Source organism: Delphinus delphis, chromosome 14 (genome assembly GCF_949987515.2).
Source record: "Delphinus delphis chromosome 14, mDelDel1.2, whole genome shotgun sequence".
NCBI lineage: Eukaryota > Metazoa > Chordata > Mammalia > Artiodactyla > Delphinidae > Delphinus > Delphinus delphis.
This window is the reverse complement of record NC_082696.1, coordinates 66279729-66803686: the sequence shown is the minus strand read 5'-3', so window position 1 is coordinate 66803686 and position 523958 is coordinate 66279729. Positions and strand designations below refer to the sequence as shown.

The 523958-nt window shown below is 42.7% G+C and overlaps 5 protein-coding genes, 1 non-coding gene and 2 pseudogenes across 6 annotated transcripts; 2 read left to right on the top strand and 6 right to left on the bottom strand.

Moving 5' to 3' along the window:
* Positions 1-3754: 3754 nt before the first annotated feature.
* Positions 3755-30689, bottom strand: UBE2J1 (ubiquitin conjugating enzyme E2 J1). Its single transcript, XM_060030236.1, has 8 exons — positions 30138-30689; positions 21851-21924; positions 20319-20450; positions 18080-18164; positions 17692-17797; positions 14955-15084; positions 13604-13723; positions 3755-7258 (listed from the first exon to the last, which is right to left on the bottom strand). Exons 1-8 carry the CDS (start codon positions 30166-30168, stop codon positions 6980-6982), a joined length of 957 nt encoding a protein of 318 aa, XP_059886219.1. The 5' UTR covers positions 30169-30689; the 3' UTR covers positions 3755-6979.
* A 9595-nt stretch (positions 30690-40284) lies between these two features.
* LOC132437351 (ferritin heavy chain pseudogene) lies at positions 40285-40941 on the top strand (annotated as a pseudogene).
* Positions 40942-46690: 5749 nt separating this feature from the next.
* On the bottom strand, positions 46691-85486 carry RRAGD (Ras related GTP binding D). The gene is made up of 7 exons (XM_060030235.1): positions 85139-85486; positions 71070-71365; positions 65448-65647; positions 64478-64592; positions 63537-63679; positions 56052-56200; positions 46691-49630 (listed from the first exon to the last, which is right to left on the bottom strand). Exons 1-7 carry the CDS (start codon positions 85272-85274, stop codon positions 49479-49481), a joined length of 1191 nt encoding a protein of 396 aa, XP_059886218.1. The 5' UTR covers positions 85275-85486; the 3' UTR covers positions 46691-49478.
* Positions 85487-101502: 16016 nt separating this feature from the next.
* Positions 101503-359007, top strand: ANKRD6 (ankyrin repeat domain 6). Its single transcript, XM_060030233.1, has 16 exons — positions 101503-101635; positions 218108-218371; positions 244467-244565; positions 251370-251468; positions 253117-253215; positions 256843-256941; positions 258330-258428; positions 260807-260905; positions 262140-262217; positions 266668-266772; positions 268097-268231; positions 268535-268720; positions 269182-269334; positions 356324-356437; positions 357139-357265; positions 358436-359007. The coding sequence occupies exons 2-16, from the start codon at positions 218252-218254 to the stop codon at positions 359005-359007; spliced, it is 2184 nt and encodes a 727-aa protein (XP_059886216.1). The 5' UTR covers positions 101503-101635; positions 218108-218251.
* Positions 132419-132525, bottom strand: LOC132437446 (U6 spliceosomal RNA). The gene has a single exon (XR_009522029.1). It is a non-coding gene; the product is annotated as a U6 spliceosomal RNA (small nuclear RNA).
* Positions 359008-362295: 3288 nt separating the features above from the next.
* On the bottom strand, positions 362296-364400 carry LYRM2 (LYR motif containing 2). The gene is made up of 3 exons (XM_060030234.1): positions 364260-364400; positions 363629-363769; positions 362296-363176 (listed from the first exon to the last, which is right to left on the bottom strand). The coding sequence occupies exons 1-3, from the start codon at positions 364302-364304 to the stop codon at positions 363096-363098; spliced, it is 267 nt and encodes an 88-aa protein (XP_059886217.1). The 5' UTR covers positions 364305-364400; the 3' UTR covers positions 362296-363095.
* A 2818-nt stretch (positions 364401-367218) lies between these two features.
* MDN1 (midasin AAA ATPase 1) lies at positions 367219-522415 on the bottom strand. Its single transcript, XM_060030232.1, has 102 exons — positions 522178-522415; positions 514466-514692; positions 502976-503200; positions 502513-502620; positions 502240-502432; positions 499182-499424; positions 498820-498951; positions 495882-495985; positions 493913-494027; positions 490150-490343; positions 488936-489017; positions 486016-486111; positions 484562-484674; positions 482431-482579; positions 481480-481540; positions 475690-475901; positions 475010-475113; positions 473509-473653; positions 472725-472821; positions 471269-471382; positions 468565-468712; positions 467786-467896; positions 465733-465884; positions 464810-464988; positions 463491-463699; positions 463159-463305; positions 461747-461888; positions 460272-460406; positions 460051-460189; positions 459638-459776; positions 459210-459340; positions 456571-456715; positions 454661-454790; positions 450504-450722; positions 449646-449843; positions 447943-448151; positions 447044-447166; positions 444962-445159; positions 443808-443915; positions 443259-443447; positions 440929-441018; positions 440570-440833; positions 440159-440420; positions 436587-436746; positions 435162-435278; positions 434018-434226; positions 432820-432968; positions 432257-432468; positions 431667-431887; positions 430715-430828; positions 428906-429038; positions 427768-427883; positions 426871-427004; positions 423749-423906; positions 423406-423526; positions 422830-423040; positions 421831-422062; positions 421021-421147; positions 420174-420344; positions 417488-417702; positions 416727-417114; positions 415860-415969; positions 414536-415241; positions 412478-412639; positions 411753-412026; positions 410787-411022; positions 410103-410198; positions 409377-409471; positions 408995-409116; positions 408245-408391; positions 407282-407391; positions 406589-406662; positions 405905-406103; positions 403976-404135; positions 401989-402135; positions 401340-401466; positions 400044-400149; positions 399413-399528; positions 398060-398545; positions 397505-397731; positions 396759-396911; positions 396413-396582; positions 395500-395661; positions 392294-392431; positions 389769-389910; positions 388315-388490; positions 387729-387878; positions 386625-386772; positions 383716-384032; positions 383320-383487; positions 381434-381535; positions 380214-380409; positions 378546-378716; positions 376777-376940; positions 375951-376040; positions 374539-374654; positions 373731-373905; positions 372243-372316; positions 372037-372151; positions 371131-371194; positions 369537-369679; positions 367219-368712 (listed from the first exon to the last, which is right to left on the bottom strand). Exons 1-102 carry the CDS (start codon positions 522277-522279, stop codon positions 368524-368526), a joined length of 16794 nt encoding a protein of 5597 aa, XP_059886215.1. The 5' UTR covers positions 522280-522415; the 3' UTR covers positions 367219-368523.
* Positions 458250-458650, bottom strand: LOC132437350 (mitochondrial import inner membrane translocase subunit Tim9 pseudogene; annotated as a pseudogene).
* Positions 522416-523958: the final 1543 nt, after the last annotated feature.

Here is a 523958-nt window from a genome sequence, read left to right as displayed (position 1 = left end):
GTGAGGGCGAGGTCCTATCTACCCCCGGCTGGAAAACAGATTCCAATAGGACGGGCGATCTAACCCCTAGCCCTCCCGGGAGCTGTCCCACTGTGTGTCACTGCCACCACGAGTCACCTCCCTCCCCTCCCGCCCACAGCTTTACCTTGGCTTGGACGTTTCCAGCTGCCCTGTCCATCTCCTCTTCTTGGGCTTTCTGGTCTCCACAAGAACCATCAGGCAAAACAAGAACAAAATGAGTCTTGCAAAATAAGGCATCCTGTGAACGTCTGTGATGCTGCAAGCTGCTTTCCAGTAACCTGCAGCGGAGCAGATCCCCCCAGGCTTAACCATTGACTCGGTCTTCTGCCTCGAGCCAGGGCAGCAAGGAGGGCATGGCTGGCCAGGCTGAGTTTCCCGATTTAATATTGATACTGATGCTTGTGCCACCCTACTTCCCACCCCCTCAGGCCATGACACAAACACCAAGGCTTTGCCTTCCCTGCTACTTAGTGATTGGCTATTAGTAAGTTGGTTCTCCTGTGAAGGTCAGCTTCCGCTGAGTCCTAGAACAGCTTTGGCTAAAACTGTTATATAAAAAAAAAAAAAAAAAAAAAAAAAAAAAAAAAAATTAAATCTCTTGGACATGCCAGCTTTTTGCTGAGATCATTAATCCATCTCTCTGGCGACATAAAACCAGTCTGTCACATCCGCCAGGGAGCAGGTTGGATTCTGAGTGGATTTGCAGGGAAGACTTGTGCACACGGAGATGAGCACCTGAATGTGCCCCGGAAATGCTGAGTAAACACTCAAATGACCTGTTTCCACAGGGTTGCTTTATTTCTTGAGCTAAGAGCCTGTGCTTCACCTATGGCCAAGGGTGCTTGCTTTTCCCCAAATACACATCTTTTTTTTTTTCAGTGAAAACACATCTTATCAAAACATAAAACATATTTTGATTTTGAAGGAAAGCAAAAACCAAAGGAGAATTTGTGATTATGTAAGCTCTTCTTCCTAGCATGAGCACTAGATTAATGTTGGTCTTTCATCCTAAAATGTATAAGGTCATCGCTGATTCACTTTGTTATAAAGCAGAAACTAACACACCGCTGTAAAGCAATTATACTCCAATAAAGATGTTAAAAAATGTATAATGTCATCATAAATGAGGCTTGATTCCTATTCTGGGATATGGAATTATGAACATTAGAAGTGAAAAGATACATGTGGTTATGTTTCATATACTCTGCAGAAGAAAATGGTTAAAAACTACCTATTGCTTGCTTGCTGTGTCCTGGGAATGGAGATGATGAGTGTGGTAGAGACATAGGGAGATGAGGATGGAGGTCAGAAGGAGCAATAGCTAAAACTGAAACAGAATTAGGGTTTTCTTATGTAAGAAAGAATCAAGAGAAGCTCTTTTGATCCCTTTAAGCAAAGTAGAATGATATGATCCACTTTATTTTTTCAGGAATTCCTAAGTGGGATCAGTTGGGTCAGAGAAGACCCAACTGATTGATCTCTTTTGACTATGTTAAAAGAGGATGGGGCTTCCCCATCCACCAAAGAGGATGGTGGCGCAGTGGTTGAGAGTCCGCCTGCCGATGCAGGGGACACGGGTTCGTGACCCGGTCCGGGAAGATCCCACATGCCGCGGAGCGGCTGGGCCCGTGAGCCATGGCCGCTGAGCCTGCACTCCGCAACGGGAGGGACCACAACAGTGAGAGGCCCGCGTACGGCAAAAAAAAAAAAGAGGATGAGGTCCTGCCCTAAGGGATGGGAAGAGGGAAGGAGAAGAAGAGGGAAGACAGAAGAATGTAACAGTCAAGTTATCACCAAAGGAGAATATACATGGTGATTGAATAGAGTAGGAGGTGAGAGAACACAATGAAAGCTAGGACCCTGGTTTGGAGGCACGTCTGGTGGGTTGGTGCCACCATTATCTGATGTCCCTGAGAGGTGGACAAGTTTGGTGGGGTACGGGGGGGGAGGATGAGATAAATTTTGACTTACGGAGTTTGAGGTATCATGGGACTTCTGGATGCCCAGTAGGCAGCTGGAGTATGAGCCTGGAACGCAGGAGAAAGGTCTGGATTGAAGAAATAGATGCAGAACCATCAGTGTAATGGTGGTAGTTTAATTACAGGAAAAGATGAGATCTTCCCCGGAACAGAAGTCGGAGCCCAAGTGCAGAATCCTAGAGACTGTACTCTTAAAGGCTGGGTGGGCAGCCAGAACACAGGCATAGAAAAACTAGCAGAGATGTTGACTACGAAAACCAAAGGAGCTTCAGGAGGGGGACAGTTAACAGTCAGTGCTGGGCAGACGTAAGTGAACAAAATATGTTCCTGGACCTGAGAACCAGAACATTGCTCCTAACTTCAATAAACTGTAGTTTCAGTTGTGTGATGTGGAAGAAGCCAAATTGCAATGAATTAAATAGGAATCTGGGAAATGGAGTAATTTAGTACGGGGACCGACTCAGTGGTTCCCAAATCTGGCCACTCCTCAGAATTATCCAGGTAATTTGTTTAAAAGTCTCATTCCTGCCAAAGATTTAGTGAGGAAGACATGAGACTTATGAAAGTTCTTCTCCATAAATTTTGTTCAAAAGATCTCTTTTGCTCTCTTCCATTTGGACCAGGCCTATCAAGGGCTGACTGACTGGAACCCTAGAATTTTGCACAGATGTTGTTGGTTTTAAAGAAATATTTGTTTTGTTGCACTCCAGATGTAACTTTAGATCCTACCAATTTTTTCTTTAAATCTTATCTACTTATTTATTTTGCGGTACGCGGGCCTCTCACTGTTGTGGCCTCTCCAGTTGCGGAGCACAGGCTCCGGACGCGCAGGCTCAGTGGCCATGGCTCATGTGCCCAGCCGCTCTGCGGCATATGGGATCCTCCCGGACCAGGGCACGAACCCATGTCCCCTGCATCTGCAGGCGGACTCTCAACCACTGCGCCACCAGGGAAGCCCGATTCACGTATTTCTTTGTACAAATGTCTATTCAAATCCTTTGCCCCTTCTTAACCAGGTCATTTATCTTTTTTATTGTTGAGATATGAGTTCTTTAGTCTCGATACAAGTCTCTTATCAGATATGTGATCTGCAAATGTTTTCTCCCATTCTGTGTTTTCACTTTATTAACGATGTTCCTTGACACACAAAAGGTTTTTCATTTTGATGAAATATAATTTATGTACTTTTTCTTTGGTTGCTTGTGCTTTTGATCTCGTATCTAAGAAACCACTGCTGAACCCATGGCCACAAAAATTGACAATGTTTTCTTCTAAGAGTTTTTGCCCTGACATTAAGGTTTCAGATCCATTTTGGGTTAATTTTGCATGTGGTATGAGGCAGTGGGTGTATAACTTTAACATTTGTTTATTTCTCAGGACAGAGGATCAAGTGAAGAGCTGTGGAAAGGCCCCAGTAAGCATCTGCAGCCAGATTAGGCCAGAGCTAGGTGGGACTCTGGTCACACACAGCCTTGTGTCCTACATCAAGGGTTCAGGCCTATTTTAAGAGCAATGGGAGAGACGGGATCAGATCTGTACCACGCACTGGAGAAGACTCCAGCTGCAGTGTGCAGAGTGGGGCAGGAATGGAGACTTGTTAGAGATAATTGCACTAGTTGAGAGATGATGGCTAATTAGGGCAGTGGCAGTGAGCATGAAGAGAAGTGGAAAAATGCAAGAGAATATTCAAGGAGGTACGATGAACAGGAGATAAGACCAAATGACATAAAGAACTCAAAAGCAGGTATGAATAAAGTCACTGGTTTTATTGAGCAGCTCAAACTAGTTCTGAAGGCAACTTTTAAAGAGGCACTGCAAATAGCTTTGGAGCAATTACAGCCTCCCACAATGCCTGTTAAGAGTACACTTTTTTTTTTGGCTGCACCGCACAGCTTGCAGGATCTTAGTTCCCTGACCAGGGATTGAACCCAGGCCCTGGGCAGTGAAAGCGCAGAGTCCTAACCACTGAACCTCCAGGGAATTCCCAGAGTACACATGTTAACGTACACATTTTTCTTTGTTAAAACTCAGGTTCACTAAATGCATTCACCTTTCATATACTTCTTTGCAAGTAATAAAACAATATAAGTTTTTCAGTACTTCAGCCTAGGTTTCTGAACAACGACGTCCAATTGTGTGAGGTCTGCCTGTTTACTGATTCTGCTCTATAAGAATGGGAGGTCTCGAAGGACCAGAAAGTTTATTCACAGCCCAAAAGAACAAAACGATTTCTTACTCTCCTGAAATAGGAAATTTTATGTTTTCATAGTCAAAATAATAAACAATTTTTGAAGGTTTTTTAAAAAAAGTAGTTGAGAATTTTGATGAAATTTATTTATTTCAGTAGAATAAAACTATAAGCAGCATGAAAATATAAAGTGCTACATAAAAGCCCCACGATACATAAAATCTGAAAGGTTTCATTGGTTTAAACAGTTGCAGGTGAAACAGACATTATTTATCTTTTCAAGCATATGCTACTTTAACCACCTTGATATGTGCTATGTCGGTCAAAGGAAAAGCCATGAGTTACCTAAATCTGAGGGTTGAAGGAGTCCTAAGCCTTTACCTACCAGATCACACGTCCGGTTTTGGCCTTCTGCTGTCAATAAGGGGTTAAACTGGGGCTTTAAAAATAATAGTTTTCTGAAGAGGCCCTTTATCGGGATGTAAGAATGGCTCCAAAGGCCAGTTTTGTTCATTAACCCCACAATGGGGGCCAGATCAACAACTTAAGGAGTTTCAGGTAGCAATATGAGCTGAAAGGGAAGAAGCAAAAGATATGCCACTTTCAGATACGTGTATCAGGTACTTAAAAAAAAACAAACAAAAAAAAACAGCACAAAGAAGGAGATGGCCTGGCTGTTGATGGGTGAAAGAAGAGAGGCAACTCAGATAGAGGAAGATCTGTAGAACGTGAAATCTTCTTGGCTTAATCAGTTTTAACGTATAGACACACCACGGAAACATGCAACGAGATCACATAGATCGAGGCTGGCTCAGTGTGATGGAGAGGAAGATTGTTCCTAGCACACGATTAACCTCAGGATAGGCTGAGAGAATGCGGATTTCCTTCTTCTCAGGTGATAACATTACCTGGTCTTCCCCCATGAGTCAGTGACCTCTTGCTAGGAGACCACTTACCACTGAACCAATATTTCTAATATTTTACATTCCAAACCAAGACTTCAGAATGTACTTTCTCATGGCAATAAAGGTACAAAATGGTAACCTATAATTTTCCTGACATACGAGGTCTTCATAAAGTCCTTGGGCCTTTTAGACTTTACCAACTTCAGCTGTAGATATAAGAGAAACTATCTGTAAACACTTTAAAAATGCCAATTTATTAAAATTTAAGAAAACTGTGTATTATATAGTAGTATACAATACGTTCTTATTTTAGATGCAGACATAACTGGCTATAAGATGAAAACAAATTGTGTCTGATAGTTCATAGAACCAAAATCCTATCAGAGCAGGAGTAAAAATTAAATTTGCCTTTAAAATCATTTTACAAATTGTTTCTATCTTGTCCATAATTTCAGTTAGTTAAAGCTACATAAGGACTTTATAAATACCATTCCCCTAAGTATTCAAGATACATTATGGACTAATGGATTTTGTCTAATGTGGCCTTGTCTAGAACCTAAACATGATTTACAACACTGAGTCGTAAAAAAACAAACAAAAAAAAACAACTTACAAATGCACTTTTAGAGCATAACCTATTTGAAAGCTGGGGACTGCCTGTATTTAAAAATTAAATCTTCATTAACAATACCCTCAAGAGTGCCCTCAACGCTGCTCTTGAACATGCTGAAGGTAACATTTTTCTGTGATTATATGTTCTCACCAGGCATTATTTATGATGATAAAATTATCTACTAGAGTCTGTGGAGCTAGCTAGCACTAAGTTATATACTGATTTATTGATCAATATATCAATAAATATATGGATATATATTGATATATTGATTTTGCACTGAAAATTATCTCTTGGGCTTTGATTAGGTGGGCAGTTCTAATTTCTATCACTGTTACATGGGCCCTGAGCTTTTATATTAAAATGGTACATGAAATATTTCAATATTATGATATTCCTGGAATAATTAAATTTATAGTGATTATAAAGCTAGGCATATAATACAACTCAAAAGATATACAATTCAAAGTACAGCAAACATTCCAATCTTAAGATCCTCCCCTTTAACTTGTGGAAGAAAATCAAGCAGTTTCCTGGCTTGGATCCTTCCTTCCTTAAATCAAAGCTCTACGGAGGGTTGTTTTCCTTCTTTCTTTTAAAATCTTGTGTGTGAACTGGAGAGAAGGGGATAACAGCATATCAAAGTGGTTACAAAGCATTATTCCCTCTTCAAGTAACATCCAATAATAATGATGTAATCTCATTTCCTCAGAAATGTTTGACCAAAATAGTTTACTTTCACCGAAGAATGTTTAGGACACAACGTCAGTCACAGAATGGGCAATTCCAGTATGTCTCATGTGAATACATTTTAAGCAAGCTATTTGAGGAGTTTTATTTTCCCTTTTTTTCCAACTCTTATCCCTATATCATTCTACATTAAGTAGAAACAGAGTACTCAATAAATGGTATTGAGTAACTAGTAATACTCATTGGAACTTAAAATACCATTTTTTATCCAAAAAGTTTAAAGGGCTATACAGAAAAGTATCACAAATTTACATAAAGAGAAGCTGAGGCATGAGAAACAACAATAAGTTATTTCCCTATAAAGCAGGTCATACAGAGAGACAAGGGACTTTGACTTCCAGTCCCTTATACTAAGCAGGACACAGTCTGAATGTCTAGCTCTATTTATACTGAATTATAAGGATCAAAAAAGGAATGAAGGGTAAATACAAAATAATCTTTTTGTAAACAATTCTTAGATTATACCCAATGCAGAATGTTTAATGAAGTAGATGAGTCACAGCTCTTAAGACACGAAACAATATTATAACTCAAAGTCAAATATGTACTCATTGGCCAGATATATCCGTCGGAATATAAGAGCTGCCAATGCCAAAGTCAAGATGACGATCAGTACAGCAGATCCGCCATGATCAGTGTGGTGGTCTCTTGGCGGCCGGCCCTGGGTCACAGCTGGTGAAGCAGACGACCTTCTCTGACCCTGCTGCCGGGCCCGGCGCTGTCGAGGGCTCATGGAGGTATCCTCAGCTACAGGTTGGGCAGGTTGTTGAAGGGACGCTGCTAAGGTGTTCTGGACTCCACACTATGAAATTTTAACACATTTTGTTTGAAACTGGCAAAGAACACTTGTATACGTACATACAGGCTCTTCAACAGCACGAGGAATCTCCGAGCGCTAAATATGACTAAGGGCAAAACTACCAAGAATTCTCTGAATGCTGAGATTGGTACTTCACCCCCCGGAATAAGCCAGCAACACAATTTATTCTGAGTGCTCACCAGGTAGAGGAGGGATTTACCAGCAACAAATAAGACAAGGACAGAGTTTGCCCATATTCTCCATAGATCGCTTTGTACTCTCCTCCAGCAGCAATTCAAACAGTATCTGCTAGGCATCTGGGTACCTCCCTTCTTTCAGGAGAGTCAAGGAGGGAAGCAATTTGATTCCCACTTCTACATAAAAATTTGCTATATTCTAAAGGGCAACTCGCAACAGTGTTCTTCCCCCAGTGTTATCTTATTACATCAACAATCACAGAACATAGGAAATAATTTCAAACCATATGTTCTTCATAATAATATTGTTATAAAAAATAGATGTGGTTTTCAAACCAGGCTTATCATTTCTCACAATCCCTGTCAACTGAATTGAACACAAGTCTAGAAGAACTGTTTACTGTGTGTTTGAACTGTGTTATTCTATGAACGTAAGGCATGAACTCTTGTCAAGAGTGCCCTGGGTATGTGCTGAGAAACACGTGGAGGTGGTTAGGGGAGACTCAGTGTATCCCCCTGAAAAGCACTGGATGTCAACTGCTTTCCATCGTTTCAATGAACGCTTGGTCAAAGCATAAACACAATGTGGTACCCAGTGATTCAAAATCGTCAATGTGTTCTATAGACAAGAAAGCTCTACAAAATATGAATTCCACTTTATTTATATAGATACCTTAACTCTACCTCTAATAACCCAACAGTCTTTCTTATATTGAAAACAACTTTATGCTGATTATAATAGTGTCAAGACACATTCTTTCAAATAAAAAATAAGAATGTATGTTTTATTCAGAATAACTTTTTAAATTGAGTAATTACAAAAAAAGTATTGAATGAAAATACTTTTCATGATAGAAATTTTCAATATTTAGGAAAAAAAGGAATCTAATAATGTAATTCAAATACCTTTTTTTTTTAAAGGTAAGAGAATAAGCTTTGTCCTGGCAACAACTGTAAACATAGGGAAAAACTGCTGATCTAAGTTACCTGCAGAAGAAATTACATTTTAATTCTGACTGCACCCCAACATTAAAAGATTTAAATAATCTGAGTTTCTAAAAACTATCCTTTGGAAGCACTCACATGTAGTGACCCATAACCCAGAGGCAGAAAGGAACTACCCACTCTGAGTTAAAACTAAAAGTGCCGATGCTGAGTTAGAGGGGCATGAACTTGGACTTCCATACTCCAGGGCTCAGGAGCAAGGTGCTCACTGAAGAGCAGATACACAAAGCTGTTACATTTTATGATGTCTAATGTTGCCGCACTGTGTCATGTAATGACTTATTACAACATTCCGCGGGAAATCTCCCATTCTTCCAGCCATTCAGCCAAGCAGACAAAAGTGCCTGATAGAGCAAAAGTACTCAGGGCTTACAGGGAAATGGGTTCTTAAGGAAAATAAAAGAACAAGCTGGTAGTATCAATTCAGAAACTAGCATAAGAGACTGACTCATCCTAAAGCTTTGATTTTATACATGTTGTTTTTTCCATTAGTTTGAGGGGAGAACACTATCCTGCCCATATACCTGACTAAAACAGGGAGTCTTATCATTACTAGGCTGGCTTCGCCACTTCATAGATGTGTGACCCTAAGCAAGTCATTTAACCTAAGACTCAGCTCCCTCTCCTGTACAAGGATACGATCCAGTTCAGTAGGTGAGAAGATTAAACAGGATAATGATATAAAGTGCTTAGGATACACAATTGCTTATTAAATGTTAGTCATTATTAATATTACTATCGATATATCCCTTTGAAGGCTCCAGATTTAGGTAACAAAAAAAGTCACGACTTTATTTAGGACTGCTTTTCAGAACTTTATTTAGGGCTGCTTTTCAGAACTTTATTAGTATGATTATTTGGAGTTGAAGGACTAATTGGACTAAATTTTGGTGGTTCACATTGAACTGCAGATGGAGAATCAAGTGGGCCTTAGTATTTTCAAAATGCCAGAGGTTTGGTGGTAGGACTTTTAAATCTCTGCTGTTTGCCTAAACTTGTTCAAACACACATATCACAGAATGAAGACTTAAGTCATAACAGTTTCCATTTCCTTCATTAAGATGAAGTGATATTTCTGGGAACGTAAAAGTATGTGATGTTTATATTTAATTAAATTACATTTAAATATATATAAAAAAATCACAGTCACAGATAAGTCCCTTGTTATATATAAAAGCTTTTCTATAGTAACCTAGAATAGCATCTGGGAGGGAGTTTTGTGTTTGCTTTTTAACAAAAAATGAAATGGCTTATTCAGAACCTCAATCCCTGGGAAGAAGAAAAATGTCTGATAGACTGGAAAAACATAAATCGACCATCAGTATTGTTCCCATTTCTACATAGCTAAAAAATCTGCATCAAATAAACAGATGGCCTGATGTTATCTGCTGTATTTAGACGTTGGGCAATCTCTCGCCCCCTCAAGGCTAAAAAAACATACCTTATCTGGGATTTGATGTATAACATCTCAGTGAATTTATATTACACTTGCATGTAAAGCAGCTATCCCCAGCCAAAATGAGGTTTCAGTTACTTCCACAGTGATCAAATTATATAATCACACTCTGAGATAATCTGTATGTAAATGTAGTTAGGAGCTAGATTTGCAACTGTATGCAATTTTATTGTTTTAACCAGAATTGGTATCAATTACCTATACCTACGAAAAAGAGTTCTGCTTTATGTACTTTAAAATCTAAATGGGTGGTGATCATTTTGTAATGTATAGAAATATCAAATCACCATGCTGTGCACCAAACTAACGTAGTGTTGTAGGTGAGTTAAACTTCCAAAACAAACAAACTCATAGAAAAAGAGATCCGACTTGGGGTTACCAGAGACATGGGCCTGGGGGTAGGGGAAATGGATGAAGGTACAAATTGCCAGTTATAAGATAAATAAGTACTAGGGATGTCATGTACAATACCATTAATAGAATGAGCGCTGCTCTTTGTTATGCATGAAAGTTGTTAAGAGAGGAAATCCTAAGAGTTCTCATCACAAGGAAGAAATATTTTTTTCTTTTTTCATTTATTTTGTATCTCTGAGATATTGGATGTTCACTAAACTTATTGTGGTAATCATTTCATGGTGTATGTAAGTCAGATCACTATGCTGCACCCCTTTAAACTTATACAGTACTGTATGTCAATTATATTGCAATAAAACTGGAAGAAAAAATGAGAAAAAAAATCAAAATGGAAAAGACTACTGCAATAACAAAACTACTGTTTGTGCAATCTAATTTACTAAACTTCTTGACTTCTTTATCTGTATTCCTAGTATTTTTTTAGTATTTTTTTAAAGTGCCAATCCTAAGATTCATTTATTCAACCAACAAATACCGATTGACCATCTACTATATACAAGGCACTATGCCAAGCACTAGGGATATCGTGCAGTAGAAAGACAGCCCTGATCCTCAGGGAGCCTACATTCTGGGAAGGGAGATAGACAATAAATAACTAATTATAAAATAAATTACAACTGGAATAAGTATAATTGGAATATGCAACAGGAGACTTGACATAGATTTAAAATAGACTAAAGACAGATTTAAATACATCACAAGTATTAGGAGACTGTCCTTATAGGTGAAAAATGATTACTACCCTCCTCCTCTCTGGAATAGGATGGTTCTATTTAAAAAAAAAACTATGATATAAAAAAAAATTAGAGGGCTTCCCTGGTGGCGCAGTGGTTAAGAATCCGCCTGCCAATGCAGAGGACACGGGTTTGAGCCCTGGTCCAGGAAGATCCCACATGCCGCAAAGCAACTAAGCCCGTGTGCCACAACTACTAAGCCTGCGCTCTAGAGCCTGCGAGCCACAACTACTAAGCCTACGTGCCACAACTACTGAAGCCTGCATGCCTAGAGCCTGTGCTCCACAGCAAGAGAAGCCACTGCAATGAGAAGCCCTCACACCGAAACGACGAGTAGCCCCCGCTTGCCGCAACAAAGAGTAGCCCCCGCTCGCTGCAACTAGAGAAAGCCCGCGCACAGCAACGGAAGACCCAACGCAGCCAATAAATAAATAACGATTAGAATTCTAAAGGTGAAAAGTAATCTGAATTTTTTTTTTTTTTTTTTTGCGGTACGCGGGCCTCTCACTGTCGTGGCCTCTCCCGTCGCGGAGCACAGGCTCCGGACGCGCAGGCTCAGCGGCCATGGCTCACGGGCCCAGCCGCTCCGGGGCATGTGGGATCCTCCCAGACCAGGGCACGAACCCGCACCCCCTGCATTGGCAGGCAGACTCTCAACCACTGCGCCACCAGGGAAGCCCTGAATTTTTTTTAAATACTGCAGCCTAAAACATTTACTGACTAAAATTAATTCACTATATTTCTCTGTAATTCATGAAATTACATAGGCAACACATAAAAATGATTTAACTCTTAGCATGCACTTTTTTCTTATACTTCCATCTCCAGTCCTCCAAAAACTTCCTTTAGAGTACCCTCTCCCCTGCTTTCTCCAATCCACTTCTTTCTGCCCATCTCACTCTCTGAATGGGAGAAGATCACTCAGTCCCACTTTATAATAAGTATTCCTGAGTAAAAGGAAAATCTGTATTTGCCCAGCTTCTATTTCAATTTTCCTGACCCTTTAAAATCCTCTATAAACTGGACAGGGGGGAAAGATGTGGCTACTCAACCAAACAATCTGTTACGAAAAAGACAGTTCCTCTCTTATATATAGGAAGGAGGGACTTCCCTGGTGGTGCAGTGGTTAAGAATCCGCCTGCCAACACAGGGGACACGGGTTCGAGCCCTGCTCCAGGAAGATCCCACATGCTGCAGAGCAACTAAGCCCATGTGCCACAACTACTGAGCCCGCGCTCTAGAGCCCGTGAGCCACAACTACTGAGCCCGTGTGCCACAACTACTGAAGCCCACATGCCTAGAGCCCATGCTCCACAACAAGAGAAACCCGTACACCGCAAGGAAGAGTAGTGCCTGCTCACCACAACTAGAGAAAGCCCATGCACAGCAATGAAGACCCAATGCAGCCAAAAATAAATAAATAAATTTATTAAAAAATTTAAAAAAAGAAAGGAAAGTCAGTGTTTTCCGCCATAATCTTAATTATTTAGCAACAGTCCAGTCACAGTTTCTTAATCAGTCTCTCCAATGACCAAAGCCCACTAATGTTTAGACAATAGGTCAGGGCACAACTAATAAGACCCACAGCATCCGTGTAATCTTTCATTCAATAATTATTTATTAGACACTTACTATGTACAAGGGAGCACCGTCCAACAGAACTTTCTGAGATGATAATGTTCCGTATCTATGCTGTCTAATACAGTAGCCACTAGCCACATGTGGCTCTTGAATACTTGAAATGTAGCCAGTGTGACTAAGGAACTGAATTTTTAATTTAGTTTCATTCTGAATAAGGTAAATACAAATTTAGATAGTCACATGTGGCTAGTGGCTACCGTACTGGACAGAGATGGTCTAAGGCAAATCTTTGACTCCAGGCCTTTAAGTCACTGCCTTAATGCCTTTAAGTCAGTGCCTTAATGCAGCTTAACAAACCTTCCAGAGATAGAGTGCCTATTTAGAAAGCAGCTAATGTATGTATATTTTGTTTCATTCAGAGTCTAGCACTATATTGAAACTAACTTTTCAGAAAAGTCATAGAATTCTGGAAGGACAATAGGACCTAAAATTTGTTTAGTCCAGCCCCATTTAACAAAAAAGAAGGCTCAGAAGATATGAATAACTTGCTTAAGATACTATAATTTGGGCTTTCCTGGTGGCGCAGTGGTTGAGAGTCCGCCTGCCGATGCAGGGAACACGGGTTCGTGCCCCGGTTCGGGAAGATCCCACATGCCGCGGAGCGGCTGGGCCTGTGAGCCATGGCCGCTGAGCCTGCGTGTCCGGAGCCTGTTGCTCCGCAACGGGAGAGGCCACAACAGTGAGAGGCCCGCGTACCGCAAACAACAACAACAACAACAAAAAAAACCAAGATACTATAATTCACTAGAGGGAGAGCTAGGCTAGAACCCAACTGTTAGGAGGACCAAAATATTCAGATATTTCATCTAGATATCGCCTCTTCTACTGCAAATAATGACAGTGGTATAGATATAGATATAGATATAGATATAGATATAGATATAAAAGACAAGAGCCATACCGATGTACTTGCCGTAGCACCCTGGAATGTTGTAGGTATATCATCCTGTAAATCGTTTAGTGAAAAAGAGTGGTTTAAGTCCGACTCAGTGATAGTCTTTCCAGATGAATTGACTTCTGCCTACAAAAAAAAGATACACCCAAGAGCAGTGTCACAAGAGGAGATGTACAGAATAACCCACAACCTACTAAGTCCTCTCCTGGATTTATTTTAATTAGTACTTTAATATCAACTAGTCAGTTAAGCTCTGAGCATTCATTCGTGTCCAATACTGTGCTAGATATTTTAGGAAGAGTAGACAATACCCATTCTCAAGGAGCCGTTACTTGGTGAGGAACAAAACTAACACTTCTGGTTCACGATCCACTCCAAAAAGCTCTAAAAACTAAAGATTTTTGTAGTTTTCAGGCAAAGTCTGACATGTGAGGCTATGAACAGTCTTGATCGCACATTACTGTAAATATTCCCAGGTTTGCTGATGAGATATTAATAGATTTGATTATGGGGTGCTGCCCTAGATCCCACTATGGATGTTAGTATAGGTTTAATATTCCTAAAATCTGAAATTCTGATGTACAAAAGACATCTGGCCCTAAGATTTTCAGAGAAGTAATGTTAAGCACAATAGGAATCCTCAGAAGGAAGAAAATAACCAACATTTATTAACCACCTCCTCTTCCAGGCACTGCAGTAAAACAGAAGGGAAAATTTCTCCCAAGAACTGGACACGGGAGGATATACAAGATGTAGAGAGGGGAGAAAAGGGAAGAGGCAGCATGTTGCTTAAGGCAGGTTGACTTTTTTTGATGGAGCTAAAAATTAAATTCCGGAAGGAATTATATGCAGAGCAAAAGGATGAGAGACATGTCAAAATATTAATAACAGCTATTTCTTGGCGATGGGATTATGCATGATTGTTATTTTCTTCTTATTGTTTATCTATATTTTCTATAATAATAGTTTAAAATTTATTAAGCACCAGAGACAGTTCTAAATGCAATACATTTAAATGAGCATCAACTCAATTCTCATAAGAATCCTACAAGTACCATTATTATTCACAGATGAGAAAAAGGTACAATGTAAGTAATATGCCTGATGTCCTACTAACAATAAGCAGCAAAGCTGAGATTTGAACCCTGGCACAGTATACCAGAGTCTAGGTTTTAACCATTACTATGCTATAATAATAATGCTGCTTCTGTGAATATATATTATTAGTTTTATAATGAGAAAAAATTATTTGTAAAAATCTCAGTGAGACAGAACTACATTGCTTTACTTTCTGTCCAAAAGTTGGCAATAAACAAAAGGGCTACAGAATTAGAATTTATTTACAAATTTAGAGTACCTTGAAACTGATTTGTCTAGCCAGTTCCTTGGCTTCTTGGTCAGCCTGACTTGAATCGCTTCCAGATTTTAAAGGCAACAGGACATCCTTCATGGCAAAGCCACATCCCTCACAACAGAAATCTTGTGATCTGGTAAGAAGTAATTTTTTGATGGGTATAAATCAAATACTTGAAAGTTAATCCAAGACAGTCAAATACTGAATGATTAAATTTAAAAGATCACTCAACAATTCCGTATCACACTCATCTACATGCAAATTAGACAATTTTGGCAATAATTATAGTTCTGAGACAAATACACAAGTTAAACTGTTTTTTAAAAAAACCCATGTCAATTATACCTCAATTTTAACAATCTGAAATTTAAAAACAACACAAACTAGGGCTTAGATTTCATTTTTTTTCCTAACATACTGCCTAAATAAAGTAAGCTTTAGATCTGTAAGACAAAACATATAAATTGTTTAACTACACTGTCCTCAAGATCACACATAACAAGCCTATGTTAAGTCTATGTAAAAAGTTCATTTTAAAGCTCAAATCGGGAATTCCCTGGCAGTCCAGTGGTTAAGACTTGGCACTTTCACTGCTGTGGGCCCGGGTTTGATCCCTGGTAGGGGAACTAAGATCCCACAAGCCGTGCGGTGCAACCAAATAAAAACAAATTTTTTTTAATAAAATAAAATAGAATTTACAGACATTTCCAAGGAAAAACTCACAAACCCTACTCATCAAAATAGTAGTACAACTTGAAAGATCAGAGAACTTGTGGAAAATCCAGACACTGAAATTCATCATTCATTATAATAAGTAGAGGCTCAAAATAAGCCTGCTAACTAGACTATTTCCTAATATTAATTTGTTTCTGTATGTTTTTATTTTCTTCTTTGTATGACTGGAAGTAAATGTGTATAATATGCAGAAATATATATTGTTACATTGCTGAACTTTTAAAAAAACTACTTTGTCCTACTTCTAGTTCAACAAAATAAGAGTCTTAGATCTTGAAGAATATACTATTTATAACTTCATGTAGACAAAATATATGTAAAAGTTGTGTTAATTTAGTGGTTTTTTGGGGGTTTTTTGCGGTACGCAGGCCTCTCACTGTTGTGGCCTCTCCCGTTGCGGAGCACAGGCTCCGGACGCGCAGGCTCAGCAGCCATGGCTCACGGGCCCAGCCGCTGCGCAGCATGTGGGATCTTCCTGGACCGGGGCACGAACCCGTGTCCCCTGCATCGGCAGGCAGACTCTCAACCACTGTGCCACCAGGGAAGCCCTAATTTAGTGTTTATTGATGAATGTTTTTTGTTTCAATAGGAGTAGCATTGCTGTCCATATCCTTTGAGAATCAGTTGTATCCAAATTATTTACCTTAAAATGTGTTCACTTTTAACTGAGAAGTCAGATGAAGTTTAAAGGAGAAAGTTTATTTTTAATATATTACTATTAGTTTATCCACAAGGACAGTATGCTACCATGGTTGAATGCAAAATCATGTTTTAGAAAGCCTGTATCACAGAAGAACCTAGAATATATAGAGTGAGACGTCTAAACAAAAAGTTCTTTGGTTTTTTTTTTTTACCTTGTACATGAAATGAACTGGATGGAAGTATCAAGATAGAAAGTCGACATAGGAAATCAAAACAAATGCTATGTACTCCAAGTACATATTATAGTTTGTGAATAGTAGCTGCAAGGTATATACCAAACTTGGGAATAAGGTTTAAAAAGAAAAGTTGCTGATAAAACAGGGAGTCTATCAAATCTTCCCGAGGCTAAAGTCTATCTGATTTAACAAACATCTATGGAGGGCCAATTCTGGGCTGTGCTAGGGTAAGATATACTATAATTTAATTAACATAGTAGGTCTGAAAGGTGGTAGGCAGCAAAGTCCAGAACAGGACAATGATCAAAATCAAGAATTAGGGCTTCCCTGGTGGCGCGGTGGTTGGGAGTCCGCCTGCCAATGCAGGGGACGTGGGTTCATGCCCCGGTCCGGGAAGATCCCACATGACGCGGAGGATCCCACATGCCGCGGAGCGGCTGGGCCCGTGCGCCATGGCCACTGAGCCTGCGCTACCGGAGCCTGTGCTCCACAACGGGAGAGGCCACAACAGTGAGAGGCCTACGTACCGCAAAAAAAAAAAAAAAAATCAAGAATTAGTTTTAGCACTACTCAAAGGAGAGGCTACTCTGAATCTAATGACTAATCTGGGTTATACAGACAGAATGTACTTGAAAAAAACCAAGAAGGCAATACCACTGGGAAACTACAACTTGATAAAGAAAATCTTTGCTTTATTCCAGATCATTTAATGAGCACTTGCTACGTGGCAGATGCTACAGATACAAAGATGATAAAATGGATTCCCTCCCTGCCTTCAAGGAGTTTTTAAACTTTTTTGGAAAGCTACATACATATCATTACTCTGGCTCTTTTCCATCTGTAAAACTGCCCAAGTGGAGATAAATGACCAGTACTATCTTCTAGAAGGTATCGCTCATTGTAGGTTGATATTATCAACTACTTTTTAAAACTAGATAGCATGAAACAAATTCTTTAGAGTCTGGTCGCCCCTGGGGAAATTGATACAACTGAATTTCTGAAATAGCAAAACTAAGACTAGATCCTGTAGAACCAAGGTGAGTCACAAAGAGACAGAGCCTATCTCCTAGTAGCCATTATCCAGAACAGTATTCAGATCGTAACAAATAAGGAAAGGCAAAACTTACTTTTTCGCAAGGGTTCTTCTTTCCTCAGGTGTGTAATCTAGAGAACCTATGGCTCCCTCTCCTTTTGTTGGCATAAACCCAATGATGGCTAATAATGCTGTTCTTACTGAAATAAAAAGTAAACATCAATCTAAGTTGCTCTGTAAAAGGAACTGGGTTTACTCTGGAAAGAGAAAAAGAAAAGACTCATAGGGTTTCACTGAAGAGGTACAAGTAGGGGATTGTATTAAAATGATGCAAAAATCTAGACAAGGAAAATAATTTTATTATTTATTCAATAATATCAAATCAGTTATCCAAAACAGCTTCAACCTCAGGAGAGTATTATACATTATTATTATGAATTGACTAAAGTTATATAAGATTTATATTCGCTTTAAATACTCACTACTCCATGAAGGCTGCCAGGTTTCAGGATGATGTCCCGAGATGCTCAAACAGATTTTCTTGCCTACTTCAAATCGTCCATTAGCCTTAGGAATAAATAAGGTATTTTAAAAGTTATACATGTGTGTGTTTAATGTTTTATACTTTAAAGTATAAATATATTTTATACATAAAGAACTTTTAAAGATAATTTTTTAGAGAATTTTAAAAGGATGGAACCTCCAAGGGGATACAGATTTTTGTCCTCTTACAGATACTCCACAAATATTTGCTGGATTCTGAATGAATAATAAAAGCTGTTTTTAGAAGTTGTAGCAGCTTTGTGAAACTGAGTTGCACAAGTGACACCTAAATAACTGACATATAAAGATGTCCTGATATCCTCCTCTGTGTCTAGTATGGTGCTAGACTCTGGGAAGGATCTAAAAGAGAAGAAACTAGATACTGGGGAGGAAGGCTCTGAGATGGGAGTGATTCTCAGAAGGATGATGCAATTTCATACAGGAACACAGAAGTGAAAGACGAGAGAGAATGATTTCAGTTTTGTCTTGGCAGAAGAGCTACTGATGATGTCCGGCAGGCAGGGAGAAATACAGACATGCTGGCATCAGAAGAAGATAATACATTTCTGGTACCTGACTTTCACAGAGGTGATCGTTGAAACCATTTCATAGAAATAAGAGAAAACAGCTGTAGTCTGAACTCGTAGACTATCCATACTGAGGGGAAGGATAGGAAAAAGAGGCATGAAGTTAGAATATAAGTTCCACGTGGGCAGAGAATTTGACTTATTCTCTGCCACACCCACAGGGTGCATGACACGTGTTTAATAAATATTTGTTGAATGAAGGCTGGAGAAGACTTTTCAAAGAGAGGAAGTGAATCAGAAAGAGTAAGTACTGAAAACCAGTACACATGACGATATCATCGGTGAACAGCTGCTGCCCCACTGGCCCCCACCAGTTTCCCCACGCACCAGCCCTCCCTTCAGACCACCTGGCTCTCCCCACGACCTAGCAACTAAAAGAAGGGAAGGGCCCCTCCAGGGCCTCCTGCTCCAGCCCTACTGCCAGCATTAACAATTCTCAACAACACCTAGTGTTTAGGAAGCAGCTTCTATATGCCAGGAACTTTACAGTGTGATTATATTTACCATACACATCCCTTTTGACAAATGAGAAAACTGAATTTCAAAGAGCTTATGTAACCTACCCGTGGTGTAATGGAAACCGCACTGGCCAGAATCCAGGGCTATTGGTTCTAAAACTAATGCTCTTTCCACTACACCAAACACTATAGGTAAAAGCAACATTAATTTGGTGATAATGAATATCTTTTCTTTTAGCATTTGCTAACCCCAGGTGTATCAGATGTTTAACTTAAACTTAGATGGAATAGGATGAAGACTGAGAAGAGGTGGTGAGATTTCTCAAACTGGTCTCTGAGACTGGTGTCTTAAGCCTGTTTAAACAGGGTGCTATGTGTGGGAACCAGAACACAACAGGTTAAACTAGAGTTAGCATGCCTTGAAGGTTATCAGAAGAGAAAAATAAGACTGCAGCTTAAAGTGGTAGCAGAGATATGGGAAGGTTTTTGTGTTTTATTTTTGCTTCTTTCAAGGTTAGGGGATAATTAAACACACATAAATGAAAGGAAATGAAGGAAGAAAAGCTTAACACTTAAGAGAGGAATTTACTGATGGAATACTGTCCCAGGAAACCAAAGAGAAAACTGGATCAACAGCTTTCCTTTACATGGAGATAAAATATGTGAAGATGGAGAGAAATTCTAAGATATAAATAAATAGTAATAACATAGCTAACATTTATTGAGGACTGTGTCAGTTCTTATTCTAAGAGCTGCACGTAAAGATGAGGAAACTCAAGAACAAAGCGTAAGAAATGTGAGAAACTGAAGGAGATAACGTGATTAAGAGGTACAATAACAGTAACTACCCTTTATTCAGTACTTACCATGTGCCAGCCTAGCACTTTGCATACAATTCACTGAATCCTAACAACCACACTATGGCAATTAGTATCATGAGTACTTCTCAGATGCTTCAACTTCCTAGGAATTTTTTTCCAGAAAAAAATACAGCCCAAGGTCTGGTCTCCAAAAGCAAAGTTATAATAATAATGGTCCACTTTATTTCTTAATGAAAATGAGTATGCATACACACTTTACAGCCACCAGGAAGAGTTACACCAGAAGCATTCCAAAAAGTCAAGAATTCTTACCGTTAGGAGAATAATGCTTGGTGGTTTCATGGGATACTCTGGTGGCAGTACTATTCGTCCATGATAAACTCCTCCATCAAAATCTGAATCTGGGGGCCCTCTAACTGTGAAGTGCCACTCAAAAAGGTTATCCTGAACAAAAACAACAACCAACAAGGAATCAAGAACATTAAAAAGTTGGATTTTTTTTATCAGTGAGTATTAGAAACATGGGTGCGAAAAATTAACGTTTTATAATACTGCTAGAACAGTTTCTAATGCACACAATGTCTCAAGTATAAAAGTTATAAATAAAAGCTATTAAATCTAGTTTTCATGTCCCATAAGAGCTAAAATGTTTTTAAACAAATGCATTTTAAAACATCTGAGCATTGTTATATATTCAAAAATAAGATTATAGATTTACATATTTCCTATTACTTTAGCTCCATTTATTTTCTCTGAAAATCTCTTCTGGAGCCCTGAAGTTTTAACCTGGACTAATTGCTTTCTTGACACATTCCAAAATTCGTCACTTGAGTGTCTTCTAGGTTTACTGGAATCTCAATCTTCCTCTGTATTTATTTGTTGTTGTTTGTTTTTTTAGTTTTTGCATTATTTTGATGTGGTTTACTGTCAACTATGTGCCTCTGAAAGGAACACAAGGAAGAAAGTTTGTGTTCTGGTATGTCTGAAAAGATATTTATTCTGAGTTCATGCCTGATTGTTTTCTGGACAGAGATTTAATTAATTAATTAGTTAAAAAATCATTTGATCTAAAAAAAGATTATAGACTTAATTAAACTGTAAATTAATCCTTATATCCTAATTAGTGATAATTATTATTTATATAATCAAATAATTTACTATAAATTTAGATTGTTTTAGCAAACCTTTAAAAATTATCCCTCATAGATGCCTAAAAGCTCTTTAGTAAGGGGTCAGTAATATTAACACATAGGCTGTAAACATCATCTTACAGTTAACCACGTACTTCATAGTTTGCAAAATGCTTGCACATATTATCACATCTTATTCTCACTATTACCATGAAAACCAGATTGGGCACATTTAAATACCCTCCTTTCACGGATGGGAAGACTGAAGAGAGGTAGAGATGTTCATACAAAAAGCCCAAACTAGCTGTAGAGACCCTTCAAGGGGCTAAGTCTTCCACCTGTAGAGTCTGGAGTTCTTTCCACTTTCCCTCCTGAGGGAAGACCTAAAATTAATTTAGTATCTGAGGCCCACTTTATAGAGACCAGAAATCTGCTTCTTCTAAAATGTCTGATTCTGAATGGCTAATAGAAATACTCAGTGTACACCTGAAACTAACACATTATAAATTAACTATACTTCAATTTTTTTTAATGGTTAAAAAAAAGTAAAAAAAAAAACAAAAAACTCAGGAACTATAGGGAATAAAATATATCAATAAAGCATATCAAACACATCTGTAATGACTCAAAGCAATGAAAAAATAATTTTAAGAAACTTATTTAAAATATTAAAGTATTAAAATACATATGTAGAAGACAGAGATAGAAACTAACCTCTAAAGGCTGTGCATGATAATGATCTGTTGGATCTTTCAATTCTGCTGCTTCTTTCATTAAACGTTTAACGGCTAAAATAAAATTCACAAGATAGAGACATTTAAAATTTACTTTTCTAAGTGATTAGCACAGATTTACAAACCTAATGAAAAAGTTCCTACTTCAACAAAAAATGTGTAGAGGACTTGTTCAACAGAGCATATCATTTAATTATGGGATAACAGTAATAATGGTGGGGAGGAAATGGTAGCTAGGCACTAGAAGAGTTACACGTTAAATTATATATAGGGAAGTCTCATAAAGTCACTATTTTTATTTAGTAAGTACTTATATATACTTCCTATATGGTAGCACTCAAATATTAATTCATGTAATCCTCAAAACAACTCTATGAGATAGGTGCGATTTTTAACCCCATTTTCCAGATGAAGAAACTGAGACATGGAGAAATTATATAACACGTCCAAGGTCACACAGCTGATAAATGACAGAGCTAGGATTCCAACACAGGCAGTCCAACTCTACCTTGTTAAAATATTTAACAAAAACGTGGCCTCTGGAACTCATGCTCATGAACAGTAAACCCCTATATCCTCAACCTCGTGGGACTTTCTACCCACTATCTTGCATTAACTTAATGGCATTGTCCCCAGAGGTCAATGAATCTCTATAGCCCTAGCTGAATTCCTTTTTGAAATGATTCTTCGGCTTAATTAAAACCTCCAATCCACTGACGCCATAACATTCTTCACCCCACCTATACCTATATTCACTTCCCTCTTCATCCACACTTTTGGCTCTTAGGAGTTCCTCTTTCATGTTCCCCTGACAAAATTTAATTCTAACTGAGCCAACTCAACCATCTTCTTTTTCTTTTTAATATTTATTTTATTTATGGCTTGTTTTTTTTTTTGTCTGTGTCGGGTCTTAGTGGCCACACACAGGCTCTTCGTTGTGGCGCACGGGCTCCAGGGCATGTGGGCTCTGTAGTTTGCCACGCGCGGACTCTCGTTGAGACGGAGCTCAGTAGTTGTGGCCCACGGGCTTAGCTGCCCCGCCGGCTGTGGCATCTTAGTTGCCCGACCAGGGATCAAACCCGTGTCCCCTGAATTGGAAGGAGGATTCTTTACCACTGCACTACCAGGGAAGTCCCCCAACCATCTTTTTATCTGGAGTCTATACCCAAACAGCTGAGTATTACTGAAGGGGGTTTAAAAAGTCAGAGACGGGCACATTGATGCCATTATAGAGTTATTAACAACAATCTCCACTGGGACACAATGCCACCCTGTGTTCCTACATTTCTCCAGGAAGCCTCCACCCAACCCCCTCCAACTTGGACTATCTCACACCTATTTACTCTCAATTCTCTTCCGCCTCTTTCAGTTCATGGCACAGACTTTTAGCCCCGTGATCAATGACTATTAATAGCTTATGACAGTTTACAATCCTATGTGTATCTGTACCCTCTTTCCTCCCCTATTGGTTCACAAAGGTCAATCCTTTGATTCCAGCCCCCTCGCCCTCAAGCTTTAGGTGCTAAAAAAATGTCAGGATACTGGTGTAGGATGCAGGAGAGCAAAGCCACGGAAACACCAGATGGCCCAAGGCTCTACAAAACTCTGCTTGAGAACCAACGGACACAGTTCAATACATGCTATGAGAGAGGTGTGCACCAGGTGGGCACCTAACCTGAGAGCAGACAGAAGAGAAAAGGGGTCAGGTACTGACATCCAAAAGAAAGACAGTAGGAATTACCCAGCTCGGTATGAATAAGCAGAGGAAACAATAAAAGTAAATTTGTGGTGGCACAGGTTGGAACGTTACGGGTAGAGGTTAACTGAGAAGCAACTCTCACACACTACAACCAAACAGTTCGGTATGTGTCAGGACTTTTTGCATAAAATTTCATTTTAATCAAGGGTTCCTAAGCTGGAAAAAAACTCTAAAGTCACTACCCTATTCCATAACTATTAATATTCTTTTCCATCTCTGACGCAGAGAATTTGTTCATCTGATCAGCAAATATTCATTAAGTTCATACTAGATGCTATAGCTACAACCAAAATAAAATATAGCGTCTGTTATCAAGGAGCTTATAGGCTGGGGGGAGGAGTCAATACAAATCAGCATGATAAATGAATGCTATATTAGAAACACGCATATATATACTGAGACACGATCTCCCGCCAAGTTCCAGACACTAACTAGGCTTTGTTCAATTCTTCGCACACAGTTCACCTTCTCTCTACTTCAGACCTTCCTTCCTACATAGCAATTCCTCAGCTTGCACTGCTGTTCCTCCTCCCTTCCCCCACTTCATCATTGAGTCTGGCTCCCACCAGACCTTTATGAAATTTACTCAGGAAGGTCTCCCTGACACCTTCCTTTGTCCACTCTCAGAGGAGCGACTAGAGATTTCCATTTGGACAAATAAAAATCCTTGAGGAGTCCTGGCAGGAGAGTGGAGCGCAGGAATGCTCTCTAAGTTATTTCGTTTGGAAACCACTGCCCTGGATACTGGCTTGAGTCCCCTTGCTCTAAGTCCTCTTAACACCCTGTAATTTTTCTTTCATAAAGTTCATCTCACTTGTGATTAACACCTGTCCTTCCTGCTCAACAACATTTACTTCACTGCAGGCTCCTCAAGGCTTAGCACACAGTAAGCACTCAAATATTAGCTGAAATGAATTTTACTATCTTCCCCCCAACAAAACTCTTTCCAAGGATCTGATTAAAATGCAGTGGTTTTGGGGACTTTCCTGGAGATCCAGTGGTTAGGACTCCGTGCTTCCACTGCAGGGGGCACGGCTTCAGGGAGCTAAGATCCTGCAAGCCGCACAGCGTGGTCAAAAAAAAAAAAGCAGGGGGCTTCCCTGGTAGCGCAGTGGTTGAGAGTCCGCCTGCCGATGCAGGGGACACGCGTTCGTGCCCCAGTCCGGGAGGATCCCACATGCCGCGGAGCAGCTGGGCCCGTGAGCAATGGCCGCTGAGCCTGCACGTCCGGAGCCTGTGCTCCGCAACGGGAGAGGCCACGACAGCGAGAGGCCCGCGTACCGCAAAAAAAAAAAAAAAAAAAAAAAAAAGCAGTGGTTCTCAAATTTATTTGATAATGAGATAAAATCCTTTGTTCAAAGAAAAGTTTAAGGAGAACCTCAATAGGTAAAACATAACAGCAGAGCCAGCATGGAAGGGCCTTCAGACTATTTATCCCCATCTGCGCATTCTACCTAAGGGGCCCACGGAAAAAGAACTGAAAGCCCCTGTTTTAGAGCCGTGTAAAAATATCACTAGGAATATAATTAGATATAAATAAAATCATGGAAGTTGTTATGAAGTTAATTAGTTTAACTTGATTACTGCTGTCAGCAATCAAAGATGCCAGGAAGACTGTTTTTCCTTTATCCCTCATCAGCAGGCTGCAAAATGATTAAGCAGAAGAGGTCAGATTTTATGCCATTCCATAACATTACCACATTTTCTCTGCCTCTTCGTCACTCAGCTCAGTTCAACAGAGGAAAATAAACACCCAACGGATATTAAGAGAGATGTATGAAAGGGTCGGAATTGCTACAGGAAAGAATTTAAAGGAACAATCATTGGCTCAACCACTACACAAGTTGATTTTATTAGTCCACGGGCCACACAGGCACATACCATGTGAGAAACAAAGTACAAAGCCAAACAGAACATAAGATTTTTCTAGTGTTTTTATAATCTATTTTTTCTGAAACAACATATACTATGAACACCTTCGTGAAAAAGAACGTGGACTCTGGAATTAGACCTGCATTAAAATTCTGGCTCTGGGGACTTCCCTGGTGGCACAGTGGTTAAGAATCCACCTGCCAATGCAGGGGACACAGGTTCAACCCCTGGTCTGGGAAGATCCCACATGCCGCAGTGCAACTAAGCCCGTGCGCCACAACTACTGAGCCTGTGCTCTAGAGCCCGCAAGCCACAACTACTGAGCCCGCGCTCTAGAGCCTGCAAGCCACAACTACTGAGCCCACGTGCCACAACTACCAAAGCCTGTGCACCTAGAGCCCGTGCTCCACAAGAGAAGCCACGACAATGAGAAGCCTGCGTGCTGCAACTAGAGAAAGCCCACACGTAGCAATGAAGACCCAATGCAGCCAAAAATAAATAAATAAATAAATTTTAAAAAATATGGCTGTGATATTTTGTAGCTCTAAATCCTTGAACAAGTCACTTATAATCTTATTCTGCCTCAATGTTCATATCTGTCAAATGAAAGTCAATAATTTTGTCACATAATTCTTTCCTTTTCACCCCTTCCTCTTTCCCAGGTCAGAAATGGACTGAGATTTAAGGCCCTCTCAATGATTCTCCCTGGTTCAAATCCAGGCCATAAGCATATGTAGTTGGCCACATGGCATGGCTCCCTAGCTCCCCAAAAGAAATATCACTGCTATGGAATAGTCAAGATTCAAAGTACCACCTGGAAACTAGGGCTAGAGCATAGTCTGCCTCTCCTGATACTCCATCTCTTGCTACCACATGGATAGTGAGGAAACTTCTTCCACTCCAGCTCCTCTCTTATCTCTTTGCAAGGTTATCAGTGGAACTCTCCAACCATGGTAAGACAAGATGTGCCAGGAAAGAGAAGGAGGGTGGGGAGCGCCTGCATGCCTGCCCTCATTCTTCCTTTTCATGGAGGCCACATGATCACTCTGGATCCAAACTCTAGGCTCTAAGGGCCTCCCATTAGCGCTCTTCACATGCCCAGGTAGCTCACTGGGCTTTGAGACAAAGCTCCAGCTAAAGGGGTCTTTTACAGGTCACTGTCTCTCATGCATCTGTCTCTCTTGGAAAGTATCAATGAATATCTTGATATCATCCATCTCCAGGTTATCGAGGATGTGAATCCAACGTCATGCTCCCCAACCACATCTTCCTGCTCCCATAGTGAAGGCACTTAAGCAAATACTTAAGGACTCATGTTTCTGCCCACAAAGACCCTGCAAAGGTATCCATTCAATTTAAAGAATATCTGAGCCATGGAGATAGAAGAATGACTAAGACCTGCTTCTTGTCTTCAAAAAGCTTGTAGTGAGAGAGAAAGACATGAAAACAATTACAACACAAATATTGACCAAGTATGCACAAATATAGGGACTATCTTAGTCTGCCTATGGGAGCTGGACAAGGCAGAACCTTAAAGAAGCTTGAAGAATTAATAAGAAGTTCAAATGGATAAAAGGGAAGGCATTCCAAGCAGAGGTTCCAACAGGGACCAAGGCATATAGGTGAGAAGAGCTGCTCCATCTGGAGAATCACTCAGGCAAAATGGGTAGATGGTAAAAATGCAAAGGAGCACAGGAGTGATAGGAGACGAGGCTGGTGAGGAGGGTAAGCTAAACAGTTTACTTTGAACTTAATCCACAGCTATCAGGAAGCTACTGAAATGTTTTCAATTTGAGGAGTGACCTAATCAGTTTTTGTTTTGTTTTAATTGATCTGGTGACAACAGCGAAGGATTAGATATATGTGACTGTGTGTATTGGCACCTGTGTGAAAATGCATGCATTTGTGTGTGTTTCAGGGTAGAGCGTGGAGTAAAGGAGTAGACCAAGAGATCAAAGACGACGCCAGTGGATTCCTGGGTGGCTGTCAAACCCTGGGTTAGGAATATTAGGGTGAGGGGCAAGTTTGGGGGAGGAGAGAAAACTGATTAGTTTGGTTTTGGGTTTTTATACCTAGGAGAGATTTTTTTGTCTGTGGGAAATTCGGGTAAAGATGTTAAATCACCAGTAAGTTCTATGTATCTACAGCCTAGGAGAAGGGTTTAAATTGGACATTAAAGCTTGAGAATGATTAGTGTGAAGGGGCAGTAGACAGCTGGGCATGGATAGAATAACTGCTAGGTTTCTGATGGAGGTAGTAGGTGCCTTTACACCAATCTCTTACATGCCTGCCAATCACCTGCTGAACGCAACCCATAGGGCTCTTCCAAAGAAATCTGCCACAGGAGGTTCATTACACATACGTCTCCCTACTTCGTACTCTGATATCCTGCGACTTTGGCCAGAACGGACCCAAAAAGAGATCAGGGAGTCTGATGCAGAGGCAAGTACTGATACGCTAGCCAGAGGCTTATGAAGTGGTTTCACACAGAGCTCTGCACACAGCCAGATGTCCATTCCAGAAAGACTGTAAAAAAATATGTTTTCCATTGTAAAGCAATTATACTCCAATAAAGATGTTAAAAAAAAAATGTTTTCCCATCTATAAAATGAACAAATTTACTATCCATATGCTAACACACTGGCCTTTAACCAGTTATTTGTACTGTCTTAACTTAATTGTCCCATCCATACCGCTAAGACAACTCCACATCAGATAGAGAGAAAAAGTGTTATATCTCTTACATTGTGCAGTGTTTTTAAACACGTCCTTTCACACATGCATTACCCTACGAAATATTACAAGACAATAAAACAAAGGAAGGAAACATTTTCACTATGCCTCCTGCACTTATTCAATAAGTCCCATATCTCATCTAATTTACCTTTTCCATGAACTCTAAATAATCTGTACAATGACCAAAAAAGGTTTTAAAATTTTTTTTCATTTTTAGAACAGCAGCACTACCTTTGAGGAAATGAAACCAAAAAGAGGAAGCAATTTATTACACAGTAGAAACATGTCTACCCAAGTTCGGCCAGATGACAAGTAGGTCATATAGTATAGAAACATACAACATTCTGGAGAATTTTAAATGCTTACCACAATCTCAGGTATGATAACCTAACAAAACTGAGCAAGGTCCTCTGACAACAATCTCTTGGGACCCACCAATCCTCCATTCCAAATTGCACTATTGTACAACTGTACATTTTCATTATTCTCTGGACATCCCACTAAGTACCTCAGCTGTCTCAAGGAACTTGATACCATGTGACCAAGGAGTCACCCTACATTTTACCCACAGAGTTTATTAAAATCTAGCACAATCTTAACAATCTAGTCATTCTACCATCTAATCTTAAAACTAAGCTTTTCTTTCCCTCTTTCTCTTTGATCTTTTTTTTTTTTTTCCTGGTGTTCTTAGGAGATGGGCTGGGGGCAGGGATTGTGAATCCACTGAAATTGAATCCTATAAATGTATTTCTTGGAGAGCCCATGGCCTTTGCCAGATTTTATTAAAAGTCTTTGCCTCCCCAAATGTTATGACCAATTCTGTAAACTTAGTTACCTAAGAACGTGTCTTAGCCTGACAGCACTCTGGTTAACAAAGCTCTGTTCAATCAGTATCCTCAGGCTTTTCTGGATTCTTTGTACGTTTTTAAGTTATTTTAAAAAATCAAGGATCCACAATTAGCTCTTTCCACGAGCATGCTAATCTTGCTGATTTTTACTGAGAAATTGCTTCTTTGGAAGGAAAAAAAGAACTAGCAAGCGTTGGTCAAACTATCACTAACATCCTAGGATTATCATTTAGAGCTAAAGTGTGGAGCTTCTCCCTCCTAACAAATTTATCAAGGTACAGATCGAATACCATTTATAGAACACAAAGATTCGTTTCAAGCCTGTCTTAATCTGAGAGAGCCGCTTACTTTTCGTGCATCTTTATGATACATCAGAAAAGAATCTGAGGCTAGGATCGTTTGGCTGCTTCTGTGAATGAAGCACGGGCATTAAATACAGAAAGAGAAGTTTCTATGACTGAACACAGACATACATCATACTAGTCAGTATGGCAAAAATCATGGTTAGCTCTAAAGTACACGGCTCAACTAGTTTTCGTAGCTTTTTGGTTAGCTGGTATGGTCCAGAACATTTCCTTTATGTCTGTAATTCTATTCGCCCCAAATGCTGCAAACAGAACGTTTAAACTAAATCCTCAAATGCGAGTGGGTCAAGCAGCTAATAAAAGTCCGGTGGCGGTGACGGAGAAGGGCTAACGACGGTGTTCAAGGCGCAGGTAGGGCGAGGGGCTGATGATCACTATTACCCAGAGCCATCACCTTTACACCTGTGCTCGGGGATGAGTTGATAACCCAGCTCTACGCGACGAAAATGAGGGCAGGGCAGTCGCGGTGCTGAGGGGAGTCCCCAGGTTTGGTGCCCGCTCGGCAGCCCTGCTGCGCGGCCTGCACCAGCCCGGCAGGCGGCGGGCTCGCGTAGAGCGCGAAACCGGGAGCGGGGCCGCGAGCGGCGGCCGACGCGAGGGGACGACGGCGCGGGGCCCTGGAGTACGGGGTCACTCCTCCCTCCCGCCCACAGTGCGGCACCGCGCCCATCCTGCAGCCCCGCTCACCCGGACTCTTCAGATTGTAGCGGGTCTCCATGGCGGGTCGCTGTCCCGGCTCCGGCCTCCCGGCTCGCCGCCGCCGATGCCGCCACCTCTCCGCACCGCTGCCGCCCGGGTCTCAGCGTGGCTCGGACCGACCGGACCTGGCCCAGGAACCTCCGGGGACGCCGCCCAGCCCTGGCCAGGACTGCAGGCGGGGCGGGAGGGCACGGGCGAGGCGCGGGCTCCGCAGTGGCGCGGGCTCCGCTGTAGCGCCGCCTCCTCCGCTGCTCCCCCGCCTCCCTGAGGGCTGGGCAGGCGCCGGCGCCGGCCCGGGTGTCGCTGAAGCGGGGGCCCGTGCTGGAGGTCAGCGTCCTCGTCTGGCCGCGGGTCCAACGCTGCCGCGGTCGCCCTGCCTGCGTCACCCGCCCTCTCCCCGGTTTTGTGAAGTTGTCCTGACGTGGCAGTCGCTTCGTGGCGGGAGGGCGGCGCGGCCGTGGGCCACTTCGCCGGCCCCGGGAAGCCCGCTGCGAGATCTGAAAGAGCGAGCAGCGCCCAGGTCGTCTTCCTCTCACCCAGGGTCGCCCGGAGGCCGACCTTCCGCCGGGCCCATCCGACGTCCCCAGGCGCTCGCGGAGCTCCCCGCGGAGCGGCGCGGCAGGAAACGCCCCGGCCCTGCTCGCGGCGGGCTGGGTCCGGGCCCGGGCCCTCGACACCGGGTTCAGAGCCGCCCCGGCCCGGCGCCCGCGTGCACCGGCGCCTGCCAAGTGCTTTGTTTTTAGACCAATAGTTGTTTTGGGGTGGAAACAGTTAAATCGGGAAGATAAAATCCAGTGATAAGGGATTGAGTAGGGCTTTATAAGGATTCTTTTTCAAACAAATGTGTTTAGGTGCAAGGCACTTAAGCATTTGGGGAGATTAAAAAAAAGGAATTGAATCGGGGAAAGCATACAAATATGAAAGGTATATCCTTAAAGAACACACTTTAGGCTTCATTGCGGAAAGAGTGGGATTGAGAAAAAGAGGACAGGACTGGGGCTTTTGAAGACTTATAACAGGAGCAAAGACTTAGGAAGAGGGGAGATTGGGATGGTGAGGAGGATGAAGAGGGAAGGAAAGACGTCTAGGTGGGATGAAGAGGGTTAATCAGGTTGGGCAAGTTTCATTTTGGTATGTAAAAGTAGAAAACTTTCTTTTTGAAAGGCAGCAGAATATGCCACCTCAAAATATGCCTCTTTGGCATAAGGATTATTTTGAGCTGATTATTTTTGAGAAAGAGCAGGCTCAAGAGAATCTCTGAAAACAGAGTAGAAATTACCATTTTCTAGGCGAAATTTACGTTTGTTAGCATCTCCCTCTCTCTAAAGAGAAGGAAGGTTGACTCTAAATCACAAGAGAGTCTCAATGGAGAAGGCAGTGACAAATCTGCAAAATAATCTTTACCCTTGTTTAAGTGCTTTTCCTATGACCTCCCATAACTGGCCTCCCTCCAATCCCCCTACAGCTTTCTTTTGTCTTTAGTTGAAGATAGTATTTAAGGTGGTGACTTGGGCCAAATCAGGGAGTTACTTGGCTTGTTTTTCCTTTGTTCATCTGTGTATTACAAGGAGTTTCAGCCAAGAACTCATAAGGGTAGAAGGAAATTATTTTCCTCCCTTATTTTCTATTGTTAAAATTAAGAATCTAAAGTGAATTGAGGGCTTCCCTGGTGGTACAGTGGTTAAGAATCCACCTGTCAATGCAGGGGACATGGATTCAAGCCCTGGTCCAGGAAAATCCCACATGCCACAGAGCAATGAAGCCCATGAGCCACAACTACTGAGCCTGCGCTCTAGAGCCTGCGAGCCATAACTACTGAGCCCGCGTGCCTAGAGCCCGTGCTCCGCAATAAGAGAAGCCACGGCAATGAGAAGCCCATGCACCGCAACAAAGAGTAGCCCCCACTCGCCGCAACTAGAGAAAGCCTGCGCACGGCAATGAAGACCCAACGCAGCCAAATAAATAAATTTATTTATTTTAAAAAAGTAAAGTGAATTGAGTTCTTGATATCTGATTGTATCAGCAACCCTTTGTAAAGAGTGAAATTTGGAGGAGGTGTGGGTAGGAGGTGGAGGATATCAAAAATAAAACTAGATAGTATCTTTTAAAACAGTCCGTGACATTTTCTGAAAAGTAAACTGGTAAACTGACTGGCACATATATGCATCCAAAATGGAACCCCAGTGTGCTGCTTCATCCACTCATTCTTTGTGTTGAATCTTCAAATTGTCTAATGCTTGACACGCTCTCTGTACCACAGCTCTGCAAAAGCCAGCATTCGTGCAATAGGCCTCACAATGGAGAGGCTTATGAAGCTGGTACTATTGTTACTGATCACAAGTTCGTGTGCTGGATGCACAGTGAGGCCAAACAAGCCAAAACATTGGAGTTTGGAGCAGAGAAATGTTTATGGCAGGGCCAAGCAAGGAGAATGGGCGGCTTGTGCTCAAAAGACCCAAACTCCCTTATGGTTTTCAGGGAGGAGTTTTTAAAGGCAACATTTGGGGTGAGGGCTGTAGGGTATGTGACTTTCTTCTGATTGGTTGGTGGGGAGGTAACAGGGTGGTGCTCCAGGGACCTTGTGCTCAGCCTGAAGTTACCATCCTCCACCTGGATGGGGGCCTTAGTTCCTATAGAAGGACTCAACGTATATCCCTTGAGGAGGAACTAGGACTCTGCTTTCTCGCTGTACTATTGTTTCTTGAGTGCTTTCCCTTTGTTTCTGCATTCCATCACTTCCCTGATCAGTAACTGTTTGAATCTGCCCTTTGGAATTCGCAGAAAGTCTAGGGGGCTGAAGCCTCTTTCCTCCAAACAAGAAACTGGGGACACAGGAAGACTTTTGTGCCTGGGAGGGCCCCGCAGGGTCCTGCTTTAACATATTTATTCTTCCAAATTTAAAAGTGTTTTTATTTTTTTTAATGATTTTTTTCTTGAGCATATAAGTAATACATGATTGTTGTTTAATATTTAGAATATGAAGAAAATACAAATCTTCTATAGTTCTACTGCTCAGAAATGGCCATGATTAACATTTTAGTGTATTTACCTTTAGCCTTTGTTTACAAAGCATAGGTATGTTATTAGGGTTGAAATTCTATTGTTTATACTTTTTTTATACTAAAAATACCTGCCGTAAGCTAACTGGATTACTTGTTTTGCAAGACACAGAGCTATTAATGACTTGTTTTTTGTTTGTTTGTTTGTTTGTTTGTTTTGCCACACCACAAGACATGTGGGATCTTAGTTCCCTGACCAGGGATCAAACCCATGCCGCCTGCAGTAGAAGCACAGAATCTTAACCACCGGACCACCGGGGAAGTCCCTGACTTATGTTGTTAAAAAGGAAATGACAGGCCCAAAATGGAGTCACTTGTGTTAAGCCCCATGTCAGCAAATCAAGACTCAATACCCAATCTAACTGTAGTTACGACCTCTTCCAGGAATGCATTCTGCACTGGTCAGTCGAATTTTCTGGTCAGCACCAATGAGGTAATCTTCCACATAGCCCCCTGCCATCCCAGTAGGTAGGTTATCTAAAACTGAAATAACCCACTCTTTTCCCCTTTCTGCCTATAAAAGCCTTCCATCTTGTACAACTCCTTGGAACTCCTTTTTATTTGTTAGATAGGATGCTGCCTGGTTCATGAATCCTTCAATAAAGTCAATTAGATCTTTAACTCAGTTGAATTCTGTTTGTTTAACAGTTTGAATTGATAAATTTTATATCAGTGTCTTCCTAGAGTACAATTCAAAATAAAAAACGCCTCGGAAAGCCATGTATTGACTTTATTGTAAACATTTTATTAATTACTTAGAATATTTCATGAGGTTTTGATTTTTCATTAAAAAAAAAACAAAAATAATGCTGCCATAGTTTTTCCTACTGTTTTTTTTCCCCCCAAGATTTCCCCTTTGTAATGGTTAATAAGAAAAATGGTACTAATTTGCTGGCTGGTATTAATGTTAGGAAATGTTGGTTATTATCAGGGGCACAAGTTTAAACTCTCGTTACCTAAACAAAAATGTCTGCCAGGAAGGAGTTCTTTGTTTTTTTCACGCCTCGCCTTACTGCATTGCAGGTCTAATAGCTTTGCTTTTGTCTACCATCTGGTGGCCAGCTGAGAGATCCAGGAGAGAAACGCCTCTTCATTTTTTCTTTCTCAATTTCTGCTACAGTCGAGATAATGTCTTCCCTGCTCATTCTATCTGAACAATTTCTAATACTATATCCCAGAAGAAAATATTATGGAGAGACATCAAGTGAGTATACTTGAAACCAGTGGAGTGCTTACAATACTAGTGCAGTAGATTTCTTCCACCAGATGACCCCGTACCTCATTTTAAAAGATTTTCCCCATTAATAAGCAGAGAAGCATTTTCTAAACACAGTACTTAATAGTTGTTTGCAACATTATTAAAATGATTTTTATTGTGGCTTTCTTAAAAATGATGTCTTTTCTTGGAAACCTAATTTGCTACCATAGCTTTGAATTATCTGACATCTCCCAAATTACAGCTCTTGGTAGTAGGGATGAGGAAAAGGAAACCTGCTTAGTATTGTGCTTTTGCTTTATTTGCGTGGATTGCATTTCTTTGTGTTTTTTTTTCAAAATAAAGGTGCTTTTAAAATTAGCAACAAAAATGACAATACTCATATTATATTCCTTAGTTCTGATGAACCAATGAGTTTGACACGAGATCTTTCATTTGCTAAACTTAGCTCTAAAGGAAACACCTGCAACTAAGATAAAACTGGTGTTCATGAGTGAAAGAAAGGTACTTCATGATGCACCAGCAGAGAGTCCTACACAGCTGCGTCTTCTCTCTCGCACCGAGTCCTCTCCTAATAGCTCTTCAGGCACTGTCCCTCTGCCACTCTGTCTGTGCCTTTTTTTCTTGTGTCCCCATATCCTGACACCCCGATTTGTCACTCTCTGGACCCCTTTTAGCCACTTGCTGATGGATGATACTCGGTCAGCTACAAACCAGCCAGAATAGCTTAGAACTCTGCTCCCTACCTTCACAGAAGTTTTGGTTTCCATTTACTGGGAAATTGCAAAACGACAAAAAATACTATGAGTTCAATACTTTTAAACAAACTTGTATTTTATTTACCACTATAGCATCCACAAACTTTCAAAAAATAATAGTTCATAGATGTGCAAAACACACACGACGCTCAGGGTGCACAGGAATTATGGGACTCAGAGTAATTCTGCAGCCACAGAGCATTTAGACAATATTATTAACGTCTTTAGAGCAAACAACCCTACCTGCTTCCCATTAAAATTCACGTTACAATTATAGGCAAATTTTGAAAAATAACCAAATCATCCACTTCTAAAAAGTGGTCCTGGACTTCCCCACAATGTATTCTTTTAGCACAAAATAACCAAAAAATTGCAGGTATGCCATACTCCGTCTGCCTTATAGCATCTTGTGAAAAAAGAGCTGGGCCAGTCTGACTTCCCCAGAAGTTGAACTGGGCTTTAGGTGCAGATGTTCTTGAATGGAAGTATACACCATACATGCCAGGATAGAAAGCAAATCTTTCCCCAAAATATTGTTCTTCAGAAGAGAGAGTTGCCTTATATTTTTTTCTTTACTGTGTCCTTTTTGAGCAAAGTACTCTTCAGGAAGACACCATCTCTTGAAAGGACCTCAAGGGATGGCAGTTTTCTATCTTATGAAGGTCAGCTAGCAAAATCAGGGGGAAACGGTGAAAACATATGTATTAATTATTCCTGAGGTTATGACCACGGAGAACAAGCATTGGAGATCATAATTAGTAAGCTTCTTACAAAGGTATTAGAAAAAGGAATACAAGACCTATTCGCGGAGATGGTGAATATGCAAGGGAAAAAAAACACTTGTCCCAATGTTTAACAAATGGTTCCTGAGGTGCAGTAAAATCTCCACTGTCAGCATCCTACTCAATTCAAAACCTGTTCTAGGGCTTCCCTGGTGGCGCAGTGGTTGAGAGTCCGCCTGCCGATGCAGGGGACACGGGTTCGTGCCCCGGTCCGGGAAGATCCCACATGCCGCGGAGCGGCTGGGCCCGTGAGCCATGGCCGCTGAGCCTGCGCGTCCGGAGCCTGTGCTCCACAACGGGAGAGGCCACAACAGTGAGAGGCCCGCGTACCGCAAAAAAAACCACAAAAAAACAAAAAAACAAAAAACCTGTTCTATCTGAAATAACTAGAAGGGAACTGTTAGATGACTCAAAATGTTGTTCCAGTGATGAGAGAGACCCTGCTGTAGCAGATCCCTGTGAAGAATTTGACTAAAATTATTTGAGTGAAGAAAAAGTAACTTTTCTAAATTAATACCATTTTGTATAATTTTTGATATTAAATGCAAGTATTTAAATATCTAAATGAATAGATGGTTTAAATAAACTTTTAAATTGTTTCATTTACATCCATAAAAGTTCTACATTCAAGCTGCAGATTAACTAATGTAGACTTTGAAATAAATCAAGTTGGAAAAGGACACCAATGCTTGAGATATATGTGTGTGTGTACATATGTGTCCGTGTGTGTGTACGTTTATGGAGGAGTGACAAAAGCTCTTCTAGGTGATTCCAATCCTAGTGCTTCACCATTTCTCTTCCTATCCCTTTTTTTTTTTTGACTTAAAATTTTTTTTAAATTTTGGAACTATTATAAATGCACAGGAAACAACAAAAGAATATACAGGGAGGTCCCAAACATCCTTCGTGAAGCCTCCCCCGTGTTAAGATCTTACATATATATAATACAATGTCAAAATCAGGAAACTGACATTGGTACAATGCATAGAACTTACTCAGACTTCACCAGTTATACAAGTACTGATTTGTGTTTGTGTGTTTGTAGTTCTATACAATTATAGCACATGTGTAGCTCCACATAACTATAACCACAATAAAGATTCATTGCCAACAACTACAGGCCAATGTCTCCCAAATTGTAAGAATTGCCTAGGTGCTTGTTTTAAAATACAGATTCCCAGACAGACCTCTGCCCAGAGATTCCCATTCCAGAACGCTGGGGTAGAGATGGGAATTTGCATCTTTAAGCACCCTAGATGATGCTTAAGATCAAGTAACTTTGAGAAACACTGGCCTGGAGCATTAAATGAAACAGTATAACGTGAATTGGTGGCAGTATTTCTTGCACATTATAAACCTGATTTCCTTCCTCTTCCACCAATATGGAAAGACATCCAGGCCTGGTCTCTCCCTGTCAGCGCCTTTACTGTTTGCTTCCCACGTAGGGGCAGTGAAAGCCTGTTACCAAGACCACCTTATAGGGGTCTGGGAGAGTCTGGAGTTAGTTCCTGGTTACTATCTAGCTGGTGAAGGTGGAACACTGCAGGGGTGAGCTATCCACCGGCCAGAGGCAGAGAATTGGCAGCAGACAAAGGGACTTAGGCAATCATGGAAACCGGAAGCAAACAGAAATAGCTTATAGGAATGGAATTCTCCGCAGAGATGGAGAGGGTTAGCGTGGGAGAGCCTAGGTCTTAACTGCTCTACTGTACTTGGCCATTCAGGGAAAGGGCCTTAGTATTCTGACTCTCAGTTCTGGGGGACTAGAAAGATCCCCCTTGCCCCAGAAGCTTATTAGTACAGATTAAGAAAGCAGGGAGGTCAAGGCCTTAGGCAGCTGGACACCAGTTAATGTCCCCCTTCCCCCCACCCCCATCCTGAGTGGAGGGAGCTAGATCAGCCCCCTTTCATGGGAAAGGGCCTTGTCCATCTGGTTCTTGGGAGTGTCCAAAGAGCACAAAAGGGCAAAACTCATGGATTCTTGATGCTGGATAAGACCGATGTCATCTGAATCAAAAAAGGACCGCTTAGAAGTTAAATATGAACTCATGAATCACTAAACTCCAAGTTAATTATTTATTATAGTCAAGGATAGAGTCTATAGTAAAAGATGATCCTCTAGAGACTGCAGCCCCCGGACGACAACCCAACATACAAAAACATCCAAGAGATGGCAGTGAAAAGTGAAACTGCTCTGGTCAACACAGCAGAAAGCCCCGATCAAATGAAAGAAAAATTCAAGAACTTTCTCAGAATTTCCGTTTGGTAAGATCTTAAAATTAACACAGAGAGAAGGAAAATCTTCCAGGTTAGAAAGAAAATCCTCGGATATCTCTGATCTGGCCAGTGGGTTCCCTCTAGCAGTGCTTACAAATTGCAGGTCATGACCCATTAGTGGATTGTGAGATCTTTTTTTATAAAGGAAATGAAAGAGAAAAATACTAGAATGCATTGCATGTAGAAAGAATAGTACTTCATGAGATTTTTTTTTAAGTAATATTTGTAAGCATGAGGGTATAATAGTTTGCATTGTGAATTGTGTTTATTGTGGCTCACAACAAAAAGTTAAAAATGGACTTCATAAAGGGTTGACTCCTGCAGTTCTGTCCCAGGGCAGTTTTAAGCATCCATTCAAACATTGCTTTGGGTATGAGTTCACATGGTCATTCTGTTTTGTTTTGTTTTTTAAATTTTTATTGGAGTATAGTTCCTTTAGAATGTTGTATTAGTTTCTGCTGTACAGCAAAGTGAATCAGCAATACGTATACATTACCCCCTCTTTTTAGGATTTCCTTCCCATTTAGGTCACCACAGAGTATTGAGTAGAGTTCCCTGTGCTATACAGTAGGTTCTCATTAGTTATCTATTTTATACATAGTATCAGTAGTGTATATATGTCAATCCCCATATGTACACTAATATGTATAAAATAGATAACTAATAAGAACCTGCTGTATAGCACAGGGAACTCTACTTCGCTATACAGTAGAAACTAACACAACATTGTAAAACAACTATACCCGAATTTAAAACAAGACAAAACAAAACACTGACCATAAAAAGTGAATATTCTTGTCTATCTCTTTTTCCATAAGTGTTATCTAAAAATAAATTGAAATTTTTGAGAGAAAAAAAAAGTGTATGTATGTCAATCCCAATCTCCCAAATTCATCCCACCGCCCCCCATTCTGCTTTTTAAGATTGTTTGCCTTTTCAATATTGAATACCGAGGACCAGACTCCATCTCAGCTTTAAGTGTAAATCATTTATTGGAGCCAAAAAATGTAACATTCTATAAAGAAAGACTATTGACTGGTATTTACTGGATTAAAGATCTTGTTTCAGATTTTCTTTTTTATTTACTTGTTTTATTTGTTCACTTAATTTTAATCATTTTACTTATTTTATATATAATGTAATTTAAATTTATTTATTTTGGCCACCCCACATGGTTTGTGGGATCTTAGTTCCCAGACCAGGGATCAAACCTGGGCCCTCTGCAGTGAGAACTCGGAGTCCCAGCCACTGGACCACCAGGGAATTCCCTAAATCTATTTGTTTTCATGAAATTGAATTGTTCCTTGGAATAACATGATACAATCTGAAGTATTTTTAAAAGGATAACAGGGACCATTAAAGCCTATATTTTCACTTTACCCTGACGATTATAAAAAACTGCAAAGATACTGACGGTACAACTGAAATATAATCCCTGCCTGAACTGAACTTGAATTTTTGATAAAGGTAGATCTTCTGGAGGGCCTGCCAAGCCAAATGTGACACCTTTAAAAATATCATCCAGGGCTTCCCTGGTGGCGCAGTGGTTGAGAATCCGCCTGCCAATGCAGGGGACACGGGTTCGAGCTCTGGTCTGGGAAGATCCCATATGCCGCGGAGCAACTAAGCCCACGCGCCACAACTACTGAGCCTATGCTTTAGAGCTCGCAGGCCACAACTACTGAGCCTGCATGCCACAACTACTGAAGCCCGCGTGCCTAGAGCCTGCGCACCACAAGAGAAGCCACTGCAATGAGAAGCCCGCGCACCACAACGAAGAGTAGCCCCCGCTCGCCGCAACTAGAGGAAGCCCGCATGCAGCAATGAAGACCAAATGCAGCCATAAATAAATAAATAAACAAATTTAAAAACAAAAATATATATATATATATCATCTGGACAGTCCTCGCGGAGAGTCGCCGCGGTTTCTTGCTTCAACAGTGCTTGGACGGAACCCGGTGCTCTTCCCCAGCTCCGGCCTGCCGCTCAGAGCCAGCCCTCGCCACCACCTCACAGCGCCCTCCGACCGCCCCAAGGTCTCCGCCGCCGTTACAGCCGCGCAGCCACCGCCACCGTTTCACCTCAGCCGCCCGCCATGACGACCGCGTCCCCCTCGCAGGTGCGCCAGAACTACCACCAGGGCTCGGAGGCCGCCATCAGCCGCCAGATCAACCTGGAGCTCTATGCCTCCTACGTCTACCTGTCCATGTCGTACTATTTTGACCGCGATGATGTGGCTTTGAAGAACTTTGCCAAATACTTTCTTCACCAATCTTGTGAGGAGAGGGAACATGCTGAGAAACTGATGAAGCTGCAGAACCAACGGGGTGGGCGAATCTTCCTTCAGGATATCAAGAAACCAGACCGTGATGATTGGGAGAATGGGCTGAATGCGATGGGATGTGCGCTACACTTGGAAAAGTGTGAATCAGTCACTACTGGAACTGCACCAACTGGCCACGGAGAAAAATGACCCCCATTTGTGTGACTTCATTGAGACTCATTATCTGAATGAGCAGGTGAAATCCATTGAAGAATTGGGTGACCACGTAACCAACTTGCGCATGATGGGGGCCTCCGAATCTGGCATGGTACAGTATCCCTTTGACAAGCACACCCTGGGAAATAGTGATAATGAGAGCTAAGCCTTAGGCTGGCTTCCCGTAGCCACAGGGGTGACTTCCCTGGTCACCAAGGCAGTGCATGCATGTCTGGGTTACCTTTACCTTTTCTGTAGGTGGTACCAAAACATCTACAAGTCCTTTCCTTAGTACCATTCCTTCAAAGAAAGTAATTTGGTACCCCCCCCAAAAATATATATATATATCATCCGGACTTCCCTGGTGGTCCAGTGGTTAGGACTCCACACTTTCACTGCAGGGGGCACAGGTTAAATCCCTGGACAGGGAAGTTCCACATGCCACATGCTGAAGCCGGAAAACAAACAAACAAAAAAAACACCTCACTAAAAAAAATCATCCAACCTTTCAAAATTCTAAATGATTTCTTAAAAAGCTCTGCATTAGCCCTATTTCTTACCATCAGATTCTCTTCACATCTTCTTCATATCAATCTAGTAAGAGAATATAAACATCTACCTTGGACAGCACTCAGAGTTCCTGGTACAAACAGATGGAAAAGAGGAGTAACAGTAAAATAAACTTTTTAAAAAAGGTTCTGAAGAACCTAGGGGCAGGACAGGAATAAAGACGCAGACGTAGAGAATGGACTTGAGGACATGGGGAGGGGGAAGGGTAAGCTGGGATGACGTGAGAGAGTGGCATGGACATATATATACTACCAAATGTAAAATAGATAGCTAGTGGGAAGCAGCCACATAGCACAGGGAGATCAGCTCAGTGCTTTGTGACCACCTAGAGGGGTGGGATAGGGAGGGTGGGAGGGAGATGCAAGAGGGAAGAGATATGGGGATATATGTATATATATAGCTGATTCACTTTGTTATAAAGCAGAAACTAACACACCATTGTAGAGCAATTATACTCCAATAAAGATGTTAAAAAATTTTAATAAACTTTTTATTAAATCTAATTTTGGAAATGATATTGACTTCATATATGGATTAAGTTAGAAAAGTCTGAACATTAAAGTAACACTTAAAACACATTTTTAAGATAATTCACCTCTTCTCTTAATTACAGGGAAAGGCACTACTTCAATAAACATTTCTACTTTCACAGCCTACCTCTTGTATTTAGTCACAGTAAATTAATAATACATTAAATATAGCTACTGATCTGCTCTTGGTAGAACAACTCAACTTTTCAGATGCTTGTTATGACCCTCCATGGTCTTTGCTGGAGAGTGGTAAGATCCTATACAGCTGAGGTTACAAAAACTAACATCTACAGGACCTATCTAAAACTAGTTTATTTTCTATTATTTTTAGATATTAAAATCTTCAGTGTCTGTCTTTGTGCTATTTTACTAGCACAAGGTCTGGCATATAATAGATACCCTATCAATAACTGTTGAATGAAAGAAAAGTATAATTTAACTCAGAAAATGGCTGATAAAGAAAGGACTGTGCTACTGGTCCAGCGCTGTTGAGGGAGAATGAACCAAGGCTGGAGAAGGGGGTTGGGACTGAGCAGGCAGGGTCTTGCAAACTCTTTTGAGGAGTATGACTGATACCTGTAGTGGAAACCTACGAAGGTGTCAAGAAAGAAAGTGATGTGGTTAGAACTGAGGTTTAGATGGTCACTCTGGGTCTTGTGTGCAGAATGGAACGGATGGATGGCCGAGGCAGAGGGATACTAGTTAAGAGGCCACTGAGATTCAGATTCGAGGAGAAGGTGGCTTAGACCAGGAGAGTGGAGGGGAGGTGGAGAGAAGAGATTCAGTAGACCTTTGTAAAGCTGAGCTGAAGGAACTGGATGATTGCTTGGAGGAGGTGTGCAGGAAGGGAGAGTCAAGAATGAGATCCAGGGCTTCCCTGGTGGCACAGTAGTTAAGAATCATCCTGCCAGTGCAGGGGACACGGGTTCGATCCTGGTCCAGGAGGATCCCACGTGCCGCAGAGCGGCTGGGCCCGTGTGTCACAACTACTGAAGCCCGCGCGCCGTGCTCCGCAATAGGAGAAGTCACTACAATGAGAAGCCCGCGCACCGCAACGAAGACCCAACGCAGCCAAAAATAAAAATAAATAAAATAAATTAAAAAAAAAAAATGAGATCGAGGCAGTGCGCTCCGCTGTCCCACAGATCTGTCTCTTGCTTTGACAGTGTTTGGACGGAACAAACCCAGGGACGCCCCTTGCTCCAGCCTCCCACCAGCCTCCAACCTTTATTTTCCAGTCGCAGCCTTTGGAATCAGCCACTCAGCTATTATTGGCCTCCGGGACGAGCCAACACCATTTTCTGAGCTTAGCTTATTACCAATTAACCATGAGCTCCCAGATTCGTCAGAATTGTTCTACCGACGTGCTGTAGAGCACAGGGAACTCCACTTCATTGTACAGTAGAAACTAACACAACATTGTAAAACAACTATACCCTAAAAAAAAAAAAAAAAAAAAAGAACTGTTCTACCAAGGTGGAGGCCGTCAGCAACTGCCCGGTCAACATGCATCTGTGGGACTGCCGCACCTACCTCTCCTGGGCTTCTATTTCCATGGCGACGATGTGGCTCTGGAGGGCGTGGGCCACTGTTTCCACGAACTGGCCGAGGAGAAGCGCGAGGGTGCACAGTATCTCTTAAAAATGAAAAACCAGTGCGATGGTCGCGCCCTCTTCCAGGTCTTGTAGAATACTCACCAAGATGAGGGGGCTAAAACCCAGGACACTATGGAAGCCACCATTCTCATGGAAAAGAGCCAGACCCAGGCACTTTTGGATCTGCATGCCCTGGGTTCTGCCCATGCAGACCCCCACCTCTGTGACTTCCTGGAGAGCCACTTCCTGGATGAGCAGGTGAAACTCATCAAGAAGATGGGTGACCACCTGCCCGATCTCCGCAGGCTGGCTGGTCCCCAGGCTGGGCTCTTCGAAAGGCTCACCCTCCAGCATGACTAGGAGCCTCCGGAGCCCAGCAGCCTTTGAGGAACCCCTCTGGTGTCGGGGCTTCTGCCTGAAGTCCCTCTTTGCATCCACTAGGCAGCTTTTTTGGTTTTTTTTAATTTATTTAATTTATTTTTGGCTGCATTGGGTCTTCATCGCTGCTCGTGGGCTTTTTCTAGTTGCGGCGAGCGGGGGCTACTCTTTGTTGCGGTGCGCGGGCTTCTCATTGCAGTGGCTTCTCCTGTTGCGGAGCACGGGCTCTAGGCTCGCAGGCTCAGTAGTTGTGGCTCGCAGGGTCTAGAGCGCAGGCTCAGTTGTTGCGGTGCGTGGGCTTAGCTACTCTGAGGCATGTGGGATCTTCCCAGACCAGGGCTCGAACCTGTGTCCTCTGCATTGGCAGGCGGATTCTTAACCACTGCGCCACCAGGGAAGCCCTAGGCAGCTTTTTAATCACCCTGGAGCCCTCTCTCAAGCCTTGGACCAAAATGGAAACAATAGCTTTCTGCAGAAAAGAAAAAAAAAGAGACCCAAGTTTCTGGCAGGGACCCTAGGGAGGGTGGTCACGCCATCACAGGGAGAGAAGATTTAGCAAGAAAGAAGCCAGTTCCATGTGGGACATGTCAGATCTGAGGCCCCTCTTATAGGAGAGTCCAATAAAGGTATGCTAGCGGCAATTTTAAATTTAGGTTTGAAGGATTAGGATTGAAATGTATCTTTTAGAATTTTAATCCAGATCAGTGTTTTAAGTTATTGTTACATATACTAAAAAATCAAGGTAAAGGTTGAATCTAACTAAGATCAAAGGCCTATTCTCTCTTGATTTTCTTACAGTTGGATATACTATTGCTTCTCAGAAAATCAGATGGCTTGGGGAATTCCCTGGCGGTCCAGTGGTTAGGACTCGGTGCTTTCACTGCCAGGGCCCAGGTTCAATCCCTGGTTGGGGATCCCGCAAACTGCGCAGTGGAGCCAAAGAAGAAAAAAAAAAAAAAGAAAATCAAATGTCTATAAAAGGTATTTAAATTTTCTGATATTTAAATGCTGCTAATATTATTTTGGGCACTAGAGTTATTTAATGGATTAGGAAGAAAAACAGCATAATCTTTGTTGAGTTTCTCCTCCAAGTGAAGCACATTAGCAGACTGCTCCTACTGATTCTTATGTAAGAAAAGGTATCTTAAACACCTCAGCATGTCAGCCTTCACAAGCTCATGCGGCAGAAACTCTGAACTTCAAGTCTCCCTCTTCCTAGTCACGAAAGGAGGGAATTTTAAGGGACATTTGGTGAGGCTACTTAGAGCAGTAATTGACAGGGTGGACTCTTAGGTCCAACTCCGGGCCTCGTATCTTGCTAGTAATATGATCTCAAGTTATTTTCATTTTATCTTTTATAGCTGCCTCCTCTGTAAAATAGGAGTGATAACAGTACCTTCCTTGGGCTTCCCTGGTGGCGCAGTGGTTGAGAGTCCGCCTGCCGATGCAGGGGACACGGGTTCGTGCCCTGGTCCAGGAAGATCCCACATGCCGCGGAGCGGCTGGGCCCGTAAACCATGGCCGCTGAGCCTGCGCGTCCGGAGCCTGTGCTCCGCAACGGGAGAGGCCACAACAGTGAGAGGTCCGCGTACCGCAAAAAAAAAAAAAAAAAAATAGTACCTACCTCTTGGGTTTTTGAGGATTTATTATGTAAAGCATTTAAGAGCAGTGCATGGCATATCGTGTGCACTCAATATCTGTTAGTATTAAATAATGCTTTTAATGACATTTTCTTTCTCCTAAACTCAACATCACCACTGATTAAAAATCTTGGGGAATTCCCTGGCGGTCCAGTGGTTAGGACTCTGAACTCCCACTGCAGAAGGCATGGGTTCAATCTCTGGTCCAGGAACTAAGATCTCACATGCCATACAATGCAGCCAAAAAAAAAAAAACAAACTTGGAAATAACTTTTGTTTTTTGGTTGCACTGGACCTTCATTGCTGCGTGCGGGCTTTCTCTAGTTGCAGAGACCGGGGGGCTAACTCTTCCTTGCAGTGCTCAGGTTTCTCACTGCTCCTCTTGTTGCGGAGCACGGGCTCTAGGCGTGCAGGCTTCAGTAGCTATGGCACGCGGACTCAGTAGTTGTGGCTCGCGGGTTCTAGAGCACAGGCTCAGCAATTGTTAGTTGCTCCGTGGCATGTGGGATCTTCCCGGACCAGGGATTGAACCCGTGTCCCCTGAATTGGCAGGCGGGTTTTAACCACTGCACCACCAGGGAGGTCTGGAAATAATTATTTCAGTTCAGATTTTCCCATGAGAAACAGGATTTCATATATAACATTTAATGCTAGCCCTCTCTGAGAACTCTGAGGGGATCTATAAAAGTCATTATACGGTAGAATCATACTAAGCAAGTAAAAATCAAAATGTGGACTGTTAGGAAAAGAATTTTCAGATGGCTAGGGATTAGGGCCAGAGCAGCAAGAACATCTGAAGTTTACTGAAATAAGTTCTACAGCCAAAACAGGCATGTCCCCATCAAAAATATGGAGAGATACGAGTGTTTAAAAAAATAAATAAAAATGTAAATCCAACTTAAATAGATCAATTTATCCTCATTTTCATAAAGCGATAGCTGGTTAATTAGGACAAACACATTTATCTAAAGGAACCCAGCAGTGATATGCATGTATACAGTAAACAACCTCACAAACATGAAAGACCATGCTTTCTTTTCACCGAAGAGACCATTCCGCTCCCAGAAAGATTAGTTACGAATATGCCTGAAATAAAATGAGAGTGTTACCAAATCATGAGTGTATGACACACGCTTTTAAATGGGCAGCTAACGTTCTTGAAAGGAATGCTTTAACGATGGTTATAAATGATGTACTGCTTAAAGTAAAACATAATACTAAATACTACACTTGATTACAAATTACATCCAGTCCACATAAGTTGAATGCATACCATACTTTAATAATCAAGACAATCCCGCTGTTTTTCTCGAGTGTGTTTCATAGAACCCGTATATAACAATATTGCTGTGTTTTTAGGCATTTTTACATTTAAGGGCCCAAAATATATCATGTTCACAAAACATTACCGTCTGTGAATGTCAACCAGTTTTTGATATATATTCCTTCAGAAACACGCTACCCTGGTCATACACACTAATCTACATCACTGAAAATAACCAAAGAGGGTATTTCACAAGCAGAGTCTCATCCCTACATAGAAGTTCTAATTGCCCTGGAAACCTGTAGGTCAAGTTCTCAACCTTTGAAAACGAGCAGAAATGTTCCAGCACAGGCACTGTAGCCATGTATTTGGGCTTTGTATTTATACATTATTTTGTATATTTATACATATTTATAGCATTACATTTGAGACCTAAAGGTGGCCACACACAAGTAAGCTAAGTCCCATATCAAAAATAAAATGAAAAAGGAATTGAAGAGATTTTGTAATTCCAATAGCACAGACTTCAGAAACTGAATGCTTAGATATAACTCCTACATTTCTCTTTAACTAAGAGGTCATTGCCATGCTTACGGCTTTGAGGCAGTAGTCTATGTATCAGTGTGTCATTAATCAAAGAGTGCACTTACTACCATGAACTTGAGTCTGATGTCATAGCATTAACTTTGCCTTTCCCCCAAAGAATCATTTGCTCTTGAAGTAATAGGCTTTTAAGGCACATTTTAACAAAAACCCATCATATACCCAGCTTAAAAATGGAAGCTCCACCTGGCTATAATAACATATATACCTAAGTAATGTGTGATTTACCAGATAGGTAAATGTCTCTATCTTGAGGATAAAGTCACTTTAGAAAAGTGATTCTTTATTTGCTTATCCAAAAAGAAACGCTGTGTAAAAATATTAAAGAATAGATTTATAAGAATAACTTCCATGTACCATGTTGGCAAAGGTCTAACAGGTTATAGGTCTGAAAATTAGGAAAAAGACTTCCCTGGAACCCTGGCTTCCTACCCACCTGTGTTTCTGAGTAGGAATCATGAGGAAGGGAGTTAGGGCACCTTCATGATTTTTAGAAATTTCCTTCCAAAATGCACAGACCCTTGGGAGGGCTCAAACCTTAAACCCCAATCAGCTACCATCTTAAATTACAGTTACCAGCCTCAAAGGAATAGGACTTGGGAAAATGATGGAAGGGGAGAGGATGGAAAGAAGCTGCAGATAGTAGTGGGATAGCTTCAAGAACAAGTTGCTTTAGGAACCTGATCCATTTTTGCTAGGATCAGCATTGCTATCCCTATGAGGCTCTGCTAAAAACATTTTCTAATACCTGCCAACATGCTTTACTTAGGGCACTGACCCTTGGGATGGATCTAGAATAATCTACTTGGAATGGTTTGGGATGGGGGTAGATTTAGAATCTATTAACTTGCTGTTGGCCTCAAGTAAACATAAGTGGAAGAATTTCATAGAAACAGACACAAAGCTAACTGTAATGCCTCCCCTGGCCATCCTTTTCCACTGACCTTTAGAGGTTTTCAGGATGGCTATTTAGCCATGCAGAACACGCTGCCGGAAAACCGAGCTCTAGTTCAATCATAAGGTGGGAACAGGCAGAGTCCACAAGGCACACTGTCACAGGTGAGAGGGAGACTCAGAGGGGACAAATGTGCCCATCAGGATTCAGCTCTGTGGCAGAGAACTGAGATATTACCTGTGGTCGTGGAGCAATGCAAAAAAAACAACAACAAAAAAACTGGTCCTAAATAAACATTTGCAATGTTGCACAGTAAGAGGCTCATTCCACAGGGGCCAAACATTGTATAGGACATATTTTAAAATCTGCAGTGGCCAATCACCTACATTTGGGAAACCATGTGGCCTCTGATGTTATTACTTTAGCCTGAGTGGCAAGTACAGAAAAGCCTCCAGAAACCCTGCAATTTAGTGACATTCTGATTTCTCTCCATTGATCGGCACCATTTTGGAAATCTGGTCCCAAAGGTTCTAAAGAACAGTAATGCAGCAAAAGGAAATAACCTCTCTGTATAAAATGATTATAGAGATGTGTGTTGAGGTAAAGAGTTTTGTAAAAAGGGTCGACTAGGGAAGCACTGTCACGGCTATAGAAATTTTTAGATAAGTTTGGTGCTAATATTATTCTATAAAACTTCTATTTATGTCAGTTATAAACAGGGGACAGTTCTTATTGCTCCTAAAGCTTGCTGCCCCAATCTGTTCCTCCACTGAAAAATGTTTTTTCTCAACAATTGGTAGCAAAGATTCCCAAATTTATAAAAAGTCATTGCCAACGCATCACTTTTTGATTACTTTCTGACTGCCCTATAGATATGGACTCGGTATGCATGTCCTAGACACCAAGGACAGAAGAGAGCCTAGAAAAGTTGTTTTATCAAAGTTTAGTTCAATGAGGGAAAAAAAATAAACATGAAAAAGTGCAAAATATATACAGTTCCTGGCAGTTCTCACGCAGGATTTTTTCTGACTACAGACCATAAAAGTTTACATTTGTGTAATGAAGTTACAGTAGATTTCACTTCATTGTTAATATACGTTTTTGCTTCAAAGTGCTTACTTTATTTAAAAAAAAGAGAAGATCAAGTGGGTGGCAGGAATTTTTTTTTTACAGCAAATATATGTCGTGTGTCCCCATCTCCTTCTTCCTCTTCCTTTAGTGCAACACAGAGCAGCAGCCTCATTGAAAGGTCTGATTTTCAAAAGATGTTCCTGAAACCTCACCTACAGCAGCACCCTAGGCGTCCCGTTAGGGGTGGCTCCTTTTTTCTTCTGCAGCCTATTCTGAACCTTTCGTGATTTCACCACTTTCATTCTCACCTCAAAAACTTCATGGATGGCCTTCCGGAAGCAATGAAAATTATAGTCAATCAGCCCTGGAGAAGAAAACAAAAATATTTATAGAGGTGCCGCCTAGAAATAATCTCTTTTCATGGCAGCTATGGCGAAGACAAGCCAGTAGGGGGCGGTAGAGGAGCAGGCTTAACATAAGATCTCTAGATTTCTCTAGGAGGTGTGCAGCTGGGCTTCAGGAATTGCAGGCAAAGTCTTGTGAATATATATATTTTTACTAACGAAAGGTTCCAGAGTATATACCACATTTTCAAAGGTGTCTATGACCCAAAAAGTTTGAAGAACCAATTTAACTGCCTTTTTAAAAAATCTTTCAGAATTAAGGATTGTAAGAACAATTAAGATATATCTTCAGTGAAATACTTATTAGTATTTTTTCCCCAAAAGGTATTATTAAACTGACTCTGAGTGGAGGCAGACCCTGACTTGGAATATAGCTGAGATCTCAAGGTCACAGAGCCGTTGTCATAAGCCCTGGGGAAAACAAAGTTCCTGATTTTATTTTATTTTATTTTATTTATTTATTTATTTTGCGGTACGCGGGCCTCTCACCGTTGTGGCCTCTCCCGTTGCGGAGCACAGGCTCCGGACACGCAAGCTCAGCGGCCATGGCTCACAGGCCCAGCCGCTCCGCGGCATGTGGGATCTTCCCGGACCGGGGCACGAACCCGTGTCCCCTGTATCGGCAGGCGGACTCTCAACCACTGCGCCACCAGGGAAGCCCAGTGCCTAATTTTAGAGTGGTTATCATCACCTCAGGTGAACTCTGAGCTCAGGAATTCAACAACCAATGACACTCTCAGTTTTTCAATATTAAGTAAATTTTAAATGGAGAATAATAGTGGAGAATCTTCTTGTATTTTCAGAAATTAATAGAATTTTGTAGAATTGATACAAAATAGAATAAAATATAATCTAAGTCTTGAGCACATTTCTCATCACCACCACTAACTTGTAAAGTGTTGAGAGCAGCATTACGTTTATACCAATTAGGATAAGGCAGTGGGTTCCATTTACTATCTTTAAATTTATTAAAATAACTAGACCCAAAATTATTTGCATCCACTCAGGTGATGCTTCCAGAGTACCCCCCCACCCCCACCCCCCCAAAAAAGAATTGTTTTCCAGACAAGAAGAGAAATGCTTCAAAGCAGTCATGTAACCAACCACAAGTATGCTGGAAGAAACACCATCTCAGCTTCCAGGAGCAGGAAACTCTCTGAGTGGCGCCCTCTGCTGCTTCTGCAGTGATAGTGACCACAGTGCAATAAAACTAGGAGACAATTTCCTCAAGAAAAGACCAGTGAGGCAAGAGGGAGAAAGTAATAAGAAATAAGCAAGCCCAGGTATGGGCATCTCTTCTCTGCCTGAAGCTTTCTTTGGTACACAGACAGGTACCAGGGCTATGGAAATAAATGTTTCTGAGGGTATCCCTCACACAAAGAGACATGGGAGTTGGTGGACAAATGTGGAAGTCTTGCATGCCCAATGGGGGTGATTCCAAATTTCTTGCACACAGTTTCTCCGAGATTCCCCCAGCACGAGTGAGCATACAGCTCCCACTGTGGATGGCTTTTCTACCTCCCTTGTCTATTTCCCCACTTCCTCACTTTTATTTCTTGGAACCATCTTCCAAACAAAGCATGAACTTCAAAAAAAGAAAGAAACATGGAGCACAGAAATGATTTTATTTAGTGGGAGTTTGGATAAGACATGTGAGAACCACCTCAAAATTCTCTGCTTATGTGTGCAACCAACTGCCTTAGGCAGAAAGCTTAGCTAGAGGACTTTGGCTCAATTAGAATTCAACCTGGGAAATTTCAGATCCAGCCTACTGATGATTCCTGACAAATCTCAATTTATTCATGGTGCACATTTAAAATGTAACAGTAGGGGCTTCCCTGGTGGCGCAGTGGTTGGGAATCCACCTGCCAATGCAGGGGACACGGGTTCGAGCCCTGGTCCGGGAGGATCCCACATGCCGCGGAGCAGCTAAGCCCGTGCACCACAACTACTGAGCCTGCGCTCTAGAGCCCGCGAGCCACAACTACTGAAGCCCGTGCACCTAGAGCCCGCGCTCCACAACAAGAGAAGCCACTGCAATGAGAAGCCCACGCACTGCAACAAAGACCCAACACAGCCAAAAATAAATTAAATAAATAAATTTATAAAAAAATAAAAATAAATAAAATAAAATGTAACAGTAATCTTGCTGCATTTGGAGCTTTAAAAGTGAAAATTCACGACTGAGGTTTTTAAAGGAAGTACCTACAAAGAGTTTGCTGTTTATTTCAACTCTTTCATAAAATACAGTTGAAAGTACAGGAACAGGGCTTCCCTGGAAGCACAGCGGTTAAGAATCCGTCTGCCAATGCAGGAGACACAGGTTCAAGCCCTGGTCCGGGAAGAACCCACATGCCGTGGAGCAACTAAGCCTGTGAGCCACAACTACTGAGCCCACGTGCCACAACAACTGAAGCCCATGTGCCTAGAGCCCATGCTCTGCAACAAGAGAAGCCACCACAATGAGAAGGCCACGCACCGCAAAGAAGAGTAGCCCCCGCTCGCCCCAACTAGAGAAAAGCCCGTATGCGGCAACGAAGACCCAACACAGCCCAAAATAAATAAATAAATTTATTAAAAAAAAGAAAATACAGGAACAGAGACATGAACAGAACAAGCACTATCTTCAGCACCATACGCAGTTATGGGATGGTCCTACATCCTTCTCTTGGTTCAGTGATTCTCAATCATAGCTGCATATTAAAAGCATCCAGAGAACTTTTTAAAAATTAACAAACCCCAGGTTCCTCTCCCAGGAATTCTGTTCTAATTGTTCTGTGGCAGGCCTCAATGGCCATATTTTTTAACCACCTCCCTTCCCAAGGTGCCTACGATGCGCAGCTAAGACCAAGAATCCCACTTCCGCTTTCTATCCTCCTCTTTCTGCCAAAGCAGTCAGAAATCATCCACGAAAACAGAGAGAGACCAACATCAGGACAAGTCAACCAACAAGGGTTGATTATCAGCACCAGCAGGACTCAACACTTGAGATTAAAGCAGCAAAAACAAATGGAACCACTCCATGCATATGTAAAGCGTCAAGCTCTTTCTAAAGCTAAGGTGATCAACTTAATGCATTTGCCTGGGACTTTCCCAGTTGCAGCCCTGAAGGTCCCCTGTTTCAGGAACCCTCACCTCTGTCCCAGGCAAATGGAGATTGGTTAGTCACCCTAAAAAGCAAACAAGTTTAACTTCATGGGGTTAAACCTTGTCTGCCTATTTATCTCTCTTATCACATTAAAACAAATACTCAGGTTTCTAATGAGTTTAATAAATTTTACAAAATCCGCCTATCTTCAGAGATGATCCTCCCTAGGTGGTTTAACAATAAGTTGCCCAAGATCCACATGAGAAATTCCTGCTTAAATTAACTCACACGACCATAGATGGACATTAAAATTAGTGGGCAAAGTGTGAGGAGAAAGAGGATTTGCATAGTTTGAAAGTATTTATTCACTACAAAGTGAAAAGTAGGAACTCTCCAGGGGAAAGACCTGGTAGACCCTATCTTAACTAAATCAAGGTCAGCATCGCCAGTAATAAGCCAAACTAACGTCATAAACATATGATACACTAAGGACACAATATCATTTCTGTGTGGTATTCTGGCCAAATTGCATAATCTCATTCCAATTGTGCGAAAATATCAGACAAACCCAATTTGAGGAACGTTGTACAAAATAATTGATGAGTACTCTTCAAAAGTGTCAGGGTCATGAAAGACCATCACAGATTGGAGGAGACTAGGAGAAGTAATAACTAAATCAATTTGGGATCCTGGAACAGAAAAAAAAAGGTATTTTTGGAAAAACTCGTGAAATTTGAATAAGGTCTGTAAGTTTTATTAATATTGATAGTATTATACTGATGTTAATTCCCTAGCTTTGATTACTGTACTACAGTACGTAACATGTTAACATTTCGGGAAGCTGGATGAGTATATATAAACTATGTATTATTTTTGCAACTTTTCTATTAAGTCTAAAATCAGTTCAAAATAAACAAGCTCTCAAGGTTGATGTTATTGTAACCTAAATTTTAGGACCTGTCATCACCCTAGATGGTTTGGGGTCTATAGTTGTACTATTTGCATTACTTTTACTTTCCTTAGTTTCCAAAATCAACACAAAATATTAATCACCAAATATAAATTCTAGAAATATCTTTAACCAAGGGAATATATGTATAATGGTTTAAAACACAATACACAGAACTGATTCCATACAGGGAGAAGCCTAGAAATCTTTAGCCCAGACTGCTATACACTGGTGGTATGACCATAGGAGAAAGTCACTTCTATTTCCTGGGTCTGGGTAAAATCATCAGTAACTGAGAGAGTGAAACACAGGATGGTCCTGTCTATCTTCAAAATTCCATGAATCCATTATATAATCTGTTCTTAGTTTCAGCGAGATGAAAATAAAAAGTAAAAGATTACCACCATTTAATTAAAAGTTTTGAGGGCCAAGGACATAACAGGCAATTTGGCTGGTAATAGTAAATACATGAAAAAAATACACGACTTCACTAAGAAGCAGAAAAAATGTAAATTTGTTTTCAATTATCAGTGTTTAATGCTAATACCCAATATTAATGAGAATAAAGCAAAATGGACACACTCATATTCTCTTAGTAGCATAAACCTGTAAAAACTTTCTGAAGGACATTTTGCTAATATGCATTAGAAGCTACCAAAATGTATTGATCTAAGTAATTCCATTTGTTGAAGTATTTCCTGAGGAAATAACCAAAGATGTACACAAATATTTAGTGGAAAGAAGGTCATTATGGATTATTTATAACATCAAAATCTAGAAACAACACACATTTCTAACAATAGAAGAAACTAATCGTTAAAATGATGTGGTTAAAAAAAGATTTAATGAATTGGAAAGATGTCTGTAATAATTTAAGTGAAGGTTATAAAGTAGTATTTATTATATAATCCCATATATAGAGATATCTATGAAAAAACTGGAAAGTTATACAGAAAATATCAAGAGTGATTATGTGAGAAGCTTATCAATAATTATTTTTTTTGCTTATTTATTATATCTAAATTTTCTAAATGAATCTATTACTCTGTAACAAAAAGAAGTAATAAAAATCTAAATCATGGGCTTCCCTGGTGGCGCAGTGGTTGAGAGTCCGCCTGCCGATGCAGGGGACACGGGTTCGTGCCCCGGTCCGGGAGGATCCCGCGTGCCGCGGAGCGGCTGGGCCCGTGAGCCATGGCCGCTGAACCTGCGCGTCCGGAGCCTGTGCTCCGCAACGGGAGAGGCCACAACGGTGAGAGGCCCGCGTACCGCAAACAAACAAACAAACAAACAAACAAACAAATAAATAAATAAATAAATAAATAAATATCTAAATCATGTTTTCAGGCTCAATGAATTAAGAAGATTTTAATGATATCAATAAGTGAAAACAACAGGATAGAAAATTATATAGGCAATATGGCATCACTTTTGTTGGAGGAAAGGAAGGAAAGAAGGGATGAAGGGAGGGAGGGAGGGAGAAAAGGAAGGAGAAAAAAAATCCCAGAAATTTAACACGGAGTTTAGCTCTAGATGGTGAAACTGACTTTTTTATACTTTCCTAAGTTTTCAAAGTATTTTTATAATGAACATGTATTGCATATAAGAAGAAAGGCTATTTCAGAAAATGTTACTATTGCCACTTTGTTGGGAATTTAGGGTAAATCATCCCCTAATCACTAGCAAGAATCCCTAGCTACATCAGTAAACTGATATTTCCCAGTTTACATAGTGGTGCCCGGCAGGGCGGGGGAATATGAGTATCTTTATGAGGGTTAATTGCTTTTGTTTCCAAATAAAACTAAATTTGGTCCTAAAAAGATATTTGGTGACGTTATTAAATATATTCATATCTCCCTGTTTTGAAATCACGATGCTGTCCCTGTGTTTTAGGACTAAAGAATGGACAAGGGATGAACAGAAGTTAAATAACATCTAGCTTTAATGCTGTATGAGTTTCATCCTTTACACGGGGAGGACAAGTGGTCACAAGGTCCCTAATACCTTCTAGGGGTGTGGACCAAGAGGGAGGCCTTGGCACCCCCTGTAGGCTAGGGGACCTCCCCGGGGTAAGAGATCTACAGCCTGGCAACAACGCCCCAGCTGGCTCTGCTCCCAGAAAAGCTCAAGCCCCTCCCTGGGAGGATGGTGCGGTTCCACTACCACCTCACGGCAGCTGCATCACTAGAGGGCAGGCTGGTTCACGGATCCCAAAACCCCAGGATGTCGGGAGGAGCCAAAGGGCCCTGTGACTAAAGTCTGGAAGCTTCCCAAGGCACACTGCTGTCCACCTGCATTCAACGTCTGAAGGGAAATGCTTCATTTAAATCACACAAAAAATTACCTTTTCTTTCAAAGCTTTCCTCTCTGACAAAGCAAACGAGAGCCAGGAACTTGGTCACCTCTTTTAAATAAAGAACTGTTGTGTTATTCAGCTTTATAATGGCTGTTGATTCCTTGTCATAAGGGGTTCCTGCTCCATCTTCTTTGAGCCTAAATGGGGACAGAAACCAAAACATATTTGACCATTGAGAAAGAACTTCAGTTTGTAACCCAGCGACGGAGACCAGCTTTCAAAAAGAGAACGATAATCATAATGACAGGGAGTTTACACTTACAGTGCCTTTCGGCTAAAGATCTCAGAAACCCCCGTTCACAAGAACGTACGCAGCGTATGACAGTCACTTTCCTACTGACACACTGAGTGTGGTGTGTCAGCTGGGCAACTCTCCAGGCACCTGAGGAACACAGGTGAGGGATGGAGGTCAGTTCTTCTCCCCTCCGTGGCCCACAAGGGCTTCCAGTTTTCTCTCGTGACAGAATAACCAGGCTGCCCAAAGCACAGCCTGATGAAAGACCAAGAAGGGGTGAAGAACTGATCCAAAATAAAGCAGCCTGAAGAGAAACGGCAGCAAAATGCTGGGCTAGATCCTGGATCCAGCAAAAAACTGCTATGAAAGATAGAATTGGGACCTTTGGTAAAATTTGAAAATGGACTCTATATTAGATAAGAGTAATGCAGATATGTTAAATAAGTTTAATTTGAAAGTTAAAACTGTGATCCTACAAGAAAACATCCTTGTTATAGGACATGATTCCTATAGAATCATGTTACAAATTCCTCCCAATTAGTTCAGCAAAAACAAACACGTTCAGTCATCCCTCACTATGGGGGCGGGGGGGGGGGCTTGGTTCCAGGATTTCCCCCAGCAGATACCAAAATCTGCAGATGCTCAAGTCTCTTATATAAAATGACATAGTATGGGCTTCCCTGGTGGCGCAGTGGTTGAGAGTCCGCCTGCCGATGCAGGGGACACAGGTTTGTGCCCCGGTCCGGGAAGATCCCACATGCCGCGGAGCTCCTAGGCCCGTGAGCCATGGCCGGAGCCTGTGCTCCGCAACGGGAGAGGCCACAACAGTAAGAGGCCCGCGTCCAGCAAAAAAAAAAAAAAAAGACACAGTATTCACATATAACCCACACACATCCTTCCATATACTTCTTTTTTTTTTAACATCTTTATTGGAGTATAATTGCTCTACAATGGTGTGTTAGTTTCTGCTTTATAACAAAGTGAATCAGCTACACATATACACCCATAACTCCTCCCTCTTGCGTCTCCCTCCCACTCTCCCTATCCCACCCCTCTAGGTGGTCACAAAGCACAGAGCTGATCTCCCTGTGCTATGTGGCTGCTTCCCACTAGCAATCTATTTTACATTTGGTAGTGTATATATGTCCATGTCACTCTCTCACTTCGTCCCAGCTTACCCTTCCCCCTCCCCGTGTCCTCAAGTCCATTCTCTACGTCTGCGTCTTTATTTCTGTCTTGCCCCTAGGTTCTTCAGAACCTTTTTTTTAGATTCCATATATATGTGTTAGCATACGGTATTTATTTTTCTCTTTCTGACTTACTTCACTCTGTATGACAGTCTCTAGGTCCATCCACCTCACTACAAACAACTCAATTTCGTTTCTTTTTATAGCTGGCTAATATTCCATTGTATATATGTGCCACATCTTCTTTATCCATTCATCTGTCAATGCACATTTAGGTTGCTTCCATGTCCTGGCTATTCTAAGTAGAGCTGCAATGAACATTGTGGTACATGACTCTTTTTAAATTATGGTTTTCTCATGGTATATGCCCAGTAGTGGCATTGCTGGGTTGTATGATAGTTCTATCTTTAGTTTTTTAAGGAACCTCCATACTGTTCTCCATAGTGGCTGTATCAATTTACATTCCCACCAACAGTGCTAGAGGATTCCCTTTTCTCCACACTCTCTCCAGCATTTATTGTTCATAGATTTTTTTTTTTTTTTTTTTTGCGGTACGCGGGCCTCTCACTGTTGTGGCCTCTCCAGTTGTGGAGCACAGGCTCTGGACGTGCAGGCTCAGCAGCCATGGCTCACGGGCCCAGCCGCTCCGCAGCATGTGGGATCTTCCCGGACCAGGGCACGAACCCATGTCCCCTGCATCAGCAGGGGGACTCTCAACCACTGCGCCACGAGGGAAGCCCTGTTCGTAGATTTTTTGATGATGGCCATTCTGACTGGTGTTAGGTGATACCTCATTGTAATTTTGAGTTGCATTTCTCTAGTGATGAGTGATGTTGAGCATCCTTTCATGTGTTTGTTGGCCATCTGTATATCTTCTTTGGAGAAATGTCTATTTAGGTCTTCTGTCCATTTTTGGATTGGGTTGTTTCTTTTTTTGATATTGAGCTGCATGAGCTGCTTGTAAATTCTGGAGATTAAGCCTTTGTCAGTTGCTTCATTTGCAAATATTTTCTCCCATTCTGAGGGTTGTCTTTTTGTCTTGTTTATGGTTTCCTTTGCTGTGCAAAAGCTTTTAAGTTTCATTAGGTTCCATTTGTTTATTCTTGTTTTTATTTCCATTTCTCTAGGAGGTGGGTCAAAAAGGATCCTGCTGTGATTTATGTCATAGAGTGTTCTGCCTATGTTTTCCCCTAAGAGTTTAATAGTGTCTGGTCTTACATTTAGGTCTTTAATCCATTTTGAGTTAATTTTTATGTATGGTGTTAGGGAGTGATCTAATTTCATTCTTTTACATGTAGCTGTCCAGTTTCCCCAGCACCACTTATTGAAGAGGCTGTCTTTTCTCCATTGTATATTCTTGCATCCTTTATCAAAAATAAAATGACCATATGTGTGTGGGTTTATCTCTGAGCTTTCTATGCTGTCCCATTGATCTATATTTCTGTTTTTGTGCCAGTACCATACTGTCTTGGTTACTGTAGCTTTGTAGTATAGTCTGAAGTCTGGAAGCCTGATTCCTCCAGCTCCGTTTTTCTTTCTCAAGATTGCTTTGGCTATTCGGGGTCTTTTGTGTTTCCATACAAATTGTGAAATTTCTTGTTCTAGTTCTGTGAAAAATGCCATTGATAGTTTGATAGGGATTGCATGGAATCTGTAGATTGCTTTGGGTAGTAGAGTCATTTTCACAATGTTGATTCTTCCAATCCAAAAACATGGTATATCTCTCCATCTGTTTGTATCATCTTTAATTTCTTTCATCAGTGTCTTATAGTTTTCTGCATACAGGTCTTTTGTCTCCTTAGGTAGGTTTATTCCTAGATATTTTATTCTTTTTGTTGCAATGGTAAATGGGAGCGTTTCCTTAATTTCTCTTTCAGATTTTTCACCATTAGTGTATAGGAATGCCAGAGATTTCTGTGCATTAATTTTGTATTCTGAAACGTTACCAAATTCATTGATTAGCTCTAGTAGTTTTCTGGTAGCATCTTTAGGATTCTCTATGTATAGTATCATGTCATCTGCAAACAGTGACAGCTTTACTTCTTCTTTTCCAATTTGGATTCCTTTTATTTTTTTTTTCTTCTCTGATTACTGTGGCTAAAACTTCCAAAACTATGTTGAATAATAGTGAGAGTGGGCAACCTTGTCTTGTTCCTGATCTTAGAGGAAATGGTTTCAGTTTTTCACCATTGAGAACGATGTTGGCTGTGGGTTTGTCATATATGGCCTTAATTATGTTGAGTAAGTTCCCTCTATGCCTACTTTCTGGAGGGTTTTCATAATAAATCGGTGTTGAACTTTGTTGAAAGCTTTTTCTGCATCTATTGAGATGCTCATATGGTTTTTCTCCTTCAGTTTGTTAATATGGTTTATCACATTGATTGATTTGCATATATTGAAGAATCCTTGCTTTCCTGGGATAAACCCCACTTGATCATGATGTATGATCCTTTTAATGTGCTGTTGGATTCTGTTTGCTAGTATTTTGTTGAGTGTTTTTGCATCTATATTCATCAGTGATATTGGCCTGTAGTTTTCTTGCTTTGTGACATATTTCTCTCGTTTTGGTATCAGGGTGATGGTGGCCTCGTAGAATGAGTTTGGGAGTGTTCCTCCCTCTGCTATATTTTGGAAGAGTTTGAGAAGGATAGGTGTTAGCTCTTCTCTAAATGTTTGATAGAGTTCGCCTGTGAATCCATCTGGTCCTGGGCTTTTGTTTGTTGGAAGATTTTTAATCACAGTCTCAATTTCAGTGCTTGTGATTGGTCTGTTTATATTTTCTATTTCTTCTTGGTTCAGTCTCAGAAGATTGTGCTTTTCTAAGAATTTGTCCATTTCTTCCAGGTTGTCCATTTTATTGGCATAGAGTTGCTTGTAGTAATCTCTCATGATCCTTTGTATTTCTGCAGTGTCAGTTGTTATTTCTCCTTTTTCATTTCTAATTCTATTGATTTGAGTCTTCTCCCTTTTTTTTCTTGATGAGTCTGGCTAATGGTTTATCAATTTTGTTTATCTTCTCAAAGAACCAGCTTTTAGTTTTATTGATCTTTGCTATCATTTCCTTCATTTCTTTTTCATTTATTTCTTATCTGATCTTTGATTTCTTTCCTTCTGCTAACACTGGGGGCTTTTTTTCTCATTTTCTAATTGCTTTAGGTGTAAGGTTAGGTTGTTTATTTGAGATGTTCCGTGTTTCTTGAGGTAGGATTGTATTGCTATAAACTTCCCTCTTACAACTCCTTTTGCTGCATCCCATAGGTTTTGGGTTGTCGTGTTTTCATTGTCATTTGTTTCTAGGTATTTTTTGATTTCCTCTTTGATTTCTTCAGTGATCTCTTGGTTATTAAGTAGTGTATTGTTTAACCCCCATGTGTTTATATTTTTTACAGATTTTTTCCTGTAATTGATATCTGTTCTCACAGCATTGTGGTTGGAAGAGATATGTGATACAATTTCAATTTTCTTAAATTTACCAAGGCTTGATTTGTGACCCAAGATATGATCTATCCTGGAGAATGTCCCATAAGCACTTGAGAAGAAAGTGTATTCTGTTGTTCTTGGATGGAATGTTCTACAAATATCAATTAATTCCCTCCCATACACTTTTAAGTATCCTTAGATTACTTATAATGCCTAATGCAATGTAAATGCTATGTAAATAGTTGCCAGCATGCAGCCCATTCAAGTTTTGCTTTTTGGCATTTTCTGGTATTTTTTTTTCTGAATATTTTCAATCCGCTGGTTGGTTGAATCTGCGGATATGGAACCCACATGGAGGGTCAACTGTATTAGAAAAAGAAAGAAAGAGCAAATATGGCAAACTGATAAAAATTGGTGAATCCCAGTGAAGGGTACATAGGAGTTCACTGTACTATTCTTGCACATTTTCTATAGATTGGAAATTTTTTCAAAATAAAAAGTTAAATAAATAAATTGGTCTATTTACGAAAAGGTGTGGCCTGCAAACACAAATGACTTGGGTTTGAATCCCAGCTCTCTTATTTATCGTATAAGTTTGGGCAAATTGAGTAACTTCTTTGAGCCTCAATTTCCTCAACTGTACATGAACAATAATTACCTCAAAGTTTCCTAATGCAATGAAATAATACATATATAGTGCTAAGCATAGTGCTGAGAGCATATAAAATGCACAATAAATGCTAACTGCTATGATCATTATTAATATGGCCTTAATGATCAAAACTGAGCCCTCTGAAGCCACTGATGTAATCAGTTATGTATCCTTCCTTTATAGGCAAAGGAGCACGTCTTGTACCTTTTCCCTTATCTGAAACTGTGTATACGTTTTCAGAATCCCAGCTGAGATTCCTGAGCAGACCAGGTCACCTGCTTCTAAGGTCTCCAATTACAGGGCTGCCTGCTTCCCGGGCTGTGGCATGCATCCCCGGCCACCCCCTGCAGGCCACATGGGCTGGCTCATGGCTGCTCCAGCAAACAGTCTCAAGAAACCCCAGAACTCACGCCCCATTTGTGACCCATACCCAGACCGGTTCTTACTGAACCGGGCGGGCTCCCAGGAACACTGCACTCGGCAACAGAAAAGCAATCTACCAGCAAGGCCCTGCTCCCTCCTCTGCCCAACCCCTCCCTCCCCGTGTTTGTTTTAGCTGGATAAAAGTAACTCTGATTAACATCATTTATATGAACAACTTACCACTTATGTCTAATTACCATATAGCAAAATAATGATTATGCATATCATTAAACATGTGCCAGATTAATTGTGTTGTTCATTGTATTTGATTACGACAGCCATCTAGACTGTAATCAGGGTAGTTTCAGCTTCCATGGCTATTTCAAGGTCATCCACTTAGAGTTTAAAAACAAGAGAATACTGCAGGGCAGCGATCGCGGAAAATAAGGTCTATTTCTAAAGCCGGTGGCAGTGTTTAGTAAGAATAACAATAATTAATAATAATTATAATGGCAGCTACATTTATCCAGGGTCCACCAGGGGAAGCCTAATGATATTGCATTCTCACTACAGTCCTGTGAGGTAAGAATCACTTTCCCTGTTTCATAAGGGAAGGGACTGTGGGTGTTCATGTGTGTATAACAGTTAACAGAAAGAGTCTAAACTGAATGGAAGAGAGAAATGGTAAGACTGAGGCTCGCCCAGAAGCTGGCAGAGGAGGCTGTGTAAAGCGAGTCACAGCCAGTGAGTAAAGAGGAAGATGAAGGAAAGCTTTATCTCATCAATGGGTGTGTGAGGATGTGAGATTCAATATGAAAACAAGGCAGCAACAACGCGATGCCTTAATAAGATAGACACACAAGGTCACACCCACTCACTCTAAAACACCCTGAATTCAGCAAATTCACAATTATGTGGAATTATTTCTATGTCTGGTAACAGAATCAATTTTCCCCACGCCTGTTTATTTTATATTATTTTAAATGTACAAGAAGTTCTGTTTTATAAGAATATAAGATAATAATAATAAGCAGGTAATGTTGTTTGCTTACTTTAATAATTCTCTGCTATCCACCATAGAAGACAATCAAAACTATATTGGAAAAACAAACAACTCAGCAGTTATTTCATGTAATGAAGAAAATAATAAAACTGTGGTAAACATGAGATATGTATGTAGAATCCAAGGATCCTAGTGGTCTCCCTCAAGTAAATACATTATGATATGACAACAGATTTTTCAGTAGAGGAAGAACGTATCAGACTTGAGCTCAAATACAATACTAATTCTGTCCCTTATTGACAGTGTGAGCAGGTGTTAGAAACTTAACCACTCTGGACCGCAGTGCCCCGTCTATAAGATGGTGATAGTAATTCCTGCCTCGAGGAATAGTGGAGAATTCAATGATAATAATGTGGGCAATGAAATTATTAGCATAATGCTAGGCATTTACTCAATAATGTTTTGTTATTATTATTACATACGAAATGGTGTATTTATAGATCTCAGTCATTTCAAACAAAAGTATTAAGATCAAATAAGTAAATGCAAAATTCTCAAAGGTTATGAAAGAAAAGTATGGCTCAATTGTAGCCTTTCAGAATGTTCTACTTACCCATAAATACAAGAAATGTCGATAACCACATCGATCATGTCACAGCAGAGCTCATAGGTTTGCATATCCACGGGGGTACTATCAGTTGCAATGTAAATCTTACTGACCACATCAAAGAGAAACGCCTTTTCAATTCCAGAATTCTGAAACAGAAAAGGAGATGCGGCCTTAAAGGGACAGCTGATTGCAGAGCATGTCATGGTTACATAAAATGATATGCCATCCTCAGTCTCAGATATGAACCAGCAAAAAGTTAGGTTGTTCCATTTTATTACAATTTAAACCTCATTGTCATAAACTTCTTTATAATGGATTTGCACAAGAAATGAAAACTGGAATTATCACGAATTATTTACTTTCGGTAAACAAATTAAGTAGTGTTTCCTGACTCTTAGAAATGTACCTGCAGTTAGGAAAAAGGCCAAGTAAAAAAAAAAGCATTTTAAAAACTTTAAATTTAAAAATAGATTTAAAAAATCTAGACAAACAAACTCAAAATTGTGCACTGAGAATCAATGCGAATGCAACCAAAGGTCTGCCTTAATTCTATTTTGTGACGTTTGACTTGACGTGGTGGTGTTTAGGACTCAGCCGGACAGCACATCATTCACAGTGTTAAACATATTTTAAAAAATTCAACAGTATATATCTTATAGCCAAAACCAACTTTTATGCTCCCAAACTCTGGTAGGATTCCATGAACATTGAATGATCGCCTACAACTTGAATAAACATTCCGATTACACAAGTGAAGTACAGGAATCGTTTTGGCAGTTACATTTTAAAGGCCCTAAAACAGTACATAGGCGCAATCTTCAAAAATAATATTTCAGTGAACTTGAAGTGCTGTAAGAGCAAGTGGAAATAAGATCATTTCCACTCTTGCAATGTTATTCTTAAATTCCGCAAATGACTCTAACAGGACAGTATTATTTACTTACTGAGATAAAGATGTTTAGCAAATTCTCCAGGGTGGGGAGTTGTGGAATCAGCTTCTGAACCACTTTGCTAAAAGCTTCAAATATTGAATGATCATATATGCTTGTCAGATAAAAGCTGAAAGATGAAACAATATTTCATCACTTTTTACCTCTGACTGAGGAATAGACTGTTCAGGCTATGTCATAACACCAGAATCATGCCTTCGTATTTACTACACACACATTCTAGCCCCCTTCAGAATTCAAAACAACCTCAGTCAAAAAATGAACATGTCTTAACAAGACGTTCCTGCCCAACTCCCCAAAGCAAGAACTGTGCCCATTCTGATCTGCTGACTGGCTGGACTATAGGAGGCTTAAAAATGCAGCCCACGTGCTTGCTTCGGCAGCACATATACTAAAAATGCAGCCGTATATGCCTATATCAGCATCCTTACCTTCTGCAAGAGAATCCACACCAGATCATCTTTATACACACCTCTCATGTTAATAACAGTTATGTTATTGATACTGAAGCACCTAATCTTTCCATTTTTCCAATTTGCAAAATGAATGGTGCATATATATACTACCCCACAAAAATTAGAGCCATGGCTTTCCTCTGAATATTTCTATTGGAATTATTTTCAGAGGACTCCTTTACTTATGATTACAGATACTATCTATAACAGTAAACTTCAGCATCGATTGACTTCCTGGATGCAGTTCATGGGTTTTCTCCTATGTGTTTTTCATAGGGGGGAAAGAACCTTAGCTTTGACCTTTGGTCCAAAAAATTTTTTTTAAACCCCACCGCTTTTCCCAAAGATGAGAGTTGGCACATGCAAAGCTTGCTTTTCCCAAATACTACCCCAATGTCTACAGCACAAAATAGGGTACACAGGGCTCTGTGACTCTAAATGGCAGTCCGGGCCAAACCACTCCTGATGGCTCTGGACCCCAATGATCCCTGATGGGTTTCTGTTCTCACCTGAGGTGAATTTTTTCTAATCCAGCATCTGCAAGGTCATCATTTGCCCTCTGGTGAATATCTCTCTGGGTTTCAATTTTGTGATCATCTGACAGACCATCCACTTTGTGAATAAACACCTCGAAGTTGATGTCGGTGTTCACTTTGTAGGCCCTGGTCACCGTGAGGTGGAGCCTGGCCAGGGCCTCCATGTAATCGTCCTGGGAACAAAGCACACTCCTGTCAGGGAGGCTGTTTTGCTTCCCTTCCACATACAGTCTTCCCTCCCAGCTTTACTGAGGTATGACTGACAAACATTGCATGTATTAAGGTGACGACGTAATGTTTTAGTACCATTGTGTACCCATCTGTACCCATCGTGAAAGGATCCCCCCAGTCAAGCTAATGAACCAATCCATCACCTTACAGGTACCATTTTTTCTCTTCCACGTACATTGTTAATCTTACAACCCCCTCCCAAAATATTTTGCAAATGCCCACATAAAAGCTGTTTCATAGAATTCAAGACTGAAAACTTAAGTTTTGTTAACAAAGAAATGAAAAAGAAAGGCCAGAAAAATACAGTTATGATTTAGCTTGATGACAGTCACAAAGGTCAGAGTTGCAGTTTTATGTATTGAAAATGACCACACACCATCCAGGACCTTCCCTGGAATACTGTCCCTCCAGGATTCTGAGTCACTTGGTGAAATGTAATGAACAAGCAGGGATGAAAACATGATAGGGATCACTGGGAAGATGGGGAAGGAGCCAGGAGGAAAAAATTTTAAGAACCACTGATCTAGAGCAGAGGTCAGCAAACCATGGCCCTCGGGCCAAACTGGGCCCACCTATTGTTTGTAAGTAAAGTTTTATTGGACCACAGTCACACTCATTTGTTTACAGACTGTCTATGGCTGCTTTGAGGGTACAGTGGCAGAACTGAATGGTTTTCCTCTGTGGAAACTCCTCAGAGACAGCACAGCCTGCGAAGCCTAAAATAATTACCATCTGGCCCTTTTCAGAAAGAGTCTGCTGACCCCTGGTCTAGAGTAATTGCCCCAAATAACACACTATTTTTTTCTCCTTCCTACAGATGATACCTATGTAATAATGTAATGAATGCCTGTGTATGCATCTCTCTGTTTAAGAAATCAAACATTAGACACTGAAGCCTTGTATGTTTCTCCCCATCCTCCCAGCCTATCCCATCACTGTACCCACACCCTCCAGAGGTAACCACTATCCTGACTTCTGCCTGTATCATCACTTATGTCTTTATACATTACTGCATACATATGGATCACTGAACAACATACAGAATTCATTTACATTGCTTAAAACTTTACAGAAATATCAACTTGCATGTGGATTACAGTTTGCCTTCTCCATTCACATTACGTCAGTGAGGGTCACCTTTGTTGAAGCACATACTCTAGTGCATGATTCCTGTTAACAACTCTGTAAAATTCCATCGTATGGATGGTCTAAAATTTATCGCTCACTTGCCAGCTGATGAACATTCAGAATGTTTCCAGTTATGTGCTAGTTCAGATGATGATGACAATGTGTATAATCTCACGCACACATCTCTGTGCCTGTCTGCAAGTTTCTTAGGGCTTACCCTGAAAGGAGGCTTGTTGGGTCATAGGAATGAGCACCTTGAACTTGACTAGATAATGTGTAAGAGCCCCTGATGCTCCAGACTCTCCACAACACCCAGGGTTGTCAGGTCTCTTCATTATTGCCAACTTGAAGGGTGTGAATAGGTCTTGTTTTTCCAGCAAAAAAAGGAAAGGGGGGAATCGCCTGGCGGTCCAGTGGTTAGGACCCTGGGGGCGCTTTCACTGCCATGGGCCCGGGTTCAATCCCTGGGGGGAACTAAGATCCTGAAGAAAGGGATCTTCAGGACAGAATTTAAAGGACTTTTCACCGCCCCCTGCCAATTCTGACTCCAAACCTGGACAAATACAGAAAAGCCAATAAAACAGGGGATGTTTTTAGGCATTCTTGTATTCCCCAAATTAAATTAATAAAAATATATCCCTAGTTTTTAGATAAATCAAAATATTAAAGATACTAATATGAAACTATGAAGAGAGACAAAGATAAGCGGAGTCCTCATCCTTTGTACTCTAAAGAGTTGTTTAAAATGAAAAACAAATATTGGACACTGGGATAGCAGATTAAGCATCTTGGAAAAATTCTAGATTAATAATTTGCAGCACTTTTTTAATACCTTGCAATATCTCAGATAAAAACTAAAGTCCACATACTGTACAATTCCACATACAGAAATTCTAGAAAAGGCGAACTAGTCTATAGAGAAAGGAAGCACATCTCATCAGCAGTTGCCTGGGGCCGGGGTCTTGGGGACCGTCTGAGAAAGGACACAAAGAAGATTTCAGGGTGGGGGAAACATTCTGTATCTTGATTGTGAGGTGGTTAGAGGTGTATTTGTCAAACTTGTTGAACTGTGTATTTAAAATGAGTGCAATGTATTGCATGTAAATTACACTTCAAAAAAATGTTATTCCTTATGTCTTTAACAGAAGAGAGGAGTTCAGGGCACATGTCTGTGAGAACACTAGCCAAAGTCAAGAGTGTTATCACAGTCTCAAGATTAGAAATCACTCCTCTAACCTCCGTGCCAAGCATGTAAAATGGTCTGATTACCAACAAACTGATGAAGTGGTACAGATCTATAAGGGCTAAAAAGGACATGAAAAGAAACAAAAGACTTGATTTATTAGAGCAGAGGGATTGTGAATGATTTTTTTTCTACTGTGTTTGTTATTATCTTCTACAACAAATTCAAACAAGGAAAAATACGCTGCCTGGTTTCTATTCCAAAATTAGATCTAGGAATTAGAGGCAGGTCACAATCACCAACGTGGGTCAAGCCGACACTCTAGTTTGGATCCCAGGCACATGTGAAATGGCTCCCGGGGGCCGAGGGTGGCCCTGGAGATGAGGTCCTTTCTGTGGGCCGTGCCAGGGGGCTGGCAGTGTCACACGGGGAGCTCACGGGAAATTACCCTTGATGCTTTCATTCTCTTTTATTTTACAACATTCTGTGAGGACACACTTTCTCCTTGGTGATATATTTATCTGGCAATTCCGTGGTTGTGAGGAATTCGCAAGCAAAAAATAAAAAAGTGTGAGGTGTCAGACGAACATAGCACTGCTTAGAAATGAAGGCAGTGACATTCAAGAGTTGCCGAGACACTTCCCTCAAGTTTGGTTTTGTTTAGTGCTTGCAGTCGCATCAAGTAAAGATTCCCCCAAATGTGATTGTTATCAGCTGCTTCCAGTAGAAAAGCCTATTAGGCAAATTCTGGAAACTGCTTATTTAACGATTCCTTATTTTTAGTAAATGACAACTCTCAACAATGTTTTTTTCTACCTTTTAAAAAGTGTCATTTAAAAAGATGTAGTTCTCATTCTTATACATGTGTCCGCCCTACGGCCAAAACAAGACCCAACAAACCGAGAAACAAACTAAAACAAAGAACACATTTACCAACCACAATCGAAGGTCCACTTTTCATGCTCAGGTAAAATTAAAACCAAATTACAGTTCCAATTTAAAAATAGGCTAAATAAATAAATAAAAAATAAAAATAGGCAAGAGGGAGGGGGAGGGATAAATTAGGAGTTTGGGATTAACATATACACACTACTATGTATAAAATAGATGACCAACGAGGACCTACTGTATAGCACAAGGAACTACACTTAATATTTGTTAATAACCTATAAGGGAAAGGAATCCGAAAAAGAATATAAATATATATATATGTAAAATATATATATATATATATATAAAACTGAATCACTGTGCTGTACACCTGAAACTAACATGATACTGTAAATCAACTATACTTCAATAAAACAAACCAACCATAAAAAGGGGATCACTCTGAAGCAATAAAGATACCCCAAACAATAAAAAACAAACAGGCAAGTATGCCTGTTTTAGCCATATTACAAACACCTGAGATAGAGGTGCACCGGAAGTTCAAATTCCATAAATGTAAATTGCTATGCATGAACAATATTGTATTGAAGGAAGTATTCCTAAGCCATTGTCTTGAAGTGATGAGTCAGGGTTGGAATCTACTTACCCATGGGTAGGGCTACTACAGCTCCACAAGTTCACCATGCAGTCCCTTGAAACTAAAAGGCTGAGTTGAAAATTTCATTTTTATATTAAACAGGCACCTCATTCCATGAATGAATTTATGATACTCTCAGGCATGAGTAGTCTTGTCTGAGAATGGTTTTCTAAGAGTGGGCTCAGAACCATTATTACTAAGGGTCTTCACAGCCCTTCCTCCCTAACACCACTGGGCTCCTGAAGGGCTGGGAGTGCTTGGCCCTACCTGTCTGACTATAGGTCCACAGTTGCAGGGAAACACTGAGACCTGAGCTTAGAGTTGGCTTAGGGCATTCCTGCAGGACTTGTTGCCTTTTATTCCCCCACAGCTACAAAAGAGAGCCCTCAGGAGGGCCTTCGGGCTGGGCCACCCATTGGGGACACTTTCTAAGGGTCCCTGCACATGGAGAGTTTGAAGAACGTAAATGTCAATGTCCCAGTCCTGCTACCTGTGCTCTTTGCTAAGACTGACCTGCCGGAGATGCATCTGTGGTCCTGCTGCTCCTTCCCTTAAACCACCAGCTCTGCCCATACTTCACAGGAGAAAGGCCCAGGGTCTTAAAAACCCAGAGTGCCAAAGAGACCATTCAGAAGGCTGGTCTGAATACCAATAAAGTGAGCAATGCCTGGGTGATAATACGGTTCTTCACCAGTCAAGGGGCTCCCAATTCTTTGCTTTCAGCAAAGTTAAAGGAGGACACAATCAGGATGTCTACTGATAAACTATGAAAAAATAATTTTTTTGTGATAGAAAATTGGGTAATTTAGGGGATATAACTTAGAAGGAGTTAAACAATTGAGTGAATGCTAGAACAAAACTCACCCCATATCCACCTTATGTGAACAAGTTTTCTCAGTACTTAACAGCTATACAAACAAAAAAAGGATTGATGCCAAATCCTGTCTTAGTCAAGCATAATACATGAATTAAGTGGAAAAAAAAATATGTATCTCAAATTTTACATTTTGTATTTAGTTACCTATAAAATACATACTAGTCATGCTGCTGTAATTGTGTACTAGTAGTAATTACAATAATGATTCAGAAGAAAAATGTTCACCCTTAGAACTTTATCTTCAAAGGAAATAGTAAACATTTTGAAATGTAGATATATATGTATTTTTGTTATAGAGAACTTGTGATCTTTTATAGATGTCTGCCAAGGGTACCGGGGGGGGGACATATCGTTGGTGTCACTGACCTGCACGGTGGTCCCTCCTGCCCCCCATCTGTGAGGTTTCCTCTAGGGTTTGCTGAGAGCACACAGTTCCCGAACATCGCATGTTGGTCAGGGCTGCATGAAGGGAGCCTTTTCCCCTTTGCAAAGCCTGAGAGTCCCAACTGAGAAATGCTAGTCAGGTAAAAAGTCCTATTCCTGACTCTAAAAACCAAACCAAAGTGATTGCAAAGGAACTTGTTTGCAAGAAGGGGCTGCCTGGGGCAGGGGGCTACAGTCCCACCGTACCCCGAGACTGAGCCTTACCTGGGAGTCTATGACAAATATCAGTGCTCCTGTCCCCCGGAAGATCATCTCATAGTCAAAGGTAGGGTCAAAAAAGTCAATCTGCCCTGGGAAGTCCCAAATCTGAAAATTAACAAAGGAGCTGTTGGAAACGTCTTCCCGGCAGATCTTGTTCGTACTTTCCAAGAACAGGGTTTCGTTGGGAGACATTTTATGAAAGACAACTTTCTGGATGGATGACTTGCCACTCCTTCTCAGGCCCATGAGCAGGATCCTCGGCTTCACCTCCGTGCTGAAGGGGTCGCTAAAGTCCAGAACTGGAGAAACCACAAAACAAGAATGAGGGTGAGATGCTGTCACAGCGGTTAATGAGATGAGTTTCACTTCCGCCTCAGATGAGATTTATGATCCACAGACAATGCTACATTTCCAGATACAGAGAGCGCTAACTCCATCACCCTGCTCATGGAGGGGCCAGCTCTTAGAAAGTGCAAAACCCTGAAAAATGCTGCATCACCACCTCTCACACAATTTCAGAGGGCCAGAAAACCTGGGATATTCCCCATCACGAGCAGGGACTCTGGAGTGTGGCGCAGAGGTTTCCTGGAGCAGACTATGGGGGGACAGAATCCAGTCTTAGCATTCCAGAGCAAGGTCCTTCTTTGCCCAGATCATCAGTCTCTGCACTAAAGAGATGCTTGTTTGAGTTACACCTCAAAGAAACAATTTTGGACTTCATCAAAATTTAAAACTTTTGTGCTTCAAAGGACACTTATCAAAAAAGTGAAGACAACCCAAAGAATGGGAGAAAACATTTGCAAATAATATATGTGATAAGGGTCTAGTATCCAGAATATATAAAGAACTCTTACAATTCAACAATAAAAAGATAAGCCAATAAAAAATGTGTAAAGGATTTAAATAGACATTTCTCCAAAGATACACAAATGGCCAATAACCACATGAAAAGATGCTCGACATCATTAGTCCATAAGGAAATGCATATGAAAACCACAGTGAGATGCCACTTCATACTCACTAGGATGGCTAAAATAAAAAAGACAGACAATAACAAGTGTCGGTGAGGATGTAGAGAAATGGGAACACTCTTAAACTGTTGGTGATAATGTAAAATGGTGTGCTTTGAAAAACAGTTTGGCAGGTCCTCAAAAGGTTAAACATTTGAGTCACCACATGACCCAGCAATTCTATTCCTAGGAATAAAGAAATAACATATGTCCAAGCAAAAACCTGTACATGAATGTTCACAGCAGCACAATTCATAATAGCCAAAACGTAGATAGAGTCCAATGGCCATCAACTGATAAATGGATTAACAAAATGCTGTATATTCATATAATGGAATATTATTCAGCCATTGAAAAGGAATGAAGTACTGATTCATGCCACAACATGGATGAACATCAAAAATGTTATGCTAAATGAAAGAAGACAGACACAAAAGGTCACATATTGTTTGATTCCATTTACATGAAATGTTCACAATAGACAAGTCCATAAAGACAGAAAGTACTTAGTGGCTGCCAGGGGCTAGAGGGAGGGGGAAATTGGAAGTGACTCTTAATGGGTATGTGTTTTCTTTGGGGTGATAAAAATGTTCTGGAATTAAGGCTTCATGACTGACCCAAAAAAATAAGAAAAATAAAAGACCCAGTATGAAACTTGGAAAAAGATCAAGAAAAGAAACCAACATTTTAAGAAAAAAGGCAGAATATAGGAAAATAAATATACATATATTTTTCTACATTTCTTTTTTGTTTCCTTCTGAGCTACACCTCGTTATGTCTTTCTCAGACCCTGGTCCTAATCTAAGCATAATCCAGTACAGACTGGATTTATTTCCCTATTGCAACTAAGAATTTTTCCTGAAGTTCTACAATTATCTAAAACACAGGTTACTACCTGATAGACTCTTAGGAAATTTCATTTACTATATATAATATTTTGATGTTTCACTTTGCAATAGGTGCAGGGAAATACATAAATTTCAGGTAAAACAGTAAATGAATAAAGAAAAAGTAAGTAGCTGTACAAAGACACTATTCCACTATAAGCAACATTTTACTCCCATCCTACCCACAAACACTTTTCCCATTCAACTTAACCCAATTCAACAAATCGCAGATGATATGCCCTAGACAGAGTGATGTGAAATTAAACCACCCAAAAGATCACCAGCTTTCTTCTTCTTCATCAGGGATTATACGCTATACTTGCAGTACTGTCATTACAAGTCAATCTTAGCAAAAGCAGGACATGAACTGAAAAAGAAAACAGGACTTCAGTTGCAAAAATATCAGACTAAGAACATGTCAGTCTCCCCTTCCCATACTGAATCCCTAAGCACAATAGAAAAGGTATGAACAATAAATAAATAGATGAACAAATAAACACGGATAGCTGAGCTTGAGACCAAAGAGAGAACTCAAAATTGACAAATTACTGAGAAATCCCTAAGAAACACAAAGATCAGATGGAAGGGGGAACCTGCAGCCCTTGATTATGAATGGTAGGGTTCTGCTGGAAAAGGTAGAACTGGAAGCTCAAACAGCAAAGGACATGAAAACAACCAACAGGGTTGTTATCTGGAGAATCATAGTGAGAAGAGCCAAGCAGATAAACTCTGCACCTACATACACACTAGACTACACACTAGACTATCCTCCAAGTGGAAGCACTGAATGTAGGAGTGTAGGTATGAGAGGGAGGGCAGTGCCCTAGAGGCACTGATGCCCAGAAGGAACAGGAAGCACCCACAGTACCCCCTCCAAGTACTCTGACCTTCCTCACTGCAATGTGTGTGGAGTTCAAGAGGTGGAAGCAGCACCACCATCCTCCCTCTAGACATTTCCTCAAATGCCAAATATTTGAGGAAAGACAAGATTATAGAAGAGAATACAGACTTAACAAATGGAAGAATGTATACCTGAAGAAGCAGAGTTATACAGGAGTCAGAGTAAACTTTCAGGTATAATTAAAATACTCAGAGATCAGAGAAAACATGGCATTCATGAAACAAGAATAGACAGTTTCAGAATAAGAGCAGTTATGAAAAAGGGCCTTATGGATCTTAGAAATAAAAACACAACTGTTGGGCAGGGAGGATATATGGATTGAAAAGCAGAATAAACACAGATGATAAAATAAATTTTATCATCAATATGAAAATAAATAAATTTATTTTTTAAAAAAAGGATGCACTCCTGGAAGAAAATACACTCAAATATAGTGGAATGCAACAAGCAATAGAAGACAAATTTTACTGAAACCTATTGAATTGAAATAAGTATTGATTTTAATTTTCTTTTTTTTGGCTGCATTGGGTCTTCGTTGCTGCACGCAGGCTTTCTCTAGTTGCAGCGAGCAGGGTCTACTCTTCGTTGCAGTGTGTGGGCTTCTCATTGCAGTGGCTTCTCCTGTTGCGGAGCACAGGCTCTAGGCGTGTCGGCTTCAGCAGTTGTGGCACACGGGCTCAGTAGTTGTGGTGCACGGGCTTAGCTGCTCCACAGCATGCGGAATCTTCCCAGACCAGGGATCGAACCCATGTCCCCTGTATTGGCAGGTGGATTCTTAACCACTGAGCCACCCAGCAAGTCCCTGATTTTAAATTTTTGAATAAAAATCAGAAACTAAAATTCCAGACAATGTAGACATGGGAGATTGGTGAGGGAGAGGTAGGCAAAAGGTAAGTAAGAGAATACTATGGTTCTTGTTACAAAAGCCCAGTTATGTATCAATTTTTTTAAATATAAGGATAAGCATCTCAAACTAGTAGAAAATATAAAATAGGGGTACCACATTTAATTATGTACAACTACAAAAATATTTAAGTACATAAAAATGTCTTTATTTCTTCCCAATTTATACAGTTGGATGTGGATGCAGACTGTAACTTCTCTTCAGCAGGGTCTGCAAGTCTCTGTGTGGCATGATCATTGACACTGGTGCCCTGGAGGTTGGATCTCCTCCTCCTGGGAGAGTGGGGAGGTGATGGAGACCACTGTGGAAAGGGGAGGGAGTGTGTACGTGTGTTTACATACATAGAGTGGCTGGGAAGTGAAATACACATACAGCTATAATATATACACACAGCTGGAGGCATGAGCCACCAAATGTAAACAGCTGGGAAATAGTGAGTCAGATCAGCAAGAGGACCATCAACTCTGTAGAGATCCCTTACACCCATGCAGATGTATTTTGTCATATTTAACTAGCATGTACAGAAATATACTGTGCGCCAGGGACCTCGCTAGACATAGACATCTCTACAAACTTTACCCACGCAATGAGGAGGTACAAGTCTGCTTTACACCTGAGGAACTTGGGAGAAGGAACCTGCCCAAGGATGCAGGACAGGTATGTGCTAGAGCCCTTACCCAGGGCCTTAGCCACCAATCGGCTGGCACTGTACTAAAACTGCAACAAAGACAAAAGAAGAGACCAGAAAATATCAGAGTGCCTTCTGCATAAGAAGAGTAAATACTGCTAGTGAAACTCTTTTACATTAACTTATATGTAGGTGGGTGCTGGTTCCCAATATAAACGTATTTTTTATTGTGGACTCACAGCCAAAAATGTTTGTAGGCCACTGCTGTTGAATAGGGGAGGTTTCTTACATCAGAAAAGCCTACTGGTAAAAATCTTCCTTCTAATTCTCTCTCACTCTCTCAAGTATCTCTACTTCTGAAACCCTGTGGGGTTTCTCAAAGGATCTCCTTCCACCGGAGGAGTGGTAGCAAGGAGCTTCCATCAGAAAAGGAAACACCCCAGCCTCCAAACCTCCTGCAGAGGGCTGCCTCATCCCACCCCGCCATGACATTTCCCTGAGTATCACGCGCTTGCTCAAGCTTGATAAGAACCACCTGAGAAAAATGAAAGCGTTAAAGAGGATGAAGGATGAGAGGGGCTTTGAAACGGGCAATAAAAGGGCTAGTACTTTTTTTTAAAGGCAAATCAGAAAGGAACTACAGGAGAATCTGGGACTAGACATGGGACCCCAAAGAGGGCTCTTTAAAAGTGTCCGCGGGGGTTTGGAGGAAGTTGCCGGAGAGAGGTGAAATTTACAAGAGGGCAGTTTGTTCCTGTTTCATAAAGGTTCCCTGAACGTCTGCCAAGTGTTCGTTCTGTTCGACAGGGCTGCGCCAGAGGCTGCAGACACAAAGAAAAGCTTCATTCCTTAGCGATTAGGGGGGAAAACAGACAAGAGGAACTGACAACTACAATGCACTGCTATCTAGGTGTTATGGGTTCAGCGAGAAGGTTCCCTGGAGAAATAGCATCTGCGTCTTAAAGGAGAGGAGGCATAAAAGAGATGAATGAGGGAAAGGTCGTGCCAGGAAGAGATGTGGCCTTCCTGGAGTTTAGGGAACATACTTTAAAGACAAGAAAAGCCTGCACACTCTCCAGCGGCTTCCCACAGCATTTTGAATAAAATCCAAATAACTTCTTAGCCCAAAAGGCCCTAAGTGGGCTACCCTCTCATCCCATGCCTGGTTCATCCTCCCCACCACTTCCCTACCCTGCAGCCACACGGGCCTTCTGCTTCCTCACCTTAGGGCCTCAACTCGCTCCTCCCTCCTCCCTCCTCCTTCCGACTTGCTCCTCCCTCCTCCCTCTGACTCGCTCCTCCCTCTGTCCAGCAAGCTTTCCCCAGGCCTCCCCCGGCTCCTCCTCCCACTCAGCCCCGGGGCAATTTTACCTCCTCTCACCTCAATGGGGTCCCGTCACTTTCTAATATCCCTGTGTCTTCTTCATAGTACTTCACTATACAAAATTATCTTTTTACTTTATATTGTTTATCTTGTTTGTTTACTTGTTTATTGTCTCTCACATATACACAGGCAAAATACATTGTAGCGGGCTTCCCTGGGGCGCAGTGGTTGAGAGTCCACCTGTTGATGCAGGGGACACGGATTCGTGCCCTGGACCGGGAAGACCCCACATGCCGCGGAGCGGCTGGGCCCGTGAGCCATGGGCGCTGAGCCTGCGCGACCGGAGCCTGTGCTCTGCAACGGGAGACGCCACAACAGTGAGAGGCCCGCGTACGGCAAAAAAAACAAAAACAAAATACATTGTAGCATGTGGTGTGAACCCAATAAATATCATTGAATAAATTAATTTATAGAGAGATAACAGGCCAGCTCATGAATGAGATGCAAGTTTGGATTTTACTCTGCAAGCCATGAGGAAATCACTAAGGATTTTAAGGGGAGACTAACATGATCAGGAAGCTCACTCCAGAAACAGACTTCCTTTGAGGGGGTCAGTGTACAGACACCAATAAGCCACTATGGAATAAAAAGTTTTTTGAGCTAAAGGCACTGGAGTTCCTGAAGTCCCTTATTTGCCTAGAGCAGACCCTCCCAAAAGAACTCAGTTGTCAAAAATGTCCTCCCCAGGAGCAACTCTCATCTTCTCTTCTTGGAGACAGAGAAGTCAGCCCTACACCCAAACAGACACTGTCACCAAACTATCGTTATCTCCCACCTTTTCTCCTATGGGCCCATTTATCTTTCCAGTGATTTGTTTTTCCATAAGTGCCCCTTCCCGCATTCCCTTTGAAATCATTTTTTTCTCCCAGAAGTGCCCCTCTACCCCTCCTCATCCTCTGTTAAAATGGTATATAAGCCCCAAATTCTAACCGCCTCCTTAAGTCGAATTTTTTGTGAACTCTCATGCATTAGTACTTAATTAAACCTACTTTTCCCTTGTTCATGTCATTTGTCAGTTTAATTTGCAGGACTTCAACCCTGAACCTAAGAGTTTTTCCTCCCTGACAATAATTAGGTTGTTCTAGAAACACAAATGAGAAGCATGTGGAAATGGGCAGATGGAATGGATTCATGAGAAGCTCAAATCCACTCAGTAGTACTTGGTGATCCTCTGAACATAGGGGACAAAGGAGAAAGAAACCCCAAGTTCCTGACCTGGAAGATCAAGTGAATAAGGACCTGTTCGTGAAGTTCATAAAGGTAAAAAGGCTGAACACAGATTTGAAGCTGTTGAGTCTGGGGTGCCTGTCGGCCTTGGCTCAGGTGAGGAAAAGATCTGGGGCCTCAGAAGGTAATATGAATACAAAGCGGCAATGCAGTTTGCTGAGGCAGTCCGTGCCCCATTGGTCCTTTTTTTCCCCTGATCTTGTTGGCTGAGGGTGAGGGCACACTGGAGAGGTTTTGGCCTCGGCCACCAAGAAATGGCTCAAACCAACCCACTCCAACCGCTTATCACAAGCCGTTACCATCTACTAAGCACCTGCATAGTACACAGTGTCATCTCTAATCCCCAAATTGATAACATTTATCCTTCACAGATGTGAAAACTGAGGCCTCGGTGTTTACCACGATAAACACTCAATAGATGTTCGCTGGTTGGGATGATTAAATGAAAGTGATTGAGCAGAATGTGAAGCTACATTAGCTGAAGTTTTAAAAAAGAAACTCCACACCTGACTTTGGCCCAGCCCAGCATTTAGGTATCAAGAGGATAAGCTTTATGCCCAGGTGAAGCTTATCCACTGTGGTCAGGGCACTGAACACACCTTACCTATATCTTCCACTGGATCCTGTTCGTACCCAAATTTCCCAGATAGCTCAGTTTTGTAACTAGACCGCCAGGAAGCCCAGGGAAACTCAGTCACCCAAGGAGCAGGATCACGGGGAGGGGTTACTTAACTGAGCCACTGTCAGCCTTTAACACCTGCAGGCTAATGACTTAACCCAGAAACGGCAGAGCCCTGTCAAAAACGACAGAAGGAAGGGAGAGAGATGGATCCGTGACTTGGGGACAGGGCTGCCTGGGGGCCACACCTGACTGATCTGTGGGCTGGGAATGTTCACAACAAAGAAGGAAACAGAAATCAGGAAAAGGAATTGCAGTTCTGACAGGCTTGGCCCTGGCTTCCTGGGGAGAACAAGGTATTGTATGAAATGCATTTCATCAATTCTGATGTATCAGACAATTGAGAGCTATTATAATTTAGGAAAGTTCTCCAAGAGATGAGACGCCTTTGAACAGATCCCAAACTGGAAAATAGAACAAAGATTTAACAAAAGAATTAGGATAATGTGGTAGCAAATGGAATGGTTGAAAAAGTACTGTGATAGTGCCAGACTGGGGTTCAAGTCCCAGCTTGGCCACTTACCAGCTGTGTAAATGCCCACACATGTCCCAGAGCCCATGAGCCTTTATTTCCTCATCTATCAGGCTGTCAGCGTGTACACACACACACACACACACACACACACACACACACACACACGGCTTCTTTTTCTCTTTTTTTCCCCAGCCCAAGCCTAGGTAACGAGAAGGTCTTTTTTGGAATGTGACCACAGCGAGAGGCTCACTCAGCCTTAAGGGAAAGTTAGAATGTCTTTGCTATTAGTATTCTGTGGGGTCCACAAAGGCTTAAGGTTCTACATACTAACGGTTTTAGGAAGAGGCCCCTGGTTTGGTTCTATTTGCATCATTATCTGTAGCCCTTTACATCTCTGATCAATGGAACTACTTACACATTCAAGAGCCAGGAGTCCAGTAAGAAATTCCAACCCAAGTGGCAATTAAATATATGAATACTAATACTGTTAATAAGAGAATATGCAAAAATCATGAAGATTCACTGTCCGTTTGATTAACGAACTACTTAGAAAGGAAAATTTAATGCAATCAGAACGTGTATTTTCAAAGGCACAAAGGTTTTTGTGTGTGTGTGTGTGGTACGCGGGCCTCTCACTGCTGTGGCCTCTCCCGTTGCGGAGCACAGGCTCCGGACGTGCAGGCTCAGCGGCCATGGCTCATGGGCCCAGCTGCTCCACGGCATGTGGGATCTTCCCAGACCGGGGCACGAACCCACGTCGCCTGCATCGGCAGGCAGACTCTCAACCACTGCGCCACCAGGGAAGCCCGGCACAAAGGTTTTTGAAGATGATTTTTATTTATATGTGAAGACCTAATCTTTTTCTATGAAATCCTCTCACATCACACTGGCAGGTAACTAAAAAACATGATTCTATATGTGAATATTTCCTTTACATAAGCATCCAATAACACTTCTGGGAATTCCCCGGCAGTCCAGTGGTTAGGACCCAGCACTGTCACTGCTGCGGCCCAGGTTCAATCCCTGGTCTGGGAACTAAGATCCCATAAGACGTGTGGCACAGCCAAAAAAAACAAAAAACAAAAAAACACATTTCTAATGTGTTCTGATTTGTTTCTGCAAGAAGGGAAAAGTGTTCTTGTGAGCTTTTTTTTTTTTCCTCCAAACGATCACTCTGAGTGTGATCAAGGTTGGTTCTATGTCGCCCTCGATTTTACACACTGAGAAACAGAGCTGGAGTCTTCCCCAGAGATCCTCAAGAGGAGAAAGTTCACCAGCTCTCCGGGCGCGTTAGGCCAGGAGTGAAAAACCCATCTGTCTTGCACGTTACAGCAGAACCAGGGAAAGCCACTGTCACAGGACAGCTTTAAAGCCCTCTTTAAAAGAGAATTGAAAAGTTGCCTTTAAAAAAAGGTAAGGAGGGCTTCCCTGGTGGCGCAGTGATTGAGAGTCCGCCTGCCAATGCAGGGGACGTGGGTTCGTGCCCCGGTCCGGGAAGATCCCGCATGCCGCGGAGCGGCTGGGCCCGTGGGCTATGGACGCTGGGCCTGCGCGTCCGGAGCCTGTGCTCCGCGACGGGAGAGGCCACAGCGGTGAGAGGCCAGCGTACCGCAAAAAAAAAAAAAAAAAAGGTAAGGAATACAAGAATAAAGGAAGTAGAGAAGTGAGAAAAATGAGCAGGACAGAAGTGATTGTGATAGGAAGTAAAATCATACCACCAACAGTGATGCGAGCTGGGGGGACTGAACCAAGCAGGTGAACTCTCAGGCACAGCACCTTATCCAGAACTCCAGAACTTGCTGATTCTGCCTCTTTGTTCCATTAGACTACCCCAGGTCTGTTCTAATATTAAAATGGGAGATATTTCTTATAAAAGTAGAGAATCAAGATTCTATGATACCAGGAATCACTGAAACATGTTCACACACATCTGATATAAAAATATGCTCTCTAACCATATGTATCTGAATAAGCTTTGGGCCTCAGGCGTGACCTTGGTCACATCATTTTTAACTATTCTGTGTTTCCATCTATTCCAACCCATATATCTCTGTATTTTCAGGACCAGAAGGAAACCCAAGAGATTGGCTATAGCCAGGGTTGCAGTCAACCCAACTCTTTTTGGACAAGGCACAGTTACAAGGGAAGGGGCTTACATTTCCATGTACCCGACCCTCTCCTAAACCTTGCTCAGTTCTAGCCCATGCTGTGGCTGCAGGAAAGTCCCCTGGCATCTCTGAGCCACAGATTCGATATCAGAAGAACAATTCTCTCTACTTACCCTCAAGAATCAATGAGAAGGTAACTTCACTAATAATTTAAAAAATTATTTTAAGAAAAAAAAGCTGACACTAATGATGAGAAGTGAATCACCAGATTCACTGCCTTTACAGCCACCAGGGAAGGATCACCTGCTGACCCTGGATTTTCTGTGCCTCCAGGGACCACCTGTCACTTCCTCAGACCCTGAGAGAGTGCACAGGCTGCTACGAAAACAAGACCGCACTTAGCTGGACCGTGGCAGAGCAGCTGTCTTAGCCAAATTTCCCTTAAAAACTGGCAGGGAGTCGGGGCAGGGGGGGCTTCCCTGGTGGCGCAGTGCTTAAGCATCTGCCTGCCAATGCAGGGGACACGGGTTTGAGCCCTGGTCCGGGAAGATCCCACATGCTGCGGAGCAACTAAGCCCGTGCACCACAACTACAGAGTCTGCTCTCTGGAGCCCACGTGCCACAACTACTGAAGCCCGCGCGCCTAGAGCCCGTGCTCTGCAACAGGAGAAGCCACCACAATGAGAAGCCCGTGCACCACAAGGAAGAGTAGCCCCCGCTCGCGGCAACTAGAGAAAGTCCGCGTGCAGCAACAAAGACCCAATGCAGCCCAAAATTAATTAATTAATTAATTAAAAAAAAAACTTTTAAAAAATTGGGAGGGACTTCAGGAAAAAATAATTTCACTTTCTGACTAAATATGATCTTTTAATTGGTTTCCTTGTTATTAGTTTTTAAAGAACTGTAATTTAATAAAGACTTAAAAGTCCATGTGTCTAAAAATAATCAATATTTTCGGTGCAATTGTTTTTAATGGTTTAATTATTGTCTCCTCTCTCTGGAGTTTTATCTGGAGCATGGGGGTTGAAGATGAGATTCATCTTATCTCTGATTAACGACCCTGAAAGGGGGGGTTGAGAAGTGCCCAAACCTGTCCTTAACAGAACTAAAGTGCTCAAGAACACGCCTGCTATTCATGAATAAAATTTGGAACGTAAGCCAGAAAAGTGCAGTTTAAGGCTCACCTTAGCTGCACTACATTTTCAACCTTAACACAATGTGGTAAAAGGTACAAGGCACTCGGTTTAAAAATAAGATCAGAGGTTCCTTGTAAGACTACGGGAAGTAAAAATCACACTACCCACCTTCAGTCGCATTCTTTTGCACAGCAATGCTGGTCAGGCCTGCATCCCACCCACCAGGGTAGATTTCTGAACCTCATGGAAAAAGCCCCAGGTCTCCGAGAAGCTCAGGCACTAAACCAAGTCCATTAGGATGGTTCGGAATTCATTAGAGAAATGCTTTGCTCATGGTTCAAAGTGCACCATATACATCTCTTCTCAGAGGAAATAAGTCCTCCCCACCCGCTACTTTCCACATCTTGAGTTTGAGAGTAAGTAAATGTAAAATTTACCCCAAATAACACAGGGTTATAAGGCAACACGTGCCCGGGGCCCATGAGAAATCGGGATGACCATTTGGCGGCACCTTGCTGTCTCAGGAACACAAGAAGTCACAACTCCCAGCCTCCACCCCCATCCTGACTCCCCAGGACCATATCAGCTGGCATGACAGGTGTCAGGGACAGTCCTTGCTAGAACTGCTGACTGAGGGGCCTATCTGCTACTCTAGAAAGCGAATGTTCTGATAGAGATTCTACATTCAGGCCTAAACCCCAAAATCAAAGCCAGCAACACATGGAAAGAAAAGCAGCCCAAGATAATGGAGGAAATCTTCAGAGAATAGACGGTATCCACAGCAGGCCCAGGTGGAGAAAGGCCAGGTTTCAGTAATGTTTGCTCTTCTTACCACACAAATATACTCAGGGCTTTTATAGCAAGATTTCAGTTTGATACCAAGAACTCACGAGGGAGGATTTTATTACTAAAGTAATCATAAGCATCAGTTACAGGCGGGTTTGCCCTGGGTTAGGAGCACTGGGGAGCATCCTACACCCAGATCTGGGGAAGCCCTTTGTTCAGGAAATCCCCGCCCCTCAGCCAAAGCGTTAATTTCACTTCAAGGCCCCAAATCAAAATTTTAAAGTGCCCCCTTAAAGAACTGCAGAATAAACAAACAGGTCCCGTGCTTTTCCTGGAACCCAGTCTCTGGCCCCCAGGACAATATCAAATTACAGGGTTTTTCTCCCCATATACGGTCTCTTATTTCTTTTCCTTTTTTTCAAAGAGGATCACAACTGCACCCTGTTGTGTGTCTTCGGTTTCAAATACCTTGCAAATACATCCCCATTCTGAATCTCTCCGGAGCCTCCGAAGAATCTGGGAGGGGCTAACAAACGCAATTTGAATAATAATGAAGCGACTGAACAATTTAACCACCAAAGGTAGCCCTAGAGACTCCAACAAAAGGGTTGAAAGCCTTCATCTACAAAAATGTGGCCACCTGCTCGACTGTGGGACCAGTTATGGGGAGTGCGGAAAAGAGAGGCGCACAGGTGCACACACGAGTTTAAGCAAATAGGGAATTAGTACAAATGCTCCCTGGGGACCAGACACTATGAAAAAGGGCGACTTGGAAAGCTCCTTTCTCATCTATCAGGCTCAAGGTTTAGTTAACAACCTTCCCCTTCTGATTAATTGAAAGTAGCACTCACCATACGTAAAATAATGAAAACTCACCCCCTCCCCGAGAAAGGCTTTGTTTGTATGGAGAATTTAAAACAAGTCCAGTGAATTTTCAATAAAAGTTCTTCAAAATCAACAGTCACGAAAGTACTTTTTATCCCTCATGCAATTTCTGCCAAGTGAACATTTTAAAAGTTAGTTCCTTCTTCAGGATGCTGACAGTTCCACCTAGATGTTATGTTTACCAGCGTCACTCTACTTGACCTTTCCAAAAGACCTTACGATAAAGGACTTTTTCCTCGATTTGGAGGGAAACAAAAAAGATGAACCTTTCTGGAATCCTAAAAAGCTCTCAACTCCCTTAGTCCTTAAGAATTAAACGCAGCAAGCCCCCGCTGGCTGAACAATTGCTAAATCCTGCTTCTTGAACAGGAAACAGAGTTTGCTTCTGAGTGGCTCCGTATTCCCCCGCCCCGCGCTCACTCCAGGGCAGGCGCTGCCATGCCCAGGTGGTGACGCTGAGCAGAGATAAGGTGTCCTAACAACCTTATTTGCCTGGATCTCTGGATACCCGCGGCCACACGGCGACTCCTTTATCACCTGGGTGCATCCCTCCGCCGACCTGGGCGGCCCCGGGACCCCTCCCGCGGCGACACGGGGCAAGACTGACACCCGCAGCTGCCGACGACCCTGCCAGTCACGCTGCCGCCGGCTGCCTTTTTTAGCCACGACATCTGACCCCGGCTCCGGCAGCAGCAAGCAGGGAGAGATCCCAGGGCGCGCCGGGCGGTCCCCTCCCCTCCCAAACCCCCGGACCCTGCGGAGAGCTCGGGGTGAAGCGTGGGGGAGGTACTGGCCCTGGAACTGGCAGAGAGCGCGCGTTCCTCCTGCCCAGACGCTTCCTCTCCGTCCTCTCCACCGATCCCGGCCCCCGCTCCGCTGCCTGCACCCGGGCTCCCCCATTTTGCATCTCGCCGCGGCTCCTCTGGCGCCCCTCCCCACTCCCACCCCCCAACTCCGCTTGCCTGGATCCCCTCCAAGTCAGCTGCCCGCGCGCCGGGCCCGGCGGGGGTGCGGGCCGAGGACGCTCGGGGCGCGGGGCCGAGCGGGGGAGCCGGTGCTCACCTCCCTCCTCCGTCCCGCTGTCCGGCTCGGCGTCCGAGGAGTCGGGCCCGTCCCCGTAGCCCGCTAGCCCCACCAGCTCATCCTCCTCGTCGTCGTCCTCCTCCTCCGGCTGAGGCTTCCCCAGCACCTGGCTCATCGCGCCCACGGCCGGCCGTCCCCGGGGCGACGGGGGTCTCTGGTGGGGGGCGCCAAACCTCCCGGCCTGCCGCTCGCAACCTATTTCTGAATTGGGGTTTTGTCCCGAGGTTCGCGGGCTGAGGCGGGGGCCGCGCGTCCCTCGCAGCGGTCGGCGTCCAGGTCTGGGTCCCGCCGTTCGCAGCGCGCCCGGAGCCCCCCCTGCCCCGCCCGCCCGCCGGCGGAGGAGTCAGCCAGAGCGCGGCAGTTCCTCCCCAGAGGAGGGAGAGAGAGACTGCGTGACCCAAGTCACCTGACACACACTGTCATACACTCTCTCTCTCACACACACACACACACACACCGCACGGGCGCGCGCGCGCTTTCCCGGGAGCACCGCTCGCTGGGGCGCTGGGGCGCTGGGCCGTGGCCGCGCACACACACTCAACCGGGAGCAGGCCGGCGCGGGCCCCTCCACCCACCCAGAAGCGCACACAGACACTCGCCCGGTACCCGGGGACCCGGGACGCGGCGCAGTCACCCACCGCGGCTGCTCGCCCTGGGCCCCCAAGCACCTCTCCTGCACGTGGTCCCCGCACAGGCGGGCGAGCTGGGGTACCGCGCACCCGGAGAACCTCTCCCCGCCCTCCCACGACACACACACACTACCTAGGGCGGCCTTCTCCAGCTTTCGGTCCCGGCCGAGGGTTCCAGTCCCAAGTGGGCTGCCCCCGCCCCGGACACTGCTGCGCCCAGGCCCCCTCTCCGAGCGGCGTGCCTAGAACACCCCGTGGCTGCTGAAGCGCCCCGAGAAGAAAACTCTAGAGATATGCGCCGCACAGGCGGCGCAGTCTCCATAGCAATTGCCTTTTAGTGCGCGTCTGCGGTTCAAAGTGCTTCCCACCAAGAAAACAGACGCATTCGCTAATCAGGCCTACCCAGCTGTAAATGTTCCTGAAAAAATAACATGCCTCGTGGCTGCCTAGCCTGAATAATAATTCCTCTGCGGCGTTTGGGCAAAGGTCTCAGGTGTGTAACACACCAAGGGGCTATTCATAGCCACCTCCGCCTGTCTCACTGTTGAACAGACTGTAATCCCAAATCCCACATCTCAAAATAAAACGTTTCAAGGCTCTTGGGGGGGGAGAGAGGGGCGGTGGACGGGGAGACAGGACTAGCGGCAGGGTGAGGGTGAGATTAAAACCGGCATTCCTCCACAAGCTTTTCACCACAGGACATACCGTACCCGCCCTTTCTGGATACTGCAAAAAATCACGTGGATGAACTTCCTTCTGTCAAGCACAATGAGAAATAAACCAGCTGGCCAGCAGGATAATCCAGATTCTACAGGTGCCAGCAGCTCCGCAGGTGGTATGGGGGAGGAGAAGGGGAGGAAAGCAGCTCAGGCTGGAGGCTCTTGGGGCCCCAGGGTGCTGCCTAGGTAGGGAATTTGGATGGAGAACCTACCCTATGCCAGGGGGCTGGGCTACGGGGTGAGGGTGCGGGCCTCCACGTAGGCTCAGAACAGTGTTCATGCCCTGGAAGAAATCCCAGTCTAGCAAATCATGACTCCGGTCCTGGATTTTGTAGTAGCTGTAGGTGTTGAAGGTGGATGCGGACACCTCCTAGGAGGTTTTGGGATTTTCCAGGTGGAGGCAGTACAACATGTATGGCTGTATCAGTCAAGGTCCTTCCCGGGAGAAAAATAGATGGCACATGCAAAGATTTTAATTCAAAAGCCTTTATAAAGTAAAAGGGACAATTTACTAGGATGTGGGCAGAGTTTAGGGATCGACACAGGGATTAACAACAGTGGGAAGAGGTTATCTCCCCTAAACTAGTTGGTGTAAAGGAAGGGAAATAGAGTCCTGGACAGGGAGCTCAAAACAGGAGCTATAGCTGGTGACAGCCACTGCCAGGGCCACCTCCTGTCCAGGAGACAGCAGTGGGAAGGAACACACTGACCTCTCTTGCCTCCCACCCTCCATTCTTCTCTTTTTGGCCGTGCTTCCTGGCTTCCAGGATCTTAGTTCCCCCACCAGGGATTGAACCCAGGCCCCCTGCAGTGGAAGCACAGAGTCCTAACCACTAGACCGCCAGGGAAGTCCCTTCATTCTCCTGAAAGAGGTTCTCATTGGCCAAATCCAACTGGACGCCAAAGGGCTAGAGAGACTGCAACCTAGTCCAGGACTCAGATATTGGGTAGGGAGGGCAGTGGGTTCCAGGGGCAGGGGTAGGGGCAAATAGTATATCCAGCACAAGCAAGCTCTACTCGCTCTTATCAGAGGAAATTATTCTAGGAGTAAGTTTCCTAGTCCATCTTCATCCATTCTGTTTAAGGAAAGAAGTACCTGGGAGGTAGGCTCTTTTAGAGTGGTTTTCAGACTTTCAGTTATCCCAGAACAAACCACCAGCCTGGGGAAGTGTTGAGCTGGCCTGATTCAAAGTGCAGAGGGCCCTAGAAGCCAGTCCCAAGGTCAGCCCAGACCATCAGGACATCCTTTGGGCTGTCTGCTGACTGTGTATGCCTTGGGGATCCAGGGGTTCAGGCAGTACAGTCGCTAAGCCAAAGGCCCCTCTGTGCCTGAGATCAAGAAAAAACGGAGATACCTGATGGTTCTCTGCCTCCCCCCCGCAAAAGAGAGATCCTGAGGCGGGAACACCAGCAGGAGATTGGAGCATACCCTAGGATATTTGAGAATTTGACCATTCTTGAGAAAAAAAGGAACAAATCCACACACACACAAAATCAATAAAAGCCAAATCCTTAATTATGCTCCACCCCAAGGTAGATAAGAGTCATGTACAGGTTTAAGAGATTCAAATTCATTGTCATTTCAGAAATGTACAGTATTGATAAAGTTTGATTGAACAGAACAGGAAAAATCTTTATTGCTTCTCTTTTTTTCTGTTATCATTTCAATACTGTCAGCTTTCAAATAAAGAATATGTTGAAAAATATCTTAGAAATTTTTAAATTTTAAAAGTCATGGGCTTCCCTGGTGGCGCAGTGGTTGAGAGTCCACCTGCCGATACAGGTGACACGGGTTCATGCCCTGGTCTGGGAAGATCCCACATGCCGCGGAGCGGCTGGGCCCGTGATCCATGGCCGCTGAGCCTGCGCATCCGGAGCCTGTGCTCCACAACGGAGGGACCACAACAGTGAGAGGCCTGCGTACGGCAAAAAAAAAAAAAAAAAAAAAAAATTGAAAGTCGTGTGTGTGGATCCTTTCAGAAATTAAATAAAATTAGAAAGACACTAAACACTGAAAGCCTTTGAGACACTCGGTATAGGATCTACTCAGTGAATTAGCTACCGCCTTGATCACTCTGGCCTGGAGCTCAGGCTCTGTGACTTCTCCCCAGGAGGGCGTTCTCAAGAATGTGAGGATTTGTCTCTGGGCTACTCTTGGTTTTTGCTGTTGTATGTAACCATGGCAGGTTGCCACATACATGATAGGTGCTGAAGTTTATGAAATGAATGAAAGAAAAGAAGGGAGGAAGTTATACAGTACATGGCCAGGCATATTTTTGAGAGAAACTTCAGGAAAAAACAGAAGCCAGGGGCTTCCCTGGTGGCGCAGTGGTTGGGAGTCCGCCTGCCGATCCAGGGGACGCGGGTTCGTGCCCCGGTCTGGGAGAATCCCGCGTGCCGCGGAGCGGCTGGGCCCGTGAGCCATGGCTGCTGGGCCTGCGCGTCCAGAGCCTGTGCTCCGCAACGGGAGAGGTCACAGCAGTGAGAGGCCCGCGTACCGCAAAAAAAAAAAACAACAAAAAAAACGGAAGCCAAATTTTCTACTTACTCTAAACCCTGGGAAATGCCACAGTGACATAAATATGAACTATGCTGTACAAGAGTGCAACCAGAATGAGTTGACGTGCAAGAGATGTTGACTCTCAGGCCTTCCTCCCTTCAGGACTGCCTGAAGACTGGAAGGAATTACAGTATAATGACTATGGAATGCTTATTCTATTTTTGCTAACCCTTCCTTTCTAAAAAGACTCTTAACGTTCAGAGATATTTTGTAGCATCATGAAATATGAGATTTGTCTTTTGCCAAAATTTTCCAACTAATATTGGGAAAAAAAGACATGAATAAGGAAGGAGCTCTTCCCAAATAATATGACCTTCAAAATATTCCCATTAAGTAATATTATTGTCCTTAATTTACAGATAAGAAATATTCACCCAAGGTACCACATGGAAGGTACCAGATGGTGAAACTACTTTGGAACTCAGCTGGACACTAGACCTATTCCTATTTAATGGCATTAAAGCTAAAGTCAATTACATTATGGCCTGAAACTGAAAAGGGAAAAGGGGAAGGGAAAAGCTGGCTCCCAATCTCCTAGGTAAAGAACCAAAACATACATAGACACTAAAAAATGGGTCTGTTGTCTCAGGCCACTAATTTACAGGATCCACTGAAAGGAGGGAAAAGAAGAAAAATTGAAAAGCTTCCTAACGAACAGAAGTTAGAAAACTACTTGTCATAATAAAATTGTTGACCACCATCACTCCTTTTATTAGGAACACAAATAGCAAGTGAGGGACTTCCCTGACGGCACAGTGGTTAAGAATCCACCTGCCAATGCAGGGGACACGGGTTCGAGCCCTGGTCCAGGAAGATCCCACATGGCACGGAGCAACTAAGCCCATGCACCACAGCTACTGAGCCCACACACCGCAACTACTGAGCCCACGTGCTGTAACTACTGAAGCCAGCGTGCCTAGAGACCATGCTCTGCAACAAGAGAAGCCCCCGCAATGAGAAGCCCGCACTCCGCAACGGAGAGTAGCCCCCGCTCGCCACAACTAGAGAAAGCCCACGCAGCAACGAAGACCCAACGCAGCCAAAAAAATTTTTTAAAAAGTAAACCTGATCATTAAAAAAAGCATGTGACTTAGTTCCCTTTCTGACTAATATGGCTCTATTGTACTACATGCTTAGCTAAACTATAACATCTAAGTGTATTTTTGTTTAAAATGTGAATTTTAAAGGCCAAAAGTTTGTGCCCTTATTTTAGTGAATTATTTTGCTGTTACCAATTAGATGCTTTGTGACAAGGAACATGAGAGCTGTTTAAAAGAGACCTGTAGGGCTTCCCTGGTGGTGCAGTGGTTGACAGTCTGCCTGCCAGTGCAGGGGACACAGGTTCGTGCCCCGGTCCGGGAAGATCCCACATGCTGTGGAGCAGCTGGGCCCGTGAGCCATGGCCACTGAGCCTGCGCGTCCGGAGCCTGTGCTCCGCAACAGGAGAGGCCACAACAGTGAGAGGCCCGTGTACCGCAAAAAAAAAAAAAAAAAAAAAAAAAGAGAGAGACCTGTACCGGCAGAATAATTGCAGTCCTGAATAGGGCAGGCAATTAAATACAGACTGCAGCCCTGCATCTTGGGGTATTTTGAGGCATCTGATGGCATTGCACCTGGTTCCTGGGATTCGCATGTTGAAAGCCTTTAAGGCTTTCTTTTTAAATATGTATTTAAAGCCATTAATTCTCTCTTGATGAAGCAAACAAAAGAAAGAGCCTTCTACAGAATCTTGCCGCACTCCTGCTAATCCAGGAAAGCCAACTTTTTCAAGAGGGCAGCTCAGAGTCTCCGGTTCTCCTAAGACAGTTGATGCCCTGATGAAATCATTAAATCATTTCCACTGAGACAAACCATCATTAAATATATTTTATTAAAATAATGTTTTGATATTTTAAGAACATGCATGTGGTAAATAGTCAAACAGCATAAAAGAATAGCCAGTGAAATGTTAGTGTCTTCCCCCAACCTGCCCCCCTCACCGGCCCTACAGTCTCCTGGTTTCCCTCCACAGAGGGAAATATTCTGCTTTAAATGTGCAAACGTATTTGTAGCCTTTATATATATATATATATATATATATATATATATATATATATATATATGTAGCCTTTATAGATATATAGATATATTTGATAACTTTATCTCTTTAATAGTCTACAAATTTTTTTTTTAATGAACGTGAAGACAATTAGATTTTTAGGGCTGTACTTTGAAGGAAATAAATAGAGAGAGATGAGAGAGAAACCGGGGATGAGAGAAGGAGCCTGATTTAGATGGGGTCGCCAGAGAAGACCTTTCAAAGAAGGTGACATTTGAGTTGACCGTGAGACAGAGACAGACAGCAAAGTGAGTCAGGGTGGAGAGTGTTCCCCTGGAAGGTATCTCCACAGTTAGAAAAATCAAGGAGAAGTGAAAGGACTTGGTGTTGGAGGAACAATATATCAGTGTGATGGGAGAGGGGGACAGTGGTAGTCATGAGAAACAGGTAGTCTTCTCCACCAGTATAAAGAGTTTGGATTTTATTCCAAGTGCCACTGAGGCACTGAAGAGTTTTAAAAAGGGAGGTGAAATGCGTGGTTTACATTTCTAAAAGCTTACGCTGCTAGATTGTTTCCAAAGATGGCTTCAACAATCATGCCATCCCACGTGCCCTTCTGCAAATGTGACTTTGCCACTCCCTCCTCCTATTTTTCCTCCTCTTAAATGTGGGCAGGCTCTGTGACTTGCTTTAACTAACAAAATGCAGCAGAAGTGACAGTGACACTGTGCAAAGTCTGAGATAGGGTCATAAAAGACCTTGCTACTTCCTTTTTCACTTTCTTGGTGTCTTTAGCCACCATGAAAAGAAGTCTGGGCTAGCTTACTGGAGAGGCCCCATGGCTACAGAGGCCCTGAGATGTTCCAGAGCACAGGAATACAGAGGCCCCAGAATTCCAGCCATCCATCTGAGGGGCCAGGCATGAGAGGGACAACAACTTGGATTCTCCAGCCCAAATTGCAACCACATGAGCAAGTCCAGCCCACTCTGCATGAAACACAGACTTGCTGTTACAGCTGAGCCCTGCCAGCCAACCCACAGAATCATGAACAAATAAAATAGCTGTTTTTTTTAAACCATTAAGATATGGGGTGGTTTGTTACATAGCAGCTGGTAGCTGATGAACATATTCTGGCTGATGTGGGGAAAATGGATTGTAGATTTCAGGTTGGAAGAACAGGAGATCACTTTAGTAGTCCATAAGTGAAATGAATGGAGGCAGTGGAAACTGAGAGAAGTGGATAGATGTGATATAAATTTTGGAGGTAGACTAGATCAGATTTATTGATAGCTAAATTAACATGGATGGTCAGGGAAAGGACTCGTACCAGACATTTGATTTGAGCAACTAGACGTATGGTAATGCCATTTATTAAAGTAAGTTAAGACCCAGATAGGAACAGGATTGGGGGATGGGAGGTGAATCAAGGTCCTTGATTTCTAACATTCTAGTTACTGTATATGGCCACAAGGCAAACTACTTTAATCCTGTGATTTTGGCTGTTTCTTAGATATCTATCATGTTGTCTTTGGTATAAATAATGAATTTTTCCAACTACAAGTCATGAATGAACTGAAGATGACACTTGTAAAAGTTCCAAACTAGTGAGATGGAATTGTTACATATGGACTTCCATAAAAAGTTAACTTTTTATTCATATGGATTTTTAAAGACAAGCTTCTGACATAAATGGTGCCGTAACATGAGAGCAGAAATGTCTTGACTGTAGAGTCGGCCAAACAGAGGTACTAACAGCTCCACATCTGTAGATCAGTTTGGACTTGGCAACCCCTGCCTTGGCTGGGAGGGTTACACTAACTTCAGTGATACAAAAAAGCAGATTCTCCAAGACAAATGACCTTATTAAAAATCCACAAGGGCTTCCCTGGTGGCGCAGTGGTTGAGAGTCCGCCTGCCGATGCAGGGGACACGGGTTCGTGCTCCGGTCTGGGAAGATCCCACATGCCGCGAAGCAGCTAGGCCCGTGAGCCATGGCCGCTGAGCCTGCGCATCCGGATACTGTGCTCCGCAACGGGAGAGGCCACAGCAGTAAGAGGCCCGCGTACCGCAAAAAAAAAAAAAAAAAAATCCACAAGAATGAGAGAGTTCCCAAGATGGTAGAGTAGGAAGGCCCTGAGCTCACCTGCTCTCACGGGCACACCAAAATTACAACTATTCACAGAGATACTGTTGCTGAGAAAGACCAGAACCTACCAGAAAAGACCTTCTATAACTAAAGATATAAAGAAGGAACCACACAAGACAGGTAGGAGGAGAGGAGTTGCGGCACAGTCAGGACCCATATCCCTGGGTGGGCAACCCGCAAACGGAAGAATCATTACAATTGCAGAGGTTCTCCTCGAGGAGTGAGGGGTATGAACCCCACATCAGGCTCCCCAGCCCAAGAGTCCTGCACGGGGAAGTTGAGCCCCCAGAAAGTCTGGCTTTGAAGGCCAGGGGTGCTTACTTTAAAAAAAATTTCTTTTTGGGTGCACCACACGCTATGTGGGATCTTAGTTCCCCGACCAGGGATTGAACCCGTGCCCCCTGCATTGGAAGTGCAGAGTCTTAACCACTGAACTGCCAGGGAAGTCCCCAGTGGTGCCTACTTTCGGGAGACCCAGAGGGCTGTGGGAAATAGAGACTCCACTCTCAAAGGGCGCACATAAAATCTCACCTGCTCTGGGACCCAGGGCAGAAGCAGTAATCTGAAAGGAGCTTGGGTCAGACCCACCTGCTGATCTTGGAGAGTCTCCCAGAGAGGCAGGAGGCAATTGGAGCTCACCCTGGAAACACAGACACTGGCGGCAGCCAATTTTAGGAGCTCCTTCTACCACATGGCTGCCGGTGCTAGCAAAAAATTTTGGAATCCTCCCTCTAGTTTATTAGCCTTGGGACCCAGCCCTACCCCCATCCACTAGACTGTAGGCACCAGTATTGGGATGCCTTAGGCCCAGCAACTACCTGGGTAGGGAGACAGCCCCACCTACCAGCAGGCAGGCTTCCTTAAGAGCCCCTGAGCCCACAGCTGCCCTTGGACATGGCCGTGTCCAACAGAGGACCCAGGACTTGGCCCTACCCACCAGGGCACAGGCACTAGGCCTGGGACTCTCAGGGCCCTGCAGCCAGAGATTCCGAGACCCAGCTTCCCCCACTGGTGGACAGACACAAGCCCCAGGACCACCAGAGCCCTGTAACTTGCCATGGCAGGACGCAGCCAACCCACCAGCAGGACAACACCAGCCCTAGGACCTGTTAGGCCCCAGCTCAGCCTACCAGCAGTCCGACACCAGCTCTGGGACCCCTGAACCCTGCAGGTAGAGACCCCAGGACCTGGCTCTGCCCACCAGTGGGCTGGCACTAGTCCCAGGACCCAGCTTCACCCACCAGTAGGTGAGAACCAGCCCTGGGATCTCCTGGACCCCAAACCCATCCACCAATGTGTGGACATCAGCCCCAGTCCCTCAGTCCCACAGCCTGCCTTGTCAGGACTCAACCAACACACCAGCAGGCCAGCACCAGCTCCAGGATACCAAGGCTCAAGCCTTGCACACCACCAGGCCAACTCCAACGCTCGCTCACCTTGGGGCCCTCAGCCAGTGGCCCTGGGACCTAGCACCACCCACCAGTGGGCTGACACCAGCTTTGGGACCCCCAGGGCCCTGCAGCCAGAATACCTGGGAACTGGTTCCGCCCAACAGTGAGCTTGCACTAGCCCTGGGGCTCCCAGGGCCCTGGGCTCACCCACCATCAGGCCAATACCAGCTCTGAGATACCTTGGACTCCTTAGCCAGCCACTCCAGGATCCAGGCCCACTTACTGGTGGGCCAGTACCAACTTTGGGAAAGCCCAGCACCTGCAGCCAGCCGTGTCAGGAACTGGCCCTACCCACCAGAAGGCCAACACTAAATCCAGAAATTTCAGCCCCACAAGCACCCACCCCAGAACCCACCAATGAGCCAGCACTAGACCCAAGACCCACTAGGGTTGCGCCGCCAGCCACCTCATGACCCAGCCCCACCAACCAGTGGCCGGCAGCCTCTGCACAAGGCAGGGCCTGGCAACCAAGCAGACTGAGGCCCAGCCACGCCTACCAGACGGCCCATAGTAATCAGCTCGCCACAACAGAAGGACGCATGTTGCCCACATGGGGGCATCCCTAGAGCATATAGCTCTGGTGGCCAGAGGGGAGTGCACTGCCAGGGCACATAGGACATCTCCTCAAAAGGCCAATTCTCCAAGGTCAGGAAACAAAATCAACCTAGCAGATACATAGAAATAAAAAGAGCAAACTAGGAAAAATGAGATAACAGAGGAACGTGTTCCAAATGAAGGAATAGGCTAAAACCCCAGGAGGAGAACTAAGTGAAGTGGAGATGGGCAATCTACCTGAGAAAGAGTTCAAGGTAATGATGATAAAGATGATCAAAGAACTTGGGAGGAGAATGGATGAACGGAGTGAGAAGTTAGAAATTTCTTAACAAAGAGTTAGAAAATATAAAGAAGAACCAAACAGAGACAAAATATACAATAACTGAAATGAAAAATACATTAGAAGGAATCAACAGTAGTTTAGATGATACAGAGGAACAGATCAGTGAGCTGGAAGATAGAGTAATGGAAATCATTGAAGCCGAACAGAAAAAAGAAAAAAGAATAAAAAGAAATGAGGACAACTTAAGAGACTTCTGGGACAATATCAAGTGTACTAACATTCGCATTACAGGGGTCCCAGAAGGAGGAGAGAGAGGGAAAGGAGGGAGAACATATTTGAATACAAAGAACTAAAAACTTCCCTAACCTGGGAAGGGAGATAGACATCCAAGTCCAGGAATAACAGAGAGTCCCAAACAGGATCAACCCAGAGACAAACACTATATATCACTTATATGTGGAATCTGAAAAAACAAAACAAGCAAACAAATGAAACAAGCAAACAAATAAAACAAATGAATATAACAAAACAGAAAAAGACTCACAGATATAGAGAACAAACTAGTGGTTACCGGTGGGGAAAGGAAAGGGGGGAGGGGCAAGTAGAGGTAGGGGATTAAGAGGTACAAACTACTATGTATAAAATAAATAAGCTACAAGGATATACTGTATGGCACAGGGAACACAGCCAATATTTTATAATAACTTTAAATGGAGTATGATCTATAAAAATTTTGAATCACTATGTTGTATGCCTGAAACTAATATAATATTATAAATCAGCTATACCTCAATAAAGAATACTTAAAACCATAAGAAAAATCTACAAGAATGAAATCTAGGAACTGTCACTTATACATACCACTTAATGTTACCTAAAAACATGGCAGATGCTCTCAGTCAGCTACTTACCATCCATCCCCAAACCTCTTTTCTTCTCCTGTTTCCCAAACTAGCAATGGGGAAAGTACTCAAACTCTGAGACTCCTTCACGTCTTGTCAGTAAGAAGATAGGGGGAATCCTGCTGGGGAACTTCTAGGAAAGGGTTTGCTTCCTAATAAAAGATGTCAGGGTATCAGAAGAGCCCCCTGACCCCCCTTCCTCACCCTTTCCTGCTCTGAACACAGTTGTGTGAGAACATGGTACTTGGAGTTAGGAAAGCCATCTTGCAGCCTTGAGGTAACAGGCCTTAAGATTAAAGCCTGTCCTGGAAATGGCAGAATAGAAAGAAGGAAGACGCTGGATGACCTTGCTGAACTACTGTGCTCAAACCTGTAAAAGCCTACCCCCAAACTTCTTATTTCATGAGAAAATTAAAAGTCCATTTCTTAAGTCAGTGCTGCCCTACCTTGACCAGTAATGGCACACATATTTATACGGCACACTGACCTAAACGGACAGGCTGCTTGCAGCCAGAGGTGACTGGCCCAGAGACTTTGGCCGCCTCAGGCCCTGCCCAGCTGTCCCAGAGGCTGAGGGGATCAATAACTTGGCCATATCAGTAACCCATTTATGGCACACAAGTAGTGGTGGCAAACCAGTTGGGAAGTTCTACTTAAACCACTGAAGGTGGGGTTTTCTGAACTTTGCAGTAAAACGTATCCTAGCTGATACAACATATAACCTTTATAAGTGGACGGAGGGAAGGAGGGATGGATGGATGAAACGGGATCATATACCTATCGGTGAATTCAGAAGTTACGTCATATTCAGAGGATCCTAGGAAAGGTGTCTCAGGATATATCAGGAGATAATCACAGCTTCATTAGAAAGGGAACTTGGTTTTGCTTCTCTCTGTACTTCTCACTTCCTTCTTCTCTCTCTGCATGAAAACTGGCTTTCTGTGCTTCCCCCACCAGATGGCAGGAGATGGCTGCTCCACCTTTCCAGGCCCAGTGATAGTGGGCTCAGTTTCCGGAACTAGGCTACCTGGGTAGCCTAACTAGCTGTGTGACCTAGACCAAGAAACTTAACCTCTCTGTGCCTTGATTTCCTCATCTCTCAACTGTTTATAATGTTATATACCTCAATAGGGTTGTAGAAAGAATTAAATCCATTAAACTATGTAAAATCAGTTTTCAAGGTGAGCACAATATAAGTTTTAGCTATTATTATTTTTGATTCCTAGGCAAGAAAATCTGATTAGTTGAGTTTAGGCCAGTAATCCATTCCTAATGCCCCAATCATATTTTACATAAGACCATATACTGCTACTCCTTTAGCACATGTACCTCAGCTATTATTTAATATTTGATTGAGGACTGTATTCACCACTAGACTCTAGGACCATTGCTTGCGCTCATTGTTTTGTTCTCAGTGCCTAACACGGTGGTCAGAGCCTCTCTGAAGCACAATTCTAGGGTGCACCATTTACGTTGTATTTTATGAGCAATATGGCAGCTTGACGGTGGTCCAGTGCCAATAAGTATGCTGAATTAATGGCCCAGTCCACTATGGCTGGGGGTGCAGCTTGTGGCTGCAAAGGTCTATCCTCATGAGTGGGGAGACAACTCTGAACAAAAGGGGGAAAAGCTGAATAGAAACTTCCAAATATATCTACCATGTGCCTCATGTGGCCAGGCACAGGGAATACAAAGTCAAACAAAGTCAGGCAGAGATTGCTGGTGTCATAATCCCCCCACCACTTTGTCCTTAGTTTGATATCCTTAACTGTTCTTGAGTATCAACATACTCGAGGAAGGAAGCCCAGGCTCAGTGGGGTTGAATCATGATTGGTTTACACTGGGTATGATAACCAGCCCCTCACCTTTGTGACCCAGTTGTGATCAATGACATGAAAGGAAAAATAGATTTAAGGGGCAGCTGTGAAGAATTTGTTCTCAAATTAAAATAAACACAGTGAGAAGGCCTGCCCCTTTCTCCTGCCTAGATGTCAAGCCAAAGACAAAAGCCAGTACTGAGGTGGTACGGTAGAATAATAGAGCCTAGACCCAGATATTTTTATTATATAGTTTTTTATGTGTTTAAACCACTCTAGTCAAGCACACTCTTTCCAGCAGCCAAACACATTTGAACTGATAAACATGGCCCCTTTATCTTTATAACTGAAAGTGAGTGAGGGAGACAGATCAGATAATCAGTAGCTCAAGATCAGGAACTGAGAAGGTGGCCCACTACCATCACTCCTATTCCTCAGTGTACTGTAAGTCTTTGATTGCATAATAAGATAGGAAAAAAGACAGGGTTTCCCTGGTGGTGCAGTGGTTGAGAGTCTGCCTGCCGATGCAGGGGACACGGGTTCGTGCCCCGGTCCAGGAAGATCCCACATGCCGCGGAGCGGCTGGGCCCGTGAGCCATGGCCGCTGAGCCTGTGCGTCAGAAGCCTGTGCTCCGCAATGGGAGAGGCCACAACAGTGAGAGGCCCGCATACCGCAAAAAAAAAAAAAGACAGAGGAACTGAATAGTCGAATCTCAGAAACAGAATGCTAAGTGAAAAAAGCAAGTTGCATAGGAATCATGCAGAATGATTCCACTTACAGAAAAGTTCAAAACCAGGCAAAACTGAACAATACAGTATTTAGGGCTACATATGTTTGTGATGAGAATTATTATTTTTTTAATTATTTTATTTTATTTATTTATTTTATTTTTGGCTGCGTTGGGTCTTCATTGCTGCGTGCGGGCTTTTTCTCTGGTTGTGGCGAGCAGGGGCTACTCTTCCTTATGGTGCACGGGCTTCTCATTGTGGTGGCTTCTCTTGTTGCGGAGCACGGCCTCTAGGCATGCGGACTTCAGTAGTTGTGGCTCGTGGGCTCTAGAGTGCAGGCTCAGTAGTTGTGGTGCACGGGCTTAGTTGCTCCACAGCATGTGGGATCTTCTCGGACCAGGGCTCGAACCCGTGTCTCCTGCACTGGCAGGCGGATTCTTCACCACTGCACCACCAGGGAAGCCCTCGATAGGAGAATTATTAACATAAAATTACGGACTGTGGTTTCCTCTGGAGGACAAGGAGGGTATGATCACGGAGGGGCACATGTAAGGTTTCGTGAGTGGAAGACTTAGCAAGGGATGGAAGTCAGAATGGTAGGCTGAAGGACCAACTGCAGCTAATGTCACAAAAGACAGCTAGTGCAGTCAACTCGTTAAAGAAATGTTGCTGGAAATAGGAGCAGATTATATTCTCATAGAACAGTGAAAGCTGTCATTGGTAGAGTAGAACTTTTTTCTCATGAGGCAGAAGGAGAAAGTAGTGGGGTGGATGTATGAGGCTGGCTGTGATGGAGCTGGACAGAGAGGCAGAACGGAACTGCAGGCTGGGAGCCTCCCTCATATACAGGGAGCTTTAGGATTCTCCTTTCATTAGGTGTCCAAACACTGTGTGCCCACTTGGAGACAAGCAAGCGTGATCTCCAAGCAGCTCACCCACTGACTGCTTTGGCTCTCATGAGGCCCCTCTGCCAGGAATTGCCATTAACTAATGTCCGGGAACAACTGCAGACCCGTCAGTTCCCAGGAGCATTCACATGTCATACAGGCTGGCTTCTGTTCCTTTCAGCAGGATTAATGTGCAATTGCTCTGACTGCCCATGAATGTAACTTCAAACTCCATCTCATCTCGACCTTGTGGTGATGTCATAAAAGCTTCCCGGAGGAATGCAGCACTCCAGCTTTGGTTGTTTATTCAAGGGACTATAGCTAGGAAAAGTCTTTAATCTGGAAAAGTATAAGAAGGAAATGATCAGGTTGAAAGGTAATGGGTGCTTACCTTGACCTTGGGGGTTCACCTAGAACTCAGCAGTGACCTGCCTGGAGAGAAATCCAGAGCTGATGAGCACGGAAAGAAAATGTGTTCTAACAGCTTTAGATGGGGAGCGACAGGGATGGGGGCAAATCTGAAGAAAGCCAAAGGATACTCAGAAGAGAGGTTTCACACTCTGCCACGTAAAACCCTAGCTATGCCTTTGGGGTTGGGGGAAGTTCAGAAGTAGTGGAGGAAAATCAAGCACTTACCCTTTCCTGGTATGCATAGGGCTGTTTGGATTTCTCCTGCTTAATGTTCCCTGAAGGAGAGAGGGAGACAAATATCTTAAGAAAAAGTAGGAGATCATCATGTTTCTTTTTCCCTGGAAACCAGGCCTATTTCAGAGGGGATAAGAAAAATCCGGTTCAAAATAAGCTCAGGGAAGACCGAAACTCCATTCTAGGTTTCCCCACCTCCCTCTCCAGCTCTCTGTGTTCAGAGAGCAGATACCTGTCGCGCTTCTTCAAAAGGTTGAATGAGGTCCTACTCATACATTCATTCAACAATAACTTACTGAGTGTTCGCTATGTTCAGGGAACTCTTCTAGATACTGAAGTAGTGACTGTGAAAAACAGACAAAACCAGACCGAGTTAATGGTATGTAAAGTGTGATTTGAATATAGGAGGCAGGAACGTTCAATGCTTTTGCCCGTTTCGTATGGGATGCTTCCGACAAGCTATTAGCAGACAAGCTTTTTGGAATAAAGGCTTCCTTTCTTTTCTCCAGCTTTCTAATGAGCCTGGATCATTCATCATTGTTGTTCAGCTTCTGAGACATCCCGGTTAAGTGAACTACGAACATATTGAAATACACACTTGGCCACAGGTTGAGGGATGGTTTCTCCACCCGAATCCCCTCTCCCTCCTACAAACCTCCTGGCAACCCCTGCCAGGAAAACCTCACCCAACTGCATCCGCCGCTCCTCTCCCTCTTTATAAGGATGGCTCTCAGGAGGGCGCGGAAGCGGCAGCGGCCCAGCAGGGAGCTGGCTGCAGGCCAAGGCCAGCCCGAAGGCCCTGGAGGCCCCACCTCCCCTCGGGCCGCTGCCGTGCCCTGACCGGCCGCTGCGGGGCGCTGCGGCCCCAGCCTAGGAGCGCGGGCGCGGCGGGGCGGGGCGGGGCGCGGCGCCGAGCGGGCGGCGGGCGCGGCGGCTCGGCCACAGGTAACCTGCGGGAGCGGGGAGCGCAGACCGGCGAGCGGCGGCAGGAGGCGGCGGCGCTGGGCGGCGCCGAGGCCCAGGGCCCGCCGGAGCCAGCGGGAGCCCGTGCCCATCGTCTCCCCTCGCCCCCCACGCTGTCGCCGGCGTCGGTCCCAGCGGCGCGGAGAGAAAGGTACCGTGTGCTCTCGCCGGGTCCCTTCGAGATCCCTCTTCATCCCAGGACAGGCGTCCCCTACTCTCGGGGGGTTTCTCATCCCGGGAGGACCGTGTCGCGGGTGGGAGCGCCCCCAGGTCGCTGTCTGTTTGGGGAGGAGTCCCAGACAGAGCGCGTTGCCCCCTTTTCTGCGGCCTCTGGGGAAGCCGGCGTGGGGGGGGGGTCCTTCCTGGGGCACCTCCCTTGTCTCTTTCCTTCAGTTGCTTCCCTAGAATATAGAACTTTGGTGGGAGGAGGCAGAGAACTTTCTCGTCTTTGCTCGTCCCCCTCCTCTTTCTCCAGTGAGCTCAAAGAGTTTGTAGAAAGTGGGGGGCGGGGCGGGGGTCCCAGACCGGGTGCGGAGGCCGGCCGTCTTCGGGCGTAAGGGAGGGTCCCGTCTGGTGGCCAGCGTCCCCCGCCGTCCCTGGGCCTGCGGGCCGGCCTCCGAGTGACCGGGCTCGGCTCGGACGCGACAGCAGCCTGACCCCTTCCCTCACCCCTTCGAGGACCACAGAGGGCTGCAGGCGCCGGACCGTGGGGCTGCCCTACCCCGGGGAGGTCCGCTCTGGCTGGACTTAAGCTCTGTAAAGAGTTAGAAAGTGGCATCTCCCCGGGCTCAAGGGAGCGAGCACATTGTTTGGTTTGAGTTCAGACATCAGCTCCCGGACACTTGTCTTGGAAATTTCGGTGTGGTGCTTCCGGTAGATTTGAGGGGCGGGAGGGGAAGTGGAGTCTTATTTGTGACCCTAGAGGAGCGTCCGTTTCCTAGAGCGGGTCAAGAATGTTTTCCTGGGCCTTACCTGGTGGCGCAGTAGTTAAGAATCCACCTGCCAATGCAGGGGACACGGGTTCGAGCCCTGCTCCAGGAAGATCCCAGATGTCGCAGAGCAACTAAGCCCGTGTGCCACAACTACTGAGCCTGCGCTCTAGAGCCCGTGAGCCACAACTACCGAAGCCTGCGTGCTCCGCAACAAGAGAAGCCACCGCGGTGAGAAGTCTGCACGCTGGAAAGAAGAGCAGCCCCTGCTCGCTGCAACTAGAGAAAGCCTGCGTGCAGCAACGAAGACACAACACAGACCAAAAAGAAAAAAAAAAAAAGAATGTTTTCCCTAAAGCATGGTGAGATGGTTTAAGTGGTGGTTGAGAGATCCCCTTTGGGGTCATGAGATTGAGTCTTGATGCCACTTGTTAGGTGTGTGACATCGGAAGACCCACTTCTTTAAACCTCAGTTTTTAGAATTGTAAACTAGGTGTATGACACATAGCCTGGGGGTACGGTTGTAGAAATTAAGTGAAATGATGCAAGTGAAAAGCTTGGCAGAGTGCTCTTGAAGGTTGGGCATCCTTTTTGTGAGTCTGTTGGATGGTGATATTCATTCACATTGAGCTAATGTCTGTTAGGCCAATGGAAGTGGGAAGCACTTGGGCAGTGACACAAACACCCCTGGGTCCACGGTGGTCCCACAGTGTACTGATGGTCTCTGACGTAGTTTCCCATCCTTAAAATGGCAATAGCAACCTGTTGTTCTGCTGTAGTAGGTGCTGGACTATACATATTTAGCTTTCCTCATCCCTAGCAGGTGCTTAGTATCTGGTAAATGAAGAATTTTTTTTTGATTAGGGATATAAATTAAAATTGGAAGAGTTTTCTGCTCTCTAGGTCCTAAATGAGATGGGGAGAGTGGAAGAAGGGTGTAAAGGAGTAAGAGCCCAGAAAACAACTGGTTGCATGTTGTTGGGAGGTATAAACCAAGGGTGATAACAAAATGCTAATTTGTTGACTCCTTGTGCGGTGGTGGCACCAAAAATTAACCTTAGCTTCCCACTCAAACTCATCAGCCTCTCCAGAGCCTCTCCAGGTAAGCATATAATCCAAGTAAAAGCAGACGGCTTGTGATCCAACTCTGCTTAGAGACGAAGTACTCTTTCAACTCCCAAGGCCCTCGCATATTGAAATTCTGGTGCTGCCACTGTGGCCTATATCATACATTCAGAAAGTATCAAACGGAGAGGTGCAAATTAAAGAAGAAGAACACAAGGCACACCCGGGTACCCATCACCCAGCTGAAGAACCAGGGCATCCTCAGAACCTTGCAGGCCCGAGCACTCCTCCCTGTGGCATTCCACTTACTTCTCTCTCTCTCCCCAAGGAACTGATAGTCTGGATTTTGTGTTTATTTTCCCCTTGCTTTTCACCTTAATATCTTACATGAAAAACTCTGTGGAAGGGAAGTTTCCAAACAAGCCTTTCCACAATAACCTGGAGCATTCCTGTAGAACGTAAAAGCAGGATATTGAGAGTAAGATGCAAACCACAGAAAGCTGAAAGTATCAAAGTGCTGGGACGGGCAGGCTGGCTGTCAGGGTCTGCCCCCAGTTTCCTTTGGCACAGGTTCTGCGGGTGTGTTCTGTCTGTGTCGGGGAGGGCCAGTCTCTTTCAACATAGCTTGGAGGCTATAATTTTGAAAGCTTTGCTTGAGTCTCTAAGAAGTGGAAAAACAGTAATTAGTGTGCATGTGTTTTAGAAGTGTTTAAAAAAAATACCAGTTTTCCAGGGGACATTGTATGGGATTTGAAGGATTAAGCCTGCTGAGAGTGACCTTTAAAAACGGTTTTAACCTAAATTCTTCTTTTTTTGGTTATGATATTTGTGTTAGGGACCTTAAGTTATTCCTTTGGGCTGAATCACAGGTCTCCTCTGTGAATCTTACACATTCTGACATTTCTTGGTTTAGGCAAAGATTCCTAAACTTGGTTCATGGCCCCCTTAGTATCTAAGTAATTTTTTCAGTGTCCCTAGATTTAGGTAGTTAGTAGTAGTTAGGTTGAAATAACGTAATAAGTATTTATATCCTAACAACATACAAAAGCTGTTTGAAAAAAAAAGAATGCACATAAACTGAGAGAAAAAAATTTATATCATTCTTAAATAACCACAGCTACAAAGAGGATGTGTGTGTGTGTGTGCTGCACACACAAACTTTGGGATCAGATTGGATCCCAATCTCATTTCCTGTCCCACGTTAATTTTTCTGCAGCACTTGCTTTTTATCACAGCAACCACTGAAAACCCAAGCTCTGCAGAGATAAATGATGTCATTGATAGGAATGTAATGGGATCTGATGTTGAAGCTGTGGACTCCTCCAGTCTGTAAGTTCAGTGTCCAGCACATTGAGTACACTGTGTTTCCCTTGAAATTTTCAAAAATCCTACGTTTCCCCTGTGCATTTTCTACAGCTCCTGAGCGCCTTGGCGCACAGTTGGGGAATTGTTGGTCTAAGGTAAAACCCCCTTCCCAAGAGAGATCAGTTACTAAGGAAGGTGTCTGCCTGAAGTAGCCCCAGGTTAAGCTTCTGGGTACAGTGGGCTACATCTGGGTTTTCTCCTCTGCGTAAAATGGAGTGGCTAGAGCCTTCCTCATCAGGGTCATTCAGAGGATTAAACTAGATAACGTATGTAAAACCATCTACCAAAGCCCTGGAATATAATGGAGTCTCAAGAAATGGTAGCTGTTTTAATGATTGTTAAATAGTACTAAATGAATGTCCAGTAATAGGTGTATGTCATTGCCCCTATTTAAGAATAGCCAGTGCTTGAAATCTCAACCTTAGCAAATAAACTATGAGGTAATTAGTTCACATTATAGGATGATTTATCATTTTCAAACAGAAAACTCTGGTGTACCATTGTGACACTTTGATTTTTCAGACCATCCTTGGAATACTCATTTTCATTTGCCACCATGTGCCCTGGTTTGGGGAGGAGGTCATAACTGATTGGATTGAGCCTGAACTTTGTCATAAGACAAAGTCTTGGGAAGTTTGGATGTAGGTTACAGGCCAAGAAATGTTTCAAGTAGGATTTAATATATACTTTTGGCACAGAGAGCAGATAATCTTTTCAGATTAAACAGTTTTTATTAAATTGTAGAGCATCCCATGATAATTCCTATCAATAAGTGGTACTTGTTAATCCTCCAAGGAAAGGTTGACTTGGATAGCGATGTCACAGATGGCTGTCACGGTGCCTTTTAGGTAACATAGACCTTTCCTCCCTTGTCCTATTCCTTGCCCAGATCCCAAGCGTAAGCTAGGACCAGGTGATATTTTAACAATTTGTGAGAATACACTCAATAGTGATGTTTCCCCAGCCTAGTTGTAGATTCTTATTGTTGCTTTCTTCAGTCAGTTATCATTGGGAAGCCTATACAGAACCATAGGCGATGCTTCCAGATTGACATAAAATTTTTTTCTGTTTGTTTTGGTTTATAATGTTGAGGGTTTTCTTCTCCCTCTATAAAATTTGGATATATGTTTGTGTGTGAGAAAGTATTTGATTCTTCTGAACTGATAATTCCATTTTTTCCATTTCACGCCCATCTATAAATTATCAGCATTATTTTTACTTAACATATTGCTCCTTTCTTAAAAAATAAGAATTTCATATCTTGCCTTGGGTTAAGCTGATTATATTTAACACTCAACATCTTCTTTTTCTAAAGTACAGCTGACTTAACAATATTATATTAGTTTCAGGTATACAACATGGTAATTCAATATTTTTATAGATAATACTCAACGCCTTATGGTTTTAGGGTATAAAGTAGAAAACTGCATTGTAGATAATAAAATGTGGATTAGAATGAATTGCTTTCTACTTTTTGTCTGCAACTCTTAATTAAAAGAAAATTGAGAGTCAAAGTTTGAGCATCCGTTTAACTATTAGAATCTGATATTAGGCACAAAGTGCTTTGCAAAATGCTTGACTCTTTTTCTTAAAGGCTGTAATCCATTTTTAGTTATTATAAAATATTGGCTATATTCTCTATGTTGTACAATATGTTCTTGTAGCTTATTTTATACCTAATAGTTTGTATCTCTTAGTCCCCTACTGCTATACTGCCCCTCCTCCCTCCCTCTTCCCACTGGTAACCATTAGTTTGTTCTCTGTATCTGTGAGTCTTCTTCTTTTTTTTGTTGTATTCACTAGTTTGTTGTATTTTTTAGATTCCACATATTAGTGATGCCATACAGTATTTGTCTTTCTCTGTCTGACTTATTTCACTTAGCATAATGCCCTCCAAGTCCATCCATGTTGCTGTAAATGGCAAAATTCATTCTTTTTTATGGCTGAATAATATTCCTATGTGTTTATGTATATATATACCACATCTTCTTTATCCATTCATCTGTTTTTATTAATACATTTATTTATTTATTTTGGACTGTGTTGGGTCTTTGTTGCTGCGTGCAGGCTTTCTCTAGTTGTGGCGAGCGGGGGCTACTCTTCATTGCAGTGCGCGGGCTTCTCATTGCGGTGGCTTCTCTTGTTGCAGAGCACGGGCTCTAGGCACGCTGGCTCAGTAGTTGTGGCACGCGGGCTCTAGAGCACAGGCTTAGTAGTTGTGGCACACGGGCTTAGTTGCTCTGTGGCATGTGGGATCTTCCTGGACAGGGCTCGAACCCGTGTCCCCTGCATTGGCAGGCGGGTTCTCAACCACTGCGCCACCAGGGAAATCCTGTCCATTCATCTGTTGATGGACACTTAGGTTGCTTCCATATCTCGGCAATTGTAAATAATGCTGCTGTGAACACAGGGGTGCATGTATCTTTTCGAGTTAGTGTTTTTGTTTTTTTCAGATATTTACCCAGGAGTGGAATTGCTGGGTCACGTGGTAGTTCTATATTTAGCTTTTTGAGAAACCTCCATATTGTCTTCCATAGTGGCTGCACCAGTTTTCATTCCCACCAACAATGCAAGAGGGTTCCTTTTTCTCCACACCCTCTCCAGCATTTGTTATTTGTGTTCTTTTTGATGATAGTCATGCTGACAGGTGTGAGGTGATGTCTCATTGTGGTTTTGATTTGCATCTCCCTGATGATTAGCAATATTGGCATCTTTTCATGTGTCTGTTGACCATCTGGGAACTGCTTGACTCTTAATATCTTCATGTAAAACTAGGAAAGGGTATGTAAGGAGGAAAAGATTTAATTTAAATTTGGGAGTTTATTGGTAGCTGAATGGACTTAATTTCATCTACATCACTGATTTGTCTTCAGTTCCAGAATGGAGATTATGGGAAATATTTCTGTCCATGATAGTAGAAAGCATTCTTTAAAAAAAGGTGGATTTGGGACTTCCCTGGTGGCGCAGTGGTTAAGAATCCGCCTGGCAATGCAGGAGACATGGGTTCGAGCCCTGGGTTGGGAAGATTCCACATGCCGCGGAGCAGCTAAGCCTGTGCGCCACAACTACTGAATCCTGCGCGCCTAGAGCCCGTGCTCCGCAACAAGAGGAGCCACTGCAATGAGAAGGCCTCACACCACAACGAAGAGTAGCCCCCGCTCGCCGCAACTAGAGAAAGCCTGCATGCAGCAACAAAGACCCAACGCAGCCAAAAATTAAATAAATAAATGAATTTATAAAAAAATAAAAAAAGGTGAATTTAATGGAGATAGATATCAGCAGATAGTAACTAAGAATGGAGAGGTAGTTCGAAGTAAACTAGTATTAATAGCTAAACAGGAATCAGCAAGGCTTTTTTTTTTTGTTTATTTTTGTTTTTGTAAAGGACATATGCTTTGAGAAATGTTTGTAAAAGGAATAAATACAAAAGAATAAGGTCAGTTTTCCTTACAGATATTAAGTAGATAAGAGGTGAAAACAGAACTTAGTTCTTTCAAGGTTGTGACCTTTTCCACATTAGCTCTAGGAACCCTGTTCTCCATCGTCTTGTTGGGTTGGATGGAGGGGCACGTCCGGAGTCCTTGAGGGGGATGGAAGGACATTGGATGGACATTAGGAAACGTAGTGTAGTCCTGGCCACCAGCTTGCGGTGGAGCTCTAGAAAATATCTCAGAGCCTCAGTTTTCTCTTCACTAAGAGGACTAGACCAAAATATTATTTTTTAAAAGGTATGGTTTTGTGAAATCATTCATATTCACAGTGTAAAAGCAACACTCTTTTTTTCCCTCACTTCTAAAGATCGGTGCCCTTGAATCAACCTGATGGTCTGTGAGCCAAAGAGAGCTAATGAGATTGTTAACCTCTTGTAACCTGATGACTTCCTTTTATTATGAACATCAATAGCTTACTGTGTAGAGTCCTTTCAGACTATGTATGCGTGTATTCACATTTTAGAATATAAACCCAAAGTACCATCTTATTCTAAAACCTGATTCCAAGGTCAGAAAATTTATATTCTTTTTTCAGTAAATTAGAGTTTTCAGTTTTTAAAAATGTCAGCATTTTATTCTAACTCTAGGAAAGTCCCAGGGGAATCTGATATACTAAGAGATTGCCTCTAGGTGGTGAGTTTTAGGAGCATGGGTGTTTTTGCCTCTCTGCATCTTTATGGAAATTTTAAGTCTTCTTACAATGAACATATATTTAGTTTATAATCAGAAAAATAAATTAGTTAAAAAGTTTAAAAAATTACACAAGAAAATTCATTATTAATCAAATGTACTAAAAAAATACTTTGTTCCTGTAATAGAACTATTTAGATGTTCGAGTAACTAAAATATTTGCTTAATGAGAGGTGAAAATGTAATGACATGAGATTGGACCTATTTTTTAAAAAAATTTATTTATTTTTTATTTATTTATATTTGGCTGTGTTGGGTCTTTGTTGCTGCGCACGGGCTTCCTCTAGTTGCGGCGAGCGGGGACTACTCTTCGTTGCAGTGTGTGAGCTTCTCATTGCGGTGGCTTCTCTTGTCACAGAGCATGGGCTCTAGGCACGCAGGCTTCAGTAGTTGTAGCACGCGGGCTCAGTAGTTATGGCTCGCAGGCTCTAGAGTGCAGGCTCAGTAGTTGTGGCGCGTGGGCTTAGTTGCTCCATGGCATGTGGGATCTTCCCGGACCAGGGCTTGAACATGTGTCCCCTGCACTGGCAGGCAGATTCTTAACCACTGCGCTGCCAGGGAAGCCTGAGATGAACCTATTTTATTATGGTTAGATGGTAGTGATTTGAATTTATTGTTGAGGATGAAAATAAATCATGAACAATTTGACTTGGAAATTTTCAGTTCAGATTTTTCACAAAAATAAAAGTTATTTCTCTTTCTTTGGAAGGGATAACATGTCTTATGCCAGTTTTTTGTTTTTAAATTAATTAAGTTATTTTTGGCTGCGTTGGGTCTTCGTTGTGGTGTGCGGGCTTCTCATTGCAGTGGCTTCTCTTGTTGCGGAGCATGGGGTCTAGGCACGTGGGCTTCAGTAGTTGTGGCATGCGGGCTCAGTAGTTGTGGCTTGCAGGCTCTAGAGCGCAGGCTCAGTAGTTGTGGCACACTGGCTTAGTTGTTCCACAGAATGTGGGATCTTCCCAGACCAGGGCTCGAACCCATGTCCCCTGCATTGGCAGGTGGATTCTTTACCACTGCACCACCAGGGAAGTCCCTAGTGTTAGTTTTTAAACTTACTTTCTATCTAGAAAATACCAAGTGAACTGTAAGTCTCAGCTGAAATTCTGAATTTGACCCAATTTAGGTAGAATGTTGAGATGCACTATATAATGTTTTATATTATGCCATATGTAGTATAAAATATTCAAGTACCAAAGAGCAGACTTGTTTTTTTTTTTTTTGCGGTACGCGGGCCTCTCACTGTTGTGGAGCGCAGGCTCCGGACGTGCAGGTTCAGCGGCCATGGCTCACTGGCCTAGACGCTCCGCGGCATGTAGGATCCTCCCGGACTGGGGCACGAACCCGTGTCCCCTGCATCGGCAGGCGGATTCTCAACCACTGCACCACCGGGGAAGACCTGGTTGTAACATTTTTGACGGTTTACTTAACCTCATTATGCCTCAGTTTCCTAGTCTGTAAAATGGGGATTTGAAACAGTTTTGTACTCTGACTATGGTGGTAGTTACATGAATCCATGAATGTGATAAAATTCATAGAACTACACACACACATACACGCGCACACACACACACACACACACACACACACAAACACTGTGAGCCCATGGAAAAAGTGAAATCCAAATAAGTTCTGTAAGTTTACTTAATAGTATTATACCAGTGCCAGTTTCCTTGTTTTGATAATTGTACTATGGTTATGTAAGATATTATCATTGAGAGATAGGGTACACAGGAACTCTCTGTATTATTTTTTTATTGTGATAAAATATACACAACATAAAATTTACCATTTCAGTAATTTTTTAAGTATGCAGTTCAGTGGCATTAATCACATTCACATTGTTTTGTAACCATCACCACTGTCAGTCTCCAGAGCTTTTTCATCATCCTAAACTGAAACTCTGTACACGTTAAACGATAACTCCCCAATCCCATCTCCCCCAGGCCCCTGGTAACCACTCTTCTACTTTCTTTCTCTGTCAGTTTGATTCTAGATGCCTCCTGTAAGTGGAATCATACAATATTTGTTCTTTTGTGACTGGCTTATTTTACTTACTCTTAATACCTTTGAGGTTCATGGACTATTTTTGCAACTTCTATGTGAGACTAATGTTGTTTCAAAATAAAGTTTAAAAAAGTAATTAAAAAAAAAATCCCATTGATGGGGCCCCACTGCTGGACTGACCAAGGCCTAGAGGTTAAGAGCAGTGCAGATGGCCAGAAAGGCCAAGGAGTGACATTACCTCTGTTTCCTCTTCCTCCTTATCCCCAGTCATAGGAGAAGAGATGCGAGAAAGAGCTGTGTTCTCTCTTGTATAGGGAAGAGCCTGCATTATTTATTAGTAGGTTCCTATATCAACCTGAGGAGCAGCTATGAAATCTCCTACTAAAATAGGGATTCTTTTTGTTGTTGTTGTTGTTTTGATGTTTCTGAAAACATGCTTGATTTTTAAAAAAAAATTTTATTAGAGTATAGTTGATTTACAGTGTTGTGTTAGTTTCAGGTGTACAGCAAGGTGAATCAGTTATACATATACACATATCCACTCTTTTTTAGATTCTATTCCCATATAGGCCATTACAGAGTACTGAGTAGAGTTGCCTGTGCTATATAGTAGGTCCTTATTAGTTATCTATTTTATATATAGTAGTGTGTATATGTCAATTCCAATTTTCCAATCTATCCCTCCCCCCCTTACCCCCGGTAACATAAGTTTTTTTTCTTTTTTTTTTAAAAGGCATTATATTATTTATTTATTTAATATTTATTTATTTATTTGACTGTGCTGGGTCTTAGTTGCGGCACACGAACTCTTAGTTGTGGCATGTGGGATATAGTTCCCTGACCAGGGATCGAACCCAGGCCCCCCTGCACTGGGAGCACGGAGTCTCAGCCACTGGACCACCAGGAAAGTCCCCATAAGTTTGCTTTCTACATCTGTAACTCTATTTCTGTTTTGTAGGTAAGTTCATTTGTACTCCTTTTTTAGATTCCACATATAATCATATAAATATGGTATTTGTCTTTCTCTGTCTGACTTACTTTGAAATAGGGATTCTTAACCTGAGGTTCATTGATGGGCTACAGATGCTTTAAGAGCTTCCAGAATTTAGGTGTAAGTATTTAAGTGAATGTTCATTTGTATATATGAGAGGGAAGACATTCCATAGCTTTTGTTATATTCTCACATGGTTCCCTAACCCAAAAATGGTTAGTAAGCAATGCAAGAAAATGTTGTTTACAGAGTTCTACCCACTGCATAACAGGCTCTTTCACTTGGGTGTCTTAGCCCCTTTCAGTTTTCTGGTATATCTTTCCCCTTACCAGCCTCCAGAGGCTTTCTTTCTGTTTAAACCTGAGAGAAGCCTGAACAATTCATTTCCCTCAGAGCCTCCCGCCATTCTCTCCTATATCCTACAAACTCCAGGATCCGTTCCTCAAGGGCCAGAGGAGCCCCACAGCAAACTATCTTGGAGTCCCTAGTGGGCAGATGTGGAACTAGAGTGTGTGCAGGACTCAGCCTCACAACTGCCATTTCTGTCCCTAACCTCTTTAGGCTCCAGAAAAATAGGAAGAAAATAATACTTGAGATACAGCTCTGGAAAACTCATGAAGTGGTCCTGAATGACTGAAGTTCAGTAGATTCTGCCTTGCGGAATGCAAATTTAATTTTCAGATTGTCTTCTGGCTTACACTTTATGTTTTAAATGTATTATAAATATATCATACAACACATTCTACCTTGTGGAGTATCCAGTGATTTAGGTGAGCTATTGCAATGATGTATTGTTATAAAAGATGTTAGTATCAGAATTTATTTATAAATAGAACTCTCTAGTCATTCAGACTGGTTTTTAACTCATATGAATGGATTGCATAAATGGGAAAAACTGTAACTTTCAAGTTTTTCTTATACATGTGATTCTTCAATACTTGCATTCATCTTAGAAACCCTTCAGTAAATTATGACTTAACTCATTTATCCACCTCAAATCTCAGTAGCTTAATCCAGTAAAAGTTTATTTCCAGCTCACCTGAAGTCCAAATAGGTTATTCCTGGTTGAGCAGCTCTCCTGGTTAGCTCTTCTGCAAGTGACTCTGAGATAAAGGCTCCTTCCATCCCGTTATACCATCATTTTCAACATGTGGTTTCTCATGTCCCTACAGGGGGAAGAGAGTATGAAAAACACAACCAGATTAACTACCCTCACCAGCAAGTGAAAACATCACTTCTGCTCACATTCCATTGGCCAGAAGCAGTTCAGAGCCCCACCTCAATTTATGGGGACTGGGAAATATAGCGCCTGGCCAGACAGCTGCTTCTGAGCAATAATCGTTTACTTTATTTATTTAATTTTTTATTTTTTGGCTGCACATGCAGATTCCGGGATCTTAGTTCGATCACGGATGGAACCCAGGGCCACTGAGTCCTGGTCACTGGACCACCAGGGAATTCCCAATAATCATTTACTTTAGAAGGGGAACAGAACTCTTTGGTGGATAAGTAGCCATCTTTTATATTAATATGCTAGTCTTTTAACCGGTCAGTTCAGTGTAACTGCCTTCATATTATTTATTTCTCACTTTCCAAACAACAAGTGTTATGTCTTTGTAGTGTAAAGTGTGGATGAGACCTTCATATGGGAAACAATTTTGTCATAATTGTTGAGTAAATAAAAATGGGATTAAGCCATCTAGTTTTATACATTTATTAAGGAATGAAGTATATTTTATTTATTCAGTCACCCAACCCCCTAGAGAATTGTACATTTGAGAAAGATGGAACATTAGCAAAGAGGAAGATTAGCAAAGAACAAGAATATGCATATCTTATTGGGTTCATTCTCGTAGTAATTTAAAACTACTTCCAGGGCTTCCCTGGTGGCGCAGTGGTTGAGAGTCCACCTGCCGATGCAGGGGACACAGGTTCATGCCCCGGTCCGGGAAGATCCCACATGCCGCGGAGCTGCTGGGCCCGTGAGCCATGGCCGCTGAGCCTGTGCGTCCGGAGCCTGTGCTCTGCAATGGGAGAGGCCACAACAGTGAGAGGCCCGCGTACCACAAAAAAACCCAAAAAAACAAAAATAAGAAACCCAAAAATAAACTAGTTCCAGCTGCTGGCAATAGGCAAGTATGAAAATTTTCTTCTTCTTCTTCTTCAAAAAACAAAAGCAGTCTTCACCATGGGATGTATTACACAATCATAAATGTATGTGTCACTTTTATTTGCTCTTTAAAGATCTTAATTTTTTAAAAAAAATTATTTATTTTTGGCTGCGTTGGGTCTTAGTTGCTGCGTGCGGGCTTTCTCTAGTTGTGGTGAGCGAAGTCTACTCTTCGTTGTGGTGCCGGCTTCTCGTTGCGGTGGCTTCTCTTGTCGCAGAGCACAGGCTCTAGGTGCGCGGGCTCAGTAGCTGTGGCTCGTGGGCTCTAGGGCACAGGCTCAGTAGTTGTGGCACACAGGCTTAGTTGTTCCATGGCATGTGGGATCCTCCTGGACCAGGGCTCGAACCCGTGTCCCCTGCACTGGCAGGTGGATTCTTAACCATGGCACCGCCAGGGAAGCCCTACTTATTTGCTCCTAAGGGAAATTAATGTTGTAAGATTTGGATCTGTTTATCTCATTTGCTTGAAGCCATTTTGTGCCTAGGAGGGTGCCATTTGGCTATATTCAGCATCCGACAGCTAGAAATGGAGAATATCGAGTGTGAAGGATCCCAGTACTTGGCTGGAGTCATGGAGAAAGTGGTCCACAACTTTAGTAGTTACACTAACTATACAGGCATATCTTGTTTTATTGCTCTTCGCTTTACTGTGCTTTGCTTTATTGTGCTTCATAGATACTGTGTTTTTCACAAATTGAAGGTTTGTGGCCACCCTGTATTGAGCAAGTCCATCGACACCATTTTTCCAATGGCATTTGCTCACTTTGTGTCTCTGTGTCACGTTTTGGTAATTCTTGCAATATTTCAACCTTTTTCATTATTAGTATATTTGTTATGATGATCTGTGTTCAGTGATCTTTGATGTTACTATTGCAAAAAGATTATGACTCACTGAAGGCTCGGACAATGGTAAGCATATTTTGGCAATAAAATATTTTAAAATTAAGGTATGTACATTTTTAAGACATAATGCTATTACACACTAAATAGACTACATTGTAGTGTAAATATAACTTTTATATGCACTGGGAAACCAAGACACTCGTATGACTTGCTTATTGCAGTATTCACTTTATTGCAGTGGTCTGGAACCAAATCCACAATGTCTTCGAGGTCAGCCTGTAGTAGTGTTTCATTCACCCATTACTAGTTGAGACTGGGCTGTTCCACCTAAGGAAGAGGTCCCAATAATGAATATTTACCATCTTTCAAGTCCTAATTTATTTCTTTTAAAGTTACATTTTATGGTGCCCATGTTGGAATTAAAGATGCACTAGACCAAAGGTCAGCAAATTATAGCCATGGGCCAAGTCTAGCCCACTGCCTGTTTTGTAAAGTTTTGTTAGAACACAGCCATACTCATTGATTTACATACCGCCTATGGTTGCTTTCACACTATACTGGCAGAGTTGAGTAACTGTCACAGAGACCATATGGCCCACAACACCTCATGTATTTATTTAGTATCCCTTTATGGAAAGTTTGCTAACCCTTTCACTAGACCCTTAAACCCTTAAAATTAGTATAACTTGGTTTGCGGTAACTCTGCTCCTACTTAGGATTTACTTAATCTCTGGCCCACAGTTCGCCATCATAGTGAGGCTAGTAAAACCTACCTATCGAGGTAGTTAAAGTAGACTTTAAGTGATCTTGGGCAAGTTACTCAGTTGATCTTCTAGTTAGCTATCTGCCAGTCTGTCTTCCAGTAGGCTTCCTTAGACCAATCCATTTCCAATTTGCCATGTATAAGAATCATCTGGGGACTCTATTAAAATTCAGAGATGCCCACCCTCATTCCCTAGGTCCTGATTCATCAGGTCTGGGAAGATGCACGTGTAACAGGCACCCCAGATTCTGATGCAGGTGGCCTGGACTTCAAGTAACTCAGACCCTTGTGGCAACTTGTCTTTGGGTCCCTAGAAATAGTTTCTCTGACAGCTCCAGATATGCTTCTTGACTCAGCCAGGATTGAAGCCTTGCCTACTATATAGGAGAGCTTGGAACCAAAAGGGGACTGCCCAGCGGCGTTAGTCATCAGCATTCTGAACATGTGCAGAGAGACCCGGCAGTGGGCTTATCGTATAAATCAAATCATTGACTGCCTGACTGCACCTATACAGCCATCTGCTGCTTTGCTTTCAATAGAAATAATGATAGGGAAGTTGGCACTGGGGCTTCAGAGAAAGTGATTGGTTTACGTTGCAGCTCTGTATGCCTCTTGATGCTAAGAGGGAACAAATTAAAGCTAAAATGAGCAGTATAGCCCTGGGGTAGCTGTCTCTTTTTAAAAATCAAGGTAAAAGTTAATAGCAGAAGAAGTTACCATGAGAGGAAGAACCTAAGTCCAGGTGCTTTATAGGTGCTTTAAGAACGGATGCTGATTTAATGGTTTGTAATTTCCTTAATCTCCAGAATGTATTACCCTAGGTTATGTGATACTTAATGAACGGTTTGCTCACTGAAGCCTTTGTTTTCCTCCATTTGCTATTCAAAAACTGAGTAAAGAGCTGCAAAGCCAGTAATGAATAATGGCAAAATCCCCTGGCACCTGTTGGGTTTTAATACAATATGGAAAAAAGTGAGACCCCCCCCCCCCGCAAAAAAAAAAGTCCAAAAACAAAAACCAGAAAAATAAAAACTTGAAGGAAGAATCAAAGAACCTCACTCTTTCAGTACTTACTACGAGTGGAGCTGTGTTGCTGTTCAAAAGCAGTGTTAAAATTGAGGTTCAGGGGCCTTTAAACATTTCCGTCTTTGCTGCCCTGCTGAAATAAACCTGGGTGTTTGATTGGATGTAAGCCAGGGTATTTTGTACTCTGAAATGTAAGTAAAGTAAACACTTTATCATCCAATGAAGGACTTAACAGCTAATTAGATACCTTCCTGTTGGGAGATGTCTTGGGAAACTGATTTCAAAAGCATATGCTAATAAGGATTTAAAGAATCCTATGTAAGATTATCAAAGGATTCCTTTCAATAATGAGTTCCCTTAGACCCAGGATATTTAATATATGATTAGAATTACTAATCATTCATTTAAGGGAGCCCAGCATTGCTGGGAAGTTAGGAATACCATCAGGGAACATGTTCTCCAGAGGTTGCTAAATAAACAGCCATCTTCTATGTTTTAAAATGATAGCTTTAGATCATTCCTTTTCTTCCCTGCAAAATATGCAACAGATCTAATTTATCTCTAGACACCAGAATTTCTTTCCTTCCTATTACTAAACCCTTGAGAAAAGGCCATTTTGAAAAAAATAAGGCTTCTGTCTTTAAAAACGGATTATTTTGATATACCAAAAACTAATTGTCTTGATGCTCAGTGCATTTCTGTCCTTTTAAATCCTAAATTCACAAATTTATATTCTTCCCTTGGTATTTAAAGACTCAAGAACACTAACACTGTGCTTATAATTGACTGTGTTAAAAGTGACCATGTTTTTGTGTCTAAAAGTAGAACCTGAAATATTGTACCAGATTTTGCCCCAGGACTTCCGTGCTGTTTCTTATTATGTCCTTCTCTCCCCAGCCTTCGGAATTCCCTTAATGTCAGAGACATTAACTTTGAGGGTAAGAGAGTAAATCTTAAGAGACGTAGTATTTGCTTTGAATTTACCAGCCAACTAAATAGGGTGGATGTTAATGTCTCGGGTGTACAAGGCGTGCTTCTTGTTAGTGTTAATGAAAGCTGTGTATATAGTGGAGAGAAAACATATTCCCCAAATCAGTAAACAGACAGAAGCTATGATGGACTTTTTTCTTTTTTCTTTTTGGCCGTGTCACACAGCATGCAGGATCTTTAGTTCCCCAACCGGGGAAAGAACCCGTGGTCCCTGCAGTGGAATCGCGGAGTCTTAACAGCTCGACCGCCAGGGAGGTCCTGGATTTTGTATGAAAAAAGCAATGTCAGAGGCTATTAGGGTATTTAAGTGAAGGGAAAAATTCTGTGTTATAGTACTAAATCTAAAATGAAAAATCAAAAAGATTGGATACCTCTATGGGTATAACTGAATCACTTTGCTGTAACTATAACTGTAAAATCATCATTAACATCATTGTTAATCAACTATACTCCAATATAAAATAATTTTTTTTAATTTTTAAAAATTAAAAATAATAAAAAAATAAAAGGAAAGACAAGTATTGATTGTAACCTAACCAGATACCATAAGTCCACAGCAGCGCTGTCTCAGCCCCACAGAATAAATGGCATTCATTACGTTTGAGTATATTGTTGCCCTAGGATCAGGGAGGCCAAATTGTTTTACTCTTCTCTGCAAAGCCTAATCTCTCTACCTGAAAAATAATTTAGGAAAAAAAAATTGTAAGGTCAGTGACTCTCTCTTGGCCTCCCTACATATTTGTCTTTTTCTTTCTTATTAGCATTAGGTAATGTATCTTAAAACCCCAGGCCTCTACATTCAAACCTGGCTGAATGACCTCTCTTGCACAATACAGATGCCCTTCAGGAGAAGTCTGTTTCGTGGGAGACTGGCAGGCTTTAAAGAGAAGAGTGTGACTTGGCTGCCAGGAGGCTTGGGTTCCAATTTCATGTCTGACAGCAGCCTTTGTGCCCTCTGCCGAGTCACCTTCTTACTTCTGTGGCTTTCCTTTTCTTTTCTCTTAGAAAGGTGACCACTGGACTCATGTTTCAGGCGGGTCCTCACTGACTAGTCCCCTGCCCCCATGGATTTGAGGCCCAGAAAAATTGTTTAGCTTAACAAATTATTATAAGCCAAATACCTTTATAACAGCCACGCCAGTCAGGAAATCGAACTTTGCCAGTCACCCCAGAAGCCCCTCCTTGGGTTGCATCTCAATCATAACTCCCTCTCTCCCTCCAAATTAACTACAGGCAGTCCTTGCCTTACATGGCACTGTGGTACTATAAAGAAATGTTGAAATCCTGATAGGCTATCTTAATAATCAGTGGGAGAAATTGCGATTGTTCTGAGACCTTTAAATGTTTGGCCAGAGCATTAAAAACTCTTTTACTGTCTGTTGTAATTGTAGAGGGAAATGAAAAAATACTAAAATTTAGTATGCAATAATTTAAAACATTAGCAACATTGAGAATTAGACTTTTATTTCTTTGTAAAATCTTATCAAGAGTAGTTTGGTTTGCCTTTTCCCATACTATAATTTATGATACAGAACAAGCATCTTTTCTCTTCAAAATTTATTCTGTTGAAGTATACTTGATTTACAATGTCATGTGAATTTCTGCTGTACAGCAAAGTGATCCAGTTATACATATATATACATTCTTTTTCATATTCTTTTCCATTCTGGTTTATCACAGGATATTGAATATAGTTCCCTGTGCTATACAATAGGATCTTGTTGTTTATCCTTCCTATATATACTAGTCTGCATCTTCAACAAGCATCTTTTCTATGCCTTGATGAACTTTCATACTCCTGTAGAAGTTTGGATCAGTTTCCAACATTTTATCCTTTGCGTTTTCAGTGTTGTGAAGTATCTGCAGGAGTTCCTTTAATGTGGACTTTTTGCAGCGTCATTTCTTCATTCTTTTCATCTCCACACTTTCATCATTTATGGCGATCAGTTCCCTTCATTGAATTCCTCTGGCTGCACATCTAGAGGCTTCGGGTGGTAGCGCATCATCTTTCCCACAGTCAAACATTTCTTCTGTGACTCCATCCTGTTCCATTCAAATTTCACTTCCAGTGTTACCACTTTTGATTACTTTGCTGCACTTTCTTCTTTGTTGGCTAATTACCTATTTTAATGGTTTATTTTGGTAAGCTATTATGTGGGTTTTTCACTGGGAGACAAGAAGACAACACAGATACATGGTTTGCTGTCTGTGTGAATTGAGTAACAAATGAGTGACCAATCACTGACAGATTTGGGAAGATGTGACGTGATTGGTCACTGATCATGATACTCATCTATTAATTACATAGTGATTTGTAGACTGGAGTGCTGTTAGTGAAGTTTGTACCTCATGCAGTTTCTGAAAGTTAATTAACCATGGTAAGTGAGATTTGAGCCATGTTGTTGGACGACTGGTGTAATTTAAACTGTGGGACCTGAAACTGCACATTATAACCATGTAAAGTGAAGGCTGCCTGTATTATTTGCTGTAGTAATCACTTTCTTGTAGGTCTGGACACTATGGTTTAGTGTTGTTCCATAAAATGTTTTTGTTATGTCTTCTAAGTCTTTTTTTTTTTTTTTAATCTATGGGTTTCCCCTCTGTATTAGTTTTCCAGGGCTGCTGTAACAAAGTACCACAGACTGGGTGGCTTAAACAACAGAAATTTATTTTCTCACAGTTCTGGAGGCTGGAAAGTCTCAGATCAAGGTGTTAGCAGATTTGATAAACAACAAAGTCCTACTTTATAGCACAGAGAACTATATTCAATACCCTATGATAAACCATAATGGAAAAGAATATATATATATTCTAATATATATATATATATATATAAGAATGTGTACATATGTGTAACTGAGTCACTTTGCTGTACAGCAGAAATTAACACAACATTGTAAATCAACTATACTTCAAAAAAAATTTTTTTTTAACTTAAAAAAAAAAAAGATGTTAGCTGATTTGGTTTCTCCTAAGGCCTCTTTCTTTGGCTTGCAGATGGCCACCTCCTTGTTGTGTCTTCACATGGTCTTTCCTCTGTGAATGTGAACTCCTGGTTTCTCTTTCCCTTCTTATAAGACACTAGTACTGTTGGATTAGGGCCTACCTTAATGGCCTTATTTTAACTTGATTATCTCTTTAAAGGCCACGTCTCCAAATATAGTCATGAATTTTGGAGGGACACAATTCAGCCCATCACATATTCTATTCCTTTCTTTTCTTTACTACTTACATATCAAAATAGCTGGGCTTCTTGACCACTGGTTATATAAAACATAAGCCATAATCACATAAACTTTTCATTAAAGAGTTAGGATCATTCATGAAGGACAACATTGAAAATTAGGCCTGGATTATGTTGGGTAAAATTATGTTCCAGTTACTAAGGGTATATAACAAATCACCCCAAAACTTGGCAACTTAAAACAGCAATAATTATTTATTATCTCTCAAAATCTGTCGGTCAGGAATTAGAGAGTAACTCAGCTGAGAATTTCTGACTCTGGTCTTTCAATAAGATTGCAGACAGATTTAACTGGGGCTACAGTCATCGGCAAGTTTGACTGGGGCAGGAGTCATCTCCTTTAAGATGGCTTGCTCACTTGGCTGGCACACTGGGGATGGCTGCTGGTGGGAGGCCTCAGTTCCTTTCTACATGGCTGCTTGACTGTCCTTATGGCATGGCAGCTGACCTGAGTTAGTAATCCAAGAGGTCAAGACAGAAGCTGCAATGCATTGTCATTTTCACCATGTTCTGTTGGTCACAGAGATCCAGTCTTGATTCACTGTAGAAGGGGACTCCACAAAGGCATGAATATAGGAGGTACGGATTATTGGGAGCCATCTTGGGGACTGGCTGCTACAAACTGGATGGGTAAAAAGTGTCGTACTTTTGGGAAACCTGTTTGTAAGTCTCTACCTTCAAGTGCTGCTTATCTTACAGGCATGTTGTCAAAGTTAAACATTATTAAATGCAAACTTTCTACCTCACACTTAATGAGTTAATATTTTTAAGAGTTTTCAAGGTAATTTTTTATGATCAGTCTCTATGTCTGACTAAAACCATTATATTAATCCAAATACATACACTTACCTATTAGTAGATTTTTCTTTGGCTTGGTCATTCATCTGAGATACTGGTCTTTTGTTTTGTTTTAATTGGAGTATAGTTGCTTTACAATTTTATGTTAGTTTCTACAGTGTACAGCAAAGTGAATCAGTTATACGTAAACATATATCCCTCCTTTTTTTAGATTTCCTTCCCATTTAGGTAACCACAGAGCACTGAGTAGAGTTCCCTGTGCTATTCAGTAGGTTCTCAATAGTTATCTGTTTAATACATAGTAGTGTATGTATGTCAATCCCAATCTCCCAATTAATCCGCCCCACCCGAGATACTGGTCTTAAATGGTGGGATCAACAGCTTCAGATATCACATATGCCTTTATGTAAAGTAGGAGACGTTGCTGGAAATGACAGAAGAGCATGTGCTATGGAGCAGGAAGGATATATGAAGGAGGGGAAGCAAGTTGAACAGGGGTGAACACGAGTGGTATGGAGGGTATATTAGTTGATGGGACAGAACAGAATTGGTGTGAGATGAAATTTCTTATGACAGGTTGTAAACTTGTGCAACAATATTTATTCTGTGCTGTCCATAGGAAGATATATAGTTACCTAAGTGATTTAGCAGTATAAAGTATGAGATTCATGGCTTTATGTTAAATCAACTTATGTCCGATATAAAGCTGATGCTAATAATTTAGGATTAACATTTTTTATTGAAGTATAGGTAATTTACAATGTTGTATTAGTTTCCAGTGTACAGCAAAATGATTCAGTTATACACACACACACACACACACTCACACGCACACATATTCTTTTTCAGATTCTTCTCCGTTATAGGTTATTACAAGATAAGGTATTGAGTATAGTTACCTGTGCTATGCAGTAAGTCCTTGTTGTTTACCTATTTTATATATAGTAGTGTGTATGTTAATCCCAAGATCCTAATTTATCTCCACCCCCCGCCCGACCCCTGCTATCCCCTTTGGTAACCATAAGTTTGTTTTCTATGTCTGTGAGTCTATTTCTGTTTTGTAAATAAGTTCATTTGTGTCATTTTTTTAGATTCCATATATAAGTCACATCGTATGATATTTGTCTTTCTTTGTCTGACTTAGTTCACCTAATATGATAATCTGTAGGTCCATCCATGTTGCTACAAATGGTATTATTTCATTCTTTTTTATTGCTGAGTCATATTCCATTGTATAAATACCACATAGGATTTAAATTCTTTTAGTTGCCCATGTTCACTCATAACTCAGTATCGTTGGTTAAATAAAGATGTTTTGGGTTCATTCATAAAGGAAAATTAGGAACATTAGTAAAATATGATGAGTTTAAGCCCCTTAATGTGTTATAGTTCGATAGGACTTCACACAGCTGCAGAAATGAGTGTAGTATCCAATCCGAACTCTTGTGAATAGAGTATTAGAAATGATGTTATTGAATCTTTACACTCCTGGAAGTTTGTCTAATAAATTGAGTAGTTGTCACACTGAGTTTCCTACAATTCATATCATAAAAAAATAACTAAAAACTAATATATTTGTATTCTCCCTCACTCCACAGGCTCATTAGAAGTGACTGGTTGCTAGTTTCAAAAATGTAGTGAAAGAAGTTTGCAGAGTTTGTGTTCATTTGGGATCAGGCTGTTTTGCAGAGTCAAGGTTATTGAAATTTATTTGTGGCAGAGATGGGTGAATAATGAACAGTTCTTTCTAGACACATAATACAAGCTCCCTGTTGGCTTCTATCTGTCTGCCTTAGGAACAAAGATGTCTCTGTGCTACGGGGTAAAGACCTGGAGTGAGGTGAGTACCTGGTAAAGGCTAAGAGAACATGTAGGGCGTGGAACCACGAAGACTCATCATGATGACTAGATTGCTTATGAAAAACCAATACTTGCAAGTCCTGATTGGAGTGGGCTTCACAAGTCTGTGTTCTGTCTTTCATATGTAGCATTTTGTTTTAGAGACAAAATAAGGTCTGTTGGATAAGGCAGTAAAAGATTGTCTTTGGGCAATTCCTATAACAGACTTTCTGTTTCAACTGATCTCTTGTTATTTGAGCCTTTTATTTATTTTTAGAGACATTTTAAAACACAGAAAAGTACATAGGCACTCTGTTCATTGACCACCAAGATCAGTTTTTAGTTTTCAGTATCTTCCTGGTGGGAATTTAATTTCCGGCTTCACAAAATATTATGCTCAGCATAAGGTCTTTCAGCTTGTGGGAAACAGGACTAGTAGAGCGAAGAACAATGATCCCTTCCAAGACTAGCTTTTATTTATAGCTGTAGCTTCTAATTTTATTTTAGTGCTTTGTAAACTCACCAAATCCCACTGCTTAACATTAGCAATAAATTATGCCTTGTTTACTTCTAAGATGGTCTGGAGCTTTTAGTGTAATTGATTGGCTGCCTGGTTTTGCACCTCTGCAAATGGTTATGTTATACATTGTCAAACCCATTCCAGAGTGGTGAGGAAGAAGAGAAAAAGAAAAGGATTCTTATCCTCTTCTTAAAATGATCTTTTCTTCTCCATGTAGGGAATTTGGATAATTCTGAAACGTCAACCACTTGATGTGGTTGGTATTTTTCATTCGTTGTCCCATTCAGTATAGAGATTCATGCCCTTCACTTCTGGGAAATTTTATTCTATCATTTCTTTGAGAATTCTCCTGTCCTCTTACTCTGTTTTCTCTTTTAAAACTTCTGATATGCAGAAGACCTATTGATTTGAGCCTCTCTTTCTGCCTAACTTTTCTGTCTCTATTTCTGCCTCTGTCTTTTGGTTCTATTTCCTGGGAGTTTTTTTTTTTTTGCGGTACACGGGCCTCTCGCTGTCGTGGCCCCGCCTGTTGCGGAGCACAGGCTCTGGACGCGCAGGCTCAGCGGCCATGGCTCACGGGCCCAGCCGCTCCGCGGCATGTGGGGTCTTCCCGGACCGGGGCACGAACCTGTGTCCCCTGCATCGGCAGGCGGACTCTCAACCACTGCGCCACCAGGGAAGCCCTGTGGGAGATTTTTAAAACTTACTTTCGTTCCTTCTATTGAATAAAAAAAAAATTTGTCAATAACATTTTTCTTTCCAAGAAATCTCTTCGGTTCTCTGATCATTTTTTTCATTTTAACTTGTTCTATAATACTTTCATTAATCTCTGAGGATACTAATGCAAGTTTTTTTGTTTTTTTTAAGTTCTTATCTTTTTTTTTGGCCACATAGCACAGCATGTGGAATCTTAGTTCCCCTACCAGGCATTGAACCCACCCCCATCTGCAGTGGAATACTGGAGTCTTAACTGCTAGACCGCCAGGGAAGTCCCTTAAGTTCTTGTCAGTTACCAGAATTATCTTAGTTTACTCCAGGGTTATTTCTTCTTGTTTACTGTGGTCCCTCCTTTTCATTTTGGAAGCTTTCCTTGAATGTCTGGTGGTCCTTGGTTTTGTGTTCATGTTTAAGACTAAAAGGCAATTGGAGGGTCTGTGTGCAAAATTGTAGAGTATATGAAGGTCTTGTCTTAGAAGCTGTTCAAATTCTCTAGAGAGGAAACATAATATTGGGGGGAGACCACCGACGAATTAATACAATATGATATCAGTTTTACAAATTGAAAAATAAAACTAAATGACATATGGCTTGTGGTTATATACATATGTGGCAAAACCATAATAAAGGCAAAAGAAAGTAAACACAAAATTCAAATGGTGCTTACACTTTGGGGATATGATTGGAGTGGATCATAAAGAATATCACTGTTATTGGTTATGTTCTATTTTTTAAATTGAGAAGTGAGTTTTATTATGATCTTTATTCCTATGTGTATGTAATATAATATTAATACAGTCTTTTATATGTGTCAAGTATTTCATAATAAAAATGAGAAAATTTGAAGGAAACTCTTTGTATCCCATCTTGTGAGAGCAGATGCTTGACTGACAGTGTTCTGTGCTTGGAGTTGGGGGGCTGACTGTTCATAATCATGACCCACCCTTTCAGCTCAGTATGCAATTTGAGAAATGACAGGGCTAAATGAATCAGCACGAACCGGGTGGTATGCATAATTCCTTTGGGGTTGTTCTTGGCACCATGCTTCCTGACGTCCTGATGTGTATACTGGTCACGGATTCTTCCAGACACCATCCAGTCTTCCCAGTGATGTGTAAGAGATGCCTCCACCAGCCCCTGAGTACCTGCTGGTCTTAAAGTTCATCCTTTGCCTTCTGCAACGTGCCTCAGGCACTTTTGTAGCACCTTTACTGCTGTCACTTACACATCTCTGTAAGCCATTTGGGGTCAAAACTGTTCAGCTGCACATGAAATAAAGGCAGAAAGAAACCTCGGTGGAGTAAAGGAGCAGCTGGGAGACAAAGCACAGTACCGTGGTCAGTGCTCATTGGTGAAAGCTCGTGGGCGGGGCATGGCTGGGAGGTGTGCATCTTCCCTCCGCTCCCTCCTCAGCACCGGAATGATTCACCTGTGTGCGCATGGGGGTGTGCATAGTTTTTAATATTGAAATGTTTGAGACAGAGAGGGTCATAATGAGTCAGTGCGTGTGGGGCACCACTAACCAAGGACAACTGTAGACCTTCAGTTTCTCCCCAGTTTGTGTTTCTGTCCACCCCGGTGCCAAGTGGTTCTAAGTCCCAAACCTCAGCAGGGTTTTGCAGGGCAAAATTGTCCCTTTCTCAAGTGTCCCGTACTCTGTAAACACCAAGCTGAGGCTTCTTTCCCCTCATACAGAAGTTACCTCTGCTCCACTGTCTTTCCATCTTCCATAACTGTTGAAATCTCTCCTTTGCTCTTGGCCACTCCGTGTTCTATTCCTTAATGTGGCTTATTTTTATTCTTTTTCTCGCACGTTAGTGGGGTCTTTGTTGGGAGAGGATATAGGGGAGGTGTTTAATAAGCTTTCTATTTTTCTGCCAAGAAATGAAAAAAAAATTATTAAAAATTTGTTTTTATTTTCTTTTTTAATTGAAGTATAGTTGATTTACAATGTTATATTAGTTTTAGGTGTACAATATCGTGCTTCAATAAGCTTTCTTTTTTTAAAAAAATTTATTAATTTGGCTGCACATGTGTGAGATCTTCATTACGGCATGCAGGATCTTTTTAGTTGGAGCGCGCGGGATCTTAGTTGCAGCATATGGGCTCTTAGATGTGGCACGTGGGATCTAGTTCCCTGACCAGGGATTGAACCCAGGCCCCCTGCATTGGGAGTGTGGAGTCTCAACCACTGGACCACCAAGGAAGTCCCCAATAAGCTTTCTTTAATCAGAAAACAATATTAACATTATGAGGAATTTTGTCTCCCCCTACCCCGTGGTTTTTTTTTTCCTTTAGCTTCATTGAGGTATAATTGACAAATAAAATTTTAAGATTTTCTTTTTTTGGTAAGATATTTAAAGTGTGCAACATGGTGGTTTGATATACGTAAACATTGTGAAAGGATTAACATATCCTTCACCTCACATGTATCTTTTTTTGTGTGTGTGAGAACATTTAAGTTCTAGTACTCTCAGCAAATTTCAACTACATGTGTTATCAACTGTGGTCACTATGTTGTACATTATTAGATCCTCAGACCTTATTCATCTTATAACTGAAAGGTTGTACCCTTTTACTGACCTCTCCTTGTTGCTCTCACTCTCCAGCACCTGGCAGCCGACTCTCTTTCTATGAGTTCAGCCATTTAAATATCTATTTATTTATAATTAAAAAAAAATTTAAGACTCCATATATAAGTGACATTATGCAGTATTTGTGACTCATTTCACTTAGCATAATACCCTCCAGGTTCATTAATGTTGTTGCAAATGACAGGATTCCCTTCTTTTTTAAGGCTGAAATTTATTCCACTGTGTATGGAATAAAATATGATATATATATATATATATATATATATATATATATATCATGTTTTCTTTAGCCATTCATCCATAATGGACACTTAGGTTGCCTGCGTACCTTGGCTATCATGAATAATGCTGCCATGAATGTGGGAGTACAAATATCTCTTGGAGATAACTGATTTCGTTTCTTTCGGATATATGCCCAGAAGTGGGATTGCTGGATCATATGGTAGTTCTATTTTTAACTTTTTGAGGAACCTCCATACTGTTCTCCATAGTGACTGTCCCAATTTACATTCCCACCAACAGTGTTACAGGGGTCCCCTTTTCTCTGCATCCTTGCCAACACTTGTTATCTCTTATCTTTTTGATGATAGCCATTCTAACTGGTGTGACATGATATCTCATTGCAGTTTTCCCTTATGATCAGTGATGTTGAGCACCTTTTCATATATCTGTTGGCAATTTGTATGTTTTCTTATGAGAAATGTCTATTCAGGTACTTTGCCTATTTTTGAATTGTGTTATTTGTTGCTATTGAGCTGTTTGAGTATTTTATATATTTTGGATAACTTGCAAATATTTTCTCCCATTCCATAGATTGTCTCTATACTTTGTTATTTGCTGTATAGAATCTTTTTAGTTTGATTCAATACAATTTATTTCTGCTTTTGTTTTCTGCACTTTTGGGGTCATATTAGAAAAATCATTGCCCTGACCAATGTCAAAAAGATTTTCCCCTGTTCTCTTCCCCTATGTTTTATAGTTTCAGTTTTTACATTTAAGTCTTTAATTTATTTTTGAGTTGATTTTTGCATATGGAGTGAGATAAGGGTCCAATTTTATTCTTTTGATGAAAACAGAGTCTTCTCAACTCTGTTTATTGAAGAGACTGTTCTTTGTGTGTTCTTGGCACCTTTATTGAAAATCAATTGTGGATTTATTTCTGGGCTCTCTATTCTTTTCCACTGGTTTATATGTCTGTTTTTATGCCAGTGCCATGCTCTTTTAATTATTATAGCTTTTTAGTACATTTTGAAATCACATGGTATGATGCTTTTAGCTTTGTTCTTTTTGCCCAGGATTGCTTTGATTATTTGAGGTCTCTGGGGGTTTCATGTGAATTTTAAGATTGTTTTTGGATAAATATAATTGAAGGAGCTTATATTAACTAGACTCATTCCTTGGTGAGGCAATCTTTTGTTAGTTTCACTTTTGCAAAACAAAGATTTGATAATGTATATTTACATACTGGAGATATGGCTCAATCTAATTTATCAGTTAGGTGCAAAACCACAGTCCACCAGTAATAGTGGCTCATCTTTAATAAGCTCTGGGATAACAGAATAAAATATTACTTTCTGAAATGTAACTGAGGAGAACTATTATTGGTCCCTGAAGTTAAAAAGCTGTCATTGTTCTTTAATAAGATAATTTCATCACTAGTGGTGATATTTTATCTAGTAGTCTAAATTCCTACTTCCACCAGCAGGAACTTCACTTCTTTTTAACATGATCAAGTGTCCAATTTTAGAACAGCAGATGGCTGGAGCTTGCTTTATACTGATTAGTAATATTTTTTCTTCTAATGTACAGAAAACATTTCTTTAGTCCCTAGCAACTTGATCATCTGTGCACCCTTACAGAAATCTCAGTGTGCCCTATATGGCTCAGAGTATTATCTACAAGCACTTACATCTATCAGGCTTTTGTTTGGAGGCCAGAGCAGGAATGTCACATGATACGCAGGAAAAGGTCCTGTAATCTTGCTTATTCATACGTGGCACACCATAGTTTGTCAAGAGTCTTTTGTACTTTAACAACACCTTTCCAAGAACTTACGTTGCTTCCATCTAAACTAACTTGAAACTTCCTTAGGGGAAAAATAGTATACATTTCTGTTTGTGAGGGAAACAGAAAATACTTTATTTTATACTGGATTGTGAGTTAATATGTCTGGGTAGACCATTACTGGCCAGAGCTGGAACCGAACTCAGGTGTGGCTGCTCATTGCTCTGGAGTCAATGTTCCAGAGACAAGGGTTGGTGAAAAAAAAAGATGCTTTATTCAGGAAGCCGGCAACCTGGGGAGATGGCAGACTAGCATACCCTAAACCACCTCCCAGTTGTTGGTTAGGGGGCAGAAGGTCTTAAAGGGGAGTTTCAGGGGTGCACAGGCGGTGGGGGGCGCTCCATGCAGAACAGCACAGTCAGCTCCAACAACCGTCTTGAAACTGGTCATGTGGTGGTCTAATCAGCATCATCGTGATTGTTTTAAGCATAGTTACTCTTCAATTCCAGGGTTGATTTGTTCCCATTTCCTTGAGGCCAGTTCTTGGAATTGTGCAAGACACAGACTCAGTACTGCTCAAGACAGAGCAGCTTATGTCATGGCTACAGTCTGGTCATCCTGCAGTTAGCTTTTTCCCTCTGGTGGCAGTTTTAGTATCTGCAAAACAACTCAGGAATGTGCATCAGACACTGTTACCTATGTTCTTCAGGGAGGGACTAAAGATTCTGTGACGCTGTTGTCCTAATCATTAACTGCTTGAGCCTGCTCTTTTGTGACTCAGGGGAGGCCTGGGAGACTATGGCTTTTCTACAAACAAGAGACAGGGGACATGGAAGGGCTTTTGCATCTGGAGGGGCCCCCTCCAAGGTCTGGCTCTGTCTCAAGACCTCTGGGAGTTATTTGTGGGGGACCCACCTTGGCTTTTAGGAGCAGGAAAGAAGTATTCAGGGAATTGTCATGGCCTGGGAAGGGAGCAGGAAAGTGTACTAATTGGAGTTTGAGTTTTCGAGAATGCTGTGTGTTTGTGTGTGTGTGTGTTGAAGGGAGGGAGAATAGTGATAGAGGAATAAATAGATGACTTTTCAGATAATCTGAGTGAAAACCTAAAATGAAAAGGGACAGCCTGGTGAGATGGGAGAAAACATCCAGCTTCACCACCTGTCTCCCAGTATGCTCTGAAAATTCTGGCCTGCAAAGATCCTCTTTCTTTAAGAATTTGTAGTGCATGTAATTATAGATTATCTGGCATTTTACTTTAAATTATTTTAAAAATGTGAGTCACTGCAAAGTGGTTTAGAGATCAGGCTCTGGAGCTAGGTCAATTTAGGACAAATCCTGGCTTTATGATGTATTAGCTGTGTGACCTGGGACAAGCTACTTAACCTCTCTGTGCCTCAGTTTCCTCATATTTAAAATGAGGATAATAATAATATCTACCTTGTTGTTTTGTTATGGGTAAATTACTTAGCCAGCAAAATTAGTACATATTCATTGTAGAAAAGTAGATAGTGGGAATTCCCTAGCGGTCCAGTGGCTAGGACTCTGTGCTTTCACTGCTGAGGGCCCAGGTTCGATCCCTGGTCGGGGAACTAAGATCCCGCAAGCCAATGAAAATAAAAGGAAAGAAAAGAAGATAGTATAAAAATTAGCAGAAAAGGAGATAAGCATCTTCAATCCTTCCACCTATAGGTAACCACTATTACTATATTGGTACATACCCTTAAATGTATTTTGTGTGCAACCTTGAGATCATACTTTTCATGTTATCTTGTAACTTTTTCCCTTAATAATATATCATGAGCATTTGCCCATACTTTTCAACATCATATATCTAAAATAGAACTACATTGATTGGATAGGTAGTTTTTAGTTTATTAAAGTGTTCCCATATTGTTGAAGCTTTAGGTGGCTTCCAGATTTTCACTTTTACATGAAATGCTTCAGTATACATTTTTGTATGTTAATCTCATTCTTGAAGTTATTTTCCTTGAAGAGAAATGGAATTGCTGAGTCAAAGGGTATTCGTTTTTATTTTTAAGGCTTTTGACACATATTGCTAAATTGCCTTCCAGAAATGTTCACTAGCGATGTGTGAGAGTTTGTTTTCTTGCCCTCTTGTCAGTAGGGATTATTCTAATTTTTTTACATTCAATTTTATAGGTAAAAATTGTGTCTTCGTTGTTTGATTATGAAGAAGACTGAACATTTGTATATGTTTTTAGCTCTTGGATTTCTTTTTCTTCTCTGGTGTGTGAAGTACCTGTGTATTCCTTATTCACCTTTTTTTTCCTTTGAAGTATTCACTTTCTTGTAAACTTTCAATTTTTAAGAGAGCTTTATGTTGAAAAGCTATTGTTTGGCTTCATTAAGATATTTTTCCCCCAAGAAGTAAAATTTCAACAACTTTGTTAATGAATCTGATACTCTGAGGTTGGTCAATTAAGCTTCATCCATGAGGTCTCTAAGAGAAAAACTACAAATCAGTTGATATTATGATTTTATAGTACACAGGTATATTATTTATAGACACAATTGGGAAGTCTTTTTTTTTTTTCCTTCTGAAAATAGCAAATACTTGCTGGTGAGTTGATTCACTGTTTGGAGTTTGCTTTGTAGGTGGAATATACTTCATTCTGATTAGGTATTGTGAATCCTGTTTTGTGCTATACCTATGATATCATTTTTTTTTTTTTATCGAAGTATAGTTGATTTACAATGTTGTGTTAGTTTCAGGTGTACAGCAAAGTGATTCAGTTATATATACATATATATACATATTCTTTTCCATTATGGTTTATTATAGGATATTGAATATAGCTTCCATTTGCTATACAGTAGGACCTTATTGTTTATCTGTTTTATATATAGTAGTTTGTATCTGTTAATCCCCCCAAAATATGGAATGCCTCACGATTTTGCATGTCATCCTTGCGCAGGGGCCATGCTAATCTTCTCTGTATCATTCCAGTTTTAGTATATGTGCTGCCGAAGCGAGCACTATACCTGTGATACCTTGATGGAGTCCTCAACTAGTTACTGGACACTGTCTTGGTATTTTGTTTATTTATTTATTTATTTATTATATGTAAAATATATAGAGATGAGATTTCTTTTTTTTACATCTTTATTTTACATCTTTACTATCTTGGTATTTTGTTTATTTATTTATTTATTTTTTATATGTAAAATATATAGAGATGAGATTTCTTTTTTTTACATCTTTATTGGAGTATAATTGCTTTACAATGGTGTGTTAGTTTCTGCTTTATAACAAAGTGAATCAGTTATACATATACATATGTTCCCATATCTCCTCCCTCTTGCGTCTCCCTCCCTCCCACCCTCCCTATCCCAACCCTCTAGGTGGTCACAAAGCCCGGAGCTGATCTCCCTGTGCTACGCGGCTGCTTCCCACTAGCTATCTATTTTACGTTTGGTGGTGTATATATGTCCATGCCACTCTCTCACTTTGTCACAGCTTACCCTTCCCCCTCCCCATATCCTCAAGTCCATTCTCTAGTAGGTCTGTCTTTATTCCTGTCTTACCCCTAGGTTCTTCTTGACATTTTTTTTTTCTTAAATTCCATATATATGTGTTAGCATACGGTATTTGTCTTTCTCTTTCTGACTTACTTCACTCTGTGTCTTGGTATTTTAAACTCTTAGAGTCAGCCACAGTGTTTATGTCCTGTATTTATCAAAGACTTGCTGTGTACATAGCTCAAAAGTCGAGATGGAAGGCACAGAGTTTTGTGATTCTAGAGCTGAGGTCATAATGCTTAGCGTACAAATGACTTGAAAGGTGGGATTTTTAGAAAGATTGGAACCATTGCCAACGGTGAACGGTTCACTGATTCTCTTTGAAGAGTATTGCAAGAGCTCACCCTCTGTAGGGCAGAGCACTGTTGCTCAGGCCTCCTGCAGGTATAACTTCTGAAAGCATGTTGGAGGACTCATTTATCTGTGTAGCATCTTGAGGCTTAAGTGCGAAGCATATATTTTTGTGAACTGAAGGAAATTTCTTTAGAGTGCAGTTGAAACTTTACTCACACCTTCAAACTCATTTTGGAATTTAAAACAGCTGTAAAAATTCCTCTTGTACTGACGGAGTTCCCAGGGGTGTGTCTCTCCTTCCACTTTCTTTACTTCCCAAGCTCTCCCCAGCACAAGGCCCCCCAGCCGTCTAAGGAGATATCTCTGGTGGCATAAAAGCCTTCTGAAAACCATTAGGTGACTCATACCACGCGTGTATGGCTTTAGGCTTGACAGGTGTTTTTTTTACAATAGGTCACCCTCCCACTCTAAGGAGATTTCTGAAGTTCTGATCAGGGAGTCTAAAAATTCACATTTTGCCTAATAGGTGATGAGGAGGGTGCTTATCTTACCTGTCTGGATTTTTTTTTTTTTACTCAAAGTTTAATGAAATATTCTGTATTACCCATAATCCTTTTTTGAAAGCGAGAGCAGACTATGAGGAGATATGTAGAATGAGTATAACTCAGCAGAGGAAAAGTCAAGTTCTTACTCCTATTATTTATAAATAGAGATGTTATTTATTTAGGCATGATAAATAGATTCTTTTTTGATGGTTGAATGTGAGGGTCGCTTAGAATTAAATTATTTATTTTAGTTTTTCTGAGTGGCTGGGACTTTTTCTAGCTAACCTAAGTGGTTTTATAGCGTTTCTCTGGCCGCTTAATCTGTATTTAGAATTTTTAGCAGTATTTTCAGAAAATTTCCAAGGTGCATCATTTTGTAAAAATTTGTGTTACAAACTTGTTTCTTTTTGATTCCCCCTCCCTTGGTCTCTCCCTTCCTCACCTCCATCTCGTCAGTTCCTCCACTTCCCCAGTTCTGGGTCTGTTTAGTTTTCACCTCATGAGTAATGATTATTATGAATTCGGCTCGTTCTAATGAGGCACTAAGGCTGTCTCTCAGGTTTTGGATTTCCTTTAGGAGAACTGTTAATTATTACTGCCTCACCTTCTTATACCTGGCACAAAAGTAAGTTGCAGAAGGAGAAGAGGAAACACCTGTTTATAAAATGTGGCGTTTGAGTAAAATTCTAATGCAGAATGATTAACAGCAGACAGAGCCTCATAGAATCAGCTCAGCCCCGTCTTGATTCGGTTTCCCGTGGTTGTGGATGTCGCATGTTTCGTACTATGTGTAGACCTCTTCCATGCTTTTCATGTCACTCTCTACTTCTGTTGCCACCTTTTTAATTCACAACTTTAGTTCATTTCTCTGTCACGTTAGCTTTTTCACTGGGCTTTCCCTGCCTCCAGGGTCAAGTTCCCCCAATCTGTAAATCCAACAAGCTGCCGCTAAATTTGTATTTGAATGGGGTCCCTGCACTGCGCAGCCCTCCTAGAATTCCTCCTGTGTTATGGTCCAAGTCCTCAGCCTCTTCAAGCCTTTTTACTGTGAGCTCCAGATTAATTTTCTAGTCTCGTCACCTGCTGCTCCTTGACCTCCAAATTCTGCCCTGTTGATCTGACAAGCCTGCCAGTCAGAACAGCTACTGCTTTTCCTACCACCCATCTCTGTGCAGAGAAATCCGACCCACCTTGGAAGGGGCACCATCTCCTCCAGCATTCCTTTGCAGATCCCTCCCGTTGGCAGTGTTGCTCTGCATTCTGCAGCTCCGGTGTCACTCATCGGGAATTTTTTTTTTTTTTTTTTTTTTTGCGGTACGCGGGCCTCTCGCTGTTGCGGCCTCTCCCGTTGCGGAGCACACGCTCCGGACGCGCAGGCTCAGCGGCCATGGCTCACGGGCCCAGCCGCTCCGCGGCACGTGGGACCCTCTCGGACCGGGGCACGAACCCGTGTCTGCTGTATCGGCAGGCAGACTCTCAACCACTGCGCCATCAGGGAAGCCCGGGAATTGTTTTTACATTTGTAGGCTCTTATCTGTGTCGCCTGAGGGTAGGAACCAACTCATCTATTCCTGGTTCCCCTGGACACACTCAACCTGCTTGGCCTGCGGTGCTCACTCTTTCATCCCCTTCTGGTTCTTTCCCCCATTAACATTCTCATTTCTCCTGTTGTAAAACAGCAACTACTGCAAACTCTCTCTTTACCCAAATTCCCTCTGTTACAGCTGTATCTCTCTCTGCTTGCCTCTATGAATTTATTTTTTGTAATTGAAGTATAGTTGATTTACAACGTTGTATTAATGTCTGCTATACAGCAAAGTGATTCAGCTATACAATATGTAAATTCTTTTTTTAATATTCTTTTCCATATGTTTTATCATAGGATATTGAATACAATTTCCTGTGCTATATAGTAGGACCTGGTTTATCCATTATATATAATAGCTTACATCTGCTAACCCCAGCCTCCCACTCCAACCCTCCCCCAACCCCCTCCCCCTTGGTAACCACAAGTCTTGAACTTTTTTTTTAATGGAAGAGAATTGCTTTATTGATTTTCCTGATAAACAAGCTCATTGGAGAAAAATACAAATAATACAGAATTTGAAGAGGGTAAAAATCATCTAAAATGCTATCACCCAGAGGTAAATTGCGTTTCATTAAACATCATGTCCCATTTCACATGTACACACACGTACATACGCACTCTTGTGCATGATATCACAATTTTATATTAATGAAATCACATTGTACATACTGTTCTGTAACTTGCTTAAAAAAATTCAGCAGTATATTGGGGACATCTTTCCAAGTCAGTTCATGTTAATCCTTATCATTTCTGTAAGCAATTATCAAGCACTCGATTGAATCAATAATTATTTAATCTAGCACCGTTTGATGAGGCTACCCATTCTTTCCTGGTTTTTCATTTGTATGACTAACCCTGTAATTGCATTAGTTAGGGTTCTTCAGAGAAACAGAACCAGGGGACATGCACACAGAGAAATATAAAGAATTGGCTCATGTGATTATAGAGTCTGAGAAGTCCCAAGATCTCCAGTTGAAAGCCTGGAGATCTCCAGTTGAAAGCCCCCCATTAACTCTTAAGGATAAATTCCTGCATGTGAAATTGGTGGGTCAAATGTGTGTGTATGCTAGGTGATATTATTGCCCATCAGAAAGGTAAAGCTGTACCCAGGTAAAGTTGTCAGTGGCTTTTCCACTGCCCTCACCAACATGAATATTGTCAAATCATCCTAATCTTTGCCAATTTTATGGTTTAAAAATCTTTCTTTCTTTTGCATTTCTTTCAAGACTAAGGTTGAATATTATTTTGTAAGTTAATGTGTGTGTGTGTGTGTGTTTTCCTTCAGTTAGACTGACTACTGTTTTCTGCACTTTTCTAGGGTCCTAATTCCAAATAATTACAATCCTATAATGGAACTTATTTAGTGTGTGTGTGGAATTGCTTAATCAGATCCTTTGCCCATTTCACTATTTGAGTGTTTTGTCTTTATTCATTTGTAAGAACTTTTCAAAAAGTATGCATGTTGGGGCTTCCCTGGTGGCGCAGTGGTTGAGAGTCCACCTGCCGATGCAGGGGACACGGGTTCGTGCCCCAGCCTGGGAAGTTACCACATGCCGCGGAGCGGCTGGGCCCGTGAGCCATAGCCGGCTGAGCCTGCGCGTTCGGAGCCTGTGCTCCGCAACGGGAGAGGCCACAACAGTGAGAGGCCCGTGTACCGCAAAAAAAAAAAAAAAAAAAAAAAAAAAGTATGCATGTTATCACATGTTATCATATGTTATCACAGTTTTCTTTAAAAATTTTTGGTTTTTATGATTAAGATGAAAAGGGCTTGTGTACTCCTAAAATTGTAAAAATATTAATCTGTAGTTTCTTCTGCTATTTTTATGGTTTTATTTTATTTTTTAAAATTTAATTTAATTTTTAATTTTTTTACTGGGGTATAGGTTTTTTTTTTTTTAATTAATTTATTTATTTTTGGCTGTGTTGGGTCTTCATTTCTGTGCGAGGGCTTTCTCTAGTTGTGGCAAGCCGGGGCCAGTCTTCATCACGGTGCGCGGGCCTCTCACTGTCGCAGCCTCTCTTGTTGTGGAGCACAGGCTCCAGACGCACAGGCTCAGTAGTTGTGGCTCACGGGCCTAGTTGCTCTGTGGCATGTGGGATCTTCCCAGACCAGGGCTCGAACCCGTGTTCCCTGCATTAGCAGGCAGATCCTCAACCACTGCGCCACCAGGGAAGCCCTATAGTTGTTTTATATGGCTTTATTTTTAAAATTATCTTTTATTTTTATATTTGTATATGTCATAGATACTAAAACATCTATATATTTTACCTTTATTTCCATAATTTCTAATAGGTAGCAACCTCTTTGTTTTCAGTATGGCTCTTTAATCCATTGGGTACTGCTAAATATATATATGGGTTGCATTATTTCTTCTTTATTAGCTGAAATATAAAGAGAAACTTTATCTTATTTACTATTTGGTTTACTATTTTGGTTACTCACTATTTGGAACAGTTTGTAATAGCACAGGCAGGATAAATCTTAATTCTTTCCTTTATCAGTTAGTTTTTACAGGAACTTCCTTGCAGTAAAACTAGTGTAATTCAAGAGAGTGTGTTGCACAGAGCACAGTGCCTGTTGGAATAGCTTCTTGGAATACCTTTCTTTCAAGTAAAGGTATAGAGGTTTGCATGAGATCCTATAGATAGATAATGGTTTGGCTAAGAGGTCATGTAGTTCCACCTCCTATTTTTTCTTTCTTTTTAATTTCTTGAGGTGGTTATTTATTAAGCTTCCAAGCAAATATAGTATAGCATAAGACACTCCAAATCTATTCAGAAGGAAAGTATAAAGTACTACCAAGTATTATTGCTAGTTTCTTCAGCACCTCCTGTTTTTTCTAAAAGAGGAATAACCATCTCCCCCCCTGCAGCCTTCCTTCCTCCCTTCCATCTCCACACACATAGATATCAATGCCTATATGTATATGTACATGTTTATCACTTCAGGTTCCAGGACAGCCCCATATGGTCAAACTCTAAGTAACTGTGATTCGGCCCAGAGTTAGTGAATCCATTGTAGGTGCCTGATGGGTAAAGGAGCCCCTCGGAGGAGCAGGGACAGCTGGTTATTGGAGGTCACTGTGCTTCTCGGGTCTTCCCTTGTCTTTGGCAATAGTCCTGCTTCATGGTGGACCTGCCAAAAACTCGCTGGGTCCTTTCCTTTTGGTCCCTCTCAGGATAGCCTGTGCCAGAATTGTGAATGCATCCCCTGAGGATCCTGGCAGAAAACCTCAGGGTGACGGGTGCCACCACCACCTCAGTGTCTCACTGGGTCTCCCCATCTCTTGGCATCTCTCTGGCTGTGAGTGGCTTCCTCTGCAAGGCAAGGTGAATCATGTTGTTTCATGCTGTCTGCACCACCCCCCGCTCTGGTCTGCCTCTGAAAAGCAAAGAAAATCGTTCACTCCCCTGCTCCCACATCTGCTGATTGCTCAGGCCAACGTGCTGTGTCCGTGCCTCAGCCCTATGAGAAGGTTCGGGCCGTGAGGTACCTGGGCTCACACTTGGCCAGGAAAAGCCCCAGAGGAAGAGAGGCCACTGCCTGCTTCCTGAGCTCTCATCTGTCTCCATGGTCACTGGCCTTGCTCTGTGTTGTCATCTTGCGTTGCTTATACTTTCTGTGTGTTTAATAGAGATTCTTTAAATCAGACATTTTTAGATTTTCTCCTGACCTGGCATCCCAAGTTTCGAATTCAGGCATACTGTAAGTTTTTGCTCCCTTGCCTTTGCTTTTCACCTTTATGTAATCACTGCTGTAGGTCTAGAGGGTTTATTAAAAAGCATATTTGTTACATCTTCCAAAATTTTTTTCTTTAAAAGTGTCACTTCTTGGTTTTTCTTTCCTTTTAAAATCTCATCTTTATTCTTATCCTTCTAGGGTTGTGTAATTTTAAGTCTCTCCAGTGAATTTCTATGTACCTGATGTATAGTGTTTATTAATCAAGTGTAGTTGTGTTATTTTGTAAAGTAACATCTCACATTACCAGTGTGAATGGTTTTTAAAAATTTTTTATTTTCTAAGCAACTGTCAATCCAGTTAATGGTGGGACTTCAGGTTTAAAAATTGACAGTTTGTAATGCTGTAGATGAAGGGGGTGCAGGCGGTAATGCTTATCTGTCAGACTTCTCCAAGTAGCCCCCATGCAGTACTACACAACTCACCCAGCTTCCTTTTTTTTTGCAGTACGCGGGGCTCTCACTGTTGTGGCCTCTCCGTTACGGAGCACAGGCTCCGGACGCACAGGCTCAGCAGCCATGGCTCACGGGCCCAGCCGCTCCGCGGCATGTGGGATCTTCCCAGACTGGGGCACGAACCCGTGTCCCCTGCATTGGCAGGCGGACTCTCAACCACTGCGCCACCAGGGAAGCCCCACCCAGCTTCCTTTTATCTTTTCCTTCACATATCTAAAGCTGTCTTAGCTTGAGGTAGAGAAAAAATGTTCAGAATGTGCAGTGGTCTGCAAATTAGATATCATCAGTATTCATAAACATATGTTTATCTGAGGAACTCTAATATCAATAACTTGTGAAGTTTTTGTCTATTTTTTTTTGGCTGCACTGCGGCATGTGGGATCTTAGTTTCCCGACCAGGGATCAAACCTGTGCCCCCTGTAGTGGAAGTGTGGAGTCCTAACCACTGGACCGCCAGGGAAGTCCCTCTCTTTTTTAATCTGAAAAATTGCCCACTACACTGTTGCATTGAATATAGTCTAGAAACAAACCTAATTCATTAATGTCATTTTAGCTCGAAGTTATTTGTGCTTTACTCCACCTCCTTTACAGTCTTCACTGAGGAGATCTAATTTAACCTGCATTCTTGACCTGATCAGAATTTTTGTACTTTGAGTCAACCATTGAGGGAGTCAATGTAAAATGAGAAATTTGTCTTATTTATAAATTGTCAGAAGGCAACAATCCCAAGACTCTCTATGTAAACATGAATAGATAGATGGAAACACAATTTATTTAGGAGACAAACCCTAGGAGCCCAAACCTAAGGTCTGGACATTTCCTATTTAAGCAAAAATAGGAAAAAATGAGAGCATATATGGCTCCCATTCTATGACTATTTTCAAATAAGAGTTGCTATACTCTAAATTCTGTTTGTGAAGCTGGGAGCTAAAAAGAAAACAATCTAAAACATGCTTATTTCACCTGAATCTGTATCCCAGCGTCTGTACTGGCATGCATATGATTGGAACATGTAGAGTTGAATCAGCACCCTTGTTTCTGGTTAGTTGCCAGAAATAAAGACATCAAAGGAAATAGTAAACTGGGCAGTGAATCAAAGCTGCGTGGCCTTTCCATTTAGTAGCTATTGTAGGTCTCTCCACTGCTTTCTAACTGAAACTCTCCTTCCCACAGTCCCCTGTGAGAAAGGGCCACCCTAGGTTGACCAGTTGTTCATTCTTGTTACCTTTACTTTGTACATGTGTAGAATTGTTTCTGTGGGACAGAGTCCCAGATGTGGAAATATTCAGTCAAAGAGAGTGAACGTTAATAGATTTAACAAGTACTACCAAGTTGTCGTTTAGAAAGGGTGTGTCCATGTGCACTTCCACCAACAGTGAAGGTGAAACCAGCCACTGAGTTGTGATGAATACTGTGGGTTGTTTGTTGGGAGCCAGACAAGCCTGAAGTTTTGCCAGCCATCTTCTAGACAAGAAGTTGATTCTTGGAATGGTTAAAAGCTGTTTTAGGCAGTGTAAAACGAGTTACAGATATTCTTAGAAAAGAACATTTTCTAAGAATACTTAGAATACATTTTCATAAATAAAATGAAAATATAATATTAAAGAATATTTAAAAATAATACATAATCCTACTCTCAATAGATATTCATTTTTGCAAATTACTGCCTGCATATGGTTATATTTTACTGGTTATAATTTGTGTGTTTTTTTATATTTTACTTTTTTTTTCAGAGAACTGTCTCATAAGCTGTTTCCTATGTCTGTATGTCTCATAATGGTCATTTAAAAACTGCATTTTGTCATTGTACCATAATTTGTTAACTCAGCTCTTAATATTGAATATTTAATATACAACCAAATACTTAAACTACATGTTCTTAATTAGATTTATTGGCTTGTTCTGGTTATGAGAGTAATGTAGTTCACTATTAAAAAATTTGGAAAACACACAAAACTTAGGAAGACGTACACAAAATTCTTTCTATAACTTCTGTTAACGAACTCTGTGAGTATTATATTTTTTCTTCCTGTCTTTCCCTAATACACTATTTGTGTAAAACATTCGTTTTCACATGTTTCTAAACCCCATTTTTTTGGCTGCTCCACGTGGCATGTGAAATCTTAGTTCTGTGACTAGGGATCGAACCTGTGCCCCTGCAGTGAAAATGTGGATTCTTAACCACTGGTCCACCAGGGAAGTCCCTAAACCCTTTAAAAATATCATTTCTTCTTTTTTAACAAAAGGGAAGTTTTTTTCTGACTATAATAGTAATTTGAAATTATTACAGAAAATTGGGAAACAATCTCAAACATCCATACTATCACCCTGAGGCATAAACCATTAATATTTTGGTTTATTACCTTCACATTTTATTTTCTTTAAAAAGAATCTGAGATCTGGTATCATCAATGGTTCTTAACTTGGGGATGGTTGTGGACTCTAAAATAGAATCCAAGTTAAGAACTCTTGCTGTATATGTAAATATACCTCCTTTTTTTCTATTAAACATTATAAAACAGGTGTTTTTAAATTATTGGGAACTCTCATAAATCTGCAAGTTTGCTGATTGTTATGGGTTGAATTGTGTCACCCGAAAATGCACGTGTGAAAGTCCTAACTCCCTTTACCTCAGACAGTGACCTTATTTGTAGACAAGTTCTCTATAGAGGCAGTCAAGTTAAAATGAAGTCATTGGTGTGGGGCCTGGTCCGGTATGACTGGTATCTTTATGAAAAGAGGAAATTTGGAGACAGACACACACAGAGAAGATGGCCATCCACAGGTCAAGGAAAGAGGCCTGGAGTGGATTCTTCCCTCATAGCTCTCAGAAGGAACCAACCCTGCTGACACCTTTATTCCAGACTTGTGACCTCCAGAATTGTGAGACAATAAATTGTGACTATTGTTTAGGTCACCCAGCTTGTGGTATTTGGTTATGGCAGCCCTAACAAACGAATACACTGATTATGTAGTCTTATATAATATAGACGTCTAGGTGCATATTTAGTTTGTGCTAGGCACTGTGCTGGGTTGGGAGTACTAAATCAACAAAGTCAAGTTCCCCGACCTTAAGGTGCTTAATTGGCACACAGGAATAGAACCCTGGGGTCATGCTATGATGGGTGGTGCTCAGGGCATCACGGGAGCCCAGAGCTGGGCCGGGGTGAGGGCAGACTTCCCAGGAGAAGTACCACTTGAGCTAAGTTTGGAAGAAATAATAGGAGCTTACTTAACATTTCTATTGTGGGATATTAGGGTGTTTTCACTTTCCTGTGTTTTTCAATTATTTCTTTAGGATAGATTCCCAGTAATGCATTACTGAGACAAGAATGTGAAGCTTGAAACATCATTTTTAGGGCACTGTAATTTTCTAGCAGGTGGAGGTTTCCTGGTTTATTGAATCATCCTCTTTTATTGGATGACAGTCTTCCTGATGCTGTTTCCAGTTTTGCTACTATAAATAACGCTGTCATGTACATCTTTTTGTAGGTCCGTTTCTTCTCTTGGGTTTCCCACTTAGAGAAGTTCCTTTAGCATTTGTTGTAGAGCTGGTTTGGTGGTGCTGAATTCTCTTAGCTTTTGCTTGTCTATAAAGGTTTTAATTTCTCTGTCGAATCTGAATGTGATCCTTGCTGGGTAGAGTAATCTTGATCGTAGATTCCTCCCTTTCATCACTTTAAATATATCATGCCACTCCCTTCTGGCTTGTAGAGTTTCTGCTGAGAAATCAGCTGTTAACCTTATGGGAGTTCCCTTGTATGTTATTTGTCATTTTTCCCTTGTTGCTTTTAACAATTTTTCATCTTTAATTTTTGTCAGTTTGATTACTATGTGTCTCAGCATGTTTCTCCTTGGGTTTATCCTGTATGGGACTCTCTGCGCTTCCTGGACTTGGGTGGCTATTTCCTTTCCCATGTGAGAGAAGTTTTGGACTACAATCTCTTCAAATATTTTCTCGGGTCCTTTCTCTGTCTCTTCTCCTTCTGGGACCCCTATAATGCGAATGTTGTTGTGTTTAATGTTGTCCCAGAGGTCTCTTAGGCTGTCTTAATTTCTTTTCATTCTCTTTTCTTTATTCTCTTCTGTGGCAGTGAATTCCACCATCCTGTCTTCCAGGTCACTTATCTGTTCTTCTGCCTCAGTTATTCTGCTATTGATTCCTTCTAGTGTATTTTTCATTTCAGTTATTGTATTGTTCATCTCTGTTTGTTTGTTCTTTAATTCTTCGAGGTGTTTGTCCTTTAATTCTTCCAGGTCTTGTTAAACATTTCTTGCATCTACTCGATCTTTGCCTCCATTCTTTTTCCGAGGTCCTGGATCATCTTCACTATTATTATTCTGAATTCTTTTTCTGGAAGGTTGCCTATCTCCATTTCATTTAGTTGTTTTTCTGGGGTTTTATCTTGTTCCTTCATCTGGTACAAAGTCCTCTGCCTTTTCATCTTGTCTGTCTTTCTGTGAATGTGGTTTTTGTTCCACAGGCTGCAGGATTGTAGTTCTTCTGGCTTCTGCTGTTTGCCGTCTGGTGGATGAGGAGGCTATCTAAGAGGCTTGTTCAAGTTTCCTGATGGGAAGGACTGGTGGTGAGTAGAGCTGAGTGTTGCTCTGGTGGGCAGAGCTCCGTAAAACTTTAATCCGCTTGTCTGCTGATGGGTGGGGCTGGGTTCCCTCCCTGTTGGTTGTTTGGCCTGAGGCGACCCAGCACTGGCGCCTACCCGGGCTCTTTGGTGGGGCTAATGGCGGGCTCTGGGAGGGCTCACGCCAAGGAGTACGTCCCAGAGCTTCTGCTGCCAGTCTCCTTGTCCTCACGGTGAGACACAGCCACCCCCCGCCTCTGCAGGACACCCTCCAACACTAGCAGGTAGGTCTGGTTCAGTCTCCTATGGGGTCACTCTCCTTCCCCCTGGGTCCTGACGTGCACACTGCTTTGTGTGTGCCCTCCAAGAGTGGAGTCTCTGTTTCCCCCAGTCTTGTCAAAGTACTGCAATCAAATCCCAGTAGCCTTCAAAGTCTGATTCTCTAGGAATTCCTCTTCCCGTTGCTGGACCCCCAGGTTGGGAAGCCTGACATGGGGCTCAGAACCTTCACTCCAGAGGGTGGACTTCTGTGGTATAAGTGTTTTGTCTGTGAGTCACCCACCCAGCAGTTATGGGATTTGAGTTTTTTGTGATTGCGCCCCTCCTACCGTCTCATTGTGGCTTCTCCTTTGCCTTTGGATGTGGGGTATCTGTTTTGGTGAGTTCCAGTGTCTTCCTGTCAATGATTGTTCAGCAGTTAGTTGTGATTCTGGTGCTCTCGCAAGAGAGAGTGAGCGCACGTCCTTTTACTCTGCCATCTTGAACCAATCTCTGTCGTGTACATCTTTCTGCATAAAGGTTTTTTCATAATTAAAATTATTTCCTGGGACTTCCCTGGCAGTCCAGTGGTTAAGACTCCACACTCCCAACGCATGGGGGACAGGTTCAATCCCTGGTTGGGGACGATCCTGCATGTGGCATGGCGTGGCCAAAAAAAAAAAAGAATTATTATTTCCTTAGTGATAGAGTCCTAGAAATAGAATTAGAGTATCAAAACAGTCAAATTATTTTTCAGAATTACTGATTTACATTCCCATTAATAATCAAGTGAAATTTATTAACAAATCAGTTTGATTTATTATAGTCTTTTATATCCTTTGGGGTGTGTTGAAACAGTTCAGTACTTCCCTCTTTTGAAGACTGAACCTTTCCAGGGAAGTAAAGTGAGGTTTGTATCACTTGGGATGCAAGACCCCCCCTCCTCCTTAGATTCTTCTTTTCCTCTGAGAAAAACCTGCTTAAAGGGCATTGTACCATCACAGACTTGCCCACACAGCTTCTGTGCTGGTTTCTCACCAGCAGATGTGTGCATTGGTCTCTGTTTATACTCTTAGGTCATTGTCTGTCTGAAATCTAACTATCCCAAAAGATCAGCCTTCCAAATTTGCTATTTCTGTTCTATTCTGAGATTCTCTCAAAAAGACTCATGTCCTCTGCATTCTGCTAGACTCTCAATGTTGGCAGCATATCTAATGTAACAGTAACAAAAACCCCACAATCATGGTGACATGCTGGGCATATGGGTGCATGAAGGAGCTGGATCAGGAGTGATGGGTCCTGCCTCAGTGAGAGAAGAGTTCGTTAACAAGCTTTGTATTGTTTCCTTCATTTTAAAAGTGAGTGTGTGGGAGGGAGACGCAAGAGGGAAGAGATATGGGAACATATGTGTATGTATAACTGATTCACTTTGTTATAAAGCAGAAACTAACACACCATTGTAAAGCAATTATACCCCAATAAAGATGTTAAAAAAAAAAAAAAGTGAGTGTGAGTACATGTTATTCACTCGACCAGATAGTGAGGTCAAGGAACAAGGACTCACCTTAATTAGTTTTGTATTGTCTACCCCAAAGGGTGCCTTGCATAATTAATTGATGCTGAATAACCATTGATATAATTTTTTTGAAAATGCCCCACTCACTAGTTACTTAAAAAACTTTACTTTTGACATCGGGGGGGAAAAAAAGCAAAGTTATGCATAGTTTAAACACTACAGAAGCACATATGTGGAAAGTGTGAGTCTCCTATGTTCCTGTCCCACAAAGATGAGCAATCATGGTCTGCAATTTAGGACATGTTTCTCCAAATTTTCTCCCTAGTGTTTAAAAAATATAATGATGCGTCACCTCACTAACAGTAAGTGAAATACAGAGTAAACCAAAATGAGATTTTTTCCCCTATCAAGTTCTTAAAAGTAGGGCGAAACATAATAGACAGACCTGATTATGTTCATGTTGGTGGACATGTAGGGAAATGGCACTCCTGTAGATGTGGGTGGGAGTTGAAATCTATCTAGAGGGTAATTTGTCAGTAATTACCAAAATTTTGTCTACACATATCTTGTGCATTTTCTCCGCTGACTTTAGAGAAGTAAGAATGTTGAGAGCTGTTTTATAATAATGTCGTTAGGTGATGCGCTGGTGCTGGTGGTGGTGTCTCTACTATATGAGGAGGCTTGGTGAAGTCTCATCTGAGTCTGCTTTGTACCCAGAACAGTGCCAGGGGGCAATGTGGGTCAAAGCAATTCTCATGATTCTTTCACAATGTAGGCAGAGAGATAAGCTTCCCTGGGGAGGAAAGATTTTTTACCATTGCTCTTCTCAAGGTGGAAACAATCGGAGGTCCGCTCAGTCCCTGCAGACACTTTCTGAAGGCATTCCCTAGAACTCCCTCCTTTCCTCTGCTTCTAAGTTCTAAGGTAGCAGAGAGATTCTGCCCTATGATATATTCATAAGATTCAATTGACCGTAAAGCACTTTGTAAATGTAAGTGCTATAAGTGACCCAAATTATATCAGCAGCTTTTTGAGAAATGGAGAGAGGAAGGAAAAGGAATGTAAGGGAATGGGATCCAGGGAGCCAACCTTGCCATTTTCAAACTATAACAAATGGGTCATGGATCTACATTTTGTAATTTCAGAAATGACTAATGCTTGGACTGTTTTTGAGCATCTTAAGAGTGGCTTCATTCCAAGAGAAATCAATCTCTATACATTACACAGATTATGCCACTTTTTAAATCCATATTTGAATTTCATCATCATCCTGTTTTCCAGCTCGAAAGATCCAGAGAACCCGTACTCAGGGTGGTCTTCTCACATCAGATGCTAAGGAAGTGTCCCTGTAGGCAGCTGGCCACCAGCCGAGCCTCAGAAGGAGCCTCTGCCCAGCACCTCTCGTACAGGGGGCGGGGCTCCAAGGGCCCTTTGGGAAAGCAGCCTTGGCGCTGACCCTCGACAGCCAGAGCTTTTCATTGTTAGAAAATTCATCAGCCCTTTCTGCTGCCGTCTGGAGCCCCCAGAATAAATCTACTGTGTGTGCCCTTCCTGTACTGAGGATGGCCATTCCCCACCCCGACCCTGCCCAAATCATTTCTTCCTCGTAGGAGAAGATTCTTCTTTGTAGAATAGTATGTGGACCATCTAATCCTCCCCATCCGCCCTTGTCCTTAGTGCTGTCTTTTTATAACGAATCCTAAAATTGTTACGTTTGTTCACTTGTTTCTGACACCCACGTCTCTCCATTGTCTCCTATTGACTTGGTCTCTCCATTGTCTCCTATTGACTTGTAAGCAAACTAAAACCCCAGAGCAGTTGCTTTTGAGCCTAAGTGAATGATGGAGCCTCTGTTTCTCTGAACTGTCTTTTTCCTTTCAGCTCATTTTTTTTTCAAGCCAGACAGACCTCTTTTGGAATTCTGATTCTGCGGGTCTTATCTAAAGCATTCATCTCTCCCAGCGTGAAGTCCTCAGATAATTTGAAAAGCCTGTGATGTATTTACCCGGGCTCAGGGCTCCCAAGAGGGTGACAAATCCGTCATAACGAGTTTGCCAAATGCCTGCTGGCAGCCAGTGGCTTCAAGGCTCCGTGGAGAGAGAAGGACAAAACCCAGCGCCTGGCTACAAGGAGGGGCCCAGGTCGCGGGAGCTTTGGTTTGACTATTGACATGTAAATGGTCAGAGGGGCCTGAGGCGGATCCCCGCAGACCCTCCCGCCATCCCTCCAACCACACAAAGCCCAGCCTTGAACGGCTGCAGGCTTTACCCTGTGAGGCGCTGGGTGTCCTGACTGCAGAGGTAAGTCCTGAATCAGCTCTGCTGTAAAACTGTTCTGTTTGGGATGGTGATTGTGGACTGGAAACTTCTCTGAGCCACATGCAGTGGGAGCGGTCCCTTTGGATGTCGACAGAGACCCTGTGAAGGTTTTTGAAATGAAAAAGAATACTATTAAGTGATGATTAATTTGATTTGGTGTAAGAAAATAAACAATCACATTTGCCCACCTGTATGTGCGTAGACAAGATTTGATGCTAGATGAGTTTCAAAATACTTTTTGAATTTTACCTGAAATTTCTGTAGCATTATTTTCGGCTTTGTGTTTCTGTAGTCCCTCAGGCACCCCCCTACCCCCTTTCCCTCTCTCAGTCTCTACCTCCCTTCCCTTCCGTCCTCCCTCCTTGTTCTTTTTTTTTTTTTAAATAAATTTATTTATTTATTTTTGGCTGCGTTGGGTCTTCGTTGCTGCACGCGGGCTTTCTCTAGTTATGGTGAGCGGGGGCTGCTCTTTGTTGCGGTGCGTGGGCTTCTCATTGCAGTGGCTTCTCTTGTTGCGGAGCGTGGGCTCTAGGTGCATGGGCTTCAGTAGTTGTGGCACGCGGGCTCAATAGTTGTGGCTCGCGGGCTCAATAGTTGTGGCTCACGGGCTCTAGAGCACAGGCTCTGTAGTTGTGGCGCACGGGCTTAGTTGCTCCACGGCATGTGGGATCTTCCCGGACTAGGGCTTGCACCCGTGTCCCCTGCATCGGCAGGCAGATTCTTAACCACTTCTGCCACCAGGGAAGTTCCCTCCTTGTTCTTGTAGGGATGGTAAATTGTGTGACTCATAAAAGGAGTATCACAATGTGCTTTACAAATTAGAGAAGTGAAGGAAAAATTATACACCATTAGAATTACATGAATAAACCACCACTAAAGACTGGAGGAGCTGAGTCTGTTTTTTTCTCTCTCTCTCTGAAATTTCAGGGGAAAAGTTTATGTAGCTATAGTGTCCTAAATTTAGCATGTGAATTATGTGTGCTGGATTGCATGTACACCCTTTGCCAAATCATATATGCATTGACCTCCCCCACCCTTCAGAGCCGTTCCTTAGAGATATCTGAGATGCTCTCTCCCGGGCTTTTGTCCTCAGCAAGTCCCCCAGTACAACGGGATTCACAGCTCTCACACTGCATTTTTTTCAGTTGACAGTGTCATGCTTTGGACTGATTTTGTTACAAGTCCTTTAAGAACTAGCGAGAAGTTACTGAAAATATAAACTTAGGTTTCACATTCATAATGAGTGCTAGGTTGAATCTGAGAATCTTGATTTTAAAAAATCTCAGCTGAAAGGTTTTATTTGGTAAAAGTTATCCCACGTAGGACTCACTTCCCTGACTGCTTGCAGAGATGGTGCTTTGAAGGAAAACATTGTTTTAATAAAATGTAAATGTTTCCAGATCTCTTTCTCTCTCTGGTACAGATATTCTTTGAAATATGAGTTCTGTACACAATGCATCCTGAGCACTTGAATATTGATAGGTGGTTGTTAGTTCAGACACTGTTTTTGCCCTCTTAGAGTAATTATAGTAATAGAATTATGCTTCTATACCAGAATACCCATAACGAGATTGAAAAAACAGTTCACGCAATCAGGCTTAGATCCAGAAACCATAAATCCTATCGTAAGTGTGAAGTCTATTCTTAATATTTAAGTGTCTCATGCTCTAATGAGCCTAATTAGGGGAGTTTGGTACAATGAAAAGAACACAAAACTAAGTGTTACGAGACATGGGATTTGGCTCTAGCTACTTAGGTGGCCTTGGGCAAAATGACCGACTTCTCTGCCCTCAGTGGTTCTCGACCACTGGGGGCACCAATGGTTGAGGACCCTGGAAACTAAAACCCTGCAGTGCCACCCGGTCCAGGGAAGAATTGGCCCACTCCAAATGCCAGTGGCTCCCACACTGAGAAACACCGAACCCGACGGTCCCTGAGGTTCTTTCTGCTCTGTTTCTCTCAAGTTCACAAGCGGAGCATTGAAAGCATCCAGAACGATGTTGAACTGTTAAACTTAGTGTCTGTATCTCCCATCTGGCGTTAAATGCTGTGCTGCTGGGAGTGAAGTCAGACCCAGTCGTGCTGGGCCAGGACACTCGTGCCATGGCAGCTCCAATTCAGAGCTTCACTGCTGTGGGAGTTCCCTGCTGTAAGCACAGAAGAATACCGAGACTGTTCGGATGCAGGTCGGGAGCTGGGCCCGGGTGTTTTGGTTGGCTTTGGATTGTCCTTCATGTCCTCCTGTCCTTAAAGGGAAGAAGAGGGTTTATTGTGGCCACAGGCCTGGCCTCCAGGGCCTGGACAGCTGTCTCAGTGCACTGCCCCGCTGCTGGGCACTGTCACCTCTGTTGGGAAGGGGTCAGCGTGGCGGCAGGTGCCGTCTGCGTATCCTCCCGCTGCAGGTTGTCACAGGCCAGGCCAGAGGCCTTGATGAGGCAGAAAGGGATTCGGGCTGGAATAAAGATTCCTGGGGAGTCTGAGTTCTTAGATAGTTTGGTGTGATTAAAATTTTTGACAGTCAAGTGCTGTTAAATCAAAGTCCCACAAGAAAGCTTCTCTGCGTGTAGAAAGCAATAGAAAGGTGAGTGACTAATCCTCACCAGCAATTGTCTGTGATGCTGTACACATATCCAATCTTAATAACTCACGTGTAAGATTACCTGGAACATATTTGTCAATTGATGTGTTGTTTTCAATTAAAAAAATAATTTTATTTAATTAAAGAAAATTCGAATACATAAAACTACCAGTAATTACTGCATTTTGATATATATCCTGCTGGTCTTTAAAATTTTACAAAAATGGGGTTACAGTATATGATGTTTTGTAACCTGCTTTGTTCACTTCACACTGTCTCACGAACATGTGTCTTATCACATAGATATTACATCATTTTACATGCCTCCTGGTGATCCATTGAGAGGACAGTGCCAAAGAGCAGAGACCCTAGAGTCGGACTCTGGGTCCATACGTCAGCCTTGCCTCTCATTAGCTGGGCAAGTTATTTAACTGCTGTGTGTCTCCATCTGCTCTTCTGTAAAATGGGGAGAATAGTAATACCCACTGCACTGGTCTGCTTTGAGAATTAAATGAGGAGATAGATGTTGAGTGCTTAGAATAGAGCCTTGCAAAAGGTAAACACTCACTATCTGTGAGACAGCATCATCTCATCAGCATCAGCATCATTGACTGTACCATCTCTGCTAACCCCTCCCCTGGTATTCTTGCAACTGTATCCTTTCTGACCTGTAGAGTTACTACTTTTCATATCAGTTCCTAGAAGTGGAATTTCTGGGTCAGAGAGCAAACAACGGTTAGAGGCTTTGGATACATATTGCTGAATTTCCTCCTTTCTCAGCACTCACTCCTACCAGCTTTTCTCAACTGAATTAAAAAATTCAGCTTGGCTTCCTTCTAATATCCTGTGTGCTCTGGGACCTCCCCCTTCCAATAATTGGGAATATAAACTCCTATAATATTGCTCTGGGGCAAGTATAATTAAGGAAATGAATTAGCCACAAAACGACTTCAATAAAGCATGCCACAGTCAAATAAAGAAAAAAGGTGGTTCACCTGCCACTTGGTATTTTCAGTGCTCCAACTTCTCTCCATTGATCAAGAATTGTTTAGGTATGGGATGACACGATGTGGAACCCATAAGTGTAGTCCTCAAGCTCTCTTCCCCTCCAACCAAATTTAACTTCTTGACATGCTGGAAGAAAAAAAAATTATCTTCAGCAACAGGATAGGAAATTATGTGAAATTAGCCATATAACTTGTAAAACATTAGGTTAGTCTCTTTATTCTGTGATATGTGAAAATCACTCGCTTCATTGCATTTACTTTTACATTTACAGTGAAGAAATTGTTGCAAAGGTGGGATTCATAGTGTTTGCTCCTGGACCTGGAAGTGAGAGCTGTGGTCCACGTTCCTTGTTCAGCAGTCCTGTCCTACGAGTTGCTCGGTGATAACTCAGTTCTCCCACCCTCAGGTGACCGAGAACCCTCTGCACAGCATGCTGTGACCTGGCCTGGCCTTTACGTGTATCAGTGCAGCATTGCTAGATGAAGGCTGCTTCTCTGTTGATCTCAGCAATCCAGCCACCTGCATTTGATGATAAACACGAATGCAAATGTGAACATTTAAACCATATGACCCAACACAGTTATGAGGGAGACATCCAGATGATTCCGAAGATGTTCAGTATAGATTCGCATTAGCGTTACCAAACGCAAGTTCGTGTGCCGGATGCACAGTGAGGCCAAACAAACCAAATGTCGGAGTTTAGAGCAGAGAAAGGTTTTTGTTTTTGTTTTTGTTTTAGATTTATTTTTAACATCTTTATTGGAGTATAATTGCTTTAAAATGGTGTGTTAGTTTCTGCTTCATAACAAAGTGAATCAGCTATACGTATACCTATATCCCCCTAGAGAGAAAGGTTTATTGCAGGCCCGAGCAAGGACAGCTGGGTGTGGCGGGTGGGCAGGGGAGGGCTCAGGCTGAAAATACCCTGAGCTCCCCAAAGGGTTTCAGCAAAGCTGTTTTAAAAGCCAGGTGAGGGAGTGGGGGTTGCAGGGTATGTATGTGATCAGCTTGTGCAGAATTCTCTGATTGGTTGACGTTGAGGTAACTGGGTGATTAACAGTACCCTTAGGCGCCCTGTACTTAGGTCTTGGAGCTCATGATCATCAAGTAGTTAATTTCTTCCCTTTGGTGGTGGTTTTATCATCTGTAAAACAACTCCGGAAATGTGCATCAGATACTATTATCTAGGTACTGCAGAGAGGAGCTACAGCAAAGGATATGACGGAGGGGTCTGTCCTGGGGAGGCCCCAGAGGGTCCTGCTTGGTTATATTAGGAGCACAAAATGTGAAAATTCTCATCAAGAATTCTCAGGCCTCTGAAAATACGTCTTAAAACCCCAGAACTGTGCTCAGGAAAGGCTGACTGTTTGCAGACACTGTCCAAGGTACTTTTGATAATTATTGGCATTCCAAAAAGGAAGGTAAATTATATTTTTATTGTTTCTTTGGATTGAATACTTGATTCACTTTTGCTCAAGAATAGTGCCTTTCAGACTTTTGACTGTGACCCATTAAAAGAAATATATTTTACATAGTCACTGGCTATGTACCTACACATATAAACACATACAAGTGAAACAGTTGTTTCCCAAAATACACGCAGCACACTCTATTTCCAGTTCTGTTTCATTCTTTAAAATGCTGCTTATGACCCACTAACTTATTTTCATGACCCACAAATAGGCCTGCACGACCTGCAGTTCGGAAGCTCTGTTCCAGAGGTGGCGTGGTGGATAACTTTAGTGGGGCCTTTATCACGGTGGAAGCCCGTGGCCTTCCTCTGGATGCCGAGCCCCGGGCGTCACGTCTGGCGGGTCTCGGGGCCACGGGCCTGGGCAGGCAGTGAAGGTGGAGCCCACGTGCTGGCTGCCTGGGAACGTGAACAGCTTCGCTTTTGAGAGCGTCCATCCTTCCCTGGACTCTCTGCTTTAGCTGACAGCTCCGTCTGAGAGGGAAGGTTTAAACAAAGACAATAATTCAATTTGAGTGCCCGTGAATCATGTCTTTGTCTCTGCTCTTGATAGAACAGAAGGAAGTTGTTCATTATTAAGGATGCCAGCTGCCCGTGGAATGATAGGTCTGTAGTCAGGGCTGGCTCACTGTCAAGCAGGTAGAGAAGCTGGCTCCCCAGTTGATGTGTTTTGAAGGGGTGCAGAAAGGATTTTCCTAAAGATGTCTCCTCATTCCCTTCTGCCTAAAATTTTATTTTTAGAAGTTCATCCTTTTCAATCTTATAAGCTTTTTGGTTTCCCAGCTCAAAATAAAAAATATCCTCGAGGAAAGAGAATACCTTAAGATTACGTCAGATAACATGTAGTGGGGATTTGGACAGCCACTGAGAGCAAGGCGAGGGCTGCAGCGGGGGGGGGGGGTGGGGGGTGGGGGGTGGGGTGCCTGGAGGGCCGTGAGCAGGAACAGGGGGTCTGCAGGCTAGTGGAAGTTTCTAAATCTAATGGCATTTTGAAAGCTGTTTGAGAGTGTGGTGCTCTTTAAATTTTTTTTTTTTTTTTTTTTTTTGCGGTACGCGGGCCTCTCGCTGTTGTGACCCCTCTCGTTGCGGGACTGCAGGCTCCGGACGCGCAGGCTCAGCGGCCATGGCTCACGGGCCCAACCGCTCCGCGGCATGTGGGATCTTCCCGGACCGGGGCACGAACCAGTGTCCCCTGCATCGGCAGGCAGACTCTGAACCACTGCGCCACCAGGGAAGCCCATCTTTAAATATTTTTATGAGAATTTTATGAAGACCTGGTGTCTTGGGGTGGACTTGAGTAGGGCTTAGAGGTGAGAGAGCTGATCCAAATGATGAAGGATGAGGGATGAGGGGACGCACCAAAAGTGACCAGAGCTCTTAGGATCACTTGCCACTCGGGGTTTACGTGGCCTGTATAACAGTAGAACCCGGTGCACACGATGGGTTCGTGTTCTCATTTAACAAATGTACTGTCTGCAGACATGACTGAAGCATGCCACCCAAGGTTCACATTTTATTTTGTCCAGTGCCTTCCAAGCACCTTGCACGTATTTAGACATTTTTCCTTATTTGTAGCTTTCTGCTTGGTCAGATCACCACAATTCGATTGCACGCCAGTTTGTTTTTCCAGTTGTTGGTTATGATAGAATTTAGAGATAGAAAAGGATCTTAGTGATCACCTGGGTCAATGTTTTTCAAGCTGTGGTTATCAGCCCATTCCTGGGTCATTAAATCAGCCACACGGGAGTTACTGACAGAGACTGTGGGTTGAATGGGTGAGAACCCTGTAAATATTTATCTTCCCCACCAGCATTGTGTAGCGCACAGGTACCTCGTGATGAGTAGCAACATACACAATACATTTCATGGGATACAGATCTATTCATGCTTTTGTTTGACAAATATCAATTGTCAATTAAGCACCTGTTGTTTATAGGTACTGTGGGGAGGGGCAGGGGGTACAAAGGTGAGGAAGACATGGACCCCGCCCTCGAGATGCTCGGGTAGGGGAGACGGGCACAAAAGGTTATCGTGACACAGTGCGGTGGCTGCAGTGATGAGGACACGTAATTCCCTCCTCACCTCACCCGGGAGAACGCTCTCCCTGGGACGCCCCGCTTTGGAAAAGCACGGGCTGGCTGGTTTCAGTGAACACAGCCGAGGAGAAGCTCCAGGTACACCTGTGAGAGGACAGAAACTCCACCCTCAGGTTCAGAGAACTAGATGAGGGAAGGCTTCTGATGAGCGGTGATAGCTCGGCTTGGCCTGCACAGTGGATTGAATGCTGGCCCCCAAAATCTACGTCCATTCCCTAAATCCCTGGAGCCTGTGAACGTTCCCTAATTTGGAAAAAGGGTTGAGGAACACCGCAGCTGGACGAGGCGTGGAAGGGATCCTGCCCAGAGCTTCCAGAGGGAGCGCAGGCCTCCAGACCCTTGGGAGAATGAATTGCAGCTGTTTTAAGTCACCAACTTTGTGGCAGTCTGTTATGGCAGCCCTAGCAAACTAAGCCTGGGTTTCCATAGGCAGGGACTACAGGAGGGAGGGTGTTTCTGGAGAGAGTACAGGGGCGGGAGGCAAAGCCCTGCATAGGGAGAGAGTGGGCCATGTGGCCGCAGCAGGGATTTTGTAAAAGGGAGTAACAGGAGAGAGGGCTGCAAAGCTGGTATCTGACTCCTGGCCTTTGTGGTGGTTTGAGTGATGCCCTGTTTATAAAGGATTATTTGATGGTTCATTGTACTGCCTCTCAGGTAATGGCTCCTAACGCCGGGTGACCAGGCGAAAAATACAGGGTGAGGTTTGTTTGTTCCTTGGCTGGCTCCACTCTTGTGTGGACATGTGGAAAGCGCAGACACTCTCCGCTGTCTGGCCACTGCCCGCTGGAGAGGGCAGCCCCTCCACTAGAGGGCCGCTTTAGTCACTCGCCTCGTCTTATTCTTTTTTTTTGGTTTTGCTTTTTTGGGTTTTTTTTTTGCGGTACGCGGGCCTCTCACTGCTGTGGCCTCTCCCGTTGCGGAGCACAGCCTCCGGACGCGCAGGCTCAGTGGCCATGGCTCACAGGCCTAGCCCGCTCCGCGGCATGTGGGATCCTCCGGGACTGGGGCACGAACCCGTGTCCCCTGCATCGGCAGGCGTACTCTCAACCACTGCGCCACCAGGGAAGCCCCCACCTTGTCTTATTCTTGAACTTGTATTTCTCACTGCGTTTTCCTAAAAAGATATATTTTTATGGCGTTTTATCTCCTTGAAATTATCAATTAACGTTAACTCACTCCTGTGATGTGTAGTGAGCATCTTTAAACCAGATGAAGAAAATCATGTTCCTCAATGTGAAACTAGTCCATGCTCCTTTCAGGGATGCAGGAGTTCAGGTTCTAGAACAGACCCTCCCCACATCATGCTCCTTCTTCTAGAACTAGACCATTTGATACCTGTTTGTTTTCTTTAGTGAGATAGAATTTAGGTGTGAGTACATTTTGGGGTCAAACTAAATTTTATTTCTTCGGCATGAGACGTAGCAGCTAAAGGTCTTGTGTCTCTTCAGCTGTCTGTCTGACGGGCACGATATCTCCTTCTATGTTCACTTTCCCCGTCCCCCAAATTTTACGTACTCTCATGTTTTATGGCTTTAATGATCAGTTTTTATTACAAAAATAATTCAGGCTTGTTATAAAAATGTCAAATGGTAGGTTTGAATATATTGCTCCTTAGTACTTTAGCTGGCTGCAAAACCCACTCCCCACTTTGCTATGGTTTGTGTCCCCCCCCCCAAATTCATATGAGGAAATCGAATGTCCAATGTGATGGTCTTTGGAGGTGGGGGCTTTGGGAGGTGATTAGGGCATGAGGATGGAGCCCTCATGAATGTAATTAGTGCCCTTATGAAAGAGGCCCCAGAGAGTGCCCTTGTCCCTCCCACCATGTGAGGACACAGTGAAAAGGCACCATCTATGAAACAGAAAGCAAGCCCTCACCAGACACTGAATCGGCTGGCACCTTGATCCTGGACTTCCCAGCCTCCAGAATTGTGAGCCATTTCTGTTCTTTATAAGCTACCTAGTCTGCAGTATTTTGTTATAGCAGCCCAGATGGACTAAGACACACTTCTGTACCCTTATAAGTTTCCTGAGGCTGCTGTAACAAATTACTACAAACCGGGTGGCATAAAACAACGGAAATTTACTCTCTCACAACCCTGGAAGCCAGGAGTCCAGCATCCAGGTGGGGGCTGGGCAGGCTCCCTCCAGAGGCTCTAGGGCAGATTCTGTTCTTGACTCTTGCAGCTACCGGGGGTGAAGATATTTCTTGGCTTGAGGCCCCATCACTCCAGTCTTTGCTTCTGACTTCACATCACTGGTTCCTCTTTGTGTCTCTGTATGTCTGTGTCCCAAAACGCCCTCTGCCTCTCTCTTATAAGGATACATGTGATTGCATTCAGGGCCCCCAAAAGTAATATCCACTCTTTTGCCAGGTAAGGTCATACCCACAGGTTCCCAGTCTTAGGGCATGGACGTAACTTTTGGGGGGCCACCGTTCAACCCACTAACCATTGTTAAAGGAAGGATTATTAAATTGACACATGTTAAAATGGTAAGAAAGACTTTATTCAGGAATATCGTGACAGGTGTCGACTACTGCTGTAGGGGAGAGAGATTGGGCTCAGCCCCGAATATGACAAGTACAGGTGGGGATTTATAGCCAAGGAGCAGGTTGGAGGGGTGGAGGGAAAATTACTAAGAGGAGACCTCAAGGGTAGGAAGAATTCTTGCTAAACGAACAGGATTCTTGCTGAAGGCCAGATGGTGGGGGATGAGGAATTTGATCAGATATTGAGGGTGATCAGGTATTAAGAGTGGGAGGTATTAAGGGTACTAAACTGACATAGTGGGATTCTAGCTAAAACTGGGCTCTGCAAGGCCTGGCACGGATGGGGGCCAATGTGAGTTTGGTTAGGAGAGGGTCTTTGTCACAATTCTCTTAAGCAGTATTTCCCAGACTCAGAAAGACCATAAAAGCCAACCCAAACTATATCAACAACCGAGCTTATGCCGATGGGGGAACTTCTGGAGAGCTCCATGCTGCAGCTGCCTAATTGGCAAAGTGGCTCCTTGCAGGGTTCTCTCTCGTCTCCTGCAGTCAATCTCTCTTGCCTCTCCAGACGCCCTAGCAGCGTGGGCATGCCGTCTTCTTTAGCAGAACCAGTTTACAGGTCACTCTGCTCCCCAACTCTCCCCCCACCCCTGCCCCACGCCTTAGAACGCAGCACCTGCCCCTCCCTGAATGTTATTGTTTGTATTCAACCCAGGAGGGCTGATGTTAGGAAACTCACTGTGACATCAGAGAGAAGTTTAGATAAATCACCACGTGGGAAGAGGAGATGATTGCCGGTTTGGGGCCCACCCTGGAAACATCTGGCAGCTGAAAAGAAGCCCGGTGGTCATTCTAAGGATCTGAAGGACCTGATTTGGCAGGAACCCTGTGGCCTGGGGGTGGGGACTGGGTGGGTCTAACTTCAAGACTGGTGTCGGTGGGAGGAGGGTGTGGGAGGGTCTTTTCCATAGCAGGGAGGAGGGATCTGCCTTCAAAATGACCTGATCCCTCTAGGGAGGACCAGGGCAGAACCAGGTCCAGATCTGTTAATGGACTCACATCTGAGCAGGTAGTTGCCAGCCTGTCTCCTGCCGTGGAGACAGGTAATAAATAAATAAAGGGATTTACAGGCAGGAAATAAATGGAATCGGCTCGACGACTCTGTAAGTAGCTCCTGCTGGTGCTTCAGGGAATGGGAGGCCCTGCTTTCACGGTATTTTCCAGTTCCCTTCTTCAGCCTTATCTCTCTACTACAGGATGAGACAATAGTGCTTTTTTGCTTGTCAAACTGAACCTCTCTCCTAGAGCTTTGCAGGAATCCAGTATGCTAATTATATCGAATTTGGCTTACGTTTATTTCACCCCAGCCCTGCGCTGTGGGCTCTCTAGGACACTTTTTCTTTATCTTGTTTAACCTTTTACTGCCTTCAAGTCATAGGTATTATCTCCATTTTTTGGAGTGAAGAAACTGAGGCTCAGAAAGTTTTTGACCTGTCCAGGTTCTCACGTCTAGTGATGGTGGAGTCAGGATTGGAACCCGGGGCTACCACTCCAGACCAGCGTGTGTGCGCGCTCGGGTGCAACCCCAAGGACCCCCATTAAAGGTGGGACAGACTCCCGGAGCTAATTGGGGGCTGCCTTAGGTCTTCAGGACATCGTACTGAGCCTGTTGAAAATGAAAACTCTGGAGTTATCCTTCTCCAGGTCTCAGGAACACTGAAGAGAAGGATTATTAGCAAGTGGGTTTTTGTGATTGTTGTTGTTTTAATATTTATTTATTTATTTGGCTGCGCCGTAGGGGAGCTGCGGCACGTGGAATCTTCCATTGCAACATGCGGGATCTAGTTCCCTGACCTGGGATCGAACCGGGTCCCCTGCATTGGGAGCTCGGAGTATTAACCACTGGACCACCGGGGAAGTCCCTTGTTTTGTTTTTTTGTAAGTCCTTGGGAGTCTCATTTGGGAAGACAATGGTTGAATGAATAACAGCAGAATTCTGTGTAGAAAGGGGTGTGTGGGGGGTTATCTAGAGTACTTAGAAGGTAAGGTTCTGTTGGCATGATTAAGGGTTGTCAGAGGGCAGAGTGAATCACCAGCCAGGATCCTGTTTGTAACAATCTTGCAGGACGCTAACTGAAGTCAGTGTGTGAACTGGAGATGTGGGCAGGAGATGATGTGAAGCCTGGTGCCCGTCTGCACTCAGGCCCAGGAAATCTGTCTCTTCCCCACCCTTTGCCCTTTAGAGGAATGTGCCCTGGGGAAATTTAAACTTTAAATCCCAATGTTTCTTTTATCAAGTGACAACAAACTTACTAAGTTTCAGAATTTGAGAATTTATGAGGTCTGGAAGTAAGAAGTTTGTCCCAACATCTAAGTGTAAATTCTAGCAGTTATTGTTTGATAGACAATACTGATGAAAAATTAAAGTTGTTTTTACTTCTCACTTTGCAGCAGACAGAGCTTCTACCGCAAGCACAGTGCCCCTGCTGTGGATGATTTCGCAGCTTCCTTTATTCTGTTTTGGTGTAAATTCTAACTTGTCAGAGATGCTTTCTTTTACAAAAGAAAATGAAGTTTCAGATTAATTTTCCTTACTAGGTGGGTTTAATCTGAGGTGATTTTGAATGGATTCGATTCTCCCGAATGACAAAAAAAGAAACAAATTGTTGCTGGTACCAGCTGGTAATTTAGGATATTTAAAATTGAATTACAACCTTTAAACCACGTTTAGTTTTTGCTTGTTTTTTATTTGGCATACTTTTGTTTTTTTGTCTCCTGCTTTATGGCTTTTGTAAACAGAGGGTTCTAATGGCCTCCTCCTTGTCTAGTAAGTTCCTGCTCTGCAGAAACACTGGACTCACTGCCCAGACCTTGTTTGCTTTTTTCCTTTTTCTATTTCTCATTTTCAGATTTGTAGGAAGGCTACGAGAAATGGTATGTAGGACTAGACGCTGCTTTTCTATGACATTAGTGAAATCCTTGAAAAGTGTTGTCAAAATTCTTTTTTTTTTTTTTTTTTAATCACTCCTGCAAACCTTATCTTCCTAAGTGTAGTACTAACAAATAACAGTGGATGCATTTCTCTCTCTCCCTGTCTTTGGAGCTATTTTTAAAATAGCTTTATTGAGGTATAACTCACATACCATAACACATCCATATATATTTTAGTAAATTTCTACAGTTGTACAGCCATCACCACAGTGCAGTTTTAGGACATTTTCATCACTCATCATCGTTAGCTTGTGCCCATTTGCAATCAGTTCTAACCCCTGCCTTTAGCTCCAGGCAACCATCGGTCTTCTTTCTGCCTCTATACATTTGCGTTTTCTAAACATTCCATATAAACAGAATCATATAGTATTTGTTTTTTTTGTGTTTGGCTACTTTCATTCAGCTTCTTCTTTTTAGGTTCATCTGTGAAGTATGTATCAGTATTTGTTCCAGAGCTATTTAAAAACCCCAACTTTCTATTGTGGCAATTAAAAAACTAGAGAGACTAGTACAAGTCACCCACATGTACCTCACTCCCAGAGTCAATAATTAGGGACTTACAGTCAATCTTGTTTCATCTGCTGGCCCCCTCTGCTTTTCTCTCCCACCCTCTTGGATTATTTTGAAGCCAATCCCAGATGTTCTATCACTTACTTTTTGTAAATAGTTTAGTATATGCATGTATGTTTATCTCCTGCTTTTCTAGAGCTAAGGAGTTAAATATCTTTAGAAAACGTGGGTTCTTGGGTAGTGGAGACGATAAAAGAGCTAAATTGGTAATTTAGCTAAGATATAACACTCCTGCTGTGTTCAGGGTTCTCCATGTGGCAATCTAGGGTGTGATGTATAAATCTGGTGTGTCTACCAGGTCTGCAGTATATAATTACAATTCTTAACTCAGACATCTGTCTATAAGGATAACAGATTTCCCTTCTAATATTTTTATTTTTAAATTCTATTTATTTATTTATTTTTGGCTGCGTTGGGTCTTCGTTACTGCACGTGGGCTTTCTCTACTTGGGACGAGCTGAGGTTACTCTTCGTTGTGGTGCGCGGGCTTCTCATTGCGGTGGCTTCTCTTGTTCCAGAGCACGGGCTCTAGAGTGCAGGCTCAGTAGTTGTGGCTCACGGGCTTAGTTGCTCCACGGCATGTGGGATCTTCCCGGACCAGGGCGCGAACCCATGACCCCTGCATTGGCAGGCGGATTCTTAACCACTGCGCCACCAGGGAAGCCCCTGGCTACACTGGCTTGGACAACCTGGAGGAAATGCCCAAGGTCCCCTTCCCATCTGCACCTCTCTTCAGTTTAGCCTGGCTTCCCTTTCACATCTGTTCCTGCACCCTCCTTGATTCCTCAGGCCTCCAGCATCAAGGCTGCATTCCAAGTGGGGGACACAGTGTGATCCGAATTCTCCTTTTCCAGGTTGCCTTCTCTTTCCAGGGTACATAAATCCTACCGACAACATCAAGACCTAGACCTGTCTAATCATTTTCTCTTACGGAAGCACCAGGCTAGTTCCTACGTATTTCCAGTGTTTTGCCCTTAAGGAGCACATGCTTATAAAAACAGACGAAAACTTTCTTTCAGCCAAAAACGCCTCTTGGGGCTGCCCTCCACAGCTTAAACCTCTGGGCTCCATTTACGTCTGCATGCAAAAGGGAAAGGCCTTTGCACAGGAGCACACACACTGTCCATATGGGGTTGCTCGGAACTCCTTCAGCTTAAACATTCTTTAGAAACACATTGCTTTGATGAGCTTGACAGGACTCCCAGCCCTGAGAAGGCCCCGCTTATTCAGAGCTCGGCCTTACCTCTTGTCTCTAAGCCGCAGGCATCTCTCTCTGGAAGGAAACAGCATAACAAAACGCCTGTCAACGGTGTATCCTGCAGTGTCTTTGCATCAAAGCAAAGTACGTATTTCAGTGACTTGGGGAGGGGCTTTAGGGGTGACATCCACTTGGAGACACTTGAAAAAGATTGTTTCTCACACTGGAGTGAATGGGCATTTATTTGTGTGTTCCCTGATATGGGGTGCTGTAATGAAGATTCTTCTTTTGCATTCCTTTTCATTGAAAAGGCATCGTGGTGCTGAGTCTTTAATATGGAAAGTTCTCTTCAAAAACGAAGCGTAGACTTGAATTGTGTAGTGCAGACAACATTATGCCCCAGCACACACCGACCCGTCCGATTTCTCTCCTCCTTTAATTTAATGGGTCTGGTTTGCAGGATAGATTTTCAGATTCTCACCCTCGTTGGTTTTCGGCTGAAAGTTCTAGTTGGCCGCCACTGTACACAATTAGCACCATTACTTATAGCCCCTATATTCTCGTTAATATTAAATTACACTTGCCCTAAAATTTCTGTTTATTCCATTTCCTCACTGGTTATTGGATGTTTGTAATTTTTTCTCGTGAGGTCTGCCACATTTCTTCACAGCAATAATGGGAATCATTACAATAGTAGAACTGGGATTTACACTGCCTATTTACTTGAAAAAAATTTTTTTGTTTACATATATATAGTCATTTAAAATAACATAACATTCCTATAATTAACATAACCATAATAAAAATAATCTATCTCAAGCAGAATAACCATTTCAACATCTCAATAGACATGAAAAGAAATAAATCCAGATTCCTGGCTACCAAGTTTACAGCCTAGTCTTATTTATTTTTTAGACCTGTCTGAGCCAATAAATAAATATTTTGAAAAAACAGCTTTTTAAAGCATATGCAGATTCAATCCTCGCATTCCTTACCTGACAGGACCCTTTTTGAGCTTTTGGCTGTTGTCAAGAAGATATAGCAATTAAATCCCATTAGGATAATAGCTACAGAAATGTAGGCCTTCACATTGTACTATTCTAAGCCTGGTATTTATATTAATTCACTTAATTAAAAACAGAGATCTCAGCGTGGGGTATGACAAGAAAGCCTGCCAGTCTCTAGCTAACGGTCTGCCTCCTGGAAGATGTATTGCATTCAACACAGGGAGGGGTGCCGGTGGGGTGATCCTGACAGGACTTGGCTTGGCCCAGGCTCTGCTGCTGCTGCCCCTAGTTCTGTCTAACCCAGGCTGTAGCCCCTGCATCGCCCCCTCCCCAACCTCCCGCTGGTGCTGCAGGAGCCCCTCCACTCTCTCCAGTCCTCAGGCAGCAGAGTGCTGCAGTCCTAGCAGCCGGAATCTGGGGTAATCTGCAGAAGCCCTCTTGCCGACGTTAGTGATTGGGCTACACTACAGTGCCTGTCAGGCAGTGCCCAGCCTTCTGCGTTAGAACGGCGGGTGGATCTGATGCCTTTTGGCCGCTGGGGCTCTCAAGGCAGGATTGGAAGGAGGACGAGGAAAGTGGGTCCCACTGCCTCTAAGTCATGTTCTCTGCCTGGTTAGGAAGCAGTGTGGATGGGCCCAGCGTCTAAGGAGGAGCCCCTCTCATGGGTGGAGAAGAGGACAGAAAGTAGGATCACATGAGTGCACATATTTATCTTACTCCTGCTGCGTCTCTAACAGCCCCTGGGATGTGGAAGGAGAGTTTCCTGTATGGAAGGAGGGTGCCCTGTACAGAGTGTGGGCTTCTGAGTCAGATGGAACCTGAATTTGGCTCCTACCACTGCACCCTACTACCTCTGCAAACGTGGGAAGCTACCTAATGCCTTAGGTTCTTCATTTATTTATTTCATTCAACAAATATTTGTTACGTGACTACTATGTGGCTGATCTAGCCTTGAACAAAACAGTTCCTACCGTTGTGATGCTAGAGGGCGAAACACAGTAAACAAAATATCGTAAGTAGTGCTAAATGCTAAGACTGTAATTTTAAGCAAGGTAGTCAGAGAAGGCATCACCAGTGAGGGAACATCTGTGCAAACACCCGTAGGGGCTGAGGGGGAGGGCCATTTACATACTATATAGAGGAACAACAGTGCAAAGGTCCTGAGGCAGGGGGTACCTCTTATGTTGGAAGAGTAGCAGGGAGGCCAGTGTAGAGTGGGGTAGAGTGGGCCAGGGGACTAGAGGATGCGATCAGAGAGGAAAGGGGGAGCAGATCCCAGACGGCTTTGCACAGACCTGCGCTTTTATTCTGGGCCGTATGGGAAGCCGTGTTCGGGGCTGGGGGAAGGGAGTTTGAAAATGTAGAAGAGTGACACGATCTGACTTGAGGTTTCATCACCTTGGCAGTTGTGATGAGAAACAGTCGTGGGGTGAGGGGAAGGGCTGTGCAGCGCACAGGTGAGATGGGATGGAGGCCTGGACCAGGATGGTGGTAGGAAAACGAGGCAAAGTGGTTACATTCTGGACCTCTTGAGTAATATCCATCTGATGGAGTGGTTGTGAGGTTAAGTGAGATGCATACAGGGTCCTGGCATGTGGCGGGTCCTCAGTAAAGGCCAGCTGCTACTATTGTTATTGAGGGGCTTGTCGTCACTTACATGTGGACTCTAAAAAGATGATACAAATAAACTTATTTACAAACAGAAACAGACTCACAGACTTCAAAAACAAACTTATGGTCACCAAAGGGGAAAGGTATGGGGGAGGGATAAATTAGGAATTTGGGATTAGCAGATACACACTACTATATATAAAATAGATAACCAACAAGGACCCGTATAGCATGGGGAACTATACTCAGTATTTTGTAATAACCTATATGGGAAAAGAATCTGAAAAAGAATATATATGTATGTGTGTGTACATATGTATATATATACACACACGTATGTGTATAACTGAATCACTTTGCTGTACACCTGAAACTAACACAACATTATAAATCAGTTATACTTCAATAAAATATAAATTAACTTAAAAAAATAGAACCCACTCCCTGCCTTTGTTTCAGGGATCAGGCAGCCTGAGTGGAGAGAGGCCTGCCACCACCAGGCAGGAGAATGGTTCTGGAAAGCGGCTACAGAAAAACCTCCCGTCTCCGCACCTTGCTCCCCAGTCTCCGCTGTACAGGCCAGGCCTCCTCTTGGCTTCCTAATTTGGCAGAGGTGCCTCTCGTTGGATCACATCCCAATCACAAGCTGCAGGTGTGGGATCTGCAAAGTGTAGTTTTTAGCTTTCTGCCCTCCAACCAGGAAGAGGATGAGGTGAGGTTAGACAAGTGGACCCCCAGTCCCCGTGACCTCCCACTCGTCTGCGGTGAGTATGGCAGGTCCCCTTCTTCTGGTCTTGTTAGCTTGGCCCGTGTTGAGAAGATACCACCCACAACATAAAACTCTACGTTAAACACCAAATCCAACTGTCAATATCTCCCAAGCTTATCTTTAGTACAGTGCTGTGTACTTTGTAATGGAGGAGCTCATAATTACATTGTGATGACCCTGTGATGTCTATAAAATAAACAAAGTGGGCCTCATCACTGACGGGCAGATTTCGGTTTATTTATATTTGGAGAAAGTAATGAGTCTGGATTTCTGTTTATCACAAAATGTTTTTATGGTTCATGTCATTACATAAAAAGACTAGGCTAGTCACACTATTTATCTAAAATTACAGTATCAACATTTGGTATGAACAGAAATTTTAGCAGACTGTTTTCACTGTAAAAATGTGCAGGAGTGGGTGTCAGGTCCAGGTAAAGGTTAAGGAAAACATGAACTGGCATCGACACTGCTCTGACCAGTCTGATTTCTCTGGAGCCCAGAAATAGCCATTTCTTGCAGCTTTGTGTCAAGTACATTTTGTAAAAGTTAATCAAATTCCTCTAACCATTACCTGACAAAGCAACAGGGAATTAAGCTAGCCTAATTAGTTTGGGAACTAAATCAGACAGAACAAACAAAGCAAAGCACAGGGTAGGATAAATGGATTCCGGTGGCTTCATCTGAAGGATAAATTACTTTTGACTTAATACTAAGTCCTGTCAGTCATAGGGTTCTTGAAAAGTGCCCTGGATGATAAAAACTGAAATTGGCAGATGGGTGTCTTTTTGAAAATTGGAGGTTGGGATAAAAAATGAGTAAAATACATCTAATACTACTTTATATACACAAATGGATACTTTAAAATATATATAATAAATAACACTCTAAAGACATCTGTTTCCAAAACATACTATATTCCTTGGTAACCCTTTCAAATCACTCTCTTCTGTCGTTCAGGGACCATAACTGATGCTGCGTCATGGACTGATCCAGCTGCCAGTTTTTTGTTGTGCAGCCTGCACTTTCTTCTCCAACATTTGATTACGAAAATTTTCCTGCACACAGCAAAGCTGAAAGAATTTTACAGTGAACACCTGTGTACCCACCACCACCTAAATTCCACCATCAACATTTTATTAAAATTGCTTCATTACTTATCATTATAGGTGCTTTATCACTTACAGTCAGTTAGGTATTGCTGCGTAACAAATTATCCCAAACTTAAGGGCTTTTTTTTTTTTTTTGGGGGGGGTGCTGCTCCTTGTGGTTTGTGGGATCTTAGTTCCCCAGCCAGGGATTGAACCCAGGCCCATGGCAGTGGAAGCATGGCGTCTTCACCACTGGACCACCAGGGAATTCCTGGAGCTTATTTAAAACAATAAGCATTTATTATCTCATTTAGCTCTTGTGAGTCAGGAGTTGGGGAGTGGCTTCTCTGAGTGGTACCAGCTCGGGGTCCCCTGTGAGGCTGTAGTCCAGACACTGGCAAGGGGTTACAGTCATCTGCAACTTGACGGGCTGGACAATCCATTCCCAAGAGGGCTCAGTCACATGACTGATGGCTTGAACCTTCAAAGATGGAACAAGGCAGTTTCAAATGGGTGCTTCTGAGACTGGTGGTTGCCAAGGAGGAGGGGATTGGGGGAGGGATGGAGTGGGAGGTTGGGGTTAGTAGGTTTAAGCTTTTATACAGAGAATGGATAAACAACAAGGTTGTACTGTGTATAGCACAGGGAACTATGTTCAATATCCTGAGATAAACCATAATGGAAAAGAATATAAAGAAGAATGTATATATATGAATAACTGAATTACTTTGCTGTCCAGCAGTAATTAACACGTTGTAAATCAACTATACTTCAATGAAAAAATTACGTTACAATCTCAAATATATAACCTAATATAAAAAGTTACGACCACAGGGAATTCCCTGGCGACCCAGTGGTTAGGACTCCGAGCTTTCACTGCCGAGGTTGCCGGGTCAATCCCTGGTTGGGGAACTAAGATGCCCGCAAGCTGAGAGGCACAGCCAAAGAAAAAAGAAGTTACCACCACAGATGCACACTCAAGCTTATCATTAAAGAAGTGAAAACATTTTGTATGGAAATTTTAGACAAGTTAAATATTTAATATTTTTCCTTATTAAAAAATGGGTGCTGGGCTTCCCTGGTGGCGCAGTGGTTGAGAGTCCGCCTGCCGATGCAGGGGACACGGGTTCGTGTCCCGGTCCGGGAGGATCCCACATGCCGTGGAGTGGCTGGGCCCGTGAGCCATGGCTGCTGAGCCTGCGCGTCCAGAGCCTGTGCTCCGCAACGGGAGAGGCCACAACAGTGAGAGGCCCCCTCCCCACAACCTTACCCCTTAGCAGTCACTCCAGCCCCTCCCCCCAACCCTAGGCAACTACAAAGCTACTTTCTGTCTCTGTAGATTTGCCTTTTCTGCACATTTCATATAAATGGATTCATAGAGAAGGTAAGTTCCATGAGGGCAGGGATCTGTCTGCTTTGTTCTGTGTTGTGACTCCGGCACCCAGTGCCTGGCACGTAGTAGGTGCTCAGTAGCTACCTGCTGGATGAGTGGATGGCTCCAATGGCAGGGGCTGAGAGCAGGGTGGCAGTAGCTGGCAGCTGGTAGCTCCAGCATTGCCCTGGATGGAGGGTAAGGGGGCAAGAGAGTAACCTGCTAGCAATCTTGGTCTCCTGTTGATCCAGAAACTTCTGTCTCAGGGCTTACCATGAAGGTTGAGAGGCAGGCCCAGTGAAGGCCACGCACTTGATGTGGGGTGAGTCCTAAATAAAATGCCCCCTTTAGGGCTGAGGTGGAGTAGTAGGTTACAGGGTCACCACACCCTATAGATTCCTGTTCCTCCATAGACTCTTCCCAAACCCACACTTTTCTCAGGACCTCACTGAATTCCCTCCTCTCCAGGGAAACCTGCTGTCCCTGTATACTTGGCTGGGGATGAGACCCACTTCTCAGAGGCACACACTGAGGCCTTGGGAGGTTCTTACTGCTCTGAGTAGTACTGCAGGCACTGCTGGCTTGCCGGCCTGTGGAATTCCTACTCCCACCTGCAAACCCAAGCCTGGGCAGCCTGTCTGCCTTTCCCTGAGTACTCAGCCGACATCATTCAGAACACCAGGAGGGGGCTTCCCTGGTGGTGCAGTGGTTGAGAGTCCGCCTGCCGATGCAGGGGACATGGGTTCGTGCCCCGGTCCGGGAGGATCCCACATGCCGCGGAGCGGCTGGGCCCGTGAGCCACGGCTGCTGAGCCTGCGCGTCCGGAGCCTGTGCTCCGCAACGGGAGAGGCCACAACAGTGAGAGGCGTGTGTACTGCAAAAAACAAAAACAAAACACCAGGAGGCAGAATAGTACAGTGATTAAGTCTAGGCTTGAGGCCCATACCTACATTCTTTAGCTAAGAGGCTATAGGCAAGTTACTAAACCTTTTTTAGGCTTTATTTCCTATCTGTAAAATGGGGATAAGAATAGTATAATAATATGAATAGACTTGTGAGCTTGTTAGAATGATGCATGTATAGTTCTTAGTGTAGTACCTGGCTCAATAAAATGTTTTGCCATTGTTTTTGCTATTATCAATAATTTGGTCATGATATTGTTGATGTTACTATTTCCTAGAGAAGAAAAGAACTAAATTTAAATTAGTTTTTTTTTCTAAATTGCCCTAAGATTTGCTAGATGATTTTTATGGTGAGTCACTGAATACCTCTGTGTTATCTCCTGAAAGGGAAGTGGAGGGAAATGGAGAGAGAGGAGATGGATGGCCACAATGGCAGAGACACACTGACCCGTGGTTTGGTCTTGAGAATGGTTCTGATCATAGGGTTACCCTGACTATTGTTTCAGTCCTGGGGAATCCAAGTTGAGAGCAGGTGCAGGGCCACGTTTTCAGCCTCTGTGAACCACTTAAACCTCAACATGCAAATGTTCTAGAATTTGACGATAATTGTTACCTCCAACGTAAACTTGCAGCAATATTTTTAAAAAACAGTAAATTCTATATTCGCTAAACTCCAAGCATAGCCCGGAGAGAGGCCGGAACTCGGGATCAAAAAAACAAAGGAACAATGTTAAATTTTTATCTTTCAGATATATCGCTCTTTGTACCCTACTCTCTCCCCTCCCTCAGGAACTGCCATGAGGCAAATCTGAGCCACCTGTTGGTTTTGTTTTTGAAAACAACCATTGAGTGTCTCTGCCTACACTTGGCGGGGGCGGGCGGAGGTGCAGTCCCGGGTTTGCAGAACCCCCGAACGTCCCCGGGAGCTGCTGTGCAGTGTGCAGCTGCAGGCCAGGGCTGCTCAGGGAGTAGCAGAAGCTCCTCTGTGGCTGTGCACTTGGATTTTGACCAGAAGGAGGTATTTTCAGTGCTTTTGCAAAATCAGTGAACTAATTACTTGGCAGTGTCAGAAATGCCACTAAGCTTAGAGACTGGCTGCTGCGGCACTTTATACATCAGTGTCAATTTTAACCAAAGATCCTGATTGGGCTGGGGGAGATTTCTCAGCTAATCTGGAAAGGAATCATCCTGTTGCTTTGCTTTTCTTAGACGAGTGAGTGGTTTCCTCTCAGAAAATTCAGATCCAGAGGTTTAGAGCTTTAACCTTTTTTTTTAAATTAATTTATTTATTTTTGGCTGCATTGGGTCTTTGTTGCTGTGCATGGGCTTTCTCTAGTTGCAGCGAGTGGGGGCTACTCTTTGTTACGGTGCACAGGCTTCTCATTGCGGTGGCTTGTCTTGTTGTGGAGCACGGGCTCTGGGCATGCGGGCTCAGTACTTGTGGCTCGCGGGCTCTAGAGCGCAGGCTCAGTAGTTGTGGCTCACGGGCTTAGTTGCTCTGCGGCATGTGGGATCTTCCCGGACAAGGGCTCAAACCCGTGTCCCCTGCATTGGCAGGCGGATTCCCAACCACTGCGCCACCAGGGAAGCCCTAACCATGTTTTTGGATTGAAATATAGTGTACCAACTGAAAAGTGCACAAATCATGAACATACAGATGGATGAGTTTCCACAAAGCAAACATAACTATCACCCAGATTAGGAAATTGAATGCTGCCGGCAACCCAGAAGCCTTTCACATCCTCCCAGTTAATACCTGCCTTCCTCCCCAGATCACTCTCCTGACTTCTAACACGATAGGTTCCTTTCGCCTATTTCTGAGTTTTATATAAGGAGAATTATACCGTGCGTCCTTTCTGTGTTGTGAGGTTTGTCCATGCGGTTATCACTTATTGATTTGCATTGCTGTATAGTCAGAATGCATCACAATTTATCCCTTCTGCTCTTGATGGACATTTTTGTTGCCCTATGGATTTAAAAAAATTATCTGTATTTAAAACTTTATTTTCAACTTTGTGTGCTACTAAAGCACTAAACAATTACTAAACAATAACTCCTTCAGAACATAACTCAAATACTTTGGTTAATTTTATTCCGGAATAGAAAGGCATTGATGCCAGTGTTAGGTGGCAGTGAGCTTCACAGAAGAGACAGAAAAGTTTATACTTCATTATAAAAGAATTAGTGTCTCCCTATTTATGGCATGGTAAAGGGATTCAGGATGTATTTGTTACTTCTATAGATAAATTTAGAAAATTATAACTTGGTGGAAAAATTAAAGTTTCAATTTGTGACAACAAGAATTATCAAATTCTGTCACATTTCAGTTACTTAAGTAGTCAAATCATAAATGGAATTACAGTGCACAGAAGACATCCTCAGTAGCCTGTCATAGCATATTTGTTGGAGATAGAGACAATTTACATTATCCTTATGTTCAGATTGATTACCAATAACTTATTTTACAGTTTTTTTACAATTATGAGTGATGCTGCAGTGAACATTCCCCGTATGTCCTTTGGTGTATATGTGTTTGCCTTTCAGTGGATTACATACCTAGAGTTGGAATTGTCCGGGCATAGGATATGTCTGTGTTTGGCACTACTGAACACTTGTCAGTGTACACCCCCAACCGGAGGTGTGGGAGAATTTCCATTGCTCCAGATCTGTGCCAACACTTGGTATTTTCAGTCTTTTAAAATCTTAATCATTCTTGTCAGAATGGTTATTTTCTTTTCCCTTGATGACTTTTGAAGTTGAGCACCTTTCCATATGTTTCTTTGCTATCCAGGTAGCCTCTTCTGTGAAATTACCTGTTCAAGAGTCTGGACCATTCTCCCTATCTTTTTCTTTTATTTTTTTTTCCTCTTTTCTCTTTTGGCCGTGCTTCGAGGCATGCAGGATCTTAGTTCCCCAACCAGGGATTGAACCTGTGTCCCCTGCAGTGGAAGCACGGAGTCCTAACCACTGGACTGCCAGGGAATTCCCTGTCTTTTTTTTTTTTTTTTTTTTTTTCGCGGTACGCAGGCCTCTCACTGTTGTGGCCTCTCTCATTGCGGAGCACAGGCTCCGGATGCGCAGGCTCAGCGGCCATGGCTCATGGGCCCAGCCACTCCGCGGCACGTGGGATCTTCCCGGACCGGGGCACGAACCCGTGTCCCCTGCATTGGCAGGCGGACTCTTAACCACTGTGCCACCAGGGAAGCCCCCCCTGTCTTTTTCTTAATGGTTTTGGAGCCATTCTTTATGTATTCTGGACATCAGACGTTAACTGGATGTATGAACTGTACGTTTCTTCTCTCACTCTTTGATTTCACCAGAATCGATTCCGTGAGGGCTAATTTCTTCCTACTTTATCCTTATTCCTAGGGTGATGAGCCCTTTTCAGGGTTCCTCCACTGAAGTGTAGGGGATGTACTCAGGCCCTTCTAACTGGCTCTGTTCGCTGAAGTCTCCTGGCAGCTACTTGCAAATCGGCAAATGCCACAAAGGAAATGTGACTGCAGACGGTTGACTCACCCTCTTTACACTAACGTTTTCTTCATGTTCGTGGCTGTGTAGGTCCTTGCTGCCCTGGTAGCTCTCTGATGTCTTCAAACAGATGTTTTAGTGTTTTGGTGGGCTTCTCTGGTTATTATCGGTAGTAGGGGTGGTGTGGTTGGCAGACAAAATGGCCCTCTAAAGATATATTCACTTCCTAATCCCCAGAACCTGTGAATATTACTTTACATGATAAAGAGTGAATACTATTGATATTTTGTATGCTGCCCCAATGTGATTAAGTTAAAGATCTTGAGAGGAGGCTTTTATCCTAGATTTTCTGAGTGGGCCCTAAATGGTGGGCCCTAAGTGGTAATTTGTTACAGCAGCCAAAAGAAACTAATACAGTTGATCTGATGTAAGTCAGCTTTTCCATAACTTCTTTGAACGAGTAGTAGTTTAATAACTTTGTTACAGTCAGCTTCTAGATTTTAATTGCTATTTCAGATTAAATTCGTGGAATGCAGTTCTTTCTTTGATTATAGTGATGACAGCTGTGTAATTTTTAATACATTGTGAAAGGAAGCATGATGAAATTCCATTATTACTACAGAGCTGGTTTCTTTTATTGTATTAATAGAATCAAGCAACAAATCTGATGAAATTCAGATAGGTTGAAAGTCTGACACCCATTATTTTTCTTCAGTATAGTATTATATTTGTTAAAGAATTTGTGGAGAAACTGATTAAAAACGTCAAGTGGAAAAAAATCAACTTCTAGTGGAACCATTACAGATGAAGAAATTGGGATTGATAGTCCAGATAGGTGAGTTATGTTCAATTAATTATGTACAGTCAACATAATCATCTTTACAACTTGCTGTAAGGAAAAACTGATACTTGTTTATTCTGGCCACTCCTAAACATTCAGTGGCAAAGCTTAAAAAGAGAAATGACCTTGTCCTTTTGATAGTTAAAAATTGCCAAGTAGAGTAGAAACCCAGCTGTTTGTTTTCCTATGGTTGTTAGGATATGTAGCGGGATGTGGATAAACAATGGTAACACCAACTTGGATCCTGGGATCTTACTGGTCAATTGCTTGATTTTTAAATTTTTTTATTTATATCTTTTTTTGATACATGCCTATCTGCAAGTGGTTGAGAGCAAAGCCAGTGTCTTCATACCTTCACTGATTCATTCATTAAATCATTATTACTTTCCTACCTTGTACCAAGTGCTGTGCTAGGTACTAAAGATACTTTGAACAGCAAAAACGGACACGGTTCCTGCTTTCATGGTGTTCACAGTTGAATTGGAGACAGACAAGCAAAGAATCGTTAAAATGAGTAGGTTATATAGACTGAGATAAATGACCTGAAAGAAAGGAGTGTGAGTCTGTGAGAACATGGGAGCACGAGCTCTCGGTGCACGGGCTTCAGTAGTTGTGGCACGCGGGCTCAGTAGCTGTGGCTCACGGGCGTAGTTGTTCCGCAGCATGTGGGACCTTCCCGGCCAGGGCTTGAACCCGTGTCCCCTGCATTGGCAGGCGGATTCTTACCCACTGCACCACCGAGGAAGTCCCATATACGTTGTTTTATAATCTGAACTTAAAAAAAACAAAAAACAAAACAAAAAAACCAACTAATTTATTTTATTTTTTTAGCCACAGTGCATGGCTTGTGGGATCTTAGCTCTCCGACCAGGGATTGAACCCTGGTCAATCCCTGGTCTGGGAACTAAGATCCCGCAAACTGCTGCATGGCCAAAAAAAAAAAAAAAAAAAGTAGAGATGGTTCTCATAGAATTTTTTTTCCCTTTTCTTCACAGCAGATTAGGAGGGAGAGTCTCATGGCCTTGAGCTCCACTCATTTCGACTTGCACCCAGCTGGTCTTAGGTATCTGGCCCCAGCACTGCATGCGGAGGAAGGGATCAATTCTAGTGGCCCGAAGCCCGGTCCCAACCCTCCTGACATCCAGCCTTCAGCACGTCAGGGGCGTCAAAGGTGCAGGGACTAGGGATTGCTCCAGGTCACAAGCATTCCTAGGCATCAAAGCAGGGATGACCTTCTGTGCCCTGGGTCTGCCTAGGTCAGAAGGAGATGGCAGGTTTCCCCCGAGAGCTGGAGCAGCCTCTTCAGCCCGTTGTTTTATTCTCATGCAGTTAACTGGGTTAATGTGTACCGTAGTGCTGGAGGGTAGGCCTCAGGAGAGGGTGATGTTTAAGGAGCCGTGACACACCAGGCAGTCAGTTTTGCGGTGAATGAGATTTGCATCTTTCTTTTCTCTCTGAGAGGCAGTTTGCTTCTTTGCATCCGTGAGCAGCTGTCTTCACGGGAGAGGCCTGGGAGGGCTGGCTCTCAGTAAATATAAAAAGGGAACTTGCCTTCGAAGACTGTCATGTGAAGGATCTAAGGAGAAGATGTTTCAAGAAAGCGGTTTCCTTATTTTTTAATTGAAGTATAGTTGATTTACAATGTTGTGTTAATTTCTGCTGTACAGCAAAGTGACAATTATACACATATAGACACTCTTTTTTATATTCTTTTCCATTATGGTTTGTCCCAGAATATTAAATATATACAGTAGGACCTTGTTGTTTAAGGAAGGCTTGTCTATTACTGGGCCAGCTTATGGTTGGAGGACTTCAGGGTCTTTGGGGGGGTATGCATACTTAGGTATGTCACCAAAAGTGACAAAACCAAGCACTGAACCTTCCATAAGAAGAGCTCAGAGATACTGTTCTGTGGTCACAAGGGGACAGTTCTTTTTATATTTATCATCTTGGTAACCCATTCTTATCCTGCCCAGAGAAGAGCTTCCAGTCCTTTCTGGATCTAGAGTTCTCCGTTTTCACCATAAGTGATGCTGTGAAAGGTTTGCTGTCGCAGGATTTGCAGTGTGCCAAGGCTGCCAGCCCCACACCTCTGCTCCGTTTCCTCAGTGGCTGGAGAGTCTGTTTTCACTTATTCATTCAACAACCACTTAGGACACTACTGTGTTAGGTGCTGAGCATGTCGCAGCAAGTCTGTTGAAGTCACTACCCTTGAGGAGTTCACTGCTCGAATCAGTCTCTTGGGCGGCGTTGGTGTCTAATATCAGAGACTAGTCCTAATGCTACCTGCTCTTACCTCTAGAGTGTAATAATGGTGCAGTTTGTTGGCTACAGAGCATGTTTCTATAATGAAATGAGCTCGTATGCAATTGGATAAAAGGGAATAACGTCAGTTCATATACTTTTCACCCTCATGGAAGAGGAGCTGGAATAGCAGGGGTAGATTTATAACCTTCAGCAGGAAAGGGAAATGCCCTCAGCTCAACTTCGGCATCCACAGGACCTCTGTCTGCTCTGTTTTAAGAAAATTAGACATGGTTGCCTATGCCCAGGGCTCCATTCCTAGAGACTCACACCCTAGCCTTGAGGGCAGCTGGCAGCAGGTTGTATGTCCTCCTGTCTGGTCTGTCGCTGGGAAGCCAGCATCTTCATCTTGTTGTTTTTGTGTGTACTTTTATTATTTCCTGCAGTAACCTCTTGCTGCCATGAGCTGCTTGCTGGTTTGCTTCTGAGGTACTGATTGTGTGTGTGTGTGTGGGTGGGTGTGTGTGTGTGGGTGGGTGCATGCGCGTGGTCTGGCTGCCCTAGGCTTTGAGAGGTCCTTGAGTGATCTGTCCCGTCCTATATTTCCCAGATGCCCTGGCGCTGACATATGGAGGGCCAAGACGGTTAAACAACCGTGAACCGAAGAAGTGGGGATTCTGAACGTCCCATTCCCTCCGTTCAGCCTTGCCCCGGCATCCTTCATCTGTGAACCCTCAAGGAAGAGAGCCCCGGGAGGCCTGTGCGCGTGCAGGCTCTGCCCTGTGGCCACAGCTGGAGAGAGGACTGTCGGGGGGCCTGGCCAGCTCTCAGTGGTTGAGAGTCTGCAGGAGAATTTACGCCCCATTTACTATTTCCTGCATTGGGCACGGAGGGAGGCCTCCTAAACTATCCTAATATCATACAGGGTGGGAACTGAAGGCTGTTTGGAATCCCTTTTTTTGTGGCCTGATTCTGGGGTGACCTTAAGTGAGTCATAACACCCCTTCAGTGGCAGCAGGGAGTTAAGGAGCCTAGTTCCTTTTCAGAGAGACAGAGCATCAGCGGTCCTCACTTTGCGCAGTGCCCAGACAGCATCAGGCCGGCCACTCACAGCGCTCTAGCTCGGGGCCAGTCCAGGCCGCAGGAAGGGCCCAGGTTGGAGGAATAAATAAAGAATGCGGGACACTCTGCCTGGAGGACTTGCTTTGAAAATATTCCCAAGATAAACGTATAACCTGATTCTGAACGTCGTACCTCGCTGGGGGTGGAGAGGTTCCAGCAACAGTCCCACCGAGCTCTCCTGGCCCCTCCTTTCTTTGTACTGAGCGGTGGCAGACCATTTAAAAAGCACAGAGGTTGCTTTGAGGAGCAAATCTGTTTATTCAGCCACTGTATTTGAATGTCAAGGGTTAAAAAGATGCTTGAGATTGTTTGCACTACAGGGATCTAAAAATGCAGCCGTGGGAGTTCACGGGAAGCTTTATCATCCTCAGTCTGTTTTAGGAGTTGTAAGTGAAGGAGCCCTGATCCTTGTTGCTGTGCACCCCAGAGAGCTGTGTCTGTGTAAACAAGAGGTGGCTCAGTGTGCCTGTGACCACGCACCCCTCCCCAGTGGGTGGGAGGTGTGCTCCCATCTGGGAATTGAGCCAACGTTCCCATCTGTTCTTTCTCTTGGCTCCTGTTTTCACGGTTATGTCACTGTTAGGCTGACGAAAGGAGATAGAGGCATCAATAGAATGGAAGATATGGGCAAATAAATATGTTCCAATTGGAAGAACCAGTGGATCCATTGTACTTTCCTTGAAGGAGAATTACGGGATGCTTTATCTCCCTTTTCAAAGAGAAAAGACATTAATGGCCAACCACGTGGATGAAAGCTCCTCGCTCTTTCATGGATCCTTCTATTTCAGCATCTCTCCGTCCTAACCCCAGTCCAAGCCTCTACATCTGGTGACGCTGCAGCAGCGAGAGCCCCGCCGGTAACCCGGGGCTCTACCGTTGCCCCGCCCTCCGCCCTTCATGCTGCACCACACAGACCATTTCAAAATCACAGACCTGACCGTAGGGCTTCCTCTCAAAGGCCCTCCCAGGGCTCCCCATTGCCCCATACACCTTCCTTGCCCTCTCATCCCGTGACTTAACCACTGGGATCACTGGAGCTTTGAGTGGCTTCCACCCACAACACCACCTCGTCTCTCCTTACTCCCTGTATTAGTCAGGGTTCTCCAGAGAGACAGACCAATGGGATATGTGTATATACATATATAGAAGGAGATTTATTATAAGGATTTGGCTCTTGTGATTATGGAAGTTGGCAAATCCAGAATCTGCAGGGTGGTCCAGTAGGCTGGAGACTCAGGAGAGCCGATGTTTCAGTTCCAGTCTGAAAGCCGTCTGCTGGAGAACCAGAAAGAGCTGATGTTGCAGATGAGGTCCAAAGGCAGTCTGCCGGAGAATTCTCTCTTGCTTGGAGGACGCTGGTCTTCTCGTTCTAGTCAGGCTTTCAACTGATTAGATGAGGCCCACCCACATTATGGAGGGCAATCTGCTTTACTCAAAGTCCACTGATTAAAATGTTAATCTCATCTAAAAACAACCTTACAGAAACATCCAGAATGTTTACATATCTGTGCACCCCGTGGCCCAGCCAGATTGACACATAAAATTAACTATTGCACTTCTCTTTGCTTTCTGTCATCCGTCCACACTGGACTTCTTCCAGCTTGTCTAACGTGCTACACTATCTTCTGGCCTCTGGGCCTCTGCACAGGCTGCTTGCTCCACCTGGAGTGCTTTTGCGTCTGGTGCGTATTCACCCATCATGTGTCAGCTGAAATTCTACTTCCTTAAAGGGGCCTTCCCTGATCTCCCAGGCTAGTTTCATTCCCTGAGCTATATATTGCCAGAGCACACTAAACTTCCATTTAGTATCACACTTAGAGTTACTTGTTCAGTGCCAGCCTTCCCCGCTAGACCTTAAGCTCCATGGAGGCAGAAAGCCAGGAAGCATATCTGTTTTGCTGTTATATGCCTGGCTTTTACTACCTATTCAAAGATCATCCAACGAATGAATAAATGCATGTATTGAAAGTTTACACTATATTAAAAGCTTACAAGCTATGAGGCTCTTAACATACACAGATGCAACCCTGTGAAGTAAATATTATTATCTTCACTTTTACAGAGGCCCACAGAGGTTAGGGACTTGCCCAAAGTCATGCCACTTGTCATATAGAATCTGGGCTTCAAATAAAATAGTAATAAAGGTAACCGCTAGCACTTACAGCACTTAATAAGGGTCAGGTACTATTCTATGTATTTGACCATCGACAGCAACCCAGTGTGATAGCATCCAGTAGTTGGCCCGCCGTGTTCCCTCCTCCCAGATTCACTCTGGAGGATCCGCTTCATTGTGTCTCAGGAACCCGGAATCCAGAATTCCAGGGGAGGGAGGCTGGTCCCCTCTTCATCCTGGGGTCTTCTCTGGACCATCTTCAGTTCTCTTCTCCTCTGCCCCAGGAAATAGGGGCAAGTTAGCAGGTCTGCTGGCCAAGCAGATGTCCAGTTGGGGAACGGAATGCCGCTCTCCCCTTCTTGAAGGTATCTCTAGTCTGTACAGGAATCCCCTTGCGGGCGGAGGTGGGCCTGGCGGGTCCGCGCGGCCTCGGGACGGGAGCCCGGGTCCCCGCCCGCCCCAGCGCCCGCCGCCGTCTGAGCCCCGCGCCCCGCGCCTCCGTCCTGGGTCGCGGCGGCCGGAGGTGCGCCCGGGTCCGCGGGGAAGATGGGCGCCGAGGTCGTTTGTGTTGGGGGAGCGGTGCGCTGAGGTTACGGCGCCTCCCCTGAGCATCCTCTGCGGAGCATCGCGGCACCGGGGCTGGGAGCGCCGCGCCTTGCTCTGCTCTCCGCACTGTCCCGGCTCTGAAGCCTCAAGAACACGGCTAGGCAGCAGTAGTTTAATGGGGAGTTGGCCTGGTGGGAACTAGGGGTCTGCTGGGGTCTCAGTTCTTGGCTGGCCCCGGAACACAAGGTTGCCAGGCGTGTGACGGCAGCAGGTAGGAGTGAGCCGCTGGTGCGGTGATGAGCAGGGAAGGAAGGACCCTGGCTGTTGGCCTGTGAACCTAGGCAAGAACGAGCAGCCAACACAATCCAGACCAAGGTCCGTGGGCCCAGCTCGGTTCTGTGCGGCTGGTCAGTGGAACAGACCTGCAGGTGTGGCTCTTGTCACTCTAGGACTGGCTTCGGGACAGATCCTGCTGATGAGCCCGGGGCGCCGCCCACCGTCCTCCCGGAGAGTGCGCCGGAGTGGAGCCAGGGGGGTGCGCCCGACTCAGCACCACGGCCACATGCATCCAGTCTGCCGGCAAGGGCAGTGGGGAGCCCGGGGAAGTCAGGGCCTTGGGAATGTCCTCTGATGAAAAAGAACCTGCAGGCTTATCAGATAACTTTTGTGTGGAACGTTGGTGTGTTGAAAAGCAGTTCTGTGTGCTTTCCCCCTTGGTGTGGATCAGCAGTGCTGAGGCAGCAGGCGTGACACAGAAGTGTGAGCAGAGACCGTCTGGAATCCCCAAACTCCAGGGAAACTAGAGGTGACAGCCACCCTAGTGAAGAGGACAGGAGTTAGGGGGCTGGTGGCAGCCCAACAGGTGCCCCTCGTCTCAGGGCCCTAATCCTGGCTCCAGCCGGCTGGTCAGGGGAGCTGCAAGGTCTTCTGGGCGAGCAGAGCCCACAGTCCTGAGCTGTTCTTTGCTGTGTTTGGTCATCTCACCCATCCCAGGGGAGAAATCTAGATGGGGTTTAAGAGTTAGTGCTTTAAGAATGTGGATCTCATAGTTGACACCTTGGAACACGTGTTTTTAGCACAAGGTGTTAAAGTGAACGGAAGGATTCAATGCCTTTTCGAGGAGGGTGTCTCCATGTGGGCAGAACTAGAGAATAAATGGATCTTGAATAAACGAAAAAGGAAAAACGCTTCTCTTCATGATCATTCTACTCTCCAAAAAGCAGCCCTCTCCCCCTGTCTGCCACTTCCGTAGACCTAGTTGGGGGCTATGGGGTAAGCCAGATTCTCTGAGTGACCTGGGGAAGGTGGGTCCAGGGGCGTCAGATAGTACCTGGTACCAATAAATAGTAGGGCTTGGTTTCCTGAAATCCAGTATATACATGTATTTTTTGAGGCTATGTGTCTTCTCAAGATGACTTGAAAATACATTTGCACTCCCAGAATATGGGGGGATTGTTAGCTAAACATCTATTTCATTGTGTGAAATTACAAACTGATGCCCTAGGAGAATTAATTCCCTAGAGGATGGGGCAGGTCTTTTTCTTTATATATCAAGTTGCAGTATTAATAATGCAGCCACATGTGGCTCTGCTATGGAAGTTTAATTTTCAAAGACAGACAATTTTATGGCTGACTTGAAGTATCTGTCTCCAACCACTGGGTTGATATCATGTTGCCTCCCTAACAGATTCTTGCTTAGTCAAAGGAGAGATGAGTTGAGGGGAGTACAAAGCTTTTCAATTAATTTATGATCCTGTTAGGTGTCAAGACTGTAATTACTCTGTGATTGTTGCCTTTGCCAAAAAAAAAAAAAAAAAAAAGAAAAGAAAGAAAAAAGAAAAGTTGAAAACCTGTTTTATGGAAAAGTTCTTTTCTGAACTTGAAAGATAACATAGGTTAAAAAAAAAAAAAAAAAAAAAGCTTGTATCTCCCCTCTCCAGAGCAGGGAGTGGGGAGAAATGAAGATTCCTGGCCTATTCTTTTTCCTAACCAGTGAATTTATAAAGTACTTTTTGGTGAACGGGACCTTTGTTTAAAAGAATCTTTAGATCTTACTTTTACATTCTTGACGACACATCTCACATCCAACTCATTTAGTCATCCATTCATTCAATATCTATAAGTACTGCTGTGCCCAGGGACTGTTGCAGGCTTGGGGATAAAGTTGTTAGCATGGAAGAGGCCCCTGCCCTCTTGGAGCTCCCATGGGATGGGGGTGACGAGGTAGACAATATGCAAGTAAATAAATTAATGAACAAGATGATTTCCAGTTATGTTGACTGTTGTCAGAAAATAGAATTCAGCCCTGTGATGAAGTGTGTGCACTTGGGGAGGAAGCAGCTAGTTCATTCCGACCTGCCCAAAGCATTGTAGACCTAGGGACCTGGTGCCTGAGCAAGGTTCCCCGTTCCCGCTCCTGCTACCAGCACCACTGCAGGGTTGTACCACACACCCGGCAGGTAGAAATGGAAACCTTTGTGAGAACCTGGAAAACTGTTAGCAGTTTTGGACTGCTAACTGCTCTTTGGACTTCCAGTTCAGCTAAGTAGAGCACAGAGCTTCTTTAGGGAAAAGAGAAGAAGGTATTGCAAGTCTTAAACAAGAGTAAGGTTCCCCAATCACTGCCTTAATCAAGTTCATTAAAACTGAATGTATATTTAAAACTTCCCTTATGATTAATTCTATTATAATATAAGGAGTAATACTTGAATTTCTCCATGAGGTCGAAAGGCCTCTTGATTTAGGAGATAGGGAATCGTGTGCCCCCAGTGTAAACCTTTGGCTTTCATTAAGTGTAAGTAGTAAACCCCAAATGCCTGCAGTATAAATAAGGTAAAATGTCTAAGAATTAGCCATTCTGGGAAATAAATATTTGGTTTGAAAAGCTCTACTGTTGTACTATCTACTGTTTGCATGTTTCCCCAGCCGCTGTATTTTGACAGCTGAGGCAATTAAAACAGACAAGAGTTTAAAACACACACACACACACACACACACACACACACACACACACACACGGAAAGATCAGCGCAAAGCAAAGATCTGAGTTTGTGCCTTTGGTTTCACTGATAAATATGGAACGTGATACACATATGGTTGTCTGGCCGCATTCCTGCCCTGTGCCACGCCATAAAGTACCCGGAACACTTCTCTGTTCAACAAGATGCCCTCCAGAGAACCCCTGGCAGCAGTGACCAGTATAATTCAGGGCCTCGTTCTGTATGGAGAGCAAATTTAAGTCAAAAATGCATTTATTCTGAAAGAATGCCATAGAACTTGGCCTCTACTTGGCCTAATGTAGAAAGTTGATGTTTTCTTGAAGCTAGGGAGGCAGCACCCCATAGTTGAGAGCAGTTGCCCTGGAATTTGGCAATCTGGACCACATCCTGACCCGACCATTTTCTAGCTGTGCAATCCTGATTAAGTGGCCTGACCTCTCTCTGGTTTATTTCTTCATCTATGAAATGTGGGTAATCATAGAGCCCACCCCTATGCTGTCAGAAGGATTAAGTGAAGACCTCACCACGATGCGTGACCCAGGGTAAAAAGCTCCGTCACTGATCATTCCCACCATCATCGCTACTGGGTTCCACCTGCTGTCCAGGTGAGGCTGCTTTTGCCCTGTTGTGTTTACTCCGCTGCCCTTTCTCTGTAAAGCAGCTTACAAGCTACATCCCCAGAAGTGGAGGTGCTCCTGGGAGGAAGGTGTGTGCTGCTATGAACTTGACTCCAAGTGGCTCTGCTCCCAGTCTCAGAGCTGTGGAATGCGCTCTTGGTGAAATGCTGCCTGACTCTCCTCTCTGTCGCCCTGGTGTGCAGAAAAAGACATGTCTGGGAATTTTTAAAGGAATGTAGCTGATCCAGTAGGAGTTGTCTCCAAAGCCTAACTTGAATGTATGTGTGTGTATAGATATACCACACACACATAATTGTATTATATTTATAAAGTTTAAAATATATATTTAATATATATATTTAAAGGCATCAGAACTGATTAAGTAAAATGAATGATCTTATGTTGGGAGAACCTTGGAAAGCACGCCAGTAGACTGGTGAGTCTTCTGCTTCTGCTCTAGGCCATACTGCAAAGCTGGGCAAGATGGGTATCTTCTTTTACCTTCGTTTTCCCATCTCAAGATGAGTATGATGGATGCAAAGAGACATTTGTTCATTGCCATGTTATTCATGACAAAAATAAAGAATTGGAAACAACCTAAATGTTTGTTTAGGCATCCATAAAGGAATGTTTAGGCATCCATAAAGGAATGCCTAAATAAACTAGTATTCCACAGAATACTATACAGCAGTTATTGAAAAAAGCAAGTTACAAATAATTCATATAATATAATTATATTAAAATGCACATACACACAACTGTATACCATTGAGAGAGTGTGTATACTGGTGCTTCTGGGTGTGTGTATGTGTGTGTGCCCATAGAAATGGTTTGGAAGGGATGACACCAAACTGGGAATGTAGTTTCCTACAGGAAAGGAATTGGGATGGAGAGGAGGTTGTAGTCAGGGGGAATTTTGCTTTAGTATCATATTTGGGTTTCATTCTATAATGAGAAATTATGTGTGTATTACTTGTACAGTTAAATTAAAAATAATTTCTAAAATAGGCATGTGACCGACTATCTTATTCAGTTCAGACTGCTATAAGAAAAACCATAGACTGGGTGGCTTAAACAACAAACATTTATTTCTCACAGTTCTGGAGGCTGGAAGGTGTAAGATCAAGGTGCTGGGGTGATTCTGGTTTTGTCAAGGACTCTCTTCCTGGCTTGTGGACAGCCACCTCTTTGTTGTATCCTCACATGGCGGAGACAGAGGGGGCTCTGGTCTCTTCCTGTTCTTGTAAGGGTACTAATCTCATCATGGGGCCCCACCCTTATGACCTTATCTAAACCTAAGTACCTCCCAAAGGCCCTGCCTCCTAATGCCATTACACTGGGGATTAGGCTTCAATGTATGAATTTGGGGAGACATACAGTTGGTCTATAGCACCAACCTGCAAGGCTTTTGAAAAGTCCCATTGCAAGAGTATAAGGTCACGTACTTGTGAAGATAACACTTTAAATTCTCACTCCAGGACCCTGGTAGTTTTCAGATAGACTAGCCAGTAATTCTTTGTTAACTAAAATCCATGTTCCATTTAGATTCTAAGTGTTTAGATGACTAAGCAAAATGAACAGTGTACCTGCAGTTAGTTAGACTTTGGTCTGCAAAGGGGCTGACTAGACCTCAAACAGCTGGATTCCTTCATCAAACAACTTAAACCTGGGTCAGTAAAAAGGGCTGTGACTAAGAAAGTACTGTGAAACACCCAGGTGGTTCAGATATGACGGCACTTGATCTGTGACAGCTGAATTTATTAGGCTTCAAAACTAAAGTTGTGCTCTTAAGGGAATAAATGCTTTGCTTGAGAATTGAAGGAGGGAAACCAACTTCGTGGGCAGCAAAAGGAGGGAGGCATGGGGCAGAGGCCACGAGGAGGGAGGGAGGGAACGGGAGAAGCTGGCATTATTGATTTTTCGGTGCAACTAGTTAGGGGTGAACTGTACTCCATCAGTCCGAGCTCAGAGGGGCTGTTTCTGAAGATGGTGTGAACTGTGGGCAGTTAGAATGAGTCTCCTGGAATGGTGGTTTTCAATAGGGAAGAGGGTGTATTTGATGTGTGTGTGTGTGTGTGTGTGTGTGTGTGTGTGTGTGTGTGTGTGTGTGTGTGTATAAGGGGGGACAAACTGTAGAGTTTTAAAAAGCATATTGTAGATATCCGTATTTGTAATACAAAGGAATAAAAATAATCAACAAAATCTTCTAGATTGGTTGTAATATCCAGAAAATACCATAAAGAACCTGGGTTTTAAAAGATTGAGAACTACCCTAAAACAAGCTTGAAGACAAGGACCGTGGGTGTCTGGGAGGTGTGGCTCTTCTGTGAATCCACTACTGCACTAACCATTTTCCGTGGCCTGGATAATTTGTACATACGTGCTACTCCTTTTTTTTAATGTCTGTAGATCAATATTAAAATACCAATTGTTCATAGTAGTAGCTTTTGTCACTGAGTATTTTCCTGATATTTTAAAAGCTTTTATTATAAAACATTTCAAACACATACAAAGGTAGAAACTGTAGTACAATGGACCTTCTGTACCAATCACTCCAGCTTTAACACTTTTTCAGGACCAATCTTACGTCATCTGTACCTCTCTCCCCCAGTCCCAGATTATTTTGTGCAAATCGCAGACAACGTGTCATTTCATCTGTGAATATTTTCATTCATATCTTTAAAAGCACTCTCTGGAAAAAAAAACATATCCACAATATATCACACATTCAAAAATTAACAATCACTCCTTAATATCCTAAAATATTCAGTAATTATTTACATTTTTCTGATTGTCACATAAAATTTTAATTGGGATACAAAGAAGGTCATGCATAGTAATTGGCTGATATGTCTCTTAAGTCTTTCTTAATCTCTGGGTTTTTCCTCCATTTCTTTTTATCTTTTGATTTTTTTTTTCGGTTGTTTTGTTGTTGAAGAAATCAGGTCATTTGTCTTACAGAACATTGCTTCTGAAAGTGTGGTCCAGTGCTGGTTTGTGACAGGTACAGAGTAGATGTTTAGAAACTATTATAGCAATCAGATATTTCTGTAACATCCAGGAACGCGGTTATTATCAGCAAATGTGGTTTGGACTTAAATTTTGTGTATGAGGATGTTGTAACGGTGCAGCTAGGATGATAGAACATTCTAGAGTAATTGTGAGGATAAAGAAGCTTGTGTCAGAATGTAAATAAATATATTGCTTCCTTCGTCAAGAATGTCTTGCTGTGGAAATGTGTCAGCAGATCCTGATCGGTAGTTCTGGCTGTAGCTAGCAAGGTAGAGACGAGAGGATTGTGAAGTAGTGCGCAAAAGGTGTCCGAAACAAGCGTTCTCCGCGGGACTTTATTTACAAGATGAGGTCAGAGAAATACTTCATTTAAACCCAGAACTTCCTGGGTGACAGATACATTCACAGGGTTCACAGGAGGCCAGGTGTCTTCAAGTGTCTCCAACCCCCAAAGGTGGATTTAGTCTTGAAGAAAGCAATATTGAATTAAAGTCAATCATGGTTGTCTAATCACAAAGTTGCAATAATAATAGTGGTTACTGAAAGCTGGGATCTGTATACATTCTAGATACATTATCTTATTTCTCTAAGGTAATGTTCTTATATGTGATCTTATTGAATTTTCATAACCATTTTATCAAGTAGATAATATACCCAGTTTACAAAAGAAGCAGCTGATACTCAGAGAAATTAAGTAGTTTCTCGACAGTAAAATAACCAGTAAGGAGTGGATCTAAATTTATCTGACTCTAAAATGTTAACCAACTGATATTTTTTTAACATCTTTATCGGAGTATAACTGCTTTACAGTGGTGTGTTAGCTTCTGCTTTACAACAAAGTGAATCAGTTATACATATACATATGTTCCCATATCTCTTCCCTCCTGCGTCTCCCTCCCTCCCACCCTCCCTATCCCACCCCTCCAGGTGGTCACAAGGCACCGAGCTGATCTCCTTGTGCTATGCGGCTGCTTCCCACCAGCCATCCATTTTACGTTTGGTAGTGTATATATGTCCATGCCACTCTCTCACTTTGTCACAGCTTACCCTTCCAAAGACACAGACCTAACCAACTGATTTTTTTTTTTAACCAACTGATTTTTAATATGTTGACACCCCAACAAAGCCATGAAAATTTAGCGGAAGAAATTTATATAACAGAATTTTTCATACACATGTAGATAATTTCTGAAAACGGAACAGTACAGCAAGCCAATGATGTTCTAAAACATCATTAAGAAAAAAAGCTGAAAGCAAAGTGATGCTTTTAAAAATTGCGTTAAACTACATTTAGGAAAAAAATAAATAAAAGAAAAAAAGACAATAGAGGGAAGCCTTTGTTACATAGGATCTTCTCACAGTGATTGGCATTGACATAAATTGCAGCAATATCTTTTTGGATCTGTCTCTTCTAGTAATGGAAACAAAACCAAAAATAAACAAATGGGACCTAATGAAACTTAAAAGCTTTTGCACAGCAAAGGAAAATATTTGCAAATGATGCAGCCGAAGAGGGCTTAATCTCCAGAATATATAAACAGCTCATGCATCTCAATACCACTAAAATGAACAGCCCAATCAAAAATGGGCCGAAGATCTAAATAGACATTTCTCCAAAGAAGACATATGGATAGCCAAAAAGGACAATGTCATCAAAATAATGGAGCTCCAAGAGACAAGTCCCCTCGGAGAGCCTGCCGCTCCACACTACAATAGTGTTCTAAACACTGCCTTAGAAACTACTGTATTTTATTTCATATTTTGAGAAGAAGACTCAAGAGTTTTCAAGTAAAAGCCCAGTTAAGTCATACAGGTGCCGTACGAGCAGCTCCAAGATGGCCCCAGGACCATGAAGAAGGGCACCCGCTGCAGTCATTCTTTCTTCAGCCCTTGGTAATTAGAGGATAAATTTGGAATGGCCATCCTGAAATATTACTTTTAAGGAAACTTCTGATTTATGGAGTACTGTTGGCATTGCTAAGCGTGATAACTAGAAAGATCCTACTACAACTCGTGTTTCGGGGGATTACATAGAATATAGTTCAGCAACAAGTTACGGCAGACATGGCGGGCAGTGGTTGATCTGGCAAGAGCTGGCTCTTGGAGAGAGGGAACTGGCATCACCACACCTTTCTCCTGCCACCGCTGATAGGAGCAGCGTGCCCTGCAGTTTCAGAGGTGTGGTGATGGGACCTGCCTTTTCTTGGACCTGCAGCCCGGGTGTTAATATCCTTGCTCGTACTTGAGCACGAAGGGGGAAGATAGGAAGCCATCGAGCATGGTGTCTTGGGGGGATTGGAGTGGGGACCACCTGTCCAGCTGATTCTCTGACAATAAGCACTCCCAACGGTATCTGCTTGACAGCCCATCCTCGGGGAGTCCGGAGACAGCTCTTCCCACCCCGTTTCTCTGCTTGTTGATATTTCTTCCTTTATGGCCAGATTTCCCCCTTTTGACTGAACAGCAAACCTCACCAGTTTAACTCCTTACATAATATATAGAAAATTATATCCTTTACTGGCTATAGTGGTCTGATAGATGTCGTTGATGAGTATATCCTGGGAATGTCAAAAGGTATGTTTGCTAAGGGTATGTTTGCTAAGAGCTAGTTTCTACTATTTCTGTCACTTTAATGTCAACAGTAGTTTATTGGGCATTTTCTTTTTTTTTCTTTTATTTTTTTATTGAAGTATAGTTGATTTACAATGTTGTGTTGGTTTCATGTGTACAGCAAACTGATTCAGTTATACACATACATACATATATATATATTCTTTTTCAGATTCTTTTCCCATGTAGGTTATTGAGTATAGATCAAAATATTGAGTATCGTTCTCTGCACTATACAGTAGGTCCTTGTTGATTATCTATATTATATATAGTAGTGTGTATCTGCTAATCCCAAATTCCTAATTTATCCCTCCCCACCACCCTTTCCCCTTTGGTAACCATAAGTTTGTTTTTGAAGTCTGTGAGTCTGTTTCTGTTTTCTAAATAAGTCCATTTGTATCATTTTCTTAGATTCCACATATAAGCGATATCATACGATATTTGACTTTCTCTGTCTGACTTCAGTTAGTATGATAATCTCTATGTCCATCCATGTTGCTGCAAATGGCATTATTTCATCCTTTTTTATGACTGAGTAATATTCCATTGTGTATATTTATACCACATCTTCTTTGTCCATTCATCTGTTGATGGACATTTAGGTTGCTTCTGTGTCTTGGCTATTGTAAATAGTGCCGCAATGAACATGGAGGTGCATATATCTTTTCAAAGTATGGTTTTCTTCAAATACATGCCCAGGAGTGGGATTGCTGGATCATGTGGTAGCTCTATTTTTAGTTTTTTAAGGAACCTCCATACTGTTCTCTATAGTGACTGTACCAATTTACATTCCCACCAACAGTGTAGGAGGGTTTCCCTTTCTCCACACTCTCTCCAGCATTTATTGTTTGTAGACTTTTTGGTGATGGCCATTCTGACTGGTGTGAGGTGATACCTCATTGTAGTTTTTTTTTTTTTTTAATTTTAGAATTTTATTTTTTTATACAGCAGGTTCTTATTAGTCATCCATTTTATACATATTAGTGTATACATGTCAATCCCAATCTCCCAGTTCATCACACCACCCCCACCCCCACCCCGCCACTTTCCACCCTTGGTGTCAATACGTTTGTTCTCTACAACTGTGTCTCTATTTCTGCCCTGCAAACTGGTTCATCTGCACCATTTTTCTAGGTTCCACATATATGCATTAACATATGATTTTTGTTTTTCTCTTTCTGACTTACTCCACTCTGTATGACAGTCTCTAGATTCATCCATGTCTCTACAAATGACCCAGTTTTGTTCCTTTTAATGGCTGAGTAATATTCCATTGTATATATGTACCACAACTTCCTTATCCATTCGTCTGTTGATAGGCATTTAGGTTGCTTCCATGACCTGGCTATTGTAAATAGTGCTGCAATAAACATTGGGGTGCATGTGTCTTTTTGAATTATGGTTTTCTCAGGGTATATGCCCAGTAGTGGGATTGCTGGGTCATATGGTAGTTCTATTTTTAATTTTTTAAGGAACCTCCATACTGTTCTCCATAGTGGCTGTATCCATTTACATTCCCACCAACAGTGCAAGAGGGTTGGTTCCCTTTTCTCCACACCCTCTCCAGCATTTGTTGTTTGTAGATTTTCTGATGATGCCCATTCTAACTGGTGTGAGGTGATACCTCATTATAGTTTTGATTGGCATTTCTCTAATAATTAGTAATTTTGAGCAGCTTTTCATATGCCTCTTGGCCATCTGTAATGTCTTCTTTGGAGAAATGTCTATTTAGGTCTTCTGCCCATTTTTGATTGGTTGTTTGTTTTTTTTGATATTGAGCTGCATGAACTGTTTATATATTTTGGAGATTAACCCCTTGTTGGTTGCATCATTTGCAAATATTTTCTGCCGTTGTGTAGGTTGTCTTTTTGTTTTGTTTTCCTTTGCTGTGCAAAAGCTTTTAAGTTTCATTAGGTCCCATTTGTTTATTTTTGGTTTTGTTTCCATTACTGTAGGAGACAGATCCAAAAAGTTATTGCTGCAATTTATGTTGAAGAATGTCCTATTGGACATTTTCTGTGTGTCATCATCGTACCAAACTTATTACCTTGTTTTCTTAAGGTTATGCTATTTTTTTAATTGAAGTGTAGTTGATGTACAATATTATATGTTATAGGTGTACAATATACTGATTGACCATTCTTAAAGATTATACTCCATTTAGAGCTATTATAAAATATTGGCTCTGTTCCCTGTGCTGTACAATATATCCTTTTTGCTTCTCTATTTTATACACAGTAGTTTGTACCTCTTAATCCCCTACCCCTGTATTGTCCCTCCCTACTGGTAATCACTAGTTTGTTCTCTATATCTGTGAGTCTGCATCTTTTCTTGTTATATTCACTATTTTGTTGTATTTTTTAGATTCCACCTGTAAGTTGGAGTCTCACAAGAACCATTTGAGATCATTCTTTTATTATCTCCATTTTACAGAGGAGGAGACTGAGGCTTAGAAGGCTTAGGTGGTTTGCCCACAGAATCATGCATGCAGCAGACAGGAGTCAAATCCATGTCTGGTTTCCGTGCCCTGGCTCTTAACTTGATGCTCTTTAAAATTGAGATACATTTCACATGTCATAAAATTCACCCTTTTAAAGTACACAGTTTCGGGACTTCCCTGGTGGTCCAGTGGTAAAGAATCTACCTTCGGGCTTCCCTGGTGGCGCAGTGGTTGAGAGTCCGCCTGCCGACGCAGGGGACTCGGGTTCGTGCCCTGGTCCGGGAAGATCCCACATGCCGCGGAGTGGTTGGGCCCGTGAGCCATGGCCTCTGAGCCTGTGCGTCCGGAGCCTGTGCTCCGCAACGGAAGAGGCCACAACAGTGAGAGGCCCGCGTACCGCAAAAAAAGAAAAAAAAAAAGAATCTGCCTTCCAATGCAGGGGACGCGGGTTCAATCCCTGGTTGGGGAACTAAGATCCCACATGCTGCGGGGCAACTAAGCCTGCACGCCGTAACTACTGAGCCTGCGCGCCTCAACTAGAGAGCCCTCGTGCCTCAAACTGCAGAGCCCACGCTCCCTGGAGGCCGTGCACCACAACTAGAGAGAGAAAACCCGCACGCCACAACTAGAGAGAAGCCCGTGCGCCGCGACGAAGAGCCCACGTGCCGCAACTAAGACCCAACGCAGCCAACAATAAATAAAGTATACAATTTAGTGGGTTTTACTATATTCAGAAAGGTGTGCAACCATCATCACTATCTAACTTCAGAGCATTTTCATCACCTCAAAAAGAAACCCCAAACCCACTAGCAGTCATTCCCCATTCTTCTGTCTCCCCACTCCTCCTGCTAGCCAGCAGTCTACTTTCTGTCTCTATGGATTTTCCTCTTCTGGATGTTTTGTATAAATGCAGGCATACAGCATGTGACCTTTTATGTCTGGCTTCTGTTTACTTAGCTTAATGTTTTCAAGGCCATCCATGTTATAGCGAGTATCAGCCGTTCATTCCTTTTTATGCCTGAATAATATTTCATTGTTCGGATATAGCACATTTTGTTTGTCCATTCACCAGTTATGGACATTTGAATTGTTTCTACTTTTTGGTGATGAATAGTGCTGCTCGGACAGCACCTGTATGACTTAACTGGGCTTTTACTTGTTGAAAACTCTTGTCTTTTTCTCAAAATATGAAATAAGATACGGTAGTTGCTGAGGAAGTGTTTAGAAGGCTATCACAATATGGAGAGGCAGGCTCTCTGAGGGGACTTGTCCCTCGGAGATTCATTATTATTATTTTGATGACATTGTTCAGTGGCAAGCCGTGTTGTTGTAAAGGCATGAAACACTGAGTCTCAGCGTGTGGCTGGAGAGCCCGTGGTTTACATAGTAATAATCGTACGTTTCCATTTCTGTTGTCATCACTGCAATGCATTCAAGTGCTTTTTAAGTCTAATTTGATAAAAAAACAAGTCATGGACTAAAGGAGATGCTGTTCTCAGTGTCCTCTTTTTTCCGTCAGTTGGGTATTTACTGCGGATGGGTAGTTTACTTCTCTGTGGACGGGGCCAGGCTGCTGTTGACCTAGAGAGGAGGGCTGTGCTGTCTGGGGTCAGCCTCCTCCCTTGGTAATTTTTCAGTTAATGTTATTCAGGCAGTGGTTGTTCTTTTGTTCTAACATATTTATTAAAAATAACAGAAACACATTAGAGTTAAAGGTTTATTCTCTTTACATGACTTGTTGAAGGCATGGACTGCTTCTCAGTGGTAAGTGATAGAAACCCAGCACCCAGCACTCTTGCCTCTGGGACCCTCACATAGACGCAGAGGATACATTTGAATCGTGAGCAATATACACAGAAACATTCGGTACAGTTGAACACACACATGCACACCTAGGACCCAACAATTCCACTCCAGGTAAATGAATGTATATGGAGAGTCCCCCAAAGACATACATATAAGAATGTTTATAGCAGCACTGTTTTCAAGACACAAGATACAGAACTACCCAAAAGCCCATCAATAGAAGAATGCACTGTGGAATATTCATTCACACAATGAAACACTATACTGCAGTGAGAATGAAGGGAGTATAATAACTCTAAGCAACAATGTGGAGGAAGCTCACAAATAAAATGTGGAGTGAAAGAAGCCAGGCGGAAAGGAATACATCCTCTTTGCTTCTGTGAACACAATATAAAGTTCAAAAATAGGCAAAACTAATCTGTGATGTTAAAAATCAGGACAGTGTTTACTCTTGGGGTGGGAGCGTGGGTGCTGGTTAGTGATGAGAAAGGGGCGTGAGGGGGGCTTCTGGGATACTGCCAATTTATTTCCTTGACTAAGGTACTAGTCACACAAGTCTGTTCTGTTTTTGGAAGTTCAACATGCTGTACACGTATGATTTGTACACTTTTTTGTAAATCATACATTTTAAAATATAAAATGTAATATATACATATATAATTACACTTTAATATATACATATACATAATTATTTTCAGGTTTTCCCCACCTCTAGTTTTCATTCTAAAAGAACACATTGTCGGACTTCCTGGTGGTGCAGTGGTTAAGAATCCGCCTGCCAGTGCAGGGGACACGGGTTCGAGCCCTGGTCCTGGAGGATCCCACATGCCGCGGAGCAACTAAGCCCGTGAGCCACAACTACTGAGTCCACACGCCACAACTACTGAAGCCCGTGTGCTCTAGGGCCTGTGCTCCACAACAAGAGAAGCCACCGCAGTGAGAAGCCCGCGCACCACAACGAAGAGCAGCCCCTGCTCGCCGCAACTAGAGTAAGCCCGGGCACAGCAACGAAGACCCAACGGAGCCAAAAACAAATAAATTTAAAAAAATAAAAAAATATTTTTTAAAAAGTTGTTAAACATGATACAGACTATCAGAAGGAATCCTTGCATTAATTCAACAAATTCTGATGAGCAGAGACTGGGCGGGCTGGATGGTGTCTAGCTTGGGCAGAACTGGGAGTTGAGAGGGCTGCAGCATCACCCCCTTCCCCATCAGTAACTGCATCCTCACAGGGGGCGCTCACTGTCTTTTCACATTGTCTCTCCTCCTTTGTTCCCCACTCCCACCTCCCCACCTTTCCTCTTCTTTTTTTCTCTATTGCCTTCCCCCCACCATGCTCCTTGTTTGGACATTGACTGGATGCAAATAATCATCGAAGAGGGGATCTGCCTGAAATTGGAGACCGCGCCGTACTGTCCTCACCTAGATTTTTGGGAGAACCCCCTGGAGAAGGGCTGTCAGGAAAGGAATGGTGACTCAGGAGAGGGTCTGTGGATTCTCCCCAGGGACTGGCTCCCAGGCCTCCGAGCGCAAGGAAGAGCTAAGCCTGAGAGCGAAAGCTCCACCACTGACCATGACGAGTCCAGACTCAGGCTTTGCTGAAGAGAGAGCACGACCCTGTGCTCTGAGAAACCATCAGAATGGGGAGGGCACAGGCTTCACCGGGGCCCTTCCGCAGAGGGGCTCACGCTGTGTAATTCCTCAGGTCACCCGTCTCCTGAAGACTGCTGAAGTTCAACTAATTAAATATAGTTTCATTGTGGAAATAATTTGACAATAATAATGAGAAAATCCTGCGACATAACTATTTTAAGATTGTTTGAAACTCTTGAGAATGAGCATGTCTGGGGCTAATTCTGGGCGTATAATAAGCAAGTCAAGGTCACTGTCATTCCCGCTGCCTTCACTGTAAGGACCTCTTCTTGTAAAGAGGCAGCAGAGTTTTAATTTCGAAAAATGCACCATAGCTGATGATGTTGACAGTGTTTATCATGTGATAGAATTATGGGAGGGAATTTTGTGGACCAAACTTGCTTATGGTTTATCTGTGACTAAAACTTAAAATATGAACAATCACCAATTTGAGAGAAAGTCTTAGCTGAGAAAAAACCAGAAATAACCGGGGCGAGGGAGAGGCTGGTGTGAAGGAAGATGAGTTCCGGCGGGGCCTTCCCGGGAAGCCTGTTTCTCCTCCTGGGTCCTCACCTCCCTGGGGGTTGGAGTCCACCAGGGGGACTGCATCTTCCTGAGCCGTGGACCGTGCACGCACATGTGTGACCGTTGGTATATATGGACACGAGGACAGGGACAGAACCGCAGAGCCTCCTGGCTGGCGGCTCTGCTTGAAGTCCTAATTCCCTTTCTCTGCAGGGAGGAACACTTCCTCCCAGCAAAGCTCTGTGCTGGAGCCAAACGCTGCATCATGCTGCGTGCTGAGCAAAGCCAAGGGACCAGAGCCTCCTTGGGGCAGCCCCTCTTTAAAGAGAGGTGAAGGTGTAAGAGGTGCAGGAAGGATTCAGAAATCTAATTAGAGAGTTTAGCCTCCCGTAGACGTGATACTATACATGCACACACGCACACCTACTGTTGCCTGCGTGCTTACTCTGTGCAAGCGCTGTGCTGAGCACTTGCTGTCCACTCCCACAGGGAGTTCTTGTAGCTGCCCTATGAAGTCAGTAGCTACCATTATTAGCCCCATTTTATAGTCGAGGACATTACGGCCCAAGGAAGTTGTGTAACCTGCCCAGGGTCATGGAGCACGCTCTGTGGTGGAGGGTTTTCATAGACACTCTTTTCCTCTTGATTCTCCCCAGTCCTGCCTCTGCCAGGAGGAACTGGAAGGGAATTGAGATGAGGGGTCCAGGCGTGTAGCTTCTGCAGGCAGTGGTGTATACGTAATACCGGCATTGCCGGACCACTGGTGTCTCCTCTTGTAGGTGATGGGCAGTGTTACCATCAAATCACATCTAACCTAGACGTGCTTGCTGAAAGCTGTAGCTTTTAAAAAGAGTTATTGTGCACCCCAATGTTCGTTGCAACACTGTTTATAATAGCCAAGACATGGAAGCAACCTAAAAGCAACGTGGAAGCGACAGATGAATGGATGAAGAAGATGTGGTACATATACAAGGGAATATTACCCAGCCACAAAAACGAATGAAATAATGCCGTTTGCAGCAACATGGATGGACCTGGAGATTATCATACTAAGTGAAATAAGTCAGACAAAGACAAATACCATATGATATCACTTATATGTGGAATCTTAAAAAAAAAATGACACAAGTGAACTTATTTACAAAACAGAAACATATTTACAGACTTAGAGAACGAATTTATTGGGGGGAGGAATAGATTGGGAGTTTGGGATTGACATGTACACACTGCTATATTTAAAATAGGTACAAGGACCTACTGTATAGCACAGGGAACTCTGCTCAATATTCTGTAATAACCTAAATGGGAAAAGAATTTGAAAAAGAATAGATACATGTGTATGTATAAATGAATCACTTTGCTGTACACCTGAAACTAACACAACATTGTTAATCAACCGTACTCCAATATAAAATAAAAATAATAAAAGAGTTATTGGACACTAGTATATAAAGTAGATAACCAACAAGGACCTACTGTATAGCACAGGGAACTATACTCAATATTTTGTAAAAACCTATAAGGGAAAAGAATCTGAAAAAGAGTGTGTGTGTGTGTGTGTGTGTGTGTGTATGTGTGTATAACCGAATCACTGCTGTACACCTGAAACTAACACTACATTGTAAATCAACTATACTTCAGTAAAAAAAGTAAATAAAAATAAAAGTTATTGGAGAAAGCCATGTGGTTTAGGAGAGATGGGGGTGAGAGAAGGGTGGCATGCATCATAGCATCTGGAGTTTCTAGTATCACAGACATTATGGTAAGAAATACTTCATTGGCAGCGCTACTGAATAAAATGGGACCCCTGTGATGAAAACCTGCTCCAGCAGAGGTAAAAACGACCATTTCTGGAGGATCAGGTAGCAGACATTGATAGGCAGAATCAATCAGTATGTGGCTGGGGGAGTTTGAGTGGTTTCACAAGTCATGGACATGAGAGAAGGCCTCTGTCCTCTGAGGAATATGGTGGAGGAAATACGCTGAAAAACAAATTATAGCGGCAAGTCACAGATGGTTTACTTCTGAGTAGAAGACACTCCTGTTAATCCCTGACTTCCCTTTGCCTTATTTGGATTGTGTTTGCAGGGTTACATTCGGACACACTTAATTCCTGGCCAGCAGAGCAACTTCATGTTTTGTCTTTTTTGTGTGCGGAATCGGAAACTGACAGCCCGACGTGGCTTCCTCTCAGTTCTGCGTGTTTCCTGTAGGGAGGCTGCCGAGTCTTCAGCCTGAGTCGGCTGCCAGCTGGAGAGACCCCAGTGAGGTGTTTGTCCATCGGAGGGGCCATTGCTCCTCCTGGCATCATACCATCTCCTTCCTGAAGGAATGGGTGAAGGATGTTTTATAGGAATAAGTTGTCAGCAAAACACTCTCAGCCCCTGGAAACTGTCCCTCAGACAGCGGTGAGGGACCCCTTGGTTACAACAGCATTTACAAGTGTTGAAGTGACATAATGGAGTCCTGGCTTTTGGCCAAGAAGGTGTTGGGATGTGTGAGTGACTTTAAAAAGGAAGCACAGGGCTTCCCTGGTGACGCAGTGGTGGAGAGTCCGCCTGCCGATGCAGGGGACACGGGTTCGTGCCCCGGTCCGGGAAGATCCCACATGCCGCGGAGCGGCTGGGCCCGTGCGCCATGGCCGCTGAGCCTGCGCGGCCGGAGCCTATGCTCTGCAACGGGAGAGGCCACAACAGTTAGAGGCCCGTGTAACGCAAAAAAAAAAAAAAAAAAAAAGGAAGCACAGCCTGTGATTGTAAGTGACCCAGACAGGTCACTGATAGAGTTATTGAGCATCCATTATGTATAAGGCGTTTGTACGCGTTTCCTGCGGCCACTGTAACAAATTACCACAAACTAAGTGGTTTAAAACAACAGAAATTTATTCTCCCATGTTCTGGAGGTCTGAAGTCTGAAATCAAGGTGTCAGCTGGGCTGTACTCCCTCTGGAGGCTGTAGAAAACAATCCTTTCTTGCCTCTTCCATCCTCAGGTGGCTCCAGGAGTTCCTTGGCATGTGGCCACATCCCTCGTGTCTCTGCCTCTGGGGTCACGTGGCCTCCTCTTCTTCTGTCTTAAAAACTCTCTCTGCTTTTTTTATAAAGATGCATGTGGTAATGCAATTATACTCCAATAAAGATGTTAAAAAATAAAATAAAAGAGCATCCCTGAAAGAAAAAAATAAAATAAATAAAAATAAAAGAGCATCCCTGAAAAAAAAAAAGAAAAAAAGATGTATGTGATTGCATTTAGGACCCACCCAGATAATCCAAGATAAGGTTCTCCTCTCAGGATCCTTAACATAATCACATCTTTCGTCATATAAATTAATACTCACAGGTTCTGGGGATTCCGACGTGGACATATACTTTTGGGGGCCACCATTCAGCTCACTACAGCATTCATTGATGTATTTGGACGCATGGAAAAATAAGAGTAGTTACTTGCTCTGTAGGAGTCTATAATCCACTGGACAGGCATAAGTGTATTTATTTATTCAGCAAGCATTTATTGTCCATATGCCCTATGCCAGGCTGTGTTGTTGCATCGGATTTACACAGCTGGAATGAGACACAACCCCTTACTGGGGGAGCTGAGTCTGAGAAGAAAGACATTGAAAATGAGGGTAACCCTAAAGAACCTCAGTCTCGTAGTCTAGTGTTTGTTTGGAGATAGTCAAAGCACAATCCAAAGACCAAAAGTAATTTTCAAAGGAATAGTAATCATTTACTTATCAAAACACTTAAAAGAAACCCAACTCATAAACTCCCAGAAACAATTTTCATATCCCCTTTTCTCTCTCTAATTCTCTCACATTCCATAGGGTTCAGAAGCCCATTGTTTACCATCAGCCCCTGGAAACACTTGTTCCATTTTCCATTCTGCACAGCGCTTCTTTCTCTCCCTCCCAGCTCTTTGTTATATAGATTAGCTTAGCTTCCCTTGACAAGTTAGCCTTCCTTCCCATCTTTCTTGCCTGTCCTGTAATTCTGCATCCTAAAGTCCAGAAACTTCTCTGGCTAGGGCAGTCCCCTTACAAGAGGAGGTGAATGGAGAAGGCTTTTAATCAGAAGGTAGGAAGAGAGGACAAGAACACTGACATTGCACACGTGCAGTCTGGTTTGGTTACTACTAAGAAGGATTTGAAAGAATACAGTTTGTTACGGCCTCATTCAACCTTTGCAGCAACTCAATGGGTAAAAACGGTTGTTCTTCCTGTTTTATACACAAGGACAGGAGCTTAGATTCATTAAGTACATTGCCCACAATAAGTGGCTGAGCTGGGATTTCATTTCAGGCTACCTGGGATTTTGGCCTTGGGTACCTGGAGGGTGGAACAGCATTGGAGAAGGACACCTTGAATCAGGTTGGAAGGTATAGAAGGAGTTTGGAAAAGATCTAAAGATCATTCTAAGCAAAAATGACGGGATGGGGCTTCCAAGTTATCCTGAGCACCCCTGTGGCCAAGCGAGGGTGCAGGATGGGTGGGCAGATGGGGTATCAGAAGAAGAGGCGGTGGGGATGAGCTGAGACCAGACCACGCATGGGTTTGTGTATTGCTGGACTTTGTGCTGGGGGAGTGTGAGTCATTGAGGGTTATAGGCAGAGGAAAAACACTACCACATTTGTGCTGTGCAAACAGCATTCTGATATCAGTGATCAACATACACTGAGGTAGGGGAGGGAATTGAGGCATGGAGACCAACATGGCAGAACGGCTTCTACATGCAAACTTCAGTCCTATAAACAGAGCCTCCAAGCCCCCTGGATGGTGCATTCACATGAAACGCTCTTTGTTAAGAAGCACAGAGGAAGAGAGGTCCACAGACAAAGGCAAAATAACGGGCACCAAAGGCCCAGGTGCCACCCCCCAGCAAACCACCGCCTGGCAGATAGGCACGGTGTTGATGGCCCCTCCTGCACTGTAGCTCGGCTGTCTGTGCTCCAGCTCTGCCGTCTTGAAACAAGCTGGAGGAGGAGGCTGTTTCTCATGACTCCCTTTCTTCTAACACTGGCATATCCGAAGCGGGGACTTACCTGTTATTGGCTCAGTGGTCTCTAAGAAGAGAGAGAATTTAACCACTGTTGGCTCAACGGCTGTCTTTCCTGAGAGTCAAGTTTAAGAAATCCCAGCAGCTCTCTATCTGGCCAGGTTGTGGTGACCTCTACAAAGTTATCTTTTATTGAAGATACATTTCAGGCCAATGTACACTCACCGTCTGAATCCTGAACATTAGTCTGGCCTTGGCTTCTACCGTTTCCTAGGCAAAAACTCATCTGCAGAGGCAGATTCTATGATGCAAGCTGAAACCTATGTCACCTCTCTCATCCCAACTCTAAGTTTAGAACAATTTCAGGAAACATATTCAGTGTCCAGTTGGAGACCACTGCAACAGTTCAGGTAAGGAATGCTGACAGCCTGAACGAAGGCAGTGGCAGTGCAGCTAGAGGAGAGAGAACAGATCAAGGAACATTTAAGCAGTAACCATACAACCATGCTTAATGTTTACTGAGCACTTTCTACGTGCTAGGCTTGTATAGCCTGTGTATTATATCATTCAATCTTTGCAACAATCCAGTGAGGTAGGAGTTGTTATTCTCTCTGTTTTACACATGAGGAAGCAGGCTTAGAGTCCTCAGGAAATTTGCGCATGTTAAGTGGCAGAGTTGGGATTTGAGCCTGGGCAATCTGACTTCAGAGCTTGCATTTTATTTTATTTAGTAATTTTTTAAAGATTTATTTATTATTTTTATTTATTTTATTTTTAGTTTTGGCTGCCTCGGGTCATAGTTGCGGCACACGGGGGATCTTCGTTGACGCATGTGGGCTCTCCGTTGTGGTGCGCGGGCTTCTCCCTAGTTGCGGCTTGTGGGTTTTTTCCTTCTAGTTGTGGCGCACAGGATCCAGAGTGCGTGGGCTCTGTAGTTTGTGGCATGTGGGCTCTAGTGGGCTCTAGTTGAGGCGTGTGAGCTCAGTAGTTGTGGCCGGCGGGCTTCCTTGCCCTGCGGCATGTGGGATCTTAGTTCTCTGACGAGGGATCGAACCCGCATTCCCTGCATTATAAGGCAGATTCTTTACCACTGGACCACCAGGGAAGTCCTCTCAGAGCTTGCATTTTTAAATCTCTATGTTTTACTGTCTCAGATCAGGAGGATTTGGTAAATTACTGAATGTGGAGGTGGGGAAAGGAGAATAAGAGGAAGGAGAGGAGTGTTCCAGATGAGGGAAATAGGCAGACAGATGAAAGATGGAGCCCCTCACCCAGATGGAAACACAGGGAAAGGAACGGGTTTAGAAAGAAGGATGGTGTTTTGGCTGTGAACACGTTGATAGGGGACATCCGAGTAAGATGTCTGTTAAATGGTTGGGTGTTTAAAAAATGGAGTTTTAGAGGGAGTGATTGAGGCTAAAGAAGATTTGGAGCAATTCGTATCTAGGCAGCAGAGGAGTGTGTGGGCAGCAGGTATGGAGGCTATGTATGTACTGAGATCTTCTAGGGAAGAAAATGAGCAGAGACAACAACCTGGGATAGAATCTCAGGGACCTGCAACATTTAAGGGACCCGTGAAAGAAGAGCCCTTGGATGAGAGAAAGAGATAGTCCAAGGGATGGTAGGAGCATGAGGACAGAGTGGGTCACGGAAACTAGAGGAGGAGGAAGTGTGATGAGGGAGGGATGGTAGCAGTGCCTCGTGCAACAGAGAAATCATGTATGGTAGGAACTGAAGGTTACCATTGTGTTTGGCAACTAGGTCAATGTAAAACCAGCTGGTTACAATGCAAAATGTTATAGCCACTTTGGAAGGCAGTAAAGCAGTTTCTTACAAAGCTACACATTGTCCTACACTGCGATTCAGCAAATGTATTCCTTGGTATTTACCCAAATGAGAGAAAACCTATGTACACACAAAAACCTGCACATGGGTGTGTTTTTTTTTTAAGGTATTTTTTACTTTTTAAAATAAATTTATTTATTTTTGTTTATTTATTTTTGGCTGCATTGGGTCTTTGTTGCTGCGCCTGGGCTTTCTCTAGTTGCGGCGAGCGGCGGCTACTCTTTATTGCGGTGCACGGGCTTCTCATTGCAGTGGCTTCTCTTGTTGCGGAGCTTGGGCTTTAGGCCTGCAGGCTTCAGTAGTTGTGGCTCGCGGGCTCTAGAGTGCACGCTCAGCAGTTGTGGCTCATGGGCTTAGTTGCTCCGCGGCATGTGGGATCTTCCAGGACCAGGGCTCTAACCCGTGTCCCCTGCATTGTCAGGCAGATTCTTAACCACTGCACCACCAGGGAAGCCCTGCATGTGGGTTTTTTTTAATTGAAATCTACTTGACATACAGTATTGTGTTACTTTTGTGAACTGCACAGTGATTCAACATTTACATACATTATGAAATGATCACCATGATAAGTCTAGAAACCATCTGTCCCCATACAAAGTTATTACAATATTATCGATGATATTCCTTATGCTGTATATTACATCCCTGTGGCTTATTTGCACACGGATGTTTATAGCAGCTTTATTCATAATTGCCAAAACTTGCAAGCAACCAACATGTCCTTTATTTATTTAATTGAATTTTATTTTATTTATTTTTTTATACAGCAGGTTCTCATAGGTTATCCATTTTATACATATTAGTATATATGTGTCCATCCCAATCTCCCAATTCATTACACCACCAGGCCCCCCGCCACTTTCCCCCCTTGGTGCCCTGCGTTTGTTCTCTACATCTGTGTCTCAGTTTCTGCCCTGCACACTGGTTCATCTGTACCATTTTTCTAGATTCCACATATATGCGTTAACATATGATATTTGTTTTTCTCTTTCTGACTTACTCCACTCAGTATGACAGTCTCTAGATTCATCCATGTGTCTACAAATGACCCAATTTCATTCCTTTTTATGGCTGAGTAATATTCCATTGTATATATGTACCACATCTTCTTTATCCATTCGTCTGTCGATGGACATTTAGGTTGCTTCCATGACCTGGCTATTGTAAACAGTGCTGCAATGAACATTGGGGTGCATGTATCTTTTTGAATTATGGTTTTCTCTGGGTATATGTCCAATAGTGGGATTGCTGGGTCATATGGTAATTCTGTTTTCAGTTTTTTAAGGAACCTCCATACTGTACTCCATGGTGGCTGTATCAATTTACACTCCCACCAACAGTGCAAGAGGGTTCCCTTTTCTCCACACCCTCTCCAGCATTTGTTGTTTGTAGATTTTCTGATGATGCCCATTCTAACTGGTGTGAGGTGATACCTCACTGTAGTTTTGATTAGCATTTCTCTAATAATTAGTGATGTTGAGCAGCTTTTCATGTGCTTCTTGGTCATCTGTATGTCTTCTTTGGAGAAATGTCTATTTAGGTCTTCTGCCCATTTTTGGATTGGGTTATTTGCTTTTTTTAATATTGAGCTTCATGAGCTGTTTATATATTTTGGAGATTAATCCTTTGTCCATTGATTCGTTTGCAAATATTTTCTCCCATTCTGAGGGTTGTCTTTTCGTCTTGTTTTTAGTTTCCTTTGCTTTGCAAAAGCTTTTAGGTTTCATTAGGTCCCATTTGTTTATTTTTGTTTTTATTTCCATTACTCTAAGAGGTGGATCAAAAAAGATCGTGCTGTGATTTACGTCAAAGAGTGTTCTTCCCTTGAGCTATTTGTAATGAGGTGGATAGACCTAGAGTCTGTCATACAGAGTGAAGTAAGTCAGAAAGAGAAAGGCAAATACCGTATGCTAACACATGTATATGGAATTTAAGAAAAAAAAATGTCCAGAAGAACCTAGGGGTAAGACAGGAATAAAGACACAAACCTACTAGAGAATGGACTTGAGGATATGGGGGAGGGGGAAGGATAAGCTGTGACAAAGTGAGAGAGTGGCATGGACATATATACACTACCAAACGTAAAATAGATAGCTAGTGGGACGCAGCTGCATAGCACAGGGAGATCAGCTCGGTGTTTTGTGACCACCTAGAGGGTTGGGATAGGGAGGGTGGGAGGGAGGGAGACACAAGAGGGAAGAGATATGGGAACATATGTATATGTATAACTGATTCACTTTGTTATAAAGCAGAAACTAACACACCATTGTAAAGCAATTATACTCCAATAAAGATGTAAAAAAGAAAAGAAGAGTGTTCTTCCTATGTCTTCCTCTAAGAGTTTAATAGTGTCCAGTCTTACATTTAGGTCTCTAACCCATTTGGAGTTTATTTTTGTGTATGGTGTTAGGGAGTGTTCTAATTTCATTCTTTTGCATGTAGCTGTCCAGGTTTCCCAGCACCACTTATTGAAGAGACTGTCTTTTCTCCATTGTATATCCTTGCCTCCTTTGTCATAGATTAGTTGACCATAGGTGCGTGGGTTTATCTCTGGGCTTTCTATCCTGTTCCATTGATCTATATTTCTGTTTTTGTACCAGTACCATATTGTCTTGATTACTGTAGCTTTGTAGTATAGTCTGAAGTCGGGGAGCCTGATTCCTCCAGCTCTGTTTTTTTTTCCCTCAAGACCGCTTTGGCTATTCGGGATCATTTGTGTCTGCTTACAAATTTTAAGATTTTTTTGTTCTAGTTCTTTAAAAAATACCATTGGTAATTTGATAGGGATTGCATTGAATCTGTAGATTGCTTCGGGTAATATAGTCATTTTCACAATATTGATTCTTCCAATCCAAGAACGTAGTATATCTCTCCATCTGTTTGTATCATCTTTAATTCCTTTCATCAGTGTCTTACAGTTTTCAGCATACAGGTCGTTTGACTCCCTAGATAGGTTTATTCCTAGGTATTTTATTCTTTTTGTTACAATGGTAAATGGGAGTGTTCCCTTAATTTCTTTTTCAGATTTTTCATCATTAGTGTATAAGAATGCCAGAGATTTCTGTGCATTAATTTTGTATCCTGCAACTTTACCAAATTCATTGATTAGCTCTAGTAGTTTTCTGGTGGCATTTTTAGGATTCTCTATGTATAGTATCATGTCATCTGCAAACAGTGACAGTTTTACTTCTTCTTTTCCAATTTGGATTCCTTTTATTTCTTTTTCTTCTCTGATTGCCGTGGCTAGGACTTCCAAAACAATGTTGACTAAGAGTGGTGAGAGTGGGCAACCTTGTCTTGTTCCTGATCTTAGAGGAAATGCTTTCAGTTTTTCACCATTGAGAATGATGTTTGCTGTGGATTTGTCGTATATGGCCTTTGTTATGAGGTAGGTTCTGTCTATGCCCACTTTCTGGAGAGTTTTTTATCATAAATGGGTGTTGAATTTTGTCAAAAGCTTTTTCTGCATCTATTGAGATGATCATATGTTTTTTCTTCTTCAGTTTGTTAATGTGGTGTATCACATTGATTGATTTGCATATATTGGAGAACCTTGCATCCCTGGGATAAATCCCACTTGATCATGGTGTATGATCCTTTTAATGTGTTGTTGGATTCTGTTTGCTAGTATTTTGTTGAGGATTTTTGCATCTATATTCATGAGTGATATTGGTCTGTAATTTTCTTTTTTTGTAGTATCTTGGCTGGTTTTGGATTCAGGGTGATGGTGGCTTCATAGAATGAGTATGGGAGTGTTCCTTCCTCCGCAGTTTTTTAGAAGAGTTTGAGAATGATGTGTTAGCTCTTCTCTAAATGTCTGATAGAATTCACCTGTGAAACCATCTGGTCCTGGACTTTTGTTTGTTGGAAGATTTTTAATCACAGTTTCAATTTCATTACTTGTAATTGGCCTGTTCATATTTTCTATTTCTTCCTGGTTCAGTCTTGGAAGGTTATACCTTTCTAAGAATTTGTCCATTTCTTGCAGGTTGTCCATTTTATTGGCATAGAGTTGCTTGTAGTAGTCTCTTAGGATGCTTTGTATTTCTGCGGCGTCCATTGTAACTTCTTTTTCATTTCTAATTTTACTGATTTGAGTCCTCTCCCTCTTTTCCTTGATAAGTCTGGCTAATGGTTTATCGTTTTTGTTTATCTTCTCAAAGAACCAGCTTTTAGTTTTATTGATCTTTGCTATTGTTTTCTTTTTTTCTATTTCATTTACTTCTGCTCTGATCTTTATGATTTCTTTCCTTCTGCTAACTTTGGGTTTTGTTTGTTCTTCTTTCTCTAATTCCTTTAGTTGTAAGGTTAGATTGTTTATTTGAGATTTATCTTGTTTTTTGCAGTAGGCTTGTATTGCTATAAACTTCCCTCTTAGAACTGCTTTTGCTGCATCTCATAGGTTTTGGATCATCATGTTTTCATTGTCATTTGTCTCTAGGTATTTTTTTATTTCCTCTTTGATTTATTCAGTGATCTCTTGGTTATTTAGTAATGTATTGTTTAGCATCCATATGTTTATGTTTTTTATGTTTTTGTCCCTATAATTGATTTCTAATCTCCTAGCATTGTGGTCAAAAAAGATGCTTGATATGATTTCAGTTTTCTTAAATATACTGAGGCTTGATTTGTGACCCAAGATGTGATCTATCCTGGAGAATGTTCCATGCGCACTTGAGAAGAAAGTGTAATCTGCTGTTTTTGGATGGAATGTCCTATAAATATCAATTAAATCTATCTGGTCTGTTGTGTCATTTAAAGCTTGTGTTTTCTTATTAATTTTCTGTTTGGATGATCTGTCCATTGGTGTAAGTGTGGTGTTAAAGTCCCCCACTATTATTGTGTTACTGTTGATTTCCTCTTTTATAGCAGTTGCCTTATGTATTGAGGTGCTCCTATGTTGGGTGCATATATATTTATAATTGTTATATCTGCTTCTTGGATTGATCCCTTGATCATTGTGTAGTCTCCTTCCTTGTCTCTTGTAACATTCTTTATTTTAAAGTCTATTTTATCTGATGAGTATTGCTACTCCAGCTTTCTTTTGAGTTCCGTTTGCATGGAATATCTTTTTTCATCCCCTCACTTTCAGTCTGTATGTGTCCCTAGGTCTGAAGTGGGTCTCTTGTAGATAGCATATATGAGGGTCTTGTTTTTGTATCCATTCAGCGAGCCTGTGTCTCTTGGTTGGAGCATTTAATCCATTCACATTTAAGGTAATTATCGATATGTATGTTCCTATTACCATTTTCTTAATTGTTTGGGGTTTGTTTTTGTAGGTCTTTTCTTCTCTTGTGTTTCCCACTCAGAGAAGTTCCTTTAGCATTTGTTGTAGAAATGGTTTGGTGGTGCTGAATTCTCTTAGCTTTTGCTTGTGTATAAAGCTTTTGATTTCTCTGTTGAATCTGAATGAGATCCTTGCAGGGTAGAGTAATCTTGGTTGTAGGTTCTTCCCTTTCATCACTTTAAATATGTCATGCCACTCCCTTCAGGCTTGTAGAGTTTCTGCTGAGAAATCAGCTGTTAACCTTATGGGAGTTCCCTTGTACGTTATTTGTCATTTTTCCCTTGCTGCTTTCAATAATTTTTCTTTGTCTTTAATTTCTGCCATTTTCATTACTATGTGTCTCAGTGTGTTTCTCCTTGGTTTTATCCTGTATGGGACTCTCTGCACTTCCTGGACTTGGGTGGCTATTTCCTTTCCCACGTTAGGGAAGTTTTTGACTATAATCTCTTCAAATATTTTCTCGGGTCCTTTCTCTCTCTCTTCTCCTTCTGGGACCCCTATAATGTGAACGTTGTTGTATTTAATGTTGTCCCAGAGGTCTCTTAGTGTGTCTTCATTTCTTTTCATTCTTTTTCTTTATTCTCTTCTGTGGCAGTGAATTCCACCATTCTGTCTTCCAGGTCACTTATACGTTCTTCTGCCTCAGTTATTCTCCTATTGATTCCTTCTAGTGTATTTTTCATTTCAGTTATTGTAGTGTTCATTTCTTTGTTTGTCCTTTAATTCTTCTAGGTCTTTGTAAAACATATCTTGCATCTTCTCAATCTTTGACTCCATTCTTTTTCCGAGGTCCTGGATCATCTTCACTATCTTTATTCTGAATTCTTTTTCTCGAAGGTTGCCTATCTCGACTTCATTTAGTTGTTTTTCTGGGGTTTTATCTGGTCCTTCATCTGGTACATAGCCCTCTGCCTTTTCATCTTGTCTGTCTTTCTGTGAATGTGGTTTTTGTTCCACAGGCTGCAGGATTGTAGTTCTTCTTGCTTCTGTCTGCCCTCTGGTGGATGAGCCTATCTAAGAGGCTTGTGAAGGTTTCCTGATAGGAGGGACTGGTGGTGGGTAGAGCTGGTGGTTGCTTTGGTGGGCAGAGCTCAGTAAAAGTTTAATCCGCTTGTCTGCTGATGGGTGGGGTTGGGTTCCCTCCCTGTTGGTTGTTTGGCCTGAGGCAACCGAACACTGGAGCCTATCCGGGCTCTTTGGTGGGGCTAATGGCGGACTCTGGGAGGGCTCACACCAAGGAGTACTTCCCAGAGCTTCTGCTGCCAGTGTCCTTGTCCTCACGGTGAGACACAGCCATGCCCCGCCTCTGCAGGAGACCCTCCAAAACTAGCAGGTAGGTCTGGTTCAGTCTCCTATGCGGTCACTCTCCTTCCCCCTGGGTCCTGATGTGCACACTGCTTTGTGTGTGCTCTCCAAGAGTTGAGTCTCTGTTTCCCCCAGTCCTGTCAAAGTCCTGCAATCAAGTCCTGCTAGCCTTCAAAGTCTGATTTTCTAAGAATTCCTCCTCCCGTTGCCAGACCTCCTGGTTGGGAAGCCTGACATGGGGCTCAGAGCCTTCACTCCAGTGGGTGGACTTCTGTGGTATAAGTGTTCTCCTGTTTGTGAGTCACCCACCCAGCAGTTATGGGATTTGATATTATTGTGATTGCGCCCCTCCTACCATCTCATTGCAGCTTCTCCTTTGTCTTTGGATGTGGGGTATCATTTTTAGTGAGTTCCAGTGTCTTGCTGTCGATGATTGTTCAGCAGTTAGTTGTGATTACGGTGCTTTCGCAAGAGGGAGTGAGAGCAGGTCCTTCTACTCCACCATCTTGAACCAATCTCCAACATGTCTTTTAATAGGCGAATAGGTAAACCCTGATACATCCATACGATGGAATGTTATTCACCACTAAAAAAAATGAGCTGTCAAGCCATGAAAAGACACGGAGGCATCTTAAATTCATTTTACTAAGTGAAAAAAGCCAGTGTCGAAAAGCAGCATATTGTATGACTCCAACTGTATAACATTCTGGAAAAGGCAAAACTGTAGAGACAGTAAAACGATCAGTGGTTGTCGAGGGTTGGGGGGGAGGGAGGGATGAATGGGTGGAGCATTAGGCCAGTGAAGCTATTGCGTATGATACTATAGTGATAGATACATGCCATTATACATTTGTGCAGAGCCAAGGAACTGTACAACACAGAGTGAACCGTATGCAAACCATGGGCTCTAGTTAATGATAATGTATCTATATTGACTCATCAGTTATAGCAAATGTATCACACTAAAGCAAGATGTTAATAATAGGGGACACTATGTTTGTTGTGAGGGCGGGAGTATGGGTGAAGTGGTATAAGGAACCTCTTTATACTTTCTGCTCAGTTTTTCTGTAAACCTAAAACTGCTCTAAAAAATAAAGTCTAGGGCTTCCCTGGTGGCACAGTGGTTAAGAATCCGCCTGCCAGTGCAGGGGGCACGGGTTCAAGCCTGGGTCCAGGAAGATCCCACATGCCACGGAGAAACTAAGCCCATGCGCCGCAACTACCGAGCCTGCGCTCTAGAGCCCAAGGGCCACAACTACTGGAGCCCGCACATGTAGAGCCTGTGCTCCACAAGGAGAGAAGCCACCGCAATGAGAAGCCTGCACACTGCCACGAAGAGTAGCTCCTGCCCGCTGCAACTAGAGAAAGCCAGTGCACAACAACGAAGACCCAACGCAGCCAAAATTAAAAATTTTAAAATCAATAAATTTATTAAAATAATAAAGTCTATTAATTAAAATAAAAAGAGAGAAGAATAGAAGAAAGGAAGGAATAGAAGAAGTAAAGGAAGGAAGGAAGAGAAAGCTGTGTACATACAGTCTTGAAAGTGTAGCATGAACCCATAATTATGACTAATCCAATTCTGTATGTTTGAGTTCCAAGTAGTACACAAATCTGACTAGTCTCTCTTCTTACCAACATTTAGGATTCCCCATCACAAATGCAAGATACAGTCCCATGTCTTTGGCATGATGTGAAAATTTTTCCACAGACTGACTTTGCAACATCATCTCTGGTCTTTGCCCACGTATTGTAAGCTCCAGCTGCAAAAGTCTCTTTGTTCCTCTTTCCTACCCTTCCAGACCACTCTGCCTTTGCTCTTGCTGTTTCCTCTGCCTGTGTCCTCCCCGACTTCTCTATCTAACAAAATCCTCCAGTCCTCCAAGACCCAGCTCAAATGTGACCTTCTCTGTAAGAACATTCCTGACCTGCTTTCCACCCCAGCACACCAAGCAAGAAAGCTGTCTCACCCAATTTCCATAGTTCTTTGTGCCCATCTGTTCAATCAATGCTCAATACACCACAGAATTAACAACCACAGCATCAGCAACGGTTTAGTAGGAAAATTCGGGGCAGAAAGAAGCCGGATCAAAGTAGATTGAAGGAGTGGGTAGGAGGTGAGCTATGGATACATGGCAGGTGGGCTACTCTCTGGGGATTGGTTTTCTTGTCATTTGGTATTGCTCGTTTAGGTTTATCTTTAGCATTTGTGGTTTTACCCAACAGAAGTTAAGGATGGTGAGAGGAAAATTCCAGGGGTGACTGTGGTGCTGTCCAGTGCTTGGGTGCTGACGGACCTGTGTCACTTGAGATCAGTAATTCTGATCCCAGGAGCTGGGATCATCCTCAATTTTGGGGAGGAAGTGAAAGGGAAGAATGAAAACATCCCCCATTTGTTATCTCTTGAAGGTTCTGCAGCCATAGCCTGTTTGAACTTTGGGGAAAGGGAAAAGGCTAGCTGACTCGGTTTCCTCTATTTCTTATGGGATCTACAGACTCCTGAAGACCAATTAATGATTAGAAAAAGCAATTGATTATTAGATTTTCTAGCATCCACTGAACAGACATTAAAGGCTAAGTATGTTCCGGGAACTGTGCCAGGCGCTGGAGATACAAGATAAACAAAATAGGGTTCCTGCCCTCAAGGAGTTGCGTCTAACCAGGAAGACCAACCTTGAGCTCATGCCAGCAAATTACACTGTGAGGGAAGCTCGGATCTTAGTCACCAGGGCTGCCATAACAAGATACCGTGGACTGGGTGGTTTCAATGACAGGAATTTATTTTCTCACAGTTCTGAAGGCTGGAAGCCCCAGATCGAGGTCCAGCAGAGTTTGGTTTCTGATAATGATTTTCTTCTTGGCTTGCAGGTGGCCACTTTCTCGCTATGTCCTCACATGGCCTTTCCTGTGAGCGTGAGGGTGCAGGTGTGAAAAGAGGGGGCTGGGGAAGAGAGTGAGCGGGGGGGCTCTTTGGTGTCTCTCCTTATAAGGACATTAACCCTATCAGATCAGGGCCCCACCCTTAGAACCTCGTTTTACCTTAATTACCTCCTAAAGGCCCTGTTTCCAAGTACAGTCACACTAAGGGTTAGGGCTTCAATACATGAATTTTGGGGCACACAATTCAGCCTCATCTTGTCTAGGGAGAGATGGGGCAGCGGAGGGCTCAGCAATGGATGACTGTTGGTCTGGATTTTGGGTCATTTGCTATGTGATGTGAGTGCCTGGCCCCCAACTTGGAGGCTCTGGTGATCTAGCAGTGCCAGGCAACTAAACAGTAATTATTGCCCCACGTAAAAAGGGAAGGTGTCTACATCGCAAGCCTCCCGTCAGTCATATCTGTATTCAATGATGTGTCCTTAAACCTCCGATATATTATTTTTACATTTGTTAGCAGCTCTTCTTGATGGTAGGGTATGTCGTAGGTCTACTGAATAGTATCCAGATGTCACTCGGCTTTCACTGCAACAGCCTCTCCATGCCTCCTGCAGAGGTGATTGTTTCAAAGATGCTCTAAGTGTCAGACTCAGAAGAGAATAGTTACCGTACTTGACGTCCTCAAGAAATAAGCATACATGTTCCTTTGCCATGGTGGGCTTGCCAAGAGGTGCCTCTCCGCCCCTGTCTTTTGCAGATAGCACTTGTGAACACCAGACTCTGCGAGCAGCCAGTGTTGTTCTATCCTCATGGATAACATTGTGTTGAGGGGCCCCATCTGGGGAGTCCGTTTTCTCAGAAGAAGGAAATGTCAGAAGCTCTGAGAAAATTAAGCACTCCTTGCTTTGTACTTCTGTCGCATTTGGTGTGCAGTTCTCATCTGGCATCTGGCCTTTTGGGCCCCGATCAAGGCTGATCAGGGCCAGATGATGAGTTTTTTCAAGGTAGGGAGCGGGTCACGTTCATCTATATTCTAACCTCACTGGTCCTCCAGTGGTGGTTGCAGTATCCCGGCAGTGATCACTTCTGGATAAACTAGTATGAGGGTCGTGCATTAAAAATAGGATTATCATTCTCCTGGCATTTTGTCTCCCCAGGGGAGTTCATTCTCTCTGCAGCGTACCAGCCCCGGTCCCTGGCTATTCTCCTGCCCTTGGTGTAAGGCGAACACTGGCCAAAGCAGAATCCCAGCCCCTTGCCCATAGGAGCTGGTACCCTTAGGGTAATGGAAGCAAGGCTTTGGGCCGGGATGGTGCTTGGAGGGTTCATGTTGACAGTGTTCTTTTCCCCTCTCCAGGACCAACAGTTCTTGCTTTAGAAATGAGGGGGAAAATAGTAATATTGGTTCAAGTCAGAACCAAAACCCTCTTCCTTTCTATGATTACTCATAGAAATAGTTGGGAAGTTGGTTTTCTGTTGCTTCAACAAGTGGTCTGGAGGACACACCTGCAATGTGGAGGGCCACTGACAGCACTTGAAAAAGCTCCCTGTTTCCTCCCTTCCCCCTTTCCTGCAGAGACTCTGTTCAGAGGAGGATTTTTGCGACAAACTATGGGTTCACAAACACGGGGAATGGCTCCTCAACCAGGCCCTAGTCTCCTTGCTGCTGCGGTCACTGTGCTGGAACTCTCTGCCCAAGGAGGGCAGGGAGTGTCTGGGTCTCCGCTGTTTCCACAAAACGGGCATTTCCATAACTGTTGTCACAAAGGCAGTTCATTACAGATTTTGACCCTTCCTGCATCCTCCGTCCCTTACAACACGTGCATTCATTTCCCCGTATTACTGCTGAAAGAATACAAACTTCGTTTCTCTGTCGTCCGAGCATCATTCAGAAGCACCCCGCCCATCTGTGAATCATTCCCCGACTCTGATCAGAGCAGTGTTACAGGTCCTCTGCTGGCAGGAGGCAGCAGCCCAACAAAGTCTGAAGACCCAGGACTTCTGTGCCAGGCAGACTAGGAAGCCACCAAACATTGCGAGCTGAATGGATGTCTTACTAAGCTTTTAGATGTGATCTGGCCAGTACTGGCAGAGGAAGCTCAAGGGGAGAAGGCAGCAAGCACTGTAACGTAAATCACTGCAGACCCTTGGGCGTTAAAGCCCTAGGAAGCTAATGATCTCTCCAGGAAAGAACTGACCGTGGTTTTCCAGCAACAGAACACGATGTAGAACGGGGAGGACAGACCCCCGGATGTGAGTACAATCTCTCAACACAGGGTTTGGGCCAGTAGGAGCAAAGCGAGTTATCGTAACTGATGGTGCTTCCTAACCACTGGTTCCTGGGTGCCTGTGGACCGTCTCTGGGTGGGCTGTGCGTAATGCCTGGCTGGGACTTTTGTTTGCAGGTTTCTTCTAGAATATTTTGCCTGTTAGGAGACTGGATGCAGTGGCTTTGGGATACCGGTACCGGGGGACTTTTTTGTAAATCTTCAAGAAAACCTCATAGACCTTTCACAGTAAAAAGAAAACCTATTGCATCACAGACCAAGCAGCTGTTTAGCCCTCTGGCATTTGTGATGAGAGACAAAAACACTGGCGAACTGGAGAGCAATGAAAATGGGGCAGTGGACTGGGAGGAAGGAGGGGAATCTTTCTTAGGAAGCTAAATCCCTTTCTGGATTCAGGATGCTCATTGCGTATTTATGATCGTGCGTTTATTTCATTTCTGCTTAAAGAACTCGCAGCTTGTTTGCATTTTAAGGTTTTTCTCCTGTGAAAAATGCTGTGCAAGTGACAAAGAGGGATGTGATTGATAGACTTGGGGCAGAAATTCCTCACCTCCTGCAATGGGAAGTGTCTTGAATGACAGGTGATCTATCTGGAAGCGGAAGCTCAGATTGAATGAGGGAACGGAGCTGCTTGGAGCCTGGGTACCCAACAGGTTGGCAGTGAAGTTTAACTCCTTGATTTCAGACTGGTCCTCTCCCCTCCCCACTCACTGCTGGGGGTCCAACAGCCTCTCTTTATTCTTCTCCCCAGCCCACTTCCTTCCGCCTGGTTTGATTTGTCAGTTCAGAGGTATCAGATGAGAAGCCAAGTATCCCCTCACTGCAAAAGGATGGGGATCATTGTTCTAGGTGGGAGGCAAGGATACAAAGATTTAGGGCAGTGATCGTGAGAGAGGTGGAAAGGAACGTGAGCTGGGCCCTGCACCCCAACCCAAGGTGGAAGTCAGAAAGGAGGCAGAGGGACTTCCCTGGCGGTCCAGTGGTTAAGACTCCGTGCTTCCATTGCAGGCGGCATGGGTTTGATCTCAGTTTGGGTTTGATCCTGGGTTGGGGAACTAAGATCCCATATGCTGCACGGCAGGGCCAAAAAAAAAAAAAGAAAGAAAGAAAGGAGGCAGAAAAGAAGACTCAGCCACTTTGATCCCTCCCTCCGCCCCCCTCTGCCGTGTGTAAATGAAAATGAAGGCGAATACTGGAGGTCCTACTAGTGAGGCTACTGGGTTTAAACTGAGCATGAACTTGAGATACCCAAGCACACAGCGATGGTGCTAGCAGCAGACTAGGAACTGGAAACCTGGGATTCTGTTTCTGATTTTGCAGGCAGTTTTCTGGGCATCTCTGGCGGTGGTGAGGTATCCAGAACCTCCTGCAGGCCGCTCTCTGCCTCGGGCGGGCTGTGCACTGGCTGTGGTGGAGGGTGTGGGATGGCTTGGGGGTGGGGAGCATTTTATTCTTAAGTAGCTGCCATTGAAATTTTAAAAAAAGAAAAACCAAAACGCTGACATTTCTGCTTGGCCAACATTTTCTCACAAATGGAGTGTTTCTGTCTCTTTAAAAAAAAAAACAAAAGGATTAGTAATGTGCGCTGGGCTTGTAAAGGGCTGTTTACCAAGGGTAATCATGGGCTGTCTCAGTAGCTGGCAACCATGGCAATCAGTGCATCTTGGCTTTTGTCTCAGTGTCCCCGAGGCTGAATTTATGGCCTGGGACGGAAGGGAGGGAGGGGAGCAACTGTCAGTGTAGACAGGCTGGTTAACCCATGCTTCCATTGCTGGGGAGGCCGGACAGCTTGCTGATGGGCTGCCCTGGGGTTGCAGCAAGAAGATCTCTATTCCCCAGGAGTTAAGCTGTGGAGTGAAATCGTGAAATTTTAGCCATGATGATAATGTTTCTATGAACCGGGCCATTGTACTTGAGACACTCAAATGCCCGTTGCAGGAAAGGTTTGGGAAATAAATAGCAAATGAGTGAGTGCAGAAGACTGTGGCTGAGGGAGGGAGAGCCTTTAGGAAGCCGGGGCTCGTTGTCTGTGTTTTCCTGCCATTCGGGCCTGGAGTGCTTTCGCAGGATTGGGGCAGACAGATCAGAAGCTCAGGGTAATTGGTTTGGACGTGCCGCAGGTTACCTGAATAAAGACAGACGGTGTATCCTGTGTTTACGAAAACAAACCACTCCCCAACAGTAGAACATTCTGGGAAACATAAAGCCCAAACTACAGTCTTCCAGTGCGACCCTGGGAATTTCCAAAGGCTTTTCCAGCTCCATTTCTCTCTGTTTTGAGTCTCAACTTTATTCTTTCATTGGCGCATTCATTCAGCAAAGATTTGGGGTGCATCCCAGCGATCTCTGGCCGTGGCTGCGGGAGGGGTCCCCTGCTTGTACCTTCTCCAGGTTTGTTGCGCTTCTGATGAGTCTGGTGATCAGAGCAGGGTGGGTTTGTGAGGGTTCCTCGTGTCTCTTTCCTTGTTATCTCTTTTTTTTTTTTTGGCCGTGGTGCGTGGCTTGTGGGATCTTAGTTCCCCGACCAGGGATTGAACCTGTGCCCTCGGCAGTGCAAGCGCGGAGTCCTAACCACTGGACCGCCAGGGAAATCCCTTTCCTTGCTCTTTTTTATCCACAATTTGGGCAACAGATGGACGACAGTGAGAAAATTTGATCATTTGCAAGCTGAGCAGGGAGAAGAATGACCTTTCAGAAGTTATACTACTCACATTTGGCCAATACTTTCACGTAATAAAATACCATCTTTAGTCCCTACCACAGTCCTGTTGTTCCGTCTGTTTTATACATGAAAGTTTAACCCCAGCTGCCCGGAGCTGCTGGTGACACGAGCCACCTGGATGTCACGGTGATGCAGAGTCAGAGCAGGTACCGACCAGCCCTTTCTCAGTCACATCACAGCCAGTGAAAGGAGCATGGGGTTTGCCTGGAAACCGCTGTAAAGGACGTCTGTATCTTCTGGTCCTTCATAACTAAAATGGGTGGTAGGTCCTGGGATTCCTTGTGGTACAGCATTTTCTCTCCATCTGCAATATTGGTATTTTTAGCAAGTACATTTTAAAACAAAAAGAGGCCCACATTGCCTTGCCCTCCTAATAGGAATAGATCAGATTCTTAAACTTTCCTTCTTTGGCCCCCAAAACCCTTCACCTTTGGCATAATCCCAGTGGCTTTGGTTTGCTCTAATGGTGGTCCAGCGCTACTGGGAAGAGTCAGTCTTTAAAATTCTATCCATTTGGCCATTTGGTGGAAAGAGGGCTTGAGTTTACTGCTAGTTACTGCCCCCAGACCACAGCTCCGAGACGGGGCTTAGCATCCTGTCGCTGGTTTGAATTGCCCACTTACTTCCCTCTTGTTAAGCCCCTCCCTAGAGTAACTGTTTGTAGCATCAGTTTTGTTCCCAAGATGGGTTGTTCCAGCAGTTATTGGCTAGGAGATGGTCCGGGCCTGCTCCCAGCTCTCCACCTGTTGCAGATTTCTGGAACCTGCACCATTTACAATGGGAAAAGGATGAAGGAAGAGAAAGGCTGGAAATGCTGGGAGAAAGCCCCATGGGTGTGGCCCCCTCCTCAGGGTCTCTGTGGGGTGTGGTCCACAGGCACCTAACCGGCCAGGGGAATAGGCATGTTAGCCGTGGCGGGCCCACAAAATGCGGTCCAGAGGGCCCTGTGTGTTCCCACACAGTGTAGTTTCCTGCCGAGGGTGGGCCTGGAAACCAGTCTACATTCAGGGGATTGTGTCAGGCCGCTGCTACCTGGGTGGGAGACGCAGAGCAGACCTCGCCGTGGTCTGGAGTCTGCGGGGGTGGGGATGGGAGCGGGGTGTTTCCGTATACTCTCCGCCTTCCACGTGCAAGTTCAGGGTTTGCTCTGCAGAGGGTGCTTGCCGCCTGTCCTGTCTCTCCCAGCTCCCCTCCCCTGCACTGAGCAATCAGCAGACGCCCTAAAACCAGGGAGGAGCGGTGTGGCCTGTCCTGGGTGCTGAGTGGTGCTGACGGCAGCTTTGTTCTGTAACCCTAGGTCCCAAAGATGGCATAGTGATGAAGGCCCCTTCCAATGATCGGAACGTCTTTACCCGAGGGTGCCTGCCTGGGCCCGTGGCATCGCGTTGAGCCAAAGGAACTTGTCTGCCACTTCCCGGAAAACGTCTTTCTCTCCTAATTCATGAGCCAGCAGGATGCGGTCGCCGCGCTTTCAGAACGCCTGCTCATAGCTGCATACAAAGGCCAGGCGGAGAATGTGGTTCAGCTCATCAACAAGGGTGCCAAGGTAGCGGTTACCAAGGTAACAAGAGAATAAACACTTTAGCCATTCCCTGGGGAAAAGCCTGCCTCTTAAGCATTGTCCATAAAACTGTTGTGTTTCGTTCAGTTTTCAAAGAACTGGTTGGTTTTGTTTTTTGTTTCCAGTGCTGGAGGTTTGGGGAGAAAGAAGAAGGATTAAAAATGCTTTCGTTGCTATGTTTCAAATGGAGTCACTCGTAATTAGCATTTGACCCTCTTTAAAATCGCAGTGTGGATTTTTCTCACCTACTTCTTTAGCCAGATGGACAAGAGATCTCTCTGGAGAAATTGGGGCACAAGAATTTACTGGGTAGAGTGTGTGAGAATCACATTAGGCTCCCTTGGGAGGCCTGTGGACGACGGGGCAGCCCAGACGCCATGCAGAACCTCACTGCTCCCATCTGGACAGTGATGGGCTTGGACCAGATGCCTCCCAATGACCTCTTTAGGCTGATTTCACGTGGGTCAGTGAGAATGTGTGGCAGGCTTTGGAGGGCATTGCTGACCCCTCACCAACAGATGCCACCATGGTAGACGAGAGAATGCACAGGCCCAAGGGCAGCTTTATAGCAAAACTGAGGTAAGGCAGGCTCTGCCCAGTTAGGTGACAAGTGCAGATACACAGACGAAGTAATGCTGACGGCAAACAGTATTACTCTAAGCACTTCATAGGCCTCTAGAAGAGGTTCTTTTTTCATCCTCACTTTAGAGATGAGGAAACTGAGGCACAGAAAGATTGAAGTAATTTACTCAAGGGGCCCCCAGCTGCTGAGTGGCAAAACTGCAACTTGGACCCAGTTATGACTCCAGAGCCCCCCACTCCAGGCCACCCCAGAGAGAGCCATGGAGAGAGGCGAAGTTTCATTTTCAAATAGTAACGTCTGTTGACCTCTGACCTCCTACGGCAAAGATTGGCCAGCTCACATTTTTGGTTAGTCACGTGCAGTCTGTGTATTTCCTGCTTCTGATGTGTGCTTTTTCCAGCACCACCAAGCAGTTAACTCAATTCTGGCAGTATCTGTCTGGAGATAGCATCAGCTCTCACAGGCTAAGGACTCAGTCCCATAAGACTGCTTCACACACCAGTCACAAGTCCAGGTTGTCACCTGTGCTTCTGACTGACTGGCTGTAAATCAGAGGTTCCCACAACTCACTCCTTGGGTTGAATTAATTGGCTAAAGCAGCTCACAGAACTCAGGAAAACATTTTACTTACCAGATTACCAGTTTATTATAAAAGGGTATAACTTAGGAACAGGCAGATGGGAGAGATGCAGAGGGCAAGGTATGGGGAAAGGAGGCTGAGCTTCCAGGCCTCTGAGCGCACCACCCTCCCAGCACCTCTGTGTGTTCACCAACCCGGAAGTTCCCTGAACTCTGTCCTCTGGGTTTTTACGGAGGCCTCATTACATAGACATTATTTACTAAATCATTGGCCATTGGTGATTGATTCAACCTCCAGCCTCTCTCCCCTCCCTGGAGGTCAGGGAAGTGTGACTGAAAGTTCCAACCTGTAATCACTGTTGGTTCCCTTGGCAACCAGCCCTCCATCCTTAGGGCTTTCCGTAAGTTATCTTATTAATATAACCTCAGGTATGGTTGAAAGGAGTTTATTAGGAATAACACATTCCTTTCACCTTTATGGCTCTGGAGCTATTTCAGGAACTGATAGCAGAAGACCAACTATTATAACAAAAGATGCTCCCGTTGCTCTTATCACTCAGGAAATTCCAAGGAGCTGTGAGGAGCTGTGAGCCAGGAATGGAGATTAAGAGCAAATCTGTATTTCTTTTTTCTTTTAATTAATTTATTTTTTATTTATTTTATTTTTGGCCACGTTGGGTCTTCATTGCAGCCTGTGGGCTTTCTCTAGTTGCGGCGAGCAGGGGCTACTCTTCATTGTGGTGCACGGGCTTCTCATTGCGGTGGCTTCTCCTGTTGCAGAGCACGGGCTCTAGGCGCACGGGCTTCAGGAGTTGTGGCACGTGGGCTCTAGAGCACAGGCTCAGTAGTTGTGGCGCACAGGCTTAGTTGCTCCACGGCATGCGGGATCTTCCTGGACCAGGGCTCGAACCTGTGTCTCCTGTATTGGCAGGTGGATTCTTAACCACTGCGCTACCAGGGAAGCCCTGTATTTCTTATTATAAGTCACAGTATCACAATGCTGGTCTCTAGAGAGACTGAAAGTCTTTGGGTACTCAAAGTTCACTCATTAGCCTAACAGCACTCTGACCTAGGTGGTGACTAGGTTGTATGGAATCCAGGGTGAAGGGAACCTTGACTCAGGCCTCAGCATGATCTAACCACAGCTCTTCAGGACCCAGGCAGTCACACATGGGAGAAAGTACAGGAACTCTGTAGTTAGGGCACATGTGCACACATTTTAACTTTGCTGTGTTTGCTAATTGTGCAAGTTGCTTAACTTCTTTGAGCCTCAGTTGCCTTATCTGTAAAATGGGGATAATAATACCAACCTTTCAGAATTGTTATAATAATAACTTATTAAAGCACTTAGCTCATAGTCTGCAAGTTCTCTTTTTTAAACAGTATCATTTACTTTTTAAAAAACAGCTTTATTGAGGTATAACTTACATGCCAAAAAGCTTACCCATTTTAAGTGTGAAATTTGATAATTTTTTTAAAAGTATTTATTTATTTGGCTCTGCCAGGTCTTAGTTGCGGCGTGCGGGATCTAGTTCCTCGACCAGGGATCGAACCCAGGCCCCCTTCATTGGGAGCGTGGAGTCTTAACCACTGAAACACCAGGGAAGTCCCTGAAATATGATAATTTTTAATGTATTTACAGAGTTGTGCAACCAACACCATGTTCTAGTTTTAGTACATTTCTAATTTTAGAATCCCAGTAAGAAACTCCATACTTCTTAGCTCTCATTCCCCATTCCCATCCCCAGCTCCTGGCAACCATTGATCTACTTTCTGTTTCTACAAATTTCCCTTTTATGGACATTTTATATAAATAGAATCATACATTATGTGGTCTTTTGTGTCTGGGTATTTTCATTTAGCCTACTGTTTTCAAGGTTCATCTGTGTTGTAGCATGCATTTTCTTTTATTGCAGAATATTATTCCACTATATACATATATCACATTTTGTTTATCCAGTCATCAATTGATGGACATTTTGGGTTGTTTCTGGTTTAGAACTATTACGAATAATGCTGCTGTGAACATATTTGTTCTCATTTCTCTTGGGTAGACACCTTGGAGTGGAATTGCTGGGTCACATGGTAAATCTATGTTTAACGTTTTAAGGAACTGCCAAGCTATATTCCAGAGTATCTACCATTTTACATTCCCAACAGCAGTGTATGAAGCTTCCAGTCTCTGTGTCCTCACCAATGCTTGTTATTATTTTTTTTTACATCACTTGCTTTTTAATAATTATCAAAGTAAAGCATGCACATAGAAGCTTTAAAAGAATAAGTTCAAATACCGTTAAGAAGGCTTTTAACAAAAACTCCAATCTGCTCCTCTGCAGAAAAAACTTTTAAATTTTTCAGATTTTTTTTCCCCTGGTATTTATTTTAATATTTCGAATGAATATGCAAATACTACTAATTTGATTAATCAGTTCAATTTTTAATTTAAAAACAATTTAGGTATATTTTAATTTTTATGTTGCACATACCCATAAGTTAAAGCATCAGATATTTTTACTATGTTTGCCTTCCAGTTTTGATTCTCCGTAGGCAATTACTTTCAACTCTTTTGGTAGATTCTTTTTTTTTTTTTTTTTGCCGTACGCGGCCTCTCACTGTTGTGGCCTCTCCCGTTGCGGAGCACAGGCTCTGGATGCGCAGGCTCACGGGCCCAGCCGCTCCATGGCATGTGGGATCTTCCCAGACCGGGGCACGAACCCACGTCCCCTGCATTGGCAGGCGGACTCTCAACCACTGCGCCACCAGGGAAGTCCGGTAGATTCTTTTAGTGCTTACATCCATAAAGATATCGTGATACTGCTAAATCTTGATTTTTTCCATTTTTGGCATTATCTGTTTAACGATATGAAAAGCGATGATTTAAGATTTAGCTTTCTTTCCCTCTCCTGCCCTCTCACACATACTTTCATAACAATGACCTCAGCATTTCATTTTTACATATTTTAACCAATTTATTCCAGTTATAGCTGAGCCCTGTGGTTTGTACTATCATAACATTAACTTTTTTGCAATAATATGTTTACCCTGATGTTTATAATTGTCTTATATTTGTTTCTTTAGTTTTGTCTCTCACTGTCACTAATCGTCCCCATCGGTGTAATCTCTGGATGTGCAGAATGTTCGGTCGTCTCTCCACTGATTCTCCTGGAAGAGCTGTCCCCTGGAGCCCCTTCCCTTGCTTCAGTCTGCACTGGAGGCGCTCAGCCTCTGGCGGCTGTCTGAGGATCTGCCTTTACTCTTACCCTAGGGATTCCCCTTACCGCTTTTATATATGTTGACTTTGTATTTTCTGGGCCCCAGTGTCTTTCTCCTTCTTTGTTCTGTTGTGGTACACCCTCTAGTGCAGTGCTGTCTGAGAGAACTTTCTGTGATGGTGAAATGTTCAATATCTGTGCTGTCTAAACAGAGTAGCAACACATGGCTGTTGAGGACAGTTGAACAGAAGAGTTTGAACTGCGCGGGTCCACTTACACGTACATTTTTTTCAATAGTGAATACTATAGTACCATGTGGTCGGTGGTTTGTTGAATCTGCGGATTTGCAGCCGCAGATACTGAGGAACCATGGGTATGGAGGACCTGGGAATATGAATATCAGTTATACTCGGATTTTTGACAGCGCGGAGGGTTGGCACCATTAACCCTCATGTTGTTCAAGGGTTGGCTGTACTTGAAATGTGGCTAGGATGACTGAGGAACTGAATTTTAAATTTAATTAAGTTTAAATGCCATGTGTGGCTGGACTACCATATTGTTTGGTTTTTTTTAAGGCTCCACAAGTTGTTACATTTAATTTGTTTAGTTATATTAAAACATATATATTATGTGTTTATATTATTATGTAAACACATATATAAACACACATATATTATTATATATATGTATATTTATTATGTGTATATATTATTATATAAACATAATACCAAGCTTAATTTTAGGTATTTAATATTCACTTGCATCATGTGGACTTTCAAATTTATTACATTTTTAATTGGTTAATAATTTCGATTTACAAGCAGCTCATGCAGCTCAATATCAAGAAAACAAACAGCCGAACCCCAAAATGAGCAGAAGACCTAAATAGACATTTCTCCAAAGAAGATATACAGATTGCCAACAAACACATGAAAGGATGCTCAACATCACTAATCATTAGAGAAATGCAAATCAGAACTACAATGAGGTATCACCTCACACCAGTCAGAATGGCCATCCTCAAAAAATCTACAAAGAATAAGTGCTGGAGAGGGTGTGGAGAAAAGGGAGCCCTCTTGCACTGTTGGTGGGAATGTAAATGGATACAGCCACTATGGAGAACAGTATGGAGGTTCCTTAAAAAACTAAAAACAGAACTACCATACGACCCAGCAATCCCACTACTGGGCATATACTCTGAGAAAACCATAATTCAAAAAGAGTCATGTACCACAATGTTCATTGCAGCACTATTTACAATAGCCAGGACATGGAAGCAGCCTAAGTGTCCGTCGACAGATGAATAGATAAAGAATATGTGGCACATATATACAGTGGAATATTAGCCATAAAAAGAAATGAAACAGTTATTTGTAGTGAGGTGGATGGACCTAGCGTCTGTCATACAGAGTGAAGTAAGTCAGAAAGAGAAAAACAAATACCGTATGTTAACACATATATATGGAATCTAAAAAAAAAAAAAAGTGGTTCTGAAGAACCTAGGGGCAGAACAGGAATAAAGACGCAGACGTAGAGAATGGACTTCAAGACACAGGGAGGGGGAAGGGTAAGATGGGACGAAGTGAGAGAATGGCATGGACATATATACACTACCAAATGTAAAATAGATAGCTTGTAGGAAGCAGCTGCATAGCACAGGGAGATCAGCTCTGTGCTTTGTGACCACCTAGAGGGGTGGGATAGGGAGGGTGGGAGGGAGATGCAAGAGGGAGGAGATATGGGGATATATGTATATGTATAGCTGATTCACTTTGTTATAAAGAAGAAACTAACACACCATTGTAAAGCAGTTATACTCCAGTAAAGATGTTAAAACATTTTTTTTCATAGATACCTTGGTTTTTTTTTTTTTTTTTGCGGTACGCGGGCCTCTCACCGCTGTGGGCTCTCCCGTTGCGGAGCACAGGCTCCGGACGCGCAGGCTCAGCGGCCATGGCTCACGGGCCCAGCCGCTCCACGGCATGTGGGATCTTCCCGGACCAGGGCACGAACCCATGTCCCCTGCATCGGCAGGCGGACTCTCAACCACTGCGCCACCAGGGAAGCCCCCCTTGGATTTTTTATATAGTATACTGTAAAACCAAACATAATAAAATGTCTTCTTTATGAAAAAATCTTATAAAACTTATTTTGTTATCTTCATCAATAATCTACCATATGTCATTTATTGGCTACCATATTGAATAGCACAGCTCGAATGCCTTCCTGAGAATGAGCGCACAGGAGAGACTAATCAATTTTAGACACAATCTATTGCCCCTTTCTCTCCCACATTTCTCCCTATGTAGTTGTATCACAATTTTGGAGCAGATTCACAATTAGTGTGATTATATAAATACTCTTCACTGGTGAGCCAATAATTGTACTATCATTACATTTCCATTGTTTGTATAACTTGCTGCTTTTCCTGAACTTGATCATTGCCTTGATTTTTAAATTTGTTTAGTTTTATTCAAACTTATAGTTAGATGTTTCCTCTACCTTTCAACTCTGTAAAACAGTTCTTAGGGGGAGTTCCCTGGTGGCCTAGTGGTTAGGAATCCAGGCTTTCACTGCCATGGTCCAGGTTCAATCCCTGGTCAGGGAACTGAGATCCTGCAAGCCGTGCAGCGTCGCTGGGGAAAAACAAAACAAAACCAGTTCTTAGTGTAATTTCCATGGTTAAGCCTATCACATATTTACCAGTTTTATTCTTTTCCTGGAGATATCCCTTCTGGAGTCATCCATCCTTCCGTTCCAGTTTGATCTGGGCTACTCTCTAGTTCTGATGCGTGGAGTCATCCTGAGAATTCCTTTCACCTCTCCCCTGTGTTAGACCCCCTGTTTGCCAAAACCCATGTCACCCTCATTTTGGTGGTGCATATCCTCTGGCAGTTTCCTAAGAGAGGGCACATGGGAGACAAATGTTTTGAGAGTCTGCATATCTGAAAACAGAATCTTTATTATACCCTCTCATTTAATTGACAATTTGGTATGAAACCTAGAACTTCGAAGGCAATTTTGTTTTATTGTTTTTGAGTGTTGCTGTTGGGAAGTCAGCTCATAAATTCTAACTTGCAGCTGCCTCCTGAAAGGCCTTTTGTATCCACTGTGCCCCCGAAGGCCTGCCCACTCAGAACCCAGCTTATGAGCCTCCACCACCAGGAAGCCCACCGAGAATGGTTCTGTGCAGGTGCCCTGCATGGAACTCACTTCCTCTGCACTGGTGCAGCACTTGCTGTGCGTTGGCTCTGAGTCTCTCATAATTGCATACCACTCTGTGGGTGCTCAGAACTCCCCAGCAGACTATCACTCTGACCTGGGCCAGTTTCTCTTTTGTATTTCTCTGTGTTTGACACAGAAGGAAAGCTCTGGATTTGGAATCCAAAGACCTTGGTACAGGTGTCTGCTCTACTGCTTATTAACTGCTTGTTCATGTAGGCCAGAGTTTCTCAGCTTCTGCACTATTGATGTTTTGGGCCAGATAATTCTTTGCTGTGGGAGGTTGTCCTATGCATTGTAGACTGCCTTGCAGCATCTCTGGCCTCTGTTCATTAGATGCATGGTACTCCCTTCTCCCTGGTTGTGACGATCAAAAATGTCTCCAGACGTGCCAAATATCCCCTGGGAGGGGGGCAAAATTGCCCCTTGCTGAGAAGCACAGATGTAGGCAAATTTCTTCACTTTACACGTCTCATTTTCCTCCCCAAACTTAGAGGATTTCCTTAGGGCCTAAATGTGATAACACATGTGGCTGCAGTTATAAAATCTAAGTGGGCACAAAATATTGGGTCTGTTTTTTTAACCCCTCCAGTGCCTAGCACAGTGCTCACTCATTAGGCCCCATGTGTGTCCAGTGAGGGGTATAATGTTGTTTAGTGTAAGTTGCTTACACTCAGTGCTTACTAGGTGTCAGCTACTCTTGTAAGAGTCTACAATGATTAAGTCCTCTAAACCTCACCACAACTGTGTTCTCATTATACAGATGAGGAAACTGAGGCAAGGAGAGGTGAGGTAACCTTCCCAAAGTTTCAGAAAGTTTCAGGACTGGGATTTGAACCCTGGCCATCTGGCTCCAGAGTTTTTGCTCTTAAACACCATGTTTTCCCTGTGTGTTTATGACTTTGGGTTGGGAACATCCTGTGGGCTGCTTGTTACTAGAGCATCTTCCTTGGAATCTTACACATAGCAGATATAATCTGCAAATGTTTTACTGACTAGTAACTCATGTGCCCAGGTACTTTAATAAAGCACTTTCCCAATAGTGTATTGTACATGTGTGTAACATTTTATACTTTGCAAGTTATTTTCGTATATGTGCTGCTCATCCCCAGAACGCCATGAGCGTTTTCTTTTGGACTTGTGAGGAAATGGAGGCCCCAAAAGGGAAGTGACATACAAGCTAGGGCATGCCACAGGTGGCACCAGAACCGGGATCTCCTGGCTCCCATGCTGATGTCATCTCTGTTACACCAGGCGCCTCAGATAAGGGCAGCCTCTTCTGTCCTCATGGGGATTTTACCTGGTAGCTAATAGTGTGTGGGTATGATACCTTATCCACCAAGCACGAGTGGAGTTGCCATGCACAGGACAAGTCATCAGAGGCAGTGGGCTTGGGAACTGGGAATTGGTGTAGAAACTACACTTAAACATCTTAAATTCTTTTTTTTTTAAATTTTATTGGAGTATAGTTGATTTACAATGTTGTATTAGTCTGTGCTGTAGAGCGAGTGAATCAGTTATACATATACATATATCCACTCTTTTTTAGATTCTTTTCCCCTATAGGTCATTACAGAGTATTGAGTAGAGTTCCCTGTGCTATTCAGTAGGTCCTTATTAGTTATCTCTTTTATATATAGTAGTGTGTACATGTCAATCCCAATCTCCCAATTTATCCCTCCCCACACTTACCCTCTGGTAACCATAAGTTTGTTTTCTACATCTGTAATCTATTTCTGTTTTGTAGATGAGTTCATTTGTACTCTTTTTTTAGATTCCACATATAAGTGATATCATATATTTGTTTTTCTCTGTCTGACTTACTCCACTCAGTATGAGAATCTCTAGGTCCACCTGTGTTGCTGCTAATGGCATTATTTCGTTCTTCTTTTTTAGCAACTTTTTTTTTAGTAAATTTATTTATTTGTTTGTTTTTTGGCTGTGTTGGGTCTTCGTTGCTGCACACGGGCTTTCTCTAGTTGCGTCAAGCGGTGGCTTCTCTTATTGCAGAGCATGGGCTCTAGGTGCACGGGCTTCAGTAGTTGCAGCACACGAGCTCAGTAGTTAGTGGCTCGTGGGCTCTAGAGCACAGGCTCGGTAATTGTGGCGCACGGCTTAGTTGCTCCGCGGCATGTGGGATCTTCCCAGACCAGGGCTCGAACCCGTGTCCCCTACACTGGCAGGCGGATTCTTAACCACTGTGCCACCAGGGAAGTCCCACTCCAGTATCTTTTTTTTTTTTTTTTTTTTTTTTTTTTTTCCAGTATCTTTTTAAAGAACTTTTAGGAAGCTGGTCCTTGGGATGTTTCACCACAGCTTTCGTTTTCTCTGAAAGTAACCAGACAGAGGTTATTTGATGCAGCTTTAGTTAAGAAAAATGCAGTTTCATTCATGAAATTAATGTTTATCAAACTTCTATTTGATACCTACCACCACCCCTGAGTAATGACATAGGATTTAGATGATTAAGAAGTACAGACCGCAGGGCCTCAAGGCATAGAAAGTGAGACCCCCAGAGTTCACTGCTGAGTGGATGGGCAGAAAACTCAGCAGGTGGCAACATGGGGGGGTAAAACATGGAGGAAGGGAAGGAAGGGAGGAAGGCAAGGAAAAAAAGAACTAAAGACCGTATGCAAACTTACGCAATGTCATGTGTATCTAATTTATGTAATTTATGTAAAATGTTACATTTGCATACACGTTCATGCACAAAGAACTTGGAAAAGAGTTACATTTATATTGACCAGTTATATCCATTGATAAATGAAAACGGCAAATAGGAAAGTAGCAAGTGATGGGTACAGTCTGATGCATTTTGGTTAAAGCGCAAGTCCACTTCTGTCTGCCAGCCTGCCTCTATTTGTGTGAGCACAGAGAACCGTGGGGAACACAATAGACTGCTGACGCCGTTTGCCTCGCAGTGAAGATGATTAGCTTTGCTTTTATAGATTTTTCCATTGTATTTTTCCGCTTATTAAAACAAGCATATATTACTTGAGTAATTTGTGAAACATGAAATCAAGTTCAGAAATGTGTGCTGAGTGTCTGTGCCAGCACTGGCCCAGTGCTGTATACTTACCATCTCACTGAAATTCTCGCCGCTCAAAAAGCCTGTGCTCCTGTCTGTGTGATACCAAAGGGGAAAGGGAGGCGCTGAGCAGGAAGCAGTTCGAGCAGTTGAGTAACTTCCCAGTTAAGTGGTCAGTAACCCCGGGGGGAACCAGCCCTGTCTGGCTGCGAGGCCCACGCTAGGACGGCACCTGCGCAGTCCCTGTTCCTTCCAGCACCCCGCCAGCCACCCTTCCCCAGCTGCTTCTCCACATCAATGCACACAGAGAAAGAGGCCGTCCTGTGGGAGGGGCTTAGGCCAAAGGCCTTCTCCGCCCCCCACCTCCAACACCACAGACACACCATTCCCAGAGTTTTCAAGCAACTTCAGGAATTCCCGACCAAGGAAGTGTAGTGCAGAGGGTATGACCTGGACCCAGGAGCCAGACTCGCCTGGGTTCAAACGCCAGCGTATTTACTAGCACTGTGATCTCGGGGAAGTTACTTGTTCCCTTTGTCATTCATATCATCACCTTTGAAATGAGGATTAGGTAGTACTGGCTACCTCATGAGGTTGTTTCAGCATCAGCGGAATCAATTATGCGAGGTACTTAGAACAGCACTTGGCACATGGTAAGCGCTGGATGGGGCAGCCGTTACCAGGCAGTCCTGATGATGCAACAACCCGCATATCTTATGGTCTGAGAGTCGTGGTCCGAGTACCAGGCAGGGAGCCCTGAGGGGAGGACACAGGCCAGTCAGTGCCCTCATCTGAAAAATGACGCTAATCCCCCACCTTGCGGGGTTGCTGTGAGGATTAAACGAGATGACAACTGTGTAGCGGTGTCCAGCCCTGAATGAAGAGAGAATTCTGCTTCCAGCCTGCCTGCCTACCTGCAGCTAGGACTCTCCAAGCCTCCACAACTGGCAAGAGCCAATTCCTTAAAGTAAACCTCCTCTCATCCATGCTGCTGAATTGATGAACATACTGGGGAATGCTATTCAGCAACAGAAAGGACTGAACTACCAGTAGAGGAAAGAACATGAATGACTCTCAAAGCATTATGCATTTGAAGCCAGACACAAAAGGCCACACATAGTGTGATTCCCTTTGTAGGACTTTTCAGAAGAGTCAAAACTATAGGAACAGAAAATAGATAAGTGATTGCCAGGGACCAGGGATGGTAGAAAGGGATGACCGGGGTGGTGGGGGGGGGGCGGGGAGAAAGAAAAGCAGATGGAAATTTGGGGGAGGAAATGAAAATCTCTGTTTTGCTTGCACTGGTGGTTTTCTATGATTCTATACATTGATCCAAACGCATCAAACTGAATACTTAAAAATGGTGAATTTTACTGAATGTAAATCATACCTTGATTTTTTAAAAAATAGCTGTTCTAAATATAGTAATTGTTATATAAGGAAATAAACTTAAGGGGGTTTAATAACTTTGTTCTAGTCATTTGTTGGGGAGGGGGAAATTTCCCCTCACCCCCCGCCCAAAGTCCTTTTGGTTGGTCTAATAATTAAGTTGACACAAGACCCATCAACAGGAGAACAGAATTTAATTCATACACACAGAGGTCTCACAGAAATGGGATCCCCGCCCACCCCATCCCAAAGTGACCAAAGCAGTTTGTTTATATATCATTCTTAGACAAAGGAACAATTATTTGTGAAGAGTTAACGAAACAAAGGGGCTTGTACTTGGGAAAGCAGACTCGTGAAGAAGTTTGCTCATACAGCTTTCTTCGCCTTGAATTCTCTAGCTTTGGTAGGAAGGATGCTTTCTATCCCCCTGTTTTATAGGGAGGATATCTTCACATGGGAGATTTATTTCCTGCTGTCAGAGAGAAAGAGGTGGGGTGGTCAGAGTGTTTTTTTAAAGTACTTTTCCCTCACCGGCTATTTCTCAAGTAACTTTTTTTTTTTTTTTTTTTTTGCGGTACGCGGGCCTCTCACTGCTGTGGCCTCTCCCGTTGCAGAGCACAGGCTCCGGATGCGCAGGCTCAGCGGCCATGGCTCACGGGCCCAGCCGCTCCGCGGCATGTGGGATCTTCCCGGACCGGGGCACGAACCCGCGTCCCCTGCATCGGCAGGCGGACTCTCAACCACTGCGCCACCAGGGAAGCCCTCAAGTAACTTTAATTCAAAATAATCACTGTGCTATTGAGGCCTATTTTGGGTGGCCTCACCTGGGCCCCGACACATTTATAGGTTGTTCGTGGCTCCTGTGGAGCTTTCATATCATGTATCCCATTACTAGTGAATGACTATGCTCCAATAAATATAAACTTTAAACCTTTAAAAAGAGAACCGCAAATGGTTTGATTGTAGTAACGTCACTTTCCCAAGCATGACTTTTGATCGTGTCTGCAGAAGTGAAGAGCACGCAGGGCTGGTGGATACTTTCAGCAGCCACTCCCAAGGGAAGGCTGGAGGTGGATAAATGCTGTACGTTCACGGCCTCAAGAAATGCAGCCAGAACAGTGGAAGCCAAGGATCTTTTTTGTTGATGTTCATTTGCTTTGGTTTTGATTCTGTGGGAGTGTGTCTAATATTAGGACTTACTGGAGTGGGGTGGGTCTGAACTTGTTTGCCAGCCTGTTGGTGTGTAGTCCTTTCCTGAAAGCTGCCAATCCCCAGTCCCCAAGAGGAGGGCGGCGTGAGAAATAGACGCTTACGAGGCCGTTGATCAGATGAAGTGTCCACTTGAGAGAACGTGTTGTCTGTCGCATGCCTCTTCCAGAAGACTCCATACATTTGTTTAAAAAGATATAAAAGGGACTTCCCTGGCAGTCCAGTGGTTAAGAATCCACGCTTCCACTGCAGGGGGCACGAGTTTGATCCCTGGTTGGGGAACTAAGATCCCACATGCCGCGCGGCACAGCCAAAAATTAAAAAAAAAAAAAGATATAACCAATTTAAATATTTTGAACAGGTAATATTAACATTCACATGGTTCTAAAACAGAAGGCACAAAAAGTTGATAAGTCTTTCACACTCTCTCCCAGCGGCTCAGTGTCTCCTTTTCTGAAGGCAACCTGTGTTACCTGTTTCTTGCGTTTTTTTCCTGAGATAGTTTATGCGTATATGTGCAAATAGATGTATCTCTATGTATATCCCCACAGATTGCTTCTGTACAAACTGTAGGACACTATACACACCCTTCTTCCCTTTGCTTTTCTTCAGTGAACCGTAATTGGCTTCACCCATCCCCTATCGATGGGCATTTAGATGCTGTTTATCTTCTGCTCTTAGAAATTATGTGGCAGCTACTGACCTTGTCCTGAGGTCTTACTGCACAGCGTGGTTCTGTCTGTGGGACAGGTTTCTGTGAGTGGCACTGATGGGGCAGGGCATAATTCCAGGGCAGGCCCTTGTAATTTTCAGAGCTGGAGCAGAACGGCTCTGCGTGGAGCTTGCACTGGTGTACACTCTCCCGGCAGAGAGAGGGGGGCCTGGGCACACTGCCCTTTAAGCGCACTGTGACCAGTGCTATACCAGCCCCTCCCTCCTCCCTCTTTTCCTGGCCCTTCTTCCAAATTTATCCGCCTTTCTCCATTCCTTGCCAGGAGTTCTCAGCAGTGGCTCTATTTGGCCTTTGTTCCTGTCCCCTTCGGCGTGGGTTCATAGAGTTTTCTCTTTTTCACCAGCTCTGGCCTGTGTCTAGTGCCAGCTTCCCGGGAGTCAGGGGGAAAAGCAAGGGGTGGCTGATGGGAGGTCAGTGGTGGGAGTCTCCACACATCTCCTCCCCTTCCTCACCCTCCCAAGGCGGCCTGGGACTTCGCATCTCACACCCAGTAGCCAGTGTGTTCTCACCTCCTGAGTGAGGGCTGGGCCTGCGCAGGGCTGATGCAGCCCCGGTCCTGCTCTTGGGTCCACACGCTCCATGGGGGCCCTGAGGGTGCGGAGTTACACGTCAGGTCACACAGAAAATCCTCTTTTTGTTCTCCAACAGCTGGAAGCATCACCCTGTGGGAAGAAAATCTCCACCGGGCAAACTCAGGCCTTTGTAGTTTATTGTCAGAAATCAGGGAAACTTGACATATGGTGGTAATTCTGAGCAACTCATGTAAAACGAACACGTGTTCAGATTTTATTTAATCAATTAGTGAGGGAACCAGTAAGATGTTGCAACTGCTTCAAAAGAGAATGCAGAAAAGTACAAATATGCAGGTCTCGGGAAAGCGGAAATAAATTTGCTTATTAGGTATAAAACTGGCCAGTATACACTGAATCTGCTAGACATAATTTGTTGGCATCACCCTCAGGGTTCTAAGACTTACAGACTTGTGAAATAGCTCAAAGACAAGGAAGATAACCCGGAGATGACCTGGAATTGCACTGCGCCTGAAATGGGGCACTTAGTCATCTCTCTCGCTTTCACCCACTTTATATTTTTAAATTCTTTTCATTTTTAAAAATTATAGTAAAATATACATAACGCAAAACTTACTACTTTAACTGTGTTTAAGTGTTCAATGGAATTAAGTCCATTCACATTTTTGTGCAACCACCAGCCCCATCTATCTCCAGAATTCATCTTCCAGACGGAAACTCAGTACCCCTTAAACACTTCCACCCCACAGCCCCCTTGCCCTGGCAACCACAGCTCCACTTCCTGTCTCTATGACTTTGTCACCCATTTAAAAATCTCCCAATTTTTCCTTCCCAAGAGCAGAGGCAGAGAATCACTTCACCATCTCTGTGACCCTGGCCTCCTTGAACCTTGGTTTCCTGTCTGTAAAATCAGCCTAACCCCTATCTCGGGGATTTGCTGTCAGGGTCAAATGAGGTGATCCATGCAGAGTGCTTGTACAGTGTAATAAGGATGTGGAACGAGCTCAGAGGAGGGTAGTTATTATCATAATCACTGTTTTCTCACTTGCATCCGTGGTCCTCAGAGGCACAGAAGTTCCCCTCGGCAGGTCAGCAGTTTTCAGTATTGACCACATATGTGATCACCTGGAGAGCCTTAAAAAGATACTGATGCCCAGGTTCTGATTTAACTGATGTGGGGTGTGGCTGGGCTTGTTTCAGAGCCCCCATGACTCTAACGAGCAGCCGGCTGGGAACCAGCTCACTGCTCCGGGCCTTCCTCCCGGGAGCCTGGAGCCCCGTGTGTGGGACGGGGCAATGCTCTCTGCAGAGCGCTGCCAAGTCGGTGGTTAGATGCCTGGAATTCATGGCGCTTTTTGTGGAACACCACGGAGTACTGGTATTATCGATGCCGTAACGCAAGCTAGAAACAAGTTCACCTGCAGGAGATCCACGTCTTGAGCGTGGGAAGGCAAATGCATGCTGTGAATTGTCGTGTGGCCCACCTGTGAGACGTGCGTGGCACGTTGCTGGGTTAATACTAGGAAAGGCTCAGTGAGGGTTCACTTAGGATGATGAGGGTGTTAGTTAAGCTAGTGTTTCCCGCAAAGGTAGGGGGCGCCCCCCGGAGATGCTCCTTTGGGGGAGGGAGAGGGCAGTGTAAGAATTGGTGTCATGGGTCAGACTTAAGTCCCTGCCTGGGCCTGAGGGGGAGACGTGCTGTGACTGAGGAGAGCAAGCCTCGAAACGTCGGGGATGGACCCTTAACACTGACTCAAGCACCTCAGGAGAGGCAGCCGTCGCTGCTGTTGGAACGGGAGTCCGGGGTCAGCCCTGAGTCTCTCGGCTGCTTGCTCATGGCCTCTGGGGAAGTCTTGGGAGGGGTGCCTTGCTCTGCGGGGCCTCTTCTGTTGCCCTCTTGCTGTGTCTGCAGTGGTGTTCAGCGGGGGTGAAGGCAGGCCCTCTTTCCCCAGCTCCGGGCAGGCCTGCTGGGTGCGGTGGCCCAGAGGCCCAGTCCGTACCGGGGTGTTCACACAGCAAGTCAGCTGCATGTCCCATCCCTGGGTCTGTCTGTGCAGTGTGTGCTCTGTTGCCTTAGCAGTCTGCGCTGAAAACGGAAGCCTCAAGCTGCACAGCTGACTTTTATAGCCCAGATTAATGTGCTGGTAACACCCCCTAAGTACCTGTGTCTTTCCTGAACGAAACGCATTGGAGGATCACTGGTTTCCAGGCCAGTAATCGTCCTGTTGTAAAACTTCCACGAAGTGTCATCACCTCATCCACGCTCTAGGGTTGCTATAAAATAAGGAAGCAAGAGAGGAAAGAAGCTTTAGAAGCTGCTGAGTTGCCCACTTGGGCCTCTGCTCAGATGCCAGTGCAGATGGTCTGTTGGTGGATTCTCTATTAGTTTTCTTCTTTCTCTTTTCTTACTCTTAAGCTGTAATGACTTGGGTTTCAGAAAATAAATGAAGCCAGGAACTTGTTTGGAGACTGAAAATTCTTTCTCAGCAGGCCTGTTGGTTTGTTTCCAGTGAGAACTGGCTGTTGCATGTTTAAGTTGTTATAAACCAAGGATATAAACCAAGATGGGTGAGTAGGTGGTGACTATGCCTGGTCTTCTTTCAGCCTGTGTTTCCATCAAATAGAGCAACGTGTAAAGAATTCTACACCATGAGCAAGTGAAAACGCAAGGCTAATTCTACACCATGAGCAAGTGAGAACGCAAGGCTGATTCTGCATCAATCAGTGTAATCCCCATATCAATAGTTGTCTTAGTCTGTTTAGGCTGCTGTAACATAATACCACAGACTAGGTGGGTAAACAGCAAACATTTATTTCTCACAGTTCTAGAAGCTGGGAAGTCCAAGATAAAGGTGGCGGCAGATTTGGTTCCTGGTGAGGGCCCTCTTCCTGGCTTACAGACAGCCACCTTATTGCTGTGGAATATTAGTCAGCCTTAAAAAGGAATAGAATTCTGATACATGCTGTGACATGGATGAACCTTGAAAACATTATGCTAAGTGAAATAAGAGAGACACAAAAGGACAAATATTGTATGATTCCACTTGTATAAGGCACCTAGAGTAGGCAAATTAATAGAGATGAAAAGTAGCGTGGGGGGAATTCCCTGGCAGTCCAGTGGTTAGGACTATGTGCTTTCACTGCCGAGGGCCCAGGTTTGATCCCTGGTCGGGGAACTAAGATCCCACATGCTATGTGGTGAGGCCAAAGTAATAAAAAAGAAAGAAAAGAAAAGTAGGATAGAAGTTAGCAGGGGCTGGGGGAGAGGGGAATTATTGTTTAATGGCTACAGAGTTTCTGTTTGGGGTAATTAAAAGTTCTGGAATTGAATAATGGTGACGATTGCACAACATTGGAAATATTCTTGATGCCACTGAATTATAAAGTAAAAAATGGTTAAAATGGTAAAGTTTATGTTATGTATATTTAACCATAACAAAAAAAAATTTTTTAGTTCACCCAAGAAGCAGAAAACTTAAATAGTCTAATTACCGTAGAAAAGATTAGAAATGTGATTAAAGATGCAACCTTTAAAAAAGCGCTAGAGCCAGATGGTTTCACAGCCCTGTTCTGTATTTTAACAAAAAACCAATTCCAATGTTGTTTAAACTATTGTAAAGCATAGAGCAAAATGGAAAGCTGGATTTGTGTTATGAAACCAGTGCAACCTTAATACCAAAACCAGGTAAATATAAATGAGAGTGAGAGAAATAATACAAGAATTATAGAGCAATCCCAATTATGAATTAGAAACAAAAATTCTTAATAACCTTACTTAATAAAATACAGCACATATCAGAATAGTACAGTGTGACCAGGTAGAGTTTGATCCAGGAATGCAAGGATGGTTCCGTAATTCATTACACCAACAGGTTAAAAGGGAAAAAACCCCACATGATTATATTAACAATTGCTGAAAAGACAATGATTCCAATAAAAATCAGGAAATAAGAGAGGACAGTTCTTACCTCTCGACCATAGTTCATCAGGCATTGGACCACTGTGCTTTGCTCTGTCAATGTTTCAACGTATTGAAAATGTGGTCTAAGTAGCTACCTGTAAGGAGCATGGAGGCCATTAACTGATACCTTCTAACTTAGGAATAGATGTACTATAGGAACCAATGGGATTCTTTTTTAAAAAATTAATTTATTTATTTATTCAGCTGCGTCAGGTCTTAGTTGCAGCACGCGGGATCTGTTAGTTGTGGCACGCGAGATCTTTTAGTTGTGGCATGCGGGGTCTTTAGTTGAGGCATTTGGGATCTAGTTCCCTGACCAGGCACCAGACCAAGGCCCCCTGCATTGGGAGCGTGGAGTCTTAGCCACTGGACCGCCAGGGAAGTCCCTAACCAATGGGATTCTTTACAGCCAATTAAGTTGCTTGAAATATTTTCGTCCTTCTGGTTGGTGGACCTTTCTAGAAGCAAGCCCAACCCTAACAGTTTCTGTATCACCTCAAAAGGAATTTTCTTATTAATGAAGCCATTATGTTTGAATAATTGATTCCTAACCATACACATTTAAAATCATCTCTCCCAATTATTTATGATTATTAGGCCCTCCCCAAAGTAAGACTTAGAGAAACATTATGAAGCTTTTTGGCACTGACCGTTTTAAAGGGAAGGACTCTTATTTTAGAGGACAGTCCCAGTAGCCCTGCCCGAGTATGATTGGACTGTTGACCCCCGCCAGTGCAGGAATTTTACATCTGCCCCCATTACATTTTGTCTTGTTAAAATTAGCCTGTCCTTCCAATCTGAGATTGTATTGGATCCTGATTTTTGTCATCCAAGGACTTTATTCCCTCGCTGTTTCTTGTCACCTACGGTCTGATTAAGATGTGATTCAAGTAGGCAGGTAGACAAATCACATTTCCAAAGAGGAAAGAAAGTTCTGAAGTCTCTCTAAACTATACATTTTTTTTAAATGTAAAGTTTTATTTTCTCACTTTCCTTTTATCCGTGGCACTTTTTCTTTGTCCATTTTCTCCCCTGAATATCTTGATAACTGTGTTTTCATTGAATCATAAGCCTGAGAAGGACTTTGACGTTTTGGACCCAAATCTACACCATTCCAGGCAGTCGAAGCTCTGGGAATACTGTTTATGATCAGGGGACCCTGGGGACACCTAAGAAAGTTTGTGGGGAGCCTTGTAATACAATTTAAAACCGGAACAAGGGGCCAAGTGGCCAGGATTCCAGCTGTTATTTGTTCTGCCACAAATAAAACTTGAGCTCTTGAAAATCACTGACCCTCTGCTAGCCTTACTTATCCTCTCCAAATTAAATTCTCAAAGACCCTTTTCAATCCGAGTATTATATTGTTTCTAAAATATGTGCCACTCCTACTTTACTACTGTTACAACTTTCTTGCTTCCTCTCTCTCTTTCCTGTTTCCTTAATGCTGCAGGTAATACAGACAGACTTTACTTGCCTCAAAAGACTGCATGATCCTGACCTATTGTATTTCTCATGATCTGAAGAAAGGAAGTGTTGTCATTTTGAAATTATTACACTAATTTAGGTTATACCTAAATTCTTCTTGTTGAACTGTTTCCCTTCATGTGGGTCACATCTCTGCAACTGCCCTCCTTGTAACCACACCCAGTTAAGATGGCTCAATTGTTTTATTTCGTTGAGCTAATGGGTCTCAATTCCTTTAGCCTCCTTTTGCCCCGTGCGTCTGTGTGAGCTTGAGCAAAAGCATATCATTTTGTTCCAGGAATGGCTAAGCACCCTTTCTTCTCACTTCTCAGGTCCACTCTGTTAGACCAGGCAGCTTCCTTGAGGAGTCAGGGCTCAGCACCCATGGGGCAGGTGTTCATGGGGCGAGTGTTGTCAGTGTGAAAGGCCTGCCCTTTAGTAAGGAGGATCTGAGATACCTAAGCAGGAGAAAGAAGCTGTGACCCAGCTTCCAGGTCCTGACTGGAGTAATGAGTGACCAGGGTCACAGGCCAGGACTCTGGGGTACCATGGAGTCTGTAGGAAGAGAGAGAGTCTTTCCAGGCTTGTTGCGGTGGCTTGTGGTTCTCAGATTACCCCTGGTTCGCCTCCCTGGGGCTCCGCCCCTCCCGAGGGAGGTGTCTCCAGTGTAAATACCTTGGTCCACCTGGAGTGTCTGGTGAGAGGGATTAAGTACCACATCTGAACACAGGGAGGAACAAAACACCTCCACTTTCTTTCAAGGTGTATTTTAAGCTGGTTACCTTTGGCTGGGCTCCCTTGTTGGTGGGAGATCTTTATCTGAACAGGAATTCTTCTCTAGGAATATTCCCTGACCGAGCCCCACCCCCTTCAGCTGGGAGTTAGGCTCTTCCAAACGAGTAGCAGGGACTTTTCACTCTGAGCGCCCTTTATGATCACCTGAGAGTGTAATTTACGGGTCACCTGCTGGAACGGGAGTCACTCTTTTGTTACCATGCAGCAGTTCTGCTGGAAATCGGGACCCGCAGGGCTCAACATGCCAGAACAAAGCAGCACCCAGACCAGAGCCCAGAGCTGTTGACAGTGAGGCCACTTTTTTGTTGTTGTTGCCTGGCTACGTCTCAAGGCCCTTTGCCATTCAGTTCCCTGGAAGTGAGTGTGTTCCAAGCCTCTGCCCCTCCCTGGTTGGATCAGGGAAATGTGCTCTCTGCAGGGTCCTGCACCCTCCCTCCCCTCGCTGTTCTCAGAAGGCCCATCCTGACCCCAGGGCAGGTTGGAGGGACCAGCACATTTAAAGCATGCAACGAGGGATTCATAACCTCTGGCTGCACGTTAGAATCACCTGGAACTTAAAAAACACCCACTCCAAGACCCCACCCTAGGCTGATGGAATCTGGGGTTGAAAGTTGAGATCTTAAAAATATTTTCAGGTGACTCTAATGTGGAACGGCATTGAAAACCGGTGGTTTATGTTAGTGGCTCTCAAAATGTGGTTCTATACTAGCAGCATCTGCTTCTCCTGGGAACTTGTTAGAAATGCAAATTCTCAGCCTCCACCCCAGACCTACAAAATCAGAAACCCTGGAAGGGGGCCCAGAGAGCTGTCTTTAACAAGCCTCTGCTGCCCAATAAAGTTTGAGGACCACTATTAATGCACAAGCAAGCTAGTTTCATGTGACCTGTGAATGTAACTGCAAAAGCACCAATAGAAGAGATGCCGTGGAAAAGGTGGGGTAAAAACGATAAGCCTCGTGTGGGGTGGTGGAATCACAGATGACTTGCTTTCATTTTCCGAATTTTTAGTAGTGTCATTGTATCGTTTATATACTCTCTTAAGATACAGAAAGTTCTGGGTTGAGGAGATGCAGTCTTTCAGTGTTTTGTACTGACAGCTGGGGACGAAAGCGTCATGAGGAATGTACCGAGAGGAATGACTCCTGCTGGAACGGTCCCCACTGGGCAGGTTTCACCTGAGGGCCTGTGGCTGCTCTGGGGAGGATTATTCCGGCCCCTCCTCAGCCCAGGTCACTCATTGGAATCACCTGGGGAGGATGTATAACCCCTGCTGCCTGCGCCCCACAGAGCCCTGAGTCAGCAACTCTGGAGGAAGGCCTCAGGCATCAGCACGGGTGGACAGACACACAGACCAACCTCCCCAGGCGATTCAGATGTACAGTGAGAATGGACAGCCTCTCTCCTCATCTTGAGATTCTGAGGAAACCAGGTAATTTGCAAGCACCCTCAGGGGCGATCATCTGGGAGCCGCGGGAGCGTCCTGAGAGTGGAGCCCTCTGCCAGGGGAGTGTCTCCTCCCACAGGAAGCAGCTAGCAGGGAGTGTGGTGGGCCAGAGCATGCGGGCTGGGGTCAGATGGCTTAGGGGTGAATCCAGACTCGAGTTACCTGCTGCGTGACATTGAACAAGTGACTGTCTCTCTAGGCTGCAGTTTTCTCATCTGTAAAATGGGCTTAATAATGCTGCCTACCTCCTAGGGTCGTTGGGAAGATTGAATGAGCTAATACATGTAAAACTCTTAAGATGTGCCTACCATGCCGTAAGCGTCCCATAAATGTTAGCTGCTGCTGGCCCTTGCTCTCATCCTTGTTGCTATTGGTCTTGCTGGGCTCACCAGGGCCTGGGTTGAGTTGGGTTAAACTGGTCTTTGAATTAGGCAGGGCCTAGGACAAACCAGTGCTTCAGAAACTTCTTCCTCTTATCATTCATGGTCCACAGTCTTTCCTCCTCTTCCCATGTCCTCCACTGGCCATTCCTAGGGGCGTGGAGGTTGAGACCGGTTGTACCCTTAAGTACAGGTCATTCAAAGACCCCTCTAAGGATCAGTTTTTATTTGCCCCCTCACACTTAGCGTGGTTTCAGCCTTCTGCGTTTGTCAGGCATGACCTTGGGGTATCCCTGTGTGCTGGGTGGGAGCAGCTACTCCCCTGAATGGCTCTACTTTTGTTGCTTTTCACTACAGAATGTTCTGGAAAACCAACCACATTTCTGGGTGGGTGGTGTGTTTGTGTGTGTGTGTGTGTGTGTGTGTGTGTGTGTGTGTGTGTGTGGTTGTGTTAGGAGAGCCCAGGGAACAGGAGTGGACAGCTTCAGGGTCAATGGGAAGCCAGTTACTACCGCCTTTGCTACTTGCTGTAGTTTTACCAGATGCCAGAAAAGGAGCCAGACATGCAAGGGGGACACTGACCCTCCTCAGAGGAGCCCCTGTGTCACTGTTGCAGCGCTCAGATGCTCGTGAAGCCCCCAGGATGCCTACACCTCCTCTGAGGGGTTGAGACGTCTCCGAACCTGGAGGCTGCAGCCCGCCAGGCCCGCCTTGTCTCTGGTCAAGCGTGGAACTGTGGAATTTGCTCCAGTGACCCTGGGAGGCCCGGCCTGCCCTGTGGTTGAGGAGCGCCGGGATTGGTTTGAGGTGTAGTCCCGCACTCGGGGAGATCACGGCCTAGTGGGAAGGGCCCTCAGAACAGGACTGGTGGTTCCCTGAGGGGAGCCGAAGTGCTGTGGGTGTGGAGAAGGCAGCCGTGAACATTTCTTCTCGCAGAACTGGAGAAGGGTTTTATCAGTAAAGAAGCCCCTTCCAGAGAGACGTGGAGACGTGGGACCTTGTATTTCAAAACCCTCCAGCAAGGGCCCACCTGGCTATCCAGGTGACCCAAGGTGCAAGTCTTCTCCCAGGTCTGTGCCCTCGAAAACATCTCACTTGTGTCCGAGGCAACGGTGCAGGGGTGTCAGGGAGGAGAGGCAGCGGTTGGGGTGTCTTCAGGGGCGAGGCTGGGGACAGTTGGAGGGAAGGAAACCCGTGATGGATGGTGGGCGTTCCCTCACTTATCCTGTTTGAAGCCTGCGGGGTGAGTAGTGGAGACCGTTCCTGTTTCACAGATGAGGAAAGGGGCTTAGGAGAGTGTCCTGCACAAAATCTCACAGGTGTTACTAGTCAGAGCCGGGATTTGAACGAGGCTTGTCGGGCTCCAGTGCCTCTGGCCTCTCTTTTCTCCACAGAGGGGACTCTGCTGACCTTGGAGGGGGAAGCTGCCTGCAGTCCAGGGCCGCCTCGTTAGTAATCTGTAGTTTCTGAAGTGCCCTCCAGACGTGGCCTGGTTGGAACCACATCGGTGTTTCCTTCTCTGCATCTTCTGATTCTTTGGTGTTCACTTGGGCAGACCCTTTCGCCTCCTTGGGCCTCAGCTTCCACACTGTAATATCTGGTTGCTGACAGGGATGTTCCTTGGGGCTCCCCTGACCTGTGGCACCAGCTACTCCTCGGCCTGTGGCCTCCTTCCCAGCCTCTCTCGGGGCAGCTTCTGCCCGCACGGTCTGCACTTTCCAGATGCTCAGAAGCTCTTGTGTCCCGCCATCCTGTCAGCCCTCCTCACAGCACACACGTCTTTCTCCTCACAAATGCAGTGGGCTTCCCCTTGTTTCAGGATGCTCTAGAAGCCTTGTGAAGGTCACTGATCCGATGACCTGGACGAGGACGCAGGACAGGTGGAGCCCGGGGCCAGGCCCAGCGAGGGGGGAACCAGGCTCTCTGGCTCCATCTCATCAGCTGTGGACATTTCGTCGGAGGAGTCAAGGTTAAGCGGCCCGCGCTGAGCACAGTTGCCAGCCAAGGCAGGTCACGCTTTCATCTCATCTCAGACGTTGTCTTTTTATGAAGGCTTTTTATAGCCCACTTTCTTAGGACACACTTTTTTCTTAATTAAGAATTCTAATTTTAAAGTGAGCTCTGACCTCTTTCTTTCCAGAATCATTCTGATGCTTTGATTGCATTTCGCGGGTTGAAGTTAAGATCCTTTATTGTCTGCCATCTTGTTTTCCTGCAAGGCTAGTTACCCACAGCAAACGGGCGCTTGATCGAGATCATAAACGGGTTTATCCTGCTAGAATATCAGTAAAGGCCTTTGGGAAGTTTTACCAAGATGCGAGAGAGGACTCAGGCCGTGTGAGACCCTTATTCCCCTGGGAGTGTTTCAGCACAGGTGGGGCCGTGCATGGTTAAATGCTGTTTGGAGCTGGGGTGGGAACGTTTCTTCACCGTGAACTTGAGGGAGAAAGCAAAGGCAACATAATGGCTCCTTCAAAAGTTGGAGAATTAGGCGTTTGGCAAGGTCAGTTCTCTAGATGGAAACTGATTTACACTGAAGAGGATTATTCTGAGTGGGACCCTCAGTGTCACAGCTCAGGAGCCCGCTTGCAGGGAACGGTCATCTCTGTGCCCCACCAGCAGGGCTGAGAAGCCCGCTCAGGTGCACAGGAGACGTGCACTCACGTGTGTTCTGCCAGCCACTGGGAACAACCTGGAACCCATCAGTGGGAGAATGAGTGAATGATGTGACAATATTTTTAAAAAACTCAAAAATATAATGTTGGACCCCCCAAATTGCCAAATGACATTGTACAGTTTAATACCATTTATGTAAGGTTTGAAGACAAGCAAAACGATGTGCATCTATTATGCGTGGCTACAAACGTGTAGTGAAGTGTAATAAAAGGGACAGGAATGACGAATCCCAAATTGAGCGGCTACCTCGGGGTTGAGGGGAAATGAGATCTGGGAGGGGTTCACGAGGAATGGCTACGGTTTCTCTAATTTTTTCTTAAAGTGATTGGTGGTTGTGTACGTTTTAAAATGTTCATATTTTTGAATGGCTGAAACACTTTGTAATTTAAAAATTTGTTTCTAAAGAGGGGAGAATGTGTTTTAACGGTTTGTCCATCAGTTTCAGTTTTGAGGAATTACTAACTAGACTTCTCCGGGGCTGATTAGCTTGACTCTTTGCTGCTCTCCCATCTCTTACCCCATCAGATTCACTGTGGCCACTTCACCATCCCTGACTATCAAACCAGTGCGGAAATAAGAGAAAACTTGAAAGCCCTCACTTTCCTACTTGGTGGTTGGATGAGCGGGGAGTGGAAATTATGCACTAAGGGAAGTCTCCACAGTTTGAGCATATTTTGTTCCTTGATCACAGTGCCAATAGCCAAGGTTAACCAAGACAAACTTGAATTCCGGATGAATCCATAAGAATCTCCTGCCAAACTGAACGGGGTGGGTGGGGTGTGGGGGTGGCGGGGAGCGCCACTGTGCAAACCTTGCTCTAGGCTCCCCGCCCCCAGGGGAAGAGCGCGTGACGTCTTGTTCTGAAATCAGTGTTTGCTCTGCATTGACAGCATGGCCGGACCCCCTTGCATCTTGCTGCCAATAAGGGCCATCTTTCTGTGGTCCAGATCTTGCTGAAGGCTGGCTGCGACCTCGATGTCCAGGACGATGTGAGTAGAAGCCATCATTCTATCAGGGCATGGTTGTCAAGGGGGCTTTTCTGCCTCAAATCCCACAACGTGTAACTAGCTATGAGGGGAGGGAGGGGGCGGTAGGAGATGCTCTCCAGCACTTTGTAGCTTCATCTTGGTGGGAAGAACTTCCTCTTGAAGGTCGGCTGTGGGCCCCATTCTCAGTAGCAAGGTCGAGTTTGGGAGTGTGAGCTGGTCTTGCCATCATGGTTCCTATCTAGTGGTAGTATTTCCTGTCTAGTATTATTCAAGTGCAGAGCCTCGAAGGGCATCTTGTCTGTGTCCTGTCTCAGTATGAAGGAGCACACCACACACACACACACACACACACACACACACACACACACACACTCACACACACGAGTATGGGCAAGGCTTGCTGGAAATGTGTCATTGACCAAACTTATAACTGGAGAAAAGGTGAAGCTTAAAAACTTAATTTTTTTATCTTCTCGCCTTGATTTCTCTTATTCTGTATACATTCAGTTAAAAAGGACCTATTTAAAGAAACAACAGCACACTGATCTCATGGAATCTGAGAAAAAGGAGGCCTCCAGAAAGAGTTCACTCTGGTGCCCTGCCATGATTGAAACTCAGTCTCTGAGTTTCTTTAGTCAGACTATCTAGAAAGAGATTCCAGTGGCTCTTTTGGAGTCAAGAATCCATTCCTGAGTAAATCAGCAGTGGCTGGCATGGGGTCACCTAGTGCATAGGGTGGCCCTGTTGGGTCTTTGAAGAGGGTGAACTCTCTAAGAAGGGGGTGTAGAAAAGATTATGTAAATTGCCGTCCAGTGAGCTATTAGGAAAATATCCTAATGATAATCTGATTGGAAGCTATTTTCAGAGACTTTCAATTCTGTTTCTAACTCTGATTTGTATAGTAGGACTCAAAGGAGAAAGAACTTTTGTGAGGAACACAGACTCTTGGAGAGTTAGTATTTATAAACCCGTCCCAGATTCACCTGTGATCTCTGTGGTTACAGAACGTTATCAGATTTCAGACACTCAGGTGGGCTAGGGTGTGGGTTACCATAGCGCTTCGAGGTTTCTTTGAGTCTGTGTAATGTCCTAAAACTTGGCAAACACACCAGTTGAGAAGGACAGCATTCACAAAGAAATAACCAAGTATGTCATATACACGGGCATAAGGCTGTCAGTGTCATTCATAAATTTCTGGTTATGTTTGGAACCTTTTGAGTCATCAAGGATATTATTTTCAAAAGATGCTGATCTAGCTTTAAGCTGTTGATTTCTACCCTGGGTCACAACACTTTTTTCTTTCCTTGCACTGTAGCCATCATAACATACCTGATTATATCTTATCCTTACATGACAGGAGCAAAAATACAGGGAGAGAGAAGAGATTCTGACCACAGGAAACGCAGGGCATTCAGTGCTTGGTGCAGATATGTCAGGCTGCACCTGGTTTTCTCTGTATAATTGAAGCCCTTGCTTGCCACGGTGGCAAGGCTGCAGTACCAGGCATGCTAACCCATCCTGACCCAACACTCCTGTCTCAGGTCCTGAGCTGCGAGTATCACTGTGTTCTCCTGAAGCAAAAGCCATGCTGACTTTCTAGAACTACTGCTGTTTATATCAGGCAAGATAGGAAGTAAAAACTCAGGAGCCAAGGCAGCCAAAGGGGGACATGGCCGCAGAAGGAAAGCCAGCTCTACTTTCAGAGAGGAGCTCTTTCACTTATTGAAATCTTTTTTTTTTTTTTTTTTTTGCATCTTTCCCTTGGTCTAGACGATGCGTACATTGCTTCTCCCAGGTAGCTTAAAACAAAACGAACAACAAAACAGTGTAGAAACAGCTGGGAATGGAGAACGTAGAATTGATCTTTACTGGTTCTGAAGTAATGCATTTGCCAGAATATGGTTCATGTGTGTCTTCTATACGTTTACTGTGCTTGTTGATCAGCCTTGAAACTCATGTAGGAAGTCAAGGAAGAAAACTCTTTATGAGTGCTCTTTAAAGAAGCTGGTGGGAGATTAAGTATTGGAAAAAAATCATTTCAGAAGTTACCTGTCTGGGGTGATGGGTAGCGATAGAGAAGGTTAATGTTATGAAGAATTTACTCCTAACTTCGTGTTCTACAGATACTGTGCTCTATGTCATGGTAAAGACTGAGAATTAGTTGAAGAATGACCTCCAGTGCCCTGGAGTGGGATTATTATGAATTTGAACCTGTGGAAACCAGTTCTTTAGAATATGCAACTCCAGGGGCAAGTTCCCTCTTGCCTCCTGCCAACCCTGTCAACTCTCATTGGAGCTCTAAGGCCATCTCTGATTGGTCAATGAGCAATCACACGGCCCCCACCTCAGAAATAGTCCAGGACCCCGTGGCCACAGTAAAAGGCATGAAGGAAGAGAAAAATAAGAAAAACCAGAGAAGCAAGGCTAGGAAGAACCCTGGAAGATCAGAGAGAGAAAAAGAGGTCAGCAATTATTTTGTGCACCTACCCTGTCTTGAGCTTCCTTGCAACATGTCTGCCTGTGGCACCTGGGAGGGATTCCTCCTGAAGAGGGGCATGGTCCACCCTTGCATGACTGGGGTTTCTCCCATGAGCTTGGCTTTGGAATCTGCCCACATTTGTGCTCACTCTTTTTCGCCGTGTAGGAGAGAACACTAAAAGTATTTCAGAACAAAGTTCTAGACCTCAGTGGTTGCAAATCGTTTGAAATCCCAAAGTAAGGAACACTGATGTCTTAAAAAATGGAGAGCTGGCGGTTCATGCACTTTGCAGACAGTTGCAGTCCCTTTGGAACACGATTTGCCTGTTCCAAACCGAAGTGCCAAACTGCAGGATTGCTGGGTCTTCAAGTTTCCAGCTTCAGCGCTTTCCTTCTGCTTCTTTCTTTGTAGTCAGTCATTCAACAAATACTTCTCAGGTGCCTATACTTGCCAAGGCACTGGGCTCAGTCACTTAGCTTGATGATGCCATAAACACTTAGCTTGATGATGCCATAAAGAGGCAGCCCATCCCACAGAAGCACCTGATCCTTCTTAAGGCCTGTCTTAAGGTCAATTGACCTCACAGGTTGTGAACAGCTCAGGGTGAGCGCAAAAAGCCTTACCAATTTGAGTTCTGCCCCAACCATGCTACCCCAGATTAGCTGGTTATCCCCTGAACTGCACTGGGCCTTAGTTTTTTTTAATTAATAAAATGAGAGAATTAGGTGCCACGGTGCTTGGAGTGTAGAAGAGGATTAATAAATATTTGCTGAATAAATAATGAGTAAATTTTGTTGAGAGTGCCACACTTTTCCTAGCTTTTTTTTTTTTCCTCCAAAGTTTCAGAATTTCATGTTGATATTTATGTCAAAGTTGCTGCTTGGGTCTGTTATAAGTACGTAGTGAGGATACATCTTGTTCTTTTCTGTGTCATATTTCAAAGAGGAAATATTTCAAAGGTAAGTTTTAGTTTTATAGGAGGAAGAGTTGATTCACAGGTAACTGACCCTGTTTCAATCAAGAGTCTCAGGTGTTTGCTTATGTTGTGTTCTGGGGGGGAGTAGCTCTGAGACAGCCCGAGGTGGTCCTTGGCTTATGTATTTCGTGTCTCTCAGCCTGTGATGCTCACCTTGGCAACTTCAGGGTGGCTGGTTTTCATGTACTAGAGAAAGTGTCTCACCCAGTCCTCCAAACCCACCCCACCTGGTGTGAGCAAAGCTAACGGTCCTGCTCAAGGACCACTCAGGGTGGGGAAAGGCTGGCTTTGGCCTTCACAGCCGTGTATATCCGACACCTGAGGCAAGGACCCTGGCTTTGAGCGGGTCTGTGACTGAGGGGTGTGAAGATGGAGGGGAGGCTGTGGCCTGGAGACAGGCAGGGCCAGGAAAGGGGACACGCAGGAGACACCTGTGCCAGGTGCCTGAGGACCCTTTGTTCCCACCATAGCCTCACCCAGGTCGTCGGGTCTCCTTGCGCGTTTTGCTCGTCCCTCTGGAAATTGACGTTTAAGGGCTGAACTAGAAGTGAGATTTAGCTTCTTGCGTTGAGCTAGAGTTTCACAAAGGAATGTTACCCCCAGGGAAGCAAGTACAGGAGATTCATGCTAAAAGCAAGTAATAAATACTGGTGACATTCTGGCTCCAGAGCTGCCTCAACTCATGATGTAGTGGCAGCCCGTGAAACACAATAAAGCACTTGACTTGAAGCCAGGTTGAGGTCAGACCGCACCTTGACTTAGCAGCAAGAGTGGCCCACACTTTATGCAGAACATGCACAGAATGGTTACATTTGGTTACGTAAAAAGGTTGTTCTGATTGGGCCAAGGAGTGCTAGTTAGAATGCCGGCAGCTTGTGGGGATAGTAAAAGGCCTCTAATGATTAGAAATCTGACTGAGGCGGTGTTTACCCTGAAGGAGGGGCTGCAGCCTCACTTTTGTTGCTGAGAACAGGGCACCACGTTTCTTATCAGGTCAGTAACAAATTGCACTTGGGGTCCATTTTGGGAAAACCCATCACCATGCTGGTAGAGAAACAGGCAGTCTTGGGGATTCTTAGAGAAGTTTTAAAAAGTTAAGACTGGGCAATTTTTCATGATTACTAAGTACACCTCATCTGGAAACACTTCCTAAGTTGTTTGAAGACGAGGTGTGATGGCTTCGCACACCTTGTGCAAACACTGACCCAGTGGCCATGTTCTGCTTTTGACTGCATGGCACACAGAAAGGGTCCTCTTTGAGTAAGGGGTCTTGGAAAGGTGGGTGAGAAGAAAACCAAGGCTAAAGCTAATTTGTAATGGGAATAATAGCTTAGGATTCCAAGGGGAGGGTTTGGTGACAGAATGCAGTGGACAGTGGATGGAATCATGGTAATGGGAGGGTGGAGGTCTGGATCCATCACTGCAGAATGAACAGTGAGAAAAGCTTCTGAGACATGGACAGTCCCTTTCCTGGTATATTGGTACAGCTTAGACTTTTAATAAATAGCAGTTTTTCCTGATGCTAGAAATTATATGTGTAAAATGTTGGAAAGTATTAAAAAGTATAAGGAAGAAAATAAAAATCATTTCCCCTCATGTTTCTTTTTTTGTTTTTGTTTTGGCTGTGTTGGGTCTTTGTTGTTGTGTGCTGGCTTTCTCTAGTTGCGATGTGCGGGCTTCTCATCGCGGTGGCTTCTCTTGTTGCGGAGCACGGGCTCTAGGTGCGTGGGCTTCAGTAGTTGTGGCACGTGGGCTCAGCAGTTGTGGCTCACGGGCTCTAGAGCACAGGCTCAGTAGTTGTGGCGCACGAGCTTAGTTGCTCCGTGGCATGTGGGATGTTCCCGGACCTAGGGCTCGAACCCATGTCCCCTGCATTGGCAGGTGGATTCTTAACCACTGTGCCACTAGGGAAGTCCCTCCCCTCATGGATTTTTAAAGGGAGATTTTTAAAAATTTTAAGAATGTGAATTTGGTTTTTAAATAGGATTAAGTATTTTTTTACTGTCATGAACTATACATAACTTAAAATTGACCATCTAACCATTTTTAAGTGTACAGTTCAGTGGCATTAAGTACATTCCCATTGTTACAAAACCATCACCACCATCCATCCCCAGAACTTTTTTTTGGATTAAGTGCTTTTAAAGTGCATTGTCATTTGTTACAGGTTCCAGGGATGTAAGTAGGATCAGCATTTGATTAAGGCAGTTTATAGGTAGCAGTGCATCCTTCTTTAAAAATCCTCCATGTTTTCTGTCTTCTAATTGTCTTTCCTCTCTCGGGCTAAGGACCAGGAGTGCCCCAGAGCATGTCCTTTGCCCCTCCAGTGTTCCACCAGAAAACTGTTTATGTAAAACTCTTGCCAACCACATCATAGACCCCAAGAAGGGCAGGGAGGGACCTTGCCTCCTTTCACAGGTGAAGAACCTGAAGTCCAGCAAGGTGACAGGTGTCTCCCAAGGCTATGCGTGACGCACATCTCCTGACCCCCTTGCCCTGCGCCCCTTCCGTCCCACCAGGAGTTTTCCACACCATTCACGCATCTCCCCATTCAAGCCTGCGCCCCAGGCTGGACTTGATATCCTGAGTGCCTGTCAGAGATAAGATGTGCCCTCAGAGACTTCAGAACTCTCTCTTGCTACAGACTTGACGGTCTTACTTTTGGGATTTTAGTCCTTCTCTCAACTGCAATTAGGGGAAGAGTCAAGTTCCCTTTGGCGCCCTGACAGAGAAAAAGCAGGTCAGCAATCCCAGGAATCTGATCACAGAGAAGGGGGTCAAATGCAGCATAAATCAGCGAGGATGCTGTCCTGAAACATCAGAAGAGGCTTCTGAGAGACGTGCAGTGACAGCCTGAGCCCCTGGCCTCCTCAGATGTCCTAGCGTAACCCCTGCATTGCTCTAGGCCAGGGCCAATCAACACGTACACCCGCTCTCCGGTCGTGAGTGCCGCTAGCTGACAGAGCAGGCCCGTGAGTCCTCTGACCCTGGGGAACGGGAGGCCTCCGCAGGGAGTAGAGATTCCAGGCATTGCTGGTTCCATTGCACAGCACACAGCCCAGCCCGCTGACCCAGTCTTCACAGATGTGACAGTCACACTGCCGTCCCCTGGCGTGGCCCTCATCCAGAGGTCGGCTCTGTGGCCCAGGGCTGTTCTGCAGTTGGCTTAGGGTTACCACTGAGTTTGTGAACAAAATGACTCTCCAGGCATGCACTGTCTACTAACCAGCCCACCAAGCCCGGCTGGCGCGCGGTGATGGGGATGTCCCTGTGTCGGGTGGAGGGAGGGAGAGAGTGGTGAGGGGCCGGGGAGGGCTGACTGCTGTCCCTGTCTCCCCACCACCCGCAGGGGGATCAGACCGCCTTGCACCGGGCCACGGTGGTGGGGAACACCGAAGTCATCGCGGCGCTCATCCAGGAGGGCTGTGCTCTGGACCGACAGGACAAGGTGAGGAGGGAAGTGGGACGGGTCAGCCTGAGGACCCTCTTTGGGACCTGCCGAGCTCGTGAGATGCTGTCATTCCTGAGTCAGCTCTCATGCCTTAACATGAGGAAATCGTCCCAGGGTTCCTCTGAAAGAGTATCTGATATTGAATTTTTAAAAAACTCATGCCTCTGTTCTGTGGCAGCAGTGGGCAACCACATAAATATAAATGGTGAAGAAAAAAAGTCTAGAATTAGTGACCTTTGGAGGCCTGGGTGGGGGAAGGGATGTGCCCCAGCCTCTCTGTTTCCTTTTTTTTTTTTTTTTTAAGATAACGGAGTGAGTTAATTTATTTAAACTACACTGGAAGAGAAAATAAGCAAAATCAAGTCTTTAAAAAATCCCAATGACATAGTGTTTTTAAATTGTCCCAGTGTTTTTAAATTGTCAAACCATCTTAAAACATGGGACTTTGCAGTTAAGTGCAATCTGGCCTCTGTCCACTTTTTTTAAAAAACCTTTTATTACAGTGTAACATACATACACAGAAAGGTGCACAACTAATACGTGTGCAGCTCAGTGAGTTTGCACTGCCTGAGCTCATCTGTGTGAGCCCCCACATCAAGAAGGAGGTCATTACCAGCACCCAGAAGTGTTCCCACCTGGGACCCCCTTCACTCTTCCTTCTGCTTCCTGCTTCCGGGCCACATATCGGCCACCACCATTCCCAGCACCTGGCCTTTGGTACAGCCCTCGAGACCCTAGACTTCCCCTGTGGGTGTCAGCAATGCCAGGCCCGTGGCTTACTGTGTTGAATGAATGTCTAAGCCAGAGCCTGGACGCAGTTGGACACTGTCCCTGCACGGCCCCCAGCTGACGGCCCTGTGCCTGGCCTGGAACAGCCAGGAGGGCGTTTCCATCTCTCCTCTCTGTGCCCCCTCACCCCTAATCCCAGGTCCCACCCCATGCAGTTCATTGCACTTAATATGTCTTTTTTTAATAGTAAGTTAAGCAAATACAAGCTATGTTTAATGGGTTGATTTCTATTGAAAAACCATCCATTGAGGACACTCGTTTACCTTATTTACAGATAGATCACTGTTCTCAGTGCCTGCTCATTTGTTTGGGGCCCTGAGGCTTTTGGATTAAACTGGGAGAGATTAGATTTGGGGGAAGAAAAAGGAGCAGTGGAATCTACCTGTCTGCCCTTGGGGCCCTGGAACTTGTGAAGCTGGACTCTTCATTTGCCTGACCTTTGCAGGGTTCTCTCTGGGGCCAGAGCAGAGCAGAGGAGGCCCTCAGGGGCCATAGAGGTGGGGAGAAAGGGGCATTGTATCTCCTGATGCTACTTTCTGTTACATATGAGCTGTGCATGGGCCCTGGAGCCTTTCTCACCCTGGGTTCCCGGAGAGACTCAAGCCCTAATGCCGGAAGTCATCCACTGTAATACATCCTAAATCTAGAATGCACCTGGAACGGTACTTGTTAGGTACCGTTTCTGGAAGAGTGGAGAAACTGACCACTCAAATCACTGCCTGGGTTCTGTGGTTCAGGTGAGAAGCCCCGGCGGAGAAAGGCCCCTGCTTGTGCCCTGAAGTACCGTGTGCTCTGTTGACGGCAGTGAGACGGATCGGGCCCAGCTCATGTGCTTTCTCCTGTGTGTGCTCCCCAGGACGGGAACACGGCCCTGCACGAAGCGTCCTGGCACGGTTTCAGCCAGTCTGCCAAGCTGCTCGTTAAAGCAGGAGCCAACGTGCTTGCCAAGAACAAGGTGAGGCCCGGCAGGTGCTAGATCCCCTCGGCCACAGGTGAGGACAGCCTGCCTGCCTTCCCGGCGGAAGCCTCCTCTCGCTGAGCGGGGCGAGGGCTCAGGGCCACGGAACCTGGTGGGAATTGAAAGCTTGCAGCTCCTCGGTGGGAGCGATGCACGGGGTCCACGTGGGGGGGAGGAGGACCTACCTGGGGCCCCAGCCTCCCGTGAGCGCTGTGGCTTCCCTGCTGTCCCGTCGGTCTATGAGTGTGCGGTTGAGGGGGCCAGCCCTGTCCTGCGGGGACAGGAAAGGACAGCAGCCTCTCCTCTCTCTCGTTGTCCTCTGTCACCCCTCTCTCCTCCGTCCCTCTCCTTCCGTGCTCGTTATTAGTGTGTCCCTGGACTAGTTTAGAAGCTTCACAGCAGACTGACCCACCTGCCTGGGGCCTCCCCAGAGTGGCCTCGGCCTCTGTTGCTGTTGTCTCTCTGGGAGAGCTTGGCGTGTACCTCCTGCACAGCAGTGTGGGCTCACCATCCCCTCCCGCTGCCCCCTCCCTCGGGGGTACCCTGTTCCTTGCTGCCCACTGGCCTCCAGCCCAGTCCCCACAGGCCCATCGGGCGGTCTTTTAGAGGGCTCTCTTGGACTGCACACAGCTCTGTGCTGTGTTGACTGGTGAGATGTTTCTCATGGTTCCCTCAGGGGCCGAAAGCTTGAGGAAAGCAGCAAGCCATGCATCGTAACACCTCCAGTAATGCCTGGCTCACTGCCCGGCACGCTGGTGGCTCTCCATTTCTTCCAGGTGGTACATGGTCTGGAACATTATACCAACTCGAAGTAGGTGGTTTCCAGTTAATGGATAGGGAGGCCTAAGCTGGGAGCTAGTAGTCTTTTGTAAGATACGTGATTCGTTTGTGACACAATTAGGGCCGTAAACCAGCCCTGGTGGGTCTCCACCACGCTCCCTCCTGTCCCCTGCAGGGCCCCAAAAGTATTGTGTGGGAAGCCATGTGTCCTCTCTCTAGATAAAGCAGCAGGGGCTGTTGGAAGCACAGGTGAGGTGCCGTCCCAGAAGAGGGACTTCCATTCTGTACCAGCCACAGCCTCTGCGGAAGCCTCTAGAAGGTCCTTCCCTTTTTTTCCCCCCAGCTTTATTGAGGTATAATCGACAAATAAAATCGTAAGATATTCAAAGTGTACAACGTGATGATTTGATAATTCCCAGGTGTTAATGAACACATTGATCACCTCACATATTTACCTTTTGTGTGTGTGTGAGAACATTTAAGTTCTCCAATTAGCAAGCTTCAATTATAGAAGACAGTGTTATCAGCTGTGGTCACCACGTTATGCATTAGATCCTCAGGCCTTGTTCATCTTACAGCTGAAAGTTTATACCTTTTTCCCAACCTCTGTGTATTTCCCGACACCCCAGCTTCTGGCCACTTTTCTACTCTGTTTCTACCAGTCCATCTTTTTTTTTTTAGATTCCACGTAGACGTGAAATCATACGGTATTTGTCTTTCCCTAACTTATTTCACTTGGTGTATTGCCCTAGGTTCACCCATGTTGTCGCAAATGACAGGATTTCTTTCTTTTTTGAAGGCTGAATAATATTCCGTTGTATAAGAAAGGTCCTTACTCGGCAAAGTATAGCAGCCCTTGTCAGGGAGATCAGTACTCATTACTCAGGGTGGGGAAAATGCCTGCTATGTATATCTACCTAGGTCACAGTTGTTTTTAATTTCAGGTTTTGACATTGCAACCTTTTGCATCTGACGTCTTTCACTTTGTACAGTGGTTTTGAGAGTCTTATATTGTTTCGTGTGTGATTAGTTCATTCCTTTTTATTGCTGAGTAACGTTCCATCCACATTGTGGATGTACCACAATCTGTATTCTAACCCATGTCTTTTCATTTTCTTCATCCAAATGCTTTTCAGCATAATTGATTTTTTTTATTGGCAAAGTAAATTTTGGTATATTTCTACAGCCATCAGATTTCTTTTATTTCAGTCATTTATTCAACACATTTAATGACTCCCACGAAGCCAGCAGCTTTGAGACAACCTTCTCTATGTGCACTGAGAATCATACCAAGCTGAGCCCTGAGCCTTGCCACAGGGAGCGGAGTGTTTAAAACATTGGCAGACCCTTCATTTTGGAGGACTAAGCTAGCAGTGGTTCTCTACCCGGCTGCGCTTTAAAATCTCCCGGGAAACTTTAAAAACACGGGGAGAGGGGAGAAAACCAAACCCACCTGATGACCAGGCCTGGGGTGACCAGCTGTACCGTTTTTTTGCCCTGAGTTGGGGGCGGAGTTTCCCAGCATGCCGGCCTTTCAGTGCCTACACCCAATTGGCCTGGCCCCACCCCCTGGGGCAGGGCCATCAGAGTTGCGTCTGCGCACTGGTCTATTTAAAGGCCCCCCACCAGGTGACTCCAGACTGCAGCCGCGGATTGATGACCGACGGACGAGCTCCCGCAACTCTCGGGCTTAGAACTCACCACGTTCCTGGAGGTAACAGCAAGGAAGGAAGACTGCCCAGGCTGGTTAGAGCTAAGGTGGTGAGAGGGGAGTGAGTGACCCAGCAGCACACAGTTTCCCTTTATTTTTAAAAACTCATTCGTCTTTTTAAAGGGAAGGAATATAAACCATCCTTGAGTATGGGCAGATAGTGCTGTGTGATCCAGACAGGAGTAAAGCAGGCCAGGGAAAAGCCCTAAACAGGCAGGCTGATAGCTCTGAGCCCGCAGCTGCAGGCCTGACGCAGCTTTTAAGCTCAGCAGAACAAACATTGAGCTTATGTATTTAATCTCCTGAGTCCTTGCAGGCAGACACCAAATCACGTTGCCTGTTTCTCTTGTTGCTTTTCTAGGGGTTAGCAGCAGCCTTGCAGGCCTTATTCCCATAGTTTCAGAGTTCTCTTGTCAAAAATTCTTTCTGCAACGTTACTGTGGACATGATTCTGACCTTTGGTTGCCATTTTGACCTTGAAGGTAGAGTCCAAAAGCAAGAGGGTCTCCATCTGTGTGGGAAGTGACAGATGCAGTTGTATTATGGCCTGTTGGGTGGAGGCCTTGTCCGTAGTTCAAATTTTGATGTTTCAAGAAAAACCCAAGATTTAAAAAGGCTTGCAAATTCTGTTAACCTTTAGCCTGCAGTGTCGGATGTGGCCTGTTTGCCTTCCTGACCCTGTCGGTAGGGTAGCCAACCAACAGCCACCCTAACACGGCTCTCCTCTGTGTTCCTCTTGTCGCTAAGAGGAACAACCTCGTGCACGTGCACAGCACTCTGCCATTAAGAAGATGCTCCCCTAGGCTCTCCGAATCAATCCTCACAGCCTCAGCATGTAGGAGTCACGCTCCATTTTACAGGTAAGGAATTCAATTAAGAGCCTTGCCCAGTAGCTTGCAACGAGTTAAGTGGCAGAGCCAGGATCTTGGAACCAAGGTTTCTATGAGCGATGTGACTCTCCTGCCCGTTTGGATTCCCAATTAAATGTTCTTGCCACTGAAGCCCTGGGACCACCGATCGGGAAGCAGAGAACGTGAGCCTTGACTCTTCTGTGAGTAAGCCTCGGGCCCCGGCAAGGGCCCGCGGAGGAGGGGTTGCTAACGTGTGCTTCCTTCTGTCTGCTTCCCTCCCAGGCGGGGAACACGGCTCTGCACCTGGCCTGCCAGAATAGCCACGCCCAGAGCACACGCGTCCTCCTGCTGGGCGGCTCCCGCGCCGACCTCAAAAATAACGTGGGTGGACAAAACCGACCTCCCCCGCGCTGTCTCATGTCGCCTCGGAAAGTAACCCTGCAAGCATGCTAGAGTTCACATGTAGACAGTAAAAAGGGTTTGGGGGCTGCCGAGAAAGTATTCATTTTTTGCTAATTCCTAAGGGGTCCTTTAGGGGGATGGGAAGAGGACTCAACACTCGGAAACACTGCTTTTCTCCCATCCTTGCTCCCTTGCCTCTCAGCCTTGCAGTCTGTTTTATTGCGCACAGCAGGTGTCTCGCATATGAGTTTAGGAACGAAGCTAATTGTTTTCAGGAAGCCTTTGCCCGCAGAGGCTTCCTGAAAACTCTTAGCAAATACTGGTTGATGCTATACCCGGGAGGCCTTCTGATGCTCCATGCCCGGCGTCTACAAATCCATTACTGAGGCATCCTTGGGACGAGCTGATGGGCCAGTAGTTCTTAGAGGTGCCTGACCTACAAGGTGCCGTGGGTATCCCTCCTCCCTCCACAGAGCTGCATTTCCTTCATGAAGCCCGTGTCTCAGCCATGTGACAAGAGAATCTGAGGCTTCTCTCAAAAATGGCTTTAGCCGGGGCCCCTCTGATTGGGGGCAGGCTCATCTAACGTGGTTCTGAGAATGCTCTGAACTTCAGCTTTGAGCTTGGTTTCTTCTTAATCCGGGGGGAGAAGGTTGTGCTGACGGCCAGCATCTCTAGACAGAACTAGAGCTTGACTGGAAACGCCAGGGGAGCACTGCAGAAGGTCACCACATTGTCTCCAGTTCTGTTTTCTCTCTGGGAGCAGGACTAAGGAAAGTCCTGATCCCGAGTTTTTCTGAATGCCCTGTTTTATGCTCAACGATTGCTTCCTCATCAGCTCCCTAGACTACATTGCTCCCCATGGGATACTGGGGTCCAACTAAAATGGGATGCACTTGAATTTTTTAGAGTACACGCTCTTAAAGTCCAACGGCTCACCCTGCTCTCCTGGCCCTCTCAGCCATGATGGATCTGTGATGGGAAAGTCTCATTTCCAAAGCAGTGCTGTTGGTCTTAATCAGGTTACTCCAGAGCCTTCGGGTCTTAGGAGAGGCTGGGGGCAGCTGAGTCTTAGTAAATGCCAGCTAAGCAGAGCCTCCCTTAGCTCTTGCGAAGGTCTCATGGGGAGCAGGCATCCAGTGTACGAAACCTGAAACAGTCTGCATGGTGGGGAAAAAGCAGGGCTGCGGACAGAAAAGGGCTGTGAGTTGTGGAGTGAGCGTCTGTGATAAAGGAGATGCTTACAATTCAGGCTGTTACCTTCTAAAGAATATATGCTAGCCTGCCAGCTTTTAAAGGATATTTTCTTTTTATCTTCTGTTTTGTAACTGCTCAGACTGTGCTTAGAGTTTGATTTCTGTCCGCAGGCAGGCGACACCTGTTTGCACGTTGCTGCGCGCTATAATCACCTGTCCATCATTAAGCTCCTCCTCAGTGCTTTCTGTTCTGTCCATGAAAAGAACCAGGTCAGTGCGTGTGTCCTCCCCATGGTTAACCTGCACGTGTGTTGGCACAGACGGGAGCAGAGGCTGCTGGGGGGCGGTGTCCTTTCCTAGCCTGGGACTTGGCCAGTGCTGGCCTTTGCAGGACCCATGGAGTTCCTGTGGCCCTGGTTTATCTGGCCTCCTGGAGAAAGCATGCCCTTAGCATTCCAGTTCATATCACCACATTTGCATAGTGAACATTTTCTGGAGATCCTGCTGTGGGTTTTGTTTTTAGTGTGATTTTTAAAAAGGAAACCCACAAGAAAGAGTGGCTTAGTAAATAAGGAAGGGCGTTAGGTGTCTCATGACTCCTGAGTTCTCTTACCTGAACTGCCACCTTTATGTGAGCTGGGGGAGTCTCTCTTTTCTGTAAAGTTCGGCACCTGATCAGTATCTATGCCATATACTGGGGTTTTGAAATCTGTGATTATTAGTGTTCCGTGGAAATGTGATTTTTGTAGTTACGTGGATTTTTAAAAAGTTGTCTTGTTATTTATTGATACCTATACCTAAGTAATGCATTGTTTGACTTTTCTGAGTTTGGGTACGTAAATCTGAAATTTAAAAAAAAAGATTGTGATTCAGATTAAAAATACCCTATAATGGTGGTTACTGACCCTGGCCGCATATTAGAATCAACAGGATTTAAAAATACCATTCCTGAGTCCCACCCCAATATAAATGATCAGAACATCTTGGGGTGAGGTCCAGGCAATGGTATTTTGTTGTTGTTGTTGTTGGTTTGTTGCGGTATGCGGGCCTCTCACCATTGTGGCCTCTCCCGTTGCGGAGCGCAGGCTCAGCGGCCATGGCTCACGGGCCCAGCCGCTCCGCGGCACGTGGGATCTTCCCGGACAGGGGCACGAACCCGTGTCTCCTGCATCGGCAGGCGGACTCAACCACTGCGCCACCAGGGAAGCCCAGGCAATGGTATTTTTAAAAAGCTCCTGGCCTGAGTGTGCAGACAGGATTGAGAACCACTGACCTAATAAAATAGCTAAATTCTGTCATTCTCCAGCGTCGCCATGGACTCTAGGTTCATCAGGTTACCCCAAACAGCCCTCGCCAACCCGTGCTGCTTCTCAATCTGGGTGGTATATTACAGTCACCTGCCAGCTTTGGGAAATCATCAGACCCAAGCCACACTCCAGGCCAATTAAATCAGTGTCTGTGTGGGACCCAGGCATCAGTAGTTTTTAAGGCTTCCCAGCTGATTCCAATGAGCAGGCGAGACTGGAAACTACTGCTCCAGAGCTTCCCTCAAAACACGCAACTAGGTGACTCAGGAATGAAATGAACGCTTTCTTCGGCTACTTACCAGAGAAGGAGGGCCTTGGGATGGCGGGATTTTCATGCTTTACTTGTTCACCTGCCAGGAACGAATGAATGATTTCACTTCTATATTGGTTGGACTTATTTACGTCATTCTGTTTGGGAATTAAAAACAGTTTGCATGTGGAACTGGCCCACCAAGCTGCATTTGACATAGCCTTCTTTCACAGTTGATTGAAATATTTTTTTGTTAAAAACAACAAAAAAAAAAACTTACAGGCTATTTGGTAAGAGTTTGAAAACATCTGGTGTTAAGCGAATACTGATTCTCAGTGACTCCACCCAAACAAAACACCCTGGCCTGCAGGATGATTCCAGGTGGCCCTTTCACATCCCTGAGAATGGCTGCAGGGCTGGGATATTACTCCAGGGCCTGTGCAAGTAGCCATCTTCAAAGCTTCTGCTCATTCTAATTCAGAAACCAAGGGGTTCTCTGCCCACCCCCTGCCTGGGCAGAGGGACGGGGTCCAGAGCTCCTGGCTACCTGCCTGTGATCCTGCCTTTCAGGTCAGGTCCCACCATTCCCAACAACCCAGGCCCAAGCATGACTTTGCCCCCTGCATTTAATCCTGTCCTGTGATTTCTGGCATCTCTACTCAGAAAGGAATGTGGTATTCGTGCATAAGTTCATTCAGTTGCAGAGTCTCTTTCAAAAGAGCCACATTTAAACAACAGGGTCCTACTGTAGAGCGCAGGGAACTATATTCAATATCCTGTGATAAACCATAATGGAAAGGAACATGAAAGAATATATATATTTATAAAATGGAATCACTTTGCCATACAGTAGAAATGATCACAGCATTGTACATCAGCTATCCTTCAATAAAATAAATTTTAAAAATAAAAAATGAATTGAGTTAAAAATAATAAAAGAACCACATAACACTTTAGCCAAGGTCAGTCAGTCTAAGACAGATTTTAGTTTGACTTTGAAAAGCCACCGCCAGGCCATGGAATTAAAACGCCAGAGGCCTGTGGGCCACGATCCGATGGGGTTTAGCCGGCTTTCTTCTGATTAATTTCAGGCTGGAGACACAGCACTTCATATTGCTGCTGCCCTAAATCACAAGAAGGTGGTTAAAATCCTACTGGAAGCCGGAGCAGATGGGACCATTGTCAATAACGTAAGTGGAGTTGCAACAGTGGTGTCTAAAGGTGTTCCCACCCCTTTCTGGATCAGGGCCTGTGGTTGCTGCCCCACCCCCTGCGGACTCCAGAGCACAGCCTCACCCAGGCTCGCTCGGGAAGACCATGCGGCGGCACTGACCCCACGATCCTGGGGCCCGCGGGGGTGGACTTGAGGGGACCCTTGCTCTCAGCAGCCCCACGAGTTACAAACCCTGAGGGCTCATCTTCAGACAACTCAGCGAGCATGTCCTGGCATGAAAAAGGGTCAGGGGTGTGTAAGTAAACTGGCAAGTGGATGTTACCGAAAGTGAGTTCCAGGCCTTTTAAACAGATGTAGTCCTCAGAAAAATGGCCACCAGGCTAATCTTCCTCAAAACTCCAACTGCTTTCTCTCTAAAATCACCTTCTCTCACGCCCTCTCTCTCAATGTCTCCCTCCTCCCCTCCCCCTCTCATCCTATAGCAGGCACCAGTTCAGGCACCCTCTCTTCCTCGAGGTTGGCCTGTGATCTCTGTGCTCCTGAAATTGCACAGACTTGGGGGACACTGGGGGTGGAACAGTTGTCTGGGGAGTTGGGGGTGTCGAGGCTGGTAGTCCCCCCTCCCAGCTCTAGTACCTGGATTGGTGGTACCTCTCCCATGATGCTATGAGCACCTTTCCCTTCCTTTGAATCCCACTGTTTTCAACTCCTGGTATGGGCTTTAATCTTTCTAGAGTCTCTGTTATGGCCATAGCTTCCTAAATGTTTTTCACAGTCCAGTTCCTGAGACTCTGTGGCTGGGCCCTGATCCGCCCTTCCAGGTGTTTTCTCCATTGTACTCCCGGAAGATGTATCGCTTGGCTGGGTTTTTATGATGCTTTGTGTTTTCTCAAGTGACATGTTCCACCTTGACCCCATCTGTTTTGTTTTGTTTACCTCCCTCAATCCCTTTTCCAGGAAGCCTTCCTGGGTGAGCAGTGCCCCTGACCATTCTCTCTTAGAACACCTACTGCTCACCTGGTCAGCACTTAGCCCGTGTGCCTGTGTCCTCAGGTGTGACTGGGCTCCCCGTTGGATGGATGAGACTCAAGAGCAGGACCATGTCACATGCACGGTTGTGTTTTGCTGAGCACATGTGTAGGTGCTGGTGTGACCGGGTTGCTAGTTCCTGGGAGAGCTGTCCCCGCTGGGCTGTGCGAGCGTGGGGCTGCTGTTCCGTACTCACTGGTCCTCCCTTTGCCTTTCCTTAGGCAGGCCGGACTCCACTGGAGACTGCCCGCTACCACAATAACCCGGAAGTTGCTCTCCTCCTCACTAAAGCGCCCCAGGTAGGATTTTTTGCATTTTCCATTGTATTGATTATGCGGGGTCAGCAGGGTCGTTGGGATTCCCCGGTTGCCATCTACTGAAGCCAATTCAGACCAACTTAAGAAGGGGACAGATGGGCTTACTGTCCAGGCAGCAGGAAGTGTAGGAATCCATATGAGCCTCCAGGATACCTGGAACCAGAGATCTCAGGCCCAGCAGGCTGTTCTCACACATGGGCATCATTTCCTCTCTGTGGCTGGATCATTGTCACAACCAGTTTCCTGAATCATAATTTCCCAGCCAGGGAAAAGTTCCAGTTTAAAATGTCATAGGAGGGGGCTTCCCTGGTGGCGCAGTGGTTGAGAGTCCGCCTGCCGATGCAGGGGACACGGGTTCGTGCCCCGGTCCGGGAAGATCCCACGTGCCGCGGAGCGGCTGGGCCCTTGAGCCATGGCCGCTGGGCCTGCGTGTCCGGAGCCTGTGCTCCGCAACGGGAGAGGCCACAACGGTGAGAGGCCCGCATACCGCAAAAAAAAAAAAAAAAAAAAAAATGTCATAGGAGGGACTTCCCTGGTGGTCCAGTGGTTTAAAACTCAGTGCTTCCAATGCAGGGGGCGCAGGTTCAATCCCTGGTCAGGGTACTAAGATCCCACATGGAGTGCGGCACGGCCAAAAAATAAATAAAAACAGTAAAACATTGTAGGAGAAGATCATGATTGGCGAGCTTGGGGCAAATGCCCGGAACAGGTGGGGCAGAGGTGCTTTAGGAAGATGGTGGCATCCGTTTGACCACGTGGTTAGAAGAGAAGTATTTCCCACACAGAGGTGGGATGAGGCATCCGTCTGGGCAGACAAAGCCGTAAATGTCCACTAGAGGCAGTTGAGTACCGTATAGTTTTCTCATTTTTTATTAAATAATGGTATATTGGCCATCATTCAATTTAAGAAGATGACTGATATCTTAGTTGAGGTTGAAACGATCTAAGTCACAAAGAAATTTAATAGTGATGACTTATAAGCTATTTATAATTTTAGTACCCTGAAATAACTGTTTATAGTACCTTCCACAGACACACAATTTTTATATAGTTGTGTCCACAATGTGTATACTCTTTGGTATTATGCCCTTTATCCTAAGTGTAATAGGAAACTGTTCTGTAGTCTTTACAGTTATTTATCACAGTGGAAGCATAATATTCTTTCTTTGGTTGCTGTTCAGTATCTTGTTAAACCATTTCCTTAATGTTAGACATTTAGGTTATTTCCCAGTTAGAGCTAGTCTCTTACCTTAGAGCAAACACTGATTGGTTTTCCACCTTATTCTGGCTAATGCTGCAGGAAGACAAAGTCTTAGGGAGCCAGAGGGAGAGTCCGGACCCCAGCCTGCTGCGCCATGGCCCAATCCCAGCCAGCCTGGGGTTCTGCACGGCCTTGATTCCATTTAAGTTTTAAAAACATGCCTGATATACCTAGCAGTTTCTGGAAATGGTTAAGATTTTTGTCTCTTGCAAAATCAATCACTCTCTTGAGTGTGGAGAAGGTCCTTCTCAGTGGGCTCTGGAAATCCACAGAGCTCCTGACAGGTGCGAGTCGGGTGCTCCTTTGGAAGAAGGCTCCACCTCTGCCTAGCTGTTTGCAAACAAATCCTCAGCAGAATCACCTTTGGGAATCCTGATTTAAAAAAAAAAAGCTAGTCTCTTGCAGATCAAAAGGGACACGGTCGGGGGGCTTCCCTGGTGGCGCAGTGGTTGAGAGTCTGCCTGGCGATGCAGGGGACACGGGTTCGTGCCCCGGTCCGGGAAGATCCCACGTGCCGCGGAGCGGCTGGGCCCGTGAGCCATGGCCGCTGAGCCTGCGTGTCCAGAGCCTGTGCTCCGCAACGGGAGAGGCCACAACAGTGAGAGGCCCGCGTACCGCAAAAAAAAAAAAAAAGAGGACAGGGTGCTATATAAGTGTCAGAATCCGTTAGTTACCTGGCATTTCAGTGCCTGGCAGTTTGATGGACAGCTAGCTCTGTGCTCAGCCACGTGAGGATCATCAAGTCTTGTGGGATGGAGGGTCCCCCGGCACACGAGGATTGATGTGCCTTTAACCTGCCTGTCATTTATCTTCCAGAGCCCAGGAATCTCGATTCCCAGGGATAAAACTGTCTTGTGGACTATTTTCCTATGTGGTTCTCCTTTAGCATTTCCATTAAAAAAAAAATGACTTAAGCTAGTTTTTCCACACCCATATTGAATAGCAAATAAATAGGATATTTTTAGTTTTTGTTTTTTTACATAATTGTACATACTAACCCTTATTTTCAGTGCAAAGAAAAAGCTTTGGAATATGCGTAAAATTGCATGCATACTGTCCTGTTGATCTGTGGTTATAGAAATGGTCTTATCTGAAACGAGAAATCCCCTTGCCTTGGCACCTAGTTGACCATGGATTTCGATGGTTCACAGCAGTACTAAGAGGATACTTCTTTCCGAGGCCTTAAGATCAATATTTCCTGACTTCTGTGAAGTGGGAAAGATTGATGATGGTACCTTTGGTGGATGGCCTGAGAAAGGCTGTGAGCCATGCAGAGTTGTTTTCATTGGCTAATAACATGGAATTTTTCTGATTATTTTGTGTTTGGGTGAAGTGAGTGTTACTTCTTATTTTTGATTGATGTGGTTCACAGATGCTTTGGAAAGTGAATTTCAGGCTGATTCTGGAGCTGTGTCCTGTTCTAAGTGTCTATAAAGCAGATGAGCAACGGGCCTTACTTCCCTTCATCAGACTCGACTTCTTACTGAGTCTAAAATTTAGCTGAGGACATTGGTTCTCAGACCTTTTTGGTCTAAGGACCCTTTTACTTCCTTAAATATTACGGAGGCCCATAAAGAGCTCTGTTTGTGAGTTTATATCTATCAATAATTACCGTATTTGAAAATAAAATTTAGAAATATTAAAGATATTCATTTAAAAATAAGTCCATTTTGTAGCAACATAAATAGCATCATTTTGTGAAAAAGAACTTTTTCAAAACAAAAATGAGAAGAGTAGCATTGTTTGACATTGTTTGCTCATGTCCTTACTGTCTTACTTAGAATTCTGACATCTTTTATTGCTGCCTGCAGTCTATTGTAATGTCACTGACGTAGCTTCTGGCAAACACCACAGTACACTCATGAGAGAATGAGCATGAGAAATGCCAATGTTGTTGTAATATTATGAAAATAATCTTAACCTCACGGACTCGGGTCCCTGGACACTTCCAGAACTGCTGGCTTTAGGGGATGAGTATATAATTTAAAAATCCGGTTCAGCTGCAGGCATGTATTGTCAGGAATTCTCCATTTAGGAGATACCCACTGCCCGTGGAGGATTTTTTTGTCCTCTAATGTGTCACTTGAATTTAATGAACACAAGAAGGAAGTCTGACATTGAGATGCAAAACACTAGGCTGAACTTCAGAGAGCCCTTATCTATCTGTATAAGAAGACAGTGGAATATTGTTTTATTGCAGAAAGATAGTGTGGCCTTGAAAGTGCTTTCACCGTCTGGACCCCCTTGGGTTTTTTAAGGGGGGTGAACCCTGGAACTAGGAGTAGGGAGTCTGGAGGAGAAGGGTGTGGACCTGAGCCAGGGATTGCAGGTTTCCACTAGCGCACAGGTCTGCACTCCGTGATTAACCATCTCTTCCAGCTGAGCACTCTAAGGCCCCCAGGCAGGTGGAGACACCCCCAGGGACCACTGGTCCAAGGCGCGCCGGCCACCTACGTTGTCTCGGTTAATTCCGGCAGCTCCCCATTCTCAAGTTGAGAAGACAGAGCACAGAGAGGTCAAATCACTTGCCTGAAGATCCCCAGCTAGCTACTGCTGGGCCCCTCTGGGCCTGTGGGGTCCCACGTGTACTTGCCTGTGTCCATTCCACCTCTCTGCCCTTGAAGGGGCAGACCACAGCCTTCTTTTGGGGGAAGAGACTCCTGCCCCGTGGTTGGTACCATGGCTCACAGGTACATCTCAGTTAGGCTCGAATTAAAGTTATGTTTGAATATGACTTGGATACAGTTTGGCCAAGAGAAAATCTGATGGGCTACATCAGGTCCAGTGTCCCAAGATAGACCGTGCCTGGCACAGGGCTGCTGTGTCGCACAACTCCAGGGGACACCATTCACATCCTAGTCTATGTGAGCCCTGCTCCCTGGAGCTGAGCCGTGCACGGCCTGCTCACACCTACGTGGACGCCCTGGCCCATCGCTAAGTGCCTGTTAGTGTTGCTGTCCTAGACCGTGAGCTCAAGGTCAGGAATGATGTCCTGCCGTCTCTGGGACCCTAAGCGCCCAGCACAGGATGTAGGAGGCATAGTGGGTGGTCTAGAGGCGCTTGTTTGATGTGAACGCCTGGTTCCCCCCCCACCCCTCCGCCGCTCGGCTGGAGGCCCCATTAGGTCCACGCACACCAGTGGTTTGTAACGATGCCTCTTGCCTCCTTCAGGTCTTGCGCTTCAGTCGTGGGCGAAGCCTGAGGAAAAAGAGAGAGAGGCTCAAGGAAGAGAGGAGAGCTCAGTCTGTGCCGAGAGATGATGTGGCACAAAGCAAGGTGGGGGGGTAGCCCTCCTGCCCACTTCCAGGGTGGGAAACTGTCTCCCTGCCTCCTCCGGGCCCGTCTGCCGGGCCCTCCTCTGTCTCTCCTTTCCTCGGGGTCCTTCAAATCTTGTCCGTCTTTCCTTCTGGCCTCTTGTCTTCTCCTCTCCATGATTACAGGCCGTGTACTCCTATGCCGCCCATCTTTTCCAGCACCCTGTGTGGCTGTATTTGCGAGCCCTGTGCATCCGTGGCCTTGTCGCTTCCATGTGGACAGCACAGCCTCTCTGGCACCGCACCCTTCATCATGTAGAGCAGAGGTTTTCAAAATGTGGATCCACTTGTCACCTGGAGCCTTGGTAGAAATGCAAATTTGGGGGCCTCACCCCAAACCCACTGGATCAGAAACTCTGGGGTGGGGCCCAGCAATCTGTGTTTGAACAAGCCCTCCAGGTGATTCCAATGTGGACTACAGTTGGAGGACCAGTGGCGTAGCTTGTTGCCTCTCCTTCCGCTTAGGGAGTGAACAGAGGCTGTGTTAGCCCATATGGCTCCTCTGTGCAAATTAGCAAAAGATGCCTTCTGGGCAGACCAGCCTAGCACAGGGCACGTATGGTGAATAGAGCCCGAGGTGGACTTCAGCTCCCTCAGCCCCACTCATGCCCTCGGTTAGGTGCCTTTGTGCAGTGAACAGCTTGCACAGCTGTGCACAGCAGCCCTGGAGTGAACCATGCCTTTCATCTCTCCCAGGAAGAAGACTAGGATATAGAGACAACTTCTGGCACATAAAATTTTATACCAACTATTTGTTTTTCTCTCTGTTTGAAAATCTTACCAGTTTCCAGGGTTACGGCATTGTAACTCGCATTGGTTCCTGTGTGTGAATTGTACATATTAACTTGTAAAAGTTCTCACAAGGACCAGAAATGTGATTTTTTTTTTTTCATTTCAGAAGGCTCTCACTCTCCTCTGAATTGTGAGGGTCCAAGATCAAAGAATGAGTGGTGTTGTCTTTTTGTTGAAATGTAAAGGACCAAAAAATCTCTAATGCTGAGGTGTTTTGTGTGTACTACGTTCCTAAAGTTGCAGAACATAGAGTTAGACCCAAGGCAATATCTAGTTTGGCACCTAATAAATGAAAAACCAAACATTCAACTCACCAGGAAAAACACAGGTGTTCAGTTAAATCCACCAAGCAGTGCTTCCTATGTCTGAAATTTGTCATTGGAAAAGATTCCCAGGGATCCTTTAGTGGATGGAGGCTGGGAAATTTTATGCCATTATTGAAAAAGGCTGGGGGATCAAGTAGAAGAGGTTTCTGGGCTTTTTTTCCTCTGTAGGGAAGTGTCTCAGCAGGAGACACCCATAGCAGTGAACAGGCTGTACCCAGAAAAGAAGAGTCCAGAGAAGATTTCCTGTCTGCCTCCCCGGAGCCCAGAGCAAAGGACAACAGGCAGAAAAAGTCAAGGCCCAAGGTCAGGAGGCACGTGAGAGCTGCCAAGAGGGAGGAGGGCTGGCGGAGGGCCCTGGGGTAGCGTCATGCCCAGCAGCTAAAAAGCCACTGCAGTTGCCTTGCTTGCTGGTTTGCAGCCAGAGCATAGAACTCGGCCCTGGCCGGCTGTGGACACAAGGTAAGCATGCTGGTACGACTCTTGTGACACGTACCTGGCGTAGAACGCTGAGAGACTAGCAAGGCGGGCCGGACGGGAGCCACCAGCTGGGCATCAGGCTCGCAGATGTCACGGCGCTCACGGTGGCTGTCGCCTTCTCTCCCACAGGCGTCAGCGTTTTCTGACCCCACCCCACCAGCAGACCAGCAGCCTGGACAGCAGAAGAGCTCGCACACTCACAGTCACCCTAAAAAGAGGCCCAGGCATCGCTGTTCACCCCCAGGTGCCCCCCACGAGTTCAGAGCGTACCAGCTCTACACGCTGTACCGGGGCAAGGACGGCAAAGTGATGCAGGTACCTGCCGGGCCCTGTCAGGGCAGGACTGTAGGCTGTAAGCGAGGTGTCTGTGTAACCCTGTTGCTGGGGGCTAATGTCCACTTTCGGTGGTGACTACAGAAGGCATGAGCTTTGAAGATAAGCCAGCTGGCCCTCTCCACCTAAACTGTGCAGTACCCTCCTGCCACGTAGGCCTGGAGAGCACAGGGATGTTACAAAGCTCTCTGCACCATCCTTAGGTACTGCATAGATAATCTTGAGGCCGGATAGTAGATAAAAGCAGCTTGAGGACTGGGACCGTATGTTACACTCTCTGAATCTTCTTTAACGTCTACGGAGCCAAGGCTTGGCCTGTCAGTCCAAAGTTACCACAGGGATGAGTCTCCTCCATCACGTGTGGTCCCCTGGTGTACTGACAGACACATATTCTCAGAAGGAACGAACGACTTGGATTGATTCCTTTTTGGCTTCCCTCTTAGGCCCCAATAAATGGCTGTCGATGTGAACCCCTGATCAACAAGCTGGAGAATCAGTTGGAGGCAACTGTGGAGGAGATCAAAGCAGAGCTGGTGTCGGTTCAGGATAAGATGAACACGAAGCTGGGGCACATGGAGAATAAGACCCAGCACCAAGTAAGCGGTTGCCATCCTTCCAATGGCGTGGTGTCCTGGCAGAAAATGAAATCAGACCTCAGCACACCTTTCTGTTCTGCAGACTCTGCCCTGAGCATGTCGGGCAGGCTGTCAGGGAAAGAGACCTATGATTTCTTTTTTTTCCTAATTTTATTTCTTTATACAGCTGGTTCTTATTAGTTACCTATTTTATACATACTAGTGTATACACGTCAATCCCAATCTCCCAATTCATCCCAACATGACCCCACCCTCCTGCCGCTTTCCCCGCTTTGTGTCCATACCTCTTTTCTCTACATCTGTGTCTCTATTTCTGCCCTGCAAACTGGTTCATCTGTACCATTTTTCTACGTTCCACATACATGCGTTAATATACGATATTTGTTTTTCTTTCTGATCTACTTCACTCTGTATGATAGTCTCTAGATCCATCCACGTCGCTACAAATGACCCAATTTCATTCCTTTTTATGGCTGAGTAATATTCCATTGTATATATGCACATCTTCTTTATCCATTCGTCTGTCGATGGTCATCTAGGTTGCATCCATGTCCTGGCTGTTATAAACAGTGCTGCAATGAACATTGGGGTTCATGTGTCTTTTTGCAATTATGGTTTTCTCTGGGTATATGTCCAGTAGTGGGATTGCTGGGTCAAATGGTAATTCTATTTTCAGTTTTTTAAGGAACCTCCATACTGTTCTCCATAGTGGCTGTACCGATTCACATTCCCAGCAGTAGTGCAAGAGGGTTCCCTTTTCTCCACACCCTCTCCAGAATTTATTGTTTGTAGATTTTTTGATGATGGCCATTCTGATTGATGTGAGGTGATACCTCATTGTAGTTTGGATTTGCATTTCTCTAATGATTAGTGATGTTGAGCATCCTTTCATGTGTTTGTTGGCCATCTGTATGTCTTCTTTGGAGAAATGTCTATTTAGGTCTTCTGCCCATTTTTGGATTGGGGTGTTTGTTTTTTTGATATTGAGCTGTATGAGCTGCTTATATATTTTGGAGATTAATCCATTGTTAGTTGTTTTGTTTGCAAATATTTTCTCCCACTCTGAGGGTTGTCTTTTCATCTTGTTTGTAGTTTCCTTTGCTGTGCAAAAGCTTTTAAGTTTCATTAGGTCCCATTTGTTTATTTTTATTTCCATTATTCTAGGAGGTGGATCAAAAAGGATCTTGCAGTGATTTATGTCATAGAGTGTTCTGCCTATGTTTTCCTCTAAGAATTTTATAGTATCTGACCTTACATTTAGGTCTTTAATCCATTTTGAGTTTATTTTTGTGTATGGTGTTAGGGAGTGTTCTAATTCCATTCTTTTACATGTAGCTGTCCAGTTTTCCCAGCACCACTTATTGAAGAGACTGTCTTTTTTCCATTGTATATCCTTGCCTCCCTCATCATAGATTAGTTGACCATAGGTGCATGGGTTTATCTTAGGGCTTTCTATCCTGTTCCATTGATCTATATTTCTGTTTTTGTGCCAGTACCATATTGTCTTGATTACTGTATCTTTGTAGTATAGTCTGAAGTCAGGGAGTCTGATTCCTCCAGCTCCGTTTCTTTCCCTCGAGAACGCTTTGGCTATTCGGGGTGTTTTGTGTCTCCATACAAATTTGAAGTTTTTTTGTTCTAGTTCTGTAAAAAATGCCATTGGTAATTTGATAGGGATTGCATTGAGTCTGTAGATTGCTTTGGGTAATTTAGTCATTTTCATAATATTGATTCTTCCAATCCAAGAACATGGTATATCTCTCCATCTGTTTGTATCATCTTTAATTCCTTTCATCAGTGTCTTGTAGTTTTCTGCATACAGGTCTTTTTTCTCCCTACATAGGTTTTATTCCTAGGTATTCTATTCTTTTTGTTGCAGTGGTAAATGGGAGTGTTTCCTTAATTTCTTTTTCAGATTTTTCATCATTAGTGTATAGAAATGCCAGAGATTTCTGTGCATTAATTTTGTATCCTGCAACTTTACCAAATTCATTGATTAGCTCTAGTAGTTTTCTAGTGGCATCTTTAGGATTCTCTATGTATAGTATCATGTCATCTGCAAACAGTGACAACTTTACTTCTTTTCCAATTTGGATTCCTTTTATTTCTTTTTTTTCTCTGATTGCTGTGGCTAGGACTTCCAAAACTATGTTCAGTAATAGTGGTGAGAGTGGACATCCTTGTCTTGTTCCTGATCTGGGAGGAAATGCTTTCAGTTTTTCACCATTGAGAATGATGTTTGCTGTGGGTTTGTCGTATATGGCCTTTGTTATGTTGAGGTAGGTTCCCTCTATGCCCACTTTCTGTAGAGTTTTTATCGTAAATGGGTGTTGAATTTTGTCAAAAGCTTTTTCTGCATCTATTGAGATGATCTTATGGTTTTTCTTCTTCAGTTTGTTAATGTGGTGTATCACATTGATTGATTTGCATATATTGGAGAATCCTTGCATCCCTGGGATAAATTCCACTTGATCATGGTGTATGATCCTTTTAATGGGTTGTTGGATTCTGTTTGCTAGTGTTTTGTTGAGGATTTTTGCATCTATATTCATCAGTGATATTGGTCTGTAATTTTTTTTTGGTAGTATTTTTGTCTGGTTTTGGTATCAGGGTGATGGTGGCTTCGTAGAATGAGTTTGAGAGTGTTTCTTCCTCTGCAAATATTTGGAAGAGTTTGAGAAGGATGGGTCCTTTTAGCTCTCCTTTAAATTTGTGATAGAATTCACCTGTGAAGGCATCTGGACCTGGACTTTTGTTTATTGAAAGATTTTTACTCACAGTTTAAATTTCATGTAGTTGGTCTGTTCATATTTTCTATTTCTTCCTGGTTTAGTCTTGGAAGGTTTGTCTTTCTAAGAATTTGTCCTTTTCTTCCAGGTTGTCCATTTTATTGGCATAGAGTTGCTTGTAGTAGTCTCTTAGGATGCTTTGTATTTCTGTGGTGTCTGTTGTAACTGCTCCTTTTTCATTTCTAATTTTATTGATTTGAGTCCTCTCCTTTTGCTTGATGAGTCTGGCTAATGGATTATCAATTATGTTCATCTTCTCAAAGAACCAGCTTTTAGTTTTATTGATCTTTGCTATTGTTTTCTTTGTTTCTGTTTCATTTATTTCTGATCTGATCTTTATGATTTCTTTCCTTCTGCTAACTTTGGGTTTTGTTTGTTCTTCTTTCTCTAGTTCCTTTAGGTGTAAGGTTAGATTGTTTATTTGAGATTTTTCTTGTTTTTTGAGGTAGACTTGTATTGCTATAAACTTCCCTCTTAAAACTGCTTTTGCTGCATCCCATAGGTTTTGGATCATCGTGTTCTCATTGTCATTTGTCTCTAGGTATTTTTTTATTTCCTCTTTGATTTCTTCAGTGATCCGTTGGTTATTTAGTAACATATTGTTTAGCATCCATGTGTTTGTGTTTTTTATGTTTTTGTCCCTGTAATTGATACTAACTCAGAACGTTGTGATCAGAAAAGATGCTTGATATGATTTAAAGAAAATTTAAGTTTTCTTAAATTTACTGAGGCTTGATTTGTGACCCTAGATGAGATCTATCCTGGAGAATATTCCATACGCACTTGAGAAGAAAGTGTAATCTGCTGTCTTTGGATGGAATGTCCTATAAATATCAATTAAATCTATCTGGTCTCTTGTGTCATTTAAAGCTTGTGTTTCCTTATTAAGTTTCTGTTTGGATGATCTGTCCATTGGTGTAAGTGAGGTGTTAAAGTCCCCCACTATTATTGTGTTACTGTTGATTTCCTCTTTTATAGCTCTTAGCAGTTGCCTTCTGTATCGAGGTGCTCCTATGTTTGGTGCATATATATTTGTAACTGTTATATCTTCTTCTTGGATTGATCCCTTGCTCATTATGTAGTGTCCTTCCTTGTCTCTTGTAACATTCTTTATTTTAAAGTTTACTTTATCTGTCATAAGGATTGCTACTCCAGCTTTCTTTTGATTTCCATATCCATGGAATATCTTTTTCCATCCCCTCGCTTTCAGTCTGTATGTGTCCCTAGGTCTGAGGGGGTCTTTTGTAGACAGCACATATATGGGTCTTGTTTTCGTATCCATTCAGCGAGCCTGTGTCTTTTGGTTGGAGCATTTAATCCATTCACGTTTAAGGTAATTATTGCTATGTATGTTCCTATGACCATTTTCTTAATTGTTTTGGGTTTGTTTTTGTAGGTCCTTTTCTTCTCTTGTGTTTCCCACTTAGAGAAATTCCTTTAGCATTTGTTGTAGAGCTGGTTTGGTGGTGCTGAATTCTTTTAGCTTTTGCTTGTGTGTAACACTTTTGATTTTTCCGTTGAATCTGAATGAGATGCTTTCTGGATAGAGTAATCTTGGTTGTAGTTTTTTCCCTTTCATCACTTTAAATATGTCATGCCACTCCATTCAGGCTTGTAGAGTTTCTGCTGAGAAATCAGCTGTTAACCTTATGGGACTTCCCTTGTATGTTATTTGTCATTTTTCCTTTGCTGCTTTCAGTAATTTTTCTTTGTCTTTAATTTTTGCCAGTTGGATTACTATGTGTCTCGGCGTGTTTCTCCTTGGGTTTATCCTGTATGGGACTCTCTGTGCTTCCCGGACTTGGGTGGCTATTTCCTTTCCCACGTTAGGGAAGTTTTTGACTATAATCTCTTCAGATGTTTTCTCGGGTCCTTTCTCTCTGTCTCTTCTCCTTCTGGGACCTCTATAATGTGAATGTTGTTGTGTTTAATGTGGTCCCAGAGGTCCCTTAGGCTGTCTTCATTTCTTTTCATTCTTTTTTCTTTATTCTGTTCAGCAGTGAATTCCAGCATTCTGTCTTCCAGGTCACTTATCTGTTCTTCTGCCTCAGTTCTTCTGCTATTGATTCCTTCTCGTTTATTTTTCATTTCAGTTATTGTATTGTTCATCTCTGTTAAACATTTCTTGTATCTTCTCGATCTTTGCCTCCATTCTTTTTCCGAGGTCCTGGATCATCTTCCTTATAATTATTCTGATTTCTTTTTCTGGAAGGTTGCCTATCTCCACTTCATTTACGTGTTTTTCTGGGGTTTTATCTTGTTCCTTCATCTGATACATAGCCCTAACTCTTCATCTTGTCTGTCTTTCTATGAATGTGGTTTGTTTCACAGGCTGCAGAATTGTAGTTCTTCTTGCTTCTGTCTGCCCTCTGGTGGATGAGGCTATCTAAGAGGCTTGTGCAAGTTTCCTGATGGGAGGGACTGGTGGTGGGTAGAGCTGGGTGTTACTCTGATGGGCAGAGCTCAGTAAAACTTTAATCCACTTGTCTGCTGATGAGTAGGTTTGGGTTCCCTTCCTGTTGGTTGTTTGGCCTGAGGCAACCCAACACTGGAGCCTACCCGGGCTCTTTGGTGGGGCTAATGGCGGACTCTGGAAGGGCTCACGCCAAGGAGTACTTCCCAGAACTTCTGCTGCCAGTGTCCTTGTCCCTGTAGTGAGCCACAGCTACCCCCCACCTCTGCAGGACACCTTCCAACACTAGCAGGTTAGGTCTGGTTTAGTCTCCTATGTGGTCACTGCTCCTTACCCTGGGTCCTGATGCACACACTACTTTGTGTGTGCCCTGCAAGAGTGGAGTCTCTGTTTCCCCCCAGTCTTTTCAGAGTCCTACAGTTAAACCCCACTAGCTTTCAAAGTGTGATTCTCTAGGAATTCCTCCTCCCATTGCCAGACCCCCAGGTTGGGAAGCCTGACGTGGGGCTCAGAACCTTCACTCCAGTGAGTGGACTTCTGTGGTCTAAGTGTTCTCCAGTTAGTGAGTCACCCACCCAGCAGTTATAGGATTTGATTTTATTGTGATTGTGCCCCTCCTACTGTCTCATTGTTGCTTCTCCTTTGTCTTTGGATGTGGGGTATCTTTTTGGTAAGTGCCAGTGTTTTCCTGTTGCTGATTGTTCAGCAGTTAGTTGTGATTCTGGTGCTCTTGCAAGGGGGAGTGCGAGCAAGTCTTTCTACTCCACCATCTTCCAGATGATGTGTGATTCCTTAAAGGCATTGACTTAACATTTTTTAGGAGCATGTTTAAATTGCTTCTGATTATAAAAATAACATATACCCATTATGGAGCATTTTTTAAAAATATGAAAACTAGGAAGGAAAATAAAATCACCTATGAGCCCATTATGATGAGAAAGCACTATTAATATTTGGGTTTATTTTCTTCCAGTCTTTTTATGTCTGTGCTTTACACCCGTTTCCCACTGCTCACTAAAGTAATATAATGATGTCTGTCTTGTTTTATTTTTCCACCTTTGTTTTGAAAGTTAGCATACATACAGAAAATTTGAAATGATAGCTTGCTTGTTCACTCTTCACCTAGGTTCAACCAGTCGTTACTATGTTGCCACGTTTGCTTTGTCTCTCACACACTTTTTGTTCTCTTGCTGAACTGTTTGAGATTTAGCCATAGACGGTCCTGACCCCTCACTCTAAGTACTCCACAGCACATTGACTAAGAATGAGGGTTTTGTCCTTCCTAACACAGTACCATTTTCATATCTGAGAAAATTAACACTAATTGCATAATATCCATCCATATTCACATTTTCTCATTTCTCCGAAAATGTTTTTCTCCTTTTTTTTTTTTTTTTTTTTTTTTTACTGTTTTTATTTTTGGCTGTGTCTTCATTGCTGCACGCAAGCTTTCTCTAGTTGTGGCGAGCAGCGGTTATTCTTTGTTGCGGACCATGGGCTCTGGAGCACAGGCTTAGTAGTTGTGGCGCACAGGCTTAGTAGCTCCGCGGCATGTGGGATCTTCCGGACCAGGGCTCAAACCCGTGTGCCCTGAATTGGCAGGCAGATTCTTTCTTTTTCTTTTTAAACAACTTTATTGGAGTATTATTGCTTTACAATTGTGTGTTAGTTTCTGCTTTATAACAAAGTGAATCAGTTATACATATACATATATTACTATATCTCTTTCCTCTTGCATCTCCCTCCCTGCCACCCTCACTATGCCACCCCTATAGGTGGTCACAAACCACCGAGCTGATCATGTGCTATGTGGCTGCTTCCCACTAACAATCTATTTTACGTTTGGTAGTGTATATATGTACATGTCACTCTCTAACCTTGTCACAGCTTACCTTTCCCCCTCCCCATATCCTCAAGTCCATTCTTTAGTACGTCTGTGTCTTCATTCCATCTTACCCCTAGGTACTTCATGACCTTTTTTTTTTTCTCTTAGATTCCATATATACGTGTTACCATACAGTATTTGTTTTCTCTTTCTGACTTCACGCTGTATGACAGACTCTAGGTCCATCCACCTCACTACAAATAACTCAATTTCGTTTCTTTTTATGGCTGAGTAATATTCCATTCTATATATGTGCCACATCTTCTTTATCCATTCATCGGATGATGGACACTAGGGTGTTTCCATCTCTGGGCTGTTGTAAATAGAGCTGCAAAGAACATTTTACTACAACACTCCTTTTGAATTATGGTTTTCTCAGGGTATATCCCCAGTAGAGGGATTGCTGGGTCATATGGTAATTCTATTTTTTTTTTTTCTGCGGTACGCGGGCCTTTCACTGTTGTAGCCTCTCCCATTGGGGAGCACATGCTCCGTACACGCAGGTGCAGCAGCCATGGCTTACACGCCCAGCCGCTACGTGGCATGTGGGATCCTCCCGGACCGGGGCACGAACCTGTGTCCCCGTGTTGGGCAGGTGGACTCTCAACCATTGCGCCACCATGGAAGCCCTGTATTTTCTTTTTTGGGAAACCTTCATACTGTTCTCCATAGTGGCTGTATCAACTTACATTACCACCAAGAGTACAAGAGTGTTCCCTTTTCTCCACACCCTCTCCAGCATTTATTGTTTCTAGATTTTTGGATGATGGCCCTTCTGACTGGTGTGAGATGATACCTCATTGTAGTTTTGAGTTGCATTTCTCTACTGATTAATGATGTTGAGCATTCTTTCATGTGTTTGTTGGCAGTGTGTATATCTTCTTTGGAGAAATGTCTATTTAGGTCTTCTGCCCATTTTTGGATTGGGTCGTTTGTTTTTTTGTTATTGAGCTGCATGAGCTGCTTGTAAATTTTGGAGATGAGTCCTTTGTCCGTTGCTTCATGTGAAAATACTTGCTCCCATTCTGAGGGTTGTCTTTTGGTCTTGTTTATGGTTTCCTTTGCTGTGCAAAAGCTTTGAAGTTTCATTAGGCCCCATTTGTTTATTTTTGTTTTTATTTCCATTTCGCTAGTAGGTGGGTCAGAAGGGATCTTGCTGTGATTGATGTCATAGAGTGTTCTGCCTATGGTTTCCTCTAGGAGTTTGATAGTTTCTGGCCTTACATGTAGGTCTTTAATCCATTTTGAGCTTATTTTTGTGTATGGTGTTAGGGAGCGATCTAATCTCATACTTTTACATGTACCTGTCCAGTTTTCCCAGCACCATTTATTGAAGAGGCTGTCCTTTCTCCACTGTACATTCCTGCCTCCTTTATCAAAGGTAAGGTGACCATATGCGCGTGGGTTTATCTCTGGGCTTTCTATGCTGTTCCTTTGATCTGTGTTTCTGGTTTTGTGCCAGTACCATACTGTAGCTTTGTAGTATAGTCTGAAGTCAGGGAGCCTGACTCCTCCAGCTCCGTTTTTCGTTCTCAAGGTTGCTTTGGCTATTCGGGGTCTTTTGTGTTTCCATACAAATTGTGAGATTTTTTGTTCTAGTTCTGTGAAAAATGCCGGTGGTAGTTTGCTAGGGATTGCACTGGATCTGTAGATTGCTTTGGGTAGTAGAGTCATTTTCACAATGTTGATTCTTCCAATCCAGGAACATGGTGTATCTCTCCATCTATTTGTATCATCTTTAATTTCTTTCACCAGTGTCTTACAATTTTCTGCATACAGGTCTTTTGTCTCCTTAGGTAGGTTTATTCCTAGATATTTTATTCTTTTTGTTGCAGTGGTAAACGGGAGTGTTTCCTTGATTTCACTTTCAGGTTTTTCATCATCAGTGTATAGGAATGCCAGAGATTTCTGTGCCTTAATTTTGTATCCTGCTGCTTTACCAAATTCATTGATTAGCTCTAGTAGTCTTCTGGGAGCATCTTTAGGATTCTCTATGTATAGTATGATGTCACGTGCAAACAGTGACAGCTTTACTTCTTCTTTTCCGATTTGTATTCCTTTTAATTCTCCTCTGATTGCTGTGGCTAAAACTTCCAAGACTATGTTGAATAAGAGTGGCGAGAGTGGGCAACCTTTACTTGCTCCTCATCTTAGTGGAAATGGTTTCAGTTTTTCACCACTGAGGACGATGTTGGCTGTGGTTTTGTCATACATGGCCTTTATTATGTTGAGGAAAGTTCCCTCCGTGCCTACCTTCTGCAGGGTTTTTATCATAAATGGGTGTTGAATTTTGTCGAAAGCTTTCTCTGCATCTGTTGACGTGAGCATATGGCTTTTCTCCTTGAGGTTGTTAGTGTGGTGTATCACATTGATTGATTTGCGTATGTTGAAGAATCCTTGCATTCCTGGAATAAACCCCCCTGGATCATGGTGTATGATCCTCTTAATGTGCTGCTGGATTCTGTTTGCTAGTAGTTTGTTGAGGAGTTTTGCATCTATGTTTATCAGTGATATTGGCCTGTAGTTTTCTTGCTTTGTGACATCTTTGTCTGGTTTTGGTATCAGGGTGATGGTGGCCTCGTAGAATGAGTTTGGGAGTGTTCCTCCCTCTGCTATATTTTGGAAGAGTTTGAGAAGGATAGGTGTTAACTCTTCCCTAAATGTTTGATAGAATTTGCCTGTGAAGCCATCTGGTCCTGGGCTTTTGTTTGTTAGGAAGATTTTTAATCACAGTTTCAATTTCAGTGCTTGTGATCGGGCTGTTCATATTTTCCATTTCTCCCTGATTCACTCTTGGCAGGTTGTGCATTTCTATGAATTTGTCCATTTCTTCCAGGTTGTCCATTTTATTGGCATAGAGGTGCTTGTAATCCCTCGTGATCCTGTGTGTATTTCTGCAATATCAGTTGTTACTTCTCCTTTTTCCGTTTTTTTTTTTTTTTTACCTCTTTATTGGAGTATGATTGCTTTATAATGGTGTGTTAGTTTCTGCTTTATAACAAAGTGAATCAGTTATACATATACGTATGTTCCCATATCTCTTCCCTCTTGCGTCTCCCACCCTCCCTATCCCAACCCTCTAGGTGGTCACAAAGCCCGGAGCTGATCTCCCTGTGCTACGCGGCTGCTTCCCACTAGCTATCTATTTTACGTTTGGTGGTGTATATATGTCCATGCCACTCTGTCACTTTGTCACAGCTTACTCTTCCCCCTCCCCATATCCTCAAGTCCGTTCTCTAGTAGGTCTGTCTTTATTCCTATCTTGCCCCTAGGTTCTCTATGACATTTTTTTCCTCTTAAATTCCCTACATATGTGTTAGCACATGGCATTTGTCTTTCTCTTTCTGACTTAACTTCACTCTGTGTGACAGACTCTAGGTCCATCCACCTCATTACAAATAGCTCAATTTCGTTTCTTTTTAGGGCTGAGTACTATTCCATTGTATATGTGTGCCACATCTTCTTTATCCATTCATGCGATGATGGACACTTAGGTCGTTTCCATCTCCGGGCTATTGTAAATAGAGCTGCGATGAACATTTTGGTACAGGACTCTTTTTGAATTATGGTTTTCTCAGGGTATATGCCCAGTAGTGGGATTGCTGGGTCATATGGTAGTTCTATTTGTAGTTTTTTAAGGAACCTCCATACTGTTCTCCATAGTGGCTGTACCGATTCACATTCCCAGCAGTAGTGCAAGAGGGTTCCCTTTTCTCCACACCCTCTCCAGCATTTATTGTTTCTAGATTTTTGGATGATGGCCCTTCTGACTGGTGTGAGATGATACCTCATTGTAGTTTTGAGTTGCATTTCTCTACTGATTAATGATGTTGAGCATTCTTTCATGTGTTTGTTGGCAGTGTGTATATCTTCTTTGGAGAAATGTCTATTTAGGTCTTCTGCCCATTTTTGGATTGGGTCGTTTGTTTTTTTGTTATTGAGCTGCATGAGCTGCTTGTAAATTTTGGAGATGAGTCCTTTGTCCGTTGCTTCATGTGAAAATACTTGCTCCCATTCTGAGGGTTGTCTTTTGGTCTTGTTTATGGTTTCCTTTGCTGTGCAAAAGCTTTGAAGTTTCATTAGGCCCCATTTGTTTATTTTTGTTTTTATTTCCATTTCGCTAGTAGGTGGGTCAGAAGGGATCTTGCTGTGATTGATGTCGTAGAGTGTTCTGCCTATGGTTTCCTCTAGGAGTTTGATAGTTTCTGGCCTTACATGTAGGTCTTTAATCCATTTTGAGCTTATTTTTGTGTATGGTGTTAGGGAGCGATCTAATCTCATACTTTTACATGTACCTGTCCAGTTTTCCCAGCACCATTTATTGAAGAGGCTGTCCTTTCTCCACTGTACATTCCTGCCTCCTTTATCAAAGGTAAGGTGACCATATGCGCGTGGGTTTATCTCTGGGCTTTCTATGCTGTTCCTTTGATCTGTGTTTCTGGTTTTGTGCCAGTACCATACTGTAGCTTTGTAGTATAGTCTGAAGTCAGGGAGCCTGACTCCTCCAGCTCCGTTTTTCGTTCTCAAGGTTGCTTTGGCTATTCGGGGTCTTTTGTGTTTCCATACAAATTGTGAGATTTTTTGTTCTAGTTCTGTGAAAAATGCCGGTGGTAGTTTGCTAGGGATTGCACTGGATCTGTAGATTGCTTTGGGTAGTAGAGTCATTTTCACAATGTTGATTCTTCCAATCCAGGAACATGGTGTATCTCTCCATCTATTTGTATCATCTTTAATTTCTTTCACCAGTGTCTTACAATTTTCTGCATACAGGTCTTTTGTCTCCTTAGGTAGGTTTATTCCTAGATATTTTATTCTTTTTGTTGCAGTGGTAAACGGGAGTGTTTCCTTGATTTCACTTTCAGGTTTTTCATCATCAGTGTATAGGAATGCCAGAGATTTCTGTGCCTTAATTTTGTATCCTGCTGCTTTACCAAATTCATTGATTAGCTCTAGTAGTCTTCTGGGAGCATCTTTAGGATTCTCTATGTATAGTATGATGTCACGTGCAAACAGTGACAGCTTTACTTCTTCTTTTCCGATTTGTATTCCTTTTAATTCTCCTCTGATTGCTGTGGCTAAAACTTCCAAGACTATGTTGAATAAGAGTGGCGAGAGTGGGCAACCTTTACTTGCTCCTCATCTTAGTGGAAATGGTTTCAGTTTTTCACCACTGAGGACGATGTTGGCTGTGGTTTTGTCATACATGGCCTTTATTATGTTGAGGAAAGTTCCCTCCGTGCCTACCTTCTGCAGGGTTTTTATCATAAATGGGTGTTGAATTTTGTCGAAAGCTTTCTCTGCATCTGTTGACGTGAGCATATGGCTTTTCTCCTTGAGGTTGTTAGTGTGGTGTATCACATTGATTGATTTGCGTATGTTGAAGAATCCTTGCATTCCTGGAATAAACCCCCCTGGATCATGGTGTATGATCCTCTTAATGTGCTGCTGGATTCTGTTTGCTAGTAGTTTGTTGAGGAGTTTTGCATCTATGTTTATCAGTGATATTGGCCTGTAGTTTTCTTGCTTTGTGACATCTTTGTCTGGTTTTGGTATCAGGGTGATGGTGGCCTCGTAGAATGAGTTTGGGAGTGTTCCTCCCTCTGCTATATTTTGGAAGAGTTTGAGAAGGATAGGTGTTAACTCTTCCCTAAATGTTTGATAGAATTTGCCTGTGAAGCCATCTGGTCCTGGGCTTTTGTTTGTTAGGAAGATTTTTAATCACAGTTTCAATTTCAGTGCTTGTGATCGGGCTGTTCATATTTTCCATTTCTCCCTGATTCACTCTTGGCAGGTTGTGCATTTCTATGAATTTGTCCATTTCTTCCAGGTTGTCCATTTTATTGGCATAGAGGTGCTTGTAATCCCTCGTGATCCTGTGTGTATTTCTGCAATATCAGTTGTTACTTCTCCTTTTTCCGTTTTTTTTTTTTTTTTTACCTCTTTATTGGAGTATGATTGCTTTATAATGGTGTGTTAGTTTCTGCTTTATAACAAAGTGAATCAGTTATACATATACGTATGTTCCCATATCTCTTCCCTCTTGCGTCTCCCACCCTCCCTATCCCAACCCTCTAGGTGGTCACAAAGCCCGGAGCTGATCTCCCTGTGCTACGCGGCTGCTTCCCACTAGCTATCTATTTTACGTTTGGTGGTGTATATATGTCCATGCCACTCTGTCACTTTGTCACAGCTTACTCTTCCCCCTCCCCATATCCTCAAGTCCGTTCTCTAGTAGGTCTGTCTTTATTCCTATCTTGCCCCTAGGTTCTCTATGACATTTTTTTCCTCTTAAATTCCCTACATATGTGTTAGCACATGGCATTTGTCTTTCTCTTTCTGACTTAACTTCACTCTGTGTGACAGACTCTAGGTCCATCCACCTCATTACAAATAGCTCAATTTCGTTTCTTTTTAGGGCTGAGTACTATTCCATTGTATATGTGTGCCACATCTTCTTTATCCATTCATGCGATGATGGACACTTAGGTCGTTTCCATCTCCGGGCTATTGTAAATAGAGCTGCGATGAACATTTTGGTACAGGACTCTTTTTGAATTATGGTTTTCTCAGGGTATATGCCCAGTAGTGGGATTGCTGGGTCATATGGTAGTTCTATTTGTAGTTTTTTAAGGAACCTCCATACTGTTCTCCATAGTGGCTGTACCGATTCACATTCCCAGCAGTAGTGCAAGAGGGTTCCCTTTTCTCCACACCCTCTCCAGCATTTATTGTTTCTAGATTTTTGGATGATGGCCCTTCTGACTGGTGTGAGATGATACCTCATTGTAGTTTTGAGTTGCATTTCTCTACTGATTAATGATGTTGAGCATTCTTTCATGTGTTTGTTGGCAGTCTGTATATCTTCTTTGGAGAAATGTCTATTTAGGTCTTCTGCCCATTTTTGGATTGGGTCGTTTGTTTTTTTGTTATTGAGCTGCATGAGCTGCTTGTAAATTTTGGAGATGAGTCCTTTGTCCGTTGCTTCATGTGAAAATACTTGCTCCCATTCTGAGGGTTGTCTTTTGGTCTTGTTTATGGTTTCCTTTGCTGTGCAAAAGCTTTGAAGTTTCATTAGGCCCCATTTGTTTATTTTTGTTTTTATTTCCATTTCGCTAGTAGGTGGGTCAGAAGGGATCTTGCTGTGATTGATGTCGTAGAGTGTTCTGCCTATGGTTTCCTCTAGGAGTTTGATAGTTTCTGGCCTTACATGTAGGTCTTTAATCCATTTTGAGCTTATTTTTGTGTATGGTGTTAGGGAGCGATCTAATCTCATACTTTTACATGTACCTGTCCAGTTTTCCCAGCACCATTTATTGAAGAGGCTGTCCTTTCTCCACTGTACATTCCTGCCTCCTTTATCAAAGGTAAGGTGACCATATGCGCGTGGGTTTATCTCTGGGCTTTCTATGCTGTTCCTTTGATCTGTGTTTCTGGTTTTGTGCCAGTACCATACTGTAGCTTTGTAGTATAGTCTGAAGTCAGGGAGCCTGACTCCTCCAGCTCCGTTTTTCGTTCTCAAGGTTGCTTTGGCTATTCGGGGTCTTTTGTGTTTCCATACAAATTGTGAGATTTTTTGTTCTAGTTCTGTGAAAAATGCCGGTGGTAGTTTGCTAGGGATTGCACTGGATCTGTAGATTGCTTTGGGTAGTAGAGTCATTTTCACAATGTTGATTCTTCCAATCCAGGAACATGGTGTATCTCTCCATCTATTTGTATCATCTTTAATTTCTTTCACCAGTGTCTTATAATTTTCTGCATACAGGTCTTTTGTCTCCTTAGGTAGGTTTATTCCTAGATATTTTATTCTTTTTGTTGCAGTGGTAAACGGGAGTGTTTCCTTGATTTCACTTTCAGGTTTTTCATCATCAGTGTATAGGAATGCCAGAGATTTCTGTGCCTTAATTTTGTATCCTGCTGCTTTACCAAATTCATTGATTAGCTCTAGTAGTCTTCTGGGAGCATCTTTAGGATTCTCTATGTATAGTATGATGTCACGTGCAAACAGTGACAGCTTTACTTCTTCTTTTCCGATTTGTATTCCTTTTAATTCTCCTCTGATTGCTGTGGCTAAAACTTCCAAGACTATGTTGAATAAGAGTGGCGAGAGTGGGCAACCTTTACTTGCTCCTCATCTTAGTGGAAATGGTTTCAGTTTTTCACCACTGAGGACGATGTTGGCTGTGGTTTTGTCATACATGGCCTTTATTATGTTGAGGAAAGTTCCCTCCGTGCCTACCTTCTGCAGGGTTTTTATCATAAATGGGTGTTGAATTTTGTCGAAAGCTTTCTCTGCATCTGTTGACGTGAGCATATGGCTTTTCTCCTTGAGGTTGTTAGTGTGGTGTATCACATTGATTGATTTGCGTATGTTGAAGAATCCTTGCATTCCTGGAATAAACCCCCCTGGATCATGGTGTATGATCCTCTTAATGTGCTGCTGGATTCTGTTTGCTAGTAGTTTGTTGAGGAGTTTTGCATCTATGTTTATCAGGGATATTGGCCTGTAGTTTTCTTGCTTTGTGACATCTTTGTCTGGTTTTGGTATCAGGGTGATGGTGGCCTCGTAGAATGAGTTTGGGAGTGTTCCTCCCTCTGCTATATTTTGGAAGAGTTTGAGAAGGATAGGTGTTAACTCTTCCCTAAATGTTTGATAGAATTTGCCTGTGAAGCCATCTGGTCCTGGACTTTTGTTTGTTAGGAAGATTTTTAATCACAGTTTCAATTTCAGTGCTTGTGATCGGGCTGTTCATATTTTCCATTTCTCCCTGATTCACTCTTGGCAGGTTGTGCATTTCTAAGAATTTGTCCATTTCTTCCAGGTTGTCCATTTTATTGGCATAGAGGTGCTTGTAATCCCTCGTGATCCTGTGTGTATTTCTGCAATATCAGTTGTTACTTCTCCTTTTTCCGTTTTTTTTTTTTTTTACCTCTTTATTGGAGTATGATTGCTTTATAATGGTGTGTTAGTTTCTGCTTTATAACAAAGTGAATCAGTTATACATATACGTATGTTCCCATATCTCTTCCCTCTTGCGTCTCCCTCCCTCCCACCCTCCCTATCCCAACCCTCTAGGTGGTCACAAAGCCCGGAGCTGATCTCCCTGTGCTACGCGGCTGCTTCCCACTAGCTATCTATTTTACGTTTGGTGGTGTATATATGTCCATGCCACTCTGTCACTTTGTCACAGCTTACTCTTCCCCCTCCCCATATCCTCAAGTCCGTTCTCTAGTAGGTCTGTCTTTATTCCTATCTTGCCCCTAGGTTCTCTATGACATTTTTTTCCTCTTAAATTCCCTACATATGTGTTAGCACATGGCATTTGTCTTTCTCTTTCTGACTTGACTTCACTCTGTGTGACAGACTCTAGGTCCATCCACCTCATTACAAATAGCTCAATTTCGTTTCTTTTTAGGGCTGAGTACTATTCCATTGTATATGTGTGCCACATCTTCTTTATCCATTCATGCGATGATGGACACTTAGGTCGTTTCCATCTCCGGGCTATTGTAAATAGAGCTGCGATGAACATTTTGGTACAGGACTCTTTTTGAATTATGGTTTTCTCAGGGTATATGCCCAGTAGTGGGATTGCTGGGTCATATGGTAGTTCTATTTGTAGTTTTTTAAGGAACCTCCATACTGTTCTCCATAGTGGCTGTACCGATTCACATTCCCAGCAGTAGTGCAAGAGGGTTCCCTTTTCTCCACACCCTCTCCAGCATTTATTGTTTCTAGATTTTTGGATGATGGCCCTTCTGACTGGTGTGAGATGATACCTCATTGTAGTTTTGAGTTGCATTTCTCTACTGATTAATGATGTTGAGCATTCTTTCATGTGTTTGTTGGCAGTGTGTATATCTTCTTTGGAGAAATGTCTATTTAGGTCTTCTGCCCATTTTTGGATTGGGTCGTTTGTTTTTTTGTTATTGAGCTGCATGAGCTGCTTGTAAATTTTGGAGATGAGTCCTTTGTCCGTTGCTTCATGTGAAAATACTTGCTCCCATTCTGAGGGTTGTCTTTTGGTCTTGTTTATGGTTTCCTTTGCTGTGCAAAAGCTTTGAAGTTTCATTAGGCCCCATTTGTTTATTTTTGTTTTTATTTCCATTTCTCTAGTAGGTGGGTCAGAAGGGATCTTGCTGTGATTGATGTCGTAGAGTGTTCTGCCTATGGTTTCCTCTAGGAGTTTGATAGTTTCTGGCCTTACATGTAGGTCTTTAATCCATTTTGAGCTTATTTTTGTGTATGGTGTTAGGGAGCGATCTAATCTCATACTTTTACATGTACCTGTCCAGTTTTCCCAGCACCATTTATTGAAGAGGCTGTCCTTTCTCCACTGTACATTCCTGCCTCCTTTATCAAAGGTAAGGTGACCATATGCGCGTGGGTTTATCTCTGGGCTTTCTATGCTGTTCCTTTGATCTGTGTTTCTGGTTTTGTGCCAGTACCATACTGTAGCTTTGTAGTATAGTCTGAAGTCAGGGAGCCTGACTCCTCCAGCTCCGTTTTTCGTTCTCAAGGTTGCTTTGGCTATTCGGGGTCTTTTGTGTTTCCATACAAATTGTGAGATTTTTTGTTCTAGTTCTGTGAAAAATGCCGGTGGTAGTTTGCTAGGGATTGCACTGGATCTGTAGATTGCTTTGGGTAGTAGAGTCATTTTCACAATGTTGATTCTTCCAATCCAGGAACATGGTGTATCTCTCCATCTATTTGTATCATCTTTAATTTCTTTCACCAGTGTCTTATAATTTTCTGCATACAGGTCTTTTGTCTCCTTAGGTAGGTTTATTCCTAGATATTTTATTCTTTTTGTTGCAGTGGTAAACGGGAGTGTTTCCTTGATTTCACTTTCAGGTTTTTCATCATCAGTGTATAGGAATGCCAGAGATTTCTGTGCCTTAATTTTGTATCCTGCTGCTTTACCAAATTCATTGATTAGCTCTAGTAGTCTTCTGGGAGCATCTTTAGGATTCTCTATGTATAGTATGATGTCACGTGCAAACAGTGACAGCTTTACTTCTTCTTTTCCGATTTGTATTCCTTTTAATTCTCCTCTGATTGCTGTGGCTAAAACTTCCAAGACTATGTTGAATAAGAGTGGCGAGAGTGGGCAACCTTTACTTGCTCCTCATCTTAGTGGAAATGGTTTCAGTTTTTCACCACTGAGGACGATGTTGGCTGTGGTTTTGTCATACATGGCCTTTATTATGTTGAGGAAAGTTCCCTCCGTGCCTACCTTCTGCAGGGTTTTTATCATAAATGGGTGTTGAATTTTGTCGAAAGCTTTCTCTGCATCTGTTGACGTGAGCATATGGCTTTTCTCCTTGAGGTTGTTAGTGTGGTGTATCACATTGATTGATTTGCGTATGTTGAAGAATCCTTGCATTCCTGGAATAAACCCCCCTGGATCATGGTGTATGATCCTCTTAATGTGCTGCTGGATTCTGTTTGCTAGTAGTTTGTTGAGGAGTTTTGCATCTATGTTTATCAGGGATATTGGCCTGTAGTTTTCTTGCTTTGTGACATCTTTGTCTGGTTTTGGTATCAGGGTGATGGTGGCCTCGTAGAATGAGTTTGGGAGTGTTCCTCCCTCTGCTATATTTTGGAAGAGTTTGAGAAGGATAGGTGTTAACTCTTCCCTAAATGTTTGATAGAATTTGCCTGTGAAGCCATCTGGTCCTGGACTTTTGTTTGTTAGGAAGATTTTTAATCACAGTTTCAATTTCAGTGCTTGTGATCGGGCTGTTCATATTTTCCATTTCTCCCTGATTCACTCTTGGCAGGTTGTGCATTTCTAAGAATTTGTCCATTTCTTCCAGGTTGTCCATTTTATTGGCATAGAGGTGCTTGTAATCCCTCGTGATCCTGTGTGTATTTCTGCAATATCAGTTGTTACTTCTCCTTTTTCCGTTTTTTTTTTTTTTTACCTCTTTATTGGAGTATGATTGCTTTATAATGGTGTGTTAGTTTCTGCTTTATAACAAAGTGAATCAGTTATACATATACGTATGTTCCCATATCTCTTCCCTCTTGCGTCTCCCTCCCTCCCACCCTCCCTATCCCAACCCTCTAGGTGGTCACAAAGCCCGGAGCTGATCTCCCTGTGCTACGCGGCTGCTTCCCACTAGCTATCTATTTTACGTTTGGTGGTGTATATATGTCCATGCCACTCTGTCACTTTGTCACAGCTTACTCTTCCCCCTCCCCATATCCTCAAGTCCGTTCTCTAGTAGGTCTGTCTTTATTCCTATCTTGCCCCTAGGTTCTCTATGACATTTTTTTCCTCTTAAATTCCCTACATATGTGTTAGCACATGGCATTTGTCTTTCTCTTTCTGACTTGACTTCACTCTGTGTGACAGACTCTAGGTCCATCCACCTCATTACAAATAGCTCAATTTCGTTTCTTTTTAGGGCTGAGTACTATTCCATTGTATATGTGTGCCACATCTTCTTTATCCATTCATGCGATGATGGACACTTAGGTCGTTTCCATCTCCGGGCTATTGTAAATAGAGCTGCGATGAACATTTTGGTACAGGACTCTTTTTGAATTATGGTTTTCTCAGGGTATATGCCCAGTAGTGGGATTGCTGGGTCATATGGTAGTTCTATTTGTAGTTTTTTAAGGAACCTCCATACTGTTCTCCATAGTGGCTGTACCGATTCACATTCCCAGCAGTAGTGCAAGAGGGTTCCCTTTTCTCCACACCCTCTCCAGCATTTATTGTTTCTAGATTTTTGGATGATGGCCCTTCTGACTGGTGTGAGATGATACCTCATTGTAGTTTTGAGTTGCATTTCTCTACTGATTAATGATGTTGAGCATTCTTTCATGTGTTTGTTGGCAGTGTGTATATCTTCTTTGGAGAAATGTCTATTTAGGTCTTCTGCCCATTTTTGGATTGGGTCGTTTGTTTTTTTGTTATTGAGCTGCATGAGCTGCTTGTAAATTTTGGAGATGAGTCCTTTGTCCGTTGCTTCATGTGAAAATACTTGCTCCCATTCTGAGGGTTGTCTTTTGGTCTTGTTTATGGTTTCCTTTGCTGTGCAAAAGCTTTGAAGTTTCATTAGGCCCCATTTGTTTATTTTTGTTTTTATTTCCATTTCTCTAGTAGGTGGGTCAGAAGGGATCTTGCTGTGATTGATGTCGTAGAGTGTTCTGCCTATGGTTTCCTCTAGGAGTTTGATAGTTTCTGGCCTTACATGTAGGTCTTTAATCCATTTTGAGCTTATTTTTGTGTATGGTGTTAGGGAGCGATCTAATCTCATACTTTTACATGTACCTGTCCAGTTTTCCCAGCACCATTTATTGAAGAGGCTGTCCTTTCTCCACTGTACATTCCTGCCTCCTTTATCAAAGGTAAGGTGACCATATGCGCGTGGGTTTATCTCTGGGCTTTCTATGCTGTTCCTTTGATCTGTGTTTCTGGTTTTGTGCCAGTACCATACTGTAGCTTTGTAGTATAGTCTGAAGTCAGGGAGCCTGACTCCTCCAGCTCCGTTTTTCGTTCTCAAGGTTGCTTTGGCTATTCGGGGTCTTTTGTGTTTCCATACAAATTGTGAGATTTTTTGTTCTAGTTCTGTGAAAAATGCCGGTGGTAGTTTGCTAGGGATTGCACTGGATCTGTAGATTGCTTTGGGTAGTAGAGTCATTTTCACAATGTTGATTCTTCCAATCCAGGAACATGGTGTATCTCTCCATCTATTTGTATCATCTTTAATTTCTTTCACCAGTGTCTTATAATTTTCTGCATACAGGTCTTTTGTCTCCTTAGGTAGGTTTATTCCTAGATATTTTATTCTTTTTGTTGCAGTGGTAAACGGGAGTGTTTCCTTGATTTCACTTTCAGGTTTTTCAGGTTTTTCATCATCAGTGTATAGGAATGCCAGAGATTTCTGTGCCTTAATTTTGTATCCTGCTGCTTTACCAAATTCATTGATTAGCTCTAGTAGTCTTCTGGGAGCATCTTTAGGATTCTCTATGTATAGTATGATGTCACGTGCAAACAATGACAGCTTTACTTCTTCTTTTCCGATTTGTATTCCTTTTAATTCTCCTCTGATTGCTGTGGCTAAAACTTCCAAGACTATGTTGAATAAGAGTGGCGAGAGTGGGCAACCTTTACTTGCTCCTCATCTTAGTGGAAATGGTTTCAGTTTTTCACCACTGAGGACGATGTTGGCTGTGGTTTTGTCATACATGGCCTTTATTATGTTGAGGAAAGTTCCCTCCGTGCCTACCTTCTGCAGGGTTTTTTATCATAAATGGGTGTTGAATTTTGTCGAAAGCTTTCTCTGCATCTGTTGACGTGAGCATATGGCTTTTCTCCTTGAGGTTGTTAGTGTGGTGTATCACATTGATTGATTTGCGTATGTTGAAGAATCCTTGCATTCCTGGAATAAACCCCCCTGGATCATGGTGTATGATCCTCTTAATGTGCTGCTGGATTCTGTTTGCTAGTAGTTTGTTGAGGAGTTTTGCATCTATGTTTATCAGTGATATTGGCCTGTAGTTTTCTTGCTTTGTGACATCTTTGTCTGGTTTTGGTATCAGGGTGATGGTGGCCTCGTAGAATGAGTTTGGGAGTGTTCCTCCCTCTGCTATATTTTGGAAGAGTTTGAGAAGGATAGGTGTTAACTCTTCCCTAAATGTTTGATAGAATTTGCCTGTGAAGCCATCTGGTCCTGGGCTTTTGTTTGTTAGGAAGATTTTTAATCACAGTTTCAATTTCAGTGCTTGTGATCGGGCTGTTCATATTTTCCATTTCTCCCTGATTCACTCTTGGCAGGTTGTGCATTTCTAAGAATTTGTCCATTTCTTCCAGGTTGTCCATTTTATTGGCATAGAGGTGCTTGTAATCCCTCGTGATCCTGTGTGTATTTCTGCAATATCAGTTGTTACTTCTCCTTTTTCCGTTTTTTTTTTTTTTACCTCTTTATTGGAGTATGATTGCTTTATAATGGTGTGTTAGTTTCTGCTTTATAACAAAGTGAATCAGTTATACATATACGTATGTTCCCATATCTCTTCCCTCTTGCGTCTCCCTCCCTCCCACCCTCCCTATCCCAACCCTCTAGGTGGTCACAAAGCCCGGAGCTGATCTCCCTGTGCTACGCGGCTGCTTCCCACTAGCTATCTATTTTACGTTTGGTGGTGTATATATGTCCATGCCACTCTGTCACTTTGTCACAGCTTACTCTTCCCCCTCCCCATATCCTCAAGTCCGTTCTCTAGTAGGTCTGTCTTTATTCCTATCTTGCCCCTAGGTTCTCTATGACATTTTTTTCCTCTTAAATTCCCTACATATGTGTTAGCACATGGCATTTGTCTTTCTCTTTCTGACTTAACTTCACTCTGTGTGACAGACTCTAGGTCCATCCACCTCATTACAAATAGCTCAATTTCGTTTCTTTTTAGGGCTGAGTACTATTCCATTGTATATGTGTGCCACATCTTCTTTATCCATTCATGCGATGATGGACACTTAGGTCGTTTCCATCTCCGGGCTATTGTAAATAGAGCTGCGATGAACATTTTGGTACAGGACTCTTTTTGAATTATGGTTTTCTCAGGGTATATGCCCAGTAGTGGGATTGCTGGGTCATATGGTAGTTCTATTTGTAGTTTTTTAAGGAACCTCCATACTGTTCTCCATAGTGGCTGTACCGATTCACATTCCCAGCAGTAGTGCAAGAGGGTTCCCTTTTCTCCACACCCTCTCCAGCATTTATTGTTTCTAGATTTTTGGATGATGGCCCTTCTGACTGGTGTGAGATGATACCTCATTGTAGTTTTGAGTTGCATTTCTCTACTGATTAATGATGTTGAGCATTCTTTCATGTGTTTGTTGGCAGTGTGTATATCTTCTTTGGAGAAATGTCTATTTAGGTCTTCTGCCCATTTTTGGATTGGGTCGTTTGTTTTTTTGTTATTGAGCTGCATGAGCTGCTTGTAAATTTTGGAGATGAGTCCTTTGTCCGTTGCTTCATGTGAAAATACTTGCTCCCATTCTGAGGGTTGTCTTTTGGTCTTGTTTATGGTTTCCTTTGCTGTGCAAAAGCTTTGAAGTTTCATTAGGCCCCATTTGTTTATTTTTGTTTTTATATCCATTTCGCTAGTAGGTGGGTCAGAAGGGATCTTGCTGTGATTGATGTCGTAGAGTGTTCTGCCTATGGTTTCCTCTAGGAGTTTGATAGTTTCTGGCCTTACATGTAGGTCTTTAATCCATTTTGAGCTTATTTTTGTGTATGGTGTTAGGGAGCGATCTAATCTCATACTTTTACATGTACCTGTCCAGTTTTCCCAGCACCATTTATTGAAGAGGCTGTCCTTTCTCCACTGTACATTCCTGCCTCCTTTATCAAAGGTAAGGTGACCATATGCGCGTGGGTTTATCTCTGGGCTTTCTATGCTGTTCCTTTGATCTGTGTTTCTGGTTTTGTGCCAGTACCATACTGTAGCTTTGTAGTATAGTCTGAAGTCAGGGAGCCTGACTCCTCCAGCTCCGTTTTTCGTTCTCAAGGTTGCTTTGGCTATTCGGGGTCTTTTGTGTTTCCATACAAATTGTGAGATTTTTTGTTCTAGTTCTGTGAAAAATGCCGGTGGTAGTTTGCTAGGGATTGCACTGGATCTGTAGATTGCTTTGGGTAGTAGAGTCATTTTCACAATGTTGATTCTTCCAATCCAGGAACATGGTGTATCTCTCCATCTATTTGTATCATCTTTAATTTCTTTCACCAGTGTCTTATAATTTTCTGCATACAGGTCTTTTGTCTCCTTAGGTAGGTTTATTCCTAGATATTTTATTCTTTTTGTTGCAGTGGTAAACGGGAGTGTTTCCTTGATTTCACTTTCAGGTTTTTCATCATCAGTGTATAGGAATGCCAGAGATTTCTGTGCCTTAATTTTGTATCCTGCTGCTTTACCAAATTCATTGATTAGCTCTAGTAGTCTTCTGGGAGCATCTTTAGGATTCTCTATGTATAGTATGATGTCACGTGCAAACAGTGACAGCTTTACTTCTTCTTTTCCGATTTGTATTCCTTTTAATTCTCCTCTGATTGCTGTGGCTAAAACTTCCAAGACTATGTTGAATAAGAGTGGCGAGAGTGGGCAACCTTTACTTGCTCCTCATCTTAGTGGAAATGGTTTCAGTTTTTCACCACTGAGGACGATGTTGGCTGTGGTTTTGTCATACATGGCCTTTATTATGTTGAGGAAAGTTCCCTCCGTGCCTACCTTCTGCAGGGTTTTTATCATAAATGGGTGTTGAATTTTGTCGAAAGCTTTCTCTGCATCTGTTGACGTGAGCATATGGCTTTTCTCCTTGAGGTTGTTAGTGTGGTGTATCACATTGATTGATTTGCGTATGTTGAAGAATCCTTGCATTCCTGGAATAAACCCCCCTGGATCATGGTGTATGATCCTCTTAATGTGCTGCTGGATTCTGTTTGCTAGTAGTTTGTTGAGGAGTTTTGCATCTATGTTTATCAGGGATATTGGCCTGTAGTTTTCTTGCTTTGTGACATCTTTGTCTGGTTTTGGTATCAGGGTGATGGTGGCCTCGTAGAATGAGTTTGGGAGTGTTCCTCCCTCTGCTATATTTTGGAAGAGTTTGAGAAGGATAGGTGTTAACTCTTCCCTAAATGTTTGATAGAATTTGCCTGTGAAGCCATCTGGTCCTGGACTTTTGTTTGTTAGGAAGATTTTTAATCACAGTTTCAATTTCAGTGCTTGTGATCGGGCTGTTCATATTTTCCATTTCTCCCTGATTCACTCTTGGCAGGTTGTGCATTTCTAAGAATTTGTCCATTTCTTCCAGGTTGTCCATTTTATTGGCATAGAGGTGCTTGTAATCCCTCGTGATCCTGTGTGTATTTCTGCAATATCAGTTGTTACTTCTCCTTTTTCCGTTTTTTTTTTTTTTTACCTCTTTATTGGAGTATGATTGCTTTATAATGGTGTGTTAGTTTCTGCTTTATAACAAAGTGAATCAGTTATACATATACGTATGTTCCCATATCTCTTCCCTCTTGCGTCTCCCTCCCTCCCACCCTCCCTATCCCAACCCTCTAGGTGGTCACAAAGCCCGGAGCTGATCTCCCTGTGCTACGCGGCTGCTTCCCACTAGCTATCTATTTTACGTTTGGTGGTGTATATATGTCCATGCCACTCTGTCACTTTGTCACAGCTTACTCTTCCCCCTCCCCATATCCTCAAGTCCGTTCTCTAGTAGGTCTGTCTTTATTCCTATCTTGCCCCTAGGTTCTCTATGACATTTTTTTCCTCTTAAATTCCCTACATATGTGTTAGCACATGGCATTTGTCTTTCTCTTTCTGACTTGACTTCACTCTGTGTGACAGACTCTAGGTCCATCCACCTCATTACAAATAGCTCAATTTCGTTTCTTTTTAGGGCTGAGTACTATTCCATTGTATATGTGTGCCACATCTTCTTTATCCATTCATGCGATGATGGACACTTAGGTCGTTTCCATCTCCGGGCTATTGTAAATAGAGCTGCGATGAACATTTTGGTACAGGACTCTTTTTGAATTATGGTTTTCTCAGGGTATATGCCCAGTAGTGGGATTGCTGGGTCATATGGTAGTTCTATTTGTAGTTTTTTAAGGAACCTCCATACTGTTCTCCATAGTGGCTGTACCGATTCACATTCCCAGCAGTAGTGCAAGAGGGTTCCCTTTTCTCCACACCCTCTCCAGCATTTATTGTTTCTAGATTTTTGGATGATGGCCCTTCTGACTGGTGTGAGATGATACCTCATTGTAGTTTTGAGTTGCATTTCTCTACTGATTAATGATGTTGAGCATTCTTTCATGTGTTTGTTGGCAGTCTGTATATCTTCTTTGGAGAAATGTCTATTTAGGTCTTCTGCCCATTTTTGGATTGGGTCGTTTGTTTTTTTGTTATTGAGCTGCATGAGCTGCTTGTAAATTTTGGAGATGAGTCCTTTGTCCGTTGCTTCATGTGAAAATACTTGCTCCCATTCTGAGGGTTGTCTTTTGGTCTTGTTTATGGTTTCCTTTGCTGTGCAAAAGCTTTGAAGTTTCATTAGGCCCCATTTGTTTATTTTTGTTTTTATTTCCATTTCTCTAGTAGGTGGGTCAGAAGGGATCTTGCTGTGATTGATGTCATAGAGTGTTCTGCCTATGGTTTCCTCTAGGAGTTTGATAGTTTCTGGCCTTACATGTAGGTCTTTAATCCATTTTGAGCTTATTTTTGTGTATGGTGTTAGGGAGCGATCTAATCTCATACTTTTACATGTACCTGTCCAGTTTTCCCAGCACCATTTATTGAAGAGGCTGTCCTTTCTCCACTGTACATTCCTGCCTCCTTTATCAAAGGTAAGGTGACCATATGCGCGTGGGTTTATCTCTGGGCTTTCTATGCTGTTCCTTTGATCTGTGTTTCTGGTTTTGTGCCAGTACCATACTGTAGCTTTGTAGTATAGTCTGAAGTCAGGGAGCCTGACTCCTCCAGCTCCGTTTTTCGTTCTCAAGGTTGCTTTGGCTATTCGGGGTCTTTTGTGTTTCCATACAAATTGTGAGATTTTTTGTTCTAGTTCTGTGAAAAATGCCGGTGGTAGTTTGCTAGGGATTGCACTGGATCTGTAGATTGCTTTGGGTAGTAGAGTCATTTTCACAATGTTGATTCTTCCAATCCAGGAACATGGTGTATCTCTCCATCTATTTGTATCATCTTTAATTTCTTTCACCAGTGTCTTATAATTTTCTGCATACAGGTCTTTTGTCTCCTTAGGTAGGTTTATTCCTAGATATTTTATTCTTTTTGTTGCAGTGGTAAACGGGAGTGTTTCCTTGATTTCACTTTCAGGTTTTTCAGGTTTTTCATCATCAGTGTATAGGAATGCCAGAGATTTCTGTGCCTTAATTTTGTATCCTGCTGCTTTACCAAATTCATTGATTAGCTCTAGTAGTCTTCTGGGAGCATCTTTAGGATTCTCTATGTATAGTATGATGTCACGTGCAAACAATGACAGCTTTACTTCTTCTTTTCCGATTTGTATTCCTTTTAATTCTCCTCTGATTGCTGTGGCTAAAACTTCCAAGACTATGTTGAATAAGAGTGGCGAGAGTGGGCAACCTTTACTTGCTCCTCATCTTAGTGGAAATGGTTTCAGTTTTTCACCACTGAGGACGATGTTGGCTGTGGTTTTGTCATACATGGCCTTTATTATGTTGAGGAAAGTTCCCTCCGTGCCTACCTTCTGCAGGGTTTTTTATCATAAATGGGTGTTGAATTTTGTCGAAAGCTTTCTCTGCATCTGTTGACGTGAGCATATGGCTTTTCTCCTTGAGGTTGTTAGTGTGGTGTATCACATTGATTGATTTGCGTATGTTGAAGAATCCTTGCATTCCTGGAATAAACCCCCCTGGATCATGGTGTATGATCCTCTTAATGTGCTGCTGGATTCTGTTTGCTAGTAGTTTGTTGAGGAGTTTTGCATCTATGTTTATCAGGGATATTGGCCTGTAGTTTTCTTGCTTTGTGACATCTTTGTCTGGTTTTGGTATCAGGGTGATGGTGGCCTCGTAGAATGAGTTTGGGAGTGTTCCTCCCTCTGCTATATTTTGGAAGAGTTTGAGAAGGATAGGTGTTAACTCTTCCCTAAATGTTTGATAGAATTTGCCTGTGAAGCCATCTGGTCCTGGGCTTTTGTTTGTTAGGAAGATTTTTAATCACAGTTTCAATTTCAGTGCTTGTGATCGGGCTGTTCATATTTTCCATTTCTCCCTGATTCACTCTTGGCAGGTTGTGCATTTCTAAGAATTTGTCCATTTCTTCCAGGTTGTCCATTTTATTGGCATAGAGGTGCTTGTAATCCCTCGTGATCCTGTGTGTATTTCTGCAATATCAGTTGTTACTTCTCCTTTTTCCGTTTTTTTTTTTTTTACCTCTTTATTGGAGTATGATTGCTTTATAATGGTGTGTTAGTTTCTGCTTTATAACAAAGTGAATCAGTTATACATATACGTATGTTCCCATATCTCTTCCCTCTTGCGTCTCCCTCCCTCCCACCCTCCCTATCCCAACCCTCTAGGTGGTCACAAAGCCCGGAGCTGATCTCCCTGTGCTACGCGGCTGCTTCCCACTAGCTATCTATTTTACGTTTGGTGGTGTATATATGTCCATGCCACTCTGTCACTTTGTCACAGCTTACTCTTCCCCCTCCCCATATCCTCAAGTCCGTTCTCTAGTAGGTCTGTCTTTATTCCTATCTTGCCCCTAGGTTCTCTATGACATTTTTTTCCTCTTAAATTCCCTACATATGTGTTAGCACATGGCATTTGTCTTTCTCTTTCTGACTTGACTTCACTCTGTGTGACAGACTCTAGGTCCATCCACCTCATTACAAATAGCTCAATTTCGTTTCTTTTTAGGGCTGAGTACTATTCCATTGTATATGTGTGCCACATCTTCTTTATCCATTCATGCGATGATGGACACTTAGGTCGTTTCCATCTCCGGGCTATTGTAAATAGAGCTGCGATGAACATTTTGGTACAGGACTCTTTTTGAATTATGGTTTTCTCAGGGTATATGCCCAGTAGTGGGATTGCTGGGTCATATGGTAGTTCTATTTGTAGTTTTTTAAGGAACCTCCATACTGTTCTCCATAGTGGCTGTACCGATTCACATTCCCAGCAGTAGTGCAAGAGGGTTCCCTTTTCTCCACACCCTCTCCAGCATTTATTGTTTCTAGATTTTTGGATGATGGCCCTTCTGACTGGTGTGAGATGATACCTCATTGTAGTTTTGAGTTGCATTTCTCTACTGATTAATGATGTTGAGCATTCTTTCATGTGTTTGTTGGCAGTCTGTATATCTTCTTTGGAGAAATGTCTATTTAGGTCTTCTGCCCATTTTTGGATTGGGTCGTTTGTTTTTTTGTTATTGAGCTGCATGAGCTGCTTGTAAATTTTGGAGATGAGTCCTTTGTCCGTTGCTTCATGTGAAAATACTTGCTCCCATTCTGAGGGTTGTCTTTTGGTCTTGTTTATGGTTTCCTTTGCTGTGCAAAAGCTTTGAAGTTTCATTAGGCCCCATTTGTTTATTTTTGTTTTTATTTCCATTTCTCTAGTAGGTGGGTCAGAAGGGATCTTGCTGTGATTGATGTCATAGAGTGTTCTGCCTATGGTTTCCTCTAGGAGTTTGATAGTTTCTGGCCTTACATGTAGGTCTTTAATCCATTTTGAGCTTATTTTTGTGTATGGTGTTAGGGAGCGATCTAATCTCATACTTTTACATGTACCTGTCCAGTTTTCCCAGCACCATTTATTGAAGAGGCTGTCCTTTCTCCACTGTACATTCCTGCCTCCTTTATCAAAGGTAAGGTGACCATATGCGCGTGGGTTTATCTCTGGGCTTTCTATGCTGTTCCTTTGATCTGTGTTTCTGGTTTTGTGCCAGTACCATACTGTAGCTTTGTAGTATAGTCTGAAGTCAGGGAGCCTGACTCCTCCAGCTCCGTTTTTCGTTCTCAAGGTTGCTTTGGCTATTCGGGGTCTTTTGTGTTTCCATACAAATTGTGAGATTTTTTGTTCTAGTTCTGTGAAAAATGCCGGTGGTAGTTTGCTAGGGATTGCACTGGATCTGTAGATTGCTTTGGGTAGTAGAGTCATTTTCACAATGTTGATTCTTCCAATCCAGGAACATGGTGTATCTCTCCATCTATTTGTATCATCTTTAATTTCTTTCACCAGTGTCTTATAATTTTCTGCATACAGGTCTTTTGTCTCCTTAGGTAGGTTTATTCCTAGATATTTTATTCTTTTTGTTGCAGTGGTAAACGGGAGTGTTTCCTTGATTTCACTTTCAGGTTTTTCAGGTTTTTCATCATCAGTGTATAGGAATGCCAGAGATTTCTGTGCCTTAATTTTGTATCCTGCTGCTTTACCAAATTCATTGATTAGCTCTAGTAGTCTTCTGGGAGCATCTTTAGGATTCTCTATGTATAGTATGATGTCACGTGCAAACAATGACAGCTTTACTTCTTCTTTTCCGATTTGTATTCCTTTTAATTCTCCTCTGATTGCTGTGGCTAAAACTTCCAAGACTATGTTGAATAAGAGTGGCGAGAGTGGGCAACCTTTACTTGCTCCTCATCTTAGTGGAAATGGTTTCAGTTTTTCACCACTGAGGACGATGTTGGCTGTGGTTTTGTCATACATGGCCTTTATTATGTTGAGGAAAGTTCCCTCCGTGCCTACCTTCTGCAGGGTTTTTTATCATAAATGGGTGTTGAATTTTGTCGAAAGCTTTCTCTGCATCTGTTGACGTGAGCATATGGCTTTTCTCCTTGAGGTTGTTAGTGTGGTGTATCACATTGATTGATTTGCGTATGTTGAAGAATCCTTGCATTCCTGGAATAAACCCCCCTGGATCATGGTGTATGATCCTCTTAATGTGCTGCTGGATTCTGTTTGCTAGTAGTTTGTTGAGGAGTTTTGCATCTATGTTTATCAGGGATATTGGCCTGTAGTTTTCTTGCTTTGTGACATCTTTGTCTGGTTTTGGTATCAGGGTGATGGTGGCCTCGTAGAATGAGTTTGGGAGTGTTCCTCCCTCTGCTATATTTTGGAAGAGTTTGAGAAGGATAGGTGTTAACTCTTCCCTAAATGTTTGATAGAATTTGCCTGTGAAGCCATCTGGTCCTGGGCTTTTGTTTGTTAGGAAGATTTTTAATCACAGTTTCAATTTCAGTGCTTGTGATCGGGCTGTTCATATTTTCCATTTCTCCCTGATTCACTCTTGGCAGGTTGTGCATTTCTAAGAATTTGTCCATTTCTTCCAGGTTGTCCATTTTATTGGCATAGAGGTGCTTGTAATCCCTCGTGATCCTGTGTGTATTTCTGCAATATCAGTTGTTACTTCTCCTTTTTCCGTTTTTTTTTTTTTTACCTCTTTATTGGAGTATGATTGCTTTATAATGGTGTGTTAGTTTCTGCTTTATAACAAAGTGAATCAGTTATACATATACGTATGTTCCCATATCTCTTCCCTCTTGCGTCTCCCTCCCTCCCACCCTCCCTATCCCAACCCTCTAGGTGGTCACAAAGCCCGGAGCTGATCTCCCTGTGCTACGCGGCTGCTTCCCACTAGCTATCTATTTTACGTTTGGTGGTGTATATATGTCCATGCCACTCTGTCACTTTGTCACAGCTTACTCTTCCCCCTCCCCATATCCTCAAGTCCGTTCTCTAGTAGGTCTGTCTTTATTCCTATCTTGCCCCTAGGTTCTCTATGACATTTTTTTCCTCTTAAATTCCCTACATATGTGTTAGCACATGGCATTTGTCTTTCTCTTTCTGACTTAACTTCACTCTGTGTGACAGACTCTAGGTCCATCCACCTCATTACAAATAGCTCAATTTCGTTTCTTTTTAGGGCTGAGTACTATTCCATTGTATATGTGTGCCACATCTTCTTTATCCATTCATGCGATGATGGACACTTAGGTCGTTTCCATCTCCGGGCTATTGTAAATAGAGCTGCGATGAACATTTTGGTACAGGACTCTTTTTGAATTATGGTTTTCTCAGGGTATATGCCCAGTAGTGGGATTGCTGGGTCATATGGTAGTTCTATTTGTAGTTTTTTAAGGAACCTCCATACTGTTCTCCATAGTGGCTGTACCGATTCACATTCCCAGCAGTAGTGCAAGAGGGTTCCCTTTTCTCCACACCCTCTCCAGCATTTATTGTTTCTAGATTTTTGGATGATGGCCCTTCTGACTGGTGTGAGATGATACCTCATTGTAGTTTTGAGTTGCATTTCTCTACTGATTAATGATGTTGAGCATTCTTTCATGTGTTTGTTGGCAGTGTGTATATCTTCTTTGGAGAAATGTCTATTTAGGTCTTCTGCCCATTTTTGGATTGGGTCGTTTGTTTTTTTGTTATTGAGCTGCATGAGCTGCTTGTAAATTTTGGAGATGAGTCCTTTGTCCGTTGCTTCATGTGAAAATACTTGCTCCCATTCTGAGGGTTGTCTTTTGGTCTTGTTTATGGTTTCCTTTGCTGTGCAAAAGCTTTGAAGTTTCATTAGGCCCCATTTGTTTATTTTTGTTTTTATATCCATTTCGCTAGTAGGTGGGTCAGAAGGGATCTTGCTGTGATTGATGTCGTAGAGTGTTCTGCCTATGGTTTCCTCTAGGAGTTTGATAGTTTCTGGCCTTACATGTAGGTCTTTAATCCATTTTGAGCTTATTTTTGTGTATGGTGTTAGGGAGCGATCTAATCTCATACTTTTACATGTACCTGTCCAGTTTTCCCAGCACCATTTATTGAAGAGGCTGTCCTTTCTCCACTGTACATTCCTGCCTCCTTTATCAAAGGTAAGGTGACCATATGCGCGTGGGTTTATCTCTGGGCTTTCTATGCTGTTCCTTTGATCTGTGTTTCTGGTTTTGTGCCAGTACCATACTGTAGCTTTGTAGTATAGTCTGAAGTCAGGGAGCCTGACTCCTCCAGCTCCGTTTTTCGTTCTCAAGGTTGCTTTGGCTATTCGGGGTCTTTTGTGTTTCCATACAAATTGTGAGATTTTTTGTTCTAGTTCTGTGAAAAATGCCGGTGGTAGTTTGCTAGGGATTGCACTGGATCTGTAGATTGCTTTGGGTAGTAGAGTCATTTTCACAATGTTGATTCTTCCAATCCAGGAACATGGTGTATCTCTCCATCTATTTGTATCATCTTTAATTTCTTTCACCAGTGTCTTATAATTTTCTGCATACAGGTCTTTTGTCTCCTTAGGTAGGTTTATTCCTAGATATTTTATTCTTTTTGTTGCAGTGGTAAACGGGAGTGTTTCCTTGATTTCACTTTCAGGTTTTTCATCATCAGTGTATAGGAATGCCAGAGATTTCTGTGCGTTAATTTTGTATCCTGCTGCTTTACCAAATTCATTGATTAGCTCTAGTAGTCTTCTGGGAGCATCTTTAGGATTCTCTATGTATAGTATGATGTCACGTGCAAACAGTGACAGCTTTACTTCTTCTTTTCCGATTTGTATTCCTTTTAATTCTCCTCTGATTGCTGTGGCTAAAACTTCCAAGACTATGTTGAATAAGAGTGGCGAGAGTGGGCAACCTTTACTTGCTCCTCATCTTAGTGGAAATGGTTTCAGTTTTTCACCACTGAGGACGATGTTGGCTGTGGTTTTGTCATACATGGCCTTTATTATGTTGAGGAAAGTTCCCTCCGTGCCTACCTTCTGCAGGGTTTTTATCATAAATGGGTGTTGAATTTTGTCGAAAGCTTTCTCTGCATCTGTTGACGTGAGCATATGGCTTTTCTCCTTGAGGTTGTTAGTGTGGTGTATCACACTGATTGATTTGCGTATGTTGAAGAATCCTTGCATTCCTGGAATAAACCCCCCTGGATCATGGTGTATGATCCTCTTAATGTGCTGCTGGATTCTGTTTGCTAGTAGTTTGTTGAGGAGTTTTGCATCTATGTTTATCAGGGATATTGGCCTGTAGTTTTCTTGCTTTGTGACATCTTTGTCTGGTTTTGGTATCAGGGTGATGGTGGCCTCGTAGAATGAGTTTGGGAGTGTTCCTCCCTCTGCTATATTTTGGAAGAGTTTGAGAAGGATAGGTGTTAACTCTTCCCTAAATGTTTGATAGAATTTGCCTGTGAAGCCATCTGGTCCTGGGCTTTTGTTTGTTAGGAAGATTTTTAATCACAGTTTCAATTTCAGTGCTTGTGATCGGGCTGTTCATATTTTCCATTTCTCCCTGATTCACTCTTGGCAGGTTGTGCATTTCTAAGAATTTGTCCATTTCTTCCAGGTTGTCCATTTTATTGGCATAGAGGTGCTTGTAATCCCTCGTGATCCTGTGTGTATTTCTGCAATATCAGTTGTTACTTCTCCTTTTTCCGTTTTTTTTTTTTTTTACCTCTTTATTGGAGTATGATTGCTTTATAATGGTGTGTTAGTTTCTGCTTTATAACAAAGTGAATCAGTTATACATATACGTATGTTCCCATATCTCTTCCCTCTTGCGTCTCCCTCCCTCCCACCCTCCCTATCCCAACCCTCTAGGTGGTCACAAAGCCCGGAGCTGATCTCCCTGTGCTACGCGGCTGCTTCCCACTAGCTATCTATTTTACGTTTGGTGGTGTATATATGTCCATGCCACTCTGTCACTTTGTCACAGCTTACTCTTCCCCCTCCCCATATCCTCAAGTCCGTTCTCTAGTAGGTCTGTCTTTATTCCTATCTTGCCCCTAGGTTCTCTATGACATTTTTTTCCTCTTAAATTCCCTACATATGTGTTAGCACATGGCATTTGTCTTTCTCTTTCTGACTTAACTTCACTCTGTGTGACAGACTCTAGGTCCATCCACCTCACTACAAATAGCTCAATTTCGTTTCTTTTTAGGGCTGAGTACTATTCCATTGTATATGTGTGCCACATCTTCTTTATCCATTCATGCGATGATGGACACTTAGGTCGTTTCCATCTCCGGGCTATTGTAAATAGAGCTGCGATGAACATTTTGGTACAGGACTCTTTTTGAATTATGGTTTTCTCAGGGTATATGCCCAGTAGTGGGATTGCTGGGTCATATGGTAGTTCTATTTGTAGTTTTTTAAGGAACCTCCATACTGTTCTCCATAGTGGCTGTACCGATTCACATTCCCAGCAGTAGTGCAAGAGGGTTCCCTTTTCTCCACACCCTCTCCAGCATTTATTGTTTCTAGATTTTTGGATGATGGCCCTTCTGACTGGTGTGAGATGATACCTCATTGTAGTTTTGAGTTGCATTTCTCTACTGATTAATGATGTTGAGCATTCTTTCATGTGTTTGTTGGCAGTGTGTATATCTTCTTTGGAGAAATGTCTATTTAGGTCTTCTGCCCATTTTTGGATTGGGTCGTTTGTTTTTTTGTTATTGAGCTGCATGAGCTGCTTGTAAATTTTGGAGATGAGTCCTTTGTCCGTTGCTTCATGTGAAAATACTTGCTCCCATTCTGAGGGTTGTCTTTTGGTCTTGTTTATGGTTTCCTTTGCTGTGCAAAAGCTTTGAAGTTTCATTAGGCCCCATTTGTTTATTTTTGTTTTTATATCCATTTCGCTAGTAGGTGGGTCAGAAGGGATCTTGCTGTGATTGATGTCGTAGAGTGTTCTGCCTATGGTTTCCTCTAGGAGTTTGATAGTTTCTGGCCTTACATGTAGGTCTTTAATCCATTTTGAGCTTATTTTTGTGTATGGTGTTAGGGAGCGATCTAATCTCATACTTTTACATGTACCTGTCCAGTTTTCCCAGCACCATTTATTGAAGAGGCTGTCCTTTCTCCACTGTACATTCCTGCCTCCTTTATCAAAGGTAAGGTGACCATATGCGCGTGGGTTTATCTCTGGGCTTTCTATGCTGTTCCTTTGATCTGTGTTTCTGGTTTTGTGCCAGTACCATACTGTAGCTTTGTAGTATAGTCTGAAGTCAGGGAGCCTGACTCCTCCAGCTCCGTTTTTCGTTCTCAAGGTTGCTTTGGCTATTTGGGGTCTTTTGTGTTTCCATACAAATTGTGAGATTTTTTGTTCTAGTTCTGTGAAAAATGCCGGTGGTAGTTTGCTAGGGATTGCACTGGATCTGTAGATTGCTTTGGGTAGTAGAGTCATTTTCACAATGTTGATTCTTCCAATCCAGGAACATGGTGTATCTCTCCATCTATTTGTATCATCTTTAATTTCTTTCACCAGTGTCTTATAATTTTCTGCATACAGGTCTTTTGTCTCCTTAGGTAGGTTTATTCCTAGATATTTTATTCTTTTTGTTGCAGTGGTAAACGGGAGTGTTTCCTTGATTTCACTTTCAGGTTTTTCATCATCAGTGTATAGGAATGCCAGAGATTTCTGTGCCTTAATTTTGTATCCTGCTGCTTTACCAAATTCATTGATTAGCTCTAGTAGTCTTCTGGGAGCATCTTTAGGATTCTCTATGTATAGTATGATGTCACGTGCAAACAGTGACAGCTTTACTTCTTCTTTTCCGATTTGTATTCCTTTTAATTCTCCTCTGATTGCTGTGGCTAAAACTTCCAAGACTATGTTGAATAAGAGTGGCGAGAGTGGGCAACCTTTACTTGCTCCTCATCTTAGTGGAAATGGTTTCAGTTTTTCACCACTGAGGACGATGTTGGCTGTGGTTTTGTCATACATGGCCTTTATTATGTTGAGGAAAGTTCCCTCCGTGCCTACCTTCTGCAGGGTTTTTATCATAAATGGGTGTTGAATTTTGTCGAAAGCTTTCTCTGCATCTGTTGACGTGAGCATATGGCTTTTCTCCTTGAGGTTGTTAGTGTGGTGTATCACACTGATTGATTTGCGTATGTTGAAGAATCCTTGCATTCCTGGAATAAACCCCCCTGGATCATGGTGTATGATCCTCTTAATGTGCTGCTGGATTCTGTTTGCTAGTAGTTTGTTGAGGAGTTTTGCATCTATGTTTATCAGTGATATTGGCCTGTAGTTTTCTTGCTTTGTGACATCTTTGTCTGGTTTTGGTATCAGGGTGATGGTGGCCTCGTAGAATGAGTTTGGGAGTGTTCCTCCCTCTGCTATATTTTGGAAGAGTTTGAGAAGGATAGGTGTTAACTCTTCCCTAAATGTTTGATAGAATTTGCCTGTGAAGCCATCTGGTCCTGGGCTTTTGTTTGTTAGGAAGATTTTTAATCACAGTTTCAATTTCAGTGCTTGTGATCGGGCTGTTCATATTTTCCATTTCTCCCTGATTCACTCTTGGCAGGTTGTGCATTTCTAAGAATTTGTCCATTTCTTCCAGGTTGTCCATTTTATTGGCATAGAGGTGCTTGTAATCCCTCGTGATCCTGTGTGTATTTCTGCAATATCAGTTGTTACTTCTCCTTTTTCCGTTTTTTTTTTTTTTTTTACCTCTTTATTGGAGTATGATTGCTTTATAATGGTGTGTTAGTTTCTGCTTTATAACAAAGTGAATCAGTTATACATATACGTATGTTCCCATATCTCTTCCCTCTTGCGTCTCCCTCCCTCCCACCCTCCCTATCCCAACCCTCTAGGTGGTCACAAAGCCCGGAGCTGATCTCCCTGTGCTACGCGGCTGCTTCCCACTAGCTATCTATTTTACGTTTGGTGGTGTATATATGTCCATGCCACTCTGTCACTTTGTCACAGCTTACACTTCCCCCTCCCCATATCCTCAAGTCCGTTCTCTAGTAGGTCTGTCTTTATTCCTATCTTGCCCCTAGGTTCTCTATGACATTTTTTTCCTCTTAAATTCCCTACATATGTGTTAGCACATGGCATTTGTCTTTCTCTTTCTGACTTAACTTCACTCTGTGTGACAGACTCTAGGTCCATCCACCTCATTACAAATAGCTCAATTTCGTTTCTTTTTAGGGCTGAGTACTATTCCATTGTATATGTGTGCCACATCTTCTTTATCCATTCATGCGATGATGGACACTTAGGTCGTTTCCATCTCCGGGCTATTGTAAATAGAGCTGCGATGAACATTTTGGTACAGGACTCTTTTTGAATTATGGTTTTCTCAGGGTATATGCCCAGTAGTGGGATTGCTGGGTCATATGGTAGTTCTATTTGTAGTTTTTTAAGGAACCTCCATACTGTTCTCCATAGTGGCTGTACCGATTCACATTCCCAGCAGTAGTGCAAGAGGGTTCCCTTTTCTCCACACCCTCTCCAGCATTTATTGTTTCTAGATTTTTGGATGATGGCCCTTCTGACTGGTGTGAGATGATACCTCATTGTAGTTTTGAGTTGCATTTCTCTACTGATTAATGATGTTGAGCATTCTTTCATGTGTTTGTTGGCAGTGTGTATATCTTCTTTGGAGAAATGTCTATTTAGGTCTTCTGCCCATTTTTGGATTGGGTCGTTTGTTTTTTTGTTATTGAGCTGCATGAGCTGCTTGTAAATTTTGGAGATGAGTCCTTTGTCCGTTGCTTCATGTGAAAATACTTGCTCCCATTCTGAGGGTTGTCTTTTGGTCTTGTTTATGGTTTCCTTTGCTGTGCAAAAGCTTTGAAGTTTCATTAGGCCCCATTTGTTTATTTTTGTTTTTATTTCCATTTCTCTAGTAGGTGGGTCAGAAGGGATCTTGCTGTGATTGATGTCATAGAGTGTTCTGCCTATGGTTTCCTCTAGGAGTTTGATAGTTTCTGGCCTTACATGTAGGTCTTTAATCCATTTTGAGCTTATTTTTGTGTATGGTGTTAGGGAGCGATCTAATCTCATACTTTTACATGTACCTGTCCAGTTTTCCCAGCACCATTTATTGAAGAGGCTGTCCTTTCTCCACTGTACATTCCTGCCTCCTTTATCAAAGGTAAGGTGACCATATGCGCGTGGGTTTATCTCTGGGCTTTCTATGCTGTTCCTTTGATCTGTGTTTCTGGTTTTGTGCCAGTACCATACTGTAGCTTTGTAGTATAGTCTGAAGTCAGGGAGCCTGACTCCTCCAGCTCCGTTTTTCGTTCTCAAGGTTGCTTTGGCTATTCGGGGTCTTTTGTGTTTCCATACAAATTGTGAGATTTTTTGTTCTAGTTCTGTGAAAAATGCCGGTGGTAGTTTGCTAGGGATTGCACTGGATCTGTAGATTGCTTTGGGTAGTAGAGTCATTTTCACAATGTTGATTCTTCCAATCCAGGAACATGGTGTATCTCTCCATCTATTTGTATCATCTTTAATTTCTTTCACCAGTGTCTTATAATTTTCTGCATACAGGTCTTTTGTCTCCTTAGGTAGGTTTATTCCTAGATATTTTATTCTTTTTGTTGCAGTGGTAAACGGGAGTGTTTCCTTGATTTCACTTTCAGGTTTTTCATCATCAGTGTATAGGAATGCCAGAGATTTCTGTGCCTTAATTTTGTATCCTGCTGCTTTACCAAATTCATTGATTAGCTCTAGTAGTCTTCTGGGAGCATCTTTAGGATTCTCTATGTATAGTATGATGTCACGTGCAAACAGTGACAGCTTTACTTCTTCTTTTCCGATTTGTATTCCTTTTAATTCTCCTCTGATTGCTGTGGCTAAAACTTCCAAGACTATGTTGAATAAGAGTGGCGAGAGTGGGCAACCTTTACTTGCTCCTCATCTTAGTGGAAATGGTTTCAGTTTTTCACCACTGAGGACGATGTTGGCTGTGGTTTTGTCATACATGGCCTTTATTATGTTGAGGAAAGTTCCCTCCGTGCCTACCTTCTGCAGGGTTTTTATCATAAATGGGTGTTGAATTTTGTCGAAAGCTTTCTCTGCATCTGTTGACGTGAGCATATGGCTTTTCTCCTTGAGGTTGTTAGTGTGGTGTATCACACTGATTGATTTGCGTATGTTGAAGAATCCTTGCATTCCTGGAATAAACCCCCCTGGATCATGGTGTATGATCCTCTTAATGTGCTGCTGGATTCTGTTTGCTAGTAGTTTGTTGAGGAGTTTTGCATCTATGTTTATCAGTGATATTGGCCTGTAGTTTTCTTGCTTTGTGACATCTTTGTCTGGTTTTGGTATCAGGGTGATGGTGGCCTCGTAGAATGAGTTTGGGAGTGTTCCTCCCTCTGCTATATTTTGGAAGAGTTTGAGAAGGATAGGTGTTAACTCTTCCCTAAATGTTTGATAGAATTTGCCTGTGAAGCCATCTGGTCCTGGGCTTTTGTTTGTTAGGAAGATTTTTAATCACAGTTTCAATTTCAGTGCTTGTGATCGGGCTGTTCATATTTTCCATTTCTCCCTGATTCACTCTTGGCAGGTTGTGCATTTCTAAGAATTTGTCCATTTCTTCCAGGTTGTCCATTTTATTGGCATAGAGGTGCTTGTAATCCCTCGTGATCCTGTGTGTATTTCTGCAATATCAGTTGTTACTTCTCCTTTTTCCGTTTTTTTTTTTTTTTTTACCTCTTTATTGGAGTATGATTGCTTTATAATGGTGTGTTAGTTTCTGCTTTATAACAAAGTGAATCAGTTATACATATACGTATGTTCCCATATCTCTTCCCTCTTGCGTCTCCCTCCCTCCCACCCTCCCTATCCCAACCCTCTAGGTGGTCACAAAGCCCGGAGCTGATCTCCCTGTGCTACGCGGCTGCTTCCCACTAGCTATCTATTTTACGTTTGGTGGTGTATATATGTCCATGCCACTCTGTCACTTTGTCACAGCTTACACTTCCCCCTCCCCATATCCTCAAGTCCGTTCTCTAGTAGGTCTGTCTTTATTCCTATCTTGCCCCTAGGTTCTCTATGACATTTTTTTCCTCTTAAATTCCCTACATATGTGTTAGCACATGGCATTTGTCTTTCTCTTTCTGACTTAACTTCACTCTGTGTGACAGACTCTAGGTCCATCCACCTCATTACAAATAGCTCAATTTCGTTTCTTTTTAGGGCTGAGTACTATTCCATTGTATATGTGTGCCACATCTTCTTTATCCATTCATGCGATGATGGACACTTAGGTCGTTTCCATCTCCGGGCTATTGTAAATAGAGCTGCGATGAACATTTTGGTACAGGACTCTTTTTGAATTATGGTTTTCTCAGGGTATATGCCCAGTAGTGGGATTGCTGGGTCATATGGTAGTTCTATTTGTAGTTTTTTAAGGAACCTCCATACTGTTCTCCATAGTGGCTGTACCGATTCACATTCCCAGCAGTAGTGCAAGAGGGTTCCCTTTTCTCCACACCCTCTCCAGCATTTATTGTTTCTAGATTTTTGGATGATGGCCCTTCTGACTGGTGTGAGATGATACCTCATTGTAGTTTTGAGTTGCATTTCTCTACTGATTAATGATGTTGAGCATTCTTTCATGTGTTTGTTGGCAGTGTGTATATCTTCTTTGGAGAAATGTCTATTTAGGTCTTCTGCCCATTTTTGGATTGGGTCGTTTGTTTTTTTGTTATTGAGCTGCATGAGCTGCTTGTAAATTTTGGAGATGAGTCCTTTGTCCGTTGCTTCATGTGAAAATACTTGCTCCCATTCTGAGGGTTGTCTTTTGGTCTTGTTTATGGTTTCCTTTGCTGTGCAAAAGCTTTGAAGTTTCATTAGGCCCCATTTGTTTATTTTTGTTTTTATTTCCATTTCTCTAGTAGGTGGGTCAGAAGGGATCTTGCTGTGATTGATGTCATAGAGTGTTCTGCCTATGGTTTCCTCTAGGAGTTTGATAGTTTCTGGCCTTACATGTAGGTCTTTAATCCATTTTGAGCTTATTTTTGTGTATGGTGTTAGGGAGCGATCTAATCTCATACTTTTACATGTACCTGTCCAGTTTTCCCAGCACCATTTATTGAAGAGGCTGTCCTTTCTCCACTGTACATTCCTGCCTCCTTTATCAAAGGTAAGGTGACCATATGCGCGTGGGTTTATCTCTGGGCTTTCTATGCTGTTCCTTTGATCTGTGTTTCTGGTTTTGTGCCAGTACCATACTGTAGCTTTGTAGTATAGTCTGAAGTCAGGGAGCCTGACTCCTCCAGCTCCGTTTTTCGTTCTCAAGGTTGCTTTGGCTATTCGGGGTCTTTTGTGTTTCCATACAAATTGTGAGATTTTTTGTTCTAGTTCTGTGAAAAATGCCGGTGGTAGTTTGCTAGGGATTGCACTGGATCTGTAGATTGCTTTGGGTAGTAGAGTCATTTTCACAATGTTGATTCTTCCAATCCAGGAACATGGTGTATCTCTCCATCTATTTGTATCATCTTTAATTTCTTTCACCAGTGTCTTATAATTTTCTGCATACAGGTCTTTTGTCTCCTTAGGTAGGTTTATTCCTAGATATTTTATTCTTTTTGTTGCAGTGGTAAACGGGAGTGTTTCCTTGATTTCACTTTCAGGTTTTTCATCATCAGTGTATAGGAATGCCAGAGATTTCTGTGCCTTAATTTTGTATCCTGCTGCTTTACCAAATTCATTGATTAGCTCTAGTAGTCTTCTGGGAGCATCTTTAGGATTCTCTATGTATAGTATGATGTCACGTGCAAACAGTGACAGCTTTACTTCTTCTTTTCCGATTTGTATTCCTTTTAATTCTCCTCTGATTGCTGTGGCTAAAACTTCCAAGACTATGTTGAATAAGAGTGGCGAGAGTGGGCAACCTTTACTTGCTCCTCATCTTAGTGGAAATGGTTTCAGTTTTTCACCACTGAGGACGATGTTGGCTGTGGTTTTGTCATACATGGCCTTTATTATGTTGAGGAAAGTTCCCTCCGTGCCTACCTTCTGCAGGGTTTTTATCATAAATGGGTGTTGAATTTTGTCGAAAGCTTTCTCTGCATCTGTTGACGTGAGCATATGGCTTTTCTCCTTGAGGTTGTTAGTGTGGTGTATCACACTGATTGATTTGCGTATGTTGAAGAATCCTTGCATTCCTGGAATAAACCCCCCTGGATCATGGTGTATGATCCTCTTAATGTGCTGCTGGATTCTGTTTGCTAGTAGTTTGTTGAGGAGTTTTGCATCTATGTTTATCAGTGATATTGGCCTGTAGTTTTCTTGCTTTGTGACATCTTTGTCTGGTTTTGGTATCAGGGTGATGGTGGCCTCGTAGAATGAGTTTGGGAGTGTTCCTCCCTCTGCTATATTTTGGAAGAGTTTGAGAAGGATAGGTGTTAACTCTTCCCTAAATGTTTGATAGAATTTGCCTGTGAAGCCATCTGGTCCTGGGCTTTTGTTTGTTAGGAAGATTTTTAATCACAGTTTCAATTTCAGTGCTTGTGATCGGGCTGTTCATATTTTCCATTTCTCCCTGATTCACTCTTGGCAGGTTGTGCATTTCTAAGAATTTGTCCATTTCTTCCAGGTTGTCCATTTTATTGGCATAGAGGTGCTTGTAATCCCTCGTGATCCTGTGTGTATTTCTGCAATATCAGTTGTTACTTCTCCTTTTTCCGTTTTTTTTTTTTTTTTTACCTCTTTATTGGAGTATGATTGCTTTATAATGGTGTGTTAGTTTCTGCTTTATAACAAAGTGAATCAGTTATACATATACGTATGTTCCCATATCTCTTCCCTCTTGCGTCTCCCTCCCTCCCACCCTCCCTATCCCAACCCTCTAGGTGGTCACAAAGCCCGGAGCTGATCTCCCTGTGCTACGCGGCTGCTTCCCACTAGCTATCTATTTTACGTTTGGTGGTGTATATATGTCCATGCCACTCTGTCACTTTGTCACAGCTTACACTTCCCCCTCCCCATATCCTCAAGTCCGTTCTCTAGTAGGTCTGTCTTTATTCCTATCTTGCCCCTAGGTTCTCTATGACATTTTTTTCCTCTTAAATTCCCTACATATGTGTTAGCACATGGCATTTGTCTTTCTCTTTCTGACTTAACTTCACTCTGTGTGACAGACTCTAGGTCCATCCACCTCATTACAAATAGCTCAATTTCGTTTCTTTTTAGGGCTGAGTACTATTCCATTGTATATGTGTGCCACATCTTCTTTATCCATTCATGCGATGATGGACACTTAGGTCGTTTCCATCTCCGGGCTATTGTAAATAGAGCTGCGATGAACATTTTGGTACAGGACTCTTTTTGAATTATGGTTTTCTCAGGGTATATGCCCAGTAGTGGGATTGCTGGGTCATATGGTAGTTCTATTTGTAGTTTTTTAAGGAACCTCCATACTGTTCTCCATAGTGGCTGTACCGATTCACATTCCCAGCAGTAGTGCAAGAGGGTTCCCTTTTCTCCACACCCTCTCCAGCATTTATTGTTTCTAGATTTTTGGATGATGGCCCTTCTGACTGGTGTGAGATGATACCTCATTGTAGTTTTGAGTTGCATTTCTCTACTGATTAATGATGTTGAGCATTCTTTCATGTGTTTGTTGGCAGTGTGTATATCTTCTTTGGAGAAATGTCTATTTAGGTCTTCTGCCCATTTTTGGATTGGGTCGTTTGTTTTTTTGTTATTGAGCTGCATGAGCTGCTTGTAAATTTTGGAGATGAGTCCTTTGTCCGTTGCTTCATGTGAAAATACTTGCTCCCATTCTGAGGGTTGTCTTTTGGTCTTGTTTATGGTTTCCTTTGCTGTGCAAAAGCTTTGAAGTTTCATTAGGCCCCATTTGTTTATTTTTGTTTTTATTTCCATTTCTCTAGTAGGTGGGTCAGAAGGGATCTTGCTGTGATTGATGTCATAGAGTGTTCTGCCTATGGTTTCCTCTAGGAGTTTGATAGTTTCTGGCCTTACATGTAGGTCTTTAATCCATTTTGAGCTTATTTTTGTGTATGGTGTTAGGGAGCGATCTAATCTCATACTTTTACATGTACCTGTCCAGTTTTCCCAGCACCATTTATTGAAGAGGCTGTCCTTTCTCCACTGTACATTCCTGCCTCCTTTATCAAAGGTAAGGTGACCATATGCGCGTGGGTTTATCTCTGGGCTTTCTATGCTGTTCCTTTGATCTGTGTTTCTGGTTTTGTGCCAGTACCATACTGTAGCTTTGTAGTATAGTCTGAAGTCAGGGAGCCTGACTCCTCCAGCTCCGTTTTTCGTTCTCAAGGTTGCTTTGGCTATTCGGGGTCTTTTGTGTTTCCATACAAATTGTGAGATTTTTTGTTCTAGTTCTGTGAAAAATGCCGGTGGTAGTTTGCTAGGGATTGCACTGGATCTGTAGATTGCTTTGGGTAGTAGAGTCATTTTCACAATGTTGATTCTTCCAATCCAGGAACATGGTGTATCTCTCCATCTATTTGTATCATCTTTAATTTCTTTCACCAGTGTCTTATAATTTTCTGCATACAGGTCTTTTGTCTCCTTAGGTAGGTTTATTCCTAGATATTTTATTCTTTTTGTTGCAGTGGTAAACGGGAGTGTTTCCTTGATTTCACTTTCAGGTTTTTCATCATCAGTGTATAGGAATGCCAGAGATTTCTGTGCGTTAATTTTGTATCCTGCTGCTTTACCAAATTCATTGATTAGCTCTAGTAGTCTTCTGGGAGCATCTTTAGGATTCTCTATGTATAGTATGATGTCACGTGCAAACACTGACAGCTTTACCTCTTCTTTTCCGATTTGTATTCCTTTTAATTCTCCTCTGATTGCTGTGGCTAAAACTTCCAAGACTATGTTGAATAAGAGTGGCGAGAGTGGGCAACCTTTACTTGCTCCTCATCTTAGTGGAAATGGTTTCAGTTTTTCACCACTGAGGACGATGTTGGCTGTGGTTTTGTCATACATGGCCTTTATTATGTTGAGGAAAGTTCCCTCCGTGCCTACCTTCTGCAGGGTTTTTATCATAAATGGGTGTTGAATTTTGTCGAAAGCTTTCTCTGCATCTGTTGACGTGAGCATATGGCTTTTCTCCTTGAGGTTGTTAGTGTGGTGTATCACACTGATTGATTTGCGTATGTTGAAGAATCCTTGCATTCCTGGAATAAACCCCCCTGGATCATGGTGTATGATCCTCTTAATGTGCTGCTGGATTCTGTTTGCTAGTAGTTTGTTGAGGAGTTTTGCATCTATGTTTATCAGTGATATTGGCCTGTAGTTTTCTTGCTTTGTGACATCTTTGTCTGGTTTTGGTATCAGGGTGATGGTGGCCTCGTAGAATGAGTTTGGGAGTGTTCCTCCCTCTGCTATATTTTGGAAGAGTTTGAGAAGGATAGGTGTTAACTCTTCCCTAAATGTTTGATAGAATTTGCCTGTGAAGCCATCTGGTCCTGGGCTTTTGTTTGTTAGGAAGATTTTTAATCACAGTTTCAATTTCAGTGCTTGTGATCGGGCTGTTCATATTTTCCATTTCTCCCTGATTCACTCTTGGCAGGTTGTGCATTTCTAAGAATTTGTCCATTTCTTCCAGGTTGTCCATTTTATTGGCATAGAGGTGGTTGTAATCCCTCGTGATCCTGTGTGTATTTCTGCAATATCAGTTGTTACTTCTCCTTTTTCCGTTTTTTTTTTTTTTTACCTCTTTATTGGAGTATGATTGCTTTATAATGGTGTGTTAGTTTCTGCTTTATAACAAAGTGAATCAGTTATACATATACGTATGTTCCCATATCTCTTCCCTCTTGCGTCTCCCTCCCTCCCACCCTCCCTATCCCAACCCTCTAGGTGGTCACAAAGCCCGGAGCTGATCTCCCTGTGCTACGCGGCTGCTTCCCACTAGCTATCTATTTTACGTTTGGTGGTGTATATATGTCCATGCCACTCTGTCACTTTGTCACAGCTTACTCTTCCCCCTCCCCATATCCTCAAGTCCGTTCTCTAGTAGGTCTGTCTTTATTCCTATCTTGCCCCTAGGTTCTCTATGACATTTTTTTCCTCTTAAATTCCCTACATATGTGTTAGCACATGGCATTTGTCTTTCTCTTTCTGACTTAACTTCACTCTGTGTGACAGACTCTAGGTCCATCCACCTCATTACAAATAGCTCAATTTCGTTTCTTTTTAGGGCTGAGTACTATTCCATTGTATATGTGTGCCACATCTTCTTTATCCATTCATGCGATGATGGACACTTAGGTCGTTTCCATCTCCGGGCTATTGTAAATAGAGCTGCGATGAACATTTTGGTACAGGACTCTTTTTGAATTATGGTTTTCTCAGGGTATATGCCCAGTAGTGGGATTGCTGGGTCATATGGTAGTTCTATTTGTAGTTTTTTAAGGAACCTCCATACTGTTCTCCATAGTGGCTGTACCGATTCACATTCCCAGCAGTAGTGCAAGAGGGTTCCCTTTTCTCCACACCCTCTCCAGCATTTATTGTTTCTAGATTTTTGGATGATGGCCCTTCTGACTGGTGTGAGATGATACCTCATTGTAGTTTTGAGTTGCATTTCTCTACTGATTAATGATGTTGAGCATTCTTTCATGTGTTTGTTGGCAGTCTGTATATCTTCTTTGGAGAAATGTCTATTTAGGTCTTCTGCCCATTTTTGGATTGGGTCGTTTGTTTTTTTGTTATTGAGCTGCATGAGCTGCTTGTAAATTTTGGAGATGAGTCCTTTGTCCGTTGCTTCATGTGAAAATACTTGCTCCCATTCTGAGGGTTGTCTTTTGGTCTTGTTTATGGTTTCCTTTGCTGTGCAAAAGCTTTGAAGTTTCATTAGACCCCATTTGTTTATTTTTGTTTTTATATCCATTTCTCTAGTAGGTGGGTCAGAAGGGATCTTGCTGTGATTGATGTCATAGAGTGTTCTGCCTATGGTTTCCTCTAGGAGTTTGATAGTTTCTGGCCTTACATGTAGGTCTTTAATCCATTTTGAGCTTATTTTTGTGTATGGTGTTAGGGAGCGATCTAATCTCATACTTTTACATGTACCTGTCCAGTTTTCCCAGCACCATTTATTGAAGAGGCTGTCCTTTCTCCACTGTACATTCCTGCCTCCTTTATCAAAGGTAAGGTGACCATATGCGCGTGGGTTTATCTCTGGGCTTTCTATGCTGTTCCTTTGATCTGTGTTTCTGGTTTTGTGCCAGTACCATACTGTAGCTTTGTAGTATAGTCTGAAGTCAGGGAGCCTGACTCCTCCAGCTCCGTTTTTCGTTCTCAAGGTTGCTTTGGCTATTCGGGGTCTTTTGTGTTTCCATACAAATTGTGAGATTTTTTGTTCTAGTTCTGTGAAAAATGCCGGTGGTAGTTTGCTAGGGATTGCACTGGATCTGTAGATTGCTTTGGGTAGTAGAGTCATTTTCACAATGTTGATTCTTCCAATCCAGGAACATGGTGTATCTCTCCATCTATTTGTATCATCTTTAATTTCTTTCACCAGTGTCTTATAATTTTCTGCATACAGGTCTTTTGTCTCCTTAGGTAGGTTTATTCCTAGATATTTTATTCTTTTTGTTGCAGTGGTAAACGGGAGTGTTTCCTTGATTTCACTTTCAGGTTTTTCATCATCAGTGTATAGGAATGCCAGAGATTTCTGTGCGTTAATTTTGTATCCTGCTGCTTTACCAAATTCATTGATTAGCTCTAGTAGTCTTCTGGGAGCATCTTTAGGATTCTCTATGTATAGTATGATGTCACGTGCAAACACTGACAGCTTTACCTCTTCTTTTCCGATTTGTATTCCTTTTAATTCTCCTCTGATTGCTGTGGCTAAAACTTCCAAGACTATGTTGAATAAGAGTGGCGAGAGTGGGCAACCTTTACTTGCTCCTCATCTTAGTGGAAATGGTTTCAGTTTTTCACCACTGAGGACGATGTTGGCTGTGGTTTTGTCATACATGGCCTTTATTATGTTGAGGAAAGTTCCCTCCGTGCCTACCTTCTGCAGGGTTTTTATCATAAATGGGTGTTGAATTTTGTCGAAAGCTTTCTCTGCATCTGTTGACGTGAGCATATGGCTTTTCTCCTTGAGGTTGTTAGGGTGGTGTATCACACTGATTGATTTGCGTATGTTGAAGAATCCTTGCATTCCTGGAATAAACCCCCCTGGATCATGGTGTATGATCCTCTTAATGTGCTGCTGGATTCTGTTTGCTAGTAGTTTGTTGAGGAGTTTTGCATCTATGTTTATCAGTGATATTGGCCTGTAGTTTTCTTGCTTTGTGACATCTTTGTCTGGTTTTGGTATCAGGGTGATGGTGGCCTCGTAGAATGAGTTTGGGAGTGTTCCTCCCTCTGCTATATTTTGGAAGAGTTTGAGAAGGATAGGTGTTAACTCTTCCCTAAATGTTTGATAGAATTTGCCTGTGAAGCCATCTGGTCCTGGGCTTTTGTTTGTTAGGAAGATTTTTAATCACAGTTTCAATTTCAGTGCTTGTGATCGGGCTGTTCATATTTTCCATTTCTCCCTGATTCACTCTTGGCAGGTTGTGCATTTCTAAGAATTTGTCCATTTCTTCCAGGTTGTCCATTTTATTGGCATAGAGGTGGTTGTAATCCCTCGTGATCCTGTGTGTATTTCTGCAATATCAGTTGTTACTTCTCCTTTTTCCGTTTTTTTTTTTTTTTTACCTCTTTATTGGAGTATGATTGCTTTATAATGGTGTGTTAGTTTCTGCTTTATAACAAAGTGAATCAGTTATACATATACGTATGTTCCCATATCTCTTCCCTCTTGCGTCTCCCTCCCTCCCACCCTCCCTATCCCAACCCTCTAGGTGGTCACAAAGCCCGGAGCTGATCTCCCTGTGCTACGCGGCTGCTTCCCACTAGCTATCTATTTTACGTTTGGTGGTGTATATATGTCCATGCCACTCTGTCACTTTGTCACAGCTTACTCTTCCCCCTCCCCATATCCTCAAGTCCGTTCTCTAGTAGGTCTGTCTTTATTCCTATCTTGCCCCTAGGTTCTCTATGACATTTTTTTCCTCTTAAATTCCCTACATATGTGTTAGCACATGGCATTTGTCTTTCTCTTTCTGACTTAACTTCACTCTGTGTGACAGACTCTAGGTCCATCCACCTCATTACAAATAGCTCAATTTCGTTTCTTTTTAGGGCTGAGTACTATTCCATTGTATATGTGTGCCACATCTTCTTTATCCATTCATGCGATGATGGACACTTAGGTCGTTTCCATCTCCGGGCTATTGTAAATAGAGCTGCGATGAACATTTTGGTACAGGACTCTTTTTGAATTATGGTTTTCTCAGGGTATATGCCCAGTAGTGGGATTGCTGGGTCATATGGTAGTTCTATTTGTAGTTTTTTAAGGAACCTCCATACTGTTCTCCATAGTGGCTGTACCGATTCACATTCCCAGCAGTAGTGCAAGAGGGTTCCCTTTTCTCCACACCCTCTCCAGCATTTATTGTTTCTAGATTTTTGGATGATGGCCCTTCTGACTGGTGTGAGATGATACCTCATTGTAGTTTTGAGTTGCATTTCTCTACTGATTAATGATGTTGAGCATTCTTTCATGTGTTTGTTGGCAGTCTGTATATCTTCTTTGGAGAAATGTCTATTTAGGTCTTCTGCCCATTTTTGGATTGGGTCGTTTGTTTTTTTGTTATTGAGCTGCATGAGCTGCTTGTAAATTTTGGAGATGAGTCCTTTGTCCGTTGCTTCATGTGAAAATACTTGCTCCCATTCTGAGGGTTGTCTTTTGGTCTTGTTTATGGTTTCCTTTGCTGTGCAAAAGCTTTGAAGTTTCATTAGACCCCATTTGTTTATTTTTGTTTTTATTTCCATTTCTCTAGTAGGTGGGTCAGAAGGGATCTTGCTGTGATTGATGTCATAGAGTGTTCTGCCTATGGTTTCCTCTAGGAGTTTGATAGTTTCTGGCCTTACATGTAGGTCTTTAATCCATTTTGAGCTTATTTTTGTGTATGGTGTTAGGGAGCGATCTAATCTCATACTTTTACATGTACCTGTCCAGTTTTCCCAGCACCATTTATTGAAGAGGCTGTCCTTTCTCCACTGTACATTCCTGCCTCCTTTATCAAAGGTAAGGTGACCATATGCGCGTGGGTTTATCTCTGGGCTTTCTATGCTGTTCCTTTGATCTGTGTTTCTGGTTTTGTGCCAGTACCATACTGTAGCTTTGTAGTATAGTCTGAAGTCAGGGAGCCTGACTCCTCCAGCTCCGTTTTTCGTTCTCAAGGTTGCTTTGGCTATTCGGGGTCTTTTGTGTTTCCATACAAATTGTGAGATTTTTTGTTCTAGTTCTGTGAAAAATGCCGGTGGTAGTTTGCTAGGGATTGCACTGGATCTGTAGATTGCTTTGGGTAGTAGAGTCATTTTCACAATGTTGATTCTTCCAATCCAGGAACATGGTGTATCTCTCCATCTATTTGTATCATCTTTAATTTCTTTCACCAGTGTCTTATAATTTTCTGCATACAGGTCTTTTGTCTCCTTAGGTAGGTTTATTCCTAGATATTTTATTCTTTTTGTTGCAGTGGTAAACGGGAGTGTTTCCTTGATTTCACTTTCAGGTTTTTCATCATCAGTGTATAGGAATGCCAGAGATTTCTGTGCGTTAATTTTGTATCCTGCTGCTTTACCAAATTCATTGATTAGCTCTAGTAGTCTTCTGGGAGCATCTTTAGGATTCTCTATGTATAGTATGATGTCACGTGCAAACAGTGACAGCTTTACCTCTTCTTTTCCGATTTGTATTCCTTTTAATTCTCCTCTGATTGCTGTGGCTAAAACTTCCAAGACTATGTTGAATAAGAGTGGCGAGAGTGGGCAACCTTTACTTGCTCCTCATCTTAGTGGAAATGGTTTCAGTTTTTCACCACTGAGGACGATGTTGGCTGTGGTTTTGTCATACATGGCCTTTATTATGTTGAGGAAAGTTCCCTCCGTGCCTACCTTCTGCAGGGTTTTTATCATAAATGGGTGTTGAATTTTGTCGAAAGCTTTCTCTGCATCTGTTGACGTGAGCATATGGCTTTTCTCCTTGAGGTTGTTAGGGTGGTGTATCACATTGATTGATTTGCGTATGTTGAAGAATCCTTGCATTCCTGGAATAAACCCCCCTGGATCATGGTGTATGATCCTCTTAATGTGCTGCTGGATTCTGTTTGCTAGTAGTTTGTTGAGGAGTTTTGCATCTATGTTTATCAGTGATATTGGCCTGTAGTTTTCTTGCTTTGTGACATCTTTGTCTGGTTTTGGTATCAGGGTGATGGTGGCCTCGTAGAATGAGTTTGGGAGTGTTCCTCCCTCTGCTATATTTTGGAAGAGTTTGAGAAGGATAGGTGTTAACTCTTCCCTAAATGTTTGATAGAATTTGCCTGTGAAGCCATCTGGTCCTGGGCTTTTGTTTGTTAGGAAGATTTTTAATCACAGTTTCAATTTCAGTGCTTGTGATCGGGCTGTTCATATTTTCCATTTCTCCCTGATTCACTCTTGGCAGGTTGTGCATTTCTAAGAATTTGTCCATTTCTTCCAGGTTGTCCATTTTATTGGCATAGAGGTGCTTGTAATCCCTCGTGATCCTGTGTGTATTTCTGCAATATCAGTTGTTACTTCTCCTTTTTCCGTTTTTTTTTTTTTTTACCTCTTTATTGGAGTATGATTGCTTTATAATGGTGTGTTAGTTTCTGCTTTATAACAAAGTGAATCAGTTATACATATACGTATGTTCCCATATCTCTTCCCTCTTGCGTCTCCCTCCCTCCCACCCTCCCTATCCCAACCCTCTAGGTGGTCACAAAGCCCGGAGCTGATCTCCCTGTGCTACGCGGCTGCTTCCCACTAGCTATCTATTTTACGTTTGGTGGTGTATATATGTCCATGCCACTCTGTCACTTTGTCACAGCTTACTCTTCCCCCTCCCCATATCCTCAAGTCCGTTCTCTAGTAGGTCTGTCTTTATTCCTATCTTGCCCCTAGGTTCTCTATGACATTTTTTTCCTCTTAAATTCCCTACATATGTGTTAGCACATGGCATTTGTCTTTCTCTTTCTGACTTAACTTCACTCTGTGTGACAGACTCTAGGTCCATCCACCTCATTACAAATAGCTCAATTTCGTTTCTTTTTAGGGCTGAGTACTATTCCATTGTATATGTGTGCCACATCTTCTTTATCCATTCATGCGATGATGGACACTTAGGTCGTTTCCATCTCCGGGCTATTGTAAATAGAGCTGCGATGAACATTTTGGTACAGGACTCTTTTTGAATTATGGTTTTCTCAGGGTATATGCCCAGTAGTGGGATTGCTGGGTCATATGGTAGTTCTATTTGTAGTTTTTTAAGGAACCTCCATACTGTTCTCCATAGTGGCTGTACCGATTCACATTCCCAGCAGTAGTGCAAGAGGGTTCCCTTTTCTCCACACCCTCTCCAGCATTTATTGTTTCTAGATTTTTGGATGATGGCCCTTCTGACTGGTGTGAGATGATACCTCATTGTAGTTTTGAGTTGCATTTCTCTACTGATTAATGATGTTGAGCATTCTTTCATGTGTTTGTTGGCAGTCTGTATATCTTCTTTGGAGAAATGTCTATTTAGGTCTTCTGCCCATTTTTGGATTGGGTCGTTTGTTTTTTTGTTATTGAGCTGCATGAGCTGCTTGTAAATTTTGGAGATGAGTCCTTTGTCCGTTGCTTCATGTGAAAATACTTGCTCCCATTCTGAGGGTTGTCTTTTGGTCTTGTTTATGGTTTCCTTTGCTGTGCAAAAGCTTTGAAGTTTCATTAGACCCCATTTGTTTATTTTTGTTTTTATATCCATTTCGCTAGTAGGTGGGTCAGAAGGGATCTTGCTGTGATTGATGTCATAGAGTGTTCTGCCTATGGTTTCCTCTAGGAGTTTGATAGTTTCTGGCCTTACATGTAGGTCTTTAATCCATTTTGAGCTTATTTTTGTGTATGGTGTTAGGGAGCGATCTAATCTCATACTTTTACATGTACCTGTCCAGTTTTCCCAGCACCATTTATTGAAGAGGCTGTCCTTTCTCCACTGTACATTCCTGCCTCCTTTATCAAAGGTAAGGTGACCATATGCGCGTGGGTTTATCTCTGGGCTTTCTATGCTGTTCCTTTGATCTGTGTTTCTGGTTTTGTGCCAGTACCATACTGTAGCTTTGTAGTATAGTCTGAAGTCAGGGAGCCTGACTCCTCCAGCTCCGTTTTTCGTTCTCAAGGTTGCTTTGGCTATTCGGGGTCTTTTGTGTTTCCATACAAATTGTGAGATTTTTTGTTCTAGTTCTGTGAAAAATGCCGGTGGTAGTTTGCTAGGGATTGCACTGGATCTGTAGATTGCTTTGGGTAGTAGAGTCATTTTCACAATGTTGATTCTTCCAATCCAGGAACATGGTGTATCTCTCCATCTATTTGTATCATCTTTAATTTCTTTCACCAGTGTCTTATAATTTTCTGCATACAGGTCTTTTGTCTCCTTAGGTAGGTTTATTCCTAGATATTTTATTCTTTTTGTTGCAGTGGTAAACGGGAGTGTTTCCTTGATTTCACTTTCAGGTTTTTCATCATCAGTGTATAGGAATGCCAGAGATTTCTGTGCCTTAATTTTGTATCCTGCTGCTTTACCAAATTCATTGATTAGCTCTAGTAGTCTTCTGGGAGCATCTTTAGGATTCTCTATGTATAGTATGATGTCACGTGCAAACAGTGACAGCTTTACCTCTTCTTTTCCGATTTGTATTCCTTTTAATTCTCCTCTGATTGCTGTGGCTAAAACTTCCAAGACTATGTTGAATAAGAGTGGCGAGAGTGGGCAACCTTTACTTGCTCCTCATCTTAGTGGAAATGGTTTCAGTTTTTCACCACTGAGGACGATGTTGGCTGTGGTTTTGTCATACATGGCCTTTATTATGTTGAGGAAAGTTCCCTCCGTGCCTACCTTCTGCAGGGTTTTTATCATAAATGGGTGTTGAATTTTGTCGAAAGCTTTCTCTGCATCTGTTGACGTGAGCATATGGCTTTTCTCCTTGAGGTTGTTAGTGTGGTGTATCACATTGATTGATTTGCGTATGTTGAAGAATCCTTGCATTCCTGGAATAAACCCCCCTGGATCATGGTGTATGATCCTCTTAATGTGCTGCTGGATTCTGTTTGCTAGTAGTTTGTTGAGGAGTTTTGCATCTATGTTTATCAGTGATATTGGCCTGTAGTTTTCTTGCTTTGTGACATCTTTGTCTGGTTTTGGTATCAGGGTGATGGTGGCCTCGTAGAATGAGTTTGGGAGTGTTCCTCCCTCTGCTATATTTTGGAAGAGTTTGAGAAGGATAGGTGTTAACTCTTCCCTAAATGTTTGATAGAATTTGCCTGTGAAGCCATCTGGTCCTGGGCTTTTGTTTGTTAGGAAGATTTTTAATCACAGTTTCAATTTCAGTGCTTGTGATCGGGCTGTTCATATTTTCCATTTCTCCCTGATTCACTCTTGGCAGGTTGTGCATTTCTAAGAATTTGTCCATTTCTTCCAGGTTGTCCATTTTATTGGCATAGAGGTGGTTGTAATCCCTCGTGATCCTGTGTGTATTTCTGCAATATCAGTTGTTACTTCTCCTTTTTCCGTTTTTTTTTTTTTTACCTCTTTATTGGAGTATGATTGCTTTATAATGGTGTGTTAGTTTCTGCTTTATAACAAAGTGAATCAGTTATACATATACGTATGTTCCCATATCTCTTCCCTCTTGCGTCTCCCTCCCTCCCACCCTCCCTATCCCAACCCTCTAGGTGGTCACAAAGCCCGGAGCTGATCTCCCTGTGCTACGCGGCTGCTTCCCACTAGCTATCTATTTTACGTTTGGTGGTGTATATATGTCCATGCCACTCTGTCACTTTGTCACAGCTTACTCTTCCCCCTCCCCATATCCTCAAGTCCGTTCTCTAGTAGGTCTGTCTTTATTCCTATCTTGCCCCTAGGTTCTCTATGACATTTTTTTCCTCTTAAATTCCCTACATATGTGTTAGCACATGGCATTTGTCTTTCTCTTTCTGACTTAACTTCACTCTGTGTGACAGACTCTAGGTCCATCCACCTCATTACAAATAGCTCAATTTCGTTTCTTTTTAGGGCTGAGTACTATTCCATTGTATATGTGTGCCACATCTTCTTTATCCATTCATGCGATGATGGACACTTAGGTCGTTTCCATCTCCGGGCTATTGTAAATAGAGCTGCGATGAACATTTTGGTACAGGACTCTTTTTGAATTATGGTTTTCTCAGGGTATATGCCCAGTAGTGGGATTGCTGGGTCATATGGTAGTTCTATTTGTAGTTTTTTAAGGAACCTCCATACTGTTCTCCATAGTGGCTGTACCGATTCACATTCCCAGCAGTAGTGCAAGAGGGTTCCCTTTTCTCCACACCCTCTCCAGCATTTATTGTTTCTAGATTTTTGGATGATGGCCCTTCTGACTGGTGTGAGATGATACCTCATTGTAGTTTTGAGTTGCATTTCTCTACTGATTAATGATGTTGAGCATTCTTTCATGTGTTTGTTGGCAGTCTGTATATCTTCTTTGGAGAAATGTCTATTTAGGTCTTCTGCCCATTTTTGGATTGGGTCGTTTGTTTTTTTGTTATTGAGCTGCATGAGCTGCTTGTAAATTTTGGAGATGAGTCCTTTGTCCGTTGCTTCATGTGAAAATACTTGCTCCCATTCTGAGGGTTGTCTTTTGGTCTTGTTTATGGTTTCCTTTGCTGTGCAAAAGCTTTGAAGTTTCATTAGGCCCCATTTGTTTATTTTTGTTTTTATATCCATTTCTCTAGTAGGTGGGTCAGAAGGGATCTTGCTGTGATTGATGTCATAGAGTGTTCTGCCTATGGTTTCCTCTAGGAGTTTGATAGTTTCTGGCCTTACATGTAGGTCTTTAATCCATTTTGAGCTTATTTTTGTGTATGGTGTTAGGGAGCGATCTAATCTCATACTTTTACATGTACCTGTCCAGTTTTCCCAGCACCATTTATTGAAGAGGCTGTCCTTTCTCCACTGTACATTCCTGCCTCCTTTATCAAAGGTAAGGTGACCATATGCGCGTGGGTTTATCTCTGGGCTTTCTATGCTGTTCCTTTGATCTGTGTTTCTGGTTTTGTGCCAGTACCATACTGTAGCTTTGTAGTATAGTCTGAAGTCAGGGAGCCTGACTCCTCCAGCTCCGTTTTTCGTTCTCAAGGTTGCTTTGGCTATTCGGGGTCTTTTGTGTTTCCATACAAATTGTGAGATTTTTTGTTCTAGTTCTGTGAAAAATGCCGGTGGTAGTTTGCTAGGGATTGCACTGGATCTGTAGATTGCTTTGGGTAGTAGAGTCATTTTCACAATGTTGATTCTTCCAATCCAGGAACATGGTGTATCTCTCCATCTATTTGTATCATCTTTAATTTCTTTCACCAGTGTCTTATAATTTTCTGCATACAGGTCTTTTGTCTCCTTAGGTAGGTTTATTCCTAGATATTTTATTCTTTTTGTTGCAGTGGTAAACGGGAGTGTTTCCTTGATTTCACTTTCAGGTTTTTCATCATCAGTGTATAGGAATGCCAGAGATTTCTGTGCCTTAATTTTGTATCCTGCTGCTTTACCAAATTCATTGATTAGCTCTAGTAGTCTTCTGGGAGCATCTTTAGGATTCTCTATGTATAGTATGATGTCACGTGCAAACAGTGACAGCTTTACCTCTTCTTTTCCGATTTGTATTCCTTTTAATTCTCCTCTGATTGCTGTGGCTAAAACTTCCAAGACTATGTTGAATAAGAGTGGCGAGAGTGGGCAACCTTTACTTGCTCCTCATCTTAGTGGAAATGGTTTCAGTTTTTCACCACTGAGGACGATGTTGGCTGTGGTTTTGTCATACATGGCCTTTATTATGTTGAGGAAAGTTCCCTCCGTGCCTACCTTCTGCAGGGTTTTTATCATAAATGGGTGTTGAATTTTGTCGAAAGCTTTCTCTGCATCTGTTGACGTGAGCATATGGCTTTTCTCCTTGAGGTTGTTAGTGTGGTGTATCACATTGATTGATTTGCGTATGTTGAAGAATCCTTGCATTCCTGGAATAAACCCCCCTGGATCATGGTGTATGATCCTCTTAATGTGCTGCTGGATTCTGTTTGCTAGTAGTTTGTTGAGGAGTTTTGCATCTATGTTTATCAGTGATATTGGCCTGTAGTTTTCTTGCTTTGTGACATCTTTGTCTGGTTTTGGTATCAGGGTGATGGTGGCCTCGTAGAATGAGTTTGGGAGTGTTCCTCCCTCTGCTATATTTTGGAAGAGTTTGAGAAGGATAGGTGTTAACTCTTCCCTAAATGTTTGATAGAATTTGCCTGTGAAGCCATCTGGTCCTGGGCTTTTGTTTGTTAGGAAGATTTTTAATCACAGTTTCAATTTCAGTGCTTGTGATCGGGCTGTTCATATTTTCCATTTCTCCCTGATTCACTCTTGGCAGGTTGTGCATTTCTAAGAATTTGTCCATTTCTTCCAGGTTGTCCATTTTATTGGCATAGAGGTGGTTGTAATCCCTCGTGATCCTGTGTGTATTTCTGCAATATCAGTTGTTACTTCTCCTTTTTCCGTTTTTTTTTTTTTTTACCTCTTTATTGGAGTATGATTGCTTTATAATGGTGTGTTAGTTTCTGCTTTATAACAAAGTGAATCAGTTATACATATACGTATGTTCCCATATCTCTTCCCTCTTGCGTCTCCCTCCCTCCCACCCTCCCTATCCCAACCCTCTAGGTGGTCACAAAGCCCGGAGCTGATCTCCCTGTGCTACGCGGCTGCTTCCCACTAGCTATCTATTTTACGTTTGGTGGTGTATATATGTCCATGCCACTCTGTCACTTTGTCACAGCTTACTCTTCCCCCTCCCCATATCCTCAAGTCCGTTCTCTAGTAGGTCTGTCTTTATTCCTATCTTGCCCCTAGGTTCTCTATGACATTTTTTTCCTCTTAAATTCCCTACATATGTGTTAGCACATGGCATTTGTCTTTCTCTTTCTGACTTAACTTCACTCTGTGTGACAGACTCTAGGTCCATCCACCTCATTACAAATAGCTCAATTTCGTTTCTTTTTAGGGCTGAGTACTATTCCATTGTATATGTGTGCCACATCTTCTTTATCCATTCATGCGATGATGGACACTTAGGTCGTTTCCATCTCCGGGCTATTGTAAATAGAGCTGCGATGAACATTTTGGTACAGGACTCTTTTTGAATTATGGTTTTCTCAGGGTATATGCCCAGTAGTGGGATTGCTGGGTCATATGGTAGTTCTATTTGTAGTTTTTTAAGGAACCTCCATACTGTTCTCCATAGTGGCTGTACCGATTCACATTCCCAGCAGTAGTGCAAGAGGGTTCCCTTTTCTCCACACCCTCTCCAGCATTTATTGTTTCTAGATTTTTGGATGATGGCCCTTCTGACTGGTGTGAGATGATACCTCATTGTAGTTTTGAGTTGCATTTCTCTACTGATTAATGATGTTGAGCATTCTTTCATGTGTTTGTTGGCAGTCTGTATATCTTCTTTGGAGAAATGTCTATTTAGGTCTTCTGCCCATTTTTGGATTGGGTCATTTGTTTTTTTGTTATTGAGCTGCATGAGCTGCTTGTAAATTTTGGAGATGAGTCCTTTGTCCGTTGCTTCATGTGAAAATACTTGCTCCCATTCTGAGGGTTGTCTTTTGGTCTTGTTTATGGTTTCCTTTGCTGTGCAAAAGCTTTGAAGTTTCATTAGACCCCATTTGTTTATTTTTGTTTTTATATCCATTTCGCTAGTAGGTGGGTCAGAAGGGATCTTGCTGTGATTGATGTCATAGAGTGTTCTGCCTATGGTTTCCTCTAGGAGTTTGATAGTTTCTGGCCTTACATGTAGGTCTTTAATCCATTTTGAGCTTATTTTTGTGTATGGTGTTAGGGAGCGATCTAATCTCATACTTTTACATGTACCTGTCCAGTTTTCCCAGCACCATTTATTGAAGAGGCTGTCCTTTCTCCACTGTACATTCCTGCCTCCTTTATCAAAGGTAAGGTGACCATATGCGCGTGGGTTTATCTCTGGGCTTTCTATGCTGTTCCTTTGATCTGTGTTTCTGGTTTTGTGCCAGTACCATACTGTAGCTTTGTAGTATAGTCTGAAGTCAGGGAGCCTGACTCCTCCAGCTCCGTTTTTCGTTCTCAAGGTTGCTTTGGCTATTCGGGGTCTTTTGTGTTTCCATACAAATTGTGAGATTTTTTGTTCTAGTTCTGTGAAAAATGCCGGTGGTAGTTTGCTAGGGATTGCACTGGATCTGTAGATTGCTTTGGGTAGTAGAGTCATTTTCACAATGTTGATTCTTCCAATCCAGGAACATGGTGTATCTCTCCATCTATTTGTATCATCTTTAATTTCTTTCACCAGTGTCTTATAATTTTCTGCATACAGGTCTTTTGTCTCCTTAGGTAGGTTTATTCCTAGATATTTTATTCTTTTTGTTGCAGTGGTAAACGGGAGTGTTTCCTTGATTTCACTTTCAGGTTTTTCATCATCAGTGTATAGGAATGCCAGAGATTTCTGTGCCTTAATTTTGTATCCTGCTGCTTTACCAAATTCATTGATTAGCTCTAGTAGTCTTCTGGGAGCATCTTTAGGATTCTCTATGTATAGTATGATGTCACGTGCAAACACTGACAGCTTTACCTCTTCTTTTCCGATTTGTATTCCTTTTAATTCTCCTCTGATTGCTGTGGCTAAAACTTCCAAGACTATGTTGAATAAGAGTGGCGAGAGTGGGCAACCTTTACTTGCTCCTCATCTTAGTGGAAATGGTTTCAGTTTTTCACCACTGAGGACGATGTTGGCTGTGGTTTTGTCATACATGGCCTTTATTATGTTGAGGAAAGTTCCCTCCGTGCCTACCTTCTGCAGGGTTTTTATCATAAATGGGTGTTGAATTTTGTCGAAAGCTTTCTCTGCATCTGTTGACGTGAGCATATGGCTTTTCTCCTTGAGGTTGTTAGTGTGGTGTATCACACTGATTGATTTGCGTATGTTGAAGAATCCTTGCATTCCTGGAATAAACCCCCCTGGATCATGGTGTATGATCCTCTTAATGTGCTGCTGGATTCTGTTTGCTAGTAGTTTGTTGAGGAGTTTTGCATCTATGTTTATCAGTGATATTGGCCTGTAGTTTTCTTGCTTTGTGACATCTTTGTCTGGTTTTGGTATCAGGGTGATGGTGGCCTCGTAGAATGAGTTTGGGAGTGTTCCTCCCTCTGCTATATTTTGGAAGAGTTTGAGAAGGATAGGTGTTAACTCTTCCCTAAATGTTTGATAGAATTTGCCTGTGAAGCCATCTGGTCCTGGGCTTTTGTTTGTTAGGAAGATTTTTAATCACAGTTTCAATTTCAGTGCTTGTGATCGGGCTGTTCATATTTTCCATTTCTCCCTGATTCACTCTTGGCAGGTTGTGCATTTCTAAGAATTTGTCCATTTCTTCCAGGTTGTCCATTTTATTGGCATAGAGGTGGTTGTAATCCCTCGTGATCCTGTGTGTATTTCTGCAATATCAGTTGTTACTTCTCCTTTTTCCGTTTTTTTTTTTTTTTACCTCTTTATTGGAGTATGATTGCTTTATAATGGTGTGTTAGTTTCTGCTTTATAACAAAGTGAATCAGTTATACATATACGTATGTTCCCATATCTCTTCCCTCTTGCGTCTCCCTCCCTCCCACCCTCCCTATCCCAACCCTCTAGGTGGTCACAAAGCCCGGAGCTGATCTCCCTGTGCTACGCGGCTGCTTCCCACTAGCTATCTATTTTACGTTTGGTGGTGTATATATGTCCATGCCACTCTGTCACTTTGTCACAGCTTACTCTTCCCCCTCCCCATATCCTCAAGTCCGTTCTCTAGTAGGTCTGTCTTTATTCCTATCTTGCCCCTAGGTTCTCTATGACATTTTTTTCCTCTTAAATTCCCTACATATGTGTTAGCACATGGCATTTGTCTTTCTCTTTCTGACTTAACTTCACTCTGTGTGACAGACTCTAGGTCCATCCACCTCATTACAAATAGCTCAATTTCGTTTCTTTTTAGGGCTGAGTACTATTCCATTGTATATGTGTGCCACATCTTCTTTATCCATTCATGCGATGATGGACACTTAGGTCGTTTCCATCTCCGGGCTATTGTAAATAGAGCTGCGATGAACATTTTGGTACAGGACTCTTTTTGAATTATGGTTTTCTCAGGGTATATGCCCAGTAGTGGGATTGCTGGGTCATATGGTAGTTCTATTTGTAGTTTTTTAAGGAACCTCCATACTGTTCTCCATAGTGGCTGTACCGATTCACATTCCCAGCAGTAGTGCAAGAGGGTTCCCTTTTCTCCACACCCTCTCCAGCATTTATTGTTTCTAGATTTTTGGATGATGGCCCTTCTGACTGGTGTGAGATGATACCTCATTGTAGTTTTGAGTTGCATTTCTCTACTGATTAATGATGTTGAGCATTCTTTCATGTGTTTGTTGGCAGTGTGTATATCTTCTTTGGAGAAATGTCTATTTAGGTCTTCTGCCCATTTTTGGATTGGGTCGTTTGTTTTTTTGTTATTGAGCTGCATGAGCTGCTTGTAAATTTTGGAGATGAGTCCTTTGTCCGTTGCTTCATGTGAAAATACTTGCTCCCATTCTGAGGGTTGTCTTTTGGTCTTGTTTATGGTTTCCTTTGCTGTGCAAAAGCTTTGAAGTTTCATTAGGCCCCATTTGTTTATTTTTGTTTTTATATCCATTTCGCTAGTAGGTGGGTCAGAAGGGATCTTGCTGTGATTGATGTCGTAGAGTGTTCTGCCTATGGTTTCCTCTAGGAGTTTGATAGTTTCTGGCCTTACATGTAGGTCTTTAATCCATTTTGAGCTTATTTTTGTGTATGGTGTTAGGGAGCGATCTAATCTCATACTTTTACATGTACCTGTCCAGTTTTCCCAGCACCATTTATTGAAGAGGCTGTCCTTTCTCCACTGTACATTCCTGCCTCCTTTATCAAAGGTAAGGTGACCATATGCGCGTGGGTTTATCTCTGGGCTTTCTATGCTGTTCCTTTGATCTGTGTTTCTGGTTTTGTGCCAGTACCATACTGTAGCTTTGTAGTATAGTCTGAAGTCAGGGAGCCTGACTCCTCCAGCTCCGTTTTTCGTTCTCAAGGTTGCTTTGGCTATTCGGGGTCTTTTGTGTTTCCATACAAATTGTGAGATTTTTTGTTCTAGTTCTGTGAAAAATGCCGGTGGTAGTTTGCTAGGGATTGCACTGGATCTGTAGATTGCTTTGGGTAGTAGAGTCATTTTCACAATGTTGATTCTTCCAATCCAGGAACATGGTGTATCTCTCCATCTATTTGTATCATCTTTAATTTCTTTCACCAGTGTCTTATAATTTTCTGCATACAGGTCTTTTGTCTCCTTAGGTAGGTTTATTCCTAGATATTTTATTCTTTTTGTTGCAGTGGTAAACGGGAGTGTTTCCTTGATTTCACTTTCAGGTTTTTCATCATCAGTGTATAGGAATGCCAGAGATTTCTGTGCCTTAATTTTGTATCCTGCTGCTTTACCAAATTCATTGATTAGCTCTAGTAGTGTTCTGGGAGCATCTTTAGGATTCTCTATGTATAGTATGATGTCACGTGCAAACAGTGACAGCTTTACCTCTTCTTTTCCGATTTGTATTCCTTTTTATTCTCCTCTGATTGCTGTGGCTAAAACTTCCAAGACTATGTTGAATAAGAGTGGCGAGAGTGGGCAACCTTTACTTGCTCCTCATCTTAGTGGAAATGGTTTCAGTTTTTCACCACTGAGGACGATGTTGGCTGTGGTTTTGTCATACATGGCCTTTATTATGTTGAGGAAAGTTCCCTCCGTGCCTACCTTCTGCAGGGTTTTTATCATAAATGGGTGTTGAATTTTGTCGAAAGCTTTCTCTGCATCTGTTGACGTGAGCATATGGCTTTTCTCCTTGAGGTTGTTAGTGTGGTGTATCACACTGATTGATTTGCGTATGTTGAAGAATCCTTGCATTCCTGGAATAAACCCCCCTGGATCATGGTGTATGATCCTCTTAATGTGCTGCTGGATTCTGTTTGCTAGTAGTTTGTTGAGGAGTTTTGCATCTATGTTTATCAGTGATATTGGCCTGTAGTTTTCTTGCTTTGTGACATCTTTGTCTGGTTTTGGTATCAGGGTGATGGTGGCCTCGTAGAATGAGTTTGGGAGTGTTCCTCCCTCTGCTATATTTTGGAAGAGTTTGAGAAGGATAGGTGTTAACTCTTCCCTAAATGTTTGATAGAATTTGCCTGTGAAGCCATCTGGTCCTGGGCTTTTGTTTGTTAGGAAGATTTTTAATCACAGTTTCAATTTCAGTGCTTGTGATCGGGCTGTTCATATTTTCCATTTCTCCCTGATTCACTCTTGGCAGGTTGTGCATTTCTAAGAATTTGTCCATTTCTTCCAGGTTGTCCATTTTATTGGCATAGAGGTGGTTGTAATCCCTCGTGATCCTGTGTGTATTTCTGCAATATCAGTTGTTACTTCTCCTTTTTCCGTTTTTTTTTTTTTTTACCTCTTTATTGGAGTATGATTGCTTTATAATGGTGTGTTAGTTTCTGCTTTATAACAAAGTGAATCAGTTATACATATACGTATGTTCCCATATCTCTTCCCTCTTGCGTCTCCCTCCCTCCCACCCTCCCTATCCCAACCCTCTAGGTGGTCACAAAGCCCGGAGCTGATCTCCCTGTGCTACGCGGCTGCTTCCCACTAGCTATCTATTTTACGTTTGGTGGTGTATATATGTCCATGCCACTCTGTCACTTTGTCACAGCTTACTCTTCCCCCTCCCCATATCCTCAAGTCCGTTCTCTAGTAGGTCTGTCTTTATTCCTATCTTGCCCCTAGGTTCTCTATGACATTTTTTTCCTCTTAAATTCCCTACATATGTGTTAGCACATGGCATTTGTCTTTCTCTTTCTGACTTAACTTCACTCTGTGTGACAGACTCTAGGTCCATCCACCTCATTACAAATAGCTCAATTTCGTTTCTTTTTAGGGCTGAGTACTATTCCATTGTATATGTGTGCCACATCTTCTTTATCCATTCATGCGATGATGGACACTTAGGTCGTTTCCATCTCCGGGCTATTGTAAATAGAGCTGCGATGAACATTTTGGTACAGGACTCTTTTTGAATTATGGTTTTCTCAGGGTATATGCCCAGTAGTGGGATTGCTGGGTCATATGGTAGTTCTATTTGTAGTTTTTTAAGGAACCTCCATACTGTTCTCCATAGTGGCTGTACCGATTCACATTCCCAGCAGTAGTGCAAGAGGGTTCCCTTTTCTCCACACCCTCTCCAGCATTTATTGTTTCTAGATTTTTGGATGATGGCCCTTCTGACTGGTGTGAGATGATACCTCATTGTAGTTTTGAGTTGCATTTCTCTACTGATTAATGATGTTGAGCATTCTTTCATGTGTTTGTTGGCAGTGTGTATATCTTCTTTGGAGAAATGTCTATTTAGGTCTTCTGCCCATTTTTGGATTGGGTCGTTTGTTTTTTTGTTATTGAGCTGCATGAGCTGCTTGTAAATTTTGGAGATGAGTCCTTTGTCCGTTGCTTCATGTGAAAATACTTGCTCCCATTCTGAGGGTTGTCTTTTGGTCTTGTTTATGGTTTCCTTTGCTGTGCAAAAGCTTTGAAGTTTCATTAGGCCCCATTTGTTTATTTTTGTTTTTATATCCATTTCGCTAGTAGGTGGGTCAGAAGGGATCTTGCTGTGATTGATGTCGTAGAGTGTTCTGCCTATGGTTTCCTCTAGGAGTTTGATAGTTTCTGGCCTTACATGTAGGTCTTTAATCCATTTTGAGCTTATTTTTGTGTATGGTGTTAGGGAGCGATCTAATCTCATACTTTTACATGTACCTGTCCAGTTTTCCCAGCACCATTTATTGAAGAGGCTGTCCTTTCTCCACTGTACATTCCTGCCTCCTTTATCAAAGGTAAGGTGACCATATGCGCGTGGGTTTATCTCTGGGCTTTCTATGCTGTTCCTTTGATCTGTGTTTCTGGTTTTGTGCCAGTACCATACTGTAGCTTTGTAGTATAGTCTGAAGTCAGGGAGCCTGACTCCTCCAGCTCCGTTTTTCGTTCTCAAGGTTGCTTTGGCTATTCGGGGTCTTTTGTGTTTCCATACAAATTGTGAGATTTTTTGTTCTAGTTCTGTGAAAAATGCCGGTGGTAGTTTGCTAGGGATTGCACTGGATCTGTAGATTGCTTTGGGTAGTAGAGTCATTTTCACAATGTTGATTCTTCCAATCCAGGAACATGGTGTATCTCTCCATCTATTTGTATCATCTTTAATTTCTTTCACCAGTGTCTTATAATTTTCTGCATACAGGTCTTTTGTCTCCTTAGGTAGGTTTATTCCTAGATATTTTATTCTTTTTGTTGCAGTGGTAAACGGGAGTGTTTCCTTGATTTCACTTTCAGGTTTTTCATCATCAGTGTATAGGAATGCCAGAGATTTCTGTGCCTTAATTTTGTATCCTGCTGCTTTACCAAATTCATTGATTAGCTCTAGTAGTGTTCTGGGAGCATCTTTAGGATTCTCTATGTATAGTATGATGTCACGTGCAAACAGTGACAGCTTTACCTCTTCTTTTCCGATTTGTATTCCTTTTTATTCTCCTCTGATTGCTGTGGCTAAAACTTCCAAGACTATGTTGAATAAGAGTGGCGAGAGTGGGCAACCTTTACTTGCTCCTCATCTTAGTGGAAATGGTTTCAGTTTTTCACCACTGAGGACGATGTTGGCTGTGGTTTTGTCATACATGGCCTTTATTATGTTGAGGAAAGTTCCCTCCGTGCCTACCTTCTGCAGGGTTTTTATCATAAATGGGTGTTGAATTTTGTCGAAAGCTTTCTCTGCATCTGTTGACGTGAGCATATGGCTTTTCTCCTTGAGGTTGTTAGTGTGGTGTATCACACTGATTGATTTGCGTATGTTGAAGAATCCTTGCATTCCTGGAATAAACCCCCCTGGATCATGGTGTATGATCCTCTTAATGTGCTGCTGGATTCTGTTTGCTAGTAGTTTGTTGAGGAGTTTTGCATCTATGTTTATCAGTGATATTGGCCTGTAGTTTTCTTGCTTTGTGACATCTTTGTCTGGTTTTGGTATCAGGGTGATGGTGGCCTCGTAGAATGAGTTTGGGAGTGTTCCTCCCTCTGCTATATTTTGGAAGAGTTTGAGAAGGATAGGTGTTAACTCTTCCCTAAATGTTTGATAGAATTTGCCTGTGAAGCCATCTGGTCCTGGGCTTTTGTTTGTTAGGAAGATTTTTAATCACAGTTTCAATTTCAGTGCTTGTGATCGGGCTGTTCATATTTTCCATTTCTCCCTGATTCACTCTTGGCAGGTTGTGCATTTCTAAGAATTTGTCCATTTCTTCCAGGTTGTCCATTTTATTGGCATAGAGGTGGTTGTAATCCCTCGTGATCCTGTGTGTATTTCTGCAATATCAGTTGTTACTTCTCCTTTTTCCGTTTTTTTTTTTTTTTACCTCTTTATTGGAGTATGATTGCTTTATAATGGTGTGTTAGTTTCTGCTTTATAACAAAGTGAATCAGTTATACATATACGTATGTTCCCATATCTCTTCCCTCTTGCGTCTCCCTCCCTCCCACCCTCCCTATCCCAACCCTCTAGGTGGTCACAAAGCCCGGAGCTGATCTCCCTGTGCTACGCGGCTGCTTCCCACTAGCTATCTATTTTACGTTTGGTGGTGTATATATGTCCATGCCACTCTGTCACTTTGTCACAGCTTACTCTTCCCCCTCCCCATATCCTCAAGTCCGTTCTCTAGTAGGTCTGTCTTTATTCCTATCTTGCCCCTAGGTTCTCTATGACATTTTTTTCCTCTTAAATTCCCTACATATGTGTTAGCACATGGCATTTGTCTTTCTCTTTCTGACTTAACTTCACTCTGTGTGACAGACTCTAGGTCCATCCACCTCATTACAAATAGCTCAATTTCGTTTCTTTTTAGGGCTGAGTACTATTCCATTGTATATGTGTGCCACATCTTCTTTATCCATTCATGCGATGATGGACACTTAGGTCGTTTCCATCTCCGGGCTATTGTAAATAGAGCTGCGATGAACATTTTGGTACAGGACTCTTTTTGAATTATGGTTTTCTCAGGGTATATGCCCAGTAGTGGGATTGCTGGGTCATATGGTAGTTCTATTTGTAGTTTTTTAAGGAACCTCCATATTGTTCTCCATAGTGGCTGTACCGATTCACATTCCCAGCAGTAGTGCAAGAGGGTTCCCTTTTCTCCACACCCTCTCCAGCATTTATTGTTTCTAGATTTTTGGATGATGGCCCTTCTGACTGGTGTGAGATGATACCTCATTGTAGTTTTGAGTTGCATTTCTCTACTGATTAATGATGTTGAGCATTCTTTCATGTGTTTGTTGGCAGTGTGTATATCTTCTTTGGAGAAATGTCTATTTAGGTCTTCTGCCCATTTTTGGATTGGGTCGTTTGTTTTTTTGTTATTGAGCTGCATGAGCTGCTTGTAAATTTTGGAGATGAGTCCTTTGTCCGTTGCTTCATGTGAAAATACTTGCTCCCATTCTGAGGGTTGTCTTTTGGTCTTGTTTATGGTTTCCTTTGCTGTGCAAAAGCTTTGAAGTTTCATTAGGCCCCATTTGTTTATTTTTGTTTTTATTTCCATTTCTCTAGTAGGTGGGTCAGAAGGGATCTTGCTGTGATTGATGTCATAGAGTGTTCTGCCTATGGTTTCCTCTAGGAGTTTGATAGTTTCTGGCCTTACATGTAGGTCTTTAATCCATTTTGAGCTTATTTTTGTGTATGGTGTTAGGGAGCGATCTAATCTCATACTTTTACATGTACCTGTCCAGTTTTCCCAGCACCATTTATTGAAGAGGCTGTCCTTTCTCCACTGTACATTCCTGCCTCCTTTATCAAAGGTAAGGTGACCATATGCGCGTGGGTTTATCTCTGGGCTTTCTATGCTGTTCCTTTGATCTGTGTTTCTGGTTTTGTGCCAGTACCATACTGTAGCTTTGTAGTATAGTCTGAAGTCAGGGAGCCTGACTCCTCCAGCTCCGTTTTTCGTTCTCAAGGTTGCTTTGGCTATTCGGGGTCTTTTGTGTTTCCATACAAATTGTGAGATTTTTTGTTCTAGTTCTGTGAAAAATGCCGGTGGTAGTTTGCTAGGGATTGCACTGGATCTGTAGATTGCTTTGGGTAGTAGAGTCATTTTCACAATGTTGATTCTTCCAATCCAGGAACATGGTGTATCTCTCCATCTATTTGTATCATCTTTAATTTCTTTCACCAGTGTCTTATAATTTTCTGCATACAGGTCTTTTGTCTCCTTAGGTAGGTTTATTCCTAGATATTTTATTCTTTTTGTTGCAGTGGTAAACGGGAGTGTTTCCTTGATTTCACTTTCAGGTTTTTCATCATCAGTGTATAGGAATGCCAGAGATTTCTGTGCGTTAATTTTGTATCCTGCTGCTTTACCAAATTCATTGATTAGCTCTAGTAGTCTTCTGGGAGCATCTTTAGGATTCTCTATGTATAGTATGATGTCACGTGCAAACACTGACAGCTTTACCTCTTCTTTTCCGATTTGTATTCCTTTTAATTCTCCTCTGATTGCTGTGGCTAAAACTTCCAAGACTATGTTGAATAAGAGTGGCGAGAGTGGGCAACCTTTACTTGCTCCTCATCTTAGTGGAAATGGTTTCAGTTTTTCACCACTGAGGACGATGTTGGCTGTGGTTTTGTCATACATGGCCTTTATTATGTTGAGGAAAGTTCCCTCCGTGCCTACCTTCTGCAGGGTTTTTATCATAAATGGGTGTTGAATTTTGTCGAAAGCTTTCTCTGCATCTGTTGACGTGAGCATATGGCTTTTCTCCTTGAGGTTGTTAGTGTGGTGTATCACACTGATTGATTTGCGTATGTTGAAGAATCCTTGCATTCCTGGAATAAACCCCCCTGGATCATGGTGTATGATCCTCTTAATGTGCTGCTGGATTCTGTTTGCTAGTAGTTTGTTGAGGAGTTTTGCATCTATGTTTATCAGTGATATTGGCCTGTAGTTTTCTTGCTTTGTGACATCTTTGTCTGGTTTTGGTATCAGGGTGATGGTGGCCTCGTAGAATGAGTTTGGGAGTGTTCCTCCCTCTGCTATATTTTGGAAGAGTTTGAGAAGGATAGGTGTTAACTCTTCCCTAAATGTTTGATAGAATTTGCCTGTGAAGCCATCTGGTCCTGGGCTTTTGTTTGTTAGGAAGATTTTTAATCACAGTTTCAATTTCAGTGCTTGTGATCGGGCTGTTCATATTTTCCATTTCTCCCTGATTCACTCTTGGCAGGTTGTGCATTTCTAAGAATTTGTCCATTTCTTCCAGGTTGTCCATTTTATTGGCATAGAGGTGGTTGTAATCCCTCGTGATCCTGTGTGTATTTCTGCAATATCAGTTGTTACTTCTCCTTTTTCCGTTTTTTTTTTTTTTACCTCTTTATTGGAGTATGATTGCTTTATAATGGTGTGTTAGTTTCTGCTTTATAACAAAGTGAATCAGTTATACATATACGTATGTTCCCATATCTCTTCCCTCTTGCGTCTCCCTCCCTCCCACCCTCCCTATCCCAACCCTCTAGGTGGTCACAAAGCCCGGAGCTGATCTCCCTGTGCTACGCGGCTGCTTCCCACTAGCTATCTATTTTACGTTTGGTGGTGTATATATGTCCATGCCACTCTGTCACTTTGTCACAGCTTACTCTTCCCCCTCCCCATATCCTCAAGTCCGTTCTCTAGTAGGTCTGTCTTTATTCCTATCTTGCCCCTAGGTTCTCTATGACATTTTTTTCCTCTTAAATTCCCTACATATGTGTTAGCACATGGCATTTGTCTTTCTCTTTCTGACTTAACTTCACTCTGTGTGACAGACTCTAGGTCCATCCACCTCATTACAAATAGCTCAATTTCGTTTCTTTTTAGGGCTGAGTACTATTCCATTGTATATGTGTGCCACATCTTCTTTATCCATTCATGCGATGATGGACACTTAGGTCGTTTCCATCTCCGGGCTATTGTAAATAGAGCTGCGATGAACATTTTGGTACAGGACTCTTTTTGAATTATGGTTTTCTCAGGGTATATGCCCAGTAGTGGGATTGCTGGGTCATATGGTAGTTCTATTTGTAGTTTTTTAAGGAACCTCCATACTGTTCTCCATAGTGGCTGTACCGATTCACATTCCCAGCAGTAGTGCAAGAGGGTTCCCTTTTCTCCACACCCTCTCCAGCATTTATTGTTTCTAGATTTTTGGATGATGGCCCTTCTGACTGGTGTGAGATGATACCTCATTGTAGTTTTGAGTTGCATTTCTCTACTGATTAATGATGTTGAGCATTCTTTCATGTGTTTGTTGGCAGTGTGTATATCTTCTTTGGAGAAATGTCTATTTAGGTCTTCTGCCCATTTTTGGATTGGGTCGTTTGTTTTTTTGTTATTGAGCTGCATGAGCTGCTTGTAAATTTTGGAGATGAGTCCTTTGTCCGTTGCTTCATGTGAAAATACTTGCTCCCATTCTGAGGGTTGTCTTTTGGTCTTGTTTATGGTTTCCTTTGCTGTGCAAAAGCTTTGAAGTTTCATTAGGCCCCATTTGTTTATTTTTGTTTTTATATCCATTTCGCTAGTAGGTGGGTCAGAAGGGATCTTGCTGTGATTGATGTCGTAGAGTGTTCTGCCTATGGTTTCCTCTAGGAGTTTGATAGTTTCTGGCCTTACATGTAGGTCTTTAATCCATTTTGAGCTTATTTTTGTGTATGGTGTTAGGGAGCGATCTAATCTCATACTTTTACATGTACCTGTCCAGTTTTCCCAGCACCATTTATTGAAGAGGCTGTCCTTTCTCCACTGTACATTCCTGCCTCCTTTATCAAAGGTAAGGTGACCATATGCGCGTGGGTTTATCTCTGGGCTTTCTATGCTGTTCCTTTGATCTGTGTTTCTGGTTTTGTGCCAGTACCATACTGTAGCTTTGTAGTATAGTCTGAAGTCAGGGAGCCTGACTCCTCCAGCTCCGTTTTTCGTTCTCAAGGTTGCTTTGGCTATTCGGGGTCTTTTGTGTTTCCATACAAATTGTGAGATTTTTTGTTCTAGTTCTGTGAAAAATGCCGGTGGTAGTTTGCTAGGGATTGCACTGGATCTGTAGATTGCTTTGGGTAGTAGAGTCATTTTCACAATGTTGATTCTTCCAATCCAGGAACATGGTGTATCTCTCCATCTATTTGTATCATCTTTAATTTCTTTCACCAGTGTCTTATAATTTTCTGCATACAGGTCTTTTGTCTCCTTAGGTAGGTTTATTCCTAGATATTTTATTCTTTTTGTTGCAGTGGTAAACGGGAGTGTTTCCTTGATTTCACTTTCAGGTTTTTCATCATCAGTGTATAGGAATGCCAGAGATTTCTGTGCCTTAATTTTGTATCCTGCTGCTTTACCAAATTCATTGATTAGCTCTAGTAGTGTTCTGGGAGCATCTTTAGGATTCTCTATGTATAGTATGATGTCACGTGCAAACAGTGACAGCTTTACCTCTTCTTTTCCGATTTGTATTCCTTTTTATTCTCCTCTGATTGCTGTGGCTAAAACTTCCAAGACTATGTTGAATAAGAGTGGCGAGAGTGGGCAACCTTTACTTGCTCCTCATCTTAGTGGAAATGGTTTCAGTTTTTCACCACTGAGGACGATGTTGGCTGTGGTTTTGTCATACATGGCCTTTATTATGTTGAGGAAAGTTCCCTCCGTGCCTACCTTCTGCAGGGTTTTTATCATAAATGGGTGTTGAATTTTGTCGAAAGCTTTCTCTGCATCTGTTGACGTGAGCATATGGCTTTTCTCCTTGAGGTTGTTAGTGTGGTGTATCACATTGATTGATTTGCGTATGTTGAAGAATCCTTGCATTCCTGGAATAAACCCCCCTGGATCATGGTGTATGATCCTCTTAATGTGCTGCTGGATTCTGTTTGCTAGTAGTTTGTTGAGGAGTTTTGCATCTATGTTTATCAGTGATATTGGCCTGTAGTTTTCTTGCTTTGTGACATCTTTGTCTGGTTTTGGTATCAGGGTGATGGTGGCCTCGTAGAATGAGTTTGGGAGTGTTCCTCCCTCTGCTATATTTTGGAAGAGTTTGAGAAGGATAGGTGTTAACTCTTCCCTAAATGTTTGATAGAATTTGCCTGTGAAGCCATCTGGTCCTGGGCTTTTGTTTGTTAGGAAGATTTTTAATCACAGTTTCAATTTCAGTGCTTGTGATCGGGCTGTTCATATTTTCCATTTCTCCCTGATTCACTCTTGGCAGGTTGTGCATTTCTAAGAATTTGTCCATTTCTTCCAGGTTGTCCATTTTATTGGCATAGAGGTGGTTGTAATCCCTCGTGATCCTGTGTGTATTTCTGCAATATCAGTTGTTACTTCTCCTTTTTCCGTTTTTTTTTTTTTTACCTCTTTATTGGAGTATGATTGCTTTATAATGGTGTGTTAGTTTCTGCTTTATAACAAAGTGAATCAGTTATACATATACGTATGTTCCCATATCTCTTCCCTCTTGCGTCTCCCTCCCTCCCACCCTCCCTATCCCAACCCTCTAGGTGGTCACAAAGCCCGGAGCTGATCTCCCTGTGCTACGCGGCTGCTTCCCACTAGCTATCTATTTTACGTTTGGTGGTGTATATATGTCCATGCCACTCTGTCACTTTGTCACAGCTTACTCTTCCCCCTCCCCATATCCTCAAGTCCGTTCTCTAGTAGGTCTGTCTTTATTCCTATCTTGCCCCTAGGTTCTCTATGACATTTTTTTCCTCTTAAATTCCCTACATATGTGTTAGCACATGGCATTTGTCTTTCTCTTTCTGACTTAACTTCACTCTGTGTGACAGACTCTAGGTCCATCCACCTCATTACAAATAGCTCAATTTCGTTTCTTTTTAGGGCTGAGTACTATTCCATTGTATATGTGTGCCACATCTTCTTTATCCATTCATGCGATGATGGACACTTAGGTCGTTTCCATCTCCGGGCTATTGTAAATAGAGCTGCGATGAACATTTTGGTACAGGACTCTTTTTGAATTATGGTTTTCTCAGGGTATATGCCCAGTAGTGGGATTGCTGGGTCATATGGTAGTTCTATTTGTAGTTTTTTAAGGAACCTCCATACTGTTCTCCATAGTGGCTGTACCGATTCACATTCCCAGCAGTAGTGCAAGAGGGTTCCCTTTTCTCCACACCCTCTCCAGCATTTATTGTTTCTAGATTTTTGGATGATGGCCCTTCTGACTGGTGTGAGATGATACCTCATTGTAGTTTTGAGTTGCATTTCTCTACTGATTAATGATGTTGAGCATTCTTTCATGTGTTTGTTGGCAGTGTGTATATCTTCTTTGGAGAAATGTCTATTTAGGTCTTCTGCCCATTTTTGGATTGGGTCGTTTGTTTTTTTGTTATTGAGCTGCATGAGCTGCTTGTAAATTTTGGAGATGAGTCCTTTGTCCGTTGCTTCATGTGAAAATACTTGCTCCCATTCTGAGGGTTGTCTTTTGGTCTTGTTTATGGTTTCCTTTGCTGTGCAAAAGCTTTGAAGTTTCATTAGGCCCCATTTGTTTATTTTTGTTTTTATTTCCATTTCTCTAGTAGGTGGGTCAGAAGGGATCTTGCTGTGATTGATGTCGTAGAGTGTTCTGCCTATGGTTTCCTCTAGGAGTTTGATAGTTTCTGGCCTTACATGTAGGTCTTTAATCCATTTTGAGCTTATTTTTGTGTATGGTGTTAGGGAGCGATCTAATCTCATACTTTTACATGTACCTGTCCAGTTTTCCCAGCACCATTTATTGAAGAGGCTGTCCTTTCTCCACTGTACATTCCTGCCTCCTTTATCAAAGGTAAGGTGACCATATGCGCGTGGGTTTATCTCTGGGCTTTCTATGCTGTTCCTTTGATCTGTGTTTCTGGTTTTGTGCCAGTACCATACTGTAGCTTTGTAGTATAGTCTGAAGTCAGGGAGCCTGACTCCTCCAGCTCCGTTTTTCGTTCTCAAGGTTGCTTTGGCTATTCGGGGTCTTTTGTGTTTCCATACAAATTGTGAGATTTTTTGTTCTAGTTCTGTGAAAAATGCCGGTGGTAGTTTGCTAGGGATTGCACTGGATCTGTAGATTGCTTTGGGTAGTAGAGTCATTTTCACAATGTTGATTCTTCCAATCCAGGAACATGGTGTATCTCTCCATCTATTTGTATCATCTTTAATTTCTTTCACCAGTGTCTTATAATTTTCTGCATACAGGTCTTTTGTCTCCTTAGGTAGGTTTATTCCTAGATATTTTATTCTTTTTGTTGCAGTGGTAAACGGGAGTGTTTCCTTGATTTCACTTTCAGGTTTTTCATCATCAGTGTATAGGAATGCCAGAGATTTCTGTGCGTTAATTTTGTATCCTGCTGCTTTACCAAATTCATTGATTAGCTCTAGTAGTCTTCTGGGAGCATCTTTAGGATTCTCTATGTATAGTATGATGTCACGTGCAAACACTGACAGCTTTACCTCTTCTTTTCCGATTTGTATTCCTTTTAATTCTCCTCTGATTGCTGTGGCTAAAACTTCCAAGACTATGTTGAATAAGAGTGGCGAGAGTGGGCAACCTTTACTTGCTCCTCATCTTAGTGGAAATGGTTTCAGTTTTTCACCACTGAGGACGATGTTGGCTGTGGTTTTGTCATACATGGCCTTTATTATGTTGAGGAAAGTTCCCTCCGTGCCTACCTTCTGCAGGGTTTTTATCATAAATGGGTGTTGAATTTTGTCGAAAGCTTTCTCTGCATCTGTTGACGTGAGCATATGGCTTTTCTCCTTGAGGTTGTTAGTGTGGTGTATCACACTGATTGATTTGCGTATGTTGAAGAATCCTTGCATTCCTGGAATAAACCCCCCTGGATCATGGTGTATGATCCTCTTAATGTGCTGCTGGATTCTGTTTGCTAGTAGTTTGTTGAGGAGTTTTGCATCTATGTTTATCAGTGATATTGGCCTGTAGTTTTCTTGCTTTGTGACATCTTTGTCTGGTTTTGGTATCAGGGTGATGGTGGCCTCGTAGAATGAGTTTGGGAGTGTTCCTCCCTCTGCTATATTTTGGAAGAGTTTGAGAAGGATAGGTGTTAACTCTTCCCTAAATGTTTGATAGAATTTGCCTGTGAAGCCATCTGGTCCTGGGCTTTTGTTTGTTAGGAAGATTTTTAATCACAGTTTCAATTTCAGTGCTTGTGATCGGGCTGTTCATATTTTCCATTTCTCCCTGATTCACTCTTGGCAGGTTGTGCATTTCTAAGAATTTGTCCATTTCTTCCAGGTTGTCCATTTTATTGGCATAGAGGTGGTTGTAATCCCTCGTGATCCTGTGTGTATTTCTGCAATATCAGTTGTTACTTCTCCTTTTTCCGTTTTTTTTTTTTTTTACCTCTTTATTGGAGTATGATTGCTTTATAATGGTGTGTTAGTTTCTGCTTTATAACAAAGTGAATCAGTTATACATATACGTATGTTCCCATATCTCTTCCCTCTTGCGTCTCCCTCCCTCCCACCCTCCCTATCCCAACCCTCTAGGTGGTCACAAAGCCCGGAGCTGATCTCCCTGTGCTACGCGGCTGCTTCCCACTAGCTATCTATTTTACGTTTGGTGGTGTATATATGTCCATGCCACTCTGTCACTTTGTCACAGCTTACTCTTCCCCCTCCCCATATCCTCAAGTCCGTTCTCTAGTAGGTCTGTCTTTATTCCTATCTTGCCCCTAGGTTCTCTATGACATTTTTTTCCTCTTAAATTCCCTACATATGTGTTAGCACATGGCATTTGTCTTTCTCTTTCTGACTTAACTTCACTCTGTGTGACAGACTCTAGGTCCATCCACCTCATTACAAATAGCTCAATTTCGTTTCTTTTTAGGGCTGAGTACTATTCCATTGTATATGTGTGCCACATCTTCTTTATCCATTCATGCGATGATGGACACTTAGGTCGTTTCCATCTCCGGGCTATTGTAAATAGAGCTGCGATGAACATTTTGGTACAGGACTCTTTTTGAATTATGGTTTTCTCAGGGTATATGCCCAGTAGTGGGATTGCTGGGTCATATGGTAGTTCTATTTGTAGTTTTTTAAGGAACCTCCATACTGTTCTCCATAGTGGCTGTACCGATTCACATTCCCAGCAGTAGTGCAAGAGGGTTCCCTTTTCTCCACACCCTCTCCAGCATTTATTGTTTCTAGATTTTTGGATGATGGCCCTTCTGACTGGTGTGAGATGATACCTCATTGTAGTTTTGAGTTGCATTTCTCTACTGATTAATGATGTTGAGCATTCTTTCATGTGTTTGTTGGCAGTCTGTATATCTTCTTTGGAGAAATGTCTATTTAGGTCTTCTGCCCATTTTTGGATTGGGTCGTTTGTTTTTTTGTTATTGAGCTGCATGAGCTGCTTGTAAATTTTGGAGATGAGTCCTTTGTCCGTTGCTTCATGTGAAAATACTTGCTCCCATTCTGAGGGTTGTCTTTTGGTCTTGTTTATGGTTTCCTTTGCTGTGCAAAAGCTTTGAAGTTTCATTAGGCCCCATTTGTTTATTTTTGTTTTTATTTCCATTTCTCTAGTAGGTGGGTCAGAAGGGATCTTGCTGTGATTGATGTCATAGAGTGTTCTGCCTATGGTTTCCTCTAGGAGTTTGATAGTTTCTGGCCTTACATGTAGGTCTTTAATCCATTTTGAGCTTATTTTTGTGTATGGTGTTAGGGAGCGATCTAATCTCATACTTTTACATGTACCTGTCCAGTTTTCCCAGCACCATTTATTGAAGAGGCTGTCCTTTCTCCACTGTACATTCCTGCCTCCTTTATCAAAGGTAAGGTGACCATATGCGCGTGGGTTTATCTCTGGGCTTTCTATGCTGTTCCTTTGATCTGTGTTTCTGGTTTTGTGCCAGTACCATACTGTAGCTTTGTAGTATAGTCTGAAGTCAGGGAGCCTGACTCCTCCAGCTCCGTTTTTCGTTCTCAAGGTTGCTTTGGCTATTCGGGGTCTTTTGTGTTTCCATACAAATTGTGAGATTTTTTGTTCTAGTTCTGTGAAAAATGCCGGTGGTAGTTTGCTAGGGATTGCACTGGATCTGTAGATTGCTTTGGGTAGTAGAGTCATTTTCACAATGTTGATTCTTCCAATCCAGGAACATGGTGTATCTCTCCATCTATTTGTATCATCTTTAATTTCTTTCACCAGTGTCTTATAATTTTCTGCATACAGGTCTTTTGTCTCCTTAGGTAGGTTTATTCCTAGATATTTTATTCTTTTTGTTGCAGTGGTAAACGGGAGTGTTTCCTTGATTTCACTTTCAGGTTTTTCATCATCAGTGTATAGGAATGCCAGAGATTTCTGTGCGTTAATTTTGTATCCTGCTGCTTTACCAAATTCATTGATTAGCTCTAGTAGTCTTCTGGGAGCATCTTTAGGATTCTCTATGTATAGTATGATGTCACGTGCAAACACTGACAGCTTTACCTCTTCTTTTCCGATTTGTATTCCTTTTAATTCTCCTCTGATTGCTGTGGCTAAAACTTCCAAGACTATGTTGAATAAGAGTGGCGAGAGTGGGCAACCTTTACTTGCTCCTCATCTTAGTGGAAATGGTTTCAGTTTTTCACCACTGAGGACGATGTTGGCTGTGGTTTTGTCATACATGGCCTTTATTATGTTGAGGAAAGTTCCCTCCGTGCCTACCTTCTGCAGGGTTTTTATCATAAATGGGTGTTGAATTTTGTCGAAAGCTTTCTCTGCATCTGTTGACGTGAGCATATGGCTTTTCTCCTTGAGGTTGTTAGTGTGGTGTATCACACTGATTGATTTGCGTATGTTGAAGAATCCTTGCATTCCTGGAATAAACCCCCCTGGATCATGGTGTATGATCCTCTTAATGTGCTGCTGGATTCTGTTTGCTAGTAGTTTGTTGAGGAGTTTTGCATCTATGTTTATCAGTGATATTGGCCTGTAGTTTTCTTGCTTTGTGACATCTTTGTCTGGTTTTGGTATCAGGGTGATGGTGGCCTCGTAGAATGAGTTTGGGAGTGTTCCTCCCTCTGCTATATTTTGGAAGAGTTTGAGAAGGATAGGTGTTAACTCTTCCCTAAATGTTTGATAGAATTTGCCTGTGAAGCCATCTGGTCCTGGGCTTTTGTTTGTTAGGAAGATTTTTAATCACAGTTTCAATTTCAGTGCTTGTGATCGGGCTGTTCATATTTTCCATTTCTCCCTGATTCACTCTTGGCAGGTTGTGCATTTCTAAGAATTTGTCCATTTCTTCCAGGTTGTCCATTTTATTGGCATAGAGGTGCTTGTAATCCCTCGTGATCCTGTGTGTATTTCTGCAATATCAGTTGTTACTTCTCCTTTTTCCGTTTTTTTTTTTTTTTACCTCTTTATTGGAGTATGATTGCTTTATAATGGTGTGTTAGTTTCTGCTTTATAACAAAGTGAATCAGTTATACATATACGTATGTTCCCATATCTCTTCCCTCTTGCGTCTCCCTCCCTCCCACCCTCCCTATCCCAACCCTCTAGGTGGTCACAAAGCCCGGAGCTGATCTCCCTGTGCTACGCGGCTGCTTCCCACTAGCTATCTATTTTACGTTTGGTGGTGTATATATGTCCATGCCACTCTGTCACTTTGTCACAGCTTACTCTTCCCCCTCCCCATATCCTCAAGTCCGTTCTCTAGTAGGTCTGTCTTTATTCCTATCTTGCCCCTAGGTTCTCTATGACATTTTTTTCCTCTTAAATTCCCTACATATGTGTTAGCACATGGCATTTGTCTTTCTCTTTCTGACTTAACTTCACTCTGTGTGACAGACTCTAGGTCCATCCACCTCATTACAAATAGCTCAATTTCGTTTCTTTTTAGGGCTGAGTACTATTCCATTGTATATGTGTGCCACATCTTCTTTATCCATTCATGCGATGATGGACACTTAGGTCGTTTCCATCTCCGGGCTATTGTAAATAGAGCTGCGATGAACATTTTGGTACAGGACTCTTTTTGAATTATGGTTTTCTCAGGGTATATGCCCAGTAGTGGGATTGCTGGGTCATATGGTAGTTCTATTTGTAGTTTTTTAAGGAACCTCCATACTGTTCTCCATAGTGGCTGTACCGATTCACATTCCCAGCAGTAGTGCAAGAGGGTTCCCTTTTCTCCACACCCTCTCCAGCATTTATTGTTTCTAGATTTTTGGATGATGGCCCTTCTGACTGGTGTGAGATGATACCTCATTGTAGTTTTGAGTTGCATTTCTCTACTGATTAATGATGTTGAGCATTCTTTCATGTGTTTGTTGGCAGTGTGTATATCTTCTTTGGAGAAATGTCTATTTAGGTCTTCTGCCCATTTTTGGATTGGGTCGTTTGTTTTTTTGTTATTGAGCTGCATGAGCTGCTTGTAAATTTTGGAGATGAGTCCTTTGTCCGTTGCTTCATGTGAAAATACTTGCTCCCATTCTGAGGGTTGTCTTTTGGTCTTGTTTATGGTTTCCTTTGCTGTGCAAAAGCTTTGAAGTTTCATTAGGCCCCATTTGTTTATTTTTGTTTTTATTTCCATTTCTCTAGTAGGTGGGTCAGAAGGGATCTTGCTGTGATTGATGTCATAGAGTGTTCTGCCTATGGTTTCCTCTAGGAGTTTGATAGTTTCTGGCCTTACATGTAGGTCTTTAATCCATTTTGAGCTTATTTTTGTGTATGGTGTTAGGGAGCGATCTAATCTCATACTTTTACATGTACCTGTCCAGTTTTCCCAGCACCATTTATTGAAGAGGCTGTCCTTTCTCCACTGTACATTCCTGCCTCCTTTATCAAAGGTAAGGTGACCATATGCGCGTGGGTTTATCTCTGGGCTTTCTATGCTGTTCCTTTGATCTGTGTTTCTGGTTTTGTGCCAGTACCATACTGTAGCTTTGTAGTATAGTCTGAAGTCAGGGAGCCTGACTCCTCCAGCTCCGTTTTTCGTTCTCAAGGTTGCTTTGGCTATTCGGGGTCTTTTGTGTTTCCATACAAATTGTGAGATTTTTTGTTCTAGTTCTGTGAAAAATGCCGGTGGTAGTTTGCTAGGGATTGCACTGGATCTGTAGATTGCTTTGGGTAGTAGAGTCATTTTCACAATGTTGATTCTTCCAATCCAGGAACATGGTGTATCTCTCCATCTATTTGTATCATCTTTAATTTCTTTCACCAGTGTCTTATAATTTTCTGCATACAGGTCTTTTGTCTCCTTAGGTAGGTTTATTCCTAGATATTTTATTCTTTTTGTTGCAGTGGTAAACGGGAGTGTTTCCTTGATTTCACTTTCAGGTTTTTCATCATCAGTGTATAGGAATGCCAGAGATTTCTGTGCGTTAATTTTGTATCCTGCTGCTTTACCAAATTCATTGATTAGCTCTAGTAGTCTTCTGGGAGCATCTTTAGGATTCTCTATGTATAGTATGATGTCACGTGCAAACACTGACAGCTTTACCTCTTCTTTTCCGATTTGTATTCCTTTTAATTCTCCTCTGATTGCTGTGGCTAAAACTTCCAAGACTATGTTGAATAAGAGTGGCGAGAGTGGGCAACCTTTACTTGCTCCTCATCTTAGTGGAAATGGTTTCAGTTTTTCACCACTGAGGACGATGTTGGCTGTGGTTTTGTCATACATGGCCTTTATTATGTTTAGGGAAGTGGGATCTAATTATCCCTTCTATAGTAGTTTGAATTTATTTATTGTGTTGTTCATCATTGCTTGTTTCATCTTTGGTTCTTCTAGCTCCTTGTTAAATGTTTCTTGCATTTTTTGTATTCTATTTGCAAGATTTTGGATCCTCTTTCCTATCATTATTCTGAATTCTTTTTCAGGTAGACTGCTTATTTCCTCTTCATTTATTAAGTCTGGTGGGGTTTTATCTTGCTCATTCATCTGCTGTGTGTTTCTCTGTCTTTTCATTTTGCTTATCTTACTGTGTTTGGGGTCTCCTTTTTGCTGGCTGCAGGTTCGTAGTTCTTGTTATTTTTGGTGTCTGTCCCCAGTGGCTAAGGTTGGTTCAGTGGGTTGTGTAGGCTTCCTGGTGGAGGCGACTAGTGCCTGTGTTCTGGTGGATAAGGCTGGATCTTGTCTTTCTGGTGGGCAGGTCCATGTCTGTTGGTGTGTTTTGGGGTGTCTGTGGCCTTATTATGATTTTCGGCAGCCTGTCTGTAATGGGTGGGGTTGTGTTCCTGTCTTGCTAGTTGTTTGGCATAGGATGTCCAGCAGTGTAGCTTGCTGGTCATTGAGTGAAGCTGGGTGCTGGTGTTAAGATGGAGATCTCTGGAACATTTTCGCCATTTGATATTACGTGGAGCTGGGAGGTCTCTTGTGTACCAGTGTCCTGAAGTTGGCTCTCCCACCTCAGAGGCACAGCACTGACTCCTGGCTGGAGCACCAAGAGCCTTTCATCCACACGGCTCAGAATAAAAGGGAAATAAAATAGAAAGAAAGAGGATAAAATAAAATAGAGTAAAATAAAATAAAGTTATTAAAATAAAAAATAATTATTAAGAAAAAAGTTTTTAAAAGTTAAAAAAAACGGGCAGACAGATCCCTGGGACAAATGGTGAAAGTAAAGCTATACAGACAAAATCTCACACAGAAACATACACATACACACTCACAAAAATAGAAAAAGGGGAAAAATAATATATCTTGCCCCCAGAGTCCACCTCCTCAATTTGGGATGATTGGTTGTCTATTCAGGTATTCCACAGATGCAGGTACATCAGTTGATTGTGGAGCTTTAATCCGCTGCTTCTGAGGCTGTTGGGAGAGATTTCCCTTTCTATTCTTTGTTCGCACAGCTTTGGGGGCTCAGCTTTGGATTTGGCCCCGCCTCTGCGTGTAGGTCGCCTGAGGGCGTCTGTTCTTCGCTCAGACAGTACGAGGTTAAAGGAGCAGCTGACTCAGGGGCTCTGGCTCACTCAGGCCGGGTGGAGGGAGGGGTACGGGGTGTGGGGGGAGCCTGCGGCGGCAGAGACCAGCGTGACGTTGCACCAGCCTGAGGTGCGCCGTGCATTCTCCTGGGGAAGTTGCCCCTGGATCCCGGGACCCTGGCAGTGGCGGGCTGCACAGGCTCCTGGGAGGGGAGGTGTGGATAGTGACCTGTGCTCGCACACAGGCTTCTTGGTGGCGGCAGCAGCAGCAGCCTTAGCGTCTCATGCCCGTCTCTGGGGTCCGCGCTTTTAGCTGCGGCTCGCGCCCGTCTCTGGAGCTCTTTTAAGCGGCGCCCTTAATCTCCTCTCCTCGCGCACCAGAAAACAAAGAGCGAAGAAAAAGTCTCTTGCCTCTTCGACAGCTCCAGACTCCTTCCTGGACTCCCTCCCGGCCAGCCATGCTGCACTAACCCCTTCAGGCTGTGTTTACGCTGCCAACCCCAGTCCTCTCTCTGCGCTCCGACCGAAGCCCGAGCCTCAGCTCCCAGCCCCCGCCCGACCCGGCGGGTGAGCAGACAAGTCTCTCGGGTTGGTGTGTGCAGGTCGGCACCGATCCTCTGTGCGGGAATCTCTATGCTTTGCCCTCTGCACCCCTGTTGCTGTGCTCTCCTCCGTGGCTCCAAATCCTCCCCGCTCCGCCGCTCTCAGTCTCCGCCCGTGAAGGGCCTTCCTAGTGTGTGGAAACCTTTCCTCCTTCACAGCTCCCTCCCACTGGTGCAGGTCCCGTCCCTATTCTTTTGTGTGTTTTTTCTGTTTTATTTCGCCCTACCCAGGTATGTGGGGAGTTTCTTAACTTTTGGGAGGTCTGAGGTCTTCTGCCAGTGTTCAGTAGGTGTTCTGTAGGAGCAGGTCCACGTGTAGATGTATTCCTGATGTATCTGTGAGGATGAGGGTGATCTCCGCGTCTTACTCTTCCGCCATCTTCAACGGACTCGGCAGTCAGTTTCTTTTTTTTTTTTTTTTTTTTTTGCTGTACGCGGGCCTCTCACTGTTGTGGCCTCTCCCGTTGCGGAGTACAGGCTCCGGACGTGCAGGCTCAGCGGCCATGGCTCACGGGCCCAGCCGCTCCGCGGCATGTGGGATTTTCCCGGACCGGGGTACGAACCCGTGTCCCCTGTATCAGCAGGCGGACTCTCAACCGCTGCGCCACCAGGGAAGCCGGCATGCAGATTCTTAACCACTGTACCACCAGGGACGTCTCAAAATGTTTTTTTTTAATAGCTGGTTTTTGTTTTTAATTCCAGCCCAGCATCCAATGAATATTCTGTGCTTTTATGTTATGTGTTAGGTCCCTGTGGTCTCTTTTCATCTAGAGCAGTCCCTGTTTGCTTCTTGCAGTTTCTGTTTTCTTCCATAATATTAACTTTGTAGAGTCCAGGCTATTTGTTTTATAGGATGTTTTGTATTCTGAATTTGATAGTTTCTTCATGGTGTTATTTAACTTCTTTCTCTATCCCTGTATTTTTGAAAGTTAGGTCTAGAGCAGTAATCCTCAAAGTGTCATCCCCAAAGCAGCAGCAGCAGCATCATTTGGGGACTTGTGGGGAAAAAATGCAAGTTTTTGGGCCGCATTACAAATCTACTGAATTTAACTGTGAATAAAACTCGGGGGGGGGGCAGGGTCTAGCCACCTGTGTTTTAATAGGACCTCCAGGTGATGCTGGTAAAAACCTAAAGTTTGAGACCAATGGTTAAATATTTTTGGCAAGAATACATCATATTTAACTGTGTAAAGTTCAAATTACATCACATCAGAAGAGATAAATGTCAGGCTGTCTCATTTGGCTAACCTGGTAACCACCATCTCTTTCCATTGTAAAGGTATACTTTCTCTTTGTAATAAATAAGAAATGTGTGACAGATACAGGTTTTTAAATGGGAAAGACTTTTAAGAGCTTATAAAATAACACATGTTCATTGGGAAAAACATTCCACATTCCACCTACAGAACTATTTTCATAGTAACACTCCCCAGAGATCCCTTCCATTACTGTGAATTTTCCCATAGGTTTTTTCTTTTATAGATATAACCTTACTAGGTTCTTCAGAACCATTTTTTTTCTTTAGATTCCATATATATGTGTTAGCATACAGTATTTGTTTTTCTCTTTCTGACTTACTTCACTCTGTATGACAGACTCTAGGTCCATCCACCTCACTACAAATAACTCAATTTCGTTTCCTTTTATGGCTGAGTACTATTCCATTGTATATATGTGCCACATCTTTTTTATCCATTCATCTGTTGATGGACAGTTAGGTTGTTTCCATGTCCTGGCTATTGTAAATAGTGCTGCAATGAACATTTTGGTACATGTCTCATTTTGAATTATGGTTTTCTCAGGGTATATGCCCAGTAGTCGGATTGCTGGGTCATATGGTAATTCTATTTTTAGTTTTTTAAGGAACCTCCATACTGTTCTCCATAGTGGCTGTACCGATTCACATTCCCAGCAACAGTGCAAGAGGAATCCCTTTTCTCCACACCCTCTCCAGCATTTATTATTTGTAGATTTTTTAATGATGGCCATTCTGACTGGTGTGAGGTGGACAATGAGGTAAAATACCTCATTGTAGTTCTGATTTGTATTTCTCTAATGATTAGTATACACATACTTTTGCTTCCTGCTTTTTTTTTTTACTGAATTTTATATCATGAGCACTTTCCCATGTCCTTGGCTTCATAGTATTCCAGCATATTAATACAACATAATGTATTTAAACATTCCTTTTGTTAGACACTGAAGTTGCTTATAGTTTTTCATTCAAATAAATGCTGTGAACATTTATGTGCATAAACCTTTGATTGCATCTGAGTTTATTTGCTCAGAATTAGGATAATTGGGTCCAAAGTTTAGAGTATGTTTAAGGCTCTTGATAAATTTTGGCAAGCTACTTAATTGAAATGTTGTACCAATTTATATCCTACCAGCCGTGTCTGAGCCTCCAACTTCTGCCATCATTAATTTTAGCATTTTTTAAAGTTTTTCCCAATTGATTAAGGACATTTGACTGTTTAATTTTTACTTCCTTGTTTACTGGAGAAATTTTTAAGGTTTGTTATTTGCATTTCATAGAAAACCCATTTTAAAAATCTTTGAGCCATGATAGATTAGTTACGACCGTTTTGTAAGTAAAACGTCACTTCAGCTAGCTCAGGTCCAGAGAGGAATGCATTAGGTGAGTGCTGGGATGTCTCAAGGATCTCTCTTTGGTTCAAAGAAGGTGACAGATTGGGATGTAGAATCTTAGTCCTAATTCCAGATCTCAGGGGAAGGACTCTGGTCCAGCATGAGTCAGGCGCGCATGCCCGGACCTGTCCACCATGCCTCAGGAACACATTCGCGCATCCACTTGGGTGCTCTCGGCCGAGCCATTCGTCCGTGCAGGGGGGGCAGAAGGTGGCGGAAAAGGCCAGTCGTAGAAAACAGGCAAAGAGCAGTTCACAGAAAAACGTGAGGAACCAAGCAGGAGGTGCTTGCCGTATCTGCAGACCTGCTGCTGCCTTTTTACTATGGACATCTGAGTGTGGAGCATCAGCTGTGTCCCCGACAGGAGACAAAGCTGCCGCTGAGCCCTCCATGGCTGGCTCCCGCTCACAACGGTTCCCTTCTCTGCTTTGGCCCTTGTCAGGCAGTGGGAGTGTGGCCCCATTGGGTGTTAGAGCCCTACAGGAAGTAGGGAGCACAGGGGCACGTGATTGGAAGGTGACAGTCATTTACTCCCTGAAACAGTCCCTTTTTTTGTTTTTTTGCTTGTTTTGGTCATGCGGCTCGTGGTGCCCGACCAGGGATTGAATCCGCACCCTTGGCAGTGAAAGTGAGGAGTCCTAACCATTGAACCGCCAAGTCCCTTGAAGCAATCCCTTTGAACTCTGTCCACAACCTTCTTCACATGTGCTTTGACTACTTTCAGTGAAGGGCCAAGAGGATTTGTTCACTGGGAAAGCTGGATGAAAGCCCTGAGTATTCAGCTTCTTTCATTTCCTCTTGGGCAGCCACTGACATTTAAAAAGGGGAAGGGGGATTAAAAAGACAATTTTTTAATAAGGGGAGCTGGGGTAGCTCCATACTCCTTGACGTAGTTTTTCCTTGCAGTAATAGTCTTGGCAGTAATGTTCTAAGACCCATACAGATTCTTTTTTACCTACCAGGACTGTGTTGGCTCAAGTTGTCTATTTACTGTGTATGTATAGTCTCTTCAACCCCTCTGGACTTTTAAATGAGAAAAAGCAGCTTTGGCCTCCACAAAAGCATGCTCAGGAATTCTGAAAAATCAGTTCCATGAATGCCACGGGAAAAGACTCCGCTGAGGAGTCTTGCTTTGGTACTCCTGAGCCCGCCTCAGGCGTCGAGATGCCAGGTCCCATCCTTAGACCATCTCAGTCACTCGCCCTTCGCCTATTGAATCCTAGATGCGGGTTCTGGACAAGCTGATGGTTGAGCGACTCTCAGCAGAGAGGACGGAGTGCCTGAACCGCCTGCAGCAGCACTCGGACTCAGAGAAGCACGAGGGAGAGAAACGGCAGGTGAAAACCAGGATCTGTCCGTGCTGACCTTGCCACTTGCCACTCTTTTCCCCCCGAGTCAAGGGACTCGGACCCATCACTGAAAACTCCCAGGCCGAGATCCCCTAAAAGCGTTGGCGTCAAAGCGCGTGCCATTTTTATAACCTGAAATGAAGTCAGTAGGAAGGAGCCTGGAGTGTGGTTCCTGTTGGCGCTGAATGTGCTGGCCGGAGGTGGAGGTGGGGCAGTTTGTAGAACGTGCTGGAAAGCCAAGCTCCGCCCTGGATCACTGCTATGTATCGCGCCCCTGCTGGGCCTGCACAAGATTGGGTTCCTGCCCTCGGGCAGTTTGCGGTCCACCCCGGACAGCAGACGTGAAATGAGTACTTGCGAGCATGTGAGTGAGTTCGTGCGCCTAGCAGCCAGACGTGCTTGGCGTGGAAGCCGTGGGAAGCTGTGGCTGTTGGCGTCTAAGGAGTCTCTAAGTCGCTTAATGAAGATCATAGTTAGCTATCGGCTTGGGCACTGGGTGAATCCTGGGCTTCAGAGGGCCAACAGAGAAGGCCGTGTGGCCTATGGGAGGCGGGTAATCCAAAACTTTGGGGCTTGTCCAGAAAAGAGCCTATCACAGTCGAAAAGTCCACATTCTTGAGGTTTTAATTCATAAGCCATGTATCAAAGTCTCCTGATGATTTGTGTACTAACTTGTGGGGTTTTTTTAGATGTCCTTGGTGGATGAATTAAAAACTTGGTGCATGTTAAAGATTCAGAATCTGGAGCTGAAGCTTTCTGGAGATTCTAGGGCCTCCAGGACTAAATCCACACCATCCACTTGCGAGTCCTCCACAGGTAACCGACACCAACATGCAGAGAGAGCCCTTTCATCCAAAGGTGATGAAACCCCCCGGTCGTGTTCTCTTCTGCATCTGAAGGCAATCTGTGTGACAGGGCTGCGGGCAACACTGGATTGTAATGTGAACTCTGTAGGGGCAAGGACCATGCTTTGCCCACTACTGTATACACAGTTCCTATACAGCAATAAAGCACTCCTATTCAAGTGTTCAGGAATATTTGAATGAAGGAATAAAAGACTTGTTGATCCGTGATAGCAGTGCAATCTTGATGGTGTCAGAGTTGGACCCCAACGATGAGGGTGAGGAAAGGATGTGTCGTTTCAGAAGGGCACTCGCCCCTGCCCTTGTGACTCTTTCCCTTTCTCGTCCTTGATCAGCCTTTTCTACCTTTGGCCAACTCCGTACAGCCTCATTAAAAAACAGTTCATGTATCAAAGCTGCCCCAGGGGCTGGATTAAGAGATGCTTTGAGCCAGAGCATCTTTACATTAGCTACAGTGGCTACACTCAATGATGATCAGTTGAGGAGATTCATAGCCTTAGTAATTAGACCTCCATGGGGAGGTTTTGATATGTCACGTGTTTCATGTTACCATAGGCCATCTCTGTATCTGTGGTTTTATCTTCTTTGTGCCCGTAACAGTGGGGAAAATCCTGGGCAAACTTTTCATGCTAGGACTAATTATGGAACTTGTCATGGAGCTCTGGGTATGGGTAATAGGATCGCCTCTCCAAGTGGGAGTTTGGATCAAGGAACTAGTAACCGGGGCTATGGTCTGTAAAGGGCCCGGAAGTTAGAGAATGGGGGTATTGATTCTGATCAGTAAATGCCCAATTCTGTTTTAGGACAAGTAGTGAGATGCGTCATCCTTAGCAATCAGGAAATGGTACCCAGAGCCCTTTACTGTAGGTTGAGACAGGCTAAAGGAAAGGCCAGTAACGTTTTTGGCTTAGATGCCACCAGTGTGTCTAACGCAATATCCCTGAAAGCCCTGACAAGCCAAGATGATAATCAGGGGAGAAGTGGAGGGGAAGGACACAAGTTGCACACGGTGGGTGATGGTTGAGAAGGCTGGTTTACAGGATTCCTGGGACTCTCAAATGCCAGCCCATGTGACTGTATGAACACGGATTCGCTCTCACTTTTGTTTTCCTTCCAAAACCAGGTGTGGATCAGTCAGTGGTGACCGCAGGTCCAGTAGCAGCCTCTGACAGCCCCCCTCAGGTGGTCAGGCCCAAGGAAAAGGCCCTCAGCTCCACAGCCGCCCACAGACTCCAGCAGGAGCTGTCTTCCTTGGACTGTACAGGCTCCCGACTGAGGAGTGTCAAGGTCCAGACAGCCTCGTTACCCTTGAAAGAGGCAGCCAAATGCGACCCGCAGGCTGGGCCCTGTGTTGACAGAGGCACCCAAACCAAGAAGTCTGGGAAAAGTGGGCAGACAAGGCACCGTGGCCAGCAGCCAGCACCCAGCACCACCTGCGGACAGCCGCCACCAGCAGCAGGTGGCGAGCAGACTGCCCCTCATACTCGGGACACCTCCCAAGCACTGGAGCTCACTCAGTATTTCTTTGAGGCTGTTTCCACCCAGATGGAAAAGTGGTATGAAAGGAAGATTGAAGAAGCACGAAGCCAAGCCAGTCAGAAAGCCCAGCAAGACAAGGCCACGCTGGAGGAACACATTAAAAGTTTAGAGGAGGAACTTGCTAAACTAAGGACTAAGGTACACAAGGAAAACTAGGGCCTGGGAAGTGGGACGAGAAAGAATTCCTGGGACTTCCCTGGTGGTCCAGTGGTTGACTGTGCTTCCAGTGCAGGGGGCGGGGGTTCGATCCCTGGTCTGGGAACTAGGATCCTGCATGCCGTGGGGGAGGGCGGGGGGCAAGGAGTCCTGAAGATTTCCGGTCCTGCAGCTGCAGAAGAGCTATGTTGGAGGTGTCAGTTATTGTACACATAGCAGACCTTGCCTTTTAAAAAAATCACTAATTTCTAAAACGTGCCAGACACATGCTTCCTATGCCCTGAAGTTGTGAAGACTTCAACAATTAGACTGAAACTAGGGGACACTTGGTTTCAGGTTTCATTACAGATTTGAAACCTCAGCTCAAGTTCATCTGAAGTTCAAAAGCTCAGATTAAGCGAGCTGTGCTAAGAAACTGAAGGATGTGTAAGCCTAAACCCCAATATTCAGGATATGAAATAATGTAAATGAAAAGCAAGAAAAAATATTAATCCCTGTGCATTCAAGTCAAGCAGTCATTCATATCAACATGCCTGCTGTGCCTGGACAGTGTCTTTCTGTAAGAGCTGTAACAGACACGCTGAACTCCCTCAAGTTCATAGTTCCCCAAATGCTGACATCTTAACCAGGGAAAACTCACCAAAGAAGCTTTGAGGAGAAGGATTTTCATGATGTCACAAGATCCAGTATATCGTAAAATGTTTTGAAAAGTCAGAGTGTATTTAAATAATGGGTTAATTGGCTAATAATAGCGCTGGGAATGTCAATGAACTCAAACGAGAAAGATTCAGATCATTGGATCATGGTTTCTGTATCTTTCAACCAAAAGAAAGAAACAGTACAATTAATCATAGTGACTTTAAAGTGGATTAATGGAAAAAACATTCACGTAGCAATTACCTGAAATTTCTATAACCTAATTCACAGCCAGTTATCTTAGAGTACCTTTCTGAATGTGAGCTTATTGGTCTACATTTTATAAAGAAATAAGGCTGTTTCTTGAAAGTATTTCATTTTGAACTGAGTTGTCATTGAAGAACCTCAAAAGCTTTCCACTGCTTTGTAGCAACTATGTCAAGGTAAATAAGCAATAAATTGACTTGGATTCCCCAGCTTCAGGGAGCCCTGTGGATGTTACTGTATGGAGTATACAAAGTTGCAAAAGTAACAGTATGTTGAAACTTTGGATTTAATTATCTTCCAAGCTTCTTGTCCCTTGTGGCATTATATTCATCTCCTCAAACTTCCATATATGCATAGAAACCTCGATTCTATTTCTATAAACAGAGGAACCAAGTAACTGTTGTCTGTAATTTTTGAATGAACCTTTGCTCATTGAGCCAAAGAGAAAATATGACGACTTGACATGGGAACACCCAGAAAAACAAAAGTATGCATTTAGTCCCTATGTGTTCTGCCCATCAAGCTCAGTTGTTTTTGGTTTGTTCTTTTGAATACTGACAATCTATGGATCTAGGCGTTCCTAATAAATGTAGATGTATGTCATCATTACAAAACCTGGACAGGGAATTTATTTGATGTTCTCTCAAGTTTATTTTCAGGTTTGTAAGCTCGTCTTGTCGAATTTAAAACTTCAGTGGCACACTTTAAAGGGGAAAAAAAATGACACAGGGGCAGGCGATATGTTAAGTAATAGCCTCAGCCACTTCTCATGCTAGAAAGCTTTTGAATTTAAAACAATTCTAATAATTTAGATAATATAATAGATATTATAATAAAGGGGTTTAAAGATGGATTTATTGTAGTTAATATACATTAGTTGAACATTCAGACATCTTAAACTTTAGGAACAAAACTTCAACATTCAAACAACAGTATAGTTAGTTTACAGGGAACACCCAGACAGTAAATTTGCCTAATCCAAAATACTGATGAAGATGATGAATAAAATGTGTTTCACCAGCGTTCTATTCTGGCCAACATCTTAATGACCATGGTTCCACATGGGAGAAGAAATTGCTAAATAGATCTTCTCTTGGGCTAAACAACGGACTTGGCCTATAATTCAGGAGATACGCAAAGATGTAAGTGAACAAATAAAATTAAACTGTTCTTTAGAGAGGAAGGGAAAAGCTTGTCCACGAGAATAGTCTTAGTCTCTGGAAGATGAAAATTCAAATTTTCATGTTTTATTCACTTAAACAAAATCAAAACAAAACCCCACATTAGGTTTTCTTGGAGAGTCTGTGGTATTTGATTCTTGCAAATACAAACCACAAATGCTCTTACATCTTCCACATACAGTGCTTCTAGGAAGAACATCAAAGTCACTGCTTGTCACGCTTCATAAAAGGATGGTTTTTAGCTTCAAGATTTTAGATTTACTAGATAGCCTGTACTTGAGTATTTGCCAATCATGCTACACAAAAGAGTAAGTCTTTCTAAGGTTCTCTGTTCAGAAACTGTTCACACATGCTTTTCCCTCTGTTCATCAGATGGCTTGATTAACGTACATCTATATAAAAACCTGAAAATTGGCTTATGTAAGCATTTTAGATTAGCCCATCCCCCGGTGGCAGAGTATTCAGAATTATTTTTGTCTTGTGGGTTCTGGAGCTGTGGAAGGGCAAGGGTGGCTCGGAATGCAGGTTAGTGACACACCACTGGTTTACACCTCTCCAATGGCACACGGTCCAACACTAGACACTGTTTATCCTGCAAAAGTTTTTCTACATCTTTCAGATGTAGATTCTTGGATTAACTCTGATTCTTGGATTAACTTTTTAGATTTGTTCTGTAGGTGAACTGCCAATCCCAGCTTCTTCCACGAGCTTTCACTTTCACTAAATTAACTGTTAAACACATTTGGTCTCTTTCAAAAGTGTCCTGAAGTCAACTTCTGTCTCCAATGTATTCTTCAAACTCTGTTTTTTCCTGTCACTGGAGGAGAACCTAATGCACTGAGGAGCTTCCTTAATTAATGATTTATTTTACTTTCCATGTGGATATTAAGGTAACCACATTCGTTTTGACCAGGAGTTGCCTCTTCTTCTTGGTAGGTGCTTCAGTGAATTTGTTAAACTTCTCTTTCTTCTTTTTCCTACAAAGTTCTAGATTCCCAGTGGTGATCTTTTTGGAAAGTCCTCTTGAGTATCAGATGCAACACATCTGAAGAACATACCTCAACAACCCTGAGGGTTAATGCAGAAGGACTTTCCAAGGAAGCTCCATGGTGTCTCCTGAGGTCAGTACACCTCCAGCCCTATACCTCACACTGTTTTAAAACAGCTTAACTGACTTACACAATATTATATATCAATTATATTTCAAAAAAATTGGGGAAAAATGGCTTTATTCAGATATAATTCACATACCTGTAAAATGTACAGTTCAGCAGATTTTAGTATATTCAGAGTTCTGCATTCATATAAATAGAATCATACCATACATGATCTTTTGTGACTGGCCACTTAATGTTTTCAAGGTTCATCCAGGTGTAGCATGTATCAGTACTCCATCCCTTTCTGTTTGCTAAATAATACTTTATTGTATGGGTATTCCACGTTTTACTTATCCATTAACCAGCTGATGGGCATTTGGATGGTCTACTTTTTGGCTATTACGAATAATGCTGTTTAACCTTTTGGGCAACTGACAGTCTTTTTGCCAAAGTGGCTGCACAATTTTATAGTCCCACCAGCAGTGTTTAAGGGTTCCAGTTTCTCCGCATCCTCATCCTCGCCAACATTTGCAATTATCTTCCTTTTTAATTATAGCTATTCTAGTGGATGTAAATAGTATCTCTTGGTGGTTTTGATTTGCATTTTCCTAATGATTAATGGTGTTGAACATCTTTTTATGTGCTATCGTACTGGTTTTTGCTTCTTCCAAAAATTGCTGACATATCCAAGAACATTTTCAAAATAAAAGGTATGTTTTCAGTGCTAAGACAATTGCTCTTATGCCCTTTTCTTGGCTCTCTCTGATATGCCATGCTCCATGTTCTGATATTTTGCTCAAGGGCTCTATGTACAGATAGTTTCACTTGGCTTTGGGCTACCCACTGTTGAGCCTAAGCTCAACTAAACACATGGAGACTTTGAAAACCTTTCAGAATAATGCTGTAGTTAAGATCTGGCTAAAGCAAGTGTTTTTTCTAACTCTTTGAGCTGCATATTGCCTTGAGTAATCATCATCCGGATTGTATCCTGTAGAAGAAAGTGAAATCTGGTCACTGTTTTCACTGGTTAAACAAGGTACAGCTCTACCATTTTATTTGTTAAAATTAGGAACTAATACTGAGAATTGGCACTGATGCCCTTTAGGAAAGCCAAAAGTTAACAATTAGGGGTACACAATGTCTGGCATGCTTTCATACACCCCACACATACTTCCCAAACCATCATGCTGTAATATTTATTATCTTTTCGTGTGTGTGTGGTTTAACAGACAAGTTGGGTGGTGCTACTGTAGAGTGTAGATATAGCAAACATTGTTAAATTTAAAATATCAGGTAAGTGAAAAATCAGTAACATCAAGAGCAATGATCAAGATATACCATCTCAGTGACATATCCCAAGATATCTATCAAATTTTTTTAAAAACTCACTGATCAGTACAAAAGGGTCAGGGCCTACCATCACCATGATCTTGGTCTCACCTCTTCGGTGGCACTTTTGTTTCTTTTGAATTCTTCCCTTGCCCAGTCCTTCAGGTATTTGCGATCAGAATCATTTGGAACTTGCCGAATTGCCTGCAAAATCCTTCTGTAGAGGAGGAGAACTTGTTGCCTTCTCACGAACTGTACAGGGGAGGAGAAATGGCAATTACAGCTGCACAATCGTCAGCCCGGTAGGCTCTTTTCTCTTTGGTTCTCAATTTTGAAAAGGGGAAAGAAAACCACCTTTTTTCTTTTAAGAAAACGGCAAGAAGTTTGTTTGCGTTGTCTCCTTACTCCCTTGTCAAACTTAAAATCAAGAGTACAAGCAGTAGACCAGTCCTTCCCGCAGTCACCTAGGCAGTGGGGATCCGGGCTCAAGATCAAGAGCCCGGCCCGCCTCTTGCACCAGGACTGGAAAGTAGCCCCAACCCCCTTGCACTTCCCGTCGGCCCCCCCCACCGGCGGCGCGAAGCCGCGCCCCCCCCCCGAACCAATCAGAGTCGGGCGCGCGCAGGGTCGTCCGCCCCAGTAGTCCCCGAGACCCCTCTATAGAATGGGTGCAGGGGGCGGTAGAGAATCGAGCTCAGACCCAGTAAAGCTGCCCTAAGAGGCCGGTGAGGATAGTTGGTACCTGCTTTAGCGTTAGCGTCGCTGGGGGTAAGCGGGAAGCTGCCATCACGTCCAGACAGCGCGGTCCGCCAGAGCCCCAGTGCGCAGGGGCGGAAGTGGGGCGGTGACGGGGCGGGGCGAGCTCGGTTTCCCGGGAGGCGCCGGCGACAGTTGCGCTGGCTCCGGGAGCCCGGCAGTCGGAACTGAAGCTCAAGGCAGTTTCGCTTTGTCTTAGCCTAAGTTTGCTCATCCGTGAAAACAGGATAACAGTTCCTGCTTCACAGGTTGTTGTAAGAATGAGATGGTGGTGAGGCATTTAGCCCAGTTCCTGACACGTGGTTAAGTTTCATTAAATGAAAGGATTTGGGGGGTGAGGGAAGAAAACTATTTTAGTATATTCTTTTTGAGATTTAGTGCGTATAGTGAAAAATTCTAAAAATTTAAAAGTTAATTTCTTAGTTTGTGTTGTGCTTGTCCCCTTTTCTCGTTCTTGTCCCTGTTCTTTTCTACTGCGAGCATTTTTCCTGGCGTTGTAGTCTTCATGATCGTCCTTAGTTACAAGGCTTTAAATGGTTGTCCCATTGCAGTTTTGAGAATTTTGTGTAACTAGTAATGAGGAACCAAACATCCCTACGCCTTGCTTTTTCCCCCCATAATCGTTTTATCCTCCCCTCAACACACTCCTTACGCTTAGGTTATATTAACTGTAAGGGGTTAGTGAATCCCTTCTTTAAAAAAACAGGATTGTTCTGAATTAAAATACAGCCCAAAGTGTTCAATTACCTGTTCGTTCACTGTGCATTTACTTGATTGCCTTGCTTGGAATCCTTGGAGCTCCCTTTTCCCAGTTGTGTACTTCTGGCTACTTTTGTGGGTGTGTTTCCTCGTCTGTAAAGTGAAATAACAGCATCTACCCCAGAGCTGTTGTACTGTATTGTATGTAGTGCACTGAGAACAGAACCTGGCGCATATAAGCACTCTGAAGATTTTGAACATTACCAGGCATTGTGTGAATGATGCTAATACCATAACCACGTATTTCAAAATTTGTCTACTAATTAGCAGTTCGTTGATTTTTTTTCTCTTTTAAATAGTAGTGAAGTTAAATATCCCTTGCCACTTTTAGTTACACTTATTTTGTGAATTGTTATGACTTTGGTCCCTTTATGATGATCCAGACTTTTATTCTAATTTTATATGGGCTGTTTGCCATATTTTTTTAAACTTTGATCCTTTTCCTTTTATAGCTTTAAGTCTCTATATAGTCACGTGTATTTTCCATTCTTTTGAGCCTTTTCAATTTCATCTTCTCCCCTTCAGAGCTTTAAAAAATTTTCATTGTTAATGTTTATCTAGGATTTTGGTTTATAGCATAATGGGGATATAAGTTCTCTTCCAGTTGTAAACTATAATTTCAGCACCATTTATTAACTAATTCATTCATATTCCTGGGATTTGTGATACTCTTGGTAAATACTTTTAGGGTCTGAGTAACCCTCAGGATAATTTCATCCAGGTCGTTTTTACTTCTTTGCTGTTGTATGTTTTATTATTAGGCAGGAATACTCCCCTGTAGTATCTGGTAAGAGTCTTCTATTAATGGTCTGTATGACCTTTAGAAATGTTTTGTATTATTTTCCTCTAAATCATCTTAGAATCGTTACTGAAATTTTGAATGTGTTGAATCTATAAAGTGAGAACTGACATTTTTATACTATTTTTTCTTCCCATCCAGAAAGATTCACTCATGCTAGACATTGGTAATGCTGTCATGAGTCATATATGCCCCCTGTCCTTAGAATCACTCTTTGGGTAGGAAGACGTAAGTCCAACGTAGTATTTATAGATGTTGTCAAGGCTCATACTGTGGGAGCTCATTCTTCCTGGAGGGCTTATCTGAGCTAGGCAAAGTCAGAAAGGCCAAGTGGGTAAGAGAATTCTAGACAAAGAATGCATGGAACACTGGCAGATTCCAAGGCCCGTGTGGTTTGCTGTGATCAGAGCAAATAGTGTGGTGGGGATGCTGGGAGAGAAGGGACAGGGGAGGCAGGTAGTGCTAAGAAGCAACAAATGGTACCTTCTTCATAGGAATTCAGAAAGATCTCCTTGGATGTTGTGAGTATGACTAAGTGAAGCTAGCAAAGTGATTAGTAGTTCAAGCTACATTTTATTTACTTTAATATTTATTAAAAAATTTTTTGGCTGCATCAGGTCTTAGTTGCGGCACGCGGGATCTTTTGTTGCGGTGCGTGGGCTCGTAGTTTGCGGCACACAGGCTCTCTAGTTGAGGTGTGCAGGCTTCGCTACCCCGTGGCGTGTGGGATCTTAGTTCCCTGACCAGGGATGGAACCTGTGTCCCCTGCATTGGAAGGTGGATTCTTTACCCCCAGGGAAGTCCCCCTCAAGCTACATTATAAGAGAGCTCCAGCTGCACTGCAGTCAGCGGAAAGCAAAAGGGAAGACAGAATAAGGTAAATATCCAGAAGTTAGACTGGATAAGACTGGGGTTTGGATGGAGGTGGAGAGGAAGGTAAGGCAAATGTAAAGGTTGAGCTCCAAGTGAGAGTGTGTAAGAGAGCAAGCCTACCCGCAGTAGCTTCTTCTAAGTGACACAGGTATGTCACTCTTCCTAACCAACGCCCTCAGTTCCTGATGGGTCTCCTGTGTCTGCTCCTGTGCTTCCCAACCCTTTTCCTGTCACAGCACAAACTGAAGCTAGCACTCTTGGGTAACTTGCTTACTGAAATTCATCTGTTCCAGACCCTATTAGCTATCCCAGGGCCAAGAGAATCACTATGCTGGTACATCAGTTGGGATGCTTCAGCTTAGCTCGTCCTGTCAATTAAAGGTAGATATGATGGACCGCATCACAGTCATAATGTTGGTGTCTTCCCTCCCTGCTGGAAGATTAAACTTCCTGCTTTGGCCAGTGATACATCTCTTACACTCAGATTTCATCTTGGAGCAGCACAAGTTACATCAACAGTGGTATATTTTTTAATAATTTTCAGAATATAAGCTGCATAGCTTTTTAGAATAAAAAATGATATAACCTCAGGTACATGCTTTAGGACACCTGGTTAAACAACAAGCAAACTGTCTTTGAGGACCACCTCAAAAGGGTGGCACACTTCACAGTGTAACTTGATAACAGACACGGAGATAGATGATTACGTCATGGCATGTTGTCTACGAAAGAACATCTGACAGAGCTTAACGAGAACACAGCACACAGTTAAGTATTCAAGCACTGCTTTTTGGCCAAGTAAAAACTGCCTAAAAACTATTGTTGATGGATTTTTGACTGGAAAAAAAGATGTGGCTGCTTAGTTCTTCTGATACAGCACTTCTTTTCCAGCCTAAGACAGGCTCAGTTCAACTTGAAATCAGTGTGAGGAATGATTCTTCCTCTTAACTGTTAAGAAAAAATGAACTAAAGAAATAAATTACTACAACAGCAGGAACTATATGGCACAGAGAGAATGAAATAAAGGAAAAATCATCCTTCCATCATTGCATAGTCTCCCGAAGCAGCAAAGGTGAAGGGGAGGACACTGAAAAGCCCTTTTATTCATACATGGCCCAAGGGTCATTTTCTGATGATTTGGGCTCCCATGATGTCTGTTTTATAAAAAAACACACATACCACAAGCCTCCTCCCCTCGTAGAGAAGTTAGTTCCTTTCATAAGAAGCACAGTAAAAAAAAACACAGACTCTCTAAAAAAAACCCGCAGCTGCCTTAGCCACTTGACAGCTTTCGGGTACACACTGTGGGCTTCGCAAGGCCAAGCCTTATTAGTGCAGGGTCAAAAGGGAAGTTCCCTTTAGTCCTTTGCCCAGAGGCCTGGCACAGTCCCATGCTTCCAGCAGCATCTCCTCATGGAGGTGTCCAGGGTCCCTGGGAGGGAAGGCAGGCAGCTGGGCACCAAGGGTGGGGTGCAGCCTCCTCTGGGGCCAGGACTTCTGAGACGAGCCCAAAGGGCAGCGCCACCCCAGGTACGAGCCCAGACACCTGCTGCTGCTGTTCCTTCACCCCAAGTTTATTACAAGCACTGGCGCCCAGGCACAGCAGGGAGCATGAGTTTTCTCTAGGCTCTGAAATCGTGTTGTAAAATGTTGCAATAAAATTTTTTGTAGCTGTTGGGTGAATGTTTATAAATCAAATCTAAGATTAAATACCATTTTTGAGCTGGGAGTTCAGAAACAGTTGTCCAAAGGGGAGCACCCGGCAAGCAGTGTGACATTCTGACCGCAAAGTCTCACTTAGGACTGTGTTCCTTCTGTTCTATGGGTGGTCAGAGGCTGTCACCAGCTCAAACCACTGCCTGAGAGCATCGCTGAGCGTCTCGGGAAGTGCGTTCACATCGCGTAGGATTATATAGAACGGGAATGGGAACTCGTCCATGTAGGATCGGATTTCAGGCATCTCTCCAGGCCCTTTAAATATTGGTACCTTGATGTCCAAGATAGAATCCTGGCAAAAAAAAAACATTTAGAAATAAAACTAAATCAGTGTCCTTGGCTAGCTCTTTTATGATCTCCTTTGCAGACAATTTTTAGGTCTCACATGTCTAATTCCTGCTTATAAAAATAGCTCTTATCACTAAGTAAAACAGAACTCTTAATAAGGAGGCAGCAGATCTCTTTCTGAGCACCCCTTCCAGGAGAATGGCCACTGAAAGGGAAGGAAAGGGGTAGATAAGCAAACCTGATTTCCCTACAATGGTATTTCCTATTCTCTACTTGGAATACTTCACATTAAATTTTCAGCTTTCTATCCAGGCCTCAATGTGACCTGCAGAGACAGTACTTCCCCGGGAACAGACCACCCCGTGGACATCTTTCATGTAGTGACTGATGCCTCCTCCTTTGAGGAGGGCACTGCTGAGATCCAAGTACTTGGAAAGGTTGGTCTATGTTTCCAACGGACAGGGCCCATCATCGAGGCTGCGATACCTGCAGCGACGCTGTGCAGAGGGAGATGACCCACCAGAGTACTAGTTAGCACAGAAAGTGGTTAAGAGGACAGACTGAGTCAGTCTGAATACTGGCTTCCTTGTCATTACCTACAACCTCTGTGCTTCTGTCCTTCACTGTAGAGTGGGAATAACCATCCCTACATCACTGAGTTACTGCTCGGTTATATGAGAAAATAATTATAAAATGCCTAGAACAGTGCCCTTCAGGATGCCATGAATGTTATAAGAGTTCTCGGTATGACTGTGAGACCCAGGCCATTCTTCAGATAGAACAACTTGAAGGGAATCCCCAGAAAAGTGGCTTTTAGTAATCACTCACCCGTGAACTGGGATTGTCCAACACAACAAAAATGACAAAGATGTTAGCATTCCGGGCGGCCTGAACTGCTGCTAGGACTCTGTCTTTGCCCTCAAAGAAAAGGCCGCGTCCATCAGAGACCACCAGGAGGAGCTGTGCAGTTTCTGTAGTAGAACATAACAGCAGAGGAACAACTCAACTCAAACGACAACTCAAACTACATACAGGGACTTCCCTGGTGGCGCAGGGGTTAAGAATCCGCCTGCCAATGCAGGGGACACAGGTTCGAGCCCTGGTCCAGGAAGATCTGCCGCAGAGCAACTAAGCCCGTGTGCCACAACTACTGAGCCTGCGCTCTAGAGCCTGCACGCCTAGAGCCCATGCTCTGCAACAAGAGAAGCCATTGCAATGAGAAACCTGCGCACCACAAGGAAGAGTAGCCCCTGCTCGCCGCAACTACAGAAAGCCTGCGCGCAGCAATGAAGACCAACGCAGCCAAAAATAAGTAAACTGCGGACAGTAAGACAAATTAGTGCAGGCTTTCTCTGTGCTATCAAAACCAAGCAGTTCTCTGAAACTGGTGAATTCTGGGCACAAATAAAGCCGGCCTCCAATTAGATCTATTACTTTGAACGTGTGAGTCACAGACAAGGCTGCACAAAGACATACAAAACTTCTGTCAATAAAACAATTTCCCAGTAGTGCCTTGGGGAATGTCACATTTAGATCAACTTCATTGTACAGCAACATGTGAGAATTGTTTTGTTTATAGATATGAAGTATAAAAAGAGCAGTCCTGAGTAGACCATTAGAAGAAAGTGCCCAGATCAGAAACCTAGAACTGTATCTTCCAACTTTCAGTCATTGTCTATTAGCTTCAGATTTCTGTCAATTTCTTGTACCTAAATTGTTTTTTTCTTGAAAAAAAACTTAAATAGAAATTTAAACAAAAACTTAAATAGAAGGGACCACTAACATGACCAGTGAATAAAAATGTATTAAAATTTTTAGCATATTTTTAGCATATTTTCCAGTGAAAGACTGTTGTGCTTAAAGGCAGGCTGTCTTCTGTCAGGGAAGTAGCAAGTGTTGAGAGGCGTGAATGACCTGCTTCAAAGGGAAGTCTTCCCATGGTACAATCAGAATTGAGGATTCAGGGGAAGGCTAAAGAACTGGTGTGCTGCAAAAGCTCCAAATCAATCATGGATGGATTAGCTGGTTTCTGAATTATGTCCTTCTCCATTTTCCTTTGTTATTAAAATATTGAAGAATACTCTTTACATTTAATTCCACACACCCTTACTCCTTTCATTCACAATTGAATTCAAATCTATCAAATATATACTAGTTAATTACAAACTAGTTGGTGTCTACCTTCTCCTTTGATTATAAGCCTCTTGAGTATGGGTTCAATAAAAATTTCTGAATGAATGAACAGGTGAGTAAAAAATTCCATGAATGTTTAATACCTCTGCATCATCCCCTGTTTATGTGTTTTCCTATAGAGCTTACACTTTAAAAGATGGTGATAGGTACACTGAGATGAAAAGCAACTTGCAAACAGTACGAGAAAAGAAAAGTGTGTTATTAGCAAAGACCAAAGAACGCAGCTCACCTGGACTGATGTTTTGTGAGAGCTGCTGAGCGGCTGCAAACATGTTGGCTGCAGACTCTAGAAACTAAACCAGAAATAGACAATTAGAAAACTATTTAAGCTCTCTTCCCACTATCACAGAGACTGAAATTACTGCTGGCACTTAAGTGATTATCAGATAACCATCTCAAATCTATAGCAAGCAAACTGTCCCTTCCATCCATCCGTAAAGGACTAACAATCCTTGCACTTGGCATTTACGTTGGGTGCTGGCATTCTCAAGCACAGACAAGACCTGTGTCCCTGGCATATACCCCACTAGTGTTCTATGAGAAACCCCAAAGGAAAAGAAACACTTCCTCTGGGGAACAAGAAGTCAGTAACCCCCAAATGAACCAAAGAGCTGTCTTCTTTCAAGAAAGGAAAACAGCTGAGCAAAAAAAAGAAGGCAAGAAAACATAAAATATCCAGTGTAACGTGAAGGAGGCTAAATTACGGCAGGAACCAGGAGGATAGAATTGTTACCCCATATGCTGTGTTTAGAACGTACGCCATCCCGAGCAAGCACTGGCTTTATTTCACATCATCTTCTCTAGGCTAAATGGTAGAGAGAAATTGGCCTTGACCCACTTGATAAGGGTACTGGGAGGTGGTTCATTTTTCCAAAATGTTCCAAACCTCTCAAAACAGGGAGCCAGAAAATCAATGATGCAAAGTCAAATGATCTTTGAAAAACTGAGAAAGAGAGATCACATGCTATTTAATAATGGATGCCAAGGGAGATTCTCCTCCAGTGGTACACCGGCTGAGGCTCAGGACTATTCTCTTTTGTAAATTTTACCATACTGGGGAGGAGGGAGTTCTAAAAATTATGTCTCTCCTATACCATAAAATAACTGCAGAAGACATCTGAAGTCATCAGCATACCTGAGCAATCTTGGTTTTCTTTTGTTGGAATTTGCAGAGCCGCAGAATCTGGGACCCTGAGTAATCACTGAACTGTTCGTGGAATGGGTGTAACAGCTTTACGGACTCTCCAAAACTTGGGGGAGAAAACCCAAATACAATGGGAGTTATTTTTTGTCATGCAGAAAAAGGCTGGTTTTCCCAATGGGATTAAAAGGCACTCTTACCTGCACACCGCAATCTGACCCACTTCCAGAAAGGTTAGAGCATTTCCAATCACAGCCAGAGATTCAAAGGCAAGCTGTGAAACAGAAAGTGAAGGGTTGAAGAAATCGGAATATCCTCTACACCAATGCCTTTCAACCTTTTTTATACCAAGATTCCCACAGAAAACACTCCTTTTTTGTTATGGCACACAGGGGAACAACATCAATATGGCTATTCACAACAAACTCAGAGGCTTTGGTGGCTTAGGCCCTGGCTAACAGCACAAGCGCCGAAACCCAATATCCTTTATGCTAGTAGGAAAGGTCTGCTCTAGACATCATTCAGTAAAAGCGATCTTGAGAAATTTGGTCCATAAATTTTTAAGGTTTCTTCCCCCTTTTTTCACTATAAAGTAATCTCTCACGGGTAAAAGATTTTTAAAACCGATTTATTCTAAACTATGCATAAATGACAGTATAGTTTCAGAATTTAAATTCAGTTAAAAAGATGACGACACTTGTAGCAACTAACATCTGTTGAACATGCATCAAGTGCCAGGCACTAAACTGAGTGCTCTGCATACATGACTTCACTTAGTCTCCTAACAGCTCTGAGCTTGAGTAAGTATTGTTATAATCATTTTTTCAGAAGGTAAAACTCACAAAAGGAACTGCCCAAAGTCATGCGGTGCTAAGTGGGGAGTTGAGACCTGAACACAGGTGCAGAGGTTACACTTTTTCCAGCAGAGCTTGTGCACAGCCTTCAGGCTGCTCGCTGACTTGTGCTGGGCAACAGCATCACTGCGAAGACCCCCCCACTCTCCACATCCCTGACAGCGGGGGGAGTGGGGGGGTCATAACTCCACCCAGGCTCCTAAGCCTTGTTACTACTGATAGAACACTAACTCTACACAGACGTAAAGAAACGTGTACTGACGACATCTTAAAAAATCAGGGATATTCAGGGCTTCCCTGGTGGCGCAGTGGTTGAGAGTCCACCTGCCGATGCAGGGAACACGGGTTCCTGCCCCGGTCCGGGAAGATCCCACATGCCGCGGAGCAGCTGGGCCCGTGAGCCACGGCCGCTGAGCCTGTGCTCCACAACAGGAGAGGCCACAACAGTGAGAGGCCCGCGTACCGCCACAAAAAAAAAAAAAAAAAAAAAAAATCAGGGATATTCAGATATTACGTTGTGCATGGTCTTAAAAGAATATAGTACATTCATTCAGTGGAAAGTAAACACTGACAAATTTACTTACTCTGCAACTAGACAATAGCATGGCCATGCTAAGAAACACAACAATCTAAACGACCTACAGCAGTAAGACACCAAAATTTTTTGAGACATCCTGAAATTGCCCCTTTGAACTTTTTAAATCTTATATCTCCTCAAATATGGTCTCATATTCTCAGAACAAACTAACTGGTATTTCAAAGTGTTTTTTAGCCAGAACATATTTAAATCATTCAGGTGGCCCATCAAACTGCCACTACGCTTCTCCTCCTCACCTGTTTGGTATGGTTGTCTACCATGCTAGAGGAGTCATCGACAGCCAGGCAAATCTGATACTGCCGTTTACTGGGCTTGGTCCTTCGAAGCCAAATCTTGTCTTTCCGAAACTGACTGGCAATGTATGGAATGACCTTCCGCATGTTCAGTCGCTTCCCAGTTCGATAATCTCCTCTGTTAAATTTAACCAAACAGGAGCAAGATTAAGGATAAAATCACAGTAACAATAACTTATAACCAGTGATACCAAATAACCAGTAACCTGGCACAATGCAGTGTTACTGTCCATTGAGATTATTAAGGGCTGGGATCTTCTTGATCAGCAGCAGACACACTGGATATGTATGTGGCAAGAACAATTAGGTCCTTTTAGAAAATTTAAAATACTTTTTAAAAAGAAAAAAAATGTTTGCATTGAATATTAAGTCTTGGATTCTCTTTTGTGTTCTGAAACCACGCTTCTGGACACATCTTTGGAAAGATCTAGGTGAGTGACGCATGCAGCAATTGAGTGATCCAACATGTAGAGGGTGAGCAGCACACACACCCAAAGGCTCAGCCAATTCTCCCATCAGGTATTAACTAACTAGTCACAGAAAGTGCATTCATACTGAACTGCACAGAAACTTCTGTGGTAGAGATGATAAAATGGCAACAAGGTAAGGAACGCCATACTAGAGCCTGTGCAGCACAAGTGGCAACCTAGACGCCAACACCATAGCTGTTACGTGCTAATAAGCTCAGCAGAAAAGGTGGCACTGCCATCTTTCCAGGGTACCATGAGTGCATCCAATGGAGAAGACTTACTTCAGCTTGGCAGCCTGGGTAGGCTCTAATATGAGACGAAGCTGTTCACACAGCTGTTGTGAAAGAGGTGCAGTTAAGACCAGGTAACTCTGCCACATCTCCACTGCTGCCTTCTCCTGTGACAACAGCAACAACATGTAAGTTACCCTTAGTAGGCTGGAGCCAACCAAAGTCATTACAGCAAGATGAAGGCCTGAAACAAAGCAGTAGAAAACAACCTGCTTCTCTTGTCAAACTGCTATCTGATTCACCTGGTTTAAAATGTCTCCTCCTGGGCTTCCCTGGTGGCACAGCGGTTAAGAGTCCGCCTGCCAGTGCTGGGGACACGGGTTCGAGCCCTGGTCCGGGAAGATCCCACATGCCACGGAGCAACTAAGCCCATGCACCACAGCTACTGAGCCTGCACTCTAGAGCCCGAGAGCCACAACTACTGAAGCCCGCACACCTACAGCCTGTGCTCTGCAACAAGAGAAGCCACCACAATGAGAAGCCAGTGCACTGCAACGAAGAGTAGCCCCTGCTTGCTGCAACTAGAGAAAGCCCATACCCAGCAACGAAGACCCAATGCAGCCAAAAATAAATAAAATTTAAAAAGAAAATAATTAAAAATAATAAATAAATAAATAAAATGTCTCCTCTTCCACCAAAGCCACAACTCGTAGTTCCAATGAGAAAATAAGGTAATAAAATACTGGAATTCATGACCAAATCAATGCCTTATTCACATCACCTATGAGGAGTATATAATGTGTACCCTTCACGTGGTGAGGGGGCCATGATGGGTAATTTTGGTGCCAGGAGATCCAGCCACTTAATCATGGTCTCTCAGGCTCATGTTTCAAAAACAAAAGTGACGAGTGCAAACCTCTCAAGTAACACTCAGCAGTGTGCTTATTTCCTGAATACAAAGCTCCATGGTTAGTTTTTTTTTTGCCAATTATGGCAGAGCAGTCAATACATGTGGTGAGAATAATGATAAGAGATACAAAACTGTGTATTTAGTAAATATTAGTAAATTTAGGATGCAAGGTCATTGAAAAGGAAACATCTGGTTTATCTACACTGCCATATTATACCAGCTGGCAATGTTCCAGGTGGCCTATTCAGAGAGTGACACAGTATAGACTTTTGCCCCATGTTTCAACCACTGTCACATCTATTACATCCATTACAGATTGAGCAGTGGAAGTTAAAGAATTAAACACACCAGTTTCTCTCTGTTTTAATTAAGCTACAGATCTAGTGGCAAACCAGGCAGAAAACAATGGATAGATGTAGGTTTCAGAATTATAATTATATTCTCCATATACTCGGTCGCTTTGACCAAGGTAATTGGAGTTAAGAATCTATTAAGTTTCCTGTACCTTAAAAAACAAAAGTCAGGATATTTTATAAAAACACCAGTGACTTACTTCTTCTGGGTTTCCAGATTCGTGTGGCTGCCATGTTTCCAGCTGTCTCTCCAGCTCCTGTCTTAGTTCATTGACATCTTTTAAGAAGGGCTAAAAGGGAAAAGCCACGGATAGAGGAGACCCAGGTTGGAATCACCAACTCACTATACCTGGTTGCCTTATTCCCTGCAGTACGAACTCCCCCTGAGATGCAAAACTTGAGCAAATTTAATGGCACAATTAAGACACCAGACAACCATTCTTCTCCTTCTCATTATGTAGAGGCAAAATGAATAAAGGAAATATTAACATTTAATAAATCCATCCCAGTAAAACAAAATACCCAGGAAGATATCAATAATGAAAATATTCTTTAATTAATCTAGACTATAATTAAGTCAAAGAATTAGTTAATTAACTAATTAACTAATTAACTCAGTTAATTTAGGCTCTTCCTAAATGCAGGCATTAAGTCAACGATTCTTACGATTCTTACTACTTAACCAACATAAACTTAACTGTCCTGCAGGCTCCTCACACAAGGCTGGTGGATATGAGAGGAGTAGATGTGAGAGCCAGAGGTCCAAGGACAAGACCCACCATCGTGGCCAGGTCAGGACACCGACCACCCACGGTGACCCTGGGATTAACTGTTAGAAGTGTTATCTGCTCAGAGAACACGTCGTACCAACAGTACTCCTTAAAAGACTGATAAGGATATGATACCCCAAAACAACCAGATGCTACATAAAGTTCTTAAGACAAACATGTCTTAAGTTGTTTAAAAGCAACTTATAATTATGTTTTGTCAACTTATTGAAGTAGTAATTTGTGAAAGTTTTAGTACCTGGAAAATCGTGTCCACAAGGAACTGATGGGCTGTATGAATGGTCGAATCTCGGCTTCTCTCTGGTTTCTCATTCTCTGTCTCCCTGTGGGATGTGTCTGTCCTGGGGTCTTGGTCTTCCTCTGTGTTAACAGTTTGGGTCTCCATCTCCATCTCTTCAAAGCCTGTTCTCACACCATAATGTCAACATGAAGACTCAACCTTCACAGTCACGTGTCAATCCTAACAATTACTCAGACTTCACTCATTCACTCCCCAGCACATTAACACCTCGGCTCCACGTGTCCTTTCTCTCTGACACAGTCTGCCAATTCTCACTCCCTTAACTTCCCCCTCTTCCCACCCTGATATGGAAGGCGGCTGTTCTGGGAGGCAGAAGTGGGGGGAGACTGTTTTACCCTGACAAGCCTCACAGAACCGTGTGATCCATTAAACTATGTTCATGCAAATAAATAAATAAACTATGTGCATGCAGAACTTTGACAGAACCAAAAACTAAAATAACATCATAGCTCCATTTTATAGATGAGGAAGCTGAGACAAAGAAGACAAATTTGCCTCAACCTATAAAGTAAGTAAGAGAAAGTCTGGATTTGAATCTAGAAAGGTCTAAACACAGACCTATGCCTTTCCCACTGTCCTGTAACAGCCAGGCAGTCAGCAGTTCTAACGCCCCTGAGAAGACGGAAGCAGAAGGAAAAGTTTTTGAATTTAGCAAGTTCTTTTGAATTTGCACTTATACCACTGCTGATAAAGCTATTTTTTCATGTGTTGAATTTAAAAAACAAAACAGCCTTGTAATAGCACTTGGTCAGCTATGAAATGGAACTGTATGTAAGAAGTTTTGTTACCTTCTCACATGCATTTCCCCTATTCTATTTCTTTAAACATTTCTTTAAATAAAATGTTTAAATATAGTATATTTTCATATAATTAAAAATACTGTTTCTCTAATAATCAAGAATATATCTTCTGGGGGACTTCCTTGGTGGCACAGTGGATAAGACTCTGCGTTCCTAATGCAGGGGGCCCAGGTTCGATCCCTGGTCAAGGAACTCGATCCCAGATGTGTGCCACAACTAAGGAGGCAGTGAGCCGCAACTAAGACCCAGTGCAACCAAATAAGAAAGAAAAAAAAAGAATATATCTTCTGGTCATACTGGAGCATGTGTACTATTCTGTTTTCTTCTACATATTTAAAAAAGACTGCTGGGTTGGGCTTTGCTGGTGGGGCAGTGGTTAAGAATCGGCCTGCCAATGCAGGGGACACGGGTTCAAGCCCTGGTCTGGGAAGACCCCACATGCCGCGGAGCAACTAAGCCCATGTGCCACAACTACTGAGCCTGCGCTCTAAAGCCCATTCTCCGCAACAAGAGAAGCCACTGCAGTGAGAAGCCCGCACACCACAACGGAAGAGTAGCCCCTGCTCGCTGCAACTAGAGGAAGCCCATGCACAGCAACGAAGACCCAACACAGCCAAAAATAAATAATAGATTTTAAAAATAAATAAAATAAAAAAATAATAAAGACTGCTGGGATTTTGTCTGAAGCTCAAGTTTCAAGGGTGTCTGTGAAGGACAGTGTCCTGTAACACCTTCCACCTTCCTACTCCCAAATGAAACATGTACAGGGAAATTATGGGCAAATGAATCTCTAAGCCATGGGTTAGGATGGGGAAAGAAGTGACCAAGAGCGACTGCAGCACCAGAGAAATGGCTTCTGTGAGTCGGAGAGCTTAGGCAGGAGGGTGTGCTCACTGCAGGACTCACCCGGCCCAGCTGTGCGCCCCGACCTGGCTTCCTGGGACTCCAGCTGCTCTGTGTCTATTGCGCAGAGCTCCTCCTGCTCCCCCGTGCCCGCGGAGGCATCCTCTGTCTCCTCCTCTTCCCAAGCCTTGCTGGGGTCCTCTGCAGACTGCTGCTGCTCCGTGCTAGCCACATCTGCCAACAAAGTGCACACACGTGAAAAGGTCAGCTCTCTGCAGACAAAGCCATCACGAGTGGGTGTGCTTTTGGTCATTCGTACTTCCCAAGATTCTGCCCCTGACTGGTTATGTGGCTTGGACACAGTACTTGGCTTGTTTGTGACCTACTGATGTAAGTGCTTAACACTCCCCCCCTCGCCCCCCAGCCAGAAGCTTCAAGGATACAGTGTAACTATACATGTGACCATAGATTGGATGTTTAGCTGGGTTTTTATTGCTATGACCAGAGACTGAACCAGAATAAACATGCCAGGCACGTGACTCAGAGCAGCTAATGGAATCATCCTCATTGCCAAGTTATGGGTGGAAAACCTGTAGTGATAAAGTATAACACAGGGCACAGAAAGATCAGCATGGGAATCCCAGCATCGTGATCTTTGACAAGTTCTTAAATATCTTTGGCCTCAGTGTGCTGATCTATAAAATGGAGACATCCTAGCTGGTAAATGACTGTCAGAGGAACTCCATGATCATGCTGCAAAGGCTCAGAATGGTGCTGGGCACAAGGTAAACGCTCCATGCGTGGCAGCCATCACTGTATTGCTTCACTTTTCTTAAAAGTGGGGACAGGGGGAGAAAAGAGTAATCCACAGCAGAGCAGTCTTTTTGTACCATCCTCACAGTACACATTATCAACACCAGCTTACATATTAGGAACGAAACAGTGAAAAGTACCAAGAGAACTTGAAGCGGAGACTGAGTGACGACTGACTACTCCCTTTCTATGCTGAGATCTTTTTTCTCCTTGTTTGTTTGTTCATTTATGGCTGCGTTGGGTCTTCATCGCTGCGTGCGGGCTTTCTCTAGCTGTGGTGAGCAGGGACTAGTCTTTGTAACGGTGCATGTGCTTCTCATTGCGGTGGCTTCTCTTGTTGCAGAGCACAGGCTCTAGGCACGCAGGCTTCAGTAGTTGTGGCTCGCGGGCTCTAGAGTGCAGGCTCAGTAGTTGTGGCACACGGGCTTAGTTGCTCCGTGGCATGTGGGATCTTCTCGGACCAGGCCTTGAACCCGTGCCCCTGCATTGGCAGGCAGATTCTCAACCACTGTGCTAACCAGGGAAGTACTGTGCCAACCAGGGAAGTCCTCTCTCCTTTCTTGAAACACAGATTTCAAGTTCACAGCTCCTATCATTGCTGGGTGATTATGAAGGAATGTCCACTACTCAGAATCCCTGAGATCAGTGCTGGGTCTGGATGCGGCCAGCCATTACCAAAGGTATTTAAAAGGCTTACACTAGACCCAGAACCCTGAACACTGAAACCCTGCACTTGGCTACAGATATCTTTATATCAAAAACAAACTGTATTTCTGCACAGTTCTTATTAGAAGGAAACTAGTTTAAAAAGCCATTTCCCCTCCCTCCTAAGATGACTTTTAAGAACACCTGGTGGGCACACAGCATAAGCACTCACAGAGCTCAGTAAGCAAAGGAGAAGCCTTCCCTGAATCATACCATAGGTCTGTACGTCATAGGGCTCGCTACCCTGTTTAATGTGCTCAAATGCTTCCGCGTCCTCTGCCTGGGTCTGGGCCGGGCCCTGCTCGGTGTGGCTGTCCGTGTCCACAGTCCTCAGCCTCTTGTGCACACGCTCATTGTGGTCACCCATGGAGCGTTCGTTGTCGGCCTGCCCAGGTTTCCTCTTAAAACTCTGCAGGAAATATGAGGAAATTCATCAGAACCTTGTCTGTAATGGCAAAAAGAGTAAAAATAATCATAATATTTATCCTCAGGGGACTGATTAAGTTAATCAGGTGTACCAGACAAGAGTGGATTTCAGTGAAGCTGTTAATAGGAAGATCTCTAAATACATATACAGAGCAATCTCTATGATATACTTTTATACCTGGAACAAAGGCAAAGAGGCAAAGAAACACTCTCACACAGGGAGGTGCACACACACAAACAACCGTACATATACTACATATGCAGAAAGTCTCTTAGAGAGAAGACAAGACTGGCAGCACCAATATGCTCTGAGGATAGTCCCTTGGGTGGCTTGAAGACAGGAATAAAATGGAAGCTTTTTAGGGGATTGGTTTCTATACACTAATTTTGTATCACATGCATGAATAATACCCCATTTTAAAAAGCCTTATTTTTAAAACACAAAAGAGGGAATTCCCTGCCAGTCCAGTGGTTAGGACTTGTCACTTTCACTGCTGGGGCCTGGGTTCAATCCCTGGTTGGGGAAATAAGATCCCGCAAGCCATGCAGTGCAGCCAAAATAAATCAATCAAATTAAATTTTAAAAAATTTAAAAATAAAACACAAAAGAGAATGGACAGTGAACAGAGTTAAGACTGGTTAGTCCTTGGCAACAACACACAACACCTGGTTTTTAGGCTCCATAATAAGAACTTAACATGATAAGGGTGTGTGTGTGCGTGCATGCGTGCATGTGTGCATCTGTGTCTGTGTGTGCGTGTCTGTGTGTGTGCATGTGTCTGTGTCTCTGTGTCTTGTGTGCGTGTCTGTGTGTGTGTGTCTGTCCCCACATAGGGAAGAAGCCCCAGCTGGGAAAGCCCCACAGTCCTGGTCTGCTCACCAAGGCTGACATCATGGTGAGACAGCAAAGTCTGGGAATTTGGTGTTTTTTTTTTTAAAACCATTACATTTAGAACATCATTTTACATGCAGCCTTCACCTAAGTTTAGGTGAAGAGTGATAGAGACCTGTGTGTTTTTCCTGGTGTTTTTCTGAGAGGCCAACCGGGCAATGAAGTTGGATTCATGGCCTTCTGCCTGGTTTGCATCCGCAGCTCCACTGCCGTGTTCCTGTGAAATCCAAACCACAAAGAATGAGGTGGAGGAAGCTGTGCAAGCATCTGGTTATCGACTGCACTGTGTACAACTCCTCTCACCATTCTCATCTCACAGTCACATGCAGTTGGCACTCTATATCCGGGGACACGGAGGGCCCACTGCACTGTGCCAGTTTACATAAGGGACTTGAGCAGCCTCGGATTTGGGTATCCAGGGGGGTCTTGGAATCAATCCTTCTTGGACCCCAAGGGACAACTGTGACCATACCTGCCTGCCTGCTCTGGAACTCACCCATGACTAAGGCTTGGCCTGTGGGCAGAAATGAGAGCATCTAGACCTGAGTCTGTTACCCTCTTGCGGGCCTTCGTTAGTTCCTTGTCTACAGGAGGTAATGGCTTACTCTGAAGGTGGGACAGACCTCAATTTGAAACCAGGCTTCATCACCAACCAGCTGGGTACTCTGGAGACTGTCATTTAACTTTACTGGAGCTTATTTAACTCAGATATAAAATGGAGAACATAGGGACTTCTCTGGTGGCGCAGTGGTTAAGAATCCGCCTGCCAATGCAGGGGACACGGGTTCCATCCCTGGTCCAGGAAGATCCCACATGCCGCGGAGCAACTAAGCCTGTGCGCCACAACTAGTGAGCCTGCGCTCTAGAGCCCAAGAGCCACAACTACTGAGCCCATGTGCCACAACTCCACAAGAGAAGCCACTGCAATGAGAAGCACGTGCACAATGAAGAGTAGACCCCACTCGCTGCAACTAGAGAAAGCCCGTGCACAGCAACGAAGACCCAACGCAGCCAAAACTAAATAAAAGAAAAAGAAAAGTGTTCTTAAAAAATAAAAAAATAGGGCTTCCCTGGTGGCACAGTGGTTGAGAGTCCGCCTGCCGACGCAGGGGACGTGGGTTCATGCCCCGGTCTGGGAAGATCCCACATGCCGCGGAGCGGCTAGTCCCGTGAGCCATGGCCGCTAAGCCTGCGCGTCCGAAGCCTGTGCTCCGCAACGGGGGACGCCACAACAGTAAGAGGCCCGCGTACCGAAAAAAATTTTAAAAAAAATAAATAAAAAATAAAATGGAGAACATACAAAGAACAATAATATCTATCTTATAGGGCCACGATGAAGACTTGCTAAAGTAATGAAATGCTCAGCACCTAATGGGTGCTCAGTAAATGGTTTGGAAGGGGGATGAGAAATATAAACCATTGTAATTATTGCTGAGAAAGCAGGGGTGCAGAGAGGCCAAGGGAGTTGTCCAGAGAAACCTCTGAGTAGCAGGCCCTCCAACTTCCAGAGCTCCTTCCAGGCTGCCAGTGCCCCAACTGGGCCACAAAAGACACATCACCCTACGTCAAGGAATGAAGAGGTACTTTCCATTTGAAATTAAAATGTTTAGAAGCCTGGTGAACAGCGAGGAAAAGGGAAGCACTACTAGATACTAGAGCCATACCACTGCATGCAGTCTCAAATTCAGCCCTTCTTTCCTTAGGAGCTTTCTAAAATATAATTTGAACTTGATTCTCCCACAGAGAGCTACACTCTAATAACTTTTTCTCATTAAGCACATCACTTAAATAAAGTGTGTAAAAGTATTCTGGGATTTGTTCCAGGAGGCATATAAAAATAGGCGTACGACCACTTTCTTAATGAATGGGAGATGATATTTTAGATGTCAACCACAAAAAAACATCACACACGACCCAATTACTGCTAAATAGAACTTGGTTTTGGACAGGGAGAAGAGGCCCTCCCAAGGGGCAGCTGGCGAGGCAAAGAGGGCCCTTCACCTCCTTCCCCTGCTCCTTCTCGGGCACGGCCCCTGCCAGCTCCACGGCACACTCGCTCTGCACGCTCTCCAAGCCCGTCTGCCCGCAGGAGTCGTGCTCTTTCCTCTCCGTAGCCTCTGGCACCTGCTGCTCTGTGTCAGAGTTCTCCCCTTCTTCTTCTTCTTGCATCTGCAGGGAAATCAAACACAGCACTAACTGCTCTGGAGGAAGAAGATGAGGTAGGGGGCCCCCCTCACCAAGGGGAGTCTGCAGGGAGGGGACCGGCCGAAGCAGGTCTTAAACAGAAACAAAGAGCTGCTTGGCAAAGTAGCCTAAGAGAGATTCCAGTGGGAAGAAGGTAATTTTTTCTCATCATCATTATTTTTAATCGAAGACAAGCCAGACCCGCCATGATACCTGAGGCTGGAGACCCTGGTCAGCAGGGACGTCCTTCTCTGCACCTTCCTCACTGGCGTCCTTGTCCTCCAAAGACTGCTGCTGCTCCTCTGCATTCTCTTCAGGATGCTGGGCAACATCCTTGTCTTGGTCGTCAGCTCCTGTGTCCATCTCTTCCTCCCCCTCCTCCTGGTCATCTTCACTGGAGCCTCCCTCAGGCTCTTGCTGACCCTGACCTTCATTCTGGTCAGCCTCAGTCTCTTCGTTTATGTCTTCAGCTTCATGACCTGCTTCTACAGTATCCATTGGTTTCTCTTTAATTTCCAAAGGATTCTCTTCTGGACAGATGAAACCAAAAAAAGGAACACAGAATTTAAAAATCAAACAATGTGATTTCTTAAGATGGGATGTAGTTACACAAGTGTCTTATTATTATTCTCGAACCAGGAGTTGGCAAACTATGGTCCTTGGGCCAAATCTGGCCATCCACATATTTCTGCAAATTTCTCCACAAGTTTTACAGGAACACAGCTGCACCAACCGTTTACCTATGTGTTTCCCCCATCCATTCTGTATTACCTACAGCTGCTTTCACACTATAAGAGCAGAACTGAGTATTTGCGACTCTGTTGCAGCTTATGACCTGCAAAGACTGTATGTTTATTATCTGACCGACCCTTCACAGAAAAATTTTGCCTACGTCTGCTCTTAACCGTACTTACATATTGCACACAACTGTTTAGATGGTGCATTTCATTAAAGAATAAGTAACCCACTAAAAAATCCTAAAAGCCACCATAACAATAGGAATATTTTAGAACAGATAGGAAATGCCAGTCTAATTTTCAATTATCACTGGGAATAATTGGTAGACATCATTCTTTAACATACACAGAAAATACAACATATATTCAAATGGGAACAATCTAATTTAAACATTTTGTTTATTTAAAAGAGCTTTTCTATACTTTGGGCACTTCAGAAATCAGTTATTTTGTTAGCAAATAATTCTTTAAAATAATTGCTTCTTCAGATTCACAGAGAGAACTAGTGGTTACCAGTGTGTGTGTGTGTGTGTGTGTGTGTGTGTGTGTGTGTGTGTGTGTGTGTGTGTGTGTGTGTGTGTGTGTGTGTGTGTGTGTGTGTGTGTGCGCGTGCGTGTGCGTGCGTGCGTGCGGGGGTATATGCTTGTGTGTTGAGGGTAGGAGAGTGGGAGGTACAAACTGTCAGGTGTAAGGCTCAAGGATGTATTATACACCATGGGGAATACAGCCAATATTTCGTAGTAACTATAAATGGAAAGAACTGTATAAAACATAAAAAAACATTAATAGTAATTGCTTCTTAGTTTATGTACACAGTAGCTTAAAACGAGCCTGGATATTTTTCTAGGGCAAATGGCTTATTAGATTCTCAGTGGATTTTAATTTTATGCTTGGTTGTTGAATTTAAGGTTGAAGTAAGATTCCAAAATTATAAGTTAATGGAACTGCCTTAGAAGCAGCAGCTTATACTACATTTAAGAAGAAAACTAGAGGGCTTCCCGGTGGCGCAGTGGTTAAGAATCCGCCTGCTAATGCAGGGGACACAGGTTCGAGCCCTGGTCCGGGAAGATCCCACATGCCGCAGAGCAACTAAGCCCGTGCGCCACAACTACTGAGCCTGCGCTCCAGAGCCCACGAGCCACAACTCCTGAAGCCCACGTGCCTAGAGCCCATGCTCCACAACAAGAGAAGCCACTGCAATGAGAAGCCTGTGCACTGCAACGAAGAGCAGCCCCCGCTCACTGCAACCAGAGAAAACCCATGCACAGCAACAAAGACCCAACGTAGCCAAACAATAAAAATAAAATAAATTTATTTTAAAAAAAAGTAAACTAGAGATTCACAGAGCGAAGACTGTTCTAAGCACGAATTACCAAATACCTTAAACGTGAGAAATGCATTTAAATTTATGAGCCATATACTCACCTCCTAGATTTAACAGATGTTAACGTGTTACCACAAGTGTATCAAACTTGTCACTTATTTTTAAGAAATAAATGGTTCTGGACACAGCTGTCTGGATTCTGGATGCCTTCGCCCTTCCTACTTCCTCAGAGCTCATAACCTGAAGTTACTGTATATTATTCCTTTCTATGTGTTTGTACATTTGATGTATCCATAAATAATATATAGTACTGGTTCTTGTATTACATTTCCACCTAAATGGTACCTCTCATTAATTCTTTTGTAACTTGCTCTTTTCCAGTATAGTGTTTGTAATAGCTTTCTACATATATAGCTGATTCACTAAGAAGCAGAGCCTGGCTGGCGCCACCTTTCATCTGGTTACCCACCACGACGGGGGCTCTCTATTTCAGCGGCACCGCGTACACAAGCTTCCGATACTAGACAGCACCCCCAAGGAATCACACTCGGGTTGAACACTGGGTGACAGAGGCGCTAGAGGACTGCCATGCCAAGTGATTTCTGTTGGGATTATTCCATTTCACTCCCCATGATGATTTCATATTTCAGACTAAGCACACAACATACGCACAACCATCAACAACTTTTCCAGGAAAGCTGTGACTGGGCTCCATGAGAGGCCTGGCTCTACCTGGACTACACGGTGTTTACATCAACCCATGAGATGGGGCAATGGTGACACTGTGGGGCAATGGAGCTGTGTGTGACAGCACCGCCTGGGACAGCAGCACTGAAACACAGGATAGGAGATGACAGGAGTGACAGAGACCTGCTGGTTTACAAGCTTTAGGTCTACCTAGAGGAGAAACACAACAAAGAAAAAGCGAGGAATTTTATCAAACTGGAATTGTGCTGACCAGACACAATAATGACCTGGCCATGACACTGGCCTGAAGAGAAATCTGTTACTGCTCAGTTTCAGTGACTTCCAACGGGCTCTTTAGGTTTCGAAAGACACACCTTCTCCGTCTTCGCCGTCTGTGTCCCCATCACCATCCTTGTCTTCACTGTCTAGGTCCAAGTCATCTGGAAGGTCCAAGGCCTCAGGTTCGGGCAGCTTTTCCTGATTGCCATGGTAAGGGTCCACCTCATTCTCATCATATTCCCTCTTTGGACAACGGACAGAACAGGAAAAAAAAATAAAAATGAACTTTTAAAAAGTGTAGCATTCAGGGGCTTCCCTGGTGGCGCAGTGGTGGAGAGTCCGCCTGCCGATGCAGGGGACACGGGTTCGTGCCCTGGTCCGGGAAGATCCCATATGCCGCGGAGCGGCTGGGCCCGTGAGCCATGGCCACTGAACCTGCGCATCCAGAGCCTGTGCTCCGCAGCGGGAGAGGCCACAGCGGTGAGAGGCCCGCATACCGCAAAAAAAAAAAAAGTGTAGCATTCACATATAATCAGCTCAAAGCACAGTTGACTCTTGAGCAACACAGGTCTGAACTGTGTGAGTCTACTTACGTGGACCACTTATGCACGTTTTCTTCAATAAATACGTGCTCCAGTGCCACACAGATCCGCGGCTGGTGGGACCCGCGGATGTAGAGGGCCAGCTGTAAAGTTACACACAGATTTCCAACCCTGCAGATGGTCAGTGCCCCCAGCGCCTACATTGCTCAAGGGTCAACTGTAGTTATGCTGAGAGAATACAGTGTCTCTTCCCTAAAATTACCAGCACACATTAGAATTTTACCAATATGTTTTGAATTTTCATGTTGGAATTTCAAGTTTCACTTTCAGTGCACATTCTCCACCGATAAGAGGTGCTGCGTTACTTAATCTCAAAGAGGACACGGAAGTTTATGGGAAGAAATATAGAAAAGGACCACAGGTTTTAGCTTCCAAACTACAGCATGAGTCCAAACAGCATGAAGACCACCTCATCGGTAACCAATAGTTAGATATTTTATGTCCGGTTAAGAGGCTCTGTTACACACTCCCTTATGAGGCAATGGGAAAACAAATGATAAGCAGGGAAAAAAATGTCTTGAGACACCCCAGGAGCTGTGCGTTGCAGTGGCCCTGGCCTTGAGTCAGGAGAGCAGGTTGGTTTTGAATCCTCATTACCTCATCTATTTGTTCATTAATTTTATCTTGGCCTTGCTCATCATCAGCCTCTGCTTCTTCCTTTCCTTCCTTCTTATCTTGCTGGGTTTTATCTCTGTTTGACTTCCCAGCATCCAAGTTGTCATCTTTAGCAACAAGTTCAGGATCTTCCTAAATATTAGAGGAAGAAAAAACACAAAAATCCTCACTCTCAATATGAAAAACTGCTTTCACATAGGGTGACCCTACCTAACGCAGCTCTTAGACACACATTGGGCCAACCCCATGGAAACATCCAGCCGACAAGGGCATATGTAATCCTGGAGGGAACGTGCAGGTCTGCCCGGATGGCAGCAGTGAGGGCAGGTGTGTGAACAGCGGGGGTGGGGGGTTGTCGTGAACATGCAGGTCAGGTTACTCTTTTAGCTGTGAAGACAATCGATAACCTAGATAGCAGAGGAAAAAGAAGAAACACAGATGGAAGAAACAGAAGAAGAAAAACCAAGACAGAAAAGGATGAGCAGTGAACAGCAGGGAGTGGTATTTGGGAGGAAGACTGCCTCCTCTCAACCTAGGGACTATGTGATGGAGGGAATCTTTTAATTACCTCATCCATTCCTGGTCCTGTTTCTTCAGTTTTACTGTCTTCTTCCTCCTCATCTTCCTCACCGTCGTCATCACCCCAAAGCCTCTCATCTAGTTTGTCAGCTTCCTCACCATTCAGATCGCCCATCTGTTTATCCAGGTCTCCACCCTCACTGTCTGATTTCTCATCATCCTCTTCTGAAAGGGAAGAAGGCGATGAGCTTAGTTCAGCAGATCCCCAAATTGATCTGTTCCTGTGTATGTAGGAGAGGCAAGGGCCAGGCAAGGGTCCTACCTGGGATTTACTGCCTGTTTCTACAGAACACCCTAAAGGAGATGCTTTAGATCTCAAGTAGTCCTACTGTGTTTTGCAGACTGTTTGGAGGAGGAAGGAGGTCTGTGACGTGTTATGTCGACAGACTGTAAGGAGGGTGGTGGAACAGCTGTCAGGATGCCTAGTTCTGGTGCTGGGAGAATGTTCATTATGGGACTTCAGCAATCTCACTGGGTTTTGGTTTCTTACCTGGGAAATGATGAGGCGGGACTACGAAATTTCCAAGGTTCCTCCCCATCTCCAACATACTCTATGTCAATGATTTTACCCAACATCTCAAATCATGTGTCTAGCTCAATTAACCAGAATTTTCTTGCCTTTGTCTTCGTTCAAGGTCTACTTTGACAAAGGTTATACCCTTAAACACTACTTAGGCATGCATACATTCTTCTACTCTGAGGTCAGGTATCATTTCTGCAAGGCATTCACTTAAAGTAAGACACTGTATTTCAGATTAAACTTTGGACAGAAATTGAGGGCAATAGTTGAATTGTGGTTCCAACACGATAGATGATAATGTGCTGTAAGAAATCTTATTATCAAATAATTTTCAATGACATGTAATGTTCATAAGTTAAATGAAAAAAGCAGACTATAGAACCACTTATGGTCTCTGGGTCTATATATATACATGCAAGAAATGGAAATAACCCAAAACTGATTAAGTGATTTATTTGGGTGGTAGGCCTAAAGGGTATCGATTTGGTTTCTGCATTTTTGTTCCAAATCATCTACAACAAATGTCTACTAATTTTGTAATTAGAAAAAAATATATATTTAAAAAACCCTCCCCAGAACAATTTAACTTGAGCTGAGAGCCAAGCTCTGCCAGGGATCACCTCCCTGCTCTTCTGGATTTCCCTGAAGGACTCTGCGGAGTCACTGATCTGGCACAGGAGGCAGCCAGAACATCAGAGGCAGCGTCTCCGCTTACTCAAGAGCAGAATCTCCAAAATGGACTAGAGACTTCTGACCAGAGGTGGGGATGGCACAGGCACGTACTGATGTTTCCACCTGCAGTTATGCAGAGTAACCAACTTGTTCCAAAAGAGTATAATAGGCTCCTTATTGGAAATATGTAATTTCCTGTATAAAATATTTATTTTTCAAGAATAAGAATGAAGTGACAGATAATCTCAAACCTTGTTCTTCAAGCTCCCCCTCATGCATTTTCCCATCAAAGTCTTCTGACATCTCAATGGCATTATCCTCCCCCTTAATGTCTGATTTTGAGTCAGGATCCTCTTTATCCTTTTCTTGACCCTTCTGAAATGTATCTTCTGCCTATATCAAAAAGCATTACAGAAACATAAATGCACACTGTAACACTACTAATGTTTATTCAGCTCTAAATAGAATATACAAATGCCAAGATTAACGGTATAAAATTATCTCTGGGGAGAGAAAATACACATAATTTGTGACTTGCTTTAACATTTCTGTAATTAATTTCCAGTTTTATTACATTTTTTGTTAGAGAATATAGAATTTTGTTGAGGTTTTCTCCATGAGAATTGTCTGTTTGCCAAGCCATGCAGCTTGTGGGATCTTCGTCTCCCGACCAGGGATTGAACCTGGGCTACCTGCGGTGGAAGCACAGAGTCCTAACCACTGGACCGACAGGGAATTTCCCTGAATTTTTTTTTTTTTAATCCATACATATTAAAAAAGACTATGCATCCTCTAGGGTAAAAGAAAATTCATCAGTCTTATTATATTGCCCATAAATTTAATATCTGTTTTGTCACTTTGATCTCTCATAGACATTACCCAACTGTGAATGTAATTTTTCCCCCTACTACTTTCCTTTTTATTTTTTTATTGAAGTATAGTTGATGTACAATGTTGTGTTAGTTTCGGATGTACAGCAAAGTGTACACATACACACTTTTTCAGATTCTTTTCCACTGTAGGTTATTACACGATATTTAATATAGTTCCCTGTGGTATACAGTCGGTCCTTGTTGTTTACCTGTTTTATATACAGTAGTGTGTGTCTGTTAATCCCAAACTCCTAATTTATCCCTCGCCAGTGAATGTAATTTTCTTCACTTTTCCTTAAACTATATATTCCTACATAATCTACACTGTATTGGGGGCAAAAGATTCACATTGTTATGTTTCATTATAGCTGAATTTTTAAAGTTCTTTTTCTAAGATACAAAAGTAATACAATCTCACTTAAAAATTTCTAAGCAAAACAGAAAGAATAAAGTTCCTCCAGCACCACCATCCTCCAAAACTCCCAAAGAAATTACCACTGGTGATGTTCTGGCACATACTTTAATCTGTAAGTACACCAACAGATACTTAGAAATATAGATGGGGTATACCAATACCGGCCTCCCGCATCTTCTTCAACAAAAAGGGATTATGCCTGACAAACTGTTTTGCCATCTGCTTTTTTATTTAAGTTAAAAAACGTCTCCTAGATATACTTCCATGTTGTCACTTATAAACCTATCTCATTGTGTTTAATTATAGTATTGCTCTGCATGAGTAGTATCATAATTTAAATAATTCACAATTTTCACCAGTATAAATAATGCTATAGTGAGCATCCTTGTATAAACACACTCCATTATACACATATTTATTATCCTGGACCCTTATTAGCATTTGTACAAGAAAACATGGCATTCCTAGGTCAAAGAACACACACAATTTAAAATTTATTAGATACTGCCAAATTGTTTTGATAGCTTTCTATCCCACTTAATGTTTTTTACATTGGATTTGTACTTTTCTGTTAGGTTTACTTTTTCCATTAACAAATTACTGTGTGCTAATTAAGTTAAATTTGAGAAATACAGAAAAAGGCCAAAATAACAATAATGTGTATGTTATCTGTGTATATATATCCACACACATAATGTACATGAGAGCTATGCCACATAAACGCTAGCATTACTCTTTTGTTTTTTTTATTTCTTTCCAATTTTCCCTTCAAAGGAAGAGAGGAAGCTTGGATTGGTTTGTTCCTTTATTTTCAATAAGTATAACCATACTTTAAATAGAAACTTATGCAGTGCTCTAAATTTAGAATATAAGTGATAAAAAGTAATTCCACTACCTCTTCTTTCTTCAAGTCACAGTTGATTAATCCAAATAAAAGTAGTGTGTTTAAAAAAACACTCCCAAATGAGATTGGAATTTAAAAAAGCAACACAACACTCTTAGTCCAAAGCATCTAAATATTTCAAAAGCATTCTTGATTCCAAATAAAAAAGGATATAGATTTTAAAAATTTCACCATGTCTTAAAGACATACAACAATAAAACCTATTAACAGCAAACACTGGCATTGTTGTTTAATGCAATTATCACTTAAAATAGCCAAGCTTTTTATCCCTAAATGAACCACTACCAAAAATGCTCCCTTACAAGTCATCAGCAAAAGTTTTCCCATTTAAAATAAAAAATTTTTAAATCATTTCCCTCCCAAATTATAGCTACAACCAATGACTGCGCTGCCGAAGTTCCTTTCTGTGGTCTTTAAGCTTTTAATTTACATCCACTCCCTAAGCTCCAGTATTCTTAGGTGCCTGGATCACAGTTTGAAAACCATTAACCTAGTAGAAAAACCATTTATATATGTAATTTAAATAGTGAAAAAGGAGTGAGCTTCTGTAAACTATATACATATTTCATGCCTGTGAAAACGTACCTGTTCTTCATTTTCTATCTGGTCACTCACATCCTTCACGCCCTCGCCTTCTCCAATCCCACCTCCCTCGTAGTCATGGAACTCAGTCGCTCCCTCTCCCGCTGAATCTTCCATAAATTCTTTGGGCAAGCAAAATCCCTCAAAAATAAAAAGAGTGAAAGTTAGGTTAAAAAAAAAAAGCAATAAAGAAGGGATTTCCAGTCCTGCTGCAAGAGGAAATACTGTAAATAAATGATTAATTCTTTTCTAGCTCAGTATTTTAAATCTGATTGAAGTACAGTAGACTTTTGTTGGTGACAACAGTTATTATGCAGTTTCAAAGCTTGACATCAGATTTAATATACAAGGTTTTGAGACTCTGTGGAGGCCTCTGGTGTGTAGTAATTTGTCATCTGCCAAGACAAAAATCTGAATGAGGTATACATTAGGACGATATTTAAGGAGCAAGTTATGGGGCGGGGTGCGGCACAGAAACTCTCAGTGTCTAAATCCCAAAGGGGTCTTGTCCTTTACTTCTCAAATTAGTAAGCCTGAAAGGAAGGAGAGAAGACATGTAACCCCGGAGATACAGCAACTTGAAAGCAGATGCTACAAGTGAGAGATTTCATTTCCTTTCACTGAAGAAAATTTTGTGTGATGCTCCTCAAATAAAGTCATGTTTATTACAATACAAAAAAACATGCCTTCCCCTTCAGCTCTTGAAGTGAATCTGTCACTCTCAGGGAACATGCTGTATCTAGCCTGGGCTGTTTGCTGCCAAGGCACCTGGCACCCTGGCACCCAGCATGGCAATGGGGTCTCGAGTTAAGAACAAGGTCAGACACAGCAAGACTTGTGAAGAGTTAATAAAACTGTATTTCATGTCAGAAAATAGCCCAGGGCTTCCCTGGTGGCACAGTGGTTGAGAGTCCACCTGCCGATGCAGGGGACACGGGTTCGTGCCCCTGTCCGGGAAGATCCCACATGCCGCAGAGCGGCTGGGCCTGTGAGCCATGGCCGCTGAGCCTGCGCGTCCAGAGCCTGTGCTCCGCAACGGGAGAGGCCACAACAGTGAGAGGCCTGCGTACCGCAAAACAAACAAACAAACAAAAAAACCAAATATCAATTACTAGTGTGTGGGACAAAAGTGAACAGAAAAAGAAGAAAATAATGGCTCTCAATCAGAAATTTTATCAGAGAAAGTACAAGCTATCAAGATCAAGCTATCAAGCCAATCTAAGGATGAGAATGTACTACAAATAAGCTGTCAACTAACAAGACCAAGTTCCAAGACCAGCAAACACTGATTGTGACTTAGTTACACAGAACTAGTTTCCTATGGATTAAGTGCTTTAATCACAACCAAGATCTATTATCTTTTTTTTTTTTTGGCCTCTCCATGTAGCACGCGGGATCTTAGTTCCCTGACCAGGGATTGAACCTGTGTCCCCACTGCAGTGGAAGCTCAGAGTCCTGGACCACCAGGGAATTCCCCTAAATCTATTATCTTAGCACTGTGTCTAACCTACTTTCAAGTTCCCTCAGCACTCCTCAGAGAGGATAGGAACACAATTCGGACATTTAAATGAATGGAAAGGCAAACTCACCTTCAGGACATGTATTCTTAGAAAGTCGACTGAAAAACACATTTTGGCTAAGACAGTGAGATACACTATTTTAAAGAAATATGTTTAGATGCAGGCAGAATAACCATAAAGGAAGGAGATTCAGGATGTCCTTCTGCAGGTCACGTTACTACAGTGGCTGCAGCTGGGACAGCCACTGAGCTCCCAACACTCTGCTTTCATCAAAACCACTTCTACCCCACACCGCTACCCCCAAACACACACAGGTCTGACAGCCCACAGTCATTCTAGAACTTGTCAGACAAGAGAAATGGTGCAAGTGGACAAACGTAGCTAACCCAAATCTCAGGGCACCCTCAACATACACTGTCCTTCCACTGTCTTCTACATGCAAGTGTTTCCTCCAAGAAGTGATGGGATGTAAGACTGGCTCAGTGCCCATCAGATAGAGGGGGCAAATCTGAGAGGCGTTCATTTATCCATTACACAAGAAATGTACGTATTTATCCTCTAGATACAAGGCACAGGCTTGCTCCCATTTTTTTTTTTTAACCACTTCCAGTATTCCAGATACTCAGAACTAAGAACTCTTGACTGTTTACAAGAAGCCTAGACCTCACCTTCAGTTTGTAAATTTCTATCTTCCTCAAGTGCATCTCACCTATTATACTATACTTAGATTCAGAAAAGATCTTAAAATACTAGGGACAAAACAAAAACAAAAAGCTATATACTTAGTTGAAGGTGATTCTCACAAAAATGCAAATCCCATTTGTAAAATGAGGAAACTGAGGCTAAGTGACTCACTCACTCTGAGTCCCAGAACCGGACACCCTTATGACTGGACTTACCACGCCAGGCTGGGCCTGTTAGTTCTGACTCTGCTCCTGAATTCCAAGGGTAGGGTCTACAATCTCTATAACTTCAGTGATTTTCACAGCACTGGGTACATGGCTGAATGATGAATGACTTCCCTATTAAAGACGCCCCTCCTAACATTAAGAGCCCCATTACCATTTCAGCATGCGTTAGTATAAACGACCGAAAACTTAACAGCCTTAAGGATTCATCTGTCCTACAGGTCTAGCTCAGAGTTATCAGAAGAAGATTTCAAATTGGAGACCAGGAAAGAAGGGTGTGAACAGAAAGCAGCAGCCTTTAGACAGACTCTGGAATCTAGGGAGCTCCCCAGTGAGGGACCTTCAGGTTCCAAACCTTTAGTGGAAAAAGGATTAGTAAAAGGAGGCCAGACAAAGCAGTAAAAAATCCACAGGGAGAGTGGGAATTCCCTGGTGGTCCAGTAGTTAGGACTCTGCGCTTCACTGCCGAGGGCCTGGGTTCAATCCCTGGTCAGGGAACTATGATCCCACAAGCTGCGCAGCCAAGGGAAAAAAAATTGTATTTTGTAATTGTCTTAATACCTTTGAGAGAATGCTTTCCACCTACAAAAACATATAAATAAATGAACATATAAATATATAAATATATATATATATATATATATATAAATCCACAGAGAGAGCAAATCACCTCCTGCTATTTGTGAAGGCCCAAAATAAAATCCCATCAAACCAAACACTAATGGGTATGGAATACATGGGTACCTGCTTCCCCATGGTGCTCCACGTAAATAGTCCTTACCTTCTGGGCAAGCTCCGTAAAGATCTGGGCAAGCACAGAGAGCAGCTTTGCAGTGCTGCGGTGAGTTGCCAAAGACACAGTCAGGAAGAAGAGGACGAGGTCAGAGTACCTGGAGAGCATGGGCACCAGGCGCACCAACAAGCGGCAGGACTGGGCGAAGAACTGGGGGCAAAACAGATCAGAAGGCCTGCTCACACCAGGTCTCCTCTGGGGTGACTAGGTAGTGACGGTGGTTGTACCACCTATGTCAATGTAGTAAAGGTCACTAATGGTACATTTTATTTACACACACGTACATAACACCTGCTCACTGAGATCTCTTCCTCGTTTACACAAACCCTCACAACACTACACTTTAAATTCTTAGTCACTTAAGTCTCAGTTAGTTAACAAAGTTGTTTGGTGTTTAAAAAATATGTTTATATACAAATTCTACTGGGAATCAGAGTTGGCACTAGAGGCAATACTACAGAATAACACACAAGTCCTCAAAAATAAGTTGCTTCTGTGGACTTATGGAGACGATAACGTCATCCTCTTCTGGCTTACTGTGAAGGGACAGGTGTTTGCACAGTACGGCCATTAGGCCTTAGTTATGGCGGCAACACCCACCATTAACATGGAACACCCAGGAGTATGTGATGAGGACGGGAAAGAACCCCAAGATAATGGATATTCTGGATGGGCAGCATTTTTGCACCTACGCATCTTACAACTGTAATCCTTAGCCAGCAAGCCCTAAGCTTTCCAAAGTTTGTCAGTGAGGTTTACATGTATAAAGACATCAAGAGATTCTCAGTGATTTTGCCGAGGAGGCCTGCTTTGGGACCACCACATGGAGCAAGGTGAAACCCCCTCTGCCTCTGCTCAGCCCACTTGGACAGCAAGCAGCCTGTAAGGAACCACTGGTTACCGTGTGCTTCGCTGCTGTGCCATCCTCGCCAGACGATTTCAGCCGCTCCAAGAGCTCAGAGACAGCGGAAATTATTTTCTGCACATGCAAAGTGCTCACATCAGCCCAGAAGTCATCCTCTAAGAGTTTTGTTAGATGTCCTGACTGCAGTCTCTCAAAGCCTGCTGCCTCTTTCATTCACGGAAAAGAATGACATGGTAAATAACAGAAAACAAATTCTTTTCATCTCCATTCATCCAATAATCATTTCCCACATCTGGCCTTAAATATTTAGCCACAAAAATAGATCATCAAAATAAAAATTAAATCAAGTAAGAAACTAGTATTTTCCTGATCTCAGACATACCATCTTCTTGCGGTCTTGTTTGGTGAGTGTTCTCCTCTGTTTTTTTACTATTTCTTTCTGCTAAGTTCTGGATGGCACAAAGGATGGCCCGGATGGCAGTTTCCATCTGCTCTGAAAAATCCTCCACAAACCCGTCATCCAGCATTTGGTTTCCTAGTAAAGTAACATGGTGCAGAACAAATTTTTAAAAACTCAGTCATTTGTTTCAGTGCTTCTGGAAATCATTAACAATCCTCATTTGTCATTTTAACAAACAGCCACCTTGTAAACACCTGCTATGGTTGAGCCAGTGTCAAGCTGTGCTGGGTACAACGAAGAAAGAGACACATTCCCAGCCTAGGTAAACCTATAAGGTTATTGTCTTGTATTAAAACAATTTTGCTAAAAGAATGCCAAAAATATGAAAATAGTTAAGATGGAATATATGAACACCAACTTAGTCCAAACATTAGCCAGCAGCTTTCCAGTCTAAGGAAGAACTTTCTGAAACAGCCAGTGAGTCTGTGCTACTTACTCATGTGCTATAAAGTATGCAACATGATGGCAATCCGGAGGCAAGGTTCTCAAACAAAAGAGGCAACAAAAGTTAAGAGCTATGTGTTCCAACTATACTTCCCTGCCTTGGAACCCTGGACAGATCCGTCTAGAACAAAACACAATGTGTCTTTAGGACAGCCTGGACTTAAATCTATAAGATGTCGTTCCTACACTGGGCTTTTACTCCCTTACTGAACAATAGTCCTCACCTCCTTGGCTGCCTGGGGTAAGCAGATGTGTCTTCCAAGTAGTGAAGTCATCTGTGGCTTTATTGATCTCTCTTCTTACATATTCCAGGCTCTTGACTAATGTCATTTGTGGGTCTGTTTGCTCACCCTCTACCCCTGGAAGAATGAACAAGGACTCTAGGCCTTGCAAATGAGCTGACACCTGGGACAGGCAACTCAGCCCAGAAGAGCAAACTTCAAAATCTTTCCTGCAACAACAGAAATGCCATAATGTTGAAAGGAAGGTGCTAACACACACACACACACACACACACACACACACACACACACACACACACACACACACACACACACACACACACACACTCCCTCCCTCCCTCCCTCCCTCCCTCCCTCCAACCACTAAAACTCATTGCATCTAAAGATTTACAGCTAGACGTATGCCACAAAGTGCTATGAGGGTCCACTGGAAAACCGAGGACTGAAGCATGACCGCTTCCATCATTTCATCCCATTACTAAACCCTGACCAAGCGCCGCACACACAGAGGCAGAGCAAAGACGTAGGCACACTCACCAAGAATGAAAGAGAGTCTCACAAGATTGCTGCCTAATTTTGTCAACATCAGCTTTCACTGTCTTAATGGCTTTCAGCATCTCTGTTAATCTCACAGTTGACTGTTGCCAAAGCTGGTCTGGTTTCCGCATCCGGCAACCAGAGGGCAGCTGCCTTCCAGGAACTGGGGATGGGTAGATCAGATCTGATGGGATCAGGTCCAGCACTGCTCCAGAAAGCTGCCCCTTGGTGAGCTCTGGTCCTTCCAGGGAGGGGGCAGAAGGCTGACCCTGTGCCTGGGCATCACCTTGGCCTGCAGCTGGCCCTGCACTGGGGCAGCACTGGAGGAGCCAGGAGAGCTGCTCAAGCAGGATCTGGCTCTGCATGGCCAGGTGCTGCAGCCTCTCTGTCCACTGCTGCACCCCGTCCTGAGGGGGGAAGGCCACGGGGTAGACGGGCGGCCCCGTCAGCCTGCTGTCAATCTCCTGCACACAACTGAGGAGGTTCCTGTGCAGAGAAACAAACCCATGGGGATAACACATGGCACCTTAAACTGTGTCACCGCGCTGTTTGTAACGGTAAATTCACTGATTTCTGAACGAAGTTTGGGCTTTTCCACATAATCAAGAAGAGAGGATTCTCCAGGTAAGTAAAAAGTCTGTTCAAACGCCTTCCAAAGTACTTAAACACATCCTTCAGTGTAGCAGAAGCATCGGTGCTCACTGCTTATCTCCTGCCCCTTACAGGCCTCTCACATCCAACACAGTCACAGCACCACAGTGATTTCAACCACTGTTTTCTAAAAACAAATCTAGTAAATATAGTAGACTTTGCTAGATAAAACTCTTATGAGTGGAGAAGAAAATAGCTGAAGTAATTGCAGTCTAGAAATACTACCTGTCAGCCAAGGATCCACTCAGCAGATGGTGACAGGCTTCCTGTCCTCATCTTTTAAGTATCCATTTCTATCGAGGAGCACCAGTGTATGGTTCAGCAAATTGCAACTCTGTGATCCAGAAAGCCGACTCATATCTGATCTGTGCCCAGAGTCTGAGACACCGGATGCCATGAAAGCAACCCTGCCCTCGGCCCACATGGACTGCCAATCACAGACGCCCTTATTCCAGACCCAGGTGTGGTTCAGCCGTGAACATCTTTACCGTCTGACTCGGCCTCGAACCATCCCCCAGAGGTGCTGCTAAAACCAGGGGGCAGAGGCATCACCACCAAAAGCAAGGGGCCAAGCCAAGGCAAACCCCACCTGCCCCTTCGGACCTCAGACTTCACTGCATAGTTGGGAGCAGCGTGTGCAGCAACTCTGAGCTGCGCATAATACTCTCGATTCGTGCTGCAAACGCAGCCAGTCAGCGATACCTGAGGAGGATCCACTGCTCGGTCAGCGTGGTCAGGGAGCGCCGCTGTCGGATGAGCACCTTTGTCAAATGCGCCGAGAACCCTTTACACCGCTCCACGTGGCCCACACCCATCTCCTGGCAGGGGGAGAAGAGAGCATGCTGAGGGGCCGCTGGGAAGTGCTGGGTCCCATGCTCCTGGAGGGGAGCCTCTGCTGGGGCGGGGGTGGGGGTGTGGAGCCTGGGTGCGCTGCCCTCTAGAGGCAACACGTCCACCTCTGGGAGCAGCGCATCTCAAATTATGCTTCCACTGAAGTTCCATGAACAGGAACTAATTTAACATCAAAATTGGGTATCAGTGATCTTCTCTCAATTCACAGGGGGAAAAGATCTGAGGGTAGCATTCTCCATTTGAAGTTTTTCTTCCGTAATTTTTCTTAAGTAGCCAATGTTGAATAACAGAACTTATTATAAAATGCTCTCTGATTAAGCACAAAATTACATTGACTTATATTGTAAGTTTAATGACTGCAAAAAGTTCAGTCACTTCCAGTAATGGGCTGTGATCACTGGACCAGGTCTGAGGATGCTGCCCTGGATGAACAGAACTGGAGTCCCTGAGCCCCTGCAATCCCAAGGCTCTATCATCCTACCTTGGCGGGAGCTGCCAGGACTGCACTAAGCCTGGCGTGCCGTGCAAGAGAGCGATAAAAATACTTCTGGCACCCCTCCCACGAAGACGAGATTTCTGTAAGCAGCCTGGGAAAGAAACCAACATGATTTACTTAATTAAAACCACTATCTCCACCCTAGATCCTGAGGAGTCAGAGACTGGTCCATTTAGCCGCAACCAGAAGCCAAGAGTCTGAACAGATTTATTTCTGTGAGGACCCATTCAGTCAGCCACTCATCAGTCCTTTATACAAAGGATGTGTTACATACTTAGCACTGAAAGTAGAGTGGGAAAATAAACTATGACAATATGGCTTCCTTAATAAAAACGTTATGCCTATCTTGACAGTGGAGTCTAGGGATCATAAATTCTGATGCCTACAGGGCCCATGCAGAAGATAACATACATGGTTAAGGACAGCCAAGCACAAAATGATCCTTGGCGATGACAGCTGAGAAGCAAGAGGGACCGTTACTGACCACAGTGAACCTGAGAGCGTGTGTCCTATCAAAAGGAGGGCGCTCTAGTCAACTTTCGACCACACGGGAAGGCAAGCACACTTGGCCAAATTTTCCCGAAAAACTGAAAATCCAGAATGTTTATGTAAAATTTCTACTTTTTACAGTGTTGTGTTGAACTCAAATTTAAAGCACCTGAGAGGGCCACTGAGCAAAGAAAACACACATGTATGCTGTACTCAGCTCATTTCCAACCAGTTACTAACACAGAGGGAGCTCCATCTGTCTCCAAAGTCTATAGGCTCTAAAATTCAAGAACATATGGGAACTTAGGTTTATGTACATGGAACAGCTAAAAGTGTGGCCATTCTCTCACAGATTTTCACCTGTACATTCAAATCAATTGAGGAGACCTCAGGAAAAATCAAAGGACCAAAAAAAATAATGGGAGACATGAATACAAGGAGGAAAGAGGAATGGAAAGAAGAAAATCAACAATTACTAACTAACTACTGACACTTTTAAACACTCAAAGTGGCCCCTTGTCTTCCTTACCCCACCAGATCCCCAACAGAGCCCAAACCACCCAATATTTCGAATTCGTCCCTTACCTTTATCCTAATGAAAGAAAAGAAGGTTAAAAAAAAAGAGAAGAAAATTAACACTGGGTGCTCACCACCTGCCAGTCCTGAGCCAGGCACTTTTCTAAATGCTAATTTTATGGCAACACTAGGACAGAAGTATTCCTCTCCCCACTTTGGCAAATGAGGCCATGGAGGCTTAGCTGACTTGCTCCATTTATAATTACAAACACAAACCTAGAATCAGCTGCCTGAGTGCTGCTGACTATAGACAATGCGCTCTGGAGATCCAATGGGTGAAGATGAAGCATCTCTTGAAGGTTTTTTGAACGGGCCCAGGAAAGACCTTTGCGATATGACAAACCTAGGAAATAAACAGCAGGTGGTTAAATAAACTCAGGAGAGAATAGATGTGCCAGGAACCCCCCAATGCCATTGCTACTCAAAGTCAAGTCCTAGGAACAGCATTGCCCAGGAGCTTGTTAGAAAGCTTACTCTCAGGCCCTGCCCCACACCTACTGAAACAGAATCCGCTTCTGCACTTTAGCAAGATTTCCCAGGTGATTCACACACAAGTTAGTCTGAAAAGTGTTGCTCCCTATGCACGTTGGAAGGGCGGGTGCTGTACAACATATGGTGATGAAAATAAAAAACATGGTTTCTGAGAAACCTCATTACAAAACTGTGAAACTACTTGGGAGTCACAAATGGTTCATCATAGGATTTTCGTGTGTGTTGACTGGGACTCACACGTTTCAAACCTTGCCTTCCACCTTGTTTCCCACCATCTCAACTGTCTCTACAAACTTCCCCCAAATCACCCATGTTATTTGTCTTCCTAAAATCAGGTGAGTACACTTCACTGGGTTTCCATCGAGGAACTTACCAGTTTTTGCAAGGTGCTTAAAGAGGTCTGCTAAAGCTCGCTGCTTCTGCATGAGAATGTGCTTGGCTTCTGAGCGCTGCTTCTCCTTCTCTGCGGAGGGCTCCACCTTTAACCTCTGCAGCTCACTCATAGAGGAAATTACTTCACCTGCAGGGAAGACAAGGGGGAAAACATGGAAATCCCCAGGAATTCTTAATGTGCTCAAATTACCCAAGACCAAGGACCTGTTAAAACGAAGACCAGGTGTCATTCATCTTTATAGCTAGCATTTGGTAAATTCTCAATGATTAAACCGCATGATAACGGAAAAATCAAAACACATGGCGCTTCATATCTCTCAACAACAAACAACCCAAATAAAGTAGATATTCTGTTTTTTTTTTTATTCAGGGGTTTCATAACCAATCAAGCAAAAAGCACTTATTGAACATGGATTATGTGCAGTGATTTACACTAAGAATTTTAAAAACTTGAGGTAAATTTCCAATACACACAACATGTATTGAACTCCTACGCTGTACCTGGTAGTTGGTAAATGTTCTTTTAATCTGCACAGCTACAGAAGAACTTATTTGTAGCCACTCAAAGAGGCTCAGAGAAGTCTAGGCATCTTCTAAAGGCCATTCAGGTAAAGAGCAGACTTGAAGCCAGGATTTGAATCCTGGCTGAACCGACTCCAAAGACCAAATTCGTTCTCCAGCATTGCACTGTCTTCCTGAGCACCCACCGGCACCTAGAACACCAGGGTGCTGCCAGCCTGCCACAGGCAGTGCTATAAGCTGACTGCGTGGCCTCCCAAGCTCACGTTGAAGTCCTAACCCCCAATACCTCAGAATGTGACTGTATTTAGACATGGGGCCTTTAAAGAGCCAATTAAGATAAAAATGAGGCCGGGACTTCCCTGGTGGTCCAGTGGCTAAGACTCCACACTCCCAATGCAGGGGGCACGGGTTCGATCCCTGGTCGGGGAACTAGATCCCACATGCATGCCACAACTAAGAAGTCCGCATGCTGCAACTAAGGAGCTGGCGAGCTGCAACTAAGACCTGGTGCAACCAAATAAAGATAAATAAATATATTTTTTTGAAAAGTTAAAAAAAAAAGATAAAATGAGGCTTTATGGGCAAGTCCTAATCCAATCTGACTGGCATCCTTAACAGAAGAGGAGATGAGGACACAGAAAAGGCATCTACAAGCCAAGCAGAGAGCCTCAGAAAAAACCAACCCTGCTGACACTTTAATCTCGGACATTTAGCCCCAGAATTGTGAGAAAATAAATTTCTATTGTTTAAGCCACCAAAGATGTGGTACAGCTGACCCCTGAACAATGCAGGCAGGGCATCCTGAGCAATGGATAATAGGCTATTATTCTAACAAGTTTTTTTTTTTTTAAAAGATCTCCCTGAGATCAGACTGCAGCCTCACTGAAGAAGGACCGGCTTCACCCTGACCGCACGCTCACTGCGGCTGGGGGGTGGGTTGAGGTGGCGGAAGTGCTGAAAGGCTGCCAAGGGCCCAAATGATCTTTTAAGGTCGGGAGTCCCTTTCCCAGCCACTGCTGATATGCTGTACAGCACAAACAGGGAAACGAGACTGCTACACCTCTCTGAAAGAAGTGGACTGTGGACAAACCTCCTTCTTCCTTTAACCCAAGAGAGACAACATTTTGAGAGGTGGGGACAGCCTCAAGACTCTAGGAAACCCTTTACTCGTGTCCCCAACCTGCAAGAGCTGACATGGACAGGGCTGCTGTAGAAAACGGCCTAACACTGCACCGGTGTGCACGGGAGGAGGACAAGGTGACCACCTGTGGGGTCTGAGCTGGCTCCTGTGTCTGGGCTCCGATGGTTTTTAACCCACTTGCTTAATTACCTGCTCAACGCTATTTAAGATGTCACAGAAGGACACAGGTATCTCATTCCAACCCTCCCAGGCCACTGAGGATACCGGAGAGAGCAAAGCCCCCTCATCCTGGGTGTGCACCCACCAGTGAACTGGTCGAGGCCCTCCACGAGGCAGGGTAGGGGGCTTCCCTTCATGAGCACCAGGCACATCTTCCTCATGCGTTTCACAAGCTTCGGCAAGCGACGCAGAAGTGCCCCCTCCCAGGCGGGAGGGGCACCCTGACACTGTTCTGGAACCACGGCCTGTGAGACAGAGCACAGGTTATTCTCACTGCCAAGAACAACAGTCCTAGCACGAACCTGCACGGGTGCTAAGTTTAAATGCTGCGCTGCTCCACACACACCTGGCTCAGCAACAGGAAACTCTCCTCTCCACGTCTCTGACGTCTCACGAGAACAAAGGCATCATCGCCAAAATTAAAACAGGCACGTGCCGCGGGTATTCAGCATTGTGTGTTGCTGCTGTGGGAGGTCCCTGTAGCAGAAGCCCTGCTCCCCACCCCCCGCAGCGCCTTCTGTGCTCGTCACCAGGGGCCTGCGCTTCTGCTCCATGAAGGTGGAGATCTGACAGCACAAATGCTGCCTTTAAGGTGCTGCACTGCACTGTGCTTCTCAGACACATAGGCAAAGCTAACCTGATTCGCCAAAGCTGACTTCTACCACCATCTCTCCCCTGCCTCCAATTCCTGACTAACAGTTCAAATACCAGGATCCAGATACTAGGCAACCATCGGAGGCCTATTTTCACTAGTTTTTTCCCTTGAAAATCCCTGAAATTCTGGGACTTCCTTGGCAGTCCAGTGGTTAAGACTCCATGCTTCCACTGCAGCGGGTATGGGCTCCATCCCTGGTAGGGGAGCTGAGATCCCACATGCCATGCAGCACGGCCTCCCACCAAAAAAGAGACCTGAAATTCCTGTGCTGTCATCAATAGTTAAGTTTAAAAATTTGATCAGCAGGACAAGTGGTGAACTGATGAATACAATCAAAAGAAAATTTGGCAGCCATATCACGTGTGCGGCCCTATCATGGCTGTATGCTCAATTTCTATTATGCTTTCTGAACTATTAAAATATTAAAAATCGCTTGAGGAACCCCACTGCTAACTCTATAGACCCAGGGTGGAAAGCACAGTAGGAAGACAAAAGTCATTACTCCCTTAAGAGTGCTCCCGGGCTTCCCTGGTGGCACAGTGGTTAAGAATCCACCTGCCAATGCAGGGGACACAGGTTCGAGCGCTGGTCTGGGAAGATCCCACATACCATGGAGCAACTAAGCCCATGCGCCATAACTACTGAGCCTATGCTCTAGAGCCCGTGAGCCACAACAAGAGAAGCTACCATAATGAGAAGCCCGTGCATTGCAACAAAGAGTAGCCCCTGCTCACCACAACTAGAGAAAGCCCATGCGCAGCAACAAAGACCCAACGCAGCCAAAAATAAATAAATAAAGTTACTGGTGGGGGGGGAAGAGTGCTCCCTACACACAGTGATTATGAAGCAGGGACATCCTCCTGTAACAGGCCTGCTCACCCAAGGTCTCGATAACTGTTTAAATTTTCAGGAATTTTGCAAGCCAGCTCTTAACTCTTGGCGCTTGAAACTGGCCATGATGGGAGTACATATGTTTCTACACCACGGTCACCAGCAACCACTTCAAACCAGCAGATCACTGCACACAGTCACTCCCTGTGCAGCAGCTTCATCACGTGGGAGCTCAAAGGCAGCTTCAATATCCTAAACTGACACTTTAAATCTTCCCTCACAGGTAGATGAACTGTTCACAGGTAAGCACAACAGTCGTTTCCACAGGCTAACATGGAACTTCCAGCACCAGGATTAATGCTTTCTGCCTTACTCTGCAGCAGGTCATGCAATGCTATACCACTCGTCCAAAGAGGAAGATTTCAAAGGCATTCCCTCACCTAGTGCTAAGGACACTCCTGCCACAGAAAGCAAAGACCCCACGCAACTAGCTCAGGAATAAGCAAACACTATCCCACGAGCTAATACCTGTGCAGCTGCTGGCCGGGCTAACAGGGTCTCTCTCAGTGCCCGATTCAGACTCTGAATGGGCGACTCCTCACTTGCGGCTGCATCTGTTGGCCTTGGCAAAAAGTCTGGCTGTTCCTCCTTGTCACTCTCCACCAGGGATGACCGGCAGGGTTCACTCAGGACACCTTCAAATTTCTTCATGAATTTAAAGAGGGTTCTGGCCCCAGGTAATGACAGAGATGGGCAGAAAAAAATAGGATGGAAAGTGAGGAAGTATGTAAATGACATATAACACATACATAGATAACTTAATAACTTGTACTTCTGGTACGTAATGAGCTCCTCAGAAACTGATAATCTTTTTTTAAAGGAAAAAGTATGGCAGGTGTTCTCGTCTCTCTTTTCTAGCAGGAAAAAAAAGCCAGGAACGGTGGGATCACTTTGCTCAAGGTGAGCAGGTGGCAGAGGACTCGACCTTCCACGGCACACAGCCTGCTCTGCCTCCAGGCACATCCGTTCCTCCTGCAGGGAGACTCTGCTTTGGGTGGAAGGGCGTGGTGTTGGGAAGCCAGCAAAACAGTCTAGTGTTTTTTAGTTAAGTTCAAGGCAGCACAAGTCAGGGCTCTGTAACAATGTAGTCATGCTGTCTACCATTCAAAAATTCGGAGTTTTGGTCACCCCCAGCTTTAAAAGATCAATTACCTGTGTGTCTTTTCCACAGACTGTTTAATAGACCAGAAGCTGACATCATTCCACTTGGATATCTTAACAAATTCCTGTAAGATAAATGAAGCTCAAGGAATGGCTTTATAAAGCTGGTGTCATTCTGTTCTTTCTAGATCATCTGTTTGCCAAAGACCAGAGCCCACTCCATCTCAAACACAGGACTGTGTGTCAGTGAACAAGTAAAACAAGTCTAATAAAGGAACCATGTGTTTGTCTCAAAGCAATGGAAAAAAAAAAGTGCTGCTACAATCAGTAGGTCACTATGTACTCTAGCTTAAACCAGGGATGGTTCCACGACCACTGAAAGTGTCAGAAAGAGAGGATCCTCCTTACACCCCCAGCACCTCAACAGCCCATAGCCCAACACCAGATGGTACGCATCTGAGGTGGAAGATCAGCCTGGGCAAGACCAGGGGAGCGGGCACTAACATCCCTCTTAGGAGCCTCTGAAAAGGGGCCACGCCCCGGAACCCTCACACACGCGGCCAGGTCAGCAATGGAGCCAATGCCACAAAATGAAAAACCCACCATCCTAGTTGGCAGTTGCAATGCTCTTCTCCATTCCCCAGATCCCCCTGCCTCACAGTCAAATGGATTAAAGAACAGAACTGCGGGAGAATTTGCTGATTTTGTCCTCCTAAGAGTGATTATGACAGCTGTTGATCTTACTTTAAGCTCTTTTTCTAGGGGGGAACGAAGTTCCACAATTTTGGCCTGGACCCGGTCAAAGAACTGCTTGTAATAATGGTACAAATTCCATAGAACACTGCAAAGTGAATCTGGAAGAAATAAAAAGGAAACAAAAACACCACACTTGCTGCATGTGCTGCTGGCTCCCCCTCTGAGGTTCACATTTCAGTGATGATCCTTCCTCCGTACTCTTTAGGCCACGAGATTACAGTGCAATGTAGCACATGCAGACTATGTAACAGCTCATCAGGAAGCCGGGGTTACCAGTTCCCAGAGATGTAGGCTCTAAATCCTACCCTATATTTTCATTTCAGTTTGTACTGGATTTTTTTGGTTGCACTTTTGTTCTTAAAGATGGTGTACTCAGACATTCTGCCAAACTCACAATTTCCAACCTTTCTCGGAATCTTATTGTAAAGTCAGCAGAAACTAAGTCTGTTTTAAAAGATGGCATATTAAGAGGCTCACCTTGACGGCTCATTCACGTAAATCTATATTCATTTTACAGCGGCACTTTTGTCTAAACTGCTGTGGTCAGCGATAGGAATCGACAGTAGAAGTTTTATGTGCAGTTCCTTGACACGTGGCAGCGCTCTCCTGAGATCAAAGAACCTACTAATAATGGCCTGGATCAAGCAGAAGCTTAGCAGGACATATGCACTGTCTAGACAGAAAGATGTGCTGCCTCAACATGCCAGCTCCCGAGCTCTGCATCTGGTGATTTACCTCTGCCACGGTTCGCTAGCCAGGGCTTCATTTATAACCAGTCTGTACTCAACTATAATGTTCTTCTCTATACCTAACCTGAATCACATTATAGGAAAAGACAACTGAAACTGTCTTGTTTAAAACCTGGTATGCCACAAGACACTTGTCTCATGTGCAGAATTCAAAGGCTAAAATTAAAGAAAAAATATTATACATACATATGTATATCCTTACCTTTTCCTTCAACTTGTGGCATCAGCAAGACATGACAATGGAAAACCAGTAACATCTGAAGTCGTACGTGGAACTCTCCCAGTGAAGATCCTTCAATAAATGCTTGTAACGTGCTGACCAGCAACATCAGGGTCATCTGTCTGTCATCTTTATAGAGATTCAAAGAAGAAAACATACACGTGCCTGCCACCATCACTTGCTGTCACAAAGCGCACACAGTCTACTATGGGATTCCCGAGGGATGGCCGTCAAGTGGAGACACCAGTTAAGGTGAAGCTTTGAAGCAAGGACCATAGCTAAATTCCAAGCTGATTTAAAAACTACAGCCCCACTCAGGGTATGTGTGAAATGCACTCACAGCAAATTAGGAAACTGAATTATGACGTACTTGTTCTAAGTAGGAGATGAAACCCTTTTAACTCAAGCATTTTAACTACTACCTACCAAGACAGAAACTTTCTCTTTGACTTGTCTCATGGATATAGAGAAGAAAACTTTACTTATGACTAGCTCTTTAGACTCTGGACAAGTCACTTAAACCTCTCTGACTTCCATTATTATTCTTAGTAACAATAAAACTACACAGCTTTCTTGGCTGACCTCTCAGGAATACCTCGCAGTCAGATGATACATCCTATGTGAAAGTAGTGGGGCGAGGACACATGGGAGCAGGTAAACCCCACACTCTGCTGCACTTCAAGCTTAGCTTGGACCCTCTAAATAAGCAGGGGATTTAGAGACGGGTGTTACCTTCCTGCTCTTCTGTTTGTTCTTGCATGTGCTTCTCCAGCATCTGATAGATGGAGAACCAATGCTTGGTGGATTTCTCAGTATGGCGTTTCATGGTATTATCCAAACTCATGGACCAGCAGCTGAAACATGGAAGTAGAGGCCAAGGAGGCATTTAAGGAAACCTATTCAAACATCTGAAACCACAGAAGCAGAAGCTAAATATTCACTATTCTCTCCTCCCAAATGGAGATGGAGAAGCTCCCCGTCTGCTGCCTCCGAACGCATGCTGTTGTCTGGTCTCCAGCTGACATACTACATAAACTCTGAGGAAACAAACTATCCAAAGACTATATCCCTACAACCTAAGTTCAGGAGGGGAAGTGACAAATATATCACTTACTTCAGTTCCAGTTTACGCCAACGGATGACCATCTGAGTGACCACATCAAGATGCTTCCGCAGAGACAGGGCCCGACTTGCATTCTCCTCCCAATCCTGAAGAAACACAGATAAAATTTACTATGGCCATTATTCAGTCCCCTGACCACCTCCTCACTCAGGAACACCCTGGACTTTTCTTGAGCAAAGACCCCTGGGACCTTCAACAACTTTTATACTGATTTACCAATAACTAACCAGAATGAGTTTACATCCAGCTTATCCAGCTTTGAGTTCTTTCTGGTCACTTGACACACCTCCAGCAGAGCAAATAGCACAGGGTTTGGAGACCTGAGTCTGAATCTCTGTTGTTAGTCACGTGACCCCTCCAAAGTCCAGAGCCCTAATCTGAAAATCAGGGGAGCACCAGCCCCTTCAGAGGCTGTGAGAGGACTGAGGGGCTGAAGAGTGGAGGCACCCTGCCGGTCTGAAGGCCAACCCAGAAGTCCTGGCAGACTGAGCCCTTAGGACTGGTGGACGCTGCGTCCCACCCTTGAGAACAGGTGAGGCAGGTTCCCTGTGTCCCATGGAGGCAGTGGCTTCACCTGCAATAATCTGACCTTATGTCAGAAAAACCAAGGAGTTTCATCCTTTTCCAACCCAAACTATCACATCCTGTCCCTCTAACAATAAGAGAATCTCTTCAGTTGACTATAACTAAAATGAGGACTGGAGAGAATCCTCTTACCTGTGCCTTTGCCAGAAGGATCTCTAAGCCATTCAGGAACTTCGAGATGGGGCTGGAAAGTGGGAAACTACGAATCCTGTCCATTACAACCAGCAGCTGCGCGGGAGGGGGGGAAGGGGAGGGAAGAAGATTTGGGCATCCTTGTGGGACTGTCAATCACCCAAAGTCACAGGGTACTGAAGAGGGGCCTGACTGGAAGTTTCATGCAAAGGCCCTGCCTCGTGAGCACTTAGGAGAGCTGCGGGTGAAACTTCCAGGGCTGCAGATCCTGCCCAAGATAAACACTTTATCTGCTGCACTACTCTGGAAATAAGATTGAGTTTGATAAAGTAATTACTCTTATTACTCTCTGTTATAAGTTATTACAGAATTAGGTGAATGATCACAGAGCGAGGTCTGAGTTAAAACTTGAAAAAGCCAGGCCCTTGTTAGTATAAGGATGTGTCTGAATAAAGACAGCAACATAGCAGCACTTCAATACATGGACGGAAAACCCTGAGCAGCAGATAAAATAAGTGGAATCTCAAACACCATTTACACAACAGCATTACAACCTGGTATATTCATCCTCCAGGGAATAACACTGCACTGAACCGCAGTTCTGTAAACCTCTGTTTGCGTATCCAGTGTGCAAGTCACTGCCCCCAGGACAGTTGAGAGGCCGCCTCCCCACCGCTGCCCTACCTGCTCAAGCGCCGGATGTTCCGGCCAATCCTGCAGCAGCTGGCGGACGGCCTCTGAGAAGCCTTCAAGCACAGGCTGGCAGTGCCGAGCTTCCGGGACGTTGGGGTGATGGTAAAAGTCATAGGGACCGTCAGGCTTCATCATCAGGTCCAAGGTCCCCTCCCCAAAGAGAGTGTTACGGGACAGGGTGTAGGCCAAAAGTTGGCTGCCCAAGAGCTGGTCATTCAGCTCAACTCCTGTGAAGTTAACAAGATCACTGTAAAGTTGGTATCAAGTTACAATGAGGTCAGCAACATGCTCAGAAATAATGAATGACTGCGACTAAATGAAGTAGATATTGCAATGCCATTCACCCACAAAGCAGCAAAGGTCTAAAAGGCTGTGACCCCAATACTACAGTGGTCACCAAAATCTGCCCCAAGTTTCGGTATATACAGAGGAACTCAGATGCTGCCTGCATGTAATCAAGAGGGTGCAGAGTTTGGTTTGAGGATTCCAATTCCCAGTTTTTGTAGCTCTTCTTGGTAGGCAGAAATGAAATTTAAAGCCTCCTTCCTACTTGCAAGGAATAACTCATGAGGTCACATAGGAAACTGCATCAAACCATATCCTGTGAGATTAATTTCTGAGTTGCCACGTTGCTCCCAGGAATACATGATTTCATTAGAAAAGCACTGATGCTGTGAAAGGGAAATTGGAAATAATGCGGAGAAACGAGACCATTTAAACTAATTCTATATCCTTACTCTTAATCCCTTTAGCCCCATGTATTCAAAGGGTGAAAACCCATCTTTATTGCAGAATTTTAAATCAATTTTTTGGAATTAGCTTAAGTCCTTTAAGATAAGGAAACAATAAGGAATTTAGCAAAAAACAGGGACGTAATAGTTTCAACTGTCCCAGAAGTAGCAAGCACATCTATTCGTTTTGATTTCCCAAGAGCTTAACAAAAGTAAACTACCATACCCATCAGGGGGTAGAAGTTTGTCACAAGCGATGCCCCAGTCTGGTAGCAGGACAGAAACAGGCTGAGGTAGTGCTCTGCCACGTGTGGCGGCGGAGTCTGCTGGTACCAGAGGGACCGAGCAAAGCCGAGGCACAGCTGCTGGTGTATCAGCATCACAGCCTGCATTGAGCTCTGTGACAGGAGGGCGGGCTCTGTGGCAGTCTCCTCTTCTTGTCCATCTGAAGGTCCCTTCTTTGCCTCTAGTGTTGGTTCTACCAAAATATCTGCGAAGTCCTGTAAATAATATTAGAGCAATTGAACTTTTAAAGTCAAAATCCAGTTCTAGTAAGACTACAAGGAAGGGGGAAGGATGGAGTGTGAGTGATCAAGAAAATGAAAAAGGGAATTACGTGCACTGAGAAATGTTTTAAAAATTACAAAACCATTCAAAGGGATGTAACAGGAACTAACATAGTGCTTGCTGTAGGTGAGTTACAGAGTAAATCCTAAGAGTTCTCATCACAAGGAAAAAAATTTTTTTCCTTTTATTTTATATCTCTATGAGATGATGGATGTTCACTAAACTTATTGTGATAATCATTTCATGATGTATGTTAAACCACATCACTGTGCTGCACACCTTAAACTCATACAGTGCTGTATGTCAATTATATCTCAATAAAATTGGAATAAAAAAAAAGAATTCAAAGGGCAGGTGTGTGGTACCAAGGGGACTCGTTCCAACCTCTCCGTGCGGTGGGAAGTGTGTCCTGAACTCCCACTCTTCCTCCTCCTCCTCGCTCAGGGCTGTCCTAGAGTTCCTGCCCCGGTATCTGTACAGGCTGCTTTCCTGCTCGGCCTTCTCTTGGGCTCTGCGTTCCTGTTCATCCCACTCATTGATGATTTCCTAAAAAAATCACACATTCCGAAGGAAGCTTATTTGCCTTTGCTGAGGCATTTACAATGAACAAGAGGCAAGACTTGCTATCTCTTCCTCATGAAAACAAAATACCATGGTTCAAGAACAAATAAATGCCGACATCCAAGACACTAAATTCCATGTAACAGAGAGCAAATGGGATTTGTTTTCAAACTGTGTATCTGCAGCAACCTGAGTTTCCCAAACACCCCCCTGCTGTATTGTTACAATTTCGCAGGTGTGAAAACTTGCTGTAGTGGCACGACTGGGGACTCCCCATCAGGCGTAAATGGTGCTCTGCATTAAGGACAGGGTGAGGGTCAGCAACGTGGGTGTGTGATGCAGACTGCACTTGGCCAGCACCTCAGGGAGATATCCTGGGGGTCTGGAAAAGGGAAAATGGGCTGGGGACTGGGTGGTCGAGGGGAACTAATCAGGCAAAACCGGGCTATACGATACCAGACATTTCTTAAATTCCCTACTACCTCTAAAGCCCTAAAATTGGCAAAAACTATAAAGAAACCACCCAGTATTGAGAAGAACTGAGAAGATAAGCAACCCCAGGATGACAATTTGTATTAAAAGCCCAAGCAAGCAGTTAACCTTTGTCTCAGCAATTCTGTTTTCTAGGAGCTTTACCCAAAGATCTGGCTTTAAGACTTTTAGGATGGCACTGGTTTGGTTTTTTTTCCCCCCCCAAAACAGAAAAAAAACCTTTACATATAAATGTAAATATTCAGTGAAAGGAACTGTTAAATGACTTACCCATACAACAGAAAACCCGCAGTCACTAAATATGATGCAGGTGGAGAATACCATAATCATGACGGAAATAAGCACTAAATTTTAGCTGTTAGATTTTTAAAGGCAAGTTGTAAAACAGAATGGACTTTCTTAGTGGTTTGTAGGGCTCGAGCCATGTGAGGACATTATCTCGGGGACCACAGAGGGTATAGCATTGTCCTCAACCAGAGCAGCCCTTTTATCTGTTAAATACTGGATCACTCTGCTAATATTTGTATTTTTTAAAAGGGTCTACTCCCCGCCACCCTAAAAAATTGTAAACCACTGGGAAAAAACAGCTGTAAAAAATTTAGTGTCACAGATGTACACTTACAGATACATGCACAAATGAGCAAGCCTACAACAGAACACACCAATGTGTTAACAGTTATATAGTTTTGAGTGGCAGGATCGAATAATTTCGCTTATACTTATTCTTTTAATTGTCTACAATGAAAACAAGTTGCTTTTGTTGATAAGGGAAAAAACAATTTATTTTTTAATTTTATTTATTTATTTTTTGCGGTACGCAGACCTCTCTCTGTTGTGGCCTCTCCCATTGCACAGGCTCCGGACACGCAGGCTCAGTGGCCATGGCTCACGGGCCCAGCCGCTCCGCGGCATGTGGGATCTTCCCGGACCGGGGCACGAACCCGCGTCCCCTGCATCGGCAGGCGGACTCTCAACTACTGCGCCACCAGGGAAGCCCCAGAATTTATTTTATTTTCTTGGCTGCGCTGCTTGGCTTGCAGGATCTTAGTTCCCCAACTAGGGATTGAACCTAGGCCCCTATTTTCTTAATATTAATAAAAGTTCATTCAATTACATGGCAAAACCCACCATAAAGTCAAAGAACCAACAAAAAAGGAGAGAATATTTGAAGTGTGTATCAGGCATAAAGGGCTAACAACACTTAATATTTTTTTTAATCTCTTAAAAATTGACAAAGGCCCCTAAACCTGACAGTTAAATGGGAAAAAGCCAAGTAGCAGACACTAGATCCCCAGTACCTTCCCACACTGTCTCACCTACACCGGGCACCGCTAGTGTCCTGTAGGCGACCTGCTCGTGCCCCCAGCTCCCGTCAGGAGGAGGGCTTACCTGACACACATGTCTGAAGAGCTGCAGGGCCCGCTGGTCCAGCTCTCCCTTGCACAGCACGTGGGAGCGCAGGTACAGGAGGGCGTTCAGCAGCAGCTGTTCTTGGGTGGGGCAGGGCCTCTGGCTCTTGCCCTCCAGCTCCTTTCCTCCCAGGCGCTTAAGGAGCAGCTTCCCAAGGCCTCGCAGGACCTCCTCCGATTTCACCGAGCACAAAGCATCTGCGTGAGCATAGTAGGTGGGGAAGGTGGGGCCCACTGATGGGAAAGCCAACAGGGATGTGGCCAGGGCACCCAGCCTGTGCGCGCAGACCACACCACCATGGAGTGAGGCGTGGACCTCGCACGCCACCAGCCGCATGCCATGCTGCAGCTGCAGGACGGATGCCTGCAGCGGGGCCGCTGCGTCTGGGTAAAGGGCGAACTCCTCTGCCAGCCGCCTCCGGAACTGGTGGTGTGACTGCTGCCAAGAGGCCTCCTCCTTCAGAAGGTTCTGGGCCATCTGGGCAGCCCGAGGTCCGTCCGTGTGGAGGGCCTGCAGGAGCCGAGTGAGCAGGTCCTGAACGGCAGAGGCCTTGGCGATGCTGGTGACATAGTGGTGGACCTCCTGTACCAGGGACTCATACGCAGGCAGCGGGGGCCTGAAGGCCTGCTTCTTGGACAGGCTGCAGATTAAGTTCTCCAGCTGATCAATTCTCTGGCGAAGCAACCTAAAGGCAAATTAACACAGTATGCAAATTCTGTCAGAAGCAAAGCAGCAAATCTAGACTGAGCCTCAGGAAAACGGCAGGAAGACATTTCAGATACTGAGGCATAAAATGATATATGGACAATTATAATGAAAATGGATAATATATACACAGGCATTTACCACGTGCAACACGTGTCGTTGAGCACTTCGGAGGCACGTCTCACTGAAGTGGGCACTATTACCTTCCTTTTACAAATATGGCACTGAGGTTTAAGGTATTGAGTGGTCTACCCAAGGTTTAAAGCCAAAGGTCAGGGACAGGACTGGAACTCAGAACCCACTACTAAACAGTATTTCCTAAGGTAACAGATCTCCACAGTGCACGTCATCACACCCCACTCCTTCCACATTGAGAATAAGCTCTGCTTTCAACCCTCCTGGCCCCATGTGAGTCCTCCCCCGCCTTTCACAGAGTATGTATTTTTCCTGATTATAACCATGGCTTTGGGATCTACCTGCTAATGTAGTTCAGAGATGTAGACCATAACCTCAGCTTAACACTGTTACTACAAAATGTCTTTTTAAAAAGAATATTCAAGCCAATAACCCCCAACTGGAATAATCACCACGGTGTTACCTGACGTGAGGATGAGAGTGATCGAGGACTACTTCATCCTCCAGGTCTCTTCCGGTCTGCAGCTGGGATGAGAGGCTCCGGGTCTTCCACTCACACTGCAGCTGTTGTAACTAGCGGAAGGGGAGAGACTGGTCTGCTGTGCCCAGCTAGGGCCAGGCCCCAGAGACAAAGCCCTGGGGGAGGGTCGTTCCCTGGATGGAAGGAACCTGAATGACCCAAGGGCAGGGGTTTCTGTTCCACTAACCTGGACCACTCACCTCAGAGCTGTCAGGTGAAAAGACACTATCTCACTTATGCCAATGAACTTCTAAGTCTCTGCTACAGCAGTCTGATCATCACCCCAACTAACATAATTTTCCTTCTTCAAAATACAGAACTAGTGTATCACTATCTTAATGTATTCAGTTCCTGAGTTTGGTTGGAAGTTCAAATAGCAAGAGATACACCACATTATCCGAATCTACCTACTTCCTGAGTTTTGGATAACAAACACCCAAAGTTCAAAACCTAAGGAATGCTATACGCTGTCTAAAGAAGTTACCCAAATCCAAATATCCACAACCTACTTTAGGCAGAGGGATCTGGATAGGGAAGGATACCACTAGAGTTCTCCTGCTGTGCGCTCTGCCCAGGGCAGCCTATCAGCAGAAACATCAGAATGGCCCCTCCCGGTGCCTGAACCTACTCAGAGGAACCCGCAAAGAGGAAAACACAGTCTTTAGAACACACTTCTGGGATGTCACAGGGCAGCTTATGTAAAATCATCCCTCTGTGCTCTGAGCATCCAAAGGGAGACAAAGGAGTAATATACTAAGCAAAGCCAGGCAGTCAGGGATGCAGCCCACGCTCCAGACCCTCCCTCCATACCTCTTCCTTGGCGTACTTGAGCTTGTACTCCCTCTTCACGGCGGGGTCGAAGCGTGCCTGGGGAAGCCAGGTCTGGATCTGGAGCAGGCCCAGGCTCACCCACAGGCTCCCACGGTGGGCTGGCTCAGGCAGGTCCCGCTTACCCTCCCCCTCCCCGAACAAGTGGCGCAGGGAGGTGAGCAAAAGGCACAGCAGCTCCTTGGGCAGCGTCTCCTGCCCGGCCATGTCCCCGAGAGTCTGGGCCACGTGCTGGCATGCCTGGCTGTCCCCAGGCAGCAGCTGCTCACAGTTCTGCACGTACTCCTGCCGCCGGGGCTCGGGGAGCAGCTCTGCCAGGCCAGCCAAGTGCCGGCACAGCACCAGCCGCTGGAGCTGGGAATCCGTGCGTCTGTGGGGACAGGGAAGCACTTAAGGGTCTGCGCCACAGCGACCACCATTCCCTTCTCATGCTACTGTTCTTCCAGAAAATGACAAGACAGACTGCACTGCCTACACCTAGAGGTGAATTTCTGTTCTCACTTAATCTGATACGGTTTTCTAAGTACCACCTTCTTGATCACAATATACTTACAGCTGACAGAGTGGCTGGCCAGCTCACAGCAGGCTCTGTCGTGGACTGAAAACCTGCTCATCCAGCCAGAAAACACCCTTCCTCCACCCACTGGAACTAGCCACTATTGAAGAAAGCTCTGACCGAGGTCCCCACTACATGCTCTGGAGGAAAGACGGGAGCTGTACCGTCTACCTGGGGGAGGGAATACCTGAACTCTGCTACAGAAGGGACAGCCATGTTGGTCCAAAGCACCGAGCTGATGTCCTGGAGCTGCTGTGATCTCTCAACCCACTCCCCCAGGGTGACATGTGAGGAGGACAGGATGGGGAGGCCGCTCACATCCCAGGGACTTGCTCTGTAGCTGCTGGTCAAGACTTCAAAGCAGCACTTGGAGAACACGGCTCTACTGAGACTTCCAGGACCCTGATAAGGGGAGAGGAGTCATGTTAACTTTTAGAAATCAAAAAAAAGGGTTTCAACAAGCAGCACTGGGGCACCTTAGAGGAAAGAAAGAAATTTTAAAAGGAGATTCAGGTTGCTAGGAACAGGTAAACATCAGCCTGAGACAGGACCAGAAGGGCAGAACGGGGGCGGGTGCAGTGGGCCTTTGAAGGACTCCATTCTCTATGAAGGAGGAGCAGTGGGTGCTTTAGTAATGCAGAAGAAAACCCCTCAAACCTGGGCATCAGGAAGACCAGTCGTGCAGCAGAGCTGGGGGCAGGAAGGTGAGACCTGAAGGCAGGGGAAGGAGTTGGAAGACAAATAGAAGAGCCAGGGGCAAGCCTGTCTCCCTGGACTGTTAACCTGGGACACAGGAACAGCTGTCCATGAACAAAGGGTTAGCGGGTCAAATACACGAGAGCAAACCTGACTCTATGCAACTCTTGGGGACCCATAAGGTTTAACACTAAAAGCTTTGAGAGATGTTTTACACTAAAGAAATCAATCTTGATAGAGCAATGGAACAGAACTGAGTCCAAAAATAAATCCATGAACATTGTGGGAATAAGGTGTTATGACAGAGGTGGCCATTTCAAAAGAGATGGAAAGGATGAACTAGTCAAAACTGGTGTTGCTAATACTGCTTTAGGATATGCTTGTTTGTATAAAATAAAAAATTTGCATCCCCACCTCACAAAACAAGATATTCAGATGAGACTGATGTAAACATAAAACAAAAACAAAAACAGAAAATATGAGGGCTTCCCTGGTGGCACAGTGGTTAAGAATCCGCCTGCCAATGCAGGGGACATGGGTTCGAGCCCAGGTCCGGGAAGATCCCACATGCCGCGGAGCAACTAAGCCCGTGTGCCACAACTACTGAGCCTGCGCTCTAGAGCCCGTGAGCCACAACTACTGAAGCCTGTGCGCCTAGAGCCCATGCTCCACAACCAGAGAAGCCACCGCAATGAGAAGCCCGTGCACCGCAATGAAGAGTAGCCCCTCCTCGCGCAACTAGAGAAAGTCCACGCGCAGCAATGAAGACCCAATGCAGCTGGGGGGAAAAAAAAAAAAGAAAATACGAGAAAATGGTTTTTTTAACTCTGTGGGTAATGAAGGAAGACTTATTTAAAAAGCATGATACCAAAGCCAGAAAGTAGAAAGGGACCGGCATATTTGAAAAGAAAACACTATAAAACTTCTGTGATATAAGAAAACATCTTCAAACTTGAGAGACAACAGAACACTACAAATGTATTTCCAAATATATGTTGGGTGAAGTTTTAATATCTATAATACATAAAGAGACCTTCAATAATAAAATGATGATTAATGACTTTTTTTTCTTTTTTTTTAACAAAATGAGCAATAAACATGACTGGAAAATTCAGAGAAAGAAATAAAGCAATCAATATACATATGTAAAGACATTCAACCTGAATAATAATCAAAGGAATACATATCAAAATGAGATTTTTTTTTAACTGTATGATTGGCAATAATTTAAAGTGTTAATAACACCTAGTGAGGCAAAGATACGGAAACACAGAATATATGATAAGTGAAACGTGCTCTAGTCCCAAGTCCGCCATGGTCATCCTGACTTCATGTTCTCCCTCTTCACTGTCTCTTTGCGGGTTTAAAAAGTGAAAAAATGAAAACCTACTTCCCTAGACGTTCTAATAATATTTACAAATCTCTTTAAATGTGAAGACACTTTGGCCAAGGGTTAAATTCCAATTCTCGTCACACATCCACAGAAATACTCAGACAAGTGGACAAAGGCTTATACAAGGGTAGTTGATGCAGGTATGTTTGCTATAGGAAGGGGGAGGAGAAGGCAAGAAACCTCAATGCTTATCAAGAAGAAAGTGATTAAATGCACTCCAGCACATTAGTACAATAGAATACCTTAAAAAGAATAAGCTGGAATGACAGGTGCAAATTTCCATGACATATCATGTGAACCAAGAAGGTGGTCTTGTTTTTATTTACATATGTATTTAATATAAAAATGCATGTTAACAGAAGGATACAGAACAAAGAGTGGTTATTCCCAGTGAATTCTACATTATATTCGTATATAAATACACATGTATACATATTGTGTATGTATATATGTATGCATATATATACACACACACGTATGCACACATATCTACATGTTTCTGTACTGTTTAAAATCTTATAATTAGAAAAAATATTTCAATTAGAAGAGAAATTAAAGACTTTTTAAAGGAAATTGTGTTTACATTAATTCAGGATTTCCCAAATCATTTAAGATGGAATATCTTTTTTGAAGCTACACTTATTAATATCTTACAGAAAATAAAGTATTGCAATCATTTACTTTTAGTCACTGCTCTATCCTAGGAATAAATGTTCATTGCTAGATCCATTGAGAAGTTTCTTCTACTATCATCAAACATTTTTATAATTTTATGGCAACAAACCTTTAACGTGGGGTCCAGAAGGGACTTGGGTGTCTCCCTCTGCTGCACACCAGGCAGAGGGCTCCATGTTAGCCAGTACTCTGGATTTGTGGTCACAGTACTGCTCCAGAAAGATGTAAACATGGAATTAAATAACTCGGACCACAAAGAGGTCCTTTCTTCAGTAGACATCTAGAGATAAAGGAATAATTAGATAAGAGAGTATTTGAGAAAGGTTCCATAAATCATTATAAGGTCTCTCTGTCTTGTAAGACTCATCTAAAACTAACATGGGTTTAAAGATTATTAATCCTAATGTTCCTGATTTTCTGCCACCCCAGTTGTCTTGGTCAAGTCACTTAACCTATTTATAATTTTATAAAACATAAGATCTGACTTTATAAAAGTGCATGAGAAAACTTAATTAAAATAATCACACAATTATGTGATCAAAATAAATAAATGAATAAAACATTATTATCAAAAAAATTTAACGTTGTACTAATGAAGTTACATTAACTACAGTTTACCACTATTCACATTTAACAGTTAGTTACTCTTGTGGAAGGGTAAAAAACACTCTGACAATACATTTTTGAGCAAATAAAATAAAAATAAGCAAATATTTTAGCCTCATTTAACTGGAAACCAAATGAAATGATCTGTGATAAGAGTAGAGAAATACCAAGGAAATTACTGCCAAAGAACATTCAAAGTTCTCCCCTTTGAAACTTAATTCAGATAAGACTAGAGTTTTACAACATGCAGTTTTTGAGAATAAATAGATGTTCTGCAATCAGTCTGCCACAGAAAATCTAATCAGCTCATAGTGCAAAGGAGGTTTCTTGATTTTGATTTTGGTTTTTACCTTTTGATGGTGCACTAAGGACCAAAGGTCTCGAAGCTCTTGAGGAGCAACTGGTGTGTGCTTAAGACAAAACGTGATGTGATGACTTATCTCCTCCTCTATATGGGGTTGCTGGTTTTTGCTGGACCTGCTCCAAAAATAAAGAGGGAGAGAGAGTGGGCTGTAGGCTTTCAATGAGCTGCTAGAAAACTGCTATGTAAGGGAAGATGGAACACACAGGACTTGGAGTACATTTATTTAAAAATGAGCAAATAATTCTACTGGAAGAACACCTAGTAACATTCATTCATTCATTCATTTATATAAATTTATTTAATTAATTTATGTATTTTTGGCTGTGTTGGGTCTTCATTGCTGCGCACGGGCTTTCTCTAGTTGCGGCAAGTGGGGGCTACTCTTCGTTGCGGCGTGCGGACTTACTGCAGTGGCTTCTCTTGTTGCGGAGCACAGGCTCTAGAGGTGCGGTTTTCAGTAGTTGTGGTGCGTGGGCTCAGTAGTTGTGGCGCACGGCCTTAGTTGCTCCGCGGTATGTGCGATCTTCCCGGACCAGGGCTCAAACCTGTGTCCCCTGCATTGGCAGGCGGATTCTTAACCACTGCACCACCAGGGAAGTCCCACACCTAGTAACTTTTAGAAGTGCAGTCAAAACAGGCAAAGCATCTTCAAGAAGTTTTGGCTTTCCAAAGTGGCAAATGACCTCCCTCTGCTTCAGCAACTATGCCCCCTCAAGACAACGCTGTGTAGAATACACGGAATAACCTTGCAAGAAAATAAGTGCCCCCAAAGGAAAAAAACTGAAGGATGGCTCACCTTCTCAGGCAAGCCTGCGTCATAAAATCCGCTGTGACTCTGTACTGCCAAAGCATAGCCAGGTACTCCATTGCAGGCCAGAGCTGAACACTCCTGGTGAGCTGGATTAAGGAGGTAAAGCCTGGCTGTGACAGGGAGGAAGCTTCGCTGTGCTTTTTCTCCAGAAAACCAAGTGAAATTCCTCTGGCTTTTAGCTCTGAACACTGAGCATTCACAAGACTCTTCAATTCATCTGGACAAAAAGACACACAGTGGTCAGTGGTCAGGCTCAGATTCCCAACAGCCAGTCACATGACCATTAGCTTAACCTGAGTTCAACTTCACCTGAGCTTGAGTGTCTCATGTGTTAATACAGGGGTCCCCAACCCCCGGTCCGGTCCGCAGCCTGTTAGGACCTGGGCCGCACAGCAGAAGGTGAGCAGCGAGGCGAGTGAGCGAAGCTTCATCTGCCGCTCCCCACCGCCCCCCACCGCCCCCCATCGCTCCCCATTGCCCCCCATCACCGCCTGAGCCATCCCCCACCCCAGCCATGGAAAAACTCTCTTCCACGAAACCAGTCCCTGGTGCCAAAAAGGTTGGGGACCGCTGTGTTAAATAATGCTATTAATACCTGCACAATTCCAATGATAGAATTAAATAATATATGTGAAGTTTAAGGAATTCCCTGGCAGTCCAGGGGTTAAAACTTGGGCTTTCACTGCCGTGGATCTAAGTTTGATCCCTGGTTGGGGAACTAGGATCCCACAAGCTGCGTGGTGTGGCCAAAAAAAATTAAAGAAAAAAAAAAAAAGTTTAGCCCTATGCCTGATACTTATTTAGTGGTCGGTATAAGTATACAGGGAATAAATAAATAAATAAAAGGAGAATATCTAAGGGAAAACTTTAAAAAACTTATTGGCTGCAAATAAATAAATAAATAAATAAATAAAACGTATTGGCTGCAGAGCAGAGGATATGCTTAGAACATCTGTCAGCTAGCCAAACTCCAGAGCACATTACCTGGGTTGACATCTTCCAGAGTATTAGCTCTGAGGACCAACCCCCAGGCCTGTAGGAGACTTTTCTTTAATGTCCATTCAGAAGCAACCATTTGGAGCCGACTAATGTCTTCCCACCATCCACTCTCCCCAAGGGCAGGCATCCGCTCTCTGATGGCAAGGGCTTTGTTAAAGACCTTCAATTGTGAAAAACACTCCACCACCAGCTTGTCCTGAAACAATAAAACCCAGGAGAGCCTATTACAAAGGAGAAGAGTAGTTCTTTTTAGCAGCCTATTCATGGCTGAAAAAAATGTTTTAAATATTTCCTTAATGATTCTATAAAACATAAAGTTGGTTTACTCCTGTAGATCTCAGGATATTCACAGTAATACAGTTAAAAGTCTACTCAGCCTTAAAAATCTCAAGAATAAGTAAAATGATAACATTTAACAAGTCAGTTAATAGTACTCATTGAACATCTAAGAATTAAGCTGTGCAAGCAAGGCTGAGTATAGTTGAATGGCAGTCCCCATGTTCCAGGAGAGCTGCCAAAGAGGTCAAATCTTTGTGTTTCCTGCATGCTTCCAAGTCGTACCTTAAAAGGAAACGGTCGTCCCAGAAACTTCTGTAACTTCTTTATACCCGTGAATCCACCAGTTGGGCTCCCCAAGCAATTCTGAATATGTTCTGAGACGGTCTGAACCTCTTTGTAATATCTTTAACAAAGGAGATAAAGGGCAGAAGGGAAGTAAGGAAAGGGGGAAATGCTGGATGGTTAAGAACATCACTCACATTTTGTATTTGATTTACATTCACCAACAGGCCAAGGGAACAAACCAAAGTAAAGCCAAGAAGAAGCACATTTCAATTCCTAACCCTCCTCCCTTTAATGTCAATACTGTAGCTACTGACATTGTTACTCTAAATATGACTCTTACTTGTTTTCGTGGTTCATCAGGAGTTGCGGGATCTGACGAATCAAATGTTTTAAAACCCAGTGCCAGTGAAGGGCAAGCAAGGCCAGGCCTGGTGCATCCACTTTTACTGTATCGGCCACAGTCCAGAACCGGTCCCGCCACCGCACAGAACCCAAGATCTAAACACAAGGTAAACCAAAACTGCTCACAAACATCTCCCAGTAAAGGACACGGAACACTGACTTCAATCATTAATCAATACTCAACATACACACGTTAAAGATCTAGCATCCGACTGGAGTATTTTTAGGGATTATTAAGGCAGTCAGAGGAAGCAAAGCTCTTTCCTCCTATTATTTGAAGTTCAGTTATCAGAGAAAGTGGAATTACTGGGTCATGTGGTAAGTGTACACGCAATGTTGTAAGAAACCACCAACCTGCTTGACAAAGCAGCTGCACTATTTTGTATCCCATCCAGCAGTGTAGGTGGGTTTCAGTTTATTCCACTTCCTTGCCAATACTTGCTGTTGCTGACCGTTTTAATTTTAGCCATTCTGGTGGGTGGCACCGCACTGTGGTTTTAATTTACATTTCCTTGATAACTAATGATGTTGCAATTTTTCCAAGTTCTCATTGGGCATTCATTTATCTTCCGAGAAGCATCTATTCAAATTCTCTTGTTCATTTTAAAAAATTGGGCTGTCTTATTATTTGTCTATAAAATTTACATGTGATTTATCAACAGTGTCTCCCAGTGTTTTCCTTTTCTTAAAGCTATCTATTAAGTTCTTTATTTTGACAAAATTGAATTCATCAATTTTTTTCTTTTATGAGGAATGCCCTGAAATCTTTGCCTAGCCTCAAGCTGTGAAGATTTTCTCCTATGTTTTCTTTTAGAGGTTCATAATTTTAGCTTTTATACATAGGTCTATGATCCATTTTGAGGTAACTTTTCTATATGATGTAAGGTAGCAGGTAAAGGCTCATTTTTATTTTATTATATGGATATCTAGTTTTTCCATTACCATTTGCTGAATGAACTGCTTTCTCCATTAAATTACCTTTGCATATTTGCCCCCCCGCCCCAAAACTTCACTGACCATATAAGAGGGTCTATTTCCGAAGTCTCTTTTTTGTTTCACTGGTCTATATGTCTATCCTTATGACAATAACTACTGTTTTCATTAATGTAGCTTCTTAATGCAAATCAGGTATTGTGAGTCTCCAACTTAGCTGTCCTTCTAATTATGTACTTTTACAGTAGTCTCAAGATTAGTGATTCCTTTTAGGTTTTATGATGTCAGAGCTGTTTTCATAATAATGTCACGTTATTTGCCTTTTTCACTATGTTGACATTTGCACTGATGGTACCAAAAACAGGGCCGGGGGTGGAGGGGACAAACTGTGATTGGGTGTCTGGCAAACACTGTGTGGAAAATGAATGAAGTCAACCTGTCAGTTCAAGAAAAACAGGAGAGTATTTGTTGCTGATGATAGAATTCGAACCTTCAAGTAAAACCTAGAACTTTGAAAAACTAAGAGCTTGACAACTTCCCAATACTTACAGATTTTTTCATGAGGTAACTTTTTGTGGTAATTTTTCATGAGTGTGACTTTTTAAATTTATCTATATTGAAAAATGTAATGTGTCAACACTTGGAAGATCTGATAACTCACTGAACAATACTTTCCAAATTACCAGTGCATGAGAACATACATGCAAGGCTAAAAGTCCATCCAAAATGCAAGCCAGGCCAACGGATTTTAACGCATGACAAGATCAGTGATACTTTTTCAGATTCCACATTACAAGTAACCTTTACAAAACTAACACTTGTCAACCTGTGGTATAGAATCAAAGAATATCACAGTTATGTGAAATGTTGTTAAATACTCCTCCCTTTCCAATCTCTTAGCCACATGAAATAGAGGCCAGTTTTTCTTCACAAACTTCAATCCATACAACATACTGTAAGAGACCGAATGCAGAAGCAGGTGTGAGAATCCAGGTTTCTTCTGTTAAGCCAGACATTAAAGAGACTCGCAGAAATGTAAAACAGTTCCACTCCTCTTAATTTTTCTTTTGGAAAATAGTTGTTTTTCATTAAAAATGTTATTCATATTACCACGAAATGAATTTGTTACTGTGTTTCTTAAACATATTAATAAATATTTTTTACATTTCTCAGATTTATTTCCTAAAAGTAAATATTGATACACGTAAACACATAAACAAAAGTTCTTTGAGGGTTTTGGTAACTTTTATGACCATGGGGGGGTGGGCCTTGAGACTAAAAAGTTTAAGATCTACAATTCTAGTTTAACCAGAATTACTTGAATAATCTGGATACAAGCCCAATTTAGTCCATATGTGACAATCATGTCTAAGAAGGATTAAGTGAATTAAAATATAACTGTTAAGATTCTGATGTTTATCAACAGGTGAGTGGATGAATAAGATGTAGTACATACATGCAGTGGACTATTACTCGGCAATAAGAAGGAATGAATTTTTGAGACACAAAACAATATGGATGCATCTCAAAATAATGATTTTTTTAAATATATTTTTTTCATTTTTATATTTTTATTTTTTTGGCTGCACCACACGGCATATGGGATCTTAGTTCCCTGACCAGGGATCGAACTGAACCTGTGCCCCCTACATTGGAAGTGTGGAGTCTTAACCACTGGACCACCAGGGAAGTCCTCAAAATGATTTTAAGGGAAAGTAGCCAGATAAAAAAGAACAATATAAAATACTAGAAAACACAACTGAGCACCAGTAACAGAAAGCAGATCAGTGGATACCTGGTTGGAGGTGGGGGGGCAGGAAAAAAGAAGAGAAAACAAAGAACAAGAGGAAAAGGTCTGAGGGTGATGGATAGGTTCACTGTCAGGACTGTGGTAATGGTAGCACAGGTGGACACATGTCAAACATACAAAACTGTACACTTTATATGCGACTTACTATATGTCAGTTATAACACCATAAAGCTTTAAAATATGTGTTATCTATTTAAATTCTTAAGAACTTCTCAAATAATATTGTACATGTAACAACACTGAAGTTGTTCTTGCCCCTAAGAATCTTTGTGCCAAGAAATATGTTGCTTAAGATAAAAACAGGTACATCTCCTTACCTCATTAACACTGGCATCAGACACCATCCCCTGGGAGGACTGTACCCAGAGCAGGATTAGCGCATCACAAAGTTCAAAAAAAGCAGCAAGATTGACCACGATTTCATGGGGCAGGCTGTGATAGCTCTCTGGATCTTACAGAGTTGGTATAAACAAAATAAGAATATTTGATCAGATTTAAATCTCTGGACATTTTCAAAATCAACAGTAATCTACAACTTAATGTTATTCTCAGTACAAGGGTCAATTTGAAACGTGAAAATTGAAAGCAAACCTTTGTCTATTATTAAGTTAGCAAGTTAGTCATGCATATCTAGAGACGTTCATAACGTCTTAATTAAAAAAAAGCTTCTGTTTAAATACGATTTCTAAGTGTGTATATGACTGGATGGATAGATAACACAGACAGATCTGAGAAGATACAAACAAATATACTATTAACAGTAGCTGCTGCGAGAGGAGACTTTTTCCATTTTTATGCTTCTATATAGTTTGAATATTTTCCAAGAAATACCGTTATCTTTTCAATTTTAAAAAAAAAAGGAGGAAGGAAGAAAGAACCTATAAGCAAATGCTTATGAGCTCATACTTTTGAGCCAACAGAACAAGTTTCAAGTTCTGGCTCTGCTACTTGCTAGAGATGTGACCTTGAGCATCTCTGTGCCTCCCTTTCCTCTCTCATGAGGCTTATCTCATGGTTGCTATAAAAAGTAAATGAGATCAAGGACACGTAAAAAAGCACTTAGTCAAAACTACTGAACAAGGGAAGATGTTCAAACTCGAGCTAGCAAATCAAAAGGAATCAGTACCATGGCATCAGCTGTTAAATCCCTCTCACCTTCAGCAACATTATGCAGTCAGAGGCATAAATGAAGAAAGTAAAGGTAATGTCCTTACCTTTATGGAATTCAAAGGACATTCTCAAAACACTATTTCTTAACTTTCTGCCACCAACAGAAACCAAATTTGCTTCCGTAAAAATCCGTTTTTCCCGATCAAGATATATGATTGTCCTGAAATGAGATTCCATAACATAACGAATAGTTATTGGTTAATAATACTTATTACAGCCTCTACCGGCTGAATCCTGAGAACCCTTGGAACATCAGTCTCCTTCAACCTGCCATTCCCCTCGTGCCTCTGCAAATTCTGGATAGAGAGACGGCAGCAAGAGGGATGACAACTGAGCTGGGGGGGAGGAAGACAGAGGGCTAGGTAGACCACCCAGTCCCTCTGTGTTGCTCTGCCATGACATGACAAACTATGCTGTGAACTCTTAAAACTGGCCATCTCACAATTAACCTGCAGTGCTGGAAGTTTCCTGGGGAGGAGGAAGGGGGAGTTGCTGGGAGGGGGGACAAGGGGGCCTCAGAGGTGCTACTACTACGTTATCACATGAGTGAGCTCACTTTGTGAAAAGTCACCCAAACGATATATAATCATCATTACTGTACTTTTCTGTAATGCACGCTATACCTCAATTACAAAATTATTTTTTAAATCTATTACACTAATGGCCAATTAAAAAATATTACCGGTCATTACATTAAAGGTGAGGAAAGACCAACTTATATAACAGTTATGTAAATTTATACTATAGGTCACTATGTACGTACATCTCCAACATTGGACGGGGCAGATAGATGGCTGAGGAAAGGACATGTGAAAATGCAAGGAGCTGCTGGGAATCAAACAGAAAACAGCGGAAACACAACTATCCTATGATAAAAGATTAACCATAAAACAAATTCCACCACTAATGCTTCACTAGTGTATTTATTAAAGTACCCTATTCAATTATTAAGAACCTGTCACATTCCCAGGCACCTGGACATCAGGGTCAGAATGATTTTGCTGCACATGGAGCGTGAAGGAGAGGTGGTGACAAAGCAACCATGTCTGACACCCACCACTTCTCAGGTTCAGAAAATTAAACACACATAAGACTGTCAAGTATAGCTTAGGAAAGGTATTATCTGTGAAGCCATAGTGTACAACAAGGCAAAGAGCACCCAGAACAGTAGACTTCACCTACTTGTTTGCAACAGACTCTAAAAGGACAAAGAGCTGCTCAGGCTGGTCCATTTGTGGGTCAAAGTCCATCGAATTTCTAATGATGTCCAAAGCCTGCATATTCCATCGGGGATCCAGAGGGATCACATATTCATCTGGTTTAAAAAACAAAAGGTAGAATTTTGGAGTTAAACTCCTTGCCTGGCAAATTTCAGTTGAGGATTTTCATTGTTTTACTTTGATCCCACTGAGTCCTGCCCGGGAAGAGAGGGACCAAGGAAATGGTTTCAGTCCATGGTGGTAGAAAGGTAGGGTTCAACAGCTTTTACGCTATTTCCTTTCTAAAGGCAAAATTTCTTCTAGCCCTGAAAATTCATTCCACCGTAGGATAGAAAGGTAACCTCTGCTACAGCATAAACATTCCAACAAATGTATTCATTTGCTCAGCTCCCACTTCTGGTTGGGAAAGAATCCATGGGCTTAATTACCCAATCTTTCGCCATTAACCATAAAAAAACGAACTTACATGGCAGAAAATGAATGAACACATCTCATTATTTGCTTTCAGTAAGAAAAACAACTCAAGATTATTTCCCTTAAAAACCATTTCTTTATAATCACAGGATGTGCTGCTGCTACCTCTTGCTCCTTTGGCTCAAGCTCAGTATCTCTTCTCTAAAGCAGCAGCGATCAGACTCTGACCCGCTCCAGAGGTTGAGAGCCCAGCGGAAGAGGTAAGACCAAAACGATGGGAACATTAATTTGATGGTGGCTGAGCTGGATGGGTCAGTGGAGCACTTCAAGTTTTAAAGGCATCCACCATAGAGTAGTCTAACAAATGCCTATTGTGAATAGCAAGGTACACATGGGGGCCCATATCCCAAAGTCCAGCAAGACTACACAATCCAGAGCTACACAGCTGAAAGGGAAAAAGGAAGACGAGCTAATGAGTGCCAACAGAGGGCAAGCCATGTCTGCTACAAAGGGAACCTACCACTCTACTCTAGAACTGTGTTCCCAAAGACCAAAATTCCTTCATAATTGGAAAGCCATAATTAGGTCCAGCCGCAACCTGACTACTACAGAAGTTTTCTCTATTGTTTGATTTCTGCTCAACCATTTAGCCCGTTACCTTTAGTGTACATAAGGTAATTTTAAGTATACATAAGATTATAATTATGTAAACATAAGGTTTAGCACAAAAGCATCGTGCATATTTTTTTCTAAACCAAATGGGTAACAGTATGTTTTGATCAACATCAGATAAAGATTGAGAAATTCTGAATACCTCATTTGATTAGATGGCTCAGACGGCTACTCCTTTTATCATTATGACTTTGTTTTGTAACTTTGTATTTAAGGCTTTATAACTTCATCATTAAGGTTTTCTATTTTCTGAAGAAACTGATCCTGTACTGTTTCCCCTTCATCTCAAAATAGATCACAGTTTCTGTTAACAGTACTAGTATATCACAGAAAGTCATAAGTGAAAGGGACCCCAGAAGAATGAATTTAATTCCCATATTTTTCAAACAAAGTCAGCAGTGTGAATGATGGGCCCCAAATCAACAAGCCAGTTTGTGGCCAAGTTGGAACTGGAGCCCAGTCTTCCAACTCCTGTGTTCTTCCCACTACATTGTGTGCCATCGTCCTTTCAGAAACTGAAGAATGCATAATTTCAAAAAAAGTAGCAGAATTTGCATCTGGATACCCTGAGTCTTCTTTAGAAAAAACTGTTATAAGTGGGAGCTGTAACAGATCTTTTTCCCATGAACTCAATGGACAAGTTTCCCAGAGTGCTGAGAGCTAGAAATCAAGTCAGGTGCAGTACCTGTTACATTTGGTTGTAATATTTTGATGACATTACTGACCCCAGATGAGAGAGAATTTGAGTAAAAATTCCTAAGAGATGCAGCACTGGCTTCCAAATGAATCTGTACTGACTCTGTGGAGGAAGGAGAAGCAAATGTTAGCATCTAAAGCAGTGCCGTCCACTTGAACTTTCTGTTCTACAGCTGCTGTCACAGTAGCCATGTCACATGTCACATTTTAGTGGCTACCTCTGGCTAGCAGCTATCACATAGGACACCGCAGATACAAATATTTATACAATTTTTCTCTACACGTTTAGACATCACATGTACCACACAACAATATACACATACGCTGGCTTATCTACACGTTCTCGTGCAGCAGAGACTCATGTAAACTCAATTACTTTAGTCAACAAGTTCTACCAACAAATTCCATGTCCTGTACTTTACAATCTGTACAATGTTGTTAACTGTTGCTTTTCCCTCTCTTGGAATGAAAAAAGTACAAAGAAATCAAGCATGACCACTTAGAGTATTGGAACGAAAATAAGATTAGAATCTTATGTACTTTTATGGGAAGTAAATTTAACAAAAGCAGCCCTTTCTCAGATAGAACGCGTGTGCAGCAGAGTAAGTACAGCAAAAAAAGCAGGATGTTCAAAAACTTAAAAGTAACATAATATAGTACATTTTCCTTCTGGATTTGATAGAAAGCTGGATGGATCCTGAAATGCTAAGGATTACGTGGAGAAAAAAAAATTTATCTCAGGGAACATCTAAGGGCAGATGTGTTCCTTAATATTTTAACAGCTATATAAGCAGTAATGCTAAGTCATAAACGTCCTGCTAGGAGCTTCCCCAGATGTAATTTTAACAGTGTAGTTGGAGAGTAAAACAACTGCTGAGTTACGAAAGCCGGGTAAGTGTACTTAAATTCCCTCATTACACAAATTAAGTTTCTCTACTCACCAAGCCCCTGTGGCACATTCTTGGCTAAATGATAAAGCCATTTAACTCTGAGCATCCAGTCTTGATTGGTTGCTCTTTCTATGAGCAATTTAACAGCCACAGCCAGAGCATCTGGTTCATCGATCCAGTAAGTATCCATTTCAACTGAATTGAATTTTAAGCTCTCCGGGTGGGAGGACTGCATAATTTTCTCTAAGTCTGGCAAAGTAAGAGGCTGAATCCTGAAATTCATTGCAATAGGCTAAGTTAGTACTAGGGTTAAATTTTCGTATTTCAAAGAACCAAGACAATAACTTTACAATGAATGTATCAAAGAGGTTAACAGGGAAAACATGAGTCCCTCCAAAGGGGGACAATTAAAGCACGTACCTATAATAAATAATAAATAGGGAGCAGTATCACAACAAACAATGGAACTGTGTGGAAAATGGCCACATAACATTCTTGGGTCATGACCATTACCATCAAAAAAAGAGAGAGGGAGAAAGAAAGAGAGAGGGAGGAAGGAAGGAAAGAAGGAAGAAAGGAAGGGAGGGAGGGAGGAGAAGTCAAGATGCCAAAGAGATACAGACGCTCAAGGCTCCACTAACCTTGCCCAGTTGCTCGTTTTCATGCTCAGCCTGTTGAGACAATATACTAAGATCTGTCCATCGCCTCGGACTTTAGAGAGATGAGAATCTTCCGTAGCAGAGAGAGCCGAGGGCAGAGAATCTGGCCACAGCCCCATGGCAATAATGGAGTTGCCCCAGGTTTCATGTGCTTGCAGAGAACAAACGTGTTTCTCCAGTAAAGCCTGCACAAGCTGGTAGGAGATAAAAACACATGGTGTACAGGCACCGCGACACAAGTGCTCTTACCAAAAACTAGCAGGGCAACAGTAGTTTTCTAGACCCCTTGTGATCCTCTCACAACACTCAGACACATTCCTCAATATACAACATTCAAGCTAAATTTCACTTTTTCCGCTGAGAGGCAAGTTTCAAGGAATATTTACATTTACGCTATTTTCCAGAAAAGTGCCTGGATACCAGATCTCTGTTAGAGCATAACTGCAGATGGCTCTCTGAGGTCATTAAAGTTGCCACCAATAAAGTTTCCTCCTATTACCTGTAATGTTATAACGTAGAAAGCTGTGTGAAACACTTCACAGTACCTTCTGGTTTGCTGGTGAAGCCTGGGAGCGGACATATGCGTTCCAGCATGCTTCAGAAAAGGCTCTGTCTAAGCTCAGCCCTCGCTGTAGGTATTGCACAATGAGTAAGGCTGTGTGAATGAGTGTTGACAACGAGGACGCTGGAGAACCTATAAAGAAGAAATAGTGCCATCCACGAGCAATAGATTCTGAAAAATCTCCAGTGAAAATGGACAAATTTCACTTTCACATCAAACTTCCACTCAAACCCACCCAGATATTTATTTTAGAAAGCCTTCCAAGTGGACTATAGGGGGCTCACTAGCACACAATGAACTTGTGGGAACATTCACATTCCTTGCCTCCTATTCCGCCCTCCTCCCCTCCTTCTCTGTCAGCAGTACCTTTTGGGGAAGTGACTAGATGACTCATTTACTAATGTGATAAAGCCTGGCCACATAGACCCTTGGATCTAAAGCTGACACACACTGAAGGGGGCAAAATGAGCATGGTGCCAAAAAGAACCATGGGCTTTGAAATCCAACAGATCTGCTTTCAAATCCCAGCTGTCATTATAAACTGTTTGGATTTGACAAGTTAATCTACCTCTCTGAGCCTTATCTGTAAAATGGAAATATACCTTGCAGAACTACTGTGAGGACTAAATAAGCAGCCAACATTGCACCTAACACAGAGTAGTTACTTAATAAGTAACATTTCATTATTTTTCGTTATTGTTATTATTACTGCTCTTTCTTGTATATTTGGACATTTAGAAGAAGTAACACCTATCTGTTTTTTTTTGTTTTTTTTGTTTTTTTTTTTCACCTATCTGTTTTAAACAACTCAAAGCTCCCTCTTTATTCAACCTTCAAGAGATTCAATGACGACTGTGAAGATTTGCAGGACAAACTTCATCAATCTCAGTGCGAAAAGCAGTACAGGTATTCCTCTGAGTGTGGGTCTCTGACTGCATGCATCAGAATTCCCCAGGAAGTTTCTTTAACATGCTGATTCCTGTGCCTCGCTCACACCTGCTGAACCCAATCTCTTGGGGAAGAAGGGTACCAAGCGCATCTACATTATTAACAGGCTTTCCTGGTAATTTCTATTTCCATGTACACTAAATGTAAGAACTCCTGAACTAGCAGTCAAATGGAATAACATGAATTTCCAGAGAAAGAAAACCCTGCAGAGGCCTAGAAGTCAAGCACCTTACCTACAACAGCACTTCGGGTCTCTGAGTGCAAAGCCAGAAGGATGTCACACACACTGCCCCCCACCAACCCAAGGCTGTGCAGTAGGACTTTCAGATCCAGCTCATCTGGGATGCTCCCATCCCCTTCTCCTGAAATGTAGATTTCAAGTCCACGATTCCTCATAGCTCGGGATATTTCTCCATGCACAGGATCCATTGAGAGAAAAAGTCTAGTAGTATAGCAATTCAAAGGAAAAAAAATCAAAATCTCAGTGCAACTGACAGTGCAGCTCAGCAACAACTGGTGAGGGCAAATCATATGTGGCTCATCTTCAGGGAGCTCATCTAAGGTAACATTGCTAATTCAACGTACAGATGCTGTTTACATCTGCAATCTATCCTCTAGTTCCAAAATGCATCAATACAGCAAATCAGTTTCTCTAAACCTGTTTTCCTAAGGAACTAAGTATTGTATATCCAGTGTACCTTTAGTACTGAGGACTGTAAAATTCTTACTTTCAGATATTCCCCACATCAGGCAGTGCTAATTCATCAATTATTCTCACTCACCTACAGAGAAAAGAAAAAGGAGCAGTGTCTCCAGAAACACTTAGCTTCGTAACATTCGATGTCCATCAACTTCTGCATCTAGCTGTCTGACAGCTCACACTTACCTCCAAAGCTAAACAGCTGATTGCAGCTAACCCTCCCCACCCCAAACCTGCTCCTTTGCCAGTCTCCCCTTTCTCAATGAATGGCACCCCTTTACCCAATTACTCAAGCCAAAACCTTAGATGCCATCTTTGCTTCCTCCTTTTCTTAACCCACAAGCCCATGAGCAAGTCCCACTGATCTGACAGCCCTAGTCTAAGCTATCGTCTCTCACCTGAACTGCAAAAGGCTTGTAACTGGTCTCCCTGCTTCCAGCCTTCACCACCAACCCAAGGCAGGGACCTCATCTTTCTTATTTACTGCTGTGCCCCCCAAAGCACACCAGCACCTGGCAAATGGCAGAGCCTCAGTAAATATTTGTTAAATCAATGAATGTATGAACATGCTCATGACTGAGTGTACAAATACGATACGTAAGGTGGCCCTAATGAATGGTCACCTCTGACATCAAGGCTGTCAGATTCTGAGGCACAAACTTAAGAGGCATAAATACCTGAAATTGGGATTTGGTGTTATGGTGGGAGTGGATCCATCGATGATTCCTCTCTCACTAACAGTGAGGACACCTCCAGGTTCCAGCAAAGCATTCAAACGATCCAGCACCGACGGGCTGCAATAGGGAGAATCCAAATGGGGGACAGGCTGGCGTGCCACACTGACTGCTGCCCTGACTCAGGCCTCTCACTGCGCCTGACCCATGTCTTCCCTTCAGCACAGATCACGTCCCCGTACAGAACTGTGATTCTTCCAAGATCTCTTTTCCTATCAATGCCCATTTTCACTCCCCAAGGCACACAGCCCAGTGATTCATACACAGTAAATATACAAAATGTTTGTTGAATATATCAAGGAAAATGACAGAAAGTTCCCTGAACTAATAAAACTGTCTTCTCTTTCCCCTTCCCTCTCCCCCACTTCCCAATATTATCAAATTCATTTAAAGGTAACTGGATTGTAATTTGAAACATTCTGAAAATGCTCCAGGTAGAAAAGCCCATCACCTGACCTGTATTATGCTCACTGTACAGGCAGAATAGTCTTACACTTGCCCTTTTCCTTACTTTAGAATCAAGTGGTATACACTGAATGCACATTCACTAAATGTCTGCCCTGTGTCAGACCCTCCATTTCAAAAATCTGTACTTAAGAATGACCCTAACAGGGAATTCCCTGGCAGTCCAGTGGTTAGGACTCAGCGTTTTCACTGCCATGGGCTGGGGTTGAATCCCTGGTCAGGAAACTAAAATACCACAAACTGCGTGGCGTGGCAAAAAAAAAAAAAAGAAAGAAAGAAAAGAAAAAAAAACCCTAACAAAAGGAAGCTTTCTGATATTAAATACAAAGGTGTGACTCAAAGGATGTTAGTTGGAGAAGTAATCCAATTTTGTTAGCCTTCGGTTCAGCTCAAAACTATCTGCTAGAACTAAAATATCGTAGCTAATAAACAACTACCATTGTTCACCACTGGGAGAAGTCTATAGAATATAGCTGAGGATGTGTTTCTAGCTAAGAAAACAGTGGATTAAAAATGCCAGAGCTGGAATTCCCTGGTGGCGCAGTGGTTGAGAATTCACCTGCCAATGCAGGGGACACGGATTCAAGCCCTGGTCCAGGAAGATCCCACATGCCGCGGAGCAACTAAGCCCGTGCGCCACAACTACTGAGCCTGAGCTCTAGAGCCTGCAAGCCACAACTACTGAGCCCATGTTCAGCAACAAGAGAAGCCACCGCAATGAGAAGCCCGCGCACTGCAATAACTGCGCACACCAATGAAGAGGGAGGGAGGGAGGGAGGGAGGGAGGAAAGAAGGAAGGAAGGGAGGAAAAACAAAACCAGAGCTTCCACCTGGGTTTCTACTTTGACAAGCATATCTCAAATTTCAATCAGACCCACTCATGATTGAATAGAAGGTCCTTACTTGCAGAAGTTAACATTGTCCATCAAAAGCCAGTCTCCAGACTTTAGGGCCCGAACCAACATGCTGTCAACCCATTCGAACGTGCCACAGCTTCGGCCACTGGCTGACTGCATAAGCTTCACACCAAAGCTTCGGAACTCTTCCACGAGTTTGGCAAACTCTGAAACGTCACAGCCACAGTATTTAATTTCAAACCAGGGCAATCAAAAACAAACAAATAGGGCTTCCCTGGTGGAGCAGTGGTTGAGAGTCCGCCTGCCGATGCAGGGGATACAGGTTCGTGCCCCGGTCTGGGAAGATCCCACATGCCGCAGAGCGGCTGGGCCTGTGAGCCATGGCCGCTGAGCCTGCGCTCTGCAATGGGAGAGGCCACAGCAGTGAGAGGCCTGCGTACCGCAAACAACAACAACAAACAAACAAACAAATAAAACAAAAAACTAAGAGTTTATTAAAAGAAGCCTGGAAACTTCTGGCCCAGTTCTTTAAAGTTTCATAATAGGGTAAACAAAAAGATTTTCATTTTTGTTTGAACAAAACAAGTAAGAAAATTAGGTTTGGGGATAGAAAATACTTAATGGCTTTCTGAATGAATGGCTAGATAAAGTTGACTCAAGGGTGATGGAGAAGGGAAATTATCTTTATGTGTTTTAATTTTTCAAATGCGGATGGATAATGTCTTCCACCTATTACTGCATTTATACTAAAGTGCTGTTAAGTCGGCACAATGCAATCAGTGTCATTAAACAGGGCATCCTTTGTAATGACTATATCATATACAGTAACAACCGGTATTTATTTGCTTCATAGTTTAGATAGTCCTTTCCCAGAATTTTTTCAATTGATCTTTCTTATTAGAAATTGTTTCCTTATATAAGACAGATAACCAACAAGGACCTACTGTATAGCATAGGGAACTCTACTCAATATTCTGTGATAACCTATATGAGAAAAGAATCTAAAAAAGAATGAATATATGTACATATATAACTGAATCATTTTGCTGTACAACTGAAACACCACATTGTAAATCAACTATACTCCTATAAAATAAATTAATTTTTTTAAAAAAGAAAGAGAAGAAATTGTTTCCTGACCCTTTTTCATATCATAAGGTAATACATGTTGGATTTCTGCTTCTAGCCATGAAGGAATAGTAAGGTTGAGACTTAACCTCCCAGTGTTTAGCGATTAGAAAACTGGTAAAATACATGAAACAACTGCTTTCCGATGTTGGAAAACAGCACAGGACTGTGACACCTGAGGGAAGGAGGTCCTATAATGGCCAGCTTTCTGCCTGGAAGCAACTTCTAGACTGCAAAGTGGGGAGGGGAAACTCAAACAGATCCCAAGGCCTCAATGACCTGAGGTCACAGACTTGAATTCAAGGAGGCTAGAGCAACTAGAATGAGGGGCAGGGTGCTCAAAAGGCAAGAGTTACTCATACGGATGGTTCCAGAAATCCAGATGAGGGCTCCTGGAGTCTTTGGCTCAATAATAATCTACACGTGCACGTGAAGGCTGAAACTCCACAAGCATGAGCAAAAACTTCCAAGGAAAGGACAGTTATCGGGGAGCTGTGAGCTGAACAATTCTCAGAGTTCACACGGGGCCGAACAACACTCCAGTTCCCACCAGTCAAAGCGAAGAGACTCCACAGAACACACAGGACCTTCAGTAGAGATGCCATAGGGCCATGCCTCAAGAGTGGGGCTAATTTAACCCTACAGTAAAGGTTACTCCGGACTTGACCTTAAACAGCTTAAGTGCAAGCTTGAAAAGATAAAAATGATCCATAAGCAACTCAACTGCCTTGTTCCCCCCAAAGAAAACCTCAAAAAACCAAAATGCAGCACTTAGCAACTTAAATTCAAAATGCCAGAATCTAATAAAAAATCCTAGATATATTTTCTTGCTTTAAGTCCCTAAGGGCTGCATTCTGATGTTAATAGAGCTATTATATATATGCTCAATATGTACAAAGATTTAAGATAAAATATGAAACTAGAATAGATTTTAAAAGTCATACATGTTCATCATAGGGACATTAAAAGATATAAAATTAAGAAGAAAAGACGTTTTTAACCAAAAGTAAAATAGTAGCAGACAAACTGTTTTAGACCCAGCCTCTTTCACTCTATCAATATCCCTAAGAAATGAATTACTCAATATGAAAGTCAATCCTAAATAAAAAGCAGTATTGGGATTTCCCTGGCAGTCCAGTGGTTAAGAATCTGCCTTCCAATGCGAGGGACGTGGGTTCAACCCATGGTCGGGGAACTAAGATCCCACATGCTGCAGGGTAACTAGGCCCGTGCACCGCAGCTACCGAGCCAGAGCGCTCTAGAGCCCGTGCGCCACAACGAAGAGCCCGCACCACAACGAAAGATCCCACATGCCACAACTAAGACCTGATGCAGCAAAATAAATATATAAATTAAAAAAAAAGCTCAGTATTGAGAATGGGCTGTGAGAACTTCCCTAGATATTTACATTTTAACAGACTTATGAAAGAAATCCATACACACCAGATTCCAGGCTTTGAAGTCAGAGAGGACTGGAGCCCAAACCTAGTCTACCCACTTGGTAGCAAGAAGGCATTGGGCAGGTTATTTTACCTCTGTGAGCACCTCATGTATAAAATGGGGTTCATTTTTCCTTGTAATAACGGTGTTGTTGTGAGGGTTAAAAGTAAACATATTTAACATACTGTCCACCATTCAGTAGGAATTCAAACCTCAATGGTGAGTTTTACAATACCTATCTTTTAAAAATATATAAAGTGATGTACGACTTCATTAACATATCTAATAATTAATTTGAATGAATGAGTAAAGAATTTCAAATTCAAATGGTGAGCTTGAATTGGAAAATGACAGATCAAAACAACATTGAAATCACTGTCTTAACTAAGAAAGTAAACTATCTGACCCACAGCTATGGATACAATGTTGACACAGTGGGAAGAGGGGAGTCTCATTTCTTCACCCCTAAGGAATCAACTATTCCCAAGGAATAACTGAGGAATAAACAGTTAAGAGCAGGTTTTGGAAAGGAAGACAACCTTAGTGACAGGCCTTAACCTTTAATCAATTCTCCCCTAAAGGCACGCTCATTACCATCCAAAAAGCTGCACTACAAGATGAGAGTTGTATATTTCCAGGTTAACTGAGGAATTTCCTCCACCTTCTATACAAAATAGATTCCTAGCTATCAATTTAGACTTCTGTTCTTCAGTTTGAAATACTCGATTTCTTGAGAAGTTATTAACAGGTTTAAAAAACAGGCCAACAAAAAATAAAACCAAATTTACACACAAATCTCGGTGGTTGATAACACACAGAATAAATCAAACTCAGTAACCAATTTCTTTCCTGCTTTCTCTGTTTAGGATCACCAATTCTAAATACTTTACATCAGCTTCATTTTATTTCCTAGGACAAAGATTTCCAAATTTTGATTGTTAATAATCATTAAATTCATTTTAAAAATTATGGGCATTGCATTTACAAATATATTACCTGTGGGTGGACACTAATGGTAAGTGTCTGATACACACACCCAAACACACATACCTGCCTTGGAGTATGAGTTGATTTTATTGTTGAGTCTCTGCATAAGCAGTAACACTGCTTCCAGCTTGCTGACAATCTCCATCGTGACACCTTTACCACCTTCTCCAAGACACTTGGGTTTATACGTCAGAAGGAAATGACTCCAGGCTCGCAGCACTACTTCTGCATCGTCAGCACTGACGAGGAGGCTGTCTCTTACCAGGGTCCTGACAGTGCCCTCCACCTTCTCAAGGAGCTGCCTCCACGGCCGGATGAGATCAACCTGCAATTTCCAGAGCACGTGAACCCAGCACAGCCCATGGCCAGGATCAAAGAACACTGCTACTGTAGCTACCACCAACACAGAAGACCACCAGCCAGACCACACGGTTTATTGTGTTCTGCCTGAAAATGCAGAGGCAGATCAGTTACCTGCTCAAATCCACCCAGAAGCTCCGAAGTGTCCATTGCACTGTTCATGGCCATGATCTTTAAAGTGCGACCAGTAAGGTGTGCCAGGAGCTGAACCAAGCTGGTCTTGCCCACTGAGGCTGGCCCCACGAGGATGACCATCCAGCTCATTTGTACACACTTCATAACTGACTCCAGAGACTGTAAAGACTGGTGCAGGAGCAACAGGGGCCGGCGAGTCGGGAGAGGAACGTAGCTGCCACGGGAAAGCACCGAGTAGCCCAGCTGAAAAAGACATGCCGGTGAGTTTTCATAAGTGTGCCTGCGAGTGGGAGCAGAAGCCATAGAAAACTGAAAGAGGATTATCCTCCTCTCCTCACCTGAACATCACAGGGAGTGATGTGAAACAGTCTGGTTCCCAGGTACGGGTTAGAATTTGAATTAAACACATCCTTGAATACAGCAATGACCTAAAGGAAGAAGATGATACAATCAAAACACAAATCACTCCACCAAATTCTGAGCAAAACCTTCTAGAATGAATACTAGTAAACATGAACACAATAGGAGAATGACAATATTCTGAGTCCTTATCTTTTTGAATTTTCTTATAAAAAGGACAGATTGCATTTAATTCTTCAGAATGAAACTAAACTGAAGCTTAAGAGTAATCACATAATCTCAAATTATTTTGAGATTCCAGTGAGAATATACCATAAATTAAAGCCATAGAAACTATGGTAAATCTTAAGATGAAAAATGAATTTGCTTTCGTCATTCAAGATACCACCTAGAGGTAGAAGAGAAGAGAAACATGAAGTTTATGAAGAACAATGACTGTTTCCTGAGTACCTAACCATGTGCCAAACATTATATTGGGTGCTTTAACAGATTATTTCTGATCCTAATACCCATGCATAATAGGTATTTTCATTTCCATTTTATAGATATGGATTGGGGATTCATGAGAGTTACATGATTTGCCCACGGTTGGTAACTGATTTCAAATCTAAGCCTGTCTGACTCCAAAATCACTGTTACCCTTCTAAATATTTATGTAGAGAGGACAAGCAAAGTAATTTCTCTGACTGATTATTTAGTCACTTAACCCTTCCTTAGCAGCAATACTGTTAAAAACTTCCTGTTAACTGTACGTCATTTTTGCACTTCTTTTTTTTTTTTAATCTAAGAGGAGCTGAGGAGGGGAAAAGATAAGGGTGTGTAAAAAACACTAATTTAGCCCATAGCAGCCACAAAGATTCCAGCCACCCAAAATATTTACAACAAGTTGTGCGTTTCTAACAAAGCAGCAATATTCATCCTCATCAATGTATACTGAAGTCAGAAAATAAAAACAACGAAGATAAAATCATAATGAGTATCAAACACTGAGTAAAAGCCTAAAAGCAGCACAGAAGAAAATGCTCCCACCACCTACTCCTTGGTCCAGGCGATTTCTGACCTTAGATCCCACTCTACAGCAGATCATCTCCTCTCCCTGATATTATACCAGAGTTAAAATTACAAATACTTTTATAGCCTCTCTTCTTCTATTACTACTTTACTTAGCTTCCCCCCCCCTCAGAAAACATGTGGTCAACTACAGCAAATGAATTGGAGGAGTGATGGAAACCTTCCACACCCTACAGTGACTCATCATCTGACCAACATCAATTACCCAACACTGGCCAGTCCTGCCACAGTTAATATACTGTAACCAGTAAGTGGATGAAGAAATTAAAATACTAGCTGATGATATGTGAATTAAAATTTGTGAAGAAAAAAAAACTAACTGAACATCTTGTCCTAATATACTGAAAGCCATTTGCATGTAATAAATGAGTTGTTAACACTGGGCTAGACTCTGGATGCCACATAAAAGGGGATCTGTGCTCTTAGTAGCAGAATCAAAGTGTGTGAAAGTCACTTGTGCCATGGGCAGCCACATCTTCAGGTCAGTAAGGAGGTCACTGTTTCTAACTCACATGAATCTGTAAGTTACTTTGTTTGTAAACAACTGTGATACAGTAGAAGGAATAGCAGGCAAAGTGGAAAGGTCTGTGCTAGAGAGCTGGCTCTGCCACTTGCTGCACTGAGATTCCATGACTCTGAGCCTTGGATCTTCATCTGTAAGAGGTCATGACAGCACCTCCCACCTGCAACTGTTGTGAATTTTCCATGAACTGGACTTGAAATACCACAAAGCAATGCACACATTATTGGTTTACTAAGTTGGAAATTCTGGTGTTGTTTTCTACTTACAAAGGGATATTTTTACTTCCATTTAGATACAGAATTTCCTCTCTCTTTTCATCTATTTATCTTTTCTAGATAAAATACTTTGCAATTTGACATTTATTTAAAAGTAGAAAGCCCTCCTCTTCTACTGGTTATCACCTGTCTCCTCCTGCTTCGCACTTTTGCGCCTGGAAGGGTGATAAAGACCAAGCCTTTATTAATGGAGGGCAATACTGTTAAAGTAGGTCTGCAATCATGGGGCTTTAGATGGATAAGCAAACTGTGTCCTCCAAAGCAAACTACACTATGAAACTCTGAGACAGGTGAATGCTTAGTTTCTTCTCGTAACTTCTAAATTTCCAAGCAGCTTTACTGGGTTTGGTATTGTTAATGAGTACACCCCCCTTCTGTCCCTCAGGAAGAAATCAACTTACAGATAGAAAGAAATGCAAAGAGCAAGTATGAAACTCACCTTTTCTTTATCTTCCTTGGTTCTCATTCTTTCACCATAGACCAAAAACACATGCTGACCAGGATCGTAACACCCAGGGGACTGGTCAACTAGCATCAACTGACACCAGCGGAAAAGGTCCCGGAGGTTGAATTCCCAGGGTCCTCCTATTTGTCCCCATTTCTTCTCGACAGTCACTTCGTGATCAATCTAAAAAGAAAATACCCTTACTGGGAAAGCATGTACCGCTGCTAGGCACTGCATTAAGTACTATCAGTGTACCGAGAATGCATACATAATCCAAAACAGAGACTAAGAGGCTTGATTCAGATGTCTCCTTCTCCCAATCCAGACTTCTCAATGCCAGGAATACCCTGTAAGCATTGACAATGATACATGCAACAGAACTGAATTACTGTAACCCTCAAATGAGTAGCTTGCCTTCCACTAGAAACTTTTAGAAGTCTATGTGATTTATCTTAGTTACGGAGACTGGTAATTTAGTGTTCCATGTTGAGAAAGTGAGAAAATCAGAAAAACAAAGAACAAATAATACACGTAGGTACTTACTTGGTTGTTGAAAGCAACCATTTTTTTAACAATACTTTTGTCAATGGCTGGAAACAGAGTACTGGCAATGAACTCCATGTCTATTACTGTAAGGGGATCCACAAAGACCTAGAAAATCCAAAAATAACATGAAAAAATGACATCGTTTCTCTTTACCAAACACCAGAAATGACTACTGTGACTTACGTAAAATTTTTATTTTAACACCAAAGTAGTAATACCTCAGTAATATATATATTTCAGTTATAGAAATTTCTTTTCTTGCATTTTTAGGATACGGAATTATATAAAATCTTTGAAATATAGAGCAAAAGAGGGTTTTCTTGTTAGCTTCATTCTAGTGAATTAGAGAAAGACATGCAAGTAATTTTTTTAAGTATATTTGTAATTTTAGCTTCCTATATATTATGTAAAATGCTCTAAAAAATCCAGATGGTAGGTATATGAGCATTCATTTTAAAATTTGATCAACTTTTCAATATGTTTGAAATTTTTCATAATAAATTTCTTAAAAGATACTCAGTAAATTCTTAATTATCAAGGGATGGGGCATAAAAGAAAGCTAACATCTAGAAGCATTTCCAAGCCACTACATTAGCCAAACTTTGAAAAAAGATGTTAAAACATGTAAGCCTACGTGTACACACACACACACCTTCTGCTGCTAATGAGAATAAAGGTGATAAGAAAAGATACCAACTATTAATAGTGGCTGACTTTGGTATGGAGAATACTGGATTTTTTCTTCTTCATGGTAGTTTTTTATACTTTATTTTACTTAGATTTAAATGCATTTTCATTATAAAATAATCTTTTAATGTTCTAACAGATCACAAATACACTTGAAAAGGTCAAAGATTGGCCTTAATCTCTGAGCACAGTAATAGAATCCTCAAGATGGCGGTCATCTTACTTTCCTCCAACTGATAACATACCAGGTCCTCTGAGACCTAAGACAAAGGATTCGCAGCAGGAGAGAAGTGATTATGGGAATCAGTCACATTGATATCCAACATATAAAGATATGAAATCGAGAAGCAGATCATTACACTGAGCCTGTCTCATTCTCATAGTGGGCACCCTCATAGCTATGTGTCAGCAGTATTATTGCCACTGACACCACCTTTGGTTTCTGGGGCAACAGCAAATCTTACCTGAGTAAATCTATTTAGGAAAGACCTGGGCAAGCCCTTCCTTCCGCCTCCTTGTCTAAAAGGATTTTGACAACCAAAAATCTTCGTCTTCTCATGCAGCACTTGAAAGCTCATTCCTAACTCAGGAATATAGATTTCTCCTCGGTGGTCAAAACAAGCATTGAGTCCTTCCAAGACTGACTGCGAAGCCAGGTTAAGCTATTTGGAGAAGAAAGAGCATATACTTATTTTATATGCTGTATAGCTGCTACAAAAAGCGAAAGAATAATATGCACAAAAAGTAGTCTTATCCTCAAGGGGGAAGGAGTTCAAACAACATTGGTAACACTCTGCTTCTCAAGCTGAACTGATGTGTACTCATCCTATTATTTCATATATATGTTAGAGAAATTTGGGGTGTATAAAATAGGAATAATAAGTAAATAATAATAAGTAATAATAATTTTAAGTAAACTGAGTATGTAGGTTAAAATTTTTTAAAGCAGTTAAATTAGTCTCAAAAATAAAACTGTATCCATTATCTGCTCCTATATTGGCCTACTTTATAGATCATAGCTTACAAAAGAAACTTTCCAATACAAAGATATCTCACTTTCGCTCTGGGACTTTTTAAGGTGAAGTAAGATAGCTCTTTACATACTTAAATAAACATCCTTCCCAGCTCAAATACTGAATAAACTCTCCAAATGGGCTTCAAAGTCATGATATAAACTACATAAAGTAGATCTAACTATGCCAACAGTTTTGTGAACAACAAGAACAAACACGAGGATTTGTGTGAGCGCCAGAAATGAAAAGAGCTGAATGGAGGTCCTCAGATGCTAAGTTCAGAGCTCAGGGATGTGAAGCATGGGTGGTTTTTAGGTAACATGGAAAAATTCAACTGTGAAATGTGAATCAGTAAAATGCAAATGGGCCAAAAATCAGACTATATTAGAATTTCAAGTGTCATGCTTACATAAGCACTCAAAACACAAACTCTCCTATATACCCACATACGGGTCAAGTTCTAAAAGCTGCTCTTATGTGTGACTGCAAGGCCAGAATGCCTTGCAGTCCCTATGTGCATTTCCACAAAATATGACTATGGTCAGTAGTCTTCTAGCTTTGAAGCAAGGCACTCTTTTTTTCCTGGCTGATGATTATTCTATCACATATCTTTTTCAAAAAAATCTGGGGGGAATAAAACAAAAACCAAAACCCTCCTTCTCTTTAATATCTGGTAATTAGGAAGCAGCTCAGCAGAAAAGGAATCCATCCCCCTTACTGCAGACGCAAGGGGGGTCTGAATCTAGGGAACCTGCCGGGGTCTGTGTCAAAAGTCATCTGTGGCACTTTCATCACTCAAATCATTTAAGCTACACAACTACTTGCTCACCTTTTCCGGAACTGACATTGCACATCCCGAACTAACTCAAACCCTTTGGCCACACCTTCAATTTTTTTATTTTGTGCCTCACTTCTCCATATCTCTCTAGCTACCTGTCAGTTACAGAGATTCGACACTTATCACATATCACATGATGTGCTCTGTTTTTCTGGTCATTAATTTATCCCATGTGCACATATAACACTGACCATTTTCTCACCATTTTTCTATGTCTCTTCCTACTATAACTTTCCCCAGCCTCTCTGATGAAATGAGGTGGTTGGCACTATTTGTAAACTACGTTTATCTCTGAAAATAAATACAAATACAGCAAGCCTGCCAGCGACTAGAGCATATAACTAGTGAAGAGGCACTTTTTCTGGAGGCTAGCTCACGAAAGTAGGAGAGTTTGTAGGTTATATTGGGTTGGCCAAAAAGTTCATTTGGTTTTCCGTAAGATGCTACGGGAAAACCCAAACGAACTTTCTGGCCAACCCTATACATGGGGGGAGTTCTGTATATGCTTTCTGACAAGTGACTTTTCTTATTCATAAAGGAGACCACGGAGGATTCTTTTCATCAGAGAATTTGCCTTTACTAGCCAAGAGCATGATCATCCATTGCGAAGTGCCCTCAAGCCTCGAAAAGTTCTGCCCCCACCCCCATTTCTCACACTTGTAGTCCCACGTTGGCACAATGGGCCATCCTCTCACCTCATCCAACACAATCCAATGGCCTGCCTTCAAGGCTGCCAGCAAGGGGCCATCACGCCAGGCAAACTCTCCTCCCTTGCCACCTTCAACAGGTAGATCTGCTCCAAACAGGTCTGTGATGTCCTTTGAGAGGAGGAAGAAATGGAGAAAAGCCAACATTACACAGAAAATGAACTAGATCCCAAGACCCCAAACATAAAATGGTAAATACTTAGGCCTTGTACCACTTTTTAGTCTTACCCCCAAGAGAGAACTAATCAATCCCAGAACTCTTTACCAGGAGCCCAGATATGCCCCAAGCATCTTATCATCATAACAGTCTAAGCATCTATCAACTGGAGCTCTAGATCGATAGTTCTCAACATCGGATGTACTTGGAAATAAATTGGTGACCTTAAAAAACAAAAACCACACACACCAAAAACAATGCCCAGGCCCTCCTCCCAGACCCCACCCCAGGAGATTATTTAATTTGTCATCTCTGTCCCATATTTTCATAAGATTGTTTAAAGGGTCATTTTATCTGTAATTAATATTTTTAGAAAGGACAAAAATAGAGAGGCTGTATTACAATAAAAACTGAAATGAGTGATTCCCTCTCAAAAGAGAATTACAGGGTTTCCCTGGTGGCGCAGTGGTTGAGAGTCCGCTTGCCGATGCAGGGGACACGGGTTCATGCCCCGGTCCGGGAAGATTCCACATGCCGCGGAGCGGCTGGGCTCGTGAGCCATGGCCACTGAGCCTGCGCATCCGGAGCCTGTGCTCCGCAACGGGAGAGGCCACAACAGTGAGGGGCCTGCGTACCACAAAAAAAACCGAAAACCAAAACAAACAAAAAATAGATAAAAACATTACTCCCTACACCTACCCCCATCAGCTGTAGCATGACTTAAGCTTACCGTCTGCTCTGACAAGTTGATTCGGACAAGTGTGTTGCCTGAAGCCTTGGCTAAGGCTCCCACCAAGCTCGTCTTGCCCACACCAGGGGAGCCCTCCAAGAGGATAGGTTTGTTCAGTTTTGTAGCTCTTAAGAGCCTCTGGGCATTCATAGCTGTGGTGCCCGCACTGAGTGCATAGTCGGCGATATTATTCCTGTGCAAGACAGGTCCTGAAATGGAGAAAAGAAAAGCCACATACAAGCTGGACATCACCAAATCATACATATATATCAAATGGAGATTAAAAGAATCCACCAAGTAGACTGTCAGTCAGTAAAGTACCATCTGTGGTGAAAACGCTTAGTCCTATTTTGATATTTCCTCACTTTTGGTTCCATGAAATGCTTTCCAGGAAGAGCCAGCAGCATACTTTCTTCAACTGTGCCTACTACACAGATCTCGGCACTTCCTACACCTACATCTATACATACTCATATAGGTCGAAACTGCAAGCATACTTCTTTCCTTTCACAACCTACACCTGGAATTACTACTACATGTACTTGTACAATTTACCTTGTACTTGTATTTTCCTAAAAGTCAAGTGGAAGCTTGGTATATAAGCCCATATAAACAATTTCATCCAAGGTTTTTAGGCCACCAAGACAATTCAGGATGCATCCTTAACCCATAATACAGCTGAAGTGCAGGACTAATAACAGTCTTAGAGGGCTTAATATTTATGCCACTGTGTCTCCTGGCAGAAGCTGTTGGTACATCAGTTTGGAGGCAGTGGGGCTAAGAAAACATTTATTACCTCAGCTACGGAAGCAGAAGCAAGGACCACCCCAGTCCCAGGCCACGAGCACACAGCTCCTACACGAGAGAACTGAATACTACCATGATGGCTTGGGGAAGGGACCTAATGGTTAGATCACGGGGGAACCCCATCAGGGATGAAGACAGTACTGTTGAAGAGGGAGAGGGAAAGGGGCATGTTCCATTCAGCCCAGAATTTGGGCTGGTTTAGTTCACCACTGAACCCCCGCTAACTGCCACTGCACCTCTACACATTCCAAGCACTCAACAATTCTTGACACAGAGAGGAAAGAAGGGACAAGAAATAGATGACTCTGCTAGAGAAGCAACGATCCGAAAAGTCCAGAGTGCCCTGGAAAGATACCTAATATAACTGCCTCATTTAAATATTTGACAAAGGCAACCTAATAAGAGCAAGGATTAGAACTGAAATCCACCTGCATTTCCTATTTAATCACTCATTTATTCATCCATTCACTCACTCAGCAGACATTCTCTGAATGCCTATGACTGCTAGGCTATGTGGCAGATGCCAGGGACAGGAAGATGAGTGACACCTGCCCTCAAGGGTTCACAAAACTGTTTTTGTAAAAGGTGATAAAGTTCTATAGTTGAAACATTATGGGCTGAATTACCACTATAGGAAAGGTCTTGTTTTGAGCACCAAATAATAAACATATAAATGCATTTTTATGGGACAATTTACTCATGTATTAAAGACTGTATTTTCTATTTTTATATGCCTGTTATATATTTTTTAACCACTCATACAATTATGATTACGCCAAGTCAGATTCTAACTCAGACAAAAGTAATCATGATATAGTAAAGTCAAAAGTCACAATAAAGGTCAAGTATTTGTAAACCACAAGAAGAGAATCTTATTTATTTAAAATCATTCTTACCCCTTGGTATAAAAAATGGATGAATTCCCCAAAGGTTATCTATCGCAGTGAATTCTTTGGCTTTGAGTCTGTCATAAATCTTCAATTCGTTTTTCTGATTTTCTGTAAGTCGGACGACCTTGGAAAGTTTCTTGATTAGGAATTTCAGACATTCTTTGCGAGCCAAGAGAGCCGTACCAAACCCAGATGAAGTTACCCCTAAAGGAAGAGGATCGGTCCATCAAACAACAGCAGGGCACCCAGCTTCACAACCACTCAGCAGGAACTCTAGGACGGGCTCCTGAATCACAGCCAAAATACGATTGCTAGTATAAGCAGCCCTAAGAAGGAGTGTGACTCCCCTCTCCCCACAACTGTCACGTCATCAATTCAGCAGCAGCTTATTCAGTAAAGCACTCCAGTCACTCTGTGAGAAATAAGTCTGGAGAAAAGAGTAACTAATACGGTACTTTTAGTCATGTGGGCTGTATTTCTAATTTTCATGGCTGAAAAAACTTAAACATTAAATTTAATAAAATTGTAGTAAGCTTAGAACCAACCACAGGATTCAGGCCCGTGAACTCTGAACGACCGCATTCAGAGGTGCCATGTGACGCTCTTCAGGAGCACAAGCGTTCCCAGCAGCCTTCTTTCTATCATAAGCGCTGCTTCACATTTACTAAATCCCTGGTCTATAAGCAATGAAAAGTTTTCGCGTATCTTTTACACCAATTGCCTCTCAAAAAGAGTAAAAGAACAAGAGAACCACTGTGAGTCTTGGAAATGTTAAAGGCATCTGGCTCAGAGGTCTGGGCTTGCTCCACCTCACAGTCCCCTCTATCCTCACCCCTTGTTCTCACCAGCTAACAGACAACATACCTGAACCTATTCCATCTATGTACACCAGGCAGGCGGCGTGGACAAAAGACGTCACTGTGGAGATGGTCTCCGGCCTTTTCAAAGCAGCTTCCTCCCCCATTGTGTTCATGAAGTTAACCCAGGACAGGATATCTCTGATACTGACCACACACCTTCGGCCAAACTCCTGGTGGGTCAGCCAGTCAGTGAAATCCAGCATCACCTCAGCTATGTCAGCCCCTAAGACACAAGAAAACAAAGGTATTTGCTGTTTGGGAAGACGCCGGACAGGGATTTGCAACCTGGGGCCCACTGATGGTTTAAAAGGGATCTATGTTTCATGAGATTATATGCAAATTTTTGTGAACGTACATTAATACTTTTTCTAAGCAAATGGGGTCCACAGCTTTAATCACATTCCCATAGGGTTCAAGAACACATTCTACCCCTACCAAAACAAACAAACAAACAAAAAAACACCAGAAAGAAAACTTTGAGAATTAAAGTCTAAGAAAGCACCCTGAAAACAGCTCAAAGAAATAAAGTATTCATTTGGTTCGTGTTCAGATATAATTTTGAAGACAAGACACAATGATTTTAGAAAACATACAGATTTATTTATATTTTTAACTGATTCAGTGGAATGGGGATTATCATGATTCCAGTGGCATTTAGTCTAGGTTTTTTGTTTGTTTGGTCCATCTGTTCATCAATCACGATTTAGCAAATCAGAGGATTCACAAATTATGTTTCGTGGTTCAAGTTAATGACTATTCTAATTTTCACAATTTCATATTGTAAAATATTTGTCTGGAAACAAAATACTTAAGTCATACACACACATTCAAAGCAATGACAATCAAATTTAGTAGAGTACTTCATATAACTTCTGAAGTCAATAGTAAACATTTATCTAAAAAGTATGAATACCAAGGAATGCTTTTTAAAAAGAAAATATGATGAGGAATCAGCACTGCTGTAATAAAAGGTAGACTATACAGTAACAGCTTTCAAGCTACACTGCAAACTGGTTAGAAGAAAAATACTAATTACAGAAAAAAACACAAATCTTAAGACAGAACGTAAAATGACAACTCATGGGGGAAAGTCTAGTTAACAAGAGGAAAGAAATTAAATACTGTTTCAAAAGCTAGATGTTAAACATGAGTACCTGGATCCACATTTCAGAGTGGAAAAAATCTGAAGTAAATCAAGGACTTAAGGAAAATGAAATAATTTATCCATTAATAAAGAGAAATTAAATCATGACTATTAAAGAAACAGAAGATCATCAGAGATGAAGTGGATGGGATGGGTTCATATATGTATTTTTGTTTGTTTGTTTTGTTTTTTGCAGTACGCGGGCCTCTCACTGTTGTGGCCTCTCCCGTTGCGGAGCACAGGCTCCAGACGCGCAGGCTCAGCAGCCACGGCTCACAGGCCCAGCCACTCCGCGGCATGTGGGATCTTCCCGGACCGGGGCACGAACCCGCGTCCCCTGCATCGGCAGGCGGACTCCCAACCACTGCGCCACCAGGGAAGCCCCATATATGTATTTTTTAACAACAAATATTGAAGATAACAGAAGAGAGAAACCTACATGATAAATATATTAAGGAATATTATGCAAAAATATACAAATAGCAATGTGTAAAATAATAGTTATTTTTAAATAAACTACAGAGAATGCTCCATTCACTAGTAATAAAAGAAAATGAAATTTTAGAATATCCATTAAATTAATAAGGATAAAATAATAGATTTCATTGTAATTAAAAAGAAAAAAATGACGGGAATTCCCTGGCAGTCCAGTGGTTGGGACTCGACGCTCTCAGTATTGGGGCCTGGGTTCAATCCCTGGTTGGGGAACTAATTAAGCTGCTGGCAGCACTGTGAATGGGGCCAACTTTCTGGAGAGCAATCTGGCCACAACTAATGGGAGCTCGGAAGTTCCTAATTTCTACTTCTAGAAATACAACTCAAAGAAAAGCTCTGAACAATATGTCATTTTAATGAAAAGAGAATGCTTTGAGAAATACTGGTCAATGAGAGTTTGAGAATGGAAAAAGCAGCCCACATGCCCTTCAGAGATCCATTTTTTTTAAATACATCAATTTCATCAATACGTCAAATATAGAAAAGGTTTCATTACAGAATCTTTTTTTGTTATATTATCAATGTATGCATAATACTACTATAGAGATTTGTGAACCAAAAATAATAGAGAAAGTAAGTGGTACCCACAGTGGTATTTATATTTTCATTAAGACGATGCAGTAAATATATCTTAAATACCCTAAATCAATTTAGAATCCATAATAGTTGAAATATTAAATTCAGTGAATCATACATATCCTTAAAGAAAATCTGGGGAAAAGCTATGTCTAGTTTCCTTTTTTTTTTTTTTTGGTGGTGTGCGGCTCGTGGGATCTTTGTTCCCTAACCAGGGATCGAACCTGTGCCCCTCTACGGTGGTAGCATGGAGTCCTAACCACTGGACTGCAAGGGAATTCCCTAATTTCCTGTTTTATATTACACAATTTAAAAAATGTTTTTATGCTGTGCCACCCTGATCCATTTCCAAATGAAAAGACTGATATAAATTATCAAGCCACTTCTCCCTCATGCTCCATGTTCCCTCAGGGTCTCTAATGCCTCCCCAGGGATGTCTGCTGCCATGCAGCCTGGAAAGCATGGAGTAAACAAGCTCCTTAAGGACAAGCCATAAGGCTCAGAGTAAGTCCTAGGGGTCCCAGTGCTTATGCCCTGTGGAGGAACAGTTTGCTCAGTTAAACATGAAAAGCACTGATGATGCAGCAAACGTGGCAGCTTAACAGCAGTTGTATCCTCCGCCATTCTTATCACAATCCAAGTAGCTCAGAAGAGTAAGCAGCCCATATGAGATTCAGAGGTTACTTCCTTGGGCGACCCAGTCCCAACCCAGAGCCGAAAGACAAACCATGCCAGCTTAACAATTTCTGTCTTCTCCTCCTCTTTTTACTTGAATTTTCACCATAAATGCACCAATGCACACAACCAAGGTAACACACAAGTTCTGATTGTGGGCTATAGACCAATATTATTGGACCACCTGGGAACTTGTTAGGAAGGCAAATTCTCATGCCCTACACCAGACCGACTGAATCAGAAGCCCTGGGTGCAGGGCCCTGCAAGCTGTATTTAAACAAGTTGTCCAGGTGAGTTTGGGAATCGCAGGCTTAGTCAATTCTGCACCACTGAGTAGCTGTGATATTGGTGGAGCCAGGGGAACTCCAGCTGTTCAGACAGCACTGTGTACACCCGTGAATACTGAGGTTCAGTAAAGGCCCTTCTTAAAAGGAAGTCTGTGCTCAGGTGACTAAAGAGCCAATCTTTCCTAATATACCACAGATGAGGTTGGGACCCATGCACCTACTCTCCACAGCCATCCTACCTATTTTTGAAGCTGTGCTTTAGCGTGCCTTTAAAAAGCTGAACATATCCATGAACCTCAATCTCAAAGAAGCAGACATCCTTTTATATTCTTTAAGACAGAGAGGCAAAATGATCCAAAAAACTACTTGTATTAGGGTTTGTATTAAGGCTTAGAACCAGATCTAGGTCCTAAATTTAGCCCATTCAATGCCGAGAATATGGGATTAATCAGGGCAATCTAGGCTCAATTTGAAAAAAAAAAAAAAAAAGTATAATAAATGTTCTGGCTCTTACTGGATATTTTAACAATTATTAAATTTAGGTTACAAGTCTATGCGAATTTTTAAAATACTACTCTATTTTCCTTGTGTTTGAAATTTTCATAATAAAAGGAAAATTTAAAATAAAACAAAGTGACAACTACTAAGGAAATGCAGTTTAAAATTCTATGAACATTTTCTAACGGTGGTAATGATTAAAATTTAAACCACATTTCCTTATCTTTAGCCAACAAATATGCCTTATATATAAAGATGGCCGACAGGTGAAACAATCAGAAAGCTAAAACGTAGTAACCCGGTGATGGAAGCAAGGTGAAGAAGGGATACTTCGGTAGAGGGCAACAGGCTAGTATCACGTCTTCTTTAGATCTATTTGTTATCACTTCTCCATAGAACAGGCCATACACACCTACTGCTAAACATGCTATTCCCCTCCCTCCAACACACACACCCACCCCACCGGCACCACCCGAACACTCTCACCTTTATGATCTGTTCTGCCCAGAGACAATCCTGGGCGAAGATTATGGCTGATAATCTGAGTTAAGTCTTCACGGCTTGTGCTCTGAGGGCACCATATTTCTGTAAAACGGTTTCTTAAGGCAGGAGATAGCTACAAAGAACACAAATTCTAATGTGAATTTAATACCTATGAGGAAAGCTAGAAAACAAATCCTTTGAATGAATGCTGGCTGTGAATGTGGCAGGTACCCAATGCTTCTTTTATCACCTCTACTACTGTCTATAATTCACTGAACACCTATTTGTCCAGCTCCTTCCACATGTCATCTCATTATCTCCACCACACTCCCCGAGCTCGTACTACCACCCCTTTCTTTATAATCATGGTAGAGAACTTCAAGGTCTTATAGAGTCTGTGGTGCAAGAAGGATTCAGCCCCCGTAGATGACTTCCAAACCCCAACACTTTCCCCTAAGCAAAGGCCCTTCCCTTTACTTTCCCTTCAGCTACTTGACTGGTGGTTTGGAGAAAATAAACGCTATCTTCCCATGGGGGAGAGCTGTCTGAAGTAGAAGGAGAAAACTTTGATGCGGCTCAAAGGGAGTGAAATTGCAAACAGGTATATATTTACCTCTTGTATGACAAAGAACTGTTTAGTCCTCCAGTCTCAGGGCCTTTGCCCTCAGTCTGGATTCATCCTACCCTCCCCCTAGGTCAGATAACACCCGCTCACAAAAGTTCACCAACGATTTTCTTTTACTGGACAGATCAACTCCATCCTCCGCCTACCTGGCCTAGCACAGCAGGACCAGGAGCAACGCCTGGACCCAGGAGCAGCTCAGCAAAGGCACCAGGGGTTGCATGTGCTGCTCAGCACCATCCCGGCTAAGCAGGATCATGGTTCCAGGATCCCACCTCCCTCTGCAGCAAGGCAGGCAGAACCAAAAGCTATCATTCCCTTTGGTAAAAGCCGGCAATCTGTCTAAAAAAAACTTAAGCTAACCTGACAGGCAAGTTAACACATACAACCTTGAAATCAGATCTTTCTGTGCTATTTCTATGTGCCACAGCGCCTGTTTTCATACCTTGAAACTGTGCTGTATGTTATTTCTTCCCTCCAGTACATTTCCCAAAGCACAGTGATCATCTTTCTTCTTATGCTACTGAGGAAAATCAGGCCCTAAATATCATTTTCACGTTTCAGGCAGCCACCAAGTTACCAAGAACCTTAACTACTTTCACTCCCGATCAACCCATTTCTGCTCATCATCCTGACCTACTACCACACTACCCTTTCCCTAACTTGAACACACCAGGGTCCCACACACAACGCAGACTTCTCCACTGAGAGGCTTCATGAGCCTGGAAGCCGTGGGGCTTGGGGGACCCTCATACCACCTTCTGAACAGAAGAAATCACCCTCACCCTTTCCTTTACCAACAGTCTGAGGGGGACCCACACGAGCCCTGAGGGAACAGATACTCTCCACCTGCAAAACCAGGACAGGATCCTGGCTGTGACTGCTTTTTTGTCACTTTAAGTCATTCATATCACCACTCTCGTGTTTAACAGAGTAGACTCTAGAAGCAGAATGGGAGAATAAACTTCAGTTTCAACTTTTCTCATCCATAAAACTAGCGTAATAACTTCCACACAGAGCTCTCATGAGACTTTGTTACCTTAAGGTATGTAAAAAGCCAGGCAAAGTGACTGAAATTTCAGGCACATACAAAAGTGAGACATCAAATAAGGAAATGTTTTACCTGTCAGAATTATTTTTCAACCTTATAATGGCTCTCTCTGGATTTTTATCTTTTACTCAGTTTTTACCACATGAAATTCCAGACCCATTTTTACATACTGTATTTATGGGTACAGTGAGCTGAGGTCAAAAGGCAGAAAAAAATTATGCTTCAAGAACACAGTTTTACCTCTTTTTTCCCAAAGTCACCCCCGGGGTTCATGGTTGCCAAGATACGGAATTTCTTCCCAGCAGTCAACAGCTCTACCTCATTATCCTTGTCCTCTAGGTTGCCTTTCTCAGCTAATAACAGAGACTTTTCCACTTCGAGGACACTAGAAGAAAAATTGGAGAATGTCAGATTAGAAAAGCCTTCTGTATTCTATTTTGTGGTCTTCAGTGTTCTCAAAAAGGAAAAAAAAAAGTCATCTCCTTTGCTGAGCTTTCACTTTAGTTAATGGTTTCCTGCCACAAACTTCAAAGTGAATAGTTATCCCTATTCCTATGTAGTGGAACAACAGTTCTGATCAAAAGAAAAAGAATTCCTTTTCCCACTTACGTCAAGACACTTGTTTTAAAAAATGGGAGCATAACTTCCCTGGCAGCACAGTGGATAAGACTCCACACTCCCAATGCAGGGGGCCTGGTTTTGATCCCTGGTCAGGGAACTAGATCCCACATGCATGCCGCAGCTAAGAGTTCGCATGCTACAACTAAGGAGACCACGTGCTGCAACTAAGGAGCCGGTGAGCCACAACTAAGACCTGGCACCACCAAATAAATAAATATTTTAAAATAAATTAAATAAAAAATGGGAGCCTAGCATGCAAATGTTCATGGCAGCATTATTCACAGATATAGAAACAACTCAAGTACCAAGAAGAGGTGAATAGATAAAAAAAATATGGTATTATCTACGCAATGAAATACTATGAGGAACAAAAAGGAACACACTAATGATATAGGCTATACCATGGAGGGACCTCAAAACATTGACGCAAAGTTAAAGAAGAGACCACTTATATGAAATCTCCTGAAAAGACAAATCTATACAGACATGAAGTGGATGAGGAGTTGCCTGGAGCAGGAGGTGGCATCAAAGATAAACTGTAAATGCACAGGAGGGATGCTACTGGGATGATAAAAATGTAAACTGAATTGTGGTGGCTGCAAAACTCAGTAAATTTACTAAAACTCGAATTAGGGGACGTCCTGGCGGTCCAGTGGTTAGGACTCTTGGCAATCGCACTGCTGGGGCCCGGGGTTCGATCCCTGGTTGGGGAACTAAGATCCCACAAGCCACGTGGCGTGGTCACCGCCCAACTCCCCAGCCCCCCCCAACACACAAAGAAACAACCCCCGCCCCCAAAAAAAGAAAGAAAGAAAAAAAATAACTTATTGAACTATACATTTAAAACAGGTACACTTCATGATATGTAAATTATACCTCGATAAAGAGAGAAACACAGGTATTCATCAAGATTCACACTGATCTGAGGTTTTCTGTTTTGGGTTTTTTTTTTTTTCTTTTTCTTTTTGACCGGGCAGCTTGTGGGATCTTAGTTCCCCGACCACGAAATGAACCAGGGCCCTTGGCAGTAAAAGCGTGGAGTCCTAACCACTGGACTGCCAAGGAAGTCCCTGTTTCGTTTTTTTCCCCCCAGGTTATTTCCATTTATTTTACTTTTAGTAATATAATTTTTTTCCTATCTCATGACTAAACACCTATTTTGAAGAAACAATGGTTTATTTTTCTAATCAAGTGACCAAGCTGCTGAGTCTTAAGGTCTCAACAAATGCTGCATCTTACTATTTTCATTGCACAACAAGACTTATTTTGATTACTCTAGTAAATAGCAATTTTGCTTCTCCAGTGGTTCTTATTTGCCAGTCAGGACAGATGGCTGGTTCACAAGGCGGCTACTGCTTTGGGGCGGTTTCTGTTAGGTGAGCCCTCATTTCCGGTATCTCATCAGGGATCCGTCAATCAGGACTTATCTACGTGGTTGGCCAAGGCATCCTGCACTGGCTATCAGGGCTTCATTCTGTTGAACAGGATATTCCTGAAATCTCACTGATATCCTTCGTGTCATTTTTAAACATTTCTGGAAGCAATGTTCTGAGCAGGTGAGGTCACTTCAGGCTTTACTTCTCTTGTCCTGAAGTCTTTCACACTGCAAAAAGCAGGTTTACCGTAGGCTTACTGTGTAGGTTTTGAGAAACTTCTTAAACTGTTTTATCTGATCAGATTTCAGTATTTGTGTAGCCATATTCTTTCAGTACGTTCACTAGTCACCTTTTCTGATGCATGAGTTTCCTTTCTGTTCTGGAAAGGCATCTTTGCTTGAATGTCTCCAGCAAAGCCTGATTTCTTACTCAAGCACATGCTCTCACATCCGACACCAGTATGCGGCTAGGGGGCTATGTGGCCAGCCAAGTCTGGTGTGGAGGGTCAGCGTCCTGGTCTGGGGTTTTGAGAGGCCTTACAGCTGTAACATCCAGGATTTTGATTCTAGTTCTTTGAAAAAAAAATTAAGATAATGGCCACATAATTTGCCTTAAAAAAGAATTTTAACTTGGGCTTCTTTGTTTTAGCCCTATCCTCCCATAGTCCCATCTTTCTGATTATTGACAGCTAAACAGAAAAACTAGGTCTCTTAAAGACACTGAGTGCTAAAGCCAAAAAAAGCAATAGCTCATCATCATTTTCAAACATTTACTGAATACAGTGTACCTATGAAGAACATTACTGTGCACAAGAATTAATATCTATAAAATCCAGACCAGCAAAAGCATCAAACACAGGGTAAACCTCTTACGCTCGTGTACCTGTTGAGTCTTTCCAGGACAGAGTCGTCGGCTAGGGAGATCTCATCCAAGAGGAAAAAGCCGTCCTCCTTCATGGCCAGAACCAGAGGCCCATCATGCCACTCAAAGAGTCTTGATGTGTCAATTTCTTCCTACAATTTGGAAAAGAAGAGGGTGAAATTAAAGGGCAGGCGGCTCCACAAGACAATACACACGTAGCTAGTGGGCGTCTGCTGGAGTTGCTCTGCAGAAAACAAAGACTGGAGAACAGGGATGGATCTCGCATAACAGGATGCTTGTGGAGGTCCCTTGTAGACCAGTGAAAATCTGAAGATAAGGTATGTATCAAACCTGTACGCCCCACCAGGAATAAAATCCCACAGTTGACTCTCGCACAGAGCTGACTGCAATTCTTTAAATGAACATGTTATCATTTGCTCAGGACAAACCTTGTCATTTGGCTTCTGTCTCACGGGTCGCAACCCCCCCAAGAAGTCCGACGTCTCCATGTGTAAGTGGCAGTTGACTGAGTATAATTTCTGCTTTGCCAAGGCCGCAAACACTTGACAGATAGTAGTTTTCCCACACCTGTTAAGAGATACACACCAGATTAACAAGGAGCATGAATTCCAAATACACACCCACGAACACCCCAGTCAACAAGAGAGGGGAGCTCTGGCCACAGACACTGCTGGCCAACACAGGGCATCTAGCCAACACAGGGCGCCTGCCCCTTGGCTCAGTGGGCCCTTCCCCAAAACACAGCACCCTACCATGTCTCTTATCCAGAAGGGCACACACTACATGAACTCTACTGAATCGAACTGAACCCTCAAAACGAGTTACTGTCTCCCCACTTTACCCAGTGTCTCCAACCAGCAGCACTGGTTCACCGAATTCCAACGCCCTTCCCACCAGCATCGCCAGTCTCCGCATGCCCTTGGTCCACACGACGTGGCTGAATTTAGCCTCCAATGTGGATATCTGAGTAGACAATTTACCTATCAAAGGCAGAGTACATATTTAGGTTCTAATATGAATACAACTCAATTTATTCTCCTCTGGATGTGATGGCCTACTCACTCAGCAATTTTAGGAGATTTTCTTTGGAGAAGAGGGATTGAGGACACAATTTTTTCTTGAAATGTTTTTCAAGGACTTCTTGAATCACATCAACCTCCTCCTGCTTCCTGACTCGGCCTGCCAGAAGCATAAAACCTTGAAAGAAAAAAAAAAAGGAACCGTCAAGTGTCAATACCAAGGGACACTGATACTATGGAGCATTAGCTGCTGGGAAGAGGAAACCCGAAGAACTACTTTGGAAAACCAGGAGAACTTACTACAACTAACGATATGCCTGCCCTCTGCCTTGGCAACATGACTTCTAGGTAATCCAACACAAATGAACTCACGTGCACCAAATGACACTCAGGAATGTTCAGAGCAGCTTTTCTTTCGAATAGCTAAACAGCAGAAATGACCCAAATGTCCATCAACAAGAGAACAGACAAACATATCACGGTATCTCCCATACAATGGGTTACAACACAGTAATAATTTAAAAGGAATGAAGTCCTGATGTACAAAACAGCATGGCTGAATCTCACATTAGATTGAGTGAAAAGAAGCCAGACACAAGAGTACATACTGCATGATACTATTTAGATGAAGCACAAGCTCAGGCAGAATCCATCACTGGTGACAGATGTCAGAGCAGCGATTATCTATCTCTAGGAGTTAAGGCTGGCAAGAGCCATGAAGGAATCTTCTGAGGTACTGGAAATATCCTAAATCTTTCCCGAGGTGGTGATTTACCTGGGTACCCACATATGTAAAAATACATTAAGCTGCACATGAAATAACAGAGCACTTTACCCCCTTTACTGTTACATTTTATGTTATACCTCGATAAAGAAAGTTTAAAAAAGGGGCTCCTCCCTGTACTCTTTCCCAGCGAAGAGAAAATGTAACTCTCATGGGTTAGTTTCATTTCCTCCCCACGCTTAGTAGCCACCCTGGTAAGGACTCATCAAGACTTTTCAATTCAGAAGGTTCAGAAAGGCTTTCTACGCTAGCACAGAGAGGAACATACAAATTCTTCCCATTGATTAAACCAAAGTGAACAAACCTGAGTCTCAGATGACGTAACTACCTTGGCTCAGAACTCTGGTATTATCCAACCCGTCAGTTTTCTGTACGTCTCTAAGGCGCAAACATAACTCTCCATGGTCACCACAATGCAGATAAAAGGTGCTCAAAGACCCCCACCAACCACCTGCCTAAACTCCTAAAGGCGTTATGTCCATATCCTGACTCCCACAGGCAGCCACCTGAAGCTAAGAGTGAGAAAACCTTAGCAACCAAAACATAACAGCACAGAGACCTGCAGAAATAGGACCACTTACAACATCAGTCAGGACTTGAGGGAGAACGGCTCTGTTCCTGCAATGCCTAGTAAAATATATATACTGACGACAATTTGGGCAAGATTTGTTGTAATAACACAGCATGCAATCTGCCCTAAGTCCACAGTTAGAGAGCATGTGCTGAGAGCATACCATCGTTGGCTAAGTGCTGCAACCAGTCATACTCTTTCTCCGTCTGCTCAGCCAATCTGTATCGCTCAGCCCATCGGAACAGATCACGGAGGGTGATGAAGCCTTGCTTTCCAGCAAACACTGAAGAACCTCTGCGATAGGACTATTAAAGGACGAAAACAAATGAAAAAGGGCAATGGCAAGCGTACAGTACAACTTATACAAAATTCCTGACAAATTTAAGCTCCCATAAAAATGATTCATTCCACTAAGATTAATTTTTCTTAAATGTAAAGGGACTGCAGGGCTTCCCTGGTGGCGCAGTGGTTGAGAGTCCACCTGCCGATGTAGGGGACGTGAGTTCGTGCTCCGGTCCGGGAGGATCCCGCATGCCGCGGAGCGGCTGGGCCCGTGAGCCATGGCCGCTGGGCCTGAGCGTCCGGAGCCTGTGCTCCATGGCGGGAGAGGCCACAGCGGTGAGAGGCCCGGGTACCACCAAAAAAAAAAAAAGAAAAAAAGTAAAGGGACTGCAATCATTTGAAGATACATGTTCAAACCCATGTGTAAGTAAAGAACATAACAAATAATGGAATTCCATCTCATATAACACACAGAAAACAATTACGAATAATAATACAAATAGTGGCAAACACGCAGGAAAATTAATCCCACAGTGTGGGACCACAGTAGTAAGAGTGGCAATTATTAGCTTTCTAGGAAGTAATTTAACAGTGTATAATTCTGATAAAAACCACTTTTAACCCCATAAAATAACTGGGATATTCTTGGGACTTCCCTGGTGGTGCAGTGGTTAAGACTCCACGCTCCCAATGCAGGGGGTCCAGGTTCAATCCCTGGTCAGGGAACTAGATCTCAGATGCATGCCGCAACTAAGAGTTTTTGCATGCCACAACTAAGGAGTCCACAAGCCGCAACTAAGGAGCCCACGACTGCAACTGAGGAGCCCATCTGCCGCAACAAATAAATAAATAAATAAATGACGAGTAAGTTCTGGGAAATCTTTAGGAAAAAAGGGGGGGGGGGAATATTCTTAAAAAAAAAAAAACAAACTGTAGCTTTGTAGAACTGAAAATTATGTCCATTCAAGGATTACACCCATTTAAAAAACAAAAATTGCAGTTTGTTGATGCCAAATTCCAACCTAAGTAAAATGTTCCATATTATCCACAAGTAGGGAACTGTCATCACATATAATTATCAGAAAAATGTTAACATGGTATTAAATTGCCAATTTACAACACAAAACCAAAAACTGGATATTAATGGAATGAGTTTTAAAGATAAGATCCTTACTCTGAAAAAAATAATAAATGGGTGGATGGGCTGTTTCTACCCCAGGGAGCCTCAGATTCTGATCACCAAATCTAATCAACACAGTCCATTTGAAGCTAAGTGATGGAGAGATGGAATACCTGAAGCTCCAGCATGACTTTAACCAACTTGCTGCAGTAGGAGGGTGGCAAGCTACACCGCTTGTGCAAGATTGTTTCCAACTCAGAACTAGGCAGTTCATCAAAGTGCAATTCCACAAATCGATTCCTGAAGGCTCTAGAAAGCATCTGGGAAACGCACAGAAACAACATGATACAAAGGACCTTTTCATTTAATTTCCAAAATGTATGCTCTGCTATTCACCACAAAAAGAAAAATCCTTCAACAGAGGTAAAAACATCTCAGTCTTACCAAGACGACTTTTCTACTCGATTCGGTAACAAGCAGGAGTAAGGGGGCAAATGCTACACACCTTTCTGCCTCCGTAAAGTCCTGGGGGATTCTGGGTAGCAAAAAGCATGAAGCGAGGATGTGCTTTAACAACTTCTTGTGTTTCTGTTATGAGCAATTCACGGTTATCATCCAACAGTCTGTTCAATGCCTCTAGCACATCGGTAGGGGCCAAATTTAACTCATCTAAAATAATCCAATAGCCCTTTCTCATAGCATCAATAAGAACACCTTAGAGGAAATACATACTGAAAATTAGTGCATAAATTAGTCCAAAGTTTTTTTTTAAATGTTACATACAAATCAACAAATCCTAGATTATCATTAAATTTCAAAGCAAATTATTCTCTGCAGCTAGTCATGTCCCCAAATAATTTGTGGTTGTGAGTATCAAGGAAGCATAATTTTCAATTAAACGTACTCCGTTTTATTTTTTATTATTTTTTATTTTTTTTTGCGGTACGCGGACCTCTCACTGTTGTGGCCTCTCCCATTGCGGAGCACAGGCTCCGGACACACAGGCTCAGCGGCCATGGCTCACGGGCCCAGCCACTCCACAGCATGTGGGATCTTCCCAGACCGGGGCATGAACCCATGTTCCCTGCATCAGCAGGCAGACCCTCAACCACTGCGCCACCAGGGAAGGCCACTCCTTTTTATTTTGCACAAAGGGGGAGCCAAAGCTGATGAATATCACATTTACAACTTACTTTTTCCCCTGAAGTCTACTTTCATTTAAGTCACCACATTCTCATCTATTCTCAGCTTCCCTCTGTTCAATGCTTACCCCTCTTCTGATTCTCTAGGAAATGACGTAGTTCAACGGCACTCTTCAAAACTAGGCCCCAGGACTTCCCTGGTGGTGCAGAGGCTAAGAATCCACCTGCCAAGGCAGGGGACACAGGTTCCATCCCTGGTCTGGGAAGATCCCACATGCCACGGAGCAACTAAGCCCACGTGCCACAACTACTGAAGCCCATGCACCTAGAGCCCGTGCTCCACAACGAGAAGCTACCGCAAAATGAGAAGCCCGCGCACCACAATGAAGAGTAGCCTCCGCAACTAGAGAAAGCCCGCGTGCAGCAACGAAGACCCAACACAGCCAAAAATTAATTAATTAATTAATTTTTTAAAAAGCAAAGAAAACCTAGGCCCCAGTCCTGTGTACAGCCAACAAGATTAGTCTGGCTCAAAGGAAGCTGGGGCCCTAACCATCACCCTTTAACCATCACATAGCTCAGGGAGAAAGAAAAAACAGCTATTATGGCGTCCATCCTGTGCCTCAACTAGAAAGGATGAAGACTGTTTGAGGAGACCCAAGGAATAGAATTACAACCTTACCTTCTTTAAACATGAGCTTCCCTGAGGAGTCGGATGTGTAACAACCAATGTACTCCTGAATATCTGTGTGCTCGTGGTTGTTAATACGCACACAGTGGTTACCAGTAGCTGCGGCCAACCACCGTATCAGGCTTGTTTTACCCACTGATGTCTCTCCCTGAATCAGCACTGGGTATGTTCTTTAAAGGATCAGCCAATAAAGCAATTAAAAAGAGAAAAAAAAAAAGACAGAAACCAGAATTAAATCATGTAGTATTTAAAAAAGAACAACTATAACATTTAACATCTTCATAAGAGAACATTTTTATATACCTATGCACTACTAATGGAACGTTTCTTAAGCCCTGAGAAGTTTCTATGTAAAAATGGTTCCTCAGGGGCTTCCCTGGTGGTGCAGTGGTTGAGAGTCCGCCTGCCGATGCAGGGGACACGGGTTCGTGCCCCGGTCCGGGAGGAGCCCACATGCCGTGAGCCATGGCCGCTGAGCCTGTGCGTCCGGAGCCTGTGCTCCGCAACGGGAGGGGCCACAACAGTGAGAGGCCCGCGTACCGCAAAAAAAAAGGTTCCTCAGAAACTACCGAGGAAAGTAATTCCAGCCTCTCTTGCACTAGTGAGAAACAGTAAGCGGGAGTAACTGTTACTCACTGAACAAGTAATGGGTAATGAGTATCCATCAGCAAAATACTAAAAAGCAACCTTAATGATGGCCAAAATAATCTGTGTCCATATTGCTCCCACCAAAGGTACAACTAGAAACGATGTTTTGTGTCTGGAGAAAAGTGACAGGATTGACTTAGAAAATAATTATTCACTCAGCCAATGATAACAATAGAGCCCTTTGAAAGTTCAGCAAGTAGGACTAGACTTTCAGCAATGCCTATGCTGGTAAGACAACAGAGCAGTGTTAGAAAAGGTCCACACACCCTGCAGAGACCACTCGGACTATGTCTCTCAGGTTCAGCTTAACGGAAGACGTGAGGATGTATGTCTCATCTATTGTAGGTTCCTTGTCTCCCACCGAAATCCAGTAGCCTTCCACCTGGATAAGCCGACCTCCTTTTGGTTCTGGAATAGGCTGAAAGACACAAGAGTTAGAGAAATAACCCACAGACCCACGACAACTATGGCTTTCAGAGAGGGGTGTAAAGTGGGAAAAAACTGTCACCAAGAATGCTGCTTGTTCTGGATGCTTTCAACATTAAAACCCACAAATGAACATGAAAAAAAATTACTTTGAGGAAGGAGAACAAAATGGCGACATGCACTGGTTTTAAAATTCAGGTGGGGTTAGGTAGATATGGGGGAAAACTTGAATGAAAATAATTTCTCAGATAGTTTATGACTCAGTTCTCTTCTCTCATCTACCAAACATCCCACTCTAAGTATTTTGGTCAAAAACATGTATTTCATATAAACCACATTCCCAAAACATAGCCAGTGTTGTATTGGGGCGGGGAGGGGGGGCGCTATGCACTGCTATGTTCTGGATCCCCTAGAAGACATTAAAAATAAAAGCAACCCTCCAGAGAAACTAATCTCTTAAGGATAATACTGTAGATGATGGCATAACCTTTTGAAGGTATGGTGGAAGTTAAGTTGATTTATACAAAACTGCCATTTTTATAGATCAAAAATGGTCAAATGGTGGTCAGATACATAGCTATAGAAAAGTGCTCTTCTAGAGCATTTAGCCCCCTGACTTGAAGCCACAGTTGTAGGCACTGCTTTTAAGGACTTCTCAGTTGGGTAGAAGAGCAGTGAGAAAAAAGAACTGTTAAGCCACCATCATATATAAGCATGAGGAAAGCATACAAAAAAATAAGTGGAGGGGAATGGTAATGCGATAATAATCGAAGCAAGCTTGAGTCTTTTCTCAGCGTTGTCACAGTTTACCAAAAGTATATATTCATGTGTTACTTGTATAATTTTTTAAAAGGCAAAAACATTGAATCCAAAGTACCCACAATCCCAATGGCTCTTTCTTCCTAAAGAGCAAGCAATAGACAAGTCAGTTTGTGAGCCAGTTTCTCTCAGCCTCTTTCAATCCCATGTTATTCTGTGATTTCCTCTGTCAAACTGAAACGGTTTTGTGTATAATAGAAACAAGAAAAGGAAAGGGGAAAAAAAAGCCCAACCATCAATCAGAAGGGGGGTGTGCAGATAAACTGTGGCACAAGCTTCCAATGAAATGCTATGTGACAATTAGAAAGCACGTCACTCACAGTGATCTGTGGTACAGACATAAAAATATATCCAGGATATAGTTAGGTTAAGAAAGGAAACTACAGAACATTCTTATGAGACAGTTTCATTTATATTACTTATATTACATATATATACAGGCAGACCTTGGAGATTTTCCAGATTTGATTCCAGACTATGGCAATAAAGCAAATATCACAATAAAGCCAATACGGCAATAAAGCCAGTCACACAAATTTTTTGGTTTCTCAATGCATATGAAAGTTATGTTTACACTGTACTACAATCTATTAGGTGTGCAATAACATGTCTAACAAAGATGTACGTATTTTAAAATGCTTTATTGCTAAAAATGCTAACCATCACTGACAACATAGGGTTGCCACAGACCTTCAATTTGTAAAAAACTGCAGCATCTACTAAGTGCAATAAAGCAAACTGCAACAAAGTGAGGTATGCCTGTATTAGAATTTACCTTGATAAATCTACACACACACATATATTAGAATTTGAATATATAAAAGATTTTTTAACTTTTAAATATATATATATGTACACACACACACGATTTAGATGGAAAGGACTAACTATAGGGTTTAAATCTCCAAAGATCAGGATTATCAGGAATTTTCACCACCTATGTTAAAATTTTGTGGAACAAACTGACAACTTTTATAATTAGAAACAAGTTTTGCAAAAAAACCAAAACCAAAATCAAAACAGCTAACAATTTGATATTTCAGCCTTTAAGTCAAAAATCAAAAAAGAACCTACCTGCTTCAGCAGACTTTTAACATTGCCAGAAACAATGTGCTGACAGATGAGCTTCTGAACTATTGGGTGCGATGCCCTGTCAAGCTGTGTTAAGAAACCCAAACAAAAGCCCTAGAGAAAACACAAATACGTGTAACACTATTTATCCTTCTGCAATAACAGGCCAACTTATTTCAGAAACAAAATTCAACCTCTCGGGTGGTGCTGGTGCCCAGAACAACTTTTTTTTTTTTAAAGAATATATTTTTTATTATTTATTTTACTTTATTTTAATTAATTAATTAATTAATTTATTGGCTGCGTTGGGTCTTCGTTGCTGTGTGCAGCCTTTCTCTAGTTGCGGCGAGCGAGGCCTATTCTTCGTTGCAATGCGTGGGCTTCTCATTGTGGGGGCTTCTCTTGTTGCGGAGCACGGGCTTTAGATGCGTGGGCTTCAGTAGTTGTGGCTCGCAGGCTCTAGAGCCCAGGCTCAGTAGCTGTGGCGCACGGATTTAGACGCTCCGCAGCATGTGGGGTCTTCCCGGACCAGGGCTTGAACCTGTGTCCCCTGCATTGGCAGGTGGATTCTTAACCACTGCGCCACCAGGGAAGCCCCAGAACAACTTTTAAATGGGACACAATGGTAGAAAAAGGGCAGGGTAGTTCCGGTATGAAAAGTTCTGAGCTCATCTGACTAAACAGAAAACACTGGCAACCCTGGCATGGGCATCCCCACTTGCTCCTTCCCCATGGTGTGCCCATCCAACAAGCTCCCAACCAAACACAGACTGTACAAAGACCTCATAGAGCGAGCGCTGGATGTTGCCACACGGATTGGAGGCTGCAAATCGCAGGGCCCTACAGAGAGTCCGAAGGCTGTAGTGAGGTCTATGGCCGGTCCCATCCACCAATTTTGTCCCAGACTCCTTCCGCACAGCTGTATAGAACCTACAGAGAGGATGCAGTTCAAAAGATTTATTTTATTAACTAATAAGCCCTACTATTTTGCTGTTGTTCCCATTTCTCTACAAAAGGACCAAAAGGCATTTTTATAGATTAGATGGCCAAGCTTACATACAACTTCTTAGAGCATCAAAAATAATAAAATGAATACTGATCAATTTCCCTTAGGATGGAAAGAGGAGAAAGGTGAGCTGTGTCTGATTTTTAAGGGAATGGTAGTGAGATATGACAGGCCCTTAGCAAGAATATACTGAATCCAAACACAGGGTTCCAAAGTCGGCTTTAATGTGAGGGTCAAATGAAGTCCCTGGGTAATCTCTAATGGTGATGGATAAGCACACAGAAAACAAAAGTAATGGTATTTTAAAAGAAAGTCTACAGATACGGTTATAATCAACAATGACAAAATGTTAAAAAGCATGATGATATGGTGACCATTTCTACTTTCATTACCACATAATTTAGAAGTCCAGAAGATGACAAGAGGGAAGACGTTTCAGACTGAAACATCAAGTGCAAATCTCAAAAATTCATGAAGGACTTCCCTGGTGGTGCAGTGGTTAAGAATCCACCGTCAATGCAGGGTACATGGGTTCAAGCCCTGGTCCGGGAAGATCCCACATGCCGTGGAGCAACTAAACCCGTGTGCCACAACTACTGAGCCTGCGCTCTAGAGCCCGCGAGCCACAAATGCTGAGCCCACACGCCGCAACTACTGAAGCCCACATGCCCAGAGCCTGTGCCCGAAACAAGAGAAGCCACCGCAATGAGAAGCCTGTGCGCCGCAATGAAGAATAGACCCCGCTTGCCACAACTAGAGAATGCCCAATACACAGCACCAAAGACCCAAAGTAGCCAAAAAAAAAAAAAAAAATTCATGAAATTCATGATCACAAGATCAAGTATAACCAAACATGTGTCAGAGATGAAACCCAAGGGACTTCCCTGGTGGCACAGTGGATAAGACTCCACACTCCCAATGCAGGGGTCCCAGATTCAATCCCTGGTCAAGGAACTAAATCCCACATGCATGCAGCAACTAAGAGTTCACACGCCACAACTAAAGAGCCCACCTGCCACAGCTAAGACCCAGTGCAACCAAATAAAGAGATGAAACCCAAGTTCTTGCCCAAATGAGATCTGTCTTCCCTTCTTGCAATCTAGCTAGACATTCTTTCTTTTGTAGAAAGACTCTACATTCCAGAAGTGGGTTTTTATATATGGAACATGAACCTCTTGTACTATCAGTTTTTTGGTTTTTTTTTTGCTGTACGCAGGCCTCTCACTGTTGTGGCCTCTCCCGTTGCGCAGTACAGGCTCCGGACACGCAGGCTCAGCGGCCATGGCTCACGGGCGCAGCCGCTCCGCGGCATGTGGGATCCTCCCGGACCAGGGCACGAACCCATGTCCCCTGCATCAGCAGGCGGACTCTCAACCACTGCGCCACCAGGGAAGCCCTATTAGCATTTTATATGAGCCACACTTCAGCCACACTGCTTTATCTCCAGCTTTTTGAATTTTAACTACACATATTTACACTTTTGTCTAAATATTCTTGGCTAACAAAAAGTGCTCTGATTTTAAAATGTGGTGTGACAAACCACTCCGAAGCCCTTTGACAAATACCTCTTTGACTAACCTATTTAAAACCGGGCTCCAAGCTTTATTTTCTAACCAGCATTTTGCTTTATATGTTCTTTTACTTCACTTATCACAACCAAAAATAACAGTATTTACTGATTATCTTCACCTGTAGAATTAAAGCTCCCTGAAAAGAACCAAGATTGTCTGTTTTATTTATAACTGTATCCCTAGCATCTGAGCCACTCAATAACTATTTGTAAAAAAAAAAAAAAAATAAAGAAAAAAGCACAAAAAGCAAAGTAAAACACTAATATGATCCAACTTCAAAATCTTTACATATATCTTGTTTTAGAGGACACAGATAAAATCAACTAAGTGACGTGCCCCAGATGACAGAGCCAGCACTAGAACCCAGGGTGTATGATACAAAAGACTGCACCCTTTCCACATGGCATACAAAAAACAGAGGAAAGAAACTCAAATTAAAGCACCAAGCAATATAATCACTCTATACTTCATTCAGCTAAGACTCTAATAATTCCAAACTGGCCTCAATCAATTATATCAACCTTCCCCCCTCTACATTCCACAAAGCTAATATGCAAATTGCAAAAAGTAGGATATCACCAAGGCAGATCAAAATACAAGCCATTTATATATCCTCAAGGGATTCAAACTCTTAGCTGTGAATAAAGAAGTAATTAGGAGAGCATTATCTAATTGTTTACATATTCTCATAGGTATTGACAATACATATTCTCATAAGCTCTCTAGGTAGTTTCCTTAGGAAAATCCAAGGGAGTCCATAAGGTTCCAACATTAAAGTAAAATCTAAATAATCCTTCCATCAGTCTTCTCTCGTTAGAAGCAAAAAAGAAGAAAACAGTATACGTGCATGAGGTACACATTTTTATGCTCAGAGGAGAAGTTTATAAAGAGAAACCAAAAAGAACCCACGTTATGATTCCTTGCACTGTGCTCCTGTTCACACTCAACCCTTTCAGATAATCCACAATAAGGATCTGTAAGTCTTCTTTACTTTCCAATTCTTCTACATAAAGTTCTGTGAACCTGTTAAGACAATTATTATTCCATAATAACCATTTCTGAGGAAGTTAATACAGCTATTCTGACAGTACAAAAACACAAGACAGAAATTATATAAACTCATTTTACCTGCTTGTAATATGAATTATAAAGGCCTTTCAACTTGAGATACAGATTGATCATAATGAAATAGAAAATAATGTAACCGCTACCAAAAATCTACCATTACTACTTCGAAGAAAGTCAAACAGTCCTTGCAAAAACAGTTACAAAAATAAGACTTTATTTATCCTCATTTTCAGGTGTTTTTGATTACAACTATATGTAACAAAAAGTACATGCAACAATAACAAAAAAGCCTCCTCACTATCAAAATTTCATAGTTGTAGCAAAGGAAAATACATACTTGTGGTTGAAAAAATTTTCCTAAAAAGTTTTTACTACTTTTATAATGTGGGAGAAGATCTAGTAAAGTTTTAACAATTTTAAAACTCAGATTCAACAAAAGGTTACCAACAATAAACAAGGTCATTTATCTTTTTTTTAAACAACTTTATTGGAGTATAATTGCTTTACAATGGTGTGTTAGTTTCTGCTTTATAACAAAGTGCATCAGCTATACATATACATATATCCCCATATCCCCTCCCTCTTGCGTCTCCCTCCTACCCTCCCTATCCCACCCCTCTAGGTGGTCACAAAGCACGGAGCTGATCTCCCTGTGCTATGAGGCTGCTTCCCACTAGCTATCTATTTTACATTTGGTAGTGTATATATGTCCATGCCACTCTCTCACTTCTTCCCAGCTTACCCTTCCCCCTCCCCATGTCCTCCAGTCCATTCTCTATGTCTGCGTCTTTATTCCTGTCCTGCCCTTAGGTTCTTCAAGGTCATTTATCTTTTCCCAAATGCTACATACATAAAACATCTTGTTCATGTCAGTCTGTGCTTAATGATGAAAACTGAAACTTAAATGTTCTTTAACACATCATTAGTCTCATTCAAGAAGACTCTGCCTAAAATGCACTTACGGTGCTATATGATATACTATTATTTCGTTATGTGAAGGTTTTCTAATAGCTAAAAGGCTATCTGAAGGAGGAAAGATTTTTGTTTTCAACAATATCCATGAGCCATTAAATGTCACACGAACAACCCAAAGGAAAAAAACTCCCAGTGTTCTGGAGTTTTCCACATTCCTACCACCTATAGAAAGAAGACTACTACAAGTAAAAAGATTCCTGTATCAGCAATCAATAAATTTCAAGCATTGTTATGAGGGTTGGTTACGTTAACAGTACCAATCAATCAATAAAGAGAACTTAATTTTAAAAACAGCTCCAGGAATCAAGCCATGTCCCCTTACCTGTTTCTTATTCCTGGTGGGAGATTTCTTTTGCCCACATCAGTTGCTGGATTCATACACGCAAATAAACGGAAATCCGGATGACGAACCAGTGGTTCTGTTAAAAGAAAACTAGAAATTCTCAACAACTTGTAACAAATAAGTGATCAGGGGAAGACTAACTCCACTGAACCCCAGGGTGAACCACTATGCCTCAAGGCTCAGCAAGGTTGGTACTGGCTACTCAACCATCCTTGCCTTTTCTCAAACCCCAATGAAATCAGTTTCCAGATCTACGTACACAATTTAATCTTAAACTGCCATCCCACCATCTCTTATGGTGAGGTTGTTCATGCTATTTATGTTTCATCACCTATTCACCAGCGCGTACACTGTCACTGAGTGTGCATGCCTTATTACCCATTACACAAATGCCTCGACAAATTATCATATTCTTTTCATTCCCTATATCACCTAACAATAAGACTTTGCAGAAAATTACTATCTACAGAATAAATAAATCACACTGGGAGGCCCATGTAATCGACCTAACCAAAAGAATATTACTTTTTTAAAAAAACATTTTATTTATTTATTTAGGCTGCCCCGGGTCTTAGTTGTGGCATGCAGACTCTTAGTTGCAGCATGCCGGATCTAGTTCTCAGACCTGGGATTCAACCCAAGCCCCCTGCATTGGGAGTATGGAGTCTTACCCACTGGACCACCAGGGAAGTCCCAAGAGTATTACTTTAAAGAGGCCAAAAGACCTCGCATCAAGTCAAACCCCAAGGGGATCAAGTGCTACCTGTGTCTCCTCGATCCAGCAACACCAGAGAGCCAGAGGAGCCTTCAAGTAAACCACTCAGACATTCCAATGTTTCTGGAGCAGCCAGATTAATCTCATCCAACAAGATCCACTCTCCTTTCTTTACAGCCTGAGCTAATGCACCCTAGAAGATGAAGTAAAACGTTAAGGGTCCATTTCAAACACAAACACACTCACCAAGAACAGTTATGTGAGCAGGGTCAGCAGCAGAGGCAAGGGCAAACCGCTCCTACCTGATGAGCTGACACCTTAGTGCCAAATGGCTGCCAGCTGGTTGCCAGAGTTAAGGTCAAGTTAACTTTTTTTCAAATATCCAAAAGGGTCAAGGGAATCTCTCTGATGAGATGCAATAAACTAAACCATCCCATTATATGGATGCTAAGGCAAATAATAACTTACAATGTATTCAGATGTTTAAAGGTAACCAAATGGTTATTAAAAAGACCCAAAATAAATACAGGGTCAGGCTATGAGTATACCAAGAAAAGATAAATGACTAAATCAAGAGTGTATAGTGGTTGTAATTCAGAGCCTTTCACAGGTGCTGAAGAATATCAAGATGAATCTTTCCTCATCTCTACTGATTTGATCTCAAGTTCTATTTCCAAAAGCAATGAACTGACAATCTACTCAAGTGACACAACATCAGAAACTTAATTGTTTTACTATTATTAAACTGCTTTATGCTTTTGTTTTCATGGTGATCCTAACAAAGAATCTTCTGTAAATAGAACTGAAAAAAATAAAACGGAACAAACATATTAAAATCCAGTGTAATGTCAAGTCATGAAATAGGTATAGACCGTATTTTGAGACCACTTGACATTTTCATTGGTTATATTAGAAACAATCATACTAAGATTAAGCACTGATGACTAAATTTCCCACAACAATGGATATATGGTTGAGGGACTTTCTCTCTCACTAAGACATCATCTCAAGTAAGATTCCTACACCTCCCTTAGAGTGTGGTCTGAAGAGTGCAACAGAAACAATTTTCTTTAATAAAAATATAAAAAGCTTAAGTCACAAACATTTAACTAAGTTGATCCTGCAAGGTCACAGGAGAGAAAACAGTAGAGCTACCCATGCACTGGAATCAAAAATGTGTCCTAACAGGAATGGACCCAAATCTCTCTCTCTCTCTCTCTCTCTCTCTCTCTCTCACTCTCTCTGTCTCTCTGTCTCTCTCTCTCTCTCACACACACACAGAGCTATGAAACAATAAAAAAATTCACTAGTTGTTCTCAACTGCATCTTTAAAAATAGTAATGATGGTGTTCACCAAGACTTCATAATTTCTATAAAGGACATTAAAAAAAATCTTCCCCCCAAAGAATTATTTCATTAAGTGTTTACTGTCTTAAACAACAAGCCCTAAACATGTCAACATGAAGAGAATACAAAACAGTAGCCTCCTTAAATTTGCATTTTGCATCAATTCAGCATTCCCTTAACCTAAACAACCAAAGCAAAATACCTCTACAAATGCAAACAATAGGGCATTTTCAGTCATTTTCATCTGTTGTTGGGCATGGTTGAGTCTAAGACCAAATGCTTCCCACTTCTCTTTTAGTAATGACCCTAGAGAAAAATAAAGACAAGAATTTAACATACACTTTGAGTTTAATATATATAACTTAAAAAACCACACAATTAACATAACACACACAAAAATCACATCTTAGAAGTATAAAAAATTAAGTCCAAACACTTACATAATGCCAACCATGTGCAGCCACTATACTAATCAGTTTGTTTATATGCATATGTATTGGTTAACTCGTTTATCCTCACAACAACCCTTTGAAGTAGGTACTCTTATTCCCACTTTATAGATGAGGAAGAAGATAACTAAGCCACCAAAAGCCCCACTCGCTGTGGAATCCAGTTTTCTGGAAGTAACCTCTTCTTCTAAGCACATGTGACTTACTAACCACTAAGTGGTACTGTACATCAACATCAGCGACCACCTGTTTTGATGGAAATCTTGACTAGAGTCACAGGAGCAGCAATACTTCAAAATTAGTCAGCTCTGCCTAAAGTCCTAGAAAGCTCTAACGTGTATTGCTTCATTCTTCCCCCAAACTCTTCTCCTAATTCTGCTAATTAAACTTCAGCCTCATGCCCTCCCACTGGCAGCCTGGGTCACATTCTTACCAGTCTCACTCTCTTTTCCATCCTTGTTGACAGCCGACTTGTACACATGTTGCATTAGTCTGAGCAGATCGTGCCACCGTTTCTGCCTGTAACAGGTCTGAATGTGTCCCAAGAATGTAAAGTTTTGCTTCTTGGAAAATGTCTGAGCAAAGAGTTCCTCAAACGCCTCCCGTAAGGGTAGCCAAATAAGCTTATGGTCCACTGGTTTGTAACTGAAACAAAAGGTAAATATGGGATTCGCAAACTTCTAAAGCTAACAGAAGTTGGAAAGTATGCCTTAGAAAACAGGAATAGGTGTAAGATTTCTTCTAATCAAAATCAGAAATAATACCAAAATACTTAACATAAATCTATGTTAAAGTTTTAAATTATAATCTATTTTTTCCACTCCAAGTGTTAGAAGCACCTATACTAAATGTAAAAACTAGTATTAGATAAACAAACTATGAACAAATTTGAAATTCCAAACTGGGCAGTGAAAAGCATGTCACTGATTTTTTTTTTTAATTAATTAATTTATTTATTTATTTTTGGCTGTGTTGGGTCTTCGTTTCTGTGCGAGGGCTTTCTCCAGTTACGGCGAGCGGGGGCCACTCTTCATCGCGGTGCGCGGGCCTCTCACTGTCACGGCCTCTCCCGTTGCGGAGCACAGGCTCCAGACGCGCAGGCTCAGTAGTTGTGGCTCACGGACCTAGTTGTTCCGCAGCATGTGGGATCTTCCCAGATCAGGGCTCAAACCCATGTCCCTTGCATTGGCAGGCAGATTCCCAACCACTGCGCCACCAGGGAAGCCCCATGTCACTGATTTTACTAACATATTTAAATAAACATCATGTATATTTGATGATAAACCATATTCTATTAAGATTGACCAAAAGGTTTTTGAAACATTTTAGAAGAAAAATATAATGTCTGAAATTGACTTATTCAAGCATCTTAAGAACTTACTTGAACATCATGCCTTGTCAAGGGAGGGTGGGGAGACTACTCCCAGAGAGATTCAAAATTGGGGGAGGGGGACGGTTAAAAAAAATATCTTAAGACATTGCAATGGTTTGTGACCTTCCAAGGCTCAACTTTTTTTATTTCTCAGCATTTAGAGTCTCTCCTATTTCTTAGCATTTTATTTTTCTGGTTGGGGAATTAGGGAATTAGTTCATTTAAATTAAAATTTAATTTAATATTGGGGGGGTTAATAACGTATAAAGTCAAGAAACACTGCTCTAGCTAAATTTAAAAGAAGTTGCCCAAGCAGCAGACTAATCATTCCTGGAAAATCTCAAGTATACAATTTTCCGTGGCCTAGGATACTAAATACTACTCAAGAATGATGACATAAATTTTGTTTCTAAGAAATATAATTTGAGAACTGAAACAATACCAGAATATGTTTCAGAACAATCAAGCACAATTGGAGAACTCATGGATACTATTTACTCACTGGCCTGTGAGAAGGAATAATGAGATGAGTGAAACCCAGTGCCCTGATACTGAGCATCTATATGGAAGATTCTGATTCCAGAGACAGAAAGCATGAGAACTTCACAAACTCAATATCGCTTCCCAGTAAGCACTAACCCATTAATTAGTAAAGACATTTCTTTACTCCATTTTTTCAGCTGAGATTTACTGAGCACCTGGCTAGAGTTCAGCACTGAGTAAATGAGACCCGCCACGTCCTGCCCCTCTGCAGCTTACAATCTAACCAAAGAGACAATAGGGGAATACACCTACTAGTATAAAATATCAAGTAGCAAGTGCTATGACTGGATAAAGTGAAAGGAGAGTGGCTTAAAGAACTGGTACTTTGACTATGACAGTCAGAAGAGGCTGTGCCAAAGATGGGAACTGGAAGGAAATCAAACAAGGAAGGGTTAGGCTAAGCAAGTATCCCTGGGCAGCAGGGGAGCCACAGACGGAATATCAACACAGAGCAGAGCTAAAGGAAGGAGACAGAGACGTGCCGGAGCCAGGTGATGAAGGGTTTGGAGTACATTCCACATGGACAGAGAAGTCAGCGGAAGGATGTGAGGAAGAGAGTGATGAGATCTGATCACACTGTGAAAGGATCATTGTAAATACTAAATGGAAGAGGGACTGTGGGGAGGGTAAGAGTAGAAGCAAAGATGAGAGCCCTGCGCTGGACCAGGCAGAGGACGATGAACCACAATGACAACAGAAGAAGTGGTAAGAAATTAAACACACATGTTATTTAAATAAAACAGCTAGTCTTAAAGATGTCAGAATAGATGGATCCAAAGCTAACTGAGGCAGCAGAGTAATGACTAAGAACAGAGACGATCAAGACAGACTGCCTGGGTGCAAGTCATGGACTAGTCATTACCTTGAACAAGGCACTTAATGCCTGTGAGCCTCAGGTCCCCTAAGTGTAAACGGGGATAATCAACAGGTTGTTAAGAAGGCTAAGTGACTGAACACAGATAAAGACTCAAAATAGTAGCTGGCACAGGAGTGCCATTTAAGAGTTACCTGTGACAACTATTACCACTAGTAATTGGCTCAGTGAATTGAATTCATGAAAGATATGGCTTTATATTTCAAATTAGACTGAGCTCCTTAAGAAAAAATTTTGTTCATTTAAAGCTGAAAGCATACTGGCTGGAACGGTTAAGTCGTCGTATGTTTCAAGTGATGAATAAATGAACAAACATACATACATCTTTCCAAAAAGAAAAATAAATAAATAGAAATAAACTGTAACACAAATACTCAATGGAAACTAACCTGCCACAGGGAGAACTGATGAAATCAAACTACGAACCATTAGAGACCAGGGTTTCCATGATGTCTTTTGCAGAGAAAATATGCCTCAGGAGCAACCTAAAGGCCAAGAGGGGAGGGAGGTCTAGAACACCTGGCCCTCATGGAGAGTCACTCAGGGTCTACCTGTTACATACACAATACATGGAGACCACATACAAGAGTTCACTAGAAAATGGCTAGAACAAAAGAAAATGACTCTCCAAAATTATCATACATGAAAGAACATGAAGTGTAAAAGAGACACAAAACAGTGCATGCTGAGTAACTGAAAAGGTAATGGTTCACTTCATTTGGGGTCAGGATTCTGCGTTTGAAAGCATGCACTTCTGCCCTGCAATCTCCTGTGCAGTTTCCCTTATGGATGTTTCCATGGGTGGCTTAGAGGAGGACACAGGTTAGCCGTTTTATTTCTATTTCTATGAAACCTTTAATTTTCCTCCCATTTGTTCTTTCCTTCATTGTTAACTTCTCCAAGGATACCTCCCCCTTCTCTATTTATCTGTTTCTCCCTCAGAGGCTACCCCTCCCAACCCCATTCCCTATAGTCAGGGGTGTGAACCTGTGTTCTGTGTTTTGCCATTTAATGGTAGACTTTCCTTTTCTGGAATGATTTTTACCAGCTTCATCTAAGTCCTCTGTATCTTCTACTCTTTTCTACAGAGTCTCATAAGCTCTCTCTACCCCAACTCCGTCAGAATTTGGTTTACTTCTCTACTCACAGGTAATCTGAAGGTCTATGTGCTGTCTATCAGAAATCTACTTTAAATAGAATGACAAAATTGAGTTAAAAGTTAAATGAGGGGGAAAGATATACCACACTAACACTAATCAAAATTAAGGGGGGGGGCTTCCCTGGTGGCGCAGTGGTTGAGAGTCCGTCTGCCGATGCAGGGGACACGGGTTCGTGCCCCGGTCCGGGAAGATCCCACATGCCGCGGAGCGGCTGGGCCCATGAGCCATGGCCGCTGAGCCTGCGTGTCCGGAGCCTGTGCTCCGCAACGGGAGAGGCCACAACAGTGAGAGGCCCGCGTACCACAAAAAAAAAAAAAAAATTAAGGGGGTACGTATGCAAACAAAGATCAGAAGGCAATCTGCAGTAATGCAATTTAAGAGCCTAATGGCCTTGAAGGCTTTACTTTTATAACATATATTTATCCTTAATTATAACTTTTTAAAAAACCAATCTAGAGGATCCAGATTTGCAAACCAGACTAATTAGGACTACAAATTTCTATTATATTTTAACCATAGTATTTGATAAGTACAAAATATGTTTAATGTAAGTTACAAAACACAGAACTAGTTTCACAGATAGATGAAACTAACTACACACTGCCAAAATAGAAATATTAGCCCTTCTTTATCCCACCTCCCTACCTGCTGCTTTGTTTTCTACTCCCTTGCCTTTATTTTTCCTTTTTTCTTTTTTCCCTTGTCTTTTTAAAATCATTTTTGGTCTTCCAATTGTATACACAAGGGTTCTTAAGCAAAGGAGTCATTCATACATCGATAATATATATTAAAAGATGTGATTTACACACCACTTGCCAATAATACAAAAGAACAGAAAACAAGGCATACTTCCAACTATACGAAAATTGAAACATATGTAAGTTTTCTTTTGATAACTAATGCTAACCTACTAACAAGGACAAATGGATATGTATTTTTTTCACCAAGTTGCACCAAAATAAAATTCCAGTTAACAAATTCTGATTTCAACCTTTTTGTATTACTAATTGTATCAAGGCACAATGTGTACTCACTACATTTAACACTACTTGCAACGGCTGACATAACACTACAAATTCTTAGAAGAGACAGATCCAGTGCATGTTCAATTAGTACAAGATTAATGCCATTTGTGTTAGGAATACTTAACAGTAGGATATTATTAAAGACATAGATAGATACAGAATAGAGAGAAATACACAGTAGTATAGACATGCCTAGTTAAGTAACAAATTCCATATATTAATAAGAACACATTGCAAGTACCACAGTGAGGGAATGGGGAGATTAAGTGTCAATTAACTGAACAGAAGTAAAACGAAAACAAGGTACAAAGACCACTGGGGAAAAATAAAGTCAAAGCAGAATTAGAGTAAGAGAGGTAAGCCTCAGCTAACGGATTCGAAGACAGAATATAAATTTAAAATACATAATTAGTGGCATGTGTAGAGCAGAATAGAAGTAATAGGTTGGGATGGTAAGAAAATGAGAAGCACCAAAGGAAGCAGGATTCCAAAGTAGCACTCCATCCAGAGCAGGAAGGGATATAAGACAAGGAAAGAGTGATAGTAAAAATAATGCTACAGCATAATGTGGTCCTCAAAAAAGAGTAAATAAAGAGCTTTCTTGCAGATATCACAAAGAGCAAAAAGGACAATAAATTCTATTATCTTATGCCTTTAAGAGTTTGTGTAAGCAACTGCTTAGAGTTAATGGGACAGACCCTATTAGGGTTCAACATAAGGTATGCCAATAGCAGCCATCGCTTTTACAGCCTTCAGCACAGACTAAAATTGTTCATGAAACTAACATATTCAAAACCACAAATAAGGAAGAAGGGCATTTACTGACCACAGTGGAGCGCCATGAGCCGTCCCATTTAACAAAGTGGAGGCTACTTAATGTTTCAATGATAATCAAACTGCAGGAGAGCCTAGCTTGAAGGCAGTGTGAGCCTAGAACATAGGCTTCAGATAAATGACCGCACACACAAGCATTACTTGATTACATACTTACCTTTTTGTTTTCCTCCCCCTCCCAGCAGCATCCTTGAGAGCAAGAACCTCAAGTGTTCTTTAAAATGAAAAGAAACATCTATACACTCAAGAGCTCCTTAATAAATTCTAATAAATAATACCCTGCTGGGGTGGGCGTAGGGGGGCAATTCTCTGAACATTTTTCCAAGACTAGTTTTGAGCTTTACAGAGAAAAAGTATTTCTTACCTCAAATAGTGAACACAAAATAACAAGAAAAAGATTTAAAATCACACTTACCCTCCCAGCAAATCTGCAGTGTCACTTTGCTGATTCATATTGACAACCCTCAAACGGTGGCCTTTAATAAAGAAAGGGCAAAAGGGTTACCCTGTATGTAAAGACTGACAATATCCAGTGTGATCCTTAAGGATGTGTGGACAAGGGCACAGGGCAAATCTTTAAATGTGCATTTCCTCTGACCCCCTCATTTTACTTTCAGGAATCCTGACTATTCAAAATTTTCACCTAACCCAGAGATATGTAAAAGAAGATTCACTGCTCTAGCATCAGGTAACTGAAAACAACAAAAAACCCTTCAGTAAGTCAATGTCTGTCTATGAATTAGAACTAAATAAATATCCAGTGTGAAATATTATTTAGCCATCAGAATAGGAATGAGGCAGTTCTGTTTTTAAAGATGTCCAATTTGCTTATTAACTAAATGTAATACATAGAGAATGATCCCGTTTGTTTCAAAACAAAACCAAATCTGTATGTATTTGTAGACCACAGATTAGAACTGAAAAAAGTTAATACCAATCTGTTAACAGTGGTTATTTCCAGGGGGAAAGAATACATTATTTCCAAGGTAAAAATTTCCAGTGCTTATCTCCAGAGGAAGTGGAGTGGTGGCACTTCTTAAATTCCAATATTCTTTGGACTTTTTATTTTTTAAAAAGGCAGTCAGGGGACTTCTCTGATGATCCAGCGGCTAAGGATCTGTACTTCCAATGCAGGGGGCCCGGGTTCGATCCCTGGTCAGGGAACTAGATCCCACACACTGCAACTAAGAGTTCGCATGCCGCAACTACAGATCCCACATGCCACAACTAAAAAGATCCCACATGCCACAACTAAGACCTGGCGTAGCCAAATAAATAAATAAATATTTTTTAAAAAATAATAAAAAGGCAGTCAGTGTCAAATGTTTGTTGTCTGGGGGAAGAGTGCTTCCCCTCTAGGAGTTACCTGTAATATGAGCCAAGTACTGGACGGTGGAGGTTTTGCCGGTCCCGGTCTCTCCCACCAGCAACACAGGCTCCCCTTTGCTAACACACACCGCGAGCTGTTCAATAAGAACAGAGGATGGCCTCGTAGCAGCAAAGGTGTGCTTCTCCCTGGGGAGGGGAAAGTATGTAAGCAGTTGGAGGAACAGGCTGCAAGCTTCTCTTTGTGTTATTTTGAGGAATTATATTTCCCACATTCAACAAACAAGAAGGAGACAACTCAGCGTGACGGTCTTCATGTTATAACACAGGGGTCCCCAACCCCTGGGCCATGGACTGGTACCTGTCCATGGCCTGTTAGGAACCGGGCCGCACAGCAGGAGGTGAATGGCGGGTGAGCGAAGCTTTATTTGTATTTACAGCTGCTCCCCGTCGTTCGCATTACCGCCTGGGCTCCGCTTCCTGTCAGGTCAGTGGCGGCAGCGGCGGCATTAGATTCTCATAGGAGTGTGGTGAACCCTACTGTAAACTGCATGCAACGTATCTACGCTGCACTCTCATAAGAATCTAATACCTGATGATCTGAGATGGAGCTGAGGCAGTGATGCTAGCGCTGGGGAGCGGCTGCAAATACAGATTATCATCAGCAGAGAGGTTTGACTGCACTGAGACCATAATAAATCGACTGCTTGCAGACTCATATCAAAACCCTATCAGTGAGTGGGAAGTGACAATTAAACTGCACCTTGCGGACTAGACTGGACATAAGCAACACACTTCGGTGTCACTGTCTCCCATCACCCCCAGATGGGACCATCTAGTTGCAGGAAAACAAGGTCAGGGCTCCCACTGATTCTGCATTATGGTGAATTGTATTAATTATTTCATTATATATTACAATGTAATAATAATAGAAATAAAGTACACAATAAATGTAATGTGCTTGAATCATCCCGAAACTACCCCCGACCAACCCCATCCGTGGAAAAAGTGTCTTCCCCGAAACCAGTCCCTGGTGCCAGAAAGGTTGGGGACTGCTGCTATAACAGATGTCCTTACAACATATGAATTGCAGAATTCATTCATTCTACATACGTGGAGCATTTACATAACTGCTACTTCACTAGGCTCTGGAAATTCAGAACACCAATAAGATAAAACATCTGTACTGCCTATGTCATCTTGCACAAACTACTTAACCTCTCTTAGCCTCGGTTTCCTAACTTGTAAAATCTGGATAACAACAGTTACTAGCTGTAGAGGGTTGAATTATGTTCCCCCAAAATTCATGTCTACTGAGAACTTGTGAATGTGACTTTATTTGGAAAAAAGCTCTTTACAGGTATAATAAGATTAAAATCCTATCATACTGGATTTAAGGGTCAATCTTAAATCCAATGGCTGATGTCCTTATAAAGAAAGAGAAATTTAGAGACACAAAGAAACACACACAGGGAAGAAGACCATATGACAATGGCATCAGAGATTGGACTGATGCAGCTACAAGGCACGGAACACCAAAGATTGCTGGGAGCCAGCAGAAGCCAGGAAGAGGCAAGAGTCTTCAGAGGTAGTGTGGCCCCGCCAATACCTTGGTTTCAGCCTTCCAGCCTTCAGAACTGAGAATAAATGCCTGCTGTTTTAGGCCATCAAGTTTATGGTAATTTGTTAGGAGAGCCCTAAGGACACTAACACACACATTAATTCATAGGCTTACTATAACCACTACATGAGAAAACATGCAAAAAGGTACTCAGCACAACGTTAGGCATATAGCAAATATTTAATAAATAACTTTAATAAATCTCAGAAACGTATACAACTCCAGCCCTCAAGGGATTAACAGACTAATGTTAGGACCAAGCCTGATCTCCAGGTGATGCTTACTTCACTAAATACACTACAATGAATAAAATCAAAGATATACCTTTGCTAGTCCCAAGTCTCTAATGACCCTCATCACCTCCTCCACCTATTAACATCTAGTTTCACAGAACACATTTTGGGAAATCACTGCTCCTTACTGTCTAGTACACTGAAGAGATCACAGTTCTGACATGTTTTACTCAAAAATAAGGGGCTGGACCAGACATTCCTTCTATCAATTTCCCAACGACCCCACAGTGCTCAGATCAGTTTGGAACCCTGTTTACCTCTGTATGTGGACAGTCTCACTTTGTTTCCGTAGAAGCCGCACTCGACCCACTTGCACATCTAGCTCATTGATCGCAATTTCTGGTTTATAAAGTTGACAGAAGAATTCAGCCTATGGGAGGGGAAAGATTTTACCTGAGTAAAGTTCTGCATGCTCTTCAAATACTTCTCATCCGTGAGGCTTACTGTGCTCCTCTAACATGGCCTCTACTAAGAGGCATTTTCGGGCTTCCAAGATAGGTAAGTTAGCTTTTAATTATATATTTTTTAATTCTCCAAGTTTTTCATATGTTTTTAAAAACACTGATCATGAATGTTTCCCTGTAATAGTACTTTTTGTTCATTCAAATGAGCCTCTATCTACCTATATGAAGTGAACACAGTGAACAGAAAGTTTTACTCCTAAAAGATATGAAAAAAACCAAAGTAATTTTTCTTCCTCTATGCTTTCCTCTGCTTTAAATTTCTAACATAATGCAGGAAACAGTCACTTGAATAAACCATGATACATCTGACGACAGCCAAAGCAGAAAGAGAAGCTGCGACAGAGGCTCAGGACACGTACCCATCAGGCTTATCTTCATCGCTAACCCAAAGAACCAAGATTTTGCTCAGGGTTTGGGGTTAGGAGTAAAAGGGGCAAATTGCCCAGGGAAGGTAAACCCCTCTTCAACCAAAGGGGCTGAATATTGATCAACCTAAGCCAATCATGGTAGTCTTATTTCTCTTGTCTACTATAATTAACATACTTATTACTTCAGCCCCTTTTAGTAGGTGCTCTGTTACCTGCAGCCAAAACCATCCCGATAGTTTCATACGCCTAAGGAACACCTCTAACCATCTCAGTTCCTGACTAAGGCTTTTTTGAGTCATCATTTATTTGGGAACGCCAAATATCTGCCTCAAGATGAGCCCCAGACATTTCTCCAGCTACCAACACCATTGCTGAAAGGCTCTCTCCTCCAGAAGTACATATTCTGATATAAAACAGGAAAGGCAAATACTAACAGTATCAGCAGTGAACCTAAGTAGTGGGTATACAGGTGTTCAACTTTTCAACTTTTTTGATGTTTGAATATATTAACTATAAAAAGTTGGAAAGTTGGAAAAAATCTAATTGTGCACAGAACTACAGACAAAGGTGTTACTAAGACATGGTTCCAGTCCTGAAACCACAACCTACAGAATAACATGCTCCTTAAGCACTGGAGAAAAAGGCGTGCGTGTGAAAAAGGATGCAAGGCAGCTCACTCTTAGAACGTGGAACACAGGGAGAACTACTTATCCAGGAGACAGTGAGTTTTATGCCCATGAGAGGCAGCAATGAAACTACCAACTCTGACAGAGGAGGCTGTTATTTGCAAAAGCTGTTCCAGGTAAGGACCAGAGATCAGCAATTAAGCTAAATATCCTAGCTTCCTTTCAAGAGGGAAGTAAAAATAGTATTACATACCTTTTTCTTGGAAATGTTCAATTTGCTTCCAATGACTTCTGCCATTTTCAGTTTGCTTGTCTGCTTAGAGAGCATTGCTGTGAAACAGTCCAGAGCCTATTAAAATAACCAAGGTAAATGCCAACTGATTTTTAAAATAATACATTAATAACAGAGCATCATTATCCAGGCCACAAAAGGGAGGAACATAAAATCCAGCAGAACTTTTCTGCAAGTAAGACTAAGGAGAATACAAATAAAGTACCAACCCTAGACTCAAAGGACCTTACCATAACAGAGACAGGACACCAAAAAATGTGAAGGCTTTACTATCGAAATACCAGTTAATTAGGAAAACACACACAAATGCCTCAGTTTGCAAATCCAAAATTCAGGTAATAATAGCAATTAGCATTAATTCTTGGGTATATGGTTCCGTGGGGGGAAACGACTTCCAGACAGTGGAGGTAACACCAAAAGATTACTTTCTAGATGTAAAGGGAGACTCCTGGTGTGCAATAAAGGGATTACACTGTCATTACCCTAACCCAGTACTTAATCTTAGCAACGACTGATAGGCCAACAAGATACATGTCTTCTGCTATAATGAAATATAAAATACGTATCACCACCAAATGGATTCTACCCCTACAAAAGCTGAATTTGAATACATCAAGCATTTTGTTAAACTTCTACTTACAAGAAAGACAGATAAAATGACACGGGAAAGGACACGAGTATGGCAAAACAAAGAATATATCTGGTTCTGCTGCCACCAAGTGTAATATATCAATAAACTTCATGCAAGCATTTAAAAAAGAATGTATCTAGTTTTGTCCCTAATTCCTTACACAGAGCTTCAAAACTTCTTGGAATTACCAGGAGTAAGGAGTGTCTTTTGTTATTTACTGGAGCCCTTATGGACCTTAGCAGGTTTATTATGCTAAGCAAGGTAACTCTTGATGGGCCCTTAGATAGTTTCTGGCCAGGCCAGAAAGACCAAGGGTTGAAACTTCCAGCTCCATCTCCAACCTTTGGAGGAGGGGAGGGGATGGAGATAGAGTTCAATCGAATAGCCAATGTCAGAATAAGACCCCAATAAAACAATGGACATCCAAAGCTTTAGAGAGCTTCTGGTTGGTGACAAAGCGATGTACCAGGAAGGTGGCACACCCTGACTCCACAGGAGTGCCTGTGCTCAGACTCCTGAAGCCTTGCCCTATGTGTCTCTTCCATTTGACTGTTCTTGAGTTATATTTTTTATAATAAAACTATGACCTGTATGGTGAGTACAGAGCTTCCAATGAGTTCTGTGAGGTGATTACTGTACCTGAGGAGGTTGTGGGAACCCCTGAATTTACAGCTGATAGGTCCTAAGTGTGGGTGGGCATCTGAGACTTGAGGCTAGAGTCTAAAGTGGGGCAGCCTTGCGGAGGACTGCCCCTGAACCTGTGGGGTCTACACTAACTCCAGGTAGTCAGTATCAAAACTGAACTGAATTGCAGGAGACCAGTTGGTGTCAAAGCAGTGAAGAAGCAACCAGATAAAGCCAGAAGGTGAAACATTCTGTAAAACAACTGACCTGATCTCTTCAAGGGTATGTGTGGGGCGGGGGGGAAGGTTCTGATACAGTAAAAAAGTTCTTAATCCCATTCGCATAGAAAAGGATGTGGAAGGAGATACATCAGGGTACTAACAGTACTGGGGGGGGATTCCCTGGTGGCACAGTGGTTGAGAATCAGCCTGCCAGTGCAAGGGACACGTGATCGATTTCTGGTCCGGGAAGATCCCACATGCCGCGGAGCAACTAAGCCCATGCGCCACGACTACTGAGCCTGCGTTCCAGAGCCCACGAGCCACAACTCCTGAAGCCCGGGCGCCTAGAGCCCGTGCTCTGCAACAAGAGAAGCCACCGCAATGAGAAGCCCGCGCACCGCAATGAAGAGTAGCCCCTGCTCGCCACAACTAGAGAAAGCCCGCGCGCGCAGCAACAAAGACCCAATGCAGCCAAAAATAAATAAATAAAATTAAATTTTAAAAATTAAATAAAATAAGGAAAAGTACAAAACAAGGTTACCTGTAAGAAAGATGAGAAATGCAGGAGAATGGAAAGGAAATTTCAATGGAGAGAAGAGGATTAAAAGACTGGCACACAGCACTTCAGAGTTCAGCCGGCTTAAGTGTGTGCTCCAAATGTGGGTTCTTTCTCCTCAAAGTAAGTTAACCAAACACAGAGAGAAACTGCTAACCAAAATGGGTCACTATTCTCTCCTCAGTCCTAGCTGACAGAAACCAGAACACTTTATAGTCAAAATGGGTTAATGTTTTAACAGCCCAGAGATCTTCAGGCAGCATCACTTTATTCTTAAGCAGGTAGGAATAAATCTCTCTCTGTTCTACTGAATGTGGCAGAGCTACAATTCAATAGAGCTTCCCTCCCACGCAACACATTTTGTCCCCACGTCCAGCACACAAGGCTGTAATTTACAAACCCCACATTAATTTCTCTGGACTAAAATTAAAAAGGCCCTACTGAGGCTAGTGGTGGGATAAGACAAATATAAATCTATCAAATAGACTAAGAAATTATATACAGAAATAAATACTAAAGATCTTAGAAACACTTTCTATCTTATAATAGTATTATCACCCGGGAGACTTTCTTTTCATTTAAGCTTTAATTTCAGTACTGTATCTGTTTTACTCTAATTCAAACTATACTTATTTGAAATTAGTAGTAACCTGTTTCAAAAACCACAAAACATTTATTAGGCCCAACTAGTTTTAAGGCAACATTAGTTCAGTTTTAACTAGCTAAGGATAATAAACGGTACCTACACAAAACAAAAACTTTTTGATAGCAGTCAAGACACAGAAAATAACAGTAGAAATCAACAGCCTTAAAGAGCACAGAGAAACAAGCAGGAAGACTGTATCTTACCTCTTGAAAAATATTTAAGGATGCTGATGAAGACAGACTGTCAAAGCTGTGGGCAATCCTATTACACCAATTCAGTAGATCCCTTTAAAAAAAAAGGGGGGGGCGGGGGGCAGAGCTTACTTAGGTCTGGGAACACTTGACAACAAAGACTCTCCTTTTCCTCTGGCAACTGAAGATAAACAGTGTCAGGAAAAAGAATGAGTGGTCCCAGTCCCTCTCCTACCAGGAAGTGACCTAGAACTCACTTCTCCCCATCCATGCCAGACAAGGTAGCAGGAGACAGGGAGCAATTAATTCTCAGAGCAAACTGAGGGGAGTTGCCCACACCTAATTCTCATTTCTCAAAGGGCAAGTCAACCACTGAGAACGAAGTGCAAAGGCATGGATGGAACTCACTATACAGAGCAAAACCCAATAGTCTTTTATTTAAGACCCCAAGCGTCACAAAAGGACATCTGGTGAAAGAGCTATGTCAGTAACTATTCCCAACTTTGGCTTTTAAAGTTATTTGCTAAACTTCCAGTTATAAGTAAGTCCTAAGGATATAACGTACAACATAAGTACAATTAACGCTGCTGTATGTTATATATAAAAAGTTGTTAAGAGTTCTCATCATGAGAAAAAAAAATTTTTCTTTTACTGTTTAATTTTGTACCTATGAGATGACAGATGTTCACTGAACATTGCAGTGATCACTTCATGATGTATGTAATCATTATGCTATATGCCATAAACTTATACAGTGCTCTGTGTCAATTACATCTCAATAAAACTGGAAGAAAAAAGTTATTTGTTAAAGTTAACATAATGTTACCTTCATAAGCCTTCCCATTCAGTAACTATAGATCTCAAAAAGGGACTGAACACTATGAAGCAGCCCGAACGTCTAATTTCAAAACCTGACTTCTTGTAACCACTCAGTTCTAGCTGCTAAGAACTTCTGAGGGAAGCAGTTTTTAAAATACCAACTCAAAAGCGTTTAGCCCAGGGCTACCCTGGTGGCGCAGTGGTTGAGAGTCCGCCTGCCGATGCAGGGGACACGGGTTCGTGCCCCGGTCCGGGAAGATCCCACGTGCCGCGGAGCAGCTGGGCCCGTGAGCCATGTCTCGGCCGCTGAGCCTGCGCATCCGGAGCCTGTGCTCCACAACCGGAGAGGCCACAGCACTGAGAGGCCTACATTCCACATAAAAAAAAAACAGTGTTTAGCCCAGTACCTGAGAGACAATTCTCTCCCCTCAAGGCTTAGTCTTTTGTGTTCCCATCTGGCTTCTGAAACTTCCTCGGGTGCCTGTTCCCCTCCAACAGAACTATCACTCGGAGGGTGATGTTTCTCTCCAGTAAGCTGGATGTAAATGTCAAGCAGGTGATCGGTTGCTACCGATAAGCTGGGATATCTATTTTGAAGAACCTGACAGAGAGAGAAAAAAAAGCAAAGAAAATTTAGCAGCAGACAGTGATTTTTAAAAGCACACATAAACTGCTGCTGACACTAGTCAACCAAAAATGAATTTTTCTAAGAAATCTGTCATCTTAACCAAGTATAACAACTTCCGCCCTCACCCATACCTCCCACCCCTCAAAGACCATGACTTTTTCCTGCCCAGAACTCAGTTATCTGGCAATCTCACCACCTATCACACAGCTTAGGGTATAGAAGCTAGATGGGAAAAGGGTCTCAAGCAACATAGGCATCCAAGTCCCAGGCACTTACTCATTGAAGTATCCTTCAAGTAACATGTACTCTAATTTTTTAAACACAATTCTAGTACAGTCATTAAGTCATTTCTCAGACAAAAGCAAATAAGAAGCAGTTAATGGGAAAAGGAAAGTTTTTTAAAGCAAATCACAGTAAAAGGAGCTGGTGTTAAGTCCTGATAAAAAGTAGTTTTTATCAGACAACAGAATTTAACAAGCAGAAGATCTAGCCCAATTCACTTTGATAACTATTAAGAATTTTGTGCAGTATAATACTTGGTGCCCATAATATTGGTTCAAAGCTTTTATTATATGGATTTGCTAAGCCAAGTCTACCTGAGAAGGAAGAAAAATATCATGTATATATTAAGAATATCACACCCTAATACATTTAAATTGAGAAGTATATCACAATTCCAATTTATATATGAAATATCAACATATTTTGTATATATTAAAGTTGTAAGGTCCACTAAAATCTTTTAATGGTGTCATCAAGTGGTAGATCTCATAGATTTTTACTTCTTCATACTTTTTTTTTTAACTGGAGGATTTTACAACAAATATTATTGAAAACATATTTCAGATGTATTGAAAATTAAGGACAGAAAAAGAGAATAATAAAATCAACAAATTCAATTTAATGGATACACATGTGGATATTTCAAATACAGAATATACATTTTTTGTGTATGGAGGGAACATTTTCAAAATTGCCCATATATTTGTGGACCCTGGCTACCATAAACAAAATATACTTATTTCCATCACCCCTAAAACAAAAAGTTCCCTTTTATCATCACTCCCTTCCTCCACATCCCTGTCCCTGGAATCCTGCACCTGATTCAGATCTCTATACAGTTTTGCTTTCAAATCTATCATATACACAGAATCATATGGGATGTAGTGTATAGTTCAGTTTCTCTTACTCAGCATAACGTTTTTGAAATTTGTCCAGACATTACTGTATGTATCAGTAGTTCATTCTATTTTATTGCTGAGTAGTAATTCCAACATATGAGCATGTATATTTATGATTAAGGTGAAAAAAAAAAAGCTGTTTTTACTTGAAAAAAATTTGTTAGGTTTAACACTTTAGTAAGGGCTCAGTTATTTGGAAAAAAAGTTCTGAATAGAGATTTATATGTACCAACCAATTAGTCATTTTCTACCTTAGTCAAAAAACTTCTTTTGTTATTAACATGAATGTCAAAATTTAAACACAATATCACATAATAAACTAATCTAACATGATATGGTTATCAATTTGATATGTATTTTGGAGATTCATTCCTTTAATAAGCATTTATTAAGTACCTACTTTGTAGCAGGCACTATTCCAGGGACAGAGAAACAAAACAAAATAAGGAATGGAACCCGTCCTCGAGAAACTCTCCCTAATATAAGAAGCAGATATGAAAGCAAAAGCAAGCTTGCAGCCCAAAGGACAGCATGGTCGGCTCTGCTTGGGAGACCCGGGAAGGTTTCACAGAGCAGGAGAGGCACCTGGCAGAGGTCGTTGGTGACCGTGAGAGGGGACTGCCGGCAGAGAAAGCAGGCCATCTCTGGTGCCAGCACGTGAGGCATCAAGGCACATTCAAGGTGTACGGGGGAGACAAGGTGTGAGAAACTGCTAGGGGTAAGTTCCTGGCACTTACTAGGTATGAGACTAGCATTATGTAAAGAGCTCGTTTTTTGAAGTATAATTTGATATTTCAGCAAGAAGTCAAAGCCAGTCTTTCTAAGCATAAGATGGCTGTGGTTGGTAGCAACAGAAATGCAGTTCCTTGTGTTCCCCGTGAGGTCGGCATAGGAGATTATTTTATTTCCTAAGTAATACACACAAGGTTTTTATCTACCAGTCATTTATTTAGGAGACTGTTATTAGGATTAGTAAGTCCAGAAGCTTAAAAATAACTAGTGAGCTTCTGAAAGTCAGCTACCTAAATATGACCTAGGTCACTGAAGCGAGGAGGTGTGTGCTCCTGTCGCACCTGCGGTGAGCAGAGTGACACACTGCTGATCAAGGCAGGAGTGGAAGGAGGAGTTCTGGCTCATCCTTCAAGTACAGAATACAGTAAGAACAGAGTGGCTGTCAAACGTTCTTCTCATCCTCTCAATCCCCAATAAATTACACCTAAACGTGAACTTCAGCCCTCCCCTTTAAAGAAAAGACTCACAATTTAAGTCTGAAAATAAAACATTTAAAGGTCTGCAACAACAAAAGAAAGAGGAGCACTATGAAAAAGCAATACAACAAACATTTACAAAATGCCAGGCACGGAGTGGATGCTGGGGACACCAAAGCTGAGTTAAGTTACTGGAGGAGCTTATAGTTGAGGGCGGCAAGAGGGGAAAAGACAGACATACAGGACACACAAATACACAACTGGGAACTAGAGCGAGATAAGAAACTCTCAAGTGTAAAACAGGCTGTAGGGTTATAAAATCACACCATCAATGCAAGGCTTCTTAGAGATTATACTATCAAGGTTTACCCAGTAATCAGTGAACTCTGAAAACCCCTCTGCTAGTAAATACCTAAATGCTAGATAAAATATTTGAAAAGGTTGTCTGGTGCCACTTTTTTATCTAAAAACTTATACCAAGAAAGAGGAAAGCATCCCTGCCATGACTGAATGGTCACTGACAATGCTTTATTTGTGGCTCTCCAAGATGAAACGTTGGCAGTCGGGACGCTTCCCAAGTGAGGAGGTAGATCCAAGGGGAGACAGGAGGTTGGCAGGGTAAGGTGAGGCACACCTCTCAGTGTTCACGGAGAACCAGAGATACTACAAAGTAAACCTCTGTATAAAACCTTTAAAATAAGTCATCTCAATTTTCATTAATACCCAGATCAAAATGTACATAAAGTTGTTAAGTGTGAAAGATATTAGTTACAAAACAACTTAGTATAAAAAAGATCCTTTGGGGACAACTGGGGAAACTTAAATACGGTCTGAGAATTAAGTGCTACTGAGGAATTACTATTCATTTTATTGGGTATAATAATCATTACGGTTATACATGGAAATGCCCTTAGAGATGCATGAAAGTATTTAAGCGTGAAATGCTATGAGGTTTGCTTTCAAATATATTAGCAAATAAAAACTACTAGATGAAATTAATACAGTAAAATGTCAGCATATTAACTGTTAAATTTAGAGTGACGAGTATTTTGGTGACTCATTGGGCTATTTCCTCTGTTTACATGTAAGTCTGACACTTTTCATAATGAAGAGTAAGAAAGAAAAGCACTGATACTTTCAAATAACCCCATACCTCATTCAGTTCTGTCTTATCCATGTTATCCAGGTAAATTTTGGTCCAGTATTTGTCTAGCAGAGTAGCATGGCTATTTAGCGGTCTATACCAATTTCCTCCACAGCTCAAGAGTCTGTATTTCAGAATGAAAAACAGAGTCAAACAAAATTCCCAATTTTAATCTTGAATTATGCCCCTGGTTATCCCTTGCTAGACGTTATCTCACATCTGAGTAAAACTCACAGTTCCTTCTGGTGCCAGACAGCACTATGTTGGGCTTATAGGGAGCATGACAATGAAAGGCTGCCACCAAGCCAGGTTTGACTATTTTCCTAGGGGGAGTAATAGGGCTTTAACCAAGTTATTTTCACATCACTGCAAATGATCCTATTAGACGTTTTGAACTGAACAACATGTTCCTTTTCCTCAAGACATACTTCAGGAAAAGGAAAACCTAATCCAAGACCAACAGCACTAAAAATAAGTTTACTGCTTATTACCAAAAGCGACAGTACCTAAAATTATTTAACATGCCCAGAAGAGAAGGAATATTCATTAAACACATACTCTGGGCAAGCCATGGGCTTACACCTAAGCCATGTAATTTAATCTTCACAACAACTGCCCTGAGGGGATGATGCCTTTCTTTTCTTCTAACTGTAAGGAAGAACTGTACGGAAGAGAAGGAGAGTAATGTCCCTTGCTCACTCAACTATGACTACAAATGGCAAAGCCAAGAACTGAACTCAGGTTTGTGTGACATACTTCTATGATGTCCCAGGACTTTCTGGGAAATGTATCTAGCAGGAAAGAACTTCACCATCGCTGTGAATAAAATCAGGGTCTATTAAAACTAACAGGGCCTAGCAAGGTCTTCCTTAGAACTGTTAGCTCTGCATTCCATCTGGAAGTGAATGTTCACAGAGGTACAGTAAACACTAATATAATCACTAAATACAATGTGGCATTATTTTCACTCTTGGGCATTTTAAGACCTTAGAGAAGCTGTACAGTTATAGACAAGCAGGAGGAAATAAACCACTGCCTTCACATTATTTTAAAAAGTAGATAGGGACATATACTAAGTTTGCTTAGGTTTTATCCCTTTGTTGATGCTTATATTCAATTAATTTTTTTAAATGCCTGAGGTCTACATGGCTTTATCATCACCACCATCATGGCTGGGCACTTACTATGTGACAGGTCTTTAGTCACTTCACCTAACCTTCATAACTTACACCAAGTTGTAAAGTAGGTGTTATTGGCCCCATAATAATCAGTCAAGCAAGGTACACACAGGTACAAAGTGTCAGTGTCAGGATTCAAACCCAGGGCTATCTGACAACAGTCTCATCTCTGATTATGTTTGAAAACATGAAAACAAGATAAAGTTTTTAAGACTGGTTACTTATTTTTAAGTGGGGGGAAAAAAACCACTTTTACTTTCTAAATTAATTATCTCCATTAAAAATAGTCAGGAAGGGGCTTCCCTGGTGGCGCAGTGGTTGAGAATCCGCCTGCCAAAGCAGGGGACACGGGTTCGATCCCTGGTCCAGGAAGATCCCACATACCACGGAGCAACTAAGCCCGTGCGTCACAACTACTGAACCTGTGCTCTAGAGCCTGTAAGCCACAACTATTGAGCCTGCGTGCTGCAACTACTGAAGCCCATGTGCCTAGAGCCCATGCTCCACAACAAGAGAAGCCACTACAGTAAGAAGCTGAGCACCGCAACGAAGAGTAGCCCCTGCTCACTGCAACTAGAGAAAGCCTGCGTGCAGCAATGAATACCCAACACAGCCAAAAATAAATAAATTAAAAAAAAAAAAGTCAGGAATGAAGAATGTTGAATCTGTCATCACTGCTAACTAACCTTGCTTAAAATGGGCCCAGAGAACTCTATTCCAAGACTTTTGTACTCAGCACTCTAGCATGTGGACTTAGGAAGAGGCTGCATCGTGGGAACAGAAGGGTTAATGGGACATACCTCCTGGTTGCAAAGAACTGAAATCCAGGAGCCACTTTCAGACAGTCACCTTGGCCAGGAATCAAGAGCTCTCCATTCTCCAAGAGAGGGATCAGCACGGAAACCTAAATCACAAAACCCCAGTGATAAAGCTATTAAGACAGAAGTAACAAACAAGAAAGCAAAAAAACCCTCTCACCAAATGATGAACACGTCCTTAAAGGAAACCCTACTTCTCACAGCATGAACTGGGGTCAAATGCCAGGCGGGAATACTGGAGCCACCTACACTGCAGCAGAGCAACTTATTCATTCAGCATTCACTGAGTTCCTACTATGGACCAGAATCAAGCAAGACAGGAAAAATCCAGACATGACTGAGGCTTTACAGCCTAGAGTCTGACGGGAGATAGCCATGCAGACTACCATACAGCATGATCGGTGTGACCCCCAAGGAGTGTACAAAATGGTATGTGAAGACAGAGGGTGGCTGTAGATCAGTGTGGAGTAGTTTAGAAGCAGGGCAGTGAAGCCATTCTAGAGGTAATGACATTCACTGAGTCTGAAAGTATGAAGAGGGATCAGCCTGGTTTGTTGGGAGAGCAATGGCACATTTACTCTAGGCAAAAATATTCAAATGGATAAAAATGTATATGCCTAAGAGCATGGCATGAGAGGACTCTTACAGTTAGGGTTAGGGCAGAACGTGTATATGAAGTAGTGGAAAAATACTAGGCTTAGAGATAAATGATAAAAGGCCTTCTGTGCTGAGCTAAGGAGTTTGAATTTTTTTCATGAAGTTGTTGAGAGGAGTTTAGTCTGAAGAAAAACCTATTTTTTATTTTAGAAAATGAACTGTGCAACAATATGGAAGATAAACTGAAAGAGAGCCAGCCTGGAGGGAAAGAAGCGAAAAAGGACACCAGTCAGGTAACAAAGGTAAGATGGCAGGATAGATTAGATAGACAGACAGATAAAAATAAGAAGACCTGTGCTAAGGCAGTGGGCTAGGAGGGAACAGAATAAGAGATAAGGGAAAAGTACTAAGCAATATCAGACTAAGTGAATGCGGGACTAGAGGAAGGAGACACATCAAAATTCTGGCTTGGTAATTGTGTGGCAGGAAAGGCTGTTGCAGGAAAGAGCAGATAAGGTTCATTTTGAACATCCTGAACCTGTACCTGCTAAGGAAGATCCAAGTAGAGATTTTTCAAGAAAAGTATGGACTAGACATATGGGTCTAGGGGATGTGAGTTTATAGAAGTTTGAGGAAAAAAAACAGTAAGAAGAACAAAGAGCCAAGGAAGAAGGTCCTAAAATGTCAAGGTAATTTTATTAAGCATCCTTATTTCATACATGGCTAGGAGATGAAAGGAAAAATATTACAGGGGCAACTCCAAGATAACTCCGACACTTGAAACAAAAGACAACCATCCTGAATGAGATCTATAAAAGCCATAAAAGCTACCTTAAAATAGTAATTAGTTAGCAATTAGCTGAGAAGTTCTGGAAATAACAAAATAATAATCAAGGGTCCAGGTATGTTTTAAAATAAACACAACTTTACTATAATGATGATGACGTTTAAATCAACTGAACAGCATACCCTCTGCAACCAAATGTATTGATAGTAACAGAAGGGGAATGGTCTACACAAAATGGAACTCAAAGTACAAGAATTTTCTGATGTTTACCAGACGTTGCCCAAGGAAGATCAAGACAGAAACTAACAGTTTGGTCTTGAAATCTGGATTTGGTCATCAAAGAATGTACTTGGCTATGGCAAAGGGATAGATCCCTAGGCTTCATCATGACCTGAATGGAATATCCCTTATGTTCATCTACCTTCTTTGGCTCAAATTCTATGATTTATAATACTAATGACTTCCCAGGTACCCTGATGTCTGAAAAAATTGCCCAGGGAAGAGAGCTATAGAAAGCGCTAAGACTCAACAAATACTTTTAAGTTGGCCTTGCAGTTTATAATGCAGTTTTATTTTTAAGTCTCATTGGTAGTAGTCATCCTTGGCTCTGGGCTTCTTAAGAAATCTGACTCTCCAGCCCTATAAAACTGAGCATTAAAATCTTAGAACATGGTGGTCAAACTAAGCCAATAACCCCATTACATTTTTACCTCACTAGACTCTAAAATATGTGTGTCACAAGACACACACATATTTATAGCCCCTCCTTCCCCATACATTTCCCTAAACCTAAAGACCTTTCCCACCTCTCCTTCCCCCTCCCCCATCTCTGTCTCCTCTCTCTCTCCTATCCAAGAGGGGAAAGTCCATATACAGGTAGCTTTAGGGTTCACGGTAAAAGAAAATTAAAACCAATCTCAGGAAAATCTACCCAAAGGAAGATTTTTTTCATTCTGGAATACATTTTTTTGGTCATAGTTTACAGAATACAGAAGAAACATGGACTGCCTCCATAGCTAAATTTTATACACATATAAAAGTGATCTTTTTGAAGTCAAAAATATACATCCAGTTTATTTTCCTTAATGGAACAAAGACAAGCAGGCTCTTATTATATCATCTCTCCTTTCATCTGTCCTCAGCCCACTGCTCTACAAATGCCATAGCCAGGGAGCTGGGTCTCGAAGTTCTCAATGTATATGCGGCATGGATTAAGATGTTTCCCACCAAGCCTATTCTTGCAAAGTCTGTGAAATTGGTCACATTTTCAACTAAAGGAGGAAAAAAAACTACTGTGAAATTGATCACATATTCAACTATTAAAGGAAACAGTACAAGCAGAATTTTAATAATTTTCTATCAAACAAGAGATCAGCCCAGTAATCCAAGAACTCAAACCAGATTAGGTAGATAACCCACATACCATCTCTAATGAAATACCTATGTTGTTTAAATAATCCCCCAGTATCACTATTAACACAATTCTCATTCTCTTCAAAGACAAGAAATTAGCGAGTTACTAGGGAGGTGACATACCACGTCCAAGGGAGCATAGTCAATATCCTCCAGAAGGATCCAGTGTCCATTTGTGGCCGCCTGTGTCAGGGTACCAGGCTGCCACACAAACTCTCCTGGGACATCTGTGCAGCGATACATTCCCAACAGCATCTGCAAAAAGATTATTGAAGCCACACACCTGAGGAGCCAATGCTACATCCTGCGATTAGTTCCATTAAACTTCCACAGGGTTATGACAGGTACCTGAGGTTTTACAGCGTGGTCCCCTCAGTTATGAGGAAGACCAATAACTATTCTCATATTCTCTTAGCAAAAACAATATTTTAATGCAAATATTCACAAGTATGCTCACCAACCAAAATCTGCCATTTCTTTCTTACCTTACTGTCGGTCTGATCTCCAAGCTGGACTTTGAGAAGCTGAGGGGGCTTCCTTCTACCTGTCATTGCAGCTAAATGTTCAACTAAGGAAGTTTTCCCACATCCAATTGGTCCTTCCAACAACACAGCATTCTGAGAAGCCACTGCCATAGCCAGGGTCTGAAGATTTCTGCAGACTGACTCAACCAGCACATAAGACCTAAAGGCCAGCTCCTGTTCGCGAGAAGAACTCCGACTACTGGCCTAAGGAGGCAAGTGAAAAATAAAAGGCATATCAAGAAGAGTCTTTCCATCAAAGGGCACAGGTTAATTTCTACAACAGTGCTTCCACCGGCTTTTACATAAACCTCTGCCAATAAATTGGTAGTACAGGACCTACAGTAACAACAAGTATGTTATCCAAAGTAAGGATCTGACTTTTTCACTTTCCTTTCTCCCCCGCACTCCAACTCTGGGGAGAAGGGTGGGAACTCACTAACAAATTTAAGAAAAAGTCTCCCAAACTTTAAGAAGCCACAAAAATGGACACACAGGGGATGGGAGCAAGCCTCATCTCTCATGACTGGATTTTTGTTTTTCTTTACCTTACCATATTCTAGGATTTCACGTCTAAGATCAAGAATGCACAATACACTTATGAGACCATCAGGGGAGAGTAAGGACACTGAAAGGATACACTATAAAATTGTTCAATTTTTTCCAGGTGTAATAAAGAGTTCTGGGAATTTTTTAAGTCCTTTTTTTCTTTTTTTTAAAAAAATTTTATTGAAGTATAGCTGATTTATAATGTGTTAATTTCTGCTATACAGCAAAGTGTTTCAGCTATACATATATTATTTTTCATTATGGTTAATCACAGGATACTGAATATATTTCCCTTATATATACATCCTATATATAATAGTTTGCATAAAGTCCTTTCCTTTTACACACACACACACACACACACACACACACACACACACACACACACACATATGCTAAACTACAAGCATACCTCAAAGATTTTGCAGGTTGAATTCCAAACCACAGCAATAAACCAAATACCATAATGAAGCAAGTCACATAAAATTTTCGGTTTCCCAGTGCACATACAAGTTATGTTTACACTACACTGTGGTCTATTAAGTGTACAACATAGCTTTATGTCTTAAAGACAATGTACATATCTTAATTTAAAAATACTTTATTGCTAAAAATGCTAACCATCATCTGAGACTTCACCAAGTTGTAATCTTTGCAATAGTAACATCAAAGACCACCAGTCACAGATCACCATAACAAATATAAATAATGAAACAGTTTTAAATATGTCAAGAATTACCAAAATGTGACACAGAGACACGAAGTGAGCAAATGCTGTTGGAAAAATGGCACCAACAGACTTGCTCAAGGCAGGGTTGCCACAAACCTTGTTAAAAAAAAAAATGCAATATCTGAGAAGCACAACAAAACAAGGTATGCCTATATTTAGCTAAGAAATGATGTGGTATCTGGGAGTTGCTTCAAAACAATATGGTGTGAGGACAGTGTTCAGAAATATAAATGCAACATAACTGATCATGAATTTATAATTACTGAAGCTGAATGATGGGTACATGTGGATTCATTACACTATTGTTTCTACTTTGGAATACGTTTAACATTTTCCATAACAAAAAGTAAAATAATAATAATAATGTACCCAATATGTTTAATGGGTAGTTTCAGTTTTGCAAGATGAAAAAGTTCTGGAGTTTCTTTGCTAACAATGTGAATATACTTAACACCACTGAAGAGCACACTTAAAAATGGTAAAGATGGTAAACGTTACATTCATTTTACCACAATTTAAACAAATTTTATTAACAATGGACCTAATACGACACAGAAAAAAGGACCTCTTGGAAAAGTGCAATGATTATTAACTTTTAAGGAATGGTAAATTCTCAAACATAGCTTGTTCCCTAAAGATATGTGAGGACAAAATGAGATTCAGGGCTGGAAGTTCTTGAACTTTTTGCAGAGCTGTTACTCTTAGCAACCGGCAGGCAGGCTGGGCTGTAGCTCCATTCTGCACTTCTGCCCCAGTGCTCTGCCACTGCCACCCAGTATATCAAGCCTACTCCAACCAGAATCCTTCCCTATGTTAAAGTTCTAATGCTCCAAACCTAATCTATGTTAGGAGAGCGGTTAAAGAGAGGTGGGGAGGTCTTCCTGACCAGAGGGAAACACAAGGCGCTTTGGAAATGCTGGCATCTCAGTGCTGGTGACAGAGATATTTAGTTTATGAATAATCATGCAGCTGTACACTTAAGACATGCACTTTTTTATATCTATATTATACTTATCTTTTTAATTTTGTACTTCCCAGATACAAACTGATAGATCAAGGAATGACTCAGGACTTGTTCCAGGAAGAAAACTGGGTGGGTCTGACCATCAGACAAAGTGACAACTGACTAAAGACTGCTGGGGAAAAACAGACTGGTTCCCAATGTTCCCAGATTATGGAACCAGACTCTGATTTACAAGACTTTCCAAAGTGTAGCCTGGAGGCACACTCTTGGAAAGGCCATTTGCTATGGCAGGGGAAGAGCTCACTACAGATGCAACCCTCTCACACAACAGGCAAAGAGAATATTCTGACAGAAAGAGGCCGGGGAGTTACACCTGGGCCTAGCCCCGTCTCTGCCAAAGGACAGCCCACAGGTCCTGGGCAAGTCATTCTGCCTTAGTTTTACATAAATATGGTATCACAACGTGGGCCACCCAACTTCAAACAGCTGTTGTAGCAAGTAAATGAGGTCATACACGGAAGAGCTTTGCTAAAGTTAAAAGCTTTTGCATAGGCATCATTACAATTTCTGACTTCACACTAAATAGGGACAAAGTGACTATCAAAGAGGAGGGTCCTGGGTGAATTTCTCTTACTCTCTCCTTGAACACTTCTGTAAGTGGAACAGTAATCTGGCAAACTCGATTTGGCTCACATCTAGAACACAGAGCCCAGCCAAGGAAAAATGCACACTCAGTGTTTGGATGGAAGAGGGCACACACGCCACTGCTGTCAACATACCTGCTCTCCAGGGGCTGGCGGCTGCCCAGGCAGCAGCACACCACAGACAGCAGTCACCCTGGAGGAGAGGTCAGCTGAAACAAGGTGTCCTTGTAAATAATGCAGCTCCTTCTCCTTACGCCAAAGGGAGGCTTCTGGATTGGCCAACACCAAGGCTTTCTCTAAGTCCTGCAGCTGGGCCTCTTCTAGTAACCTGAGGAAAATGAGGATCTCATCAACTACTCTAATGCCCAGTAAAGCCACATCGAGACCTCCAGGAATGCTCCTGCTTACCTTAACCTGAAATGGATCAGTTCCTCACTGTTAAAAATCTTCTTAAGGAATGATAACTTGTGCTCTTCATTCATACAGGTGACCAAAGAAAGACAATTGGCTGTGTACCTGGAGAAAACCAAAGTATATAAACTCAGAACCTGCAGCTGATTCTAAAGAATAAAGGAAATTTGCTAGCCAACTGAACACTAGAAAAGGAAATCTTATAATTAACACAGGGAAGGGTAGAAAACACAAATCCGGCAAAATAAATTCACCTAATGGAACACAAAACAACGGAATTCCACTCATACCACCTGATTTCCCTCTGAAATGACACGTGAAAGGGAATAAGAACCCCAAAGGGACCAGAACAAAAATAACATCTTTTAAAAGGTTTCCCTTCCCTCCTCATGCACACAACTCCAGACTCCGTCAACCATCCCCACACTAGAAGCACAGGAACAGCCCAACAGCTACGCACCAGCGGACCAAGGTGTCATGGCTCCTGAGGAGTGGGATGCACACGCTCCAGTCCCAGAGCTCCCGGAACACAGACTGCTCTTGCTGCAGAAACTTGTAAGCTGCTTCCATTAGGTCCCGGAGCTTCATCCGTCTGCGCCCATACCGGACTGGATTTGCATCTGAGCTCTCCAGGAAAAGTCTTTGAAAGACTGGAGAAGTGTCCTTGAAATACTTCAGGGCAAACCTTCAGAAAGAAAAAGAACTTTCATTGCTTGGTAAGAATATCAAAGTATACATATCCACTTAATGAGACAACGGAACATAACAGTAACTCCCAAGGGTTTGAGAACCAAAAGAGATGAATGCTTAAAGCCACTAGTCCTAAGATTATATTCTGTTCAAGTTCAGGAACCAGAATTGCAGCATGAGATATCTAAGAGGAAACAAAAACCACAAGAACTTATCACAAGTGTTTACTACTGAAAATAAACTCATTTTCAACAAATATTTATTGACTTCTCACTATGAGTCACACACTGTGTTTCAGACACTGTGTTAAGTCCTGGAGATACAAAACCAAGAAGATACTTTCCTTGAGGAGCCTGCTATCTAGGAAGGAAGAGAGTCACAGAAACAAAGAGAGGCACAAAGAAAACAGATTCAACTGAACCTGGGAGAGTCAAGAGATGCTTTGGCTGCACCTTAAAAGATGAAGAGGTGATCCTCATGAGAGGCAGGAAAAGAGGACAAAAAGCTACAAGACATACAGGAAATAATTAACAATGGCAATAGTAAGTCCTTCTGCATCAGTAATTACTTTTAATGTAAATGGTTTACTCACAATCAAAAGACACAGATTGGCTGAATGGATATAAAAAAGAAAAAAAAAAACAGCATCAAACTATATGCTATGTACAAGAAACGCACTTTGGATCTAAGGCTACACATAGGGTGAAAGTGAAGAGATTAAAAAAAAAAATTCCATGCAACTGGTAATCCAGAGAGCAGGAGTGACTATATTAATATCAGTCAAAACAGACTTTAAATGGATAGAATAATGAGCCAGAAGATCAATAAGGAAACAGAGGACTTGAACAACACTACAGACCAAACGGACCTAACAGACACATACAGAATACTCTACCCAGCAACAGCAGAACATATATTCTTCTCACATGCACATGGAACATTCTCCAGGATAGGGCACATGTAAGGATGCAAAACAAGTCTCAACAAACTTTAAAGTAATGAAATTACACAAAATACTTTTGTATAATAATACAAAATATTACAATAGAATGAAACTAGAAAGCAACAGCAGAAGGAAAACTGAAAAATCCTCAAATATGTGGAAATTAAACAACACACTCTTAAACAACCAATAGATCAAATAAGAAGTCACAAGGAAAATTAGAAAGGACCTTGAAACAAATGAAAAGAAAAATACAACACACCAAAACCTATGGGATACAACAAGAGCAATGATAAGAGGGAAGTTTATAGCTACAAACATGTATATTTTAGAAGATCTCAAGCTAACAACCTAACTTTACACCTCAAGTAACTAAAAAAAGAATAAACTAAACCCAAAGCTAACAAAAGAAAGCAAATAATAAAGATTAGAGCAGAGATACAGACTAGAAAAACAACAGGGAAAAAAAATCAACAAAACTAAGTGTTGGTTTTTGAAAAGATCAAGAAAAGTGATACACTCTTAGGTTAACTAAGAAAAAAACAGAAGGTTCAAAAAACAACACAAATGAAAGAGGGGACATTACGGATGCCACAGAAATAAAATAGACTATAAGGAATACTATGAGGGAATTCCCTGGCGGTTCAGTGGTTAGGGCTCCACGCTTCCACTGCAGGGGGCATGGGTTCAATCCTTAGTGGGGGAACTAAGATCCTGCATGCCACATGGCGTGGCCAAAACCAAACAAACAAAAACACACACACACACACAAAATTAACAATTGTTGGTACGGATGTGGAGAAGCTGGAACCCTTGTGCACTGTTGGCAGGATAACATGGTGCGACTCCATGGAAATCAGTACAGAGGTTCCTTTAAAAAAAAAAAAATAGGGGGCTTCCCTGGTGGCACAGTGGCTAAGAATCCACCCACCAATGCAGGGGACACGGGTTCGAGCCCTGGTCCAGGAAGATCCCACATGCCGCGGAGCACCTAAGCCCATGCGCCACAACTACTGAGCCCACGCACCTAGAGCCCATGCTCCGCAACAAGAGAAGCTGCCACAATGAGAAGCCGGCGCACCATAATGAAGAGTAGCCCCTGCTCGCCGCAACTAGAGAAAGCCTGCGTGCAGCAACAAAGACCCAATGCAGTCAGCCATCCATCCATCCATAAATAAATACATATATACATACATAAATTTTATTTAAAAAACTAATAATAAATAGGGACTTCCCTGGTGGCTCAGTGGATAAGACTCTGTGCTCCCAATGCAGGGGGCCTGGGTTTGTTCCCTGGTCGGGGAACTAGATCCCACAGGCATGCTGCAACTAAGAGTTCACATGCCACAACTAAGGAGCCTGCCTGCCGCAACTAAACCTGGCACAACCAAATAAATAAATAAATATTCACAAAAATAAAACTAGCATATCTTTTTTCACCACAAAGCAAACATACTAATTTAATTACAGATTGAAATACAGTGAATCACATGATACACTTATCCATATGGCCCAGCAATTCCATTTCTAGGTATATAGCCAAAAGAACTGAAAGCAGGGTCTCAAAGAGATTTTTGCACACGCATGTTCATAACAGCACTATTCACAATAGCCAAGAAGTGGAAGCAACCCAAATGTCTTTTGACAGATGAATAAACTGCGGTACATACATACAATGCAATACTGTGTAAACTTAAAAAGGAAGTAAATCCTGTCACATTCAACAGCATATATGAACCTTCAGGACATTACGCTAAGTAAAGTAAGCCAACCATAAAAGGATAAATACTGTATGATTTCATCTATATTAGGTATCTAAAGTAGTCAAATTCACAGATACGGAAAGCAGATGGTGATTACCCGGGGGCTGGGGGGAAGGAGCACAGGGGAATTGTTTAGAGAGTATAAAGTTTCAGTACTGCAAGATGAAAAACGTCTGGAGACCTGTTTTACAACAATGCAAATATATTTAACACTACTGAATTGCATACTTAAAAATAGTTAAGATGGCAAATTTTATGATTTTTTTTTACCATAATAAAAATAAGTATGTGCATTTTTTTTGCGGTATGCAAGCCTCTCACTGTTGTGGCCTCTCCCGTTGCGGAGCACAGGCTCCAGACGCGCAGGCTCAGCAGCCACGGCTCACGGGTCCAGCCGCTCCGCGGCATGTGGGATCTTCCCGGACCGGGGCATGAACCCGCGTCCCCTGCATCGGCAGGCGGATTCTCAACCACTGCGCCACCAGGGAAGCCCAGTACGTGCATTTTTAAGAATGAAAATAAACTTTAAAAACTTAAACATACTCTACAGAATTTATGTATACTGCAAACATGGTGATTCTCAGTATATTCAGGTAGTAAATGATGTAGAAGCACATGCTTGTTGTTTCTACTGTACTCCTTGGCATGTTGAGTAGCAGGAAACCCAGGAAGTGGGAAAAGGAATCAAAGCAAACTCCTCTGTGCCCTCTATGTATTGGTCAACAATGAAAGCTATTGGTTTAGCTCTTTCTGTACTCTCATTACCCCGTCTACTCTGAAGTGGGACTAGAACAGGGAGTATGTCAACAGTAGGTATTATTATCCCAAATGTAAAGCTAAGGAAACTGAAGTGGTTAGTTTATTTGCTCAAGGTCACAAAGCTACTAAGTGTAAAGAGGCTATCTGAATCCAGGCTTTCCAACTCCACAATCAGATGTGTGATTCAGTTGCTCTACTACAGACGTGAAGAAAGTGGATTCATCAAGAGTTGGAGTTTTCTCGATAGATAAGAACACTGAACCGACGGACAAAAAAGCAGATATTAATAGAAAGACAGCAACCATAAGGTCAAAAATAGAATTTTAAGCCACATAAGGAAGGTACAAACTGGAAAGAGCTGATTAACAGGAAGAAAGAATTGGCAGTCCCAGTGAGGAGAATGACTAGTGTGTTAAATGAACTAGTGGGATAGGAGATGGCAGTCTGGGAACGGAGCGTTTGAGCCAGTGACTTGTAAGGTGGTGGTGCAGATGTGAGCTAGACCCAGGGTGTGACCACTGCAGTGAGCAGAGTAGGTGAAATGAACACAGAAGTCCACTGGAGATTAACTAGTCAAGGAACAACAGAGTCAGCACTGCATGGATATTCCAAGTGGGACACAGGAGCTGGGGTGGGGAAGAAGACAATGGGCCGGTTGTCAAGTTCTTCAAAGAAGGAAGAGGAGCTCAGAAGTTCATCAGTGATCACAAGAAAGCAGCAGCAGAAAATAAAGCAGAAGATGGCAGGTGTCATGGCAACAAGAAAGTCCAGAAAACTTCACAGAACAGAAAGGAAGACACCCACTAAACATGCAGACTGTGAGGGATATGGACGGTTCGATTAAAGACCCCCTTCCCTGTTAAGGACCAACAAGAACAGGGTATCAAGACCACCATAAATCAGTGAAGACAAGGAAGCAAAAGTAACAGAGAAGAGGCTAAGTATACAAGGGAGTGTGCAGGTTATGGAGCACAAGCAGGGAAAGGGTCTGGGTGAGGGAAGAGGCCTGGATGTCAGCTGGGTGGGACGATACAAAATGAGAATTCAGGAGATGGGTGGGAAGGCTTGGACTTCCATGAGCAAGCCAGGCCAACAGGAATAAAGGCTTTGTACATTAACGCTCATGATATTCTGAAGGAGACTGGACAACTGGGTCTCAGGAGATTTAGCTGTGGGGACTTCCCTGGTGGTCCAGTGGTTAGGACTCCCCACTACCACTGCAGGGGGCACAGGTTCAATCCCTGGTTGGGGAACTGAGATTCTGCATGGCGAGCAGCACAGCCAGGAAAAAAAAAAAAGATTCAGCTGTGGCTTGGAAGAGAGACATGGCAGCTGTGGTGTGGGAGGCTGGTCGTCCACTAGCTCATGGGCAGCTGGTGTTGGCAGTGCACGTGGAACCAACGGGCAGCAACAAACATGTAGGAGATAAGCAGTAACCAAGTCATCAATCCGACCCAAGAGGTCTTTGAGGATACGGGGAAATGAACAAAGTGGACTGGCAATGGCTGTAAACCTGTGTAGTAGAAGGCTTCCCTATAGGGGAAACAGACTGTGGTCCATTGCAAGTATACAAAAGGAGGATGGGTTGATATTCTCTCCTGAACTTAGGTGACTACAGCACCCTTTTCTCTAGAGACCCATCATTTTCAGAAAGTGCTCTAAAATTCTGATCCAGGCAGTGATGGATGGACCAGTAAAGCATGATGGACCAGTAAAGCATACTTAGACAGAGAATAACATGATCAGATTTTTCCCTGGAGAATATTCGAAGTCTATGGAGAATGGTCTCTTTCCTGGGATAAAACAAAGAGTTGTAAGGTCTAAAATGCAACAAGGAACACTATCCAGTTAAACGTCTAATCTTGGATCAGCCACTTACTTGGGCAACTCAGCATCTAGAGGTAAGACCTGTGGTCCAGTTCTGGCTCTGACACTTAGAACAACTTAGTTAACTTAGTTAACCCCTCTAAAGATTTGAAATGGGACTAAGAGTGCCTGAATATGTCACAGTACAAAGATTAAAAAGATAATGTTTATCTACTTACTTAAATACTCTAAAGCCTGTATAAATATGTGTTATTACTAAAATACCACCATTCTGTTCCAAAATCCACACTCCTAACTCCCACGGCAGATCCACAGATTTTCATATCCAAGGATGTTCAATGTCACATTATACATCAAAAATTCAAAAACAACCTAACTGCCCAACAAACGGATAAGAAGGGGTAAAATACTACACAACTTTTAAAACAACTTTATTTACTGATGCAAAGATGTCCATATGTGACTAAATTTAAAAACAAGACGCAAGCTAAAAATTGTGTTTTTATTAAAATTAGTATATAGTCAAATGTCTGTTTAGATTTTATTAAAATTTTATTTTGAAAATATGTGCACAAATGTTCTAAAATTTGCTGTGGGGATGGTAGCACATACCTGTGAATATACTAAAAACCACTGAATTGTACACTTATGTGGTATATAAACTACATCTCAATAAAGCTGATTTTTAAATGTGTGCACATAAATATATCAGTGTGCACACTCTCAGATGGGTGCGAGAGTAAGAAAAAGAAAAGGAATTTGGGAGGAAACATACCAAACGTAGCAGTTATCTCTGGAGAGTAGGATTTCAGGGTGGAGAGGACCTTTTGCTTTTTACGATTCTGTATTATTGAGTGTTACCTGAACATATTGCTTTTGTAATTAAAAGAGGATGTTCTTTTCCTCAGAAGAATGCCGCCAGAATAAGTAAAATAATTCTTGAAGGGGGAAAAACGTCTAAAATTAAATGTGTTTTACCCTTACAACATTCCTGGACACAGTTTTGAAGCAGAGGTTTATAAAAGCATAACTACTTTTGGTCCCTCATTCCACTCTATGCCAGCCTGATTTCAGCATGATTGTACATATATATACAGCACTTTACACATGAAGCATGCTCTACCAAAGCATTCCACCTGCTATTGTTCACAAAAGACCATTAATAGGCCCACCTATTATTGCTCTTCCCGATGAAAGACATAGCACTGATGTGGATCCACATGTCCAGGACAAACTGACAGCAAATGCGAAATTGAAGCCAAGAAATTAACCCAGTACAACCCAAAGGAACTTAGGTGATTACCATAGTCCCCCCTTATCCACGGGGGATGGGTTCCAAGACCCGGAGTGGAAGCCCGTCACCACGGATAGTACTGAACTCTATAGACACTTTTTTCCTATACATACATGCTTATGATAAAGTTTAATTTATAAATCAGGCACAGAATATCCAAATTGTCAGCAACACTATTCCTGTGCTTTGGGGCCATTATTAAGTAAAATAAAGGTTACTTGAACACAAGCACTTTAATACCACAACACAGATGGTTACTAAGTGACTAGTGGGTAGGTAGCAAATACAGCATGGATATGCTAGAGGAAGAGATGACTCATCCCGGGCAGGACAGCACAAGATTTCATTATACTACTCAGAACAGCATGCAACTTAAAACTTATGAACTGTTTATTTCTGGAATTTTCCATTTAATTTTTTTGGGTATGATTGACTTCAGGTAACTGCAACCACGGGAAACAAAACCACAGATAAAGGGGGACTGCTGTATTCTTTCCTTCCTGAGAGTATAAATATAATCTTTAGCTATAACATGCTGTTCAGATCAAGTTCTGTGTAAATCAGTCAACAAATATATGAACGGCTCAAACAGGATGAGTGGGCAGCACCACAAAGTAGAAAAAAGAGCATGGGCTTTGGAAGCAGCTAACCTAGGACTGAATTCCAGCTCTGCCACTTTCTAGCAAAGGGACTTTGGGCAAGTTACTTAGCATCTCTGAGCCTCAGTCTCCTCATCTGGAAAATGGGAATAACACCTAACCTCTGAGGGTTGCAGACAATGCCAATAAAATGCGAGAGTAGTTGTTGTAGTCCTCATCATTAATGAAAGGCAGTTTCCACAAGATTTGCGTGCCATGGTTGAAAGGACAATGTGTTAAAGGGACTCGCAAGGACCAGGGAGAGGGGAGAAACAAGAAAGGGAGAGCAAACTAAAAGAGCAAAGAACTAAAAGATGCAAAATATAAGAGTAAAGTACAATCAGAACTTAAAAGTAAGGTTACACTCCTGAGAGAACACTAAGGGGAAAAAAAAAATCAACACATAATGTAGTATTAACCATCTGAAACCATCTACAAAGCTACAGCTGAAGAAATTCGGGAACACAAGAATGGAAAGTTAGGAACAGAACTAGATGATTTTTCAAAAACAGCACTTTGAAACCTAAACTAGTATATCAGAATAGAGAAAACATCAACAGACCAGGAGCGTTCTCACAGAGTCCTGCTAAAGAATCTGCCAAAGAGTAAAAAATGCATTCAAGGACTGCAGATGTACAAACAGTAACGAACAAATAACAACAACAGAATGGTAATTATGTGAGGTGAAGGATGTGTTGACTAATGTTAATATAGTAAACGTTTCACAATACGTGTATCAAATCGCCACACTGTACACCTTAAACGTACACAGTATTATAGGTAAATTATATCTCAAAAAAGCTTAGGGAAAGCGGGACCAGTAATGAACAACTAGCGTAAGCAAGGGAATAAAAAGAAATACCTTGTTACTACTGAGATACCTGATGGAAACTCCAACTAGGTACGCACCCTGGCCTCAGAAAGAGGTGTGGACCCGAAAATGAATGTCTTTAGGATCCGAGGCAGCCTGACTGGGTTCCTCCTCTCCAGTCTCTCTTTTCTAGATTTTCATCCCCATCTCATCTCTCATCTGTTCATTCTTCCTCCACAATCTGCACAGTACGAAACCTTCTCTAATTTCCAAGAGGATAACACACTTATTTTTCTTAGTTTAATGATTTACTTGCTTCCCTTAAGTATTTGACTCACACCTCTATTAATGTATTGTATCCTATTGTTTGCAAATACAGAAACTCATTATGCTTGACTTTCTCACCCCCACGATGTGGCCCAGCGCTTAAAGGGAGGACTCATATTTACCTCCTGAATAAATGACTGCATCCTATCTAAATATATTAGGTATACTCCTAATACATTAGGTAAATTCCCAAACAGGAAATTTAGAGCACGAGCCGAACTAATCAGCTACATTTCTTAAAACTAAAAATCGAAATCCCATTCCACATCACTACCTACGTAGTTCATTTCATATCATGCATTGACTCATCATTTACACACACTTACACATGGTGCTTTTTTTTTTTTTCCTTGTTTTTAAGTTACTCCATCAGGGGCACCTTTGTAGCTGCATTATATCATTTCTGGAACAAGGTGGGAACATAAGTAAAATATACTGCCTTGGCGAAAAGAAAAAGTAGGAGTGTGCCTCACATTCATTGAATATGAACATCAAATCTGAAGCTGATGACAAAGCAGATGTAGCCAACCCATCATTTTAATGATTCTCAAGCACAGCCCTAGAGCACTCTACCACTAAGGCTTAAGAGAAGTGGGGCTGAAGTCACTCACGCGTCAGTCCTACAGAGTGAGCGCAGGACAGTCAGCACACCCTGTGAAACCGTACCACAGTCAAGCACACCTAACTGATTAAAGCTCCCAGTGAGGCCACAAGCCAGATCCTCAATCAACCCAGAGGATAAGCTCCTGGTACCTCGTACGATGGTGATCTTTAACTTCGCTGTATGTTTTAGTCCCATCAAACTGGGCCCATTTTTTTTTTTTTGCTACTCTTTTAGAAAAGCTCACACAAATTATGGTTTCCCCAAGCCTTCATTTCTTATTACCTCATCCAAGGACCAGACTAGAGATTATACTTCCAGGAAAGCCAAAGTGTACTTATTGTGTTGACGAAGACTAATAATAAGAGATGCCCTACTGAGTGAAGTAGTCAGACAGAGAAAGACAAAATATCATATGATATCGCTTAAATGTGGAATCTAAAAAAATGGTACAAATGAACCTATTTACAAAACAGAAATTGAGTCACAGATGTAGAAAACAAACTTATGATTATCAAGGGGTTAAAGGGGAGATAAACTGGGTGACTGGGATTGACATATACACACTACTGTATATAAAAGATAACTGTTAAGAACCTACTGTAGGGCTTCCCTGGTGGCGCAGTGGTTAAGAATCTGTTTGCCAATGCAGGGGACACGGGTTTGAGCCCTGGCCCGGGAAGATCCCACATGCCACAGAGCAACTAAGCCCGTGCACCACAACTACTGACCCTGCACTCTAGAGCCCATGAGCCAGAACTACTGAGCCCATGTGCCACAACTACTGAAGCCCGTGTGCCTAGAGCTCGTGCTCCGCAACAAGAGAAGCCACCACAGTGAGAAGCCTGTGCACCGCAACAAAGAGTAGCCCCCGCTCACCACAACTAGAGAAAGCCTGCGCACAGCAACAAAGACCCAACGCAGCCAAAATAAATAAATAAGTTTATGGGGTAAAAAAATAAAAAGAACCTACTATATAGTACAGGGAACTCTATTCGGCCCTCTGTAATGACCTATATGGGAATGGAGTCTGGAAGAGAGTGGATATATGTATATGCATGGCTGATTCACTTTGCTGTACAGCAGAAACTAACACAACATTGTTAACCAACTATACTCCAATAAAAAAATTAATTAGGACTTCCCTGGTGGTGCAGTGGTTAAGAATCAGCCTGTCAGCGCAGGCGACACGAGTTCAAGCCCTGGTCCAGGAAGATCCCACGTGCTGCGGAGCAACTAAGCCCGAGCACCGCCAACTACTGAGCCTGTGCTCTAGAGCCCACATGCCACAACTACTGAAGCCCGCGTGCCTAGAGTCTATGCTCCGCAACAAGAGAAGCCACCAGGATGAGAAACCCACGCACCACAACGAAGAGTAGTCCCCGCTCGCCGCAACTAGAGAAAGCCTGCGCGCAGCGATGAAGACCCAACACGGCCAAAATCAATTAATTAATTAATTATTTTAAAAAGATGCTCCTTTAAGTACACAGAACATTATTCATGTTTAGAGTTAAAGTCCTTTATCTTCTTAATTGAAAAACCCCTGACACTCATTTAGCTGCCTCTTTTGACTATTCCACACAAACCTATCATTTTGAGAAAGCCTGGTGCAGTGGCACATGCCTATAGCCCCAGCTACTCAGGAGGCTAAGGCAGGAGGATGGCTCGGGCCAGGAGTTCCGGGCTGCAGGGTGCTATGCCGACTGGGCGTCCGCACTAAGTTCAGCATTTTTGGGGTGACCTCGTGGGAGTGGGGGACCACGAGGTTGCCTGAGGGGTGAAGCAGCCCAAGTTGGAAAGAGAGCAGGTCAAAAGAAAAATGCATTAGAATCCAGTTCTTATACAACTTCTTATCACATTTTGGATGTAGATAGATTTACAGAAAATTGGAAGGGACACTAGAGCTCTTGTAACCCACTCACTTCAGCTGTTCCAGCAAGCAGGAATCTCACCCATCTGAAATGGATGCTGTAAGAGCCTCAGCTAAAACTCATTTAGATCTGCCTTATATGCATGTCTTGCCAGGTGACAGAATCCTTGAGGGCAGGGAGATATCTTGGTTAAATTTTCCAGACCTGTCTTGATGGTCAAGACTTAAAACCTAGTAAATGGTCACTAAACTGAGCTGGATAAATGGCTTCTGCTGTGATTATTTTTATAAAATAGTACCACTCCTCCCTCCCCTTTCTGAATTTCCCCTTTTCTCTTCATCTCAGCTCAGACTCCTCCTTACTTCCCAGGAGAGAGTAGGTTCTACCACCTCAAGGAGAAATGTGAAGAATAAAACTGTTACTCACCGGAGGACGTCAGGATGGTTACCAATGAGTCTGCTCATCGACACACAGAGCCTTTCGTGTAAGTCATGGTTGACTTGGCCCCCAGCTTTAATGGCTTCAGCATTCCTTTCCAGCAAATCCAAAAGGAGAGGGCGCAGCTGGCGGCCAACCAGCACAGTACAGTCCTTATCCAGAAGTAACTGTGCTAAGGTACTCAAGATACACTGGCGATCTTGAGGTGTCCACACCTGAGAGAAAGGCAAAACAAAATTTCTACGTAAATGATTTTCATTTCTACTGCTACAGAAGAACAGAGTCCTGGCTTAAAATCAAACTATCCAATTGCCAGACTTCACAACTGAGTTTATCTTATAAAACATGGTGGGGTTTTTTTGGCAATAGAGGATTAGTTAATTGAATGTAAATGCTGTCACAAATAAGTTTCAGTCCACTGGGGTTTGAGGTAAAAGGACTGACACCAGGATTCCATGTAAAATGCTAGATAGCTTCAGCTTCCTTGAAAAGTAATCTGTTTCAGAGTCATAACAGTTTCCAGGGAATCCAGTGTTTCCCCCAACACCTTTGTCTTGGAGGAAAACAGGAATTAAATGAGAAAAAAATAAAGTGCAGTTACTATGCAAAACTGCCAACTCTCTTGAGGAAGGAATAAAGAAATCAGTTCCTGGAAATGAATGATGATATATCCCCATGAAGGCTTCAGATTTTAATTAATAAACAAGATAGATCCAAAGCAGACAGCCACACTTTGATATGCAAGATGAAATAAACCACAGAATTCTAATGCCTGGGCTCAGTATGTCCATAAGTATAAAAAGAAAAACTGAAAAGTATGTAAAAGGTCTCATATTGCTTGTGTGTATGCAAGTCCGCACAACCCTTGCTGCTGGGCAATGTGAGAGTGGTTTTAAATTGCCTGAGGCGTATACCCTCTGACCCAGCAAGCCCAAGGCTATGAATTTATAGCCTAAAGACTTTGACACTAAATGGTTATCTATAAGAGTACAGCTTGAGCACAACCTAAATACCATATTCAAAAATATAATAATTTTTTCCAAAGTTCCAAAGTTGTACTTGTAGGTAGTGTTAATAATTTATTCCATTTTATTACTTACTAGTGTTTCACCATATGAGCATACCACAACTTGTTTATCCTTTCACATGTTAATAGATATTTGCACTGTTTTCAGCTAGCATCAATAAAGCTACCATCAACATTCATGTACAAGAGACTGATGGACATATGTTCATTCCTGTCTTTTTTTGGTTTTTGGCCACGCTGCACAGCGTGTGGGATCTTAGTTCCTTGACCAGGGATCTAACCCGAGGCCCCTCCAGTGGAAGCACGGAGTCTTAACCACTGAACCACCAGGGAAATCCTTCATTACTATTTTTTTTTTTTTAGCGAAGTACAGTTGATTTACAATGTTTCAAGTGTACAGCAAAGTGACTCAGTTATACATATATATATATACATACATATGTATATATTCTTTTTCAGATTCTTTTCCACTATAGGTTTATTACAACATATTGAATATAGTTCTCTGTGCTATAGGGTAGGTCCTTGTTATTTATCTATTTTATATGTAGTAGTGTGTATCTGTTAATCCCAAATTCCCAATTTCTCCACCACCCATATTTTCGTTACTCTTAATCTTTTTATTACCAAAGAGTGAGATTGCTGGGTCACACAATAACTGTATGCTCAACTTGATAATACACTTTGGCCATCCCGCCGCATGGCTTGCAGGATCCTAGTTACCCAATAAGCGATCAACCCAGGCCCTCGGCAGTGAAAGCACAGAGTCCTAACCACTGGACCACCAGGGAATTCCCTAAACTTTTATTTTTAACTTAAAAAAAAAAATTTTAGGGCTTCCCTGGTGGCACAGTGGTTAAGAATCCTCCTGCCAATGCAGGGGACACAATTTCAAGCCCTTGTCTGGGAATATCCCGCATGCCATGGAGCAACTAAGCCCATGCACCACAACTACTGAGCCTGCCCTTTAGAGCTCGCGAGCCACAACTACTGAGCCCACATGCCACAACTACTGAAGCCCGCACGCCTAGAAGAGAAGCCGCCTCAATGAGAAGCCCGTGCACCACAAGGAAGAGTAGCTCCCGCTCGCCGCAACTAGAGAAAGCCCGCGCACAGCAACAAAGACCCAATGCAACCAAAAATAAATAAATATAACAAATAAATAAATTTTAAGAAATTTTTCAATGTTTAACAGAAGTTGTCTTCCAGAGTATCTGCACCATTTCACATCCCCACCAGCAACATCTGAGCGCTTCAGCTGCTACATAACTTCACCAACACATAGTATTATCGGTCTTAATTTTAGCCATTCTAGTGGAGGTGGAGTGGTATATGGTATGAAGTATTTAATAGCCATTCATTTATCTTCTTTTGTGATAAATCTTTTGTGATAAATCTTCATTTATCTTCTTTTGTTCAAATCTTTTACCCATTTTTAAATCGGGTTGCTCCTTTATTAACTATGATGGTGTTTGTAGATCCTCTATATCAGCTTGAGGAAGTTTTGCTCTATTCCTATCTTGTTTTTGTCTATTTCTTGAGTGAACTTTGGTAATTTATATTCTATGAATGCTCCTTCATCTAAATTGTCTAATTTATTGGCATAAAATTTTTCATATTAGTTACTTTTTTTTTATTCTTTTCAAACTCTGTAATGGTGGCCTTCTTTCATTCCTAATAGTTTGGATTTTTCCCTTTTATTCTTGGTCAATCTTTTCAAAGAATCAACTTCTGGTTTGCTATATTGTTTGTCCATTTTCTATTTCATTCGTTTCCACTGTTATCTTTATTATTTTCTTCCTTCTATTTATTTTGCGTTTAATTTGCTCTTCTTTTTCTAATTTCCTAAGGTGGAAGCTTAAGAAATATCACTAATTTCAAACCATTTTTTCCAAATATAAGAACTTAATGTTATAAATTTCCCTCTAAATGTTATGAATTTCCTTCTAATTGTTGTTGCCTGCAACCCACAAATTGTTTAAGCTATCATACAGTTTAAAATATTTTCTGATTCTCCCAGTGATTTCTTCTTTAGCCATCAGTTTCTTTTAATTTTCTTATTTAATCTCTAACATTTAGGGATTTTTCCCAGCATCATTTTGAGGGTTTTCCCTGTTAATTTAATCTCATTGGGGTAACTGAATATGCCTTGTATGATTTCAATTCTCCTAAATTTGTTGAGACTTGTTTAATGGCCCATCTTATGATCTATCTTGGTGAACGTTCCAGATGTGCAGAGTATGTATTCTGCAATTACTGGACACAGCATTCTATAAATGCCAGTTAGGTCAGGTTTGTTGATGGTGTTCAAGTCTTCTATATCCTTACTGATCTTCTGTATTTGTACTATCAGTGACCAAGGCTAGAGTGTTAAAAGTCACCAATTATAATTTTGAGTTTCTCTATTTTTCCTTTTCTGTCACTTTTTGATTCATGCATTTTGACATTCTGTTATTAGGTATACATATATTTAGGGTTTCTTTCTTAATTTTGCACTACTGACATTTGGGGCTGGATAATTTCCTTGTTGTGAAGGCTACCCTGTGCACTAGAAGGTGTTCAGCAGCATCCCTGGCCTCTACACTCTAGATGCCTATAGCACACCCCCATCACAAGTTGTGACAACCAAAAAACATCTCTAGATTTGCTCTAGAAAGCAAAATTGTCCCCAGTTGAGAACCAGACAGGGTAAGAAAAAAAAATTTCAAAAAGAAAATGGAAATATGATGGACAGAAAATAGTTTCTTTAAAAATTAAAAAAAAAAGCAATATTTCATATACCATTTTAGAAAGCTTGGATTTTGATTCTGGAGACAGTGGGGAGCTCTTAGGCAGAATGGCAATAGATTCAGATTTGTCTTATTAATGATAATTTATATTAAGTGACCAGAATACGGATGGGAGATAATAGCTAAAGGGAACAGGGGCTTCTTTTTGAAGTAACAAGTGTTCCAAAATGGACTGTGGTGACAGCTGCATATATGCGTGAACAGAGCGAAAACCACTGAACTGTACACTTAAATGGATGAATTATATGGTATGTGAATTACATGCCAAAGCTGTCTTTAAAAAATTCTAATTATAGCTCATACGTATTGATTACTTACTATGGGTCAGGCACTGTGGTAAACTCCTCAAATGCATTATCTAGATCTTACAACAATCTTATTTATAGCAATAACAGCAACCCGTTTTATAGACAACACTTACTATATTCTAGGCATCTAATCCTCATAGCAACACATAAGTAGGTAAAATTATCCCCATTTTACAGATAAGGAAACTGAAAAATAAAAAAGGGGTAAGGTCACAAAGCTAGGAGCAGAAACAGGAATCCATGTCACAGAATCTGGCTCCAGAGTCCCTGCTTTTAACTACTCTCTGTAATTATTTAGCGGCTACCATATGTAATACATATCATATCAAGAAATTGAGACTCAGGAGAGTTGAGCAACTTGTGGGAGGACCCAAAGGCAGTTAAATAAGAGAACAGAGAGACTTCCCTGGCAGTCCAGTGGTTAAGACTCCAAACTTCCACTGCAGGCAGTGCAGGTTCGATCCCTGGTCAGGGAACTAAGGTCCCGCAAACCGAGCGGCCAAAAAACAAAACAAAACAAGAAAAAGAGAGAGAATGGATTTGATCTTCAGCCGTACTTCAGCCCCAGTACCCAGGCATGCTCTTAAGCACTCTGCTCTTCCTCAACATAAACAGTGATCAAAGAGGTAAGGTGTGACTCTGTGATTTATAAGAAATACAAATCGGGTCTTCGACCCTATTCCTGGCCGAGTTCCTAAAACCCCTGGAACTTCCTGTGATGAGAGAGAGAGAGAGAGATAAAGGTGTCTTGTTATGTTAATGCAGTGAATTGTGGAAAGCCGCTAAGATGGGAGCTGGTTGCCAGGAGAACCAATCATGTGATTAGAGTATTGGAACTTTCAGTTCCGTGCCCTCCCAGGAGGGCAGAGGGGCTAAAGATGGAGAGTTCAATCACCAACGGCGAGAGATTTAATCAACTGTGCCAATATAAGCCTTATGGAAGCCTCCATAAAAACCCAAAAGAACATGGTTCAGAGAGCTTCAGGGTTGGTTGTCCTAATAAGTAAAACATTTCTCTGAGTTCTGTGAGCCACTCTAGCAAATTAATCAAACCCAAGGAAGAGGTCATTGGAACCTCCAATTTACAGCCAGTTGATCAGAAGCACAGGTGACAACCGGTGTGTATGTTGAGGGTGGGAGAAGTCTTTCAGGGCTGAGCCTTTACCCTGAAGAATATGATGCTTTCTGCAGATAAACAGTGTGAGAATTGAGTTAACTATAGGACACCAGCTGGTGTCTGAGACTTGCCTGGTGGTGGTGGAAAGAACACCCCCACGGTGCAATTAAGAGTCAGAACTGTAGGATGGTAGCGATAGTAGGGAGGAAGCAAAAGGAACAGATCCAATACTGAGTAAGGAAAATCAGGAGGACTTGGCTATATGTGACAGAAAAGGAGTGAAAAGGGACTGGATAGAGAGACACTGGTGTCACCAGCTGAGATAAAGAAAAAAAAAAGGAAGCACAATCCTAAAAAATTCTTACTTCAGATCCCAAACTCCATGAGAAGTAATGTTTCAAAAACTTTGCTGGGACTTCCCTGGCTGTAGAGTGGTTAGGACCCCGTGCTTTCACTGCAGAGGGCCTGGGTTCAATCCCCGGATGGAGAACTAAGATTCCACAAGCTGCGCGGCTTGGGGAAAAAAAAAAAAAGCCTTTGCTTTCCAGTAAAAATTATTTTGTTTCCCAAAATAGGAGAAAAATAGAGTGACAACACAATCAACTCTTCTCTGAGCGAAAGGCTTGAAACTATTACTGAAAATGGAAAGGAACAAACCTGAAAAACATCTCTCAGATTGGATACAATCAGAGAGAGAACGTGAAACAAAGAAAGGGGAAGCACAGGTGTCCCAATCTCCTTAATTCAACTAAACTTTCAAGTAGCTTTTAAGTTCCTTAGCACTATTATATAGTCTCAGAATCTACCTGAGTGGTTCACACTTCAAAATATCAGATTCTCTTAAAAACGGCTACAAACCATTTTTCTCATTTTACTCCCAATACATAAGCACCAATTTTATATCCAATTACAGTGGAGAATCATAAATAAATCCCCTATTGTCCACGGTCCATGAGGCCCAGCTTCAGAACCTCTCTTCTAAAATGCAAGCCCACTTACAGAAAAATACTTCTAGCCACAATACGTAATTCATGAGCCTGTCACCACAAGCTCAGCTCATATAAACTGATCATCTCTTTCCTTAGTCCAGCCCACCAAAAATCTGTTTTCTTTCCTAGACCTCTCCATTTATGTTAGTGATTCCCTTCCCTGGGGGAATCACAAGCCAGATAACCCCAGGCATATCTTCCACTGCTCCCTCCCCTTTGCTATACACGTTCACTTGTTGTCACCAAACAGAAATGCCTCTCATGTTAGTTCCCAGCTACTCCAGACACAAAATACCGCTGTTGTTTCCTAAGCAATAGAATATATACGGTCTACATACTGGAATTCGAAAAAAATTTTTTTCTACTCTCAAGAAGCTAACAGGACTTCCCTGGTGGCGCAGTGGTTAAGAATCCGCCTGCCAATGCAAGGGACACGGGTTTGAGCCCTGGTCCAGGAAGATCCCACATGCCGCGGAGCAACTAAGCCCGTGCGCCACAACTACTGAGCCTGAGCTCTGGAGCCCGCGAGCCATAACTACTGAGCCCACGTGCCACAACTACTGAAGCCCGTGTGCCTAGAGCCCGTGCTCCGCAACGAGAAGCCACCACAATAAGAAGCTCGCGCACCGCAACGAAGAATATCCCCCGCTCGCCGCAACTAGAGAAAGCCCACGCACAGCAACGAAGACCCAACGCAGCCAAAAATAAATAAATAAATTTTAAAAAAGAAGCTAACAGATATTGGGGGGGGGGAGCACAAAACACAAAGTTAAAATGCCAAATGAAAAAACTCAAGACAGCTGGTGGTAAACGAGAGATCGCTCTTAAAAGGCCAGAGCACCCATTTCCCTGAAAACCAATTCATAATTCCATGGCTTAGAAATTATGCACTCAATGTCTCGCTTTGTCCATCAGTTGTTTTCCGTGTTTATGAACAGTCTCTAAAGATAGACGCTAAATTCCCTGTGGGCAGAGACCTTAACGAATTTATGTCTCCTCAAAGTGCCACACTGTGTGCTAGGCAGAGCAGGAACACAATCAATGCTCGTCAGTGGGCCGAAAAGTTGGGACTGGGCAGACAAGAAACATTCACCCAAGCTAACAGGGGTAGTTGGACTCGGCACACTTAGATAATACACATGTCAAAAGGGCAGACACGCAACCTCAGTTACAGAAAAACCACCCGCATTTCTCTCCGAAGGCCACGTCTGCCGCACGCAGTCAAGGCGCTGCAAGGGGATAAGTCGGTGGAGAGGGGAAAGCAAGGCTCTCCCCCCGAGAAAAACAAAAGGCTCCTTCCTGGCTCCTCAAAGGCGCGAGGACGCCTCCGCCACGGGCCAGCCCTGGGGAGCGGGCCAGAGGGACAAGACGCCGCTTTCCTGTCCCCTGCGTCTCCGCGCAGGGCCATGGGGCACGCGCCAGGGGGTGGCGGGGGCGGCCGGGCGCTTTCCCCCTCGCTCCTTCTCTTACCTGCTTGACCAAGAACCTGCCCAGCTCGCTGCGGCTCTTCTCGTTCTTGGCAGCGATTAACCGCAGAGGTGCGGCCGCCACCTCCAGCAAGAGGTGCTCCATGACCGCGGGCCCTCAGCCCCAGACGGCCACCGACGCTCCCTGCTTCGCGCTCAGAGCCCCCAAGCCGCTGAGGTCCCCGCGCCGGAGCTGCCACCAACTACGCCCCCAGAGAAAACAACCGCCGCTTCTCCGCGGACACCCTGAGAGAAGCAGCACACGTGGGGGGAGCACGCGGCGCACTGCGTCACCAGCCTGCGACGGCGCCGGCTTGCGACGCAGGCCCCGCCCCCTCGGCACCGGAAACGCGGGCGTCCCTATCCGGTCAACTCCCGCTGGGGAATCCGAGCAGAAATGGCCTTTAGAGTCGAGGCGAGAGATCGCTGTGATGGGAGGTCCGGAGACGACGAGTGGTGGGATAGCGAGACGGAAGATTCCGCCATGCGGGAGAAGCTAGGGAGCCTGTAGGGCTGTGGGATCCTCCTGCCTCCTAGTGCCTCAACAGGCGAAAAGATCAGATAGGAATGAAAAGCAGATTCGCCCCTTCTGACCCAGCAATTCCCTTTTTAGACCTCTGGCCTGTGGAAATTCACACCCAAGTGTAACAAGCATAGCCCTGGCAGCATTCTTTTTTTTTTTTTTTTTAATTTTTGGCAGCGTTGGGTCCGCGTTGCTGTGTGCGGGCTTTCTCTAATTGTGGCGAGCGGGGCTACTCTTCGTTGCTGTGCGCGGGCTTCTCATTACGATGGTCTCTCTCGTTGCGGAGCACGGGCTCTAGGCGCGCGGGCTTCAGTAGCTGTGGCTCGTGGGCTCTAGAGAGCAGGCTCAGTACTTGTGGTGCACAGGCTTAGTTGCTCCAGCGGCATGTGGGATCTTCCTGGACCAGGGCTCGAACCCGTGTCCCCTGCATTGGCAGGCGGATTCTTAACCACTGCGCCACCAGGGAAGTCCCTTGCAGTTTTCTTAATATAAATATTGGATATAAAAGTTAAGATGGGTGATAAAATAAATTTTCACGTATTGACGTATATGAAAGTCATTCTTGGCTTATACATGAGTTAACTTGAATTTAATGCTAACTAAAATAGCCTGTTTATGGCCTATCAGACATAAATTGTATATCTGCTCTAATTATTAAAAGAGCACATTGACCATAAGAATGTCCATGTTAAATATAAAGATTAAATGTCTCTCTTCCTGGGATGCTAATGCTAATACTCCTTTGATGATAAGACTTCCTTTACAGGTGCCAAGGCCATGCTGGCTTGCTGTGTACTTGCTGATCTGTGTGTGTGTTTTTTAAAACCTTGAAGGAATGTAACCTTGTCTTGTTTAATGTTCTTTGTTCTGACAAGATATAAAACTGTGCCGGAAACCATGCTTCTCTGGAGCAGCTTCTCAGAGTAATCTGGGAAGCTGGCTTCCAGGCTAGTCCTTAGTTTGGCTCAAATAAAACTCTTTTCTGTTCTTATTATAGATTATTATTTTCATTGACATGGGAATGAAATAAAGTATGTAAGGTATAGAATAGTCTTTAGGCACTGTGAAGAGGGGAGTAGAAGAGTACATAAAAATTAACAGTACATTTACGTCAAGTTCATAAACAAGCCAAAATAATGACAAAGTCAGACTAGTGGTTGCTTTTGGGGGGTATTGCCTGCAAAGGGCCTAAGGGAACCTCCTAGGGAGATGGAAATGTTTCATTATCTTCCCCTGGGTTGTGGTTACTCTGGTAGATACAA

Excerpts from the sequence above, each read along its gene's own strand:
- RRAGD (XM_060030235.1), bottom strand. The coding sequence starts at position 85,274 with ATGAGCCAGGTGCTGGGGAAGCCTCAGCCGGAGGAGGAGGACGACGAC. Across the intron at positions 71,366-85,138 it reads CAGCGGGACGGAGGAGGGAG|TTCTGGACTTTAGCGACCCC; the intron begins GTGAGCACCGGC and ends TGGTTTCTCCAG. Across the intron at positions 64,593-65,447 it reads TTAGAAAAAATTCACCTCAG|CTTTTATCTGACAAGCATAT; the intron begins GTGAGAACAGAA and ends TTCATCTTTCAG.
- MDN1 (XM_060030232.1), bottom strand. The coding sequence starts at position 522,279 with ATGGAGCACCTCTTGCTGGAGGTGGCGGCCGCACCTCTGCGGTTAATC. Across the intron at positions 498,952-499,181 it reads GAGATCAGACCGACAGTAAG|ATGCTGTTGGGAATGTATCG; the intron begins GTAAGAAAGAAA and ends ATCTTTTTGCAG. Across the intron at positions 472,822-473,508 it reads GCTGGATCGAGGAGACACAG|AACCACTGGTTCGTCATCCG; the intron begins GTAGCACTTGAT and ends TTCTTTTAACAG.
- UBE2J1 (XM_060030236.1), bottom strand. The coding sequence starts at position 30,168 with ATGGAGACCCGCTACAATCTGAAGAGTCCGG. Across the intron at positions 18,165-20,318 it reads CAAGCATTATTCTCCTAACG|GCTAATGGACGATTTGAAGT; the intron begins GTAAGAATTCTT and ends TTTATTCCTAAG. Across the intron at positions 7,259-13,603 it reads GTGCTACGGCAAGTACATCG|TGTGGAGTCCAGAACACCTT; the intron begins GTATGGCTCTTG and ends AAAATTTCATAG.
- ANKRD6 (XM_060030233.1), top strand. The coding sequence starts at position 218,252 with ATGAGCCAGCAGGATGCGGTCGCCGCGCTTTCAGAACGCCTGCTCATA. Across the intron at positions 269,335-356,323 it reads AGAATAAGACCCAGCACCAA|ATGCGGGTTCTGGACAAGCT; the intron begins GTAAGCGGTTGC and ends ATTGAATCCTAG. Across the intron at positions 357,266-358,435 it reads CACTTGCGAGTCCTCCACAG|GTGTGGATCAGTCAGTGGTG; the intron begins GTAACCGACACC and ends TTCCAAAACCAG.
- LYRM2 (XM_060030234.1), bottom strand. The coding sequence starts at position 364,304 with ATGGCAGCTTCCCGCTTACCCCCAGCGACGCTAACGCTAAAGCAG. Across the intron at positions 363,770-364,259 it reads CGACGCTAACGCTAAAGCAG|TTCGTGAGAAGGCAACAAGT; the intron begins GTACCAACTATC and ends TCCCCTGTACAG. Across the intron at positions 363,177-363,628 it reads ACAAAAGTGCCACCGAAGAG|GATACAATCCGGATGATGAT; the intron begins GTGAGACCAAGA and ends TTTCTTCTACAG.